Here is a 576,716-nt window from a genome sequence, read left to right as displayed (position 1 = left end):
GGGGTCCCGGGTTCGATTCCCGGTTCGGGTCACTGTCTGTGTGGAGTTTGCACATTCTCCTCGTGTCTGTATGGGTTTCCCCCGGGTGCTCCGGTTTCCTCCCACAGTCCAAAGATGTGCGGGTTAGGTTGATTGGCCCGGTTAAAAATTGCCCCTTAGTGTCCTGGGATGTGTAGGTTAGCGGGATTAGCGGGTAAATATGTGGGGGTAGGGCCTGGGTGGGATTGTGGTCGGTGCAGACTCGATGGGCCGAATGGCCTCCTCCTGCACTGTAGGGTTTCTATGATTCTAACTGAGGATCCTAGTCAGACCTCGAGTATTTTTCAATTAGAAGGGTTTTATTCAAACCTTACATCCTGACTCCCCAAAGCCTGTCCACCATCTTCAAGGTATATCAGGAGTGAATGGAATACTTTTCCCTTATCTGGATGAGTGCACCTCCAACAACACTCAACAAGCTTGACACCATCGAGGGCTTGATTGGCACCCCATTCACAATATTCAGTCCTGCGACCACTGATGCACAATAGCAGTAGTGTGTACCATCTACAAGATGCATTGCAGGAACTCATCAAGTTTCCTTAGACAGCACCTTCCAAACCCACGACCACTACCACCTAGAAGGACAAAGGCAGTAGATACATGGAATACACCTGGAAGTTCCCCTCCAAGCCACTCACCATCCTGACTTGGAACTATATTGCCTTTCCTTCACTGTTGCCAGGTCAAAATTCTGGAACTCGCTATCTAATAGCACTGTGGGTGTACCTACACTACATGGACTGGACTGCACTGGTTCACAAAGGCAGGTCACCACCACTTTCTCAAGGGCCATTAGGGATGGGCAATAAATGCTGGCGAAGCCCACATTCCTTGAATGAATTAAAAACGGTGAAGGATTTGCCATTAACCTAAGCTCAGCAGCTCCAGGCTCCACATGAAGTACACTTTCAAAAAACTCAACTGGCATCCTAGGGAGATCACAGTAAGAGTTTTAACAACACCAGGTTAAAGTCCAACAGGTTTATTTGACAGCAAACACCATTCGCTATCGGAGCGCTACTCCTTCGTCAGATGCCCAGGGAGATAACAGAGAGAGAGAAAAAATAGTCCTGACTGATTTCAGCATTACCCACAAAGTTTTCAACATGCTCCACTTCTGAAAGATGCAGGATGGTATTATGGCAGTTCGGTTTCTACTCACCAACAAATGGAGCCTGTGCCACAAGTGCATGGATGCAAATGTTGTCAGGTCAGGAAAATGTGATCAATGATCCGAGTAGTAACATTGCGCAGGAGCTGTGTTGACCTGGTCTCTCATTGTAACTCTGCTAGAAACAAACGGCATTTTGCTTTATCCTGGTTTTGAGGGAAGGAGGATCAGGATCGACAGGAGACCAGGAATGTCCTTTTGTTTTCAAGAATGGGTTGCAACACAGAGTTTGATTCTTGAACCGTGACTGAAAAAAATCTCAAAAATTCAGACTTCATTTTTGAATCACTTGTTTCTACAAAACAAGACATGTCTCAGTATTCTCCTATAGTCAATTGCTGTAACTGCCAATTATTTGCTTGCAAAATACTTTCCGAAAGTAAGTGAGCAGGATAGGTGAGGAAACTGTGCTGAAGTCCAGAAATGCCTCATTCAGTTGAATTTCAAATTAAGCGTCAAACACTCATCAAAAACAGCAATGGAGACACGAGGAGAAACCGTCATAGCAAGGGGATTTGAGTATAGGGATAGGGATGTTGTGCTGCAATTTTATAGGGTGTTGGTGAGGCCACACCTGGAGTATTGTATGCAGTTTTGGTGTCCTTATCTGAGGAAGGATGTCCTTGCTATAGAGGGAGTACAGCGAAGGTTTACCAGGCTGATTCCTGGGATGGCAGGTCTGTCACATGAGGAGAGACTAAGTCGGTTAGGATTATATTCTCTGGAGTTTACAAGAGTGAGAAGAGAAGAATCAAAACTTATAAAATTCTAACAGGGTTAGACAGGGTAGATTCAGAAAGAATGTTTCCAATGGTGGGGGAGTCCCAAACAAGGGGTCATAATTTGAAGATAAGGGGTAAACCTTTTAGAACTGAGGTGAGGAGACATTTCTTCACCCAGAGTGGTGAATGTGTGGAATTTACTACCACAGAATGTAGTTGAGGCTGAAACGTTGTCCGATTTCAAGAAGCAATTAGATATAGCTCTTGGGACTAAAGGGATCAAAGGAGATGGGAGAGAGGATCAGGATATTGAATTTGATGATCAGCCATGATCAAGATGAATGGCAGAGCAGCCTCTAAGGGCTGAATGGCCTACTCCTGCTTCTAGTTTCTATTATTTGGCAGGTTAAGGATGTACAGTACTAATCAGAGAACTCTTCCCCCCTCACCCCCCACCTACCCAATAGTTGTTTATGCTTGACTCCACCCCTGTCAGGCGTGAGAACCCCTAGGAGCATCATGGAGCAGCCCAACACTTGTATTTATATTCTGCTTTATTTTGTATATTGCATTTTGTATTCTGATTTAGCGTTGCCCTTAGGGTTTGTGTTTGGTTTATTAAACCTTATTTCAAGTGTAAAGACTGTCCTGTATTTTGAACCCTCCACCGTTTCAGGGGCCCTGTGCCACAGCACGGTGTGTTTCATTGAAAATCCACCACTGATCAGTGGGCATTTACAGTGTACAATTGACACAGAACTGAGGTGAGTGTCAAATCCGGTGTTATAACCGGACTCATACATTTCCTTTTTGTTTGATTAGGACTTTGTTAACTTATTGTATTAATTGTACCTCCTTAAAGAGGGTGCACATGTAGAGTTATTTTTCTGTTCACAACCCAGGATTGCTCTTATTAGTCAACTTAAAATAAGCATCATTCATTCTTATGAATGAAGAGGACAGATATGTCAGAATCTGTTCTGAAGCGTTTGCTAAAGATTCCATAAGTCTGCCACAGGAGCTGCTTGGTAGCAGACAAGTAACTTTCCGACAGCTTCCCTGTGTTTTCTTTCTTTCCTGTAGCAACAGCAAATCTCTGGCAGGATACGACTTCTGGTTGCTTTTGCTCCTTATCTCAGCCTGCTGCCAAGAGTCAGGGTATTGGAAATATGTAGGGTAGGTAAAGGAGCTACTTACATTGCAGCTGGAGCATTCACTTCAGGAAGGTTGAGGATGGAAATTGTTGCGGTCCTTTTTCACAGTATAAAGTGGTTTGTGGCACCTGAAGATTTTGTTTTAAAAAGCAACAGAAATTTGCATTTACAAACCACCTGTAATGCAAGGGGTTTCACAGGAGCACAATCAGACACAAAATGACATCATCAATTAGGGCAGCTGACTAAACATTTGGCGAACAAGGTAGATTTGAAGGAGAAATTTAAATGATGAGAAAGATGTGTGAAGGTTCAGGGAGGGAGTTCCAAAGCTTAGGACCTTCACATCTAAAGACCCAGCAGTCAATGGTTAGCAAAGGAACAGCAGCTACCGAAGAGACCGGAGTTGCTGCAGTATAAGTATTGTAGGACAGCAAGAGATTATATTCATCTTCCACTCCCTACGCCAAATATTTTCACTTTCCATTGAAATCGTTGGATAATTATCACCAGATAAAAAGTCATAGCAAGTTAGCTGCTTGTTTCACACTCTGCTCAATGTTCCTTTCCATTGCAACCCAACTGAAGTTGGAAATTGCACAAGTTTAAGTATACGAAAACACATCACACATTGTACTCAATTGAACCCACAAATTATTTATTTACATAGCTGATTAAGTTGTTCAAGGAAACACCACACAGTGGTCTATAATGCTTCTCTATCTTCTCAAGTACAACTTTTAAAGGTGTTTAACACAGCAATGAGTAACAGTCCTGTTTATGTTATTTTAAACTTAACAAAATCTACATTTCCCAGCTATTTTTCCCTGTATGGAAAGCGTTCTTAGACAAAACATTACATTTTAGCGTAAAGTTCTTTTGAGGGTATAATCATTCTGGCCACCAGGAGTCCCACTAACATCAATTATGCATTTGGCATCGGGATAATTACTCAATAGGCACAGAGCAGTTTTGAAATAGACCTCTGGGAACAGAGCCAGGATGCAAACTCACTCTCTCTAAAAAGGCTTAGTCTGGAAAGTTTCCATAATAATGTCAAGGTGCCATTCTTGTCCCATAGTGTAATCGGTCTATTATTTTAAAAGGTCAACTCTATTCATTTTAATGTCTTTTTCATTAGATTTAATTTCCCTTTTGTTCTTTATTCATGCATAGTGCCCCATAATTAACTTGCTAATTTTTTTACTTTTAATGCCTCGGTTTTCAAGATTTTCTTCCAGTTTACCTTTAGTTGCACTATCATTTACTCATAATTTCCTCTTTCCCAATCTGTTGCTGTAGTTTTTGTCCTACTTATGTCACTCTCCAACTATATTATTTTACGATCACCACTTCCAAGATGCTCTCCGACTTACTTCAGTCTGTTCTGGTGCGTTACCCACCTCAAGATCCTGCACTGATTTTTTCCTTGTCGAATTTCTTGAAAACTAACTGATAAAGAGATAATTTTTAACTTTTAAAACATGATTCCCTTTTCTCCTCCTGCTACATCTTCCTGTCAAATTTATTTGGAGACAGTGGGAGCCTCCCATGATTATCATTCCGTGCCACTTCAAATGCTGGATAACTCAAGGCAGCATCTGTGGAGAGAGAAACAAGAGTTATCTCTACTAGGGGGATGGGTCCCTTCTTATACCTTAACTCAATCATATGGGTCCTGTATCTATTGTACTCCTTCTTCCTTCTATCATTCTGTGGGTTCATTAAAAAAACAGATGTAGGCAAGCCTATAATGTACATGGCATATATATTAAATCCATTTTCAAAGTGGAAAAGGAGGGCAAAACACCAGCCATACAGAAGAACTTAGAAATAATTCAAGAGGAACTTTGTGCATTTAATATGTCTTAAAAATGTTGTTGAGAAAGCTTAAGACTGAAGATGAACAAAATGACCAAATCCTCAGGGCTTGATGTTTTCAGTCCCCAAATATTAAAAATATAAGCTGGAGGGTGGGGGTGGGGGAGGGGGACAAATTTGAAGATATATCACGCATAATTTTGCCATACAACTGCAAGCTCACACAGGTCTCAGTCCTGGTGACAAGAAGATCCATATCCATGCCGTGTCAAAATCCAACATTCCCCTAAACAAACATGTAGACTAAGCATAGGAAGAAAATAAAACAAATTTGTATTTATATAGCACATTTTATAGCATCACATGCCAAAATATTTCACAACCTATGAGTTACTTTTTGAAGTGTAATCATTGTTGTAATATAGGGAAATAAGGTTGCTAAATTGTGCAGGCCTAAAACTGACAAACAGCAATAATAAATAAACATGCAGTGATGTTGGTTGAGAGATAAATGCAAACCTGAACACCAACAGAACTCCTCTGCCCTTCTTAAAATCATATACTGGGTTCTTAATAGCCCCCAAGAGGAAAACAGAGGTCTCTGTTCAGCATCCCATCCAAAAGATAACACCTCCACTAGTGAAGCACTCACTCAGTACTGCAGTTAATTATCAGCTTAGATTGTCCATTCAAATATCTAGAATGGGACTTAAGTCTTCTGACTCGGATGCAAGTGCCAATGAGGCAAGGCTGACACTATATCCATCAGTCGGAATGAGTAATGCATGGTCTACAAAGGAAACTCAAGAAACACCAATACCATGCCTTCTCCCATCTAATCCAAGCTCCAACAACAAGCCTAGTCCCAGGATAGATTGGACTCTCAATGCTGACAATAATCTGTTGTTGCTGTAACCTCATCCTCCTCTCCATAACCCCCAGCACCCTTCACCAGGAATGACACTATCCCCATCACCAACCACTGCTCAATATGGAACTGTGTAACTATGTATGATCCTCATCATATTTAACTATTGTGAAATCCACTTTAATCTTCATGAGGTTGTAGTTTCTTCTAACAACCATTGCTTTTGTCTTCTGGTGTTCATACTCAATCCATATTCTAATCAGCTAGATTTTACTTGATCTATGATCTTAGTAGAAGTCTCAATAACCAGAGGGCAGAGATTTAAATTAAGAGGCAGTAGATTTAGAGGGAATTTAAGGAAAAACCTTTTTACCCAGAGGGTGGTGAGAATCTGGAACTCATTGCTTGAAAGGGTGATAGAGGCAAGAACCCTCACAACACTTAAGAAGCATTTAGATGAGAATTTGAAACACCATAGCATACAAGGCTATGGATTATGTGCTGGAAAATTGGTTTAGAATAGACAGGTGCTTGGTGGCCAGTCCAGCCAAAGGGCATCCTTCTGTGCTGTAAAACTCTATGGTTCTATGATACTTCGTAAGGCCTCTTCTGATTCTGCAAGTAGCACTGTGTTGTCAGCATACCACAAGTTTGTTATGTTCGTACCTTCAGTTATCCCTGGAAGCATATCTGATTCTCTGAATATTTGTTTTGTGTGTGGATTGAATAATTTTGGTGACAGTACACAGCTTTGTCCTCCTCACTTGAAATATATCTGATTGTTCCTCTTCTAGTCTGATGTTCACTATAGGTTTGGAATAAATCTGACATTTTTACTGTCAATGTCATATTTCAGCAACATATCTATTAGCTTTTGGTGATAAACATGACCAAACACTTTTTATAGCTTATGAAGCATCTGTAAATTGTCTATTTACTTCTAGATTTTCTTTGTTCATGGGATATGGGTCACTGGCTACGCCAGCATTTATTGTCCATCCCTGAAGCAATTAAGAATCAACCATATTGTTGTAAATCTGGAGTCATATGTAGCCTAGACCAGGTAAGGACCACAGATTTCCTTCCCTAAAGGACATTAGTGAACCAGATGGGTTTTTACGGCAATAGTTCCATGGTCATCGTTAGGCTTTAATTCCAGATTTTTATTGAATTCAACTTTCATCATCTGCCGTGGTGGGATTCAAACCCAGGTCCCCAGAGCATTACCTTGGGTCTCTGGATTACTAATCCAGTGATCACTGTGCTACTGCCTCCCCATAGGGGATATATAACTTAAAAGCAATCTTTAGTAATTATCTCGAACAAGTAGATAAGTTTTTCTATTTAAAACAAATGATAACAGATATCCCTGTCTTGTTCTACTTCAGATCTAAATCCAGTCCGCCTTTCACCAATTCCTGTTTTAAATGTGTGATTATTTCTTTCTAATATGATTTAAGAGAAAGAATGATGACTCATTAAGCTTATAGTTAGTTCTAAAATGATTGAACTCTATCGCTTTAGATTTCTTGGATAACCTGAATGCATCAAGTCACCCGGAATGTGCGCTTTGGTACGTATTTTGATCACAAGTTTCTGTAATCACTTCTCATTCTGTTTCTTGAAGGACTTCTAGATGTTTTGTTGTTGCTACATTTATGCTTGGAACTTTTCCTGTACTCAATTTCAAAGCATTCTTTTCTCCGATATTGTTTGGTCTTTCATTTGCCTTTATATCTTAAGCAACTCCATCAATTTGGTTCATCTCACAATTTACTGATATAAACCAGATTGAAGATTGAAGTGGATGGTGTCACGCTGGAACAAGTAGACAAGTTTTTTCTATTTAAAAGACATATGATAACAGAATCACTAATGTCCTTTAGGGAAGGAAATTAGCTGTCCTAACCTGGTCTGGCCTACATGTGACTTCAGAGCCACAGCAATGTAGTTGACTCTCAACTGCCCCTCAAGGGCAACTAGCGATGGAAATAAATGGTGGCCAGCCAGCGACGCCCATGTCCCATGAATGAAAAAAAGATGCAATGCCAAAGTCAGAAAAATATAAGTTAGCCAGAAGTAATTTTGTGAGGGAAGTGTTAACAAAACAATGCAAGCTTGTACCAAGGAAAAAGTTCACAAGATGCTGCATTGTATCAATTTTTCTATTGGCCACAGAAACCTGGATAAGAAATAAAGATCTCTGGAAGAAAATAGAAGCCTCTGAAATGTGACTGCTATGAGATATACTTGAAATTCCATCCACCCATCATAAGACAAATAAAAGTGCTTGAAATTGGAAGAGCAAAAATATAAAAAGTGACATCCAGCATTGTCAGCATTTTAGCCATTTGATCAGAGCCGAGAAGCTCTCTTCTAGAGGACAAAGAAGATGGTAGCAGAGCAAGTGGTGGATAGAGGTGTACTTGGATGGTGGATGTCATAGAGCAGCTACAGAGGATGTGCAGGGTGCTGTAGAGTTGTCTGGAGATGGAGCCAGCCTTGCCAACATCTCTAGGTCCCGCACAAATCTCCTAAACTCCAAAAAAATAACTTAAGTGTGAGTGGAATGCCTGACCCGACCCACTGGTGGAAATGGGCAGCATGGTGGCACAGTGGTTAGCACTGCTGCCTCATAGCACCAGGGACCGAGGTTCGATTCCTGGATTGGGTCACTGTCCGTGTGGAGTTTGCACACTCTCCCTGTGTTTGCGTGGGTTTCCTCTGGGTGCTCTGGTTTCCTCCCACAGTCTGAAAGACGTGCTGGTTAGATGCATTGACCCAAACAGGCGCCAGAATGTGGCGACTAGGGGAATTTCACAGTAACTTCATTACAATGTTAATGTAAGCCTTACTTGTGACACTAATAAATAACTTTACTTTTACTTTAATCTCACCAATCTTCCCACCAAATTAAATTTGTATCTGTGGATTTTTTAAAAAAACGTGAGACTGGAGATAGATCTTTTGACTTGTTCTTGATAGTAAAATAATTGATTTGAAACGTTCATTTTTTAAAAATTGAACCAAGTCCACATGAAAGTCCAACCCCAAATAATCCAGCTAGAAATAACCCATGGACGTTCAATTTATCTTCCGTGCTAATAGTAGGCGCTATGGACAGAAACCACTTGGTTCTATCCGCCAGTTTAAAACAAGATTATAATTTACCCCTTTGTCTCTTGATACGGTCTGCTTTGAACAATTTGCGTTAACGTCGGCAGGATATAGTTTTTGTTTTAACAGGATTAGATCAGAAGTTCACACGTGTTTGAAAGAAATAGTGCGATTCGAGGGATAGTCGTGGCTTTCAAGTTCTGCGCTTTACGTGAAGCTTCTCAGCTTCGAACAGCTCCCTGCCGACTTGTTATTGACCCTCAACTATCAAAGCAGCTTTATGCTTCGTACTGAAATACGCGAAAAAAAATACTAATAAACAATTCTCTGGAATAAGTTGAATATTTGTGTCTAATATGACAAGCATTTTGACGCAGTGCGAGTTTAAAAGCATGGAATTGAGACCAGAAGGATTTCAATTGATTCAGTAACCCATTTAAAACTGAAATTGTAACCACCTTTCCGTTTTATGTTATGTTGATCGAATATATTTTCTTCGTGGTCTAGAACAGAATTTAGATTGTTTACAAATGTTACTGTAAAAAAATTGAACTAGAATCGAGGTAGTTTGCCACAAAGCTCTGTGCTGTAAAACAATTATTCTAAACTGAACGCCGCGGATCTGTAAATCAAAGAAGTATTTTTTGATTTACTAAAACACCCCCCAAATTTGTATCAGTACCTTTCAATCAAACCTTCACAATATTCTACTCCATTGGAAAGGGACCTGACCTACCGTGATTCTTAATTAATCCTCGATGAAACGTTTAATACCCAAACTTAAAACATGTTCCGTAATTCTGTGTTTCTAAAGTTATTTGAAGAAAAGCATCCGCCACTCAATTAGCTTGATCGGGTGGGATGTATTACATCCGAATAAGGTTCAGCTGCTCAATTACAATCCCCTGCATCTTTCACAATCCAATTGGCGCACTCTGATATGTAACAGCATAACGTCCACCCAAAAGAGCAGAGTTACGACTTGCAAACATGATCAATCTTTGTATTCCTAGGTTGTTGTAAGTATGCGGGTTGGTCTGGCTATACATTGAGTTTGTAAAACCATTAAATACTGAGGTAAAGCTTAACAGTCTCGCTATTTTATGATGCCTAGAACTGCTGAACTATTCCATCACCGTTCAAACAACAAGATTTAATGTAAGCGTACGTTTGTGTAACGGTTTTTATCAAACAGTGACGAAGGACGGGTTATAAACGAACATTGCTAACCAGCTTAATGAGATCCATTTGTTAAAGGTGAGGGGTGATTAATGCTATATTTGGTAGTGACTTTGGGAAGGCATTTCCAACAAACGTGAGAGAGGCAGTTGAAAGTTCTATTCTCGAACAATGACATGAGGTAAAGTCTATGTTCTGAAAAATAGACTGTATGCCGAAAGAGCTACCTTATAGGATAATCGAATGTGAAAAACCACAGGTGTAAAACAGGACATGAACTTTGAAATATATGTTGGAGAGTTAACGCGGTTTATGAAAACCGGATAATGGTTGTGATAGGTTGGAATTCAGAAGGATAGCATTCGATTCTAGCGGGGATTTGTATAGTCTCAAGAACAAGTCAAGTGAGATGGAGTAGATTAAAGGCCAAAAGTAGGTAGTCGTGATGACTAGAATTGAAAGTGTGCGAATATGGAACTTAGATGAAGGAGGCTCCAATGAAACATTGACTAGATAGGCCGCATGGGCTGCTTCTGCGTGGACTGGGTGAGCTGTTTTGTACTTTGTATCCTGTAACTAGGAGGCCGAGTGGTTTGAGAGAGTTTCAAGTAAGTATGGTAGACTCATTACGGAATAAGGTGAAACTGCGCGCAGGTAATGGCGCTAGCCCAAGTTTAAAAAGCTGGGGATTGAAGTCCCACTCTAGAATGAACATGCCCATCAAAGTCGCCACTCCAGTGCAATGCTGAGAGTAAAAGAACTGTCTCTTAAAGCTGAGACATTGTGCTGGAGTCCCATGGGCCCTTTCAGCGGATGGTGATGAACCCATGGCACTATTTTGGCTATTGAACGAATTGGGGACAGGAAAAGGCCCCCTCGAGCTTGCTCTGCCGTTCATTAAGATCATGGCTGATCTGATTGTAATCTCAAATCCACATCATTGCTGAATATGGGTGCTTGCTGTGAGCAACTTGGTTGTAGTCATTCCTACATTGGAGGACTACATTTCGAAAGTACTTAATTGGTTGTGAAATGCTTTGTTCTGTGATCGTGCAAGGCATTATATAAATACAAAACTTTTTTCTCATAAGGCGCACCCTGTATGCTTTAACAAATTCATAACTTTATTAGTGTAGTTTTAAAAAGTCAACATATGAAAGTGTATTACTGATAACTTTAAATAACCACTTGCCCAAATCACACACTTGTCATGGCCCGAGATATTTAGTTGAGGATCCCAAATTTACCAGAATAATTATGAACTAGTTGATCTAATTGTTTTTGAGCATGTAACGTTCGCTTACAGCAAAGCGAGTAGTGAACCTCAACATAACGAGAGATCGCTAAGACTAAGGTCTCAGCGCCGAGTCTACAATTTGCAGAAACTTTATTACACAATTTATATCGTCCATCGCTGCTGATCGTTTTGCGGTGTTAATGCGTAATAATATCTGGAGCTGACGTGTAGTTTGTTAAAATCATATTTTACAAAAAAACTCATCACAAGCCAGCACGTTTCTCTTGCATTACTGGGAGTTGACGACAAGTTCATTAGGAAATACTTGGATATATATCTCTACGGGATGACTGGATTCCCGTTGATAAGTTGCCAGACCAGCCTGCGACTGCCTATCGCTACTATTAGTAATACCCATTTAACTGTCATTCACATCACCTAGAGAGCATTAAATTGCTATGGTTACACATTTTTAATCTAATTTAAAAGGTCACCATCATTTGACGGAAGTTCTACAAATTTCCGCCGATTCTGCGCCGGTTTCAATTTCCACCTGTACCATCGGCAGTGATTTGACACAAGGTCCTGCTAATTCCTCATTGTTTTGTGCATCGCATCACTGAATTTATACATAATTAGACTGAGATTTTGATTACGCTTCTAATTGTATCGAAGACCACCATTCTAACCTACTCTACAGACCATTCCCATTACTAATGGAAATCTTACTTGTTAATTTTTATAATGGTTTTCAGTGAGCTACAGTACTTCTGTAACCAGCGTGAAGTCAAGAGTGCGAGACTGCTTTCTGGAATAGTCTCTCACCACTTGCCAAAATTTAGCTCACTTGATTTGATGACCTTGGATAAGTGTTATGCCGCTGCCGTCGGTGCGATGTTTTTAAAAAAACGATTACATCCTTGCAGAAATATGCTCTCGCTTTAAATTGCGTTTGTTAGCCTTGGACAACGTTGGAGCAAACAATTTGATTCTATGAAGCACCTTTTATCGGGACGGGAAGTCCCAAATCCTTCCCATACAACGAATTATAGAGGTGCGGTGACATGACCAGACATTTTGCAACTTGCATTTTTCTATTGATTTTGAGAGAATATTAATTCAAGGTCACTTTTTAATAGCATCTCCACATCACTTTAATAGTGCCATGAGATCATTAGCGTTCACTTCAATTGACCACGGAATTTGGTTTAATATCTTGTGTACGACACAGTTTAAATGTTATGCTTAAAATCAGCACTGGGGCTTGAAGCCACGATGCAGTATCCAAAATGGGGCAAGTGATTACTGTAGAATGAGCAATGTGTGCTCCAATTCTAAATACTATAATTTTCCATTTAAAATAGGCAACAATAATGAATGAAACTGATCGTGTGAATAAACACACTTTGAAAATATACTGTCTAGATAGCCAGAGGACAAAGCTTCTGAAATGCAATCGAAACTAAGAAAAGCCGCAATTCACAACTCCAAACTCTAATCACTTGCCAGAAACAAGTTAAAATAAGCCGTCCATACAATGCTAGATTATTCCCAATTAACAGTACTTCCAGGAAAGATAAAGCAATGATTTGCAACCACACGATAGAATAACCCAAAGTTAGATTTTAGTCCATATAATTATTAGTATGCTAGGGACAGGTAAGCATCCCGAAATGAGCAGGGGATAAGTGGTGTTTGGGGTACGCATAAAGCTACCTAATTATGGAGGTATTCAATAAATGACTATTGGCTATGTGTTAACAATCCTTTTGAAATTCATTAGGCCTTTCTAGTCTACGATTGGTTGATGTGTCTTGTTTACACTTTGCCCGGCTCCGAACTGGTTAATTTACAACAAAAGTATTTTCCTGACCGCTGTGCGGCCTATATAAAGTGGAACAACTTTCTCAACCCTCAACTTTCGAGCTATTTCAGCGAATGAGACACCGCTGCCATGAATCTCGCCCAAGTAACTATTTGCTTTGCACTGGTTTATAGTAGCATAACTCCAACAGCGTTGTGGTAAGTTGAGCCTCTTCAAACATTTTAATTCCAGTGCCTAACTGCAAAGTGGGGTATTCCCATTATACAGAACTAAACTTCTTGCTGCGTTCTTGTTACAGGTCGGTAAACAACTTTTTGATGACCGGACCAAAGGTAAACTGAAGTTGTCTTAGACTACAAACAAGTTTAAAGTCTCAATCTATGATATTTTAGACACATTAATGGATTCACGGATTGCCTGTATGTCTTCCATTAGCAACTGGTAACATTTTCCAATTACTGAGAATAAACAAGTCTCCCTTTAAGCGTCCAGTAACGTCTCGATTTTTTCAACCATTTAAACTTTAGGAAGACGTGCGCAAAAGTAACAAACTTTAGTATCAAACTGCAGGTATCACATTAAAAATCTGGCTTCACGTCGCTTTGTAAGAAATATACAGGTGATGTTGATGTATTTGATGAACGGATTGAGGTTACTTTTTTTTTGGTAGGCATTTCTGACCTATTCCAGCAGTGTTGCTGCTGGAGCTGAATCTGGAATTGACGAATGTAAACACCAGTTCACCTGGGACCGCTGGAATTGTCCAGAAAGCGCACTGCAACTCTCCACGCACAATGGTCTTCGGAGCGGTAAGAACTCCGCCCAAACTCAGTTTCAAGGTAGCATTTTACTCGGGTTATTAATTTTAATGTGCTTTCTATTAGCTACTAGAGAAACATCCTTCGTGCATGCAATAAGTTCTGCAGGTGTCATGTATACCCTGACAAGAAACTGCAGTATGGGAGATTTCGACAACTGCGGATGCGATGAGTCAAGAAGTGGTGAGGCCGGTAGGTTGGACAATCTTGTCAGACCTTTTCAGTTCCTTCCTTGGTTTATTTTGAAGGAAAGGCATTTATTGTGTTCCACTTTAGACGCGCTGTTTATTTCAAGTCAATTTCGTAGTAATTTATGCGCCTGATGTGTCTGAAAATCTGTTTTTGCAGGTGGACGAGGCTGGGTTTGGGGTGGTTGTAGCGATAATGTTGAATTTGGAGAACGAATTTCTAAACAATTTGTCGATGCTTTGGAGACCGGGCAGGATTCCAGAGCTGCCATGAACCTCCACAATAACGAAGCCGGAAGAAGGGTAAGTATATGCGTGAATGAAAGTGCTTTCAAATCGTTTAAATTATTCTGATTTATTCGACTACTGACGTCTGTACAGATGTTTTCACTTGCAGTACATCAAATTAATATCAATAAACCCCATCGTAATGTTCACGGATGCTGCATTCTTGGAAACACTAACTGTGGGTATGCACCCATAAAGCAATAGATAAAGGTATGGGCAATTCGTCTTCATTGAAGACTGAAATACTCGTACTGTCATTCCAGCTTTTGGTAGCTAGTTACCATTTCTTTCGGGATGTAGGAACAATGCCTTCCCGGGATTGGAGTGAAATAACACAACCCCCTTTCTGCCTGCCACGTAGCCAGTGGCGAACCCGTTTCCTCAGAATCCTTACTCCTCCCAAGACGAGCTTGTGCTACATTCCGGATGTTAGTAGTCTGGTGCTTCAGATTGAGCAAACGGGGGGGGGGGGATAGAAGACACCAATCTTTGAAGGTACATTCAGAATCATTAGTCTGGGATAGTTTATGGGGAGAAACTGTTTTTTGGCGGGAGGATCAAAAATCAAATGACACCGATTTAAGGTGATTGCATTAAGAAGCCCTTGCTTCTTTTGCCAGTCAGTAGTTAGGATCTAGAATATACTGTCTGACTTTGGATTCAATCAAATATTAAGAGAATTGGGTACATCCAAAAGAGTTGGAGCCAGGTGAGTTGCTTCTAGGGAGCCGGGAAGAAAACGATGTCCGAGTGGTCTGCTTGTGTATTGTAACCATTGTTGTTATCTATGCATATACTTTCCAGCCGGGATATCTGGATGGGAAAGGGTTTTTCGGCTACTTTGTTCTCCCTGCCCATTTTGGTGATCTGCAGTTTGAACTAAGCTCAACCAGTTCGGGGAAGAACAGGCCTGGAACCTCCAGTTTACAGATCAATGTATATACTCGTTTGAGCGACAAACGGTTGGATAAAATATTTGTCTTGATTGGAATGGGGGCGAGCACAATGGATAAACATTTGTTACTTAGCCAATAAGTGACTTGGCTACCGCGCACCAGGCCTCCCTTGCTACAGCGCTGACCTCTCAAATCAGTAACCCATTTGTGGCAGTGATGGAGGCTAATTAATTCTATATTGATGTATAATTCTACAATAGTTGTTTTGATCTAATATGAGCACTGATTATAGCCATGGTGTTGTGGATTCATGTTCCTTAGGCTGTCAAAGAGACCATGAAGCGAACCTGCAAGTGTCACGGCGTGTCGGGGAGCTGCAGTATCCAGACTTGCTGGCTCCAGTTAGCTGATTTTCGAGATATTGGGAACTTCCTGAAAGTGAAACACGAACAAGCTGTGAAGATCGATTTGGAGAAGCGGCGCATGAAAGGAGGGAATAGCGCGGATAACCGGGCAGCGATAGCGGATGCGTTTAGAGCAGTGCCACGGACAGAACTTGTCTACTTGGAAGACTCTCCCGATTACTGCGTCCGGAACTTCACACTGGGATTGCAAGGAACCGAAGGAAGGGAATGTCTCCAAAGTGGCAAGAATCTCTCCCAGTGGGAGAGGAGGAGCTGCAGGCGGTTGTGTGGAGAGTGTGGACTCAAGCCAGAGGAGAGAGAAACGGAGATCATCAGCAGTTGCAATTGCAAGTTCCACTGGTGTTGTACTGTCAAATGTCAGCAATGTAAACAAATCGTAACCAAACATTACTGCTCTCGGCGAGAGAGGCACAGACCTTTCAACAAGCGCAAAAATCGGGCCCAGAATTGGTGAGAGACCCATGAGCTCCTCTAATGGTTTTAAAATCGGCGCAAGACTTCAATGACTTGCTACTCACTGCGTTCATTTTTAACTAAACTGCCCACCGTTCTTGTGACCTGTTTGCAGATTATTTTGCGCAACATTTTGGAAGCAAGAAGTTTTAACTAATGTTCGTTTTGAAAGTTTTTACGGCCGAATTTTTAAATTCTAGTCTGCAAGTAACCTAAAGGAATGTTTAGTTTATATTTGTGAATCCAGCAGTTTGTTTATGGAAGTGGGTATGGGACTTTATTCCACATTTTGTTTCTGCACGATTATAATTTTTCTTATGCACTTATTTTTTAACGTTATTTTGCACCAGTTCAAAAGCGTTCGCACTGTTACGGAACTGCACATGGACACTTCTAGGAATTTAGGTAGTAATGTAGCATCAGTTGCTGTAAAGAACTTGTTTTCATTCGAGCATCTCCTCGGATTTATTCGAATAATGAGCAAAGGTCGGGGCGAAATTGCAGAACATTCAGTTTTGTAACATTCTGGATAAGTAGACTAGAAAATTGACTCGTATTCTCCAATAAATTTATTTGCCAATTTATAAAATTGCATTTTGTCCTGAACTTAACCAACTCGAGCGGGTCCTACTGTTTAGAGCTGATGTAACTTAATATTGGATAGTACAAGGAGGCTGAAGAAGCGACATCATCTTGGGGCAGCTGAAGGTGTTTCACTTGAACATTTCTTTCGGGCCTTTAACGGGTTTAAAGGCGCCTAACAGGGACGTTAGACAGTGACCACTGAGCCACATGAGATATTAGTCTAAATATGTGCCCAGTTAAGGATGGCAGGCAGAAACAAGACTTGAGAACTGGGCGTTGCTTAACAGGGAATCGATGCAGATTCATGAGCGCACGGATGATAACTCGAACAGGGCTTGGTGCAAGTAACGACACAGAGTTTTGGATGACACGTTTATGGAGAATACGGAAGGCTAGCCAGCAGTGTTGGAAATAGTCAAGTTTGGAAGTAACAAAACATACATAGATATTAAGCAGCAGATGAGCTGTTGATGTATAAATGGGTGATAATGTGGTTGAAGCTCACCGGAGTTACGAACAGGTTGTTTCAGCCTCTTATAGTTGCCAGAGAGATGGACGGAGTTGGTAGTTATTTAATTGGAGGAAATTTCTGCTCATATACTGGATGTTGGGTGAGCAATCCATTTAGACAACTGAAGGGATGGCAAGGTAGTTTAGTTAAAGGGTTGCAATTTGAGGACAGTGCTATCCTCGAATTATTTGAAAAAAATGCAGAATTTTGTACTAATAAACTGGTCTTTTCTATTTAACTGCTTTGGTGAGCGCCAACGCGCATAATCGCATCATAAAACGTTAGGGCATGGGAACAGGTTCTTGGCTTCATCAATTCCATGATGGTGCTACCCCGAAAAGCCACCTGGCCTAATCCTGCTCTCTCCCTACACCGTTTACTTTTCCTCTTGTCAAGCAAATAGCTGACTGCTTTCCTACTCCGAGTGTAAAAAAATAACCAAAGCGAATCACAGTTGTAACGTTTCTATCTTCGATTTCAATGGATGTACTGACGGGTAAATCTAATTGTCTCAATACTTTGAAATGGAAAGTAGCACAAGTCACCCATTTTCATTATTCTAAGGAATACAGCTATTCCTTTTGAACTTGATCAGAAAAATAACAAGTTAACCTTTTCCTGTGTCTATCAGCTTGTTCGCGATGTAATGCTACTTTTGCCACAATTTTTAAAAACAATAGCTTAGCATATTTCAGGAGTTGTGCATCATTAGTCATTTAGTGTCAGATTTTGAAATGGAAAGGTATCGGGATTTAAGACCGAAAGGAGCTGCGTGTATACACGTAGAACGATTAACCAAATAAACTGATTATCCAAACGTTGGAAAAACTCAGCAGGTCTGGCAGCATCTGAAACTAACTTCGATGCTAAAGTCACATGGACTCGACTTTAAACGTTTTTTCTCTCCTCAGAGACCAGCTGCAGTATTTTACTTTATCAGGGTAGAATGATACTCGCCCTTCCTGAATTATGATCAACCTCGAGATGTATAAAAGTTATTAATACATTCTAAACGATTGGATTTAGTTTTTTTTCCTCAGTTTGCTGCGTGTGACGGTTGCCAAATAGTACCGACCATTCCTTTGTGATTTTCTAGGCGGGTTTAGAAAACAATTGGGCTTTCTACAGAATGCATGTTACACGTTATCAATCAGTATCTTGTCAGACGTTCCATTTTGTATACAACAGCATCCACATGCATTTAGAGTACAATATATCCATTTGTTTCCCTTTTTATCTCTCGCTCAAAGTTTTTTCAGTTTAAATACATTGAAGAGAATGGCAAACGACCATCAGCTCTCTCTCACTAATACCACCCACTTCTAATTTTAGGGCTAATATACTGCAAATGTAAAATAATGGATGACTGCTTGTAGACATGGAATTACAGGTAAATTATTACACCATGACATATGTTGAAGTACATAGCAATTGTTGTCTGGCCAAATCAACACTGCTATAGGTGGCTGCAGTGCAGCTAGCGTAGGACTGTTGGCAATGGTTATTCAGGAACTCTTGTTAGCAATTGGATGTGTGTGGATATTCAATGAAAGAATGCCAATAGAATATCCTTTAGGCTCATAAAAAATATTAAGTGAATGGTACACCTGAAATATGAATCAATCATCGCTTTTTACAGATACTGACTGGTCTGTATTTGTAATGCACTTAAACAAATTATTGGAGTCTTTCTGGTACCAAAATGGAACTTCAGCCCAGTAAGGAGGAAATGAAAGGACAAAGTTGACATTCAGAAATCAAAGTGGGAGTTGAGGTAGAAGATTAGAAATCTGAAGTGAAGAAAGAGATTAAACAGTTCAGACCTAATCAGTGTGACCAAGTTTGGGGAACATTGTCTAAAAAGACAATGGGAGGGGTAGTTCTGATAGTAATGGCTCAGAAGATCAGGAAATAGAATCAGCTATAGTATTCTGCTTTTTAACCACTCTACCTTCCCACAAAAATATTTGACAATGAACAGGATGGGCCTAGAAGAGAATCAGATATCCTCCTGGTATCATATGGTCCTTCTATGATAACATTGCTTTCCATTCAAGGGAGCTACCTAAAACACTTGATCACAAATGGGCCTGCATCTTAACCCTTTTCTGTTGTCCTTCCTGACTTGTGTTTTCCCTGCCACCATGACCAGATGGTAAACTCATTCTATCAAGGCAAAAGTGTAGAATTCTGATGATGCCCAGACATTAGACCAGCTCTGGAGGTTCATGGATTGTCTGTTCCATGACTCACATTGTCAAGAAAACACTAGTAATGGGACAAGGTGTTGCGTATCTGCCAGTGATCAGACTCAACACACCACTGGAAAAAGTCAGCAAATTCTGCTATTTTGGATTTGTGGTAACAACCTGTCTCTTGATGAAGAGTTCAGTAACAGCATTAGGAAAGCAGCCACAAACAGGCATGGAAGAACACAAACTGACCCACAGGACCAAGATGTTTTCTAAGGTCTGTATCCCCCAGTACGTGGCTCAGAAGATCAGGGAGTAGAATGGGTATGAATCAACTGTGGTGTTCTGCTTTTTGACCACTCTGTCAAATACTTTTGTGGGAAGCAAGGCAATGAGCAGGAGCAGCCTAATAGGATACCAGGAGGACATCTGATTTTCTCTATGGCAGTAAAGCCTAGAAAGCTTGCACCTACCAAGAGGAAAAAAAAAGGCTCAATCTCTTCCATCTCCAATGTCTATGATGGATCCCTGAGATCACATGAAAAGGTGAAGTCACCAACAAAGCAGTCCATTTTAAGGTAAACATGCCAAGATGCTAATACTAAATCAAGCAAAGGCTTTGCTAGCTTGAGCATGTCCACAGGACAAAAGATTGTTGCACCAACAAAGGTATGCTAGCTACACTCGGGTGGAAGTAACCAAACTCTCTCATCTGAGAATTAATGGCCAAAGACAAAAACATTTTTTGTGACGAGGAATAAATAATCTGTAGTGAAATGCAAATACTTCTAGGTCAGTCGAAGTAGGTGTAATTATTAGACATCGTGGGTGGAATTATTAGTTTCTCCTTTTGTTTACTTTGATTCAATCTTGATGGTAATAAATGACCCCCACATTCAGTGCAGTTAACATGGATGTCATTCTGAATAACATGCACTAACAGAACATCATGTGAAGCAAAGGAACGTGGCACTATTTTCCAACATGACTGCATTTTAACTCCTCTCTTCTTGGCCTTTTGGCTAAGATCAAGCCCAAGAGAAGATGCAATGTCTAAATCTTGTCAGCTTGGATCTTGTTTGTCTCTCTTGAGAAGACCTTGAATTGGGTTCAATGGGATCTTGAATTTGGTTTATGGAGCAAGCATGGAATGGAGTTGGGTTTGACCGGTCCATTGAGCACTGGCTTTGTAAATTTAAGGATGGAGTTTTTTTTTTAAATTAAAAATGACCACCTTCTGAAGAGCAATTAGATATAGACAACAAACGCTGGTCTTGCCAGCCCATAGCCTATGAATGAATACATTAAAAAATCTTGAAAATTAACATGAACCTAGGTGCCAGCAAAGAAAATGCAAAACAGCAGCATAGTAACATTCAGAAAAGACCACATCATAAATAATACAACATTTAAATATGAAAGTCTGTTTATAAAGTACTTTATAAAAATATTTTATGTACTCATGTAAGTTTTTCAACCAAACTGTCTCCTTCCCCTACCAAACGTGTTGTAATCAGCTCCTATTTCCCTATCACAAAAACACACCCATCTTCTGCCACCACTCATTCACTCACTTGGCAGCCCTCTTCCCAAACCCTTTTTCCCTCACTCTGTTCATGCCCTTCCTCCACCCACCCCCACTCACTTTAACTGTTCTCATCACCCGTGCTCACTCGACCCTACGTTTGCCTCCCACTAGTTCAATTTTTCCATCGGTTTCCATGTCTCCACCCTCCCCACTCGCTCAACCCTTCCCTTCTTCTGCTACTGCCCACTCAGGCAACACTTGCCTCCCTTCCCACCCACCTCACAGACACAATCTTTCCCTCACTCCCCATCCAGTCCCACTCACTTATCTCCTCTTCCTTCTATAAGCCCTCCCCAATGTGGAATTCTCAACCTTGCCCAGATTCAGCGACTCCTTGCTGGTCTTATCAGTGGATGGCCGCAGCAGCAGCTAGGCCCATACCACTTAAGTCCACATCACCAGCAAACTGTGAGAGCCTCCCTGGGAGGTAGGAGCTCAGGCACCAGCAAGCTGGGGTTGCAGCACTGGGCGCTTGGATAGTGGGATCCTGAATGGACTGAGCTAGAGGTGGTGTAATGCAGTGACTGATGTCGAGAGCAGGATGTAGTTGAGACCACAGTCACCTGGAATCTCCCATGCTGCTGCTCCAGCTCCTCCAATCACAGGTCCCTTCTCTCCCATTCATCAAAAGTTCTATCTCAGGAAGAGCAGCAAATGCAGAAGGGAGGAAACTTGTGAACAAGGAGCTGAAGCAAACAGCATTGGAGAGACAGAATTTGATTGGAGGAGCAGCAAATCACAGATTGTGTCCCCCTCATACTCACTACTCCAATCACAGCACTGGGGTCAGGTCCCACTCTCACTGACTGAAAACGGAGTTCTGATTTTTTTCCCCTAAAACTCTGTACCTTGGGACTAGCCCTGTAGGTCGGAATATATATTTAAATAGCGGATTTCTGAGAAGCCAATCTTGGTAATCTGCTGAACAAAAATTTTATATTTATTATTGGTGTCACAAGTAGACTTACATGAACACTGTCAAACAATGAAGTTACTGTGAAAATCCCCTAGTCACCACACTCCAGCGCCTGTTCGGGTGCACAGAGAATTTAGCATAGCCAATGCATCTGACCAGCATGGGGGCGGCACGGTAGCATAGTAGTTAGCACTGCTGCTTCACAGCTCCAGGGACCTGGGTTCGATTCTCTGCTCGGGTCACTGTCTGTGCGGAGTTTGCACATTCTCCCCGTGTTTGTGTGGGTTTCCTCCGGGTGCTCCGGTTTCCTCCCACAGTCCAAAGATGTGTGGGTTAGGTTGATTGGCCAAGTTAAATTGCCCCTTAATGTCCCGGGATGCATAGACTAGCGGGTAAATATGAGGGTGAGGGGGATTAGCAGGTAAATATGTAGGGATATGGGGATAGGGCCTGGGTGGGATTGTTGTCGGTGCAGACTCGATGGGCCGAATGGCCTCTTTCTGCACTGTAGGGGTTCTATGGTCTTTCGGACTGTGGGAGGAAACCGGAGCACCCGGAGGAAATCTATGCAGACATGGGGAGAACGTGCAGACTCCGCAAAGACAGTGACCCAAGCCGGGAATCGAATCTGGGTCCCTGGTGCTGTGAGGCTAACCATTGTGCCATCGTGTTGCCCCAATGTCTGCACTGCAGACCCAAATGTCTGTGTTGCATGTAGGGAGGTATCCTGTAAAGAAGGACCTGAGTCCTCTCCATCCCGTCATGCTACAATTGCACTGCATATATCACAAGCATCAGCTTAGGTTGTTTTGTGAGCAAGTTAAAGGGTAGTTATTTCATTAGCCAAATATGCACAACTTTACATGACAGGTTCACATTACCACAGTCCATCACAGAGAATATAGCATGTTCAGGGATGTTTGCAGCAGATTCCTCCATTCCAGAGGCTGAAGTGCATCATTGCCTCAGACATACTGAGACAGTCCCAGCAATAGGAACATGGCTGCAATGAGCATGATTTATGATCTCTTTGACCTAATTTGCTCCTTCCACAATCTTACAATATCATAAACACTCCAGTAACGACTTGGGGACAGGTATCCCTGCAGATTCAAAAGTGCAGAAGTCTGTAGCAGGTCTACCTCAGGCCCAGCTGCCAGAGATGAGTCATTTGAATAACCAAGAGGTTTTTCAAATTTTATGGTCATGAAACATTTTGCACACTCCTGACCTTGAGATAACAATGAAATGCTAAATTTGGTAAGATAAGATATATGACATACAATCACCAAGAGGAAACAGTGGAAAACCAAACAATGGTGATGCACATATGTTTTGTAGCGTTATCAATAAGTTGTTAGAATTGCAATTGGGCTGTTTGCAGAGATCATTACTTCTAAGATTTTGCATCACGGTTCAACAGCTGGTAGGAATGAGTTTTGGGAGTTTAATAGGAATTAAGACACTGTAGGTGACAGTAGTTTAGTGGTATTTGTGTTGAAGATGTAGGCAGGATTGCTAATTTTAACTGACTTTCTTTGTTGCAATGAGATCTCTATGTAAGTTTGTAGAATGGTTCTTGAAGTTGCGAATAGATTCTTCTATAAAGCCTCTGTTTTCATCTTGCCGATTGCCTTAATACAGTAGAGTGCTAGTTTCCTCTGGAACCTACATAATGCCACTTTTCAAGGCAAAACTGTGCAAAATATATCTTATCCATGACATACTGTGGTATGGGATTCTCACAGTAAGAAGTTTCACAACACCAGGTTAAAGTCCAACGGGTTTATTTGGTAGCAAAAGCCACTAGCTTTCGGAGCGCTGCTCCTTCATCAGGTAAGTGGGAGTTCTGTTCACAAACAGGGCCTATAAAGACACAAACTCGATTTACAAAATAATGGTTGGAATGCAAGTCTTTACAGGTAATCAAATCTTAAAGGTACAGACAATGTGAGTGGAGAGAGGGTTAAGCACAGGTTAAAGAGATGTGTATTGTCTCCAGCCAGGACAGTTAGTGAGATTTTGCAAGCTCAGGCAAGTCGTGGGGGTTACAGATAGTGTGACATGATCCCAGTTGAGACCGTCCTCATGTGTGCGGAACTTGGCTATCAGTCTCTGCTCAGCGACTCTGCATTGTTGTGTGTCGTGAAGGCCGCCTTGGAGAACGCTTACCCAAAGATCAGAGACCGAATGCCTGTGACCGCTGAAGTGTTCCCCAACAGGAAGAGAACACTCTCTTGCCTGGTGATTGTCGAGCGGTGGTCATTCATCCGTTGTCGTAGCGTCTGCATGGTCTCCCCAATGTACCATGCCTCGGGACATCTTTTCCTGCAGCGTATCAGGCAGACAACGTTGGCCGAGTTGCAAGAGTATGTACAGTGTACCTGGTGGATGGTGTTCTCACGTGAGATGATGGCATCCATGTTGATGATCCAGCACGTCTTGCAGAGGTTGCTGTGGCCGGGGTGTGTGGTGTCGTGGTCACAGTTCTCCTGAAGGCTGGGTAGTTTGCTGTGGACAATGGTCTGTTTGAGGTTGTGCGGTTGTTTGAAGGCAAGAAGTGAGGGTGTGGGGATGGCCTTGGCGAGATGTTCGTAGTCTTCAATGACATGTTGAAGGCTCTGGAGAAGATGTCGTAGCTTCTCTGCTCCGAGGAAGTACTGGACGACGAAGGGTACTCTGTCCGCCGTGTCCTGTTGGGATTCTCCCAGGGCTGCATAAGTACCTGAAGTACAATTTCAAAATGCTCTCTTTAGCTAGTGTTATTGGATGCAACAAGAGGTGTCAGGAGATATGACTACAGAAAGAAAATTTACTGGCTGCTCTGATCAGATCATTTCGTGCTGTATATCACGCAAACACATGAACAGGCCTAAGGCTGTCAGTTTCAGCCCCGAAAAGTGCCCAGTCTACTTCAGATTACCCTGGGAGGGTCAGGTATCTCAAAAAAATTGAGCAACACATGAAGCTGGATGCTTCAAACTGCCACTATGCAGTAGCAAAATGAGTGGTATTCATTACTAGTAGAATGTTGCTATCAAGCCAAAAAGATGTTCTGCCTATCACCCAAATGAGTAATGTGGTGTATGAATTTCAGTGTTGGTGTGATGCTAAGTATGTAGGCCATACATCCCAAAGACTGGTGGACCGTATCAAACAGCATGCCCTTTCCGCTGTTTGCAGTGGGAAAGGTATAGACCACACTCAATAAACCAGTGCTTGCAAAACTCAAAACACAGTTCCCGACATTAGATGCGATTTTGCAATTGGGCAACATTTGCTAAATAATCCTCAGTGTGCTGAAAATTATGCCGGCAACCAATTGAAGATTGAGAGTCGGGCTTGCAGTGTGGTACATTTGTACGTACTGGAAGCTACATATATAATACACTGGGCCTTGTTCTTTGCAGACAGAAATAACATATACACACTTTGTGCCTATTTCAGCTAAACAAAATAAGTAATAGCCATTCGCTGGTTCATTTCTCAGGGCAATGCCTGACTAATCAGAGCCAAGCTGCCTGGTTTAGATTTTCAAACAATGTTTGGCAGTTAAGTGTCAGTCATCATTAACTGGTGCATTCTCCATGGCAACGCCTTGACCAGAGTTCACTTGCCAACTAACTAGCACTCCCTTCTCATACAAAACAAAGTTTTTGTTTCCCCTGGCATTGGTATTCTTGTGATTGTCCTGATAAATTATGAAATGCAGTAATAGTTATCACTATTAATTTAGAATGTAAAATATAAAACAACAGTGCATCTGCATTTACTTACTGTAGTCTCACACATTTCCTGATTCAAATCATTTGTCATGTCTCCATCCTGATGTCACTTTTTCACACACCTGCCTCATATTTGTAAAGCTTGCTAAGTACCAACCTGTTCATATTTAAAATTATACTAATTTTTTAGTTCTCCCAGGATAATCGGGGCCCCTAAAATTGTTTCCCAGTTACATATACAACAAGGTATTGCATTAATAATTTGTAATTTCTGAATTATACAATTGATTAGAGCTTTTAAGTTTTCAGATATGGAGTCAACAGATAGGTTTTAGGGGCACTGGACCAGCTATTAATTAATGATATTAATAAACGCAACCTCAATTTATTGAATTGGTCTTGGCAGAAAGCAGGCCTAGACGCAAGTGGAATTTCAAAGCAACCTGTCAATGAGTATTATTGTTCCTGGGGGGGCTGTGGGCCAAGATGGAAGCAGGCTACTGGGGCAATGTATCAGCCAGCAATTTGTTCTACTAATTAATGGAGCCAACCAAAAATTAATTTAAAAATGCATTCATCCTGAATGTGTGGACTCATCCTTGGGAGCAGTGGATCATCAAGGTATTTAATATATAAATAAATGTAATCTCAATAAATCCAATGGGACTGCACAGAAAACTGGCCAGTCGACAAAAAACTAAATCTACTTTAAATAATACAATCAGGCTACGTCAGCCATTAGTTAAAACATTGAATAAGTTTGCTCAAATTCTAATGGAAACTAGAAATCTATTAGAAATTCGAAAGGAAGTATGTCAGCTCCAAAGGCCTCAAACACCCCTTCCAAGAGAAACAGCAGTTTATTTGCACTTCTTTCAATTTAGTATCATGGGAAGATCCTTGGGATCGAGGACGACTTGCTTCCATTCTGGTTCAATGAGTTCTGAGATAAGTTCAATGCGCGATCTGCCAGTCAAATGGTGCTTGAAGGGTTGGGTAGATGAGTTGCTGAGAGGGTTGTGCACTCTGATACCATGATGTCACCTCTGTGTTCCTGATGATGCCTCTCAATGTGTTTGGTGCTGGTTCAAATGAATCTTTTCCATTTTGGTCAGTCACAAGCCAGGGAATTCCATGAATTGGCGAGTAAACCAGTCCATAATCATTCCTGGGAGTGTGCTGCTATGACCAAGGTCCACGTAGAGCAGCTGCTTTTGGAGCCAGGTGTCAGGCATGCAGCTGTGATGTCCTCCCCAGCAGAGCTGGTTTTGAGTGATTTGCGCCTCGATGTTGGGCATATTGCCTTGGGAGAGGATGCTGCTGTTGGATCGTCTTTCTTGCCACAGAAATTGGAGGACCTTGTGAAGGCTAATGATACATCTTCGGTGCTTTGGGGTGCCTGCTGTAGGTTGTCCAAATCTCCAAAGCATATAGGAGTGTGGCTACTGCCGGACTTAAAATCCTGATCTCAAAATATCTTCTTGCCCATCAGCCAAAGGCTGAGCTGGTACACAGGAGGTTCCCAAGTTTTGGAAAATGGTCCACGTTTTCCAGGATCTTGCTATTGATTTTAATTGATGGAGGAAGGTATTGTGGTGTAGGAGCTGGTTGGAGGAGGACTTTAGTTTTCCAGGTGCTTAGTCAAAGGCCCATTTTTTCATTTGTTTCAGAGGAGTCGACAACGACCTGGAGGTCAGTTTCTAAGTGAGTGCACACCAAGTATCATTTGTATACTGAAGCTCAATGACTGAAGTTGGATTGAATTGGGTTTTGGATTGAAGGTAGCATAGATTGAAAGTTTTCCAGTCTGTTCTGTAAATTATATCCATGCCTATGGGTAATTTGCTAGAGCTGAGTTGTGTCATTCCAGTGAGAAAGATGGAGAAGAGGTTGGTGCGATGATACAGACTTGTTTGATTCCAGTCTGCACTGAGATAGGGTCTCTGGTGGTTCCATTTGTGATGTTCATGGCTTTCATGTCATTATAACATAGATTGTGACAATTTATGATGGCAGCCAAATTTGAGGAGGACATTCTATCAGCCCTTGCAGTTGACAGAGTCTCAAAGGCTTTTGTGAGGTCAAAAAAGGGCTTGTAGATGTTGGTCCTTGTATTTTTCTTGGATTTGCCGCGAAGTGCAGATCATGGATGGAAACTGCACTGCAACTCTGGAAGGAGCTCTTTGTCCAATGGAAGCAGACAACTGAGGAGGATCTTGCAATGATCTTCCCTCTGGCAGACAGCAGGGTGACTCCTTTTTGGAGTCACTTTTCATGAATATGATCACAATCATAGCCTCCCTGAAATCCCTTGCCATGCACTCCCTTTCCTAAATGAGGGATAATAATAGACATGTGGTCTCCTCTACACTGGGGAGACCAAATGCTGTCTGGGTGACCGCTTTGCAGAACAACTCCCGCAAGAAGAACCTTGAGCTTCCTGTCGCTTGTCATTTCAATTCTCCATCTTGCTCCTACTCTGACATTTTTGTCTCGGCTTGTTACAGGGTTCCAACAAAGCTTGATGCAAGCTCTGGAATAGCACCTTGTATTTTGACTTCCACTCTATAACCTTGTGGATCCAACATTAAATTAAATGTTAGATTACAACATGTATTTCCATGGTTTCATTTATTTCTTTACTCATTCATTTTGCCTTTAAGCAGCTGCCATCCAGCCATTTACACCCAATGTGGACACATCCAAATTGAACACGTCATTTGTTTCTTTATTTTACCCATTGCCACAAAATCTTCTGTCAGTTAATCTCTTCTGTTCTCCACCTTCTCACAGACCTTCCTGTTTATTCTCTGCATCCGCAACCTGCCCTCCACTTGCTCAAAGCTTATTTCATTTCTATCTTTCCCCAGTTGTGCTGATGGCTCATCATCAACTCAAAAGATCAATTCTCTTTAAAAATGCTGCCTGACCTCCAGCATTTTCTTTTTGATTTCAGATTTCCAGCATCTGCAGTATTTTGCTATCGTGTTGTTGTAGCAGACAGCTCTAGTTCGTTACTTAAATAATTTCACTTTATGTGTAATTTAGCTTTGAAAAGATTGTCCAACAACAAATATTAATCAATTAAGCTCAGGAGCAATAGGACAACGACAAATGAATCAGTTAATTCATTATCTCTCACCCTGTTACAATGACCACACCATATCTACTTTCTTACAAACCAGTATTTCTTTGGACTCCCCACTGTCAATGTAAGGGAGATGGGATAGTGCTTAAAAAACAATTTTTCCTTTTCACTTCCTATTTCTAACTAGGTCTTCCAAATCATCAGATTTACTTCAGCATTACTCCTAGTTGTGTGAAACCTTCTTGTTAGAAAATGAGTGCGCTAATATGGACCCTGTGGAAAATAAAAGGGGCTTGAAGAGTCATATTCGACTCAAACTTTAACTTTGTTTCTCTCTCCAGACCCACTGAATATTTCCAGCACTTTCTGTTTTTACTGACTTTCCCTTATTGGTTTCTGGGGAACTAACAGTTATAATTAAGTTACTTTATAACAGATCTGGAAGTTGAAAATCTTTAATTTTGCTCTGTAGATCTAATACACATTCTTCTATCTGCTATTAAAGAGTGATCTAAACATTTAAAGAAGTAGTTCTGTGTCACCGAGTTTTTCATACCCACTGCTTGTTAACACAAATAAGGATTATCAATCACAGAAAACAACAAATGGCACATTCCCTTTTACCCAAGTGACATGACATCTTTTCATATGTATCCCAATCAATTGGTCACACATTATTCCACTGACACAATTTTTAACTGAGTTTAACTTTAGCTGCTCCTTTTGAACTGAAACAAAGAGCATGTTTCCTTTGATTTGTAAAAACTCTTCCTTTAAATAACAATAACAAGTGGGCATTGATCAACACACGGTGTTAAACCCAACAGTTATGCTTGCTTGCTGAAACTCCTGTAAAATTAGCATTAATATTTTTTTCACGTGTGATCAGGACCAGCTGAAAAGCTTGGAGTAAATGGTATGTTTAAATATGCATTAGGACTGGTTACTCTTAAGAGTTACATTTGATTATATTTAATGAAATTGTTGCTCAATTAAACATTGATTATGATGATATGAATGAATAGTATACAAAGGATCCCAGCAAAGAAGTTACAACAGAATATTTAAGGATTTAAATTAGCTCGTTATCAAAACAGACTTTAGAAACCTCATGTTCTCTCCTCTTCCAATCCCCACAGATTCATCCACACTTACAATGATTGTATGTTTCCCATTCAAGAATCCCACTTTGATTGCCACTATCTCAATGTTGACTCTCCCTTTTTATATGTTGTTTCATGGCTATCACCATTGCGGCCACTTTGACCATTGAACAAATGGCACTGGTGAGCTTTTCAGGAAGTGTATGAACAATGGAAATCCATGCAAACCATTTCCACATTCATTAAATGTTTAGCTCATATAAATGAGATATGCAGTAAAGTATAATCTAATCTATATTAATAATCTCTCATCTCTTACAAGTGTCAATATGGCTAATTTTCACAGATTTCTTATCCAAATACGTGATTATTTTGGAGTTCATGGCGATAAATACATTTGATTCTACATCAATGGGCTATTGCCTCAGTAGAACAAGAAAGCACCTTTCCTGACCTCTGGATGTCCTAACATGCTTTACAACCAATTAAATACTTTTGAAATGTACTAACTGTTGTAATGTAGTAACTAAATGGTGCAGAATGACGCCAATGGCACAGGTTCAATTCCCATACTGTGTGGGGTAATTTTTGGAGGCCCTGTCTCCTCACTTTGCTCCATGCTTGTGGAGTGGTGCCCCTCAAGCTACAAGGAGTGAAACTGTCTCACTCTAGTAGAGAGAGATGCCTATGGTCCATTGAGAAAATGATAATTTTGTTGAAGGAGTACTTGTGAAATTTGGCTATTTAAACAATTAAGATGACTATTAGATATCACTGCTCAAGATTTAAACACAGGGATGTTTGAGAAATTAATTATTAAACAATTACTTCTTACAGACCTTATATTGAGTTTTAAGTATTTCTTTTGCAAAACACAATGTGTACTTTGAGATTAGTGCGTCCACTAACATCTGAAAATGATTGCAATTTAGAAGCCTTCAACTAGCTCACAAATCTTTTGAAGTAGAAAGGCAGGAAAATATGGAGTAAGCTATCAAGGCAAATTTGCCACGAGAGATGATGAAATTTAGAGTCCAGATTACCCATTTCACCATTGCAGGAAAATATATACTAGAATCATAGAATTGTGCCGGATAGTATGAAGCATTCGGCCCATCAAGATGTGCTAGTTCTTTTGAAGAGAAATCCAGTTAGTCCCACTCTCCTACCCCTTCCCCACAATGTTCCATGTTAGTCTCTTTCAATGATTTAATCTAATTCTCCTTTTGGATATTACTGAATAAGTATAATACTGAATCAGAGGCACGGTGGCACAGTGGTTAGCACTGCTGTTAACAGTGCCAGGGATCCAGTTCAATTCTAACTTTGGGTGACTGTGTGGATTTCCTCCGGGTGCTCCGGATTCCTCCAGATGCACCAGTTTCCTCCCACAGTCCAAAGATGTGCATGCTGGGTGGACTAGCCATGGTAAATTGCCCCTTAGTGTCCAAATTAGTGGGGTAAATATGTGGGGTTATGGTGATAAGGCTTGGGTAAGATGCTCTGTCGGAGAGTCGGTGCAGACTCGATGGCCAAGTGGCGGCCTCCTACACTGTAGGGATCCAAGATTCTATTCTATGATTATCCACCATATATGTGAAATTTCTCTCTTTAAAGAGTTAAGATTAAGTTAAGATGACTATTGGATAAATAAATATATATCAGAAATATGGATGAATAACATTAGTAGTTAACAGAATCTATAATGACTGAATGGCTGCATACTCAAGACTGATTTAGAGAAAGCCAACATGGATTTGTAAAGGGTTGGTCATGTTTCATGAAACTATAATTTTTTTGAGAAGGCAAGTAAGGCAGGGGAGTGTCTATAGATGTAGTTTATATGGACTTCTAGAAGGCATCTGATAAGGCTCCTTGTAAAAGACTGTTAGCTAGAAATAAAGGTAATGGAATCAAAGGCAAAACATTGACTGACTGGGTTAGGATATTGGTTAGATGGTAGGCAATACAGAATTGAGATAAAATGTGTATGCACAAATTGGAAGATGGTGACCAGTAGTGCCGAAACTTTGGCAGATGGATTTCAATGCAGCTAATTATGAGGTCATTCATTTTGGACAAAATAAAGGATTAAGTATTTTTCAAACAGTAAAAAGTTATTCATAGTGGAGGTCCAAAGAGATTTAGGAGTCCATGCACATAGATCACTAAAATGTAGCAGTTAGGTACAAAGGTAACCAAAAAAGCTAGTAAAATGTTAGCCTTTATAACTAGAAGGCGAGAATAACAAGGAGAGAAAGCTTTGCTTTACTTAGGGAGTTGAGGATAAGGATACATGACCATAAAATCAGAGCCAGGTCATTCAGGAGAGCAATACTTTTCACACAAACTGTGGGAGAATTGTGGCACTGTCCCCCACTATAAGCAGTAGATAGATGCTAGTTCAATTAATAACTTAAAATCTAAGACCAGTAAATTTTTGCGAGTCAAGGGTATTAAGGGATTCAGAGTCATGATACTGAATGGAGTTAGGATATTTATTATTTATGTCATTGAATGGTGGAATAGGCACAAGAAGTTGAATGGCCCAGTTGTATTCCTATGTTCCTGGTTCATTCTGATTTAAGCTAGATCTCCAAATTGCAGTTCAACAACTTCATCTTTTAGAATTCTATAAAAGGTAAGAATTTATGTGCGTTCTCCATCACTGCTCAATAAGTGCTAGGCATTTACAAATAATCAGTTTTACAGATGTTGTATAATAATAAACAGTGCACATTTTGAAGGTTGCAGTCAAAAAAGGTTAGCTCCAGTATGAACATAGCTTCATCAGATCATATAATTATTACAGGTCTACGTGATTATGTAGCTCAGAATTTTGTAAGGGTTTAATTCAATTTGCATGTCACTTTATAGTCTCAGGTTTATTAGCAACAAACAGATGCCAGGTCGCAAATATGGGGTTGGTTTAAAACAAAAACAGAAAAATGCTGGAAAATCTCAGCAGGTCTGACAGCATCTGTGGAGAGAGGGTAGAGCCAACATTTTGAGTCCAGATGACCCTTTGTCAGGGTTGGTTTAGCTTAGATGTTGGGCAGCTAGTTTGTGAGGCAGAGCAATGCCAACAGTGTAGGTTCAATTCCTGTACCAGCTAAAGTTTTCATGAACCCCTGCCTTCTCACTCTTGCCTTTTACCTGAGGTGTGGTGATCCTCAGGTTATATCACCACCAGTCTATGGTCATCTGGGATTATAGCAACTTTACCTTTAATGATTAAGGGAAAATACTCAGAAGTAACAATTTCAACAATTATGATTTTTTTTTTCAAATTCAGGTAATTTTTTTAGTATTTGAATATTCCCTGTAGCAAATTAGCAAACATCTCTAGCATCTTATTAAATGAAGAGATGTGATAATTTGAAGATTAGTAAAAAAATGTGATTTTTTTTTTAGTTTTTAGATTCTTCTTATAAATCACTTTTGAATCATTTGTTATTGGTTACTAGTGTCAGTAAATGAAGGTTTGCATTCTAGATTATTAATACAATTTTTGATGTGATTAGGTCCTTGGGAAATTAGGATTGTACAGGTATTATTATCATGATGACAGCTAGAGTGATAACACCAAATGCCCTCCTGAAGAATTACATGCCAAACATTATACTGTGTCAGGGGTTTGACACTGAATTTCACAGATTTTTTTGTTACTCAAGTGGCAATTTCACATAGTTTTGGCTTTTTCACAATTAAGTGCCATTGCTATCATTTTCTTTTCTGCCTCCAACTTAATGGTTGATTTCACAAGTTATACAGGAAATGCAATATGCTAAGTTGATTAAAAATCTCTGTCACTAGTTTACTAAATGATGCCACTTTCTCCCACATTTGCCAGCATCACATTTTCATGAATGTGTCATAAAGTACAACATTTTAATTCTTTGTTTTGATTAATTTTAACTTTTTAAAAAATTCATTTACAGTTCAAGAAATCAATTTCACATTTATCATTAAAGCGTGAAAATTATTCCGGTCTAATACATCCATGAGTTGCTGTGACACAAAGATGAGAATTATATCAGTAGGCACTGAAACAGGTTTAGAGATAAACAACAAGAATGAACCTTGGACCTAAGAGGAAGTTCTGAGGTCAGTCTGACATTATTGGATTTATTTTAATTGGACAAGTTTGATAAGAGGTGATGTGATCCAGCTACTGAAACTACCCCATTTATATCAGTGACTTCTACAGGATCTCACCTACATTTAAACAATTGCAAGTTTGTGCTTGCATTTTTGATTTAAAACATTCAAAACCACTAGCATTTTTAGGACAAACTGCTTTTAGGCTAGCTTGCTGAGAAAGTTGAAATGGAGTAACATTTCACTGTCTACGACAGTAAGGCATTCCAGTACCAATCCCAGTCTGAAATATTCTCATTAACATGATACTTGAGATGAAGTGGCTAACTGAAATAGCTGAACTCTCAAAGCTTGCTTAAAAATTCATTTGTACATGTTAATGACAAAAGTTTGTTTATTATTGTTACACGTAGACTTACATTACTACTGCAGTCAAGTTACTGTTAAAATCCCCTAGTCACCACACTCCGGCACCTGTTCGGGTATACCGAGGAAGAATTTAGCATGGCCAATGCATCTAACCAATGCACATCTTGGAGGAGGAAACCGGAGCACCTGGAGGAAACCCACGCAGACATGTGCAGATTCCGCACAGACAGTGACCCAAGCCAGGAACTGAACCTGGGTCCCTGGTGCTGTGAGGCAGTAGTGCTAACCACTGTGCCACCCAAAATATTTAATTGGCTGTAAAGTGCTTTGGGATGTCTTCAGGTTGTGAAAAGCATATATAAATAGAAGTTTTTCTTTTCCTTCCAATCCCAATATATAAATCAGTAGTTTACTACTAACATAAGTAGTTTTTTTATGGTATACAATGTAGGAATACCTTTAGTATGTTATTCAATAGCAGGAAATAATACAACATAACCAACTGGTGTCAGAAGGCCAATGATCATCATATAAACTCTCCTGCTGATATTTGTGGTTACCCTCTCATCAAATACTGTCTCCCTCATCTTTCAAAATTGTTGTCATCACACTTCACATTAAAAAAAAACACGAACCTTGGTCCTTCCATATTTGCAAACGACCACACCATCTCCAATTCCACATTATGGTGGTGGTGTAGTGGTAATGTTACTGGACTAGTTATCCTGAAGCCCAGGCTAATATTCTGCAAATGTAAGTTCAAATCGCACCATGATATTGTCTCCAGGCTAACATGCTGGGGACAAAGGTTCAAAATTCCACCACACAGCTGGTGGAATTTATATTCAATTAATATAATGCAGGTTTCTGTAGTCCAGTGGATATAACATTCAAAACTGGGCGGAAACATTTTATCACAAAAATTAGCATGCAGGAACAGCAACTTATTAAGGCAAATGGAATTTTGGTGTTTATTGCAAGTAGAATGGAATATAAAAGTAGAGAAGTTTTAAAGGAGCTGTATAAGGTCTTAGTGAGACTACATTTGAAGTGTTGTGTACGGTTTTAGTCTCTTTTATTTGGAAAAATACATAATTTCAATAGAAGCAGTACAGATAAAGTTCACTTGACTCATTCCTGGAGTGAAGGGCTTATCCTATGAAGAAAGGCTGAACAGGTTGGGCCTATAGGCATTAGAATTTAAAAGAATAAGAAGTGAGCTTATTGAAACAGAAGATCCTGAGGGAATTTGATAGGGTGGATACTGGGACGATGTTTCATCTTGTGGGGGAAACTAGAACTAGGAGGACACAGTTTAAACATAAAAGGTCTCCCTGTTGACGCAGAGAGTAAAATAATTTTAATCTCTGAGGATAATTAATATGTGGAGTTCTCTTCCCCTGGAAGCTGGGTCATTGAATATTTTCACGGCAGAATTAGATAGGTTTTTGATAGACATTGGAGTCAAGGATTATGTGGGGAAAACATCAAAGTGGAGCTGAGACCACAACCAGTTCAGCCCCATGATCTTATTGAATGGTAGAGCAGGCTTGAAAGGCCTAATGGCCTGCTCCTATGTTTCAATGTTCCAAAGTCCCTGAACATCCCGTCACCTTCCAAATTCCAACATATTTATCCCACAACTTCACGTTGAAATCTTTCCAAACATCTGCTAAACAAAATAACTGTACCATTGATATGAAAATGTGCAACAGCTTATGTTAATGTGCAATTGCTCATGTTACTCTTGATCACAGTTTCCTCTCCCTATCATCATCGAGTGACTTGTTCTGAAAAATCTTTACGTATAGGTATCAAGTCGTCATGTAATGTTAACCACATCATCTCATAAATCAGGAGAAAATCTCCTAAAAATCAAGTATTTAGTATAAAAACCATGACCACTGTTTTCTCAAACATAAACCAATATAGTTTGACAATTATTTGTAAATCTCATGAGTGGTTTATTTAATCTCTGACAGGTCATATGAAACTACACCCAGTCTCGCAGTTTGCCAATGGTTATAAAAGCAGACCCAGAGTCTGGTGCTCAAAGATCCTTGATCTCCAACAGTCCTCACTCCAATTAATTCCTGCTTCCATTACAAATTAAGGCTGATTAACATTCTCATTAGGAAGGAAATCAAGTTTCATGCCTTTAAATTTGTTAGTTCTGCCGTTTTGATCATTGGAAGTGTGAATTCTGTGTACTGGTTCCCTAGATTAACATTTCTAAAACTGTCTCACTTACCCTCTCAGCTGATTTGTAGACACAAAATTTCATGGACTTGTGATTCTACTACTGGGATATAGTCGGAGATTTTACAATGTAAACACTGGAAGCGAAAGGCCAAGTATCTTGATAACTGCAAGAGCATTAAATATAAAAGCACTTATAATTATACTAGGCCTTCAGTGCTACTGAGTTTCCAGATAATGAGTCACTGAGATAAAATGTCATCAATGGTGCTCAGCCCTAGCAATGTGGGCCATCTTAGTGACAGAAAGCCATACAAGTAGATAGAAATAACATAGATATGACCATGCTTTAGCACTTAACCCTCTGGATGCTAAAATAATTATTTTCCTTGCATTCAGAAAAATATTTTGGTAGGAAAATCATATTCAATATTTTATTTTAAATTATAGAAATGGAGTCAAATTAAGTGAATTTCACCTTTAAAAATCGATTATAAATCAATCCATACCATAAAATATTCTATTTCTTTACCTAACATGAATGTAATAGGAGCTTTCATATTATGCATGTATTATGCAAAAGTGTAGCAAAATTTATAAACTATTTGGTCATTGTCAAGCTGCAATTGTTAATATGATTACTATATGCTGTGCCTTTACCAAAAGCGGGATACTTGCCTCTTTAAATGAGATGAGTGATGTTTTCTAGGAAACAGTCGGAGGCTAAACACATTTAAAAAAACAGCAGCACCTTTGGGTCTCTGCAACAGATCAGCAGACAGAGTTGCAACCCAGTCGCAATCTGATACCCCAAGCAGCAAGCAAAAGGAAAATGTTGGAAAATACTTTTCAATTTAAAGACTCCAGAAGTTAAATAAACATTTTCTAGAAATATCCTACCTGAAAACAATTATTCATATTTGTGCAAGTAGAAAATTAGTTCTCTAAGTACATAGTAGCCTGTGAAAAATCCCAAGACTTTAGAACCCTCCAAGAGGAGTTTACTTTAAGTAAGAAATTGTGTGTCTCCTGATAAAATCATAAGAGTTGGCAGCCCTGAGTGTTAGAACATGTCCCAATGTAATGCCCTGCAAAGTTGAATGGCTCATCACTGCTCATCATCAAGGTGAACATACAAAGACTGCTTTGAAGTGCTGATGGTGCCTAGCAAACTATGTCATAGCAAGAATCAGTGTCTTTGAGGTGAGAAAATATATTGTGTGTCGTCTTGGTTCAGTTGACAACATTCTTGTATCTGAATCAGTAGGTTGTGGGTTCCAGCCTCACTATGTACTTCAGTGTAAAATCTAGGCCAACCTGTTAGTGTAATATTGAGACTGTACTACACGGTCAGAGGTTTTTCTTTTACTTTAAGTGTTAGATTAAGAACTCATCTGCCTCTGAATTACTTCATTGGCTGTGAATTGGCTTTGGCAGATCTTGAGGTCATGAAAGATGCTGAATGAATACAAGTGTATATGTTTGTTATTGGAGATTTTATTATTACAGCTTTCAGGTCTGAATGCATTAAGCACATTATTAAGTAGGTTATTTGAATGGCCTCATGGATAAAGGCACCACAGGTAGAATCAAATTCATACTGATCACTAAAAGCAAAATATGTGGATGCCGGAATTCTGAAATAAAAACAGAAAATGCTGTTCATGCTGATTTCTTCAGAAGAGTCACACAGACTCAAATCGTTAACTTGGTTTCTCTCTCCAAAGATGCTGCCAGACCTGCTGAGCTTTTCCAGCATTTTCTGTTTTTAGTTCATAAAGATCACATCTCATTCTCAATTTGTGTGCTGGCATGTGCTAAATTTAACTCATCCCAGTTGGACTATTACATTTTGGCTTCTGTGCCTCTGGGGTAATATCTGCAGAAATTAACTGAGCACGTCTTCCGTTTTCTGTCCAATGACACTTGCCGTAAAGTGTTTGTGTAAGTGTCACATATGAAGAACGGAAAGCAGCTGACAGAACAAATAGATTGAAAGGATGGACTGCGAGAATGAGGAAAAAGGGATAAGGCTGCAAATTTAGCATTTATATTCTACTGTCTCCGTATTTCTCCCTGTGTGAATCCTACCAAGATGTCAGTATACTTGAATTTAAGATTGATTCAGAGCATAGAATTATTTACAATTGCCAGTTGGAGGTTAAAAATGCACAAATGTTAGATCTAATCCAATCTTTTATTGTGAGTATAAACAAGGCTGCAGCTTCTGCAGACTGACAATGATAGTTGGAATCTGTAGTTGGGCTCCCTGTGGTGTGAATCATGACATACAAATGAACTGGGACTAACAGTGAGCAAAGATCGGCGGTGGGAAGGATCATATTTAAGTTCCCTGCAGTGAAGTTCCTGGTGGAAATGGGGCCTATCACCAGGACGTATTGCAAGTTAGATGGTGGTACAATTTAGACTAAAGATCCCTGCAGTGTAAACTGTAGAAGGATTGGGCTCTGAGACACAAAAATAACATACATATGAGTGATGATACTAATCTTCGAGCAAAATAAATCTACTCATTTATCCAAGTCTGCAATAAAAATCAGTACATCAATTTATTTTTGTCAGGAAAATCAGTTAAAGTAATAAATTGTGGCTGTATATTGAAACCCTGTAAAAGCAGAACACAATACAAAAGCTTATCCTATTTAAAAAGTATCAAGCCATGATTCCACCTCCTGGAACATTTTTGATTTGTTCTGGTATGTAGGGATCACTGGCAAGTCCAAATTTATTTTCCATACTTGCTGCCTTATGAAGGTGGTAATAAGCCTTTTCATTGAACCAATGCAATCGAATAATGTCAGATAGGATAGTGTAAGACTTTTGTTTCCATTTATTGAAGGAACAGCAATGATTTTGACTCCTGGTCACAATCCAGAAAACCAGCAAGTGTGGATGTGGGCCTGGTTCCTACTGACAAACAGCTTACCAACAATCACTGCCTGGGCCCACAAGAATGATGCATTTGGTGTTGTCATACATCAGTATATTTCATCTCTTCCAGAGCAGAGGCAGAATAATTAATTATCCCTGTTAAATTTTCTGTTAAAATATATTTCTGCCAACTTATTTATATATTGCAATCATTCTATTTCACTGGTTACATTTATAGCTATCAAAAACATTTTAAAAGTCCAACAGATTTTCTTGAATGTTGGAAAACTAGAGGAGGTCTGAAATGCTTGCTACTCCAGTAGAATCCCAAGAAAATAAAAGCTTCCACATCACAATTTTTTTCACTTTATCTTTTTATGTTATATATCATACTGATTGCTGTACAAATGCAACAATTTACTGGATATCAAAAGACTTGAGGAAATATTAGCAAAATCTGCTTTGCTGTTCTGACATTGTAAGCAATGTGATCAATTACATGACTAGGAAACCCAAAAGGTTTAATTTCCTTAGCTTTTGTTGCCTTTATTGAATTTGACCGACAGTTCCATTCAGCAGATCAGCATGGTGCCTGTTTACTAATGACATTTGCAAAACAAAGACAGTCACGGTCAAAAGTCAGTTGTTCCATCAAAACTCAGCCCATTTTCTTGTGGAAACCATCTAAAAGACTGAATCCAGAAACACATAGTGGGAACAAACAGCTGCAATAACAAGCAAACATGCTATGTATAGAGGAAGAAGTAAGTATACCAAGCATGTTGGCATTATGTTTTTAGGTAGGTTAAGGTTAACTGAATGGTACTTAACACTATTGCACAGCCCAGATGTCTTCCAGACATAGGGCACCTACCCCAATGTATGATTTGACGAGGGGTCCCTATTTAGTGCCATACAAAACCCACCAAATTGAGGTCAGTTTAGTGAAATGGGCACTGAACTCCAAATTCTACATGGGAAAACATTACCCTATTTTGAAGGCCATGCACTGAGCTCATTCGATGCTGAGATACTATGTAATCCAACATAAGACGAGCACCGGGAGACCTGCAACCTCAATAAGAACTTCACTTCAGAGGTGCTCCATACTGAGGTTTGTCAGATTTGTGAGAATTACATTTTATTGACTACTATTTTTCACTAGCCAAACTAAATGTTGTACACGATAACGAGTGTTTTGTTTTTGCTTGTTTTCTGCAGTTCAGCATTCTCTGGGTACAAATCTCCAACAGCAGTAATCTTGTTGCCACCACTTGACTCTGCAGCTGCAAGAACAAACCTCAGTCAACCCATAAACTAGATTGAAAGGAAAAGGAATTCTAGCAGGGGGTGGTGAAGAACAGCTGTGATGATATCTCAGACATCTGGTGCCCACTGACAGTGGCCCAGCAGTCACTCCCATGTTGGAAGACACATGTTTTTTCCATCTACAATTCAGCAGGGAGCAGTCAAGTTGACTGACTACTTGTCCACTAACTTTGGAGGAAATTCTTACTCATTGTCCAAATCACCAAAGTATTGAACTTTTATGCCACCTACTCATTTTTAAAAATGTATTATTTCATAGGATTTGGGCATCACTGGCTAGGCCAGCATTTGTTACCCATCCCTAATTGCCGTAGTGAAGGTGGTGGTGAGCCACCTTCTTGAACCGCAGCAATCCAAATTGTGTATGTACACCCATAATGCTGTTAGGGATGGAGTACCAGGTTGACCCAATGCAGGTCAATATGGTATGTGGTTGGAAGGAAATTTCAAATCCCCTCTGTTGACAATTGCCAGCTCAGAGAATCATTTACACACCATTTCATCAAGCAGATCACTGCAATCTTGTTAGTCAGGACATCTCATATGTCACTTTCCCCAAAGGAGACAGCAACTTGAGAACTTGCAGCACCTCTAGTAACTGAATTATCAAACATGTGCAGCCCAATTGACGACACTTATCTAAGCATTAGATACTAGCAATTCTTTAACATATGGGAACTCCAAAAGATTCATGTCGTACTTCAGAATTTAAAAAAAAAAATTTTCGCAACAGAAATAATTTTGGGATTGAGTTATGTATAAATGTTGTGTTTTAAAGCCAAGTGAGTCCTCAATAGTTTTTGAATAAACCACGGGCTGAACCCACTGATAACATATATTAGAACTAAACAGGTGAGTTTGTGAGTATCACAACTGATACAATGTGAAAATTAATTGTATAATTCCAGGTCCATTAGTTGAAATAACTCCCAACCATTTTGAAAACAACAGAACATATTCCCTTCAAACCCATGCTGAATGGGGAAGATAAGAGGTAGCTGGTTTTATTGGCAGGCCTACTGGTGAATCACTGACCAGAGGAAGTCAGCATCACTGTACACCTGTCACTAAGAAGTCTCACAACACCAGGTTAAAGTCCAACAGGTTTATTTAGTAGCACAAGCTTTCAGAGCACTGCTCCTTCATCTGATGAGTGGGAGTTCTGTTCACAAACAGGGCATATAAAGACACAAACTCATGACTGATATGTCACTGACCAGAGGAAGTCTTAATCACAATCCACCATCTGGCCCAGGCATCTAAGTTTTAAACAAAAGATGGTGAGGTGTAGGCCTGGGGTCTACAGCTGGAAATCAAAATGCAGGAGATAGTCTGGGCACATGATACAGCCTAAAGTGGATGTGTGGTAAATTATTCTTGTGGAGACTTGGGACCACAACTAAGATAGTCAAAAGCATTGTTTCAAAGAAGGAATTTCTTTATATAAATAAGTAATAAAGTTTAACACTAACTCAGCAGATTAGCAACAACAATAACTATGAAAACAGGAGCACTAGTAAGACAGGCCTTGCTTACAGGTCACCCTCTTGCAGAAAAGCCCATCAAAGACCGCACATGCTCAGAAACCTCAACAGATGCCAGTAAAACAATTGCATTGGAGCAAGGCTTATAAGGACACTGAAAATACCACTCTGTAACATTTCTCCTCCCTTTAAATTTTAATTCCTCATCAGGACAGAAATACAACAAAAGTAATATGAAAGTCTGGCAGGAGCTCTGCGGTTATGTTGCAACCTATGCCACACGACTGGTGAATCTTGTTGACCTGGAATTGTAGGTGAAGAGGTAGATTGAGAATCTGTACATCAACATTCCTCTTCCACTCCCCTAGCAGAGTCAACTGGCAAACCTGGAAACACAGGAACCTCTGCCCACAGCAACATTACTTTCTGCCATGTTATCTGTAACAGTTGTTAACTCTGAAACTTTTCCTGACTCTGAGTCATAACGTAAACAAACTTAGGCCAGAATTCTCCCAAAAAAATTCTAAGTAGTTCACGCTGGATTTTTCAGTGGGAGCTCAGAGAAGAATCTCCCACACACTATGTACTGCAGAGTTCACTAGCGTGTATATCATTATAAATTAGTGTGTTGGGCCTATCCCCCATGGGAGAGGCTGAAATCGGCATGTGCTGATATGTCAGCGTATACGCAATAGCCCCGCACTGCCGGCCTCTCGATTGCCTGCCAGCACTGTGAACTGTGATCCTCGCAACGCCGGCCCTCACCACCGCCCCCCCCCCCCCCCCACCAACCGCCCAATTCTCCGGGGGGCCCTGATTGTACCCCCTTCACTCCAGCGGGGTCAGGCCACTCACTCCCTGAAAGTGGGGAGGTATTCTGAACCCCGCTGTGGTGAACCATCGTTGGTTCCCACTAGATAGTACTGAGCCAGGGTCTGGCCAGTACTACAAGTATGTATATATGTTGCTGTTGGGGTTAGGGATGGGTTGTTCTACTTGTTGCTGTTGGGGTTAGGGTTGGGCTGTTACACCTTGTATTATAGTTATTGTGGTACATCCCAGTCGGGCTCCGCCTCCTGGGAGAGGTATAAAGGTCTCTGCTCTGTCTGGGACCCCTCAGTCTGGGATCGTGTATATAATTAGTAGCTTCATTGTACAGCAAATAAAAGCCTTTATTTCCTGAGCATCTCAAGCCTCGTGTGTGATAACGCGCATCAATTTTATTTGCTGTAAATAAACTCTCGTCGAAAAAAAAAACGATATAGAGAGAGTATGGAGCAGATACTGAAGCCTGAACGCCTTACACTAGATCCACGTGCGGTGGGCGCCTCTAACACCTTCGACCACTGGTTGAAATGTTTTGAGGACTACCTGGCAGCCTCCGCAGCGGTCACCACAGATGATGACAGACTCCGGGTCCTCCATGCGAGGGTAAGCGACACCGTCTACCTCGCGATCCGTGCGGCCACCGACTACACAAAGGCCCTCGAGCTTCTTAAGAAGCGTTATATTAAACCGCCCAACGAAATACACGCTCGTTACCTCTTAGCCACTCGACGACGGCAGTCTGGCGAAACGATGGAGGAATACGCGAACGAGCTCCTACAGCTAGCCAGGGGCTGTAACTGCAAAGCAGTGTCGGCAGAGCAGAATATGAACGACCTCGCTCGAGATGCGTTTGTGGCGGGAGTCGGATCATCTTACATCCGACTCAAACTACTGGAGAAAGGTAACCTTGACCTCACCCAGGCAATAGAACTAGCGGAGATGTTGGAGATGGCCTCCAAAAGCCTAGTATTGTATCCTGAAGACCACGTGGAGACAACGTGGCAGGAGCAGTCGACAATCCCTCCTCGTCCCTCGGGTTCGAAATGCTGCGTGATGGCGTGCTCACACTCGGGCCAGACGACGGCAGCAGCTCCGGGCGGCCCGCGGTGTTACTTCTGTGGGGGAGCGAAGCATACTCGGCAACAGTGTCCCGCTAAATCTGTGTTGTGCTCCGCCTGCGGTAAGAAGGGGCACTATTCGAAAGTGTGCCGATCTAAACCTGCTTCTCGGAACAGCAGTGCGGCCTGCGATTCCTCAGAGCCCGGTTCTTCGTCGTCGACATCGTCAAGGGTTTCGTCCACGTGCGAGGCTAGGACGACGCCATTACGGTCGACGGAGTCGGAGATGTGTGACCACCAGGGGTCGCTGAGTTTGGCGCCATCACCCACGTGCGACCTATGGGAGCGGCCATGTTGGTCGGCACCGACCGCAAACGACCAGCAGGGGTCATCCTCGTCAATCTCAGCTGCCTGCAGTGGCGCTCATGAACCAACAGTGGCGTCGATCATCCTGGACCAGGCCAAGCCTCATAGACTTGACAAGTCTATGATGGACATTCAGGTAAACGACCACTTGATTTATTGTCTGTTTGACAGCGGGAGCACTGAGAGTTTTATCCACCCAGACGCTGTGAAGCGGTGTGGACTCCAGATTCAACCTGTCAAACAGACAATTTCTATGGCATCAAGGTCCCGGTCTGTCACCGTGCTAGGGAGTTGCGTGGTAACTTTAACGGTGCAAGGCACAGTTTACGAGCGTTTCAAGCTCCTAGTGTTGCCGCACCTTTGCGCGCCAATACTTCTCGGACTAAACTTCATGGTCCACTTGAGGAGTGTAACCCTACAGTACGGTGGGCCACTCCCTTCGCTTTCAGTGGGAGAACAGCAGCCTCCAAATTGCCCAACGCGCCTGTAGCCTCTCGACGCTGAGGATTACCACACCCTCCCTGTTCCAGAATCTTGTGCCAGGCTGCAAGCCCATTGCGACTAAGAGTAGGCGTTACAGCGCTGAGGATCGGATCTTCATTCGATCTGAAGTTCAGCGGCTCCTCAAGGAAAGGATCATACAACCTAGCGCTAGTCCGTGGAGAGCGCAGGTCGTGGTGGTCAAGAGTGGGAACAAACCCCGGATGGTCATTGACTATAGTCAGACCATTAATAGATACACGCAGTTGGATGCGTATCCCCTCCCGCGCATATCTGACATGGTCAATCAGATTGCACAGTACCGGGTGTTCTCCACCATAGACCTCCAGTCTGCCTACCACCAACTCCCCATTCGCCCAGAGGACCGACAATACACGGCTTTTGAGGCGGATGGTTGCTTGTGTCACTTTCTCAGGGTTCCCTTTGGTGTCACCAATGGGGTCTCGGTCTTCCAGCGTGCTATGGACCGAATGGTGGACCAGAACGGGCTGCGGGCTACCTTCCCGTACCTGGATAACGTCACCATCTGCGGCCATGACCAGCAGGACCATGACACAAATCTCCTGAATTTCCTATGCACTGCATCTCGCCTGAACCTGACCTACAACAGGGAGAAGTGTGTGTTTCGTACGCGCCGTTTAGCCATCCTCGGATACGTGGTGAAAAACGGGGTCATTGGCCCTGATCCAGACCGTATGCGTCCCCTCTTTGAACTTCCCCTGCCCACTAGTGCAAAAGCACTGAGAAGATGCTTAGGCTTCTTCTCTTATTATGCACAGTGGGTTCCCAATTACGCGGACAAAGCCCGTCCGCTCATCAAGTCCACTTCTTTTACCCTAACACCAGAGGCCCGATTGGCCTTTGATAAACTAAAAGCCGACATCGCGAAAGCTACGATGCACGCTGTTGATGAGTCCATCCCCTTTCAGGTGGAGAGCGATGCATCTGATTTCGCCCTGGCCGCCACACTTAACCAGGCGGGCAGGCCCGTCGCCTTTTTTTCCCGCACCCTCCAAGGCCCTGAAATTCGGCATTCAGCGGTGGAAAAGGAGGCCCAGGCCATTGTGGAGGCCGTCAGGCACTGGCGCCATTACTTGGCGGGAAAACGGTTCACCCTGATCACAGACCAGCGGTCCGTGGCGTTCATGTTTAATAACACGCTGAGGGGCAAGATCAAGAACGACAAGATCTTGCGGTGGAGAATTGAACTCTCCACCTATAACTATGACATCATGTATCGTCCAGGGAAACTCAATGAGCCCTCGGATGCCCTCTTGCGTGGAACATGCGCCAGTATACAGGAGGACCGTTTGCAGGCTCTCCATAATGACCTATGCCATCCTGGGGTCACTCGGCTCTACCACTTTATAAAAGCCCGCAATCTGCCCTACTCGGTGGAGGATGTCAGGTCCATAACAAGAAGCTGTCGGGTATGCGCGGAATGCAAACCGCACTTTTACCGACCTGACCGGGCACAATTAGTCAAGGCCACTCGTCCCTTCGAGAGACTGAGTGTCGATTTTAAGGGCCCCCTTCCCTCAACAGATCGGAATGTGTACTTCCTCAACATCATTGACGAGTACTCGAGATTCCCTTTTGTTATTCCCTGCTCTGATACATCCGCTGCCACGGTTATCAAGGCATTCCGTGATCTTTTTACACTGTTCGGGTACCCCAGCTACATTCACAGCGACAGGGGCTCGTCGTTCATGAGCGATGACTTGAGGCAATACCTGCTCTCATACGGGATTGCCTCTAGTAGAACCACGAGCTACAACCCTAGGGGTAACGGACAGGTGGAACGTGAGAATGCTACAGTCTGGAAGGCTGTCTTACTGGCGTTGAAGTCAAAAAGCCTTCCAGTCTCCCGTTGGCAAGAGGTGCTCCCTGATGCGCTCCATTCCATACGCTCACTCCTGTGTACGGCAACCAACGCTACTCCCCATGAGAGGATGTTTTCATTCCCTCGGAAGTCTTCCTCTGGGACCTCATTACCGTCTTGGTTGACGTACTCAGGACCTGTCCTCCTGCGGCGACATGTAAGGGCCCGCAAGTCCGATCCGTTGGTCGAACAGGTCCATCTCCTCCACGCCAACCCTCAGTATGCCTATGTGGCATACCCTGACGGGCGAGAGGACACGGTCTCGATCCGAGACCTGGCGCCAGCAGGGGACGTAGGAACCCCTGTCGCTCCCATACCCCCTGTTACAAACCCCATAACTCTTGTTTCCCCTCCGGACACGGCGCAGGCAGCATCGGGACCATTACTTAACCCTTTGACTCCCGTGTACAGCTTGCCTGAGTCCAGAGGATGGTCGCCACTTCAGGGCGTGTCGGAACTCCATGGATTACCATCACCTCAGGGTCAACCGGCCCGTGAGTCTGTGGAGGAACAGTTGGACATCGCCTTGGGGAGAAAGCCACCGCGAGTGCCTACTCCGGTGTCATCGCCAGTATTGAGGAGGTCACAACGACGGTGCGGTCCCCCTGACCGTCTGAACTTATAGACTGATGACAAATTATTCTGTTTTTGTACCCCGCCGGCCTTTGCCTTCAAAGGAGGGGTGAATGTGGTGAACCATCGTTGGTTCCCACTAGATAGTACTGAGCCAGGGTCTGGCCAGTACTACAAGTATGTATATGTGTTGCTGTTGGGGTTAGGGATGGGTTGTTCTACTTGTTGCTGTTGGGGTTAGGGTTGGGCTGTTACACCTTGTATTATAGTTATTGTGGTACATCCCAGTCGGGCTCCGCCTCCTGGGAGAGGTATAAAGGTCTCTGCACTGTCTGGGACCCCTCAGTCTGGGATCGTGTATATAATTAGTAGCTTCGTTGTACAGCAAATAAAAGCCTTTATTTCCTGAGCATCTCAAGCCTCGTGTGTGATAACGCGCATCACCCGCTGGAGTGAAATACTCCTGGCAAGGGTGGGGTAGGAGCCTAGCGAGCCCGGAGACTTCATTCCCGGCGTGGATATGATGCTGCTGGAAATCCGGCACTGGGAGACGCTATGAGACAGGAACACATGCACAAATCCTGCGCATTGGCCGCCGCGAGATTCTCCTAACCCACTGCGCTGAAAAATTAGTGCAGCGAAATTGGAGAATCACCCCCAAGATCTTGCACCATAATTTTTCGGTCCCGCCTGCCACGGAAATTGCAGCGGGCGGGGGGCAGACCATGTAAAGATCCATTGATTTCAAGTGGGATTTTCTGGTTTTGGGGTATGGACGGCTGGAAAATCCCACCCTTGGTGTCTGCAAACAACTCTTCCGTGTTGCAAGATAAATTCTTTTAAAATTATTCCTGGTAACCACCTCTGGTTACTACTAAAGTTCCTGATCTAAACCTGATCATCTGGTGTTAACTGCCTCTCTTTGACGTGGTAGTCGTGCCCCTCCTGCTGTTTCTCTTGTCTCCTGCTCACTTTTGCTCTGAGATCTGGATGAAGCGAATGCAGATGAGACTTTGATCTTCTACCAAACAGCAATTCCACTGGAAAGGGCAAAGTTGTGGATTGTGGCATTATACAATACGGAAATAAAAATCTTGAGAGCTTTGTACTCAGAGTATCACCTGCCATTCTCTTCAATCTCTTCTTCAGAGTTTGAACAGCTCGCTCCACCAAACTATTCGAAGCCAGATGAAATGGTGCAGTACACACATGGCATATACCATTCTTTTGCACAAATTTTTGAAATAACTTACTTGCAAGCATAGTACCTTTATCCAAAACACCTGTAAGCATGTGACAGTGGTGAGGGAGGGTATGAAGTGCAGTCAGAGGCATGGAGGGGTTAATGAGGCATCCAAGGGAAGACAGAGAATGGGGTGGGGGGCATGGAGGGGTAGAATGGGGAAGGGTCTGGCTTCCTGTATGTGGTGCAGTGTAGTGGGAACAGTCAAGATAATAAAAAGAGGGACTAAAGGGTAGTGTCATACTGTCTCTATGCAAGTCCAACGCAGGGTGTTAGTTGACAGAGTCCTTACAGGGCTTTGAGGTCACCTCAACATTTCAATTATCCCCTCTGAGAGCGATTTCAGACAATGTTCTTTACGATGCATAGAAGGGAGGGCAAGCTGAACCTGTAAGTTCAGCCATGGCGAGCACAACACTGAACACTGATGTGAACATTCAATTAAAAGTGAACACAAAAAACACATTTTTTCTTCCACAATAAAATGAGCCTGACTCCCAAAAACAACAATGTCTGCCAACCTTAAGACATGCCAGTACATTTAGTTCTCTGACTAAACTAGTCCTGATAAATAATATAAATAAAAATAACAATAGTGTACACATGAATAACGTGCAACAAATGTGAAATATTGGTGGTCACAATGAACAGCCTCCCTGTTTGTCTAGGAGGCTCTTTTGCAGTCTGTCCATAGCTGCTGCATTGTCAGCTAACAGCAGGTTTCACACTGCAAAGCTTCCCTTGCCCTGTGGTCACACCTGAGTCTCATGCTTGCCTCTGGCACCTTAGATTTTAATTGTAATTGCGTGGGAACCAGCAAAATGCAAGACAGTGGAAGTTGTGCCCACTTCCTGTTCTGCACCACGGCTAAAATTCTGCCATAAGAATCTGCAAAAATAGCCTACTCTTGCTCCAAATTTTTATGTTCTTTATGAGAAAGAACTGGCCAAGGCAGTTGCCTATTTAGACAGTCTGATTCATCATGACATGATTAACATTATCAGTTAAAAGGTAACCTTCAGCTCCTACAAGAACAGATCTATGTTCACCCAAATCTAATTGCCCTGATCAAATGCCCTCCATCTGCATTACCACCTTTATCCAACATCAACTTTCATATGTCCTTTCTGACCAACTAATCATTATCAAACAACCCAAGTAAGGTGCAAAAATGTTTTTTTCCCTATTTCTGCAACATTATTGGCCTCCCAGATGCTTGCCCTTGGTGATAGGATAGGGTGTGTATTCTCTACTAGGAGACATTTCACTGGGAGAAGTAAATATGTTTACTTCTAAGTTACCTATTGTACAAACCCCATTTCTGCTAGACTATGAGTTGTCCATGTCAGTACTTCCAGCATTTCAATATATGTCTACTCTTGTTACATATATTTTGCTTTTGCAATTCCCTAAGGGGAAGATGGGTTCTTGGTCTTAGAGATCAAGTCCACATGTTTCCTTTCTATCTCCCAACCATTTGCTGTGACTTGTGAATGCCAAAGGACCTGTGTGGGGACAGACCCTTGAAAACTAATTTGTATGAATACTATTAGCAAGGCCTTCTCAAGCAAATCTCCTAGCCTCTATAGTCCATGTGAAAGCTTCAGCACGGTGGCACAGCACTGCTCCCCCACAGTGCCAGGGACCCAAGATTGGGCCATTGTCTGTGTGGAGTTTGCACGCTCTCCCTGTGTCTGCGTGGGTTTCCTCCGGGTGCTCCAGTTTCCTCCGACAGTCCGAAAGACGTGCTGGTTAGTTGCATTGGCCATGCTAAATTCTCCCACAGTGTACCTGAACAGGCGCTGGAGTGTGGCAACTAGGGGATTTGCACAGTAACTTCATTGCAGTGTTAATGTAGGCCTACTTGTGATACTAATAAATAAACTTGGAGTCCAAAATGGCAAACACATTTTTGTCACCTCACAAATCCATGCCCAACTTTCCCACAACTCCACATTTGAAGACAGATGTGGCATTAGGTGCTAGCAAGATGAAGTAGATGCAAACTCTTAACTTTTTTGACTGGTACAAAATCACTACGTCCTATCCTCATCCATTTTTTTGGTTGCGTCTGCATTACTTATTTAGAGGGCGTTATCCTCAAGTTAGCTCTGTCAACACCAGCTCTCTACTAATGTTTAAATACAGTTTTTTCCTTTGAACAGAGACTAAAGAGATCATTTAAGCACAAGGAATACCCTAACCAACAGACTGTGATTCATCTCATATAAAAGGGTGAACTGGACATATACAAATAATTCTTGGAATCGTATAGTGAGCTGATGAGAAAACATGCTAAGTTGTGTCAGTGAAAGGAAGTAGAAGGTATAACTTCATATCGTTAGAGTATTTAGAAAGTGAGAGTTGAGGGTCAGGACTTTGCCAACTGCATTATAGTTGTGTCAGTGGACTCTGGCTGTGTACTTGGTGTATGCATAATACAGCCTAAATTTGACTAGTAACTTGCTTCCCTTACATTGGCACTCTTCCTCATTTTCACATTTGTTTCCATAAGTGATACAGAGGAGACTCATGGTCACACAATTAGTCAACCTGCTGCACAGTAGCTCTGTTAGGAAAGTGCCCCTATGACCTCAAAATAAGCATTTTCTTGAGCACCAATTCCTCCAGGAAAACTTTCAGGCTCTTTCTCCTCAGTGAAGGAAGAAGTCTTGTATCAGCCTAAACCATTTGTATGTTAAGATCTGGTCTAAAACTGAAATGGAGTCCAGATCACTTTGCCTAAATACTGATGAATTCATTTGAAAATTTGAATGCAGACATCACATGAGCAGCCAATATAAAATCCCGCTGTAGAGATAGTAAATTATAAATAGTTTCCTGTTTACACTAGATCAGAAGCAATTGCCAATAATATTGCCTGAAAAATTGTGTTCTCAGTTGACTAATATTGTCATACAATGTTCTTGATGGCAGTTTTGAATAAATCAATATATCTAATCAATATTTATCTGTATTATAGTTTTCAATTCTTCCTAAATCATGTGAACAATGTTTTGCATTACAAACATGAACATGTTTAAAATGAATAAGCCACAAAAGATATCACTTTAAAAAAAGACAAAATTGCATAACTTTTTGAGAGTTGTTTAACTTAGGTTCTTTGGTAAGGGTAAAATTAGATTTATACCCTTTGGTGCAGGTTGAACAATTTGCACCAAAGGTCACTTTCTAAATCAGCAGGAATTACACATTGATTCCTTTTTGTTTTGTAAAAATAGACATTCTAAACACCTTGTTTTATTAACTCTTAGCCTGCTGGAAAACTCAATACTATTTGAATACACAGGAGAAAGCAGTAGGCTAAGGACTCAGTTTAATTATCACTGTAATTTAGTTAATGATTGTGTATCTTAGAAATGAGAAAATGCCTCAGACCACACTAGATATTTCCAAACAGCTGAAAGAAACACAAGTACACCGTCCAAGACTTCAGAAAATCCCAAAAGTTAAAAAAAATCACATTAGTTGGTAAATCTGGCAGTTATTTGGTGATTGGGGTGATATTTAAAATCTGAGAAAATTCAGCAAAATCTTTTAGGTACATGGTGTAGAATCACCCCAAAACAAATAGTATAATATACCATAATAGCACAAGAAAATGCAACAGGACTTCCTCTTCATATAGCTGTCGTTGAAGAATTACAACGACTGTTAAAGTCATGAATTATTCCAAGAAACTTTAACAAGTTAGTGACATCATCCTGTGATATCTACTTTCACATGGTTAAAGTGGGACAATACCATGTCCTTCAAATTTTGTTGGGGGGGGGGGGGTGAAACCACATATATATGTTAAAGGTTCCTGGGGACTTTCTCACACAGAGAAGGCAGTACAGCCACATTCACTAAATGAATCCCAAATACAGCTGTCACTCAAGCCTTGCCACCCAGCAGAACAGCCTCATCTGTGGATAAACATTGCTTCCCTAAGAAATGCTGAACAACTGCAGAATCAAGGCAATTCTGCATAATATAGTTAAATCATATCATCTCTAGATGAGGAAAATCAACTGGCTCATCTTATTTCTTTCATCCAGAAGAAACCTACCATTCCGTCATTGCCACTTTAATTGTTTTTTAAATGATCCCTGAATTTTGCCTCCACTATTCTAAGTGTTGGTCACTCTGTGTGAATTAAACTTTCAGGGTTCAGTGCTAAATGTGTTCCAATCTAGACATCATTGTAATTCAAAATGACTCAGTGAGCAATCTCTTACTTAATCATGCTAGACCAGGACATTGAATGGTGCTGGTCAAAGTACCGCACAGTGGCCTTCAACGGACAAACAAGCACTCGCAACCCTACCGTTATTACAATACTTTGATGTTCAAGCACCTGTACTCATATCAACATGGACTTGGTGCAGTCTGCATCCAGAATGGCAGACCAATAGCCTTTCCTTCAAGGGCTCTCACTGACACTGATACTCACTATGCACAGATCGAAAAGGAACTTCTTGCTCTGGTCTCCGCCTGACAGAAATTTCATGATTATATATATGGTCTCCCTGCAATGGTTGAAACAGATCACCAGCCACTCATAACTATCTTAAAGAAGCCTCTCCACACTGTGTCTGCATGGCTGCAATGCATGATGCTAAAGTTGCAATGCTACAACCTCAGTATTGCCTACAAATGTGGCAATGAACTGTACTTGACTGATGCCCGCTCCAGAGCTTTCTTACCCACCACAGATGCGGTGGATCATGAGGAAGACATCGACATTATGGCAATAGAGGTGTTGTCTTCTCGGCGAATTAAGGAACTCAAACAGGCTTTACAGGCAGAGATCACATGCAGGCAACTATACAACGTCATCATGAGTAAATGTATCTCCCACTAATTTGAATACTGTCACAATAATTTAAATAAATATGTGTTTACCTTTTGCTTTACTTTAAAGCTGGAAAGCCAAATTCTCCCCAGTCCTTCCCTCTAATCTTGACTCTGACGCAAGAGATCAGTCTCATGGTTCTGCTCTACACTGCTTCTTGAATTTGAATGTCTCTCCTGTTTAACTGTGATCACAACTGGAAACAATATTCAAGATATGATCTGACCAGGGCATTGACAATTGGATCTCAACTTCCTCTAACTTTATATTTCTGTTTTGGCCATGTAATTCAATATGCTGATATTATTCTTTGCCACTCTGCATTGGCTTGACATACTAAAAATCAAATACACTAAAACTCTAGACTCCTATCAACTTAATCTTTTAGTCATTTCAATACCTTTCATGGAATAGAGGCATGACCAATTGAATATGATTCTTGGGGTAAGAGTGTTGTTAGCAAGGCTGGCATTTATTCTCATTCCTAATTCCTTTGAGAATGTGGTGGAGTTTGCATTTTCCCTTTGTTTATTCAGCAGTTGACATTATTGCATTAAAATGTTATCTACCATTGTTCTACTTACTCATATGTTTTAACGTATTCTGTAATTTATGGCAGCCTCCTTAGATTCCACTCTCCTTCCTGGTTTGGTATCATCTGCAAATTTGAACAATTTACATTGAGGCTCTCAATCAAAGTTAATGTCGTAAATTAGAAACAGTAGTTCCCCCAACATCAACTCTATTGCATCCCATTCAGTACTTCCCACTTGACCCCTCTAACAAAGTATTTGTTATTCCTTTTTATCAGCAAATTACTTAACCATTCCCAAGTCTTACCCTGAATCTCCTCACAGTTTTGAGGAAAATCTAGTAACCTATTGCATGAAATTTTATCATATGCATTTGGAAATCTAGATACACAACACTGGGCCTATCACTTCCTTAAATAAATCAAAGACATTAGTTAGTCAGGATCCTGCCTGTAAAAGATGTGTTGGCTGTTTGATAGATAATCTTCAGGATTACTCCTGATAATCGATACCAATATTTTACACAAAATTGAAGACAATATTTATCTACCCTTAATCACAAAAGCTTTTTTAACCTCTCAAGAGCTTTTCAAATAATCACTAATCTTAAACCCTCTTCGCGAGCAGTAAACCTAATTTATTGATTGTTCCAATCTAGACATAGTCATTGGTGTAATTCAAAATGATTCAGTGAACAATCTCTTACTTAATCATGCTAGACCAGGACATTGAATGGTGCTGGTCAAAGTACCGCACAGCGGCCTTCAACAGACTCAAACAAGCACTCGCAACCCTACCGTTATTACAATACTTTGATGTTCAAGCACCTGTACCCATATCAACATGGACTTGGTGCAGTCTGCATCCAGAATGGCAGACCAATAGCCTTTCCTTCAAGGGCTCTCACTGACACTGATACTCACTATGCACAGATCGAAAAGGAACTTCTTGCTCTAGTCTCCGCCTGACAGAAATTTCATGATTGCATATATGGTCTCCCTGCAATGGTTGAAACAGATCACCACTCATAACTATCTTAAAGAAGCCTCTCCACACTGTGTCTGCATGGCTGCAATGCATGATGCTAAAGTTGCAATGCTACAACCTCAGTATTGCCTACAAATGTGGCAATGATCTGTACTTGACTGATGCCCGTTCCAGAGCTTTCTTACCCACCACAGATGAGGTGGATCATGAGGAAGACATCGACATTATGGCAATAGAGGTGTTGTCTTCTCGCAAATTAAGGAACTCAAACAGGCTTTACAGGCAGAGATCATATGCAGGCAACTATACAACGTCATCATCAGGAGTCGGCCAGAACCCTCAAGGGAACTTCACAAGCTCCGCATTCTTTGCCATCAGACATGAGCTGACCATTCATACAATATGGACTAATACTGTGTTGTCAGTGATTTGTCATCCGTACTGCTCTACAGAGATACTGCACACAATAACTGCATCAAGGGCACCTTGGGTTGGAAGCATCCAGATACAGGGTCAAGGAATCACTGTATTCGGACTCCATATATACAGACATGGAAAAGGAAATCTCCAGATGCGCACCATGCAATACACGTAAGTCATGTCAAGCAAAGGAACCATTGCATTTACATGAGGTTCCGGATCTCCCATGGGCATTCACAGCAACCAACGTCTTTGAGTGAAATGGTAAACAACATTTAGTCTTAGTTGATTCGTATTCCGGGTGGTTTGAACTCAACTACCTGCCAAACATGATGAGTAAAACAGTAATGAGGAAGCTTAAGAGACACGTCGCTACACATGGCATCCCACAGAGACTCGTGACAGACGACGCTCGCCAATTCATTGTCACTGAATTTTGCAATTTTTAGCATATGACGAGCAATCGCCGTCATTTTCTGCATGTAGCAGAACCAGCACCAACAGATAACACACCACTACAGTCAGCCAGCCTCTGGCACCAGCCCCCTGCACCAGCAGACGTGCAGATTCTGACAGAAGCCAATGCAGCTACTCTTGCACCTCATGAACACTGAGATGAAAAGTCCCATGCTGCTACCAGTGAGAACACTGGTCACAGAAAGGCCACAACACCATCTACCAGTGTAATCACATGCTCAGGGTGCCTGAGCAGGCTGAATACAAAATTCCAGGACTTTATTACCACTTAGCCTTTAATTGACTTTTGAAGTTCAACTTTCTTTCCAACAGAAAAGGGTGGGAGGGGGGAGGGGGCGTGGAGGTGAAAGGAAGGGCTATGCACCAGTTGGTACGGGATGATCTGTGCCTCAATATATATGTGTAATTAGATGTCCATTATCAGTTTGTTTTATTGCATGTTACACAATGGTCTTTACATAATTTTCTATGGCGCACACTGTTGCATCTCATGCCACCAGGTGTCTCAACTAAATGGGGAAGATGTAGACCGAGTGGTCATGTGAGAACATGATGACACGCTACATACCCCAGGATCTCAGGCAAGGCACAAGTATTGTATGTGGCTGTTGAACTGAGAAATAAACTACCTTTGTTGGAAGTCTTTGATGTCGGTGATTTGAGGATCACACAACATTCTACATAGTTCTAAAAGATTTTAATAAAACAAAAATTTGAAAAAAATTAAGTGCTGTATTGGACCACTCATAATAAACTACAAATCTACAAACAATTGTAACACAGAAAATTCTATTTAGGTTGTTAGTTGCAGGGTTACATTGTTATGATCTCTGTAGCGGCCAATAATGTTTAAAAATAAATTTAAACCTCCAGTTAATAGCTTAAAGAATGACATGTCAAGATTTCACATTTTAAAACTTTTACTGTAACAAATGACAAAAAGCACCATTGACTAAACACTATTTTCTTTTTGTAGGCAGTTTATACTTTACACAATAGAAAGTAACATTCCCTTTGTATACTTTTCACCCATTGCACTCTCCACAAAGTTACAGTCCTTTTAGCAAGCAGTCCACAGACCCCACACAAAGTATAGGATAAGGTTTAGATTATAACATGCACCATTGTTTGTGGCTCACTGAAAATACATGTTCAGTTACAAAGATTGGAGATTGAAGCAGGAGGGTTGTTATTGGATGTGTGGAGTTCATTCTGGGTACATTAAAAGGGCTCCCTAATAATTAGTTAAATGGATGAGAACCATGATCAAGCATGTTTTCAACATATGTTTACCCTCCTCGCTGTGAAATGACTACCATAACCGTTGGTCTCATTCACCTGATTTCAGGAGCACGAAGAGAGAATGCAAAGGCAAGATCATATTGTCCAATGACCGATGCCTCAAGACCAACAGCAGGCAGCATCAGAGACGTCTGGGAAATGGTCACCAAGATACATTCATCAAGACATGCAACCATATGGACTTGTTGGGCACCCCGTGTGAGCTTGGCTCTCAAGATTACAGCGATGCTCTATTTCTTTGCCAATGGTGGCTTGCAGGCCACAGCGGGCAACACAAATGGCACATTACGATCTTTGGCCAGACCTCCAAGTTGTTAGTGAGATCCAGTTAGGAACCAATAATATTTTGTTTAAAGTAGACAAAGTGTGAGATTTAAGGCACTTGCTTAGTGAAAAAAGCCACAAGATTCCACAGATTTCGAACAAACAATAATAAACTTTACTATACAAGGTCAGAAAGATGAAACAATTTACAATATCTATCTTATGCTCTAACATTCAAGCTTAAATGAGGTACATATGAAGTAATAAGTGACCTAGTTGAACACACTACATTGCGCAATAAATGGCAGATGCAACCAAGACAGTGTCCATGGATTTTTCAACAACCCATCCAAACGTTGGAACACTGAGTCAACCATTCTCACTGAAATTCTGTCTCTATCTCTCCCACAAAGGCTTCAAATCTTCACTTTTGAAGATCACACCTTGGAACTCTCCCCAAAAATCACTCCAACTCAGATGGCTTCAACAACAGCCCACCTCATGGGGTTTCAATCTTGTCTCCCATTTTCTGGATTTCTGAGTACACTTAAACATCAACTTACAAGCACAACTTCAGCTCTTCAGCTACGCTGAACAAAACACTACTGCTCCAAAGGGGTACTACAGTCCCAACAGCCCACAGAATAGAGTGACCAACTTTCAGCTGCCTTCTTCGATCTTCTGGGCTTCGCTTGAATTACCAATTCAATTACCAATTTGAAAGGCATTGGCAATGGCCCACTTCCAGGATTTTAATCTCATCTTCTGAAGGTCCAAGGATGTGATTGCACTAGAAAGGGTGCAGAGGAGATTCATCAGGATATTGCCTGGATTGGAGCGTTTCAGCTATGAGGTGAGGCCAGGCTTGTTTTCCTTAAAGCAGAGAAGACTGAAGGGGACCTGCTTGAGGTGTAAATAATTATGAGGGACATAGAGAGGGTAGATAGGAAGAAACTTTTTTTTCTCTTAGTAGATGAGTCAATAAGCAGGGGACATAAATTTAAAGTAAGGGACATGAGATTTAGAGAGGATCTGAGGAAAACCTTTTTCACCCAGAGGGTGGTAGGAATCTGGAACACACTGCTCAAGATGGTGGTAGAGACAGGGACTCTCATAACATTTAAGAAGCATTCTGATGAGCACATACAAGACTATGGACCATGTGCTGGAAATGGGATTAGAAGAGAGAAGTGGTTGATGGCAAGCACAAACAGTATGGGCCAAAGGGCCTCTTGCTGAGCTGTATGAGGGGAAAGTCGTGCTTGACGAACTTGTTGGATTTTTATGAAGATGTGACTAGTGCGGTTGACAGGGGAACCGGTGGATGTGGTGTTTTTGGATTTCCAAAAGGCGTTTAATAAGGTGCCTCACAAAAGGTTGCTGAAGAAGATTGGGTCACATGGAGTTGGGGGTAGGGTGTTAGCGTGGATTGGGGATTGGCTATCTGACAGGAAGCAGAGAGTCGGAATAAATGGGTGCTTTTCTGGTTGGCAGATGGTAACTAGTGGCGTGCCGCAGGGATCGGTACTGGGGCCTCAACTATTTACCATTTATATAGACGATCTGGAGGAGGGGACTGAGTGTAGGGTAACAAAGTTTGCAGACGACACAAAGATAAGTGGAAAAGTGAATCGTGTGGAGGGCGTAGAAGGTCTGCAGAGAGATTTGGACAGGCTGAGTGAGTGGTCGAGGGTCTGGCAGATGGAGTATAACGTTGACAAATGCGAGGCTATTCACTTTGGAGGAAATAATAGCAAATTAGATTATTATCTAAATGGAAAAAAATTACAACATGCTACTGTGCAAAGGGACCTGGGGGTTCTTGTGCATGAGACGCAAAACCCCAGTCTGCAGGTGCAACAGGTGATCAAGAAGGCAAATGGGATGTTGGCCTATATCGCAAGGGGGATAGAATATAAAAGCAGAGATGTCTTGCTGCATCTGTACAATGCATTGGTGAGGCTGCAGCTGGAATACTGTGTGCAGTATTGGTCCCGTTATTTGTGGAAGGATATATTGGCCTTGGAGGGAGTGCAGAGAATGTTCACCAGGTTGATACCAGAGATGAGGGGTGTTGATTATGAGGAGAGACTGAGCAGATTGGGTTTGTAGTCATTGGAACTTAGAAGGCTGAGGGGGGATCTTATAGAGACCTATAAGATAATGAAGGGGCTGGATAGGGTAGAGGTGGAGAGATTCTTTCCACTTAGAAAGGAAGCTAGAACTAGAGGGCACAGCCTCAAAATAAAGGGGGGTCAGTTTAGGACAGAGTTGAGGAGGAACTTATTCTCTCAGAGGGTGGTGAATCTCTGGGATTCTCTGCCCACTGAAGTGGTGGAGGCTACCTTGTTGAATATGTTTAAATCACGGATAGATGGATTCCTGATTGGTAAGGGAATTAGGGGTTATGGGGATCAGGCGGGTAAGTGGAACTGATCCACTTCAGATCACCATGATCTTATTGAATGGCGGGGCAGGCTCGAAGGGCTAGATGGCCTACTCCTGCTCCTATTTCTTTTGTTCTTATGTAAAACTATGACTCAGTTCCCTGGATTCCCAAGTACCAAATTACATGCACAACTTCAGATCTTCAGCTCCGTTGAGCAGAACGCTCCCACTCCAAAGGGGTGTCTTTGCCTCAGTGGCCCTCTTCAATTACCAGACTTTCTCTTAAGCCCTCTTTACTTAAAGTCTGCTCCCCACAGCCCCGTCTCTAACTTAAAGTCTATTTCTCTGCTTCTCCTTTTTTTCTTAACTTAACTGGTACATATTTTTGTCCCTTAGCTGGGGCTTTGTTTTAGGATCTCTTCCTGTCCCGTACATTATGCGCTGCCTATAATACTTCTTAGGACCACTCCATGCTCCCTCACCTCTATTTGGGATTAGTCTCCCCCTCCCTTATTCCATCTGGGACATTTGATGGCTATGACACTCTGTGCCTCGTCACCTGACCTGGGTTTTCACAGCCTTTTTTTCTCTATGTGCATGTGTGCAGTGCCTGCCTTGAGTCTGAAGAACGTAAAGATCTAAAACTGCACACGTGCAGCCCGCTCCTGGTCTGCGCATGCTCAGAAAGTCCAAAGATTATCAAGAGATGAAGTTCCCAACCTTCGAACTCAATGTTAAGTTGGGTTTCATAACAGGCATCTCAGAAGCTGCCACACATAGATGCTAAAGAAGGTGACTGATGCTCTATTAAGTTGTGCTAATAATTTTATCCATTTAACCAGTCTGGTAAACCTTTGCTGCACTCCCTCTATAGCAAGAACATCCATCCCCGATAAGGAGACCAAAACTGCACACAATATTCCAGGTGTGGCCTCACCAAGGTCCTGTATAATTGCAGAATTCCCTGCTCTTGTACTCTAATCCTCTCACAATGAAGGCCAATATACCATTTGCCTTCTTTATCCTCTGCTGCACCTACATGCTTTCACAGATGCCAGGGTCATGGAGGGACATGCCAGGGACAACCTGATCTGCACAAGGTCTACACAACAATGACACTTCTGCATCACCATTGTTAATCGCCTGATCTCCATCGCCTTCCTGGGGTGTAGACCTAGCCCTGCCATCTTCCTTTGTTGAGTTAACTCTAAACCTACATCCACTACCAACTAAAATAGAATGGGGAGCAGAGCTATGTCACATATGCTCATTTGTGAGTGCTAGGTCCAAGGAGATCTTAGGGGTAAGTGGACATCTAAGTATTCTGATTCAGCACCACCATTCTAGTGCTTTGAATGCAACTACACTTGTTTCATTTATAGCTGCGAAGAGTGAGGTGGGCCAACATCCTCTAGAGTACACCGATGAGGGGCCCAGCTTTGCCTGCTCTTAAGCCATGCTGCACAGAGTGATCATCACAGAACTAACAATTCACATGAAGATTCAATAATGAATGCACAAAAATGTAATGCATCTCATTCAGAAATAGTGTACGTGCCCCATCTCCTCTCTAGATATCACATTGCACGAAATGTGACAAACCCCAAAAAGTCTCAATAATTAAAAACACTTATAGTATATCAATTAGATTGTGTGATTTTAACCAGTGAAACAGACATGGAAAAATGATCTATGCTATCCTAGTGCTCATATTTTTTCCGATTTTCTATCATTACATTTAGGTGCAACCCCAACGGCATTCACTAAGGTGGAAGCAGTGTGGTTATGTCATGCCCCACTGCATTGGATAACTATGGTGGGCATCTTCAGGAGGCGTGGAGCCTTGAGGGCTTAAGTCTACCAGGGGTCTCCAGCACTGGTGCAGAGGCATTCCCCTAGTTCTTGCCTGGTGAAACTGTTGAGGCCAATCGTGGAGCAGTTGTGACTGTGAATGTCCTGAGACAAAGGTCTCAGGGAAACTGGCACATGCTCCTTCTCCATTTGAGTGCCCAATGTTACCTCCCTGAGGGGAAAGAGCTCCTGAAGGGAGGTCCAGGGGCCTTGTTCCCCACTTGCCTAGACACTGCCATGCTGAGTCCACAGCTAGTGATGGAATGTAGGTAGAGCGAATATGGATCAAATGCTTCACCTGGCTCTACATAGCTGTCTCTATCTTCTCCATGGATGAAGCCATGCATTCAAAAGCCTGGAACATGGCAGAAATCATGGTTACCATGGACTCCTCCATTGCCCATGTAAAACTATTTGTTAGATCTTTCTATTATGTTTCTATTTGTTAGATCTGTTAGATCAAAAACAAATGATCTCTGGCATCTCTCCCATAAAACCCTCTGCAGGCTTTTTATGGCCACAACCAGAAGCCCATTATCAGCATGGGACTTAGCACGGGCCTGATCCCCAGCAATCCTGCAATCATGTGGGGACCTGGCTGTCACATCCTCTTCAACTGCTGGGATGTGTCTGTGGGGTTCTCACCACTTTGTGCTCCTGACTCTATCTGAGACCTCTCTGCAGATCCTGTAGATGTAACTGTGCCAGCAGAGGATGATGAGGCAAGTGGCGGTTTTCTAGAGCCCTGACTGCTTCGTCCCTTGACTCCTCCCTTAACTGCACCTGGACAACAAGATAGTTAAGAATTTTTTATGATTAAGAATCATCACAGTTTGAGCACTTCATTGCATTGATTCTGCGTGCTCACATACCACCAACAGGATGGATGCCTCTTCCTCCTTATTCCTGGCTGATCCAGCCTTGCCGTCTGCCACCGGTTGCATTTCTTCCTCACGAGTGATCTCCATCACCTCATTTTGGTGGCTGTGAGAAGCCTCAGGTCTGAAACTCTTCCCCTTGTGCATCTCCTCTCACATGAATTGTGGGTCTGCTTGTCCTGTATGACATGTGTCTTGTCAAGTGCACCTAACCTCCTTGTGAACATGCATCCATATCACACATACATGCTTGTTAATCACATGTTGCATCCAAGCACACACAAAAGCCACATCTCCAAACACTTTGGCCGCAACTGCCATGTTGCTCTAAGGCTAATCACTCTTCTGGCATAGCTACCGACTCGCTCATAGGCAGTGTTGATGATTACAAAAGAGATATCTGTTTGAAGATGCAACTCTAGCACTAACACTTGTAGATTAGAGCTGGTTGTTGACCCATTTCCTACACTGGACACTGGTTGGGCAGGTGGCCCCGCAGTTGCTCATCTACATCCAGGCAGCCTTAGTCTGGTGAGAGAGTCTTCTAATGCCATCTTCAAGAAAGAGCAACTTCTGCCTTTCCCTGATAGCTTGAAGCATGTGGAGGGAAGCATTGCTAAACCGTGGGGCTGGTCTGTTTCAGCAGTCATTCATCTCTCCAAAGAATGTGACATTCTCAAATGGTGAAGTGCCCTGGCAGTGATGAACAGCCTCTCTGTTTGAACAGGAGGCTATTTAATAGACCACATGTAGATGCAGCATTGTCAGTGGACAGCAAATTTCAACAATGAAAAACTTCCCTCGTCAATAAATCATACTTGTTTTTCATGCATGCCACTTAAAATTGTAATTACTATCACATGGGAAAAGGCAAAAAGAGGACAAGTGGAAGTGGCTCATAGGGAATGACACATTGTTGACAAAATCCATACCAGAGTCTAGACAATGGCAGCAGTCTCTGAGTTTACCATGAGAAAAGAATCAAAGAATTCCTCAATTTAATCCCAGCTTTAATCTCTAACACTCAAACCACCCAGGTTTACTATCAGTAGGCTACAGAACAGATCACATGATCCCCTTCATTGACTTTAAATTTAAAGATACAGTCCCAAAATATAATAAACCAAGAAGCCTCATAATTTAACACCAAAATAACAATGAGCCAAATTAGTCACTTAAAATAATATTCCTTCATAATGTCAATTGAACACACAAAAATGAAATTATTCATTATCTTTGTGATATTCCTCAACAGCCTTAGTGACTTTGTCAATCAGATGAGACAAACCAGAATTCTCAGTCCTCTACATGGACTATGGGCACAATCTTATGCCCTTTAAGAATAACTGGAAATAGACAGCCTTAGTAATGGGCACAGATACGTATTCATAGATTAGTTTAATGGATTCTGTCATAAATCTTCATTGTCATAGCTGATTAGAGTACAAACCTGTTCTAGTGCACGAACAAGACTGAGTTTCCCTTGTAAAATGTAATACTCTCCCAATTTATTAGGAACACGCTGACTATACTTGGGTCGCTCTTTCTTTAACATATTTGGTAGCTACTTGAAGTTTTCTGTCTGTAGTTGTTGCTTCCCTTATCAGTGAAAATTCCTCTCCAGATATTAAATTATTGATCTAGATTTGTACCTTATTCCCTGTTCCCTTTGTATCATAAATCAATTCCCAGATAATGTCACAAGTGGAATTAACTATTTTCTTGGAACATGCTCTGTTCAAATCAGGTACTTATTATGGCTTACACCATTCTGTGGGTTCTGTAGCTTTCCCATTGACAAAAACTTTTTTGACAATTTTTATTCTACCAATTTAGTATTGGAAATGAAATATTCAAGCTGTAAAGGATAACATAATTCTTAAATACAAGAATACAGGCTCATGATTAAGCAGCCACCATCATACATATATTTACTGATTTTCTTTTTGCAACCAACCCATTTTACATTCTGGTCTTTAAGTAGAACATTATCGACATATAAATTTGCAAATTATAATCTTCACTTTTTATCTCATTTACATTTCTTTTATGAAAAAGCAATTCACTCTGCTCTAAGTGAAGAACAGAGATGTCAACATTGAAAATGTCAAAATAATGAGACTCATATGCCTGAAAATAGAGGTCTAGGATAAACAGGGTTAACAGAAATGTTACCACACACAGCCAATAGAACAACAGCAAGTTATATTTTTATATGGCACCTTTTCATAGTAAAACATCCCAACACACTTCACCGGAGTGTAATCTGATAAAATCCAGTACGATGCTCGGTCCTGAGAATTTAATGAAATCAAATTCCAAGCCACAAAGACGCCCTGAAATTAAACTGATCGCCACTTTGTGGCTATCAGAAGTGCATGCAGAATGTAAAGGACATTGGGTCAAAGTGGGGCAAGCTCATCCATTGAGCCAACACAAAGAGCAATGGACAAGAATAACCCTTCTGTGCTGTAAAATATAATCATTTTATATTAGTATTACAACAAAGATGTATATATAATTATTTTATATTAATACTACAACAAAGTGTCAGGGGGGCTAGCAGGGTATATATGTGGGGTTGCGGGGATGGGGCCTGAGTGGGATTGTTGTTGATTTGGGCTCGATGGGCCAAATGGCCTCCTTCTGTACTGTAGGGATTCTATGAACAACTTAAATAAACGAAAGTCATCAAGAAATTACTTTAATAGAAATAATGCTGGCGTTTTAATAGATATGTTGTTAAATGGTTACTTGCCACCAAACTGGTTAGGGGAGGAAAATGAAAAAAAAAGTCACCAGGTGTTTTCCAATTTAAAAAGATCTCGCCTGGGAACTCTAATCCTCGTTCAAAATTACACCTCGTCTTCCTCTTCCTGACTGAACTGATCTGGTGCCATGATAAACGTTGAGGTGCTGACACTTGCTTCTTGCTCAGTATTGTTGCACCCATAACATGCCCACAGCCTGAGCTCAGGCAAGTCATTGCTAGGGGTAGGGTGGGCAGCTGGAGGAGAGAAACATTGGGCTTTCTCGTGAATAATTCTAAAAGCTGTCAGTTTCAGAAACGGACAAATATAATCATTTTTTTTAAATAGAGAAAGCTGAGAAATATCATTACCCGAAATTTCACAGTTTAAAACTATAGGCAATGGCGGGGGGGGGGGCGGTTCAAGTGGAAAGATTTCTTGAGAATGGAATTGGGAATGGAGATGAGAACAATGTGGTGAAATTATGAGGTGAATCGGGGTGGGAAAGCAGAGAGGGTTGGCAGAATCCCGCCGCTCAGACAGCCGCCTCTCCGTCGCCATCACCCCCGCGGCCGTTAGGATGTTCACGCGCCAAAACCCTACATCCGGGTGAGGGCGAGGCGAACTGGGCGCTTTCCCGGATGTCGATGTGAATTGAACTGCCGATCCTGCAGCACTGTCGCCATGCGGGTTTCCGTAGTGTAGTGGTTATCACGTTCGCCTAACACGCGAAAGGTCCCCGGTTCGAAACCGGGCGGAAACATTATTTTTCCCGGGACATTAACGATTAATTAATTTCCATTAATTCGGGTAAACAGTATTTTTTTTCCCCCCCCCTGGGTGGCGACATTAACAATTTTAACTCGGATGATTTGTGTGGTTTCTTCCTTTTCACACCAATTCATCTGAATCCACTTTAAACACAATGGCATAAAACGGCGGGAGGAATCACGAGTGGATTCCGCCGACAATGTGTGGTGCTTTTCCTAATTTAAAAAAATATATATATAAAAGGGGCAGAAATCATAAATCATGAATGCAGTTTTTAAAAAAAAATACAACACAAAAGATATTCCCTTTGTGCCGAGTACAGCAGATAAATAGAGATCTCACTCTCAGCATTCACTGAGAAGTCGGTTCAGTGCTGAATCCGCCTCCCTATAATTGTGGGATCATCGCCGCCGCGGCATCAAATGATGATCGATAACCTCTGCCGATTGGAGTCATTGATAAACTGACAGCAACAAGGCGGTTTGAATGTGACTAAGATACTTAACAAAGTGGCTGTCAGCGGAGGTTTGGCCAGCACAGTTTCCGTAGTGTAGTGGTTATCACGTTCGCCTCACACGCGAAAGGTCCCCGGTTCGAAACCGGGCGGAAACATTTTTATTGATTATTCATTCGGTGTCATTACAGCCATGTTATTTTAGAATTACGGTTCTTTACATTTCTCCCACTCCCCACTCCCTCCCTTCCCCATTCCCTCCCTTCCACACTCCTCCCTTCCCCACTCCCTCCCTTCCCCACTCCTCCCTTCCACACTCCCTCCCTTCCCCACTCCCTCCCTTCCACACTCCCTCCCTTCCACACTCCCTCCCTTCCCCACTCCCTCCCTTCCACACTCCCTCCCTTCCCCACTCCCTCCCTTCCCCACTCCCTCCCTTCCCCACTCCCTCCCTTCCACACTTCTCCCTTCCCCACTCCCTCCCTTCCACACTCCTCCCTTCCCCACTCCCTCCCTTCCACACTCCCTCCCTTCCACACTCCCTCCCTTCCACAGACTCCCCACACCCATATGAAGGTATTTCAGACATTGCACATCTATCACATTCACTCTCTCAGAAGCCCAGGGCGGGAAAAGAGTTAGTGGCATTGACCTAAAAAAAAGCAAATTACTGTTAATGCTGGGGGGCGGGGGGCGGGGGGCGGGCGGGGGGGGGGGGGGGGGGTGGACTCAGTAGGTTTGGGTACATCTGGGGAAAACACAGTAAGGAATCTAACAACACCAGGCTAAAGTCCAACAGGTTTATTTGGTAGGAAAAGAGTGGCGTTTGAAACACAGAAACATAGAAACATAGAAAAACTACAGCACAAAACAGGCCCTTCGGCCCCACAAGTTGTGCCGAACATATCCCTACCTTCTAGGCCTACCTATGACCCTCTATCCTATTAAGTCCCATGTACTCATCCAGGAGTCTCTTAAAAGACCCTATTGAGTTTGCCTCCACCACCACTGACGGCAGCCGATTCCACTCGCCCACCACCCTCTGGAGTGAAAAACTTCCCCCTAACATTTCCCCTGTACCTACCCCCCAGCACCTTAAACCTGTGTCCTCTCGTAGCAGCCATTTCCACCCTGGGAAAAAGCCTCTGAGAGTCCATCCGATCTATGCCTCTCAACATCTTATATACCTCTTTTAGGTCTCCTCTCATCCTACGTCTCTCCAAGGAGAAAAGACCGAGCTCCCTCAGCCTATCCTCATAAGGCATGCCACTCAATCCAGGCAACATCCTTGTAAGTCTCCTCTATGCAGGTTTGCTACCAAATAAACCTGTTGGACTTTAACCTGGTGTTATTAGACTCCTTACTGTGTTTACCCCAGTCCAACGCCGGCATCTCCACATCATTACATCTGGGGAGAGAGAAATAAGAGTTATTGACCATTGCTGGTGCTGAGCCCGCTCTGCCAGTCTGACTGGCTGCAGGTTGTTACAGGGTTCAGTTGCAGCCACAACCAGTGAGCTGGAGCAGCACCAGGGTCATTCACTATTGCCATTTCTTTCCTCCCAGCTACAGCCCCCTTTACCACCTTGTCTTCTCCCGGTAATTTACAGCTCCGTCCTTCTAACCCCCACTTTTCCTCCTCACACCCCCCCCCGCCCCAAGCACAGACTTAAAAGCACAGACTCCAAATCCAACCCCCAGCTCCACCGTCTCAAAAAAACGTAACCATCAGCACCAAACCAAAAGGAATCAAAACTTCTCAGCATTTCCAATTATTTATTAAGTTCTAAAAAAAAAGCAAAATAACATAAAGTTGAAAGTGTTTTTTAAAAACTACTCGACAATTGTTGGGTAAATGAATGATATGACGCTACCCTCAAAATTCCATCTAAATATCCTAAATAACCATGTATCGATTGGAATGATAGCAATCTTTTAGTACAGACTACGTTTCAACAATAAAACAAATGCCCCCAAATATGGTAACAATGAATGGCAGCATCTTTCAGGAGTTTGATAGAACGATAGATGGCGCAGCAACAGTACACCCCAGCCTCTAATCTTCATGACAATTCACAAATGTGAATTCATCACCAGAACAGTGCATGGCACTGTACTTAGAACAATACCGCCCCATGTTACAATGTCACAGAATAATGTGATCTTGATCAGAACGATATATTTCATTGGCACACAAGCTTTTCCAGAAAGGTTGCTGTCTGCAGCACTGGATCTCAACGCCTTCATGGCGTTGTGAACATGGATAGAGAATGTACTCCGCTTGGTTTGTAATGCAGAGTGATATGGATTCAGGAACAACTTCCATCCCACAGTATGTGCTGAAGACAACTTTGCATGGAACAGATCGCCTATCGATCTTTTGTTCTGCATAATTTGATATTTATCCATTCCAATTCATATAATCTCAAACATAGGAAATAATCAATAAATTATTCCCTCCGCTTCATCAAATGCAAGATACCCCTTGGCAGCGTCATCAGGAAGTATGAGCTCAGCTTCCATTTCTTTGTATAAGAGGCTGAACTCTACTTTCAAAATAGTTTATGTGTTGTCCCCGGCCAATGGCGAGGCCTGGATACGGGGGGGGGGGGGGGAGTCAATTCTTTCATGACAACCCCAGTCGCTGGTATCACCCCCATTCACCCAGAGAGAACAGCAGATGTCCTCTTTAAACTTACGAAGCGATAGCCAGTGTTTCTCAATTCCGTCATTATTTCTTTCCAATTTTAGGATTTGCATATCTGGTTCCCTGGATTTCTGTTTCAAAGTTTTATTAATATATATTACCTCTTATTCTTCCTACAAAAATGCATAACCTCAAATTTCTGTACGTTGTTAATCCAAAATCTCTCTTTTACAAAATAGTCTGTCCATTTAATACCACTTACAGTGCTCTTCACATTTCATTATGTTTGCTATTGTACCCTATATGTGAATTCAATTCACTTAGATATACTGAAGAGTGCAATTGTCCAAATGCTAATTTCCTATGTAAAATCTTATAAAGCACCCTTTGATAATTCATACATTCAATGGTGTATGTAATTGGAGAGTTGATGATGCAGGGCTGGGTTTCAAAGGTTGTCTGTTCTTGAATCTCACAGGCAACTATGTTTATATTGTAAATACCAAATTAATTCAAAGAATATCACAACAAAAATTTGAAATACACTCTCATCACTTACATATACCCATTTGTAAATGTTATTTTATATTTATTTCAAAATTCTGCAGTTAAATTTTACATTTTAGTTTAATTACTTAAGCCAATAATCTAAAATTATTTTAACATAAAACAAAATTGTCATTTAAATACATATAAACATACACACTTAATAGCATTCAAATTTTCAACATTTTCTAGTAATATAGATCTAAATAAAAATATACACTATATTAAGACAGTTCCATGACAAAAAACTTGCCCAAGGCAGTTCACACAGTTGCATAATGCTTATGGACGAGGGGTAAACCTTTTAGGACAGAGATGAGGAGAAGTTTCTTCACCCAGAGAGTGATAAATCTGTGGAATTCGATACCACAGAAAGTAGTTGAGGCGAAAACATAGTATGTTTTCAAGAAGTAGTTGGATATAGCTCTTGGCGCAAAAGGGGTCAAAGGATATGCAGGGGGAAGTGGGATCAGACTACTGAGTTGATTGATCAGCCATGATCATACTGAATGGCAGAGCAGGCTTGAAGGTTCCAATGTCCTACTCCTGCACCTATTTTCTATGTTTCTATGAGATTCAGCAGCAGATTCAGCAAGGGCGGGTACAGGTAAGTTATAAAAGTAGATGCAACTAGTCTCCATGTTGACAAAGATAAAGGAATTGCAGCTCAGGTTCAAATAGAATACCAAGTTTGCAAACAGTCTGGTTCAATTTTGTGGCTGGGAGAAAAATCTTTTCGCATTCATTCACTGGATCATAGATGTCTCTGGCAAGGTCGGCATTTATTGTGCATCCCTAATTGCCCTCAAATGTACCTATTTCCCTTGTCCATCTAGGGGGTAGAGGTCACAGGTTTGGGAGGTGCTACTGAAGAAGCCTTGTTGAGTTGCTACAATGCATTAAGATGGTACACACTGCTGTCAGTGTGCCAGTGGTGGAGGGAGTGAATGTTTAAGGTGGTGAATGAGTGCTGATCAAGGAGGCTGCTTTGGCCTGTATAGTGTCAAGCTTCATGAGTATTGTTTAAGTTGCACTCATCTAAGCAAGTAGAGAATATTCCATCACACTCCCAACTCTTGCCTTGCAATTGGTGGAAAGAGTTTGAGAGTCAAAAGGTGAAAGCTTCACTGCAGAATACCCAAAATCTGACCTTTGTAGCCACAGTATTTATATGGCTGGAAGTTTCTGGTCAGTGGTAACCCCCTGGATGTTAATGATAGAGAATTTGACAATGGTAATTGAATATTAAAGGGAGGAGGTTTAGATTCCCTTTTGTTGGAGATGTCCTGCCTGGCATATGCATGGTTCAAATGCTTCTTGCCGCTTATCAGCCTAAGCCTGAATGTTTTCCTGGTTTTGCTGCATGCTGTCAAGGATTGGTTCAATATGAGGAGTTATGAATGGAACTGAACACTACAATCATCAGCAACACTTCTCACCTCTGGCCCTATGATGGAGGGAAAGCTATGTTTGGGCCAAGAACACTACGCTGAGGAACGCCTGATGTCCTGGAGCTGAGATGATTTGACTTCCAACCACCACAACCATCTTGCTTTGTGCCAGGTATGACTCGAACAATTTTCCCCTGATTCCCAGCGACTCCAGTTTTGCTAGGGCTCATTGATGCCACATTCGGTCAAATGCTGCCTTGATGTCAAGAACGGTCAATGTCACCTCATCTCTGGTATTCAGCTCTTTTGTCCATGATTGAACCAAAGCTGTAATGAGGTCAGGAGCTGAGTGACCCTGCCAGAACCCAAACTGAGCATCAGTGAGCAGGGTATTGCTGAGTAAGTGCTGCTTGACAGCACTGTTGATGACAGCTTCCATCACTTTATTGATGATCAAGAGTAGACTGATGGGGTGGTAATTGGCTGCGTTGGATTTGTCCTGTTTCTTATGCATGGATATACCTGGGCAATTTAGCACATGATCGGGTAGATGGCAGTGTTGTAACTGTACAGGAAGAGCTTGACTACGGGCTCAGCAAGTTCTGAAGCACAAGTTTTCAGTACTATTGCCAAAATATTGTCAGGGCCTATTGCCTTTGTAGTATTCAATGCCTTCAGCCATTTCATGATATCATGGAGAATGAATAGAATGGACTGAAGACTGACACCTATGATGCTGGGGACCTCTGGAGGAGGCTGAAATAGATCATCCACTCAGTACTACTGTGTGAGGATTGTGTGAATGATTCAGCCTTATCTTTTACACTTATGTACTGGGCCCCTCCATCATTGAAGATGGAGACATTTGTGGAACCTCTACTCTAGTGATTGTTTCATTGTTCATCACCACTCACTGCTAGATGTGGCAGGACAGCAGAGCTTAGATTTGATCCATTGGTTGTGGAATTGCTTAACTCTATTACTTGCTGCGTGTGTTGTTTGGCACACAAGTAGTCCAGAGTAGTAGCTTCGCCAAATCGACACCTCTTTTTTAGGTATGCCTGGTGTTTCTCCTGGCATGTCCTCCTGCACACTTCATTGAACGAGGGTTGATCCCCTGGTTTGGTAGTAACGGTAGAGTGGGAGATATGCCAGCCCATGAGGTTACAGATTGTGGTTGAGTACAATTCTGCTGCTGCTGATGGCCCACAATGCCTCATGAGTTGCTGGATCTGTTCGAAGTCTATCCCATTTAGTAGGGTGGTAGTGCCACACAACATGATGGAGGGTATCCTCAATGTGAAGACAGGCCTTTGTCTCCACAGATCAAGTATGTTTTTCCCTCTTGTTGGTTCCCTCACCACCTGATGCAGTCCTAGTCTAGCAGCTATCATCCACTCATCATTTCTGGCTAAAGATGCTTGTAAATGCTATAGCCTTGCCCTTTGTACTCTTGCTAGGCTGCTGCTGGATTACCAGAGGAGAGCATTATGGGGGGAAAGGAAAGAATATAAGATATCAATATTAAAAAGATTGGAACTTAAAACAGATAACTACCAGGTACAGATCCCCCCCACCGCCACTCTTCTATTATGGAGCGGAGACTGTGATTAAAATAGATTTCAGAAACAAAAAATTGTTCCAAAAGATAAAACAAGTGTACAGCTTGTTAAAAGCAAGACTATGTATGAAAGAAACAGAAAGGTCATTGCAAACGTGTTATACATATGGAGTAATTGATGAAAAAAAGAAAGGAGGTGTTGATAGATCTATATGAGATAGGCCACAGTTAGAGTACTGCATGGAGTTTGAATAGGAAGGATATTGGGGAGTTAGGAGAAGGATGTGTTGCATGCTCAGTCAGATTATACCAACCTTGTGAGGTTACAGTTCTGGAGAAAAACTTTAAAATGTGTTGATGTGTTAGTTGGAGCAAGGATGATTAAGGGGGAAATCTAACAGAAGAATTCAAATATGGAAAAAAATATTTTTACTGGTTGATGAATTGGCAACAAGCAAGCATTACTTTTGTGTTAGTACTAAAAGTATGAAGGGGATCCAAGAAGCAAGGGATCATTAGAACATGGAATGAATTATAATAAGTTGATATACAAGCTGTGTTCATCACACTGAGAATTAAATTAACACTTGAAAAATCATCTTAAATAAATATCATATGGTACCATTTTGAAAAGTGTAGATGAGCAGAGGAACCTTTGTGCGCATATACATAAATTCTTAAAGGTACCAGGGCAAGAATGACAAAAGGTGGTCAACAAAACATGTGCATCACTTGTGTTTATGAATAGAGGAATGGAATATAAAAACAAAGGGATCATGTTCAACCTTTTATAAATTACTGGACATTTCTGGGTACCACATTTCAGGAAAGAAGTAAAGGCATAGGAATGGGTACAAACTAGACTCATCAAGTTGTGAAGACAGGTTGGAAAAGTTAGGACTATTCTCCTTGGAACAGAAAACGTTAAGAGGTGACCGAATAGTGGTTTCCAAGATGATGAGAGGTTCTGGTAAAGAAAATAGGGAAAATATTCCATTTGGAGAGTGGGTAAATAAGTAGACATCACAGAATTAAATTTATTGGAAATAAGATTTAGAGCCGAGAGGAGGGAAATGACTTGGCTTGGTTTTTTGAAGCTGAAAAACACTACCTGAAAAAGGAACGTGGAAGCTGAACCCATCAATAGCTTTAAAGGAAAATGGGCATGTACTTGGAAACAAGGAACTTACAGTGTCACAGGAAAAAGCAGATAAGTGTGAACAAGCATGACTGATCCTACAAAGAGCAAGCACAGACGCAGTGGGCTGAATGTCCATCTTCTGTGCTGTAAATTTCTATGATTCTATGTCATCAAGTAGGAAGTGAAGGTACTGGAACTGAGAACTGGTAAAAGAGCTGGTGATGCTTGTAAAGTATCATGGAACTCTTGAGCTGACCAGCACATAACATCCTAATTGTTATCAGCTTTCCAACCCTTGAACCTTCCAAAAAAAGAATATGGGAGCATCAACATTTAACACAAAAATTATAATGACTCGTCTTTTTTGATCAGCAAGCTGATGGATATTAATGCTTGGTAAAGCAGTATTTTTCTACTGTTTCAATCCTTTGACAACAAAAAAAACCCATAACCCTATTTCCAATTTCATTCCATTCATTCATTCCAACCTCAGGCACGTTGAAAGTATTAAAACTCAAAGCCAGTTGTTAACATTGGTTAAATTACAGTTGTAGTTCATATCTCCTGAAATTTGTGGCTGGATTTCACTTTTCCAACAAGTAAGGGTCTCCATGGTTGTCAGAGTTACAAGTTTTCTGGCTCTTTTATCAGATCTTCACGAATTTTTGGTTTGTTAGGATTGTTTGCAATCAGCCAACTTGCAAGCCAGGTCTGTAAGAGAACACAATATATAAAATGACATCGAAAAGAGTACATTAATTTCAGTCATTTTAAAACATAGTTACTATTTATGGACATTAAGATGATGCACATCTGTGCTAGAAAGTGGAGCCATTTCCACATGCTTTAGCATTGAGATTTCCCATTTTGGGTTAGATCAGACTACATCTCCCTCTACTTAATTTAATATCATCTTGGAAAAGCATCTCTTACTGCACTTTGTGTACTAGCCATCCTAATGGCCTCCCAGCATTAGATTACCTAATAGTAAATGTGGTCAATTTGGTGCTGTAGACCTATATAACTGTTAATTAAATGAAAGTGCCCCAATCACATTTCACTTCAGCCCTTGCAGAGAGTCAGTTTAGAGAGGTGGCTTTCATTCCATCAGGGATAAAAGAACAGTGCACAATTAAGAATAGATTCACTTAAGTGATGGACAGCAGTACTTTTTTCATGTAAATGTTCCCTACAGTACATTACAGAATATGTTCGATAAAGACATGGGAATAAATCCTTAAACTGATGGAGTTAGTTCATAAATTGATACAGAATTGCACAAAATTTATGACAATGCAGCAGTGATTTTTAAAAGAATATTCACAGCAGCAGAGAGTCACTGGCAAGCGAGATATAATAGTGAGTGTAAATGATAAACCAAACAGAGAAACATCAATTCCAACATAAAGCGCATTCAATTTTTTTATTGAGTACTCAAATGTCTCGCATGCAAAATAACTTGCATGGCTTGCTTCAATAAAAATAAACCCAAATTACACCAAATGGTTGCATATTGCAACTGTATAAAACTATTAAACCAACATACTTTCCAAATGGGTCCCTGGACAGCAAGCAGAACTGAGTTTCCAATTCATCGAATCCTACAGTGCAGAAGGAGGCCATTCAGCCCATTGAGTCTGCACCGACCACAATCCCACTCGGCCCTATCCCCATAACCCCATCCATTTACCCTAGCTAATCCCCCTGACACTAAGGGGCAATTTACATGGCCAATCCAATTAATTAATTGAAGCCAATTATAACATACCTTTTCCTCCTTCCACTATGCACAATTCTCTGACATTTAGGAATAACAAGCAGCTTTCAATACATTTGTAATGTTACAAGGATCTGCGTGTGAGATGCTGGCAATGTGATCCTCTACACAGTTTCCCTCCCTTTACTTGACACTAAATTTGTATGGCTGACAACAGGAATGCACTGTGTGGAGTTACTGCCAGTGCATCAGATAGCAGGTAAAAGAACCATTCTGGAATTTAATATATTACAAAGCATACTTAAAACAGATCAAAGTAATGCAAACCCTCCGGTGGTGACAAAATCCAGTGTTAAAACTTCGACATCAGCAGGACACAAATTATTGAAAATTATTCCTTCTGTCCTCTTTAAGAATAGTAAAGAAAATAATATCCTAGCTAAGCAGGAGTGAATTAATAAGCATTTAAGGTATACATAAATGTACAAGATTCACTAACTGAAGAGTACTTACAATAGGGTCTGTGGGCTTCCGTTTGCAGAGTTCACTCAGTCCAGATAACAATGTAGGATTTACAAATTTGCTCAGGTATGTTACTGCATCCTGTCCAGATGGAATTGGGTCAGCAGTAGCTGTGGAGATTGAATAATGAATATTTCACCTCAATGTTCTTTTTCATACAGAATAAGGTTTCCTTAAAAAAAAATCATTAAAATGTTTTCAAATAAAAGCAAATTACTGCGGATGCTGGAATCTGAAACCAAAAGAGAAAATGCTGGAAAATCTCAGCAGGTCTGGCAGCATCTGTAAGGAGAGAAAAGAGCTGACGTTTTGAGTCCAGATGACCCATTGCCCAGCTTTGATAAAGGGTCATCTGGACTTGAAACGTCAACCCTTTTGTCTCCTTACAGATGCTGCCAGACCGGCTGAGATTTTCCAACATTTTCTCTTTTGGTATTAAAATGTTTGCCACTTGCTTGATCCCATTCGTGAAATTAAGAGACTCCACAGAATTTCTTCAGTTTATTATTTTTGCAGACATGATGTTTGCAATAAAGATAAATTATAGCTAATATATAGTTCTTTAAATTTTCATTCTTCCAACAACAGTGTAAATTTTTTAAAAATTATTTTCTCCCCTTACTTCTTGTGAAGTCATGAAGTTCCCAAGTCATAATTAATTGCAGGTTGGGCAGGAGGCTGTTGGAGGCCTCATAACAAGGCCGAGAACTTGTTTTCACTTAGAAAAAATACACACACATTTCTACCAAGAGTGCTCGTGAGCGTAGTTTAAATTATCGAGCCTAACCAAGCCCCACCCCAGCTAGCTCTGCAAGTATCAGGATTTTAACCTGAAATTGATGTGTGAGCATGCAATCATTCGCTGAAGTTACAGCGCTGCCAGCTTCATAAAGGACAGTCCACTTTGTAGTGCCATTAAAAAACTGCATTCTTACCATTAACAAGCTGGATTGTAATTCTTTGAAGTCAAGTAACAATTGGAGGAAAACAGGCAATTGAGATTTAAGGGGGTGATCTTACCAGCTTGTCACGCCGATCGATCATCATGACAAGCTGGTATGATTGCGTGAGAGGCGCAAAACCAGGTTTGCTTAATCAGCTTCATGCCCCAAATATTTATTGGCCAATTTCAATGTTATCAGTGAGCCCGGGACACAATCGTCCAGTGGGACCGGAGGCCATTGAAGGCCCCCAGGTGGTCGGGGGCAGGGGCGAGCAATGCCACTTGGGCCTAAGGAGAGTGGTGGGGCCTGAAAGATGGGGGGGGGGGGAAGGAGAGTCGTGGGGCCTGAAAGAAGAGGGGGGGAAGCCTAAAGCAGAGTCAGGGCATGGGGAGCTGGGGATTTGCCAGGGCGGTGATCGGCCGGAGAGGGGGAGGGGTAAACAGGGGTGGGGATCGGCCAAGGGGGCGAAATCGGGGGGGGCGGGGGGGCATTTGACTGAGGGAGGGCCATGATTGGGGACTGGGAGGGTGATGTCCGGAGGGAGTGGGGGTGAGGAAAGTGACAGATTCCCAGTGCACCATGTAATCTTGTACACAGTGCACTGGGAGATCAGGGCACATGCATAATAGCACCCTCTGGCAGTCTGCATCCAGCTTCCCAGCGTGAATAGACTCCGTTCACTCCCGCCTACTGGCGAGAATCACATTTGGAATCTATTTTTCTTCTAAGTGCCATAAGATAGTATGTGGTGCTCACCCAAAATATGAGTGCGATTCTCTCCCATTTTCATGCTTGTTTGGCACTTAGAATTTTTTTGGCAGGATCGCCACCTAAATCTTTTTTTTCACAATCACTTGGTTTAATTAAATTACAATACAGTTCACTTAAGATCTCTAATATTGTGTATAAGATCAAATTTTATTTTAAAGGAATCATTCTTTAATTTAATTATATCTGACTTAAATTGTTAATTTTCTATCTTTGTTTTTGTTTCAGTAATAGTTTGATATAGATGTAACTTTGAGATTGTGTGTAAATTTGTTGACATTTGTGTCATTGTGTTGCCCACTCACTTAACTTGTCTAGATCTTTTTGAAGCCTCTCTGTGTCCTCCCCACAGCTTACCTTTCCAACTAGCTTAGTATCATCGGCAAACATACATACATTACTCTGTCTCCTCATCCAGGTCATTAATATTGATTGTAAATAGCTGAGACCCCTGCAGTGATCCATGTGACACTCCACTGGTCACAGCCAACTTGAAAATACCCCATTTATGCCCACTCCCTGCTTCCAATCAATTAACCAATCCTCTATCCATGTCAGCTAGCAGCTTGCCAACTTTAAAAAGAACTGCCCTGCAGTAAGAATACATAGGGGATCATTTCAACAAGCTGAGAATGGGACATTCATCCTTCAGAGAAGGGAAGTCCTGCCCTTGAAAAGTGTATTTATTAGTCACAAGTAAGGTTTACATTAACACTGCAGTGAAGTTACTGTGAAATTCCCCTGGTCGCCACATTCCGGCACCTGTTCAGGTCAATGCACCTAACCAGCACGTCTTTCAGTTTGTGGGAGGAAACTGGAGCACCCAGAGGAAACCCACGCAGACACGGGGAGAACATGCAAACTCCACACAGCCAGTGACCCAAGCTGGGAATCGAACCTGGGACCCTGGCGCTGTGAGGCAGCAGTACTGACCACTGTGTCACCGTGCCGCCCACCTTGAGAACAAAGGTTCAAGATTAATCACTCCCTGAACAATCTCAGCAAATACAGTTCCTGTCAGATGTCTTTCCCTACCACCTCCTCCCTCTTCCAGCAGCTTGTACTGTGTTGTACGGTCTCTGCGAATTCTCAAAGTTGTGTTATATTCCAAGGGGAATGTCTACTAATGCACCTCTATACAGAAGTCTTCAAATGAATAAAAACTCCTTCTGCACCAGTCATACCACTCCCTGTTAGGCTTTTTCAACTTTAAACAATATAGAAGGTAGCAAATACTTGTAGAATCAGAGCAACAGTGAGAAGAGATCAACCTGTAACATATCTGAAAATAGTTTATAATCTCTTTAAACAGTACTGGTGGGGAAGGCACACTAATGCACTCACCAATATGTTGGTCAGTGTAATTTGCCCCAGAATTGCATGCAGGCTAGGGAGTGCTACTTTGGAGCTCTAAGAGCCTACGGGCCCAAACGATTCTCATTTATCATCTACAGTTTAGTTTATTTGCACTATTTCCTGTGGTGGATTCAAGTTTGTTTCTTTCTTATCTTTTTAAAAGATGTAAGTATAAGCAGAAAACTAAAATGTAAGTTGTTACTTAATAGTGAAGTGAAAGACCAAAGCACTGTCCTTCTCCTTCCTGTTTGTAGGCTACACACAAGATTACAGATAGTCCTACCATTCACCCATTTTACACCAATATGAGTGACAGACCCAGGAAACCTGAGCATGCATTTTTCTGAAGGACAACAGCAGTTACTTATTACAAGGAAACTATACACATGTTTTTTTTAATGAAACTTTCATCAGTTTTTGAATACTTTAATCAGAGCTTGTTTTCACAGCTCTCTTATAACATTTTATTCAAATGAAATCACTCGGGTAATTTTGCTTGCTTTGGCATGAGGAGACAAGGGGAGAGATAAAATGGGACTACACCTGCCATTACTTAGAGTCGTAGAGGTTTACAGCATGGTAACAGGCCCTTTGGCCCAACTTGTCCATTTTTAAACCCCTTAGCTTTACTTGCAGTAAAGGAAATTGGGATTGGAAATCGGAAACAATTATAACCTGATAGATTAAAGACTTACCATCAGGAAAAATAAACCGAATTTCCCTCTCTGCTGCAGAAGTGGTCTCACTCCCATGTACAGCATTCCTAAGCTCATCTGTCCCATATAGTGCTCTTAAACTGGAACAGACAGACATTGATAAAGTGAGTCAAAAAATCATATACATTTTACTAGCATTTTTTAATGTAAAAACTGCAGCACTCAACATCATTTTTAAATATAAGATGTATTAAGCATATTACCTATTAAAGAATTAATTGAAGCCACTCAATTGTTAATAAAGCTTCGCCCTCCTAATGACAAAAGATTTAATTTAAAATTCACAGGATTAGCCAATAAAAACATCTAAACCTAGTCTGCATCAATGGAGGACATGATGTTTGCATTTAGTCCACGTAGTGCTCTGATTTCAGAAGCAGATGGAGAGAGAAAGAATCTTAATGACCTCAATATCAGTGAGAAATTGACAGGATCAGATCAACCTTCCATTTAACTTCCCAGACTAGTAGGTTGGATAAAAAAATTGCAACCCCCACTCACCCCACAACTCCACCATAGTGAAAGATAAAAGTATGTCCTAACAGGGTGTTGCCACCATAATGGGACATAGATTTACCCACACATCCTCATTTCTAAGATCACTCACCTGCCTGGATGAGTTTCTTTTGCTTTTACACTATCTGCAGGTCCAATCAACTCTCTCCAGTATGCTACAGCTTGATGTCTGGCAATAATCATGGCAACAGTTGGTCCAGAACTCATAAATGCTGTTAAACTGGGAAAGAACATTTTTCCATAATGTGCAGCATATATATCACTGCACAGCTCTGGGCTTAAAACTACTTTCCGTCTCTGCAATGGGAACAAAGTTCAGATCAATATTAAACTTGAATTCACATTTTTAAAATACCTAAAGATATGATTTATTTTCCCACTCTGATATACTTCTTGCAGAATTTGAATTTGAGATGGATTTGTAAACAGCAAAATGTGTAAACTGTCCCCTTTTTCCTTAACTCCATTTGATTTCAAACGTAACTCATTTTTTTGTAAACAAAAATAATGATCTTTCACATCTCAGATGATATGCTACGAGGAACAAATAAAAATGAATCTGTCATTAAAACCCGTTCCATCTGATAATAAAATGATATAGTTTGAGTCTAATTATTTGCCTAATCCAATAAAGTTTGAGCAAACAGATGTCCTTCAATCTATATCATAATGAAGGATTCATTCACTGCTTCTAACAATAACAACTATTCTCTATGACGCGCTTCAAGTCCTGCTGAGCTTTCAACAGTTACGCATTTTCCTCCATTCCACATCCTATGCACCTCTAATTTCTTGGTTTATATTCTGCCCAACACTGCAACCACTGTGTCGAGGCCTATAAACCTCTCCCGCCAACTTCTTCTGCCTCTTGGTGTTCCTTTATTCCAACAGAAAAAAGGAGATCACCACCCTTTTGGTTCATAAAAGGCTCTGCCCTTCCTTTAACTAGCTTTTTATTATTGATATGTCTATGAATGATTTTTGTGTTCCTCTTTAAGTACTATACTAATCTATTCCCCTGCACTCTCTTTGCCCTTTGTTTCTTTTTTAGATCTCTCAGTATAATTTTGTATTCAGTTTGGTTCTTTAATGTATTATGAACCTTTTACAGGTATTTGTCACAAATCACCTTTTTCTCTTTCATGTAAATGTCTACATCCTCAGTCTCCAGGAAGTTCCAGCTCTAGATGCCTTTCTCTTCCCCTCATGGGAGCGTGTCTATTCTGTACCCAAACTATCTTCTCTAGTGCAGGCCGGCCACTGTTCAATTCCTGCTTTGCCTACCAAGGTTTGATTCCAGTACACCTGGATTTGGTGACACTTTTCAACTTGCTGAAATTAGTCCATCTCCATTTAAATATTTTCACACGTGTTCCTTATCATTCCCATAACTATTCTAAACCAAATGATATTCTGATCAATGTTCCCAAATGGGCCCCATTGAAACCAGTTTCACTTCTGCTCTTCCCCAGAATTAGATTGAACAATTCTTCCTTCCTGCTTGGGTTAGAAATGTACTCATCAAGGTTTTCTCCCATTCTTTGCCCTTCCACTGTTCCTATCCCAGTCTATATTGGAATAATTGGCACCCACATTATTATTCTATAGTTCTCATATTGTTCTGTAATTTGCCTGCAAATTTGTTCCACTATATTCTTCCCACTATTTTGTGACAAAATATACACCCATTATTGTAATATATCCTCAATTGTTCCTTAATTCTAACCATTAGGTTATGGAGCCCTGCAATTACTTCCACTCTTTCCAATGTTGTAATTTAGTTGATCAATTCTGCCACCCTCCCTCCTATTTTTCCCTTCCATATCTTTCCTGAATACCTCATAGCCAGGAATATTAAGTTCCCAATAGCCAATAAGTCTTATTTGTCACTATACCATCGATCCATGTGACTGACTTAAACCTGTAGTTCACCAAAGCTTATTTACCACACTGCATGCATTTAAGTACGTGCACTTTAATCCCACATTAGACAGCTTAGCATTCACCCACCGCCTGGCCCTTCTTGTTTCTGAACTGTTCTTTACTTCAATGTTACGTGTCTCTCCCTCTATGCATCGTATTTTTCCAGGTTCTAACCACATACCAAAAAGAGCAACGGTCCTAATGGAGACCATTACTCTGCTTCTGTTTTTTTCAGGGAAGCCATGATGTGGACAACCTGTGAGGCTTCTTACTGTTTTCAGTGAAGACAACAGATACTGTATGTAGCAAACTCTAGCAAAGCGAGTCCATGTCTTACCCCTATGGCCGTACTTTCTTCTATACTTCCGGTATTTAACAACATCTACGATAACCAGTGAAACACAATTGAGAATGATAAACTGAACACAAAATACATAAATCCACCATCGCCCCATAACCAAAAGCAGAAATGTTGTAAAACATTAAAACTGAATTGTAATTGACAGTGTTTTGTACAGCGTTGTAACAGTTGTATTGACTGGCAGGGGGTACATTGATAGAAGATATTGCTCAGTGCAAACCACACAGCCTACTTGAAGAATGGTGAACCCGGATCGGAGGATGATCTCTTCGATTTCGTTGGCGTTCTCAATGGCGTCGGGTTTGATCAGGGCCAGTGTCCTCTCCACATACACCTCTGCTGCACACTGAGCTTGCTCCATCATTCACTCCCTCCGGCTGAAATTCCCAACAAAACACTGCAACTGGACAGCACTGCAGCGGCAGCGAGAAAATGAAAAAGTTATTCTAAAAATGTGGGGTTTTTTACACTTGCGAGTAACAAGAGCTTTTTAAAACACGGCACAGATCTTCCCCATTTTCCTTCTGTTGTTGTATCGGCTGCTCTGGTTGCTAAGGGACAGTCCGTGTTAATGTCCCTCTCCCAGGAGACTTTGCAGAAGCAACCTTTCTCTGACACCAATTTACATTTATCGCAGGTTACTTTAGATTTTATAAAACGCCTTGCTAATCTGCAACGTTTTGTAAATAAATCTTAATGACGGTAGGGAACTCATTGGGCAACTTGTCTGTGGCTCCTGTGAATACTGTCACTCAGCTAAACTCAAAAGATTTCTTTCTACAAACTCTGAAATTTTGAGCAGGAGAATGTAGATTCTACCGCATGTCTGTTTGAGATCGGTTCAAATATCAATTAAATACTTTTTCTCACTACAATGTTTTTAAATAATTGTTATTCCGCCAAATATTTAAGCAATTGCCTCTAACTTGCCTCCAAATATTTAAGCAATTGCCTCTAACTTTGATATGCAGAGCTGTTTGCAGTAGCTGCCACTTGACACCGAACTGGTTCACCTGGTTTCTGATTTATTCTAGTTCTGTTACATGGTAACTAGCTGAACTGCAGGAGCACAGGATGTGTTACATTACTTAGCCCCTATGTGGAGCGCTACCTCCGCGTGGTGGAGAGGTGTGTACCTTCCGACTACCCCCTGAACCATTCAGTCAGGAGCTTCTTGCTCCTGGTAGGACGACCAATGGCAGCAAAGTCCGGGAGAGGTGCCAGACAAAATGCGGTCCGAAAGGTTCTCAACAGCACAACCGGTGAAGGGAAAATGTGCGTCTAAATGGCTGCAACAGGAAGCTGTTCCACACATCACCAAAATCTGACTACAATGACAGTGCCCCAAGGTAACTACGTTAAACAAAGTCACACGGAGACTTCGACAGTGGTGGTGGGGGACTTTTCTTACAGTTCACCTAGTTTGTATTTTATGATCGGTTTTAGATTGTTAATTCACTGATGTAGCAATGTCCTGGAAACATAACCTACAAGTTCCTCTATTAAATTGCACACTATCCTGACTTAAAACATTTCTCTCCCCTTTTTTTAATCATTGCCAAGATCCCTGCCTGACAGCTTTGTGGAACTGCAGCAATGACAGAAGGCCCATCACCACCATCTTGAGATGGGAAATTAATACAGCATGTCATCCACACATTGAAAACTTTAAAAACTGAAATCAGTGGAGAGCAGAAAATCATGCAACACGTGGCAATAGGAAGATATTAGATGCAGATTAATGGGAACGTGGAAATAAACTTTACAAATTCACAGCATGGAAGGCCATTCAGTTCATTGTGTCTATGCTAGTTAGTAAGGAGCCATCCAGCCCAATCCCACTTTCTGGCTTTTGGTGCACAGCCTGGTAAGCTACAGCACTTCAGCTGTGCGCTCAAGTACTTTGTAAATACAGTGATCATTTCCATCTCCAACATTCTTTCAGGCAGCAAATTCCAGATCCCCACCACCCTCAAAGATTTCCCAATGAATTATCTGTAAAAAAGTGGGTGCTGGAGCGTAGGAATGATGTTATAGAGGTCTATAAAATAATGGAGTGGCATAGATCAGCTAGTCAACATTTTCTCCCAAAGGTAAGGGAGTCTAAAACTAGAGGGCATAGGTTTAAGGCGAGAGATGCAAAAGTGTGCAGAGGGGCAATTTTTTCACAGAGGGCGGTGAGTGTCTGGAACAAGCTGCCAGAGGTAGTAGTAGAGGCGGCTACAATTTTCTTTTAAAAAACATTGACAGAAACATGAGTAAGATGGCTATCGAGGTAAATAGGCCAAACGCGGGCAATTGGGACTAGCTTAGTCATTAAAAAAATGGTGGCATAGACACATTGGGCTGAAGGGCCTGTTTCCATGCTGTAAACCTCTAAGACAATGAAGCTCCCAACTCTCACGCTGAATTTATGCCGCCTGGTTATAGACCTCTCAATCCAGGGCGAGGGGCTTCCTAGTCACTCTACCTAGACTTTGCAATTGTGTAAACTTCAAGAAGCTCCCTCCTCAGTCTCCAAAAATAAACATTAGCCTATGCAATCTTTCCTGATAACTAAAATTCTCCAGTCCAGGTAACATCCTTGTAAATCTCTGCAGTATCTTCTCTAGTGCAACACACCTTTCTTAGTGACAGCGGGACAGGAGCAGTGCAAACAGGAGTGAGACTACCAGGCAGGAGAGTGGGGGAATGACATCACACCCAAAGAGTGATGTCCCTGACAGACAGGCAGATGCTTGGTGGATGATGTGTTTGTTAGTCTCTATCCTACAGCAGAGCCTGGTCTCCAGTCGTCTCAGATTTCCCTGCAACTGACCCAAGACCACCGCAAGTTAAAACAATGACACGCAGGCAGTGGCCAAAAAACAAAGAAAATTACAGCACAGGAACAGGCCCTCACCTCATAGCTAATGCCCTCCATACCAGGCAACATCCTGGTAAATCTTTTCTGTACCCTCTCCAAAGACTCCACATCCTTCTGGTAGTGTGGCAACCAGAATTGAACACTATATTCCAAGTGCAGCCTAACTAAGGTTCTATAAAGCTGCAACATGACTTGCTAATTTTAAAACTCATGCCCTGGCTGATGAAGGCAAGCATACCATATGCCTTCTTGACTACCTTCTCCACCTACGTTGCCACTTTCAATGACCTGTGTACCTGTACACCCAGATCCCTCTGCCTATCAATACTCTTAAGGGTCCTGCCATTTACTGTATATATCCTATCTTTATTAGACTTCCAAAATGCATTACCTCACATTTGTCTGGATTAAACTCCATCTGCCATCTCTCCACCCAAGCCTCCAACCGATCTATATCCTGCTGTATCCTCTGATGGTCCTCATCGCTATCCGCAAATCCACCAACCATTGTGTCATCCACAAACTTACTAATCAAACCAGTTATATTTTCTTCCAAATCATTTATATATATTGCGAACAGCAAAGGTCCCAGCACTGATCCCTGAGGAACACCACTTGATGTGGAGATGCCAGTGTTGGACTGGGGTAAACACAGAACACCACTTGTCACAGCCCTCCACTCAGAAACACAATACTCCAATCCTGGAGCTGCAGACTGCCACAGGTTTGATGAGATGGGTGCCAAGATGCGATTGTACTAAAGAAGGTACCAGAGATTAACAAGGATGTGATCCAGAATGGAGAATTTTAGTTATCAGAAAAGGTTGCATAGGCTAGTGTATACATCTGCTATTTACACTTGCCTCCTCCCCGTGTGTCCTTGCAGCATTTCCTCTGCCCTCCTCGTAAGTGCTTGCCATGGCAAAGCTCAGAGTAGAGCACTTGTTTTAAGAATCTTGTGCCAGATTATATCGCTCCAGGGAATTGAGTGCCTGCTGTACATTGTCCATGTTTCTGATGCATATTTTTCTGAGCATGACTCTCTGTAGCCAATGAGCATCCAACAATCTAATCTAGCACTATGGAACATTCAGGGAATGCTCCTATAGATTAGAAAAGTGAGTTTACATTTGTATTCCATCCCAAATAGCCTGGACTCAACAAGACCACCAGTAGATTTGCAATTGTTTTGGGGGGGGGGAATGTTGCTTTAAAGGGCAGGATTAATTGCAAAACAATATAGAAATGGCAAATTCTGTCATACATTAATTTTAACTGGATTGTCTAATTCTGGTCACCACACTTGAAGGATGTGAATGCATTAAAGAGGGTGCAGAAAATATTTACAAGAATTATGCCAGGCATGAGGGATTTTAGCTGCATGGTTAGATTGGAGAAGCTGAGGCTGTTTTCCATAGAGATTTGTGTGTTCAAAAATCACAAGGGACCGAGGAAAAGGAAAGAAAGTGTCCTTGTTGAAAGGATACATAACCAGACACACTGATTTTAAGGTAACCAGCAAAAGAATCAAAGGCAATAAGAATTTTTTTTGTAAACACAGCCTCCATAGGCCCCAAAAAAGACTACTTACAACCTTTCATATATAGTGCAACATGAAAGAACAGTAATCCAACCTATCTAGCCTAGTTTTAATAAAACTTGAAAATGGCATTTAGCAATCTGCAAAACCCTCCCACAATTAAATATTACGATTAGCCATGGTTACATATACAGAACTTTAACATTCAATGTTGTCACATTATAAAACAGGCAAGTGTGCTTAGATCAGTTATTCACTCAGGAAATCCGAAAGGGAACACCATGTATTCAAGTTGAGATCCGATACAGGTTGAAAACAGGAATATTTTATTTCAGATCAGCTCAAACAAGTAAAGATTCTCTATCTTCTCAGAAGAAACACTTCATCTTGTTCCAATGGTGACCTGCCACACTCTGATGAGGTTATCAGTGTAGCCAGCAAACAACGTCTGTGGGGCAAACATAAGAGATCATTTAATTCTAATATGGTTGTTTATCTCTCAAATTGCTATCTAATTAAGTGGCCTTCAAGCCAGCCACCACTGGGTTTCTAGATTTGCAAACTGGTAGCTAAAACATGCCACAGGGACAAAATCACTCAAGTTACTGCTATTTAACTATCAATATGTATAACTGTATAACTCTTGGAGGTACATGAACATACAACAGCCACATACATTTCACAATTGCCACTACTAAAAATGATAGTCTAGCATCCCTCATATTTGCAGGACTTGTAATCACCCCCATAAGGGTCAGGTGTTTTTGTGAATAGGAATAATCATCGGGATACTGGTCAAAGTTGAAGTAATATTTCAATTGAAAATACCTGTCCATCTGCAGACCAAGCCAGGCATGTACACTGTGGAGGTTCTGCTTTGCTGCTGGTGCTAATCACTTCTTGGCGTAGTTCATCCACTATAATTTTACCTTCCAGGTCCTGTAAGCAATTCAAATGCAAAAATATTGAATTCACTGCTAAACACAATAATACAAAATGATTAAATGAAACATATGCACATTAGGAAGTTTCTGTTTAAAAACTCGCAAGTATAAGACTAACATACAACAGCCACATACATTGCACAATTGCCATTACTGAAAATTATAGTCCAGTATCCCTCATATTTGCAGGACTTGTAATCACCCCCATAAGGGTCAGGTGTTTTTGTGAATAGAAATAATCATCAGGATACTGGTCGAATTTGAATTAATATTTCAATTGAAAATACCTGTCCATTCTGGTCTGTACAAGGTGGTTTTAAGCAAATACAAATTGAATTTAGCAACATTATTAGCATCTTCAAAAACAAATACTGACACTCAACTACCCGGATGTGCAAGCAACATTAACCAATGGGCAGTTACAAAAATAAGGCGGTGTTTCATCACCCTGTTCTTTCAGGCAAATGGGGTATTGGAAAATAATTAAAATACATTGCTACACTAAGGAGTGGCTTTGCTGCTGGCTAGCCCCCAATGTCAAAGAACATTTCAATTTGTTTTTGTGCAAAAAAAAGACAATTACTAGTAGACTGTATCCAAAGATAAGGCACCAACTATATGGCCCCTTCCAAATATCCAGACCATGAACAGGAGAAACTAGTCAATAAAATAGAACACAGCCACAAACAGCTCATGGTTCACTGTGTGGACAAATCAGAGTTAATATTGAAAATGTGGCTTTTCATCTGAATTTCCCTCGTACTGTCAATGGCCAAATGGAGTCCTTCTGCACAGTAGGATTCTATAATTTAGATTTTTTTTTTGGAGAATCATCCCCCCATACATCAAGGGTTTGTTCTAAAACCAGTGAAGCATAAAATCACTGCAACAGAAGTGCTTCAACTTCCAATATTTTGGAAGAAAGCCCCACCTCAACCCAAAACCACCAACTGTACTTACCCAGATCTTAATGCTTGGACCAGTGGCAGCACAAAGCCAATACCTATTGGGGCTAAAACACAAGGCATTGATGATATCACCGCCATCCAAGGTGTACAGATGTTTGCCTTCATTGAGGTCCCACAACATGGCCTGACCATCCTACACGGAGGAACAAAAAAATCTTATACTGGGCAAAGTTTGACAGACAATTCAAAACTTCTGGAAAACCATTAGACACGAGTTTTTACTGGCTTTGGTTTTATAATATTTCACATTTGAAACTAAAAACTAAGAGCAGCCTGAAAATATTGTAGCAACAGTAGAATGCAAATGACAAATCAGATTTCATGCACATACATTCGCTGAACAGTTGAATGCTGTTGATAATGTCTATTTCAAGGGCTGTTAGCCATCTAATCCATCAAATGAAAAACACCTATTTTCCCTGTTAATAGTAATCACGTAAAGCTATGGTGATCTACCTTGCCTCCAGAAGCACACAGGGATCCATCAGGAGAAACGGTAACTGTGTTCAGATAGCCAGGGTGCCCAATGTGATTTGTTTTCAGTTTGCAGTTGGCCAAGTTCCAAACCTGGATTAGTGATGAATACACATTTAAACACTTCAAAGACTTCAGATTTTAGACTATTACATCCCAATTTAAAAAATAAACCGAGATCTCAATTCAGACACTGCCAAAGAAAGCTTCAAATTTCAGTCCTGGCAAAATCTACATCCAACCATTGACCCAACTTTACAGCAGTTGAAATTTATTTCCATCATTTTCTGCTCCCACAAGCCCACCTATTAATTGTAATCGACATCTGCCCCACTCTTACCTTGACTAGTTTGTCCCAGCCACAGGAGACGATGATGGGGTTGCTGCTATTTGGTGAGAAACGAACACAAGAAACCCACTCACTGTGGCATTCATCCTATAAACAGACATGGGAAAAATGGAGCAAAATTAACAAAGGCAGATTCACCATTCTCACTTCCTGCATTTGACAATTCTTGCTGCCGCCTACCTGAGAAACCATGGTCAATAATAATTTAAAGAGTAGGCCGTTCGGCCTCTCAAGAGTGCCTTGCCATTCAATAAAATGGCTGACCTAGTTCATGGTCACAGCTCTACTTTTCTGCCAGTCCCTCAACTAAAGTACAGACCAAACATTTACCCAACTCAGTCTTCATGCAATGACTCAGCCTCCACTTTAGGGTGCAGAATTGTAAAGAATAACTACGCACAAAGAAATTCATCTGTCTTAAATGGGAGATGCCTCATTCTGAAACTGTGTTCCTTTGCTCTAGCTTTCCCCATGAAGGAAATCATCCTCAATCCCGCTCAGTATGTTTCCAGAAGACCACCCTTTATGCATCCAAAGTAAGGCCTGATCTTTCCTCACACAATATCAGTACAGGAATCAACCTAGACCAAAGTTTTACCCTCCCAGGCAGGAGCGTCAAATAACATGGATAGGATACCCTCCAGACTTCCACCGCCCTAACCCAGACATACTTTTGAGGTCGACATGAAGCCTGGCCAGCTTTAATTTTTAGGCCCGCATCTGACTGAGTGGAAAACAAACAATTGCCATCCTTCATCTTGGGCCGGATGAAGGGGTGGGTACTCAAGACTGGGGGCACCCTCCCCACATGGATTCATCCCACCCCACCCAGCAAGACCACCCACCTGGTGAACACTGGGACATCCCTTATCCTCCAAGTACTCACCAGAACTGCGGTCCTGAGGCTTGTGCCTCAGCCACGGAACCTCTTCCAGCCACTGCCATGCCAGGATGGGCTGGAGAGCTATCGGCCAACCTGATTGCCTGACAACTCCCCAAGGCAAGATTTCTGTCAAAGTGAGGACAGAAGTCTCGCCTGCTGCCAATCAATGTTCATTTGAGTGAAAAATGACAACTGGCATGGTAGCAACAACAGAGATGCATTCCCTACCAACTCTCCAGATGGCAGGTATCAGTGCTTGCCATTTCAGGCCCAGTGAGCCTTCTCAGAACTGCTTCCAATGCAAGTGTCCTTTCCCCAATTAAAGGGACCAGAACTGTACATACTACTACAGGCACAGCCTTACCAACACCCTCTTCAGCTATAGTAACACTTCAAATATTCCTTTTGCATTCCCTTCATCCAAATCATTAACAGTGTGGCACTTGACTAGTTAAATTCTTTCATTGGATGTGGGTATCACTGTCTGGGCCAGCATTTATTACCCATCTCTAATTGTCCTTGAACTGGCTCACTAAGCCATTTAAGAGTCAACCACTATGGATCTGGAGTCACATGTAGGCCAGACCAGGCAAAAATAGCCAATTTCTTTCTCTAAAGGACATGTTACGCTCCCTTCCACATTGTCTCCCCCACCACCAATTAGCCATGCCTGTTTTGTTTGATTGAATTATCAGGCTAAAAAGAGATTGGACAACTTGACGTCATGTAAACATTGCATCTAGAATAAATTAATAGATGTGGTGCATAATTTTGACTCAAAAATGAAACATAATATGACTGACTCCAATATTATTTGCAGTAATATTTATATTCGTGGACAAAACATGATTGTGCCAATAAATGGTGAATTCAATTTGTCGCACCTCACAGAACAGTCTCCAGACACATCAAGGATAAAATAATTGTACCAGTGTGCGCTTTCAATTGAGGTGGACAAAATAAGTTTGAAAAGTTCAGACCCACCATTATACACCTTGATTAACTAATTTCTCATCACAAGACTAGGAATGCATTTAAATACATGGAAACTACAATGTAAAAGATACATTTTAAATTTACATTTAAGATGAATTATAAAAGGCTTCTTTAGAGTGGGATTATTAGCCATTTCAGATTCTGCTACTGGATGATTTCACAGCTAAATTATCAAATTGTGATAAACTGAAATAATCACGTTCATACATAATACAGTAGCTATGCTGGGAAAGTTACCTGGATTGTGTATTTGCAAACTCCCAGGGTGTTCCACAATTTGACAGTCTTGTCACGGGAACCAGACACAATTTGGCGATTATCTGCTGAAAAGGCAACACTCAGTACATCCTTGGTGTGACCCACAAATCGACGGGTAGTTGAACCTCTAAAAGAGTAAGGATAGTTGGCCTCAAATTAATCAATCCAAGGTATCATAAACATTCACTAATGTTCAACTACCCCATCAATGTCTTTGGACCAACATCATGATATTACTAACATTTCAAGTACATCCAGAACAGACCCACTTTTACTTACAAATTTTATCTTAAAATACTGTATCCTTACGTTGTCAAATCCCAAAGTCTGAGTGTTCCATCCCAGGAGCCGGAAAGGGCAAACTGACCATCCGAAGAAATGACTACATCACTAATAAAGTGAGAGTGGCCACAGAGGGAACGTTGAGGGACACCATAGCTGGTCTCATCCCTAGTTAGTTTCCACATAATGATAGTTTTATCTGAAAACAGAAATAAAGTCTTTCAAACACAGCATTGTGATTAACTCAAGTTGCAGTTTAAGTTATTTTCCAGCTATGACATCAATTTAACATAATGCAGTAAACATTATTCAGTAATATGCCCTATTTTCATCAAAAAGCTAACTTATTATAAGAACAAATATTGCAGTGGCCAACATTGTTTGATATTCACTCCTGTGAATTGCCTTGGGGATTTTGCTACATTAAAAATATAGAAATACAACTTACAAATTTGTCAGGCTATTTGTTAGGTTAGAATCATAGAATCCCCACAGTGGAGGAGGCAGCCATTTGGCCCATCGAGCCTGCACCAACCACAATCTCACCTAGGCCCTATCCCCATGTATTTACCCTAGCTAGACCCCCTGACAGTAAGGGGCAATTCTAGTTCCCCCTTGCCCCTTAGTGTCAGGGGGACCAGCTAGGGTAAATACATGGGGCTATGGGGATAGAATCTGGGTGGGATTATGGTCAGTGCAGGCTTGATGGACCAAATGGCCTCCTTCTGCACTGTAGGATTCTATGAAAAGCAAACACCGGATGCTGAAAATCAAATAAGAGAGAATACTGGAACTACTCAACAGGTCCGGCTGGATCTATGCAGAGAATAACGAGTTCAACCTCTCAGATCAGTGACCTTTCACCAGTACTTTCTAATAGAAGGTTATGATATGAAAGAGTAAGTAGCCCTGCATCCCCTGAGTAAGTAACCATGCTTGCCCATCCAGGGAGTAGGATTGACAAACGATCTGAAAGGAAAACGTTAACTGGTCTGCTCTCACCACAGATTCTACCGGACTGCTTCCGATTTCCAACTGCAGGTTTCTTGCCACTATAAAGTAGTTTCCTTTTTTAGCACAAAGATACGGTCGCGCTTTGAATTAGCTACCGCGTGTACTAAAACCGTGACTCTAGTTGCAAAGTGAATTCAATGCATTTGCTGTCAAACACTTTGGGACATTGAAGTGTTGCGAGCATTTCTAATTAATCCCCAGTTACTTAACTATCTAACAAAAGCATTTCCAGTTTTGATTACTCTGATGTATACACAACTCCCGTCTTTGCAGTTAACAACTGCGAATTGTTGTAATTTGCTGACAGGGAGGCCAGGCCTCTCTCTCACCCAACTTGTAATGGGCGGATGGCAGTCTAAGTGTGTACGTGTAACCCGCAATAACCCTGGCCGCCTACGACCAACGACTCGGAAATTCAAACAAAATGCAACTGAGAGGGGAGGCAACAATAGTAAAACGCATGGCCGGGAAAAGGGTGCCCACGTCGGCCAGCAGGGCGGTCGGGCTGGATCCCCTCCCTCTCCCCCAGGCCCAGCGGCCGGTACCTCGGGAGGCGGACAGAATCATGTCGGGAAACTGCGGAGTCGTGGCGATTTGGGTGACCCAGCCGTTGTGGCCTTTCAGGGTCCCGCGAAGGGTCATCTGCTCCGTCATTGTGAGTGGAGATGCGGCGTCCTGAGGTCGGATGGAGCTGGATTGCGGCGGGAGGACTCGGCCTCAGCTCAGCTCGCTTCTCCCAGGCCGCAGAGAAAGAGGAAGCGCGCCCGCCACGCCCGGATATGACGTGCGGGACGCGCGGGGTGGCCGCCGGGTGATGTTCCAAGATGGCACCGTCGCCATGGTGACCGCTTCAGGTTGCTGATGGTCTGTGTAGTGTAGGATGGTCACAGTAAGAAGTTTAACAACACCAGGTTAAAGTCCAACAGGTTTATTTGGTAGCAAAAGCCACACAAGCTTTCGAGGCTCTAAGCCCCTTCTTCAGGTGAGTGGGAATTCTGTTCACAAACAGAACTTATAAAGACACAGACTCAATTTACATGAATAATGGTTGGAATGCGAATACTTACAACTAATCCAGTCTTTAAGAAACAAAACAATGGGAGTGGAGAGAGCATCAAGACAGGCTAAAAAGATGTGTATTGTCTCCAGACAAGACAGCCAGTGAAACTCTGCAGGTCCACGCAACTGTGGCAGTTACAAATAGTGTGACATGAACCCAACATCCCGGTTGAGGCCGTCCTTGTGTGTGCGGAACTTGGCTATCAGTTTCTGCTCAGCGACTCTGCGCTGTCGTGTGTCGCGAAGGCCGCCTTGGAGAACGCTTACCCGAATATCAGAGGCCGAATGCCCGTGACCGCTGAAGTGCTCCCCAACAGGAAGAGAACAGTCTTGCCTGGTGATTGTCAAGCGGTGTTCATTCACCCGTTGTCGCAGCGTCTGCATAGTTTCCCCAATGTACCATGCCTCGGGACATCCTTTCTTGCAGCGTATCAGGTAGACAACGTTGGCCGAGTTGCAAGAGTATGTACCGTGTACCTGGTGGATGGTGTTCTCACGTGAGATGATGGCATCTGTGTCGATGATCCGGCACAGATGCCATCATCTCACGTGAGAACACCATCCACCAGGTACACAGTACATACTCTTGCAACTCGGCCAACGTTGTCTACCTGATACGCTGCAAGAAAGGATGTCCCGAGGCATGGTACATTGGGGAAACTATGCAGACGCTGCGACAACGGATGAATGAACACCGCTCGACAATCACCAGGCAAGACTGTTCTCTTCCTGTTGGGGAGCACTTCAGCGGTCACGGGCATTCGGCCTCTGATATTTGGGTAAGTGTTCTCCAAGGCGGCCTTCGCGACACACGACAGCGCAGAGTCGCTGAGCAGAAACTGATAGCCAAGTTCCGCACACACAAGGACGGCCTCAACCGGGATGTTGGGTTCATGTCACACTATTTGTAACTGCCACAGTTGCGTGGACCTGCAGAGTTTCACTGGCTGTCTTGTCTGGAGACAATACACATCTTTTTAGCCTGTCTTGATGCTCTCTCCACTCCCATTGTTTTGTTTCTTAAAGACTGGATTAGTTGTAAGTATTCGCATTCCAACCATTATTCATGTAAATTGAGTCTGTGTCTTTATAAGCTCTGTTTGTGAACAGAATTCCCACTCACCTGAAGAAGGGGTTTAGAGCTTCGAAAGCTTGTGTGGCTTTTGCTACCAAATAAACCTGTTGGACTTTAACCTGGTGTTGTTAAACTTCTTACTGTGTTTACCCCAGTCCAACGCCGGCATCTCCACATAGTGTAGGATGGTCATGATGTGGAGATGCCGGCGTTGGACTGGGGTAAACACAATAAGAGTTTTAACAACACCAGGTTAAAGTCCAACAGGTTTATTTGGTAGCAAAAGCCACTAGCTTTCGAAGCGACACGGATGCCATAATCTCACGTGAGAACACCATCCACCAGGTACACGGTACCTACTCTTGCAACTCGGCCAACGTTGTCTACCTGATACGCTGCAGGAATGGATGTCCCGAGGCATGGTACATTGGGGAGACCATGCAGACGCTACGACAACGGATGAATGGACACCGCTCGACAATCACCAGGCAAGAGTGTTCTCTTCCTGTTGGGGAACACTTCAGCGGTCACGGGCATTCGGCCTCTGATCTTCGGGTAAGCGTTCTCCAAGGCGGCCTTCATGACACACGACAACACAGAGTTGCTGAGCAGAGACTGATAGCCAAGTTCCGCACACATGAGGACGGCCTCAACCGGGATCTTGGGTTCATGTCACACTATCTGTAACCCCCACGACTTGCCTGGGCTTGCAAAATCTCACTAACTGTCCTGGCTGGAGACAATACACATCTCTTTAAACTGTGCTTAACGCTCTCTCGTCATTGTCTGTACCTTTAAGACTTGATTACCTGTAAAGACTCGCATTCCAATCATTATTTTGTAAATTGAGTTTGTGTCTTTATATGCCCTGTTTGTGAACAGGACTCCCACTCACTTAATTGAGTTATGCCTTAATAGATGCCATCTTAATTATTAATAGATGACTGAAATACTTGGAGAAAGTATAGAATCATAACATGGTTATATCACAGAAGGAGGCCATTTGGCCTGTCATGTCTGTACTGGCTCTTTGCAAGTGCAATTCAGCAAGTCTCATACTCTTACATTTTCCTCATTGCCCACAATGTTTTTCTATTCAGATAATAATTCAATTCTCTTTTAATATCCATGATATCCATGAATCCAGCACATTCAGACAATGCATTTCAGATCCTAAAATGTAAAATAGTTTTTCCTCATGTCGCCTTTGATTCTTTTGCCATTCACCATAAATTGGTGTCCTCCAGTTCTCAACCAGTGGGAATAGTTTCTCCCTATCTACCATGTCCAATGAGAACAGTTTCTCCTTGTCTGCTCTGTCCGGATCCCTCATGACTTTGAATACATCTATCGTAAGAAGAGCAGGCACAGCTCCTCCAATATATCCAAGTTTTTTCTCCATGAATCTATTCTCAGAAATCTTTTCTGCAGCTTCTTTGTTGCTCTGGGATCCTTCCTAAAGTATGGTGCCGAGCATTGGACACAATATTCCAGATGAGGCCAAACAAATGTTTTATAAAAGCTCATAATAATCTCCTTGCTTTACACTGTATACCTTTATTTTTAAAGCCCAGGATCTTGTATGCTTTGTTAATCACTTTCTCAATCTGCCCTGCCATCGTTAATGATTTGTACATGTTTCCCTCTGCCCATGTATCACCTTTGGAATTGTACTCTTTATTTTATATTGCCTCTTCTCATTCTTCCCACCTGAATATCACTTCTCTGCATTAAATTTCATCTGTCACATGTCCACCCATTCCACCAGCCTGTCGATGTCCTCTTCAAGTCTATCACTATGCTCACAATTCACAGTTTCATCCGCAAACTTTGAACTTGAGTCCTGCACATCCAAGTCTAGACCGTTAATATATATCAAGAAGAGCAGTGATTCCTTGGGGAATCTCACCTTCTTCCAGGTCAGAAAACAACTGTTCACCATTACCCTCTGTTTCCTGTCACCCAACCAACTTTGTTTTCATGCTGCTACTGTCCCTTTTATTTCATGGGCTTTAGCTCTGCGGACAAGCCTGTTATGTGGCACTATATCAAATGCCTTTTGAAAGTCTGTCAACCACATAACCTTCATTATCTTCATCAATAGTCAAAGACTATTTCCTCGGGTGGATGGAGCTATTACAAGGGGGCATAACTATAGGGTTCATGGTGGGAGATATAGGAAGGATATCAGAGGTAGGTTCTTTACGCAGAGAGTGGTTGGGCTGTGGAATGGACTGCCTGCAGTGATAGTGGAGTCAGACACTTTAGGAACATTTAAGCGGTTATTGGATAGGCACATGGAGCACACCAGGATGATAGGGAGTGGGATAGCTTGATCTTGGTTTCAGATAAAGCTCGGCACAACATCGTGGGCCGAAGGGCCTGTTCTGTGCTAGAATAGAATAGAATAGAATAAACCTACAGTGCAGAAGGAAGCCATTCGGCCCATCGAGTCTGCACCGACCACAATCCCACCCAGACCCTATTCCCGTAACCCCACATATTTACCCTACTAATCCCCCTGACACTAGGGTCAATTTAGCATGGCCAATCAACCTAAGCCGCACATCTTTGGACTGTGGGAGGAAACCGGAGCACCCGGAGGAAACCCACGCAGACACGGGGAGAATGTGCAAACTCCACACAGCGACCCGAGGCCGGAATTGAACCCGGGTCCCTGACGCTGTGAGGCAGCAGTGCTAACCACTGTGTCACCGTATAAACTGTAATCTGAGTATCTAATTCTGCGTACAAAGAAAAACTTTCAACCTTCTGTCCAACATCAATATGCAGTTCCAGATGGTGCCCTGTTGGACTAACTTTGATAGGAAAGAACTGCACTCTCTGGGACACTTGAGCTGTGACTGAAGAAAATATTCAAGTTAAATTTACTTCTACCATGTTGGGACAGATAGGAATTATTTTTTAAATGGGGAGGGGGGTGGAAAGAGGGATAACAAGACAGAATTATTGGGGCGAAACTCTAGCAAAACATCGACTGCAGAAAAATGGTACTGGAGAAAGGATTCTTAGACTTGATATCAGCACTCCACTGGTGGGAATGTGCAGTAGATCAAGAGTGGTTATGGATCCATTTGCTAAAGGTTTTACAAACACCAAACCCTGACACAACTATAAGCACTAAATTATTTTGCAAGCGAACGCAGAATCTCTATAGTTAGTGATGTGAGTGAACAAGAGTAGGCTGTCAGTCTGTGTATTAACGTGTCCCTTGGTATCAGTGCACCTGGGATGCCCTTGTGTTGAGGCAATTCTTTCCATCAGCGCTGTACTGTTCTATGTTCTAACCCTCTCTGTTACCTTATCAAATTAGTTAAATATGGTTTTCCTTTAACTAATATGGGCTAGCTTTCTTTAATCAATCCAAATTTATCCAATGTTGGTGAATTTTATCCCAGATTATAATTTCTAAAAGTATTCCTTCCATTGAGGTTAAACTAACTGGCCAGTAGTTGCTGAGTTAATCCTTACACCCTTTTTTGAACAAGAATGACATTTGTAGTTCTCCAATCCTCAGGCATCACCCTGTATATATGGAGTATTAGAGGATTATGGCCAGTACCTCTACAATTTCCACTCTACTTCCCTCATTATTCTCAGATGCATTCAGTCTGGACCTGGTGATTTATCAATTTTAAGTACAGTCAATCTTTCTAATGCCTCTTTTTAATTTTTAGCCCATCCAGTTTTTCAACTACCTCCTCTTTCACTATGACTTGGGCAGAATCTTCTTCTTTACTAAGGACAGATTTAATCATTTATGTCCTCAGTCGCTGTGCGAAAGTCCCCTTTTTGGACCCTAATTGGCCCCACTCCTTAATTGAATCTTTTACTATTCGTTTGCCTATTGGAGACTTCGGATTCCCTTTAAAATTAGCTGCCAATATCTGCTCAGACTTTCCCTTAGCTTCTTCTATTTATTTTTCACTTTTATAGTCAGCCTGTTTCTCATATCCCAATAGTGATTTGGTAGTATATAATTTGAGTATTGCTGAAAAAAAGAAATGATCAAAGCTTTTCATCTTGCAATCATCAGGACAGTTTGCAAGAATGCTATAGTCAGGGGAAACAAACTATTTTTACTGTCTGAGACGAGAGTTCTGATTGGTTGGCAAGTTGACTCTGATTGGTAGAGGTGTTACCATGGCGAATACGTCAGTTGATGGTGACTGACAGTTAACTGATGAGCATTGTTTGAAATTTAAACTAGGCAATTTACTTCTGATTGGTCAAAACATTGCCCTGAGGAATGAACCAGTGAATGGCTGTCACTTAATTTGTTTTGATGTGGAGATGCCGGCGTTGGACTGGGGTAAACACAGTTAGAAGTCTAACAACACCAGGTTAAAGTCCAACAGGTTTAGAAATAAACCTGTTGGACTTTAACCTGGTGTTGTTAGACTACTTATTTTGTTTAGCACTCACCATCCTGACTTGGAAATATAGCATCATTCCTTCACTGCCATTGGGTCACACCACACTGAGGGTGTACTTACACAACATGGACTACAGTGGTTCAAGAAGGCATCTCACCACCACCTTCTCAAGGGCAAGTAGGGATGGGCAATAAATGCTGGCCTAGTCAGCGATGCCCACTCCCTTAAATAAATTTAAAATATTGCTTATTTCCCTTTGCTACTCATTGGATTAGCTAACCCATCTGTGCAGCTCTCCTATTATTAGGTTTGTCACTTCATATTTTGTATTTCCTTTCGTGTTTCCCTGGTTACTCAATAATTAGACTTTTAATATTTGATTTTTAAATGGCTTGTTGACTGAACAGCTCACTCCAAAATTAAAATGGCCAGCTGTAAACCGGAAAGGAAGTCAACAGCCCTAATGTAAAAGCAGCTGGTAGAAGGTTTTTCTCAAATCGAGCAAAGGTTTGATTGTAAACTTTGGTGGCCTTTTATAATTAATTTTAATTAATGATTGAAAATAATTGACTGTCAAGATTTGACAAGATAGTCATTAAAAGTCATGCTGGCACTGGGAGGTTGGTGAACAGGTATTACAAAAATGCATGAATACACATTGTTCTTGGCCTTTCCCGATTTTATACCATTACAAGAAGGAAGACAGAGCTTGCCTCCAATTCCAATTCAGTGTCAATAGAACAGTTTGAAAATGTCATTAATATGTTCTTGTCTTCTAATGCTAGCTGTTCCAGGGTAACCTCTTACTTTTCTATTTTTGCATTCTTTTGAACTACAAAAAACCCAGCAATATCGGGGGTTGGGTGGGGGGAGAATAACTGTAATGTAAAACATTTAGTTTTGTAAGTTCAGTAAAAAAAAAATGGCAACCTGATTTTCAATATTGGAGTGATGGATCAAATAGCTTGGCAGTCTCCCAGTGTATTTTATACAGATAGTCAATGAATCTGAAACTGTACTGCAAAAGACCATGGGGGACCAATGTTCATTCATGAAATACTTTTGATGTCTCAAATGAGGCCAGCACATACACATAGCACTTTCTTAAAGAATGAAAAAAACATTCTATTGTATAATTGGGAGTTCCATACTGAGAGTAATGAGGCCCACTGACCCAATTATCATTGCTGTAAAGGGACCATTCCCCGAGCGTGATGATGGGGAATTGACCGCTTTATATGTAAAAATACAGGATTAAAAATTAGATGTTTCTAATCTATAGAGTTAAATGTTGCACAATTTATTCAATAAAGCATTGAGGGAATGGAGAACAATGATAAACAAACTGCCTAACGAATGCTGCATCTATTACTATTACTATAAATTTACAGTAAGAAGTCTCAGAACACCAGGTTGAGACTTCTTACTGTGCCCACCCAAGTCCAACACCAGCATCTCCACATCATGACTATAAATTTAAATAAATCTTTTAAAAAAAATTTGGCTGAGGGAGTGCCATAATGGCACAGTGGTTAGCACTGCTGCCTCACAGCGCCAGGGACCCGGGTTTGATTCCCGGCCTTGGGTCACTGTGTGGGTTTGCATGTTCTCCCCGTATCTGCGTGGGTTTCTTCCGGGTGCTCCGGTTTCTTCCCACAGTTCGAAAGACATGCTGGTTAGGTGCATTGGCCATGCTAAGTTCTCCCTCAGTGTACCCGAACAGGCACCGGAGTGTGGCGACTAGGGGATACTCAGAGTAACTTCATTGCAGTGTTAATGTAAGCCTACTTGTGACACTAATAAAATAAATAAAAATAAATAAGGGAAATTCTGTTTTACGACTAAAACCTGTCAACAATTTTGACAAAGACATGTCATGTTTAGCTTAATGTCTATAGTTCATGTATTCTTGTGTTTAAGTCAAGGTGGTCCAATGTGAAGTTTGCTATCATTTTGTATACAAAGTTCTTTCCGCTCTTTTGTATGAGGGAATATTAAATTTTCAAAGCCTTATACAGTGACTTCAGCTGTTGCATTAAGACCAGCACAGGCACCAGGGACTCCTTCAACATCAGTACATGAGTATGGCAAGGTTCCATACTCACCCCATTCCTTTTCCTCTTGGCTATTGATTCCATCATGAGGAAAGTGATGGTAGGTGCAATCTTTGGTATCCTGTTGCAACACCACCAGTTGACAGTCCTGAATTTCGTCGACAACATCATCTTGCTGGTCAAAGAATCCCGCCTGCTCCAAAACATGACCACCAGTCTTCAGAATAGAGGTGCCAATGTTGGTCTAATCATCAGCTTTGACAAGTCCAAGACAATGATGACTGGACGGCAACAAGGCTATCACCATTGGACAACAGAACATTAAGGATGTCAACCATTTCTCCTACCCAGGAAGCAAAATCTCTGGAGAGGGTTGTAGAGATTGGCTTTCACACAAGAATCAGAAAAGCAGCATCGGCCTAACAATATGGCTCCACACATTCTGGCCATTAAATGCCACTAACATGGCCATGAAGCTGCGACTCTACATGTCCTTAATAGTACCAAGTTCAATTTATGCCTGTGAGACATGGAGAAGAACTGCAAAGGCGTCACATAGGTTGACACTTTTCATCAGTGTTGCCTAAGATCCTGAGCATCACAAGGAAGAACGGCATCACCAACAAAGAGGTGCTAGAGAGGACTGGTCAGAGTCACCTGTGGACTTCATGACAAAGAGACAATTGAAGCTGACAGGACACATATTTTGCCCTTAGGATATATGCCACACCAGAGTGGCAGCAGAATGGACACCACCAAAAGGAGAAGAAGACGGGCTTGCCAAAGAAGACCTGGTGAAGTACATTTAAGGAGAATTTCCAAGAGCAGGACACCACAAAGGCTGGTGGTGGAGTCTTACTGCCCATTGTCCCACATGGGACTGGAGGAACTAAGTCTAAATAAATTATTAAGTGTAAGGGAGTACTGTATCTGATAAAAGGGAGGCTTAAGGCAGATACAGGGGGCTAACAAAAGTGGATGCCCCAGAGAAGTATAGAAAGTGCAGGGCGGTAGGTACTTAAAAAAATTAGGAGAGTGAAGAGGGGGCATTAAAAACCTCTGTCAAGCAAAATAAAGGAAAATCCCATGGATATATATGAATATTAAGGGCAAGAGGGTAACCAGAGAAAGAGAAGGGCCCATTGGGGAGGAAAGTGGTAATCTGTGTGTGGAGCTGAAAGACGTAGGTGAGGCATTAAATGAGTATTTTGCATCTGTGTTCACTATGGAGAAGGGTGATGTAGGTGTAGAAAGCAGGGAGGGAGACGATGATATTACTGAATACATTAGCATTGAGAGGGAGGAAGTGTTAGCGGTTTAAACGGGCTTAAAAGTGGATAAATTCCCAGGCCCAGATGAGATATATCCTAGGCTACTGTAAGAAGCAAGAGCGGAGATTACAGGGGCTTTGAGACTAATTTTCAAATCTTCTCTGGCCACAAGAGAGTTATGATGTGGAGATGCTGGTGTTGGACTGGGATAAACACAGTAAGAAGTCTCACAACCCCAGATTAAAGTCCAACAGGTTTATTTGGTAGCACAAGCCACTAGCTTTCGGAGCGCTGCCCCTTCATCAGGTGAGTGGGAGTTCTGTTCACAAACAGGGCATATAAAGACACAAACTCAATTTACAAAATAATGGTTGGAATGCAAGTCTACACAGACTTCAGTAAGGCTGTTGACAAGGTCCCACATGGGAGACTGGTCAAGGTGAGAGCCCATGGGATCTGGAGCAATTTGGCAAATTAGATCCAAAATTGGCTTAATGGCAGGAGGCAGAGGGTGATGGTCGATGGTTGTTTTTGTGGCTGGAAGCCTGTGTCCAGTGGTATACTGAAGGGATTGGTGCTGGGTCCCTTGCTTTTTGTCGTATACATTATTCATCGAGATGTGAATGTGGGTGGTATGATCCGTAAATTCGTGGATGACACAAAAATTGGTGGTGTGGGAAAAAGCGAGGAGGAAAGTCTTAGATTACAGAACAATATAGACAGGCCAGTCACATGCAATTTAACCCTGAAAAATGTGAGGTGATGTATTTTGGGAGGACTAATAAGGTAAGGGAATACGTAATGAATGGTGACGTGGAGTTGCTGGCGTTAGACTGGGGTAGGCACAGTAAGTAGTCTCACAACACCAGGTTAAAATCCAACAGGTTTATTTGGTAGCACAAGCTTTCGGAGCATCGCTCCTTCATCACCTGTATTGAATGGTCGGACACTAGAAGGTACAGAAGACCAGAGGGACCTGAAGGCAGCAGGACAGGTAGATAAGCTGGATGAGAAGGTATATGGGATACTTTTATTAACTGAGGTAAAGAATATAAGAACAGGGAGGTTATGATGGAGCTGTATAAAACGCTCATTAGGTCACAGCTGGAGTACTGTGTGCAGTTCTGCTCGCCACACTATAGGAAGGATGTGATTATATTGGAGAGGGTGCAGAGGAGATTCCCCAGGGTGTTGCCTGGGCGAGAGTGTTTCAGCTATGAGGAGAGGCTGGTTAAGCTGGGGTTGTTTTCCTTCGAGCAAAGAAAGCTGAGGGGGTGGGGGGGGGGGGGGGGGGGAGAGAACCTGACTGAGGTGTACAAAATTATGAGGGTCATAGATAGGGTAGATAGGAAGAAACTGTTCCCCTTCGTGGAGGGATTAATATCAGGGGGCACAGATTTAAGGTATGGGGAAGGAGATTTAGAGGGAGTTTGAGGAAAAATCTTTTCACTCAAAGGGTGGTGAGAATCTGGAACTCATTGCGTGAAAGGGTGGTAGAGGCGGGAATCCGCATAACATTTAAGAAGCATTTAAATGAGCATTTGAAACACCATAGTATACAAGGCTACAGACCAAGTGCTGAAAAATTGGGTTAGAATAGATAGGTGCTTAATGGCCGCTGCAGACATGACGGGCCTCTTTCTGTGCAGTAAAACTCTATGACTATGACTCTAAAAGGATTCCCAATATTTGAAATAAAAACTGCTCCCCTTTTGTTTGCACCCCAATATGTTTTGCAGAGCATAAGTATTTATAATGGGGTGATGATGGTGTCATGGTAATGTCAGTGGACTAGTAATCCAGAGGCCCAAAGCCTTGAGCCATAGGTTCAAATCCCATTATGGCAGCTGGTGTAATTTAAATGCAATTAAATGGGGAAGTCAGTGGCCAAGTGGTATTATCGCTAGATTATTAATCCAGAAATTCAGCTAATGTTATGGTGTGGAATTCGCTTTCGGAAGTCGGATCAAAAATTGATGAGACACAGGTTTCTCCGCAAACCTTCTTTATTGCATCGGAGGAGAGATCGCTAGACCATGCGCATCAAGCATGGGTTCGTGAGTCTCTGTCTGGCTTACAAAACTGTTTCAGTTATACACGACGGCGATACATCCACATACTTCTGTTAGCCAATAAGGGCACAGCTGTATTGTTGCATTTTGATGAGATTACTTTCAAGAACAAAAGGCGATAGCCACGTAAGGACATGGCTATTAAAGTTTCTGATTAGATTACTTTCAAGAACAAAAGGCCAATCGATAAGGCCCTGCCCTCCGAAGCCAGAACCACAATTACCTATTAGCAGTTTCTTTAACGTGATCATTAGTTTCGGTCAGCCTTGTCACCCTCGCCTCAGGCCCTTTCCATAACCAGTTTATCCCTCAACTGATTCCTAGTTTTGCATCCCAATTTTAACCCTTTCCTCTTCTCAATCTACCTTATACACATTCTCATTGGCACATGGATTCAAACCCCGCCACAGCTGATGGTTTAATTTGAATTCAATAAAAAATACCTGGAATTAAGAATCATGATGACCATGAAACCATTGTCCATTATTGGCAAAATGCATCTGGTTCACTAATGCTCCTGTGGGAAGGAAATCTGCTGTCCTTACCTGGTCTGGCCTACATGTGACTCCAGGCCTACAGCAATGTGGTTGACTCTCAACTGCCCTCTGAATTGGCCTTTCAAGTCATTCAGTTTCAAGGGCAACTTGGGATGGGCAATAAATGCTGGCCAGCCAGCGAGGCCTATATCCCATGAATGAATAAAAAAATAAGAAAAATCTGGAATTGAAAGCTAGTTCCAGTGATGGTAACCATGAAACTAACATTGATTGTCACAAAAATCCATCTACTCACTAAGACCCTTTGGGGAAGGAAATCTGCCATCGTACGTGTGACTCCAAACTCACAGCAATGTGGTTGACTCTCAGCTGCCCTTCAAAATGGTCTAGTAAGCTGTTCAGGGTCTGAATTTTTCAAAACACATCCCCACTGACTTTCAACAGGCCTTGTGTCATTTTATGCTCTAACAAGCGTTGAATGGCAGCAGCCAGAACTTCCATCCATCATGAGATGGAAGTCCCACCTTGGTTAGCTGCCAGTCAAACTGACTGGCACTTCAGTGACATGTCTGGGATTAAGTGTCGGGACATGGAGGCCAGGTGAGTGATAGGTGTTCCAGCGAGTGGAGGGGACACCTGGGGAGGTTGCAAAGAGGAGCAATTGAGTCCTGGGTGGCGAGGGAGGAAGGGGCAATGGAGGTCTGGAGTTTCCGGGCCTTCACGAGAGGCCACCAGCCTTCAAAAGGAGGCTTTCCCACCCGAGATGTAATTATTTCGATTTTTCAATTCCCCTGATCTGTCACCTGCCAACCAGCCTAAAAATTCAGGCAGAGTGGGAAAAGGTCCTTAATTGGGGCAAGAGCGGGCTTTCCCACCAAACCCTGCCTAACCCACCATAAAATTGCTTCCAGGTCAGGATGGGCAGGATTCCAGAGAGAATCTTGTTGATGCAATTTCATGTGTTCCCTCTACCCCCATGGATCAGTCATCAATTTATCAAATTTCAGAGCAGGCTTGAGGAGCCAAATGGCCGATTCCTGCTCCTAATTTGTATATAGGGCCTGGCTCACTTAGGACCTGGAGTGCCTCTGGGGATGGATATACTGGGAGAGGGTGAGTTGAACAATACTAGCCTCCAAAGGAGTATTCTGATCTTGGTATTTTGAAGGCTACTATTGATTCCTTATCAATACTCTTAAATCTTAGCGAAGGAGCAGATCCTGAATCCATACAAAGTCAGCTAGTAAAAGAAAACAATGCAGAATAGAGTACATATAAGAGCTTGGAAAGTTATTATTTTGATCTAAAAAATGCATTTAGTCATTTGTTTAAGGTGAGGGCGTAGGGGCGGGGCAGAGGGATTTAAGGAGATTGTTAGTAGAAAAAAGCCGGCAGTTATTTTTGCAGGAACTGTAGATACTAATAAACAAAATTTTCTGGTAAGAAATAGCATAACATTTCCTATTGTAAATTGCCTTCAACCTGGGAACTAATCCAACATTGCTGATTATGCCTGGACCAGCTAAACGTGCTGTCTGTTTGGTGCAGACATCAATGCCATCAGCTGACTGTTTTTCCAGACACAATGTAACAGCCAGCACAGTGCACAGCACAAAACGGATCACCGTTTACAATATTCAAGTAGAACTCTGGAAATGACTTGAGCACCATCTAAAATTGTACAAGGCACGACCATGTTTATTAAAAATAAGCGTTTGCATTTAATATGTTTATTTAATTGCAAACAACAGGAAACATATCAACAATTTCCTAATTACAGGTAATGTCCAGCAGCAGTGTGGTTATAAGTTGCCATTATGTCAGCCTGATTTCTTCACAAATGTCTGTCCCCTTCAACAAAGACTTAAGAATTGCCTCGTCTGTTCCACTGTGATGCCAGCTGTTCCAGGCTTAGCATGTTCCAAAATCAATTGCCCATCTGCTAGCTTACTCGCATTGTCTAAATTGGAACCTTTACGCATATTAAATTTGATACCCGATATGAAAAAATACCGGATCTGCTAATATACCTTCCATTTCTCCCAGCCCGCTGTTTTATCAGAGTTGCCTATTGTTCCCTGTAGAAATCTTGAGAGATCGTGAACACGTCGACATTACGCTTTACATGCATATGCAAAACAATGCATAGTATCTAAGATGTGTTTCAGATATTGAAAATGTTTTACCTTCGACGGACGCTACGTGCAAACACAGCAGCGGATTTGAAAATTAGACAGGGATTTTTAAAAATATATTTGTCAAAGACGTGAGCCTTGTTTAGATTGTATTTATTCTAAACTTATTGTGCAGTTGAAATCCTCCTGTGTTTTCATTCTAGAAGCTGCAACCGACACGTGTTTCTTATTTTGAATAATCTTGCAAGATTTGAATATGGAAAGTCGTATGGATTACCTTTGGTTGCTTAAGGAATCCGCTGGCCTACAATTAATTGTGCGGTCGCAGTTTTCAAAAATGAACAGGTAACACGATTGTAAAAAAAAATCACATCTGTGAACGCGATACAGAGGGCTATTGTGTCCAATGACTCTCTCCCGGATCGCATGAAATTCATACGTCACCATAGAAATAAGGTCCTCGAGATATTTCGAAACCTCAGTCAATGGTGAAAAGACATCTTTAAAATATAATTGTACGTTATAATATGGTACAAATTCCACTGCATATTACCTGCTGTTAAAATATAACCATTGTCATTTTATTAATTAATAATATTAGTATTTTATTGTAACTAGAGTAATTTCTGTCGTAAGCCTGCCATTGTTTCTGTGTTATAAAAATAATGCTTAAAAAGGAGAGACAAATTAAATCATGAATTTGATAGATACGTTGTGGAAAATTAACAAAATAAATTAATGGAATAAATCTTAAATCCATGTGTAAATGCAATGTAAATAAATATAATAAAACTAAGCAATCTGAATAAGGTATTATCTGCTCGATGAATTAGTATTGGGCTTGTCCACTCTCCACAAATTCTCCTTATTCCTCGCTCCTGGAAATGATGGTGTAAGTCAGCATAACTTGCACAGGTTGCAACAGCAGCCATCTTCCAACTAATATTTTGTCTGAGTCTGGACATTCTGTGAGGAGGGAGGATGGGTCATCCAGTCAAGCTCAAACTTACTCGTAGCTAATATCTATGTACGTACATTTCCAGAAGATTTTTATCTTTTGAGGTGATTTGTAGGATCTCTAGAGTTGTACCAGACAATACTGCAAACATTTATTTATACTATCAAGAATCCAAGTAAGCATTGTTACAATTATATGAAAGGATTAAATACCATAATACATTGAAATTGTAACACTGGAGTCTGAAAACAGGACACAAGCTTGCATCGATAATATTTAATATTCACTGTATAGTTTGAGCTTGTCCCTCTGGGAGTGGGGAGAAAAGAAATCATTGAGTTGTCTTGCAAATGTCTGGGAGCAGATTGCCTGGCCTCAGCTTGGGGAATAATGAGTAGCATCACCCAGTTGAGGTCAAAAATAAATTATAGAGCAAAATGTAGACTTCTAACTGATGCAACTTCCATTTATTTCAAATGTACAAAATGGTTATTTGGAAAAAAGGTGCAATTCTATAGGAAGTATCCATCTAAAAATGGTGCCTTCTGGAAGAATTGAATTTAAAATGTTCTTTAGGAATTGGAAGCAAAAAGACCATCACACTTTCTGTTACAATAGCCTTTTAAATGCTACTGGCAGGCCAGAACTAACATTTTGATTAAAACGATTCAGTAGTGACAAATTACAATAATGACTGAATTAAGCCATTTATGTTTTGTACTGGACAAAAGCGATTCCCAAAATGAATCTGAATTATGTGCATAGTAACTATTTAAATCAATGATAGATTCTTTAGGAGATTAATCAGAAATTTTCATACATTAAAGGAGGATTTATAGCACTTTTAGAGCTATACCAGACAATACTCTATTTATTTAGACTATCAAGAACCCAAGCATTATTTGTTACAATTATATGAAAGAACAACTACATTAAACACTATAATACATTGAAGTTGTAATATTACAGTCTGAAAACAGGATACAAACTTGTACCAATAATATTTAATCTTCACTGTTATAGTTTGAGATTATTCCTCTGGGAGTGAGGAGAAATCATTAGTCGAGTTGTCCTGCAAATGGCTGGGAACAGATTACCTGGCCTCAGTTTGGGGATAATAAGTAGCATCACAGAGTTGGGATCAAAAATGATTTATAACTCAAACAGAATGTAAAACATAGGCTTCTAACAGATGCAACCTACTATGGAGGACCACCATACATCATTTTAATTGCAGGTCTATGTTAATATGAAAATTAATTAATTGAAAATGCTGTTAAAGATTCAAAAAATAACTTTTACCCAGCCATTTGACTGTGGTCTCATCTCTTTAACAGTTGGTAAAATTCTAAAATAAATGCTAGTAAATTACTACAATATTGATTCAAGTAGTGTCCCTAAGATAGGTACAACATTTATCAGATGCATCAGTTCATTTGGGAGATTTTAATGAAAAGAACCCTAAATGGATTTTACTAATTACCTGTAGAGATTTCTTGGGATGAGAAAGGGCAAGAAAAAAATCTGAACTATTCCACACACTGCGTTATTTCATTGGTTTTTTATTAGTTTTGTAACATGTTAAGCATAGAAGTGTCCATGGAAAATGGATTTTAAATACACAAATAAAATAAAACCAACTTCACGTATTTAGTGCGCAGATACATTGTTTCCTATCACGGTATGGTCCAAACACCATTATTGATAAGTTGGTCCCTTGGTGCAATACAGGGAGTAGTCCCCATCTTGGGAGTGGACTGGATGCTACAACAGACTCCCATTCGCAAGTCAGTGAGCAGTAAGGGTTTGAAACAAAAACCAGTCAACTTAAAAAAAATAAAAGTTGCATCCCCTCCATTTCACATTCATGAAGCTGATTCTTGCCTCTTTTCCTCTTCAATTGCTGAAACAAAAAAAAGAAACCAATCTATTAGCAAAACCCATGCAATCTAATTTCAACTGCCTCTGCGGGGTTTCGATAACAATAACCTTCCGAGTAAAATAAAATTATACACATGCGTCCGGACACAACCCATTATATCAGACATTACAATATTCTGCAGTATTAAACAACAATTATGTACACTTCACATTATTTCATGCCAAATGGTAGCAATTTATAATTATGCTTCACAATAGTATCACCAGGTGTGGTCAGCAGTCTGTGGGGGTGGGGGGCTGTCCCTAGCTTTGACATACTTACTCTCTTTTGTTGGGAGAGGATTTTTCTCTTTGGTTTCTATCTTCTTCAGTTTTTTCTTATCAAATTGTATGATTTCGCAAAGATTTGGTTTGTCTGACATGGCGTCTGCTGCAAAATAAAATCACTATCAAAGACTGTGCAGTGCAATGCGGCAGATAAAGTCAGTTATTGGGAATACAATGCACACACTAGCAAATAGTGTGAACCATTTAGCCTTGAATATTATTTCAAATATGTTCTCTTTGTGCAAGAAACTGCGGGAGTTTCACCAATAAAAACGACCAGCATATTAATGCTCAACGAAGCACGGCATGAAACTGTATCGAAAACTACAAGCGCTTATTACTGGAAAACAGAAATTTTAACATCAGGTTTCGCTAATGTCCAATAAATTTTCTCTGCAGATTTTTCCTCCCAGAGATTGCATTAAGATCACGTTAATTCCACTGTTTAGCATTGTGGTCAATGGGAGCCGCCCTACTGAAAGACATTCATTCAAGTTTTTGGTATTATTGTTTAAAAAATAAAATCAATAAGAGGATTAGGCGGTTGAATTTCATATAACTCTGAATTTGACAATCAAACAGTTTAAACAAAAGGAAACGTTCCAACACCCAGAATTTGAAATTAAGCAGTCTTACTCAATTTTCCAAAATTTGCAAATCCCCATTTAATTTTCAACCCCTCAACGATTCGCCCCGAAGATTCACACACGCCTTTGTCTAAATAATCTCGCACCTTCATCCGTTACTAATTTTAATAAAGGATATGATTGCTCAGCAAAACTGCAAAAAATTGCGAATATCAAGGCATCTCAAATCCAAATGCGTGCAAATTCGAGAAATGTTTGGATGCTCCAGTATCCCAATGTTAAGGAATGGAAGGTTGTTGGAAAAAAAAACCCAAGAGTGTGGGAGTATTACTTACCCTTATCTTTGTCCCGCTCTACGAGAGATTCAGATAGTATTCTCTATCTGCACTGTCTGGGCGTGGATTAAAAAGCGCAGAGCTCCGCGTGATTAGCATAAATATCTGACACAACAAGGACCGCCTTTCCGGAAATCAACTGTGCAGCAAATGGCATTGCAGTGTTCCTGGAACCGGGTTTGATCATCAGCAGAAAACTGATGCAAAGCGGCGGTCTGGAGGAGCCATTTCTCAAGATCCAGGACGCCAGTGAAATGCACTATTGGAGATTTTTTTTTTCTATAGTGTGTGGTGCAAAAGTGAACCGAAAGGTACCAACACCCATGCATTCACGGAATGACAAACTGCGTGAATAATACGCTCTAACCAAAGTGTACAGTTGAGTAAAGAGACACTCTAGGAAAGACCGAACATTATTTTCGGTAACATATCAAGCATACAAAACACAATGACACTTTTCCAGACACTTTCATATGCACCCTTTTGTTGATATTATTCGGGGACGCACAAGCGTTGCCAGAACACATTTAGAAAAAAAAAATCGATGGCGCTTTTATTTATAAAGTGCCAACCATACAAGATTCTGAAGGGGATAGACAAGGGTAGACAATGAAAGGCTGCTTCATCCGGCTGAGGAATTTAGAACAGGCTCGGGATATGGGGACCATCAGAAATTTCTTCACTCGAAGGGTTGAGAACATTTGGACATGTTCACTACAGAAGAGGGTGGCAGATTGGTTAGTACTGCTGGATCACCGCTCCGTGGACCCGGGTTCAAATCTGGCCATAGGTGACTGTGTGGAGTTTGTACGTTCTCCTTGTGTCTTTGTGGGTTTCCTGTGGGTGCTCCGGTTTCCTCCCACAGTCCAAAGATGTGCAGGTCACGTGGATTGGCCATGCTAAATTGCCCCTTAGTGTCCCAAAGTTAGATAGATAAGCCATGGTAAATGTGTGGGGTTACAGGGATAGGGTGGGGGAGAGGGCCTGGGTAAGCACTCTGTCAGAGAGTTGGTGCAGACTTGATGGGATGAATGGCCTCTTCTGCACTGATTCTATGATCCTATGATTGCGAATGTCCAACATTGTCTTTAAGTCTGAGATAGAAAGGTTTTTGTCGCTCAGGGAATGGGTAGAAAAGTGGGGTTAAGACAGAGGATCAGTCAGGATCATGTTGAATGGTGGAACAGACTCACGGGAGCATTATGGTCTACACTTGCTCCTATTTCGTATGCTCTTAGACAAAGGGGGAACATGAGGATGACCTTTTTTGCGCAGCAAGTGGTAATGACCTGGAACTGGACATAGGAGGGCAGTGAAAGCGGATCTGTGATTTCAAAAGGAAATTGAATTTCACTTGAGGGAAATAAACTTGCAGGGCTACAGGGATAGAGCCGGGGTATGGGATAAAAATGGCGCTGACTGGATTGATCTAGAGAGTTAGCATGTACTCAATGGGCTGAATGGCCTCCTCCTATGCTGTAATACCTCTGACAAATGAACACGGTGCTGGTCCCAGTCAGAATATCACCTTTCATAATGGTCCAGTCTTTCAATCGACCAGCTCCAAGAGAAAATATAGTGCCCAGCAGAGGAGCTACACAACAAAAGAACAACTTGACAAAAGCTTACTTCCATTTTTCAAAAAAATCAAATCCTCTCTCACTAGATGTACACATTTCTATTAAGCAGAAATGGCTGTACATATTCTGGAAGGCTTCTTTTCAGTACAAGTTAATAAGTAATTATGGGATGAACTACAGTATGCTTCAAGAAAATAACACCATGATTGTAATATTTCCCTATCTTTTTAACTTTTAAAATGAGGAAAGAAGACATTCGTGTGACTGCAAAGAAAATTTGTAAACTGATTTTTGTTTAAAAAAGTGTCAGTGTCTTTCAGATTTTTAGACCAAACACTATAGTGTAAGGCCTTGTTACCTTAAAGCTCCTTATTTCAGCATCAAATCAAAGTAAACATGTTCCACTTGTAGTCTTTACTTATCAAAGTATACAAAGTTGTGGAAAAGTGACACAGTTTTGCTTTTGTGACACTAATCTTACTTATTAGCTGGCAGTGTAAGGGCAGCACGGTGGCACAGTGGTTAGCACTGCTGCCTCACAGCACTAGGGACCCAAGTTCAATTTCTGGCTTGTGTCACTCCGTGTGCAGAGTTTACGTGTTCTCCCAATGTCTGTGTGGATTTCCGCTGGGTGCTCTGGTTTCCTCCCACAGTCCAAAAGACGTGCTGGTTATGTGCATTGGCCATGCTAAATTCTCCCTCAGTGTACCTGAACAGGTGCTGGAATATGGCGACTAGGGGATTTTCACAGTAACTTCATTGCAGTGTTAATGTAAGCCTACTTGTGACACTAATAATAAATAAACTTTAAATAAAGGTTATGAATTAATGTTTGATGAATAGTTTCCTATTTCTGAGCTTCATTTGAATTCATACTTGATTTCATTTCATAGAAGAAATCATAGAAACCCTACAGTACAGAAAGAGGCCATTCGGCCCATCGAGTCTGCACCGACCACAATCCCACCCAGGCCCCACCCCCATATCCCCACACATTTTACCCACTAATCCCTCTAATCTACACATCCCAGGACACTAAGGGGAAATTTTAGCATGGCCAATCAACCTAACCCGCACATCTTTGGACTGTGGGAGGAAACCGGAGCACCCGGAGGAAACCCACGCAGACACGAGGAGAATGTGCAAACTCCACACAGACAGTGACCCAAGCCGGGAATCGAACCCAGGTCCCTGGAGCTGTGAAGCAGCAGTGCTAACCACTGTGCTACCGTGCCGCCGAAGAATGAACTTCTTCTAAAAGAGATTTAAAATGGAAACTATGTTCATAATTTTCCATTGCACAAAAACAGTGTGCATTTATACCATACATTTAACTTCAGAAAACAGGCCAAGATACTTCATCGGAGTGGTGTCACAGGAAGGTTGATATTGACGTGCATAATATATTAGGGGGCAGAGTGTCCAAAACATGCTTAAAAAGGTATTTTTTTCACCTTAAAAAAGTAAAGACCACCTTAAAAGAGATGAGAGCAGTAAAAGAGGTTCAGGGAGGGAATCCCAGAGCTTAGGATCTTGGTAGCTGAATGCACAGCCATCAATGGTGATACAATGGAAATCAGAAATATGCAGCATCAGAATTGGAGGTCTGCAGAGATGGTGAAGAGTTGTAAGTCTGTGGGAGCTTTCCGAGTTGAGGAGGCCACAGTCGTGGAGTGATTTGTATATAGGGATAACAATTTTAAATTTTTGATACTGCTGGACTGGGAACGAATGTAATCGGCAAGTACAGGGATGATGGGAAGTTTGGGTAAAGGTAGTTGACTTTTGGATGAACTGAAAATTATGCTTAGATAAAAGCAAATTATGTATCTCATTCCTGTAAACATTCTCTGCACACTCTCCATATCCTTTTTATGGTGATCAGAACTGCAGACAGTACTCGTGGTTTAGCCGAGGTTCAGTACAGGCTTAGCATAACTTTCTTACTTTTCAATTCTATTCCTCTAGAAATAAAGCTCAACGCTTGGTTTGCATTTTTACAGTCTTGCTAGCATGTGGTGCAACTTTTGATGATTGAATGATTGATGTATTTGTACTCCCTTTGCTCCTCTACCTCACCTAAACTTGCACCTTCCAGGTAATAAATGACCTTCCTATTCTTCCGATCAAAATGTACTCCCTCACATTCATCTATGTTGAACTTCATTTGTCAATCATTTGCCAATTCTGAAAACTGTGGTCAGAGAGCTGGCTTTTAGAACAATATTCACCTCCAAAAAGAAAGCTATAATGGATTCATTCTTCTATGCTTCCTATCCATTGTATACACACATCTCTGTGTGGTTTGATATATTTAATTGAGGTCACTACTGCTACTTTGTAAATAAAGAAGGGAAAAATATTGTAATTACTGAGTACAAAGATGATACAAAGCAATCATTTACCAAACGCCTGATTACAGAGCTGTCTACCCAGCAATTATTGGGAATTGTAATGTTGATCACGGAAAAACTCAGGATAAAGTTTGAAATTAGAGATAACATTCAAAACATATTTTGTTAAAGCCACTGATATTCTTGAGTTATTTTTATACCTGCTTTCCGTTTCAGTCTGAAATCTTCATAGTTCATAGATCATGGTGGTTTACTGAATTCCTTTTATGTTCAGAGGGAGAATTCTGAACTAAAAACAGGAAATGCTGGAAATACTCAGCAGGCCAGACAGGAGTTAGAGATGCAACAGATTTTCAAAAGTACGCAGGCAAGGAACTGGGGAAGCAGAGGAAAGATCAAAATGGAAGACCTGTGACAGGGTGGAAGGCAGGAGAAATTAAAGGGGACGATAATGGAACAAATAAAAGGCAGTCATTTACTTGCCCATCCAATTCCTGAATTTCTACCCTCACCTGTTCTTCTCCCTCCCAGAACCATGGTAAGGAACCCATTGTCCTCATCTTACAACCCACCAGCTTTCATATTCAATACACCATCTCAAATGTAATACCCTCTCCTCCATTTTCAGTATTCTGAAAAGACTGTTCCCTCAGTCTTCAATCAAGCCTCCCCAAACAGGCCCTCTCCTTCCCAGAATACCTTTGTGTGCAAGGACAAGAGTCACAGCGCCTCCCTTTCCACCCTCCAAGGCCCTGAACACTTCCTTCAGGGGAAAGAGTAGTTCAAGTGTACTTCTTTTAATATACAGTATTCACTGCTCACAAGATCGTTCCCTCTACATTGGGGAAACCAAATGCTAATGGGATGGTCACCTTGTATGGTACCACCAATCAGTGTGTGACCCTGAATGTCAGGTTGTCTGTCATTTTAATCCTCGACCCCACTCCACCTTGTCCTTGGCCCCCTGTTTGTTCTAATGAAGCTCAAGGAACAATGCCGCATCTTTTGATTAGGCATTTACAGCCCTCCTGACTCAACATTGAGCTCAACAATTTCAAATCATAACCATCACTGTTGATGATGATTCTGCTGTTGCCTCTGGACCCTTCTTTTATCATGCACATTTGCCCTACACCACTGTCCCTTTTGTCATTTTGCCTTGCCTTGCCTGCCACTCAACTATAGAGCTTCCCTTTTGTTCTTTCTTCCCCTATCCCCTTTACTTTGCCTTTGTACCTGCTACAAACTTGTTAGGTCCCTAGCCATTTTCAATTCTGATAAAAGGTCATTGACCTGAATTTTTTTTTTCTTCATGGGATGTGGGTTGTACTGTCTAGGTCTATCACTAGTTGCCCTTGAGAAGGTGGCGATGAGCTTCCTTCTTGAACTGCTGCAGTTCCTGAGGTGCAGACACACTCACAGTACTCTGAGGAAGGGAGTTCCAAGATTTTGACCCAGCTACAGCAAAGGAATGATGATAAAGCTCCAAGTCTGAATGGTGTGTGACTTGAGGGGAAATGTGGTGGTGGTGTCACCATTAATTTGTTGCCCTTGTCATTCTAAGTGGTGGCGGTCACAGGCTTGGAAGGTGCTGTGAAAGGAACTTTGGTGAGTTGCTGCAGTGCAGCTTGTAGATGGTGCACACGGTGGCCACTGTGTGTTGGTGATGGAAGGAGTGGATGTTGAAGGTGGTGGATGGGGTCCCAATCAAGTGGACTGCTTTGTCCTGGATGGTGTTGAGCTTCTTGAATGCTGTTGGAGCTGCGCTCATCCAGGCAAGTGGAGAGTACCCGTCCCCTGACTTGTGCCTTGTAGATGGTGGTCAGTCTTTTGGGAGTCAGGAGGGGAGTTACTCACCACAGGATTCCCAGTCTCTGACCTGCTCTTGTAACCACAATATTTATATTGCTAGTCCACTTCAGTTTCAGTCAGTGGTAACCTCCAGAATGTTAATAGTGGGGTATTCAGCAATGGTAATGGCATTGAATGTCAGGGAGAGATGGTTGGATTCTCATTTGTTGGCGATGGTCATTACCTGACACTTGTATGGTGCAAATGTTACTTGCTGCTTATCAGCCCAATCCTGGACATTGTCCAGGTCTTGCTACCTTTGTACATGGACACCTCCAGTACCTGAGGAGTTGTGAATGGTGCTAAACATTTTGCAATTGTCAAAGAACATCCCCGCTTCTGACCTTATGATGGAAGGAAGGTCATCGATGAAGCAGCTGAAGATGGATGGGCCTAGGACACTACCCTGAGGAACTCCTGCAGTGATGTCCATGAGCTGGGTTCCCCTTTATCTATTCCACTTGAAAGAATTCTAATTCTCCTTTCTTCTATGCATATTGTGTCTCATAAACAATAAAGCATACTTGAGTGAGTTACAATAAAGTTGACAATGATTTTAGAATTAAATTTGAGAAGGACTCACCTCCTTGTAAAGAAGAAGAAAACTGTGCAGTAAAACATATGACAGTTCAGTTATATAAAATTCACTGAAAGTTTAATAAATCTGAAAATAGGCATGTACACAAATATTACCAAGAATAATTTTAAGTAAATGATGCAAGTTAAATTAATACATTGCATTTCACAGGAATTAAATCACTATCAGTAGCTTTAAAAGTTTGTATGTAATAATGGTAATATAAAAAAGGGCAACTTCAATAATGGGCGGCACAGTGGCAAGTACTGCTGCCTCACAGCGCCAGGGACACGGGTTCGATTCCTGGCTTGGGTCACTGTGTGTGTGGCGTTTGCACATTCTCCCTGCGTTTGCATGGGTTTCCTCCGGTTGCTCCGGTTTCCTCCCATACTCCAAAGATCTGTGGGTTAGGTTGATTGACCAAGCTAAATTGCTCCTTAGTGTCGGGAGTTAATAGGGTAAATAAGTAGGGATATGGGCTTAGAACCTGGGTGGGATTGTGGTCGGTGCAGACTCGATGGGTCGAATGGCCTCCTACTGTACCTTAGGGATTCTATGATATAGACTGGATAAACCTAATTAGCACTAATGCAATGGAAAATGCTTTCCTGCTGTGTGTACAAAATGGGTTTCTGGAGCAGTACTTTGAGGAACCATCTGGGGATTACTAAATCTGGGGATTTAGCATTATCTCATTAGAAAGAACTGATCAATAACCTTGTCGTAAAGGAATCTTTAGGAATTAGTGACCATAATATGATGGAGTTTTACATTAAGATTGGAAGTGATACAGTTCATTCTGAAACTCGGGCTCTAAATCTGAACAAATTAAATTATGAAGATATGAGGGGCAAGTTAAATATGGTGGATTGGAAAATACATTATGGGTAGAATTTTACATCTGCTGGGCAGACATACCTGATCTGGTAGTACGTCAAAAAGCATGTGATGATATCATGCATGTATCCCAATGTCCTCACAAACTCAAGCAATATTTTGGTCAGTGGGTGCCGATACAATCAACAGCATGCCTACTGACAATTATGCTGTTTATTGAGGGGATTAAATCCCCAATTGACCAACATTTTACATGTCCCATGCCATTTCAACATTGGCACATGGGAAACACAAGGCAGGTGGACCAACCATTTTTTAACTTTTCAGACTCAAGGGTGGGATAAAAGGGGAATGGGACAAAAGGGGAATGGGATAAAAGGGGAATGGAGCAAATGCTGGATGGGGAGTTGGGAACTTCAAGGTATGAATTGTGATGGTGTTTTGGGGTTTTGAGAGATTGTTTTTTATGTTGGACTCAGCACAATGTGGAGCTTACAGGACATTGCTATCCTATTGCTGGCCCCAGAACACCCCTCCGGCCTGCTGTGTCTACCAGTGCTGGTCATTCTGCAGGAAGTGATGCCTCTGTGGCCTCTTCATGCCACCTTTAAACTTTGCGATGGGCTGCCATTGGACATGGCACCCATTGCACTCCTGCCTCTGCTGACGCCGCTGGCCTAATGTGCTTGTGATTTATGCCAGCTGCCACTTAAATGGCCAGCCAGAGTAATATCATGATTCTGAATTGATCTTGGGTAGGATCGGGAACCACAGTCACTTCAGTCTGTCAAACGTGCATGTCACATGTGAAATTCTGCGCTAAAAGATTTGATGGTGGACAGGCAATATAATTATTTGAAGAAGTCTTACTTAGTCTTCAAAAAATATATATTCTTCTGAGACACAAAAAGCCTGAGGAAGGGGGAATCAACCATGGATAATAAAAGAAGTTAAAGATTGCATTAGATCAAAGGAAATGACTTATAAAGTTTTCAGGGAAAGTGGTAAGATTGGGAGCAATTCAGAATTTAGCAAAGGATGACCAAGCTGACAAAGTTAAAGGAAATATGAACGCAAGCTAGCGCGGAATATAAAGGCAGACTGTAAAAGCTTCATTAGGTATGTGGAAAGGAAAAGATAAGCACGGACAAATGCGGGTCCATTACAGGTGGAGACAGGAGAATTTATAATGGAAAAGAGGGAAATGGCAGAGAAATTAAACAATTACTTTGTGTCAGTCTCCATGGAAGAAGATACAGAAAATCCTCCAGAAACCGTAGGGAACCAAGTGATGAGTGAACATGAGGAACTGAAAGAAATTAATATTAATAAAGAGATAGTATTCAAAATTAATTAAAGGTTGATAAATCCCTTGGACCAGATGAGTTGCATCCCAGTGTTGCAGGAGGTGGCTATAGAGATAATGGATGCAACTCTGGATATCTTTCAAAATTCCACAGATCCTGGAAAGGCTCCTGCAGACTGGACAGTAGTAAATGTAACCCCATTATTTAAGAAGGGAGTGAGAGAGAAAACTGAGAGCTGTGGTCCTGTTTGTCTGACATGAGTAGGAGGAAAAATATTAGAATATTATAAAGCATAGGATAACTGGACACTTGAAAAATAATGATATGATTGGGCAGAGTCAACCATGGATTTATGAATGAAAGGGAAATCATAGAGTCAGAGGTTTACTGCATGGAAACAGGCCCTTTGGCCCAACTTGTCCATGCTGCCTTTTTTTTTAAACCCCTATGCTAATCCCAAATGCCCGCATTTGGCCCATATCCCTCTATACCCATCTTACCCATGTAACTGTCTAAATGCTTTTTAAAAACCAAAATTGTACCCGCCTCTACTACTACCTCTGGCAGCTTGTTCCAGACACTCACCACCCTCTGTGTGAAAAAATTGCCCCTCTGGACACTTTTGTATCTCTCCCCTCTCACCTTAACCCTATCATGTTTGACAAAAATGTCAGAGTTTCTTGAGAATGTTACTTGTTTCATGGATAAAGGAGAACCACTGGATGCGGTGCATTTGGATTTTCAGAAGGTGTTGGATCACACAAGAGGTTAGCAAATAATATTATAACACGTGGGATTGGGGAAATATACTGATATGAATTGAGAATTGGTTAATAAACAGAAAACAGAGTAGGAAGAAATGACTCATTCTCAGGATGGCAAGAGTATAGCAAGAGTTGTGAACACAGCTGTTCACTATCATCAAAATCATTTGGATGCGGGGCCAATTGTAATATTTCCAGATTTGCTGATGACACAAAACTAAGAGGGAATGTGAGTTGTGAAGAGGATGCAAGGAGGCTTCAAGGGGATTTGAATAGACTTAGTGAATGGGCAAGAACATGGCAGATGAAATATAATGTGAATCAGTACGGAATTATTCACTTTGGTAGAAAAAAAACCAGAAAGGCAGATTATTTCTTAAATGGTGAAACGTTAGGAAGTGTTAATGTGCAAAGGAGCCTCAGTGTTCTTGTTCATGAGCCACTAAGCTAGTGTGCAGCTGCAAATAGTATGTTGGCCTTCATTACAAAGGGATTTGAATATAGGAGTAAAAATGACTTGCTGGAGAGACCGTGGCCGAGATTTTACCATCGCGTTTCAGGCATGACGCGATCGTAAAGTGGGGTGTAAAGCGACAAGCGTGATTGGCACCGATTTTCACGACTGGCGCCATTTTGCGACCATAGGATTTCCGCCGCAGTCAGCTTCTCACCAGAAATGGGTGAGAGGCAGGTTCATTTATTGAAATTTATTTAAATAAGTATTTCAATGTCATTAGCGAGTCCAGCATTCAATCATCCTGGCTCGCCGGTGAGGAACAGACATACTCCCCATGAATGGGGAGCAGTAGACTTGGCCTCGCCGGTGGAACCGGAGGCCATTGAGGGCATCGGGAGGCCGAGGGCAGGGGGGGGGGTGACCCTTGGGCACTGCCAGACTGGCAGTGCCATCCTGGCACCTGGGCAATGTCCACCGGGCAGTGCCAGGGCAGGCCAGTGGGGGAAGGGCTAGTGGGGAGGGGCCAGTGGGGGCAGGGCTAATGGGGAGGAAAGCCCACTGCCACTCTGCAGCGATTGTGGAGGGAGGGCAGCGGGGCCGCAATTGGGGAGGGGAGGGAGGGAGAGGGGGCCTGCTGCCATTCTGCAGCGATCAGTGGGGGGAGGGCAGCGGGGCTGCGATCAGTGGGGGAGGAAGGGGTTCCGCGATCAGTCTGGGCAGCAGGGGGCTACAGCTACGGCCGTGGGCCCCCGCGATTGCAGTGGAGGGAGCTGCTCCAGGCTGCCTGCAGTAGCAGGGGCCTGACAGCTCTCTCTTTGTCTGCCAGACCCCTGCTACTGCTAACGTGCATGTGCAGCATCAGAGGCCTGCATATGTGCTCTACCTCCCTCTGCAGGCTTTCAGGTGCATTAAGCCCCACCCACAGGTTTCTGCAGCGAACAACAGGCTCGCTCAGCATTTTGCAGCCAGAGTGTGTATGGGGGGGGGGGGCCTGAAAACACACCCAAAAGATGGATGTGGAACTCTCTGAGTTCCGTGCCTGCCTGGCACTTAGACTAAAAATGGTAAAATACCACCCTGTGTCTAGAATATTTAGTTTTGGTCTCCTTATCTCAGGAAAGATGTATCTACCATTGAGGAAGTGCAACAGAGGCTCACCAGATTAACCCCTGAGATAACGGGTTTGTCAGATGAGGAGACATTGAGGAAGCTGGCACTCAACTTTGAGTTTTGAAGAACGAGAGGTGACCTCATTGAAACTTACAAAATTCTTACAGGATGTGACAGGGTAGACATGGATATGATGTTTTCCATGGCTGGTGAGTCTAGAACCAGGGGACACATACTCATAATAAGGGACAGGCCTTTTAAGACTGAGATGAGGAAGAATTTCTTCACTCAGAGGGTGATGAATCTTCGGAATTCTCTACCTAAAGGGCTCGGGAGGCCCTGTGATTGAGCATGTTCAAAACAGAAATGGATAGATATCTGAATACTATTGACATCAAGGGATAATGGAAAAAATGGCGTAAGAGGTAATGATCAGACATCATCTACTTGTGAAGCAGGCTCGATGGACCAAAGGCCCTACTCCTCTTATTTCCTGTGTTCCTAAAAACAGGATCAAATTTTGAGGGAGCAAACTCAGTTTTAGACACATGAGATCTATGGTTTTGTACAAAAATTGCAAAACATCTATCAGTCAATCATTTGTGAATTGTACTTATCCCTAGGGAAGAATAAATTGGGAGAATGTAGGAAGGCCAATTCAGCTGTGGTGTGCTTACAGAATATATTTTTGCATTCCAGGAACATACATGGCAAACTTCTTCTGATTTTCAGGTGGCAAAAACAGTAAGTTGCAATTCTTTCAAGGCCTTGCATAGATTGTGTGGCAACCTGATTAGGCCTATCATATTTAGGTGGTGCAAATTGTCTGACATTTAAATAAGTGATCATTTTCACTGGTTCACTCTCTTTCAGTTCTGTTTGTCTATAAGAACAGAATTCCTGCCCTTATTTTAGTAAGTTGATTCTTCAAGGTATGAGCTACAGTTTAATATTGTATTAAAAGTTTTGCTTTTTTCTTTCCATAGAGTCATTTGAATTATCAATGCAGCCGGTATTTACATTTGCATTGCAAAATTAATCCTGCACATCCTTTCCACTGTATTGTTGCTGCTTTATTAACAGCATGTGGAAGAGAAAGACGGGGGTGGGGGAAATCAGACAGAGGAAACAAAGGCAAGTGTGATTGCATCTCTGACGTTTAGTGCTCTTTTTGGCCTTGTCATTTAAAAGCACTTAAAGTGATACCTCAGTACCCAGCCTCCAACCCACTTCATGAGAATGGATGGTAACACAAATAAACATTATGCCAGTGCTGCCCATGCTTCTTCACAGAATCTGCACCATATCTAGTGCACAGTGCTTGTGATGTGTATACTGTGGAGATTAATTTCAATTGTGTGATGTTAAGCTTTACCTTGGCACTTCTCAGGCCTGAGAATTTTGTCCTTATCTGTTCCACAACCAATCAACATGGGAGACAGCATTCTATCAATCACATCTCACCTTTCTTTCTGCACTTGTGGTGCAGAGGAGATATCTACTCCATTCTAAGTTGGCCTCTTTCAGCTAACATCAAGATGTTCTGCCTATGCTCCCTTCCTGATTTTCATAGTAATTCTTCACTGCACCCAAGTTAATCAGTTATTTCAAATCTAGTAGGTGCTTTCCCCAGGATTCATCATCCGCCTCCATTCATAGAGTTTGCTGTACTCATGGAACAAAAAATAGGAAATACATTCATAAGAGGTTACCTCATCAAGTCCAGCCAGGTTAGCTCTCCTTTCTAGGTATTTAACGGAATACAAGAGCGCAACAATTCTACTGTTAAATTGGCCCTGTAGTAAGATGCAAAATTAATAGTCACTTTCAAATCTATTTTCAAGTCTGGAAGTTCTTTTATGTTATGCATGTTTACTATTTGCCATAATCAGTGTTCCTATCAGTCTGAGGGCCAGGATTGTGGGAAATGGTTGATTCCTAATGCTCCAGAAAAGAGTCATGGGAGTGAGGTGTGGGCATTTTCTCAAAGAAACTGCTCCATGGCATGGAGCTGCTGCTAGTTGTATCTTGGAGGCTGCTCTTCAGAAGTCTGACGTCACTTCTCTCATCCCACTGGCTTTGAAAGGGTGACTGGAGGCCTGGCTTTTGCTGCTATCCTGAGAGATGGTAGCATCACATAGCAGTGACTATTCAGTAGCATGCTCCTTATCATCCTCTTCATCATCATCTTCCTCCTTCAGTAAGTCCACTGGTGGTGGGTCTGCAAAAAAAGGAGGCTGGCAGACAATTATGGTTAAGCATCATCTGCTTTGGATTATGGAGATAAAAAGGGGGTTGATAATTGTGGCTGTTTGAATGTGAAGACAGTCCAGACACTGAAGCTGTTGCTGGCAAAGTGCCACCAACCTCAGCCCCTTCCGTGTGCCTTCCCACAAGTGGTTGGCTTTGATCTTAAGGGTAAGAGAACTTGGCAGTCATTGTTCACCAAAGCTTCCTACAAAGTGATAAATAAGTAAGATTTAAGGAGTGTGTGGCATGACCAAGAAGAGGTGAATTAATAGCTGTGAGGATTCTAAAGTAGAGGAAGAAGTTTGCATGAAAATGGTGTTGAATTAGAAGATCAGTCATGATCTTATTAAATGGCAGAGTGGGCTCGAATGCTCCTGCTCCTAGTTCTTAAGTGTTGGGGTCATTGCAAATAATTTTCTATCTATTTGGAGGGCTATCAGCAATAGGAAGTTGAAAACATCCTTAACCTGTTACTGCAATCTCCATGGAGACAGATAACATAAAAATGAGACTTGAACTTCCAGTTACTAACTAAAAGAATGATACTGTAAGATTTAGCATTTTAAAACTTTTACTGCAACAACTGACTAAAAAAAAAATTAACTAAACACTATTTTCTTTTTGTAGGCAACTTATACTTTAAACTACAGAGAAAATATTTCCCATTCAACTATTAACACAACCATAAATCTCATGCCACGATTATACATTACATTGCCTCTTAAGTCAACACTTGATCCTCCAGGAATCAGTCTCAAATTATTCTTAGCTCTTGATAGCTTGCTTAATTTTACTTGCCTAGCTTGGTAACTTCTAATCCCATAACTGACTTTCTCTGTGAGAGTTACATAGGAGATTCACTCCCTCTAGTCCGAACAAGGTGAATCTTCCAGCCTCCTTTAAATCCTCACAAACTTGGTCTCTTCAATCCTATTATAAGCTCCCACCCATGTTCTGTATGGTACACAATAAAGTTAGCATTTTCTCTGCTTCAGGTGCAGCACTGGCTGCCTCTATCCTCTACTCTCTGTCTTGCAGCTGACTGTAGACTGCATCAAACAAACCATTGTCTGTCTGTGATATTCATTTATTTGTAGGGAAGCCTGTAAACTGATAACAAAAATGGCTTCCGCTTCCCATGGTAAACATAGTAACCTTGCATCCAGGTACAAATGCTAATTATCTATCTTTGATCTATACTTCCATTCATTTTAGAAATAAGTGGATAGAACTATTTATAACCCTGATACCAACAACACCTTTCTGGGACTTCGAGAAATTTATCGTTTACTCATGGTAAACTCAGAGATTACTGTCACTATCTTTAAGTGTTTGCACCTTCTTCCCAGCAAAACAATCTAAACCTTCCTTTGATCCCTAACAATCAAACCATCCAGGCTTACTGATAGGCAGACTTCAGAACAGGTCACATGACTTCCTTCATTTACCTTAAATTTAAAGCTACAGTCCCAAACTATAATACTCTCATAAATTAAAGATCAATATAAAGGGTTGCTGTAGAAATTATGCTTTAGGATGTGCTGGTGCCCAGCAGAATGATGAGGGTGGGGGAAGACAAAGCAAAAAAGATAAGGTTGAGCAATGTGTTGCCTTTCCTGTAATGAAAGCAAATTACTGCGGATGCTGGAATGTGAAACCAAAAGAGAAAATGCTGGAAAATATCAGCAGGTCTGGCAGCATCTGTAAGTAGAGAAAAGAGCTGACGTTTCGACTCCAGATGACCCTTTGTCCAGATGACCCTTTGTCAGACGTGCTGAGATTTTTCAGCATTTTCTCTTTTTGTTGCCTTTCCTGTCCTGTTGATGATGTGGAGCTCTGGTTTTACTTCCTGTCAACTTTTACTTCCCTGTCAAGATGTTCCTGACACCAGACAGGGATCTCCCATAGTTCACAAACTCTCCGACCTGATATTGTTCACATAGGTATCAGAACCCCACCTCACTGAAATTTTGAACTCCAGGAAAAACAAAATTAAGATAAGCAGTAACATCCTTTTCATGGATATTGGGTTGTAACCTGTCAGGTTTTCCACAGCAAATAAAATGGCAGCCAATGGGAATCAGGTGGCAATTTTGGAATTCCAGTCCCCATCTATTTTTCCCCTACCAGGTGCAGGTATGCCCCTCAGTGGGATGGCAAAATCAAGTTCTATTTCACTATTTGTAAAGCCCAGGATTCTGTATGCCCTTTTAACCACCCTATCTGTTCTGTCACATTCAATGATTTGTGCGCATATAACACCAGATCTATCTGTTCCTGTATCCCTTTCAGAGATGCACCTTTATTTTCCATTGCCTTTCCTTGTTCTCCCTACCAAAATTAATCGCTGCACACTTAATTTACATCTACTACATGTGCACCCATTCCACCAACCTATGTCCTGTTAAAATTTATTATAATTCCCTTCACAATTCATAATATTTCAATGTATTGAGTCATCTGCAAATTTTGAAATTCTGCCCTTTATACCCAAGTTGGGTGGGACCACAGCCATGAGTCATTTTATCCTGCCATAAATGGTTTGGAGGTCTGAATGACAGAAGTTGCATATTTAACATTTCATGCTATGTGCTGTTGCCTCCTGTTAATAGACTGTATTTGAACTTTCATAATTCTGTACCAAGTGTAATAAAAATATTAATGTGGTAATTTGAGAAAGCAATGTTTCTCCCCTTCTTGCCATTCTGCTGAATAACACAGACTGAATATTGTAGTTAGAAGATTTTACAGAGATCTCTTGCTGGTTCAGTTACTTGTGTTAGTTCTTCACTGATTTTATACCATTATTTGCATAATAGGTATACAAATGAACACACCCTGGAAGCTTCCATGCATCTCAACCTAGAAGCCATGTAACATATTTTCCAAAGATGCTGCATCCGTGCGAGTCGCATTGGTGAAAGCTGCAAGAAAATCCAAATGTCAGTATGCAGCCTGTTATGGACAAAGGTGGGAAGAGCAGCTGGCAGGAGGGGATGGGGTGAGGTGAGAATGGGGAGGTGGTAGGGGGATCGGGGGACAAAGCATGTAGGAGAAAATTGCACGTGTAACCAATTAGATTCCATATGAGGTTTTTAGAAGGTTGATTGCTCTCAATGTAAGAATATTTCCAGGTGAAGGCTGGGATGTAATGGTCACAATGCTGTCTTCTTGACATTGATGGTATGTAATTCATGCACTTTAAGAGTGTGAGGGGGAAGTCATTTGAAGTGGTAGACATGCATTTTTGCTGTTTTCTGTTAGCATGTGGGACTTAATAAGGTCATTAAACTGAAGTTCCCATGGATGATCATTATGGCACCAACTGCCCTTGCCAGCCCTTGCCGCTCCTACTCCCTTGGAGGTATGTGTCACTCTGACTCAAAGAAAGCCTTCTTTCTCCGTCTAACTTCTGCTGGCTCAGCTACCAATTTTGGAGTTTGCTGCCCTTCTGTATATTTTATAGATCCAAAGCCACAAACGTTTTTAAATCTGCTACCAGAATCTATTTTGGATTTGGTGCTGGTGCACCCTTTAAGTTATCGCAGCTCATATGTCCTATAACAGCATGTTAATTCCCCAACTCCCAGAAGACAAGACTCCAATTAGAGTAACATTAAATGCTGGGAACTGAGCATGATTACTGAAACTCTGAATTGTGCCTGAGTGGAAAACCTAGTCCCATAAGGCCATGGTTACTTTTCTGATACATTTCACATTATCGTTGCCTTTTCTGTTGCTGAGTCAATTTTCAATCCATCTAGATAATGTATCCACTTTTTATCGCTAATCTACCACTCATAGATGGAATTTCAGGCATGTGCATAGTAGAACATATATCCATTTTTAGCAAATTTACAAATAGGAAATAAGAGCTAGATGCTCAGCTCTAGCTCAACTGGTTCTACTGATCTGAATTCCTAGGAAGTCAGCATAGGGAGTTTTACATTGCTATTGATGGATTTAGTCCAAATCTACCAGTAGTATTACATACCTGAGGGAAAGCACACACAGTCACGCACCTAAACAGAGAGAGAGAAGAAATTAATCTCATGGATACCAATCTCTCTCTGATTACCCCTCTTCACTTTCTTTCAACTCTATCTCACTCCTTGGCGTATTTCTATTTTCTACTCAGGCCTTCCCTGCTTTGACCCTGATTCCATGCTAGGCTCGGGCCCTAGCTTCATTCTTTTACATTCCCAACTCAATAAATTTCGAACTCAGTGTGATGCTGAGCTTGCCGTTGTGCTTTTGGAGGCTTCCACACCCATTTCTTTCATCAGTAGGCCTTCCCCATATACTGAACCCTCAGTGCTGCCTTAAGCCTCCCTAATCCACCTGGAAACTACCTCTTGCCTCCCACTCTCTTGATATTATTGAGAACTGCTAGCGAGGCATTAATTGTGAGGGTTTCTCCACTTGGCTAACACACTCTAATCCAAATCCCTCTAAACACCTAATGCTTTATCAAAGTTTCTACCCATCTCTGTGGTTCAACTCTGACCCTCCTTGGGCTTTTTCTCCTTACTTCTGAGGATGAGCTTTCATTGATATCTAAGTCAAATGCCGCAGATGCCGGAAACCTGAAATAAAAACACTGCAGGTTGGTCAACATCTGTGTAGAAAAGACGATATTAACATTTTTTCAGAACTGGAAGATATTACAGATAAACGTCATTTTAGAAGGAGCAGAACACAGCGAAAGGGGAGGGAAAAACAAACACAGACATACACACAAGAAGCAATAAAATGACCTTATTCAGTGGAAAAGAGATGACTCAATCTCAGAACTGGTATTACCAAGTGACAATAGAAATGAGAGAAATAGAATAAATTAAAGGCATTTATAGAACACAGAGAAGGTATGAATAGCCAACGGCATGGGTGAAGCATTTTTATTGGAAACGTGAGAAACTGGCAAAGCAGAACAAACTTGAATGACTCAGCAACTTTGGAGAAGAAAAATGACGATTAACACCAAGGGTGCAGACTATCCAACCAGACTATCCAACCAGCTTTGTGTTTCAATGGAATCTCTTCAGCCCAATCACTGAACTAATATATCTCCTCCACATCAGACCATCCTTGCCAAAGAGAAAATTGAAGCTACAATTAAGGGACACAGGAATTAAAATAAATGTTAAAGCTGAAGGCCCAGTTGAAAGAAACAATGCTATTCCCTGAGATTGTGTTGAGCTCCAGTGGGCTCATGTAGCTAGCAAAAGGTAAAGACAGAATGAAATGAGAATTGAAGTGGCCAAAGATAGGGAACTCAAGGGGCTGGATTTTTAAAAAGGTCAGCATCTGGATTAGAAGTGGATGGTCCACAATCTGGATCTGCCGGTTCCCTGTCATGATTGGAACCTTGAGCCAATTTGAAAGAGGCTAGCTCGGGGTCAGATTGACTGCCTGCTGGCAAGCATGGTTAGCCAATTTAGGCAAATTAGATATAATTAATTCATTGTATTTTCAGTCAGCAATACAGGCAGCCCATAGTCCAGGCCAACATGGTGGGCTCAGGTTGGGAAGGGATTCACGTTCGAGGATCATGGCCAGGCGGCTGAGGCATTTTTAAAAATAAAATTAATTTACCTGCCTGTCCCTTCTTAACTGTGGCCTCACATTGACAGCTCCCACCTCGGCTGGTGGAGCTGCTGATCTGAGTGTTGAAGGGCCACCAATTGGCCCTTCAGTTTTGTGAACCCACCCATCATTCCTGATTGGACAGCACACCAGCCCCCTGGCTTTTAATTGGCTGAAATGGGTGTGTCTAGAGCAAGCTGTTTGGGGATGTGACCTGTGCCCAATGCCCAGTTCCCAATCCTGATTAAAAATTCAGCCCAAGGTTGCATTTGTGACAAAATGAAGGTGGTCAGTAAAGCCATCATCGTATCTTCATTGAGCTGCCCATTGTAAATGAGATCCATGAGCCATAAGCAGTATGGATGATTGACAGAAGTACAGGTGCTTTCTCACCTAAAAGGAGTGCTTGGTGTCCTGGACAGTAGTGTGGAAGGAGGTGAATGGGCAAGTGTTGCCTCTCTTGGACTTTCACAGCAAGGTGCCAGAGGAAGTAGAGCAGGTGTTAGGAAAATGGAAGAGTTAATTATGGTGTCACAAAGAGAATGGTTCCTTCAGGAGGTAAGGAAGAGAGGTAGAATATATATGGTGCTGGGGTCATGGTGGAAATGACAGATGGTGATCTGTCAGAAGATGTCAGCCATGATTCAGTCCCAGGGCTGAAAGGGATGAGGGAATTTGCTTGAGGGTGAGTTGGCCTCTGACAACCTTAGGGGTTGCTATAGTGGCCACAAAGGACACATGGTGTCATTAATAGATCTCATGTGGGCTTTGTGGACTGTTTCCCTATTGAACGAGTAGGAGCTTGCCCAATGAAAGACAAGTGGAGTTTAAAACCTGCGCTCACAGCCTGGACCGGGGATTATGTAGGGGCTTGTGCTGTAAGCCGTAAACCGGGCCATGAAGGACACTGCTGCTACCAGTACAGGACAACAGCTTGAGGCTATCTTGAAGCCCATTCTTCCAGACAACAGAGAAACAGTCTCCGAGGTGGAAGCTGAGGAAGCAGGCGCTCCGAGCGATATCAACCCTGAAGAGGAACCCGCGTCACTGATCCTTCAACTTTCCTTCCAAAAATGGAAGTCTCCAATTAGGTTCATGCCTCCAGACCTGGCGCCACCACAAGTTGTCTTCAAACCGGTTGCCAAGCGGCAAAAAGAACTCCTTCCCAGCGGGCGTACTGGGAGAGCTATGGACCAGGGGGGTGGGATGTTATAGTGCATATGAAGGACGTGGGACATCATTAATAATCTCCCTGTGGGCTTTGTGGAATACAAGTTTCCCGAGTGAGTGAGTGAGAGCTTGCCCAATGAGAGACGAGTGGCAGAAGTTTAAAACCCACACACACGTCCTAGACCGCGAGTTATGTAGGTCCAGAGCACAGGCCTTGATTTGTTGAAAGCTGTGTACATGACCCTTTGTTTGAATAAAGCAGTGTTGCTTGACGAAGTTACTACAGGGGGGAATGGGTCGGAGTGGAGAGGATGCAGGGAGTAGTAAGTGGTTGTTCAAAGACGAAGAGATAGGGTATTGATTAGGAATGCAAATGTATGAAGGGAAATGGTTGGTATGAAGGAGTAGGAAACACGGTAGGTGTGATAGAACAAGGACAAAGCTCCAGCTCTTGGGGAAGAAAGCTGCTGAAGTTTATACTTCCTTTGCAAACATTTACCCTGAATTCAATCCTGGCAGTTGGTGATTTCTTTTTCCACCACATCATATCATACCACAAACACTATCACCCCTGTTCTGTGCTACTCCATAGCTCACCTGACAAAGAAAGAGAAACAGAGTAAGAGAGAAAATGAGAGTTACAGGGAGAAAAGCAAAAGGAAAGAGCTGCTATGCAAAGAGCATGAACCACAGCAATGTGGTTGATTCTTAAATGTCCTCTGAAATGGCCTAGCAAGTCACTCAGTTGAATTCAACCACTACAAAGAAAACAAAAAGGAATAAAACCGGGCAGACCACCCGGATTGACCTGGGCACCTGAAATGACAACAGCAAACCCAGCCCTGTTGACTCTGCAAAGTTCTCTTTACTAATACCTGGGGGCTAGTGCAAAAATTGGGAGAGTTATCTCACAGACTAGTCAAGTAACATCTTGATATAGTCATACTCATGGAATCAGACCTTACACATAATGTCGCAGACACCACCATCACCATTCCTGGATATGTCCTGTCCCACCAACTGGGCAGACCCGGCAGAGGTGGCAGCACAGTGGCATATAGTCAGGAGGGAGTTGCCCTGGGAGACCTGAACATCGAGTCTGGACCCCATGATATCTCATGGCACCTGGTCCAACATGGACAAGGAAATCTCCTACTGCCCCACCCCCCCACCTCCTCAGCTGAAAGATCAGTACTTCTCCGTGTTGAACACCACTTGGAGGAAGCATTTAAAGTGACAAGAGTACAGAATGTACTCTAAGTGGGGGACTTGAATGTCCATCACCAAGAGTGGTTTCATCCTGAGTCACATTCAGCAGCTAGCCAATCCACATCTTTCCTACAAGGGCAGCATCTAGAAAAGATACTAAAAGTAGTAGTAAGACACATCTCTATGAAGTGATAAAGGGTAAACACCAATGTAAGAAATGCTGATAATGCAACAAACACTAGTGCACAAATACATTTGATCTGGATTTGAATTTTGAACAAAGACTTCACTTGCCCTGAGCCACATTCCTGCAACAGAAGATGAATAACAGCACATGCATGGTACTCAAGATTTAGTACAAGGTATGCATGTGCACTCCTGAACACTTTGCAGAATCAAGATATTCTGCAGCATGCATGCTGCACAAACACCAACCTAGCTCGTAATATTGCCATGTTTATACTCCTACCTGCTCAGCTATTAACAAGTACAAACATTATAAAATATTCAGAAAATGTAATGAGCCTCGATCCATCTCGAAGCTCAACTCCTACTCAGGCAAAATTCCCTCTTTCATGTTATCTCAGCACAAGCTTCCTTTGGTCAGCATCTTATTCAATCAGCATCTTGCAATATTGACTTTTATCATATTTATAGAACTGTAATGACTCATTCAGGAATTCACTCAGCTCTCTTTGCCATAACTTCAATTCAGTTATCACATCTAACTTATTGTTCAGTTAATCTATTCAATTTCACGGCTCAATCAGCACAAATCTCACAAATCAGAATCATGGAATCTTACAGTATGGCAGGGCACTGAGCCCATCGTCCTAATTTAGTCCCACACCTCAGCTGTTTCCCCATAACCCTGCAAATTAGTCATCTTCAAGATTGTGTCATTTTAAAATTCCGATGGAACCTGATTCGTCCACCCTTTCAGACAGTGCGTTCCAGATATTAACAATCTTCTGAGTGAATAAATTTCTTCTCATTTCTCTCTTTTAGAGATACATTTTCAGCCAAGAAAAATGCCATTTAATCCATCTATGCCAGCTCAAACAGAAGTACACAGCCTAATCCCACTTTCCAGCCTTTTGGCAGAGCCCTTAAAGTCATTGATCTCTCTGCTACAGGAACCAGGTCCTTTCTATCCTCTCTAGGCCCCTCATAATTTTGGACACATAAACCTGTTCCCAGCCTCCTCAGTTTCACAAAAACCCATTCTATGACTTTTCCTTGTAGCTAGCAAAAGAACAAAGAAGAACAAAGAACAATACAGCACAGGAACAGGCCCTTCGGCCCTCCAAGCCCGCGCCGCTCCCCGGTCCAGGATTGAATCCTGAATCCAGGATCCCCGCCCAATTTTCCAGCCTATCTACATCCTAATATCCTATCCACCGAGCTGTCCCTCACAGCTACGATGCTTTGTTCATCACAACCTATTAACTCACCCCCACCCCGCCATTCCAGACCATGTGATCTCCAGGGAGAGGCGAAAACCCAGAGTGAAAACCCCAGGGCCAATATGGGGAAAAAAAAATCTGGGAAATTCCTCTCCGACCCCCTGTGGCGATCGAAACGAGTCCAGGAGATCACACTGGCCCTGATCAGAAAATGCTTCCCAACCCTATTCATTTCCACTTCTGCTTTACGAACACCATCTGAATTCCCTGCCCCCGAGACAGGTTCCCAACTATCCACAGTCTCGCTCTGTACTGGCACCAGCAAGATGATCATAGAATGAAGCCTTGAAACGAGAAACAAAGAACAATTAGCCCGCGCTGCTCCCTGGTCCAAACTCGACCACTCTTTTGTATCCCTCCATTCCCACTCCGTTCATATAGCTGTCTAGATAAGTCTTAAACGTTCCCAGTGTGTCCGCCTCCACCACCTTGCCCGGCAACACATTTCAGGCCCCCACGACCCTCTGTGTAAAATATGTCCTTCTGATATCTGTGTTAAACCTCCCCCCCTTCACCTTGAACCTATGACCCCTCGTGAACGTCACCACCGACCCGGGGAAAAGCTTCCCATCGTTCACCCTATCTATGCCTTTCATAATTTTATACACCTCTATTAAGTCTCCCCTCATCCTCCGTCTTTCCAAGGAGAACAACCCCAGTTTCCCCAATCTCTCCTCATAACCAAGCCCCTCCATACCAGGCAACATCCTGGTAAACCTCCTCTGTACTCTCTCCAAAGCCTCCGCGTCCTTCTGGTAGTGTGGCGACCAGAACTGGACGCAGTATTCCAAATGCGGCCGAACCAACGTTCTATACATCTGCAACATCAGACCCCAACTTTTATACTCTATGCCCCGTCCTATAAAGGCAAGCATGCCATATGCCTTCTTCACCACCTTCTCCACCTGTGACGTCACCTTCAAAGATCTGTGGACTTGCACACCCAGGTCCCTCTGCGTCTCTACACCCTTTATGGTTCTTCCATTTATCGTGTAGCTCCTCCCTACATTATTCCCACCAAAATGCATCACTTCGCATTTATCAGGATTGAACTCCATCTGCCATTTCTTTGCCCAAATTTCCAGCCTATCTATATCCTTCTGTAGCCTCTGACAATGTTCCTCACTATCTGCAAGTCCTGCCAGTTTTGTGTCGTCCGCAAACTTACTGATCACCCCAGTTACTCCTTCTTCCAGATCATTTATATAAATCACAAACAGCAGACGTCCCAATACAGAGCCCTGCGGAACACCACTAGTCACAGGCCTCCAGCCGGAAAAAGTCCCTTCCACTACCACCCTCTGTCTTCTATGACCAAGCCAGTTCTCCACCCATCTAGCCACCTCCCCCTTTATCCCATGAGATCCAACCTTTTTCACTAGCCTACCATGAGGGACTTTGTCAAACGCTTTACTAAAGTCCATATAGACAACATCCACGGCCCTTCCTTCGTCAACCATTCTGGTCACTTCTTCAAAAAACACCACCAGGTTAGTGAGGCATGACCTCCCTCTCACAAAACCATGCTGACTATCGTTAATGAGTTTATTCCTTTCTAAATGCGCATACATCCTTTCTCTAAGAATCTTCTCCAACAACTTCCCCACCACGGACGTCAAGCTCACCGGCCTATAATTACCCGGGTTATCCTTCCTACCCTTCTTAAATAACGGGACCACATTAGCTATCCTCCAATCCTCTGGGACCTCACCTGCGTCCAGTGACGAGACAAAGATTTGCGTCAGAGGCCCAACGATTTCACCTCTCGTCTCCCTGAGCAGCCTTGGATAGATTCCATCAGGCCCTGGGGATTTGTCAGTCTTTATATTCTCTAACAAACCTAACACTTCCTCCTTTGTAATGGAGATTTTCTCCAACGGTTCAACACTCCCCTCCGAGACACTCCCAGTCTTACCAGCTTGTCACGCCGGTGGATCGACGTGGAAGCAGATAAGATTATGAGGTGAAAAACAGGTTTTGTACCTGGTTTCTCACCTTTTGTGATCTTACTGGCCCCGATCTGCCATCGAAATCAGCCTCATGCTTGGAAAAGGCGTGAGGCTAATTGTAATATTTAAATTCTTATTTCGGCCAGTGATCGACTGGGGTTGCCAGCAATCGGCCTGGGAGCCCAGTGATCCAGGGCCAGGGTAAGGGGGAGGTGATGTCTGGGGGTGTGATATCTGGGAAGGGGGAGCACGGTGAGTGACAGATCTCTCTGAGAGATCAAGGCACATGTGCAATAGCACCCCCTGTAGTCAGCAACCGGCTTCCTGGCAAGAATAGACTCTGCCCACTCCCCCCGATTGGCATCAATCCACTTTGCCTCATTTGTTTTGCACAAAATGCCACACAATTGTGCTTGCGAGCTTGCCCAAAAATGAGTGCGATTCTCTCCCGCTTGTTCAGCACTTCTAATTTTTTTGGTATGACTACCCCAGGATTCTTTTTGGAAGATTGCCACCAGAACTTAGAAACTCGCCCGTGCGAATTGCTTTTTCCGAGTTCTCTCCAGATTTGGCACACGTGCCACCGATCCCGCGCATGGAGAGTGTGGGCTCAAAATCGCCCCCATCATTTGTGCATCTGTCCGGACCTGCAGTTCATACTTCCAGCAGTAACTCGTTTATTTCTTATTTCTATTGTGTTCACTGCATTGTTTCTCCAAAGTCAGATCACTCTTTCCTTTCGGCTTTGCTGAGGGCGGCGGCCACTTTGGGGCTTGATACAAGTAATTATCATGCTGACCCTAATCTTAAAAATGTCACACATTTGGAATTACAGCATGGTTCAAGTACAAGAGAACTGGTTGACCTCAGTAGTCAAGTAAAACTAGCCTTGCAAACCTTCTCTGAATCGTCTCCAGGGTGATCACATCCTTCCTATAATGCGGTCAGGCTGCACAGTTGTGGCCTAACTGGTGAGTTATACAGTTCTAGCATTACCTCCCTGTCTTTTATTCTGTACATCAGCTAATAAAGGAAAGTATACCATATGCCTTCTTAACCATCTTATCCATCAACCGTGTTACCCTTCAGGGATTTGGGGACATGCAGTCTGCACACGTCCCTCTGTTCCTCTATATGCCTCAGTATTCTACTTAGTACCTTTGTTTCTACTTAGTACCTTTGTTAACTATTTTAAATCTATGCCTTCTGATTACAGACCTACTGACTTCAGGAAGTATTTTCTCCATACTTGCTGTATCAACATGCTTCATATCTTTGAAGACCTTTATAAGGTCTCCTCTTAATATTCTCTGTTGCAAGGAGAACAATCCCAGTTTGTTTAATTTCCCAATATAACTGAAGTCCTTTGTCATTTGTATCATTCTGCTAAATCCCCTCTGTATTCTCTCTGGTGCTTTCACGTTTCACCCATAGTTTGGTATCCAGAATGGTACAGAATACCCAAGCTGAGGCCTAACCAGAATATTTGTAAAGGTTTAGCGTGACTACACGGTTTGTGTATTCAATCAATACTCTTGATTGCTTAATCAGCTCTCAGTCTATATCGCCATTCCTTCCACCTCCAATATATTTTGGCTTTTGCATCTACAGTGTACACTGCAGCAAGTTGCCAAGTCTTCTTTGGCAGCACCTCCAAAATCCAAAACTTCTGGGGGGAAGATAGTGGTGTAGTGGTAATGTCACTGGACTAATAATCCAGCGCCCTGGGATGATACCTGAAATTGAATTAGAATTGAATTAATAAATCTGGAATATAAATCTCGTCCCATTAATGAGTACTATGAAGTTGTCATCTTTTTTGTATAAACCCATCTGGTTCGCTAATTTCCTTTAAGGAAGGAAATCTGCTGTCCTTTCCTGATCTGAGTTACATGTGACTCCAGACCCACAGCAATGTGGTTGTGCCTTAACTGTGTTCTGAAATGGCCTCGAAAGTTCAAGAACAATTAGGATGGGCAATAAATTCAGGAATGCCCGCATCCCGTGAAAAGATAAAAAAAAGTGGAGAGGCAAGGGCAACAAGTGAATGGGAATATTATCAATCCCAAGTTCCTCTCCAAGTAACACATCATCCTGACTTGGACATATATTGCTATGAACCAACAGTACTGTGGGAGTACCACCACCATATGCACTGCAGCAGTTACAAAATAAGGCACCCACCACTTTCTCAAGGACAACCAGGATGGGCAATAAATACAGGCCTTTCCAGCAATTCCCATATTCTCAGAATGAATGACTACCCAATCCATTTAGACCAGTCACTTACTTTTAGTTTCATTTACAGTATTGGCAATTCATGCGTTTGTCAAAAGACATTTACCTTTCCTCAATCCAAACTCATTCAGTAACTTCCTAAAATTGGTGCCTTAAAGTTATGGACGACACAAAGGCAAATGTCTATACATTCGTAAAAAAGCAAATGAAAGATTTATTGAGTTTTTCCAGCACCTTCTGTTTTTACTACTTTGTCTTTCCTGACCTCAGAAAGGTAATGGTGTGGTGCAACAACTGACAGTTTTACTTGAACCATGCTGTAATTCCAAATGTGTGACATTTTTAAGATTAGGGTCAGCATGATAATTACTTGTATCAAATAGCCCACTGTCTCTATAGTCTCACAATCAAGACTTGTCACTTGGGATACTGAATGGCCTGTTGTATTTTGTAGCATTGTTGTGTCAGTTACTCATTGCATAAAGATTACAGTGGCAGGCATGAAACCATGATTAAGCAGGGAATGAGGCGAGCCCACTGCACTTGGGATGTGCTGATGCCTGCGATCATGGTTTGCCTAAGCTCGGGTAAAGAATCAAGGTAATCAATGAGGTTAAACCGAGATTATACCGAATGCAATTTTTTAATGCCAACTTGGCCTTTTGGCTAAGACGAATTGTTAGATCAAACCCAGGAGTGGGTGCAATGCCTCATCCTGTTAGCTTGCATTTTGTTTGATCAAGCCCAAGATGCGATGCAATGTCTTGTCAGCTTCGATCTTGTTTGTCCCTCGTGTGGGGACCATGATTGGACATAATTTGAATTGGCTACTTTGATTAGAATAAGTACCAATTTTAAAAAAAAATTACAGTGCCAGTTTTGACTGCATTACTGCAGCATCACATTCCAGCACGGGCATTACAGTGCCAGTGTGTACAGCATTAGCCTCCACTCTCACTACAATGCCTATTTATTACACCCTCTCATTGTAATTAGTAAATCATCACATAAGCTGCAGTAGTAAGATCCAAAAATAAAGTCAAAGTGGCACCTTAATTTGTAAAATGCCTAACTGAACATTGAAGCTCCCCTGATGTAGGGGAATATGTAGTAAATTTAATATATATATCATTACATCCTCCCATTGTGATCAATAAAGCATAAAGTACAGTTGCAATATACAAAAGTAAACCGTCAAAATGGCATATTGATTTGTAATATGCCAAACTGAACATTGCAGCTCCCCTGATTAAAATGGAATATGTAGTAAATTTAATGTATGTATAGAGAGAGAGAGGGTGATTAGTTGGGAGATGTTGTTCCTCCTGCAGGCTGACCCCTGAACGCTTTGACTCGCTGCCGCTCCCATCCCGGGCTCCATGGCAACGCCCTGCCTTTGACAGCAGCGGCTGGCTTCTCGATGACGTAACCGCACCGCCCGCCAGCCAATGGCCGCTCAGCTCAGCCCCCATGACGCCACTTCCGGTTGCGGATTCGGTTGGTGACGCAGCTTGCCTGACCATTAAGCGAAGAAAATATCTCGTCGGCGGTGGTGGCGGAGGGGGGGGGAAGCGGACATATACACACAAGAGGAAAATAAAAAAAAGTCGGAAGAGAGCGCAGCAATTTGGGGAGACTGCGGCTGCAGCGTTTTTGAACCGAGTCAAGGCCATACTTTCAGACGGTTGACGGTCGGAGACCATCGAGGCCGGAGCGGTGCGTGCCGAGCTCGCGTTGTTTGGGCCCGGACAGGTAAGTGTGGGGATCAGCCCCGGGGACTTGTTCGAGCAGCCGCCAAATTGAGTGCCGGCCGCTGGGCTGCACTGCGCACGCGCCCCGTGGCTGCAGAGCCAGCAACAGCAAGTACGCATGCGCCACACACTCCCAGCCAGGAGCTGCGGCGATGGTCTCTTGGCTCGGTGGGGGGAGGAGGGAGTATCTGTTTGTGGTTACCAGGCTCGGCCAGCACTTTTATATTTGGAGATTTTTTTCATTAACTGCACCCATTTGTATTGACTTCTGTACAAGCATATGCACGTAGAAGACGGACTTGACCAGTTCCGTTTCTGTCTTGCAAAACAATAATTGTACCTTGTTTACTAGTGGTCAGTTGTGGTTACCAGGCTTGACCGCTACTTCATCACTTTTTTACATTTCGAGATGATATTTCTTAACTATACCTATCTATATTGACTTCTGTACAAACATATGCGCGTAGAAGACGGATTTAAGCAGTTTCGTTTTTTTTATTTGATTAGAAAACAATAATTATACCTTGTTTACTGGTGGCCAAAGTGTCGCTTTACTGGCGGGAGCCGATTTACTTTTGTATTGGAAAAAGGAAATCTATGATAGTGGGTCGACAAAAGTTGACTTATTTTGCACAATAACAGCGTTTTGGTGCAGATGTGTCTGTTTTAGTGTTTGTCGGGTGTGATCGTTTCCATGCCCTGGAGTTTTCTTGGTTGCAGCGACCGCCTTTACTTTTATCAACGCCTTTACGCATGCTTGTTTTTTTTTGGGTGGTAGGGCGATGGAGATTTTGTAGATCATTCTAGAAGGTCGTCGAGATGTTTTCAGTGGACCTGCTTGTACACATTCTCGTCATGCAAATTTGTTGTGCGCGTTGCCTTCTTGCGGGGAGTTTATACTTAATTTGCTGCTGGGCTTTGGCATCTTAATAGTTCAGTGGCTGGGAAAGAAACACGCAATATTTCACTGCTTATCGTCTAAATATCTTTAGAGGAAGGCTTTGCAAATAACATAGTTATTTAGCATCTTCCTGAACAGAAATACAATTCAAACAGTGAACCAGACCCGACTTGGAAATGCTTCAGTTTTGTCCTATTGTATATAAAGATTCTTATTCCTTTTCCCAACTACACCCTTGAGATTGTGCTCAGTTTTGAACGGATTTATAAACATTATACTAAAACGTTGCAAACGGCACAGAAACAGGCCATTTAGCCCAACTCGTCAGTGCCAGTGTTTATGCTCCAATCGAGCCTCCTTTTCATCTTTTCTGAACTGTCGTAATCTAAATCATTTGAAGTGTTTTTCCCCTTGAATGTCACCATTTAAATCGAATACTTAATATATTATAACACTATACGCCATCATTCAAATTATCTTTTCCAGAAACTTGCAACAGGTTGCTATGACAATACATGATACATCAATGAGTTAACAGTAGAACTTAGCAGGGCAGACGGTGGCACAATGGTTAGCACTGCTGTCTCACAGCGCCAGGGACCCAGATTCAATACTTGGCTTGGGTTACTCTGTGGAGTTTGCATGTTCTCCCCGTGTCTGCATGGGTTTCCTTCGCATGCTCTGGTTTCCACCCACAGTCTGAAAGATGTGCTGGTTAAGTACATTGGCAATGCTAAATTCTCCCTCAGTGTACCCGAACAGGCGTCGGAGTTTGGCGACTAGGGGATTTTCACAGTAACTTCATTGCAGTGTTAATGTAAGCCTACTTGTGACAAATAAATAAACATAAAGTTAATATTGAGAGCTGATTGTGGATTCTCCTTTTCCCACCTCTGCTGAAAGTCGTAATGCCATTCTGGTACTTGGCTCCTTTGGATCCAGTAATCTTTACAGAACATAATCCAGGTAGCCATTTCATATTAAAATGTCTGACTACGCTCAACAAGATAGTTAAGGATGGAGGATTGTTTAACAGGAAACTGAGTCAAGATAAATTCACATAAAAGCAGACTATAAAAGCTTCTATAAGTATATTATTAGTGCGGGCAGCATGGTAGCACAGTGGTTAGCATTGATGCTTCACAGCTCCGGGGACCTGGGTTCGATTCCCGGCTTGGGTCACTGTCTGTGTGGAGTTTGCACATTCTCCTCGTGTCTGCATGGGTTCCTCTGGGTGCTCCGGTTTCCTCCCACAGTCCAAAGATGTGCGGGTTAGGTTGATTGGCCATGCTAAAATTGCCCCTTAGTGTTCTGAGATGTGTAGGTTAGAGGGATTAGTGGGTAAAATATGTAGGGATATGGGGGTAGGGCCTGGGTGGGATTGTGGTCGGTGTAGACTCGATGGGCCGAATAGCCTCTTTCTGTACTGTAGGGTTTCTATGATTCTATGAAGACAAAAGTCTCTTACAGTCCAAAAGAGAAGAATTTATAATGGAGAACAAGGAAATGGTAGAGCAATTAAACAACTACTTCATTGTTGTCTTTATGGAGGAAGACACAAATACTTTCCCAGAAAAGCTAAGGAATCAAGGGTGAGAGGAGGAATTGAAGGAAATTAATATTCCTAGAAAAATAATACTGGTGAAATTAATGGGACTGAAAGCTGATAAATCCCTAGGGCCTGATCTACATTGCAGGGTACTAACGGAGGTGTCCATGCAAGTGGTGCATGTTTTGGTTGTTTTCCACAATTCTGGACCAGTCCTGGTGATTGGAGGGTGGTAAATATTTAAAAGAAGGGAGGCAGAAAATGGGGATTTACAAACCAGTTAGCCTAAAATCAGTAGTCGGGAAAATGCAATAAGCCTGAGGAACTCCTTGAATGATGTCCTGAAGAAGTCAGAGGTTTACAGCATGGAAATGGGCCCTTCGGCCCAACATGTCCATGCCACCCTCTTTTTTTTTTTAACCACTAAGCTAGTCCCAATTGGCCGCATTTGGCCCATTTCCCTCTATACCCATCCTACCCATGTAACTGTCTAAATGCTTTTTAAAAGACAAAATTGTACCCACCTGTACTACCTCTGGCAGTTTGTTCCAGACACTCACCACCCTCAGTGTGGGGAAAAAATTGCCCCTCGGGACCCTTTTGTATCTCTTGCCTTAAACCTATGCTCTCTAGTTTTAGACTCCCCTACCTTTGGGAAAAGGTGTTGATTATCTAACTGATCTATGTCCCTCATTATTTTATAGACCCCTAAGTCTCCTACACTCCAGGGAAAAGAGTCCCAGTCTCTCCAGCCTCTCCTTATAATTCAAACCATCAAGTCCCGGTAGCATCTGAGTAAATCTACTCTGCTCTCTCTATATTTTAATAATATCCTTTCTATAATAGGGTGACCAGAACTGTACACAGTATTCCAAGCCTTACCAATGTCTTGTACAACTTCAACAAGACGCCCAACTCCTGTATTCAATGCTCTGACCAATGAAACCAAGCATGCCGAATGCCGCCTTCACTATCCTGTCCACCTGTGACTTCACTTTCAAGGAGCTGTGTACCTCTACCCCTAGATCTTTGTTTTATAACTCTTCCCAACGCCCTTCCTTTAACTGAGCAGGTCCTGCCCTGGTTCGATCTACCAAAATGCATCACCTCACATTTATCTAAATTAAACTCCATCTGCCATCCATCAGCCCACTGCCCAATTGATCAAGATTCCGTTGCAATCGGAGATGACCTTCACTGTCCACTATGCCACCAATCTTGGTGTCATCTGCAAACTTACCATGCTTCCTAAATTCTCATCCGAATAATATAAATGACAAATAACAGTGGACCCAGCACTGATCCCTGAGGCACATCGCTGATCATAGGCCTCCAGTTTGAAAAGCAACCCTCTACACCCACCCTCTATCATCAAGACAAGACCAAGTGATGATTGGTTTCCATCGACCTTTGTGGTAGGTCTTGCTCCAGCCAGTGGTGAGTTTCTCTTGATTCCCATTGGTGCTAATTTTGCTAGAGCTGCTTAATTCTATAATTGTCAAATACTGCTTTGATGTCAAGGGGAGTCTCTCACCTGGAATTCAGCTCTTCCGTGCATGTTTCTATTGAGGCTGTAATGAGGCTGAACCCAAACTGGGCACGAGATATTGCTGAGTAAGTGCTGCTTGATAACATTGTTGCCAGCACCTTTCATCACTGATCGACTGGACAGTAATTGGATGGATTAGATTTGTCCTTTTTGTGAACAAGGCATTCGTGGGCAAATTTCCACATTGTTGGATTGCGCTAGTGCTGTAGCTATGGTGGAGGAGACAAAAATGACAATGGAGGAAATGGTGCCATTGTGGTAATGTCACTGGTTTGGTAATCTAGAAATCCCAGCTAATGCTCTGGGGATATGGGTTTAAATCCCACCGCAGCAGCTGGCCTCCGTATTGGTAGTCATGATGTGGAGATGCCGGCGTTGGACTGGGGTGAACACAGTAAGAAGTCTCAACACCAGGTTAAAGTCCAACAGGTTTATTTGGTAGCAAATACCATAAGCTTTCGGAGCACTGCTCCTTCGTCTCACTAGCTGTTCTCACTAGCTGTTCTGTCTGGAGACAATACACATCTCTTTAACCTGTGTTTAATGTTCCCTCCACCCACATTGTCTGTACCTTTAAGACCTGGCTGGCTGTAGGATTCGCATTCTAATCAGTATTCTGCAACTTGATTTTGTCTGTTTGCACTGTTTGAGAGCACATTTCCACTCCATCTGACGAAGGAGCAGTGCTCCGAAAGCTTATGGTATTTGCTACCAAATAAACCTGTTGGACTTTAACCTGGTGTTGTGAGGCTTCTTGCTCCGTATTGGTGACAGTGGCAATGCTTATTGTAAACACTCATCTGGTTCACAAATGTCTTTTAATGAAGGAGGCTCTCTGCCATCCATGTCCATTAACTGTCCCAGCAAACCTCTTCAGTTCAAGGGCTATTGTGGAAGGGCAACAAATGGCATTGCCAACAATGCCCTCATCCTATGAAAGAATTAGGGGCATAGCTAGTTCTGGAGTGGACATCTTTAATACTACACTCAGGATGTTGTCAGGGCCCAATGTCTTTGTGTCTGGTGCTTTCAGCCATTTCTTTTTACATTCATGGCTGCACCAGCATTTATTGTTGATGACTAATTGCCCTTGAGAAGGTGGATGTGAACTGCTGCCTTGAACCGTTGCAGTCCATGTGGTGTAGGTGCACCCAGAGTGCTGTCAGAGAAGGAATATGATTTTTGACTCAATGACACCACAGAAATGGTGATATATTTTCAAGTCAGGTTGGTAATTGGCTTGGAGGATAGCTTCCAAGTGGTTGTGTTCCATATGTTTGCTGACCTTGTTTCTAAATGACTTGGAAATTGCTGCCTGAGGAACCTTAGTGAGTTCCTGCAGTGCACCTTATAGATGGTACACACTGTTACCGTTATGCATTGGTGATGGTGGAGGGAGTAAATGTTTGTGGAAGGGGTGCCAATCCAGCAGGCTGCTTTGTTCTGAATGGTGTCGAGCTTCTTGTGTTGTCAAAGCTGCACTGATCCAGGAAAGTGAAGGGTATTCCATTGCACTTCTGTCTTGTAGATGGTGGATAGGCTTTGGGGAGCCACTGGATGAGTTATGTGCAGCAGGATTCCCAGTCTCTGACCTGGTCTCTCAGCCACTGTATTTATATGGCTGGTCCAATTCAGTTTCTGGTCAATGGTAACCCCTAGGATGTTTATAGTAGGGGATTCGGTGATGATGATGCCTTTGAATGTAGAGGGGCAGTAGTTAGATTTTCTCTTGTTGGAGATGGTCATTGCTTGGCACGTGCATGACATGCATGTAACTTGTCACTTGTCAGCCCAAACCTGAATATTGTCCAGGTCTTGCTGCATGTGCACATGGTTTTCTTCAGTATCTGAGGAGGCATGAATGGTGCTGAATGTTGTGCAATCATCAGCGAACATCCCCACTTCTGCCCTTGTGTGGAAGGAAGGTAATTGAAGCAGCTGAAGGTGGTTGGGCCTAGCATACTATCCTGAGGAACTCCTGCAGTGATGTCCTGAGATTGCGATGATTGACTTCCAACAACCACAACCATCTTCCTTTATGCTAGTATGTCTCCAACCAGGGGAGGGGTTTCTCCCTGATTCCCATTGTCTGCAGTTTTACTAGGGCTGCTTAAAGCCACACTTGGTCAAAGGCAGTCACTCATCTTGCCTCTGGAGTATTTTTATCCAATGTTGATCCAAGGCTGTATTGAGGTCTGGAGTTGAGTGATCCTGGCAGAACCCAATCCACATCATGTAGATTGAATTGCATGGCTGAACACCAGTTTTTGTGCTGTTGGGGATCTCTGGGCAAGGCTGTGATGGAGCATCCACTTTGCACCTGTGGCTGAAGATGTTTGCAAATGCTTGAGCCTTGTTTTTTGCAGTAACTTTCTGCGTTCCCCTATCATTGGGGATGCTTTGGGAGCCCCCGCATTCTAGCTGTTTAGTTTTCGACAACCATTCATGATTGAATATGGCAGGACTGTAGAACTTTGTTCTAACTCATTGGTTGTGGGGTTGCTTAGGTCTGTCTATAACATGCTGCTTCAGCTGTCTAGTGTGCACATAGTCTTGTACAGTAGCGTCACCAGGTTAGCCTGGTGCTGTTCCTCACGTGCTATCCTAAACTTGAATTGGGGTTGGTCCCTTGAACTGATGACTAGTGTGGAATATACTGGGCCATGATGTTACAAATTGTGGTTGAACACATTGCTGCAGCTGATAGCCCACAGTGCATCATGGATGTCTAGCTTTTGAACTACTAGATCTGTTCTGAAATCATTTCATTTTGTGTAGTGTTAGGGCAACACAACAGTGTGCCCCCAGTGTGAAATTGGAACTTTGGTTGTGGACTTTGGTTACTTCTAAATCTGAGATGAGTAGATTGGTGGAGACAATGTCAAGTAGATTGCGCCTCTGGTTTTCGAACTACCTGCTGCAAGCCCAGTCTGACAGATTTCCTTTAGGATTCATCAGTCGTGATGCTTCTGAGCCCCTCTTGGTGATGCACTGTAGTGCCCCCACCCAGAGTACATTCTGTGTCCTTGTCACCCACAGAGCTTCTTCCAAGAGGTGTTTAATATGGAAAAATACTGGCTCCTCAGCTGCAGGAGGGTGGTAATTGGCAGGAGTATTCCTTGCCCATATTTGACCTGATGCATTGAGCTTTCATGGGGTCATTGAGGATTCCCAGGGCTGCTCTCTCTTGACTGTATACCACTGTTGCCATCTTGAGTGGATCTATCCCACTCCATCCACGGCCCAACACTAAGTGAAATAGCGATTCAGTATACTGCATTAACTGTTCAAGTTGCAGTCTCCTCTGTTGAGGAAACTCAACATGGATTTGGTTACGCTTTACAGAACGCATCCATTCTGTCCACAGGTGTGACCCTGAGCTTCAGGTCATCTCTTTAATTTTTCAGCCCAGTTTCACTCTTGCCTCTGTCCTTGATTTCCTTGCACTGTCTCAGTGAAGCTCAACTGAAATTGTGGGACCAGCACCTCATCTTTAATTAAGTACTTCATAGCCTTCTAGACTGAAAACATTGAATTCAACAATTGCAGATCATATCCTCCAACTCCATTTGTTGGAGGGCAGGTGCTGCTTCTGCTATTTCCATTTACATCGTGTCGGGCTATGTTTTGTTAACTTGTCCTCTTATCACCATTATCTGGTTTGTCCTTTAATCTCTCTCACCTTTCATCCTATAAGTCGTTCCATTTTGTCTTTCCTCAATTCCACCCATTTCCCTTCCTTAAAACCAATTACATCCCTAACTACTACAATTCTGACAGAAGGTCATCAACCTGAAGTGTTAACTCAGTTTCTCCCTCCACAGATGTTGCCTGACCTGCTGAATATTTCCAGCATTTGAGTTTCTGGCAACTGCAATATTTTGCCTTTTCTTTTTGCTTTTTCATTAAAATGGTATTGACTTATAAAAATTCTCTAACAGGAGAGGCTTGGTAAACTGATTCATCTCTCACTAGTGATGTCAGCTATGCTTTGAGCAAAGCACTAAAGAAACCAAGCGCATCTGGGAGTGAGAAGGAAGATTAAATTAGGCATTGCATAGGTTGTGTTTTCTCACTTAATGGCTAGCTTTAGAGTGCATTTTGTAAAGACCTTAATGCTTTGAGAGAAAAGGAATAAAATGCCTTAAAATAGTATAAATTTTGGAATTTTTTGTTATCTATCAATAAATGTACAATATTATTTTGGACTGTACATTGAAAATATTATTTTTTCCCTCTAGGTTAATTGCCAAGAAAGATTGGACGAATTCTGCGTTTCTTCAATGAGGAACTACAGGTTGATCTTCTGCCACAATCTCAAGCAACCATAGCTGGCTAAAAATGCTTATTCACTAAGGGTGATTGGTGTATAAGTTATTTTTTAAGTGGGTGTCTGTGCTCCGAGGTAGGTTTCTGGGATTAAGAGCAATATTATCTTACATTCTTTGATCAGTTGACACTGCTTGCTTAAGAATCTAGAGACACAAGCTTACAAAATGATAAATGCCAAATTCTGTATATATCTTTTGAGGAGATTGTTGGGGAAAATTGGCAAAGAAAAATGCTTCAAAAAATCAAGGCCACTTCAAATAAATAAAATCATGACATTTCAAAAAAGTGAAATTGCCCCCTCAGCGGCATCTTCCTGGTGATGTAAAGTCTACAGATCCACCCCTTTTAGTGCAAAGTGATTACTTGTATTTATATCATCTTTAACATGCTATATGGGAAAAGCATGCTTCATGGGCTTGATGACACGGAGTCTCATAAGATATTAGTGCACTAAAAGCTTTGTCAGAAAGGTAGGTTTTAAGGGGAGAAATAGGATTAGGAAAGGAATTTCAGAGCTTGGGGTCTAGGCTGATGAAAGCCCAGCCACCAATGTTGGAGCAATCAAAATCAAGAATGCTCAAGCGGTTATAATTAGGAGTGCAGTTATTTTGCAGGTTTATGGAGATTGCACATACAGGGAGGTTTGTGGCCATGGAAGGATTTGAAGACAAGGGTAAGCATTTACAAATTGAGGTATTAACCAAGAGCCAGTGTAGTTAAGGCATACAACTGTGAATGGAATTTAGACTGAGTTTGGAAATTGGCAACATAGGTTTGGATGAGATCCAGCCTATGGGGTGTGGAATGCTGGCCAGGAGTGTTAGATTAGTCCAGTGGTAACAAAAGCATGGAGGGGTTTTAGCAGCAGATGAGTTGAGGCAGGCGTCGAGTTGGGTGATGCTACTGATAACATATGACTGGCTGTGAACGATCTGGTTCAGCCTAAGGCAGTTATTGGGAATAGTGAAGGAGTTAATAACTAGGGAGTGGAATTTTTGCCAGGGACCAAAGGCAATGGCTTTAGTCTTCCCAATTCTTAGTTGGAGGAAATTTCATCCAATACAGAATGTTGAGTAAACACTCGGTCAATTTAGATACTATGACGAGCTCGAGAGAGATGGTGTTGAGGATATTGGGTTTTTTGGCATACATGGATAAACTGATGGTGGTTTCAGGTGATGTTGCTGAGGACCAGCATGTATTTGAAAAATACAAGGGAGCCAAGGGGATACCAGAGGTAACTGTGCTCAAGAGTGAAGAGAAGCAATTGATATTCAGGCTATAGTTAGTTAATGGAACCAGGCAACTGCTTTTCCCATACAGCTAGATAAAGATTTGATTTGATTCCTTATTGTCACATGTATTGGGGTACAGTGAAAAGTATTGTTTCTTGTGCGTTTATACAGACAAAACATACCGTTCATAGAGTACATAGGGGAGAAGAAAAGGGTTCAGAACAGTGTTGCAGTTACAGATAGGGTGTAGAGAAAGGTCAGCTTAATATATGGTAGTATATTAAATTAATATATCAAAGGTCTGGCCGCAGGGAAGAAGTGGGTATGTCTGGGGTGCATAGGGTCCTTGATTATGCTGGCTGTTTTTCCAAGATGGCGAAAAGAGTAGATGGAGTCAATGGATGGGAGGCTGGTTTGCATGATGGACCGGGCTACATTCACAATCCTTTGTAGTTTCTTGCAGTTTTCGTCAGAGCAGGAGCCATGCCAAGCTGTGACACATCCAGAACGGATGCTTTCTATGGCGCATCTTTAAAAATTGGTGAGAGTCCTAGTGGACATACCAAATTTCCTCAGCCTCTTGAGAAAGTATAGGCTGTGGTGGGTTTTCTGAACTATAGCATCGGCGTGGAGGGACCAGGACAGGTTGTTGGTGATCTGAACACCTAGAAACTTGAAGCTGTTGATCATTTCCACTTCATCACTGTTGATATGGACAGGTGGATGTCCTCCACTAAGTTTCCTGAATTCAATGGCTATCTCCTTCGTTTTACTGACGTTGAGACAGAGATTATTGTCATCGCACCATTTCACCAGATTCTCTATCTCTTTCTACATGTATAAAGGAGTATGGTAAGGCACTGAGGAGACAGCCTTGCAGGGCACCAGTGTTGAGGATAATCGTGCAAGAGGTGTTGTTACCTATCTGTACTGATTGTTGTCTGATTTAGGAAGTCTAGGATCCTGTCGCAGAGGGAGGAGCTGAGACCTAAGCCACAGAGTTTGGAGATGAGTTTTGTTGGTATTGATTTTGAAGGCTGAGCTGTAGTCAGTAAATAGGAGTCTGACATAAGTGTCCTTGTTATCCAGATGTTCCAGGGTTGAGTGTAGGGCCAGGGAAATGGCGTCTACTGTGGACCTGTTGTGGTGATTGGCGAACTGTAGTGGATTCAGGCAATCTGGGAGACCGGAGTTGATGCGTGCCATGACTAACCTTTCAAAGCACTTCATAATGATGGACGTCAAAGCAACAGGACGGTGGTCATTAAGGCATGCTGCGCGGCTTTCCTTTGGTGCAGGGAGGGACCTCAGATCGGAGTAAGAGAGGTTAAAGATGTCTGCGTATACCCCCACCAGCTGGTCAACGCAGGATTTGAGTGCTCGTCCGGGTACCCCATCTGGGGTCAGCCACTTTCCGTGGGTTAACTTTCAAGAAGGCTGATTTGACGTCTGCGATGGTGACTTTGGCTACCAGTTCGACCGAGGCTTCTGGAGTGGATGATGTCCTCTCGCTAACCTCTTGCTCAAAATGGTCGTGAATGAAGCCCAGTTCATCACTCAAACCAACCTCTCATCCATTGACTCTCTACACTTCCTGCTGCCTTGGAAAAACAGCCAGCATAATCAAGGACCCTATGCACCCCGGACATACTCTTTCAGTTTCTTCTGCCGGGAAAACAATTCAAAAGTCTGAGAACATGTACCAACCGACTCGCAAACAGCTACATCTCTGCTGCCATCAAACTTTTGAATGGGCTTGTATATTAAGCTAATCTTCTCTTCACGCTATCGATAACTGCAACACTATATTCTATATCCTCTCCTTCTCCCTTATGCACTCTCTGGGCGGTATGTCTTTGTCCGTACATCAAGCAAGGAACCATACTTTTCACTCTATCCCAATACATGTGACAATAAATTCACTTATTTTTGTGGCCATTTGAGAAAAATAATTTTAACAGCATTTTAAAATTGCTGGGTGGTTTAAGTGGTATGAGCTGTTGAGCTGAGCGCTCTTGAATTTTAAATATATAAAGGTAATGTCATTATAGTCTCAGATGACCATCATGGTTGCTCTCCCCTTTGAGGAGAGCTGACTGGTGATTTAACCTGAGGATCACCACACCTGGGGGGGGCGGTGCCTTTGTTTTTAGATGTTCCTTTGTTTTTAGATGTTCCTTTGTTTAAAGACCACACTGCTTTAATGCATAGGTTGAAGTTGATGCTATCATGGTTAGATTCAGGAGAAGATGCAATTTCTGAGATTGTTGTGCTGTCCTGAAGCTTGATGGATGTGCCATCTCGTGCATACAATTGTTTCAGTTTCTTCCAAACTTTGCAGATCGCTTATGGGGAAGCTGCAGAAAGATTTGTTTTGGCTAATGCTTCCTGTGTTATCAACTATTTTAATTTTTATGTGCACAGAGACAGTACACGCACACTTGATACCTACATCAACACACACATTTGCACATACTTCAATGTCAAAACTTGCCCCAAATAAAGCCTAAACCAATTGAATTTTCAGATGTTCTCTTGTTTGCATACAAGTGATGGGTAATCAAAGCCTTTTTGTGGAGAATATAAGCACGCTAGTTACTGTTGCTATGTACTTGTATCAAATGTGTAAACATTTTTTTGAACAACTACTTCTCATTTTCCACCACTTTCTTGCCCAAAGTACACTAATTCCTCTTCAATTAGTTGACAATTCAACAATGGGCTTGCTAGCCTGAATTCTCATCAACCCAAGCTCCATCCCAAATACTGCTTGACTCAATCCAAAGTATTCACTATCTCTCAAAATACTTTTCTCCTCCTAACTACTCATACTGAACTATTCCCACTTCCTTAACTGTTTCCACATTTGAACGCATTAAGAATCAATGCCTCTTATCTTAATTTCACCCAAGTAATGTCACAGAAGATCAACAAGAACTCTCAAAATTGTACTTCTCCTGTGCACATTTTGCCTGACACTGAAGTATGGCACTGAACTTTGTATAATACCACACTAGGGGATTTTCACAGTAACTTCATTGCAGTGTTAATGTAAGCCTACTTGTGACATTAAGAAATAAACTTAAAACTTCAAAGCATAAACAAAAGTAACTCCCAAGAAATCTGAATACGAGATCTGGTTTAAAAAGAACGGTAAGAAGTCTAACAACACCAGGTTAAAGTCCAACAGGTTTATTTGGTAGCAAAAGCCACTAGCTTTTGGAACAGGCTGTCCCTTCGTCAGGTGGGTGGGAGTTCTGATCACAAACAGGGCACAAAGACACAAACTCAATTTACATGAATAATGATTGGAATGAGAGTCTTTACAGCTAATCCAGTCTTAAAGGAAGAGACGATGTGAGTGGAGGGAACATTAAGCACAGGTTAAAGAGATGTGTATTGTCTCCAGACAGGACAGCAAGTGAGATTTTGCACATCCAGGCAGGTTGTGGGGGTTACAGATAGTGTGACATGAACCCAATATCCCGGTTGAGGCCGTCCTCGTGTGCGGAACCTGGCTATCAGTCTCTGCTCAGCGACTCTGCGCTGTTGTGTGTCGTGAAGGCCGCCTTGGAGAACGCTTACCCGGAGATCAGAGGCTAAATGCCTGTGACCACTGAAGTGTTCCCCAGCAGGAAGAGAACAGTCTTGCCTGGTGATTGTCGAGCGGTGTTCATTCATCCGTTGTCATAGCGTCTGCATGGTTTCCCCAGTGTACCATGCCTCGGGACATCCTTTCCTGCAGCGTAACAGGTAGACAATGTTGGCCGAGTTGCAAGAGTATGTACTGTGTACCTGGTGGATGGTGTTCACGTGTGAGATGATGGCATCCGTGTCGATGATCCGGCACATCTTGCAGAGGTTGCTGTGGCAGGGTTGTGTGGTGTCGTGGTCACTGTTCTCCTGAAGGCTGGGTAGTTTGCTGTAGACAATGGGACCCTGTGCGAGAACCTCTCCAGCTATGTCAAGTGCATCCTGAAACCCATTGTACAAACCCCCAGCTTTTGTCGCGACACTATGGACTTCCTACAGAAACTCGGTACACATGGAGCAGTTGAACCAGGAGCACTCCTCGTCGCAATGGATGTCTCGGCACTGTACACCAGAATCCCCCACGATGATGGCATTGCTGCAACTGCCTCAATACTCAACACCAACAACTGCCAGTTTCCAGATGCAATTTTACAACTCATCCGCTTTATCCTGGACCACAATGTCTTCACCTTCAACGACCAGTTCTTCATCCAGACACACAGAACAGCCATGGGGACCAAATTCGCACCTCAATATGCCAACATCTTCATGCACCGGTTCGAACAAGACCTCTTCACCGCACAGGACCTTCAACCGATGCTATACACTAGATACATCGATGACATTTTCTTCCTTTTGGACTCATGGTGAACAATCACTGAAACAAATATATATCGACAAGTTCCATCCCACCATCAGACTCACCATGGACTACTCTCCGGAATTGGTTGCATTCTTGGTCACACGCATCTCCATTAAGGACGGTCACCTCAGCACCTCACAGTGCTGCAAGCCCACGGATAACCTCACGATGCTCCACTTCTCCAGCTTCTGCCCTAAACAAGCTAAAGAAGCCATCCCCTACGGACAAGCCCTCTATATACACAGGATCTGCTCAGATGAGGAGGATCGCAACAGACCCCTCCAGGCGCTGAAAGATGCCCTCATAAGAACAGGATATGGCGCTCAACTCACCGATCAACAGTTCCGATGCGCCACAGTGAAAAGCCGCACCAACCTCCTCAGAAGACAAACACTGGACACGGTGGACAGAGTACCCTTCGTCGTCCAGTACTTCCCTGGATTGGAGAAGCTACGACATCTCCTCCAGAGCCTTCAACATGTCATTGATGAAGACGAACATCTCGCCAAGGCCATCCCCACACCCCCACTTACCTTCAAAAAACCGCACAACCTCAAACAGATCATTGTCCGCAGCAAACTATCCAGCCTTCAGGAGAACAGTGACCACGGCACCACACAACCCTGCCACAGCAACCTCTGCAAGACGTGCCGGATCATCGACACGGATGCCATCATCTCACGTGAGAACACCAGGTACACGGTACATACTCTTGCAACTCGGCCAACGTTGTCTACCTGTTATGCTACAGGAAAGGATGTCCCGAGGCATGGTACATGGGGGAAACCATGCAGACGCTACGACAACGGATGAATGAACACCGCTTGACAATCACCAGGCAAGATTGTTCTCTTCCTGTTGGGGAGCACTTCAGCGGTCACGGGCATTCAGCCTCAGATCTCCGGGTAAGTGTTCTCCAAGGCAGCCTTCACGACACACGACAGCGCAGAGTCGCTGAGCAGAGACTGATAGCCAGGTTCCGCACACGTGAGGACGGCCTCAACTGGGATACTGGGTTCGTGTCACACTATCTGTAACCCTCACAACCTGCCTGGATGTGCAAAATCTCACTTGCTGTCCTGTCTGGAGACAATACACATCTCTTTTAACCTGTGCTTAATGCTCCCTCCGCTCACATTGTCTGTACCTTTAAGACCTGATTAGCTGTGAAGACTCTCATTCCAATCATTATTCATGTAAATTGAATTAGTGTCTTTGTGTTCTGTTTGTGATCAGAACTCCCACCCACCTGACGAAGGGACAGCCTGTTCTGAAAACTAGTGGCTTTTGCTACCAAATAAACCTGTTGGACTTTAACCTGGAGTTGTTAGACCTCTTACTGTGTTTACCCCATTCCAATGCCGGCATCTCCACATCATTAAAAAGTACCCACAGAGGGGACCCCATTTTTGCCACGCAAATTTCTAACTGGAACAGACACAACTTCATTGTCAAATTTCAACAGCAGTACCATCGCTGATTCTGGGGATCACAATTAACTAGTTTAACTTGGATGACCATATCATCAGCATTATGGTAGGACAGAGTACTGGAAGTATTCTCGCTATCTACAAGTCAAGTCAGAAGTGCGATTAAATATTTACTGACTGTTGCTTGGATGGTTCAATTGCAAAACAGCAAAGCTATATGATTGGGTGGAGGTAGTCAATTTGAATGGCATGTCAACCACTGAGCTCTACACCCACTTTGGCACACTAGCTGCAATATCAAATCTGTAACCTTCACCACATTATCATAATGTCGTCACATCCAAAATCAGAGCAGAAAATGCTGGAAATGTTCAAGTCGGGCAGCATCTGTGGACAGAAGAGCAGAGTTAACATTTTGGTTGATGACCTGGATGCCATCACATACAGGTTGCCCTTTACACTATCCTGACTCGTGCATAGATCCTTCATTGGAGCCAAATCCTGGAATTCATTATCTAGCACCAGCAACACTAGTACCGCCAGCACAAGTTCAAGTGGAAAGCCCAGGACAGCCTCTCAAGGCAACTAACGATGAATGTGGGTGTTGCACATCCTGAAAAAGTTTGTTTGAAGATAACCTGTAGTCTGATAATTGACATCTGCTTATATTTAGTTAATAGACTTTTAATTGACCCACATGTAATGCAATTGTTCAACAGCCAATAAAATGTATTATCCTGGAGGTTAACATTAACAGTTAAATGCATAACATTCCTGACCTTAAGCAGGTCACCTTTTGAGTTGCCCAGAGTAGCATCACTGTGGATGCCCACTCTGCATTTCTACGTATTGTACTTAAGATGATGCCATACTTAAATGTGACAGAAGCAACAGGAAGAACTGCAGGAACAGATTGCCTATTGCCTAAATGATTTCACCAACCATACAAGTTGTTTATCTTTTCTTGGTGATACTGGTCTGAAGAGCAATTAAACTCAATTAACTCAACCTGGTATTATTGAACACATCTGGTGACCTTGAACAAATCTAATTTCAAGTTGGTTACAAATAATACATCATGCATTATATGATGGTATTCCTATTCCGAAATAGCATGTTAGCTGGCTTTGAGTGGTGGTATTGGAGTCCCATTTGCACAATCTAAACAATTTTTAAAGAGGGACTGGCATTGATAAATTTCAGTTCTGTTCAGGTATTCTCTTGCGTTGGAGGAGTCCTGGCTATTCCTTTAGTGTCAGCATCCTGTTCTGGAGAAGATGATGTAATATCTGATGTCTCAAATATTATTCCAGGCGCTGTAACAATACAACTCTATTAGGATTGATCAAGTTAACAGTTCAAAATCACAACAATGTTTCAATCTCCAGACTGCCTGTGAATAACTCAACTGAAGATCTGGTCTCAAGTAACTTTTGTCAACCACTCTCTTCTGTTGTGCAAAGCTACCCGTAGTTGAGAGATTTGGCGCTCAGTTTTTCTTGGAAGTCTCAATGTTGGTTTAATGGATGCTAACTTTATAAATTTGCACATTTTGATCCTCAAAATCTGCAAAGGCAAATGCTGTGCTGCATGTTTTCCTCAATAGATGGAGAGCTTGCATTGTGGGAATTTTTCTGTATTTGAAAGCTACTACTTGGTATAACACTCTTGTTTTACAAATGCTTTTCCTCCCTTTCCTGAAGTCGTGACCTGTGCATATGAGGATTTAATCTTCCTGCAGTGTAATTCCACAGGACTATTTTTCTTGACTGAACCAAACTATTAATTCGTCAGTAGCATCAATATATAGCCTGATCCAGTTTCACCTGGCATGTACATATTCACTTAATTGGTAGATAGCATTCAGCAGATTAAAGTTTAATAGACTTAAAATTGTTTTCCCTCTTTCTAACCCATTGGACTGTAACCAGTTGTATTGTCCTTATTATTGTCCTGGCTGACTTAACGCACACAACCTGGGACATTGTCAATAAGCGAGGCACTAAACAGCTGAACGAATAAAGAAGCCCCAGACCTTTAAAGAATTTGTGAATTTTGGTTCCATTTGAAGTTGATGAGTTGCTGTTACTCGGTACGATTTTAGAAAGAATGTGATCTGTTTAAACACTGGATATAAAATAGAAATATAATTTGTGATCAGTTCAGACCCAATGATTTCTAATATAGGTTGGTGAGCTTATGTGATATATTTCATTCAAAAAACTAAGTTTTCATGCACTTTTTCACATTTGCAGTTCTACTTAATTATAAAATAGAACTAGCTATTTTATTGAAAAAATGTGATTTTCTTCCATTTTGGAAGGTAGTGAAAGCACTTATCTAGCTGAAAATAGAATGGAGGAAAATTTGTGTGCTGATGTACTTATTTTTTTTGTATAGACAAAAACGGCTTTGCTTTTTGGCTGAGGGAAGATATGAGGAAGAGCTTCTCTCCTTCACCGAGTAACAGCAACTCTTTAACTACTAACAAAATTTTTGGAGTTCCTCTTAATGAGCTACAGCAACAAGGACATCATCCAGGGAATGGAGTTCAATTTTTAGTAAAGCATCTTGTGGAGTATCTGGAGGCATACGGTAGGTGAAACCTCTATCAATAGAAATATATTGAAAACTGGACAGAGGAATGTCTTTTCATACTTAAGGCGTAGAAACTATGATCGCAGTGAAATGAGCAGAAGTAAGTCTTGGAAGCATTCTCAATGTGACAATTGATCTTTCAGTGCTTAATGTTTAACAGGGCTTTTATAATATTTGTAACTGAGAAGGTAAATTTTAAATTTGCAGCCTCTTGTGAAATTTGACATATCTATTTTCATTTGTTTCATGTATTTTTCATGTAGCAGATTGAATGTCGCCACAATTTACAGTTGAATCTTTTCAAAATTTGTATGGTTAAAATCATGGAGTACATTTCGAACAAATTCAAGCCAATCTAATACGATTCAGTAGTACCCAAAAGAAAAAATCTCAACAATTGCCATAGAAATTTTGTTTTTAAATCTTATTTTATCTTTGATACATCTGCAGCATATATGGCCATGCCATAAATCTGCAATTCTGTTTAGAATTATAAACTCATAACTGACATTTGATGGATGAAATATATATTTAAATAAATGCATTTGGCTGCTTAAGGTAGGCAAACTGGTGAACCTAGGTAAATATTGACAATCTCTTGCTAGTGCAAGACTTAAATACTGCTGTAAAGAGAGACACGTTGAAGCTTTTTTGCACTCAAGACAAATGCAAGAATGCCAAATTGCAACAATTCATACTACAGGAGGAAAGGTTGCTGATTGGTTAGCGAGTCAATTTTGGCTTAGGTGTTGCCAAGCAAGCAGCACTTATAGGTTGCCCAAGCTCTTGGCTAATTCAAAAAAGAGTGCAAGACTTGAACATTTTCCTTTTTGCAGAAAATGGGTCTGTGTGTATGGCTTTGTCACATCTAGTGAACGTAAATGAACTATGTTGTGAGCTCGACTGATTATTTTAAATTGTTGCTATTGTGGCTCTTGGCATACTCAAGAATGTCCAGCAAGCGCTACCCAATCACGAATCAAATTTTGTTTCGGATTTTGCGAACATGGCTAGTTGTGTACATTTGAAATTAGGATTCTTGCATTTGTCCTGATAACCAGTGCATGTCATTAATTAGCCATGCTCTTGCACATTTGGGTTTTAATTTGTGTGTCAAGGTGCTGTGAGGGGAAGTGGCACCTGGAACTGAGTGAAGAAGCAACTGTTTCTTCTTTACCAATCACTTTGAAAGATTGTGAAATAATCAGTGCAGTGACAGATTGGGAAGTATAAATTAGAGGGGGAGAATTCCATGTCCAATCAGGCACAGAAAGAAAAATGAAGGGAAAGAAAGATTGGATAAAGACAAATGAAAAAATATACATTTTACATAAAATTTCTACTTCAAATTATTTAAAGTGTTCTTGAGCCCCACACTTGTAATAGTTCCCAGTGCCAGAAAGGGTGACTGGCAGTGAATTAATACTTGCACCAAAACATCATATCTGAATATTTTTTAAATGGCGAGTTAGGAACAGTGGCGATCTGAAGAAATCAAGGGGTCTATTCACACAAATCACCCACCATTAAAATGGAATCCAGATAGATTGTTGGCATTTGTTTCTAGAGGGCTAAAGAGGAAGCACTTTGGTTGCAGGTCTGCAAAGCCATGGTTAGACCACATCTGGAGTTCTCTGCTCCTCAGTAAATATTGGCCTTGGAAGAGGTCCAGTGCAGATTTCAGTTTGCTACCAGGCTTTGAGCATTAAATTACGAGGAGAATTTACGTAAACTTGATATTCTCTGGGATATATAAGGTTAAAGGATAATTGTATTGAGACTTTTGGGGCCTTTAAAGGAATGGATAGCGTTGGAAGCTTTTCCCACTGCTGGAGTCTAGAACAAGAGGACATAACCTTAAAGTTCAGAGGTGAAATGAGGGAACCTTTCCATCACTCAAAGGGTGTAGTGCATTTTTCTACAAAAACAGTACATACCAGCTCAATTAACTTAAAATCTGAGAACAATAGATTTTTGCGAGTTAAGGGTAGTAAGTATTGTGGAGTTAAGATATGGATCAACCATAATGCTTGAACAGAATGGCGTCATGTTTCTATTCATGCTGTTAAGACTTAGACTTTAAATAACTTTCTATGGCAAGTTTAGTTCATATCACAAACCAACTCAGTCAGCACATTGTAAAAATTGAGTTTAGCATTTGTCCTGGCCTGGAGTTGTACCAATTGTATGCAAGAATAATTGTCATTATGGTTCCTCAGTTTGAAGGCAAATTCTGCCCTCACCCCTTCCACACAGGCTAATAAGCTTACAGTGTAAGCCCATCTGCTCGTACACATGTACAAAATAAATTGTGTAAATCTTCAGTGTAGTGGGGAGTGCATTTTAAGTAGTCAAAATGCTGGATAACTTGGCAGGAGAAGAACAACTTTATCTTCAAGACAGTACAGATGAGCAGTTTTTTTTACTTTCTGAAGAATCATTCTGTTGATCAAACTTGGTGTTCTCTGGAGGATTCCAATTTGTGCAAGGGTAAACACTTCTGATCCTCTGTGGATTAAGATGGTATGGTAACTGCAGTTCGGGTCCAAACATAGCGTACACTTCCACAAATAATTTAAGGTTTTCATAGAAATTACTTGGGCTGGGGCCATTTTAGTTCATAAAAACTGCATTGTGATTGCTCCTTGGCTTGTGTGTTCAATAAATACCTTTCAAGTAGCAGTGCCATTTTTGAGACAATAGTACATTAGAAGCATCCTTGTATCTCAACAATTCGGACTTAGATTCCAAACTAACATCCCCCCTAAAGTCGTCTGTGAAAGCAGCTTGATTTGTGAATTGAGGAACATTCAATGTTTTGTAGGACTTTAGTTTTAAAAGACTGAGCAATTTAGGTTTCTGTTTAGAGTGTTAAAAATCATTGTTAGAAAGAGCAGAATATTTCCTGGCCTGGATTTTGCTGCACTGCTTTCTTGATTTTCTCTAGTTGCTCGTCTCTCCTCCCTTGATTGCATTGGTGTGAAATAATGATAACTGGTAACTTTTTTATCAGTTACATCTTGATTTGTATTGATATTGATTTTCAAAACCATGAGTTTTTGGAGTGAGTGCAGTCTCTTTCAAATGGATAATGAGTTTCAGCTTTATTTTTTCACTGAATATTATTGTTTTCCTTCTGTTTGCTCTTGTAACACGTGTAGAATAAATCACATCATTCAAACAGAAGAAATTATGATTTATTGGTGATTTTTTTGGCCGAAGGTCTTAAACTCATTCTGCAACAGGCATTGATGTGGTTAGAAGGTCAACATTACATGGTAACCTGCAGTCCTCTTTTAGAAGAATAGTCTGACCAAACAAAGCTTTATGGGTTAGTGTTTTGAAACACACCTATCATCTGTGAAACCCTGCTTGTACCACTCAATGGGATAGGTATAATCTGCACAGGTATTGGACTGGGCAATACTTCATAAAATTAGATTCCAACTGTCACACGTCATGGAATCATAGCACAGGAGGCCATTTGTGTTCAAGCTGGCCCCCTACAGCAGCAATGCACCCAGTGCTACTCCCCTGCCTTTTCCCCATGACCATGCACATTTTTCCTTTTTTTTTTCAGATAACAGTCCAACTCCTTTTCCTTCTGAATGCCTCAGTTGAATCTTCCCCCCCCACCATACAGTTTCACCTGTTTCATCAGTGGCACAGTGGTTAGCACTGCTCCCTCAGTGCCGGGGACCTGGGTTCAGTTCTGGGCTTGGATCACTGTCTGTACATTCTCCCCATGTCTGCATGGGTTTCCTCCGGGTGCTCCAGTTTCCTCCCACAGTCTAAAGATGTGCAGGTTAGTTGGATTGGCCATTCTAAATTACCCCTTGGTGTCAGGGGGACTAGCTAGGGTAAATGCATGGGGTTATGGGGAAAAGGGCCCGAGAGGATTTTGGTTGGTGCAGTCTCGATGGGCCAAATGGCCGCCTCCTGCATTGTAGGATTCTGTGATCTGTCCAGTTGTGCCAAGAATTGTATCTGATTTGTCTGTGCTAGTGTTTCTTTTACTTGAATTAAAAGGAAATATATTTTGTGAATAGACTATCTTCAGTCTCAAAAGCTACTTTATTTTGTATAACAATTTATGTTAGAGTGGAAAATATTTTGATGTGAACATCTTTGAGTTAAATGCTTGGCAAGTTAAAGCTTACAAGGCAGTCTAAGTTTATCCTACTGGTTCTGCAGCCAATTCTTGGAACAGCATGTGAAGGGTTCTTTTAGACCCAACAATAGCCCAAGACCTTTTTTCTGAAGTAACTCTAAAACATTGACAGCTGAGGATTTTTGAGCATGTCGGTCTCAGCACCAAAGTGAGTAAATGAAGCGACTATTTATTCCCTCTGCCTCCTCCCAATGGATGGCAAATTCCCATAGGTTATAATTTAAAATTACAATGACTCCAGTAAAACTAGTTTTACTCTTTAATTATTTTCAATTGAATAAGGAGGACATTTGCTCAGTCCCTTGTTGGCAAGATTAAAATGATTGTGAAAAGGACTTGGCTTTGTTCTAATTCTGCTGCTTTGTTGTGTATTCAAGTCTGCTTGGCCAATAGTTACTTAAAATTGTTCTGGCTTAGGAAATTTACTTAATTTGAGCATACTTATCAAAATTGAGGAGCCAAATGTAATACATTGTGTTATGTGTGTGTGCACAAAAAATTGAAATTTGATTTGAAATTGCCCAAATTCGCCTTCATACAAATTAAACAGTAACTTCATTGCAGTGTTAATGTAAGCTTACTTGTGACTAATAAACTTTAAACGATTTCACTCTTTCTTTTCAGAGAATATAGTTTTTTAATACAAAAGTTAAGATGGCTGTGTTTTACATATGGATTGCACTTATTGAAATGTTATTTATTTTCCAGGCAATATCGAGGATGAACTTGGAAGGAAGTTGAAATGCTTCTTAGATGAGCTTCCAGCTGTTAACTGCAATCTCCTGAAGTTCCTCTGTAAATTCCTGGTCAAGGTAGCAATACAAAAGGAAGAAAAGTGGACTTCAAGGAATCTTGCTGCTGTATTCGGCCTGGATGTTTTCCAGTAAGACCTCTTTACTTGTAGATTGGATTAATTTATAAAATCAGGTGTATGAAAATATATCCTGTGTATAGCATTATATTATCTTCAAATCTGAATACACTGCGGCCCCGTTATAACGCGTTGGTTGGTGTCCATAAAGGGTCATCGCGAAAAAATCGGGGTCACGCTAAATTTGCCAATCATGAGCGGGAAAAAAAGGGTCCAATGATTCATCGCGTTATATCCGAATTTGCGTTAAATCGGGGTTCCACTATATTTTGTGACATTTGTTGCATCACCATCTCTCATTTTCATATCAGAACACATCAGTTAGAATAAAAAGAGGACTTATTTTCTGTTGATAATAGATGAACAAAACTGCTAATATATTTTAAACTTTTATCTATTGGTACCATTTTTTTAAGTTGCATTTTCTAAACAAACATTGAGAATTTTCTGCTTTATTTTAAATATATTTTGTTCTTTTAAATGTAGATTACTATCTTTTCAACAAATATCTGGAATTTGGACATCGCTGTAAATATAGTGTATGTCTGCATGTAATCTGATAGAATTATTACACCGCAGAAAGAGGCCATTTGGCCCAACCACAATCCCGTCCAGGCTCTATCCCCATAACCCCACTTATTTACCCTGCTAGCCCCCCAACACTAAGGGGCAATTTACTATGGCCAATCAACCCAACCCGCACATTTTTGGAATGTGGGAGGAAAGCGGAGCACCCGGAGGAAATTTGCACAGACACGGGGAGAATGTGCAAACTCCACACAGGCAGTCACCCGAGGCCGGAATTAAACCTGGGTCCCTGGCGCTGTGAGGCAGCAGTGTGAACCACTGTGCCACCCCAATAGAATCATAGAATCCCTACAGTGCAGAAGGAGGCCATTCAGTCCATCAGGCCTGAACCAACAACAATCCCACCCAGGCCTTATCCCTGTAACTCCACATATTTACCCTGCAAGTCCCCTTGACACTAAGGGAAATTTAGCATGGCCAATCAACCTAACCTGCGTATCTTTGGACTGTGGGAAGAAACTGGAGCACCCGGAGGAAATCCATGCAGACATGGGGAAAACGGGCAAACTCCACACAGACAGTCACCCAAGGCTGGAATCAAACCAGAGTCCCTGGTGCTGTGAGGCAGCAGTGCTAATCACTGTGCCAAAGGAACGATCCTTTGCAATGGAAATTAAAACCAGGAACCTGACCAATTTATCACCCATTATGCCATTCCTGGAAACCAAATGCCATTTTGGTATTTTTCAGTTGGTAATTTTACTAGTAACTCTATGTTGAGTTAAATGCTGCATCCTTTGAAAGTTCTGTTTTTGGATTAGAAGGCTTTTTAAAACTTTTGTGATTTGTACTTTTCCATATTGAATATGTTCTATAAATGTTATTTGGAGGTGACATCCAGCTCACAATATAATGAAAATATTTGCTCTCAGATGTTTTCTTTTAATTTTCGCCACTGCTTAGTTAATAATGTCTTACCTTGGAATCTATATTCCATGTCCACTTCAACTAACTCTGGGCTGTAACTTATGAGCTCCAGGCATCTTGTTGAGAGAGGGGTACTCTAAAGATGCACTGGGGAGTCCACTGCGGGCATTTGATTTTGCACAACAATTGCCCAGAAGTGCAGCCTTTCCCTGGGCAATTGTCCGGCCTTGGAACTATTTGAAAAAATGTGATTTAAAAATTTTTAACTTCATATGGCTGCACCTGGGTTACACCAATAGTTACCCAGAAAAAATTGGAATTAAATCTCTTTCAACTTCTGGGTACCTGTTGCACAGATCACAAGCTTGGATTATTAAATTTACCTGCAGCTAATGCTGTAAAAAAAGAGGATGTGGCTCGCTTACCTTTGACAGAGCTGCACTCAACATTAGACCCGTGGGGATGCATGTGTAGCACTGCCTGGATCTCGCCTGAATCAGAAGGTTGGATGAGGCAGGATTCCTGAAGTAACTGGCAATCGGACACTGCCACCCCAAGGAAGTGCTCAAGCTCCTTGTCTTCGTTCTTTAGGAACTGCCTTTATTTAAGTTTTTAAGATGCCAGCTTCAGACCCTCAAACTGATGATGTGGTCACTCTTCCCTGAAGAATCCTTTACTATTGCGATTAGTATTTGTCTCATTATGGATTGTAAGAAGTTTAACAACACCAGGTTAAAGTCCAACAGGTTTATTTGGTAGCAAAAGCCACACAAGCTTTCGGAGCTCCGAGCCCCTTCTTCATTATGGATTGCCAGATCTAAAATAGTTTGCCCATCGTTGGCTCCAGAACAGATTGTTCTAAGAAACTGCACTGTGAACTTCTCCTCAAAGCTATCTTTTACTAGTTTGATTTGTCCAATCTGGATGAAGATTAAAATCACCTACGGTTATTGCAGTGCTTTTCTTACAAGCCTCCCCATTATTTCTTGACTTATACTCTTCTACCATCTCGCTACTGTTAAAGAACCTATAAACCACCTTCAGTGGTGACTTTTCCCTTGCTATTTCTTATATTTATAAGTCAAGATTATTTCTCACTCTGATACTGATCTCATCCTTTATTAACAGTGCTACATTGCATCTTTTTCTTTTCTTATCCTTTTGAAATGTTAAATTACCCTGAAATATTCAGTTCCCAGCCCTGGACACCTTGCAATCATATCTCTGTAATGGCTATCATGTAATATCCTTTTATTTATATTTGTGCCATCAGTTCATCGATCTTGTTTCAAATGCGTGCATTCAGATAGAGCCTTCAGTTCTATTGCTTTGCTATTTTTCTCTACTCTGACCCTATCTGTTGTTGCACTCCTATGTTTATACATTCTGGCCCTTCCTGTCATACTCTGGTTATCATTCCCCATAATTCTACCCAGCACTATTGTCTTATTTTTCACTTAAACTTTCTAAATTTCTCTTCTCCTGAACCCCATCTCCTCTTTTCCCTGCTTCTCCATTTCCTTCCCCCCCCCCACCCCCTACAGTGTTATTTTTCGAATAATGAGGACACAGGTCCCAACATGGTTCAAGTGCATAAAGGCTTGCGAACTTTAGTCTGGAACTGTTTGCCATTAACGATTTTTATTATTCAGTTTTATTTTTCCCTAAATGAAGAAAACACTCCCCAGAATAAGATTTGCCAATTTCCTGTTGCTTGCTTTGGGGAAATAGCATTCGGGAATACAGTACCTGCTATTGTGCTGTTATAGCATATGATTTAGCAGATTAATTTTTTAATGATTAAGATGCAATATATTTTGAAACGCCTCTTCGAATTCATTCTCAAAGTAATTACAGAGTTCTTAAAATTCTGTAATGGTGTAACAGTATAATATATAACATATGCTAATATTTCATTTTAAAATAGAAAATGCATCAAAAAGTGTTTACTGGAAAAGAAAATGTGTCTCTTCAGCATTGCATTAGTTGAACATATGGGTGGAAATTTTAATGCTCTAGATGCCCAGAAATGTTAAAGCAGTTCATAATTTAGTAAAGTTTGTATTTATATTTATTTTACAGTATTTGCACAGATGTGGAAGATATGAAAGAACAAGAAACAGCTAGCAATATAATGTCTGAACTTCTGGAAAATTACAGTGATTTCTTTGCAACTGAAGAGTTTCTGCCCACAGATATTTCAAATTCATTTTGTGTTGAGGTAACTTGATTTGTTAAATTTATTTATTTGAAATTAAACTTCATGTATCCCGGGGACAGAAAAGTTAAATGCTGTTTTCAGCTAAATTTGAGTATTGGAATGTAGGAACTGCTGGGCAAAAGGGTAAATTAGCTAGCTCCCTATCGTCCTGGCAGTTTCATGATTTAAAGGATGAAGGCATTGTGACCAATCCTGAATAATCAAAGTTCCAGACATGATGTGGGGGAAAATTGTTAGTTCTGGATAGCTTTGGGACTATATAACTTCAAAGTCACTTGTTTTTCCCAAGCATGCTACACTCCATAGGTCACATCATAAAATATTGATTTTCTGAAAGCAATCCATGTCATTTACATTTTTATAAATCCACACTTTTTTCCAACTGCCTCCTTGGGGAGCCTGCTCTGTAGATCTGATCCACCCTACACTATCACTGTTCTTGATGAGGTTAAACAGCCTATCATTGCCTAGTCCCTTTGGAATCCTATAAATCAAATCACCTCTTGGCCTCCTTTCTTCCAATGAGAACGTGGCTAATAAATCCACTCCCTCTGACCGCTCTATCATTCTGTATTATTTCAAAAGCTTCAATTTTTTTTGTATGGTAGCAATTAGAACTATACACTGTATTCTAAGTGCAGCTGTATCAATGATTTACAGTGGGCAGGGTTAACACCCCACGGTTGCAACTTAGTGTTGGTTATTTAGTAGATCCCAACATCTGTTGACTTGCTTTACTTGCTGTCACTGAGCATTGTTGTAACAACTTGTAGTTTTGTCATTTAGGATACCGAGAGCTCTCTTCCATCCATATTATTTTTCTTCCATTTAAGTAATTGCCTGATGGCAAGGAATTTTCATTGGACTTTATCTGCCATATGTATGCCCACTTCCTAAGTATATTCAAATGCTCCTCTTGGTTATCCTGTTCTGCTTTGCAGTCCACTACCTTAATTTATATCGTCTGCAGGTTTTTCCACTGAACCAGTGATCCCACGCTTCAGATAGTTTGTGAAGATATTAAGCAATTGGGACCAGACCCCTGGCGGAACTCACTGGTAGCATTTCAACAAACCAATGATAATGTATTGGTACCAGTCTTTCTACAGAAACTATACCAAGACTTTATTGGAATAAAAGTATATTATATTCTCTGGCATTGTTTTATCAAGCTCCTTTATCATGCCCTCAAAGAAAACCAGCTAATTTAAGATGTTAGTTCACTCTTGCATAACCTATATCGGCCATTTTTTTTCTTTTTACCCAGCAGCTTAGTTTCCATGACTTTACCTCCAGTGGACATCACATTGACACATTTGCCATTCTGATACCTTTTGTTTTACAATCTTGGCCCATGCTTTAGCATGTGGACAACTCGGCTAGTCGCACTCATCTGCCTTTTATTTTTTGCTGTGCATTTTTTTCTGTCCGCTAATTATTCGGTTCTTTTTAAAAAGTTACGACTGAATCCCCCACCAACACCCTGCGTTCCAGATCCTTACTACTCTTTGAAAAGAGTTTTGCCTCATGTCACTTTTGGTTATTTTGCTAATCACCTGAAATTGGTATGCTCTGGTCCTCGACCCATTTGCCAATGTGAACAGTTTCCTCCTTATCTACTCTGTCCAGACCTCTCATGATTCTGAACATGTCTATCAAATCTATTTCAACTTCTTTTCTGTAAGGGGTGCAGCCACAGTTTTATCATTCTAACCACATAACTGAAGTCTGCCATTCCTAGAAGCATTCTGAGATTTTTATGCCCTCTCCAATGCCTCTATTGGTTTTTAAAGTGCAGTGCCCAATATTGGGTACAGTGCTCTTATTGAGGCCAAAAGAGTGATCTGAAGGTTTGTTTATTGTATAATTTCCTTTTTGCTTTTGTACTCTGCCTTTATTTAGAGTGTAGGATGCCATATGTCATTTTGACTGCTTTCTCGATCTGCCCTGTTAAGGTCAGCAATTTGTGTGCATTTACCCCAGGCCCCTCTGCCCCTGCACCTCCTTTTGAATTGTACTCTTTACTTTATCTAGCCTTTCCCTATCCTTCCTGCCAAAATATATTACATCTGCCACAAGTCTTCCTATTCTACGACCTATCTATATCCTATGCACAAATTTAAGGTCATTGGCAAAAGAAGCAATGATGACATGAGCAAACTTTTTTATGCAGCGAGTGGTTAGGGTCTGGAATACACTGCTTATGTATTGTATGAGGCAAGGTCAATTCAGGCCTTCAAAAGGGAATTGTATTATTATCTAAGAAGAGAAAACATTGCTGGGCTCTGGGAAAGACAGGTGGGGCACTAAGTGAATTGTTCCTTCATAGGGCTAGTGCTAGCACGATGGGCCAAATGGCATCCTGTGTTGTAACCATTCTATGATTCCATTAAGTCTATCACTGCATTCTTCAACAATTCGCAATACTTCCAGGTTGTGTGTAATCTGCAAATTTTTAAACTGTGCTGTGCCCATCCAAGTTTGTCATGAATATAGATCAAGAAAAGCAGTGATCTGAATATTGATCCTTTGTCTGGTCCAAATAAAAACTGTTCACCACTACTGTGTTTCCTGTCACCTTACTCAAGTTTATATCATTGCAACTAGCCTTTTTAGTACATTGGGCTTCAACATTGCTGACAAGTCTGTTAATGTGGCACTTTATCAAATGCCTTTTGGAAGTTGGATTCTACTCCATTTAGAAGAATGGGAGGTGATCTCATTGAAGCATATAGGATTCTGAAGGGACTTGACAGGCTAAATGCTGAGAGGATGTCCCCCTCATGGGAGAGTCTAGGACTAGAGGGCATAGTCTCAGAATAAAGGGGCTAATTAACTTTAAGACACAGAGGAAAAGGAATTTGTTCTGAGGGTTGAATCTTTGGAACTCCTTGCCACAGAACAGTGGAGGCAGAGTCCTTGTGTATATTTAAGGCTAAGATAGCTTTTTGATCAGTAAGGGAATTAAGGGTTACGGAGAAAGGGCAGAAAAGTGGACTTGAAATATGTCGGATCAGCCATGATCCTATTGAATGGCCCGAGGGACTAAAAGGCCTACTTGTTCTATTCCTATTTATTATGGTCTTATAATCTATCCACACCACATCATTACCCCCATCAACCTTCTGTTATCTCGGCAAAAGGCTACAATGAAATGAGTTGAACATTATTTGCCCTTCAATCCATACAGGCTTTCTATAATTAATCCACGTTTGTTCAATTAATGGTTAATTTCTCTTGCCGAAAACCATGATGACTCTGCTTGTTTTTATCATGATTTTCTAATTGCCTTGCTATTCCTCAATAAAAGATTCAAGCATTTTCCTATGACAAATGTTACACTAACTAGGCTATAGTTTGTTCTCATACAAAGCCAAAAAGCAGTACTATATAAGACAAATCATCATTTACTACATTCTATTCAAATCAATGTTGTTCTTCAATGAAAGTTGAAATTTTGTCTTGGATTATAATTTCTCAAAAGCTTTACAACCACCGGGTTACACAAAGCAACAACAGGCCAGTCGGTTTATCATTACAGCCCATTAAATCTTTCACTTGTTTAAAAAAGCCAATTTAAATTAAGGCAGAGTAATAAATCCTCAAACAAACTGTTTGAAAAATGGAAATAAGAAATGGAAAGGAAACAAGTAAGGAAATGATGAGAGCAAGAAAAGTGAGCAGGAAAAACTAACTTTGGATAAGTTAAATGTAGAAACTGATAATGGCCAAAAATAGGGAAAGTACAACTACAGTATTACAATAAATTTTTTTGTTCATGTGCAAAATAAGTAGGGATTGGCGAGGTGCTCTTGATTGCAGTGGTCCAATCTGTTAATTTTTGCAAACAGGAAGAATTAGTTTCTAAGTTAAAAGATTCTTAAGTTCTAAAAGAGAGAGCTGTAGTGTTGATGGATGCACTAGGTATAATTTTCCAAAATTCCTTGGATTTGGGAATGGTCCCATTAGATTGTAAGTTGGCAACTGTTATACTGCTTTTAAAGAAAAGAGGGAAAGCGAATCATGAACTACAGGCCATTTATCCTAACACTTAAAACATAGTATGAATAGAACAAGTCAATATGACTGTACTAAAGGGAAATCCTGTTTGACAAATGGAACTTGAGGATATAACTAGTAGGTAGATGAGGGGAATCAGTAGATGGTAGTATACCTGAATTTCCAAAGTCTATTTGATAAGGTGCCACAAAATATTAATAGGTCATGGATTGGGGGTAATAGCATGGATAAAGGACTGGGTAATGGATAGAAAGCAGAGAGTGGGTATAAACGGGCTTTTTCAAGTTGGCAGGCAGTGAATAGTGGAGTGCTGCAAGGATCAGTACTGGGGCTTCAGCTATTTATAATCTATATTAATGACTTGGATGAAGCGACAGAGCAATGTACTTATGTGAAAAGGTAAACTCTGGAAGGACAGTTATCTGAGTGGGCAATATGATGGTGAATAATGTAAAGTGTCAAGTTATTCACTTTGGTTGTAAGAATAAACAAGCAAAATATTGTAAGTGTAAAATGTGTAAATATTTGAGACTTGGATGTACTCGTACAAGAAACACAAAGTTAGTGTGCCAGTGCAGCAAGCAATTAGGTGGGCAAATTGCTTGTTGATCTTTATTGTAAGGGGATTGAAGTACAGGAATAAAAAAATCTTGCTACAGTTGTACAGCATTTTAGTGAGATCATATCTAGAATACTGTATGTAGTTTGGGTCTCCACATTTAAGAAAGAATATACTTGCATTGGAAGCTGTGCAGTGAAACTTCACTAAATTGGTCCCTGAGACCAATAAGGGGGTTGTCCTATGATGAGAGGCTGCATAAATTGGGCTTGTATTCTCTGGTGTTCAGAAGAGGAGCCAAACTCTCCAGGAGTCACATTATCTGAACTCAAGGGACAGTACACACCCAAAACTCTCAATATACATATCACACGCACCATCAGTGTACTCTTGATCATCAATGGAAAGTGTTGTTGACACTGCGGTCAAGCAGCACTTGGGCATCAATAACCTGCTCACTGATGCTTTATTTAGGTTCCATCAAGCTCAGCTCTTAACTCATTATAGCCTTGGTCCAAAACATCTGACATCAAGGCAGCATTTGACTTAACCCCAGCAAAACTGGAGTCAATAGGAATCAGGGAGAAAACCCTTGCGAGCTAAGAGTCATACCTAACAGAAGGCAAGATGGCTGTTGTTGAGAGATGATCTTTGTATTGAAAACGACAAAGTTCTGAAGGGGCTTGATAGGGTAGATGCTGAGAGAATTTCTGCTGGTTGGGGAATCTAAAACATGGAGGCATAGTCTCAGAATAAGGGGCCAATCATTTCTGCTGAGATGAAATTACTTTACACACAGAACATAGAACATTACAGCGCAGTACAGGCCCTTCGGCCCTCAATGTTGCGCCGACCAGTGGTACCAATCAGTACAACACAGGGTTGTAAATCTTTGCAATTCTCTACCCCAGAGGGTTCTGGATGCACCATTGTTGAGTACCTTAATTAAAGCAAGGATAGACAGGTTTTTGGTCTGCGGGGAAATTTAAGGACATGGGGAGTGGGTAGGAAAATGGATTTTAAGCTCAAGATCAGCCATGATGGTATTGAATGGTGAAGTAGGCCTGATGGGCCATATGGTGTAGTCCTGCTCCAATTTCTTGTGTTCAGTATCTGAGAAGTCTGGAATGGTAATGAATGTTGCAAAATCATCAAGCATTCCCACATGATGAAGCAGCTGTTGATGGTTGGACCTAGAACACCACCCTGAGGATCTTGTGCACATGGGCACATGATTGATCTCCAACAACAACAGCCATTTTGCCTTCTGTTAGGTATGACTCTTAGCTCGCAAGGGTTTTCTCCCTGATTCCTATTGACTCCAGTTTTGCTGGGGTTAAGTCAAATGCTGCCTTGATGTCAGATGTTTTGGACCAAGGCTGTAATGAGTTAAGAGCTGAGCTTGATGGAACCTAAATAAAGCATCAGGGAGCAGGTTATTGATGCCTAAGTGCTGCTTGACCGCAGTGTCAACAACACTTTGCATTGATGATCAAGAGTACACTGATGGTGCGTGTGATATATGTATATTGTGAGTTTCAGGTGTGTACTGTCCCTTGAGTTCAGATAATGTGACTCCTGGAGAGTTTGGCACCTCGTGTTGTGGAACCTGGTTAAGAGTCTAGAATTTGACTGGAACAATACACACCTGTAATGAAGAGTTTCCCAGTGTTTTATGTTTACAAGGCCTACTTTGTGCTTTTTCTTGCACAAAACTTCGCTAAATACATATATAACAGGATGGTAATTCACTGAGTTGGATCTTGTGGACAGGACATATCTGGGCAATTTTCCTCATTGCACCTTCAGTATATTACTGGAATGTTGTTACTGCCTCTGCAGTGTTCAGTGCCTTTACTGTTATTCATTTGTGAGACAAGGATGTTGCTGGCTGGCCAGCATTTATTACCCATCCCTAGTTGCCCGAGGATGGTTGAGAGCCCTAAAGGACATTAGCGAACCAGTGGGTTTTTCCGACAATCGACAATGGTTTCATGGTCATCAGTAGATTCGTAATTCCAGATATTTTTTGAATTCAAATTCCACCATCTACTGTGGTGGGATTCGAACCTGGGTCCCTAGAACATTAGCTGAGTTTCTGGATTAATAGTCTAGCGATAATACCACTAGGCCATTGCTTCCCTAAAAGGCCTTTTGACATGCGTCGAGGGAATGGAATTGGCTAAAGACTGGTATCTGTGATGCTGTGAACCTCTGGAGGAGGCCGCGCTGGATCAACCGTGCGATGATCAACCGTGCGATACCCCTGGCTGAAGACAATTGCAAATGTATCAGTCTTGTCTTTTGCACTGATGGCTCTCCCCTTATTAAGGATGTGCATGTTATTGGAGCCACCATCTCCAATTATTTGTTGGATTGTGCAAAATCGTTCACGACTGTGCAGCAGACCAGAGCTTAGGTTTGATCTATTGGTTGTAAAACCCCCAAATCTGTGGTACAGAGGGCTCTCGATGTCCTGGTATATGAGTCACAAAAAGATAACATTCCAGTCCAAATTAAGTACTATATTTTAGAAGTAGTTCAGAAAAGGTTTACTCAGCTGCTCTTGGGATGAATGGGTTGTCCTGTGAGGTAAGGTTGAACAGGTTAGGTCTATACTCATTGGAGTTTAGAAGGATAAGTGATCTTATATGTTTCAATAAGGTTCTGAAGGGACTTGATAAGGTGGATACTGGGAGGATGTTTTTCCTAGAATTTGAGGGTACAGTTTTAAAATAGGATGGGATAAGGAGGAATTCTGAGGGTCATTAGATCTTGGAATTTTCTTCTCCAGAAAGCAGTGATGGCTGGGTCATTGGATATGTTCAAGTGCAAATTAGACAAGATTGATTGGAGTTGAGGGTTAAAGGAGGCAGGCAGGAAAATGGAGTTGAGGCTGCAGTCGGATCAGCCATGATCTTATTGAATGGCGGAGCAGGATTGCTGCCAAATGGCCTACTCCTATTTATGGTTTCATGATTTTGTCTCCTTGTTGTGGCATGACTGAAATCAGCACAGCTTTTAAGACCTCTAATCAGACTAAGAAATAGCCCCGCCCCACACACACACACCGCCGTCGTCGTCGTCAAGGGCTCCCGATGAACGCCGGCATCTCTCTTCGCCCTCCCCACTGGCATAATCACCTCTCTCTTGTCCCTTTCCCCTTGCCCCCAACCAACAGTCATCGTCGGCAAGGTTTGCAAATACGGCAGCGTTAATATTCAAATATATTAAAATACATTTAAATGAGGTTCCAGTTTTTTGTGGACATGAACTTTGCTACGTCACCAGCAAGGGGTGGGGAAATGGCGTTTCCTGATTTCTCTCTGGATTTTCATTGTGCCCCTGTCTGTTTTGCCTTTATTGCAACAACAAAATATCAAAGAGCCTATGCCGAATCCCAGCAGTGGTTTACCACTCCTCCGGTTCTTTCAATATTTGGTTCAAACTTTCATTTCTTATCTTTATCCTCTAATACAATTGAAGCATTGTGGTCATTCTTGTAGCTTATTACAATTTTTAATGTCATATAATGAGCAGAAGTCTTCAGTTGTCAACTTTTTGAACTATATAGTTTTTCTGAAGTGTTTTGCTTTCTTGGTTTGCATGTGTGAGACTTTACTGTAAGGTCATTCCAAGATCTGCCTGGGATCACAAACACAAGTACTTAATATTCAAATAAAATGTTAACAGCCAACTAGTTGTAGGATAGATTTTTCTTTGCTCTCTTTATTCTATTAAAGATTGTCGGAGATCTCTGGGCAGACCAGATATTTTTGATAACTTACATTTATTTGACTTTCAGCAACATGTTCTGGGATATCACTTGTGCATTTTTCAGCTTTGTTTTATCCATGACACTGTTAATGTTTATGATTTCAGGTTACTGAATCATGTGAAGAGGGTGATAAAATAGAACAAACTGATGTACTTCCTGAAGAATCTGAGAGGATCTTGATGAATGCTGAGCACTTGACAATAACTAAGAATATAACGGAATCTGACATTGTTTTGTCAGCAAGGTAAAATATTAAAGGCTTAGCAATTGACACTATTTGATGAATTTTATTTGCCTATCTATCTGTCTACCTGCCGATGCATTACCTCTGGTTCACTGCCTCCACCGTGGTTTTCTGAGCAGCAGGAGAAGTGTTAGGTGGGTCAGCCATCCAAGGTCCAATTGAGTCCCATATGGGAAATAAATACCCAATTAAGGGCTTCAACCCTCTGCTGTTCTGATTTAATGGGTAGCAGGAGAGATTGGCACTCAGACTGGCAAGTTTAACCTTGTGGGCTGCTGAACATTTATAGGGAGGTAATGCCTCCTGCAGGTCCCTGGTGCCAATTGGAGGCCTTTCCCCACATTTTTGCTTCCCTTGTGTGTTGTCCAACACCCTCATTGGGGTATCTCGGCCTGGCCCAGTGAGACTCCAGACATACCTGAATACCTGAATGTCCGGGTCCATGGCTAAATTCCCTTTTTCTGGCCTGCATGCAGCACCAGCAGTGGCCATTGTTCCTGCTAGTGTTCCAGTGATGCTGGCCACTGGCTGGCAGTTCTACGGCAGCATCTCCTCTTGGAGATGGACTGAAGTCCCACTTCATGCTAATTGAAGGACTACTGTCCAAAACACTAAAGAGGGATGAACTGGCTACATGGAGGCAAGCTCATCCCTGACATTTTCACTGGGTTGCAGGGTGTCTGCCCTCAGTGTATAGTCCAAACCACAGTTGGAATAGATATACCTGTTTCTTCTAACATTTGAGGATTTTACATTCTGTATGTGTAGATTCTTTTCTGTTGGAGATGGCCAATGCCAGGCAAAATAAGTCTCTTAGCTATCTTGTAGATTCTTCCTTTCAGTTTGAGTAATAGTTTTCATTAAGTTAACACTCCTTCCAGATGCTCCAAACTGAGCTAATGTGTTGTTCAACTTTCATTTCGGGACGTTGGCGTTGCTGACTAAGCAAGCATTTATTGCCATTCCTAATATCCCTGAGGAGGTGGTGATGAGCTGCTGCCTTGTACTCCTGCAGTCCATGTGGTGTAGATATACCCACAGTGCTGTTAGGAAGGGAGTTTCATGATGTAGCCTCTGAATTCCCCCAAAAGCCCCTCTGAATTGGATTGCCTCAGTGACTTACCCCTTGATGGTTCAGTTTCTTCTGAGACGGTATTCATGAGGTTCACATAGCTGCATTCCCTCTTCTTTTGGCACACTTTTAACTTTTTCAAAGACTGGTAGTTTCACCAAGCCAGCACTGTCCCTGGGTTTCTCTGAATTCCTTGTGCACTGAGCTATAAATGGCTCCCAGGACTGCTTCTGAGCCTTAATCCTCTCCAGCATGGAACCATTCACCTTTCATTACCTTCTCAGCTGCCCCACACTTTACTACCGTAACTACCTGGGAGCCTGCTAACAGCTTTCAAGGCTGCTTTCTGAGCTGCAAACCATGCGAGGTCCAAACTGCAGCCATGCCCCTCTCCCAGCGAACACAAAGATGCATTGAAACCAGAGAACTACTTAAGGTAGTCTTTCAGAGCTTACTGAATGCTTTTAAACTAATTTAGCTCAAACTCCCAAGACAACGCTTCTCTGGACGAGTGATGGGCAACCAGTGACATAGGGGCCACATGCGACCCATCATGATTCTAAGTATGGCCCTTTTTGTTGAATGTTGTCCATGCGCAGGGTTGCAATGTTCTACTGGTTTCTGTCCACATGGCTTCTTTCCTACTGGTATGATTGAAGTAATATATGCACGTGAAGCAAGGGCAAGCAAAGTGAGGTGCGTGCTGATTGTGCACAATATTGACAGTAATAACTATATGCTCCCTCTGTCCAGTCAAAGCATCTTTTACCATTTTACATTGATAATTCTAATACATGAATGATTCAGCTTTTTCTATAATTCTTTGACATATTTTGCATGTATTCAGTCTTATTCATTGAGTTTCTGGTTAGTGAACATGCCCGATTTCAATCTTGCGGCCCACTGAATTGCAGGAGGGCCACTCGTGGCCCTATCACTAGCCTATCACTGCCCATCACTGCACTGGACTTCTTTCCAAACAGTGTAGACATCATGGGTGGAATTCTCTCAAAAAAAATTCGAAGTGTTGAATTCACAGGAAAACTGGAGTAATTCGCGCTGGTTTTTTCAGTGGGTGTTCAGAGAAGAATCTCCCACACTCTGTGCACTGCATAGGCCACCAGCGTGAATATTATTAAATTTCAGGGGCGGGGCCTATTCCCACTGGAAAGGCTGAAATCAGCACGCTGAGCGGCTCACTGCGCATGCAGTGATCTGTCAGTGCCGAGATCGGCGCATGTGCAGTGGCCCCACACTAATGGCCTCCTGATTGCTGGCCAGCTCGATCACTGGCCAGCCCCGTGACCCACCCCAAAGGTGCCTCCTGGGTATTGACACTTTGAATTTTGGGCAGTGCCACTAGCCCCCTGCCAAGGTGCCAATGCCCAGGGGGCAGCACCTGCCACCTGACCCTCTGGGGGGCCCCAATTGCCACTTTAGATGTTCTGGCAATTGGTTATCTTCACAACAACAATCTCCCCAGAACATTACTAAAACATTAACATTAACCATGAGCTACATATTTGTCACAATGGTGCCTTTTAAATATCTTTTAAATATTCTCAGACTGCTTTAATTTTCCAGTGTGTTCTTTCAAGTTGTATAATGAGTGAAGACCCTGTAAATTATCAGTGAGCCCTTATTTGTGTTTGTAACTAACTCTAGCATTTGCAGTGCAATAACTTTAACTGTTAGCTGTCATTTAGATCATGCAAAATAACTTTTAAATATTGTAAACTATTTGTGCGAATTGTTGTTTGGAAACATTCTTTAGGCCCTGACTCAGGATTCAAGTTACACTCCAGTCAGTTGAGCACCTAATCTAGGCTCGTATTTCTGTGTAGTATTTTAAGAATTGCAGGCATGTCAGGTGAGACTTTGAAGCAAAACCTTGTCTGCCCTCTCCAGTAAGGGAAAAAGATCCCACGGTATTATTTAGAAAGAGTAAGGTAATTCTCCCTGTTATTACTGGAACCTTGCTGTCATGATATTGCCTCCTGATTTTTCTACTTTACAATAGTAATACTTCAAAAAGAAAAGTACTTCTTTTGGCTGTAAAGCACTTCAGAATGTCCAGAGGCGAAGAAAGGCACTATATAAAAGCAAGTTTTGTTTTTCTTGCCAAAATAACTTGGTTATTACATCATGCTTCTGATGACAAGCCAATCCAACTTTTGATTTATTACTGTTAGATGTATTAACGTGCAGTGAAAAGTATTGTTTCTTGTGCGCTATACAGACAAAACATACCGTTCATAGAGAAGGAAACGAGAGAGTGCAGAATGTAGTGTTACAGTCATAGCTAGGGTGTAGAGAAAGATCAACTTAATCAACAGCAGCAGGGAAGAAACTGTTCCTGAGTCGGTTGGCACGTGACCTCAGACTTTTACATTTTTTTCCAGAAGGAAGAAGGTGGGAGAGAGAATGTCTGGGGTGCGTGGGGTCCTTAATTATGCTGCCTGCTTTGCCGAGGCAGCGGGAAGTGTAGATAGAGTCGATGGATGGGAGGCTGGTTTGCATGATGGATTGGGCTACATTTACAATCTTTTCTAGTTCCTTTCGCAGTTATAACTCTGTGGTTTATGATTTTATGTTATAGAATTAAATCATTGTGATTTGTTAAAATACTATGATCGTGCTTCTCCCATCCTGTTGTGCCAATTTTTTAACGGAGTGGGCCAGGAGAATCGCATGGGAGGCAATGCGTGGGTTTCACACCCCACTAGCCTTCCAGTGCCCTGCACCGTAAATCGGTGGGGCTAGTATTTAAATGTTATTTTAAATATCATTTAAATGTTATTAATGGGTCCAGGACTGAATTCTCCGGGCCCGCTAGCCTCTCCCACTCTGCCAGCGGGCATTATGCTCCAGCAGGCATTATACTACCTCCCCACTTTTGGGGAGCTAGTTGGAGTGAATCCCCCCATCCCCCTCCCCAGAGGATCGGGCAGTGGCCTACGGGGAGCAGGGCATATGGGTGGCGGGGGGGGGGGGTGATCAGTGGGGTTCGAGGCTGGCCCAGGAATGGTTGGGGGGGCTGCGATCAGGCTATTGGGGGGGGCCGCGATCAGCTATTGGGGGATGGGGGGGGGGCAGCATTGTGGGAGTCGCGGGGCTGGCCAGCAGTCAGGAGGCTGACAGTTCGGGGCCATTGCGCATGCGCAGTGGCCCACTGGTTTCAGCCTCCTGGGCGTGAATAGGCCCTGCCCCCTGAAATCTAATGATATTTATGCTGGTGGTTTCTGCATTGCACAAAGTGTGGGAGATTCTGATCTGAACTCCCACTGAAAAAAAACAGCGTGAATTTTTCCAGTGAATTCAACGCTTAGAATTCTTTTGGGAGAATTCCACCCTATGTATTTCTTCATTTGCAACTTGTGTTTTGCCGGCACATTCTGTAGTTTCCAGACTAAAACAGCAGTTGACAATAAATGCATGTTGTGTTTTTTCTGTTGCAGTGCTCGTGGTTCCTGTACCAACCAAGTGACCATATCTGCAGAGTAAGTACTGATTTGTTTTTTCTTCACAATATAATTGTTTGGATTTACAATTGTAGCAAAATTATTTTACAGGTTTTTCTTTCTGTCCTGAAGAATAATCAGGAGTGGAAGCTGTTGATTATCACCTCTACCACCACCAAAAAGGAGAGGTGATATTCTTGAGGGTGAATTCTGCACCCTCTCCTTTTCTTCTCCCCTATGTACTCTATGAATGGTATGTCTTGCCTGTATCATGCGCAAAAAAACAATACTTTCACTGCATACCAATACATGTAACAATAAATCGAATCACTTCCTGCAAGAAGAAAAAATCAGAAGATATTTGTGAGTTGGATAACGTTGACAATTTGGGCCTTCTATTCTAGTTCTTAGGTGAAATTTACGAGACACGAGGAGACTGGTAAATTTTAGAAAGCAAAAGTCCGTTCCATGGAAGAATACATCATACATAAACGTTTGTTCAGGGATCCCCAAACAAAGTTCTTACAATCTGTTGAAGTTGTTAGATTATGCTAAGCTATCTCGTGTGGTTACTGGTCTCTGCGAGAAAAGTTATTTCTTTTATCCTTTATGGAATAAATGGGACATTCCGTGGTTGCAAAGGTTAGAGTACTCACTGATCACTAGATTTTGAAATGGCCCTGATACTAAAATGATAAAAAGGCAAGCAGAATGAGGATGACGGCACCTTTTAGCACCTCTGGCTATTACAGGCAGCTCACCACCATCTTCTCCAGTGCAATTAGGAATAGGCAACAAATCCGAGCCTTGAGGATGCCTGCATCCCAATAATGAATAATAAAAAAGACAAAACTGAACCAGCAATAATCAGCAAATAAATCCTGGGACTGTTAATAGGTGCTTCAGATGTGACTGCGTATCATTAAGGGTGAACTGCCCAAAACAGCAAGGCAAGGTAATCAAAATGATGCATCATAGTTTTGAACTGGAGGATGAAGAAAACAATGAAGCTGAAAAAAATCTTGCAGACACGAGGTGATGAATGTGTTAGTTGTGGGTGTTTAACTGTGCAATGCTAAATGCTTGCACTTTGTGCAACAGATTGGTTTGAAAGGTTAAGTAAAGACAAAGTGTTGGAAATGCTGAACAGGTCTGGCAGGATCTGAAAGTGGGGGGAGGTCTAGAGTAGACCATTTAGGACTGAGATGAGGAGCAGCTTCTTCACTTAGAGGGTGGTGAACCAAAATCTATCACAGAAGGTTGTGGCGGCCAAGTTACTAAATATATTTAAGAAAGTAGATAGATTTCGAGACTCTAAAGGCATCAAGGTATATGGGAAGAGCGTGGGAATATGGCATTGGGATAGAGGGTCAGCCATGATCATATTGAATAGTGGAGCAGGCTCGATGGGCTGAATGATCTACTCCTGCTCCTATTTTCTAACTTTTTGTCTCAGCAGATCTCGCAGCATCTGATTTCCAGCATTTTTCTGTTTTTATTTCAGTTTTACAGCACCTTTTTACAATTTTGCTTTGGTATTGGTTAAAATATTATCTCACGTCATTAAGTAGTCAGGGTTGATGCAACTTTTTGTAACTCTATGTAAAATAGCAGGAGTAAGTCTTTTTATAAGTACTGATGTAGTTCTCTAGTGAAATACCTATACTGTGGAGTAACCTTTATGACACAAATGACACATGACACGTTGCACGAGAAGGCAATTATTTTTGGACTGTTAGTGGATTTGCACTCTATCCAGTCACTACATTACCGTATCCTATTAGCAAAACTTAATGTTTTGCATCAGTGTTAAACTAGTATTACTGCCACCAGGAAAAATGCATCAGAGAAAAAGCAAACTGTCTTAAATTGATTTTAAAATAAAGATGCCGGTGTGGGTGCTGAAGAGCTATTAGAGGTTCGTGTGGATAATGAAATCTAAGAAAAATGAACGCTTTACACACACGGAGACTGGCTTTCAAATTCATGGAGTTCTGATGCATTCAATAATTCAGAAGATTGGTGTATTATAAAAGAGAAGGTCGCAGGAAATCCATAGAATCCCTACAGTGCAGAAGGAAGCTAACCAGCCTATCGAGTGTACCCACTTTCTGAAAGCGCATCTCACTCATGAGAGGTTTGCAACTTTAGGAGATATGATTGTTCCAGTAAATTGCTTGAAATAACCTTGTCTTAAAAGGTTTAACACTTGTATATGTGTGGAGTCTGCACGTTCTCCGAGTGTCTGCGTGGGCTTCCTCCCAGGTGCTCTGGTTTCCTTCCACAGTCCAAAGCTGTGCAGGTTAGGTGGATTGGAAATGCTAAATTGCCCCTTAGTGCCAGGGGGACTAGCTAGGATAAATACGTGGGGTTATGGGGATAGGGCCTGGGTGGGATTGTGGTCGGTACAGACTCGATGGGCCGAATGGCCTCCTTCTGCATTGTAGGGATTCTATGATATACTTTTTAATATAGAGATGCCATCGAGTCTCATAGTTCACTTTCAAATTGGTGAACTTTTTCAAAAGTGTGACATTTGACTTGAGGTTATGATTTGATCTTGATGAATGTAATGGTAAGTGGTGTTTGTTTTCTACTCTTAATTGAAAATTTTCTTTTGCAGTGAAATTTTTATGAGCAATAATATATTAAATGTTTAATGATGTATTCATGAACAAAATCCAAGGTTTTCATTTGTCAGACAAACAATATGACATTTCTTGGCTATCAAACCATTTTGCAGACTCTTGCAATTCTCCCTACCTTTGATCTTGCCTTGCAGGAAATTGGATTAAACATGAGATTAAAATGGATCCAGAAGAGAATGACTTTAATCTTGCCCTCATTACACTGATACAATATGTTTTAAATTCTCCAGCCTTGTAATGGTATTCCATAGTGTATGTGGAAAGAAATTGAGTGCCTAATTTAAAAAAAAATAGTTCTCAGAATGTTTTTGTGTAAGTGAGTTGGATTGTAGCCTTTCTTGATTTTCAATTTCTAAATTCCAGAGATGATCTCACAGAAGCGAATAGTCACAACACTGAAGTTAATAAAACAGCCCTTTCTCAAACCTTGCAACATGCAGATAGTTTGGAAGACAACGATCAGCAGCTTTCACCACATAATTGTACCTTGGAAGTACTGAAAATTAGTTTGCACCAGGATGTTGAAAATGTGAGTAAAAACATGTGTATCTGTGACACAATGAGTGTGAATGATCTGAAGTTTGAAATCACATTAAATCCCCTATTAATACCGTAATCTGCTAGCCTTTTCAATATAGCAAACATATTATGTCTCCAGAGATCAAGATCAACCTTGGGAGGTGATTTACTGCCTCAGGAGGCAAAATGCAGCTAGCACCAAAGGCTGTTAATTTATTCTGGCCATGTGCAGACTGAAAGTTCAAGTCCAGAATTAATATTCCACAATGTCAATTTATGCAAACTTTATCCTAATAGGAGAAAGTTCACACTCTGAATGCAAACTCAACTTTTGTAGTCTTTAACGTATGCAGTAATCATACATGTGTTGCTTTATACATCAGGAATATAAACAGGATGAGTTCTCACAGACAAAGGACTGGCTTATGTCATGAAATCTGTAATATCAATTAAATACAATTGAATTTTGTACTAAGATAGAAATGAAGCAAGATTCTTTAGTCTGGCAAAGGAATTAACTTTGATTGGAAATAAGATCTTGTGATCTGTATAACAAAAAAACAGTTTTGACATAAAAAATATAGACATTTTGAAATCACTTGTAATTCCTGAATATTCATAACTTTAAATGCTAATCAGGGTAATTTCAGTTTTGGCTTGTGCAAACATTGTGCACCGTTTTACACATCTAATTTCCCTTATTGTGCTACGTGGATGTACTTTTTGTTTCTCCCATTTTACTTGGGGTTGCCACAATGCTGGTTGATCACCCTTCTCCATTTATTGTTGGTCATCCATTCCTCCTCCAATCCCATTGTGTTTAAGTCTCTTGCCACCATTCCTTCTTCCTTGCAATCCCAAAAAGGTGACCCATGCCATTTTCATCTCCACTTGGCTACTTTCTTCGATGCTGTCTCAATTTTCACTGATTCCCCTGACGTGTTGGATCCTGATTTTGACCTTTCCCATTATTCAGCACATCCATCTCACCATTCGCTTCTCGATATCATCCAATCAGTTTCCCCTCCTTTTGTTACACAAGTTTCTGCACTATGTAGCAAAATCGATCTCTTAGCTGTCTTTTAGATTCTTCCTTTCAATTTCAGCAATACTTTTCAATAATGAACACTCCTTTCAACTACTCCAGTCAGAGCTAATGTGCTGTTTAACTTTCATTTCAGTACTTTTGTCTCTTATTCTTTTACCAGGATGTGGGTGTTGCTGAATAGGCCGGCATTTATTGCTTGTTCCTAATTCTCCTGAGAAGGTCGTGGTGAACTGCTGCCTTCTACTCCGCAGTCCATGTGGTGTAGGAACACCTGCAGTGCTGTTAGGAAGGGAGTTCCAGAATTTTGACTCTGTGATGGTGAAGGATATAGTTCTAAGTCCGGATGGTGTGTGGCTTGGAGGGAAATTTACAGCTGGTGGTGTTCCAGTGCATCTGCTGCCCTTGTTCTTCTGGGTAGAGGTTGCAGGTTTGGAAAATTTGAAAGTGGGCTGCTTCTTGTCAAACCCCTTGAGTCTAAAAAGGGCTACAGTCCTGACTGATGCCTTGTAAATGTTGGACAGGCCTGGGGGAGGTAAGTTACATGCTATAGAATTCTTAGCCTCTGACCCGCTCTTGTAGTCCCAATATTTATATGACTGGTCTAGTTCAGTTTCTGGTCAGTGGTAACCCCTAGGATATTAATAGTGGGGGATTCAGCAATGGTAATGCCATTGAATGTCAAGGAGAGATGATTTAATTCTCTCTTGTTGGAAATGGATATTGCCTGGCAGTTGAGTGGATTGAATGTAACTTGCTGCATAATCAACCAAAACTTGAACATTGTCCAGGCCTTGCTGTTTATGGACACTGACAACTTCAGTATCTGAAGAGTCATGAATGGTGCTGAACATCCCTACTTCTAACTTAGGATGGAGGGATTGTCATTAATGAAGCAGCTGAAGATGGTTGGGCCTAGGACACTAACCTGAGGAACTGTTGCAGTGATGTCCTGGAACTGAGATGATTGCCCTCCAATCGCCATAACCATCTTTCTTTATGCCTAGTATGACTCCAACCAGTGAAGTGTTTTTCCCCCAATTCCCATTAATTTCAGTTTTGCTAGGGCTCCTTAATGCCACACTCTGTTAAATGCTTCCTCAATGTAAAGGGCATTCACTCTCGCCTCGTCCCTGGAGTTCAACTATTTTGTCCATGTTTGAACCAAGGATGTAATGAGGTCAGAACCAGGGTAGTGGAACCCAAAATGTCAGAGGTAATTTATTGCTGAATAAGTGCTCTCTTTTCTGCCACCACTGACCCCAGATACTCAGAAATCACTTACTTTATCTAATTCTCAACCCATAATTTTACACTTTCACCCTGATCCTCTTTCCTAGGCCAAACTGATAGTCCATTGCTCTGCTGATCTTCATATCCCTGACTTTCATTGTTGTTCTGAAGATACTTAAGTCCTGTTCTCACTATCCCCAATGAGTAGCTCAGTGTCATCTGCAAACATCTTTGAACGTGGCACTTCGTGCCTTACTCATTTAGAAACCAGGCGGAGGAATGGACTTGGCGCCAATCCTTGCTGTATTCCAACTTCAAAGCTCCCACTCTTTCCCCCGACACTGCTTCTGTCTGGCACTCCTTGTATGTGCCCTGTAATAGGTATACATACTTATCAGGTACTCCATGAATTCTAGCACATGGGAACCAATTATATCTTCATTGATTAATTAATACAATCCTCTTGTTGCATTGGCCTCTCGAGATTTCTCAATTTGTCTCTATCAAAAATGGCATCAGCTTCTTCTGGGTATGAATCCAAAGTGACCTCCGAGGATTTGAACTATTTTTCTCGGTCTCTGGTTCCTGACTGTGTCCTATTGAAGGATGTATTGGGAATTTAATTGATAGATTTTGCAATCTTGAGTCTCTCCCTTCATTTGAAAATTGGTACTAACGTGCCTTACCTCTGTGCCCGTGAGATTTTCTATCTTACATGCAACTGAGTAGATTGTTCAGGACCTGGAACCCCATATTCACCTAGGCAGGCCCATACCTCTGTTTGCATCTCATCCTGTCTCACTGCTGTGCTGATTTTCAGTCCTTTTGATGCTGTTCTAACTTCTCCCAGATTAGTGCTGGTTGTCATTCCTTGATTTGCAGCTACCTCCTCTTTGTTCTCAGGTTTTCTTCATTCATAAGCCTGTGAAGGTGTTGACCCCATCTTTGATTTTTCCTCTTCCACTAAGTTTGTTCTACTTGCATCCTTGATTGTATAAATGTTTTGCACATCTTTTGTTACCATATCACCAGTAGCAGCTATTCTGAGAATATCTTTTTGTCAGTCTTTGGCATCCAGACTTTCATCTATTTCTTCCATGGCCAGGAATCTTTAGCTATTACTTTCTATGCATGCCCTTTTGCACTGTTCTTCATCTTTGAAACGTCACCATTTTCACTCTCTATGGCTTGTGTATTGGGATGAGCCAGATCATGAACAATTATCTTGTCCTGTTTGACCCTGAGCTGCCAGCCCCATGCTTGCTTTATTACAAATATGATCCTCTTATTCCATAGTGATGTTTGTCTTCACTGGGGAAACTCTACCACAATCCTAACTTGCCCCAAGTCCCATCCAGCCGTTACCTCTATGGTTGTGGGTCTTTCTTGGCTCCAGTCCTCATGTTCATACATCAGTCTCACTCTTCCCTATTAATGCAATTTCCTCCATCCCAGAACCCTCTGAACTTTGACCTTCCAACTCTGACCTCTTGTGCTTCTGTTACTTATTTCACATTTCCATGGGTGAGCATGCTAACAACTATCCTGGTGCTAAATTAATCTTAATCTTTAAACTTAATCTTTTTATTGTGCTACCCCTCTCTCTCAAGATGCTGCTTAAAATCCGCATGTTTGGCCAAGTATTTGGTCACACCCTAACACCTCTCTTTGTCTGATGCTTCTAGGAAATGTCTCGGGTCTTTTACTATGGTAAAAGTGCTATGTAAATGCAGGCTGTTCAGTGTGGTTATAATAATAGTTAAGAATAAACCAAATCTTGTGACTTTGATATTGCACACTTTGGTTTAACGTTTAGCCCCGACTCACTATTGGTATATGCCAGAGAGTACATGGAGTACCCACTACCTCAAGGATAAATAAATTATGGCCTAGATCTCGTCAGTGACAGTGCTAGATGCATTGCTGCCTTGGAAATTCTTACTGCCGATTCTCTTCTGGCATCTTTTGACCCCAGCTGAAAGAGAAGTAGGCAGCGCAAACAATAAATGTTAGCAACCCCCTGGCAAGTCCAGTGAATCATAGTAGTGTTGGGGAAGGAGAGGACATATCTCCTTTCCCCCTTGCACAGCACCACCTGCTGTATTCAGGTCCAGTCTTTGAATGAAAGAGCGAATGTGTGAATGCATGGGTAGGCTGGTGAAGGGGTAGCCTGGAATTTGGGTGGGTGGGTCAGTTGTGCAGTTACCTACACCAGGTTTTAAAATCATCTAACGTTTCCAGATTAAGTACACAAGCCCAGTGTATCTGCCCCAAGTCTCTACTCTAAGCTCAGGGTTGAAGACATTCGCAGAGGGTGCTAGGCAACAGGGAATTGATCCATTAGAAGTTTTAAGCTTCCTGGGCAATTTTCATGCATGTCAGGACTTCTGTAGGGTCCTGATGTGCCTCTTTCAATTTGGATCTCATCTCCACCGGTCTGGCAGCAGGAAGATTTGGGCCACCATGTTTTATATTAGCACAGTACTTTCTTTGATTTGTTCAAATGTAATACATGAAACAGAAACAAATACACCCATTGAGATACTAATGAGGTACATAAGAACATAAGAAATAGGAGCAGGAGTAGGCCATCTAGGCCCTCAAGCCTGCTCCACCATTCAATAAGATCATGGCTGATCTGATAGTGGGTTCAGTTCCACTCACCCGCCCGCTCCCCATAACCCTTAATTCCCTTAATGGTTAAAAATCTATCTATCTGTGAATAAACACATTTAACGAGGTAGCCTCTACTGCTTCATCTTTGGAATTCTCTGCCCTCTGGGAGAAGAATTTCCTCCTTAACTCTGTTCTAAATTGACTCCCCCGTATTTTGAGGCTATGCCCCCTAGTTCTTGTTTCTATTGTAAGTGGAAATAATCTTGCTGCTTCTACCCTGTCTAGCCCCTTCATTATCTTATATGTCTATAAGATCTCCCCTCAACCTTCTAAACTCCAATGAGTACAGGCCCAGTCTACTCAATCTCTCCTCATAAGCTAACCCCCTCATTTCCGGAATCAACCTGGTGAATCTTCTCTGTACCCCCTCCAAAGCTAATATAGCCCTTCTTAAATAAGGGGACCAAAATTGTACACAGTACTCTAGGTGCAGCATGACCTCCCTGCTTTTATACTCCATCCCTCTCGCGCTAAAGGACAACATTCCATTTGCCTTCTTGATTACCTGCAAACTGAGTTTTTGTGATTCATGCACAAGGGCCCCCAGGTCCGTCTGCACAGTAGCATGTTGTAATTTTTCACCGTTTAAATAATAGTCCATTTTACTATTATTTCTTCCAAAGTGGATAATGGTGGTATAAAGTGGTATAATGGCCAAATGTTTATTTGATGATTAAATTGAAGCAATCCAAAATTCATTAAATCTTTAGTTAGGAACCTGGAATGATGGTAAATGGTTTGGGATCGTAAATTGCACAGAATTATGCTCATTAAGCACCTAACATATCATTGAAAAGACATCAGGTAATTGAAAACATGCATGTTCTTTCTTGGATGTTGAAAGACAACTGATTAGGATATTATATTTTGTTTGAATGAGCCATCAAAGCAACATTTGTGCACATTGCAACAGATAAGATATCAATCCTAAATCAAACTTTATAGTGGTTTCCTGATGGCTTACCAATTCTGGAACATAGACAACTGCAAATTAAACTGGCATGTAAGGATATCCCTTCAAAGAATGTAAATTGAAACTGGAGCATCGAAACAGACAATTTTGCAGTGACCATTTTACTTTTCCAAGGAACTGCTGGATGATTTAAGGTTTGCACAACTTGAAACTGACAGAACTCTCGCAATGGAATTGTCATCTGTCATATTTTGGCTGCACTTAAATAACTTCTGTTCTTTTGGAAATTTGTAGGTTGTGGAAAACTTGTCTCTTCCCAAAATTCCACTCCTGGATATGCCTGAAGAAAGCTTGGACAATGAACCAAATATAGATGAAGAAAATAATAATGAAGCAGAAAGGTGAGTAGTGGTGGAATTGTGTGCCATTTAGAAATATTTTCACAAATTCAGATAAAAATACAATACATTTTGTTCAAAGTACATTGAAAATGGAAATAAAATTAGGCTCCTAGCCTCAAGACCCAATGTTTTGGGTTTTAATTTACAATTACCCAGGTTAATAATGTAGAGAATGTTGTGATATTGATTATGTATCAAATGGATATTAATTAACAACCTAGCCATGGCTCATTCCGCACACATGAGGATGGTCTAAACTGGGATGTTGGATTTATGTCACATTATCAGTAACCCCCACAGCTTGCCTCCTGGACTTGCACAATTTCACAAGCTGTACTGTCTGGAGACAATACACATCTCTTTAACCTGTGTTGAATGCTCCCTCCACCCACATTGTCTGTACATTTAAGACCTGGCTGGCTGTAGAGGTTTGCATTCTAATCAGTATTCTGTAATTTGATTTCTGTGTCTGTTTGCACTGTTTGAGAACAGAGACCACTCCATCTGACGAAGGAGCATTGCTCCGAAAGCTTATGGTATTTGCTACCAAATAAACCTGTTGGACTTTAACCTGGTGTTGTGAGACTTCTTACTGTGCTTACCCCAGTCCAACGCCGGCATCTCCACATCATTTATAGAGGAACAGGGCTGAACGAGGCATTATTAGTTTGAAGGTGTACTGTCTGCTTGGTTTGTCTCCGACAATAAAGGTTCCAGTATGTATCCTTCATAGCCTGGCTATCTGAGTTCTAACATGTGAAGCCTGTTTAATGGGAATTATTTCAATGCAACTCATGGGTGGTATAAGAGCAAGTCAACATAGATCATGGGTAGTTTAGCCCCTTGAGCTATTCCATTCAGTCAGAACACAGCTGATTTGTGAACTAACTCCACATACCCAACTTTACTCCACATCCTTAATATCTTTGATCTATTAATCTCAGATTTATAGTTTACTGCACTCTCTCCAAGGCTAATGTATCCTTCTCAAGATGTTTTGCCCACAACTGCCTCCACCAGTCCAGGTGTGATCTAACCAAGATTTTGTATAGCTGAAACATGACTTTCTATCCTTTTATATTCTAGTCTATTAGCCTTTCTGATTATTTTCTGTGCCTGTTGTATCATGTTATAATGATTTTTGTGCCTGGATTCTCAAGTTTCTTTGGCTCGTCACTGTACAGCTTTCCATCATTTAGAAAGTACCTTGTTCTAACTTCTAGGTTCAAAAGGGATGATTTCACACTTTTTTCCACATTGAAATCTATTTGTCACAGTTTGTCCATTTACTTAACTTGCCAATATTGTTGTAATTTTGTGCTTCCATCTACATTGCTCACAATGCCACCTATCTTGTTGTCATCAGCCAATTTTCCTCGGTAAACATTGGGTGGCACGGTAGCACAGTGGTTAGCACTGCTGCTTCACAGCTCCAAGGACCTGGGTTCGATTCCCGGCTTGGGTCACTGTCTGTGTGGAGTTTGCACATTCTCCTCGTGTCTGCGTGGGTTTCCTCCGGGTGCTCCGGTTTCCTCCCACAGTCCAAAGATGTGCAGGTTAGGTTGATTGGCTATGCTAAAAATTGCCCGTTAGCGTCCTGACTTGCGTAGGTTAGAGGGATTAGTGGGTAAATATGTGGGGATATGGGGGTAGGGCCTGGGTGGGATTGTGGTCGGTGCAGACTCGATGGGCCAAATGGCCTCTTTCTGCACTGTAGGCTTTCTATGATGAGTCTATCTTCTATGAACAAAGTAACAGAGGTAAGTGGAAATCCCAGAGGAAGAGTGTAAAATTTCTTCAAGTAAGTTTTCCTGGAAGAGAATTGGCACTGAGTATTGTGTTGAATTCTGGGCAGCAAGGCTCACGAGGAAAGATTGGCCTTAGGAGTGCAGATTCACTACAAAAATAATGGAGCTAAAAGGGTTATATTATGAGGACAGGTCGAATAGGTGAGGCTTATATTCTCGTCATAGAGGTTTACAGCATGGAAACAGGCCCTTCGGCCCAACTTGTCCATGCCGCTTTTTTTTTTATAAACCCATAAACTAATCCCAATTGCCCATTTGGGATTAGCATTTGGCCCATATCCCTCTATACCCATCTTATCCATGTAACTATCTAAATACTTTTTAAAAGACAAAATTGTACCCGCCTCTACTACTACCTCTGGCAGCTTGTTCCAGACACTCATCCCCCTCTGTGTGAACAAAATGCCCCTTTGGACATTTTTGTATCTCTCCCCTCTCACCTTAAACCTATGCCCTCTAGTTTTAGACTCCCCTATCTTTGGGAAAAGATAGCGACTATCTAGCTGATCTGTCCTCTCATTATTTTATAGACCTCTATAAGATCACCCCTCAGCCTCCTAGAGAAAAAAGTCCCAGTCTATCCAGACTCTCCTTATAACCCAAACCATCAAGTCTCGGTAGCATCCTAGTCAATCTTTTCTGCACTCTTTCTAGTTTATTGTGTATAGAAGATTAAGGGGTGTTCTAATGGAAATGTGAATGAGAGTCCACACTGTCCGAGGACTTCACAGTCCTGGGCAATCGTTAGAATGAGCATACATTAAAATGGGACCAGGCATTTTGTTAATATCTTTGTGCTGAATATGGGGTTGTAAGATACAAATGGCCGTTGTCACGATTTTATGTACAAGGGGGTACAGGGAAAAGGCATCGCCACAGAGAAAGAGGACATGGTTGAGTGCAAACACTATGTCTGTAATGATCCAAAATACAACTATTTGATCATTGATGCTTATGAGAAATGGTATTGAACCAATTAAGGCATTGTAGCTGTGCTAATGGGACTCTGAAAGGCAGCGAGAAGGCCAAATATATTTTGACTGCGTATGCACATTTTTGTTTCATTTCAATTAACTGTTTAGACCATTGGTTTCAGTACATTTAATTGGGTACACTATCCTCTGTGTTTCACCAGGATTTATTCACGATATGCAATGATAAAGGGAAAATTGTTATTAAAGTATAAGCAAATGGATTCATGGTGTCCAAATAGAGGTGTTACTCTGCATTGTTGCATATGTATACAACTTGTGTGTTTAAAGTAACAGTATAAATTAAAATAAAGCAGTCCAAAAAGGTGTTCATTAATTTAGAGTTTCACAGGCCCCATTTCCTCTGGTGGGGGCAGTTCAGAGTCAGTGGATATTAGCATAAAATTAGAGTAGGCAGTTCAGGGGCAATGTCTGGAAGCATTTCTTTAAACAAAGGTCAGAGGAAATCTGAAACACCCTCCCAAAAAACACAACTGCAGTTAGGTCAAGACAATTTCAAAACAGAAAATGATGTATTTTTGTTAGAAAGTGGATAAATAGTCTAATGGGGCATCCTATTTGTCAGCCTGATGATTATTTCAACCCTTTAACACAAAATGGCTGAACATTGTCACTTATTCACACAGGTGTAATCTGAAAACTTTGTGATTCTTTTCAAAAAGTTAGCAAAAATGAACAACGATGCATTTTATTGAACACCCTTAGCATAGATTGCACATCTGAAAGCAGTTCAAAGGAAGTGTGTGGGGGGACTTACAGATACTTCTTGTAACTTTTCAAAGTTCTCTCAATTCTGCAATCATTGTTTTGGATTGGAAAATCCTGTACGTCAGTCCAATATTTAAGAGAGGTGCTAGAGCAAAAGAGGAATATATAGACAAGGAAGTCTAACAACTATTGTTGGAAAACTGCTAGGATCAATAAGAATAGGTTGGCTGAACATGTGGGAAATTGTCAGCAGATCAGCAAGAGTCAGTTTTGTAAGGTGCAGACAAACCTTACTGAATCTTTTGAAGAGGTAACTAATATAAGATAGGGGAATATCTACGGATATTATTTATATCAAATGTCTTGTGGAAGTCCATAAATCCCTTGTAAGAAAGAAACCGTGAGCAAAAGTTGAAGCCTATGGAATGGAGGGTAAATTATTGATCTAGTTAAGAAATTTGCTGAGTAGCGAGTGGCAAGATAAGAATAAAAGACAGGTAATATAACTTGTAGGATGTGACTAACAGTGTCCTGTTAAGAACATATATGCGTTGGGGCCACAAATAATTGCCATCTTTATTAATGGTACATGATGGAGTAGAGAATCAAATATCCAAATTGGCTGATGACAACAAGATAGGTGGCATTGTGAGCAATGTAGATGGAAGCACAAAATTACAACAATATTGGCTGTGTACTGCCACATGCACACTGGACCTCTGAGGCAGAGTGAATCGATGCTGCTGAAAATAAAGTTCTCCTGGTCCACAGTTCTATTCAATCTTTCCCTCACCTGGTGCTTTAACAAAAATCATTTTTCTTTTCTGACCTGCATGGTTGCAACCTCCCAATTGCCCTTGGATACATAGAAAACAGGAGCAGGAGTAGGTTATTCAGCCCTTTGAGGCTGCTCCGCTATTCAATATGATCATGGTTGATCCCCTATCTCAGTGCATACTCCCGTACTCTTCCCATGCCCCTTGACACCTTTGGAGTCTAGAATTCTATCTGTTTTCTTAATATATACAGTGATTTGGCCTCCACAGCCTTCAGAGAGAGAGAATTCCACAGGCTCACCACCCTTTGAGTGAAGAAGTTGCTTCTCATCTCAGTCCTAAATAGCCTACCCATATCCTGAAACTGTGACCCCTTGTTCTATACACCCCAGCCAGAGGAAACATCATCCCTGAATCCTGTCTGTCCAACCCTGTCAGAATTCTGTACGTTTCAATGAGATCCCTTCTCCTCCTCCTACATTCAAATGAATATTGGTCTAGTCGACCCAAAGTCTCCTCCATGACAATCCTGCCATCCCAGGAATCAGTCTGGTGAACCTTCGCTGCACTCCCTCTATGGCGAGTATATTCTTTCTTGGGCAAGGAGACCAAAATTGCATACTGTACTCCAGATGTGGTCTCACCAAGGCCCTGTAAAGCTGCATGAAGACGGCCTTGCTCCTGGACTAAGTCCTCTTGCAATGAAGGCTAACTCACCACTTGCCTGCTTAACTGCTTGCTGCACCTGCCTGCTTTCTTTCAGTAATTGGTGTACAAAGATACTTGGGTCCCTTTGAATATCAACATTTTCAATCTAGCATCATTTAAATAATACTCTGCCCTTGGTTTTTTTCCTACCGAAGTGGATGTCTTCACACTTATCCACGTTATATACTGTATCTTTCATGTCTTTGCTCACTCAGTCAACTTGTCCAAATCGCCGTGAAGCCTTTTAACATCTTCCTCACCACTCACATCCCCCCCCAAATTTTGTGTCATCAGCAAACTTGAACGCATTACATTTGGTCACCTCATCCAGATCATTGATGTATATTGTGAATAGCTGGGGTCCAAGCACTGATCACTGTGGGACCCTGCTAGTCATAGTTGCCACTTTGGAAAAGACGCATCTGCTAACCAATAACCAATTCTCAATCCATGCCAATGCATTACTTGGGACATTATCGAAAACTTTCTGAAAATCTAAATAAACCACATTCACTGGTTCCCTCTTATCTCTTTTGCTAGCTTTGTTCTCAGAAACTCCAGGAGGTTTGTCAAACATGATTTACCTTTTACAAATCTATGTCGACTTTGTCTAACCCCATTCATATTTTCTAATTGTCCTGTTATCACATCCTTTATAAGTGACTCTCGATTTTCCCTACTACTGATGTTAGGCTAGCTGGTCTGTAATTTCCTGTTTTCTCCCTATCTCCTTTTTTCTTCCAATCTGCCAGGACTACAGAATCTACAAAAATTTGGAAGATGGCAACCAATGCATCCACTATTTCCATGGCCGCCTCCATTAGTACCCTGGGATATAGATTTCGGACCCTGTGGATTTATGAGCTTTCAGTCTAATTAATTTCTCCCAACACTTTTTTTTTGTGATACTTATTTCCTTCCATTCCTCCTCCAGTGTTTGGCTCCCCAGTGTTTCTGGGAAGTTTCTTCCCCCGTGAAGAAAGAACCAATATATTGAAAAGTGTTGAATTTCAAATAGCGGGCCCTATGGTGATGCATATAACTTGCTTTTTTGAAACTACTGTAAGGAATCCTGGTTATTTGAGAAGCTGTTTGAATACATGTTACAAGCAAACTGTTAAGTATCCTTTTTTCTATGTTTTTGTAGGCAAGAAAGTACTTCTGTTTCTGAAATTGACGTAGATAGTTCTTTCAGATTAACTTTGGTAAGTAAGAACATTTTGGAAGGTTTATATGACTATATGTAAAATTTATTTTGTGTTTTTAAAAAAATACATAGTCTTATTGCAGAATAAGTTTATTCTCAGAACTTTAATCGGATGTTTAAACTAATTATTTTAAATAGCCCCAAAATCATTATCAGCATTTGTTCAGGTAAAGTACCAATTACAAATACTGGAGGGAGAAGCAGCACTCAGTTGGTTTAGCAAGAACCAATGGACTTTGTTAGATGTTTTATTAACTTTTACGTTAAAAGTGGATTAGCTTCAGTTTTTTTAAGTCTTGCAATGTGGAATTATTTGTGCTTCATCCAGTTATGTACAACAAATGGCACAAAACCTACACTTTTTTCCCAATGGAAATAGCCCCAAATGAAAGACCATGTCATGGGACGATCCTAAGAGTAGACTTTAGTAAAATAATACAGACCTTGGTGGTGGAGACAGATTCAATAAGACTTTCGAAAGGAAATTGTGTAAGCACCTTGAGAGAAAGATTACAGGGTGGCAGGGGAATGGAGCTAGTTAAACAGCTCACTAAGAGAGCAGGCATGGACTTGATAGATGAAATGATCTCCTTCTGAGTTTTCACTATTCTATGATTCCATAATAGCTTTGAATTCAAGCAAGGTAATGCTGAAGGCCAATGGGATGCAATGGAGCATTGGGAAAAAAATCTAGGTTTTGTGCCATTGTTGTACATAACTGTACGAAGCACAAGTAATTCTACATTGCAAGACTTAAAAAAAAAACTGAAGCTAATCCACTTTTAACATAAAAGTTAATAAAACATCTAACAAAGTCCATTGGTTCTTGCTAAACTAACTGAGTGCTGCTTCTCCCTCCTGTATTTCTGTAATTGATACTTTACCTGAACAAATGCTAATGATTTTCATCCTCTTAAACCCATACTGTTTTATTTTGTGTTTTTAGTTTTTGTTTTTATCCAGTACTGTTTCTGGCTACCCATCAGGCACTGATTGTTTTCATCTGACAGTTTTCCTGCTTGCATGTTGAATTTCTCTCGCTGCTTGATGTGAAATTGCTAATGAGTTAGTGAACAGCACGAACCTGATATTCAAACAGGTCATTTTCAGATCGGCAAAATGTAATTCGTGAGGTTATTCTAAGGATTAGCACTTGGGCCTCAGCTTTTTACAATTTATATCAATGGCTTAGGTGATAGGACCAAATATAATATATGTAAGTGACATTGCAAAGTTAGGTGACAAAGTGAGCTGTGAGAAGGACAAAGGATAAAGCACAAGAACATTGCATATGATGTGGGGAAATTTGAAAGTTCTTTTTGGTAGTGAAATCAGGAAAGTAGTATTTTAAAAAATGGTGTGGAAAATGGGTATGTTGACTTTCAGAGGGACCTCGTGTCCTTGTACCTGAATCTCAACATGTAGGCGGAAAGTCCTTTATTACAGAGGGATTAAAGTGAAAGAGTAAAGAAGCCTGACTACAATTATACAGGGTCTTGGTGCGACCACACCTGCAGTACTACATACAGTCAAAGATTTACGCGATTGATTTTTGAAATGAGAAGACTGTCTTATGGGGAATGATTGAATAGACTAGGCCCAAATTCCTTGAAAGAATAAAATGTGATCTAATTTAAACATATATTTCTTAATAGGCTTGACAAGGTAGATGCTGAGAATACAAAACAGAAAATGCTGGTAATACTGAGCAAGTCTAGCAGCATCTCTGGGGAGAGAAGCCGAGCTAATGTTTCTCACTGAAGATCTTCAGAACTGCAAAAAAAATAGATGTCACAGGCCTTAAGCAAGTTTAGAAACAGGGAGGGGGATGAGGATGGGAGAAGGAACGGGCAGGGAAATATGTGAACGGTGGCAGAGAAAACAAGTTTTAGCAAATACTTGAGGGAAACAAAGCAATGAAAATGAATAAAGTGAAAAAAGAAACACTGGAAAAATGCTGGGAAGTTGTTTCCCCTATTTCTGGAGTCTAGAACTCAGGATCACAGTTTCCAAATAATAGAATCAATTAGGACTGAGATGAGGTGAGATTTTCTCTTGTGAATCTTTGGAATTCTGTTTTCCATTGCTGTGCATGCTTAGTGGTTGAGAATATTCACGACTGAGATTAATGGGGTTTTGGATATTAATGGATATGGTGATGGAGGGATGATAGGGTTGAGGAAGATGATGAACCGTGATCACTTAGTCCTCTCTCAAACACCAAAAATAGACTAAGTTTGGACAGCAGAAGAATTCTCCTTTCGCTTTAGTTCAATGTCGCGTCTAAAAATAAATGGCATCTTTGATAATACAGTATTTCCCCAGAGTCTTGGAATGCACCCTAAGAGAAAAATTGTAGGGTGACAAGGGAGTGGAGCTAGTTAAATACCTTGAATCCACAGCTGTTGCTTGGACACGGTGATGTTTGGAAATTTCAAAAATTATTAGCAGTGTTACTAATGATGAGCCCTTTTCTGTTCTACTTAATAAATAAATTAATTGAAACCTTGCACCTCGGCGCAAGTAGGCTTACTGATTACCCCACATGGCCAATTCACTGATCTAATGGCAAAGATTTTTTCTTTTTTCCTTGATATAATTGCTAATCTTATTCTTCTGGTTCTTGATGCTTGTGAAATAATTGGTATTCTAGTTGGCATGGCTGCATCCCCCGCTCTGCCATCAAATCTGCAATTTCCTGCTATATTCGGGCATTTACCTACAGTTTTGATGAGATTAAAACATCTGCAGCCAGTGTTATCTTTGCTTGTGATCTAGATGAATTCCCTGTTGGGACTGCTGAGTAAAGTTTTATTGACTTTTCTTCCAGTGACAGTTCCTTCTGTTAGTTGCCAAAGTTATCCCTTCTAAAACATTTGTGATTCTCCTTTTGATTACTCATCCATTTAGATCATTTGTTTAGAGACAGATAGCACTTTTGGCTTAATATATTTCTCTGACTCTTGTCAAGATCTTGACAAAGAACCATTCCTCATCTTCAATTATGATAGATGCAAAATCAACAAATTGATTCTTTATTAATGTCTGATTACCATCTATTTAAACCTAAATAATATGAAAATCACAAAGTTTATATTTTCCCCCCAAAACAGGACTTCGATTTTTGTTTGTAAACTTGCAGTTGAGATCAAACCTTTGGGGGTTCGGCTCGATAAAGGTGGGGCTTAGTTCTTGCCGCTATTGCAGTAAAAAAACCAGGCAAATTTAATTTTGCTGTTGCATTTCTTCCCTCTGGAAACTGATCTCCTTTTTACAAAAGCAACCAATAAATAGCACTGACAAACACAAATCAAAATCATACCTTACAGATAATGACCCAGACACCACCATCACCATTCTTGGGTATGTTCTTTCCCACCAGCCGGACACACCCAGCAGAGATGGCAGAGCTGTGGTATACAATTGGGAGGGGGGGGAGTTGTCCTGGGAGTCCTCAACATTGATTCCAGACACCATGAGGTCTCAAGACACCAGGTCAAACGTAGGCAAGGCAATCTCTTCCTGATTACCACATACTATGTGCCTCAGCGGATGATTTAAGGTGGCACGTTGACACAGTGGTTAGCACTGCTGCCTCACAGAGCCAGGGATTCGGATTCTGTTCTGGCCTTGGGTGACTGTCTGTTCTCCCTGTGTCTGCGTAGGCTTCATCTAGGTGCTCCGGTTTCCTCCCACAGTCCAAGATGTGCAGGTTGGGTGGATTGGCTAGCATAAATTTTCCCTTAGTGTCCCAGGATGTGTCTGTTAGATGGGTTAGCCATGGTAAATGTTTGGGGTTACGGGGATAGGGTGGGCGGGAGGGCCTGGGTATGATTCACTGTTAGTCTGTGTAGACTCGATGAACCGAATGGTTTCCTTCAGCACTGTAGGGATTCTATGAATCAGTATTCCTCCATGTTCACTTGGGGGAAGCACTGAGGGTGGCAAAGGCACAAAATGTACTCTGGATGGGGGACTTGAAAGTCCAGCACCAAGAGTGGCTCAGTAATGCTATCACAGACTGAGCTGGCTGGGTCCTAAAGGACAGCTGCCGACTGGTTCGAGAGAGAACCAACAAGAGGGAAAAATCTACTTGACCTTGTCCTCATCAGCCTGCCTCAGATCTATCTGTCCATGATGGTATTAGTAGGAGTGACCACCGCACAATCATTGTGGAGACAAAGTCTTCACGTTCAGGATACCCTTGATCATGTTGTGTGGCACTGCCACCATACTAAATGTGATCGATTTCTAACAGATCTAGCAACTCCCATAGCTTCCATGAGGTGCTGTGGGTCATCAGCAGCAGAATTGTACTCAATCACACCTCATGGCCTGGCATATCCCTCCTATCATTACCACCAAGCCCAGGGATCAACCCTGGTTGAATGAAGAGTTCGTGAAGGCATGCCAAAAGCAACCTGGCAAACCTCAAAATACATTGTCAACCTGGTGAAGCTGCAACACTGGACTACTTGAGTGCCAAGTTACTGTTAATAGACAGAGCTAGGTAATTCTACAACCAATAGATCAGGTCCAAATTCTGCAGTCTTGCCACATCTAGCCAGCAATGGTGGTGGACAGTTAAACAACTCACAGGAGGATCAGTGTCCACAAATATCCCCATCCTCTTGTGCCCAGCACATCAGTGCAAAAGTTGAAACTGAAGCGCTCACAACAATCTTCAACGAGAGGTGCTGAGTGGATGATCCATCTCTGCCTCCTGTGGAGGTCCCCAGCATCACAGATGTCAGTCTTCAGCCAATTCAATTCAGACCATATGATATCAAGAAACAACTGAAGGCACTGGAGACTGCAAAGGCAACAGAACTGAAGGCTTGTGTTCCAGAACGTGCTGTGCCCCAAGCCAGCTCCAGTACAGCTACCACATGGACATCTACCTGGCAATGTGGAAGACTGTTCAGGTTTGTCCTGTACACTAGTAACAGGACAAATTCAACCTATCCAATTACTGCATCAGTCTATTCTCATCAGTAAAGTGATGGAAGGGGTCATCAACAACACTATCAAGAGGCACGTATTCAGCAATACCCTGCTCACTGACACTCAGTTTAGGTTCTGTCAAGGTCACTCAGCTCTTCATCTCATTGCAGCCTTGGTTCAAACAAGGATAAATGAGCTGAATTCCAGATAAGGTGAGAGTGATTGCCCTGACACCAAGGCAGCATTTGACCAAGTATGACATCAAGCAGCCATAAATAGTACAAATATTTGAAGGCCAGCTTGGATTCATACCCAGAAGAAGCACAATTGAAGACATTTTTGTTTGAGACAAATAGAGAAACACTGGGTGGCAATAAGACGATTGTATTCATGAATCTATAGATATAATTGGTTCCCTAGGGAGGAAATCTGGGACATGTGCTTGAATTCATGGAGTGACCGAGAAGTATGTACACCTATTACAGGATACAAACAAGAAGTGCCAGACAGAAGTAAGAAGCAGTGTGGGGGAAGAGTGAGAGTTTTGAAGCCAAAGTTGGATTGCACCAAGAGTGGCACCAAGTCCATTCCTCCTGATTTCTAAATGAGTGAGACACGCAGCGCCATGGTCAGAGATGTTTGCAAATGATACCGAGCTTCTTGTTGGGGATAATGAGAACAGGACTCTAGTCTCTGCAGAACAACAAATGCAAGTCAGGGATATGAAGATCCAATTTATGGCTTGTCACTTTCAGCCTATGAAAGAGGATCAGGATGAAAGTGTATAATTATGGATTGAGCATTGGAGAAAATGAGTGGTTTCTGGGTATTTGGTGTCAGTGATGGCAGAAAAGACTAGGTTAGTTGTAACCATTTTCAGCAGCACGTACTTGGCAATAAATTGCTACTGACATTTAGGATTCCACCACCCTGGTTTTGACTTCTTTACAGCCTTGGTTCAATCATGGACAAAATAGATGAACTCCAGAGGTGAGGTGAGAGTGGCTGCCCTTGACATTGAGGAAGGATTTGACAGAGTATGGCATCAAGGAGCCCTCATAAAATTGAATCCATGGGAATTGGGAAACCCTTCATTGGTTTGAGTTATACTTGAGTCAAAGGAAAATTGTTGTGGCTGGAGGTTAATCATCTCAGTTCCAGGACATCACTGCAGGAGTTCCTCAGGGTAGTGTCTTTGGCCCAACCATCTTCAACTGCTTCATCAATGACTTTCCTCCCATCCCAAGGTCAGAAGTGGGATGTTCATTGATGACACATAGTATTCAGCAGAATGCTAATTTCTAAGTAAGTGGGATACTAAAACAGTCCATGCCCAGCTGCAGCAAGACCTGGACAGTATCCAGGCTTGGGCTAATAAATGGCAAGTAACATTCACGCCACACAAGTGCCAGGCAATGACCATCTCCAGGAAGAGAATATCAAACCATCGCCCCTGACATTCCATGGCATTACCATCATTGAATCCCCCACTAACAACATCCTGGAGTTACCATTGACCAGAAATTGAACTGGACTAGCCATATGAATACTGTGGCTACAAGAGCAGGCCAAAGGCTAGGAATTCTGTTGTGAGTAACTCTCCTCCTGACTCTCCAAAGCTTGTCCATCTGCAAGACGCAAGTCAGGAATGTAATGGGATACTCTGCACTTGCTGGATGTGTGCAGCTTAAAACCACTTAAGCTTGACACCATCCAGGACAAAGCAGCCCGCTTGATTGGTACCTCTTCCACAAGCATTCACTCCCTCCATCACAGACATACAGTGGTAGCAATGCGTACCATTGACAAGATGCAGTACAGGACTCACCAAGACTCCTTGGACAGCACCTTCCAAACCTATGACCACTACCATCTAGAAGAACAAAGGCAGCAAATACCTGGAATACCACCATCTGGAAGTTCCCCTCCAAGTTATCCACCATCCTGACCTGGAAATATATTGCCATTCCTTCACTGTTGCTGGGTCAAATTCCTGGAACTCCTTCCCCCTGAATGGGTGTACCTACACCTCTGGGACTGTAGCGGTTCATGAAGCAGCTCACCGCCACCTCCTTAAGGGCAACTTGGGATGGGTCCTAAATGCTGGCCTCTCCAACAGCGCTCACATGCCATAGAATTAACTTAACTAAAAGTTACGTGTAAAGAGAAAAATCAATCTGCAGATGAGAGAAATAACCAGATAATTTTGAATATTCAGGAAGAGTTCAAGGCTATCTGTTTAGCCAGAGTTTAAAGAATCTCCCCTCCCACTGTGCTAATTTATTTAGCACAGCGGGCTGAGAGAATCCCGCGTTGGCCGATTCACGGGGTTTGTGCGCGTATTTGCACCCTGCTAGTGTCACCCACCACCGGATTTCCGGCAACGTTTGCTCCGTGCTGGAAATCAGTGGGGAGAAGCGGAAATTATTTAAATATAATTTCCACGTAATTCAGAAGTGACTGAAGTCTCCAGGCCCGCTAGTGTCACGCGCACGCCCCCCCCCCCCCCCCCCCCCCCACCCATATTTCACTCCAGCGGGGATTACACTAGCTCCCCACTTTCGAGGAACTAGCATCTCAACCCTGCTGGAATGAAGGGGGGAGGGGGGGTGCAATCTGGGCCTCTCCAGGGCCAGGCAGCAGGGTGATGGTGCCCCCTGGGCATGGGGATCCTCGCAGTGCCACAGCCTGTGCTCCTAGCATTGCCAAAGGGGCAAAGTGCCAATGCCCAGGGGAACCATGGCACTGCCCATTGGGCCTAGGGCAGTGTCAAGGGAGTTGGGCCCGTGGGGGTGGGGCTTGGGGGGCAGGGCCTAGTGGGCATTCCCACTGCCACTCTGCCTAGGTATCGGTGGAGGAAGGAAGGAGGCCAGTGATCGGGGGAGGTGGGGGGGCAGCCTGCTTGGGGGGTCGGGGGTGGGGGCTGGAGATCGTGGCAAGTCGGGCCTGAGAATGGTCAGGGGACCAGTAATCGGGCTGTGGGGGGGGCGGAGAGCCGGCATTGCAGGGGTCGCGTGGCTGGCCAGCAATCGGTGAGGCTGTCAGTGCGGGGCTACTGCACATATGCTGATCTTGGCGCTGACAGATTGGCGCATGCTCAGTGGCCCGCTCAGCATGCTGATTTCAGCCTCTCTAGTGGGAATAGGCCCCGCCACCTGAAATTTAATGATATTTAATAATATTCACGCCGGTGGCCTCTGCAGTGCACAGTGAGAGATTCTTGTCTGAATTGTCTGAAGTCCCACTGAAAAAAACCCAGCGTGAATTACTCCAATTTTCACGTGAATTTTTTGGGGAAAATTTAAATAGAGACATCACTGTTTTTGAATTCCATTTTTTTTTTAAAAAGCTAACACGTAATCATGATACTGTTTATTAGATGCATGAATGAAATGATAGAGCAACAAAACATTACACAAAATATTAATCCAACGTAAATCTTTCTCTTTGTTTTGGCTAGTTGATCAGTTTCATTGAATTAGCATTTTATGAAGTAAATTTAAGCTTGGATGGGAGAATCAGATTTGCGACACTAAAGTTTAACCATTTAATATCTCTAGCTGGAGCTTCAAATTAAAAGCTACAGTGTGTACTCAAAATTGGGTATTGGAGATGCATTTCATGCTCCAAGTGCAAATCTGTTCTACTGTTAGATGTTTCCTCATAAGTTTTCCCGAGAAAATTGCATTCCTCTAGACTGGCAATGATGATTATCTAATTGGTAACAACTTGATGACAATAAGATGAACCTTTTCTGTTTTCCCACTTACCTTTTAGAATTCATCTACTGAAATTTATGATTTGAATGCTAATAAGGAGTCCGATGTGCCAAAAAGTCAAGAAGTTTCTAATCAGGATATCAGAGTACGACCAGAAATTGCTCACCTTAACCTGAAGAGGGTGACTGAGACAGGTGACTGGGAAGGTAATTGCAGCATCTATGTTGATTATTCTTACATTTTCTGAAGCACACAGTGTATGGCTGGTAGTGCTTGATTATGCAGATCATGTTTACTGAAATTTTCTAATATGCTGATGACTAACTTGCTGTTGTGCAGTATGAGGTTCTGATTTGGTAAAGTTTCATAAGAGATGCTCTAGATATAAATGATGGCACAGAATTTGGCACAAAGTTAGAAATTATAACTTTCAAATTATAAGTAACCTTTGGCCTTCTGTTAGGAAATTTGGAAATTTAGGGGGAGGGTTTCTGCTAGATTAACTTGTGCAAAAGGTAGGCCAGACCAGTGCAAGTGCAAATTGCATCTAGTTCGAATCAAACTTCCGGTATCTGATGGATTAATTATGTATTTTTTTGAATTGTGCTGGAAGCCAGCCCTGACATGAAATTGACTATGTCCTAGAGTGAATTAATCACGATAGTGCTTTTGCACTAACTGTGCCAGTTTGCAGACCTTCAAGGATTTTCTTAAAAATAAACTTTCTTTACATGCAGGAGCACTTATGGACAGCTTTTTAAAAGGTTTACTGGCTGGTAACTGACTACTGTACACCAATGGAACTAGTAAATGTTGCAGTTTGTTAGTCATTGAATTTTGCAATTATGCATATTTATATACACTATGCATTTATATATTTTACTGGTTTGATAAATAAAACAAATATTGACACCACTATCCTAATGAAATCTTCAGGATTTGCAGGCATTCAATCATGAATTTGTGATGCAGAAAGTGAAAATTTTGGGCATCATTGCACTGTAGTAACTTCTATAAATGAAGGGAACATAGTTTAGAAGTTATATTTAGTCAATTTAACTTCATTTTGACAAGTACAGTAAAGTGTTACAGTTCCTGAAATAGGCATAATACTATTTCAGACATCCAGTATTCAAATGAAATGTGCTCAGTTTGTGTTGAGATGGATGGTTAAGGTTCCCAAATTTCCCACTACAACCATAAAAACCTATCTATTTAATAACCATTATAAAGAGGATACTAATTTTCCTTTCTCATAAAAGCCTCACCTGAGCCAATATAAGGCAGGAGAGAGTGCAATATATTGCTGTGGCTGATGGCAAGTGAAACTGAATTCGGATTGCCTAAACTAACGTCATGGAATATCTGTTTGTTGGCCAGAACTAGGAGTCTTTCATCCACTTTGGGTTGTGTTTGCAAAGATAAAATGCAAATATTTAACTCACTCGTGGGCTGAGAGAGGATCTCCAGTGCAAGTTTGGGAAATTTCAAATCCTTTTCCAGCAATCATGAAATCCATGGCACAAAACTGTTGCATGCTTGGCATTAAACTGCTAATTTGCTTTCAAACCATTAGGGTGGCTGAAGTTGAAGTGCAGGACTGAGCCAGCCATGATCATCATCATCTGTTGGTATTAAGGTGCACTAAGGCTGTAGAGCAGCTTTATTTGCATCAATTCCAAGCTTTAACTGAGTTGAGTTGACGTAAAATTAAGGAGATATTCTTATTTCTGAAAATTAATTTTTGTTTTACTGTTTTGAGCACAAAAAAACTACTTGAGATTGAAACTATTGTGCACCAAGCAAGATTAGTCAGAGTCAAATCAGTTTGTCTTTTTCACAAGTTTCATTTTTAAAACAAACATTTCCTTTCATATCGTGTTGTATTTAACATTTCTGTGGACTAGACAACAGTGTTTAAGTGCGATTAGTTAGAGGAGAAGTACCTGAGTTTCATTGCTCCCAAATAACAACATTTTGCAAAAGTCTACAAGATTGAGGGGCATAGACAGAGTGGATAGTCAGAAGTTTTTCCCCCAGAGTGGAAGAGTCAATTACTAGGGGGCATAGTTTTAAGGTGCGTGGGGCAAAGTTTGAAGGAGATGTCCAAGGCAAGTTTTTTTTTTTACTACACAGAGGGTGGTGGGTGCCTGGAACTCGCTGCGAGGGGAGGAAGTGGAAGCAGATACGATAGTGACTTTTAAGGGGCATCTTGACAAATAGATGAATAGGATGGGAATGGAGGGATATGGTCCCCAAAAGGGTAGGGGTTTTAGTTCAGTTGGGCAGCATGGTTGGTGCAGGCTTGGAGGGCCGAAGGACCTGTTCCTGTGCTGTAATGTTCTTTGTTCTTAAAATCATTCCATGTTCAAATCACAAGGTCTTTAAATTCCAGATGCTGCTTGTTTTTCTTGAGTCAAAAGTTTATAAATCTGTTGCTCGAGGCAAAAAGGTTCCAATTTTGTCATCTAATGAAATGAAAATATTCATTGTGAATATTGTAACTACAGTTTTACGGTTGAATCATTAGAAAAACTGTTGTGTATTCTGGTTACTCAAGTATTGCCTATTCTGAGTTGAGATGAAGCTTAAGAATTCTATTTGAAGAGGAACAAGGAATTCAGACGCCCTAACCAACATTTTTCCCACAGGAAATGTTATCAAAAATTCAATTAACAAGGCAGTTTAGGCACAATGTCGTTTTATACAAGGAAAATTGAGTTTAACAGATCTATTAGTCTTTTGAGGTTGTAACTAGCAGGGTTGATGAGGGAAACCATATGCTTGGGTTATCAGAGGCATTCACTGTTAGTCACACAAAGGTTGTTAGATACATTCAGAGCTTCTCAGATTGGCAATAATAGATTAGCCTGATTGAGGATTGGTTAAGAAAGGGTCGGAATAAACAGATTAGGAATGTTGGAAAGGTTGATGCTCGAGTTATTAACAGTCTCATTGACTTGAATGAGAGTCCCATGTATAATGCATCCAAGTTTTCTGACTGTACAATGCTTTGTTGTGAGGAGGATGCAGAGACTGTAAAGGGATAAAAATAGGCTAAATTATTGGCTACAACGGTGGTAGATGGCATATAATATTTAAAAAGTGTTAACCTAATCACTTTGGAGGGAAGAATAGAAAAGCAGAATTTATTTTAAGACGAGAAACTAATAAATATTGAGATTCGGAGGGATATGAATTATGAAGTTAGCTTATAGATACAGCAAGCAATTTGAAAGGGGTATGGTATGTTGGTTTTATTGTAAGAGGGTTGGAGTGCAAGCATAAGGAAGTCTTACTGCAATTATACAGCACTACAATGAGATGACAATGTTGCCAGTTTAGGTCGTCTTTCCTAAAGAAGGATTTACTTGTCTTGGAGGGGATGCAACAAAGGTTACTGGGATTAGAGGGTTTCCTGCAAGAAGAGTTCGACTAGAATGGCCTACATTCTTTGGCGATTAATGAAATGTATACAATTCTTAAAGCTTGACAAATTTGAATGCTGAGGTTGTTTTTCACTGGCTAGATAGCCTAGAACTTGGGATAATAGCCTCAAGATCTACCATTTCCGACTGATGAGAAATGCCTTCAGTCAGACGATTTGTCAGATGATTTGGTCTTTGGAATTCTGAACCCTGAATGGGCTATGGATGCTCAGTTGATGAGAATATTCAAGGCTGAGATTGATACCTATTTGCAGACCAAGGGATATAGAAATAGGATAGGAGAGCAGAATGGATGTAAAATTTTAGCCATGATATTAAATGGTGGAGCTGCTTCAAGCCAGATGACTGAATCCTGCTATTTTCCTACGTTGCGTGTGAGACATTACTGGGGATAGGGCGAAGAGGTGGGCCTGGGTAGGATGTCTTTTGGAGAGTCAGTATAGACTCTGGCTGAATGGCCTCTTTCTGCACTGTAGGGATTCTGTGGTAAATTGATTATAATTGATTTGCTGATGTGACAGTAACTCACTCCAAAAGATAATTGATTGTATGGAGTATTTTGAGGTGTTTTAAAGAAGATAGTATGTAAATGCAAAATATTTTTAGTTATCGAAGAGACCTGTCTTAAATGCAAATGCAGACTCGCTGAACAAATATGCAGATACGGGGGCTGTAACTTCCGAGCTCCCCAGCATCCGTTTGTGGTGGTACCCTAAAGATGCACTGGGCACTCTCTATCGAAACTACCCAGGTAAGCATTTGCTTGGCAATTGTCCGGAAACGCTAACTTCCTCATGACAATTGCGCTGCAGAAGGCACCATTCAGAAAGGTGATTTAAATTGCTAATTTTGGATGGTTCTATCAGGATTACACCAATAGTTAGTTAGAATTTCTTCTAACTTCAATGTAACTGTTTTAAATATCCAGACTGATCCCCACAGCCCGCACATTCGGCTCTCAACCCTGACCCGGCAAGACCCACTCCCTTTTCGGAACCTCTCCGATGTCCAGCCTCTGATTCTCTGACCTCCCTGACCACCCAAATCATATCACCTTCACCTAGACCTTCTCCCTGGCCTGTCAATTTCACTGAACCATTTAAACTTAGCTGCAGCTTGTGCAGTTAAAAAAGGGAGCAGTGGCCTCCTGGAAGCTGAAATAGCAGGCCTATATTGGGACCTGTGGAAACTATTTTAATGCAGGCTCCAAGCAGCTCAGGCCATCGGAGATGTCAGCGCAAATGTCGAGTGCAGGTGCACTTGTCGAGTGCCTGCACTTTTAAAGTCTTGTAATTCCAGCGTGCTTTCTGAAGTTAGTCGGAAGTTTAGTTCTACGCTTACAAGAAAGCTCGGACGTTTTTAAGATTATTCTAATTGGAATCTTGTAAAACAAATACAACCATTACCAAGAGCGACTCTTTAGCACCACTCTGACCTGGCTGGGCTTGAAGGACATTACTGCCAAACTGGGTTTATAACAGGAGTTGAGAGAATGAACACAAGGGAAAAGCCCATCCAAACTATTCCTCGTCAATCAATCTGTCACAGATGCACCTGTCCATGATAGTATTCATATGAGTGACCACCACATAATCATAGAATCCCTACAGTGCAGAAGGAGGCCATTTGGCCCATCGAACCTGCACCAACGACAATCCCACCTCGGCCTTATCCTGCTAATCCCCCAGACACTAGGGGGCGATTTAGCATGGCCAATCAACCTAATCACATAGTCATTGCCATTAAGGCACAGAAGAAGGCTTTAGTCCTTCAAATCTGTAGAGCAATACAATAAGTCTCTGTCCCCATAGCCCTGTGAGTTTGTTTTCTCTCAATTGCCTAAAATACTTGATTGTTCCCCACCACCGTTAATCTCATATGGGCGTTGTGTTCCAAGTCATTATCACCTTGCATTTTTTAAAAAACTCCCTTTTGCCCCCTTTCATATCCTTGCCCAAGATCAAAATCTTGGAATTCCCTCCCTAACAGCACTGCGGTTGTACCTACACCTCAGGGACTGCAGCAGTTCAAGAAGGCAGCTTACCACCACTTTCTCGAGGGATGGGCAATAAATGCTGGTCTGGCCTGCGACACCCACATCCTGTAAATCAATTTTTAAAGTCCATTATTATATTCCTTGCTTGTTTGCTCATTTCTATTTTCTCATTAATTTTCTGGTTCTCCTTTAAAATGCTCCCAATCTCCAGACTTATTACTACATGTAATAAATTTATATGTCTCCTTCTTTGATCAGTGGATTCTTTAACTTCTCTTGTTAACAGCCATGGTTGGATCACTTTTCCTGCTGGCTTTTGTGCCTTATAGGACGAACCATTGCCTGTCTACCATCATGTCAACTTCATGTAAAATGCCATCATATTATGATCATTCTTTCCTAAAGGTTCGTTTGCAACAAGATTGTTAATCTCATTGCACAATACTAGATTGAAAGTCTCCTGTTGATATCTCAGCATACTGCTGTAGAAAACTATCGTGTATGCACTCTAGGAATGTGGCCTCTTTAGCATTAGTACTAATTAGATTGAAGTCCCCATGATTAGTGTAACATGCTGTATACATACTGTAAATACTGTTAGCCTTGTTACATGTACCTCTAATTTTCTGATTTTCTACCTTGCCCTACATTGCCACGACTATTTGGTAGCCTGTAAACAATTCCTAACAAATTGATGTGCCTTGTTTGCCATGGAACCCCTCTAGTTTGTTATGGGTTGAAGGGCTATGGGAGAACGAGCAGGAAAGTGGTGTTGAAACCGAGGTGCGATCACCCATGATCATATTGAATGGCGAAGCAGGCTCGAGGGACTGAATTGCCTGCGCCTGCTCCTAGTTATGTTCTTTGGTTCCATGAAAAACATGTCTTCAGTGGAATGATAACTAACTCCTAACCCTTACGTATTTCTGAAAAGTGTGTAATTTGTTGCTATATTTAGATATTGTACGATTTGAGGGTTTGGAAATATAGAACGCTTCTAATTTTAAAAACATTTTAGATCTGAATTTCTAGCACTAGGGTCCTCAGTTGTGCTTGACCTAACAAGGTATGAATAAGTAATATTTATGAATCAAGTAGAATTTATTAAGCAAGATTTTATATTTACTAAACACAGAGCAGTGAAGACAACAAATAAGTTCCTCATCCCTCAAGTTCCTAGGAATCCTTGAGAGTTACTAGCACAATGATGTCTGTCTTTTCTCTGTTTGAAGTGATGTTGAACTGTGTCTAGAAAAATCATATCTCTGAAGTCATGGTAATATTGTGCCAACAAATATTGCGATTTATATTGACCAATCAGAGTCAAGCTGATTTAACTTTCAGTTTGGCAGTTAAGTGTCAGTTACCATCAACTGCTGCATTATCATGGCAATGCCTCTGCCAGTGTAATTTGCCAACAAACCAGCACTCTGTTCTCGTACTGTATAAATTTGTTGTTTCCCCTGACATCTGTATTCCTGTAATTATCCTGATCAAATGCAAGATGAAAAGTTTTGACTGTCTTTTTTCAGCAAAGTTCATGTTTTGAGCCCTGATGTAGGGTCATCCAGACTCAAAACATTAGCTCTAATCTCTCTCCACAGATGCTGTTGGACCTACTGAGATTTTCCAGCATTTTCTGTTGTTTTACTTTGTTAAAGGTATTATGTAATTACAGATTAAAGCAAAATACTGCGGATGCTGGAATCTGAAACAGAAAATGTTGTTTTGACCAGCTTTGAGCTCTGACGAAGGATCATCCAGACTCGAAACTTTGGTTTTATTCTCTCCCCACAGATGCTGTCATACCTGCTGAGATTTTCCAGCATTTTCTGTTTATGTTATATAATTGTCGTTGTAAGTAAGCCATGAAAACTAGCTACGAACAAATTTAAATGTTCATAAAACTTATTTTGCAAGTTGCATACTTATTCAGAATTTGATAATATATGCTTGCCCTTCCACGTTTTATTTCAAACGTTTATTGGTGCAACAAAGTGCCACCCTGCACTTTGCTTCACTGAGTGTGATTTGGTGAAGTGGTAGGATAGATGCTAATATTCCCCCGCTTGTGAATTCTTGATACTATTCTGAAGAGATCCTAATGTTCTCATGCAGGGATTTCGGTTTAGTTATTCCTCAAATGGCATGAAACATTTTGCAACCAGTTCAAGCAACTTTGAAGAAGTCCTCTGAGTTGGAGACCTTTTGGTAGGTGAATTTCGAGGAGAGAAGGTGGAAAACATTTTGGAGGACTTTGTGCCTTTTGAAAAGGGGGAAGAAAATTACCAATAGTGCAGTCTTTTGCATTCATGTGCTCCATTGTGCAAGAGAATGAATGAAAGTTAAGCATATGCAAATCAGAATCGATCTGGTATTGTATTAAGTTAGTTTCATTTCTATATCTCCACAAAACTGCTATGGTTCTTTTCAGTATTTTGATTTGTGCTACTCGTTTACCATAAAAGCAAATGCTGTTTTTGATTCTTGTAGTGAATTAATTTTAATTGTGTTTTCTGTTTTACTTTTGTGTTTATGGGGTGTCTGTGACTGCTTGCTGCTCACACTGGTATTTTTGCCATTTTTTCATTCTATTAGCGCCATGTACAATCACTTTTCCCTTCATTGATTTCAAAACAATGCATCTGCAAAGAGATGGGGATGGTAAGTATGCTTTGCCATCGATCTGCATTCAGTCAACCAGCATTTAGAAATATCAAGAATAAAAGCTTCAGGTTACTTGCAAATGGAAATCTTACTAATTTGGCTTGTTTAAAAAAATCATGGCTTGTGGAATCTAAGTGAACTCATTTTTAACCCTTTGAAAACTGGTGAGCTAAGTAATTCATTCTGGAAGTATCACAATTGAAGCTGTTCTGTGATCTTTACCAACGCTGAATTAATATTTTAACATTTTCTAAAATTATATGCTGCTTGGAGTGGCTAGTTACATTACACTATAGATTAAAATTGTTTACCTTTTTATGAATAGGTTTGATTATTTTGTCTTTGATTCTGTATATTTATTTATACCTAGTATCTGCATCTTTTACTAATTGTAGTAATAGATCTGCACATAGAAACCAATGATTCTGTTTTGGTGATGGCTCAATTATTCATTACTTATAAGTTGAGCAATAAAATTAAGAACGTACTGGATCTAATGCTGGTCACTTGACAATAGGATGCTGAAATTAGACTCAGTATCTCTGGCTTATAGAAAGGTTCCCAGATCTGATTATCCATTGAAACTACTGAAAGTGACTATGATTGAGGGCAGGATCTGACTCAACTGCCAAGCCACAGTTAAGTAACTTGTCTAGCCTTTTGCTGAGCATGGCTATGTGGGTGAAGTACTGAAGGATAGCAGACACCCATGGAACTGTACTCTTATTAAGGAGTCAATGTTTCGAAAAGAGGAAGGAAAATAATTTTGGATGGTAGATATTAAAGAGCTAAAGCCCATAAAGAGCAAATTAACCTGTCAGTTTTTGTTAGTTCCCATTTTGGACTTGGGATTTTCAGGTTTTAATATTAATGCAAATGATCACTCTGCATGATTTTTGAATTGAAAACTGGAAAATATTCAGTACTCAAAGGGTTAACATTATCATTTTTAATTGGTGTAATTAAGAGTATTCAAAATATCTCACAATTGTGTACACTAATTTTCAGATTAAATTTAATAAAAATTAATCTTGTTTATAACTTTGATTTGACCATCAGTTCCCTGAAGTTTTAAGATCAGGATTTTGGCTTTTACTATGATACACACAGATAAATAGATGTCCTCTTCGCAGATTGTATGTATTTAAATCATTCACATGATTGAGTCATAATTTCTAATGTCTGTTCTGAGGAAAATATTGCGAGAAGTGAAAGATAACTAAAAGGCAGTCTGCAACAAAAACTAACCTAACTCTTTTTGGAGTGTGTTTTAATGAATCCTCCATGGACAATTTTGTTTGTTGACAGACTTTTCTGTTCTCATGTGTCAAAGCATGTCTCTGTCAATGAGTAGAAAAAACTTAAAACAAAATGAGAATTGGGGAAAAAGCAAATTGAGAGATGATGATGATGTACAGAATTAAAAAGTTGAATATTCTCTACGGCCACTTATACACCTGACATTGGAATAACTTTGCTGCAGTATATAAACTGAACTTGGAAAAACCTGACTAACTCAGGTCATTTCTCCAAACCCAAAGGGTTAATCTCCAGGGGGGAAATCATTTTTTGTGCTTCTGTCTTTGTCAGATATCTGAACTATTTAATGATTCTGATAGATTTTCATAAGGATAAAGTAGGATTTTCATCAGGCTAATGTCAAATGTGGTTATCATTTTGTATAGGAAGATTATATTTTTAAAAATGGGGCATATTGGCACTGATGATTTTGCTCAAGTAACTTATTAATTTTTACCAAAATTAGTTGTGAACATGTTCATGCTGTACTTCACTTTCAGTTTGAAAAGTTAAGTTCCTATACATTCAGAATGCATTGAAGCTTATAGAGAAGACATTATAGATAGAAGGCTCTGAAAAATAGTCCTCTGACTTGAAGCATGACCCATCTTCAGTCCGTCCCATTTAAATGTTCCAAATCTTTGTGCTTTTAATCCCTTCCCCAACTGTAAGTTGCTGTCAAACATTTTGAATGTTGTGTTTATATGGAAACATCCGGCTGACTTTAGTCCTGATGAAGGGTTGAACTCTGAAGGGTCATCCAGACTCAAAATGTTAGTTCTATGCTCTCTCCACAGATGCTGTTAGACCTGCTGAGATTTTCCAGCATTTTCTCTTTTTGTTTAGTCCTGAGTACTGTTGTTGCTGAATTTAAACTCCTCCTTGAATTATTCTGCTTGGTTGTCTCTGATTTCTAAGGCGTAGGAAGGAGCTTGCATTTATGCAGCGCTTCTCACAATCTCAGGTTGTTCCAAGATGCTATGTAGCTAATTTATTGAAATGTTCTCATTGCTGTGAAAAGTGGGGAAAGACGGTGATTAATTTTCATGCAGCAAGGTCGCACAATAAGCAATGAAATAAATAATCAGATCAGTTCTGTTAGTGATATTGATGGCCATTGGCCAGGATGATGGAGAATTCCCATTGCTCTTCCTCAAAGTGTCAAAGGATGTTTTAACAACAAAAGAAATAGGAATAGGCCATCTTGCCCTTTGAGCCTACTTTAACATTTAGTAAGATCATGGATGAGCTTCTACCTCAAAACCACTTTCCCATCCTATTTCTGCAACCCTTGATTCACTTAGTTTCCAAAAAATATATCAGTGTTAGTCTTGAATATACTCATCAACTGAGCATCCACAACTCTGGGATGGTGAATGCCAATAGATTCACAATCCTTGGAGTGAGGAAATTTCTTGTCATTTTGGTTCTAAATATCCGACCACCTTGTTTGAGATTGAGCCCTAGTTCTGGACTCTCCAGCAAGGGAAACATTGTCAAAGCTGATAGGAATTGCAACATATTCTCAAAAGGTGCAGGGACTATAGACTTAGTGTGATCAGTTTCTCCTTATAGGACAATCCTCCATCTTGAACTAAGATAAGTATATCCTTCTTTGGGTATGAAGCCCAAAACTGTATTCAAGGTATTGTAGTAAGTCATCTTTACTCTTGTACATCAATCTCTCTGTAATAAAGGTTAACATACAATTTGCTTTCCTAATTGTCTGCTGCAAACTTTGTGATTTTTATATACAGTGGCATCAATGCCTCTTAATACCAACACAGCCCTGTTTCTTACTTTTTAAAAAAAAAAATCTGCTTTTCTATTCTTCCTACTTCAGAGACATGGATAGAGCAGGGGCAGGAATGGATGCTGCAGGTCCCGGGGTTCAAATGTTTTAGTCGAAGTAGGGAAGGAGGTAGAAGAGGGGGAGGGGTAGCATTATTGGTCAGAGATTGTATCACAGTGTCAGAGAGGAGGTTTGATGAGGACTTATCTGTTGAGGTAGTATGGGCGGAGATTAGAAATAGGAGAGGAGAGGTCACCCTGTTGGGAGTCTTTTATAGACCTCCTAAAAGTTCTAGAGAGGTTGAGGAAAGGATTGCGGAGTCAATCCTGCTTAGGAGTGAAAGTAATCGGGCAATTGTTATGGGGGATTTTAACTTGACTAATATTGACTGGAATTGTTATAGCTCTAGCTCGTTAGAGGGGTCAGTTTTTGTTCAAAGCGTGCAGGAAGGTTTTTTGACTCAGTATGTAGACAGGCCAACTAGAGGTGAGGCTATATTGGATCTGGTGCTGGGAAATGAGCCAGACCAGGTGCTAGACTTGGAAGTTGGTGTGCATTTTGGTGATAGTGACCACAATTCGGTTACGTTCACCTTAGTGATGGAAAGGGATAGGCATGAACCTCGGGCCAGTGGTTTTAGCTGGGGGAAGGGTAATTATGAGGCTATTAGGAGAGAATTAGGAAACATAGGTTGGACTAGGAGATTACAGGGACTGGGAACGTCCGACATGTGGAGTTTTTTCAAGGAGCAGCTACTGCGAGTCTGTGATAGGTATGTCCCTGTCAGGCAAGGAGGAATTGGTAGGGCTAGGGAACCGTGGTGCACCAAAAAAGTTTCTTTGTTGGTTAAAAAGAAAAAGGAGGCTTATGTTCGGATGAGACGTGAGCACTCGGGTAGTGCACTAGAAAGCTTTAGATTGGCTAAGAGGGAGTTGAAGAGCGAGCTTAGAAGGGCTAAAAGGGGACATGAGAAGACTTTGGCGGATAGGGTTAAAGAGAATCCTAAGGCGTTCTATAGGTATGTCAAGAACAGAAGGTTGGTTAGGGCAAGTTTAGGGCCAGTTATAGATGGCAGAGGGAAGTTATGTGTGGAACCGGAGGAGATTGGTGAAGCATTGAACCAATATTTCTCTTCGGTGTTCACGCAAGGGGACATGAATATAGCTGAGGAGGACACTGGGTTGCAGGGGAGTAGAATAGACAGTATTACAGTTGATAAGGAGGATGTGCAGGATATTCTGGAGGGTCTGAAAATAGATAAATCCCCTGGTCCGGATGGGATTTATCCAAGGATTCTCTGGGAGGCAAGAGAAGTGATTGCAGAGCCTCTGGCTCTGATCTTCAGGTCGTCGTTGGCCTCTGGTATAGTACCAGAAGATTGGAGGTTAGCGAATGTTGTCCCATTGTTTAAGAAGGGGAACAGAGACTTCCCCGGGAATTATAGACCGGTGAGTCTCACTTCTGTTGTCGGCAAGATGTTGGAAAAAATTATAAGGGATAGGATTTATAGTTATTTGGAGAGTAATGAATTGATAGGTGATAGTCAGCATGGTTTTGTGGCAGGTAGGTCGTGCCTTACTAACCTTATTGAGTTTTTTGAGAAAGTGACCAAGGAGGTGGATGGGGGCAAGGCAGTGGACGTGGTATATATGGATTTTAGTAAGGCGTTTGATAAGGTTCACCATGGTAGGCTTCTGCAGAAAATGCAGATGTATGGGATTGGGGGTGATCTAGGAAATTGGATCAGGAATTGGCTAGCGGATAGGAAACAGAGGGTGGTGGTTGATAGTAAATATTCATCATGGAGTGCGGTTACAAGTGGTGTACCTCAGGGATCTGTTTTGGGGCCACTGCTGTTTGTAATATTTATTAATGATCTGGATGAGGGTATAGTTGGGTGGATTAGCAAATTTGCTGATGACACCAAAGTCGGTGGTGTGGTAGACAGTGAGGAAGGGTGTCGTAGTTTGCAGGAAGACTTAGACAGGTTGCAAAGTTGGGCCGAGAGGTGGCGGATGGAGTTTAATGCGGAGAAGTGTGAGGTAATTCACTTTGGTAGGAATAACAGATGTGTTGAGTATAGGGCTAACGGGAGGACTTTGAATAGTGTGGAGGAGCAGAGGGATCTAGGTGTATGTGTGCATAGATCCCTGAAAGTTGGGAATCAAGTAGATAAGGTTGTTAAGAAGGCATATGGTGTCTTGGCGTTTATTGGTAGGGGGATTGAATTTAGGAGTCGTAGCGTTATGTTGCAACTGTACACAACTCTGGTGCGGCCGCACTTGGAGTACTGTGTGCAGTTCTGGTCCCCACATTACAGGAAGGATGTGGAGGCTTTGGAGAGGGTGCAGAGGAGGTTTACCAGGATGTTGCCTGGTATGGAGGGGAGATCCTATGAGGAGAGGCTGAGGAATTTGGGATTGTTTTCGCTGGAAAGGCGGCGGCTAAGAGGGGATCTTATTGAAACATATAAGATGATTAGAGGTTTAGATAGGGTGGATAGTGATAGCCTTTTTCCTCTGATGGAGAAATCCAGCACGAGGGGGCATGGCTTTAAATTGAGGGGGGGTAGTTATAGAACCGATGTCAGGGGTAGGTTCTTTACCCAGAGGGTGGTGAGGGATTGGAATGCCCTGCCAGCATCAGTTGTAAATGCGCCTAGTTTGGGGGCGTTTAAGAGATCCGTAGATAGGTTCATGGACGAAAAGAAATTGGTTTAGGTTGGAGGGTCACAGTTTTTTTTTAACTGGTCGGTGCAACATCGTGGGCCGAAGGGCCTGTTCTGCGCTGTAATGTTCTATGTTCTATGTTCTACTTAAATGGATAACTTCACATTTCTCCATTGTATTTGGCATTCCACATTCTTGCCCACTCACACCTGACTATGTTCTTTTGCTCTTCTTGAATCCTCTTCACAGCTTACTTCCCCTCATTTGATTCTTCACAAATTTGGATGCAGTATATTTGATCCCCTCGTCTAAGTTGATGCTTTTAGAAAATCCAAATACATTAGTCCACCCATTTCTACTCCGCCATTTATAATTTCAAGAAGCTCTATATCAGAGTTATCAAATGCAGTCTCCCTTTCATAAACCCATGTTGAGTCTCATTTTCGAAGTGTTATCCTGTCCTTGCTAATAAATTGGAAAATGTTAGAATCTATTTTATTTCTGCCTAAGAAGATAGATAACATCTTTGTTTAACATCTCAACCAAATGATGTGACCTCTGACAGTGTAGCAGTCTCTCAATACCCTTCTGAAGTGTCAACTTTGACGATGTGCTGAAGTCTGTGGACAAGTCTGGATTGGAACCTGAGGGAGAGTCTACTTTGAGACATCACAATCTTGTAGGATTGTAGTGTATTCTGGTCAGCTCCATTGCTGTCTGTTTACTCTGATCCTGTACTGCTGTTAATCTAATTCTGGTCTCTCGAACATCTCCACTTTTTAATTGCTTGGTGGTTGGTGGCCCTGCTTTCAGTTAACTAGGCCATAAGCTCTGCCCACACTTCTTTGCCTCTCCTTTACTTTCCATCTTTAAGACATTGCAGAAAACCTACCCCTTTTGATTAAGCTATTGATAATTTAACCTAATGTTTCCTTATGTGGCTTGGTGTTACGTTTTATAATATGCTTATGAAGTGCCTTGGGACATTTTATTACTTTTAACAGCATTATATACCACGTAACTATAATTCTTTTAGCATGTATTAGCTCCATCAGAAATGTTACATTTCTGTTGCTAATAAAGATATTCTTAAGATGCTAAATATCATAACCCTGAAGGAATATAGCTAATTCCTTTCTTGAATATGCACATGAAGTACTGTGACCTTCAGGGCTATAGTCCAAGAACTGGGAAATGGAACTAGGCTAGATGGCTACTTGTCAGCTGGCTTGGACACAATGGGTTGAATGGCCTCTTTTATGTTACAGGTTTCTATGATTCCGATCAATTTTGTTCCCCAGAGTGTGGTGAATTTGTGGAATTTGTTACCACTGAAACTCTTGAAAACATACAATATTGGCTTCAATTGCTGAGTTAGGTATAGCTCCTGGGGCTAAAGGGATCAAAGAATATGGGGGAAAGCGGGAACAGGTTACTGAGTTGGATGATCGATCATAATGAATGGCGGAGCATGTTCGAAGGGCCGAAAGACCTAATCTTACTCTCTACGTTTAATTGGCTGTCGGTTTTTACTCTATTACAGCTCTGATATTCAAGTGCCAGGCACTTTTTCCACTATAGAGGGGGTTCAAAATCTTGAGTGGCAGTCGGGACTGAAGTCAGTTGAGTTTCCATTTAAATACCAAACGTTGAAGGATTGGAGTGGATAAATAGCTGATTGGAATGTGCTCTTATAATGTTCCACTGTTATTGATGATTCTGCTCACCAACAGGGAAGGCTGGGGGAAGAGGTCAATCCCCCACATGCTCATAGGAATATATGTTTCTTGCATGTACCAAGAACCAAAATTAATCAGAAGAATTCACATCTTACAGAAAAATTGGAAGAAAGTTAATATCTTGTGTAAAATATGAAGGAATTCACTGATTTTAAAATTATATCCAACTAATTTTTTAGGCACTCTCAAATGAAGATTGAAATAAATGGAATGTGTTTAATAACTGGCTTTTTGAAAAATATTTTTCAATTTTTTTAGATTATGAGTAAATCACTTTTTAAATGTTGAAATCAAAGCAAATGCTTTATAGCAATGGTACAACTCATTCTGCTTTTTCTTTGAGAAATTTGTGACGTGCTGCCAAATGATTACTTTAAATTGGCCATTTGTAAGCTCTCGACTGTAGCAAACCTTTGCTGATTTTCCCCCTTCTTGCATTGTAAGGAAACATCCACTCTGCTTAGCAATAGCATAGGCAAGTCATAAACTTTGTGCGACAGTGTTAGGACAGCTTTTCCACTTTTCCACTAACGTGTGTCGCTCCACCACCTTTAAGTGATCAGCTTTATATCTATGGAAGGACAAACAAAAACTGAAGCTTTCCAATAACTTCTAGTTCATGTAGTTGTTCTGAATTACCTGGTCCAAGCCCAAGATAGTGTTAGGAGACACAGTTGGCTTCACTGAGGGTTTTGAAATGGAATAATTACCCCGGATATCTGTGTTTGACCAAATTTCAGGGGTCACTGCTTAGAAATAAATGCTCAATGTTATGCCTTGAATGGCGTTGATGCATCCACAAGGATACAGAAGCCATTAATGGGCATGAAATAGATGTAAAGGTGCAAATGTCAGAAACCTGAAACAAAAAATACAAAATACTGTATAATTATGACAAATAATTATGTAGTTAAAGAGGAAATGTCAGGTCATTATTCAAACCATTGCTCTATCTTCAGAACTCTCTTTTGTACTGTTTGCATTGCACTATGGCAATTATAACATTGCATTTCGAGTAATGGAGAACCACATTTTTCATTTTTAAAGTAGAGGTCACCCATTCTAGATTTCTTCTGGAAATCTTTGGAACCAATAAAATAATTATGGAAACTTGTTTTTATGATTTTTTTTTGAAGAGTAACCAGCTGTAATCATAGAATCCCTACAGTGCAGAAGGAGGCCCATTGAGCTTGCACCTACAACAATCCCACCCAGGCTCTATCCCTGTAACCCCACGTATTTACCTGCTAGTCCCCCTGACACTTTAGCATGGCCAATCCACCTAACCCGCACATCTTTAGCATGTGGGAAGAAACCAGGGCACCCGGAGGAAACCCAGGCAGACTCGGGGAGAACGTGCAAACTCCGCACAGTCACCTGAGGCTGGAATTGAACCTGGTTTTCTGGCACTGTGAGGCAGCAGTGCTAGCCACTGTGCCAATGAGAATTGCATTTTATTTTGAGTATGTTGCTAACTGGCCCCGCTACCCAACCCCTAAACCCCTTCTCCCCCACCTGTTTCTCATGGACTGTTTTAGGCAAAATAGAGGAACCATACTTTTTAATGCTGAAATAACTCGACTCATGGTAGCTGATATTCTAATGAAAATGGAAATACAAACTTTTGTTGGAATTTTTAATGCTTTGAAATCTTTTGACTTGATTTCTACTAAACTGCTACAATAATGTTAAACTAATTTGGAATTTGTTTAACCATTATCTGACAGCTTGTTTTCTTTTGTTCCATGTAGATCCTGTTCCTGCATTTAAATCATGGCAGGATGAATATGAGCATGAATTAGGAGAGGCACAACTCTCACCACAGGCAGGCAGACTGATTAGTCATCCCCTTGAAGAGGACCCACCACCCATGTTATGCCGTCGTTACCTTAATTTTGGTCACAGTCAACGCTTTATACACGAGTCTGATTCAGTAAACTCTTCATTGAAAGGGCTTGCCACCTTTAGGTATGATGAGTTGTTCCAGTGAGGCCTCTTTTTTTTTCCAAAAACATTGTCCACATTCTCCCCTCTTTCACGGTGCCAATTAATTATTCGATTCTTTGGGACACTGAAAATATCATTCAATTGTAGGGTAATCACAACTGAGTAATTTGTTCTTGATTTCACATTTTCCAGCATATCACTGAATTATATCAGAATTTAACATTTATTTTCTCTCCTATCTCTCCCACTGAGGATGTGCATTGTTTAATTGGCGATTCCGTTTTCGAACTTGGGGGGGGCCATGGACATTTCCTCTCGCTCACCCCAGGGTTGCCCCTCCATGATGGCTTGATAACTGTAATCATATGCTGTTTTTAATTCTTACTATTACTGCAGAAAGTGCCTCCTCTTTGAGGTGCCATCAGTCTCCCCTCCTGGAGGGGATGCCGTTTCCCAGGTCGATCTGCTCACTGTCCTTATTTGGACAGGGCTCCAGAAGGCACTGGCTTAATTAGTTGCCTCTGGGGAACGTCATGACTGATGTTCCAACCTGGAATTGAAGCTGGCATCTGGATCACAATGCAATCTCTGGCCCTGAACTCAACCCTGGAACACCGAGCTAACAAGGACACATATGTCAGATTCCTATTTATTGACTACAGCTCAGCCTTCAACACTATTATTCCCATGAAACTCATCTCTAAACTCCGTGGCCTGGGCCTCGGCACCTCCCTCTACGACTGGATCCTGAACTTCCTAACTCACAGACCACAATCAGTAAGGATAAGCAACAACACCTCCACGATAATCCTCAACACCGGTGCCCCACAAGGCTGTGTTCTCAGCCCCCTACTATACTCCTTATACACCTATGACTGGAGGGGAATTTGGCCGCACAATTTGATTTTCAAGTTTGCTGACGATACCACTGTAGTGGGTTGGATATCAAACAATGACGAGACTGAGTACAGGAGTGAGGTAGAGAATCTGATGAACTGGTGTGGCAACAATAATCTCTCCCTCAATGTCAATCAAACAAAGGAGATTGTCATCGACTTCAGGAAGCGTAAAGGTGAACTTGCCCCTGTCTTAATGGGGACGAAGTAGAAAGGGTCGAGAGCTTCAAGTTTTTAGGTGTCCAGATCACCAACAACCTGTCCTGGTACCCCCATGCTGACACTATAGTTAAGAAAGCCCACCAAAGCCTCTACTTTGAAGACTAAGGAAATTTGACACGTCAGCTATGACTCTCAGCAACGTTTACAGATGCACCATAGAAAGCATTCTTTCTGGTTGTATCACAGCTTGGTATGGCTCCTGCTCTGCCCAAGACCGCAAGAAACTACAAAAGATCATGAATGTAGCCCAATCCATCACGCAAACCAGCCTCCCATCCATTGACTCTGTCTACACTTCCCGCTGCCTCAGCAAAGCAGCCAGCATAATTAAGGACCCCACGCACCCCAGACATTCTCTCTTCCACCTTCTTCCTTCGGGAAAAAGATACAAAAGTCTGAGGTCACATACCAACCGACTCAAGAACAGCTTCTTCCCTGCTGCTGTCAGACTTTTGAATGGACCTACCTTGCATTAAGTTGATCTTTCTCTACACTCCAGACATGACTAACACTTCATTCTGCACTCTCTCGTTTCCTCCTTTATGAATGGTATGTTTTGTCTGTATAGCACGCAAGAAACAATACTTTTCACTATGTTAATACATGTGACAATAAATCAAATTGGGTGGGAAAATCCCGTTCATTTGTAGCGGCTCCTTTGTTGATCCACCTGAATCATTGAGCGCTGACCACATATTAAGCCGAGATTTGGGTTAAGGTTCCATGAATGTTAGTACTCTTTTCTTCCCCACTCCCACCCCGGTAACCTATTTATGTGAGAACCTTGACAGTAAGTTTTGATGGGCAGTGCAATCGTGGGGGGTCCCCTCATACATGTGCATGTCTACACATGCTCTTCAACTGAATAGAAATCAGGGCATCTAATCAATTTCACCTCCTTGCCTCCAAGTACATTGAGGTCAATTGTAATATCCCTATTGCCATCCAGTATGAAAGTTCACTGAGAAATAACCTTGTCTGGTTCAGCTGTTAGAATTGCTAGCCCTATCTTTAATTTTTAAGCAGTGATGCATTAGAAAATGTTTCGTAAACCATGTAATTAACTTTTTAGCAACAATTTACATTTTATTCCCTGCAATTTTAAAGACAAGCTCCTTTAGAAATTATTCAGTAAGAGATTTGAAAAAGTATGCATTTTTCTGTTTTGGCAAAGTTTCATTTTCTTTCTTTATTAATTGTTGTAATTGTATTTAAAGACCACGAAGATCGTCATTTGATTCGAAAGATGATGAAAAGGAAGAGCAGGCTCAATTGCAGCTGACTAAAAAAGTTCAGAACATCAAAAAGAAAATAAAGTTATTTGAAGAACAGTTTGAAAAGGAGAGGAAGTATAAGGTAAGCTATTTGAAAGTATGTATTCAAGAAAACCTTTTGTGTATTAGTTGACATAATTGATTGTCACTGAAGATGAACACTATTTCAAGATATAATTGCTGACAAATTTCACATTATTTCTTTAAATTTATTGAACGTTTAGCCTTCCTGCAAATTGTAATAAAATTAATTTTGTGATTGTGCTGTCTGGTTATTCAGAATTTTCTGCTAATTTTTATTGGCACAAATTAATGAGAAATACATGGTGTTTCCTTTTAGTGACAATTGAGAGCATACAAAAATCCTTGAAAGATTGAGGGATGCCAGTGAGTCTCGGAGCTTTCCTGTAGCCCTGTACATGTCAAACTACATTGCTTTTTGCAATTGATAAAACTTTATATTGTGTTATTATGTTTGGAAGAGCATTGTCACGTGGGAAAAGTGATATGAAAGACTTTTGGCTACTTTGTAATAGCTTGGGAAATAAATAAAATGCTATTAAAGATTTTACAAAGCAAAAGAAATTCAATCATCATGCAATATTAATTTTGTTCCCTAAATGTTTAAAAATCCAGATGCTGTTAGTCTATCTGGGGAAGTTCATAAATGAAAAAAGAGCTGTTACTACTTTAAACACTAGCAATGTTGGAAATGATGTGTTAAGAATTAATTCTTCTGTTTGTTTGGAACTCTTGGGGGAAAAACAAGCTCACTACCCTCATTTAATGAGTGGAAATGCCTCTTGTCTTTAGATGTGGTTGGTTATGTCCCTAAACTCCAGAAGAGATGTGTCCAGTTGAAGTCTGTTTTTTATAAATGGGCTGATGCATTAAAGTAGTACTAAAAGGCAAAAAATGATTCAAAAGAATAAAGTGTAATCATATTATTGTGAAATATATACATTTGAATTTTTTGTTTAATACACTATGAATGTTACAAATTCTAGTTACTCAGGAAATGGATTTCTGTGTTCTCCACATCTCAAGTCTGATTTGCTTTTACTTTCAAGCCTGTCCACAAATATGATGGCACAAGAGTGACAAAGGGGATATCTAAACTGGAAGTGAGACTTTTAGTCTTGATTTTTCACGTCTATTCGGTGTAATCCTTGGGTGAAGTGGGATATGCTGTTCTTTATTTAAATATTTTCATTATAAATTGCTATGTTTGCATTTATAGAAACATAGAATCCCTACAGAGCAGAAAGAGGCCATTCAGCCCATTGTGTCTGCACTGACTCTGAAAGAGCATCCTTACTTTGTCAATGCAGTACCATATTATTTATATACTAGTTTTAATAACTGCTATAAAATACAAAATAACCAGTTAAAATAAAAGCAAAATACTGCGGATGCTGGAAACCTGAAATAAAAACAAATGTTGTAAAATCTCAGCCGGTGGAGAGAGAAACAAGGTTAACATTTTGAGTCTGTTTGACATATGGACTCAACATAACCTCTGTTTCTCATTCCACAGATGCTGCCAAGCCTGCTGAGTTTTTCCAGCATTTTCTGTTTTAATTTAAAATAATCAGTTCATTACGCAAAGGTTTTTAACAGTTATAATGTTGGAAGTGACGTATCTCGTTTTCTGTGGGCTGATGCTACATTTAATGTCAAACTGTGTTTTTTTTAGCCATCCTACAGTGACAAAGTAGCAAATCCAAAGGTTTTGAAGTGGATGAATGAACTGGTCAAATTACGCAAGCAGTTAAAAGGTAACAATCCTATTTTTTCCCAAATTTGCGATGAATCATTGTTTTGCGTACTTGTAAGTTCGCAAATTACGATCTCCACTGTAGATGTGAAGTTGAAAATAGAGTTTGAAGGGCAGATCATTTTCATGAAAATGGATTTGACGATGTTTTTTGTTGCAAGTGCAAAATACAATACACAAGTTGTCATTTCATGATTGGGGCCTCTTGATGCCACTACAACAAAATAACCCTGGTTTATTCCTTTCCTTAATATTGTTCAGATATTTTGCTATGAAGGTTATGTCTTTTCAGTCTCTGAAATATAAAACAACACATTTGGTCTGAGCACCTCAACTCATTCAGCTAGCCAATTTGTTTTTAATTCTTGTGATGCTATTAATGGATCTTGGTAGAGGCTGAGGAATTTGAATTCCTGGTTATTAACTGAAAAGTCCACATGCATTTTCAAGGTTTAAAAGAAAAAAACTTGTACTGACAAAAGATAAATAACAACTATTAACTTAACCCACTATACTTTGGTTCTTTAAACCGAATACCCCATTTCAATTTTGACTGTGAACTCCTCTATAATATTACAGTTACATGAGGTTATTTGATTCTCCTGGTATCACTAAGGTGTGTCACACAGCTCACAAGAATTTACTGTGGTCTTTTCCCATTTCCTAGTTATTTTTTGAGGTGAGGGGTTTCTTGGGGCATCATCCACATCTATTTAGCTGAATTCTGCGAGACCTCCTTCAGCACCTTATTGATTTGGATTTCTTCAGCCTGAATATGGACCTCACTCACATTCTTGCATTGTAGCTCCAGATCAGAAATATCCCTGGTTCTGATGGCCTTCACCTTGTTCTGACTGCTGACAGACCCTCCTTCAAGTTGCTGTCTGGCTGACTGGTGTTGTGAGACTTCTTACTGTGTTCGCCCCAGTCCAACGCCGGCATCTCCACATCATGGCTGACTGCCTCACAGACTGTGAAAACTGTAGACATATACCAAAAAAACCCTTCCTCATCACCACAGCCCATCTCCATGGGAATGTGCCACACATGGCTTGTTCCCAGATGGAAATGCAAATTAATTATCTTTAACCTTAAACCTGTCCTTTGATCTGAAAAACATTGGACACTTTAAAATGTTCCTTTGTTGACCAGGTGCCTTCAAACGTTTCTTTGATCCATGGAAATTACATGAATAATTTAACCCACTCCCTCTCAATTTACACCTTAACTTCAAACCTACTCCTGAGGTGCCTACAGACAGCCTGTCTCCTCGAGATATTCAGAGAAGCTACTATAATCCTAGGTGTGAATACCTCTTGCCACCATCCTAGCTACACATTAAGACTCCTTTGATCGGTAACCTCAGACTTATATGATAAACTATCCATACAAAGCTTTCTTGCATCTATCTATCCTATATTTTAAACATTACAATTTCCAACCCAAAAAAATCTTATAACATATGTATTTGCAGCACTACACTTGTGTTGCTGTGAGAAGTTCAGCTGATCGGACTTTTATAAGAAACAAAATGTAATGCATTGCAACGGCACCCATGAAATTCCACTGCTCAACTGTTTCTAAGTTAACAAAATTTAATTAAGTAAACACGCCTGAGTAAATCATCAACATTTTGTGTTCGTATACCTCCACTCAGTCCAAAACACTTCTTGAGGTCTTCATAGAGATGTAATTAGGCAGAAATGAAAACTGAGCCAACCTAAAGTTCGATTGAGGAGTTAGATTTTAAAGAGGGACTTAAATGAAGAGAGGGAGGTGGAGAGACGCAAGCATCAAGTAGGGAATTCCAGAGTGTGGCAGTCTCAGTTGCTGTCAAGAGTTCGAGAAGTGTAAGGCTGGAAGGAGGTGATAGAGGTAGGGAGTAGAAAGGCTATGATGTTTGAGACTTCAGAACAGCCGACTCTTGCTGCTGGGGTGAGACTTTGGGGGATAAAAGCATCTTGAACATTCACTCCCTCCACTGCCGATGAACAATGGCAGCAAAGAACAAAGAACAGTACAGCACAGGAAACAGGCCCTTCGGCCCTCCAAGCCTGTGCCGCTCCTTGGTCCAACTAGACCAATCATTTGTATCCCTCCATTCCCAGGCTGCTCATGTGACTATCCAGGTAAGTCTTAAACGATGTCAGCGTGCCTGCCTCCACCACCCTACTTGGCAGCGCATTCCAGGCCCCCACCACCCTCTGTGTAAAAAACGTCCCTCTGATATCTGAGTTATACTTCGCCCCTCTCAGCTTGAGCCCGTGACCCCTCGTGATGTGTACCATCTACAAGATGCACTGCAGGAACTCACTAAGACTCCTTCGCACCTTCATAAACCCACTATTTCTTATCACCTAAAAAGACAAGAGCAGTAGATGCATGGGAATGCAACCAACTGCAACTTCCCCCTCCAAGCCACACACCATCCTGACTTAAAACTATATTGATGTGGAGATGCCGTCGATATGCGTGATCTTCTTGGAGATCCTCTTCACTTGGAGCCGGCAGTTTGCAGTGTCGATGGTAGCCATGATGTGGAGATGCCATCTGGAGATCCTCTCCACTTGGAGCTGGCAGTTTCGTTTTTGTAAATTGAGTTTGTGTCTTTATATGCCCTATTTGTGATCAGAACTCTCACTCACTTGATGAAGGAGCAGCGCTCCAAAAGCTAGTGGCTTGTGCTACCAAATAAACCTGTTGGACTTTAACCTGGTGTTGTGAGACTTCTTACTGTGTTAAAACTGTATTGTAAGGGTTTTAACAACACCCAGGTTAAAGTCCAACAGGTTTATTTGGTAGCAAATGCCATTAGCTTTCGGAGCGCTGCTCTTTCATCAGATTGAGTGGATATCTGCCTTCATTATCCACATCATTAAAACTATATTGCCATTCCTTCACTGCTGCTGGGTCAATCTTTCTCACAGCGCTGAGAGTGTACCTACACCACCTGAACTGCAGTGGTTTAAGAAGGCAGCTCACCACCACCCCCTCTAGGGCAATTAGGAAAGGGCAATAAATGCTGGCCTAGCCGGCAATGCCCACAAATGAAAGAAATGTAAAAAAAACACTGCACCTTGCGTCCCATTTTTGAAGTGAGAGCCACATTAGACGCAGCTTAATTTATTATTCAAAACCTGGAGTTTTATAAAATCATGATCACATCTACAATGAAACCACTTAAGCTTATGATAGAAAAAACTCTTTACAGCCCAATTGAATTGCTATACCTGTCTTGTCCAGAGCTTCAGTTACATATTCAAAGTACAAGATTCTTAATGTACTGTGTTCAAGTTGATGCAGCAGCTACTATGAATTGGAACTTGATGTGATTTTAATGATGGCTGCATATATATATAAACTGTGACTTTGAGTTTTTGTTTGTACTTTCATTACAGAAGCAAAATATAAAACTTCAGAAAATGATTTGGAAATTCAACCTGTTGTAAGGCCGCGCAGCAATACTCTCCCAAAGAGCTTTGGTTCCTGTCTGGAACACGAGCAAAGAGATGTATCTAAAGAAACATTTGAGAAGGAGAAAAAGCCATCGAAGGAATCAACATTAGAAACAATCCTAAAAAGACTTAAAGAAAAACGAGCTGAGGAAGATTGGCCAGAGGATATCAAGGTATTGTTTAGATCGTAGACTTTTGTCTGCAGCATTTGGTTGATCTTGTAGAGCGACAGATATGAATTCCACTTCTTCCTATTTCATGTAAATATTTTAACATTTTTAAAAATCTGATTTGAAGTTGTGCTGTTTCGATGGATTAAGTGTGTAGTACAAGCTGCACAGTTGTAACTGAACATTTTGTAGTGAGAACTTCTCTTGAAATAGTGTAGCTTCTGGAAGAGATTTAAGGCTTAGCTGAATAACACAGCTGGTGCAGGTTTGGTACTTCCTGTCTCATAGAGGACAAAATAGTACAATACACTGTTGCATTATGAAAATGTGGTTGATTTTAATTACCCGAATCTTCCGAGAAGCTGCAGTCATATCTGATTACCACTGCTCTCACAAATTCTCCCAACTCAGTGCCATTCTACATTTCTGGCTTTTCCAGAAATACGGAGTATGGCACCATTTGGGAAACTTGGTCAAGGGGAAGCACCCATTTTATGGCACCAGCTTCCATATGGCAGGTTTGTGTTTTTATTCTATTTACTATTGTCACATGAATTGGGATGCAGTGAAAAGGATTGTTTCTTGGGCGCTATACAGACAAAACATACCGTTCATAGAGTACATAGGGGAGAAAGAAAGGAGAGGGTGTAGTCCAGTTGAATGTTAGTGAATGGGTAAGGTTGCTTTTGGGTGAGGTTGCTTTTGGGCCTCTTCAGGGGGTTGTCAAGGAGGTAGTTGGCTGCGGGGACAGTGGTGTCAGTGTGAGTGATGTCGGGTGGGGGATCAGATGTATAATCCAGATGTTGGACAAGGTTTTAATTTGTCTAACCGTTCCTGGGTAGCTATCTGGGCCAGTACGTTGGAACTGTTTAAATCTGACCCTAGCTCAGTGTAGAGGGAGTTTGTGGAGGATCCTGGGGAGCAGGGAAATTGCCCATTGGAAGTTGAAACTTCCTGAACAAATCCTACATGGGCCTACATCAGAGTTTCCACATGGTGCCAATACTCCAACCGCACATCCAATCTCTGATTCGGGGACGGGAAGATTTGGGCCTGTAGCACAGTACATAGTCATAGAGCAATACAGCACGGAAACAGGCCCTTCAGCTGAACCAGTGCCCTACAACCAGAGGGCTTCTCAATCCATCGAATGGACCATGCAGCGACCTCAAGCAAGGCTAGGGGAGGTGGAGTCTGCTTCCTAATCAACACCTCGTGGTGCCTAGGTGTAGTAACACTGGCAACTTTCTGCTCCCCAGACCCAGAACCTGACACTAAAATGCCACCCCTACTACCTTCCGCGGGAGTTCACCTCTGTTATCCTGATGGCAGTTTACATCCCACCCCATGCACACGTGAGGATCGTGCTGGACGGAATATACACCACTACAAATAGCCTTGAGACAAAACATCCCGAGGCCTTGTTCATCGTAGCCGGGGGCTTCAATCAGGCCAAGCTCAAGAGCGTACTACCAAATTACCACCAACACGTCTCCTATTCCACCAGAGGCCCAAACATCCTAGACCACTGCGACACAAATATCAAATATGCCTACCGCTCTATCGCCCACCCACACTTTGGCAAATCGGACCACAAGGCTGTGCTCCTGCTCCCAGCTTACAAGCAAAAACTGAAGTGGGAGAATCATCAAAGAAAGTCGTGCAGTGTTGGTCTGAGGAATCAGATGATCTCCTACGGGGCTGCTTGGAGTCAGTGGACTAGTCAGTATTTAAAAACTCTGCGACCAGCCTGAACGAGTATGCCACTACAGCAACTGACTTCATTAGTAAGTGTGCCAAAGAAGCAAATCCGTGTGTTCCCCAACCGGAAACCATGTATGAACAGGGATATCCACTGCTTGCTGAAGTCCAGGTCTGAGGCGTTCAAGTTAGGCGAGACTGACCTATACCAGAAAACCAGATACGATCTAATAAGAGATACGATCTAATAAGATCCATCAAAGATGCCAAAAGACAGTACCGGACCAAGCTAGAGTCCCAAGGTCCACAAGACATAACAGGCTACAAGATGAAGGCATGTAAAATCACTGGCTCCAACGCACCCCTCCCTGATGAGCTCAATGCATTCTACGCCCGTTTTGAGCAAGAGGTGAGCGAGAGCATGCCCTCCACCCTGGAAGCCCTGGATGAACCTGTATCTGGGGTCACCATTGCAGATGTCAGAGTAGCCGCCTTGAAGGTCAACCCATGGAGAGCGACTGGCCTGAATGGGGTACCCGGAGGAGCACTCAGATCCTGCGTGGATCAGCTGGCGGTGGTATTCACAGACATCTTCAACCTCTCTTTACAACAATCTGAGGTCCCTATCTGCGTCAAGATGATGACCATCATCCCGGTTCCTAAGAAAAAACAAGCAGCGTGCCTTAATGGCTATCAGCCAGTGGCTCTGACACCATCATTATGAAGTGCTTCGAAAGATTAGTCATGGCACTAATAAATTCCAGCCTCCTGGACTACTTGGATCCACTACAATTTGCTTACCGCCACAACAGGTCCGCAGTAGACACCATCTCCCTGGCCCTGCACTCAACCCTGGAACACCTAGATAACAAGGACACCTATGTCAGACTCCTATTTATTGACTATAGCTCAGCCTTCAACACTATTATTCCCACGAAACCCATCTCCAAACTCCGTGGCCTGGGCCTCGGCACCTCCCTCTGCGACTGGATCCTGAACGTCCTAACTCACAGACCACAATCAGTAAGGATAGGCAACAACACTTGCTCCACGATCATCCTCAACACCAGTGCCCCACAAGGCTGTGTTCTCAGCCCCCTACTATACTCCTATGACTGTGTGGCCAAATTCCCCTCCAATTTGATTTTCAAGTTTGCTGACGACACCACTGTAGTGGGTTGGATCGCAAACAATGATGAGACAGAATACAGGAATGAGATAGAGAATCTGGTGAACTGGTGCAGCAACAATAATCTTTCCCTCAATGTCAACAAAATGAAGGAGATTGTCATCGACTTCAGGAAGCATAAAGGAGAACATGCCCCTGTCTACATCGATGGGGATGAAGTTGAAAGGGTCGAGAGCTTCAAGTTTTTAGGTGTCCAGATCGCCACCAACCTGTCCTAGTCTCCTCCCCCATGCCGACACTATAGTTAAGAAAGCCCACCAACACCTCTACTTTCTCAGAAGACTAAGGAAATTTGGCATGTCAGCTATGACTCTTGCCAACATTTACAGGTGCACCATAGAAAGCATTCTTTCTGGTTGTATCACAGCTTGGTATGGCTCCTGCTCTGCCCAAGACCACAAGGAACTACAAGTGTAGCCCAATCCATCACGCAAACCAGCCTCCCATCCATTGACTCTGTCTAAACTTCCCGCTGCCTTGGCATTCAGCCAGCATAATTAAGGATCCCTTTCATAGATGGTTCCATAGAAGGACCCCACGCACCCCGGACATTCTCTCTTCCACCACCTTCCGTCGTGAAAAAGATACAAAAGTCTGAGATCACGTACCGACTGACTCAAGAACAGCTTCTTCCCTGCTGCCATCAGACTTTTGAATGAAGCTACCTTAAGTTGATCTTTCTCTCCACCCTAGCTATGACTGTAACACTACATTCTGCACTCTCTTGTTTCCTTCTCTATGAATGGTATGTTTTGTCTGTATAGCGCGCAAGAAACAATACTTTTCACTATGTTAATACATGTGACAATAATAAATCAAATCGAATCAGTCCATGCCGACCAATGTGTCCTCCCAGATAGTCCCAATTGCCCACGTTTGGCCCAGAATCCCTCTAATCCTTTCCCATCCATGTACTTATTCAAATGTTTTTTAGATGTTGCCATTGAACCTGCCTCATATGGCAAAAAGAAAAATAAATCATAATTGACCCAGACTATTTAAAATGCAAATGGAAACTGTGCACAAGCTTATAGCTTAACAACATTTGAGATGTTGAGTATTGCCATTAGAATTTCACATTGTTTAATTCCAAATGTATCTAATCAACAGGAAATGAGACAAAACCATTTAACAGCAGAGAAGATAGCCCTTCAGAAGAGTCTGTTATATTTTGAGAGCATTCATGGACATCCGGTACATTAAATTTTATCTATTTTAAGTTGATCAAGCATGGTTATTGACGCTTTTAAATCTAAACTTAAATGTCAAGCGTTGCATTAATTAAGCATTACTTCAACATAAATTATCAATCTTCATCAAGTGAGGAGTGAATTTGATGCAGTTTAAAATGTAAGATATTTTAGAACTGATTGGAGAAATGTACAAAATGGAGTGCAAATCTTGAGGTAACAAGTGTTACATTTGTTGTTTGTTATGCAGTAAAGTATTTTTATGCTGTGCAGTAAATATGACTCTTGTGAGAATTTTTTATGATGTACAGTTGTTATTGCCTTTGGATAGAAACAACTTAACATTAGCTAATGTTGATGAATTAAAAATTGTGAATTTTTAAAGACCAGTGATTCGGGTAGCATTACAAGCTTCCAAGGTGAAGCTAAAATGGTTTGCAAATTGTATCTGAAAATTGTATTGGGATTAGACTACTGTATTCCGTGGTATTGATAAAGTAATATGAATGAATGAAAAAAGTAATAAATAACAGCACTGAGTTATTTTGAGAGTAAAATGAGTGTAATGATCTGTTTATTAACTGTTTAGTGTAGATATTGAGACAATGGAACCATCTATGAAAGGAGTCACCTCATTAATTATCCCGAAAGGGTACGTTTATGTCCGGTTTGCTTTTCTTTGTGTTTAGTACTCAATGGGCAGCACAGTGAGTGGCAGTGCTGTCTCACAGTGCAGGAACCCAGGTTCAATTCTGGGTTTGGGCGACTGTGGAGTTTACACATTCTCCATATCTGTGTGGGGTTCCTCCGAGTGGTCCAGTTTCTCCCGTCACTCCAAAGGTGTGCAGATTAGGTTGATTGGACATGCTAAATTGCCGCTTAGTGTTCCAAGATGTGTAGGTTAGGAGCATTAGTGGGGTAAATACATAGGGTTATGGGGACAGGGCCTGGGTAAGATGTTCTGTCAGAGAGTTGCTGCAGATTCAATGGGCTCAGTGGCCTTCTACTATCGCTGTAGGGATTCTATGATTCAATTAAGTTTGTCTAATTGTTCCAGGTTACCAGGGAAGAAAGGCAGCTGGTGAAGCCTTTATATGACAGATACAGACTTGTGAAACAGATGTTGGCCAAAGCAAGTGCAACACCAGTAATCGTAAGTGTGAAGGTTCCTCAAATAACAACTTGCGTTTTATACAGTGCCTTCAACATAGTAAAACATCACAGCAGCATAATCGGACAAAACGTGACACAAAAAGGGGATATTAAGTTACATCTCTTTGAACAAGATGTGGAGATGCCTGCGTTGGACTGGGGTGGGCACAGTAAGAAATCTCACAACACCAGGTTAAAGTCCAACAAGTTTATTTGGTATCACGGGCTTTCAGAGCGCTGCTCCTTCATCAAGACTCACCTGATGAAGGAGCAGCGCTCCGAAAACTCATGATACCAAATAAACTTGATGGACTTTAACCTGGTGTTGTGAGATGTCTTTGAACAAGCATTAATTCACACCCTAAAGTGTGCATTAAAAGAGGTAAGAGAGGCAGAGAGATTCAGGGAAGGAATTCTAAAGCTTGGTGTGCAGAATGCTGAATGCATGGCTGTCAGTGGTGGGATGAAGGAAGTGGTACATGGACAATAGACCGGAGCTGGAGGAATTCTATACTCTTGAGTTTTAAGGCAGGAAGAGTTTTCAGAGAATGGCCGGATTGAGACCATGGGTATGGATTTGAACACAAAGGTGAGGATTTTGACATGAAGGCATTTGCGGCTGCAGGTCAGCATGGATAAGTGAACCCGAGGGTGATGCGTGACTGGGGTTTGGTGAAAGTTAGGATATAGATAGCAGAGATTTGGATGTGGTAAAGTTCCCAGAAAGTGCAAGATGTGATGCCAGCCAAGATTAATCTAGTTTAGAGTTAGCAAGACCATGGATGATTCAGCAAAAGATGGACTGAGGGATGGTGGATTAAGCAGCACGGTGGCACAGTGATTAGCACTGCTGCCTCACAGCATTAGGGACCCGAGATTGATTCCAGTCTTGGGTCACTGTCTGTGTGGAGTTTGCCTTTGATAATCTTGTGATCGGGACACTGTTCAAACAAAAAGTAGTCACAAGGGTACTTTTGCCAAGTTTAGAATAAGTTTAAAATGAAGTAACGTCAGGCAGCAAAGTAAGGTTGCTATTATCAGTCACTGTGATGGACCTAGGACACTGCAAATCCTATACAACTGGGTATCAGCCCCAGTCAGTAGCACAATGAGTTAATGAAACAATCCTGCACATCAACTCTGGAAGTCTCATGGCACCAGGTCAAACGTAGGCAAGGAAACTTTCTGCTGATTACCACATACTGTGTTCTCTCAACTGATGAATCAGTGTTCCTCCATGTTGAACACTATTTGGAGGAAGCACTGAGGGTGGCAAGGATGCAGAATGTACTTTGGGTGGGGGATCATGAATGTCCATCAGCAAGAATTTCTCAGTAGTTCATTCCAATCCAGCCCAATTACTGCCCCATTATTGCACTCTCGATCATCAGCAAAGTGATGGAAGGGATCATCAATAGTGCTATCCAGCAACACTTATCAGCCATAACTTGTTTACGGATGCTCAGTTTGCATTCCACCAGGGTCACTCAGCTCCTGTTCTCATTACAATCTTGGTACAAACATGATTTTGAAGGATTCTAAAGTGAGAAAAGAGGTAGAGTTTGCTCTTAAACAAGCCCCAGGCAGTCAGTTGCATTTGAAGTTAAGAAAACTACAAGAAACAGAGTCCATTTCCAAGCAGTTTAGAAATTCCCTGCAATGACTGGAAAATACCTTATTCCTTCTATAATCCCAAGAAGACCCAACGAGACAGTTTTAAAACTGAACAGTTTACCATAGACATACAGTAAATTAAACAAATTGTGTAACAGTAGTTGACCAGAGTGCTTTCCAGCTACTACCAAGGCATGCAATGAGTAGACATGCAGGAGTACAATATTTACACCTCCCCCTTTTATGGCAATTTCCAGCAGCGGCAGGAAAATACCTTATTCCTACTCCTACAATCCTTTTGTCTGTTTCAAAGCCACATCTTTTTTGAAAGAGAAGAAGAACATAATAACTGGGAGCAGGATTAGGCAATTTAGTCCCTCAAGCCTGCTCTGCCATTTGATACGATCATGGCTGATCCCATCTCGACCTCAACTCCACTTTTCTGCCCGTTCACCATAGCTCTTCAATTGCTCATTAAAAATCTGTCCACCTCTACCTTAAATTTACTCATTGTCTTGGCATCTACCACGCTCTGGGGTAGTGAATTCCACAGACTCTCAACCCTTTGCGAGAAGTGATTTCTCATTTCTGTTTTAAATCTGCCACCTCTACAAGGGAAACATCCTCTCCACGTCCGCTTTGTCAACTTCCCTTATCATCATGTACACAATTAGATTTCCCCTCATTCTTCGAAACTCCAGGGAGTATAGGCCTAAGCTGCCCAATTTTTCCCCCTCATTTCTGGAATCAATCCAGTGAACCTCCTCTGAACCACCTCCAATGCAACCACATTCCCCCCTCAAGTAAGGGGACCAAAACTGTATGCAATATTCTAAGTGGGGTCTGACAAATGCCTTGTATAGTAGCATCAACACTTCGCTACTTTTATATTCTATTCCTTTAACAGTTTGTCTTCCTTATTACCTGCTGTACCTACATACTAGTTTTCTATGGTTCATGCATAAGGACACCCAGGTCCCTCTGCACCGAAGCACTCAAGTTTTTCTCTATTTAAGATAATTTGCCTTCGTATTTTTCCTACCAAAATGGATAATCTCATGCTTATCCACGTTAAACTCCATCTGCCAGATTTTGCCCCATTCACTTAACTTATTCATGTCCATTTGTAAATTTCTTATTTAATTTTTGTAACTTGCTATACACCTATTTTAGTGTCATCTGCAAATTTGGCTACGGTACCTACTATCTTTGCGTCCAAGTCATTAAGATAGATTATAAATAGTTGGGGCCTGAGGACCAAACTCTGTGGCACCCCACGAGTTACATCTTGCCAACCTGAAAGAGACCCATTTATTCCGAATCTCTGCATTTTGTTGGCTAGCCAATCCTCTGTCCAATCTAATACATTATCCTTAATCCCATGTGAACTAACCTTGTGTATTAATCTTTTGTGTGGCACCTTCTCAAATGCTTTCTCGAAGTCCAGGTATATTACATCTCCAGGATTCCCATTATCCAACTTGTTACATCTTCAAAGAGCGCCAGCAAATTAGTCAAACATGATTTATCCTTCATAAAACCATGCTGACTCTAATGGATTGCATTTTGACTTTCTAAATGTCCTGTTATTACTTCCTTAATAATGGATTATAACCCAATTTCCTAATGACAGATGTTAAACTAATTGGCCTATAGTTTCCTGCATTTTGCCTCCCTCCTGTTTTGAATAAGGGTGTCAGCATTTTTCCAATCCACTGGAACCTTTCCCGCATCCAGGAAAGTTTGGGCTATTGTAACCAATGGAGCCACTATTCCCAACCCCACTTCCTTTAAGACCCTAGGATGTAGGCCATCAGGCCCTAGGGACTTGCCTGCCTTCAATCCCAATAGTTTGCTCAGTACTTTTTCCCAAGTGATAATTCTAAGTTCCTCCTTTTCTATAACTTCTACATTTTCTGTTGTCACTGGGAGATGATACTCTTGTCCTCCACTGTGAAAACTGAGGCAAAATATTGATTTAGTATCTCGAGCCATTTTGGTGTTCCCACCATGATATGCACGCTGGATGTACTGAGGGGCATAGAACAGTGTTGTCCATTAGAAATCACTGCCTTATGCACATGTATCGCTGTGGTGATTCTGTTTTAGCCATGTGCACTGCTTTTAGTAGAAAACAACTTCACACACAACACAAATAAATGTACTTAATGTGAATGTTTACTCATTCAGTGTGATAGGTTACAGCCTTGTGTATCTTCACTGAATTCCCTTGTTGGATCTTCCTGATTTTTCACACCTGTCAATGGGCTAAATAAATTTGGAAAAATTAACGAAGTGTAAATTTGCTCTAAACTCAAATAGCTCCCTTTGTTTGGCGAGTGGAGGGGGGGGGGGGGGGGTGGTGCGGGGGCATCTCCAGTGAAAATGTCAAATAGCAATAGAAAATCTGTTTTATAAAAATAGTACTACATCTTGGTCTTTCGCAATGTTAACACACAATTCATTAAATTATGCAGTATGGGATTATCAAAGCAAAGTATTTTTTAGAATGGGATTAGTTTTCACATTGGCAATCTCATATGATAAGGAGGCTAAAGTGCCACTTGGCCTTTTTCTATTGTCAAATCGTCAAAAAGACAAGATAATGATGCTTTTCACCAATCTCTTCCAGGGTTCACCATCAACCAAACGTCGTGGCCAGACATTACAGCCAATCATTGAAGGTGAAACAGCTCACTTCTTTGAAGAGATAAAGGTAAGGTTTAATTTGTATTCGCAATGTATCAAGTTGAATCATTACTTGTAATTTTATCAGTTGCATAACCTTCCAGATTGTTTTAATGGCAGTTTATGAAATCCCATTGAACATTTTGATAATGCAACAATGATACTGAAGTTCAGTTTAGAATCGTTTGAGAAGGTATATAAATAATGAAAATATGTACTGAAAACTGTCGCTTAATTCCAGTTTAGTCATTCTGCTAGTTGACACAGCTTGTAGATTGTTAATAAAGGAGTGTGGTATGGTATAATACCAAGTAAAGAACAGACTGTTCACAAATCTGCTTTGGATTTTCTGTAAACATGTCTGGTGTATAAGATAGATTTGTGGATCATTTGGCAGAAATTTCTTCCATTCCATACTTGGACATCTGCCATTTGTTTTGTGGGAAATTACATTGGTATTATCTTGGGCAGAAGTCAGAATCTCATTTAAGAGCTTTTTCCTAACAAAATTAAGAACAATCCAGGAGTAATTTGCTCCATGTGATGCTTATGGCTCCAAGCATGTTTACTACTTTTGAGCCCTGACAAAGGGCCATCTAGACTTGAAACTTTGGCTCTGTTCTCTCTCCACAGATGCTGTCAGACCTGCTTAGATTTTCCAGAATTTTTTGTTTGTGTTTACTACTTTGTTAGTTAAACACGTTTATTTGACATTTTTGAAGGTTGGTGATGTTTTGAATCCACCATCTCCAGAGTTAATTTTTCAGGTAAAACTACCAAACCGAAGAGTTGGAATTTGCCCTGGGAAATCTTGGAAGTAAAAAATATTCGATTTTCTCTCTTTCACTCCTCTTCCCTCCACCACCTGCCCAGCAAAACAAAAATCTCAATTTGTTTTACTTTTGAAAAGAGATGTTAAAAGGGAGTTTACTGTACACTGTTTAGATCAGTTAACATGTACTTATCTAGTTACTAAAACTAGCTGGTTGAATGGTCTTGCAGTCTATAGAAAAGATTGATCTTGTGGCCAGTTATTAATCATGGAATGAGCCTGCTATTACCTAAAATAAAACTCTCAGCAATATTTAGAATTTTAATTGTGAATTTAATAGTATGTATGCACATAGATCAGCAAAGTACCAGTTTATAGCTTTGTTTTTGTGCTTTTGTTTTTTAGGAAGAGGAGGAGGAGGATGATTGTAATGTGACAGCAGACTTCACTCTTACCCTAAGGCCAGACTTACATGCTAGGAATTTTTTAGATCAGTTAGATAATGATCACAGCACAATTTCATCAGCTGTAAAAGAGACTTCAGTAAGACTGAGCCTTGACCTAGGGGTATCAAGCATGCATGCTGCATCAATGTAAGTATATGATAAAATATTGAAGTATCACATTTTGATGTGTAATATTAGATTCTTTTGTTTCTACTGGTGGGAAGAGGAGACAAAGAATTATTCTTGCATCAAAAGCATTAATGAGAAGATCATTATCCAAATTTTAATACAATTTTGATGTGGCCAACTGGACAGTCTTAATTGATTGTAATGTACTAAATATTTTGATATGAAACTGTGCTATGTTCAAAAAAATGTAATTTCTTGTGCTATGTTCAAAAACAACATTTCTTAATCCATTCCCAGTGCATGGATGTTTTACATGTAAAAATCGAGCTGAGGAATGCTTCCAAAATCATTTGTTCCAAGTTAATTTTCAAAAGCATCAATGATCTCTTTAAGGAAAGCAAAATTGAATATTTGAAGAGTGGAAAAAGTAATGTATAGCTAACAATATATTAGTGCATTTTATTTTGCTGGAGCACTTAAACAATTGAAATAAGTGTGCACACAAGCTAGTGTCATTTAATAGACCTTAATCAAATTCCCTGTGTTTGCATTTCTGTAAAAGTATATGGATGCGGCTTTTTCGTCCTCTCCGCGTAGCTAAATTGTTCCACGCTGGTAATCATACATGTGGCACTTCTATGAAGCTTTCCAAAGCCTCTATCAGCCATCATGAGGGGTCCAAAACTGGACACAGTATTTTAAATAATCTTGCCATGATTTTGTACAAGGAGAAAAATGTGTTCTGTTTTTTGAATAGTCTGTGAATGCAGTCCAGTATCCTAATTGTCTTAGAAATAGCTTCATGATATTTGTTGTGAACCTTTAAGAATTATGAACTATGATGCCCAGATCTCTTTCTCTAACGGTAACAGATCTGAAACAAGTGGCATGTGTCTTTACTACCAGCCCTGCCAATGTGCATTGTACTACATGTGTGGGCCCATATTCAAACCATGTTTAGATTTAATTGCAGCAGTTTGCTCTCAATCCGAATACGCTCACTCAATGTTCAATTTAAATTTTTTGTGCTGGGCAGGCTACAAATTCTTCTGAGAACTTTTCCTTTGTTCACTGATGGCTTATGACCTAAGTCACTGAATTTTTATGAGCTGCCTATTTATTTCGAAGATTCCAAATTGCTGCAGGGCTGTGCACCAAAGAGGGAAAATTTGTTTTCCCCCTCCTCTAAGATCCTTGTCACCTCTCCTGTAACAGGTCATACTATACTGTTGCATGTCCCATTCTCTCTCCACTTACTGGTCCTGCTACCTTGTGCACCTGGATTTCTAACTCCCATTTCCTGGGAGTAAATTGAAAGTCTGGGCTTGGATCAGAAATAATCTTTTATTCCTTCATCTTGCGTACAATGGAAGACTGGTGAAATTAAATTCATATAACCTGGTCTCCCATCAATGAATCCACTTTGCTTCAATTAACCTGCTATTATTACAGGCAGGTTGACCATACCATCCACCTCCAATGTTGTCCAGCTGGATGGGACTGATCCATTAGATTTAGCAGCAGGAGAAGGCCATTTGGCACATATCTAACTAATAATCTAGTTGCCTTCTCATTCCATTTAGCCTTCCTTCTCCTCATGGAATTTTAAAGCATTGCATCTCATATGGAAACTAATCTGGTATGCTGATGGATCACAATTTTGAAAAATGTTTTTTAAACCACAAACCGAGTGAGGAATTTTTTAAGCAGATCGTAATTTTTACATTTCATTTTGAAACTCTGCCCAGTTGCACTTTTTCATGTAGCTTTTTCATTTAATGATATGAAAATGAGTAAATTAATTTGAGTGGAAATTTTAGAGGGAAAATAAACATCTCTCAAGATGACGGCAATTTTAGGAATGCCTAGACCGTTGATTGCACCCAAAGTTGAAACTCCATCCCAGTATCCTATGTTATTTTGTGTGTTAATCACAAAAGTTAATTTTATTTGTGCATGGACCAGGTATGTATATTAAAATTAGTAAATTGATTATTAAGGTGGTTGCTGGCACATTCAGCTCTTAAAGTTATATTTGAGCATGTCGTTTCTCTCAACTTCCTAAACTTAATCACAAATTTTAAGTTTAGAAATGTAACAATTTTTGTTTTATAAATATACAGGCCCGAACTACTTGAACAACTCTGGAAAGCAAGAGATGAGAGAAAGAAATTACGCAAGACACTGCGCGAATTTGAAGAAAAGTTCTATCAAAAAAATGGAAGGTTTGTTCATGTTAGTCTTTCATTACTTAATCATAAGAACATTGACTGAAATTCCTTTTTTCAATCTTGGATAACCACAAAATATTCAAGATCACAAGTCATTTTGAAAGCAATCTCTCTGAGCAGATATCCACTCCATCTGACGAAGGAGCAGCGCTCCAAAAGCTAATGGCATTTGCTACCAAATAAACCTGTTGGACTTTAACCTGGTGTTGTTAAAACTCTTACTGTGTTTACCCCAGTCCAACGCCGGCATCTCCACATCATCCCTAAAGAGAGACAGTTTGTGACGACATTGATACTCGGAGCTGAAGGTAATTCATCATTCGCCAGTAGACACTGTCTTCTACCACAAGCTGGCTGTTGTGGTGTCTTCTTCTGGGCCTGGTGCAGCAGCAGGTCCCTCGTTTGCCATCGATAACCACATATAGTGCACCTCATGTACTTTTCACCTCTTGTCATTCAATTGCTTTCCTGAAGGAAAGTTTTAATCTGCCCTCCACATTATACATTGTCCCCATTCTTTCCCCTGCTCAAACAAGGAACTAAAGGGCTGATTTTATAGCCACAAATCAAGGCTTGGTAAAATCCAGTGTAATGAAGTTGGATCTGAAATCCAGTATCATCTCGCCAGTCTTCCATTATACAGAAGGTGAGTGGGTGCTGAAATCTGAAGCCCATATGCCATTTTGACAAAAAACAATTAGACTATTGAATTTGTTAAAAAGGCAAATGACTGCAATTTTATATTGCCTGCTCTATTTTTAATGGTTGCATGGAAAAAATAGTTGAGTTATTTGCACCAAGTACGAGATGTTGGCACAAGGGACAGATGAAAAAGCTTGCAGATGGGATCATGGCTGCATATATATGCAGAGTCTGCTGCTGAAGGTGGCAGCATTAGACCGTTGTTAGAATTTATTTCTTCACTGTTTTTAGCCTGGCATTACAAATGAGAGTGAGGGGAAGGGGACTCTGCGAGGGTGAGGATTCCAACAGAGGAACCAGAGCTCGGTGATCCCTTGGGAAGTGTGCTGCAGAGGAGGCTCCTCCAATAGAGGACGGGTACACCCTGCAGACCAGGCAAGCGAGGGACCTGCTGCTGCATAAGGTCCAGAAGAAGACACCACAACAGCCAGTTTGTGGTAGGAGAGGACAGTGTCTACCAGCGAATGATGAATTACCTTCAGCTCTGAGTATCAATGTCGTCACAAACTGTGTCTCTTCAGGGAGACAGTGACCTGCCTTTGTGATTTGCTAGCTGGGGCAATAATTTAAAATTGTGCTCTAGAGGAATCCTACTCCTGTTGCTTTCAAAATGACTTGTGATCTTGAATATTTTGTGCATCAGGTCATTCCAGACACCAGCTGGTGACCTTTACAGCATATTTCAAGCTTCAGCTCACCATTGCATAATGGTAATCATGGATGCAATGTTTAAGCAAGCAAATGACTTGTTCTCCCTTACCGCAGATGACTTTAGTCAGGTTGTGCGAGTGGCTTCACATATGTTGGTGAATTCTCTAATGTTTCTGTGGTAATTGCACATATGTGCTCATTGAGACTTCACTGGGCCTGTCGGAGGCATTTGTCAATCATAAAGGTTTTCATTCCTTCAGTGTCCACTTGTGTGTGACCGTTGTTGAAAGATTATGCAGGTGTGTGTCAGCTTTCAAGTAGTCATGGCTCTTAGATCCTTAGACACTCCTGTTCTGTCCACCAGAGCCATTGAAGAGTTGGTTTCTTGGGAACAAGGGATACCCATTTGTATCATTGCGCAGACCATTGTTTGCTCAAAATGGACTGCGCAGGTGGCTCTCTGCAATATTCTCTAGCTGGTGTGTCACTAATTATTGTGATTTGCTCCATCTTGCACAACCTGGCACTCCAAAGGAGAGGACCTGGCACAGGATCTAAATGGAATGAGCCTCGGAGTGAGTCTGAGGACAGGCACAAGGAACCATGCCAGCCAGCAGCGAACCAGATGGGAAAGTGATGTCTCTTGTAATGCAGCATTTTGCCTAGGAATGTGGAATTTGTCAAATGAAAATATCTTTACCTCACTTACCTCTTTTTTTGTAATTCCTAAGCACCAGAGCCAGGGCTGGCTGTGCAGGTGCAAGTGGTAAAGCACAATGAAACTGTTCAGAGCAGCCCACAAGAGCAAAAACTCCCTTTGATAGCAGTTAATCCAAATCCAAAACAGGACGTCGCGCACACAATGCAAATAAAGGCATAAGAGCAAGTATACACCATCATTTAATACAGATACATATCAACACATCTCCAAACAAGAAAAGCCTAAGCAATTACAGAAAATGCTGGGAAATCTCATTCGCTTTGCTTTTAACCTGAGCAATCACCCTTACTACCAACTGTGAGGCTGTCCGCGGCCTGAGCCCCTTCATTTGGCATCACAGCTGCAAGAGGTGGGTGAGGATTCAAAGCGGAAAGTGCAGGAAATAGATTGTCTTTCAGCCTCTGTGGTGAGGCAAACAGAGTTAAAGGGTAGAATATGACTCTCTTCCTCAGCATTCTTTATTCAGAAGGGGAATGAGACAGGTAGGTGTGTTCACATTGTTTCTTCCCTGGCAAATGTCCTTAATGAGTGACTGCTGGCACAGTAAGTCATCAAAATGGGGGAAAAAGCGTTCTCCCCTACTGCTGCAATGCTTCAAAGACAGCAATGGATGTTGTCTTTTTCGAAGAGTGCTGTCACCAAATGTGGATTTCTCCTTGAGCTGTCACCAATCCAGTGCCAGCTCACCTTTAAATGAGTGGCCGTGACTGAATTCCTGTTCGTGGCCTAACCCCAATCCTGCCCTACACACACGATTGTGTGCAGAGCCCCACCTTCCCAATGCTAATTGACTAGTATTCCTGTTGGTGGACGCTAATTGACTGGCCAATGCTTGATTCACTGTGGAGAAAGGACTGGAGCAAGTGGACAATGCACCTCCCATTCCACCTCTCTCAACCTGCTGGAAACCAAAAAATCTGGCTGGTGACATCAACAGCATTATTTAGCTATTACAGCATATACCTGTGTGTGTAATGTCTTATGCCATTGTTAACTAAATATTAATTGGGCTGCTTTGAGTTTGCCTGAATTGCTTTTGCTGGGAATTTGCTTTGGTAATGTCTACTTGTGGCTAAGAGGTTGTGCTCTGTTAATTTCTAAAATCTTTGACAATCCTGTGTTCATTATTCTTAATGTTTCTGCACTGTCAGTTGTGATCATTTTTTGATTTGAATATTGTTCCAGAATAATTGTATGAGAACAGAGCTAAAACTGTTTTAGAAACTGCTATGGAATGTGATTACGATAGAACCTGTTGTCTACTACATGATTAACATTCTAGAGCAGATTGTAATACTTCATGATTTTGGGTATAATGGATGGTTTTTTAAGCACCAAAATTAGTGGCCAATTGGCCTTTAACATATATTGGTAGCAATAGTAAGCAACCTTTTAGCATATTTATTTACAACATGCTTTATCTCTCCAGCGTTCAATAAACGTGTTTTTCATTATGCAGGTTTGTAATCTGGTTCACTTTCTGGACAAAGTATGTTAGTTAAAGTAAAACGAAAGTTTATTTATTAGTCACAAGTAAGGCTTACATTAACACTGCAATGAAGTTACTGTGAAATTCCCCATGTCGCCACAGTCCGGCGCCTGTTCGGGTCAATGCACCCTAACCAGCACGTCTTTCAAAATTAATTAAATGAATTAGCACTGCCATACAAATTACAATTGAATCTCATTTGCTTGAATGTTCTAGGAATGTACAGAAAGAAGATCGTGCTCCAATGATTGAAGAGTACAGAGAATATAAACGTATAAAAGCCAGAGTCAGGCTTTTGGAAGTTCTTATTAGCAAGCAAGATACAGCAAAATCACTTTAAGCTGGTTTGATAATCCGTACTATCTTTACTATGAGCAATGCGTTGAACACTTTATCTTATGGAACTGGTGCTTACCTCTTTTGTAACATAACCCTTGCCTAAAGCCAATTTGTGCACTTTACTCTGGTGCTTCTTACATAGTAATGAGCAACGGGTAAGGTTGTACCCCAAGATTGCTATGAATAGTAGATGGCTCCAGAGTATCTAAATTTGTACTGACTAATGCTTTGTCAGGTTATTGCATCTTGTTCTGGAATTGATAATCGTAATATATTTACTGTGGGTACTTAAATGTTTTTTGAGTTATCTGTTGATGAAATACAGTATAGAATGCCAAGAATCATTTACCTATCCATAATCCATCTCATAGATTTCAAGACTGAATGCAAAAAATGGATTGATATATTTATTTTGTTTCCATTTGTGCTTGTTGCATTACACAACTAGAAAATGCTAATTTATCCCATTCAGTTCCAGTATCAAAATTTTCAGTTTGGACTTCAGTTGGCATTTGTCATAGCATTGCTACTCTCTGTTCAGAACAGAAAGGCGGAGTAGTGATTTTCAGTAGAATTCCTCTTAAACCATCAGTCATCCATTTTGTGAAGTGGACAGAGTCTGAGCCAGAAAGTTGAGGTGTTATACCTGTTACACTTGCTGTACATAATAGATTGAAGTTGTTTGTTACTGTAGTTTGCTGTCCACAATGGTACAGAAAGCACTAATATACAGTAAATGTTTACTAAATAGCTGTTACTTTTACTAAGTGTATTAACATTTTTGAGATTTTTTCTGCAAATTGAAATATTTGGCAGAGTTTGATTTATGAATGTGTTTTAATGCGAAATACCTGCTTTCAGTATAACTTGTGCCACTTTTTACTGCTGAAGACTGCTTAATAGCAGGATGAGGTGTTAGATTTATTGTGCAGTGATCTTGTTTTTTTAAAAAAAAACTTTTTTGGAAACAATATGAAACTTTTTGAGTATCCTTGTCAATCAAAGAAATAAGATGGGTGTTGCTTTATAATACTATTTGTAACTGTGATATCATTGCATGCACCTACTGTATGTGTAACTTAAGCAGCTACCTTTTATTTTTTGCATGATTTTAATAAGTAGTACTTGCAAAACCTCTGAATGTAAACAGCACAAGGACCCTTTATTGAAAGCAGAAATTTAAGGTTGACTACGATCTTAGTTAGAAATATCCATTGAAAGATAGTGTGTACATTTTTGTACATGATTGGGTTTGTCTTTGTGTATCAAAATGCAGCAAAATGGTTAGGCACTGTAGTATGTTGGCTATTCATTGTTAAAAATTACAATACTGCATTACAATATGAAGACTTTAATAAATGCATGGTCTGAGCACTTTCAGGTGTTTTCTTGTGTGCATATATAGCTGTATGGTGGTATAGTTGATGTATCATTTCCACACTTCAGTTTTAATACAATTTTTAAACTGTATTTATCTGTATATTTTGGTATGTTGAAATTTTTAACTAATCTTATCCACTCTTGCATAGTGATAACTAACTTGATCCATATCTAGAAATTGCTTGCAAATTTGAGGATAAATTAGATTTTACAGGAGTATGTAGGAAAGATCGTAAGAGCAATAAAATTTAAACTGTGGAATAACATTCTGCTATGTGTTGGATGTTTAAAGCAGTTTTATTGCTTGGGATAAACATGTTTCATGTAACATAACAATGGATGGCTAGAACTTCATAATGTCCCATCATTTTTGCCGACCTGGGACTTTTGGTTTCATGTTATGGTGAACTGTAGGATTTGCCACAATGCATGTTACATGTAGGTTATTTATTTGGAAGTTTAATATATCAATTAGTTTTCCTAATATATTTGCTGTTTCATTTTCTTTAATAAAGTGTTTCCTATATTAATCTGGCATTTACTTGAATGAATTGACAGTTTATTAGATAACCATAAAAGTACCTGCAAATTCAGCCACAGCACATTATTGTAAAATTCGTCTTAATTTTATAACACTAAAATTAGTACATTTGTGCAGGTGTGTTGTTTTATTATAGATCATAGGTTGGATGTTGCCTTTTTTAATGATAAAGCAGACAATGTGAATTTTATTTTACTGGAAATGTTTTCTGTATTGGTGAGTTCAATTTCCCATCAATAAATAAGCAGCGCACACAATTCAGTAATTATTAATAGTTCCTTAAAAAATCAGCAGCTTGTTTGATTTCACCTATTTCTGGTTGAAATGTGATCTCTCTCAGGTGAAGCTCCTTGGTCAATTTTAGAATCTATTGATCTTCGATTCTGCTGCTGGTTGGAATTGATGTTGAGGCCTGCATTCCTAACTATCCTCAGCCATGCTTGCCGAGCTACCAGATGAACAGAACGTTTTCCCGGTTGTGCAGTGGGACTCTCAGCCTTTCTGTATTTTCTATTCTGCAGTGCACTATGAGGAAAATAGGAATAGATTGAGAAAATGTTGTTGTTGTAGAAGTCCAATCGTGGTTTTATTAAGAGTCCATATAGTGTCCTCCTATTCCTATATCTAATTGTCTTAACCCAGAATGTCAAAATGAATGGTCACTGAAGGCAAATGAGTGGGTGAACAACTCGTTATGTAGCAGAGATATGTCTGATATAATATTTCCAGAATATGTGCTGATATTCTGATAGCAATAAATAAATGTGCCAAGGACACTGAAAGATCAGATAAATTACTACCCGTAAAAGCAGGTTCTTGGTGAGGTATTATCAATATGTAGTTCTGGGATTGAGATAACTGGTGTAGTTGTTGCCTGCTGTGTTTTTTTTCACTCTTGTAAAGTTCTATGGAAGAGGATTTTAGAAAAGTTTCTCCATGCCTGATGCAGTATGGTTCTTACTTTTTTCCATTGAGTCAATAATGTTCCCAGAGTTTTTCAGGCTTTTTCAATCTGCCTGATTTTTATGGTGAATATTGGGCTGTGCTATTGAAGGGTCATTTAACAGCCTCAGCAATGTGCTTAATGTCACCAACAAAACTCATCACATTGATTTGGTCACCTTAATAATAAACGAGTTTTGAATTTCATTAACTGAAAAAATGGACTTTATTGCCAGTTTTAACCATTTGACACTAATATCCTTTCCAGCTTAGTTAATGGGACCAGGGTCTGTGGAGACACTGGTGGGGGGTGGGCAATACACTATTCATTTTAAAACATTTTTATTTTGTGTTATTCATTCTCAGGATGTAGGGCAAGGCTATCATTTATTGTCCATCTATACTTGCTCATGTGAAGGTAGTGGTGTGACTTTGAACATGTCCAAGGGCTGAATGTCCTGATCCTGCTCCTTGCTCATGCTCATACACAGTCTGAGGTGAAAGTGTATCCATGGTGCTGTTAGCTAAGAAGTTCCCGGAATTTGACCCAGTGATGAAAGGATGGCAATATAGATCGAAGTCAGGATGATGTTGTGACTTGGGATGGTATTTCCTTGCACGTTCTGTCCTGGCCCTGCATTGTGGAGATCGGTGTTGGGGAGGTAGTGTATAGCATCCTGTAGATCATGTACCTGTTTATTTGGTGATAGGTGGGTTGGTATTTAGATTGGTGCATGAAGTTCCAAACTAGTGAATTGATCTTCCCTGAATGATGCATGGTTTGTTAAGCATTACAGTCGTCAGGCAAATCAGGGTGTATTCCATCTCTGTCTTCCCTGACTGTGGGAAGACTTTGGAGAGTCTAGATGAAGGTCCTCCAATGATCTACCCTATCAAACCCCTTAAGAATTTAACGTGTTTCAGTTAAGTCACCTCTCATTCTTCCAAATTCTGGAGAATGAAGACCTGGTATATTCAATTTTTCTCGTAAAACAGTCACCTCCTCCCAATTATATCCTTACTTGGGTAAGCTGACAAATTGTACATAGTACTCCCAGGTGGGCCTCACCACGACCTTACACTATTGTAATAATACTTAAATTCTGCTTTTCTGTTTTTCCTTCCAAAGTCAATAACTTCACGCTTCCCCACATTATATTCCATGTGCCATGTTCCTCACCACTCAATCTGTCAATATAGATTAGCTTGGGGAAACTGGGATGGTTCTCCTTGGAACAATGGGAGATCTGATATGTATAAGGACGTGATATTTCGATAAGGTAGACAAAAGCCATTTCCATTAGCCAACGGTACAAGGACTAACATGCACTGGTTTTGGGAAAACCCTTGGCAAAGGGAAACGGGAGTGTGAAGAAATATTTTTTGATGCAGAGAGTGGTAATGACCTGGAACTCCTACCTTCAAGGATGGTAGAGGCAGAGACCATCAATGATTTCAAAAGAAAATTGGATGGGCATTTGAGGGAATATAAACTTGCAGGGCTTTGTGGGTAGAGCAGTGTAATGGAACTGACTGCATTCCTGTACAGAGAGCTGGCATGGACTCAGTGGGCTAAATGGTCATTCTCTGTTCCAGAGTGACGCTGCCTCAATTTTCACTAGGTAAATTGCCTTGTTGGGGGAATCATTGCTTGACACGTGATATGTGAATGTTACTCATCACTTTTCAGTTTAAACCTGGATGCTGTTCTGGTCTTGCTTGATGCAGAAAAGGCATGTGATAACATATGTTTAGGCTTTGTAAAATTTTGGTCATCAACCAGTGTTTTGTTTACACTGTGCATTGTGTTCCCACTTTAAAATCAAATGATATCAATAGTGATGAGTGAAATTTAGAGATTTTAGGAATATTCATTCATAGTTTGGCACTTAATGTATCCTTTTGAATTGGAACAACATCAACAGCAATTCAAATACTAAACTCAGAATTGTTACAGCACAGAAGGAGGCCATTCAATGTCTTCACTGGCTGTCTGAACATTTCACCTAGTGCCATTCCCCTGTCTTCTCTGTAACCCAATGGATCATTTATTTTCAAATAATCATCTGATTCCCTTTGGAATGCCTAGATTAAATCTGCCTCCATCACATACCAGAATAGTATGTTCCAGACCATAACCACTCGCAGTTGAGAATTTTTGTCTCTTGTTGCTTTTGCTTTTTTTGACTAATTACTATAAATCTATGCCTTTTTATTCTCTCTCCTTTCATGAGTGGGAATGTTTTCTTGTCTGCTCTGTCCAGGTCGCTCGCGATCTTGAATACTTCTATCAAATTTCCTCTCAGCTTGCTTTTTCCAAGGAAAAGAGTTCCAACTTCAAAATCTGTCTTCATAACTGAAGTTTCTTATCCCTGGAGCCATTTTCGTAACCCTCTTCTGCACTCTCCAATGCCTTCGTATCCTTTTGACAATGTGGCACCCAAAACTGGATGCATTTCTTTAGCTGAGGTCTAAGTGTCTTATACAAGTTCAATATAACCTGTTTGCTCTTGTACTCTACACCCCTAGTAATCCTAGGATACCGTATGCTTTATTAACTGCTCTCTTAGCTTGCCCTTCCACTGTCAATGACTAATGTGCATATGCACCCAGGTCTACCTGCTCCTGTGCCTCTCTAGAGTCACCTCTTTTACTGTTTCTCCATATTCTTCCTGCCAAAATGTATCACTTTACGTTTCTCCATTCAATTTCATCTACCACCTATCTACTCTCTGCTTCCTGTCATTCATCCAATTTTGTATTCCTGTTGTTACTGTCCTTTTCTTCCTTGAGTTATATCTTTCCTATAACTATCACTGAAATGAAACTGTGCAGCTAAGCTATTTTCAGCAGTGAATTCCTTTTCGATTAAAATTTAGAGCAAGTGTTGTCTGAACTGTACGTGATCACAGTAAATATTCTGTGCATTTTTAGTCACCAAAGTAAGCCATGTGGACGTTAAAAAGGAACGCCAAAAGTGATTCCCTTTGGAAAACTGAACTCGGTAGCAAAGAGAGGAGGGAATGTGATTATCCATTTTGAAAGGATGCATTTTTTGTTTTCTTTCGTTCATGGGATGTTATTGCAGATTCATGATGTGGAGATGCCGGCGTTGGACTGGAGTAAACACAGTAAGAAGTTTAACAACGCCAGGTTAAAGTCCAACAGGTTTATTTGGTAGCAAAAGCCACACAAGCTTTCGGAGCTGCAAGCCCCTTCTTCAGGTGAGTGGGAATTCTGTTCACAAACAGGGCATATAAAGACACAGACTCAATTTACATGAATAATGGTTGGAATGCGAATACTTACAACTAATCAAGTCTTTAAGAAACAAATAACGTGAGTGGAGAGGGCATCAAGACAGGCTAAAAAGATGTGTATTGTCTCCAGACAAGACAGCCAGTGAAAATCTGCAGGTCCAGGCAAACTGTGGGGGTTACAAATAGTGTGACATGAACTCAATATCCCGGTTGAGGCTGTCCTCGTGTGTGCGGAACTTGGCTATCAGTTTCTGCTCAGCAACTCTGCGCCGTCGTGTGTCGCGAAGGCCGCCTTGGAGAACGCTTACCCGAATATCAGAGGCCGAATGCCCGTGACCGCTGAAGTGCTCCCCAACAGGAAGAGAACAGTCTTGCCTGGTGATTGTCGAGCGGTGTTCATTCATCCGTTGTCGCAGCGTCTGCATAGTTTCCCCAATGTACCATGCCTCGGGACATCCTTTCCTGCAGCGTATCAGGTAGACAACGTGGCCGAGTTGCAAGAGTATGTACTGTGTACCTGGTGGATGGTGTTCTCACAGAGATGATGGCATCTGTGTCGATGATCCGGCATGTCTTGCAGAGGTTGCTGTGGCAGGGTTGTGTGGTGTCGTGGTCACTGTTCTCCTGAAAGCTGGGTAGTTTGCTGCGGACAATGGTCTGTTTGAGGTTGTGCGGTTGTTTGAAGGCAAGAAGTGGGGGTGTGGGGATGGCCTTGGCGAGTTGTTCGTCTTCATCAATGACATGTTGAAGGCTCAGCCTTCCGATTCAGCCAGTTGCAGATTCAGCCAGCATTTATTGCCCATCCCTCATTGCCCTTGAGCTTTGACACCTTGAACTTCTGCAGTCCATCTGTTGTTGGAATAACTGGAATATCTTTGCCTGGAACTCGCTGCCAGGTGAGGTAGTAGAAGCAGATACAATAGTGACTTTTAAGGGGTCCCTTTACATACATGAATAGGATTGGAATAGAGGGATATGGTCCCCAGAAGAGTAGGGGGTTTTAGTTCAGTCGGGCAGGCTTGGAGGGCTGAAGGGCCTGTTCCTGTGCTGTAATTTTCTTTATTCTTTGTTCCCATAGTGTAGCTAAGGGAGTTCCAGGATTTTGACCCAGCAACAGTGAAGGAATTTTGATATGTATTTCAAAGTCAGAATGATGCGTGGCTTGGGGTGGAGCTTGCTGATGGTGCTGTTTTCATGCATCTTGCTGCCCTTATCCTTCTAAAACAAAGAAAATTACAGTACAGGAACAGGCCTTTTGGCCCTCCCAAGTCTGCACCGACCATGCTGCCTGTCTGAACTAAAATCTCCTGGGTGATAGAGATTGCTGGTTAAGGAGTCTTGGTGAATTGCTGCACTGCATTTTAGAGGTGGGTGTACTCTGCTGCCACTGCACCAGTGGTAGAGGGGCTAAATGTTTATGGTGGTAGATGGGGTGCCAATCAAAAGGGCTGCTCTACCCTGGATGGTGTGAAACTTCTTAAGTATTGTTGGAGCTGCATTGATGTAGGCAAGTGTAGAGTATTCCATCACACTCCTGATTTCCACCTTGTAGATGGTGGGCAGGTCTTGGGGAGTCAGGAGGTGAGTTACTCCCTATGGAATTCCCAGACTGATCTGCTCTTATAGGCACGGTATTTATATAATCGTTCCAGTTCAGTTTCTGGTCCTTGTTGACGTTGGGGAATTCAGAGATGGTACTGCCATTGAATGTCAAGAGGAGATGGTCACCGCCTGACATGTGTGGTGCAAATGTTACTTGTCAGCTCAAGCCTGCATATTGTCCAGCCCTTGCTGTTTTGAACATAGACTGCTTCAGTATCTGAGAAGTTGTAAATGGTTCTGAGCATTGGGCAATCAACGATAAATGTCTCCACTTAAACCTTTATCTTGGAGGAATAGGACATTGATGAAACAGCCAAAGATGTTTAGGCTTAGGACACTATCCCGAGGAACTCCTACAGTAATGTCTTGGGACTGAGATGATTGATCTCCAACAACCACAATCTTCCTTTGTGCTAGGTATGGCTCCGGTCATTGGAGAGTTTTCCCCCGATTCCCATTGACTTCGGTTTTGCTAGGGCTGCTTGGCGTCACATTCGGTCAATTACTCATCTCACCTATGGCATTCAGCTCTTTTGTCCATGGTTGGACTAAGGCTATAATGAGGCCAGGAGTTGAGTGACACTGAAAGAACCCAAACTGAGCATCAGTGGGCAGGTTATTGCTGAGTTAAGTGCCGCTTGATTGCACTGTTGACAACCATCACATTGCTGATTGAGAGTGTAGACTGATGGGGTGGTAATTGACTGGCTTGGATTTGTCCCATTTTTGAGAGCAGGACACACCTAGGTAATTCTCCACATAGGTAATTGCCAGTGTTGTAGCTGTAGTGGAACAGCTTTGCTAGAGGTGCGGCTAAGTCAGGAGCACAAGTCTCTGGTACTATTGGTTATGTACAATTCTGCTGATGGCCACAGTGCCTCACAGTTGCCCAGTCTTGTTGATCTGTTTGGAATCTATCCCATTTAGCACAGTGGTAGTGCCACAGAAAATGGAGGTTTTCTCAATATGAAGATAAAACTAAGTCTCTGTTAGAACTGTGCAGTGGTCACTCTTACCAGCAGATGCATTGATGATAGGTAGTTCGGTGATATCAAGGTTAAGTCAGTTTTCCCCCCTTATTTGTGCCCAAGCGACCCTAAAATGGTGTTTAATGTGGAGGGGTACTGAATCATCCACAGATTGGGCGGAGTGGAATCCCTGTTTGACCTGATGCCATAAGTCTTCATAGGATCTAGAGTTGATGTTGAGGACTCCCAGGGCTACTCCCCCTCGATTATATCCCCTGCGCCACTACCTTGACTGAAGATAGTGATGGTGGTGTCTGGGACATTCTAATGTATTGGATCAGGCTGTTACTTGACTAATCTGAGAGACGGCTCTCCCAACTTTGGTACAAACCCCCAAATGTTAGGAAGGAGGATTTTGCAGGATTGTCAGTGCTGGTGCGCTTTTGTAATTTCCAGTGCGTAGTTCAATGCCAGGTGGTCCATCCACTTTCATTCCTTTGTGGTTTCTTCATAGTGCTTTGATACAGCTGAGTGGCTTGCTGGGCCATTTCAGAGGGGAGTTAAGAGTCAACCACATCTCTCTGGGTCTAAAGTCACATGTAGGCCAGACTGGGTAAGGATGATAGGTTTCCTTCCCTAAAGGGCATTATTTTACAGCAATGGTTTCGTGGTCACTGTTTTAATTTTTTAAAATTTAACTTTTAATTCCAAATATATTAATTAAATTTTATATTCACCAGCTGCTGTTGAGGGATTTGATCCCTTGTCTCCAACACATTAGCCTGGGCCTCTGGATTTCTGATCCTAACACCTAAAATGGTGTTTAACGTTTAACGTAATGGTGTTTAACGTTTAACATTGCCCCAACATCACTGCCTCCCCCATCCATTTGAAATGAAACCTGATAATTTAGTTACTGATATTAAACTGAGGTGAATGTGGACCATTACTTGAATGGAAACCCAACGTCGGACAACAAACATGAGTGAGAGTCAAATTTAAAACATTTGTCAGGAAGTTTATAAAATATGTAATGGATATTAGTAGTGGAAACATAAAAGTTTAAGGTACCACTGGATCTTAAACTTGTTTTTTTTTTAAATAATTGAGATTGAGACAAACATTTGACCCCATCAATCTTGTGAATAATGCACAAGAAACACAAGCTTCAGATACGGCTGAATTATATTTTAATAATGTTTATTTTGGGGAACATTCTGTTAACCTGGTAAATCAGCAGAATAACATGTAAATACTGCAGCTGCTAGCAATCTGAAATGAATGAGAAAATTGGGCAGCATTTATGAATAAAAAATTCAGAAAGAACTATTTTTGGGCATGTAGGAACGCAGGAAACGATCCCTGAACCTGCATGGTAATGCCCAAGGCACCCCAATATTAGGCCTTAAGCTCGCAGGAGAAGCACAATTGGAGGTTGCGCTGCTACTTGTGTCGCTGAGGCCCTCTGTTAAGTGAACTCGAGGTGGCAGGAACATGTGTTGCGGTGATCCAGGATGGATGGAGTTGCACATGGAAGGAGCCAGTCCTAAACAAAGTTTGGAATGCTGGTTGAAAGCGAGTGTGACTTGCTGGGGCCAGATATGTGTGTGTTGGGGGGAAATATTGATCTTTGTTCGTGCTGTACGTTCAGGTATTTTTTTTTAAAACTTGCCTTGTTTGCTGATGTGACTGGATGTTTTTCTTGTATGCAGCTGGCCCCTTATTTGAAAAGTTAAGGGGATAAGGATGTGTTTCGGGCGTGGACATGACATGTCAATTTTGTGACCATTGTCAGGATGGTAATGTACACATTTCCAGTTCACAAGACTGTACTTCCTCACAATGGGTAGCTATCAAGCCACTGAAAAATGGGAAACATACAGCTGAATATCTAGATCTAATAGTCTGGAGAGTATTTATTATTATTTTATTTGAACTGAAAATAGTGCTGCACTCCTACTTGCATCATTTCTTTCTATGCTAATGTATCTGCAGGTCACTTTACAAATTCTTTTTCTTGTGAATGTGGTTATTCCTCCACACTGCTCCATGACACATATAAACTGTTCATATGTAAATGATCACACATTTCTGTTTTGTAAAAACAATTGGTGTTATATTGGTACATTATTTAAAAAGAGTTAAGAACTGTTATGCACATGTATACTTGAGTATCCAGGATGCCGCATCACTCGCAACTACACCACATACAGTCTGTGTACTGAATAAACAATGTATAATTCTTCACATAGTAAGGTATAAAAAAATGTCCCAATTGTCAGCTCCAATATTTGTGGCATAAAAATGAGATTAGTACAAATCTCTGGAAACCAAAAGAGAAAACACTGGTATCAACAGCAATGTTTTTATTATCACATTCTTACTAATACATTTTAAGATTCTAAATACAGTAAGGAGATTATTAAATAAGTTTGTTTTGCTGATATTTATGTCCAAAAGACTAACCCGTGCTTCCAAAAGTAGGACTGTTACTATTATATATTTTTTCAGTGAAGTTGTCCTTTCATTTTACTTGAGAAACCTAGTTTTCAGCCATGACTCTTGAGTGTGCTCAACTAATTCAGGCCGGAGAATCAGGCAAAATATTTTGAACAGCTTTGATTATACTGTCCTTGAACTGTATAACCTGCCCCTTGACATTAAAGAAATTGGATTATTGATTCACAAGTTATTCTTTCTAGTTCCTTGACTTATTAAAGAAACCATGAATCCTCTGGATGTTAACTCTTAATTCCACTAATTGGTCCTTGGCCTGCCGAAAGGAGTAAATTGCATTGATTCCCAAGGCCAATACATCGACGCAAGAAGGCTTCATGACCAGTTCAAGCAACACAACGAGAAATGTCAAAAGACTCTTTGTATCTTGATATTTGAATTTTTTTCTACAAACTGTAAAACAAGCAGATGATCATTGTAATGTTAGACATTTCTCACCGAAAAGCTCTATATTCTGCTTTTTGCATTTTGTAACTTCTAGACAAGTAATTCTTCAGTGCAACATATTAGATGGAACACAGTTTCCTTGCTAATCAAGTTATATAGAGTCATAGATGTTTACAGCATGGAAACAGGCCCTTCGGCCCAACTTGTCCACGCTGCCCTTTTTTTAAAAACCCCTCCGCTAATCCCAATTGTCCGCATTTGGCCCATATCCCTCGATACCCATCATAACCATGTAACTATCTAAATGCTTTTTAAAAGATAAAATTGTACCCGCCTCTACTACTACCTTGGGTAGCTTGTTCCAGACACTCACCACCCTCTATGAAAAAATTGCCCCTCTGGACACTTTTGTTACTGATAAAATGTTACTGACGTATATTTTCTAACACAAAAGAATGAATTATAGAAACTTCTCCAACCTTTTTGCATGGACGTCCATATTTCAATTTTTCGCACACCAGGGGAGGGGGTGACGACAGTGAGAACATTTTAAAGATAAAGTTTGGCACAACATTAAAACATGAATATGGAAAAAATAAGCTGACCTATGAAAAGAAACAACTGAGCAAAAAAAGTAATCACAAATTGATCATTAAAAAAATTAATAAATAAAAATGACCATCTTTGGACAGTGGGAGGAGGCCGGAGCGCCTGGAGGAAACCACAAAGACACGGGGCGAACATGCAAACACCACACAGTCACCCAAGGCTGGAATCAAACCCCAGTCCCTGGTGTAGTGAAGCAGTAGTGCTAATCAGTGAAGGTCATCCACTGTGGATTGAGAAGGATAGAACAGAATACTTTCTAAATGGTGAAGATCTGCAAACAATGGTGATCCAGGTACATAGACCATTAAACTGCCCGGAACAGGTGCAGAAAATATTGTAAACAGTTAAGTTTTTTGACATCGGCCATTATCATTGGCTGCATTTTGCTTCATACGTTAGTGGTTTTTGTCGTTAGTCCTCCATCTTTGTTTTTCTTATACTTTATTCTTGGTGGCTACGTCTTGCAAAGAGGTGAAGATGGGTATTTCTTTAGGGCAAATGAATTGGCTACATGAGATGAGGTAGATGTGTTTGACAGAGGTTGATAAATACAATGACAGGCATTTTGTTATACAACAGATGCTGGAAATCAAATAAAAACAAAATGCTGGAAAAGCATTTGGCAGCGTCTGTGGAGAGAGAAACAATTGATGTTTTGAGTCTGTATGAATCTTCAGGTAATTGTGTTGTGCCTTTCACTATTCGTGCCATGCCAGAAGAGATCTATTTTGGCTGCCAGTGCTTCATGAGATTCTGTGGCACAATAAAAGCAAAGTACACAAATTCCTCCTAAGGTACCACAGATGACACAATCTGCATCATGCATTCTGCATGTATTGGTGGGGGTGGGAGACGGAAAAGTAACAACCATTATATGTGCAAGGGGAAGTATCTTTTCACTTTTATTGTGAAAAAGACAATTTATTACTGGAAGGCAAGATTCCATTTAGTGTCTTCATGAAAGGAATGGATTTTCAACTCAATGTTCAGGTGGCATGTGATCAATACTGAGCATTCTGTACACATTGGTCATTGTCCAGGAACCAGCCTGAGTACCATTCCACGGTGCTCACTTTATTAAAATAGAAGACACTATTTGTTTCTTTAGTCAATGTTTAACTTGCATATTTAGAGGTCTCCATAATGGGAGCAAACATTCGACGTGAATTATACTCCCAGATCTCATACATTTTGAAGGTTTTCCTATGGGTGATACACCTTTTGAAGGAAAGCTTTATTTGCAGATATAAATCACTGTCATTAAAATAGATGTCTGCTGTGGAGGGAAATCTTGTACCTTGTGACACATGCAGAACATTATGTTGTTTGTTATATCTGACAAGGAATCTTGCAGAGTGAAATAACAGCAGCCATGACACTATATTCAGGCTTGGCAAAGAGCTATCCTCAGCATCCATGGCTTATAACTTCAGTAGAAAGGATCCTAACAACAGAGGAACATGCAGATGGCACTCTTCAGCATCAGTTGCAACTTCTACCTTCAGGAAAAGTGTAGACAATTTAGACAAGAGTATGTGTAAAATTGCCACGATTGTACTATTTCAAATTGTACCTCCCAGAATATTTAGCAGTCCCTGAATAGGTTGATAAGTCTCACAAGAAACGGATGCACATGCTCTGCTTTTCCCCTAATATGAGCACCTGTGTTCTTTATGATGTGGAGATGCCGGCGTTGGACTGGTTCTTTATAGCAAGGTACAGATGCCTGTTCTAGTTTGTGGCTTACATCTGCAAATAAAGCCTTCCTTGGATGTTGCACCTCCCACACCAAGAACATCAAAATTTACAAATCAAAGTTAGTTAATGTTGCACAAATATATCCACTTTGCCAATGTGAATAGTTATTCACTTTTCTGTCACCACCAAGCTTTCATTTATTAAATGTTTTCTGGCCCTTTTAAGGCCTATTTCCTTGTATTTCATAGTTCCTCAATTACATGACAAGTTCTCTAGGTACTGGGAGAAATCTCCTTTTTGAGATGTAATCACTATTGTAATGAAATTATGTATGCATTTAAGCAGTACTTTGAAAGCAGAAAATAAACATTTTAGTATTAGAGCATTTTCTTTCTTGGAAACACCAATCTCTTCTCATTGTCTTAGAATGGTTACAAAACAGGCCAAGGTGATTCGGCCCATCCTGCCTGTGTCAGCTCTCTGCGAGAGCAACTCAGCTAGTCCAACTCGCCTGCTTTTTCTGTGTAGCCTTGTGAATCTTTTGTCTTCAGATAATCTTGTTTTGTAAGCCATGATTAAATCTGTCTCCCATCACATTTTAAGGCAGTGTGTGCCAGATTCCAACTACTTGCTGTGTATTTTTTAAAATTTTTCCTCGTTTTTGGTTTTTGCTTAATCACTTTAAATCAGTATCCTCTGGTTCTCCATCTTTCCACCAATGGGAACAATTTCTTCCTATCTACATTGTCCAAAACCCTCATACTTTTGAACACCGCTATTACGTCTGATGAGTTCATTATGTTAATCTATCAAACTGACAATAGTTATAAGTAATGCACTAGAAAGTACAGGTAATTCCTGGTGGATATGGTGCACCAGAAATACTGTTGATGGGAAAGGATGGAGGAAAATCAAAATTCTGAATTTGTATTTTAGTTTTTTGCCAAGTGAGTCACTGAGGCGACACGGTGGCATAGTGGTTAGCACTGCTGCCTCACAGCGCCAGGGACCCGGGTTCGATTCCCAGCTTGGGTCACTGTCTATGTGGAATTTCACATTCTCCCTGTGTCTGTGTGGGTTTCCTCCGGGTGCTCCGGTTTCCTCCCACAGTCCAAAGATGTGCAGGTTAGGTGAATTGGCCATGCTAAATTCTCCCTCCATGTATCCAAACAGGCGCCGGAGTGTGGCGACTGGAGGATTTTCACAGTAACTTAATTGCAGTGTTAAGGTAAGCCTACTTGTGATTAATAAATAAACTTACTTGAAATGAACAGGCATTTTCCATGGTTTGAGATGTATTTGTTGAAAAGACAAATTAACCTATTGCCCATTACATCTGTGATTATTGCTGAATTTGTTGGTTTCATTCCTTCATGTATTGGTAAAGAGGTTTATCCAAACCTGTAAAAACACTTTTTACGGGCAGCACGGTGGCACAGTGGTTAGCACTGCTGCCTCTCAGTGCCAGAGACCCCGGGTTCAATTTTGGCCTTGGGTGACTGAGTGGAGTTTGCATATTCTCCCCGTGTCTGTGTGGGTTTCCTCCCACAGTCCAAAGATGTGCGGGTTAGATTGATTGGCCATGCTAAATTGCCCCTTGGTGTTCCAAGGTGTGTAGGTTAGGGGGATTAGCAGGGTAAATACGTGGGGTTATGGGGATAAGGGCAGGGTGGGATTGTTGTCGGTGCAGGCTTGATGGACCGAACAGCATCCTTCTGCACTGTAGGGATTCTATGATCCTACAAATTGCAAATAGTGGCCATGTAACGGGGACAATGCGATTCAATCCGGTTCCCACAGATGAGTAATTAATCCTCAGGAACACCCAGTTCTGTGAAAGATAGGTTGATTGGTTCAAAAGTACTGTTCCAGATTGTGGGAGAGAATCTGCTTACAAAGTAGACTGTGAAACCACTCAGAGAAATGAAGTGCTTTAAAATACCCCCAAACTGGGGACAGTGTCTACTCACTCAGTGATATCAAGTGCAACCTGCTTTCTACTCTGCCCAGATCTTTCTTTCTGAAGCTCTTCCATAATCCAATCTATTTTAGAATTCATTTCATTCATTCTGTCCTCCAGTTGAGTTGTACGCATCATCAGACTAAGAAAACAGTAACATGAATTATTCTTAATGGATCTCATGATGTGAGTCTGGATATAATGTTTGATAATACAGCAATCTTGATGATAGCATGATGCAGTAGACGTTTTGTAGAATCTCTCATGGCACGTTGATGGTTACTTAAGTTATATAATATATTTGTGAAATATTTGGAAAATATAGGAATAATGGACCATGTGTTCACTAATATATTCAGATAGCCTGCCAGCAGAGTGGGCCCAATAGCTATGATGATGGGCCCTCGGCCTATTTTGAGGGCTGTGACTCATTTGCAAGGGATTGGCAGGCTGCAAGAGGTAAGTGAATGGCTGAGGCTGCCTCAATTTCAAATACAGCATGGGTCAATCATTAGGGGAGGCAGTAGTGGAGTGTGCTCAGTGAGGGAGCTCCCGGTTGTTGACCTAGTGGCAGAGAGGAATGGTGATGTAGTTCCAAAAATCAGGACGCTGTTTGGCTTGAAGATAAATTTTTGTAGGTTGTGGTGTCCCCATGCTTCTGCTGTCCTTGTCTTTCTAATTGAAGGGGATTGCCAGGTTTGGAAGCTGCAGTCAAAGGGACCTTGAAATTTGTGCACTGCTGCCACTCTGTCTTGGTAATGAAGGGAGTGAATATTTATGGTGGTGAATATAGTGCCAATCTTGTCAACTGCTTTGTCCTAGATGATATCGAGCTTCTTGTGTGATCGGCACTAATCTAGGCTAGTGCAGAGCATTCCAACACTTGTACTTTGTGGATGGTGGGCATCTACATGTTTTAGGAGTGAGAAGGTGAGTCACTCGCTGTAAATACCAAGCCTTTGACCTGGTTTTGTAGCCACAGTATTCCAATTCTGTTACTGGTCAATGGTAACCCGCCAGGAGATGTTGGGGGAGTCAGCATTGATAATGCCACTGAATTTTTAGGGGAGATGATTAGACTCTCTCATTGTAGTTGTTCATAGCCTGGCACTGATGTTACTGCTCAATTATCAACCCAAATCTGAATAGTGCCCAGATCTTGCTGCATGCGGGTGTGACTGCTTCAGTATCTGAGTCGCGAATGATACTGAACACTGCAATTGTCAATGAATATCCCCACTTTTGACTTTGTAGTGAAGAGAAGGTTATTGATGTAGCAGCTGAAGGTGGTTGGGTCTAGGACACTCTGGTAAAGGATTCCTGCAGAAATGTCCTGGGATTGAGATGATTGGCCTCCAACCAGCCCACCCATCTTCCTTTGTGTCAGGTATGACTCCAGCCAATTAACTTCAATTTTGCCAGGGCTCCTTGATGCCACATGCAGTTAAATTGCCAAACCACCTCACTTGGCAGTGCATTCCAGGCAACCCTCTGTGTAAAAAAAAAAACTTCCCTCGCACATCTCCACTGAACCTTTCCCCCCACTTATCTTGAACTTGTGCCCCCTTTTAATTGTCATTTCTGCCCTGGGAAAACTGTTCACCCTATCTATACCCCTCACAATTTTATAAACTTCTAACAGGTTGCCTCTCAGCCGCCACCTTTCCAGGGAGAACAATCCCAGTTTCTTCAATCTTCCCACTTAGCTAATACCCTCCATACCAGGCAACATCCTGGTAAACCTTTTCTGCACTCTTTTCAAAGCCTCCATGTCCTTCTGGTAGTGTGGTGACCAGAATTGGATACAGTATTCCAACGTTTTATATAACTAAAATAATTTGCTATCTTTTATACTCAATGTCCCGTCCGATGAAGGCAAGCATGCCATATGCTTTCTTCACCACCTTTTCCACTTGTGCTGCCACTTTTAAGGATCTGTGAACCTGTACTCCCAGATCTCTCTCTCTGTCTATGCTCCTGATTGTTCTGCCATTTATTTTATCGCTCCCACCTGAATTAGATCTACCAAAATGTATCACCTCACATTTGTCCGGATTAAATTCCACCTGTCATTTCTCCGCCCAATTTTCCAGCCTATCTAAATCCTGCTGTATTCTCTGACATTCTTCATCACTATCCACAACTCTGCCAATCTTAGTATCATCCGCAAACTTGCTAATCAGATCAGCTATGTTTTTGTCCAAACCATTTATATATATTACAAACAGCAGACATCCCAGCACTGATCCCTGCGGAACACCACTAGTTACAGACCTCCATTCAGAAAAACACCCTTCCACCGCTACCCTCTGTCTTCTATAGCCAGTTCTGAATCCATCTAGCTAATTCACCCCTGATCCCGTGAGGTTTAACTTTTTGCACCAGGCTACCATGAGGGACCTTGTCGAATGCCTTACTAAAGGCCATGTATACAAAATCCACAGCTCTTCCCTCATCAATCATTTTTGTCACCTCGTCAAAAAATTCAATTAGTGAGACATGACCCCCCACGTACAAAACCATGCTGTCTGTCGCTAACAGGACCAACTGAGTTCTCCAACAAAGACTTCTCAGCCTCCGATTTTATTCTTCTGATGTTATTCCTAAGACTTATCGTATATACATAGACCTTATAAGGAATCAATTTCCCTTGCTGTCTTGACTGGTGTTTATTTTGACATTGTCTTCTTGTGAGGTTTGATCTTTTATCCCTATGCGCTTTCTTACTGCATCAGTATTTGCATTTTTATTTCTCAGCTCCTATTCATAGAAATCATAGAAACCCTACAGTGCAGAAGGAGGCCATTCGGCCCATCGAGTCTGCACCGACCACAATCCCACCCAGGCCCTACCCCCACATATTTACCCGCTAATCCCTCTAACCTACACATCTCAGGGGCAATTTTAACCTGGCCAATCAACCTAACCCGCACATCTTTGGACTGTGGGAGGAAACCGGAGCACCCGGAGGAAACCCACGCAAACACGAGGAGAATGTGCAAACTCCACACAGACAGTGACCCGAGCCGGGAATCGAACCCGGGACCCTGGAGCTGTGAAGCAGCAGTGCTAACCATTGTGCTACCGTGCCGCCACAGTATCTAACTCCTGTATTTTCAAAACGAAATCTCTTCTTAACTTCCCTTAATCCAGATCTGTACTGTTTGCTCGTCTTCATTTATTAATTTAAATCTTTTTCCTACTCCTAATTTACTGCCTCTGCCAGGGCATTCATAGTCCAATTTACATGAAGCCTTTCTGATTGGGGGCAGCAGGAACCTCTACCAAACATGTTTATCTCCCCCAGATATTCTTCCTGTTCTTTTGATAACCAGCTGTTAGTTTCTAGACGGTGTAAGAAGTCTCACATTGGGTTAAAATCCAACAGGTTTATTTGGAATCACGAGCTTTCAGAGCGCTGCCCCTTCATCAGGTGAGGCAGTGCTCCGAAAGCTCGTGATTCTAAATAAACCTGTTGGACTTTAACCTGGCGTTGTCAGACTTCTTACTGTGCCCACCCCAGTCCAACGCCGGCATCTCTACATCATTTCTAGATTCTATCACAACTGCCTAATGAACTCTTGGGTTGAATCATAAACACTTTAGCAACTTTGTGAGCCTGATGCTATCCTACCCTTAACCCAGCATGTGAACAGGAAATGATTAAAGGACTCACAATTGAAATTTTTTAGCGTTAATTTGTTGATTTGGATTCTTTGCAGGCTTCTGACTGGTACTGGATTCTTGCACAGGATCATTGTAATAATATTTATTTGCAACACTTTGTCGATGTTGTGTCCTCTGTTCAAAAACAAGGAGAACTGATTATACCAGGTTATAGAATCAGTCCATTTAAAAGAATAACTTCAATTCTGTGCTCACTGAACAAAGTGGCAAGGTAATGAACTGTGGCTACATTTAGCCAGTGAGATTTAATACGGCTAATATACAATTTCCAAATGCGTGGCCAGCCTCGTTAGCAAAGTTGCCTGATATAGCTATCAGCAGTGTTGTACTCTACTTGTATTGTGGTATCAGCAATCATTTTATAAATAACATCTAATGAGTTGAAAATGCACAATTTCTGGATCACACATCTAGTATAAAGGGTAAATTAATACAGAATTGACCATGTGGTTTAAAACTAACAGGTGTAAAATGTCTATAGAATGAGGGCACATATAAGTGGGATTGTGTACACTACTGTCCACACAGTGACGTAAGAGAGTAATGACTCACACCTAGGGTCAGTCAAGTGTTGGACAGAGCTGTGTGTACCAGCAAACCCGGAGACAGCTCCTAGCAGGGTGGTACAGTGGTTAGCACTGCTGCCACACAGCACCAGAGACATGGGTTCGATTCTCGGCTTGAGTCACTGTCTGTGTGGAGTTTGCACGTTCTCCCTGTGTCTGCGTGGGTTTCCTCTGGGTGCTCCGGTTTCCTCCCACAGTCCAAAAGATGTGCTGGCTAGATGCATTGACCATTCTCCCTCAGTGTACTCGAACAGGTGACGCAGTGTGGTGACTAGGGGATTTTCACAGTAACTTCATTGCAGTGTTAATGTAAGCCTACTTGTGACATTAGTAAATAAACTTAAAATTAAAACTTAGCTTGTAATCTTTACTGTACATTTGTAAATAGCTCCTAGAATCAATAAAGATTTAGTTAATTTACACATGACTAAGACTTCTTCAGATCTATGAACTGTATCCTAAACCTCACGAGGTTTAGAAAGAAACTTGGTCAATAATTTCTCCAAACTGTGATGATTTTGACTCTGTTATTTCCCTTTTAAATGTCTTTCAGATATTCACTGATTTTAAGAGATTTGGCAGGTAATTTTCATCATCATACATTTAAAACACAGAACGAGGATAATGGTGTGCCAAAAATCTTGTGGAGGGCTGATTCACTGCCACTGATGGTTTTCCCCTTCTGATTTTTCAGGCAGTCAGAACCCCTAATATAAAAAGGCTGGGGGGCCTCATTAAATTGTGCAGATGATAAAGTTAAGGCTCCCACATTTCCACTACCTGCCCACAAACCATTAGCAATAGAAGATGGGAAGCAGCATTTTCCAGTAGTATTTAAAGGGGTCCACATTTGCTTTTGGCTAAAAGGCCAGGAAATTTTGGGATGCGTTATACTAATATGTTTTTTTTCCTCATGGCCAATTTTAGCGTTCTGAACTCCTAAGAGGTTTCTGGTGATTCACTTTTCCCTGTATGAGGATCTTTCTGGTAGTTTTACTGTGGCAAGAGTAGTGACCAAAGCTAAGAGAGAAATGGTATGGAGGTGTGATAGTGAAATGGAGATGTGACAAAGTGTTCTCCAGGGATCAGTGCTGGACTCTCCATTTTATTCACCACATTTGCTAACAACTTGGGTGAAGAAGTGGACAGTTATATTTGTGTTAGCAGAAGACATTAAGTTAAGTAGGGTAAAGCTGTCTAGCTGAAACCACAAAGTCCTCAAAGGTCATAGGCAGACTCAGGATGATATTTTATGCCCCCTCCCAAGGTGAGCTTGGAGGTGGAGACTGGGATATTTAATTGGGCAGACAGTGTCCAGGTGGGAACGCCACCACCTTCCTGCCTGCACCCCATTTAAGTCCAGGCTTAATTGATGCCATTATGCGTACACAGGAATGAGCATGTGTGGGTTAATCCTAAGAGTGTAAGAAATGTGTCACAGCTGCTCTCTTCCATGGCTTGGAGTTCCTAGTATGTTTTTAAATTGTGCAGATGATAAAGTTAAGGCTCCCACATTTCCACTACCTGCCCACAAACCATTAGCAGTAGAAGATGGGAAGCATCTGCACATGGAGTTCCTACTCATGGAACAGTCTCCTTTACAACTGTGTTCAGAGTCAGGAAGAAAAACAGTGAATGCTTGAAATCTCCTGTCAAATCAGAGATTTGTGTAAAACTGCGATCTCTTCCTGACTGAGAGTGAAACTGTGAGACACAAAGTTTGACTGCGATCATTATGACACTATGATTTAAAATGTTTGTGTGACATTCCTGAGTCTACCAAGGTAAAACAATAACAACAGGTTGCATTTATATAGAACATTCTCACCCCACTGCCAATTCAGGCCCTTCAGTGGGCAATTAATTCATTTTCAGGTGCGTTGTCTGATGACCAGGTAAACTGGTTTTGTTTTTGCAATGAGATAGGTAAAATGTATGTATTAACTCAATTCCTTTTACAGTCAGATATAATCTGTACAGGAATTCTTGACATTGTTCAATCTTGCCAAAAATATTTCCGGGTTCTCCATGACCTGACTTTTCCATTGTTTCGGAAAAGCATTATCTATATTCTTTATAATCTTCAATTCTGTTCATAACCCAATGTTTCTTTAGCATCCTTTTTAAAGAGGTTGTTCAACAGAGTATTAATCTTGCATGACCTTGACAGGATAAGGATAGGGAGAAGACAAAGCATAAGAACACTTTTCAATTTTTGTTTCTTGAACATTATAACTATACATTTGCCTATTCCTACAAACCATCTTTTAACTGTTATTAACCCTCAATTAATTGTTTAATATACAGAAAGCAATTTGAATTATCTAATCTTGTATCTCACCATTTTAGATTCTGTAAAATCCTGCTCCTCATCTTCATCCCTATAATCATTAGTGAAGAATAGTTTATCTTCCAAATAAGTATTTTTTTCACTTTTTAACTTTGAAAATGCATTCAGCAGATAGCTTATGATTTTGATCCATTGTGTATCACCTAATAAATGAAAACCTTTTCACTATGAGATCATTAACATCTTGGGCGGTAACTCTGCTGGAGAGGTGACTGAACCGGATTGCTACTCCACTCGAGATTACTTACCTCATCTCACCCAACCTTCTGACTCAGGCCAGACAATATCTGTGCTGGGCAGTGTGCTCCCAGGGCGATGGCAGTTCAGTCACCGGTAAGTAAGCTTTATGATGGCACTGGCTGCCATAAACCAGAAGTGAGAGTAAACCTGACAATTCAACTGATGCATATTCATTGAACAAAATCAGCTATAACCTCATTCCTAGGCTGTGACTTTGAAAGATTGGAGTGGGAGCTTCTAATGGATGTCCTGTTGTCTCCTCTTCCACAGATCAATGACGGTGCTGAACCAGTGATAGAAATCATTCCATGAAACAAATACAACTTCATATCCAAATAAATTATAACCCATTTACTTTTCAATGAGGCCATTTTAGTTGTAAATTGTTTCCACCTTATCTTCAAGCTTCCCATAATTGAACATAATTGTCCATAACGTCAAAACAGTCAATCCATATTCTGCACTAGATCAAAGCATTTAATAGGAGTGTTTGGCCTGTGCCTCTAGTATCCTATTATCCCAACTCTACTGGTACTCCACCACAATTAGTTTTAGGCACATAATATTATCCTTTATCAATATAAAATTCTTCCAATTTGCCACCTACAGTGGGCCCTGTATGATAGTTTGCTATGTCCTGCGTAACTTTGCTTTGCTCTCTATAAGAAGATGCGCTTTCTTACCTATATCTCTATTCCACTGGCTACAAAGGAAATGGATGGTTGCATGGTCCGATCAAAGGCTCGATACTGATCAGTGGTCATTATGAACACAGACCTGAAAATATTTGACCGCGGATTGCAGCAACTTTGGACAATTGGGGCCAGAAGACTTTCTGGCACTAGAGTGGGCCTTTATTGATCAGGGTCTAGACGTGCTCTCATTCAGAGAGAAGGCACCACATTCCATTCCCATTGCACAATCGCTCTGCTAATGGATTGCGGTTCAGCACTGCCACCGAGGGAGAGGAGACTGCAGGATATCCGTTTCAAGTTCCCATTCGTTTGGTCTCCCAAACTTCCCAAGATGGAGACTGTGGGGCCCACAATCATTATGGTCATGACTCGTGTCAGTGATTCCTGCCAGGAGTTTCCAGGTGCAACACCCATGGAACTGACAGATGTTCCCTGGTTTCTGCAGTGTGTCGATGCCATACACCAGAACCCAACACAAGTTAACAGTTGATTCCTTCACATACTCTGTGATGTTTTAGAAACACCTTACCAGATATCCCAATACATTCAGCAATTACGAGTGCACTGGAAGCATCTTTCTTTTACAGACTGACGCCTAGTGACCGTACCCCACACGCAACTTCACTAGTGATCAGCCATGATCGTAATGAATGGTGGAGCAGGCTCAAAGGGCCAAATGGCCGCCTCCTGCTCTTATCTTCTATGTTTCACCTGCTCTGTGCCTTGAAACCTTTTACTCGGAAGTGAGAGAGAGTAAACCTGACAATTCAACTGATTCATATTCATTGAACAAAATTGACTTTTTGATTATACCTTGATTACATAACTACGTACTGTTAAAACTGACTTGAAGGTCCTGGTTTTTAGAGGGAAGTCAGGCAAGCAGGGGCCAGCACCCCACCCCCAATTATTTCCCAACATGACACTGGATCACTTTAATACTTGCTCCATTTGGAACAATCAATTTTAAATTAAATTAAAGTCCAGCTATTCCCTCAGCTGCTGCTGCTGCTATTTCACTAAATTGGCAGAAGAATCCGACAACGTTACAGTGATGGAGCGACAGCAACACTGAAGCAATTCCTGGCCGTACGTTTCTGTCTTGAGAGATGTGATATTGTAACTGAATAGAGAGGTACCAATATTAAAATCCAGCATTTCAATCCTACTTTGGAAAATCATCCTGCAGCGCTCTCTGGCTTTCTTTCACATCCTTGCGGCTAGCAGATTCATAAGCAGCAGATGACGGTGTTTGTCGATTGAGTTTCCAAAGAATGCTGTGGTAACCCTGTAATAAATAATACATTGAACCTCAATCCTTGATCTATTAAAGTCAATCTCCAAATTATTTCTAATTTTTACATGAGAATGCATCTATTGCATTTAATTTTATATTGTGACCACAAGAAATATACTCTTATTATTCCGCCACAAATACAACATTTTTACACTCTGTTCACTCATAGGAGCAAAAGATCTATTAATATCTAGGGGGCAACAAATTTTGTTTATTATGTCATGGTTTAATATTGTTTATGTTTACTTATATTTCACAAGGTTGCAAACAATTTATATTTGAAATCACTTAGAGCAATGATCCATCTCGGCCTCCTCCTGAGGTCTCCAGTATCACAAATGCCAGTCTTCAGCAAATATGATGCATTCCACAGGATAGCGAGAAGTGGCTGAAGGCACTGGATACAACAAAAGCTATGGGTCCTGACGAGATTCCTGCAAATGTACTGAAGACATGTGCTCCAGAGCTTGTTGCGTTCCTAGCCAAGTGGCATGGGCTGGAGCACAAGTCTGTCATCCAGCTGGCAATGTGGATAATTGCACAGGTATATCCTATATATAAAAAGGACAAATTCAACCCAGCTAGTTACCACCCCATCAGTCTGTTCTTGATCATCAGGAAAGTGATGGAAGGTGTGGCTGACTCGTAAAATGACCCAACTCAACAATAACCTGTTCACTGGTGGTTAGTTTGGGTTCTGCCAGGATCACTCAGTTTCTGACCACATTACAGTTCTGGTCCATATATGGACAAAAGAGCTGCAGTCAAGAGGGGAGGTGACTTTTTAAAAATTTATTCTTGTGGGATGTGGGTGTCACTAGCTAGACCAGCATTTATTGCTCATCCCTAATTGTTCTTGAGAAGGTGATGAGCCATCTTCTTAAACCACTGCAGTCCATGTGTTCTACAGTGTTGATATGAAGGGAATTCCAGGGTCAAAATCCTGAAGCTCCCTTCCTAACAGCACTGTGGCTGCATCTACGCCACGCATGTCATCCTTGGTCTTGATGTCAGCGGCAATCACTGTCATCTCACCTCTGGAGATCAGCTCTTTTGTCCATGTTTGGACCAAGGTGGTAATGAGGTTGGGAGCCAAGGGGCCCTGAAAGAACTGCTGGAGGAGCATTTGAGTTTCATTTAGAATTTCTGCAGTTGAAAAATATATTTTTGCCCTGAATATATTGTTATTTTTGCCTATACATATTTGGACCTCATTACTTCTGACATGATGGGCTAACGAGAATAATTTTTAACCCTATTCATCAGCTCACTGCCTAATGACAGTGAAGGTTCCTCAGAAGCAGGTATGGTGTTTCTCTGCCATTATTGTGGAGAAGGAGCAACGGCAGCACAAGGTGGGGCAAGGAAACATTAAGTGGTATTTAATGAGCACTTATTTCCAACCGTAACATCTCTCAAAACAAATTTGTAAAGCTGGTACACAATAAAAATATAAATTCTCCCCTGTATTCACTACAATTGAGAGCATGAATAATTTCCTACCTTTCTGAATACATCATAAATGTCAAAATCTACTACTTTTAATGTTTTGTCATCCTTGACCTCGGAATAGGTATCATTAATGATGGCCAAGAACACATTCTGTAAGGAAGCATATCAGTTGTGTAATCCATTAATTATACAAATGTGCAAAAGTGAGATTTATAGATAATCTTGTTCACACCATGAAGGAATTATAAAACATAATAATGTAAATTAGTCTGCATACACTGGCAGTTGTAAGCAGAGATCTGCACTTCAGCCTCGACATCTAGAGAATTCACCGGCAGCTCAAAAACCTTACTGTGGCAAGCAAGAATCAGAAGATTAGAGCTCCATCTAGTACTGCCAATTTGAAGTACAGCAAATGTATAAAAGGGCAGAAAGCAGAGGCGGCACTACAAGCATATGTGAACCTCATTTAAATTCAGGTTTATGAAATCTAATGTTGAATTTCAGCTGAGCATGAAGCTTGCTCATGTCTTGTGAATTGTCTTGAAACAAATTTGTTGTTCTTGTATATTTTGAAATCTTTTTTCCTGGACTCAATGTGCATATTAAAATTCTGCACATTTTATTTGACCTGTGTGTGTTGCCTTTTTGCAAAAGATATCCTGTATTTGGCTTGGGTCTCTGTCTGTGTGGAGTTTGCACATTCTCCTCGTGTCTGCGTGGGTTTCCTCCACAGTCCAAAGATATGCGGGTTAGGTTGATTGGCATGCTAAAAAAATTGCCCTTAGTGTCCTGGGATGCGTAGGTTAGAGGGATTAGTGGGTAAATATGTAAGGATATGGGGATAGGGCCTGGGTGGGATTGTGGTCGGTGCAGACTCGATGGGCCGAATGGCCTCTTTCTGTGCTGTCGGGTTTCTAAGATTCTAAGACTACGACATAGGTTTTTGTGTAATTCCTGCTGTAGTGTAAATTTCTGCTAGCTACTGGAAATCCCATTCTCTGTTCCCATTGTGTTGCATGAATTGGATGAGCAAAGCCAATTAAAGCGAGGGAGCATCTTCAAGCCAAATGTCACCTCAAAGGTTACGTTCACTGTCATCATTATCCAAGATGTGGAGATGCCGGCGTTAGATTGGGGTGGGCACAGTAAGAAGTCTCACAACACCAGGTTAAAGTCCAACAGGTTTATTTGGAATCACGAGCTTCTGGAGCGCTGCTCTTCTTTTCCTTCATCTGTCCAGCCAATGTCATTCTGAGTGTTAACAGAATTTCTGCCACAATTGCTGAAGTGAATTCCAGTGCCTCACATCTCTGCCCACTCACCTGATGAAGGAGCAGCGCTCCGAAAGCTCGTGATTCCAAATAAACCTGTTGGACTTTAACCTGGTGTTGTGAGACTTCTTACCATTATCCAAAGACAATGTTTTTGGAGCATAGCATTTCTACCTTGCTATGTCAGAGTAGTCTTGGCTTCTTTTGGCTCCTCTGCTGCACCACAAAGGCAGTCGCCAAACTGGACCATATGCTGTTGTCCACTACATATAACTTCAAGGCAAACTTCAAGGAATGTCATGACTCCTACTCTGAGGGTTACTAGAATGTTAAGCTTTTATGCAGCAAGGTCCTAACCAATCATTTCTGTATAGTATATAGTATAAAGGTATTCCCCTGGTGACCAGGGGAATACCTTTATACTATATCCACTATCTGGGAAGCAACCTGGTGCTTTCATTTTGCAACATTATTTAATGATGGTCCTTAAAGAAGGAATAGATGGCTACTGCAAGTCCTTTACAACGATGATTCCTGTACCTAATTATAAACCTCCACACAGATTACAGTGAAGCATAAATGTAGTATAAAGATATTGAAGCTACAATCCTTTTTGTAAACTTTTGCAGCACTACAGGAAGCCACTTAGCCCATTGTTGTTGTGCCACTTTGAAATAGCTATTTGATTTATTGCATACCTCTGCTCTAACCCATAACCCTGCATGTTTTGCCATTCAAACAGGTATCCAATTTCCTTTTGGACGTTATTATTGAATCTGTTTCCAACAGCCTTTCAGCTAATGTCTTCCAGATTGTAACTGACTGTGTGTAAAGATGAAGTGTGTTGTGATGTGTACCTGCATGCCTTCTAATGTCAAGGTGCTTGGCAAAGCAAGAGCTAACGTGGTACTGGGGAATAGCACTGCTCAAGGTATGATGCCCAGAGTCACATGGCGATAGACTCTGGGAGAACAATCTAGAAACAGAACTCTGCAAGCAGCCAACCTGCATGGAACAGCTCCATGCATGGCCATACCTTGGATCTGTAAATAGTTAAAGACTCCCAATGAACAGTTCATGTTTAAATATACAAGTCTCAAAGCCTCATCAATGCAACATCATATTACAATAAGGTGCAGACCCAAAAAAGGAAGTTCATGAAAATACATATAAGTTACAACATAGAAATGGGCCATGGAATCATCAAGTGCAGGACGCCATTTAATCTGTCTTTTCTACGTCAGCCCTTTGGTAGAGCAAGTCGATTAATCCCATTCTCTGTTCCTTCCCTATAGCTCCAGTAGTTCTCATCAAGTATTTATCCAATTCTCTTTTGAATGTTACTGCTGAATCTGCTACCACCATCATTTGCTGATCACAACTCACTGTATAAAAACTGTTTCGTTATGTTGCTTCTGATTCTTTTGCCAACTAATTTAGTTACTCCTACAATTGAAAACACTTTCTCCCGATCTGCTTTCTAGAAAATACATTTTGGAACATGTCCATCGAATCGCCTCTTAACCTCTCTGGTCTGAGAGGAACAACATTTCCACTCCATCTGACGAAGGAGCAGCGCTCCGAAAGCTTATGGTATTTGCTACCAAATAAACCTGTTGGACTTTAACCTGGTGTTGTGAGACTTCTTACTGTGTTCACCCCAGTCCAACGCCGGCATCTCCACATCCTGAGAGGAACAACCCCAGCTTCTCCAGTCTCTCCATATAACTGAAGTCCATCATCCGTGGTACCATTCTAGTACTTGCCTCTCCGTGCCAAGACATTGACATCCTCGCTAAACTATGGTATATAGAATTGAGCCCAAGACTACAGCTGAGGCCTACCCAATGTGTGATAAAGAACTGACATAACATCCTTGCTTTTGTACTCTATTCGTCTTTTAATAAATCAAAGGATCCCATATGTATTTTAATCGTCTTCTCAACTTCTGCTGCCACCTTTAAAGGCTTGTGTATGCACACTCTCAGGTCTCTCTGTCGCTGCATATCCTTTAAACCATATAGTTCATAATGCCTCTCCTCGAACTTCCCATAAAAATGTATCATTTCACATTGCTTTATTTTAATGCTTTCTGCCTGCCCATCTCATCAGTCTGCGTCCCTTTGTAAACTCTTATTATTCTCCTCATTGCTTCCTATATTTCTGAATATTGTATCATTTATAAACTTTAAAATAACGCCCTGCAAATCCAAATCCAAATCCAGTCATTACTGTGTATCAAAAATAGTGATTTTAACACATACCCTGGGGGTTGACCCAGTCGTTTCTTGTTGGTGTTTACCCTCCACATGAGCAAATACTTCTATCCCCATTTACACAGCTTATTCCCAGATTCATTAATGCACTTTTCCTTCCTCTGTCTAGCCATTGTCATGTTGACATTGTTTCTGCCACAATTGTTTAAGTGAATTCCAGTGCCTCACACCTCTGCACAAAGAAATGTTTCCCTCTCTCTTTGACATTTAATCTTGTACCGATGGTTTGGACCACTCAACTGCTAGAAACATTCTGCTTCTGTCTACCCTGTCCTAATTTTTTATTATTTAAACATCTTCCATCATATCACCCTGCAACTGCATTGACCCATCAAAGATTAACACATTTTCAAGCCCAACCCAACACCTTCATACCCACGCTCGAGCTCACCCCCATAATACGGGGGGTGGGCAGGCGCTGAAATCGGCAGCCAGCCCACCATATTTAAATGAGCTATCGGGGCAACTAGACTTGTTATCAAGCCAATCAACCCTGATAATACACGCCCCATGCTATAAAATGTTAGGCGTGGGAAGCCCAGTTCGATGGGAAGGAAAGGGAGCAGCTCCCCTAAGATCAAATCTTCACTTCCTTTCTACCTTCTCCCTTCATTAAACTGATCGCTTCCTGCCCCTCTCTCTACCTATCCAAAACCTCCTGGCCCAAGACCTCGGACTCAGCTGTTCTCGGGATCTATGGGCCGTGTTTCTCTTCATCCTCTGTAGCCCCAGCCAGTGATGCCTTCGTGGCACTGCCGGGACTGATTGAATTAGCCGGGAGCTCCAGGGGGCAGGACTTCCTCCTCAGTAAGGGGCAGAGGAGCTGACATGCATCATGCCAACCTTCCCCACATTGCTTGGTATGCGGATGTGCAGGCTCCATGCCGACAGTGTTTCTGGGGGAGGGGGACATACCGTCTGCCAACCATATCTCCCCCCACTCTATATTATTCCACCCTTTGTATTTCTTTGAACTAGATAGAATCCCTGGGCATCCATTGTGACTATTTGACAGAATGAGAAAGAGATGATAGGAATAGAAATGTTATGCAGGGAGGGAAATTCATTGGGAACTCTGAACAAGAAACTATTTCTAGTCTTGTTGTTTACAACCCCTGACTCAAGCTGAAAGCTTGCCCTTCCTATGAAAATATTACTTATTGCACTTAGATGCACTGCCCATTTTGTGCCCATTTCAGGCCTGTGTAGAAGATTTCCCGTTCACTGTGGCCTTGGCAGTCCCATAACCTAAAGCCCTTTGATTAGATTGTTACAGCATGTAAATCACTCTCAGTAATTAGTTATGCAGCGCAGCAGATATTACACATTTATAGAACTCAAAATTATGTTTTAGTTCTATATATTTGAAGCTGCTAGAATCTGACAATGCTGAAAATTATTTTATTGCTTAAGAACATGAAGACTCTGCGGCAATTAACTGTATTCAATATAAAACCAACAGAGAACCGCTATCCCCCATTAAACCAACATTTATCACTGACACTATATCACTCACCAGCAGTACAAAGAATAAGGAGAATACAAATGTGACAAAGTAAATAGGTCCAAGAATTTGGTTTGCCTGTTCAATTTCATGAAAATCAAAGTCGCCAAGAATAATCCTAAACTGTGTAAAACTGAAAAGAAAGTTTTATAGAATTAATCTTTTTAAAACGTCATCTGCCAAACATAATACAAGTTGACTGAATAGTCAAGTGTTCAAACGAAGTATGATTAAACCGAGCATTGGATGTAGTACTGGCAAAAATCCAGACTCCAAACCATGAAGTTATGAATGCAGAAACTCTCCAGCACGTTGTTCCTGACACTATTTACTTTGATGTGGAGAAAGCTAGTGGCGTTCACTACCAAATAAACCTGTTGGACTTTAACTTGGTGTTTGTTGTGAGACTTCTTACACTATTTACTTTCCCATCAGTCGCCAAGATTTGCTGAATTTTGATCTGTTTGTGTGGGCAACAATTCAGTGGACTTCTCTCCTGCTCAGAAGAAAACATGTCCTGGAGTTATTAGTTGTATAATGCAAATGGTGCAACACAACGTTTCTGTCCTAACCCACAAGGTTTAGTCCTTGGTGTATTTGTGATGTTAATTGTTTTACTGTATCCTTCGCCTGATGTTTTAGAGGCAGAGGGAGCTGAGTTGTGCTGAGCAGCCGATACACATATTGTCAGGTCAATTGTGTAGGTTCAACATTGTGGAGCCATTGATGCAAAGAGGCGACATTAGCTCATCAGTGTCCTCTGATAGTATTCCTAGAGTGCACTGAAAAGTCATTGGCTGCCCAGATATATGCACAATTCTGTTGTCGAACATGGTTGGGGATTGGAGAACCTCAATGGGTGACAGGCTACACACGCACAGACCTCACACACACAATCCGCCCCCCTCATGTACACATACCCCCCACACACACACAAAATCCCCCATACACACAGGTCACACACACAACCCCCCTCCCATACACATACGTACCCCACATACACATCTCACACCTCAAACACAAATCCTACACATGCACATACACACGCATCTTGAGCAGAATGAATAAAGATTCCAACAAGTTTCGATAACTTTCCTTATCTAACAAGACCATAACAGCACAGAAACTAAGATATACGGCAATGAGCTTTCAAAAATGAGGCAACTATTGCTCCTGCTCCATACAGGATCCTGACCCATCAGGCACTACATGGGGTGGCACAATGGTTAGCACTGCTGTCTCACAGCACCAGGGACCCAGCTTCAATTCCTGGCTTGGGTCACTGTCTGTGTGGACACGTTCTCTTCGTGTCTGGGTGGGTTTCCTCCGGGTGCTCCGGTTTCCTCCCACAATCCGAAAGACATGCTGGTTAGGTGAATTGGCTATGCTAAATTCTCCCTCAGTGTACCCGAACAGGTGCCAGAGTGTGGCGACTAGGGGATTTTCACAGTAACTTCATTGCAGTATTAGTGTAAGCCTTACTTGTGACACCAATAAACAAACTTTAAAAAAACTTACATTATCATATTACATCAATGACAACACCAACAGAAAAATGGAGGCTTAATTTGCCTGCACAGATCAAGGACACAAATTTCAGGTCCATAGCACTGCTGGAGGTGGCACTAAGGAAGCCTGGCATTGTTTTGCCAGGGTGCACTGTGCCCAAGTAGAGCACCTATGCTGTTGTGCCCAGTGTGTGCTGCAAGGGTGGGTAATCCTGATGTCACACCTCGCAACCAGCTGATGTGATGCCACGATCCCAAACTTAGATCACGCAGGTCCAGGCGATGGATTCAGACATCACTCTGTAAACAAGGATGAAGCTGCAAGATTAGCCTTGCATTGCACTAAGCATTCCTTAAAAGGTGAATTTTAAGAACCTCTGCTATTGCAAATCATCTGGAAGTTCTTATAAAGGGTTTTGGGAGGTGTTTAGTTGAGTTCCTGCATTTGCCAAGGGAAGTTGCCACATCCTCAGGAGGATGGCAGAGTTTAATTGAACAGTCCACACACAAATGATACTCTCGGTATGGAGGCAGCAGTGCCAGTGCCTCTGGATCTGCAGCACACCAAGGAGATTGCTCAGAGGCAACAGAGAGGGAAATCTCTGCACCAACTCCTCTTCCCACATGGAGCCAGACTCCTTCATGCTCCTTGACAGTGACATGAGGTTGTCTGGCAGGCCAGCCAATGGACCTGTGATGAGAGCTGTTAATATGGTTACTATTTTTGGGAACTGTTATGTTATTCTGTGAAGGTTTGTGGGTCCATGTGTGAACATATTTAATTAAGCTGGGGACAGATTGTCCGTTAGGGTTTGACATGTGAAAGGAGTGTAGGTGTCAAAGACATGTATTTAAAGTGGGTATGGCTAAATGGATTTTCCATTGGTAAACCAGCAGTGGGTAGATATTTGCATTAGGAGATAAGTAAGGGTTTGGATTTTCAGCTTTTCAATTTCAAAGTGGAGTAAAACTTTTTACAACTTGGAAAAGGTCACAAAAAAGGAAAGCTTATTAAATTTTCTTTGACCCAACAGTGGGAGCAATGGAGAGAACATGAAATATTTTTATATTTTGGGGCAGTTGAGTTTCAAAGAGAAGCTCAGGACAGTGTAATCAAAGGTGAAAGAGAGAAAGGATACTGAAGGAGAGGGGTTGAGTTGTGTTGGGTGGTAGCTCTGTGAGAGTTCCTTGGGTACACCTTTGTTGGGGTAAAGAGCTTGATAAGGCAAAGTTTGAAGTAACAATTGCAAGCAATGCATAAAAGTGTCTGTTTTTCAGAAAGCAGGGTTTTGTTTTTGAAGTTTCTTGAATTTCCATCGCAGAGTGGAAGCGAGTTTGAGAAATCATAGAATCCTACAGTGCAGCAAGAGGCTATTCAGCCCATCGAGTCTGCACCAACCACAATCCCACCCAGGCCCTATCCCCATAACCTCATGCATTCACCCTAGCTAGTCCCCCTGACATTAAGGGACAATTTAGCATGGCCAATCCACCTAACCCACACATCTTTGGACTGTGGGAGGAAACCGGAGCACCCAGAGGAAACCCATGCAGACATGGGGAGAATGTGCAAACTCCACACAGACAGTGACCCAAGCCAGCAATCGAACCCAGGTCCCTGGCGCTGTGAGGCAGCACTGCTCACCACTGTGCCACCATGCTGTCCATGTGATATACCTTTCCTAGAGCAACAGTGGGTTTGCCTTGTGGTAATATTATGGGAATTTTGTAGTTAAACATCTATAAGTGAGTGACTCCAGATCCACAGCAATGTGGTTGACTCTCAAATGCTCTCTGAAATGACGGGCAGTTAGGGATGGGCAATGAATGCTGGCACAGCCAGCAATGCCCACATCCCATAACTGAATAAAACAAAATATAGGAGGACAACATAATAGTAGATTTAGAAATGATGTGGTCGCACATCTACTTAGAGATCCGGAACCTCAAAATTGGGCACCACCCTGGAGATGCAGAAGCAACAGAGAGGACAGGATCTGTACCACTCTCTCTGACAACTTGGTATTAACTCGGTTTCTCTCCCCACAGATGCTGTCTGATCTGTTGTTCATTTCCAGAATTTTGCATTCTTATTCCAACTCTATAGTCCAAGGTATGTGCACTGACAGTATTGGAGATGGTGATTGTGAGTGCCAGATCCAGTGATAGGGCCTTTTCATCAGTGCTGTGCTGGTGCTCTTTCTCTCTCTTCCTCCAGGAGGCTGTTTTTAGAAAAATAGGAAATCAGAAGCAGAATCTGTTGTGAGGGAGGGTAGTGGTGGTGGAAAGCAAGAGATTCATGGTCACATCATACACAGCTTGCTCATCATGTCAGGATGAGGATGAGTTGGGAGTTGAGAAGGGGCATAGGGCAAGAATAAGCCAAATGTTCTTGGTGACACCAGATACCACGAGCCTCATTGCAGCTAGTCCCATGATGTGGACGGCTCAGGAGAGAGACAGTGGGGAGACAAGGTCTACAAAATGATGAGAGGCATAGACAGGATGGATAGTCAGAAGCTTTTTCCTAGGGTGGAAGTATCAATTACAAGGGGGACAGGTTCAAGGTGACAGGGGGAAAGTTTAAGGGAGATGTGCAGGGGAAGTTTTTCCACACAGAGTGGTGAGTGCCTGGAACGTGCTGCCAGAGGTGGTGGTGGAAGCAGGCACATTAGCAACATTTAAGAGGCACCTGGATGGGTACATGAATAGGGAGGGATTAGAGGGATATGGACCAAGTAAGGGCAGAAGGTTTTTTTTAGTTTAATTAGGGCATCATGATCGGCACGGGCTTGGAGGGCTGAAGGGCCTGTTCCTTGCTCTACTTTTCTTTGAGATGCAAACATTCTTATCCTCTGCTGGATCTGCTCCCTTCCATTTGTTCTGCAAGAAAGGTGCCAGAATATTCAGTGATTGTGCAGCAATGTGTTTGGGTTATGTGCTTGCCAGATCTGAACACTGAAACTGGAGTTTAATGGAGGCAGTAGTGAGAGTTAGGTATGAGGCTGGCAGCAATGGAAGGTGTGTGAGGGTGTGGTGGAGTATCCCGAGTGCCAGTGAGTGCTGCTGAGTGAGAGATGGGAGGGAATCAGGTGCATTGAGCAGCATGAGTGGCAGCTGATGTGGTGGGTAGGAGATGTCATGTGAAGATGTATTCACTGACCTCAACTACCCACGTGTGGTCATTAGACTTCTTGAGACACTATTGCCAGGTCCTCACACTCAGACCCTGGAATTGACTTCCCTGGTTCAACTCCCTTATAACAATGGTGCTTGAGGGCCTCCTGGTGCCCTTATGGAACATTGGCATCTCTCATCCTACCCATCTCCACCACCACATCTGTCATCTTGTAACCCTTTCCCTGCCCTGGCATTCTATTTTCCATGCTTTAAATTTCAGCAACATTATTCAATGCAGCGTCCCTTTAAGGGGGATAGATTGCCTTTCAGAACAGAGTATTGGCTGCGTGTCTTGCTGTCAACACAATGTTGTTCGACCCCCTGCTGAGGGCAGGGCTGGCCTGAGCACGACCATTATCTTGTAATCTTGTGTCTATATATACCCTGTTTGTGAAACAAATCCTGCACTCACCTGATGAAGGAGCGGCGCTCTGAAAGCTCGTGCTACCAAATTAACCTGTTGGACTTGAACCTGGTGTTGTGAGACTACTTACAATCCCACTATGTTGGAACTTAAATTCAATTAATAAATCTAGAATATGAAGCTAGTCTCAGTAACGGTGAGTGTGATAACTGTTCACCAATGTCCTTTAGGGAAGGAAATCTGCTGTCCTTACCTGGTCTGCCCTACATGTGTCTCCAGATCTACAGCAATGTGGTTTATTCTTAACTGCCCTCTGAAATGGCCGAGCAACCCACTCAGTTCAAGGGCAATTAAAGATGGACAACAAGTGCTGCTGTTGCCAGTGACACCCACATCCCGTGAAAGAGTAAAAACAAATCCCAAAAAAAAGGACAGACGAATATTTAACCCAGAATTCTCAAAGCTAGTCAGGATTTTGTCACGCTCTGAGCATTTGGTTCATAATAGACTTTGGGCCACTGTATACCATAAAACCGGGGAGCTGGTGTCTAGATTTGTATTAACGCAATGGACAATTGCGTTAATACAATCAGGAGGATTGGTCATGCTAAATTGTCCCTTAAGTGTCGGGGGATCAGCCTAACCCTAGGTGCCAGGTTATTGCCATGGTAAATATGTGGGGTTACGGGGATAGTGCCTGGATGGAATTATTGTCGGTGCAGGCGTGATAGGCCGAATGGCCTCCTTCTGCACTGTAAGGTCTCAAGAAATGAAAATTGAACATACTTGGGAATACAGTCTAAGCCTATCAGCATCTGAAATAAGTTGCTGAATGAGTGAGGACCCTTGGCTAGATCTGAACAAGGAAACACTGAGAATTCACCTTGTTGGACATGGCACAGTGGTCACAGTCTCACCTTTGAATCAGATAACATATTTCTACATTATCTACTTCCCTTTTTCTCTTTATAATGAAATGAGTAGCTGGACCATTGTGAAGCAAAGATCTTAACCACTTTATATTTATACTAATCCATTAATAAGCTATTTGGATCATATGCATCTTTCTGAATTCACAGTCAGAGGAATCTAGAAGCAGCTCGATTTTGACCCCGCTCAATATTCAGCCATTGCAATCTTAATACATACATGCAGTTGCCAAATGTGTGATATGGTTCCACCTGGGTACCAAAGATAAGGTAGCCTAACTGAGCATATCCAAAAAATACTATAAAAAACATGATGGCAAAGCCGACAATGCCCTTGGCGCAACGAGACAGGGTTGTAGATAGTTGCGTCATTGTCATATTGAAACTAATATATTTGAAAATCTGAAAGGAAACAAACAGAAATGATTTAGAATTCCAAAGTAGACATGTTGAAGGTGATTTTATCATTCATCTTCTGAGAAATTAATCTGCAAAAACATATTCCTAAATTACTCTTTTATTACCATTACATAATACTAAAGAGTTTTTGAATGAACAGATTTCAATTACCTTTAACATTTAATTACCTTTAACAGATGAAAATAGCTCACTACTGGTTAAGATTTGCTATATGGAGTTATATTAATAGGAAATAGTTTGATTGCTATCTAACCTGATTCTGATAAAGTGTTGGAATTTGTAGCAGTGAATTCCAAGCTTATCGGTGTGAAAATCCTACAGGCAATTTTCTGCCCTGTCGCCTGATTGCTAGCCTCGACAGATATGGCACAGTGCTAACAGTCTCACCTCGGAATCAGAACAGGTTCAATATCCTCCCCAGACACTTAAGCACATACTCATATGCAGCACTGAGGGTAGTGCTCCATGAGGGGAAATGCTCGGTGGGATCTTCCAGTCCTGTGTGCTGGTGGGATTTACCACTGCCGTTAAAGCCAGCGTGGCACACCCCATTATCCTGGCCACTGTCGTTCGGATGGAACGCTAAGCAAAGCTCCTGTCTGCACTCCCACATGGCTGCATTATAGCACATGGCGCTATTTGAAGAACAGTAGGGGAGTTCTCCTAGTGCCATGGCCAATATATACCCCTCAAATAACAATACAAAGCAAGTTATATGGTCATTACTCGTTGATGTATATGGAACTCTACTTTGTACAAGGCGCACATTTCCCGTTATTATAAACAACCACACTTCTAAAGTACTGCATTGCTGTTCTTGATATCCTGAGGTCATGAAAATTTATTTCTCTAATAATAATATTATTAAAGTAAAGCCAAGGTACTTGAACTCTAATTAAACTGAGGCATTTCTAAGCATTGCCTGAATTTCCACAGAGAGCACACGAGTCTTACAGTTAACAGGCTAGGGTAGCAGATAACGAGTCTTACAGTTAACAGGCTAGGGTAGCAGATAAATATGATAGCAATGCTCTAGATTTTAGATTATCTATTAACAGAGTCAAAGAAAATCAGTTAGCAACTGTAAAAATCTTTTTTGGGAAAGAAGAACAACAGCAAAATTACCTTTATCCATGCGATGAAAACAGTAAATGCAATGATGACATTATATCGATTTTGCCAGTAAGCCAAGAAGTAGAGGTTTTGGTAGGCATCTGAATTCTCCAGAAGTTGCTCAAGTAATAAGCCTACTTTTATTGTACGATAGATGTTGTACGAGATAGCTAGTAAAGAAAACTGAGGGTGAGAAAATGTAATCAAAATTAAAACTGGTTCCACACTCAGTTTTTAAGAATATAAAACTATAATTTGTCTAAAGGGCATAACTTTCTGGAATGTAAAAAGAAAACATTCTGAGAAGCAACTTGCTGCTATATTTCTTCCTGGAGCATTTCTTAGATGGGATTTGATTTGATTTATTATTGTCACATGTATTGATATACAGTGAAAAGTATTGTTTCTCGCACTATACACACAAAGCATACTGTTCATAGAGTACCGAGGGGAGAAGGAAAGGAGAGAGTGCAGAATGTAGTGTTACAGTCACAGCTAGGGTGTAGAGAAAGATCAACTTAATGCAAGGTTCATTCAAAAGTCTGATGGCAGCAGAGAAGAAGCTGTTCTTGAGTCAGTTAGTACGTGACCTCAGACTTTTATATCTTTTTCCCGACGGAAGAAGGTGGAAGAGAGTATGTCTGGAGCGCGTGGGGTCCTTAATTATGCTGGTTGCTTTGCTGGGGAGTGCAATAGTGCTCATTTTCAGCAATGAGAACATTAATAACTTTTAACATCTTCACTCTTTTACATTGCGATAATTCTTTCAGGAGACTTTCAACATATTCTGAACCAGCAGACAGAAAATGAGTACAGTCAATTGGATAAGGGATTCATTGAATCATAGAATCCAACAGTGATTGATGGGTGAATTAATGATGGTATTTGAAATGATGAAGGCTGTGCAAATTAGGGGTGTACATGGATGGGCTCTTTTTCATTCTGCTTAGTTTCATAGAAATCATAGAATCCCTATGATTCTATGGAGGCCATTCGGCCCATCGAATCTGCACTGAGCACAGTCTCACCCAGGCTCTATTCCCATAACCCTGCTAATCCCCCGACACTAGGGTCAATTTAGCATGGCCAATCAATCTAACCCGCACATCTTTGGACTGTGGGATGAAACTGGAGCACCCGGAGGAAACCCACGCAGACACGGGGAGAATGTGCAAACCTCACACAGACAGTCACCCGATGCCGGAATTGAACCTGAGTCCCTGGCGCTATGAGGCAGTACAAAGCTAACCACTGTGCCATCCCAAGTGTATTCAAAAATCACAACTGGTTATACCACGTGAGCTCAATATTATTCAACAATAAAAGGAGACACAGCAGCATCAAAAAGCATTTCTCGGATATTCTCACATACAAAGAGCTAACTTAGTTGGATCTGATTGAATAAAGCACATGATGAGAGTACTGACCAGAACGATTAAAAAATCCAAACAATTCCAAAAATTCTTGAAGTAAGACTTCTTGTACGTGTACAGCTCTATGGCTTCTTGGACCAGATAGTTGATGATAAAGAAACAAAAGATAACTTCACAGGCAGCCAGAAAGTAGTCGAAGTTCGAAACATATCGTAGGAGTTTGACTGTAAAAAACTCCGAGGAGGGGATGGCTCCACCAGTTGCAGGAAATTCCACCAGTAGCCTGGTATGTGAGCAAGTTCAAAGATTCAATCATTCTGGAAGAACTGAAAACAGGCTTGACTTTTTTGAAAACTAAATTCATTATTACTTTTGCAGCACAAATGCAACACACATCATTTTATCTGAGCCTTGTGCACTCCATCTACTGAATATTGAGGTTTATTCCTGTTACACACACAATTTACCCATGTTTCGATGTGTTGAATCCTCCCAGCAGCCTAGAAAATGGAGGCTGGGAGAGAAACAGCCCTTAGATGGCCAATAATTGGGGGGCCTTCATTGAGTCCTTGGCTGCCCCAGTGTAAAATTGTTGTGTGGTTGAGGTGGGCAGGAATCTAGAGAGAATCCTGTTCCTTCAATTTCACACGCCCCTATCTAGAAATCCACCGGAGAGGGAGTGCAAATATCAGGCCTCGGAGATCAGAGTTGATCTGCTCTGATTCACAAACTATGGTCTTTGTTGTGCTGCTACATCCACAAAACCACAAATGGGGGAAAGGAGACAAGACATACAACTGCAATGAAATTGGTATAAAAATAACTACGGATGAATTGTACATGACACAAATTTAATAATGCAGATTTACTATTTGATTTCAATGTGACAAATGTACATTGAACTGTGGAAATATAATAGAAATCATAGTCTTGAAACTATTCAAAATATTTTGACAAACCTGATTGCAGTAAACAAGTTAACATTTGCGTTGTAGACTGTAAAGTCTATGAAGACAGCTCTACTCCCACTATCAAGCCAGAGTTTTGATTTAAGGCGTTTTATTTTCCTAAGACTGGCAACTTTATCGCGCACTAACTCAAAAATATAACCACCATTGTCGTAGGTGCCAAGTCTGCCCCAGTGCCAAAGCTCAAACTCATTATTCGGAAGACGATATTCCCATCTGTCGGCATTTTAAAAAGAGAAACAAAGATATAAAATTAATAGATCCACTGAAGCTCCAGAAATATCCATACAATTGCAGTGACAACCCAGAGAATAACTTGCAGTTTATTACAATGCTGTAATGATTAGGAAGTCAGAACCTGTGAGACAAAAGAACATGGGTTTTACAACATGCAAATATGTTGGGTTCCCAAAACACTGACAACAAGGATTTGTAACAAACAATACTTTATTCACCAGATGAGCAACTAATCCATGCTTGTACTCTGTCCACGCGCCTGGGAGAACTCCCGCACTCTCGACATGTGATCCTTTTGGTAGCCGTGTCATCACGTGACCACTCAGTCTGCTGGTGTCCTCAGTGTGGACAACCTGGAGCATTCTATCAGTATGCTCGCTGTGTGCAGAGCTGCCTGGCTAGGCCTCTGCAGGAGCCTGCATGTCCACTGGTGCAGTGGGCCTGTGTTGCAGGCTGGATGACTGGAGTGCTGTGAGATCCATTGGTGCTGGTCCTGGTATCAGTAGGAGGTGACGGCAGTTGCGTACGTAGTGGGCACCATCTGAGACTGTCAGGTATCTGTTTGGTTGCTGGGCCTGGCTGTGTACCATCGCCAACTTGTCATGGGCATGTGCAGTCTAGATCCTGACCATCTGACCAGGTGTTAGAGGGCGTCTCGATCATATTGCGTTTTGTTTCTCAATCAGCATTTCCTGAAGGTATCGTTCACCTTGGTTTCTAGTTTGGGCTGCAGCCTTAGTAGAAGGAATTGTGGTCCTGGTACATCTGGAAAAGAGTCATTGTACTGGTGAGGGCAGGCCCTGACATGATAGATTTCACAGGTTGAGGAGTGCAACATAGTAATCTGTGCGATCCCATGTTCATTTCTCTAGAAGGTGCTGAGCTGGGTGTACCACCCATTCCACCAGACTGTTGGACTGTGGATATAAGGGGGCTGCTCATAATATGCTCAAAGTCCCAAGTGTATGCAAAGTTCTGAAATTCTGTGGAGATGAATTGGTGAGTGTTGTCTGTCATGAGTCTCCCTGGGATGCCATGTGTGATAAAGTATTTGTTGAGCTTGATGATGGCTGCGTTATTTCTCATGTTTGGCAGGTAGTCAGTGGCCTTATGTTCTGGTCAACTATATGAAACGTGAAGCTGCCCTGTGTGCAGTGGAGAGTGGCTACATCTTCTGTGCAGAAGGTTTGTCCGCCATAAACTATGAGGTCCTCCTGGGTACTGGTGCTGCCCATGGGTCTGGTTTCTGTAACATTCAGCTGGGTAATATGTTACACTTTTCTCCAGTGTCAGTCTTTACCTTCAGCCTCATGTTGCTGAATCATGCTGAGGGTGGTGAAGATCTTTCCCATTTCTGTCGTGGTGTCGGCACTCTCGCAATAGAATGTTGTAGGCTCAGTGGTTTCGCTGCTTTGGCTGAGGTCCTGTTCATTCACCTTGCTAATGCTCCTATCCCTAACCGACCGCCAGAAAAAAGCTGCTGTGGTTTTGATTTGCAGCATTTTGTGAAATTATTCCACATTTGTTGCACCTTCTCCACCCCCCACCAACTCCTCTCCACATCTTTCTTCAACTCCATTACCTATCCCCACTCCTCTTGCCCCCCCCACCCAGGCTCTTCTCCACCCCCCACTTCTTTCCTCCCTCAACCCCCACCTCAGCCCTTCGCCACCACCCCACCTCTACCTGGGAGGTAGAGGAGCTGGGTGGGGTGCGGGAGAGGTGGGGGGGGGGGGGGGGGGGGGGGGGTGTGCATGTAGGTCATGGGGTGTGGGGGAGGGAAAGAGGAACGAGGGTGTGAGGGGGAAGCTGAAGGAGTTGGGAGTGAAGGGGATGCAGTGTAGAGGAGTCGGGGGGGAAATCAAAACATATTTATTACACAGATCAATAGCTTGTCTGACAGATTTTATGAATTTATGCCTGTGCCTATCAGCACTCACATTTTACATGGAGTTGAGGACAGACAGATAAAGTTTCTGAATGAATGGTTCTGGCCTCTTCAAGAATAGGAACAATGGGATCACCAGCGAGAATTCCTCCGGAATCCACTGAGGCTTCCAGATTTCAGAACAGGTGACCATGCCAGTTGCAGTGCTATTCTGGCTCGTAATAGTAGCAAATATCTCAGCCTTCAGTGCAGCTAGGATCACAAGGTCCAATAGTGCTAACTGCAGAATGCTTCATGTTTAATGGTTCTATTAGATGAGACTCTGAGCAGCCACCGGTTTGTGAAATGTTGGTTAAAATCAACAAACAAATTTGGAAAATACCTGACAGTTGAGTGTTTAGCAACCTTAATTACTCTTCTGCTGCTAGTATGATAACCTAGCCCGCTGCTTGTACCTGGTAAAATTGGCTGGTGGCTTGGAGCCATGATGTGGAGCTGCCGGCGTTGGACTGGGGTAAACACAGTGAGAAGTTTAACAACACCAGGTTAAAGTCCAACAGGTTTATTTGGTAGCAAAAGTGTGGCTTTTGCTACCAAATAAACCTGTTGGACTTTAACCTGGTGTTGTTAAACTTCTTACTGGGCTTGGAGCCAGCCAAATGTGGGCCATTTTAGCAGCCCCACTACCCTGCCTCCATTCCCATTGAGGGGGGGGGGGGGGGGGGGGGGGGGGGGTTGGGGGGTGGGGGGCGGTGTTGGTAAAAAGAGAAACTATTTCCTCTGGTGGGGAGGATCCAGAACAAAAGGATTCAGTCTTAAAATTAGAGCTAAGCTATTTCAAGCACTTTTTCCACATAATGAGGATATATGTAGAGTCTTGTTAGGTAAGGGTACTGAGTGAAACGGATTGAAGGTCTATTGCTGCAGTTGAGAGAGGGATAAGGATTGATTTGACCGAGTGGTGGGACGGCACTCAGGCTGCAGGACCCATGGCGTTCCTTTGTTTGTACTTGTGTGCTTGCATTGTGTTGGTGTGAAGTACATTGAAAGTTGTACTACATTAGCACCTGGGAATACTTTACCACGTTAAAGGCACTATACAAACATACATCTCCGTTGTTGCTGTATTGAAAGCTACCATATAAGTGCACACTCATTATTTATTTAAGATAATATCTGAAGGATTAAAGAAAGGTATATATTTTTAAAAACTTACTCCGCTCCAGTACGTGGGCCGAATGGCGACTGATCCTCAGTTGCAAAAGAATAAGCATCGTAACAATCTTTAAACATCTTCCGAAAATATTCATGAATGATACAACTATTGTTGCGCACTCTAATCTGTCGAATCTGAGGGCGTCCTAGAAGGATATTCTCATAGTATATGTAGCTCTCGCCTTGATACAAAGGCTGGCCATTGTACCATTCTTTCCAGTAAAGGCTATCCAGGAGCGGTCCCTCTGTAAACTGAAAATAATAATTTGATGGCATTTGTAATGAATCTGAAATGCATAAAAATAATTTTCACTCTAAATACAACTTTAGATTTTTCTATCGTAATAATCTGTGTAGCAAAGTAAGTTATAGCTTTTAAAAGAAATCATAAATAGTGCAGAGTCATTATTTGCCAGCTCCATGTTTAGACATTTTGGAGACCACTGGTTCTCAAAGGTTCAATTCTTCCTAAAGTAAGTGCCGTAGTGGGTCGGATCTCAAACAATGACGAGACAGAGTACGGGAATGAGACAGAGAATCTGGTGAACTGGTGCAGCAACAATAATCTCTCCCTCAATGTCAACAAAACAAAGGAGATTGTCATCGACTTCAGGAAGCATAGAGGAGAACATGCCCCTGTCTACATCAACGGGGAAGAAGTAGAAAGGATCAAGAGCTTCAAGTTTTTAGGTGTCCAGATCACCAACAACCTGTCCTGGTCCCCTCATGCCGACACTATAGTTAAGGAAGCCCACCAATGCCTCTACTTTCTCAGAATACTAAGGAAATTTGGCATGTCAGTTATGACTCTCACTAACTTCTACAGATGCACCATAGAAAGCATTCTTTCCGGATGTATCACAGCTTGGTATGGCTCCTGCTCTGCTCAAGACTGCAGGAAACTACAAAGGATCGTGAACGTAACCCAATTCATCACGCAAACCAGTCTCCCATCCATTGACTCTGTCTACACTTCCCGCTGCCTTGGCAAAGCAACCAGCATAATTGAGGACCCCACGCACCCCGGACATTCTCCCTTCCACGTTCTTCCGTTGGGAAAAAAATACAAAAGTCTGAGGTCACGTACCAACCGACTCAAGAACAGCTTCTTCCCTGCTGCCGTCAGACTTTTGAATGGACTCACCTTGCATTCAGTTGATCTCTCTCTACACCCTAGCTATGACTGTAACACTACATTCTGCACTCTCTCATTTCCTTCGCTATGAATGGTATGCTTTGTCTGTATAGCGCGCAAGAAACAATACTTTTCACTGTATGCTAATACATGTTACAATAATAAATCAAATCAAAATCAATAATGACCACGATGATGCAGCAAAACTAAGTTTGTGTAAGTGTTGTGAAAGTTTAGGGTTGATTTTCCTGTCTGACATGGATCTGAATGGATAGTGCGTGGCATGTCCACATCATCCACCTTCCCAATGCAAGCAATAGGGAATCTGTGGCATTTTTGTCACTGGGCTCAATTAATATGCAGTTAGGGAGCTGCTAGAGCTAAGTATGCTCTCTGTAGGCAATTTCTCAATGACAGGGTGAGTAAGCGAACGGACAGCTTAAGGACAACTGTAAGTCATATATGGAGAAGGGCATCTCTTCATGATAAATGTGGAAAGTGATTTTCTGGAGCACAGGAAACATGACTTCCACTGGACCAGATTCTCTAATATGTGCAGTGGTGGATGTGCTTGTAGAGGAAGTCTGCAACAAGCAAACCTCCTTCTCTCCAACGGAGATGCGTCCAGACAGGTTTCTCAGCAGTGACAGAGAAATTGCTCAGCAGGTAAATCCCACAATTCCCTGCACCTGACTGCAATACAGGGAAAAAACGGAATGATCTTGCCACAACTCAAAGATAAGGCTTCTCTTGACATCACACTTATTATCTGTACAACTCTACGCCATCCTATTTCAGCCCCACCATTAGCAATCCTTCTGTCCTCTGTCTCTACTGCACCTCCCCCATTTATAATCCAACTTTAAAAATTCACCTCCTTTATGCTTGTACTGAAATCTTAAAATCCTCCGACTACACTCACAACTCATCATTTACAGTATGCTGAGCAGCCTCATACATGTTGCACGCAATATGGCATCAAAACAAAAACTATTGAAATATGTTTGTGCAGAGAGTGATCCTGTAGCAAGTGTTAGGTTTGCAACCAGGATCTTGGGTTCATGTCACACTACCTGTAACTCCCACCACCATATTGCCTGAGCTTGCAAAATCCTACTAACTGTCCTGGCTTGAGACAATTCACATCTCTTTAACCTGTCATTATCCCCCCTCTATACTCGCATTGTCTGTACCTGTAAAGACTTGATTACTCGTTAAGACTGGCATTCCAACCATTATCTTGCAATTGGGTCTGTGGCTATATATGCCTTGTTTGTGAACCCAACTCTCCACTTGCCTGATGAAGGAGCAACGCTCCAAAATCTCATGCTACCGAATAAACCTGTTGGACTTTAACCTGGTGTTGTGAGACTTTTTACTGTGCCCACCCCGGTCCAACGCCGGCATCTCCACATCATAACTTTGCAATACTTGTCAGTCCTTCAGCAGCTGCAGTTTATTTGAGGGTGGAAAGATTGGGAAGAGTTTGAAAATGACTCATTATACAAGGGAGCAGGAATGATTTAGCTGAAATACTGCTACAGGCCTTTGCCTTTCCTCCCATCCTTCATGTCATCAGCACTCTATCAATCATGCTGAATGTTCACACACAATGGTGGCTCTACTAGCCCTGTTGCAATGCAAAGTTAAGCAGCAGATAGCAAACTACTATAACAAAGACTGGGGAAGAGTTTGAAAATGACTCATAATACAAGGGAGCAGTTACACTACCAACAAGGCCTTGTAGCCAACAAACCCGAATGCAACTCAATTGGCCCTTCACAAAAGGTTAATATGACTTTTGCTTCGAATAGAACTCCCAGGGTGAAGTTCTTTTTTAAATGCTGATGCTGTTTGAAAATAAATCAAAACTTTATTCCTTTCCTTTATATGGTCTGTTTAGGCTGCATTTTCTTTAACCCCAAATCATCTATTTGAAAACCTGCTCACCTAAACATTGCTCACTCCGCACAGAAGCCTATAACAACCAGTGCCACCCACTCCTAGGAACAAACAGTTTAGGCCAGCATTCTTATTTCCCAGTTTTCACTGGTGTTCCATTTTAAGGTGTACAAAACCAGTTTGGACCAGTGTTCTTCATTCACCAGTTTTTACTGTTCTTTCTGTTCTCTTTGTGGTGACTTCAGAGAGGCTGTTGGGTGACAATAATCCATCCCACTCCCCGCAATACAGCACTATGTCTGGGAGAAATATGCACATAAATACAGTCTTGTCCCGTGACAAAAGTATCATCTGAAACTTTTTCTTGTGCTCCCTTATTAGAGTGGGGGTGAAATTAGGAGTGAACACAAAATTGAAATAAATACTACCATCTCTGGAAATCATCTTTGTTCAATTTGTTTCATTTCATTTTGACAGATTTATGAGCTTTTAAGGATTAGGTTGATATGCAAGTACAGTTTTTTTTGTTGTTGTTCATTATAGGCAACATGATTTTATAGGGAATAGGGGTGGCATGGTGGCACAGTGGTTAGTACAGCTGCCTCACAGTGCCAGGGAGCTGGGTTCGATTCCAGCCTCGGGTGACTGTTTGTGTGGAGTTTGCACATTTTCCCCATGTCTGCGCGGGTTTCTTCCGGGCGTTCCAGTTTCCTCCCACAGTCTAAGAATGTGCGGGTTAGGTGGATTGGCCGTGCTAAATTGATCCTTAGTGTCAGGGGGATTAGCAAGATAAATATGTGGGGTTACGGGAATAGGGCCTGGGTGGGATTGTGGTCGGTACGGACTTGTTGGGCCGAATGGCCTCCTTCTGCACTGTACGGATTCTATGAATACTTGGTGAGCGAGTAGGAGAATGAAGGAGATTCACACTCATTTCCAGAACCAATCTGAGATCTCAGCAAATGGAGGAGGGCCTTCCAGCCTGGCCGTTCCCTTTCTTTCCGACATGCTACATGAGAAATCTGCCAATGGGTTCTCTACTAGGGTGGCACGGTGGCACAGTGGTTAGCACTGCTGCCTCACAGCGTCTGGGGTATGGGTTTGATTCCGGCCTCGGGTTGCTGTCTGTGTGGAGTTTGCATATTCTCTGTGTACCTGCGTGGGTTTCCTGTGGGCGCTCCGGCTTCCTCCCGCACTCCAAAAATGTGTGGTTAGGTTGACTGGCCATAGTAAATTCACCTTAGTGTCAGGGGGTCTAGCAGGGTAAATAAGTGGCTGTCCCAAACATTTGAGCAACAGGTGAAGCTAGCTGTTTCACACTGCTACTATGCGGTAGCAGCACGAGTGTTATTCTCCAAGAACAGGAAGCTGCCATCAAATCAAAAAGACATTCTACCAACCATGCAAATGAGTAATGTGGCATATGAATTTCAGTGCTGGTGTGATGCCAGGTATGTAGGCTGTATGTCCAAAAGACCAGTGGATTGTGTCAAACAGCATGACCCTTTGCCTGTTGCAACAGGCAAATTAATGACCGTAATCAACCATGCTTGTAAAACTCCAAACAGTGTGTCCAACGTTAGGTGTGATTCTACAATTGGGCAAGACTTACTAAATAATTTTGTTCGTGCTGAAGATTACGCTAACAACCAATTTAAGATTAACGGGCTTGCCATATAGCTCACTAGTGCATGCTAGAACCCATATATATTCACACAAAGGGCCCTGTCCTTTTCAAATAAAAGAACATGCCCACACATTGCGTCTTTTTTAACTAAAGAAAAGCTCGGGGGACAGTTATTTCCTGTTTCATTGTCCACGGCAATGCCTTGATTTGCCTGGTCTGAATTTTTAAAATAACTTGGCAGTTAACTGTCCCTGGTGCATTCTCCATGTAACATCTCTACCAGAGTCCACTTGCTAACTAATCAGCACCCTCTTCTCATACATTGTTCTTCCCTTTGAGATTTGGTATTCTTGCATTTGTCCTTGAATGCAAAACAAAAAGCTTCAACAACACGACTCTTTTACAAAAACAAGATATTTTTTCTGTATAAGCAGTGAGTAGTTTGATTAATAAGTACCCCTCCAAGGCTTACTTGCAGCCTTATGTGCCTCAAGGGACGAAGAGGATAAGTAGGTAAGGCTTACCTCCCTCTTTAAGCAAGTCTGCTTTTCTCGATTATAATAATCCAGAGTTCCTGCTAGTTCCAGTTGTTTTATTAACATACTATTAAAAGATCATGGTAAAAGCATATATTTTATTTAAGAGACTTCTTGATACCTCCCAAAAATTCTCTATGCTTCTTATTGACCTGTAGTTTATGCCATTGGCAAAGGATTTGGTTTCTAGGAAGAGGTCAGACATAACTTTGGTGAAGTAATACATGTTGCTGTTTACCATTCCAAACGTCACTGCAAAAGAAAGGAAGCTGTGAAGGTGTACCTGACATCACTAATAACATCATGCACACTGTTTCAGACTATGAATTCCAACACTCTAATTTGAGCCGTAAAAGTTAGCAATGCTTTCTATCCCAACCTGTGACTCACATGCTGAAAAACCTACATGGTAATACTCTTATATTAAAAGTTTATTTATTAATGTCACAAGTAGGCTTACATTAACACTGCAACGACGTTACTGTGGCACTCTGCATTACTTTGAAATTGAAACTTCACATGATCTCCCCGTCAAACATTACAATGGTAATTCTGAGAGTACATTTCCTAATTTTATGCATTTCATTTGTAAAGTTTACTTCTTCAGTTTAAAATAATTTATTTTTTTGCTGTCTTACTCGTTAATGGAATAAGGATTGAATTCCTGGTTTGTGGAAATGGTCTGGCAAATCTCCATCTTTGATCATGACATTTTTCAGACCTATTTTCCTGCAGAGTCACTTAAATGCATGAAGAAAGTAAATAACATTTTAAGAATCTTCATGGTGCTCCTTAAAAACATTACCAATGCCATAACACTTAAAAATTAATCAAATTTACCTTAAGTAGCACTAATAAGTACTTCTACTTAAGGTAAATTTGATTCATTTTTAAGTGTTATGGTAATAAGTAGTGCTAATGCTTAATTGGTCTTGAAAAGTCTTTTGTGATGGAGAACTGCTGACCCATTTTGGGGCAGAATTTCAATAGGATGAGACTTTTGACCCATGTCATCCAAATCTAACCCAACCTCAATCAATTTTCCTTCATCAAGAATCATTTGCAATGCTTGGGTTCCCATAGGTCTTCACACTAATGAGTGGAAGCTTTACGTTGGCCCTCAGAAAGAATAAGTGAGAAATGTCTAGAGGACAGAAGGCAACGCAGTCAAGTAAACATAGAAACTAGAAGCAGGAGTAGGCCGTTCGGCCTTTCGAGCCTGCTCTGCCATTCATCTTGATCATCGAATTCAATATCCTGATTCCCCCCTTCCTCCCATATCCCTTCAGCCCCAAGAACTATATCTAATTTCTTCTTGAAATCGCACAATATTTTGGCTTCAACTACTTTCTGTGCTAGTAAATTCCCACGTCCTCTGAAGGAATTTCTCCTCACCTCAGTCCTAAAAGGTTTACCCCTTATCCTTAAACTATGACCCCTAGTTCTGGACTCCTCCATCATTGGGAACATTCTTTCTGAATCTACCCTGTCTAACCCTGTTAGAATTTTATAAGTTTCTATGAGATCCCCTCTCACTCTTCTAAACTCCAGTGAATATAATCTTAACTGATTTAGATCTGCCAGCCCAGGAATCAGCCTGGTAAACCTTCGCTGTACTCCCTCTATAGCAAGGACATCCTTCCTCAGATAAGGACACCAAAACTGCACACAATACTCCAGGTGTGGCCTCACCAATGCCCTATACAATTGCAGCAAAATATCTCTATCCCTATGCTCAAATCCTTTCGCTATGAAGAGCAACATACCATTTGCCTTCCTTATTGCTTGCTGTACCTGCGTCCTTACTTTCAGTGACTGATGCACGACGATTCCAAGGTCTCGTTGAGTGTCTACCTCTCTCAATTTACACCCATTCAAGTAATAAGCTGACTTCCTATTATTGCTACCAAAGTGGATAACCTCACATTTATCCACATGATACTGCATCTGCCATGCAGATTCCCACTCACTCAGCCTGTCCAAATCATGCTGAAGCATCTCTGCATCCTCCTCACAGCTCACCCTCCCACCCTGATGCGCGATAAATCACACGGGAGGCAGGATGTACCCGGGAAATAAAGGCTTTTATTGCCAACAATAACGGAGCTACTATATACAATATACAATCCCAGACTAAAGGGTCACCAGGCAGAGCAGTGACCTTTATACCTCTCCCAGAAGGCGGAGCCAACTGGGGTGTACCATAGGACTATATTAGCAGGTAGAACAGCCCAACCCTAACCCCAACAGTAACATATCTACAGACTCATAGTACTGGCCAAACCATGGCTCAGCACTCCTGGTGGTAACCAACAATGGTTCACCACACACCCAACTTTGTATTAACTGCAAATTTGGAGATAATACATTCAGATCCCTCTTCCAAATCATTAGTATATAACGTGAACAGTTGGGCACCTAACCCCACTAGACACTGCCTGCCAATCAGAAAATGACCCATTTATGTGAACTCTATTTCCTATCTGCTAACCACCTTTCTATCCATTTCAAGACATTCCCTGCAGTCCCATGTCCTTTAACTTTACATTGTAGTCTGTTATGTGAGATCTTGTTGAAAGCCTTCTGAAAGTCTAAATAAACCATATCCATTGGTTCCTCTCGGCCAACACTACTAGTTACATCCTCAAAATGTTCCAATAGATTCGTCAAGCATGATTTCCCTTCTGTAAATCCATGCTGACTTTGGCCGATTATACCACTGCCTTCCAAATGCCAAGTTATAAAATCCTTGATATTCGACTCCAGCAACTTCCCCAGTACCAACGTTAAGCTCATGGTCTATAGTTCCCTGTTTTCTCTCTATCTCCCTTTTCAAATAGATGGGCTTGGATTAGCTACCCTCCAATCTGTAGGAACTAGTCCAGAATCCAAAGAATTTTGGAAAATAACACTAATGGATCTACTATTTCCAGGGCCACTTCCTTAAATACTCTGGGATGAAGATTATCAGGACCTGGAGATTTATCCATTTTCAGTCGCATCAATTTCTCCAAAACCATTTCTCTACTAATGCTGATTTCCTTCAGCTCCTCACTAGAACATGTTTCTCTCAGCACTTCTGGCACATTATTCATGTCTTCCTTTGTGAAGACTGAAGCAAAGTACAAATTTAATTCCTCAGCCATTTCTTTATTCCCAGATATGGATTCTCCCATTTCAGACTGTAAGGTGCCTACATTCATTTTTGTCAACCTTTTTCTCTTTACATATCTATAGAAACTTTGTCAGTCAGTCTTTATGTTCCCTGCTAGCTTACTTTCATTTCCCCTCCTTAATCAAACGTGCAAGCTGTACTGTACTTATCTTGTTGCCATCGTCCATAGGAAAGCAGATCAATTGACTGGTGTGGCATGATAAAACTGTACATTGTGAAATTTGATGGCCAGCTCTTATTGTTGTTTGTAAAGTTGTGGCAGCATATAATTAAACATCAGTTTCCTTTTCAGCCACTGGCAGATCCATCACAGAAATAGTTTCCAGGTCCGGCTGTACGATTGTGTTCATTTCTCAGCCTACTGTGTTGGTGAATCAGTCTCGGTATGTAGCTGAGACAAGTCTAGCTATAGGGTCTAAACGTGGGTGGTTGTGTAAGGACAGATTCTAATTGAACACAAAATCTTGCATTCTTCATTCTTGTCTGTGATACATGTAACTCTTGGAGTGTTAGCACATGGTAACCATTGGCTGGGAAAACAGACTCATATCGTAGTTGAACTTTTCAGCTGTAAGAAGTTCTTGATAATTTTAGCAGAACAGTGAAATCGGTGCAACTGAACACAGTAGCCTTTGGTATTCACTCTTTAAAAACAGTCCTGAGTCTACTGCACAATGACCGACCCTCAGCACTGACTGGGACAGCGAGAAGCCCTCACAACCCTGCCTGCTCCGCATCAAAAGGGATATCACGTCTATTTACAATGACAGCTACCCAGAATGTTTGTTGTCCCAGATCCACAAACCATGACTAAGATTCACGCACTAATTATGGGACCCTTCGGCACACCTTACAAAGGAGGCTGTTTTCTTTTTCTCTTTCACTGCCCTCCTGACTATCCCATCCACCACCGAGAGTCAAGCTGGTGACTTGTTACAGTCTTGACCATAATACGTGCTGTGGGTATTGAGAGATCTCAGTACTCAATGATGCAGGGCACTAGTATCCAATCACAGCTACATTATAGGCATCGAGCATCACAATATATATATATATACCTGCAGACATCTTACCTGGTTATACAAACCATCAAACTGTTTAAAATCCTAAACAACCTATCATAGAATCCTTAAAGTGCAGAAGTGGCCATTCGGCCCATTGTGTCTGCACTAACTCTCTGACAGAGAATCTTACACAGGCCCTAACCCCTCGCCATATCCCAGCAACCCCACACATGGCTAATCCATCTAACCTATACATCTTATGACACTAAGGACCACGGCCAATACACCTAACCTGCACATCTTTGGACTGAGAGAGGAAATGGGAGCACCCAGTGGAAACCCACGCAGACACGGAGTCCCGAACCAGGATAACCATAAGCATATATATTGCATTAGAAAATATGGACAGTAATGTGTTTTGATACTTACATATGGATAGATCCAAAAGAAAAACTAAATAAAGTAAAAACTCCTGCACGGTAGATTTTGGGCTCATATCCTTTTTGGGAAAGAAATTAGCCCCACCTATATCTGATGGGAGACAAGAAAGAAAGTTATTAAATGTTATTAAAGCATTTTATTGAATTTGAATGTTGAGCATATTATGAAAGAAGCAACTGAACAGCGATGAATCCTTCATGTCTGGTCCAGAACCTTGTTCCACTTTTGGGACACATGGTTGAATCCAATTTGCCTGATTGGACAAAACTCTCTTTCCTCTGTTTGTTCTAAAGGTCCTATATGGAAAAAAAATCTTCTAATTAAAAAAAAATAACCTGGATGGGATGGAAGAGCAATGGAATCTATGGGTACAGGTGAACAAAGGGGCATCTTGACAAATACATGAATAGGATGGAATTGGAGGGAAATGGTCCCCGGGAGAGTAGAAGGTTTTAGTTCAGTCGGGCAGCATAGTCGGTGCAGGCTTGGAGGGCTGAAGGGCCTGTTCCTGTGCTGTAATTTTCTTTGTTCTAAATCATTAAAAGCATCTTCACAATTCAGTAAAACATTTCCAGGCTTATAAGGCACTGGGATTTATTTCCAGGGGTAAAAAATTCAAAACAACTGTAGTTAGCATAGAATCCCTACTGTGCAGAAGGAGGCCATTCGGCCCATCAAGTGCACGCCGAACACAATCTCACCCAGCCCCTATCCCTGTAGCCCCACGTATTTACCCTGCTAGTCCTCCTGATACTAAGGGGCAGTTTACCATGGCCAATCAACCTAGCTCGCACATCTTTGGACTGTGGGAGGAATCCGGAGGAAACTCATGCAGACATGAGGAGAATGTGCAAACTCCACACAGACAGTGATCCAAGCCGGGAATCGAACCCGGGTCCCTGGCGCTGTGAGGCAGCAGTGCTAACCACTGTGCCACCCATATGTTAAACTTGTGAATCTAGTCAGGCTGTAGTTTGTGTACAGTGCATGGTTTGAGTTTCCTTCTGATAAGGACAGAAGTATCAGTGAAAGTAAATAAGATTTAAGGCTGGCACCGGAATTAAGAGATTACAGCTTTAGAGAAAGAAGACATTTATCTTTCGAAAACAGAAAACTTGGAGATGATCTGATACAGGTCTTTACAATGATGAATGGTTGCACTGGATGAATGTAGAATATATCCACTTGTGGTCAAATCCAAAACTAGGGTCTACAAGCACTAATTGTTACTAATAAATCCAATAGGAAATTAAGGAGTAGTTTCATTAATCATCGAATGGTTACAGCACAGGTGGAAGCCATTCGGCCCATTGTGTCTCTACTGGTTATCTGCAAGAGCATTCACCCAGTTCCACTCCTTGATCTTTCAGTTTGTGATCTAGTTCCTTTAGAAAGCCTTGATTGAATCTGCCTGCATCAGGCTCAGACATTTTATTCCAGATCCTAACCACTCTCTGCTTAAAGAGAGTGCTTTAAATGTGGCATTTGTGAAATTGTTGAGTCTAATAATTAGGATACCTGCAGCAGGAAATGAGATAAATTGATGAAAAAAAGGCATACGCAAAAAGGGGGAGATGAGGGAGACGCGTGATATACAAATAACAGAAAATGCTGAAAATATTTAAAGTAAAGTTCATTTATTAGTCACAGGTAAGGCTTACAATAACGCTGCAATGAAATTACTATGAAATTCCCCTAGTCACCACACGCCTGTTCGGGTCAATCCACCCAACCAGCATGTCTTTCAGACTGGAGGAGGAAACTGGAGCACCCGGAGGAAACCCACGCAGACACGGGGAAAACGTGCAAACTGCACACGGACAGCGACCCAAACTAGGAATCAAACCCGGGTCCCTGGTGCTGTGAGGCGGCAGTGCTAACCACTGTACCACCCCAGTTTAGCAAATCAAGCAGTGTCTGTGTGGAGAGAAAAAGAGTTAATGTCTCAATCCAATTCCTTTCAGAAGCTCTTTCTATTTGTTCCATTCCAATCCCTACTCACCCTTTTGTGTTGGACCAGACTTGCAACTTCAAGCTCCCGTTTGAACCTCCAACTAAATGTCCAATCCCAACTCCTTTTCATCACAGATTGCCTACTTCTCCAGTGCTGAACATCACCCACCTCTATCATTAACTCAGCCCATCCACTGCTGAAATCTTCTTCCAAACCCTTTTTCACCTGCAGCTTCAACTATTCCACTACTAACATGGCTAGCCTCCAATTGCTTTAAGGCGGCTAGATATAACACCTGGGTCGAATGGGATCAAAGGGGAGAAAGCAGGGTTAGGCTATTGAGTTGGACGATCAGCGGTGGAACAGGCTCAAAGGGCCGAATGGCCTCCTTGCTCCTATCTTCTGTGTTTCTATGTTAGCTTTGTTCTCTGTAAACTTGAGCTCTGGAATGATGCTGTTGCCCATATCCTATCAAACACTAAATTGTCACCTGACCCTCTCCTTGTTTATCCAGATTAGCTGCCAATCTCGCCAAACAAAAAAAAATTCTCAGCTTTCTGTTTAAACCCATTCATGATCTCACCTTTCCCTTTTGTAAACTCTTCTAGCCCCACAACACCCCTGAACCCTATATTCTATTACAATCTCTGATGCCCCACATTCTGGGGTTTCTTGCTGCCAATGTTCCCTTTTGGTTGGACAATCTTTGGATCACTCCGAACATCCCCTTTGGCTTGTCACCCATTTCCCCCCCAGTTAATTGCCATGAGGCATTTCTCTAATTTAAAAGGCACTTTGCCACCATATATCTGAACTGAATGTTCCTAATGCACAGAATGGTGACCATTTCCCAACATCCCTTCACCTCCTTGTACAAGAGAAATTCAGTCAAAGAGGCCACTTAAAAAGGGGATGCTGTGTTTATGGGAAATGGTTTGGTTAACAAATAAGTCACTTTTACCATAATGGCATTATTCAAATGAACCAAAGATGTGTGTTGATAGGGTTTATGATAGAGTGACAAAAAACATGAGAAGGTGAGTGATTTTTCTCGGAAACAGTGCTCCTGCAGATAACATCTTAAGGTGGAAAACATCTCAAGGCGTCTATGACCAGACAGCAAGACAAGTAAGAAGAAATTGTTGGCTCGCGGTGGCGATTAAACATGAAAAATAACGACTTTCTTGGTTTAAACTTCTACTAAGCAGACCTTTAACAGGCCAGTTGAAAGATTAGGAGCTTCTCCTGTGTAATATAGACCTTACCTCTTCTTCCCCTCTCCCTCTTTGGGAGATGAGAGACCAGTAACTCCAACAGGCGTTTTGCCATAACTCGCAGCTTCAGGTCAATGTGAATGACTCCCTCCCGCCTCTGGAAGCAGCTCGCCTCTTGCGCTCAGTAAACTCACAGATGCGGTTAACGATTATCCAGCTGTTGCTGGTTTGAAAACCAGAGTTCCGAGTCTGGGTTCCACCTGGAATTTTCCGTGTGTGTGGGCTGGGCAAGCATTCAGACAACAGCCACAGACAGCCTGGTGTTGCAAATAGCCTGCTCCTGTAAAACACATTCTAAACATTCATATTCACAGGCGAGGTATCTCGGAATTATCCATCGAATCGAATTACTAAGGAAAGGAACGTTTATGGTTTTATTGTAGTAATAAATTTCATTAAATCATGTTCATCTCAATTTAAGTCCTAACCCTTCTAAATCACCTGTAATAGTTTCCCACTCCCACATCCTCCGGTGATTTATCCTTGGTGTCCCTCCTATTTTTCATCCCCATTCTTAGAGCGTCAGCTTCATATTGTACACTGTACAATTGTACACTGTATATTATACACTGACTACACTCAGCAATACCTCCGCAATCCCCGCACGGTCTCGGACCGTTTCGCCCATGTCCAGTCTGAACCCAAACCAAACTCTGTGGTAAGAGGTCTCACAACACCAGGTTAAAGTCCAACAGGTTTATTAGGAATCTCGAGCTTTTGGAGACCTTCATCAGATCACCTGATGAAGGAGCAGTGCTCTGAAAGCTCGTGATCCCAAATAAACCTGTTGGACTTTAACCTGGTGCTGTGAGACTTCTTACTGTGCCCACTCCAATCCAACGCCGGCATCTCCACATCAAACTCCCTGGTGTCATATTTGACTCTGCGATGAGCTTTCACCACAGAGCTGCCCCATCTCTAAGAGCGCCTGTTCCCACCGTTCTTATTTGTCTGACTGGGGAAGCAGCTGTAGTTCCATGTCCAGGTTAACAATCCCTTCAATAGCTGTGACGTCACCAGGAACGGATCTCTCAGGGCAGAAGTTCAGTTTATGAATGGCCTCTTTCTGCACTGTCACTTTCCTATGGTCCTATGGAATAGCTGGTAAAACTGCAATATTAGTTGGTATTAATATCATAGAATAGAATCATAGAATCCCTACAGTGCAGAAGGAGGCCATTCGGCCCATTGAGTCTCCATTGAGTCTCCATTGACCACAATCCCACCCAGGCCTTATCCCCATAACCTCATGCATTTACCCTAACACTAAGGGGCAATTTAGCATGGCCAATCCACCTAACCCACACATCTTTGGACTATGGGAGAAAACTGGAGCACCTGGAGGAAACCCACGCAGACACAGGGAGAACATGCAAACTCCGCACAGACAGTGACCCAAGCTGGGAATCGAACCTGAGATAGCTGTGCTAACCACTGTGCTACCCTTAATATCAATGTTGTCCCTTAGACAGATGCAATTCATTAAAGGATACAGAGCTGGGAGACATGCTAGATGCTATTGTTTAATGCGAAGGAGCAGGGATTATCCAGCAGAAGTGTTATTTTGCACTGCTGTCAAAGAGCTCTGGCTGCAGGTAAGACATGGAGCTTTGGGCGAAATTTTCCCGTCCCGCCCGCCACAGCGCAGGTCCGTGGACCTCGGGTGGGATTTTCCGGTCTTGGCGAGCGTGGCCAGAAAATCCCTCCCATAGAGTCAATACATCAGAGAAGGAGACCATTCAGTCCATCTTTAGTATCCCCAATGTCATCAGGATGATCTTTTTTGCCATACTGAAGATCCTCCACCTTTGGTGACTTCAAGCGGTAGTGTAGTTATGCAGTTAACAGCGCACAACAATGATATGGGAAGTTGCAATGCAGCACCCCTCCCGTATGCCCGATCAGTGGAATCCTTTCTTCAACATGCCAGTGGCCTGCTTGATGAGGATGGTAGTGGAGGCATGGCTCTTTATGAACAGTATGCCTTGTCTGCATAGCGCGCAAGAAAGAATATTTTTCACTGTATACTAATACATGTGACAATATCAAATCAAATCAAATCAAAAATCAAATCAAATTAACAGTTGAGAAAGTGGTGTAGACATAACTGCTAGTTATAAATGGCCTAAGTAGTAAAAAGTGACTATGTTTTATAAGCCAATAGACTCTAATTCTTCCCAGTGTTTCACCAAGAGCAGTTGAGTGTCATGCCAAAAACATGAAAATGACCTCCTGTCAGCAGGGTGGCCCAGTGGTTAGCACGGCTGCTTCACAGCGCCAGGGACCCGGGTTTAATTCCCGGCTTGGGTCACTGTCTGTGTGGAGTTTGCACCTTCTCCCTGTGTCTGCGCGGGTTTCCTCCGGGTGCTCCGGTTTCCTCCCACAGTCCAAAGATGTGCGGGCTAGGTGGATTGGCCATGCTAAATTGCCCCTTAGTGCAGGGGGACGAGCTAGGGTAAATGTGTGGAGTTATAGGGATAGGGCCTGGATGGTATTGTGGTTGGTGCAGACTTGATGGGCCAAATGGTCTCCTTCTGCACTGTAGGGATTCTATGACTATTTTGAAATGGAACATCTCTAGTTCCACTGCTATACAGTTTGCATGGTGCCGTCTTACATGTGGTTGCTTTAATTAATTTGAAACAGTTTCTGAAGTAAATTTTGAATATTGGATCATTTTATTTATCAATGAAGTTCAAAAATTTGCAAAAAGAAAACATTCCATCTCTTTAATTGACATCAAGTTCTGAAGATATTTGTTCTTGTTGGCCATTGTTCTGTGATTGTGATGTTGAGTTACAGCACAGAAAATCAGGAATAAGAATGGGTTAAGAGCAATTACTGTTACTATTACTGTAGACCATGTGTGGTTTGTAACTTCTTCAAGGATAGCAGCAAAACAAAAAAGGCTTTTCTTTGTTGCAGAATTGTATACCACTTTACTATTTTGTATTTTCACCTGCTTATTTTAGACTGTTAACAGATTACCAGCAATCACTTCACTAATTGAAGTTTCATGTTAACTAAAAGATAATGGTGTTAAATGGATCATTTTCTCCTTTACAGTTGAAAGAAATGTTAGTGTCTAGGGAAAATTAGATGATGCTCACCAATAAAATTAGTATTGTTTATGAACACACAGGCTCTATGCTAGGACAGAAGACTAGCAAATTAATAGATAACTTGACATTCTTATACAAAAGTTACTTTCATATAAAGTCCCTATAATAACATGCAATGTATCAATTTTACTGTACTGAGAATTGGTGTCAGCTCCCTTTCCAGTCAGAGTGCCTGAATTGATAGAAATACGTGTTTACTCAGGTAAAGGGAGCTCTTATCCTTGTTATAGACGTCAAACTGTAAAGAAATGTCATTACTGCACATAAGATTGGGTTTTTGTGTCTGACAGCGCTGATCATAGGCACACGTGGTAATGTTCCAACAACGTAGCTTCGTCCACTAGTGACAATTTACTGCTTCACACTTCCCCAAGTTAAACACCCACCCAATCTGCAAAAGTTATTTGCTGCAAACTCACATGTACAAGCCAAATCTGCCACAGTAGTTTAAATGCAAAATGTTTTGTGCTTGGAACTCCATGTGCATCTTGCTATTTAAAAGAACTTAGAAACAATAAAAGGTTTTACTTTTTACTCAAATCCATTACCACGGCCACACTTACGAGGCAGAACATCATAAAATCAAGTTTACCATGTACTATTCTGCTTAGTTACTTTCATATAATTATTTTCTCATCCATCTAAGCTGATTACGTACCATGTAGTCAATTTATTGCCGTGGTGCTAAGATGCATATCAGAAGTGTATGTACATGAACTAATAAACCTCAACGTGCAACACCTAGTATGTGTACTGTAGCATTTTTGCATTTTTACAACTAAATGTAAATTCATACACAGAATGTATTAACTTTGTGTACAGTAAGGTGCAGGTAAAACATACTACATTCCATAAGCTGAAAAAATAACATTGTCAATTGAGTTGAAGTACAATGAGATCACAGTTCGTCACTTTCTACTAGGCCAGGGTATGATGATGTTGTGTACTGGGAGCCTGGATCCATTAGGAACCCTTGGCCATTAAGCACTGAATATCGGGTAAATGTCGGCCGCACCTTCAGTGGCTTGGTGTTTGAAACTTGTTTCACTGGCCAAGCTGTTGGGAACAAATAGTAAAAATGATTGTTAGAATTTGACCTAAAGTTATTTTAAAAAATCATTACTTGATGCCATAAATATGCAACACAGTTTTGTTGCCAACTCCAATGACCTCTATACTCCCATTGCCTCAATCAGTGAAGAGAGCATCTCTAACCATTGCCTTGTGTCCTTCAGCATCCGCATTTTCCTATTTACAACTCTACTTCCTTCTACATAAAACAGCAAATGTGATGCCACTGTTTGACAAAGGAGGTAGACTAAAGGCGGATAACTATAGGCCAGTTAGTTTAACGTCCACAGAGACCGTTTCCTCCGGGATAACCTTGCCCACTCCTCCACCTCTCCCGTCACTCATGACACTTTCCCACGCATTCGCAGAAGGTGTAACACCTGTCCCTTTACCTCTTCTATGCTCACCATCCAAGGTCAAAAAGACTCATTCCAGGTTAAGCAGTGTTTCACTTGCACCTTTTTCAATTTGGTCTATTGCATTCGCTGCTCCCAATGTGGTCTCCTCTATATCGGACAGACTAAGTGTAGGCTGGGTGATTGCTTTGCTGAGCACCTTCGGTCTGTGCGCAATCAGGACCCTGACCTTCCGGTTGCTTGCCATTTTAACACACAATCCCGCTCCCATGTCCACATGTCTGTTCTTGTTTTGTGGCAATGTTCCAGTGAAGCTCAATGCAAACTGGAGGAACTGCATCTCATCTTCCGGCTTGGCACTTTACAGCCTTTCGTTCTCAACATCGAATTGTCCAACTTCCGATGATTAGCTCTCCCCATCTCGACCCCTTTGTTTTCATTCTATTTTATTAAATCTTTTTTTTTGCTGTTCTCTACCTTTTATTTCTTTATTGTCTTTCTTCATTTTTCTTCCCCCACTCTTTCCCCCTACTTTATCCCCCTTCCCTTATCTTTTCTCCCCCTTTGCTTCCCCTTTTCTAAATTTTACCTCTGTCCCATCCATTTCTCCCCCCTCCCCCAACATCTTCATCTGTCACAGTTTACCCTCTTGTTTTAGCTTCTTTGCCGGTTGGCCAGTCACACCCTTTATTCTCTCTGCGAACAGCCATTAGCATTCTTTTCCCCTGGTTTCTGTGGCTATGATTCATCTTTCATTCCCTCACCCTGCAATGTAAATATCTCCCACTTTCTATGCTTTTTAACTTTGACAAAGGGTCATCTGGACTCGAAACATCAGCTCTTTTCTCTCCTTACAGATGCTGCCAGACCTGCTGAGATTTTCCAGCATTTTCTCTTTAGGTTGTTTCCACTGGCATGTGAAACTAAAACTAGTGGGCATAGCCTCAAAATAAGGGGGAGCAGATTTAGGACTGAGTTGAGGAGGAACTTCTTCACTCAAAGGGTTGTGAATCTGTGGAATTCCCTGCCCAGTGAAGCAGTTGAGGCTACCTCGTTAGATGTTTTTAAGGCAAAGATAGGTAGATTTTTGAACAGTGAAAGAATTAAGGGTTATGGTGAGCGGGCGGGTAAGTGGAGCTGAGTCCATGAAAAGTTCAGCCATGATCTTATTGAATGGTGGAGCAGGTTCGAAGGGCCAAAGGCCTACTCCTGCTCCTAGCTCTTATGTTCTATGTCTGTCTTTGGAAATAATCTTCCCTTGAGTAATTTACAGATGTGCTTTCAAAATCAAAGCTGACTAGATTTTGTAACTTTCTTTCAGAATGATTCTTCTGTAGATGTTGATTTTCTAACATGCTCCCACCTCTACCTTTGATGTCTTTGTTCCAATCTTTTCCATCCCTGGTAATCTCCATGTATGAACACACCTCCCATCTTAGCTCCATCTGCTCCAGACTTGAACATAACTAATTTAGCCATTCATCAACAGATTTACTTGGACTGCCTCCCGTAATAATGGGCCTCACTCTCATCTTCCAGAACTGCCCCTTATCTTGAGAACATTTTGGAGAGCAAGTATAACCACCATCTTCTTTGCTACCTCTTCCCTACCCCCTCAATGCTCATCTCTAATGACAAGTCACGGGCTCAAGGTGAGAGGGGCGAAGTATAACTCAGATATTAGAGGGATGTTTTTTACACAGAGGGTGGTGGGGGCCTGGAATGCGCTGCCAAGTAGGGTGGTGGAGGCAGGCATGCTGACATTGTTTAAGACTTACCTGGATAGTCACATGAGCAGCCTGGGAATGGAGGGATACAAACGATTGGTCTAGTTGGACCAAGGAGCGGCACAGGCTTGGAGGGCCGAAGGGCCTGTTTCCTGTGCTGTACTGTTCTTTGTTCTTAAAAAAAAAGTGTCAGGAACTCATGGATTTTTCTGTATGCAAAATTGCAAATCAAGGGCCTAATGCAAGCTTGATGCCTCCTTTACCAAATTGATCTGCCTTGAATATGGATGGCACCAGGCCAATTCTTTGACATTTGACGAATTATCTTTTGGAAGCAATTTGCATAAAACTGCATTTGAGCAAAGCCAGAAGGGGTTTGTGCAGGTTTGTCTCAGTTCTTAATTATTTCTATGGTGTTTTTGAAGGCAACTCACCGGCAATATCCAGTCTTGCTGTGCAGATTGCTGACCCAGCTTCATTTTGGGCAGACACGGTATACCATCCAGCATCACGTTTATCGACTGGGAAAATTTCAAGGCCAACTCTACCATCATTGCTATGGTATAGGCTGCCAATACAAAAATTAAAAACCTCAACATCAATTGCTACTAAAAGCATGTGCAGTAATTTTAATAATAATTTAAAAACCTACTTTTTTTCTGTTTGTTTTTATTAGGTTTTTTAAAGCTGGAAAATGTAAAACATTTCCATCTTAGGCATGAAGAGGCCAAATTTCCTTCCAACGCAATCATGATATTTACAATCCTATGTAGCACCAGTTGATGTCCTCTGGTACTGACCCAGAGTTTGGGAGTTAGTGAGAGGTCATCCTACAGAAGCAACCATTACTGTGCCTCATCTCTCATACCTCTCTGTCCACAATGGCTGCCCACCATTCTGATGCCTGTCCTAGATATCTTTTGAGCAAGTACGCCCATCTTGAAAAATTAATTAAGACAAGTCACATTTCTTCATGGTCGGTCCAGCCTGCTTCTTGACTTCAACCCGACAGTTGGGCTCACATTCGTTTAGCTGGAAACATGTATGCCTCTCTTCATTGCATTTTCCATCCTCCACCGATCACAGAGACCCTACAGTGCAGAAGGAGGCCACTCAGCCCAAAGAGTCTGCACCTGCTCTCTGACCAAGTATCTTATCCAGGCCCTCTCCCCTCCCGCTCTATCCCCGTAACCCTGCGCATTTACCATGGCTAATCCATCTAACCTACGCATCTTAAAGGGCAATTTAGCATGGCCAATCCACCTAACCTGCACATCTTTGCTTTGTGGGAGGAAACCAGAGCACCTGGAAGAAACCCACACAGACACGGGGAGAATGTGCAAACTCCACACAGACAGTCATCCAAGGCCGAATTGAATCTGGGTCCCTGGAGCTGTGAGGCAGCAGTGCTAAGCAGATGCACTAGCTCCTGACTTGTTTGGTTGGAATGGGAATTCCAAACAGAGGGAGACTCTACCCTCCTAGTGTCAATTGTCTGGTTAATGATATGCTTTAACTTCATTCTAAGATTAGGCTTCCTTCTCTACCAGATTAAACTTCTACACATTAAACTTCCATGCCAACCACCCTTGCTGCCCCAGTGCAGTTGCAAACCTATTGTCAAAGAACTCGGTGCAGGATTTCTGCAGTGGTTCTCCCAAACCTAATATTAGTAGATTGACAGAAACCAAAGAAAATCAGTGAAACTTTTAATTTAATTATGATTTAAAGACATGAAATTAGGGACAGGAGAGTAAATTGAATTAAAAATTTATAGAAAAGGAGTAGGAAATGCAAAAAAGTTACAGCTGAAATTCAATATTTGTAAATGGGAGGTTCAAGAAGAGAACTAATAATTATATTGTGAATATAAAAAGTTCAGTGATATGGAAAAAGAGGTTCAGGCTCATGTTCATAAGATATTAAAAGCAGAACCTCCATAATAAAAAATGTCAGGAAGTATAGAATGTAAAAATCAAGATGTTATGATGAATCTTGGTAAGGCTAGATTTGGAGTGCATTGTGTGTGTTGAGCTCCACACTTTGGGAAGGAGTTGAATTAATAGACTGGGTATAGCATAGCTTCATTAAGATGCTGTCTGGTAGAAGGAAATATACATATGAAGAAAGACTGACTTTGTTAAGATTGAGGCTGCAATCTCCATGGAGCCTACTAGTTCTGCACGACTTGGGAACATTGGAAGAGGGGTAGTTCCTTGAAACTGTTTCACTATTTAACTGGTTCATGACGGATCCGTGATCTAACTCTATATACCTGAGAACTCGAGGAGGTTGTAGTTGGAACGTTCATAATGACTTGTTTTGAAAAGGTAAGTGAGCTTTAAATTTACTAGTACTGCAAAAGTAAAAATGTCTTCAGATGTATTAGAGTACATTTTCCACTAGATAAAGTGCTCTTCTGTGTTGAATAACATTGATATTCAGATCTGACTGTGTCAATTGTCACCCACATTTTAATCTTTTCATCGACTGACAGCTCAAACATCTGTTTCCCTGCTTCAAAGCCTGAACAAATGTTTAGCTCTTTGAATTACATCAAAGTTCTGGAGCTGTTATTGACACAATTCTGCAATAGGATCTCATTATGAATGCATGACTAAGTTCCAAAGCCACTAATGGATTCAGCACAGCAGATGTTGTTGAGATAGCTGTCAATGGGATTTCAAGCTTATTTATATTGACCGCTTAATGTGCTCCTAGGAGGAAAATGTTTTAAGTGGTTAATGGGTGACTGTTTAGTTTGATGGTGTAATGAGCTCTTTGCAGGATTTTTTGTCTTTTTTTGAATGACTGCTTGTTTATGTATGATCATTTCAAAAACATCCCAGTGTTATTATAGGGCTCATGAGTTCTGCACATAGTGGATACTGGATGAGAGTGCATGGAAGGTGTTGGTGTAATAATGGGATATGAGGAAAGGGGGCAAGGGAGTGAGGGGGCAATCGGGGATGGACAGATTGGGGGGTATAAGAGATAGAGGGATGGAGGGGCTATGGGGTGGGGATATATATATGGGAAGCATGGGGGAATATGAGAGGTGGGTGGGGTGATGGTTTGAGGAGACATTTCTTCACCCAAAGAGTGGTGAGCCTGTGGAATTCATCACCACAGGAAGTAGTTGATGCCAAAACATTGAATGTATTCAAAAGGTGGCTAGATATAGCACTTGGGGTGAATGAGATCAAAGGTTATGGGGAGAAAGCAGGATTAGGCTATTGAGTTGGATGATCAGCCATGATTGTGATGAATGGCGGTGCAGGCTGGAAGGGCCAAATGGCCTCCTCCTGCTCCTACCTTCCATGTTGCTATGTTAGGGGGCTTCACACTCAGCTACCGAGCTGGGCTGAAGTCCCAGTAGATGGATGCAGACCTTTTAACTTGCCTGCTGCAGCACCTGCCCACCTCTGTTTTCGTCTGAGGCCTGTTTCAGGGGGCAGTGGTCTTGACTTCAGCCTGTTCCCGCCATCCCACTGTGAGAAAACATGGGTGTGCACCGCCAGACCAGAGGCAAGATTGTGATGTCGGGAAACGACCTGACTCATGATATAAAGGGGAAAACCCAGCCTCGGGTCTCTGAGTGGGCTATGCTGATCTCCCCAATCTCCCAGTGGAGTTTACAGTAATTGGTAATTACCTGATTCTGTTTGTGTTGTGCTTTATCATTTCATGATCTTTTCTCCAGAAGATTATTGGCTGTGGTGCTCCAGTCACCTGGCATTCCAACTTAACTTTTCCCCCTTCGACAGCTTTGGAATTTTGGAGCTTGTAAGTAAATTCTGGTACCAGTATTGCCCCTCGGACTTTAAAAAGAAAAGTTGCAACATGAGTTAGTAAACCACTGGTTTGATCTTTATGAAAGTTTACCTCTAGCAGCAATTTACAAATGTAGCACCTAATATCACAGCACGCTTCTAATCATAGAATCCTACAGTGCATCGAGCCTGCACCAACAACAATCCCACCAGGCCCAATCCCCGATATCCCACATATTTACCCTGCTAATTCTCTGACACTAAGGGACAATTTAGCATGGCCAATCAACCTAACCCGCACATCTTTGGACTGTGGGAGGAAACCAGAGAACCCAGAGGAAACCCATGCAGTCACGGGCAGAATGTGCAATCTCCACAGACAGTCACCCCAAGCTGGAATTGAACCCGGGTCCCTGGCGCTGTGAGGCAGCAGTGCTAACCACTGTGCCACCGTGCCGTGCAATGTCATTGTTTAGGACGGGTTCCTTATTGAACAACCAATGTATCTAACATGGGTCTAGTATTGATTTATCTCCCTGAGCCCTAAGCCATGGTAGGGGAATGAATCATAACACGTAGCACTGACTCATCAATCAAACTAAATTGGAGGGGGTAACTTGAACCTAACTCAATGGGAAATCACTGCATTTGAGCTGTACTCTGGTTTTATACTTCATTTGATTTTACTACTTAGTGTTTTCAGTAAAGCGAGTAAAATTTGGGTGTGCTTTGACTCAGCTATTCAATATGATCTGGTCAGTTTTTTGGTAGGCATGGTGGATAAAAATTACTCTCAAAGATATTTTAAATAATAGAATTAATTGCCTGTTAGATCTAGTGAAGAATTCAGCCTTTGCTATCACATCATTCCCCTACTTTGCCATAGCTCAAATGTACAAGGCTTCACAAGGATTTATAAAGTTGGGATTGACAGGGCGCTGAGAAACAGGAGTCAACCATTCAGCCACTCGAGCCTGTTCTACCCCCTATTCAGTAAGCTTATAGCTGATATGAATCTTAATTCCATCTGCCTAACCAAAGTCAATGGGTGCGATCTTACCGGCCATTCACTCCACACTGCCTTGAGGTCGGAGAATTTGGCACCCAGACAAATCTCCATTCACTGCAACGGGATGGAAAATCCTAACATTCCAGCCTAACTATCTCAATTTAGAAACTTTCAGTTGGCCTAGTTTCAATAGCTGTTTGGGGAAGAGGGTCCCAGAATTCCACTGACCCTCTGGTGAGAAGAAGTGCTTCCTGACATCACTCCTGAACTGCCAAGCTCTGTTCCTCAGCTTATACCCTCTTAGTTCTGAACTGGGAGAAAATAGCTTCTCATTCTCTACCCTATCAAATCCTTCAATCACTTTGCGCACCTCACTTACATCATCCTTTAACATTTACTCCAGGTTATTCAAGTCTGGTGTATCAGGTCAGTCCTCAAAAATATAACTTTCTAATCCAGATCATATTCTGTTGAATCTCTGCTAAGATTAGTATATCCTTCCTGAACTGAACGCAGTATTCTGGATGCAAGAAGCAAACTAGCATGAATTTCGACAAGATTCTCCCACATTCAATATTGTTGCAATTTGGGGTCTTTGAATATATGGGCCTTGAAATTTCACCACGCAACACTAGTGTACAAATAATTAGCTCTTTGTTTGAAATTCTTCTTTTCTTCATTAATTCATTTTGCTAAAACAGTGGAGTGACTGCCCGGATTTGTTGGGCTGAAGGGCGTTTTGCCCACTGGTCAGGAAACTGGTGGGGAACCTCCCCCATCAGTTCCCTGGGGGAGTCTGACTGAATCAAGTGGCCATCAGGCACTTAAGTGGCCACTGTCAGGCTGCCCCTGCAATTGAGGTCCTCAATGGCAGAAACTCCACCCGTTGAGATCTGTTAGCTAATCAGAGGCTAGCACCGACTCTTTGCCAACAGTGCCACCAGGAGGTAGTGGCAGCTGGCGGCAATGCACCCACCAGAAGATCAGGATCATCGTGGTACCAAAGGTGAATGAAGTCGGGATGGGGATCGCGGGGGTAAGGGTCACAGGAGAGGGGAGCAGGGAGGTCAGAGACATGGACAGGGGCTGGCTCTCAGAATCTGGCATCAGCCCTTCCTCCCTCCCTGACTTAATTGGGGAAAGTTTTGCGCCACCAGGAGACTGATAAGGGATTTCTCCCATGATTAAGTGGCATGTTTCCTGCTTTAACAGGCTGCATAAAATCGAATTTCGAACAGTTGCATTAAAATTCCTGTTACTCTCCCAAAATATAATTTTAGAGTCTGGATGTTAAATGATTTTTATTACCACCATCCACATATGTTTACTATAAGTAGGCATATTTGTCTCTGTTGGAAAGACTGTCTGAATAAATGCCAATTCATTAAGACCCTAAAATTGGGAAATTGTCAAACAAGGCATTGCTCCCTTCAATATAAGGACTACCTTGCATGATTTAAAGAATTAAAGAATACTCTCACCTTCTATTTCAAGGTGTATTGTGAACTTGCACTGGCCAGCGCGATTGAAAGCCACACACTCATATGTCCCAGCATCACTTTCCGTAACTGCGTCAATGATGAGTGAGTGTACACCTTTTCCAGACACAAGCATCTTATGACCAATATCTTGTTGAACAGATTGGCCATTTAAGTACCACATAAGTTCTGGAGGTGGCAATCCACTAACCTGTGAATGCACCAATAAATGTGCTAATTAGGGTTCTAAAATATGCAAGGGCAGAAATACGTATTATGCAAAGATTTTTGTACCATAGTGCAATAACCAGCAGGGCACCAAGTGTGAATGATGGGCGGTGCTGGTTAACGATGGGCGGTGCTGGTAAATGATGGGCGGTGCTGGTAAACGATGGGCGGTGCTGGTAAATGATGGGCGGTGCTGGTAAGTGATGGGCGATGCTGGTAAATGATGGGCAGTGCTGGTAAATGATGGGCGGTGCTGGTAAGTGATGGGCGATGCTGGTAAGTGATGGGCGGTGCTGGTAAGTGATGGGCGGTGCTGGTAAGTGATGGGCGGTGCTGGTAAGTGATGGGCGGTGCTGGTAAGTGATGGGCGGTGCTGGTAAGTGATGGGCGGTGCTGGTAAGTGATGGGCGGTGCTGGTAAGTGATGGGCGGTGCTGGTAAATGATGGGCGGTGCTGGTAAATGATGGGCAGTGCTGGTGCGCAAGTGCTTTTGTTACTGTTACAAGCCATGGTAAAATGTCTAACATTTGGAATTGTGAGTGTGGATTTTTTGTTTTCTGACCTACAATATAAAGAAGAATCTGGGATGGATAATCTTACAGAAACTGATATACAATTTGTATTGACAACACAAAGTAGACAGCAGATAAACTTTAAATTAACACAGACAATACTGGAAACACTGAGAAGGTCGGGAAGCATCTTGGAGAGAAATAATACATAAAAATTGATCTACAATATCCTTTGGTTTTGATGAAGGATCTGCACGGAAACATCAATTTGTCTGTTTGACCTGTTGGGGGTTACCATCATATTCTATTGTGGTTCCAGATTTCTAGCATCTGCAATTTTTTTTGTTTCAAACTCCAAATTATAAAATCCTGGGGCTGGTGTAAAAGGGCATAATTTAAAGGAGCTAAAAAGTAAAGTTTATTTATTAGTCACTAGTAGGCTTATATGAACACTGCAATGAAGTTACTGTGAAAATCCCCTAGTCGCCACACTCCAGCGCCTGTTCAGGTACACTGAGGGAGAATTTAGCATGGCCAGTGCACCTAACCAGCACGTCTTTTGGACTGTGGGAGGAAACCGGAGCGCCCAGAGGAAACTCACGCAGACACGGGGAGAATGTGCAGACACTACACAGACAATGACCCAAGCTGGAAATTGAATCCTTGCCCCTGGTGTTGTGAGGCAGCAGTGCTAACCACTGTGCCACCATGCCACTGGGTTTGAAACAGGAAAATTGGGGCTATTACTGATTGGCTTTTTAAGTCCAGGCAAACATATTCTACAATTATCAGCTTTAGATTTACATATTAACTGCCCAATAAATATGTAACAAAAACACAGATTGTCCCACTTTCTCCATTGGTTTGTCAGAAACAAGTATTTTTGTTTTGGCAGTAATTTTTACATCGGGGGAGGGGATTGGAAGATGTTACAGTTGGGATTCTATACCTTGCAATCTATTCTGCAGAGCCCATATTGTTGAATTGATATATTCTCATCTGGCTTCTGTAAAAAGCGTGGAGGGTAGAGCTTCTCTTGGACCGATGCGCTCTCATTTTCAAATTCTCTGGAGCCGTGCTTTTGTCTATGGAAAGATTAAATTCTTTGCATTACAGCTACTATCATTAAAAAGAACTCTTTGCTGCTATTTTGAAAGCTTTCCTGCATATATGGATTATCCCCCGGATCGAAATGGAATTGGAGACCTTAGAACAATCGCTTACAAATAGTTTTCAGCAGGATTTTGTTTTATTCATTCGTGGGGCACGGGCGTCGCTGGCTGGCCAGCATTTATTGCCCATCCCTAGTTGCTCTTGGGGGGCAGTTGAGAGTCAACCACATTGCTGTGATCTGGAGTCACATGTAGGCCAGACCAGGTAAGGACGGCAGATTTCCTTCCCTAAAGGACATTCGTGAACCAGATGGGTTTTTCTGACAATCAACAATGGTTTTATGGTCATCGGTAGACTCTTAATTCCATATTTTAAAAATTAAATTCAACTTCTACCACCTGCTGTGTCGGGATTCGAACCCGGGTCCCTAGAACATTAGCTGAGTTTCTGGATTAATCATCTAGTGATAATACTACTAGGCCATCACCTTCCCTTTGCATCACCTGGTACCTCATACTACTTTGCACATGGCACATTGTACCTGTGTGGCCTTGTATGAGCATCCAGTTCTGTTTCAATTTCTCCCAAATATTCCATTTCTTGTATTCTTACGCGTAAGCTGTTGTGTATTTCATTGAATAAGATTAACATATGCTCAACTGCAGGCACAGTAAAAAATCTCACAACACCAGGTTAAAGTCCAACAGGTTTATTTGGCAGCACAAGCTTTCGGAGTCTCGCTCCTTCATCAGGTGAGTGAGGAGTTGTGTTCACAAACAGGGCATTTACAGACACAAACTCAATTTACAAGATAATGGTTGGAATGCGAGTCTTTACAGGTAATCAAGTCTTAAAGGTACAGACAATGTGAGTGGAGAGAGGGCCAAGCACAAGTTAAAGAGATGTGTATTGTCTCCAGCCAGGACAGTTAGTGAGATTTTGCAAGCCCAGGCAAGTCGTGGGGGTTACAGATAGTGTGACATGAACCCAAGATCCTGGTTGAGGCCGTCCTCATGTGTGCAGAACTTGGCAATCAGTTTCTGCTCTGCGACTCTGCGTTGTTGTGTGTCGTGAAGGCCACCTTGGAGAACACTTACCCGAAGATCAGAGGCTGAATGTCCGTGACCGCTGGAGTGTTCCCTGACTGGAAGAGAACACTTCTGCCTGGTGATTGTCAAGCGGTGTTCATTCATCCGTTGTCGTAGCATCTGCATGGTCTCTCCAATGTACCATGCCTCGGGACATCCTTTCTTGCAGCGTATAAGGTAGACAACATTGACTGAGTCGCAAGAGTATGTACCGTGTACCTGGTGGATGGTGTTCTCATGTGAGATGATGGCACCCGTGTCGATGATCCGGCACATCTTGCAGAGGTTGCTGTGGCAGGGTTGTGTGGTGTCGTGGTCACTGTTCTCCTGAAGGCTGGGTAGTTTGCTGCGGACAATGGTCTGTTTGAAGTTGCGCGGTTGTTTGAAGGCAAGGCGTGGGGATGGCCTTGGCGAGATGTTCATCTTCATCGATGACATGTTGAAGGCTCCGGAGAAGATGTCGTAGCTTCTCCACTCCGGGGAAGTACTGGTCGACGAAGGGTACTCTGTCCACCGTGTCCCGTGTTTGTCTTCTGAGGAGATCGGTGCGGTTTTTCGCTGTGGCATAGTCTGTAGGTGTCTATTGCGATCCTCCTCATCTGAGCAGATCCTGTGTATACGGAGGGCTTGTCCGTAGGGGATGGCTTCTTTAACGTGTTTAGGGTGGAAGCTGGAGAAGTGGAGCATTGTGAGGTTATCTGTGGGCTTGCGGTACAGTGAAGTGCTGAGGTGACCGTCCTTGATGGAGATGTGTGTGTCCAAGAATGCAACCGATTCCGGAGAGTAGTCCATGGTGAGTCTGATGGTGGGATGGAATTTGTTGATGTCATCACCTAGTTGTTTCAATGATTGTTCGCTGTAAGTCCAAAGGAAGAAAATGTCATCAATGTATCTAGTGTATAGCGTTGGTTGAAGGTCCTGTGTGGTGAAGAGGTCTTGTTTGAACCTGTGCATAAAGATGTTGGCATATTGAGGTACGAATTTGGTCCCCATGGCTGTTCCATGCGTCTGGATGAAGACCTGGTTGTTGAAGGTGAAGACGTTGTGGTCCAGGATGAAGCGAATGAGTTGTAGAATTGCATCTGGAAATTGGCAGTTGTCGGCATTGAGTACTGAGGCCGTTGCAGCAATGCCGTCATCGTGGGGGATGCTGGTGTAGAGTGCCGAGACATCCATTGTGACGAGGAGTGCTCCTGGTTCAACTGCTCCATGTGTACCGAGTTTCTGTAGGAAATCCGTGGTGTCGCGACAGAAGCTGGGGGTTCACCAGGCAGGAGTGTTCCCTTCCAGTCAGGGAACACTTCAGCAGTCACGGGCATTCAGCCTCTGATCTTCGGGTAAGCGTTCTCCAAGGCGGCCTTCACGACACACAACACAGAATCGCTGAGCAGAAACTGATAGCCAAGTTCTGCACACATGAGGACGGCCTCAACTGGGATCTTGGGTTTATGTCACACTATCTGTAACCCCCACGACTTGCCTGGGTTTGCAAAATCTCACTAACTGTCCTGGCTGGAGACAATACACATCTCTTTAACTTGTGCTTGGCCCTCTCTCCACTCACATTGTCTGTACCTTTAAGACTTGATTACCTGTAAAGACTCGCATTCCAACCATTATCTTGTAAATTGAGTTTGTGTCTATATATGCCCTGTTTGTGAACACAACTCCTCACTCACCTGATGACAGAGCGAGACTCCGAAAGCTTGTGCCGCCAAATAAACCTGTTGGACTTTAATCTGGTGTTGTGAGACTTCTTACTGTGCTTACCCCAGTCCAACGCCGGCATCTCCACATCACAACTGCAGGCAGCCATTATTGAACAAGCTTTATTTACACTTCCCCAACAGAGAGGGCAGCAGAGAGGGCAATGTAACAAAATGTTCAGATCTTGCAATACACTACACATCTTCCCAACTTAAAAAATCTATACATTAAAATGTAAAATGGTGAATGCATAAAGGTTCCAAGAATGCAATATGATTAAATTAACATCCACAATACTAGAAAAGTTCACAGGTTGGATGGCGTACTTATTTTCATTGTAATCCCAGTGAAAACAGATAGGACCGATACTGCCAGAGTAATTTCAATGTAAAAGAAAAATATTTATCCTTACCAACAGAATGTGTTTAAGAAAAATATCATCATTTGATAAGAAATAATGAAAAGTACAACTTTATCCTTCTTCCTTCCCAAATATTGTCAATTAACCAATCTGCCTTCTTTCTCCTTTTGTCTGGGTACCTCCATCCATTCCCATTTCCATTAGCCTGACTCTGCTCTCATAACCTCTCTGACTAAACTTTGACTTTGACTACCAACCTCATTTAGTGGTTGAGACTGTGACATTGATTGATTTGTAACTGCGACTCACTTTGCTCTCTCAGTGGATTCTGTAATGTTGGCAAACATTCAGTTTCTTTTTGACTTTCACTTGGGATTGTGGGAAGAATTTGGACTACAGGAGGCTTATCATGGTCTCCCTTTGTCAGATTTCCTCTTTCAAGCAAATGACCCAAATTACACTGACTGAGTCATTCTCCAACCTTCACTAGATATGAGGATGCATCTTAGAACAACTCCAATCACATACTTATCACCTCAATTATTTTTTACCAGGACTCTCTGACCAGTTCTGAACTCATGCCTCATACACCATGACTCATCTCAATCTGTCTTACTTTGTTACTGTCATTGGGCTTAATCAAACTAATCCTTATGTAGGATTAAACACTAATGTTAAACACTAACTTACATAGTGTACAAATTGTTGTACACTGCGAGGAAATTCTGTCAGAGAACATAAAATTGTTTAACCTTTGTTGAAGAGAAACATCAAATTACTGCCTACCTTGTCACCTCACAAATAACACTGAAAAGACCTTTTCACAATCTTTGTACTACTTCCTGCAGCACCATTCAATGCTGGGTGATATGGTTATACAAGAGTGTATTTGACTACATTCTTACTGAGAAATATTTCAAATTCTTCTAAACTGTGGACCATTATCTGGCACCAACATCTCTGACAACCCATTAATTGCAAACCAACTTCCCAAAACCTAGTTTTGGCACATGTGGTATTGATAGACTCAACATTTATCTGCTTGCTATATATATATATATATCAAAGCAGCAGATTAGCTCAATTAGCTAATTATTTTGTTCATTTGCGGGATGTTGCTGGCCAGGTCAGCCATTATTGCCCACCTCCAACTGCCCTCCATTTCAGAGGGCATTTAAGAGTCAACCACATTGTTGTGGCTCTGGAGTCACATGTAGGCCAGAACACATAAGGACGGCAGATTTCCTTCCCTAAAGGACATTAGTGAACCAGATGACTGGTGTGGGTTCAAAATAATGCTAACAGTGTGGCTTTCATTCCCCTTCTGAGATTGGCCTGGGATCTGCCACCGTACCATGTACCTGTTAATGGAAGTCAAAGGCATACCAATACTGACAAAAACTGTCCAGAAAATTACTCAAGATGTAATATCAGCAGACAACGAGGCAAGAATCTTGTGGCAGAACACATATGACATGACATAGCTATTGACCAAAATAAGGTACTCTTTCCCTTCTACTTCAAAGAAATTGGCATGTGCTCATTCCCATGTTTTCCTTGTGTTTGACCGTGGAATGAAAGGAACTTTGGTTAGATCATTTCTCATTCTGATACACACTTCACAACTTTTCACCAACTCTTCAATATCTCTATCTACCTTTGGATACAAAAAATAACTTTTTGCTAGTGCTTTCATACAGTCCACCCCTACATACTTTTCATGAAGTTCCTCTAACAATCCCTCTCTAAAACATAATGGAATAATCACTCCTAAAGCCATAGGAGACAGCCTTGATCTACACTCAGTTCATTTCTACATGTGAAATAAGACCATAAGAAATAGGAGCAGGAGTAGGCCATTCAGCCCCTTGAGTCTGCTCCACCAATCAATAGGATCATGGCTGATCCAACGTTCCTCATGTCCACTTTCCTGCCCTTTCCCCGTAACTCTTGATTCTCTTATTAATCAATAATCTATCCATCTCAGGCTTAAATATACACAAGGACTCTGCCCGCACAACTCCCTGTGGCAAGGAGTTCCAAACACTCACAACCCTCTGAGAGAAGAATTTCCTCTTCATCTCAGTCTTAAACTGGTGCCCCTTTATTCTGAGGCTATGCGCTCTGATTCTAAACTCTCCCATGAGGGGAAACATCCTCTCAGTATTTACCCTGTCAAGCCCCTTCAGAATCCTATGGATGGAATTTTCTCAAAAAAATTCCAAGTGTTGAATGGCTGAGAAAATGGTTGGTTTTCTTGCCGGTTTTTTTCGGCGAGGTAGCTAATGGGAATTTATGGCACTCTGTGAATAACAGGAGATGTGAACCTCGCCAGTAGGGAAGTGGGTAGAACCTCAGCTCGCCTGTGGTGCCAGCTGCTAAATTCTAGGGTCGCCATTGCGCAGGTGCCCCCATGTCCCAGTATACTGGGAATGATGGAATTCCCCAGCATCACAGATGTCAGTCTTCAGCCAATTCGATTCACTCCATGTGATATCAAGCAATGGGTGAAGGCACTGGATACTGCAAAGGCTACAGGCACTGATAATATTCTGGTTATAGTACTGAAGACTTGTGTTCCAGAACTTGCTGCACCTCTAGGCATGCTGTTTCAGTACAGCTACAACAGTGGCATCTACCTGGCAATGGTGAAAATTTCCCAGGTACGTCCTGTACACAAAAAGCAGAACAGATTCAATCCGACCAGTTAACTTCAGGCTACTCAGTCTACTCTCGATTAGCAATAAAATGATGGCAGGGTCATAGGCAGGAAGAGGGAAGAGATCCTTCAAAGACAATTCGGGGAGTTAGGTCAGGAACTAAAAAGCAGATGCTGTAGGGTAGTAATCTCAGGATTACCCCATGCCACGTGCAAGTGAGGCTTGGAACAGGGAGATAGTACAGCTGAACACTTGGCTAAAGAGCTGGTGTAGGAGAGAGGGCTTTAGATATATGGGTCACTGGGATGTCTTCTGGGGAAGGTGGGACCTGTACAAGAAGGACGGGTTGCACCTGAATTGGAGAGGCACCAACATCCTGGGCAGGAGGTTTGCTAGTGCTGGTCGGGAGGATTTAAATGAGTGTGGCAGGGGGGTGGGAACTGGAACTGGAACAGCAGGCCAGTAAGTGTAGAGACTGGGGAAAAAAGTGCGACTGAGATAAACATAGCGCAGAGGAAGAGCAGGCAGAGGGAAGCCGCAGGGCTCAGCGGGTCTGTAGGTCTGGAGAAACAGGTAAGACAAATGAACTGAGAGCCTGGATTATTGCATGGAATTATGATGTTATTGCAATTACGGAGACATGGTTAAAGGAAGGACAGGACTGGCAGCTTAACATTCTGGGATATCGTTGTTTTGGACGGGACAGAAGGGGAAACAAATGAGGTGTGGGGGTTGCATTGCCGGTGAGGGAGTAGATCACAGCTGTGTTGAGGGAGGAGACATTGGAGGGACCTTGTAATGAGGCATTATGGGTGGAGCTCAGGAATAGGAAGGGTGAAATCACAATGTTGGGAGTGTACTATAGACCTCCCAAAAGTCCGCAAGAGACAGAGGAGCAATTGTGTAGTCAGATACTGAAACGGTGTGAAAAAAGCAGGGTAGTTGTGATGGGTGACTTTAACTTCCCCCATATTGACTGGGAATCCCTTATAGCCAGGTACTTGGATGGAGAGCAATTTGTTAGATGTGTCCAGAAAGGCTTTATGATACAGTATGTTGACAATCCAGCCAGGGAGGGGTCATACTCGGCTTGGTACTGGGGAATGAACCAGGCCAGGTGATCGATGTTTCAGTGGGGGAGCATTTTGGGCTTAGTGGCCATAATTCCAGAGGATTTCGGGGTAGTTTTGGATAAGGACAAGAGTGACCCTTGGGTGAGGGTGCTTAATTGGGTGAGGACCAATTACATCCAAATTAGACAGGAACTGGGGAATGTGGATTGGGAGCGGCTATTTGAGGACAAATCCACGCCCGGCATGTGTGAGGCTTTTAAAGGCCAGTTAATTGAAGTGCAGGACAGGCATGTCCCCACAAAAATTAAGGATACAAATGGTAGGATTCAGGAACCATGGATGACAAAGGAAATTGTAAGCTTAGTCAAAGGGTAAAAAGAAGCATATGATAGGTCTAGGCATCTAAAAACTGACAAAGCCCTTGAGGAGTATAGTGAAAGTAGGAAGGAAATTAAACAGGGCATTAGGAGGGCTAAAAGGAGCCTTGAAATATCTTTAGTAAAAAGGATCAAGAAAAATCCCAAGGCTTTTTATGCATATATTAGGAGCAAGAGAGTAGCAAGAGAAAGAGTAGGCCAACTCAAGGACAATGGAGGGAGGTTAAGCGTGAAACCACATGAAGTGGGTGAAATCCTTAATGAGTATTTTGTATCGGTATTCACCAAGGAGAAGGACATGATGGGTGTTGAGGTCAGGGATAGGTGTGTGGACGCTCTAGTGAATGTCAATATATTAAAGGAGGAAGTGTCGGGTATCCTAAATTGCAATAGGACAAGTTCCCGGGGCCGGATGGGATCTATCTCAGGTTACTGCAGGAGGCAAAGGGAAAAATTAACAGATATCTTCACATCCTCTTTGACCACAGGCAAGGTTCCAGAGGACTGGAGAATAGCCAATGTTGTTCCCTTGTTTAAGGAAGGAAGCAGGGATAATCTAGCAAATTATAGGCCGGTGAGCCTGACGTTAGTGGTGGGGAAGCTTTTGGGGAAAATACTGAGGGACAGGATATATGCACATTTGGAGGAAAATGGACTTATTAATGACAGGCAGCATGGTTTTGTACAGGGGAAGGCCATGTCTCATCAACTTGATTGAGTTTTTTGAAGAGGTGACAAAGAAAATTGATGAGGGAAGTGCTGTGGATGTAGTTTATATGGACTTTAGTAAGGCGTTTGACAAGGTCCCACATGGCAGACTGGTACATAAACTAAAATCAAATGGGGTTCAGGGTGGGCTGGCTAGATGGATACAGAACTGGCTTGGTTATAGAAGACAGAGAGTTGCGGTGGAAGGGTGTTTTTCAGAATGAAGGACTGTAGCTAGTGGTGTTCCACAGGGATCAGTGCTGGGTCCTCTGTTGTTTGTAATGTATAAAAATGATTTGGAGGAAAATGTGGGCGATTAGTAAGTTTGCGGATGACATGAAGATTGGCGGAGTTGCTGATAATGCCGAGCATTGTCAGAGGATACAATAGGATATAGATAGGTTGGAGACTTGGGCACAGATGGAGTTTAATCTAGACAAATGCGAGGTGATGCATTTTGAAGGATCAAATTTAGGTGTGAATTATACTGTAACTGGCAGAACCCTTAGGAACATTGACATATAGAGGGATCTGCGTGTGCAGGTCCACAGTTCCCTAAAAGTGGCAACACAGGTGGCCAAGGTGATTAAGAATGCATATGGCATGCTTGCCTTCATCAGCCGGGGCATTGAGTGCAGGGCTGGGAAATCATGTTGCAACTACATAAAACCTTGGTTAGGCCGCATTTGGAGTATTGTATGCAGTTCTGGCCACGACACTACCACAAGGATGTGGAAGGTTTGAAGAGAGTGCAAAGAAGGTTCACCAGGACGTTGCCTGGTCTCGAGGGTGTTGGCTATGAGGAGAGGTTGAATAAACTAGGATTGGTTTCACTGGAAAGATGGAGGCTGAGGGGAGACCTGATAGAGGTCTACAAAATTATGAGAGGCATAGACAGGGTGGATAGTCCGAGGCTTTTTCTAAGGGTGCAAGTGTCAATTACAAGGGGGCACAGATTCAAGGTGAGAGGGGTAAAGTTTAAGGGAGATGTGCAGGGGAAGCTTTTCATGTGGAGAGTGGTGGGTGCCTGGAATGAGCTGCCAGGGGATGAGGTGGAAGCAGCCACATTAGCAACATTTAAGAGGCATCTGGATGGGTATATGAATAGGGAGGTAATAGAGGGATATAGACCAAGTAAGGGCAGAAAGTTTATTTTTCGTTAGGGCATCGTGATCGGTTCAGGCTTGGAAAGCCAAAGGGCCTGTTCCTGTGCTGTACTTTTCTTTGTTCTTTGTGCTTCGTTCATCAACAGTGCTATAAGTGGCACTTGCTTAGCAATAACCTGCTCACTGACGTTCAATCTGGGTTCCGCCAGGGTCACTCAGTTGCTCACCTCATCACAGCCTTAGTTCACACATGGACAAAAGAGCTGAATTCCCCCCTTGTTGCTGTATTTCTGTTGTGTATTAAAAGATGATCAACAGCTAGCAGCCATTATTGAACTAACTTTATTTACACCTCCCTAACAGAGAGGGCAACAGAGAGGGCAATATAACAAAATGCCCCGACCTTGCAATACGCTGCCTAAACCTTTACCAAAATAAATTGTCTGCTAATCAAGTTCCATACAAAGAAAAGCTCAATATTTCCAGACTGGCTCTAACCAGCAGTTTTGAAGCATGAAATAAGGTTACCAGGGTAACTACGAGGAACAAATAACCTGCCGTAATAATCCTGCTGTGGTTAGTAGAATTATTGACTTCATAAAATTCACTCCTTCCAAGGCAATTTCTCTTTGATTCGTTAAAAGATATGGACTACAAACACTCGATGGTCCTGTGCCAAGCTTGAGTTCAATCAATGACAGCGGAGAATGAAATTCCCAATAAGAGAAGACTGTGTCTTACCTTTCTGCTGGTGACTGACATGACTGCCACCTTTGACTATCTGAAGTGTTTTGTTGCTGAAATAAAAAGTCAAATAATTCCGATGAAATTTTACTTGAAGTTTTTCTTTATACCACAAGCAGAAATTAGAAGGTATTTCTGAAACAGAAGAAAACCTTTAAACCGTTTTCCTATCTTAAAACAATGACTACAGTTCAAAAAGTACTTCATTGGCTATAAGGGGATGTCCCAAGGTTGTGAAAAATGCCATTGATAGCCACTATATGAAAGATTGTGAATTAAACATGAATAAATCTTGAATAGTACCATAGAATTGTAGAATGGTTACAGCAGAAGGAGACCATTCAGTGCATTGAGCTCTTGCCAGCTCTCAACAAGATCGATTTAGCTAATCCCATTCCACTTCCCTTTCTCTATAGTCCAGTAAATCTTTTCCCTTCAGGTGCTTATTCAGTTTCCCTTTGGAAGCAGTGATTGAATCTCCCTCCAGCACCCTTTCCAACTGTAAACTCTCTGATGTACCCGCAATCCTCCAATTCTGGGCCTCTGATCTTAATTGCTCCATAATTGCTCATTGTGTCTACATTTTACAAGGCCCTGTGCTCTGGATTCCTTCGCCAAACCCCTCCGTCGCTTGTCCTCTCTCGATGCCTTTTAGGGTCACCTTAAAATCTACCTCTTTGACCAAACATTTGACCATCCGCTCTAATATCTCTTTACGTGGTTTGATGACAAATTTTGTTTGATGCCTTTCCTGTGCAACACCTTGGGATGTTTTACTATGTTAAGCGGATTGCATTAATACGAGTTGTTGTTGAAAAGGCAGCTAATGGTACGGATGTGGCATTACAATGGCACAAGTTTCCGTCAGATTCCTGCTTATAATCTAAGGCAGGCCCAAAGTTTGGAACATTTAGTTCACTAATAAAACTTGGCTTTACGAAAGGTACAAGACTCTTATCCTGTTGTGGGTTTTAAATATGAAGAGTAGTCACTGTGTTATCGTTACGTTAGTCTATTCAGCAGCCTCTCGTTGAAACTTATCTGTTGCTGAATTTTAAGTGAGATAGTGTTGCTGAAGCTTGAATTACCACAAACATATGGATCATATTGTACCCTTCCCTCCACAGCTAACCGAGTGTTTTATGTAGCAAGAGAAAACGGAATGGTGATCTTTTGCTCAATGTAATAACATAAAATATTGACCACACAAAACTTCTGGCCTGGGAAGCTGTTGTTGATTGTATCACTGCAAAGGTAATTACATTCAGCTCTTGGCACCTATTAGGTGGCTGGATTTTAGAGTACAGAGTTAATTCAGCAACAGACACATGATATAATAGAGCCTGTCCAGGATAATTAAGCAGGCCAAATTTTACAGAGAATTAGAAATGACCTTGTCATTTTTATATTCCTGCCATAATGGAATACTGACATGGAATTTCAATTTGTCTGATAACCAGGAGCAGAGCTGAATCTTTTATCAGTCCTCCCACGGTAGTCTAATATTCATGTTGTTTCTGTTTAGCAGGAATAAATTGTGTACATAGTGTTCTTACTGTTCTCCAACAACAGCAATCACAGTATCACTTTTGAACTGGCACCCCTACAGCACATCACTGATAGCAACAGCAGTCATGGACAAATGTTGTGGCTATAGTTAGATTTCCCTAATGCAGCACTGACATTATAACTTATAGCCAAGTATTTTGTTACTCATTGGAATGGAGACTATTATAGTCTGTGAAGTCATACTCCAAGCTATTATTGCAGACTTAACAATGTTTGCAGTTACACTGATTTATATGATGGAAAAAAAATAATTTGCATTCTTCTCAGAATCCATTTGGCTGTATATTTAAATAAAGAATTTGGGGCTCTTGCAGATTAATTTAACAGGTGACCCAATGTCCCATCCTCTTTACATTGCACCGACTGTATTAGCTTTTCAATGCTCAACTCATTGAGTTGGCGCAACCAATGTTATGACACTTCTTTCAGAATTATGAACATAAGAATAACAGGAGGCCATTCAACCTATTCTGATCTGCCATTCCATTAGGTCACGACTAATGCACATCATAATTCCATCCCCTTGGCTTGGTCTGTAACTCTTAATTCCTGAACCCAGGGACCTGCAACCTGCAGCTCCAAAGCCTCATATAGCTCACCACAGGAGGCACGTGTGGCTCCCAACCATGAACAGTGCCAGTGACATTCTCCCCATGTCTGCGTGGATTTCCTCCGGGTGCTCCGGTTTCCTCCCACAGTCCAAAGATGAATGGGTTAGGTGTATTGGGCCATGCTAAATTCTCCTTCAGTGTACCTGAACAGATGCCAGAGTGTGGCGACTAGGGGATTTTCACAGTAACTTCATTGCAGTGTTAATGTAAGCCTACTTGTGACTAATGAATAAACTTCACTTTACTTTATTGCTCCAGCCCATTTTTATGGTAATTGAATGGTTTGTTTTTTGTAAACTTTTATAAACATTGATAGTATTCAATAAAGAACCTTCTTAAAATGAAAACCTTTAAAATGTTGGCAAAATGTGTCTCTGTCTTGTCTGCTCATTGTTACTGGCATTTGAGTAAAATCATTGAGGCTCTTGAAGTACTGCGTTTTGACTAAGTGTAAAATAATGGTTCCTCCTCCTAGCCTAAGAAATTAATCACATCTTTTATTTGACCTTTTTACCTAGGCTTTGAATATTCCTTTCAAACACCCGTTATTACAAATGGGATACTAAATAGGCAGCCCTGCACGACACTCGAGTTATGACAAATGGCACTTACATTTATTAATCGACACCCCATTTCAACTTTACAATGTTGGTTTTGCCATTCTGCAGCAGCCAGCTTTATGACTGGATAGGTGGAACAGTCTTTATTAGGTTGGGAACAAGTGATTTGTGCTGTTAAATAATTTGGCACAACCATCACGATTTTAATGCATTTATACATTAACGTTGTATTTAATATGTGTTCAGACTCATAGATGTTCAAGGTTAAATAGGCCACTAACAGTGATTGATGGCTTCATCATATCCTCTACACTAACCGAGGAACCTGTGCTAAGGTGTGTAGGCATTAACTGTCACCTCAGCGACTTGGCAGGGCAAGAGGTGAAAGTATTTAACACCGCTGGGTGCTTAATGAATGATTTCCGGCCTTGGGTCAGGAACCAATTCCCCATTTGTAACATTGTTCCTGTGGGAAAATGGGTTCCAATTTACAACATTTTGACTTACCAAGGGGTTTTCAGCAACCAATTGTGCTGTAAGTCCATGGACTGCCTTGAAGTGGATTTTTGTTTGATCACAGCAACCTGAATTCAACATACTCAGTGCACCAATGTGCAGAGCCTTTGTCCTTTTCACAGCCGTGCTATGAGGATTACAAATGATACTATACCAGCGAGGATAAATCATGAGCAAGAACCAATGTCTCAGTGTATGAATGCAAGATCTAATACTGTACAGAGTTTGGAATGTCCTAGGTCCGGTCCCCAGGCTAAAGCAAGTTAACTGATCTCAGCTTTCACAACATTACAATAGGCTAGAGAAAGGCAAAGTCAGCCAAACTGTTCATTTCTAATTGGCAACCAGCAACCTCTGCAGGGAAGTACAGATGTCTGGAAGTCAGTCGAGAAAACATTGTGTGAAGAAATTGATGAGTTGCTGGAGAGCAGCAGAGTTATGTTTCGTACCCAGGGAAGGGGAGGATAATGGAAATATCTTTCATTCTGTAGTAAAACACTGGGATAGTTGCTGCCTGGATATAAAACTGGCCAAGTGGATGTTGAAGGTCTGCTCCAGCGTCTCTTCAAGGCTGCAGAGAATTGCAAGAATGTCTGTGCTTTACGGGTGTCATTGACGGCTCCTGTCAGCTGCTGGTTATTGGATGGAATGGAGATCAGAGATAGCTCTCCTTCTGTATCCGTCATCTCACAAATCACACTTGCTGGACGGCACAGTGGTTAGCACTGCTGCCTCACAGCACCAGGTACCTGGGTTCGATTCCCGGCTTGGGTCACTGTGTGTGTGGAGTTTGCACGTTCTCCCCGTGTCTGCGTGGGTTTCCTCCGGGTGCTTCAGTTTCCTCCCACAGTCTGAAAGACGTGCTGGTTAGGTGGATTGGCCATGCTAAATTCTCCCTCAGTGTACCTGAACAGGCGCTGGAGTGTGGCGTCTATGGGATTTTCATAGTAACTTCATTGCAATGTTATTGTAAGCCTACTTGTAACACTAATAATAAATTAAAAATAAATAAATTGATCCGAATGCGTGCCCATCACCCCATCATTCTTGCATCAATATCAATTAATAATGTAAGAACTTCTTACATTGAAAATAAAAATGTACTGAAGTTATATATATGTTTATTACAGAAGATAAATGTTCAAAATTACACTGCACTGACACAGGCCACAGGCTATCAAAACTGCAAAAATGACAGGCAGGAAAAGACCATCTATCCATCCAGCCTGGTCCCTTCAGTTACGATAAAAGAAAAACAATGACTAGACACCCGCTATCTACCAGCAGCCTGGAAAGGCAATAAAACAAAAAATTCAAGGCCAATTTGGGAAAGAAACTATGGAAAATTCATCTCTAGTCCCTATAGGAATTCATAACACGCCCAGGAGCCAACAATGATCATACCTAGATCATCTGTATTTTCTTTACCTTTTACAAAATGTCTGTCTCTGGACCAGAAACTCCAGGGGGTGCAATTTTACAGCCCATCCTCCTGGTGGAATTTTCCAGTCCCGCTGAAGTCAACGGACTTTCGAACGGCTTGCCGGACTTTCGAACGGCTCGCCACACTTTCTGGCCCTTCCCCCGCCCGCGACGGGGCCGTAAATTTCCACCACAGGTCTGTTTTCAGAAAGTTAGCACTCACTGCACAAGCTGGCAACTTGTTCCAAGGGTTTACGGTCCTAACATCTAACCCAGCCCCACTCATACGTAACTTATGCACATGGCCATTCATCTTGCTCAATTCATTACGTTGATACCTCTGTCAAATCACCCTATTGCTCTGCAGGTCTGAACTGAATAGACCCAGGCTGGGACATTCTGGCGGCACAGGCAGCTTGCCATTGGCTGTCAGCGGGATGTTCCGGTCCTGCCAAAGCCTACCATGTTTTGTGTGGCTCGCCCGTCCCACCGCCGGATAACCCATTGTGGGGAGTCGCCTTCAGTGGGACGAGGAGGTCCCGTTGGCAGAAGGATAAGAGGATCCTGCCCACGGCAGGATTGGAAGATCCTACCGACGGAAGGACTGGAAGATCCCACTGATGAAGAACTGGAAGATCCCACCGACGGAAGGACTGGAAGATCCCACTCGCAGAAGGGTCAGAAGATCCCACCCCCAGCTTTTAAAATCTCTTTGAGTAATTCAGGTTGTTAATCTGGTGCGGTAGCATTGCCCCTTTAAAGGACTCTGGAGAGGCCATGCAGGAAGCCAAGCCAATCAGGAACAAGGTTGCGCATCCTGGGACTCAGTTGGAGCAGGGAAGAAAGTATACTCGTGCATTAGATCTGTCAGACCCTTATCTTGTATACATACTATATTAATAATAAATCATTCATTGTTGAAGCCACAATGAGTCGCTGTCGACTTTACTACATCTGGGAAGCATTCTTGTGCTGTCCTCTGAACCATTTTCAAAGCCTTTATATTACCCACCATATCAGGTGACCAAAACCAGCTGCACTATTCTAAATGCGACCTCACTAAGGGCTTGGTGAGCTTTGTTTAATATTCTAGAAACATGTTATTCACATGCAGTCAAATTTCCATTACCTCTACCGTTTGAGTGAAACATCCCAGCAATTTGCAGTCACAGTGAGCCCCGCCCCATTCTACATCCCTATTGTTCAGTAAATCTTTCTCAGGGGATTTATGAGCAAACATATAACTCATAATCTTGTTTACTTTATATAATGTACACTTTTTAACATTGTTCTGATTTTAGCATCATTTGTCGGTGTTTTCTTGCTTTTGCCTTTGTATCCATATTGGAAGCAACTGTTACCAATGTCAATATCTGACAGCATTTCTGGGAGCACAGACCAGCAAAGAAATAGGACCATGATGCTATTGGCGAAGTTTATGCGGACAATCACAATAATTTAAAAGTTCCTGTACAGCAAATGAGGTTTTAGTTCTTCATCTGAGCTTTTGCAAGCAAAGGACAGAATTTTAGTAAATTTCCATGAGGAAAGTTGAGTTGCCAAAGCATCATGCATCCATAACCAGTCCATCACGCAAACCAGCTTCCCATCCACTGACTCCGTCTACACTTGCCACTGCCTCAGAAAAGCAGCCAGCATAATCAAGGACCCCACGCACCTCAGACATACTCTCTTCCACCTTTTTCCACCTTCTTCCATCAGAAAAAAGATACAAAAGTCTGAGAGCATTTATCCAAACTGACTCAAGAACAGCTTCTTCCCTGCTACCATCAGACTTTTGAGTGGGCCTACCTTATATTAAGTTGATCTTTCTCTACACCTTAGCTATGATTGTAACACTATATTCTGCATCCTTTCCTTTTGTTCTCCCCTATGTACTCTATGAACGGTAAGTCTTGTCTGTATAGATCACAGGAAACAATTCCTCTCACTGTATCCCAATACATGTGACAATAATGAATCAAATCAAATCACCGTGGTGGCACAGTGACACAGTGGTTAACACTGCTGCCTCCCAGCACCAGGGACCCGGCTTGGGTCACTGTCTGTGAGGAGTTTGCACGTTATCCCCATGTCTGGGCGGGTTTCCTCCGGCTGCTCCGGTTTCCTCCCACAGTCCAAAGATGTGCGGGTTAAGTAGATTGGCCATGCTAAATTGCCCATTAGTGTCAGGGGGACTAGCTAGGGTAAATGCATGGGATTATGGGGATAGGGCCTGGATGGGTTTGTGGTCGGTGCAGACTCAATGGGCCGAATGGCCTCCTTCTGCACTGTAGGGATTCTATGATTGCAAAAGGAGCCGAAATCCAGGCCTCTGTAAACACTACTGGAAAGATATCTGCTCAGTGATGAAAGGAACAGCTTGCTCTGACATTGACTGCTTTTGTTTTTGGCATTTCTGACAAGGGAGAGTTTGACACCCAAAGTTTTCTATCTACATTTACGACGTACACAGCAGCAGTTCTGTGTCCTATAACTTTGGCACAACATCACGCAACTCCAGCTTGCTCTTCCTGCAATTAAACACTCGAGTGAATTCTTACTGGCTGGTTACTCTGGCTTTCTACGTGAGACGTATATTAATTAGTTTTTATTGTGCCTTATTTCTGAAATTCCTCATTTCATCCACTTGGTGGTGCCAGTTAGTCCTTTTTTTGCCATTACTGATCACTGTTCCTCATCTAGTTGCATGTTCTGGAAAGAAAATGAAACTTCAGCTTTTATCTTATAGCCTAAGAAGGGAATGGGTTTTATTGCAAACGGATAAATATAAATTACTGCGGATGCTGGAATCTGAAGCCAAAGAGAAAATGCTGGAAAATCTCAGCAGGCCTGGCAGCATCTGTAAGGAGAGCTGATGTTTCGAGTCCAGATGACCCTTTTTGTCAAAGCTAAAAGCTTCCCTTTGCCCCCTTTTCTCAATTTTACCTCTCTCCCCCTCCCCCCACATCTTCATCTGTCACAGCTTACCCTCTGATGTCAGTTTCTCTGCCGTTTGGCCATTCACACCTTCTATCCTCTCTATGGACTGCCATTAACACCTCTTTCATTCCTTCACTCGACAGTGTAAATATCTCCCTCTTTCTATGCCTTTTAGCTTTGACAAAGGGTCATCTGGATTCGAAACGTCAGCTTTTTTCTCTCCTCACAGATGCTGCCAGACCTGCGGAGATTTTCCAGCATTTTCTCTTTTGCTTTATCACGAACAGTCTCTATAACACCATGTGGAGGAAATGATGTGATTCTGGCCCCAAAATGGCTTACCTGTCCCTCCCCCCTCTTAATGCCAACATTCCAACCACTGCCATCCTCTAAGGGTTATTATTCCATTGGGTGGTCAGAGTTTCTGGTCGTGGGCCATATTAATATTTAGATCAGGATCCTATAGTGTAGGTAAAACCCAATTGGAGTTCTGACAGGTAACCGAGTGGAGCGGGCACTGTGAATGTTTCTTTCACACAATGCCGTAGAGCATGGTTAGCACTGCTGCCTCACAGCTCACCCGGGTTCGATTCACAGCTTGGGTCACTGTCTGTGCGGAGTTTGCACATTCTCCCCGTGTCTGCGAGGGTTTCCTCCGGGTGCTCCGGTTTCCTCCCACAGTCCAAAAGATGTGCAGGTTAGGTCCATTGGCTATGATAAATTCTCCCTCAATGTACCCGAACAGGCACCGGAGTGTGGCGACTAGGGGATTTTCACAGTAACTTCATTGCAGTGTTAATGTAAGCCTACTTGTGACTAATAAATAAACTTTACTTTTTACTTTACTTTAAGGGGCACCAGAAAGGAATGTGAATTTCTACCTTCTTGGGCTACTCCTTCCCCCCCCCCCCCCCCCCCACTCTTGATTTCTCCCCAGACTTGCTTTCGGGTCAGCTTGGCTGTGTGATACTACAGCAGTCTGGGGCCTACCAGATGAAGCAGGAGTCTTGAAGCAAAGGCCTTGCCCTGAAAATGCACTCGATGGGTCAAGTCTGTAAGTGTGGTACAGGTTTTAGCTGTGTTTACCAAAATATTATCAACGGATTCTAACCGCTTAGTTATTCTGCTTTGCCCGTGTCCGTGTGGCTGAAGTCGAGGTGCATTGCCCTGTTTCTTAAGTAACTTTCTTTTAACCTCTGGTGTGGGAAAATTCTGTCTGTAGATAGAATTTGCATTTATGGTTAACATGGTCAGATTTTGCTCTCTAATACACTTCTTGTTAAACCATGAGAAAGAATTTGACTTATCAGTGAAGGATTCTGCACATCCATTCCTTTTCCTAACGTTTGCATTATTAAGATTGGCAACAAAATATGTACCCACGGACATGTAAGATATTTGAATTAAAGATGAAAGAAAGACTTACATTTATATAGTGCCTTTTGAGACCTCCAAAGGGCTTTACAGCACTTTACTCCCATTTGGAGTATTGTGAGCAGTTATGGGCCCCGTATCTAAGGAAGGATGTGCCGGTCTTGGATAGGGTCCAGAAGAGGTTCACTAGAGTGATCCCTGGAATGAAGAGCTTGTCGTATGAGGAACGGTTGAGGACTCTGGGTCTGTACTCATTGGAGTTTAGAAGGATGAGGGGGATCTTATTGAAACTTACAGGATACTGCAAGGCCTGGATAGAGTGAACATGGAGAGGATGTTTCCACCAGTAGGAAAAACTAGAACCAGAGGGCTCAACCTCAGGCTAAAGGGACGATCCTTTAAAACAGAGATGAGGAGGAATTTTTTCAGCCAGAGAGTGCCACAGAAGGCGGCCAGGTCATTGAGTGTCTTTAAGACAGAGATAGATAGGTTCTTGATTAATAAGGGGATCAGGGGTTATGGGGAAAAGGCAGGAGAATGAGGATGAGAAAAGTATCAGCCATGATTGAATGGTGGAGCAGACCTGATGGTCTGAGTGGCCTAATTCTGCTCCTATGTGTCTTATGGTCTTATAGCCTTACAACCAAAGTACATTTATAGAAAACATGGCAGCCACGTTACCCACAACAAGCTCCCATAAATAGCAATGTGATAACATACAGGTCATCTACTTCTGCGATGTCGATTGAGATGTAAACCTTAGTCAGGATACCAAGGATAACTTCTCTGCTCCTCAGCCTGAGGGAGCTGGTTTAGTATCTCGTTCAAAAGACAATACACCTGATAATGCAGCACTCCCTCAGTACTGTGCTGGTACCAACCAAGGTTTTGTATTCAACTCACTGCTGTGAACCCACAGCCTTCGAGGCAATAGTGCTACCCATTGAGCCACTGCTGACATCTCATCAGGAGCATTATGTTGTGAACATTAGTTAACCTGCAGATCAAATTGGTGCAGATTTACGGGGGGTCATTTGCACAGCATAAAGATTGACCTCTGCGCAGTCCATTTTACATCAATTAGACACAAAAGGCAGGATTTTCCGGCCATGTGGCTGGCCGGTCAAAAGCCCTTTGACTTTCAGTGGGATTGGAGGGCCCTGGCAATGGACGGGCAGTGCCAGAAAACCCTGGCCAAAGCCTTATCACAAGGAAAATGTGAGTCACGTTTGGCGTAAATACAATAGAAGTCAGGTGTTTGCACATGACAAGATTCCTACCGATTGCGTAGCTGGGCAAGGAGAAATATTTGACCCAAGGTAGAAAACTTTAGCCTAATTTTTGTGTCAGGAAAAATTTGATGCAATTGAAAGACTTATAAACAGCTGGATTCCCTCCCCACAGCTGACAAGACCTGTTTGGAAGGATGAGGGGGATCTCAGTGAAACTTGCAGAATACTGAAAGGCCTGGATAGAGTGGATGTGGGGAAGATGTTTCCATTAGTAGGAGAGACTAGGATGTGAGGGCAGAACCTCAGAGGAAAGGCCCTTTAGAACCGAGATTAGGAAGGAATTTCTTCAGAGGGTGGTGAATCTGTTGAATTCATTGCCACAGAAGGCTGCGGAGGTCAGGTCATTGAGTATATTTAAGACAGAGATAGAAAGGTTCTTGATTTGTAAGAGAATCAAAGGTTATGGGGAAAAAGTGGGAGAATGGGGGTGAGAAACATATCAGCCATGATTGATTGGCGGAGCAGATTCTATGGGCCGAATGGCCTAAGTCTGCTCCTATACCTTATGGTCTTATGGTCAAAGACAACAGTTCATTCCTGCTGCTCGAAACATGAGAAAAAGCTGCTTTAAATTGGGTTTAACATTTTACTGTCGGGTAATTGGGATTGGATCACTATACTTCAGACAAAATGGCTGGAAGAACTACACACCCCATGACTGTAATGTGGACTGTTGCTACCTAGAATTATTGAGATCGTAAATTCAAAAGCAACTTAATTTAAGTTGCTTTTGAATTTACGATCTCAATAATTCTAGGCAGCAACAGTCCACATTACACCCTCAATGCATCCAAGCATTTCAGGATGTTCCAGTAGGGGAAGGAATTGGATATTCAACAGGATTAAGGAGGACTTGGAGCAAGTGAGTGAATGTGGTTCAACAGCTGCCATTTGAAAGGCCTCTTGAAAGTTTGGAAAGATAGAGCAAAGCCGGAGAGTTGAAGGCGATAATCACACAAGCTCTGCTGATGGATGGTGTGCATTGTCGCCAAGACTGAAGATACGTTAGACATTGAGTTCCAGCCGGTTACAGAGGCCTGGGTCATGCAAAACTTGGAGGGATTTTTAAAATGAAGATGAAAATTTTGAAATCAAAGTGCAGGGAAGCCAGGAGCCAGCATACGTTAGTGAGATTGGAAGAGAAACGTGAGCAGGATTTAGCACAGATTAGGGTGTGGATGGTGGCGATCCGAATGATTTGGAGTTTGTGTAGGTTGAGACTGAGAAAGCTGGTGGGAGGTGTGCTGGAGAAGTTGATGAAGCTTGCCAAGAAGGCACGGTAGCACAGTGGTTAGCACTGCTGCTTCACAGCTCCAGGGACCTGGGTTCGATTCCTGGCTTGGGTCACTGTCTGTGTGGAGTTTGCACATTCTCCTCGTGTCTGCGTGGGTTTCCTCCGGGTGTTCCGGTTTCCTCCCACAGTCCAAAGATGTGCGGGTTAGGTTGATTGGTTATGCTAAAAATTGCCCTTGATGTCCTGGGATGCGTAGGTTAGAGGGATTAGTGGGTAAATATGTAGGGATATGGGGGTAGGGCCTGGGTGGGATTGTGGTCGGTGCAGACTCGATGGGCCGAATGGCCTCTTTCTGTACTGTAGGGTTTCTATGATTCCACCATATGTTTAGCAAATCAAGTGGTGCAACTAACTCTTTAAATACTGTTTACAATTGCAAGCTTGTCACATTCCTGTCAAACTGCAGCATGAATTAGTTTTGATCATTAAAAATAACAACAGCATTTTGATTGGTTTGTGCAAAAGTACATGGGCGCAACATTCAATCGCATAGTGAAAGGTATCCCTGGTCCCAGGGACTGGTTACATTGCAGGTTTTACTGTTCTAAGGTACCACATAGCTTCACCGTCTGTATCTATCCGAACATGATGAATTTCTATTGGTCCCTTTCGGTACTTTATTTCTAATCAAAAAAGCCAATTCAAATTAAGTCCAATCATGATCTCCATCTGAGGGACAAACCAAGCTGACAAGACAAGACATCCCATCTTGGGTTCAACCAAACAAGATCCAAGCTGACAGGATAAGGCATTACACCCACTCCCGGGCTTGATCTAACGCTTCATCTTAGCCAAAAGGCCGAGATGGTTTTGAAAAATTGCATGAGGTAAAGCATTGGGTAACCTCATTGGCTACCCTGATCCTTTACTCTAACCTTGCTTAGGCAAGCCACAATCGCAGGCAACGGGCTAGCCTCGTCCCCTACCTGATCATGGTTTCACTCCTGCAGTCGAGTATCCCACGTTTGGGGACATTACAGGTGTCAACACATCCAGAGTGCAATGGGGTAGCCTCAACCCAGGAGATCAACCTGTCTGATCATTGACACTCCCCTACATCAGATGTCACACAGACCAACCAGCTGATGGCCACATAGACCAAATAGCGCAGGCCCCGGTAACACCACTCCTGAACAAAGAAGCATGCAACAGCAAGATTAGCCCTATTGTATTTGAAGGGCCAGGCACCCTGATTTCAAGTGAGTTTATTCTTTGGAACGGTTTCCACTGGAACATTTCTGAAAGTATTTTGTGTCATTCTGGATATAGGTTGATGAGTTCTTGTGTTTGCCAGAGAGTGCTGCTGCACCCTCACAGGGATGGCAGTGGGTGACCTGACACATAAAGGTTGCAAGAGATGGGGTTGGCGGAGTGGGGTGGTGCTGGACCGCAGTTGGAACGTATCTGGGTCTGCAGCACGGCACAGAGATGGAGCATAGACTGCGGAGAGAGCAAGCACGGTGGCATGCCCCCTGCCACGTTGGAGCTGGACTCCTCGATGCTGCTTTCTGCTATCACCCAGCGTCTCAGTGTACATCCCCTTCAGCTTTTCTTTCTACAGCGCCCCGTTGACGTCCTCATCTGAGTCCTCTGCAGTAGTATTTGTCTGCTGTCTCGTCCTCTAGTGAGCTGGCAGTCAAACCATTCCACTTGTCCCCAGTCACTCACCACGTGCTAATCCAAACGATTCATGAAGGTAAGTGCAGTGCCAGTATCTGAGCTAGTAACTGAAGTGACAGGGCCACTTCCTGAGGACTGTGCTGTTGCTCTGTCTCTTCCTCCTGAGTCTGCTGGGACTGGGCAGGCAGTTCTTGGGTGTCTCGAAACATAAATTCAGAAGGAAAGGTTGTTATGAGGGAAAGGGCTGGTGTGGGAAGCGAGTGGTCCATGGTCACACTATCTGCAGCCTGTTCAGCGTGTCATTTGGCAAGATGCATCAGGTTCAATGATGCTGAGAGCCACCTTCACATCTTCAGGAGATGTAGACATCCCTGTCTCCTGTTGGCTGTGCTCTGTTCCAGTTTGTGGTGTGCCACCTAGTCCTGCATGAAAGAGGACAGAATATCAGTGGTTGTGAAGCACCGTGTTTGGGTGATGTGCCTGCCACAGATGGAGGTACATTGGAGCAGTGAGAGTTTGGTGTGAAGCTGGCAGCATTAGTAGGTGTGTGAGGGTGAAGTGGATTACCTGGATATTAAAATGTGATTGCTGAGTGGCAGAAAGCGTTGCTGGGTGAATGACGGGAGATCTGGTGCATTGAGCAGTGTGAGAGGGTGGGGGTGGAATGGGTAGGGGGTAGCATATGGCGAAACATTCACCGGCCTACCTGTGTGGGATTATCAGACTGCTTGTGGCACTGCTGTCAGGTTCTTAGGTCCAAGCCTCAGTCTTGACTTTCCAACCCACATGTCTCACTCCCTTTGGAGGCTGCTCCTTTCATGTCTCCATGATGTGCTTCCACATGCCCACCTGGGCCACCAATGCCTCCAGTGCCATATCCATCAGTCAGGACCCCTCTGTCTGCCCTGCTGTTCCCTTTGCCAACTTTCCATTACAGAAATCTTTTAAGAAGCAGTCTAACTTGGAGAAAGAACAGGCTGTTTGTACCACATGGTCTGCAGTAACACTGCCCGGAATCTCCTGTTGTGTCCAGAGTGGTGAGGAGAGGCTAGCGCTGGAAAGAAGATATGGTCAGTCGATGAATTTTGTGTCCTGCGTACCTTGCTCTGAATGGGTGAGGGTGCACAATGGGAATTGTAGACCTTTTCTCCAAACGTTGGGGCAGATGAATTGTGCATTTTCAAGTCCCACTTCTCTCCGACTCAAATAAGAACTGGTACAGTTGCAGCAAAGTATTGTTTAAAAAGCAAATCACCCTCTTCTTTGAATTCTCCTCATCCCGAAGCAGGTCTCCTCCTGCTGTCAGAACGGCCTGCTCTCTGAATATTAAATGTTGCTGCATAATTGGCGAATGGGAGGGACACACTGGGTGGTCTGGAGCTTCTCCTGTTAAGCTGGATATTGCTGCCTCCTGCTCCCATAAATAATGTGAGAAAAAAGTCAAGTATAGCCGCTGAAGTGAGGTGAACATGGAGCTCAGCTGAGTTTCAGATCAAGTCATAACTCCGTACTTTTACTGGGTGGACAGCTGACCCCCTCCTCACAGCGAGGACAATTATTTTTTGTTAGGCATCTACCTGCAGCTGGGATCAATTGGACTCTTTATTACCTCATCGATCCCGTGCGGTTCACGGAAGCAGTCTCTTGGAAAGGCAATGAAGCAATCTCAGTTACACAGGCTGCCCTCTCTCTCTAGAGGGCAGGATGCCTGTTGTCCATCACTCCATTAACAAATGCATGTCCTCATGCCTGGAAGCCAGCTTGTCCAAGTTGCCACCCTGCAAAGGTGTTACGACAACTGTCAGGATAGTGGAGGTTGCCCTGCGTGATGTATTGTTTTGAGTTTGTGTCTACATGCCCTGTTTGTGAACACAAGTCCTCAGTCACCTGATGAAGGAGCAGTGCTCCGAACGCTTGTGCTGCCAAGTAAACCTGTTGGACTTTAACCTGGTGTTGTGAGACTTCTTACCATGTATTGCTGGCCAGCAGCCTCCAGTCTGACAGCCAAAGAGTGGAAGAACCAGCAATTCCTGTAAGCACCTAGTCTTCCAGGGGACTCCCCACAGGGATGAGGTAAGCAGGCAGGGTGCACTGGATCTGGGGGAAGCCTGCGACCCGCACAAAAACAGAAACCCGACCTTGCTGTTTCTGGTTGTCCTTGGGGGAAGTGACGGATGTGTTCGCTTTGCTAAATGTGGCATCAGTCACCTGCCTTGAGTGAGCGTAAATTATAGACAGACAAGGAAGAAGCTGCAGGGAAATAAATTCAGGGCAGCAGTAACTTAGCCACAGGAAAAACTGGACTTGCCCCCAGCAGTTGGCTGCATGAGATGACACATCTCCTGTTGACTATTTTCCTGGATAAGTGCAGGTTTCTAATGCAGTTCTTCTCAGAGCTGCAGGTCTGATGGTCTAGTGTCCCTGTGAACATTCTTCCACGCCTGCTCTCCCTGCACCAGTGTACCCTCAGGGTGCTGCAATCCCACAGCAGGATCCGTGTGATCCCAAACATGGAGCCACTGATTAGGTATCAAAGGGATAATGACAGGAGAAGTGGTTGCATGTGTAGCTAAACACCCCAATGTTACACAAACCAAATAGAAAGGATCCCTGTCAATATTGCTGAAAATGGCACTTGTGGGTGGCTTGTAGAACTGCTGGTCCTTTTTTCTTCTCCTTATGCAGTCCCTCAGGATAGAACATGACTCCGGCTTGCTGGGTTCAGAGATGGTTGTGTGATCAACCATCGCACGGGGCGGCACGGTGGCACAGTAGTTAGCACAACTGTCTCACTGCACCAGGGACCTGTGTTCGATTCCCGGCTTGGGGCCCTGTCTGTGTGAAGTTTGCACGTTCTCCCCGGGTCTGCATGGGTTTCCTCCGGGTGCTCCGGTTTCCTCCCACAGTCTGAAAGACGTGCTGGTTAGGGTGCATTGGCCATGCTAAATTATCCCTCAGTGCACCCGAACAGGCGCCAGAGTGTGGCGAGTAGGGGATTTTCACAGTAACTTCATTACAGTGTTCATGTAAGCCTACTAGTGACTAATAAATAAATTTTACCTTATCTGCAGACTCTGTCACATTTGAAGCAGGTGGTGCTTGAAGGGTTGGAGGTTTGTGCACGCCCTGTGATACCATGACTTTGCGTCTTTGTCTTCCCAATGAAGTGTTTCAGTGCTTTCCGTGCCTTCCCCCTATGAATGGGTCAGCAGAGATGTTTGATCTCTTCATTGAGGACAGTGTGAAGTGTTTCTGCAGTCCCCTTGGGAGTCTCCTCTGCTGCAACTGATTTCCATGTAGAACATTGTCTTCAGCAGTCTGGTGTCAGGCATACAGACTCCATGTCCTAGCCAGTGGAGCTGGTTTTGAGTGATTAGAGCCTCAATATCAGGCATGTTGGCTTGGAAAATGTACCACTTTCCTTGCCACCGAATTTAGAGAATCTTGCGAGGGCATCACTGATGGTATTTCTCCAGTGCTTTGAGATGTATGCTTTAGGTTACCTGAGTGTCTGAAGCATCTAGGAGTGCGGCGATCACTGCTGCCCAGCAAACCATCAACTTAGTCTCGGGTTTGAGATCCTGGTCTTAAAGAGTCTTTTCCTCAATCGGCCAAAAAGCTGAGCTGGCACATTGGAGGCAGTGAGGAACTTTGTCGTCTATGTCTGCCTTCGCCGAGAGGAGGTGCCCACAGTCCGTATTTTCCAAGACCTCACCACTGACCTTCATTGACAGAGGGGTTGTGCTGTGGGAACTGGTTGGAAGAACACCTGAGTTTTCCGGGTGTTTAGTGAAATTCCCATACTCTCATATGCTTTGGAGAATGACCTGAGGCTCGGATTCTGAGTGAGCGCACACACAAGTGTTTTCCCAACCCTGAGACTCAGTGACCGGAATTTTACCGCCTCACAGAACAAAATTCTCCGTTGGCCTCGGGTGGGATTTTACGAACCTCGTCCGAGTGAGGTCATAAAATATCGGCCAGTGACTGGAGTGATTTTGGTTTTGGACTGAAGGTGGTGTAGCTTGAACAGTTTTCTTTCTATTCTGTAAGTTATTCCCATACCTGTGGCTAATCTGTTGATGGTGAGGCACAGTATTGCGGCAAGGAAAATGAAGAAGGGAGTTGTCGAACTCTTGACAATAGGCAGATTGCAACCAAAACAAATTATTTTTGTGCTTGGATCCCGTTTTACGTGTTTATTAGGTTCCTGTCAGTTTTAAATGGGAACGCTATTTTGACACACATGCATGCACACACATAGATGCATGTACACACACACACCCCTACACTTTTTGCATATGCACACGCACACAGTCACACACACACAGTCAATCCTTCAGGAAGATATATTTTATATTTGAAGTATCTGTGTGGTTCTTAATTTTCATGTATATCTGCAGTATATTAGCTATGTTAATTTCATGACAAGGCTATAAATATTATTAAGACATTAAAAGCTGATGTACATATTGACTAAGGGGGCAATTACGAGTCCGCACTCTCCATCCGCGGGAATGGTGGTGCGTCCACAAAATCTGGAAAGCACAATTTGCACTGGTGAGTTTCCGAGTGGATCTTCCCGGTCCCTCGCCAGTGAACTGGTGTGAAACACGCCATGGGACCACAGAAAGCTCATTTTAATATATTAGCATGTCATTAGCAAGCACCCTCTCCGAGGGGGAGTTTGGAGGTGAGCACTCAGGCAGTCAGCACCCACCGTGGTGTGCATTACTGAGGGGGTATCGAAGAGGACTCTGGGGACACAGATAAGTTCAACTCGGAGCCGGGGGTCGGGGTCCCAGCTTACCATTTCAGAGAGAGGGGTCAGGAGGGGTCACTTGCAGGCCTTACCCTCCCTTCATGTCGGGGGGCCCCCTTGCTCTAAAGCAGCTGTGAATGATGGTGAAGGCAGCGCTTCCCGTGTCCTCTGTCCTGGACTCCTGTCCATATCGCAGCTGAGGGAATGCCCTTCCTTAGTGGGGGTTGGCAAGAGGGTGGAAGGGTTTGAAATCTAGAGGCTCAGCACTGGGGCGACTGTGAGTTCCCCGGATTGCTGGAGCGGGGGTGGAGGGTGTCCACTCCATCCGGCACCTTGGTGAGGGGCCCCTTCCGAAAAACATGGTGTCACCTGCTTGCCTGCCATCCCCTGCAGTTGTTGTGGAACAAGTTCTGGAGCACAATTTATATGGAGCTCCCCAGTGCTTGCAGTAGTTAAGTCATTGCAGGGAGGGTGAATCACAGGGAACTCAATGCTCTACTCATGGGTATAAAAATGATTGCTCATGAGGCATAAGATTTGGCCCAAAAACACGGTGGCTCCCTTGGCGGGAAACACATTTTTGTGCTGGAACAAACACTCTGCCATTTTTTGGTAAGATTTCGCCCTGAATATCCAAAATCAAACAAACCCACCAGCAAATAGTAATTTTACAAATGTCAAAGGAAAGATTCCTTTGATAATTGCAACAATCAGCAATCTTTCTACATTCTCACCTCAATCAGATGCCGTGCGGTTGATTAATTACCTGGTTAATCTGCTCATTTTCTATCTTTTCAAGTTCAAGTACAGACGCAGCGTCTTCCGCTCCCAGCAATCTGCGAGCCATCTTTTGCTCGTATGTTAGTCGCTAGAACAAAGAGAAAATTGCATCGCACTTCAGCTCTAAGAGTAATTCTTGCATTTATAAATTCTAAAACCAAAACGAACTTCTTAAATTGAGGCTCATCAGAATCCAGTCGCTCAGTTTAATAAGGTATCTTTTTCCCCTCAAAAACGTTTGTAACTTGTCTATAAAATATGCAGACTTGGAATTCCCTCAATGTAATTTGTGCCAATCTCGTCCCTTTAACAAAAATTGCTGTGCTCAGTGGTCCCTGGCTGGGTCACAAGTACACGTTCCTGGTGTTATCTTGTGGCCAGTGTGAAGTGACACTGTCCACAAAGATCTAGCGATTACTGTAGCATGGACCTCACTTTCCCGATGTTGCTTTGATAATGGCACCAAGGTCTAGGGGATCTCCAGATGCCATCACCAGCGATGTCACTTAGCTGCCAATCACATAATAGAATTTCTACTGACAGCAAACCAGGGAGTGAAATGCAATGATGATCATTTACATTTTGTTAACTATTTTACAGAGAGCAAGACAAGGATTGGGACAGACACATCGCAGAATAAGGAAGAAGCTGAAATATCTTAGAACTTTAAAAAATATATTGTTTCATTCAGGACCTGTGGAACTTTTTATCATAACTTGATGGGGGGAATTATCCGGTCGTTTACACGGGTGGGATTTTCTGCTCCCATTGCACTGAACGGAGATTAGGCTGAGCACCAAATTCTCCATCCTCGCTTGCTGTGGCGGCAGGGCGTGAATGGCTGCAAAATTCCTGCCGACATTTCACAAATATAAAAGTAGGGGTGGAATTCTCCCATTTGTGGCAGGAACATGGAGTATTGCTGGTTGCAGGGGCTGGCAGGAAAACATGGCAAATCTTCTGACCCCTGACCTTATTAATTACGCAACCGGGTGTTTTACGCTGTACCCCCATGACAGGAAAGGCCTGCTGGTGTGTAGTCCGCCATCGTATCCAGGTGCCAAATTGAAAAGATGCTCAACATCACTGACCCACTACTGCAGGAAGAAGATGGACCTCCTGAAAATGAAGATGGATCTCCAGGGACATTCTGAGGCTGGAAAATGGGCCACCTCCAGGACACTGAATATGGAAGCACCTCCTGTAGATGCTCTCCCCATCCACAGTTGTGGTGTTTCAAGATCCAAGATTGCGAGGGATTCTATCCCAAACTCTGAAAGCAGCTCCAGGCATTGGTCGGATGAGTCCCGACTTCTGCACGGCAAGTTGTTCCAGGTGTGTTTTGCACCTGTGTGTTTTCCCACTGGTGTTGCAGAGAATTGGGTGGGGGTGGGGGGGGGGGGGGGGGGGGGAGTGGGGGGGGGGGGGGGGGAGACACAGTTCTGGTTGGGCATATCACTTTTACGCCAGCCACCAGTGGGTTTCCCAATCTGCCAGGATGGGCACCAGCAGAAAAACCTGTAGGAAATTCACATCAGTGTCAAACTGATTATTGGTTCTCCTGCAGAATTCTAACACCGCTCCCTCTCCCGCCTGCCATTGAGCCTGTTGGCGGGGGCATGAGAGAATACTACTCTCAGTTTCCAGGGCCAGAGGGGAAGCCACTTATAAAAATGCACAACAATTGCACTAGTCAATCAGTCCATTTCGGTACTATTTTCTGGAAAAAGATAAATTTCTGTGCGGAATTATTTTAATTGTGAACGTACACAGAATATGTTTATGATTTTTTAAAAATGATTTATTAGTGTCGCCAGTAGGCTTACATTAACAATGCAATGAAGTTAATGTGAAAATCCCCCAGTCGCCACAATTCGGCGCCTGTTCGGGTACACAGAGGGGGAATTTAGCATGGCCGATGCACCTAACCGGCACGTCTTTCGGATTGCGGGAGGAAACCGGAGCACCTGGAGGAAACCCACAGGGAGAACGTGCAGACGCCACACAGATAGCGACCCAAGCCGGGAATCGAACCTGGGTCCCTGGCGCTGTGAGGCAGCAGTGTTAACCACTGTGCTGCCTTAAAGCTATAAAATTCTGAAAAATCAGCAATCAGAGGCAAATTACTGACTCCTGTGATATATATGAATTGATGAAGCGAGTGATCTATATCAAAAATTGCGCCCATATGACATGAAAATTAGCAAACGACTGTCATATGATAAAGGCCAATGGGACTGCAGGGATCTAAAGACTTTGAGAACAGCATTTTCCCATGTACATGGCACTCAATCCATAATCCTCTGCAAGGCTGATATAAATGCATAGTCGTTAAATTGTTTTGACACATTTGTCAGGGAAACTGTTGTTTAATGTCGATAATATAATTGAAGGCACTGCCTGGGAACGATATTGAGCACTCCAAAGTCAGTGAGGAGAATTAATGTTATTACAGATGTAAGTATTACATCACATCAATTAGCTTGTCATATGGTCCTTGCACTCAGAATAACTCAGAAACATCTCCCTGTTAATTCCCCTGCTGGGACGTTCAATTTGGAAACCTTCCTCGGGTTTGGTGTCAGATGTTTAAATCACCATGGCAACAATATTCTGATATTAACTTAAATGTCTTTCTTTCAAGTAATTAGGAGATTTCTAAGCTAACTTTTACATTTCTGGTGATGGATGAATCTTCAACATTCAGAAGGTGGGATTGCCTCATACATCATCAGTGGAGCCCATAGCTCAAAAGCAGAGGAGTAACACAGTTGCTAATCAAAACTATAAATCTGTCAAATTAGGTTGAACATGTTCTTTCAGTTCATAGAATAAGCAAAAGTAAATGAACTTGAATGCACATGCCTTGGTGAAAAAAATGTTGTCTCTTGTAACTAATGAAGCAGTTATATATGTGTCTATGATTCACGGTGGCACAGTGGTTAGCACTGCTGTCTCACAGCACCAGGGACCCGGGTTCGATTCCCGGCTTGAGTCACTGTCTGTGTGGAGTCTGCACATTCTCCCCGTGTCTGCGTGGGTTTTCTCCCGGTGCTCCGGTTTTCTCCCACAGTCCGAAAGACGTTAGGCTGATTGGCCATGCTAAATTCTCCCTCAGTGTACCCGTACCCAAACAGCCGCCGGAGTGTGGCGACTAGGGGATTTTCACACCAACTTCACTGCAGTGTTAATTGTGTTCATTGCAGTGTAAGCCTACTTGCGACACTTATAAATAAACTAAAAAAAATGATTTGCCATCAGAATTTAAGCCGTAGAATTAAGACATACAGGAACTGGTGTTATTATGGCATGGATTTCTAATTCTGAGGTGATGTAATTAAGTGGATTTCTGGCCCTAATTAATAATAGGTCAGAAGCTGATGGTATATAATTGCTCCCAAAATGTTAATCCCAATGCCTCAGAAGTGGAAGAATGAATGGCCTGTTTATATATTTACATCCTACACTTCCAGTGAAATAGTCCTGGTTATATAAAAATGCACTCATCGATAATAATGTTAAAATGAAATTTATCTGGGTAATCTTGTACCTGCTGCCCATCGTGTAGAAGCTCACTTTTACACCGCAGTTTTCTTTCCAAGTCTTGAATGACAGCATTTTTGGAACCTTGGATTTGTTCATCACTGGTTGGCTTTGGTGACTTGACAATTTTCTTCCCAGAGTTGTTGGGATATCTAAAACTAATGAAAAATTCAGTGGCCGTGACCAAAGGTAAAACAAATTCTTATTATTCTTATCAATAATTGAGCATTTGAACATCATTGCAGACATTCAAGTGGACTGTACAATAGAGAAATGTATTGAGACCATGAAACATTCGATTAGAATGAACATTTTGAACTGAAAATGTGCACCTTGCCAGATGGACCACCTTTGCGGAATTTCATACTTACGTAATATCTTTTGTAGGCAGTTGCGTTTCATTTTTTGGAACTGAAATACATTGTGATGGGAGCACGGAGCTGAGAAAGGCTGCAGGTGACTGAGTAAAGGAAGGGGAGAATATAGGCTTTGAGGAAGTGCAGAAAGAAGATTGAGGACTAAAGGAAGAATAAGGAGTAAGAGGTGGCGGTGGAGATGTTGGAGTTGACTCTCTATTAGAGCCAAATGATGAAGATGCAGTAGAAATCGGAGAGTTTACAGTTGATAATGCAGGTGTTTGCTGCCCGTTTTGGCTCTGTGATTGCTGGAAGGAGATAGGTAACTGCCCAACATAATAGGGCTTTGTTTGCAGGATAGAGGAATGCTGAACTACTGAAGGTGTCGAGACCCCAAATGAGGTAGACTGGATCTTGGGTTGGCGCTTGGTCTTTGATTGAATGAAATCACTTGGCCGTTCATAGTTGAAACTTGATTGACGCGTTGGCTGTGAAGAAAGGTTGGTCACATTCATAGCAGTGACTTGTTGCCTTGTCTCACACATATACTGTGATCCAGAGATATTGGCTGGACTGGAGCTGGTAGTATGCCTGAAAAAAGGAAGATATTTTGCCTTTGCCCGTTGCCTTTTTGTTGAATGTCTTGCGAATTTGATGGAGAATGATGCTCGATATTCTGCTGTGCTGGCTGACTAGGCAGAAGAAGGAGAATAATTTTTAAAGAGGAAGATTTTAACGTACTAATTCTAATACAAATAAATGAGGAAGTATTCTGCAAAAGAACTGTTACGCTTGGTCTGGCTGTCAATAATTAAACCAATTTTCATATTTGTATTACAGCCAACTTAGGGGTGAAATTCCAGTCCTGGGGCATTAACAGCAGAGGTACTTTGAATGGCATGCTCTATACACCAGGGCTGAGAGGAAACCTAGTGTGTTTTCCAATATCCCATCATTAACATGTAGTGTGATTTAGTTCTACATTGGCAACACGGTGGAGGGGACAGAATTACTTCCAGAACTTAAAAATGTGTAGCATAGTGGCACAGTGGTTAGCACTGCTACCTCACAGCACCAGGGACCTGGGTTTGATTCCCGGCTTTGGTCACTGTCTGCGTGGAGTTTGCACATTCTCCCCGTGTCTGTGTGGGTTTCCTCGGGTGTTCCGATTTCCACCTACAGTCCAGATGTGCAGGTTAGGTGCACTGGCCATGCTAAATTCTCCCTCAGTGTATCCGAACAGGCGCCGGAGTGTGGCGACTAAGGGATGTTTCACAGTGACTTCATTGCAGTGTTAATGTAAGGCTACTTGTGACTAATAAATAAACTTTAACTTTCAGTGCCTTTGCAAAGCCTCAAAGCTGTATTTGTAGTATCAGTTCGGGAGGAAAGTTTTCAATGTTGTATTGCTGAAAGTTTTTAGGGAATCACATAAAGTTCTAACAATTTTCAAGAGGACAGCTTCCTTCAGTGAGAAAGCCCTGGAGCTGCTGCTAAGGATGGTCATGCCAAGGATTGTGCTATTTTTAGACACACGGGATATGCAGCAGCCAGGTTCAGAAAGACCATCCACTTTGCCCTCCGGCCCATAGCTAGAATCAGCCCAGGGATATCCGTTCCTGGGAAAGATATATTTTTAGGCTCAGCCAAGTAAATGGCACAATAAGGAGGAGTGCACTTGCCAGATCAGCAGGAATTTCTGGCTGCATTACAGAACTGCCTTCCACCTAGAACAGCACAATTTGCCAGTTGCAGGGAGCGCTGCTGAACACCTCCCCTCCTACCAGTGGTCTCCAGCTCAGCTGGGGCTTCTCTCTGGAACACTGACAAGAGATCTTGAGCTGAGAACTCCAATCTCATTGAGTCCATTTTGATGGGATTTTCCATGCTGGGTAATCGTCTGGACATGTTATTGATGTGGGGCTCCGCAGGGAATTTGCTAGGGCTCCAACTGTTCACATTATATTTAATAATTTGGAAGAAGGAACTGAATATATTATCTCCAAATTTACAGATGGTACAAAGTAGGGTGGGAGGGTGAGCTGTGAGGAGGATGCAGAGATGACTCAGTGTGATTTGGATAGACTGAGCATCTGGGTATGTGCATGGCAGATGCAGTATAATATGGATAAATGTGAGGTTATCCACTATGGTAGCAATAATAGGAAGACAGATTATCACTTGAATGGGTGTAAATTGAGGGAGGTGGATACTCAATGAGATCTTGGAGTCCTGGTACATCACTCGCTGAAAATAAGCGTGCAGGTACGGCAGGCAGTAAAGAAGGCAAATGATATGTTTGCCTTCATAGCGAGAGGATTTGAGTATAGGAATAGGGATGTTTTACTGCAATTGTATAGGGCATTGGTGAGGCCACACCTGGAGTATTGTGAGCAGTTTTGGTTTCTTTATCTGAGGAAGGATGTCCTTGCTATAGAGGGAGTACAGCGAAGGTTTACCAGGCTGATTCCAGGGATGGCAGGTCTGTCATATGAGGAGAGACTAAGTCGATTAGGATTAAATTCACTGGAGTTTAGAAGAGTGAGAGGGGATCTCATAGAAACTTATAAAATTCTAACAGGGTTAGACAGAGTAGATTCAGAAAGAATGTTCCCAATGGTGGGGGAGTCCAGAACTAGGGGTCATAGTTTGAGGATAAGGAACTGAGGTGAGGAGAAATTTCTTCACCCAGAAGGTGGTGAATGTGTGGAATTCACTACCATAGAATGTAGTTGAGGCCAAAATGTTGTCTGATTTCAAGAAGCAATTAGGTATAGCTCTTGGGGCTAAAGGGATCAAGGGATTTGGGGAGGAAGGGAAGATCAGGATATTGAATTTGATGATTAGCCATGATCAAAATTAGGGGTGGCACAGTGGTTAGCATTGCTGCCTCACAGCGCCAGGGACCTGGGTTCAATTCCGACTTTGGGTCACTGTCTGTGTGGAGTTTGCATATTCTCCCCATGTTGGCGTGGGTTTCCTCTGGGGTGCTCTGGTTTCCTCCCGCAGTCCAAAGATGTCCAGGTTAGGTTGATTGGCCATGCTAAATTAACCCGACTGTCAGGGGAATTTGCAGGGTAAATATAAGGGGTTACGGGAATAGGGTCTAGGTGGGATTGTGTTCAGTGCAGACTCGATGGGCTGAGTGGCCTCCATCTGCACTTCAGGGATTCTATGAAAATGAATGGCGGAGCAGGCTCGAAGGGCCGAACGGCTGACTGTCGTTTCTGGTTTCCATGTTTTTGTGATGTGTAGTCTCACTGCGTCACTGTGGATATCCCCCATAGTGATGTATGGAAAGGCTGAGGGTGTTCCAAGGGCACTGCAGGAGGTGCTGCGTATCAGGCTGTCTAACTATCCATGCTGTCCAGCCACCTAATTTCTAAAAGGTTGCTAGCATGCGAACTATGTCTGATCTAGACGGCCAATAAATATCTATATTATGTAACAAGGAGTTTTCATTTCAATCCAAATAAAACTCTGCTTTTGCATTACAGGAATATATTGGCTCCAAATCTAACCAGGCCCACCTGACTGATTCCAGGCAGAGCCAGTTAAATTAGTTGGAGTCATTTACACCTACTGATGTAAGTGTAATGTACATCTACTGATTCCATTTCCTCTTGCTGTATCGTCATATTTGCCCTGCTTTTTTCAAAACAAGTGGGGAAGCAAGAGACCTCTTTCAGATATTCAGATCAAGTTTGCTGATGCTATTAGATCAGATCAGAATGCATCTGTAAATCCAGCCTGGAGCCCGAGTCAGTTCCTTCATCTGACTAAACCTGCCTGGAGCTGGACCCTGGCCCAGATGAGGCCGACAGATAAGTTTTAAAGTTATAGTTCAGGTTTTCTTGTACCCCTGCCTCTTGGGGCCTCACAAGGAGGCTTTGGACCTCCCGTAATTCCATCAGGCTACGCCAACCTGATCATGGGGTAACATGGTGGCACGGTGGTGCAGTGGTTAGCACTGCTGCCTCACAGTGCCAGGGACCTGAGTTCGATTCCCAGCTTGGGTCACTGTTTGTGTGAAGTCTGCACGTTTTCCCTGTGTCTGCGTGGGTTTCCTCCAGGTTCTCCGGTTTCCTCCCATAGCCCAAAGGTGTGCAGGTTAGGTGGATTGGCCATGCTAAATTGCCCTGTAGTGTCAGGGGGACTAGCTAGGGTAAATGCATGGGGTTGTGGGGATAGGGGCTGGGTGGGATTGTTGTCGGTGCGGACCCAATGGGCCAAATGGCCTCCTTCTGCACTGTGGCCTGATCCTTCTCTCTTCATCACCCCACCAATCTTCCCCAGACTCCCCCCCCCTCTCTTTCCACACACTTCTTCCCCAGCCCTGACTCCTTCTGCCTATTTCTCATCCTCCCCACCATGGCCAGAGCTTCCTCTTCCCTGTAACTCTGGGATTGTTTCCAAGTCTGTGGCCTCCTGTCACAAATTCCCATCTCTCCCACCGCGCACTGAGGAGTATGAGCAGGTGTCGGGCTGGAATCTGTACTTTTATTTAAATGTGGCCCTCCCAAAAAGATCAGCAGTCTCCATGTTTATTACCCTGTCATTGGATTCCTCACGCCCTTCCCAACTTTGGTTAAGATCGAGGCCATTATCTTTCCAATCGACTATCAGGTTGTTTCTTAAATGTGTGTACATTTTTAAAAGCGGTTCGCAAGCATCGCTCCCCAGGGCAGGGCTATAGTTTATTAACAGAGATTTAAAGACAGATTTTAAGATTGTGACTGTGTGATATAAGCTAATGAATTATTACATTGAGAAAAGTAGTGGAAAAAAGCTGCTGTTAAAATGTTGTTGGATCGCCGGTATCATTATTAAGCTCCTGATTCTTGTGAGCAGTAGATTGTGACTACAAATACATCATGATGTGGAGCTGCCGGCGTTGGACTGGGGTAAACACAGTAAGAGCTTTAACAACACCAGGTTAAAGTCCAACAGGTTTATTTGGTAGCAAATACCATTAGCTTTTGGAGCGCTGCTCCTCCGTCAGATGGAGTGGATATGTGCTCTCAAACAGGGCACGGAGACACAAAATTTCCACTCCATCTGACGAAGGAGCAGCGCTCCGAAAGCTAATGGTATTTGCTACCAAATAAACCCGTTGGACTTTAACCTGGTGTTGTTAAAACTCTTACAAATACATCACCAGCCCTGTGCCCTCTGCATAATGTATACAGTCTTTAGAAACATTTTGTACCAGTCATTAAACTGTCATTAAACAGGACGTCCCTGTTTCAGTGTTTGCCAGATATATTTTTTTTCATTTTAGAAATGTCTGTGTTTTTGCCCTGGTCCCTCGTGATTTATGTATCGCTGGAACTTAATACTCTGTCAGAAAGGAATTAATACCAGAATATTTTTATGAAAATGAAATAATAATGGTTTTTATTTAATGACCTTCATTCATCACCTTTGACCTTAGCATTTATATAGATCAATAGTAGAATGGCGCTGCTGTGGTGCTGCTATTTTGAGTATTGTTCAGATGTTCATTGGTATGGTAAGAACAAGTGGTTCTAATTTTAAATGCACTGGTATTTTTTTCATGCAGAAGGTACAATTTTAGTAGCAATGGGGTGAAATGCTTCTCTATTAGTGGGGTTTTGGTGTTATTTTTGATGTTATTTTAAATGGACTTTAACTCTTTTTCTCCTGAGAAACCTCCTTCTTCTGTTATTTTTACAACTTTTAGATTTACTAGGATGCTACCGGGACTTGATGGTTTGAGTTATAAGGAGAGGCTGGATAGATTGGGACTTTTTTCTCTGGAGCCTGGGAGGCTTAGGGGTGATCTTATAGAGATCTATTAAATAATGAGGGACATAGATCAGCTAGATAGTCAATATCTCTTCCCAAAGGTAGGGGAGTCTAAAACTAGGTTTAAGGTGAGAAGGGAGAGATACAAAAGGGTCCAGAGGGGCAATCTTTTCACACAAGAAAATGGTGAGTGTCTGGAACAAGCTGCCAGAGGTAGTAGTAGAGGCGGGTACAATTTTGTCTTTTAAAAAGCGTTTAGACAGTTACATGGGTAAGATTGGTATAGAGGGATATGGGCCAAACGCGGGCAATTGGGACTATCTTAGGGATTAAAAATGGGGCGGCATGGACAAGTTGGGCCGAAGGGCCTGCTTCCATGCTGTAAACCTCTATAACTGAGTCTTTTTGCTTCTGTTTAAGTCACGTGAAAATGTCAGTTTATGGACTTGGAACAGAAGCGACTAAATTGTTCTGTTTTACTGAATGGAGAGTAATGAATACTCTCGTCTCTTTGCTGAAAATTAATCTCTCTGCATTCTGCATATTGGCCAGGATTAATATAGCTACGGGAGTATAATACAAAAAAATGTACAGACATTGAAATTTAGCTGCATCAGATCCCCAGTTTAAAGTTCATTTATTTGTGTCACAAGTAGGCTTACATTAACATTGCAATGAAGTTACTGTGAAAATCCCCGAGTTGCCACACTCTGGTACCTGTTCGTGTACACTGAGGGAGAATTTAGCATGACCAATGCATCTAACCAGCACGTCTTTCAGACTGTGGGAGGAAACCAGCGCACCCAGAGGAAACCCAGGCAGACATGGATAGAATGTGCAAACTCCACACAGGCAGTGACCCTATCCGGGAATCGAACCTGGGCCCCTGGCGCTCTGAGGCAGCAGTGCTAACCACTGTGCCACTGTGCTGCCCAGACCCACCCAGCTCCATTGACAGAAATAGTGGAATGATAATGGCTGCATGTTATGCTCACTATAAGTCCAGGGATCAACTTGGTCTTATCTTTTTCCTCAAAGAATTCGCTTTCATGTTACCACAGACTCCAGTTATTGTGCCTTTTAACTGATGTAGTAAATAGTCTTGGGGGCCTTTCGGTGGTAGAGAACTTGAATGAAATGATTTATTGTTTATTAGAATGCATTTATTATGGCACCGTCTGTGGAATGTTGGAAAATACTACCTTCCTAATAGATAAGATCCACTGCAATGTAGGAAGTCAGTGCAAGAAGGAAGAAAATGCAAAGTTTCCTTGGAACTCTCTTTTTTCTTTCTCCGAGCATTCAATCTGAGCTAAAGGGAACTCTGTTGACAACTTGCTCCAACAGACTAAAGATTTAAGATAATAAGTGTTCAGACATGTTGGGCAAAAATTTCCCAGAGATTTCTGGACTCTTGAATTTGGGAACCCAAATGGGAGCCTTGAACCCACACTTGCTGAGAGTGAGACCAGCTCAGCAGTATTCCCAGAGGTGGGATCTTAACTGGCTACCTTCACAGTCCGAAAGACGTGAGGGTTAGTTGCATTGGCCATGCTAAATTCTCCCTCAGTGCACCCGAACAGGAGCCGAAGTGTGGCAACTAGGGGATTTTCACAGTAACTTCATTGCAGTGTTAATGTAAGCCTACTAGTGACACTAATAAAAAAAACTTAACAATGTCCCATTAAAAATGGCAGGTGGGTTCCATATTAAGGGCAGCACGGTGGCACTGTGCTTAGCATTGCTGCCTCACAACTCCAGGGACCTGGGTTTAATCCCTGGCTTGGGTCACTGTCTATGTGGAGTGTGCACATTCTCCCCATGTCTGCATGGGTTTTCTCTGGCTGTTCCGATTTCCTCCCACAGTCCAAAAATGTGCAGGTTAAGTTGATTGGCCATGCTAAATTGCTGTCCCTTAGTGTCCCGGGATGTGTATGTTAGAGGGATTAACAGGGTAAATGTGTGAGGTTTCAGGGATAGAGCCTGGGTGGGATTGTTGTCGGTGCAGACTCAATGGGCCGAATGGCCTCCTTCTGCACTGTAGGGTTTCTATAATTCTATATCATAGGACTGGCAGATCTGGAGACTTGGCAGCCCTCCCCCCATTCCCCCCCTTCCACCCCCTCCCCTCCCCCAGCAAGGGTGGGCACTGCTGAAGCAGGTAGGTGACTTTGAAGTCACCTCGACAAGGAAGTGCACTCAGAAGTGTAAAAATAAATGGATATATTTGGGGGAAAGGGCAACAGGTCACTCTGATTGCAGGGGGAACACCTCCGGTTGGATTGTTGGGGCCACAGGAGTAGTCTCTCTTGCCTGTGAATCCCTCCCTATTTTCTTGGTCCTTTTGCCTCCAAGCCCACAATGAGATTAAATTACATTGTGGGGTAGATTCCACAGCACTGGAGTAACAGACAAACGGGCAAACCTTGAGCACCAAGATCCCAGGGCAATCACTAGGTGACATTGGTGGTTTCCTAGTGTGGCAAGGGCCAATACTGGAACCTTGGCAAAAAGCTGATCTGAAACTACACAGAACTTTAATATGAGAAACTTCCAGTCAGTGTCCATGATAAAGTTGCTCATATCATTTTAGAGTTCTATGGACACAAAGATTTAAACTGACCCCAGGCATCTTTCCAGGAGAGTTTCAACAGTATCCTGGAGGTGGGAGAGACCATGTTATTGAGAGTCGGTCGTTTCAGCATTGCAATCACTGATCCAGGATCAAACTGGGATCAAACCCCTGGAATGTTTGCACCCTCTCTGCTCCAGGATCAGACTGGGACCAAACTCCAGGAATGTTCCCACCCTCTCTGCTCCAGGATCAAACTGGGATGGTGGCAACGTTTATATGAAAATACAAAGTTGGCAATTTAATTTCCTACCTAGGTTAATATTCAAAGGTTTTAACTCAATGGAAGTTGATCCTTCTATGTTGTTTGATTTCAAGAAGGAACTAGATATGGTTCTTGGGGCTAACGGGATTAAGAGATATGGGGGGAAGGCGGGATGAGGGTATTGAATTTAATGAGCAGCCATGATCATAATGGATGGTCGAGCAAGCTCGAAGGGCCTAATGGCCGACTCCTGCTAGTATTTCCTATGTTTATTTCTATGTGTGATCTCTCTCAGACCCCGGAACGTGAGCACTAGGAGATTGTAACTCATTTATTTCCTGTTTTGACTGCTGCCTGAAATTGATAGGAATGATGTGATGGTTTTGTCTGTGGGAGTGAGAAATCGTACGATTTTATTATATGGTCAGGCACTAAAGAAGCAGTCCCGGGCACGATAAGTCATGTGTGAGCAGTGGTCAGGGATGTTAGGAATGGGTTAACTGCAACCTTCCACTTTAGACCTAATTTGTATATTAATTGTTCAGTAGTACTCACCGGGATATATAAAGGGGTTACAGGTGGCACTGGGTGTTGGGTGCGTGTGTATGTGGAGTTGTAAAAGAGAATAAAGTGAGTTTGTGAAGAAGCTGGACTTGCATCATCTTTTATTACTGGACTGCAACTGAGAGGCTCAACAAGGGATAGGGCCAGGAAGGGACTGGTAGGAAAGGTGAAGGTTCCCTTGCTGGGCCAGGAGGAGAATTTAATATCTTCTGCTGAAGGCTTGGACACATATCTCCAAATAAGATTGTCGGAGTCTGAGTGACTTTGTCAGTTCCCAGCATAACAATATCATAGAACCAAAAATTGGTTACGGCACAGAAGGAGGCCAATCGGCCCATCATATCCAAGCCGACTTTCCTCACAACTTGACTAATGCCACCAATCCCCCCACTGCCCCCCACCCCCCCACCCCTCCCCGCCTACCACCATCTTTCCCCCACAATCCTGTAAATTCTTTCCCTTCTTAGTTATGGGGAACCCTGAAACTTGATCCCAAATATTGAGGTATTAATTTGATGGGGGCAGGACTGCATTGTCTTTAGTCCAGAGGCTAATTTACTCCCTATCACCTGGACTGCTGAGGGAGCTGGATTGAAATCGAGGCTTCTGTTCCAGTTCTTATTTGTTCTATGATGTAAACTTTCTGTTTTGGGGTGAGTGAGACACCTGAGGTCATATTCCTCTGGAGCCAATTATTGACTGAGGAAAGAAGTTTGGAAGAATTTTAATGGAAGTTCCATTACATCATCTGTTCTAAAGTAGAACAATAAACTGGCAGCACACCAGAACAGGACAAATGATCCCATTGCTTATTAATTCCAATAAGTCCCTGAATAAGACATTCCCTGATTTTTTGTCTATTTCTGAATATCTGTAGATTTGATTTGTTGCTTGATACTAAATAAACAAATCTCTGGAATCATCCAGCACAGTGGTTATCACTGCTGCCTCACAGCGCCGGAGACCCGGGTTCGATTCCCGGCTTGGGTCACTGTCTGTGTGGAGTTTGCACATTCTCTCCGTGTCTGAGTGGGTGTCCTCCGGGTGCTCTGGTTTCCTCCCACAGTCCACAGACATGTGGGTTAAGTGCATTGGCCAGGCCAAATTCTCCCTCGGTGTACCCAAACAGGTGCCAGAGTGTGGCGACTAGGGGATTTTCACAGCAACTTTATTGCAGTGTTAATGTAAGCCTTACTTGTGACTAATAAATAAACTTTAATGACTAACGCATATCTTACCATCATTTGGTCTGCAATACCAAACATCCAGGAGGCCATGAAAGCTTTATGGTTAAATAAAGGCACTGCGATGAATGATCATGTCACCTCTGGCATAATGAATGTTTAATATGCCATGAATTATTAAAATATATTCTCCCTTTTCAATTAATGTAACCATTTTGGGACTTGTTTCCAGATTTCAGCTACACAGGTCAATCCAGTGCAAGTCGCAGTGCATTGCTGCTATTTATTCAAATAAATTCTTACAGTGACAGCAAACTCCAAACAGCCTTCATGCTAAGTCTATAAAAAAACTTTTTACTTCAGACATTATTATACTTATGTTTGAATGCTATATTTAGTAGATAAGGTTGAATAAGAACAAATCACAAATATTTTGCACATGGAAAATATCGAGACACTGTTAAAAAAATTTTTTGCAATTTAGTTCTCTTGAACTCAATATAATTTTTAGAAAGTAATTGGAAAAGCAGCTAACTATATATTTTATTTGGAATATGGTTTTATTATATATGTCTAGTCATAGGAATCAATAATGGTGATTTTTCTAAGAACTTATTTTTAAATCATTGTAACGAAGCACTGCTATTTATTTTCCATAACTCTTTAAAAGATAAATCAAGTTTTATCTTTATAAACATTTTACTTTTTCTCTCACCAAGTACAAGTCAGTTGGTTATCTTACCTTAATTGAGTATTCCTGTCGGATTTAAGTTATTCTGTTACATGCACCGTGGGAGTCCTTTTGGTACTGCTATTAACTGAGAAGCTAAACTTTAGAACTTAGTGGTTGTATATAGTACAGGCAGTGAGGGGATGACGTTTGGTGAATGATTGATCTGTCACTGTAGCAGTATATCACTTACTTCCTCACCAAAGTAAGAGTCCCTCTTCAAATCTGGTCACAGATTGGGTCACCCCAATAGGGGTTTGTGATACAGTGAAGTATCATAGAATCCCTACAGTACAGAAGGAGGCCATTTGGCCCATCGAGTCTGTACCGACCACAATCCCATCCAGGCCCTATTTCCATAACCCCACGTATTTACCCTGCTAATCCCCCTGACACTAGGGTCAATTTAGCATGGCCAATCAACCTAACCCGCACATCTTTGGACTGTGGGAGGAAACAGGAGCACCTGGAGGAAACCCATGCAGACACAGAGAGAATGTGCAAACTCCACACAGACAGTGACCCAAAGCCAGAATTGAACCTTGGACCCTGGCACTATGAGGCAGCTGTGCTAACCACTGTGCCACTCACAATTATTCAACTAGTTTTCTTTATCTGGGTGCATGCTGTAACTCCTCATTATAGGTTTCAGTATGTTGTCACTGCCATTATGGTAATATCATTTTTTTTGTCATTAACACCTAACTTTGTACCTGATTTTCTCCTGGTCCACTAGTTCCTCTTTGTTGTGTAGCCAGGATTCTGTCAATATCCTTTTGTTACTGGCTGGGTGTTGGAGAACATCCTAAGAATGTTTTCCTGACCTTTCCTCTCTCTCGCTGGAAAACACATCAGTTTCAGTCAGATTACCCAGTGGAAGTTAGCAGCTCCCTAAATGGTGACTTGACAGTGGAATTCTATGTTGTAGTTTTCTCCAACTATTTCAGTGTATTGTGTGACTGAATATATATATATGTACAGAAAATTTTCAGGATTTCTAAACAGAAACACATTTTTTGTGACAGTGCTTGCTATGTCCATGTATCTTCCCATTGCCACGTGCTCCATGGTGACAGAGGTTTAACAGCCGAGGCATAGATCAGCTCGATAGTCAACATCTTTTCCCAAAAGTAGGGGAGTCTAAAACTAGAGGGCATAGGTTTAAGGTGAGAGGGGAGAGATACAAAAGGGTCCAGAGGGGCAATTTTTTCACACAGAGGGTGGTGAGTGTCTGGAATAAGCTGCCAGAGGTAGTAGTAGAGGCGGGGTACAATTTGGTCTTTTAAAAAGCATTTACAGTTACATGGGTAAGATGGGTATAGAGGGATATGGGCCAAACGCGGGCAATTGGGACTAGCTTAATGGTTTTTAAAAATGGGCAGCATGGACAAGTTGGGCCCAAGGGCCTGTTTCCATGATGTAATCTTCTATGACTCTACATGACAATTTGCCATAAGAACATTGTTGACACTATGGCACTCGTGTGATTTAGTTGTGGTGTTACTGACAGAATTCTGTCTTAAATTCGCTGTTTGCTGACTGGATCAAGGCGGTACATTTCTGTCCTGCCACATTTGATCCATTTGATCTGGATTTATGGTCTGCGATTTGAATATCTGATAGCCAGCCATCTCCTTGAAATTCTTCTCTAAAGAAAATGATGTTCACAGTGTTCTGATCTGGGTGAACAAATCTTACATGAACAATGCATATATTCCACTGTTGTTAGTCTTTAAGAGTTTGTCAACGTATCCAGTTATAATGTCATTTTCCCTGAGCATGTTCTTATACTGTCACATGTGCATCATTGCAAAGGAGCAGATTTTTTTACACAGAGAGTAGTAGGTGCCTGGAACTCGTTGTCGGGGGAGGTAGTGGAAGCGGATACGGTAGTGACTTTTAAGGGGCGTCTTGACAAGTACATGAATAGGATGGGAATAGAGGGATATGGTCCCCGGAAGGGTAGGGGGTTTTAGTTAAGTCGGGCAGCATGGTCGGTGCAGGCTTGGAGGACCGAAGGGCCTGTTCCTGTGCTGTAATTTTCTTTGTTCTTGTTCTTTGTTCTTTGAGCTCTCTCTTCCTGCAGTGATCCAAGGTCAGGTTACACTCAACTCTTATCTTGTCTGAATTGCAATATGAAGTGTGGTGTTAAGAGGGGTTTGCAATAATCACTCACCTGAAATCGCAAGATGTTTAAAAAGTTACATGTGTAACTATGTGCAGAGATTTGGTGGATGTGGAAATGCAGACTCAATGACAACAGCCCACAGTGCAACTGAATCACTGCAACAGTACAAACATGGGAACTTACGAACTACGGCCAGAATTTTAACACTGGAATCAGGGCGGGCGAGGTTCGCAGAACAGAATTCTCTGTTGGCCTTGGGTGGGATTTTATGAGCTTCACCCGAGCGAGGTCATTTTGTGTTAACAGAGTTACAATTTTAGCTTTATTACCAAAGGACAATGAAGCAGGTAGTGTTATTTTAGTGCCCAAAGTATCTCGATTCCATCTAATACTTTTAAAATGTTGACTCCAGTTAACATAAGAAAATACATGTAGATTTTTAAAGTTTGCATCGAGGTATAGAAATTCATCTTGTACAGTGACTAGAATCACTCTTATTTTGAAATGAGGAACTTGTTTAATTTTTTTTTAGGCTGCCTACTGAATTCTTAGAGCAAATGTGACTCAATCCATCTATTCACTGGCTCCTTTGTGACAGCACATCCCAATTTTTCTCACTTCAGTTGCTTGTCATTGTTATGTTGGTATTTATTCTTAGAAAGTTTCTCACTGGATCATTTTTGCAAACAAAATCTAAAGAAATGCTTCAACCACAACCTTTTCTCTGCATTTTGTTTTAGAACGATTGATGATTTCAATGTTTCAGCCTTTGGGCTGACGAGATAGTCCATGTCATTTACTGACCTTTAATATGAATGGTATGCCACCTATTGATAGATTTCAATTTAGTGACGGAAGGCTGAACTAAAATAGCGTGCCTTAATCCACACTCTCAAACTCGATTGAAAGCAAGTTGTGTTACAATCAAATTGACAATGAACAACCTTTTGGTTATAAAAGGGTTGTATGGGTTTACATTTTAAATTAGTTATTATGTTGGATCAAGTTCTTTTTAAGAAAATCGCAGCTAGTTAAATCCCTTCAACTTTGTTGTAATCTCTGCTAACCAAGGATGGAGAACATTCTTCTTGCTACCACTGCCCTCCGACATCCAATTCACACACACTTGTTTCATTTATTAAAGTTAAAGTTTATTTATTAGTCACGAGTAAGCTTGCATTCACACTGTAATGAAGTTACTGTGAAAATCCCCTTGTTGCCACACTCCAGCGCCTGTTCGGGTACACTGAGGGAGAATTTAGCATGGCCAATCAACCTAATCCGCACATCTTTGGAGTGTGGGAGGAAACTGGAGCACCCAGAAGAAACCCACGCAGACATGGGGAGAATGTGCAAACTCCACACAGACAGTGACCCAAGCCAGGAATTGAACCTGGGTCCCTGGCACTGTGAGGCAGCAGTGCTAACCACTGTGCCAGCCCTAAGTGCCTCAGTGATGATGTGAAAATCTTGAGTAATGTGGATTTTACAACACAGTGAAAGGCCATTCGGCCAATTAGGTCTATGCCTGTATTTATGCTCCACATCAGCCTTCTCCTACCGAATTTATCTCACCCTATCAACATATCCCTCATATCAACACATTCTCCCTCACATACTTACCTTTACATGTATCCACACTGTTCATCTCAACTGGTCTATATTGTAGCAAGTTCCACATTCTAACCAAGGAAGTTTATCATAGAATCATTCAATCCCTACACTGCAGAAGGAGGCCATTTGGCCCATCAAGTCTGTACCGACTATCCTACAGAGCATCTTATCTGGGACCTATCCTCATAACCCGACATATTTACCCCCTGATCCCCCTACCCTACACATCTTTGGACACTAAGGGGCAATTTGGCATGGCCAATCCACCTAACCTGCACATCTTTGGACTGTGGGAGGGAACTGGAGCACCCAGAGGAAACCCACACAGGCATGGGGAGAACGTGCAAACTCCACATAGGCAGCTGCCCAATTTCTTATTGGATTTTTTAGCGACTATCTTATATTTCTAATCCCCAGTTTTGGATTCTATAATAATGGTGGCACAACATCCACTGGATAATGTGATACCACAATACGAAAACGTGAACTGCCTTTGTTCTCTTGTGCCTTTGTGGAATAACTCAACAATAGCAGTCCATATGAAGATGATGCACGGTGGCACAGTGGTTAGCACTGCTGCCTCACAGTGCCAGGGACCTGGATTCGATTCCCGGCTTGGGTCACTGTCTGTGTGGAGTCTGCATTTTCTCCTCATTTCTGTGTGGGTTTCCCGTGGGTGCTCCGGTTTCCTCCCACAGTCCAAAAGACGTGCTGGTTAGGTGCATTGGACATGCTAAATTCTCCCAAAGTGTACCCAAACAGGCGCCGGAGTGTGGCGACTTGGGGTATTTTCACAGTAACTTCATTGCAGTGTTAGTGTAAGCCTACTTGTGACACTAATAAATATACTTAAACGTTAAACTTAAAATGATGGAATGGAATCTAATTTCAATATTTACCCAGAATGGAACTATTAATGTCTTGTGCCTCTGGGCTGAGGTTGCCCACTAGCTCATCTTCATTTCTAACATTAGTTTCCTCCCAGAATCCCCTTTCTACTGCCTCAGACATCTGTTTCTGGTTTAAATCATAGATTGGAGGTGGTACAGAATCAAAGATCGAATGTATGAATAGGGTGGTGGGATGTCCAGCTAGGTCTGATGGTGCTTCACAGAATGACCATTCCTTTTGAAAATTACAACATTCCTTCAAGCAAAACCTCCCCAAAGTCTCAACCAGAGATGTTCCTAAAATCTCCAGTGTTGCTGTCACTGTGAATAGTGACAATGGCAAGAAGCTGAATGAGTGCGAGGTTTTCACTGTGTGCCTCAGCTCCTGCTGTGACCACCTGTTTCTGTTGGAGGTGGGATCAAGGGGCTGTACGGGGATCTTTTGACATAACGTAAGTATTGTGTAAATCAAGTGTTTTATCATCAGTTAGTCCCAGTGTGTTTCTTTTTGCTCCAGTGTAATTATCTCATTTGTGAGTAACTTTGATTATGGGCTAAATCTACCCAACAAAATGGCAGTGTTGTTTCTGGTGAGAAAACAGCAGGTTTCTCCCCAGAGAAACACATCAGTTTTCTCTCCAGATCTAATGACACTGCCAAAAAAAAGTCAAATGGCGTGTTTCAATATGCTGTCAAAACCCAGCTGTGTGGCTTTTGCTACCAAATAAACCTGTTGGACTTTAACCTGGTGTTGTTAAACTTCTTACTGTGTTTACCCCAGTCCAACGCCAGCATCTCCACATCATGAAAACCCAGCTGCGCAGAGATCTGGGCACCATCATAACCTGAATAAACCTCCCTCTCACCCCACCCCCAGCCCACCACGGAGGCCTTGGGGGTTCCCCTCCCCACCCCCAATCGGAGTCGGTGCTTCTCTATGCCATTCCCCCCCCACCCCCGCCGATCGTCGGCCCTTTCTCCCCCCCCCCTCCCAATAGTCTGAACCGGTACCCCCCTCCCTCCTCCTGCCTGCTCCAACGGCCATCCTGGCATCCCCAGCGTCTCCGTACGCTCCTGGCTGCCACCATACCTAAAAGAATCCCATTCCCCCCCCTCCATGAGGCTCTCAGTGGGGGCCTGCCCCTTGGAACATGGGCATTGCCAGGCCACTGTTGGGCATATCCCTCTGCCCCGGGGGCTATTCTTACCTTTACGCCCCTGGGATACCCGGCACTGTCAGTTTGGCACAGGTTGGTACTGTCAGATGCAATGCCCGCGGGAGACTCCCATGAAAGGGTCATGCCTGTGTGAACCTATTGTAACTCACACTGGCATGACATCACGTCAGCGCGGTATCAGACACAGCGGGGGGAGGGTCAATATCTGGTGAGGGTGAGAAGTGATTGCAGAGCCTCTGGCTCTGATCTTCAGGTCGTCGTTGGCCTCTGGTATAGTACCAGAAGATTGGAGGTTAGCGAATGTTGTCCCATTGTTTAAGAAGGGGAACAGAGACTTCCCCGGGAATTATAGACCGGTGAGTCTCACTTCTGTTGTCGGCAAGATGTTGGAAAAAATTATAAGGGATAGGATTTATAGTTATTTGGAGAGTAATGAATTGATAGGTGATAGTCAGCATGGTTTTGTGGCAGGTAGGTCGTGCCTTACTAACCTTATTGAGTTTTTTGAGAAAGTGACCAAGGAGGTGGATGGGGGCAAGGCAGTGGACGTGGTATATATGGATTTTAGTAAGGTGTTTGATAAGGTTCACCATGGTAGGCTTCTGCAGAAAATGCAGATGTATGGGATTGGGGGTGATCTAGGAAATTGGATCAGGAATTGGCTAGCGGATAGGAAACAGAGGGTGGTGGTTGATAGTAAATATTCATCATGGAGTGCGGTTACAAGTGGTGTACCTCAGGGATCTGTTTTGGGGCCACTGCTGTTTGTAATATTTATTAATGATCTGGATGACGGTATAGTTGGGTGGATTAGCAAATTTGCTGATGACACCAAAGTCGGTGGTGTGGTAGACAGTGAGGAAGGGTGTCGTAGTTTGCAGGAAGACTTAGACAGGTTGCAAAGTTGGGCCGAGAGGTGGCGGATGGAGTTTAATGCGGAGAAGTGTGAGGTAATTCACTTTGGTAGGAATAACAGATGTGTTGAGTATAGGGCTAACGGGAGGACTTTGAATAGTGTGGAGGAGCAGAGGGATCTAGGTGTATGTGTGCATAGATCCCTGAAAGTTGGGAATCAAGTAGATAAGGTTGTTAAGAAGGCATATGGTGTCTTGGCGTTTATTGGTAGGGGGATTGAATTTAGGAGTCGTAGCGTTATGTTGCAACTGTACACAACTCTGGTGCGGCCGCACTTGGAGTACTGTGTGCAGTTCTGGTCCCCACATTACAGGAAGGATGTGGAGGCTTTGGAGAGGGTGCAGAGGAGGTTTACCAGGATGTTGCCTGGTATGGAGGGGAGATCCTATGAGGAGAGGCTGAGGGATTTGGGATTGTTTTCGCTGGAAAGGCGGCGGCTAAGAGGGGATCTTATTGAAACATATAAGATGATTAGAGGTTTAGATAGGGTGGATAGTGATAGCCTTTTTCCTCTGATGGAGAAATCCAGCACGAGGGGGCATGGCTTTAAATTGAGGGGGGGTAGTTATAGAACCGATGTCAGGGGTAGATTCTTTACCCAGAGGGTGGTGAGGGATTGGAATGCCCTGCCAGCATCAGTAGTAAATGCGCCTAGTTTGGGGGCGTTTAAGAGATCCGTAGATAGGTTCATGGACGAAAAGAAATTGGTTTAGGTTGGAGGGTCACAGTTTTTTTTTTTTAACTGGTCGGTGCAACATCGTGGGCCGAAGGGCCTGTTCTGCGCTGTAATGTTCTATGTTCTATGTTCTATGTTCTATAACATTTAAATACATTCAAATTCACGTAAAGCGGGTTCACGCTGGCTATGGGGGTGAACCTGATGACATCGCCAGTGATGAGCGGGAAAGATCCAAAATCACGAGCTTGTCAGCAAGAACTGCGACTTCCAGATCTTGAGCCCCGCCGGCATTCGCACGGATGACAAGCAGGGGCTCAAGGTCGCCCCCTATATGATAGGTATGTTGTGACATTCACTGCTCGTTGGACTGATGACTGTGGTGAACGGTAAATAAATCAGTTAAAATGGTCATTGTTAGTCTGTGTCACATTGTTCTAACCACATTATATACAGGGTAGCAAGTTTCAGCTCATAGAAGATATATGAGCCTATTTATGAAAACCGTTCGCTTTGAGCATGAATTGAGATTTGGAAAAAAAAGTCACTGTTGCAGGGATTTTCTTAAGATCTGGAGCTGGATTTTTAGGCCCTGTCGGGGACAAGTTCTGAAGCTGAGGATGTTGGGGTGGGGAGGGAAAGGGAGGGGGGGGGGGTGCCTGTAGGTGGCAAGTAGCTTAAAAGCCTATCAAGGATTTTTCCAGTCGGTCTCGAGATTCCTGCAGGCAGTGCGGGAGTGGGTAACTGTCTGGAAGCCACCTCCCAGAGTTAGGCCGGGGTGCTAGCATTCCAGGCCGGCTTGGAGGTCCTCCCTGCCTCCTCGCTTCAGCTGCAGCTGCCGGCCTCCTGGTGAAGAGGGTCTCTCTCTCCGCTGCCACAGGTATTTGTTCATTTGAAGTTCAAATAATTGGAGAGGGGGCACTTTCTGAAAAGGTAATCTGCTGTCATGTTCCCACCACCAACTCGGAAGATTGAGTTTGGCCCTCACTCCCGATAGAGCCTGCAGGCAGAGACCGGAATGCCAGATACGACCATTGGATTGAGCTGTTTGGGGAATGTAACTCACTGGCTCAGTGATAATGAAGTCCCGGTCCCATGATTGGTGCGCCTCAGGCCTAACTTTTCAACCATAGTGATTAATCCCTGCTCACCTTTTTGGGAGCATTTCAATCTCTATGCCGCAGGGTTTTTAATACTCAACCTAACACATAATGCAATTGACACAATTCACAATAGGGCAGAATTTGCTATCAGCCAATGTAAAGATCTGGCTGAATATAGCTCCCTCCAAAGGGGCAACAGCAACTCAGTTTCACGGAGCAGTTTCCTATGGAAACGTGAGTGTTTATATAAACTGAACTGAATGTTAAAATTAAAACAAACTGAATAACCTCCATAATTATAATATTGTCTTGAAAACACCTTTCCCAGTGGTCATAAAAATTCTATCCACTAGAGGGACATAAATAAGTGCAGTGCTCCTCACCCACCCAGTCACCTGGGCTGCTTAACAAAAACCTCAGGACAACTTTAGCAACTTATAGTAAAGTAAATTTTATTTGTTAGTCACAAGGGCTTACATTAACAGTGCAATGTAGTTACTAAGAAAATCCCCTAGTCGCCACACTCTGGCGCCTGTTCGGGTACACTGAGGGAGAATTTAGCATGGCCAATGCACCTAACCAGCACGTCTTTTGGACTGTGAGAGGAAACCAGAGTCTCCGGAGGAAACTCACGTAGACACGGGGAGAACGTGCAAATTCCGCACGGACAGTGATCCAAGCTGGGAATTGAATCCGGGTCCCTGACGTTGTGAGGCAGCAGTGCTAACCACTGTGCCACCATGACTGATCTCTGACCTAACTCCATATACCCACCTTTACCCTAGATCCCTTAGTAACAATGGTTAGCAAGAATCTATCAAGCTCAAATTTAAAATTAATTAATAATTGATCTAGCATTAATTGTAATTAGCAGAAGAGAGTTCCAAACTTCTACCCCCATTTCTGTGTACAAGCGTTGCCTGTATCACTCTTGGCTCTAATTTTTGGACACTGCCCCGGTCCTAGATTCTCAGTCAGTGAAGGTTGCTCTATCAATCTTTTTTGGTAGCTTGAAAACATTGATCAATTACCCTAAATTCCAGAGAATACAACCCTGGTTTGTGTAATCACTCTGCATCATTTCATAGAAATCATAGAAACCCTACAGTGCAGAAGGAGGCCATTCGGCCCATTGAGTCTGCACCGACCACAATCTCACCCAGGCCCTACCTCCACATATTTTACCCACTAATCCCTCTAACCTACGCATCCCAGGACTCTAAGGAGCAATTTTTTTAACCTGGCCAATTAACCTAACCCGCACATCAGTGCTAACCACTGTGCTACCGTGCCACCCATTTATCCCTGGGTTATACACCCCTTTCTGGCAGAGAAACAAAACAAGAAAAGTGGCCCAGCCATGGCTTACAAACTAAATTAAGGATAATATTAGATTCAAAGAGGAGTAATAACAAGTTGCTGGAAAAAGGAGCAAGCCTGAGAACTGGGAGCAGTTCAATATCCAGCAAAGGAGGACAAAGAGACTGATTAAGAGGGGAAAAATAGGGAATGAGAGTAAACTTGCAAGTAACATAAAAGTGGACTGTAAAAGCTTCTAAAAGGTAGATTAAAAAAATTGTGAAGACAAATCTAGGTCTTTTCCAGTCCGAAACAGAAGAATTTATTATAGAGAACAAGGAAACGGCAGAGCAATTAAACAACTGCTTTAGTTCTGTCTTCACAGAGGAAGACACAAAAGACTTCCCAGAAATGCTAAGAAACCAAGGATCTATTGAAAAGGAGGAATTGAAGGAAATTAGTATTACTAGAAAAATGGTGCTGGATCTACATCCCAGGTTACTAATGGAGGTGGCCATGGAAATAGTGGATACATTGGTTGTCACCTTCTACAATTCTGCAGATCCTGGAACTGTTTCGGCAGGTTGGAGAGCGGCAAATGTAACCGCACTATTTAAAATAGGAGGGAGGGGGAAAACAAAATTACAGACCGGTTAGCCTAACATCAGTAGCAGGAAAAATGCTAGAGTCTATTATAAAGGATGTGATAACAGGATTCTTAGATAATATCAACGGGGTTAGACAAAGTCAATGCGGGTTTATAAAAGGGAAATTGTGTTTGACAAACCCACTGGAGTTTTTTGAGGATGTAACTAGCAGAATAGATAAAGGAGACCAGTGGATGTGAAAGTCTTTGTGAAACTGATAAATCACGATCACAAGTAGTTGTAACAAGGTATAGAAGGAAAGTTCAGAGATCCATTCACCGAAAATATTTTGTCATTTCAGGTTTTAACTGATCACTTTCAATATTTATTTTTGATTCCTTGTTTAGGAATGATGAGATCTCACTCAGAGGAGGGCAGTAGCTCATGTAAAACAAAGGAATTTTGTTGAACATTTCCAGGGAGATTTTAACTTCTGATTCTCAATGGAAATGAAACAGCGGCGGAACTAAAATGAAGGCGGTAAACTTACTGTCCTATTTTTATTCCACTGCTTTTTCCCCAGAGCATTCCACTGGATGGTCAGGCACTCATCTGAATCAGGCAAGGGGCTCATTAAGCTGTAGAGTCTGGTCATACTACAGAAAGGGTAAATAATTCTGTGGGGACTGGAATGGGAGGTGGCAGGGATCGTGGGAATCACCGCAGTCCGCACTGCCTCCTCTATGAATGCAAGGCCCCACCCCCACCCCCACTCCTTTTCCTATCTTTTTTCCCCCAGTCAGGTTAGCCTCCCAGAGGAGGAGCCAACAGGTTGTAGTGCTATGCCCGGTTGGGCTATGGAACTCGCGACATATATGTCACTGGGTTGAATTGGACATGGCCTCCCATAGACACTACCAAGTGGCTGAACAATGCTTTCCACCAATCTGCTGGCCAGCAAAATCCACCCATTGAAGTCTAGTGCCATTATCTGTAACTTGAATCTGACCTTGCCTTGTGAACAACCTCAATAACGTGCATCGTTACCATTACCTGGATCTGTGTGTTTCCAGCAGTGTCTTGAGGGACATGAGCTGCATTAGCAGCTCAGCAACTTGCTTCAGACCTATCCTAGCATGAACAACGTTTTAGAAGTCTACTGATGTAGCATGAGTCATTGTGAGAGCTGCACTCAATGCCTTAAAGCATCAGAAGTTATTCCTAATAACATGTTTTTGTTTAGAAATGCAGCCTCTGATTTGTGATGACAAGTGATGCATTTTGCTGGGAAGAATGGGGAAGGAAAATATGAATTATAGGCCAAGTTTAAAGGGTCTGTAAAAGCAGGGTGTACGTGCCCAATCTCTGATGGCAGTGGAACAGTGGAGAAGTCTATAAAAAATGGTATCCTTGGATTCATAAACAGATGTGGAGATGCCGGCGTTGGACAGGGGTGGGCATAGTAAGAAGTCTCACAACACCAGGTTAAAGTCCAATTTGGATATACTTGTTGGACTTTAACCTGGTTTTGCGAGATTTCTTACTGTTCATAAACAGAGGCATAGAGAACAAAAAACAAAGATTTTATGCAAAACCTTCAAAAATGACTTGTTGGCCCTCACCTGGCCGTGTGTACAATTCTGGGTACCATGTTTTAGATCTTAGATAGAGTGCAGAAAACTCAAATTTATCAGGTATGAGGGACTGCAGGTATGTGGGGATGGACTGGGCTTATTCTCCTTAGAGCAGGAGAGGTTAAGGGAAGCTTTAAATGGGGCCTTCAAAATAGTGAAGCGTTTTGACAGAGTAAATGAAGTTAAATTGTTTCCAATAGCAGAAGGGTTGGTAACCAGAGGACACAGATTTGATGTGATTGGTTAAAGAATCAGAGCCATGATGAGGAAACATTTTTTTATGCAGCAAGTTGATATGTTTAAGTTTATTTATTAGTGTCACAAGTAGGCTTACATTAACACTGCAATGAAGTTACTGTGAAAACCTCCTAGTCGCCACACTCCGGCACCTGTTCAGGTAAAGTGAGAGAGAATTTAGCACGGCCAATGCGCCTAACCAACACGTCTTTCGGACTGTGGGAGGATACCGGAGCACCCAGATGAAACCCACGCAGATACGGGGAGAAGATGCAGACTCCGCACAGACAGTGACCCAAACCTGGAATTGAACCCCGGTCCCTGGCGCTGGGAGGCAGCAGTGTTAACTACTGTGCCACCGTGCCGCCCTTCAAGATGTGGAATACGCTGCCTGAAAGACTGGTGGAAGCAAATTGAGAATAGCTTTCAAGGGTGAGTACATGAACATTTAGCTCTGTTGGTTAGACAGCTGGTGTGTGAATCAGATTAATGTTAACAGCATGGGATTCAATCCCTGCTCTGGCTGAGGTAGACTCGGGGCCTGTTTCTGGAGCCTGTTTCCTCATCCTACCCTGACTAAAATAACCATGGTACTTTTCTGTGGTTTGGTGAATATATGACATAGACTTGGTTTCTGGTGAAGAACTGAGGAAAAATTACTTGCAGATCAATAGGAAAGGGCAAGGAGATAGATTTGGATAGTGATTTCAAAAAGCCAGCATGGGTGGAATGGGCTTTCTGTGCTCGATCACTTTATGATCTATAAGTTCTGCTGATATAAAGAAATGGAAAGGCAAAGTACCTGTTGCTCTAATAGATCAGGTGAGTTTGTGCCAGCTTTTTATAGATCACTTGTAGCAGTGATGTAGGCTTATTCTCTACTACAGAATTTAAATGTGGAACTTATGTTTCAGAATACTCATGCATCAGGTCAAATTACTTTCACAGATACTCAACGAGTTAGGGTAGAATTGTCTCACAATGTGTCAGAGATTCAATCTGAAAACTGGTGTGCAGCTCTCCAGCTGAGCTTTCTCTCCAGATTCCAGACTCCAGACTCTCTCGCATTCTTTGCACAGAGAATCTGAGGGTGTGGTTTGCACCATCACACGGGGAGAACGTGCAGACTCCACACAATCAGTGATCCAAGCCGGGAATCGAACCCGGGTCCCTGGCGCTGTGAAGCAGTAGTGCTAACCATTGTGCCACCGTGCCCCACCTCTCGGGAAGGGGTATAGGCCTGATAGAGCCGGCAAGGCCGACTCCACAGAGATTGGGATGCCATTTTGAAAAGGTGCCTGACCTGCACATAAAATGAACCCCTCCACTCATCCTAAGGACATGGAGGGCCCCCCTTACAAGCATTGGGGCACTCCCTCCCAAGAACAAAGAAAATTACAGCACAGGAACAGACCCTTTGGCCCTCCAAGCCTGCACCGACCATGCTGTCCGAATGAACTAAAACCACCTACCCTTCCGGGGACCATATCCCTCTATTCCCATTCTATTCATGTATTTGTCCAGACGTCCTTAAAACTCACTATCATATCTGCTTCCACTACTTCCCCGGCAGCGAGTTCCAGGCATCCACCACTGTGTAAAAAAACTTGCCTCATACATTTCGTGTAAACCTTGCCCCACGCACCTTAAACCTATGCCCCCTAGTAATTGACTCTTCCACCCAGCTTCTGACTATCCACTCTGTCTATGCCCCTCATAATCTTGTAGACTTCAATCAGGTCGCCCCTCAACCTCTGTCGAAACCAAGTTTCTCCAACCTCTCCTCATAGCTAATGCCCTCCATACCAGGCAACATCCTGGTACATCTTTTCTGTACCCTCTCCAAAGCCTCCACATCTTTCTGGTCGTGTGACGACCAGAATTGAACACTATATTCCAAGTGCGGCCTAACTAAGGTTCTATAAAGCTGCAACATGACTTGCCAGTTTTTAAACTCAATGCCCCGGCCGACTTGACTACCTTCTCCACCTGCGTTGCCACTTTCAGCGACCTGTGTACCTGTACACCCAGATTCCTCCCACATTGGGGCACAACTCCACCCTACAAGCATCAGGGTGTGCCCACCCCACCACACTTAAAGGGGAATCCCCCCAATGGGGCTCGGCAAAGGGCCAGGTGCAGTGCCAGGGTGGCACTGTCTGGCCATATCTTCCACCACCTGGGTGGGACAACACAGTGAGGGTGGAAGCAGTGGTGCCAAGCTCTCTAATGAGATTATAATATATGCAAATCAGGGGAGAGAACCCCCGAGCTTGTGGTTGTGGGAGGGTTGGCCCAATGCTTCTGGGGGGAGAGGGGGGATCCTCTGTGTCCATGGGGGAATGGAGGAGTTTATTTTCAGTGCTGATCGGGGCATCCAATCTCTGTGGAGCTGGCCTTGCCAGCCCCACCAGACTGACGCCACAAACCCCACCCATTATTTTCCACAGAAAACCTGGTCTAAAAACTGGGCTATTGAAGAGCTCCAAAACAACGTGGGAAAATTCCACCCTGAGTCTAAAGAAAGCTGCATTCTCACTAGAGAAGATCCACTGGACAATCTTTTGATGTTCTTAAGTCAGAGGTGTCCAATTTTCAATCCATAATGCCTCCAAGCCCGGGAAACACAGCTGCCGAAGCTAAAGCAACTCAATATTTAAACTTATAAATTGTTAATTGCAATTAGGGCGGCACGGAGACACAGTGGTTAGCACTGCTGCCTCACAGTGCCAGGAACCCGGATTCGATTCCCAGATTGGGTCACTGTCTGTGTGGAGTTTGCACATTCTCCCCGTGTCTGCGTGGCTTTCCTCCAGGTGCTCTGATTTCCTCCAAAGATGTGCGGGTTCGGTGGATTAGCCATGCAAAATTGCCCTTAGTGTCAGGGGGACTAGCTAGGGTAATTATGTGGTGTTATGGGGGTAGAGCCTGGGTGGTCAGAACATTGAATACAGGAGTTGGGACGTCTTGTTGAAGTTGTTCAAGACATTGGTATGGCCACACTTGGAATACTGTGTACAGTTCTGGTCACCTTATTATAGAAAGGATATTATTAAGCTAGAAAGAGTGCAGGAAAGATTTACTAGGATGCTACCGGGACTTGATGGTTTGCGTTATAAGCAGAGGCTGGATAGACTGGGACTTTTTTCTCTGGAGCGTAGGAGGCTGAGGGGTGATCTTATAGAGGTCTATAAAATAATGAGGGGCATAGATCAGCTAGATAGCCAACATCTTTTCCCAAAGGTAGGGGAGTCTAAAACTAGAGGGCCTAGGTTTAAAGTGAGAGGGGAGAGATACAAAAGGGTCCAGAGGGGCAATTTTTTCACACAGAGGGTGGTGAGTTCTGGAACAAGCTGCCAGAGGTAGTAGTAGAGGCGGGTGCAATTTTGTCTCTTAAAAAGCATTTGGACAATTACATGGGTAAGATGGGTATAGAGGGATATGGGCCAAACGCGGGCAATTGGGATTAGCTTAGGGGCTAAAAAAAGGAGCAGCATGGACAAGTTGGCCGAAGGACCTGTTTCCATGCTGTAAACCTCTATGACTCTATGGGATTGTGGTCAGTGCAGACTCGATGGGCCGAATGGCCTCCTTCTGCACTGCAGGGATTCTATTCTATGTTCATTAATGAATCCATCTGGAGGAAAGAAAAGGGTTGTTGCCTTATTGATGGATAAGTCCAAAACCAGGGGTGGAGTTTTCTCAAAGATCATGAGAGGTGAGAAACCAGGCGCGAAGCTGATTTTTTGCCTCTTGACCTATCTTATTTGCTTGCCACACCATTCGCCCAACATGGCGAGCTGGTAAGATCGTGCCCAGAACATCACGATCTGTTGCTAATGCTACTTGATAAGTATATATAGATATAGACATAAATTAATAGGGTCACACACAATCTAAAGGCTTGGAGATGCATTTCATTAAATTCCTGCTAGTCTTATTTTGACATGGCATTGACTCAGTTGCCTTGCTTCAAGAAACACTAACAGCAATTTTAAAGTAAAGTTTATTTATTAATCACAAATAGGCTTACATTAACACAGCAATGAAGTTACTGTGAAAATCCCCTAGTCGCCACACTCTGGCACCTGTTCGGGTACATTGAGGGAGAATTTAGCATGGCCAATTCACCTAACCTGTATATCTTTCAGACTGTAGGAGGAAACCGGAGCACCTGGAGGAAACCCATGCAGATACGGGGAGAACATGCAGACTCTGCACAGACAGTGACCCAAGCCGGGAATCAAACTTGGGTCCCTGGTGCTGTGAGGCAGCAATGCTAACCACTGCACCACCATGCATTTGGTGTGAACCCCCTTGGAAAACGTCCCCTTGTTTGTCATGAATTCAATAAAGATTTGTCCAGAAATTTTCTTGAAGGCAGTGTCTCCTTGTGCTTCACATGGAACTGATTCCCTTCATTAGCAGCGACAAACACGACTTGACAAAGAGGGGTGGCACAACTGACCAGTTAATGTGTTTATTTTTGGTGCTGCTTCACATAAGAATGTTAGCCAGAGTAATGAGAGAGTTCCTTGCTCTTTGAACAGTGCTGGAGAATATTTAATCTCCGCCTGGGTAGACATTTGGGACCTCAGCTTAACAAGTTATTCGACATTGCTGACATCACTTAACACTGTGTGAAATGCCACCCAAGTTTATATCCTCAAGTTGCCATGATAAATTGGCAAACCTGCCTTCAATTGGTCACACAAGAAATGGAATCAAGAGGTAGAAGGAGAGAAGAACTTTGAGTGAGGGGTTTAGATTCTGCTGTATTTTTAATAGCATCGCTATTATATTAATAGTGATCTCATATGGACAGTAAACTACGTGGATATAAATGGGATGACAAGAGCAGATCACAGTTATAAATGGCATGGTGACATACTGCAGGTTGGAACACTGTCAGTAATCTTTTTTCCATACAGTACATCCTAGCCATTTCCCGTGGCATTGAGAAACTGATACTCTGACACACAACTAAAAGCCATATACTGTTACAATAGCAAACTGCACGTTATCTGCATCTAATTCCGCGATTACCCACGGAATTTGTACCGTGTTTCTTGAAGAAATTATTTTGCTAATAAGTTATTTCATTTGAGAGTTTGCTGATTAGAAAATATTCATGTGGAATCACATTTCCCACAGCAATTATACTGGATTAATTTAGAATAAAGCTCTGATAGCCATTGAGCCATCAGTGTGGGTAGCAACAATACTGGGTGGGCATTGGGCTGGCTTAGTCGTTGGCATGCTAACAGATCCAAAAGCAATGGGGTGTCCCCACTTCAGCATCTTGTCAGCAGCAGCCAATTAGTTGACAGAATTACAACAGCATTGGAAAGAGGCTATTGATTGGCTACTTAAGTGGCTCAATTGGCCTCTGGGCAGGGGACAATCTGTCTGGCACCTTCCCCGCTGCCAGCAAGGTGGCAAGGCAGTGGGAAGATGGTGGAGAAACCAACCCTCACTATTTTACAGACACCCCCTGCCTCTCAGCCCATCCCAGAGGGCTAGTAAAATTCAATCCATTGTTTCTGTAGCTTGTGCGTCACAAACAACTGGACTCTTGTTGACATCACTGCTGTCAGGGAAATGCAGGGATCTGTCTTACTCCAGGCTTTGAGACCCCAACATTGGGATCAAATGTGATCCCCAAGTCTGCACCTTTCGGCAGAGGGACCCGGCTCACTGATTTCACTGGCTGCCTCGGAGCCTGGCATCAAGTTCAAAGTTCAGCTCCGAAGCCACCGCAGTACCAGCTGAGGCAGATCAGAGACCTCGGGGGCACCTCCAGGTAACAAATTAGAAGTAAAACATTCATGAGCTGGAGGGAAAATTCCTCTGGGGAGACCTCTGGGGGACCATTGAGATCCAGAGTGGAGGTGGTGCTGCCTTACCCGCTCGTGGCTCACCTTTTGAGCCATGGAGTCTCCTCTTCCAATGCCCCTCGCACCGCCCCACACCCGCCCACCCGACTGCCACAGGGGGGCTGACTCCATGAAGCTGGTGGCCTCCAGATGCAGAGGGGAGCTGCCCTGCTGCCCACAAGATGATGATGGTCCTGCTTTAATGGCCGCTAATTACCATGCCAATCGGCTGCCTGCTTCTGCGGACTGGACCCTGTTTCACCTCCTGCCCGCCGATGGAGAAACTCCCCTGGCAGTGGGGCAGTGATGGGGGCCATCCCAGCACAGCTACCCCTCAGCTCCACTCCTGCCACCAGAGGCTGGTAAGATTCAGCCAGCAAAGTCAGAATGATAATCTATGCCTGAGTAAGGAGGTCAACAAAGTGAGTATTCAAATAGTTCCAACTTGTTTTAGACTGCTGATAGCTTTCCTACAACATTCATGTCTGTCCATTAATGCAATATAAAGTTTAAAGTTTATTCATCAGTGTCACAAGTAGGCTTACATTAACACTGCAATGAAGTTAATGTGAAAATCCCCTAGCCGCCACACTCTGGTGCCTCTTTGGGTACACGGAGGGAGAATTTAGCATGGCCAATGCACCTAACCAGCACGTCTTTCAGATTATGGGAGGAAACCAGAGCACCCGGAGGAAACCCACACAGACACAGGGAGAATGTGCAAACTCCACACAGACAGTGACCCAAGCTGGGAATTGAACCCAGGTCCCTGGCGCTGTGAGGCATATTGTCACATTGGGAATCAGGGAGGAATCCCTGCCTGGATTTTATGATCGGAAAAGATTCTGCTGGATCAATGGAGAATCAAACTTTGTAGCCATCCTTCTCCATGTCTACCAACACTGATGGATCTACTGCATACCCCACTTTGGGGATAATGTGAAGGCTTTAGAGAGAGTTCAGAAAAGATTGAGAATAGCTCCAGGGATGAGGGACTTTAGTTTTGCGGATAGATTGGAGAAGCTGGGGTTGGATTTGTTGGAGAGGAGAAGGTTGAGAGAGGATTTGGTCGAAGTATTCAAAATCATGAAGTGTCTGGGCAAAGCAGATGGAGAGAAACTGTTCCCGTTGGTGGCTGGGTCAAGAACCAGAGGGCACAAATATAATGTGATTGACAAAAGAACCAATGGCGACATGAAGAAAGTGAGTGGCTCGGAGCTGGAATGCACTGTCTGAGAGTGCAGCAGAGGCAGATTTAATTGATGCTTCCAAAAGGAATGGGATAAGAACCTAAAGACAACAGAATTGCAAGGCTATGGGTAAAGGAGGCGGGAATGGGATTGGCTGAGTTGCTGTGGCTAAGAGTGGGCACAGACACAAAGGGTTGAATAGCCTCCTGAACTGTGACCGTCATCCTCGAGACTGACTTGATGCATTTAAACAGACTCCCACAGTGTTTCCATTGCTGCTGTTGCCTTGATTGTTGGGGCGGGGGGAGGAGGGGGTGTCGGTGGTGTCGGTGGGGGGTGGCGGGGGCACTGCGGACTAGGAGAGGAAAAGGTCTGTGGGCTTATTACAGGACAGTGTGGCTGGCAGGCCCCAGCAACAAGAAACGTTTGATTGATTCCCCAATTCAAGGCAGCCCTTTCAGCTTGTCTGCAAAGAGGCCCATGCATTATCATCTGATTCTGCTGCAATTCTCTATGGCCTCCAATGAACCAAATGTCCTCTTGTTGTGAAATATTGTTATATTGTTTCACTTTGCAAGGAACTGAGGCCCTAAATTTTAAATTGTATTGTATCTAACGTTGATATGTTGATATTAAAGCTTTATATCTAAAGTATTTGTTAAACAACCTGTTTATTTCTATGTCACAGGGAGGCCGAGAGTTGACGGTGTATCTCACACACTCACTCAAGTTGATATTTAAATGGTGCTACTGTGAAAAAGGAAGTATGATGAAAAGAAGCATTAATCAGGTGCCCATCCGGAGTTGCCCTTAGGAAAGGGTGTTGGGCCTTCTTGAACTGCTGCTGTCCTGGTTCTTTCACAGTGGTGTTCAGTTGGGATTTTCATGATTCTGACCCAGGATGATGGAGGATCTCATTGACAGAGGAAGAGGTCACACAATGTCATTGGTCGAAATGGGAGAGTGGAAGCTCCCATTTGATACAAGCTGGTTGGATTATTAGTTGCTCAATGGGCCACCTGGGTGTAATCAGCGATGCAGATATTTTGTAATCCTCCAGTCTGTAAAAAATCACAATGCCTCACTCATCCTGTTGGGTGTGAATTAAACATCGGTTCCAGTGAGATGCCATTGAGGGTCAGTGCCACTGCTGCTATGTTATTTCACAATCGACATGTCTCCTCTCTCATTATTCTTGCTTTTTTCTCCTCCAAACAGATACGCCCACTGTAGCTACAGATATAATCAGCGCCCAACAACATCTTAACTTGATCTCCCAATCCAAATGAGGCCAGATCTTCCAATCACCATTGGTATGCAGATACTTCATCCCCTCACTTTCTTGGGGTTTTGTCACGATGAATGAAAAAGACAGTTCTCCTGGTTGTGAGTCAGCAATAAGGTGTCATTAATGTAACGTTATCATGATGAGAGTGGGGAGAGAGAATAGGATAAATTTCTTTCACAGGGTGCTGTTGGAGCATTAAATACTTTGCCACGCAATGGGTCTCATCTACGTGTGTTTACAACCACAGTTCAAAGTTTTGATTTGATTCTTTTAGCGAAGTGGAACGACTTGCAGCTGAATATATTACTCTTGTTGACCATTGCAGCTTGTGGAACAGTAGAAGAGGAATGTGCATGCAATTATAGAGCACCTTTCACAATCTCCAGATGTCCAAATGCTCTTTAAAGTCAATCAAATACTTCTAAATTGTAGCTATTGTTGTAATGTGGGGGAAATGCAACAGCCAGTCGCTGCATAGCAAGATCCTATAAATAGCAATGGGAAAAATGACCAAATTATATGCTTTAGCGATAATGCTTGAGGAATAGCAGCTAGCAGGACGATTTCCTGACTCTTCTCAAATATGTGGAGATAACCTGGTGTTGTTAAAGCTCTTACTCTTCTCAGATACGGATTGCAGACCTGGCTCCCTCAGTACTGCACTGAAGCGTCAGCTTAGATGGTATCATAAAGACTCCAGAGAGATGATTGAATCCACAAATTTATGATTCAGAAGTGGGAGAATTACTGCTGTGCTGAGGCTGACACTCTATGTTTTTAGTGTGCATTTATGCCAGCAACTGTATACAGTGAGGTGGTCCTCATATTGACAGAGAACAGAAATCATGAGAGAGCAAGGCCTAGTGGAAAGATCAATACAGAAAATATGATCTTTGACCAAGGAGACAATGAGACAACAATAATAATCAGCATATTGAAAGGAAATTAAAGAAGGAAGAGTGAGTGAAGAGTAAGCTACAAAGAGAATTAGCTGTTAAGAATTGTAGGAAGGGATAACGAAGATATGGAATGGTATACAAGTGTTTGAAACGGAGGTCCATGACTCAAACAATTAAGTGTAAACCACTGCTGAAAACTCTTCACATGAGCTGAAAGAAAAGGTCCATAATTAACTGTTGCTTTTAGGTTTGTGTGTGCTGGCTGTGTATAAAACTGGCTATTTTTGAGATAAATCTTACCTTTTTGTATAGATTCTTCTCAGAAGGATATGTCCAAGTTCTACATGGAGAGTTTCAGTGTAAAGCTGCAACATATTTATTTTGCATACAGATAATGTTCCTCTAAGACTGTCCAGAATCTCATGTGGAATAGTTAATGACTATCAGATAAAATTGCTGAATGTAATGCACATCACGGTGCTCTTATGGTATGAAGTACATTAGTAACTTCAAATTCATTCATTGAAATAACATGATTTGTGTTGCTTTTCATTACATAATTGTCAGCTAATCAGATATTTTTATATTAATATATCTAACAATAATAAGCCCAAAACAGTTCAACCTGATCTATAATTGTAACTTTTCCAGTTCCACAAATCAACAATTAGATTTTTAAAAATTGCATAAATTCCTTGTTTTCCTTTCATGCCTTTAATTGTGCTCCTGTTTCTAATCTCCAGTGACCGACAGAAGAACCTTGCTGGATCCAAATGATCCAAACCAGAGAAAATCTTGACAAGCTCCAAAAAATCCCTTTCTCTTCATTCCAGAGGCCAAAGCTTCTTGGTGAATAATCTTGTGTCATAACTCTTAATTCAGGAATCTGACCTGTAGTCGTCCTCTGAATTTTATCCAATAATCTTACACCTTTCCAGAAATTGCACACTGTAATCGAGATAAAGCCTCACCGAAGTTAAACTTCAACATCACCATTGACTTATGTGTGACTTCTTTAATATTACACCCAACATGTTGCTTCCTTCCTTGACTATCTGTGAACACTGAATACAATGGTTGTAAGGACCTATCCACCTGTCCCTCTCTTGGTAGCCAAATTTCTGTAGATGAAATCTCAGGAGCTCCTGACTCTGGAAGTGAACTAGCAACTTGTATAGCCTTGATCAGTCACCGCCGGCCTCAAGGCCAGTTGCCATAGAGTCATAGTCATAGAGTCATAGAGGTTTACAGCATGGAAACAGGCCCTTCGGCCCAACTTGTCCATGCCGCCCCTTTTTTTTAAAAACCCCTAAACTAATCCCAATTGCCCGCATTTGGCCCATATCCCTCTGTACCCATCGTACCCATGTAACTATCTAACTGCTTTTTAAAAGATAAAGTTGTACCCGCCTCTACTACTACCTCTGGCAGCTTGTTCCAGACACTCACCACCCTCTGTGTGAAAAAATTGCCCCTCTGGACACTTTTGTATCTCTCCCCTCTCACCTTAAACTTATGCCCTCTAGTTTTAGACTCCCCTACCTTTGGGAAAAGATATTGACTATCTACCTTGTCTATGCCCCTCATTATTTCATAGACCTCGATAAGGTCACCCCTCAGCCTCCTACGCTCCAGAGAAAAAAGTCCCAATCTATTCAGCCTCTCCTTCTAACTCAATCCATCAAGTCCCGGTAGCATCCTAGTAAATCTTTTCTGCACTCTTTCTAGTTTAATAATATCCTTTCTATAATAAGGTGACCAGAATTGCACACAGTATTCCAAGTGTGGCCTTACCAATGTCTTGTACAACTTCAACAAGACGTCCCAACTCCTGTATTCAATGTTCTGACCGATAAAACCAAGCATGCCGAATGCCTTCTTCACCACTCCGTCCACCTGTGACTCCACTTTCAAGGAGCTATGAACATGTACCCCCAGATCAAGCACATTGGCCGGAATTTTCCCGGCCCACCCGCCACGGGAACCATAGCAGGCAAGGGGTGGACCGTGGAAAGGTCCGGTGACCTCGGGTTCAGATTTTACGGTTTCGGGATGAATGAGGCCGTATAATCCCGCCCCTATCACCAGACGTGCACTCACATCCTCACTTCCTTCTAAATACTGAAGATTTCCTGTCTCCTGCCACTTAACTCAAGCAACTCTGCCCCCTCTTTCAATAGTTAAAAACAATAACAAAATAATGACTTAGTAATTAGTTTTCTGTCTTCAGTCACCATCTCCTACAGTTTTAATTATTTGTTCGGCCCATAAAATGAACAACTGAATGGTCACTAGATGCCAACAACTCCCTTACTTCAGCCTGGCTTATTATTCTCTCCGTTAGTTAGAAGAGAACCAATATTGCCTTCCTTCTTGTGGGTTCCCTCATTTGTTTCAGGAGTAGATTTCTGAAGAATTTCAGTATCTACATGCACACATTGTCCCCCAGAAATCCCAGTGTATTTCTAAACAGATCTTGCTACGATTATCTGGGCATACTCACAATTCACGATTGTGATGCGGTGTTTGTGACCTCTTCGATGAAGAGGTGTCGACATCAGGGAAATCTTCGAGGTCTTGAGCACCTGAGCCATGTGTGAAATGCTTATATGTGTTTTGCCTTGTGTTTTCCAGTACACACGGCTTACAGTGGTTTAGTGTGGTTTGTATCCCATTATCATTCTCAAAGCTTGGCTGTCTAGGTGAGCTCTCTGGATATATTCTTGTGCTAGACTGAAAGGCTGGGGCTTGCATCTTCTGATTTTCTATAGAAATAAATAGCAAATGAAGTAATACATCAACATTAACAATGTACATTTACGTATTGCTAAATTATTATTTACAATTTCAATAGTAGAATTAGTGCTTGAATAAGTAGGGCTTGATTTTCCACGTTTCTCTTTCCCATTGGCTGCTCAGATTGGGCAATCATTAAAATGAATGGATAAAAAATAGTGGGCTCTTGCCCAAAATGTGGAACAGAAATGCCACCCCTCGCAAGAGCTATGATTTCTCTGTAAAATTAAGCCTATCTTTGCAAGTGCGCTCTGAGGTCTCTGGGTTTATTATGGGCACAGTGGCAGAGTGGTTAGCACTGCTGCCTCACAGCACCAGGGACCTGGGTTCGATTCCCGGCTTGGGTCACTTCCTGTGCGGAGTCTGCACGTTCTTCCCTGTCTGTGGGTTTCCTCCGGGTGCTCCGGTTTCCTCCCACAGTCTGAGCGACGTGCTGGTTAGGGCGCATTGGCCATGCTAAATTCTCCCTCAGTGTACCCGAACAGGTGCCGGAGTGTGACGACTAGGGGATTTTCACAGTAACTTCACTGTAGCGTTAATGTAAGCCTAATTGTGACGCTTATAAATAAACTTTGGGATTCTATGCCTTCAGGGAACATGTTTTCTACTCGCATTATTATGAATCATTGCTTTCAGAAAGGAGAAATGGGAAACAGTTATTTAACTTCTTGCGGCTTTAAGTTGGAATTATAAATATATTTTCCAGCATTTTTCTTTTTGATCACTGCTCAGGGAGCCAGGTTGCAACCAGGTTGCTGACTCTCTGTCTGCCGATTGGTGTCGTGGTTGCAGAGAGCAACTCTGCAAAGCCCCAAAACATCAGTCATCTCTTAAAGAGGTAAATATCTCACTATTGTTAAAGGCACAACACACATCAATGATATAAAAATTACAGCATCACAATTACTGAATACATGTTCCTCCACCCAACCTTTGCATAAAATATGCATAATATGAAAGCACATTACATTCAGATTAAGTAAATACATAATGAATAGAATATTTTACAAGATCGATTGATTCATCATTTATTGTTCATTTAATAAGTTAAAAATAATCTATCCAATAACATTTTCTATTATTATAGTTTTTACTTAATCATGTGACCTGTGCTAGAGCAACATTTCCATCATTTAAAATGGTAAAATATCAAATATAATTTATCCTTCTTGTCCCACTGGTCAATGGGTGGAGCAAGCCGGTAAAACCGGATTAAAAATCGTGTTCGTGCCTGAAAGACCAGCGAATGGGGGGCTGGGTGGGGTGGGGGGTGCCTAACAGATCTTTCTCTGTTCTGTTGTACAGTAAGAAGTCTCACAACACCAGGTTAAAGTCCAACAGGTTTATTTGGTAGCAAATACCATAAGCTTTCGGAGCACAGCTCCTTCGTCAGATGGAGTGGATATCTGTTCTCAAACAGTGCAAACAGACACAGAAATCAAATGACAGAATACTGATTAGAATGCAAATCTCTACAGCCAGCCAGGTCTTAAATGTACAGACAATGTGGGTGGAGGGAGCATTCAACACAGGTTAAAGAGATGTGTATTGTCTCCAGACAGAACAGCTAGTGAAATTCTGCAAGTCCAGGAGGCAAGCTGTGGGGGTTACTGATAATGTGACATAAATCCAACATCCCGGTTTAGGCTGTCCTCATGTGTGCGGAACTTGGCTATCAGTTTCTGCTCAGCGACTCTGCGCTGATAGCCAAGTTCCGCACACATGAGGACGGCCTAAACCGGGATGTTGGATTTATGTCACATTATCAGTAACCCCCACAGCTTGCTTGCCTCCTGGACTTGCAGAATTTCACTAGCTGTTCTGTCTGGAGACAATACACATCTCTTTAACCTATGTTGAATGCTCCCTCCACCCACATTGTCTGTACATTTAAGACCTGGCTGGCTGTAGAGATTTGCATTCTAATCAGTATTCTGTCATTTGATTTCTGTGTCTGTTTGCACTGTTTGAGAACAGATATCCACTCCATCTGACGAAGGAGCTGTGCTCCGAAAGCTTATGGTATTTGCTACCAAATAAACCTGTTGGACTTTAACCTGGTGTTGTGAGACTTCTTACTGTGCTTACCCCAGTCCAATGCCGGCATCTCCACATCATGACTGTTGTACAGAACAGAGAGAGATCTGTGCACGTGTAATTGGGCCCTCTAGTGGGGGCAGCCAGCTTTCCAGCAAGCTTAGGCCCTACCCCCCCGCCCTCCCTCTGCTGGCAGGAATCAGATTGTGGACTATTTCTTGCACAAAGTGGCGTAAAATTGCATTTTCAAACACACCCAAAAAACAAATCTGAAACTCTCCAGTTTTCACACTCGTTTGGCACTTAGAATCTTTTGGTCAGATCACCCCCAAGGGTGATTTTCATATTCAGGTGATTAATGCTGGAGCATATATTTCTATCTGCTTACATGGATTTCTATTACTAGGATAGTTCACACTGCTGGGGTGGAATTCTATTGATGGCATTTCAATGAACTGCCCCATAATCCAGAGACCTAATAGCACTGGCAACATTGTCTGTCCTGAGTCTCCATTTACAACAATACTTGATTTTATATTTGAATCTTTTACAGGTTTTGTGACAGGAAAATGTAATCTGTACCTTAACTTCCTGTGTTAATGTTGTAAAATGTAATACTGTTTCCTAGCAATAGAATCACAGGTTCACACAAATCTGTGTCTACAAATTAGCTGACAGAATTAGGGAGACAGTTTTAGACATGCTTACCCAGGGAGACAATGCGCAAGAGCTCAGGAAAGCTCAGATGATCAAAACGGCAGAACTAAAAAATTTAAAGGCGCGGAACTCAATTCTTCTCCAAATGAGAATGTTAGTCAGCCTTAACTTGGAATGGAAGCAGGAAGAAAACTTTGCAGATCTGAGGTTCACAGAGGCAGTTGTGCGTGTTATAGTGCAGCGGCCTTCACTCAGATCTGATTTTTGAGAGAAGTGAGAAATATGACATGTGCTCATTGGACCTGGTAGGAGAAGATCTAAACTTAATAAAATTCTTTGGAGGGGTAAGGTTTCCTTTTGGATATGGTGCTGGGACATCTTCGGGAGAGGAAAGGCACCCTTTGGGAGAGATTCAGTGCTCTTTGCGATTGTTAAAAAAAATACGTAAATGTAGATGAAAAGTGGATAAACTCATTGGTGCTGTTAAACTCATTGGAACTATCAAGGGGCCTACAAGAAGTTGTCAAGGCATTTAAATTTCCTGCTCGTTAATTATTTGAAACAAACTGCCCGCAGTGTTGAAAATAATAGTGCTTGTTATTTCAATCTGTCTGATGACATAACGCTGAGAATTACCATTATAGGAGAAGTGCTGCATGACTGATTTTACAACCTGTCATCATCATAGTGGGGTGCCCTTCAGTTCACAGTTTGATTGACAGTTTCAGTGCTTATAAAGTCTTCGACGTTGGACTATGAACACATATACTTGTTCTTAGAAGAGATTGGAGGAATTTTAATGTAGTAAATTTCAGGTCCTAATTTTGAGAGTCACAGAATGTGAGAGGTACAGACAGCCCAAGTCTGCAGCGGGGAGAATTGAAGAGGAACCAGGGATAATTGCAGAAGCAAGCAGGCCACTGAAACATTGAAGAGCTGAGAGGCAGTTTAAAATGTCACAGCCGAGAGGTAATTTTAATATCTGTGTCTGAGAGGCAGGTTAGATCTAAGAAGTCACAGAGCCAAGGCAATGCAGAAAACTTCATAAAGTCAGTTTAAATATCTTTGCTAGACAAGGAAAAGACGTTTCCCAGACTTGATCATCCACCTTGTATTGTGTGGTAACTATAAGCTGGATTTGACTTATAGATTTATTTAATTTAGACGTTGTCTCGGAACAGGAAAGTCATAAGGAATTCAGGAATCGCAGATATATCTTGGAATAAGGGGCAATTTCGATATAAACTGTGTGTTTAGTAATCAATATATTTAATTGTCTTAGAGTATTATAGTCCTCTGTGTATTTGTCTTTTCTTTAATTTAATAAATAGTCTTTAATAACTGTTACACAATGACTGGGCTGGTTATCCTCACTCCAGTTTTCGTGTGATTCCACACACCATTCCAAAAACAAAACCATACACCACCACAAACCGGTGTTTCAAGTTGAGAAGCCCTCACAGTTCACCAGACTGATTTCTGGAATGGCAGGACTGACATATGAAGAGAGACTGGATCAACTGGGCTTGTACTCACTGGGATTTAGAAGAATGAGAGGGGATTTCATAGAAACATATAAAATCCTGATGGGAGTGGACAGGCTAGATGCAGGAAGAATGTTTCCAATGTTGGGGAAGTCCAGAACTAGGGATCACCGTCTAAGAATAAGGGGTCATCCATTCGGGACTGAGATGAGGAAGAACTTCTTCACTCAGAGAGTTGTGAACGTGTGGAATTTTTTACCACAGAAAGCTGTTGGGGTCAGGTCATTAGATATATTCAAGAGGGAACTGGATGTGGCCCTTATGGCTAAGGGGATCACAGGGTATGGAGAGAAAGCAGGAGTGGGATTCTGAAAGTGCATGATCGGCCATGATCATATTGAATGGTGGTGCAGGCTTGAAGGGCCGAATGGCCTACCCCTGCACCTATTTTCTATGTTTCGATAACATTTGCATGGTTCGTGACAGCGGCCCAGTTGATTGGCACTGTATCCACCACCTTAAACAATCACTCCTTTCACCACTAACGCACTGTGGTGGCAGTGTGTACCATTTACAAGGTGCATTGCAGACACTCACCAAGGCTCCTTCAGCAGCACCTTCCAAACCCACAACCTCTACCACCAGGGCAGCAGATACACGGGAACAGCATCACTCGCAAGTTTCCATTCCAAGTCACACATTATGCTGACTTGGAAATATATCGCTGCTCCTTCACTGTCGCTGGGTCAAAATCCTGGAACCCCCTCCCTAACATCTGTGTGGGTTTACCTACACAGATGTTACCAACCATTATTCTGTAAATTGAGTTTGCGTCTTTATATGCCTTGTTTGTGAACAGAATTCCCACTCACCTGAGGAAGGGGCTTAAGGCTCCGAAAGCTTGTGGCTTTTGCTACCAAATACACCTGTTGGACTTTAACCTGGTGTTGTTAAACGTCTTACTGGGTTTACCTACACCACATAGCTCGCAGTTTTTCAAGAAGGCAGCTCACCACCACTACCTCAAGGGCAACTCGGGATGGGCAATAAATGTTGGCCTAGCCAGTGACGCCCACATCCCAGAAAATAAATTTTTAAAAAACAATCTGACTGTTAGAGATTAAACAAATTACTAATGAGCTTTATAAACCAACTGCAAAGCTATTTTGGTTTACGTTTGAAAAGAAAATACATGATTTTTTTGCACAAAATCTCTCGATTTTTAAGAGTCTTTCAAAATTGAGCTGATGGAGTGGAATAGCAGTAAGTGTTGTGATGTTAAGACAAAGGTTCACTTCCACAGTTTAGCAGGCAGCAAGGTTCAGTTCTGTGACGCGCCATGGTGGGGAGCTAAACATCAGTCAAAAGTCAGATTCACAAGAAGTTTAAGTTTATTTATTAGTGGCACAAGTCGGCTCGCATTAACACTGCAATGAAGTTACTGTGAAAATCCCCTAGTTGCCACACTCCGGCACCTGTTCGGGTACACTGAGGGAGAATTTAGCATGGCCAATGCACCTAACCAGCACGCCTTTCCGACTGTGGGAGGAAACCGGAGCACCCAGAGGAAACCCAAGCAGGGAATCGAACCTGGATCCCTGGCGCTGTGAGGCAGCAGTGCTAACCACTGCCACCGTGCTGCCATTACCTTTCAGGCAGACAACACAGCCTTTGGTACTCAACTGCAGAGAGTAGTAGCTATCCCTTTGCATACACAGCTCCTATTACAACAACATTCTTTTTTACTTCCCTCACCTGAATTGCTCCCTGCATAGTCTGTCAATCTGTCACCTTTATCATCCATAGGGGGTGCAAGAACCTCAAGCCTGTTGGACAATTGCAGAGGCTGAAGCTACATTGCTACCTTCTGGCCACCATCCCTGCCTTGTGTCGGAAAGGGCTGTAGAGACTACATTACTAGAATATTCTGTACCTAACATGGAAGTGCTGGATACTGATGAAGGATATGAAAAGTTGGGTGAAACATTCAATTTTCCAACACTTAACCAAAGATTCTAACAAAATGCCATATTTTACTCATCATTGTCCTCGATGAGTTGTAGACATTTAGGATATGTGTTGCTTGTTAAATATTTTGTTCTGTGCTTGAGAAAAAGGAGTTAAAACAGGCAAGTAATATCAATGATAACACAGTGAATAAACCTTGATGGAAAATCTTATATCTGTAATTGATATAAAACCAATGCTTTGGGCGGCACGGTGCACGGTGGTTGGCACTGCTGCCTCACAGCACCAAGGACCCAGGTTCAATTCCTGGCTTGGGTTACTGTCTGTGGAGTCTGCACGTTCTCTGCTGGCTGTCTGCGCTGGCTACAGCCTGCGTGGGTTTTCTCCGGGTGCTCCGGTTTCCTCCCACATTCTGAAAGACGTGCTGGTTGGGGTGCATTGACCCGAACAGGCGCCGGTCTGTGGCGACTAGGGGAATTTCACAGTAATTTCATTGCAGTGTTAATGTAAGCCTTACTTGTGACTAATAAATAAACTTAACTTGCTTAGCTGGTAATTATGTGGTTCACCTTTTTTCTTGATGAATAGTACGTATACTTTAATACTGTCATTGGTCTCACTGAGTACAGCCACACAACACAATAGCACAGGGGGAAATTTTTCCAGTCACTCACTGTATGCTGTGAATTGTTTGCAACCTTTTGAATGCATTTACAACAAAGCAACTATGGCAATTTTCTTTAGGATTAGTAGCTTTATATGGTTTCAGAGTGTTTGAATCCTAGTTAATGTGCCCACTTAATTATTTTATTGGAAATTTTGTACTTGATTAACAATTTAAATTGTTATATTCTTACTGAAGATGATATTGTTGTAAGTCTCATTAAGTTAGGTTTATTTTACAAAAGTGATTTAATCATTATGACATTACATATACAAGCTATTGTAGTGTGGCTGGCATGCATTTTAGGTGAATGTTTTTGAGTTCAGGGCATTCAATGCAGTGTGTGTACTGTACCTGAATAGACAGTGAGCTGGGCACAGCAGGAAGTTGCACCACTCTGGTTGGTAGCAACGCAGTTATACAACCCTGAATCTTCTGGGAAAGCTTCTGTAATCACCAGCGTGCAAACCTCTTCTATAATAAATAGAAATTTTGAGAAAAACTGATTTTGCTGAATATTTCAAGCCTGAATCTAAATGGACATAATTACAGTTATAAAATGGAGATAAGGAACAGTAAAATTGCTGCCAGCCACTTAATACATCATTGCATAACTGTCCCAATTAGAACCATTTTAATGTCATCGAGGACTTCTGTCACTAACTAGTCGAGTGCAGTTTACTCCTTACAGCTTCCCCAATAATCTCCATGTTTACAATCCACTGACATTTCCAAGAACAAATTTCTAGAATGATTATTACAAAGGATTCGTCATCTCTTGTTTTTTTTATCAATAACAATAGAGAGGATCTCTGATGAGGGTTAACCTAAATCAGAGTTTCAGAACGATTCCAGCCACGGAACTCTGTAGACCACCAAGGGGAACTGAAGGAACCACTGAGAAACATTCTTAGAGCCATAGCACAAAATAACCATTGTTTTCATGTAATAGGTACAAACATACAAATCCCAATTTATGGAAGTCCTTTTTATCTCTTATACGTATTCATTTTCTGTAATTAAAAAGTTCTCTGACTAAAAAATGTACTTGGCTCTGACCTGTTTGTTATTTTTAATGGGAGGAGTGTGGGAGAGATGCTGTTTTTTGATTCATATGGGAAAAGTACGCCTGGAATGTTGGATTCACACACACACACTCACACCCCCCCCACCCACACACACTCACACCCCCCCCCCACACACACACACTCACACACCCCCACACACACACTCTCTCATGCACACGCACTTTCACACACACCCCCCCCCACACACACACACACTCACACCCCCCCACACACACACACTCTCATGCACACGCACTTTCACACACACACACACACACTCTCACACACACTCTCACATGTACACACACACACACTCTCATACACACTCACACCCACCCACACACACACACACACATACACATACTCTTACACACACTCTCACATGTACACACACACACACACACTCTCATACACACTCACACCCACCCACACACACACACACATACACATACTCTTACACACACTCTCTCACACACACTCATCACTCACACACACACACTCACTCACACACTCACTCATCACACACATACACTCACCACTCACATACACTCACACTCATCACTCACACACACACACTCATCACTCATACACACACACACTCACTCATCACACACACACTCATCATTCACACACCCACACTCATCACACACACACTCATCACTCACACACACACTCATCACTCACACACACACTCATCACACACACACTCATCACACACACACTCATCTCACACACACACACACTCATCACTCACACACACACTCATCACTCATACACACTCATCACACACACACACACACACTCATCACTCACACACACACTCATCACTCACACACACACACACACACTCATCACTCACACACACACACTCATCACTCACACACACACTCATCACTCACACACACACACACACACACTCACTCATCACACACACATACACGTATACTCATCCTCACACACACATACACGTACACACGTATACTCATCCTCAAACATACACACACATACACACTCTCATCTCTCTCACATATGTACACTCATCCTTACTCATACACGTCTCTCCCATTCACAAGCACAGCTCTCCCACACACACACACACACTCATTTCTCACATACAGACACGCACGTATCTCTCTCACACACACTCACCTCACACACACACATAAACACACACACACATTTATCTGTCCCACACTCATCCCACACACACACAAACACATCTCTCACATGCATACTCACACACGCACATGCATCTCTCATACATACATTTATCTCTCACAACTCGCACATTCACACCCCCACACACAGACACTCACTCATCTCTCTCACACACACTCATCTCACACACATGCAGGCACACATTCATCTCTCTCGCACCCACAATCATCTTCCACACACACAGACACACACTCTCATACATGCACTCATCTCTGACACACATACACTCACCTCTCGCACGCTCACCTCTCGCACGCTCACCTCTTGCACGCTCACCTCTCGCACGCTCACCTCTCGCATGCTCACCTTTCGCACGCTCACCTCTCGCACTCTCACCTCTCGCACTCTCACCTCTCGCACTCTCACCTCTCGCACACTCACCTCTCGCACACTCACCTCTCGCACACTCACCTCTCACACATATCTTTCTCACAACTCTCCCCCTTGCGGACTCCACTTTCAGCATGTCTCACCCTCCTGCAGGCACCATTTTCACCCCCTCACAGGCCCGCCCTCAGCATTGCTCATTCTCTGCACTCTTTCATACCGTTTCCAACTTGTCCAATCAGAGACTGGATTCTGGAGAAGACAGCCTCTGATTGGATGACCCAGAAGGAAAGAAAACAGTAAAATGGGGGAAATCAGAATTCCGATCCAAACTGGTTTTTCCTTCTGGGGAGCTGGAAAAGGCACAAAACTCAACTGGTATCGATCTGCCGAGCGTTGTGTGGATTCCCAGCGGGGCTTCTGCAGAACTCTGATGTTCTGTGGAACCCAATTTGTAAACCCCTGACTTAGAATGATTAATCTATTGACCATTTTTTCACAAGGTTCCAATATAACGGGGGATGTTTTTACCTGAAGGCCGTGGTCCCAAACCTGGATTAAAAATTGGAAACAATTTCGCTTCCATGTGGCCAGGAAGCTCCAAATTGATTTGGAACGTGTGAGACCAGAGAATTCAGGCATCAATTGCAAAGTACACATGCCGAGCTCTGTTCCCAGCAAGTAGTCCAAGAAAGTGTTCACTCAATAAATACAAATCAACCTACAGGGTGATGCCCATAAAGAGCTAAAATAAAATAAATGGCCTACTTCCCGCTCCTAAGTCACATGTTTCTTTTACTGTAGGGGCTGTAAATCTGAGATATGTAGGCAGGATTTTCCAGCCTCACTCACCCCAAGACTGGAAAATCCTGCCTGAGGCCAACAGATCTTTGAATGGTCCTATTTTGCCCGCTACGATTCCCATGGAGGGCAGAACTGGATGGGAAAATTCCGCCCTTAAACAGTAAATGGTGAAACATCTAATCAGTGTCTGTGTAGGTAACAGGCAACTTAGAGGGGGAAATTTTCACTGGCACTGCTGGGTACAAACAGGGCAATGTGCAAAAGCTTACCACCCTGCTCCCGATTAATCCAAGGTGTGTTATGGAAGGGCCAACCATAGGACATCATGAGCCAGAATCAGATGCCAAACCCACCTGATATTAAGCTGTGGTCTGACACTCTATAAATATATATCGGAGAGACCAAACGTAGACTGGGGGATCGCTTTGCTGAGCACCCTCGGTCTGTGCGCAATCAGGACCCTGACCTTCCGGTTGCTTGCCATTTTAACACACGATCCTGCTGCCATGTCCACATGTCTGTCCTTGGCCTGCTGCAATGTTCCAGTGAAGCTCAACGCAAACTGGAGGAACAGCATCTCATCTTCCGACTAGGCACTTTACAACCTTCCGGTCTCAACATCAAATTCAACAACTTGAGATGATTAGCTCCACCCCACCTCGACCCCTGTGTTTTCATTCTATTTTATTTTTAACTGTTCTCAACCTTTTATTACTTTATTGTCATTCTTTATTTTTCTTTTTCTCTTCCCCCACTCTTACCCCCCTTTTTTATTCCCCTTTTCTTACCTTTTCTCCCCTTTTGCTTCCCTTTTCCCCCTTTTTCTCAATTGTACCTCTCTCCTACCCATCTGCCCCCTCCGCCCACATCTTCATCTGTCACAGCTCACCCTCTGATTTCAGCTTCTCTGCCGTTTGGCCATTCACACCTTCCATTCTCTCTATGTGCTGCCATTAGCAGCCTTTCCCCTTGTTTCTGTGGCTATGACTCATCTTTCATTCCCCCACTCTACAGTGTAAATATCTCCCACTTTCTATCCTTTTAGCTTTGACAAGGGGTCATTTGGACTCGAAACGTCAGCTCTTTTCTCTCCTTCCAGATGCTGCCAGACCTGCTGAGATTTTCTCTCTTGGTCTGACAGTGTGCGTGGGATCCTGATTGCCACTCCTAAGCACGACTGATGGAGTTCCCACTACAACACTCATTATGCCTTTATTAATGAACTCAGTAAAATTAACACGTAGCTTCATTGTGATAACTCCACGATTCACTGCATCCCAACAGTAATTTAGCTGTGTGTAATAATAATTGGTTATATGCGCTCCTCCGCACTCTCAATAAGGGATGCTTAATCCATGCCCAGCCAGGTGACCATTGTAGCTTACTGTAGTGTACTAGCTAATAATCTGATTTAGTAATAGAAATAAAAATTGTGAAATATATCCCATGTAGATACAATCTATTTGTTTTAAATCAATCATGGTAGATACAAAACAGAAATGCTTACCGGGTACAGCTGTTAAACATGCCTCTACAGGTTGGACACAAGTGGAAAAGAAGAGAAAAAAAGTGTTAATTTTGGTAAAGAAGAGTCTAGAAATTGCTGAAGAATATTTATACATTGTACTGACTTGTGTCAGTAAATTATGTTCATAATATTCTGCTTCCAAACAGCAGTATTGCAACAATTTGCATACTAATGAAGTATCAAATTATGGAAATCTAGCATCGTATTTTGACTCACCCCATTACTGTTAGCGCATAATTTTTTGTGTTAATTTTTAATTGGTGACACTGTATTAGTTAGGAACTGACATCAAGCTTTCAATTTTGGCATTTGTTTTTATGGTTTCCAGATGTGTGATCCTGATAGTCTAAAAAAATTGCAGCACGTTTGGAGTAGTGTGAATGAGTTTCATTGCCCTGGACTTTGAAGTAGAAATAAGGGTGGAACTGTCACTGTTCACAGTTATTACTCCACTGAAACAGACAAGAAACTTCAGAAATCCACCTCGGTGCAGAATAATGGGGGAAATGCAGAATTTGCTCTCAGTCATTCTACCCTCCTCACGTGGGTGAGCTGCTGAGTAATGTCCAGTCTCCAAAGGCTGCAATCCTTAATAAATCATGATGTGGAGACACCGGCGTTGGACTAGGGTGGGCACAGTAAGAAGTCTCACAACACCAGGTTTAAAGTCCAACAGGTTTATTTGGTATCACAAGCTTTCGGAGCGCTTCTCCTTCCTCAGCTTCATCATCACTCACCTGATGAAGGAGCAGTGCTCCTGATACCAAATAAACCTGTTGGACTTTATCCTGGTGTTGTGAGACTTCTTACTTAATGAATCAGTGATTTGATAGAAATTTCCGTCTTTAAGCAGTAATAGCCTGGCTGTGAAAACCCAGTGATAAAGTTACACATTGAATGAGGTGTCGTTGGAATTTTCAACAGCAGATTAACGTTACAGTTGCTGCTGAACACACTCACGAGCCAGGAGAAGCTCATTTTATATTTGTGGAATGTCAGAATCATAGAATCTCTGCAGTACAGAAGGAGGCCATTCGGCTCATTGAGCCTGCACCGACAACAATCCCATCCTATCCCCGTAATCCCACATATTTACCCTGCTAATACCCCCGAAACTAGAATTAACTTAGCATGGCCAATCAACCTAACCAACACATCTTTGGACTGTGGGAGGAAACCGGAGCACCCGGAGGAAACCCACGCAGACACGAGGAGAACGTGCAAACTCCACACAGACAGTGACCCAGCCGGGAATCGAACCCGGGTCCCTGGCTCTGTGAGGCAGCAGTGCTAACCACTGTGCTACCGTGCCACCATCCCGCCCCACGCTCCATTTCTCCATTATGATAAATTACAGGAATTCTTTGAAGTTTCTTTGTCTTTATTTTGGCTTCTATCTGAATCCAGTTGTAATGATTTATTTCACTATTTGAAATTGAAATTAAAAGTGTAAGCATTTTTAACATCCTGTTGGTGACAGGAAGTTAAAAATAATTATCCTTTAATTATCAAATCAGAGTGCCAGATTTCTGTGGACTAAGGCCTTGGAAAAAAGTGGGTGGGACCTGATTGTGGGACTTCCAGCTCGTTCCCTGCAGTGGCAATTTTTACTGGTGCAGGATAAGAATGCGGGTTCAAACTCATACACTGCCCTCCTGACCTGACCAGCCCCATTGCATCTCAAACATCCCTGCAATTTTTGTGGAGTCACAGAATCGAGAAGCCCTGCAGTGCAGAAGGAGGCTATTTGGCCCAGTGAGTCTGCACCAACAACAATCCCACCCATCCCCGTAACCCCACGTATTTACCCAGCTTATCTCCCTGACCCTAAGGGGCAATTTAGCATGGCCATTCAACCTAACCCTCACATCTTTGGACTGTGCAAGGAAATTGGAGCACCTGGAAGAAATCCACAGAGACATGGGGAGAATGTGCAAACTCCAGACAGTCACCCGAGGCCAGAATTGAACCTGGGTCCTTGGTGGCAGTAGTGCTAACCACTGTGCCACCATGCCGCCCCGTCAAGCCAGCTTCTCATGGACATGTGTTTCACAGCCCCCCAAAGGAGTTGAAAAAGTCTTATTCAAGCTCCCTCCATGCCCCTTCCATGACCCAACTGCATACTCCATTGCCCACTAGTTTACACCTTAGAACCAACGAGTCATGTAAAAACAATGGCAAGTCTTGAAATGCACTTATAAGAAATAACCGTTCAAAAATCTGCTTTGAAAAGAAACTGCTGCTTTCACCATCTTATAAAAGTGTCAATCAGACTCTGCCATTAGAACAGAAACTTTACCTCGCTTCACACCTCTTAATCTTGTCCAAATAAACATACAGACATTGAAAGAAACAGTTCAAAGAAAGATGCCAATCAATAAAGCAAACACTCCAATTCCACCTGTGTAAACAGACCCCTGCTGAGCTAATCCATTAGTGATTGTTGGGTTTGGCCAAACATTCATAATGAGTCCATTTGGAGAAATAGACCTCTGGTCATCTCTCTCTGTTGACACAGTTCCCAGATGGCATCATTATGAATAGGAACGAAATTAGGAACTCAGTGGGGGTGAGTAAATTGACCTTTAACAAAGATTCAATTTGTTAACATGATGCATAGTTTACATTAGTCATGCTTTAATTTAAATGTTTTGAGCAAAGTTTTTGTATCAGCAAGCCAGAAGTATATCTCTGTGATGGGGAAGAAATGTTTTTACACTGTGCCAGAAGTTTAAAGTAGACTTTTCTTTTTAAAGAGCATTTTAAAATGTATTTTCAAAGTAGCAGAATGGAAATGCTGAATAGACTGCTAGACAATGAGCATTCAAACTTTTTTTAACATGACAAATGATTACACAAGTCATAATTCCTCTAGCTTTCCATATTTAATTGAATGGTAAAAATTGTCCTTTTGAATTCAGGCAAATTGTAATCTGTAAAATAGGGCTGGAATCAAATCTGTTGAGAAGTGGCATTGAGGTATGTAGGGGCACAATTTGGGATTTATTTCAGGAAAAGTGAGGAAATAATTTAATTTTCCCATAAAGTAGGGGATTAACTGGTAACAGTGGTCAGTGGAGGGGGAATCGCTGCTGACCCTTTAGGACAAAGTCAGTATCTGGTCCAAGTCACTTGGCTACCATAAGGAAATCGAAGAGTTTGGGACACATTCACATGCTTACAAAGAATCACTAATCACTTTATAATGATTTAACATCGGATTATTTAGAAAGTACAAGAAGGTATCACTTACTCTTTCTTAGAATGCGAAAGTCTGCAGAGTCCTTGATTAACATTTCCTCCTTATACCACTGGATGTTTAAAGGGGAAGATCCCTGGACTCTGCACTCCAGTACAACTAACTGACTCTTTGGTGATATGACATCCTGCAAATACTACAAGAAGAAAGCATATTTAATTGGATTTAGTCGTATTATAAATTTAACTCTGAAATGTGGAGAATAGTTCCTTAAGGAAGCATCTCATGAAAATATTTTTGTTAGGGAAAGCAAATGAGTTGGAGAAGCCAGGCACAATTTTTGTAAATGACGCTGCTGCTTACAATGTTCACCATTTGATATGCCTTTAGTTCAGGAGTGTTCCTTATGGGGGCTCTCTAACAAGAATTTTCAGTTAAATTGGCGTCTTTCCTGATGTTTATGAGGGTCCTCAGGACTTTACTAAATATCAGAGGCTAATTTGTTGACATCTTCTTCAGACATTCTACCAAAACCCAAGGCATCTAGAATTTTACAACTCCATTTGTAGTTTGAGCTATTAGTTGTTTTGCAAACAGTCTGACATATGATATGACATGGGAATAAATATCAACACAAGTGACAAAGTTATGGCTGCTCTCCAAGGGTTGCCCTCCACCACTAAAGTTCTCTGTTGAGCTGTACATATTATTTCCAACTGCCTCTGAAATACCTTCACATAAGGGAGCCTTTATTAACTTCACAGCATTTATTCTGTCTTCATTAATAAATATTGTTTTAAGGGGAATTTTTAAAAAATCATTTACAGGACTTGGGCATCGCTGGCTAGGCCAGCATTTATTACACATCCCTAATGTGTACCACATTAACACGGAAGATTTTTTGCTCTGTGTTAAATGGTGGCCATTGGGACTTTTTTTTTAGCTTGACAGAGTATTACAAGAGCCATTGTTCCTCTAATGAATCATAAAACTTAACCCTCTTCTCTGCTTTTTCTGTCAGGTAAACTGTAGTAATTCAGCCAGTTTCCCATCACCCAACCTTTATTGTGCACCAAAGGAAAGGGCTGTGCCTGTGACTTACAGTCAGGTAGTCTTCACCTCAGGACCTACAACAGTGGTCTGGGTAGGGTAACAGCTTTACAAACCTCCACAGACCGCTTCCCATTGAGCAAGCCTCTGCTCACTCAATAAAGCAGCTCGTACTCCATGAAGCCCATGGGGAGATCTATTGATGATTCCTGGTGGCCTTTGAGGCCAACATAACATAGACATTGATGTGAACAGTTGCAAGCAGTAACATTCTCTTGTCATAAAAATACAAGAATCCCAGTGAAATTGTATTTTATGTATAGATAGATAGATATAATCCCTACATTGCAAAAGGAGGCCATTCTGCCCATCAACCTGTACTGACAGCAATTCCACCCAGACCCTATCCCCGTAACTCCACGTATTTACCCTGCTAACCTCCCTCTGGCACTAAGGGGCAACTTAGCATAGCCAATCAACCTAACCTGCACATCTTTGGAGTGTGGGAGGAAACCTGACCACGCATAGGAAACCCACACAGACACGGGGAGAACGTGTAAACTTCACACAAACAGTCACCCAAAGCCGGAATTGAACCCGGGTCCCTGGTGCTGTGAGGCAGCAGCGCTAACCACTGTGCCACCCTGCGTTTTGGTAACCTAGGACTAATAGAATTCAGCAAAATTGATCTTTGCGTTCATCACTGTGGTGAATTACCTTTAAAATTACATGGTGAATTCAGCAATACCCATATTGGTGAATAATTCTGGTTGCCATGTAGAATGACTTTCTAAATTAATTCATAAAGAAGGAAGTTTTTAATTTGCCTATAGTAGCATCCAGATTAATTTCTCTCCAAGGAGGTAGACAAAGCAGCCAAAAAACTATCATGATATTAAACCTCCAATCAATGGCAGAATAGGAGATTATTCTGCACTAAACATTTTAAAAATTTCATACCCTTTTGGAACTTGCAGGATTAAGCATGTGCTATCGTACACACCTGGGGTATTCCTGAGGCAGTAGTGGTGTTAACTATGGAGCGGTGCTGGTTCCAGGTATGGTTGAAGATGGATAAAAATGCAATTATCCTGTAACAGCTGATCAGTTAGATGAGCTGCTGCTTACAGTCTGATGGGCTCCACTTCTGGCTCCTTGAAAATGCTTTCTGTCTGCTTCATGCAGGTCTACTATATGGTGGGAATACCAGATGTGGGACTATTAACAATTCCAGAGGATGATGTTAGCTCGACAATCCTGTCTCCTCCTGTAAGATCTATGTACCCCCACCGCCCTGTCCCCCAACACCCTTAACCCCAGGATCACCATTGCCGCGCAACTGGGGCAGTGAACAGGAGAACCAGATTCCGCCCCAATTTCTGGCCCCACTAAACTCCATCCAAGCTGATAATGACACTCGTTCATCCCAACTAACAAAGGAATTCAGAGCACATGGTCATCAAGGTACGAGCAAAACAAGAAAAGACACTCCAGAAGACTGAAAAGTATTAGTACCGCTTTGTGTTATGATATTAGTTAGTCAGATGTTCAAGCAATGCAATATACATAAAAAGTGTGCTGCGAATGGTGAAACAGTAACCTGCAGATGAACAGATTCTTCTTCATTTACCTTTGTAAACACTGGAGCAAATTCTGTTGGAGCTCCTGAATTAGTGGAAAATGGGATCCCCATAATCTGTAAAAATGAAGTAAATTCAAAGTTGAAATAGTTCATTATTAATGGAGGGTTATTTTCTCAATTAAATTTTGAGTTAACTTTCTGTTATCCGTTGAAAGGAAATTTTTCCTTTATTATTTCTTGGGATGTGGGCGTCGCTTTAAGGCCGGCATATGTTGTCCATCTCTAAGTGCCCTTGAACTGAATGGCTTGTGAGGCCAGTTTAGAGTCAACCACATTGCTGTAGGCCTGGAGTCACATGTAGGCCAGACTGGGCAAGGGCACCAGATTTTCATATTCAGAAGAATCATAAATTATGTTTTTGCCCTTGATGCGATGTGCAAAAATGATTTAAGTTCATCATTTGTTTCTATTCAAAAATGGCAAATACGTGTCCAAAAGATTCTGGATCTTTAAGGCAGTTTCACTAAAATAAATTTGATAGTTGTATCCAGAATAATTGATTTGAGGACTTTATTTTTAATTAGTCAGTAAAAAGGAATAATCTAGTTATATGTTATCTGTTTTGCACAGTTGTTGGTATCTGTGCAATCTCTTGTGTCTTAAAATATTCCACTTTTTATAAAACAAGGCGGCATGGTGGCATAATGATTAGCACTGCTGCCTCACAGCGCCAGGGACCCTGGTTCAATTCCCGGCTTGGGTCACTATCTGCGTGGAGTTTGCATGTTCTCCCCATGTCTGCATGGGTTTCCTCTGGGTGCTCCAGTTTCCTCCCACAGTTCGAAAGACGTGCCGGTTAGGTGAATTGGCCATGCTAAATTCTCCCTCAGTGCACCTGCACGGGCACCGGAGTGTGGTAATTAGGGGATTTTCACAGTAACATCATTGCAGTGTCAATGTAAGCCTACTAATGAATAAACTTTACTTTACAAGTTATTTCATCAAATTCAAATAATTATATTGGAAAAGAATCAGACTTCTAGATTTACTGAGGCATTATAAAGCCGCTTTCTTTATGAACTGTATTGCTAATCACTGCCAGCTGGCTATTGAGAGATAAAATCTGAACAGGTTTGGAGCACGCCAGGGGATTTTTAGGGCTTGCAGAACCTTCGCTTCCTGAAGGAGAGGTTAATGTTCGTGAAACTGTTGCTGATTTTCCTCCACACCCTGGAAAGAAGTATCATGTTACAAAAATGGAAATTAGTGGAGATGTTTTCTAAGAAATATCAGCATATATTGTCTGACTCAGCGCATAGTGTTCTTTGCCTCTTAGTCAGGAGGTCCCAGGTTCAAGGCCCCTCCAGATACTTTAGCACAGAAGTTAGGTTGATTCTTGTGTGCTGCCCTAATGGAGGTGCTATTTTTCAGATGGGATGTTAAACCAAGGCCCTCATCTGCTCTCTTGTGTAGATGTAAAAGATCCCATGACACTATTTTGAGGAAGAACATGGGAGTTCTCCCCCACGCCCAGTGTACTGGCCAATAATTAGCCCTCAACCATCAGTAACAATAAATGATCTAGCCATTTTCTCGACCTTGCAGTATGCAAAGTGGCTGCTGTGTCTGCTACCGTACAACAATGACTACATGTCAAAATGGCATTCCTTGGCTCTGTGCTATATACATAAGGCAAAACTTACTTTCCTCTTTTTATGACTCAGCTTTGTCAGAAACAACTTTGTTTTAAAAATTAGCCAAAACTAAAAAAAAGTTTATTGTTTCCCACAATGTTGTCACCTTTACCCCGACTGCATCAACGCTTCGAATAAAGGAGAAGCAATCCCCCTCATAGAACCATAGTATCATATAGCACACAAGGTGGCTATTCGGTCTATCTTTGCTGCGCTGGCTCTTGGAAAGATATATTTTATTAGGCTCACTCCCCTTCTCTTTCCCCACAGACTTGAAAACACTTCCTTTTCGAGTATGTATCCAATCCATGCACTGTGGGGAAAAGTTGGCGCGTCACTCTTAAAATGCGTAGATGTTTTTTTAAAAATTGCAGATAATAGAATGAAGAAATAAATGCAGAAAGCTCTGTAAAAGTGCCATAAATGAAATGAGAAAAGCTGGGTTAATGGGTTGTTTGCAGGCCCTTTTGAGAGGCTGTTTGCAGACCCTTACAAGAGGCTGGGAGCAAAGTTCATTAAAAAAGCATTGCAAGTGCCCTAAGCGGTCCAAAATGACATACGTGGCACACCCACATACATCTGGTGAGTCATGCTGCATGTTGTATTGGTGATGGTGGTAGTGCCCATAAAGTGAGTTTCTGTTGGAACCCTGCAGAGGCAGATCATGGTGTTGAACAGCATGCAATGCTGATTAAATGCCACAGCGCTGTCACTTCGAGACTCAAAACTCCAGCTAAAGCCTTCTCCTAATCATAGCTGATTGAATATACATTGGCAAGAAGGACTCTGCGTCAGCATTAGTTAAAGGAATAGCCACCTACTTTCAGGTTAGTTGCTGATTGATTTCTATCTGCTATTGCTATGGCTGTACAAGTGTTTCTGTGCTTTCGAAAGCTCTTTAAAGGTATCAAGGTCTACAGAAAGCGGTATGGCAGGTGCTGAAGGACTTTCAAGGCTTCTGCACAAACCAGATGCTGTCAACACAGATCTAATAGTAGGCATTTTCCTTGGAGTACAGCAGGACAGGGAGAATGATCAGAGGTGACACAGAGCAGGGCAAGCAGCTGGGAGAGGGAAGGAAAAAGAAGGGAGAAGTGTTCTCAGCAGGAGGCCATATCCATCCAGGGTGTCCAGGGAGCAATTCCTACTTGAACCTCTGCGAGCAACAATATGTAAGCCATCTGCACATCAGTAAGTCCTCACTGAAATCTGACCCTGGATATAGCCATAACCCAACCCCAGAGCAGGGCAAGGACCAACTAGCCAGTGGCTGTGAACTTTGTAATGTAGCCAATCGGATGCTGTGAGGGTCAATATCCCTGAACTTTTATGCATTTGGCTCCTTCCTGGTTGGAGTTGAAAATAATTCCAACGTCTTGTAGTTTGCCCAGTGGTGGGGAGCTAAGAGGAGGTAGCTTGAGGGGAGCAGGCAGAGTGAGCGTGTGGCGTTTCCAAGATTTCAGGCTTCTCTGTGGTCCAGGTTGCAATTGATGTACCACCATTCATCAATCCTGAGATACAGCCCACTCCCTCTACATACAGGCTGGAATTTTCCAGCCATTCCCGCTGCTGGGATATTCCAATCCTGCCATGGGTTTCCCGGCAGAAGAGGTGCTAACAATGGGAAATCCTGCTGACAGCAACAGGACCAGAAGATCCTGCCGCTGGCCAATGGCAGGCCACCTCCGCCATGGGAAAATCCCTCCCATGGTGTGTGACCATGTGTAGAGAATCAGACAGGGCAGTGCCCACTATCCTGGCATCAAGTCAGCTTGTCTCCATTCTGCACAGTCTGCTGTGTCATCTGGATTTGAACCACAATGGCGAACCAGAGGGGTGCTCCAGGGATACAAAAGCTAACTATTGAATAGATGGCTCATGACTCCACTGTCCAGTCTGGCACGGGAGCAGAATGAATACAACATAGTCTATGTTGCTGAGCAAAATGTGATAGAGCAGGCATTGGTTCTTTGAAACAACCCTCTCCCCCCATATAGCCCACCCCTCCCCGCATCTAGTGCCCACCCCTCCCCATCTAGTGCCCACCCCTCCCCCATCTAGTGCCCAACCCTCCCCATCTAGTGCCCACCCCTCCCCCATATAGTGCCCACCCCTCCCCATATAGTGCCCACCCCTCCCCATCTACTGCCCACCCCTCCCCCATATAGTGCCCACCCCTCCCCATATAGTGCCCACCCCTCCCCCATATAGTGTCCAGTCCTCCCCCATATAGTGCCCAGTCCTCCCCCATATAGTGCCCAGTCCTCCCCCATATAGTGCCCAGTCCTCCCCCATATAGTGCCCAGTCCTCCCCCATATAGTGCCCAGTCCTCCCCCATATAATGCCCAGTCCTCCCCCATAATGCCCACCCCTTCCCATATAGTGCCCACCCCTCACGCATATAGTGCCCCCTTCCCCCATATAGTGTGTACCCCTCCCCCACATCGTGCCCACCCCTCCCCCATATAGTGCCCACCCACATAAGATATTAAAAATACGGAAATTGTAAAAGCAAACCGTTGCTTCAAATCATACTGTTACAGTCGGTGAAGAAGCATAAGTTATAACCAGCACTTTAAAAAAATTAGTCATGAGACATTTCACTTTGAATTCAGGCTCCAACAGAAGCTACAACTTGCGTTTATATAGAGCCTGAAGCGTAACAATACTTCCACAGCTCTTTACATGTGTTATCAAACAAATCTGGCACAGAGTCACATAAAGAGACACTCGGCCAAAAGTTTGGTCAAAGAGTCAGGTTTCAAGGAATAGCTTATAGGAGAGGAGGGAAAAGTAGAGAAGTGGAGAGACTTAGGGAGGGAATTCAAGAACAAAAGCAACCATGGCCCACCATTGGCAGAGAGATTAAATTTAGGAATGCTCAGTATGCCAGAACTGGTGGTGTTCAGAGCTCTCGGGATCCGTAAGGTGGGAGGAGATTATAAATATGGTGAGGCCTTGGGGGGAATTGAAAAGAAGGATGGGAATTTTAAAATCGAGACATTGCTTAACGGGGAGCCATTGTAGGTGGGTGAGCGTGGGGAAGTAGGTGAATGGGACTTGGTGCAAGGACACAGCCAGCAGACTTTTGAATGAACTCAAATTTGAGTGTATTGGGAATGACCACATTGACATTGTGGCCTTGACTCCAAGTTTGAAAAGAAAATAGAAATCATTATTTATTATGCATTAACATCTTCCAATTTTCCATGCTTACCGTGGCATGATGCTTTCCGTGGTACATGAATTTTAAAGGTTGGTTCTCTTTGCTGAATCAATACCAACTGCTCCTATGGAATACAATTAAATCAGGTTATAACTTTACACAATTGTTTGCTGCTCTCACAGGATTGAACGTGGATTGTCAAAAAGATTTAAAGTAAACAATTTTAAAACTGTTTTACCACGGGTAGTTTGGCCTTGGAAAATAGTTCTCACCTTCAGTTAATCTATATCTTGTCAATTTTGATGACACAAAAGCTTGGTCGAACAATATTGCATTTTTCTATTTGCTGCAATATTTTTTTAAATTCTATCTGGTTAAGCTGGGAACTTTGTTTTGCAAGGACACAAGATGCTTTTGTGTTTCGCCATCTACAGCTTGTGCTGATCCTGCAATTCCTGAGGGAGTGGGTGAATGACATGTTGCCTGTGAGAGGTAACATTGCCCCCAGTGTTATCCATTTCCCCTTGGAGGTTACTGAGCTGAAGCCAAGCCTATCCCTATTGCTGCAGCTAAAATTGGAATTCAGCCGCATGGCACTGGGGAAGGAGGAATCTAACCTGCATTTCTTCAGTCCATGATAAAATGTATTCGGTACTCCAAGGTGCTTCCTCTATGAGCCCACGATATATTAAAAGACAACACATCGGGTAACAAGCTTGATAATGATCTTTTACCAAATTGTTTAACTTCACATGCTAACCTTTTACTATTATAAATCCAACATTAGCTGTACAAGTGAAACGGCAAATGTTCCCACTGCTACTGCCACTTGCAGTGCTGTTCTATGCACGATACCATGTTAATACAAGGCAGAGAGTTTGTCTTTTACTGTTGCTCCTCCTCCACTGCATTTAATGGTTGGCAAAGATATGTGTCTCCAACCACTCCTCTCCCTGTCATAGCCATGGAGTTCAAATATCACTTCAGGCTGGGATTTGAATTTCCAGATCTATATTTGAGAGAGTGTTCTGTTGTTATCAGGCTGCCTAATAAATCATTTTGAAAGAGTATATAGCCAATGAAATGTAAAATTCCAAACTTTAGGGAACTATTGCTTCAAAATATTTAATAAAAATAACCTTCATTACATGTAGCAGAGAGCTATTTTGAAAAATCTTTTTCACAACATGTTTTTGAACAGATTTTTTTTTAAGCTTTTATCTATAATATTACAAAGCACAGAATATAAATTATTCCACCAGCATCACACGTGTTGTGTGTCAGTACTAGCCTTCAGAAAATGTAATCAAAACTCCTGTGATAAGGACAGAATTGGCCTCATGTACACAACCTTTGTAACTTGATGCCAACTTAATTCAATGGGATTTTTAGACTGGTTGAGCAAATGACAAGATAGAAATTTTAAAAAATTTAGTTCATTTTAACAAAAAAACAATAATTGTCCTGAAAAATTCCAAATCCCACTAAAAAAGTGCACTATAGTTAAGAAAGCCCACCAACTTTCTCAGAAGACTAAGGAAATTTGGCATGTCAGCTACAACTCTCACCAATTTTTACAGATGCACCATAGAAAGCTATTTTTTCCGGTTGTATCACAGCTTGGTATGGCTCCTGCTCTGCCCAAGACTGCAAGAAACTACAAAAGGTTGTGAATGTAGCCCAATCCATCACGCAAACCAGCCTCCCATCCATTGACTCTGTCTACACTTCCCGCTGCCTCGGCAAAGCAGCCAGCATAATTAAGGACCCCACGCACCCCGGACATTCCCTCTTCCACCTTCTTCCGTTGGGAAAAAGATATAAAAGTCTGAGGTCACGTACCAACGGACTCAAGAACTGCTTCTTCCCTGCTGCCATCAGACTTTTGAATAGACCTACCTTGCATTCAGGTGATTTTTCTCTACACCCAAGCTATGACTGTAACACTACATTCTGCACTCTCTCGTTTCCTTCTCTATGAACGGTATGCTTTGTATGTATAGCGCAAGAAACAATACTTTTCACTGTACGTTAATACATGTGACAATAATAAATCAAATCAAATCAAGTATAATTTTTTATGATCTCATCAGTTACTTGCTATTTTAAATTATGGGTGAAATGGCTTTATGTTAAATTGAATGACTTGTACCTCTGTTTTGTTTACATATTGCTGCATCCATCAGGTTAATTATCAATGGTATGTGTTTACATGTGAGGCATAGATAACATTAACCTTTTGTAATGTTTCATGGACCATAAAGTTCACTTTGCTAAACTGGGATTAGTCAAACTCCAGAGTGTTGCGTATCATTTGTACGTTGCAACATATAAACTTGCACGCCTGTGAAACAATATCCAATGGACTTTTCTTTGGCTTGTTATTTATTACTCATAGTACAACTACGGCAAACGAATCGTGGATCATGCGTGGTAATGATTTGATCGATAGCCTGTAGAAGTTTAGAAGCTTTCCATTACTTGTTTGTGATCTTTGAGCAATATATATATTCTCCTTAGGGTTAGTTTCACTGGCCACCTCTGTGGTTTGTCTTTGTGATTTATATTTTAAAAAATAGCCTTTGCTTCTAATCAAAAATTCCATGCCTCTGTACTTGAAATATATTTCAATCAGGGCCTGATGGAATGACTGACCAGTCCCCAGGGCCTGATGGAATCTATCCCAGGCTGCTCAGGGAGACGAGAGATGAAATCGCTGGGCCTCTGACACAAATCTTTGTCGCGTCACTGGACACAGGTGAGGTCCTAGAGGACTGGAGGATAGCTAATGTGGTCCCGTTATTTAAGAAGGGTAGGAAGGATAACCTGGGAAATTATAGGTCGGTGAGCTTGACTTCCGTGGTCGGGAAGTTGTTGGAGAGGATTCTTAGAGATAGGATGTATGTGCATTTAGAAAGGAATAAACTCATTAACGAGAGTCAGCATGGTTTTGTGAGAGGGTGGTCATGCCTCACTAACCTGGTGGAGTTTTTTGAAGAAGTGACTAGAATGGTTGACGAGGAAAGGGCTGTGGATGTCGTCTATATGGACTTTAGTAAAGTGTTTGACAAAGTCCCTCATGGTAGGTTGGTGCAAAAGGTTGGATCTCATGGGATAAAGGGGGAGGTGGCTAGATGGGTGGAGAACTGGCTTGGTCACAGAAGACAGAGGGTGGTAGTGGAAGGGTCTTTTTCCGGCTGGATGCCTGTGACTAGTGGTGTTCCGCAGGGCTCTGTATTGGGACCTCTGCTGTTTGTGATTTATATAAACGATCTGGAAGAAGGTGTAACTGGGGTGATCAGTAAGTTTGCGGACGACATGAAAATGGCTGGACTTGCAGATAGTGAGGAACATTGTCAGAGGCTACAGAAGGATAGAGATAGGTTAGAAATTTGGGCAAAGAAATGGCAGATGGAGTTCAATCCAGATAAATGCGAAACGATGCATTTTGGTAGAACTAGCGTAAGGGGGAGCTATACAATAAATGGCAGAACCATAAAGGGTGTAGATGCGCAGAGGGACCTGGGTGTGCAAGTCCACAGATCCTTGAAGGTGACGTCACAGGTGGAGAAGGTAGTGAATAAGGCATATGGCATGCTTGCCTTTATAGGACGGGGCATAGAGTATAAAAGTTGGGGTCTGATGTTGCAGATGTATAGAACGTTGGTTCGGCCGCATTTGGAATACTGCGCCCAGTTCTGGTCGCCTCACTACCGGAAGGACGTGGAGGCTTTAGAGAGAGTGCAGAGGAGGTTTACCAGGATGTTGCCTGGTATGGAAGGGCTTAGTTATGAGGAGAGATTGGGTAAACTGAGGTTGTTCTCACTGGAAAGACGGAGGATGAGGGGTGACCTAATAGAGGTGTATAAAATTATGAAAGGCATAGATATGGTGGGAAGCTTTTTCCCAGATCGGTGGTGACATTCACGAGGGGTCATAGGTTCAAGGTGAGGGGGGGGAGGTTTAACACGGATATCAGAAGGACATATTTTACACAGAGGGTGGTGGGGGCCTGGAATGCGCTGCCGGGCAAGGTGGTGGAGGCGGACACACTGGGAACGTTTAAGACTTATCTAGATAGCCACATGAATGGAGTGGGAATGGAGGGATACAAAAGAATGGACTAGTTTGGACCAGGGAGCGGCGCGGGCTTGGAGTGCCGAAGGGCCTGTTCCTGTGCTGTATTGTTCTTTGTATATCAGGTACCATTGCACAATCCCTATGTAGACATAAGACTGTATACTCTCTTAAACCACAGTTCAGGTTATACATACATACACTCCTACAGTGCAGAAAGAGGCCATTTGGCCCATCAATTCTGCATCAACCACAACCCCACCCAGGCCCTATCCCCATAACCCCATGCATTTACCCTAGCTAGTCCCCCTGACACCTGCCATGTGCTTTCACAAAGGGTCATCTGGACTCGAAACGTCAACTCTTTTCTCTCCTTACAGATGCTGCCAGACCTGCTGAGATTTTCCAGCATTTTCTCTTTTGGTTTCAGATTCCAGCATCCGCAGTAATTTGCTTTTATCTTACGTGCCAGTCGATTGGAGTTGTAAAGCATGGCTACTTACACAGTTTAAATATGATCAAGCCATATGGTTTCATAGCAAATACTTATCATAGAATAGAATTATAGAATCCCTACAGTACAGAAGGAGGCCATTTGGCCCATCGAGTCTGTACCAACCATAATCCCACCCAAGCCCTATTCCCATAACCCCACACATTTACCCTGCCAATCCCCCTGACACTAGGGCCAATTTAGCATGGCCAATCAACCTAACACGCACATCTTTGGAGTGTGGGAGGAAACCGGCACACCTGGAGGAAACCCACGCAGACACGAGGAGAACGTGCAAACTCCACACAGACAATCACCAAGCCGGGAATTGAACTTGGTCACTGGCGCTGTGAGGCAGCACAGCTAACTACTGTGCCACCCACAAACGCAGTGCCAATTAACAGATAGCAAAGAAAACCAGCAGGTGGGCTCATATCAGCATAGTCTGCGGATCTGGGTGTTGAGATTTATTAGCCACAAAGGATTCATTCCTTCTGCTGCATCTAGTTTCAACTGTAAAGGTATCATTGTGAAAGAAGTGAAACCAATGATATGTACCTCATAAACAAAAATATCTATTTTTGTCACACTTTGATTCAATCCACTTTCGACAAATAAGCGAACAAAGCTGATATTTACGATATTAGTTCAGCTCGTTAAATGTTTGGCCATAACTGAGAATTGTACATTTCACAATTGGAATGTCAAATCTAGCAATACTGAAGCTGAAATAATTCATTTATCATTGAGGTGGCACAGTGGCATAGTGGTTAGCACTGCTGTCTCACAACACCAAGGACCCGGGTTCAATTCCAGCCTTGGGTCACTCTCTGTGTGGAGTTTACACATTCTCCCCGTGTCTGCGTGGGTTCCCTCCGGCGCTCCAGTTTCCTCCCACAGTCCAAATGTCATAGATCATAGAATCCTACAGCACAGAAGGAGGCCATTCTGCCCATCGAGTCTGCACCAACCACAATCCCACCCAGGCCCTAGCCCCAGAGCCCCATGCAGTTACCCTAGCCATGCTCCCTGAAACTAAGGGGCAATTTAGCATGGCCAATCCACCTGACCCGCACATCTTTGGACTGTGGGAGGAAACCGGAGCACCCGGAGGAAACCCACGCAGACACGGGGAGAATGTGCAAACTCCACACGGACAGTGACCCGAGCCGGGAATCGAACCCGGGTAACTGTCACTATGAGGCAGCAGTGCTAACCATTGTGCTACCGTGCCGGTTAGGTGGATTGGACATGCAAAATTGCCTTTAATGTCCCAAGGTGTGTAGGTTAGATGGTAAATGTGTGCGATTACAGGGATAGGGAGAGAGAGAGGGCCTGGATAGAATACTTTGTCAGAGATCTGGTGCAGACGCGATGGGCCTCTTCTGCACTGTAGGGATTCTATGATTATTTTTGACACCTTGAGTTCGTGACAATCCAGTCCTCTAGGCCCTTGTACTATATTTATGCTTCAATCAATCATATTAAATTTAGAACCTTTAGTAAGGTTAAACTTTCTGATCATAAAGTTGTATCCAGGAATTATGATTCCAAAGCATTTCTTGAAATCAAGGTAAATTGTGCCGTAATCTGAAACTGGATTGTGCATGTTCTAGAAAGAAGTCCAGGGATATTTTTTGATAAATAAGAGAACAGCTTCTCCTTACACTTTCTTTTGATATTTGTCTCTTGGTTTGCCAAGGAGTGAAACAGATATTTATAACAGCTGTCATGGTATGCATCCTTCTGTTGGATGTGAACCAGGGAGAATATTGACTGACCACTAACTCTGATCTGTAGTGTGATTGAAGGAACAGCAAGAAGCTTATTACTCTGTGATGCAGGTTTCTGAAGCATTTTTTTTCTTTTCTCTCTGCAGAAGGCAAGTTGGTTTTCTTTGAGGGCAGCAAACAGATATCAAGAACATCAAAAAAAAAATTAACACCTCACTCATGTAATGCACAACTGCATGTTTTGTATAATGTTTGATGGACTGCTTCTCTATTTCAGCACAGCTATAATTATCAAATGTCGCCTGTGGGATTGCTCTTGGTAAGTCAAATGGTGTTGGGCGCTATAGCAACAGAGATGTTAGGTGACTGTACAAGGCAACATTCTGTTGCTAAGGTGCAACTATTTCTCTGCCCCCGTGAGGTCAGAAAATCCTATTGTCAATATCCCTCAGTCCATTTCCGATTAATTATCGGTGAGGGGAATTTGTCTGTTGTCATGTTTTTAAACTTCCACTTCAGAAGGTAATCCCAAACTGCTTGCTCCTCCGTTTTCTACTTATAATACTTCGGACTATAATGCCTGAAGTATGAGAAAGGCATGTTGAGCAGCTATATGCTGATCTCCTGTGGTGATCAGAGCCCACAAAAATATGTGGGTTAGGTGGATTGGCCATGCTAAGTTGCCCCTTAGTTTCAGGGGGACTAGCTGGGTAAATGCATGGGGTAATGAGGATAGGGCCTGGGTGGGATTGTGGTCAGTGCAGATTCGATGGGCCGAATGGCCTCCTTCTGCATTGTAGGATTCTAATTGAAGAATATGCTCACTTTCTTACCTATTGTTTTAGCTTTGTGTTACTGCTTCACTCTCCTCTTCAGCTAGAAATTAAAATATGATGTTTTACAAGTCAAATAAGCAAATAACATTGGCCAAAGCTGACTCTCAACAAAATATAGTATTAAGCAAGAATTATTGGAGCTTGTATAAGAGATAAAGGTTGTGGAGAACTTTAATCTTCATAAAGACTGAGCCAATCAAATTGTCAAAGATGGTCTGAAAGACAAGTTTGTAGAGTACTTTAATCATAGTTTCCCAAGAAATATGTTGTGGAACCAACTAGGGATAAAGCCATTTTAGATATAGTATTATGCAGGGTTAATTAATAATGTCATGGTAAATGATCCATTGGGAAATAGTGATCATAATACAATTGAATTCTACATTATGTTTGAAAGTGATGTACTCCAATCACAGACAAGAATCTTAAACTTAAATAAAGCTAATTATTTGGTATGAGGGGAGAGTTGATTGTGTAAATAGACCGAAATGTATGGTGGTAAATAAACAGTGGGAAACGTTTAAAGAAATAATTCAAAGTGTTCAACAAAATTACATTGGAAACCAAAAACTTGGTGAGAAAGATCCACCTGTGGCTTACTAAGGAAGTTAAGATACTTTGAGATTAAAAGATGAGGCTTATAATGTCATAAAGAAAAGTAGTAAGTCTGAGGAGGGGAGTGTTCTAAAAACCAACAAAGAGACACCAAAAAGTTGATTTAAAGGAGAAAAAAGTAAAATGTGAGGTAAACTAGCTAGGAATATCAAAGCAGATTCTTCTTCCGTTTTGGTTGTGTTGGTATCACAGAGTAACAATTCCACCAACATTTACAAATGTGGTGAGCGCTAGCTGATTGAGACATGACCTGCTGATATGGTAGTTATGATAGTGAAACATTTCTAAATGAAGATGATCTAAAGATGAATGTGGAGGATTTCAATGATGGATCTGTGAGTATTTTCTTTGGCAGCTTGTTCCACTGTGCATTTGATATGAAAAAGAAAGATTGTTGATACACTGTCTTGGAATCAGATGGTCTTTGTAATTTGTGTAGATGGCTACCTCATGTTTTGTCATTGCCAGAGGGCACCAGGTACTTGTTTCAGCAATTCCCACCCGTTCATTCCAGATTTTACCGAACATGACCCAGTCTACTTTTCTTCCTCCTTGACTGTAGTGAATCCAATTCCACAGACGGGATTCTCCGGCCTCCCAGCCATCTGTTTCTTGGTGGTGGAGGTGGCACACTGTTCAATGGTGGCGGGATTCTCTGGTGCCACTGCTGTCAATGGGATTTCCCAATGAAGCCACCCTGCGCCCCCGGAAGACCCACGGGCGGAGGTGCACTGCTGGTGGGACCAGAGAATCCCACTGGCATGAATGGCCAGAGAATTCTGGCCCACAGCTCTGATCAAATAAGTGACACTGTTTATTTCCCATCTTTAGATCGCTTTATTCTTGTTTATAAGTCTCTAGCCATATAAATATCCCATAAACACCTTTCATGCTCCAGGATTGGTGAGAAAGTGTTTGAAAGGCTATAACTCTGATATTTTTCCTGCAGCACCAAGGACTCCTCCTCAGAAATCCAAGAACCCAGTTTGCTTTGGATGATATCTGCTGAATGTGGAATTTGCCTTGAAGATTATTTTTAAGCGGAACCCCCATGTATTGTTATTGGAGAATTTGATGATAGAATTTAAAGTTATTCTGTTGGTGGATCCTTTCTGTGATGCACATGATGAAGATTTTGTAGATGTTGAATGCTATCTCATACGGTCATCATGGAGTCGATGAATCTTCTGTAGTTACCATTAAGTGTGTCTAACTGGATATTGTTCACTGCCATCTGTGATGCATAGTGCTATCTCCGCATAAGTGCCCAGAAATGCGGAAATGCCCAGCTCATGTTTCTTCCTGAGTACATTCTTGCTTTTACACACTCTCTAGAGGAAATTGCTGCAGTAATGCACAATCAGCAAGTTGAGGCCACAGCAGGAAAAAATTCACCTGCAACTGTACAACTAACTTGGCTCAGGAACAGCAAACCACTGGCACAATGACATTTCTAATTCCGTGTCCTTTTTTCCATTTCTAAATATCCAGATTTGTGAAGTTGCGCATAGGTTCAGAAGTTTATGTCAGTCCTGCGAGCTATGTTGAGGATCTGCCTGTCCTGGTGGAATAGTGCAGAGCTTGTTGCAAGATGTAACATAAGAACATAAAAAATAGGAACAGGAGTAGGCCATTTGGCCCCTTGAGTCTGCACCACCATTCAGTAAAATCACGGCTGATCTGATTATGGCCAAACTCAATTCCCCAGGAGATCAAAAAATCTGTCTAACTCAGCCTTCAAAATATTAAATGGCCCACTGCTCTCTCATGGATTCATTGAATCATAGAATCCCTATAGTGCAGAAGAGGCCATTCAGCCCATCGAGTCTGCAGATACTCATCATATCTCCCAGGCCCCCTCCACCAGCCCATCCCCCTAATCCATCTAACCTACACATCTTGGGACACTAAGGGGCAATTTACCATGGCCAATCCACCAAACCTGCACATCTTTGGACTGTAGGAGGAAACCGGAGCACCTGGAGGAAACCCTGGTAGGCACGGGGAGAAAGGGAAAACCCCACACAGGTAGTCGCTCAAGGCTGGAATTGAGCCCGGGTCCCTGGAGCTGTGAGGCAGCAGTGCTAACCACTGTGCTGCAATAAAATGATGGTACATGGCCATCACCTCTGAGGCTGGCATTCAGTCCCAGATTTTATGAAGTTAATTTTAAATTCCACCAGCTGTTATGGTGGGATTTGAACCCATGTCTTCAGAGCATTAACCTGGATCTCTGGATTGCTAGCCACTGTCAAGGTATTTTTACAGATTGTATAAATGTGCCCCAGCGCTGATCCCTGTGGTACTCCATCAGTTACAATTTGCCAACCTGAAAATGACCTATTTTTCCCAACCCTTTGTTTCCTGTTAGTTAATCACCAATCTTCTATCCATATTACCCCCATCACCATGATCTCTTTTTAACTTTTAAGTTTATTTACTGGTGTCACAAAAGGCTTACATTAATACTGCAATGAAGTTACTGTGAAAATCCCCTAGTCACCACACCCGGGCGCCTGTTCAGGTACACTGAGGGAGAATTTAGCACGGCCAATGCACCTAACCAGACTGTGGGAGGAAACTGGAGCACCCGAAACCCATACAGCCACTTCTTTTAAGATACTAGGATGTAAACCATCAAGTCCAGGGGACTTGTCAGCCTTTAGCCCCATTAGTTTTCCCAGTACTTTTTCTCTCATATTAGTTTATTTTTTAAAGCCCTTGATTTTCTACCATTCTTGCAATACTTTTTGTGTCTTCAATCAGGATGACAGATGCAAATTACTTCAAAGTTTCTGCTATTTTCCCGTTTCCCATTATTAATTCCCCAGCCTCAACCCTAAGGTACCAATGTTCACTTTAGCTACTCTTCTCCTTTTTATAAACATATTCAATGATTGAGTTTCCACAGCCTGTTGGGGTAGAGAATTCCAAAGATTTACAGCCCTCTGTACAAAGAAATTTCTTTTCATTTGAGTCCTAAGTGACATTCCCTTTATTTGGAAATTATGCCCCCTGGTTCCAGACTCCCAAACAAGGGAAACAACTTACGTACATTTACCGTGTCTACTCCTTTAAGTATTTTGTAGGTTTCAATGAGATCACCTCTCATTCTTCGAATCTCTAGAGAATATAGGCCCAGTTTTCCCAATCTCTCTTCGTAATACAGTGACGCCATCTCTGGAACAAGTCTGATGAACCTTTGTTGCACTCCCTCTATGGCAATAACATTCTTTCTGAGGTAAGGGAACCAAAACTGAACACAGTACTCCAGGTGCGGTCTAACCAAGTTCATATAGAATTGAAGCTATACCTCATTACTCCTGTACTCATATCCTTTTGAGATAAAGGCTAACATTTCATTAGCCTTCCTAATAGTTTGCTGCACCTGCATGCTAGTCTTCAATTATGTATGGGCAAGGATACCCAGGTTTCTTTGTACAGCTAGACTTTCCAATTTCTTACCATTTAGGAAATACTCTACACACCTATTCCTTCTACCAAGATGGATTACCTCACATTTTTCTGCCTGATGTTCTGTCTGCCACGTTCTTGCCCACTCACTAAGTCTGTCCAAATCCCCCTGTAGCCGCTTTATATCTTCCTCACAACACATATTCAGGTCTAATTATGGGTCACCTGCGAACTTTGAAATATTACATCTGGTCCCCACATCCAAATCATTGATATATATTGTGGGGCCCAAGGACTGATCCTTGTGGTACCCCACTTGTTGCAGCCTGCCAATGTGAGAAAGACCCATGTATGACCCTCTGTTTTCTCCCTGTTAGCCAATCCTCAATCCATGAGAGTATGTTGCCTCCTATCCTGTGTGCTTTTATTTTGCTAATTAACCTCCTGTGGGGGATTTTATCATAAGCCTTCTAAAGGTTCAAATATACTACATTCATTGGCTCTCTTTTATCAATTTTGTTAGTAATATCTTCAAAATAACTCCAACAAGTTCATCAACCATGATTTCCCATTCGTCAATCCATGCTGACTATGCCCAATCAGACCATGATTGTCCAAGTGTATATTTATCACATCCTTTATAATAGATTCCAGCATTTTCCATATCACTGACTTAAGGCCAACAGGTCTATAGTTCCCTGTTTTCTCTCTATCTCCCTTCTTAAATAGTGGGGCGACATTTGCTCCTTCCAATCTTCAGGAACCACTTCAGAATCTATAGAATTTTAGAAGTTGATCACCAATACATCCACTATCTCTATAATAACCTCTTTCAAAACTCTGGGAAACAATCAGGTCATGATGTGGAGATGCTGGCGTTGGACTGGGGTAAACACAGTAAGAAGCCTCACAACACCAGGTTAAAGTCCAACAGGTTTATTTGGTAGCAAAAGCCACTAGCTTTCGGAGCGCTGCCCCTTCGTCAGGTGAGTGGGAGTTCTGTTCACAAATAGGGCATATAAAGACACAAACAACCCTGTGTCTTTATGTGCCGTGTTTGTGAACAGAACTCCCATTCACCTGACGAAGGGGCAGCGCTCCGAAAGCTAGTGGCTTTTGCTACCAAATAAACCTGTTGGACTTTAACCTGGTGTTGTGAGACTTCTTACAACAATCAGGTCCCAGGGACTTAACAACTTACGGTCAAAAAGATCGAGTGAAACATAGCAATTACAGAGTGTCAATGATCTAACTTCAACTCTCGAAAGAGATGAAACAACTCACATGGTAATACTGGACTTCTCAGAAGTCTTTGACAAAGATCCTCACGAAATGCTCTTGCTCAAAAGTCACCACTACGGAACTAAGGGGCAATTGTGAAATGGATTTAGCACTTCTGAGCCAACAGAAGAAAGAGTGATGTGTGATGGGGAATCATCCTTGCCAGAGTTCCCCAGGGAACTATGTTAGAGTTCATATTTTTCCTGATATATAACAACGACATTTCCAACAAGTTAAAATAACAGGGTGCAACTATTTGCAGATGACTTTGTGGCATCAGGGAAAACTCAAGATCCAAGCAATCATTGCAAGATGATCTTCTGGAATTGTAAACAAGTCCTTGTGACCCTTCTACAGAACTGTTCTGTCGAAGAGTCATATTGGACTTGAAACATTAACTCTGTTTGTCTCTGCACAGATGCTGCCAGACCTGCTGAGTTTATCCAGAACTTTCTGATATTATTATATATTATGTGAATTTGGGTATCACTTTTGTCACCAGCTCTTGAACTTCAATATCCATTACCCAATGTGGGAATCAAATCTCAACATGATATTGCAACTCAGGCTTATTGAAGAATTCACATCTCTTTAACCTGTCATTATCCCTCTCTCCACTTGCATTGTCTGTACCTGTAAAGACTTGATTACCTGTTAAGACTCACATTCCAACCATTATCTTGCAATTGAGTCTGTGTCTATATACACCATGTTTGTGAACCCAACTCTCCACTCACCTGATGAAGGAGCAGCGTTCCAAATGCTTGTGCTACCAAATAACCCTGTTGGACTTTAACCTGGTGTTGTGAGACTTCCTACTGTGCCCACCCCAGTCCAACACCGGCATCTAAACATCGAAGAATTATATAACAGAAATACAGAGCTGACTTTGCACTTTGACTGGCTGGAGACAATTCACACCTCTTTAACCTGACTCGCATTCCAGCCACCTTACTGTTTGTACTTTGACTGTTTGCTTAGAATCTCATAGTTCTCCCTGATGGTCTGTAGTTAGGTCTCCTGATTTATAGAACAAAATGGTTGATAATTTAATAATGACACGAAATCTGCTTTTGGATTGGTAGTATGAAGAAATTGTCAGCCGGTGGGTTATAATGCCGTTAAATAATATAGAAAACAATTGTTTGCCAATCCTCATCCTAATTACACTAAAGATGTAGTCTTCTTAGAATCCATATTCTAGGTCAGATTCCACATGTACATTGACACTTCCCAACTCTACTTGATCCCTACACTGCCTTGTAACTGTCACACGGCTTGTCCAACATCCAGTGCTGAAATATTAGAAAGACCTAAGCCATTCTCTTCATTCCTCACCACAAACTTCATTCCCTAACTGGCAATTCCCTTCGCCTCCCTGCAATTACTGTCTGGGGATAAGCCAGCTTGTTTGCAATCATGACTATTCGACCCTGAACTCTAATTCTGGCCCATATCCTCTCAATCACCAAGACTGCCAACTCCGTAGTATTACCTTCAATCATCCCATCATCTCGACTTCTGAAAACCTTATCTATGTTCTTATTAACCCCAGATTTGATTGCTCTAATGCTCGTCTGACTAGCCTTTCATTTGCCACCCTTGGGAAACTCAAGGTCCCTCGTGCATATCACAATTAGTTCATCCATCAACCTACATTGGCTCTTGGTCAATCAAGGCCCCCACCACCCCTCCAACCCAGTGGGATCTCCGCATTCCTCCAATTGTGCCCACTTGTACGTCCATGATTTTCTTCATCCCACCGTTAGTGGCCCTGCCATCAGCAGTTTAGACCCTAAGGTCTGGAATTCCCATCTTAAACATCTCCCTTTCGAAGATGCTCTTTAAGACCTACCTCTCTGGCAAATCTTTTGGCCACTTACCCTAATATCTTCTTTTGTGAATTCTGTGTCCTATTGCGCCTGATAATAAGCCTGTGAAGTGCCTTGGAATATTCTAGTGTGCTAATGATACAATATAAATTTAAATTGAAGTCGCTGCAGTGTTCAGTATAATAGAAACCTCCATATAATATTATTTTCGAGATCTGCGGTTACACTTTTGAAAATTGAGTGCCTTATTTTGAATATATTTTATTTTACTCAGCTTTTCACTTCGGAATCTCTAACTATTAACATTTTCAGGCTTTGGATAACATGATTTAATAAGGAACTTGAATTCACATGTGAATTAATTTTTACTGATGCATTCGACAAACAAATCTTTATTCACAACCGTATTGTTTAATCAGTTAGTGAAGTATTAAACAGTTCTCAAATTAAAGAATTCATAAATATCCTAACATAATTTGACTTTTTAATAAATATCGCATATTATTCTTTCTTACCAGTAAGTAGTAAAGAAGGGTATTGAAGAAACTGTTGTCAAGTTGTGTTCTCTGGAAGTTTGTTTTCACAATGCCTACAATATTGCCAACATTCAATATTTGGCCAAATTCAAAGCAGCAGTTTGACAGAAGGAGAGAAAGTTAGAGTCCACCAGATAGCATTAGCTCCACAAACCTACAGATTGATCCTTCAGTCGGTGCCCGTCATGTATGTTGCTAAAGAATAAAACTAGGAAGTGATCTCAGGCTCATCTCAGGTTTCTTGGTCGCGGGCCAGCAGTTCCTTATTCACTTAGTCAAGAAATACTAAAAATAAGAGAAGCATTAAAACTGAGCCTCCAGGCCACCTGCGCGATGACACATTGGGTTATCCTTTACCTAATCCACAATATATATGAAATGATGAATAGCCAACTTGGAACTTTTAGTCAAGATTCAATAATGCGAAGAAAATGTAGAAATGACTCATGATTAAAACCTCGTTGTGGATTCTTCGGGCAGCACAGTGGCACAGTGGTTAGCACTGCTGCCTCACAGCGCCAGGGACCTGGGTTCAATCCCAGCTCCGGGTCACTGTCTGTGGGGAGTTTGCACGATCTCCCCGTGTCTGCGTGGGTTTCCTCCGGGTGCTCCGGTTTCCTTCCACAGTCCAAAGATGTGCGGGTTAGGTTGATTGGCCATGCTAACTTGACCTTGTGTCAGGGGGATTAGCAGAGTGAATATGTGGGGTTACAGGAATAGGGCCTGGGTGGGATTGTGGTCGGTGCAGACTCGATGGGCCGAATGGCCTGCTTCTGCACTGTAGGGATTCTATGATTCTATTCTATGAAATGAGTAATATGTTAGTAAAATAGATTGGGATCTTGTTAATACAATGTGTAATCTAAACTGTCAGTATAATATCAGCTTATTTAACCTGTTACTTAAATCCAGTCGGAGAAAGTGTTTTAATCTCTCTCCTATTTTTGTATTATCCCTTGAGTTATCTATAATATATTAAATTCATTGGCTGGGGGAATTTTCCATTCTGGAGGTTAAAAGTGGAATGTTACCGTCCTACCCACCTCAGGAATCATAGTGAGCGGGAAACAGGCCATGCAAAGACCTGGTGAACTCGGGCGGGAAAGGGGGATAAAATAGGGGGGAAGAATGGAGGGGAAAAGAACAAAAAAGAAAGACAATAAAGAAGTAAAAGGTAAAGAACAGTTAAAAATTAAATGAAATGAAAATGGGGTCGAGGTGGGGTGGAGCAAATCATCTGAAGTTGTTGAATTCGATGTTGAGACCGGAAGGCTGTAAAGTGCCCAGCTGGAAGATGAAATGCTGTTCCTCCAGTTTGCGTTGAGCTTCACTGGAACATTGCAGCAGGCCAAGGACAGACGTGTGGGCATGGGAGCAGGATCGTGTGTTAAAATGGCAATCAACAGGAAGGTCAGGGTCCTGATTGCGCACAGACCGAAGGTGCTCAGCAAAGTGATCACCCAGTCTACATTTCGTCTCTCCATTATCGAGGAAACCACATTGGGAGCAGCGAATGCAATAGACCAAATTGAAAGAGGTGCAAGGGAAACCCCTTTTGCTTCCCCTTTTACTCCATTTTATCTCTCTCCCACCCATCCCCCCCTCCCCCCACATCTTCATCTGTCACAGCTGACCCTCTGATTTCAGCTCCTCTGCCATTCGACCATTCACACCTTTTATTCTCTCTATGGGCTGCCATTAGCAGCCTTTCCCCTTGTTTTTGTGGCTATGACTCATCTTTCATTCCTTTGCCCTGCAGTATAAATATCTCCCACTTTCTATGCCTTTTAGCTTTGACAAAGGGTCACCTGGACTTGAAACGTCAGCTCAAATATTGTAATGCTGTCCCGGGCAACATTTCACCTTTCATCCTTCCCATTGATTGAAATCTGTTCTTCTATAACCTACATCACATCCCGCTTTGACCACACCATTGTCCATGCTGACTTATACTGGTTCCGAGTTCCCTGATGAATCAAAGTTTTTAAAATTGGCTGAAATTTTCCGGCCGTTCCCACCAGCTGGATCTAACGGTCCAGCCGACTCCCTGCCCCGCCCCCACCCCCCACCCCACCGCCATGGGTTCCCTGGCGGCGGATGGTGTGACCAATGAGAAAACCCATTGACAGCAGCAGGACAGGAAGATCCCACCCCAGTCGGGGGAGATGTGCAAAATCCCGCGCATTGTGTTTAATTTCCTGCATGGCCTCACATTTCCCAATCTTGGTAACCTCCTCCAACACTAGAGCCCCAGGCGAACTCTCTCTTCCTTTGACTCCAGCTTACTGTGTATCCAATTCAGCTTCAGTAGCAGTTACCTTAACGCCATCAATGCCTCGCCTTCTGAAATTGCCTCACTAAATAACTCCTGTTTGTCAGCTTCCTCTTTATCTTCAAGACCCCTTTTAAAATCTTTCTAATCAATCCTTTCCTCGCTGTTCCAGGTACTTATTTTCTGATTTTTTTCCTTAAGACCATAAGATATAGGAGCAGAATTAGGCCATTCGGCCCATCGAGTCTGCTCCTCCATTCAATCATGGCTGATATTTTTCTCATCCTCATTCTCCTCCTTTTCCCCATAACCCTTGATCCCCTTATTAATCAAGAACCTATCTATCTCTGTCTTAAAGACACTCAATAACCCGGCCTCCACAGCTTTCTGCGGCAAAGAGTTCCACAGATTCACCACTCTCTGGCTGAAGAAATTCCTCCTCATCTCTGTTTTAAAGGATCGTCCCTTTAGCCTGAGGTTGTGCCCTCTGGTTCTAGTTTTTCCTATGAGTGGAAACATCGTCTCCACGTCCACTCTATCCAAGCCTCGCAGTATCCTGTAAGTTTCAATGAGATCCCCCTTCATCCTTATAATCTCCAACGAGTTCAGACCCAGAGTTTTAGTAAAGCACCTAGGAACATTTTTTGACATTAAAGGCACAACAGAATTTCAAGTTGTTGTTGATTGTTTTTTTACATGTCTTTTAAAAAGATTGTACATCTCAGCCACAACATCAGGTGTAGGCCATTCAATCCCCTTGAGTCTGGCTGACCCACATCATAACTCCATCTACCATCTTGGACCCACAAACCTTAATATCCTTGCCGAAAGAAAATCTATTGATTGCAGTTTAAAATTTTTGATTGGCCTTGCTCAATAGCTTATTGGGGGAGAGAGTTCCAGAGTTCCACTGTTATTTGTACAGAGGACAATCCCTAAAGGGGTCCAGTTCTAATGTTCATGTAGCAGCACAGCAGGCTGGGAGACATAACCGGAGACTGCTGAACGGGCTTCCCGCTGGGCGCCACAGCTTCCGTGAGTCTCTGGGCCCTGGATTTCTGGTGGTGTCAACTCCGTGCCAGAAATTGGCGCGGAGCTGATTAAATATTTAAATCTTCATTGTAATCTCCTTAGTGGGCTCGGGACTGAAGTCTCTGGGCCCACTAGCTTCTCCCCAACCAGGAGTGTTTCAGTCCAGTGGGGTTTACTCAGCTCCCCACTAACGTAGAACAGGCAGCTGACCCCACTGGAGTGAAGTGAGGCCCCCCAGGAGGTCGGAGATAAGGGGAGGGTGCCCCTGGGCATTGCCATCCTGCCAGTGCCAGCCTGATCCCCTGGCACCGCCCAAGGACCAAAGTGGCAATGCCCAAGCGGCACCTTGGCACTGTCCACTGGGCATCGGGCAGTGCCAAGAGGATGGGGCCAGAGGGGGTGGGGCCTATTAGGGCGGGGCTGTTGGTGGGGGGGGTCTTGCTACCACTCTGTACTTGGGATCAGTGACAGAGGGAGGAAGGACAACAATCGGGACTCGCTATCGGGGTGGGGGGAGGTTGACTTGCCGGCGTGTCGGGGCTGAGGGATGGGGGAGGTCGGGGATTGGGAGATGAGGACTGCAAGGTGGGGGGTTGGGGCTGGCCCAGAGATTTCCGGGAGGCCAGCAATCGGGGGGTTGGGAGATTGGGGGGGCAGTGTTGCGGTGTCACGGGGTTGGCCAGTGATCGAGCTAGCCAGTAATCAGGAGGCCAACAGTGGGGGGGGGGCCAATGCGCATGTGCTGATCTCCACTCTGACAGATTGGTGCATGCGCAGTGGCCCATTCAGCGCTATGCTGCCGGCTTCTCGGGCGGGAATAAGCCCCGCCCCTGGATTTTTATCATGATTCATGCTAGTGCACTCTGCAATGCACAGAGTGTGGGAGATTCATTTTGAAAATCCCGCTGAAAAAAACGAGGGTGAGTTGCTCCAGTTTTTAAGCAAATTCGACACAAAATGTTTTTGGGAGAATCCCGGCCAAAATGTTTCCTTATTCTGGAGTCCCCCACTGGAAAGAATACTTTCTATATATCTACTCCAAGAAATCCTCCAATCATCGTAAACACCTGAATTAGGTCATGCTTTTTTTTATCATTACTCATTCAGGGGATGTGGGTGTCGCTGGCCAGGCCAGCATTTATTGCTCATCCCTAATTGCCCTTGAGAAGATGGTGATGAACTGTCTTCTTGAACTGCTATAGTGTTGTATTCCCTTGCACACTTTATCCCAATGCCACATCACTCTTATAAATGCAGAACACTGCAGATACTGAAAATCTGAAATCAAAACAGAGAATGGTAGAAATACTCACCTGGTCAGGCAGCATCAGAGGAGAGAGAACGAGGGTTAACATTTCAGGTCAATCATCATTTCCAACAAATGCCAGAATATTTGTTATATTGTGTATTTCTATTGCTGTTTCAAAGATTAGATTTGTTTGAATAGGGAAATGTAAATGTTTTAAAGTTAGTTTTGTAAGAAGTCTCACTACACCAGGTTAAAGTCCAACAGGTTCATTTGGTATCACGAGCTTTCGGAGCGCAGTTCCTTCATCACTCACCTGATGAAGGAGCGATGCTCCGAAAGCTCGTGATACCAAATAAACCTGCTGGACTTTAACCTGGTGTTGTAAGACTTCTTACTGTGCCCACCCCCAATCCAACGCCGGCAACTCCATATCATAAGTTAGTTTTCACCAACCTGCCGTTTTCTACCATGGGTTGTTGATCATTATGAACGGTATGCTTTGTCTGTATCGCGCATAAGAAACAATACTTTTCACTGTATACTAAAACATGTAACAATAATAAATCAAATTAAATCACTATTGCGGGGCGGCGGGGAGGGGAGGGGATGGGGGGTGGGGGGGGGGCGGTGGGGGACTCCTGAACAAGGAGTCATTACCTTAAAATTTTCTTCCAGCCTCAAAAAAAGGGCTGAGATAGCTGCCTCCACAAGAACTGCTTTTGTATTGATGAGGTATTTCAGATCTTGGGCCAAGAAGTGGTGAAATTCCACCAGCTGAATTAAGTATTTTTAAGTGCAGCACTGAGATTGAAACAAATAACCTTTTGTCAGGACAATTTGAACCTTTGAATGAAAAGTGTGTTTCTCTATCAATTTTAACACAGCAGTAAAGTGTTTTCTGTCTGAACCAAAGTACTGAAGGATCAGGCATAATGCTACTGTGAAGTTACTGGACTTTTAAAATGCCAGCATTAGAAGTTCTGAATGCTGTCATTAGATGCCTCAGTATTTAAAATCTGACACTTTCATTATAATAAAAGGCCTCTTTCAGATGGAAACGAAGAAAAGCTATTTGCTGCTCCATAATCTTTTTGATGTGCTTCAAAGACTTTTGATCATATTTAGGCATCTGAAGTTGTGCAAGCGTTTAGCTAGATCATGCAGCAAGATATCACTCCACACAGTCACCCAAGGCTGGAATTGAACCGGTGCCCCTGGAGCTGTGAGGCAGCAGTGCTAACCACTGTGCCAGCACATGGTCGGAAGCGCCATATTCTGGATGAGACATTAAAGCAGGTTCTCTTAGGTGGACATGAAAGAACCCATGACGCAGGAGGCCATTACTGAGTTCTGTTATCTACTGAAGCCTGACTTGCAGATGGAGCATCCAGCATAAGGTCATTTAGCCACCACTGGAGATGTTTGTCAAATCAGTTAATCATCTTCAATCCTGAATGTCAAGCAACAGATGTGCAGTGAAAATCCCATTTATATGTTTACAGGATGGATGTCTGAAATATTCTGTTGCAGAGATGTTATAAAGTACCATTTGGATATAAGAAGGAAGGAAAGGAAATAAAACCAAGTTAAATGAACCAAAACAAATTGTTCATTAAATGTTTTTTTTTAATCACAGGATTTTTTAAATGATAAATTCCTATGAAGTTGGAAGTTGGATTATTTGAATTAGTTCGTGCCTAGTTTTAATTGAAAACATTTACAATACTTTGTTTCTAATGTTCCTGGGGACTTTGTGCGGTCTGGGTATGAAGGACAGATTCTAGGCTGGGAATTATCCTTGAAGCTAATCCTCCTTTATCAGCATTACTTAACTGAAAATGTAACAGACATCCATCCTGTAAACATATAAATGGGATTTTCACTGCACATCTGTCGCTTGACATTCAGGATTGAAGATGATTAACTGATTTGACAAACGTCTCTAGTGGTGGCTAAATGACCTTATGCTGGATGCTCCATCTGCAAGTCAGGCTTCAGTAGATAACAGAACTCAGTAATGGCCTCCTGTGTCATGGGTCCTATCGTGTCCACCTAAGCGAAGCTGTTTTAATGTCTGTGGTGAACCATCGTTGGTTCCCACTGTGGGATTGTTCTAATGTTGTTGTTGGGTTGTTCTAATGTTGTTGTTGGGCTAGGGTGGGATTGATACACCTGTGGTTGTAACTGTTGTGGCACATCCCAGTCGGGCTCCGCCTCCTGGGAGAGGTATACGACCCCCTGCTCGGGCGGGACCTCTTCAGTCTGGAATAGTGTGTTAAAGTTCTGATAGTTCCATTGTTAGTTAATAAAAGCCTTCTTTTACCGAAGCTTTGTGCCTCGTGTCCAATTGATGCGCATCAATTTTATTAACTAACAATAAACTCTCGACGGAAGAAAAAAAGAAAGGAGAGTATGGAGCAAATCCTAAAGCCAGAACATCTGACGCTAGATCCACGTGCGGTGGGCGCTTCTAACACCTTCGACCACTGGCTGAAGTGTTTTGAAGATTACCTAGCAGCCTCCGCAGCGGTCACCACAGATGACGACAGACTCCGGGTCCTCCATGCGAGGGTAAGCGACACAGTCTACCTCGCGATCCGTGCGGCCACCACTTACCCGAGGGCCCTCGAGCTTTTAAAAAAGCGCTATACGAAACCTCCTAACGAGATCCACGCTCGTTACCTCCTCGCTACACGACGTCGGCAGTCGGGCGAAACCATGGAGGACTATGCCAATGAGCTCTTGCAGCTTGCCAGGGGCTGTGACTGCAAAGCTGTGTCGGCTGAGCAGTACATGTATGACCTCGTCCGAGATGCGTTTGTGGTCGGGTCTTCATACATCTGTCTCAAGCTGCTAGAAAAGGGAAATCTCAACCTGACCCAAGCTATGGAATTAGCTGAAATGCTTGAGGCGGCTTCGAAGAGCTTGGTCCTGTATCCGGAGGACCACGTGGAGACAACGTGGCAGGAGCAGTCGCAAATCCCTCCTCGCCCCACGGGCTTGAAGTGCAGTGTTATGGCGTGCTCCCATGTGGACCAGACGACGGCTGCAGCCCCATGCGGCCCGCGGTGCTACTTCTGCGGAGGAGCCAAACATCCATGACAAAAGTGTCCCGCTAAAGCGGTAGTCTGTAACTCATGCGGTAAAAAGGGGCATTATGCGAAGGTGTGCAGATCGAAGCCCAAGAACGGCAGTGCGGCCTGTGACCCTTCGGAACGGGGATCATCACCATCGTCGTCGAAGTACTCACGGGGTTCGTCCACGTGTGAGTCCAGGAAGACGCCATTGCGGTCGACGGAGTCGGAGGAGGATGACCACCAGGAGTCGCTACGTTTGGCGCCCTCAACCATGTGCGATTCATGGGGGCGGCCATTTTGGTTGACGATGACCAGGAGCGACCAGCAGGGGTCCTCAGCATCGACCTCAGCTGCCTGCAGTGACGTTCACGGACCAACGGTGGCGTCAATCACCCTGGACCAGGCTAAGCATCACAGACTTGATTGTTCGATGATGGATATACAGGTAAATGGTCGTGCAATTTATTGTCTGTTTGACAGCGGGAGCACTGAGAGCTTTATTCACCCTGACACTGTGAAGAGGTGTGGACTCCAGATTCAACCTGCCAAACAGACAATCTCTATGGCATCAAGGTCCTGGTCTGTCGCTGTGCTAGGACGTTGTGTGGTAACTTTGAAAGTGCAAGGCACAATTTACGAGCGATACAGGCTCCTTGTGTTGCCGCATCTTTGCGCACCAATTCTCCTCGGACTAAACTTTATGGTCCACATGAAGAGTGTGATCCTACAGTACGGTGGGCCACTCCCTTCGCTGACAGTGGGGGAACAGCTGCAGTCTCCAAATTGTCCAAAGCGCCCCGCCTGCAATCTTTCTACGTTAAAGATCACCACACCCTCTTTATTTCAGAATCTGGTACCAGGCTGCAAGCCCATCGCTACTAAAAGTAGGCGTTACAGCACTGAAGATCAGATCTTCATCAGATCTGAGGTTCAGTGACTCCTCAAAGAAGGGATCATACAGCCCAGTGTTAGTCCGTGGAGAGCACAGGTTGTGGTGGTCAAGAGCGGGAACAAACCCCGGATGGTCATTGATTACAGTCAGACCATTAATCGATATACGCAGCTGGATGCGTATCCCCTCCCGCGCATATCTGATATGGTCAATCAGATTGCGCAGTACCGGGTGTTCTCCACCATAGACCTTAAGTCCGCCTACCACCAACTCCCCATTCGCCCAGAGGACCGACACTACACGGCCTTTGAGGCGGATAGTCGTCTGTATCATTTCCTTAGGGTTCCATTTGGTGTCACCAATGGTGTCTCGGTTTTCCAGCGTGCTATGGACCGAATGGTGGACCAGAACAGGCTGCGGGCTACCTTCCCGTACCTGGATAATGTCACCATCTGCGGCCGTGATCAGCAGGACCATGACACAAATCTCCAGAACTTTTTACGCACTGCATCTCGCCTGAATTTGACCTACAACAGGGAGAAGTGTGTATTCCGTATGCGCCGGTTAGCCATCCTGGGATACGTTGTGGAAAACGGGGTCATTGGCCCTGATCCAGACCGTATGCGCCCCCTTGCTGAACTTCCCTTGCCCGCTAGCGCAAAAGCACTGAGAAGATGCCTAGGCTTCTTCTCCTATTATGCGCAGTGGGTCCCCAACTACGCGGACAAAGCCCGTCCGCTTATTAAGTCCACGACTTTTCCACTCACGCCAGAGGCCCAATTGGCCTTCAAGGAATTGAAACACGACATCGCGAAAGCCACGATGCACGCGGTAGACGAATCCATCCCTTTTCAGGTGGAAAGCGATGCATCTGATTTTGCCCTGGCCGCCACACTAAACCAGGCGGGCAGGCCCGTCGCGTTTTTTTCCCGCACCCTCCAAGGCCCCGAAATTCGGCATTCAGCGGTGGAAAAGGAGGCCCAGGCCATTGTGGAGGCCGTCAGACACTGGCGCCATTACCTGGCGGGAAAGCGGTTCACCCTGATCACGGACCAGCGGTCCGTGGCGTTCATGTTCAACAACACGCAGAGGGGCAAGATCAAGAATGATAAGATCTTGCGGTGGAGAATTGAACTCTCCACCTATAACTACGATATCATGTATCGTCCAGGGAAACTCAATGAGCCCTCGGATGCCCTCTCGCGCGGAACATGCGCTACTACGCAGGAGGATCGCTTGAACGCCCTCCATAATGACCTGTGCCATCCTGGGGTCACTCGGCTCTACCACTTTGTCAAAGCCCGCAACCTGCCTTACTCGGTGGAGGACGTCAGGTCAGTGACAAGGAGCTATCGGATTTGCGCGGAATGCAAACCGCACTTTTACCGACCTGACCGGGCACATTTGGTCAAGGCCACTCGCCCCTTCGAGAGGCTGAGTGTCGATTTTAAGGGCCCCCTTCCCTCAACAGATCGGAACATGTACTTTCTGAACATAATCGATGAGTACTCCCGGTTCCCGTTTGTTGTCCCCTGCGCGGACACGTCGGCTGCCACGGTGATCAAGGCATTCCGTGATCTTTTTACCCTGTTCGGGTACCCCAGCTATATCCATAGCGACAGGGGCTCGTCGTTCATGAGTAATGACTTGAGGCAATTCCTGCTCTCATACGGGATTGCCTCTAGTAGGACCACGAGTTACAACCCTAGGGGTAATGGACAGGTGGAACGAGAGAATGCTACAGTCTGGAAGGCTGTCCTATTGGCGCTGAAGTCCAAAGGCCTTCCAGTCTCCCGTTGGCAGGAGGTCCTCCCTGATGCGCTTCACTCCATTCACTCCCTCCTGTGTACGGCAACCAATGCTACTCCCCACGAGAGGATGTTCTCATTCCCTCGGAAGTCGTCCTCGGGGATATCTTTACCAGCCTGGTTGACGTACCCAGGACCTGTCCTCCTGTGGCGACATGTAAGGGCCCGCAAGTCCGACCCCTTGGTCGAACAGGTCCACCTCCTCCACGCCAACCCTCAGTATGCCTATGTGGCATATCCTGACGGGCGAGAGGACACAGTCTCGATCCGAGACCTGGCGCCCGCAGGGGACGTAGCAACTCCTGTCGCTCCCATACCCCCAGTGACGAATCCCTTATCCCTTATTTCTCCCCCGGACGTGGCGCGGACAGCATCGGGACCAATGCTTAACAGTTTTACTCCAATGCACAGCTTGCCTGAGCCCCGAAGATTGTCGCCATCGCAGAATGTATCAGGATCCCCTGCACTACCGTTTCATCAGGGTCAACCAGCCTGTGAGTCCGTGGGAGAACAGCTGGATGCTGTTTTGGGGAGAACGCCACCGCAAGCACCTACTCCGGTGTCACCGCCGATATTGAGGAGGTCACAACGACGGTGCGGTCCTCCAGACCGTCTGAACTTATAATCTGTTGACATTTTAGTCTGTTTTCGTACCCCGCCGGCCTTTATTCTCAAAGGAGGGGTGAATGTGCTGAACCTTCGTTGGTTCCCACTGTGGGATTGTTCTAATGTTGTTGTTGGGTTGTTCTAATGTTGTTGTTGGGCTAGGGTGGGATTGATACACCTGTGGTTGTAACTGTTGTGGCACATCCCAGTCGGGCTCCGCCTCCTGGGAGAGGTATAAGACCCCCTGCTCGGGCGGGACCTCTTTAGTCTGGGATAGTGTGTTAAAGTTCTGATAGTTCCATTGTTAGTTAATAAAAGCCTTCTTTTACCGAAGCTTTGTGCCTTGTGTCCAATTGATGCACATCAATGTCTCACCCAGAATATGGCACTTCCCACCATGTTGGTGGCACTGTGGTTAGCATTACTGCCTCACAGCTCCAGGGACACCAGTTCAATTCCAGCCTTGGGTGACTCCCTGTGTGGAGTCTGCATGTTCTCCCCTTGTCTGCGTGGATTTTCTCTGGGTACTCTGATTTCCAACCACAATCCAAAGATGGGCAGGTTAGGCGTATTAGCCATGGGAAATGTGTGGGATTACAGGAATAGGATGGGGGAGAGGGCCCGGGTAAGATACTCTGTCAGAGAGTTGGTGCAGACTCAATGGGCCAAATGGCCTCTTCTGCACTGTAGGGATTCTATGTAACACTCTTTTAGTACCTCACTGAAACAAATGCCTAGATTTTGCTGACAAAATTTGTTCTTCAATTCACAAGTCTAAAAATTCTTTGAAGCCCACAGAGGAGTCATAATTTGTGTTCTAACTGTGACTGTTCCTGCTCAGGCAGGCAACATGCAAACTTTGTGCTGTCTCCTCAATCCCTTGATTTCTGCATGTAACTAAGCGTAACCTGCGTTACTGATTCGCTGCAAACAAAACAGGGGCCCTAGTAGTGCATGAGGCTAGCTTGTGTTCCAAATAGCTTTGAGCTTTTAATTACAATCTATCCGTCTTAAAAGGAAGCTGCACTGAATCAAGGGAGATTGCAGTAGCCTGTCACTGCTGCAAATGGAGGGAATGGTATGGAGAACAAGAGCAGAAGAAGGGTCCATGGTTCACAGAGGTGATGCTGGAGGACTTTATTACGTAGGTGGAGAGGTGCCTTGTTTGTCCACAAGGACTGTCCTCCAAAGAGAATGGGAATGTGGGGCCAGAGAGATCTAGAGTCTGACTCCAAGGACCTAATATCAATGCCTCAAGAAGTTCAATGTCCTCATATGAGCAAGGAAGAAAATGTAAGGAAGATGAAAATCAATATAAAACCAATTATATTGCTCTACTAAAACCAATGTAAATACCTTAAATGTCGATGAATGCATGACATCTTCCACTCACTGCGCCATCAAACGCTCACACTGCTCAGAGCAGCACACACCATCACTCACCCAACTGCAGTTCCTTAGGACTGATGCAGAACATCCAGATAGTGCCCACGCCCACCTCTCACTGCCTTCACACGTCTCCAGCTGTTCAGCTATGGTGGGCACATCATCCAAACACAGCGCAACACAATCAAGGATATAAAGGCAAAATACTGCGGATGCTGGAATCTGAAAAAACCCCAGAAAATGCTGGAAAATCTCAGCCAATCTGACAACATCTGTGGAGAGAGAATAGAGCCAACTTTTCGATTCTGGAAAGGTCATCCTGACTTGAAGTGTTGGTTCTATTCTCTCTCCACAGATGCTGTTAGACCTGCTGAGAAAATCAAGGCCATCCTGCCCAGGGCAGGGTGTCAGACATTAGAAAGAAGCAGCACAGAATCGGTGGAGGTTTGGCACGCTTTTGTGAGGAGATGGTTCTCTGAATTGTTGGGTTGGCTGCACCAAAGCCTTTAACATTTGATGTCACCAACATCTACCAGTATGATGGTATGTTCCTGTCTTAAGATGACTCTCAATTCCCATCTCACCCGTAACCTGTTATCTGGCGTGAAGTCCAAACTGCAGATGGTGTGGCCAGGGACCTCTTGCTTTTACTCTTCTTCCCCCCAGCCTATTTCCTTATCTTAACCCTTCCCTTCTGATTTGGCCGGAATGAGGAGGTTGGGAGGGAGCTGCACCTAATCTCAGAAGAATGATCATTACTGGACCAGTAATCCTGAGGCCCAGGCTAATGCTCTGGGGGCAAAAGTTCAAATCCCACCATCACAGCTGGTGGAATTTAAATTCAATTAATGAATAAATCTGGAATTAAAAGCATGTTCCAGAGGGATCTGGGTGTCCTAGTTCATGAGTCACAGAAAACTAGCATGCAGGTACAGCAGATAATAAAGAAAGTGATGGAATATTGGCATTTATGGCTAAAGGAATAGAATATAAAGGTAAGGAAGTATTTTTGCAACTATACAAGGCATTGGTGAGGCCGCACCTGGAGTATTGTGCACAGTTTTGGTTCCCTTATTTGAGGAAAGATGTAGTGGCATTGGAGGCAGTTCGGAGGAGGTTCACTAGATTGATTCCAGAGATGAGGGGTTTGTCGCATGAAGAGACATTGAACAGTTTAGGCCTATTCTCTGGAATTTAGTAGAATGAGGGGAGATCAAATTGAGGTATACAAGATGATAAAAGGTATGGATAAAGTAGATGTGGAGCGGATGCTTCCTCTTGTGGGGCATTCTAGGACGAGAGGTCATAGTCTTAGGATAAGGGGTAGCAAATTTAAAACAGAGTTGAGGAGAAACTACTTCTCCCAGAAGGTTGTGAATCTGTGGAATTCGCTACCCCAAAGTGCGATGGATGCTGGGACAGTGAGTAAATTTAAGGAGTAGTTAGACAGATTTTTAATTGGTAATGGGTTGAAGAGTTATGGGGTGAAGGCAGGAAAATGGGGATGAGGAGCATAGAGAACAAAGAACAAAGATCAGCCATGATCGAATGGCGGAGTGGACTTGATGGGCCGAATGGCCTAATTCTGCTCCTATATCTTATGAACTTATATAATGGTGACTATGAGACTACTGATTGTCATGAAAACCAATCTTGTTCATTAATGTCCTTTAGGGAAGGAAATCTGTCATACTTATCTGGTCTGGTTTACATGAGACTCCAGCCCCACAGCCATGTGATTGGCTCTTAACAGAACTCTGAAATGGACTAGGAAATCATTCAGTTCTACGAAATCATTGCAAAGAAATGAAAAAGAAATAAAATTTGACAGACTATCCAGTGTCGGCCTGGGCAATGACAAAAACACACACTGCCCAGTTGAGCCAGCAAATTTCTCCTTATTAAGATTTGGGGGCTTGTCCCAAAATTGGGAGCAATATTCTACAGACTAGTCAAGCAGTGGTCTCACGTTGTCATATTCACCGAATCATACATGACAGTCAATGTCACAGGCTCCTCCAAAACCATTCCTTGGTATATCCTGTCCCACCAGCAGGACAGGCCCACCAGAGGTGGCGGCACAGTGAAATACAGTAGGGAAGAGGTTGCCCTGGGAGCCCTCAACATTGAATCTGGACCTGTTGAAGTCTCATGGCACTCGAACAAGCGTGGCAAGAAAAGCTCCTGCTGACTGCCACCCAATACCCTCCCTCAATGTTAATCAGTACTCCTCAATTGTGAGCACTATTTGAAAGCAGCACTGAGGTTGGCAAGGGCAGAGAATGTAACTCTGGAATGTAACTCTGGACTTCAAAGCCCATCACCAAGAGTGGCTCGGTAGCATCACTACTGACCAAACTGGCTGAGACCTGAAGGACATGACTGGCAGACTGTACCTACAGCGTGCAGTGAGGAAACCAACCAGAGGGAAAAACTGACTTGATCTCATCCTGACCAATCTATCTGTTGCAGATGGAAGCATCTGTGCACAACAGTATTGGTTGCTGCTACCAGCAGCAGCAGAATTGTATTCAACCCCAGTCTGTAACCTTACAGCTCAGCTTATCCTCCACTCTACCATTACACCAAGCTGGGGGATCAGCCCTGGTTCAACGAGGAGTCATGATGTGGAGATGCCGGCGTTGGACTGGGGTAAGCACAGTAAGAAGTCTCACAACACCAGGTTACAGATATCCACTCCATCTGACGAAGGAGCTGTGCTCCGAAAGCTTATGGTATTTGCTACCAAATAAACCTGTTGGACTTTAACCTGGTGTTGTGAGACTTCTTACTCAACGAGGAGAGCAGGAGAGCACATTAGGAGCAGCAGCAGGCATCCCTGAATATGAGGTGGCAAACTGGTGAATCTACAACACAGGATTGCATGCATGCTAAACTATGGAAGCAGCATGTGATAGACAGAGTTTAACAATCTCACAACCAAAAGATCAGATCAAAGCTCCAACATCCTGCTTTGTACTGCAGGAACTCTTCAAAGTCCTATAGGCAGGACCTTCTAAATCCACAACCACTACCATCTAGAAGGACAAGAGCAGCAGACACCTGGGAACACCACCACCTGGAGTTTCCCCTCCAAGTCATTCACCATCCTGGCTTGCAAATATATCACTGCTCTTTCACTGTCACTGAATCAAAATCCTGGAATTCCCTCCCTGTCAGCACTGTGGGTGTACCTATTAACCTGGTGTTGTTAAACTTCTTACTGGGTGTACCTATACCTCAGGGACTGCAGCAGTTCAAGAAGACAGCTCACCACCACCTTCTGAAGAGCAACTAGTAAAGCTGGCCTAGCCAACAAAGCCCACATCCTGTAAAATGGATAATAAAAAAGATGATGTGGAGATGCCGGCGTTGGACTGGGGTAAACACAGTAAGAAGTTTAACAACACCAGGTTAAAGTCCAACAGGTTTATTTGGTAGCAAAAGCCACACAAGCTTTCGAAGCTCTAAGCCCCTTCTCACCTGAAGAAGGGGCTTAGAGCTTCGAAAGCTTGTGTGGCTTTTGCTACCAAATAAACCTGTTGGACTTTAACCTGGTGTTGTTAAACTTCTTACTGTAATAAAAAAGATGCCATTCTCCCACAGTAAATGCCAGGAATATGGTGCCTACAGTAATGTGCATTTTGACAGCTCTCTAATAGTAGCTAATGGACTGAACAGGACCTGTTGCTATTTTGTATGTAGGTTATTACTTCAATTTAAAATGTAAGCTTTGAAAGCATTATTGTAGAACAAAGGGTATGGAAATGATGCCACGGTTAGATAGAGAATGATACTCAAATGACAGGATGTGCCATAGCCTTTCGTGTTTTTACTTTCTAATGGAGTAACGAGAGGGATGCATGTGATGTGTTCTTTATTATCTTTTAATAAAAAAATTAGTTTTTGCCTCCTGAAACGACTTGGTTACAAAATAGTGTGGGCTGATATAATGGGTTTCAATTAGCTGTCCATTTACACTTGTCTTGTGGAAACAATAGGTTTCTTTCACACTGAGTAATCATGATAACAATGAAAATGGGCACTGCAGCTTTAAACTTGATTCTGGATGTAATCATTGTTCATTACAATTTTACACTTAGAAATACAGTGTTGTATGAATCACTGGAGCGGGCTAAACGATGAAATGGCTTGCTAACAGGAGTGACATCTATACAAAACAAGGTTGAACTTTTCAATTCATCTGCTTATTTTTTCTTATGGAACATCACTGGTGTTTTTATCTCTTTCCTATCTGCCTGACTAATCATTTGTCCCTGTTTCAATTTACGATGGCTTGTGACTTGCATTTTGCAACGAGAACTGCAAGTTAAACAATCAATCCATTTAAATTTAGGCAAAGAAAAATAACAGTGAACCTGATTGGCTTTAAATTACTCCAGCTTGATGAAATGAAAGTCCTCTCTGCAAGTAGTAAAGGCCTCAATAATGGAATCATTAGCATAAGGTAAATAAGATCAGAGCTGAGTGTGTGACGCAAAGATTGGATTGGGAGAAAAGGGCTTGGAGAAGGTTGATTCGTGGCTCAATGGAGTTGCCTTATGAGGACCGATTGGGCAGGCTGAGCCTATCCTCATTGGAGTTTAGAAGAATGAGAGGTGGTTTGTAAAAATGTATTCTAGGAATACATCATAGGTTAAAAAGTAGGGTCACTAGGGTGGCCATCTCTGGGCTGCTCCCAATGCCTCGTGCCAGTGAGGCTAAGAATAGGGAGTTGGTTCAAATGAATGCCTGGCTAAAGGACTGGTCCAGGAGGGAGGGCTTTATTTTCATAGACCAATGGGAGGTTTTCAGGAGAGGATGGCACCTGTACAAGAGGGAGGGGTCACAACTAAGTTGGAAGGGCACAAATATCCTGGCTGGGAGCTTTGCTAGTGCAGTTCGGGGGGGTTTAAACTAGTATGGCAGGGGGGTGGGGATCAAACTATTAGGTCTATAAGTGTGGTGGCTGGGGACGAGCTTGGGGCTGGGACAAGGCTGGCAAAGAAGAAGAGCACTCTGGGGGAGGACGACCTCACTGAGCCTGGGGGTCTGGAGTGCTTATACTTCAATGCAAGGAGCGTAGCAGGTAAAACAGACGAACTTGGGGCCTTAATGCGCACGAGGAATTTGGATGTGGTTGCGGTGACAGAGACTTGGTTGAAAGAGGGACAGGACTGGCAGCTGAATATTCCAGGGTACAAGTGTTTTAGGCGAGACAGAGGAGGGGCCAAAAGAGGTGGGGGAGTAGCGGTATTGGTTGGAGAGCATATTACAGCGGTGCAGAGGGAGGACAATTCGGAGGAGTCGTGTAGCGAGTCACTCTGGGTGGAGCTTAGAAACAGGAAAGGCGCAGTCACTATGTTGGGGGTGTACTACAGGCCCCCCAACAGCCCAAGGGAAGTGGAAGAATGGATATGTCAGGAGATACTGGATAGGTGCAGGAAATATAGGGTTGTTGTAGTGGGAGACTTCAATTTCCCTGGTATAGACTGGAAATCGCTGAGGGCAGGGACTCTGGATGGGGAGGAATTTGTAAAATGTGTACAGGAGGGTTCGTTGGAACAATATGTGGACAGCCCAACTAGAGAGGGGGCTATACTGGACCTGGTACTGGGGAATGAGCCCGGTCAGGTCTTCAAAGTTTTGGTTGGGGAACATGTGGCAAATAGTGACCACAATTCTGTTAGCTTTAGGATAGTGATGGAAAAGGATGAGTGGTGTCCCAAGGGTAAGGTGTTGGATTGGGGGAAGGCTAACTTTATTGGGATAAGGCAGAAATTGGCAGCTCTTGATTGGGAGAGGCTGTTTGAGGGTAAATCCACATCTGGTATGTGGCAGTCTTTTAAGGAACGGTTGTTAGGGCTACAGGACAAGCATGTGCCTGTAAAAAAGAAGGATAGGAAGGGTAGGATTAGGGAACCGTGGATAACCAGGGAAATTGAGGGACTGGTCAAAAGGAAAAGAGAGGCGTATGTTAGGTCCAATCAGCTAAAAACGGAGGGAGCTCTGGAGGAGTACAATGAAAGTAGGAAAATACTCAAACGGGGAATTAGAAGAGCAAAAAGGGGTCACGAAATGTTCTTGGCAGACAGGATTAAGGAGAATCCCAAGGCATTTTATTCATACGTTAGGAACAAAAGGGTTGTTAGGGAAAAAATCGGACCTCTCAGGGACAAAAGTGGGGACTTATGCTTGGAGCCCAAAGAGGTAGGGGAGATCCTAAATGAATACTTTGCGTCGGTATTCACTAAGGAGAGGGATGTGTTGACTGGGAGTGTCTCTGAGGGGAGTGTTGAACCGTTGGAGAAAATCTCCATTACAAAGGAGGAAGTGTTAGGTTTGTTAGAGAATATAAAGACTGACAAATCCCCAGGGCCTGATGGAATCTATCCAAGGCTGCTCAGGGAGACGAGAGGTGAAATCGTTGGACCTCTGACGCAAATCTTTGTCTCGTCACTGGACACAGGTGAGGTCCCAGAGGATTGGAGGATAGCCAATGTGGTCCCGTTATTTAAGAAGGGTAGGAAGGATAACCCGGGTAATTATAGGCCGGTGAGCTTGACGTCCGTGGTGGGGAAGTTGTTGGAGAAGATTCTTAAAGATAGGATGTATGCGCATTTAGAAAGGAATAAACTCATTAACGATAGTCAACATGGTTTTGTGAGAGGGAGGTCATGCCTCACTAACCTGGTGGTGTTTTTTGAAGAAGTGACCAAAATGGTTGACGAAGGAAGGGCCGTGGATGTTGTCTATATGGACTTTAGTAAAGCGTTTGACAAAGTCCCTCATGGTAGGCTAGTGAAAAAGGTTGGATCCCATGGGATAAAGGGGGAGGTGGCTAGATGGGTGGAGAACTGGCTTGGTCATAGAAGACAGAGGGTGGTAGTGGAAGGGTCTTTTTCCGGCTGGAGGCCTGTGACTAGTGGTGTACCGCAGGGCTCTGTATTGGGACCTCTGCTGTTTGTGATTTATATAAATGATCTGGAAGAAGGAGTAACTGGGGTGATCAGTAAGTTTGCGGACGACACAAAACTGGCAGGACTTGCAGATAGTGAGGAACATTGTCAGAGGCTACAGAAGGATATAGATAGGCTGGAAATTTGGGCAAAGAAATGGCAGATGGAGTTCAATCCTGATAAATGCGAAGTGATGCATTTTGGTGGGAATAATGTAAGGAGGAGCTACACGATAAATGGCAGAACCATAAAGGGTGTAGAGACGCAGAGGGACCTGGGTGTGCAAGTCCACAGATCTTTGAAGGTGACGTCACAGGTGGAGAAGGTGGTGAAGAAGGCATATGGCATGCTTGCCTTTATAGGACGGGGCATAGAGTATAAAAGTTGGGGTCTGATGTTGCAGATGTATAGAACGTTGGTTCGGCCGCATTTGGAATACTGCGTCCAGTTCTGGTCGCCACACTACCAGAAGGACGTGGAGGCTTTGGAGAGAGTACAGAGGAGGTTTACCAGGATGTTGCCTGGTATGGAGGGGCTTGGTTATGAGGAGAGATTGGGGAAACTGGGGTTGTTCTCCTTGGAAAGACGGAGGATGAGGGGAGACTTAATAGAGGTGTATAAAATTATGAAAGGCATAGATAGGGTGAACGGTGGGAAGCTTTTCCCCGGGTCGGTGGTGACGTTCACGAGGGGTCATAGGTTCAAGGTGAAGGGGGGGAGGTTTAACACAGATATCAGAAGGACATATTTCACACAGAGGGTCGTGGGGGCCTGGAATGTGTTGCCGGGCAAGGTGGTGGAGGCGGACACACTGGGAACGTTTAAGACTTATCTAGACAGCTATATGAACGGAGTGGGAATGGAGGGATACAAAAGAGTGGTCTAGTTTGGACCAGGGAGCGGCGCGGGCTAATTGTTCCTTGTTTCTCGTGGAAGTGGAAATGACTAGGGTTGGGAAGCATTTTCCGATCAGGGCCATTGTGATCTCCTGGACTCGTTTCGATCGCCTCAGGGGGTCGGAGAGGAATTTCCCAGATTTTTTTTCCCCCATATTGGCCCTGGGGTTTTTCACTCTGGGTTTTCGCCTCTCCCTGGAGATCACATGGTCTGGAATGGGGGGGTGGGGGTGAGTTAATAGGTTGTAATGAACAAAGCATCGTAGCTGTGGGGGACAGCTCGGTGGATAGGATATTGGTATGTAGATAGGCTGGAAAATTGGGCGGGGATCCTGGATTCAGGATTCAATCCTGGACCGGGGAGCGGCGCGGGCTTGGAGGGCCGAAGGGCCTGTTCCTGTGCTGTATTGTTCTTTGTTCTTTGTTCTTTGAATGTGGGTGTTGCTGGTTAGGCCAATATTTTTGTTGTCCATTCCTAATTGTCCTTGAGAAGGTGGTGGTGAGCTGCCTTCTTTAACCACTGCAGTCCCTGAGGTGTAGGTAACACCCACAATGCCATTAGGAAGGAAGTTCCAGGATTTTTATCCCGCACTGGTGAAGGAATGATGATCTATTTCTAAGTCAGGATGGTGAATGACCTGGAGGGGAATTTCCAGGTGGTGGCCATAAGACATATGGGCAGAATTAGGCCATTTGGCCCATTGAGTCTGCTCCGCCATTCAATCATGGCTGATAAGTTTCTCAACCCCATTCTCCCGCCTTTCCCTGTAATCTTTGATCCCCTTACCAATCAAGAATGGTGCTAGCAAGATCTAGTGTTCCCTCGAACACTAGATCTTGGGGTGGCACGGTAGCACAGTGGTTAGCACTGCTGTTTCACAGCTCCAGGGACCTGGGTTCGATTCCCGGCTTGGGTCACTGTCTGTGTGGAGTTTGCACATTCTCCTCGTGTCTGCGTGGGTTTTCTCCGGGTGCTCCCGTTTCCTCCCACAGTCCAAAGATGTGCGGGTTAGGTTGATTGGCCAGGTTAAAAATTGCCCCTTAGAGTCCTGAGTTGCGTAGGTTAGAGGGATTAGCGGGTAAATATATGGGGGTAGGGCATGGGTGGGATTGTGGTCGGTGCAGACTCGATGGGCCGAATGGCCTCCTTCTGCACTGTAGGGTTTCTATGTTTCTATGTTTCTAGGAGGAATCTCGACAGTCAGTGGGAGCAGAGTAAAAGGGCGCCAACCCTAGTTCAACATTGGAATCTCTTGACCCACCTACCATTATTGATGTCTCAGTTACCCCAGCTCAGAGAACCTGGGTGCGCAGTTGCACCCCTCAACAAGAGTCCATCTGGAAGACCCCAGAGCAACTGACTTTGTGAACTTTGCTGAATGGCCCCCTTGCAAATTGACTGTATATATCTGTACATAAGAGTTTGTATTTGTATTATAATAAAATAACTTAAGGAGGGAGGAATATGGTAGATTGGCTTCATTAAGAGGTGAGTGTTCGTGGGTCATGGGACCCTACTGGGCCTATCAGGTGGAAGTGTGTGAACTGTCATCAATTGAGAGGTGGCGGATGGAGTTTAATGCGGAGAAGTGTGAGGTAATTCACTTTGGTAGGAATAACAGATGTGTTGAGTATAGGGCTAACGGGAGGACTTTGAATAGTGTGGAGGAGCAGAGGGATCTAGGTGTATGTGTGCATAGATCCCTGAAAGTTGGGAATCAAGTAGATAAGGTTGTTAAGAAGGCATATGGTGTCTTGGCGTTTATTGGTAGGGGGATTGAATTTAGGAGTCGTAGCGTTATGTTGCAACTGTACACAACTCTGGTGCGGCCGCACTTGGAGTACTGTGTGCAGTTCTGGTCCCCACATTACAGGAAGGATGTGGAGGCTTTGGAGAGGGTGCAGAGGAGGTTTACCAGGATGTTGCCTGGTATGGAGGGGAGATCCTATGAGGAGAGGCTGAGGGATTTGGGATTGTTTTCGCTGGAAAGGCGGCGGCTAAGAGGGGATCTTATTGAAACATATAAGATGATTAGAGGTTTAGATAGGGTGGATAGTGATAGCCTTTTTCCTCTGATGGAGAAATCCAGCACGAGGGGGCATGGCTTTAAATTGAGGGGGGGTAGTTATAGAACCGATGTCAGGGGTAGGTTCTTTACCCAGAGGGTGGTGAGGGATTGGAATGCCCTGCCAGCATCAGTAGTAAATGCGCCTAGTTTGGGGGTGTTTAAGAGATCCGTAGATAGGTTCATGGACGAAAAGAAATTGGTTTAGGTTGGAGGGTCACAGTTTTTTTTTTTAACTGGTCGGTGCAACATCGTGGGCCGAAGGGCCTGTTCTGCGCTGTAATGTTCTATGTTCTATGTTCTAAGTTCTGGTAGGGAGGGACCTTTAGTGTGAGCCTGGGAGTGGGTGGAACTGAACATGTACCTGCATTGAGCTTACCGCATATAGTTTTGTCTTTCATTCAGTAATCCACTGTTATGATTCAAGGCTTCCTCATCGTGATACTTCACGTTATAACATTACCCCTCCACTGTCTTTGATTTGTCCCACTGCTTATCCGGCATCCAGCTTCACCACACAAGCCTTCACAATCTCTGTGCTCCTCCACTTCTGGCATCCCCACTTGCAATTGCACTATCATGGGCGCCCGTGCCTTCAGCTGCAAAGGCCACAAGCTCTCGAACTCTCTCCCTAGCTTTCTCTGCTTCTTTAGCTTTCTCTCCTTTAAGATGTGCCTTGTAATTTCACCTCTTTGACCAAGCTTTTGGTTACCTTCCCTGATATCTCCTTCGGTGACTCATTGTAAAATTTTGCGACAGTAATGCTCTTGTGAAATGGCTGGGGACCTTTGCTTTGTTAAAGGTACGATATGAGTACAAGTTTTTGTTCTTGAGGCACAATGGAAGTCAAACACAATTGAAAGCAGGATGGAGGAAATGCAAGCAGCCACGGTTCATATCACCGAGGCTGTCTTCAGGATTGCTTCCCACCTCGCAAAGTGGAATCAGCTATTCAGTGATCATCAGAATAAAGGAAGCTGAGTAGCAGTGCATGTATGATTCAGTGTGACAGCTATTGTGATCAAAAATACAGCTGAAATGGGAAGGAAATCATGAGCAACCTATGACATCTTCTTCAAAGATGTCATTACTGATAGGCAGGTCCCATTGCTCTCAGCAAATGGCAGGGTTATTAGCGGACATGAAGGTCACAGTAGGAGATGGAGACCTTTCGATCATTTTTCTTGATTTTTTTTCAAATTATGATCTACCAGAAACACACACAATTTTGGTGAAAAATATTAATCCAGAAATCCCACTCACGATCAAGCTCTTTTTCACATCCAGTAAATCTATTGTTTGTGAATTAGTTGTCATTTTCTGGATCATTTCCCTCTTGCACAAACACCACATTTTTACACCTGATGCATTAATCTCTTTCTCCAATTTTTTGTTTTGCTGCAAGACTCTCGCCACTGGGGATATTATGGTTCTACTTTGTTGGTAAGTGTTTTTCTCAATTATCCTAATAACAATGCTTCATTGTCTTCAGAGCTATTCCTCCAAATGCTGCAGATTACAACTCTGGTCAGCTTTCAGGCAGAATGAAAAGCATCGTGGAAACATTTTTGCTTAAATAACCAAAAGGTGAGACAAAATGGATTTTAGAAAGGGTTGTATATTATATTTGAACCCACGATGCGTCCACCTATTCGACTTCAGCTGAAATATATTTGCTGTTTGATCGGGTACAAAATGACATTTAAGAAGTGGCAATGCTTTTATCCGTAATTTCCCATGCATGAAATCTTTTTATCCGTTGTTCCTGTTGCAAACAGACAAACTCCTACTTACTCCTCTCAGTAGAGACTTTACTGGCCTGCGATTTCTTTGTGATTTGTCATACATGGAAAATTCTGGAATCTTTAATCTTGTATTCCTGTTGTCACTCATATAAATGCACTTCTTCTTTTGTTGTAATAGGTCAGTGAAGTAAATTATTTTTCCAAAATGAAAGTCAAAAATGTCGGAAATGGTAATGTTAGTCCAGCTGCTTTGAGATGAGGGGAAGGTAGGGTTCACAGTTCAAAGTTGATGACCAGTTCTGCTTTCGTTTTAGCTTTCCAACGTGCGAAATATTTTCTTTTTTGAAATTATTCATCCAAATGCTTTTGGGCCATTGTGAGCCACTACTTGGTTGGATTTTGTGCTGCTCAGTGCCATTGTTGTATTTGAATCCCTGAGCTGAGGGCCACAGATGATAGTGATATTTGTAGTCAACCTAACACAGATGACAATCATTGCATCTGAAAATCATGTGCATGATTTTCAGATGCAGTGCCGAAAATCTCTGTTCTCGATAATAGCTGGGATTCTCCGGTGCTGCTGGAAGTGAATGGAGTTTGGCTGGAACGCCAAATTCTCCGTTCCCACTTGCAGCGGGGCGGCCATGAACGAGATTGGAGAATCCCACCCTTGGTATTCTTGCAAATCCGTCCTGAGAAGTGCAAGTTGAAAAGCTTCAAGAGCATGTCTCTTTCTTTCTTTCTGCAATAATCATCTGTGGAACACCAACTGACCCATCCCACCTGACGAAACACATCATGTTGCAAAGAAAATGGAGTATCCATCAACAGTCCAAATAATAAAGTCGATGTTCCAGGCAGAAGGCTGCAGAGCACCCATCATTATTAAGGGTGTCCTTAATGAAGACACTGTTCCCTAGGCTTACATTTAACTTCATTGAAAGTGTAGGTGATCAGGGGAAGTATTTTAGTCCCATGCCCATCCTTTGGTGGCCTAGTACACAGGGGGACAAGGAGATTGGTGGACCTCCTGTACTGTATGTTAATATATGTGACAATAATTATTCAAATCAAATCAAAACTAGGGACGGGTAATAAATGCTGGTTTGGCCACCTAAGGCCACACCCCTTAAATGACTAAATTTAAAAAACTCTCCACTTGCCTGGATGAGTGCATTTCCAACACTACTCAAGAATCTTAATACCGTCCAGGACAAAGCAGCCTGCTTGATTAACACTGCATCCACCACCTTAAACATTCACTTCCTCCACCACTGAGACAGTGGCAGCAATGTATACCATCTACAAGAGGCATTGCAGCAACTCACCAAAGCTCCTTCGACAGCACCTTCCAAACCTGCGATCTCTACCACCTCGATGGACAAGGGCAGCAGATGCATATGAACAACACCACTTGCATTTTCCACATTAGGTCACACACCTTCCTGACTTGGAAATATATCATAGTTCTTTCACTGCCGCTGGGTCAAAATCCTGGAACTCTTTCCCTAACAGCACTGTGTGTGTACCTACATCATGTGGGCTGCAGTCAAAGAAGGTGGCTCAATGCCACCTTTTCAAGGGCAATTAGGGATGGGCAGTGAACGCTGGCCTCGCCAACGATGCTCACATCCCCGAGAATGAAGAAATAATTAAAAAAGGAAAGAAATGTTCAGCAAAGCATTCCTTCAGTAGTACTTGTGTGTGGTGACTCCGAGGACAGAATTTAATGCCCTCAGCTATGGTAAGTTTCGTGCTGAGGTCTACTTCTTTAGCCGGGATGGGTGTTATAATATTATGTTTTAGTACCACCAAGGTATCTCAGTGAGGAGATCTGAAGATTTGTATATTTGAACAAGAGCCATTTAACTATTCACTGATCTACAAAACCCATGATAAACTATGTTGTGCTTGATCCATGGAAGGAAGTGTTTAATGACCTGATGATTCATGCTTTCCATACTGCTAGCAACCTAGAAAATCTGTAAATGTTGAGCAGCAGCTTGGGAAAAAAAAGTTAGTTCAATCCCCAAAAATCAACAGTTAAAAAGCACTCCTGATGATAAGTCTACGGCCTGTGGAAACGAGCAGGTCTGTAACTTAAACTGTGGGTATAACCAAAATTCTTCCATTTGTTTTGGGGCAAAGAAAAAATGTAAATACATGAAAGCCTGAAAGGATATCTATGAATAAGGATGATGCGCGATTAATTCACTCGAGAGGCTAGATTGTATTCGGGAAATAAAGGCTTTTATTCGCAACAAGAATAGAGCACACTGCTTAACAATACAATCCCAGACTAAAGGGTCACTAGGAAGTGCAGTGACCTTTATACTCCTATAGGAAGGCGGAGCCAAACGGAGCATACCACAGAACAATGCTAACAGGTGGAACACCCCAACCCTAACCCCAACAGTAACAAGAGTAACATATGTACAAGTACCCATAGTGATAACCATCTATGGTTCAGTACCCATAGTGGTAACCATCTATGGTTCACCACATTCACCCCTCCTTTAAAAACAAAGGCCGGTGGGGCAAAAAAAAACAGTACGAACTGTCCATATATTCACAAGTTCAGCCGTATCGGAGGTCCGCACCGTCTCTGCAACTTCCGCAGCACTGGCGGTAGTGCCGGTTCTGGTGACCGTGGTGTCCCTCTCTCCAAGGTGGTGTCCAGTGACTCCTCCAGTTCCTCACGCATGGGTGGACCTCGAGGTGGCGACAATCTCCTGGACTCAGGCAAGCTGTACACGGGAGTAAGAGGATTAAGTGGAGGTCCCGATACTGCCCGCGCCGTGTCAGGAGGGGAGAGAATGGGCAAAGGAACCCTAACCAGGGGTGCGGGAGCGACGGGGGTTTCCAGGTCCCCTGCAGGCGCCAGATCTCAGATAGAGACCGTGTCCTCTCGCCCGTCAGGATATGCTATATAGGCATATTGAGGGTTGGCGTGGAGGAGATGGACCTGTTCAACCAAAGGGTCAGACATGCGGGTCCTAACATGCTGCCGCAGGAGAACCGGTCCTGAGTACGTCAACCAAGACGGCAGTGAGGTCCCAGAGGAAGACTTCCTAGGGAAGGTAAACATCCGCTCATGTGGGGTAGCATTGGTTGCCGTACACAGGAGGGACTGGATTGAATGGAGCGCATCAGAAAGTACCTCTTGCCAACGGGAGACTGGAAGACCCCTAGACCGTAACGCCAGTAAGACAGCCTTCCAGACTGTAGCGTTTTCTCTTTCGACCTGCCCTTTACCCCTGGGATTGTAACTCGTAGTCCTACTTGAGGCAATTCCTTTAGAGAGCAGGTATTGCCTCAAGTCTTCACTCATAAACGACGAACCCCTATCACCGTGGATATAACTGGGGTAACCGAACAGGGTAAAAAGATCCCGCAGGGCTTTGATGACCTTGGCAGCGGACATGTCAGAACAGGGAATGGCAAAAGGGAATCGGGAGTACTCGTCAACCACGTTGAGGAAATACACATTCCGATCTGTCGAAGGAAGGGGTAATTTTGAGGGTCGAGAGACTGCATGAGGAGCGCGCTGGGCAATTTCCAGTAACAAGAGTAACATATGTACAAGTACCCATAGTGATAACCATCTATGGTTCAGTACCCATCGTGGTAACCATCTATGGTTCACCACAAAGGACGTTAAATGAGTTCAGCAGAAGGAGACACTTTCACAGTAAAGGATGCATTTTTGCATTAAGAAAATACATTTTGATTAGCAGTCAGCAGAATTATACCTTATAATTTCTTAACCTTGGCTAAAAAAAAGGAAGAAAAGTGACATTTGGATTTTCGGATGACTGATGGAACACCAGGGCTGGAATTCTCCGGCCGTTCACGCTGGTGGGATTCTCCGGTCCCGCTGACAGTGCACTCCCGGCTTCGGGTTTCCCGGCTTCGGGTCAATGGGAATTCCCATCGGCAGCGGCGGGACGAGAGAATCCCGCCACTAGCAAACAACGCGGCGCTTCCCGCCGGCAGGAAACACACGGCTGGGAGGCCGGAGAATCTCGCCCCACTTCTCCAATTTACCTCAACAATCACTCCAACACATCCAAGCCTCCTCCCAGTCCAGTTCACGATTTCGCCCTTCAAGATTGCTTTGACTGACCGTCTCACCCAACCTCCCACAAAAGTACTAACTGACAAAAGTAATGTGTATTTAAATGTATTCCTTCCTTGACTAACTGTACAGTACTTAAATAAAACTGAAATTAACTGCAGGGTTGAATCACATTCCCAATTGACCTGGAGATGACAGTTAACAGTTGATAAATTTGCATAGAAACCTTTCATCCAAAGGTCATATTACTGACAGGATTTCCTTTTCAAGCTTTGTCCTTCAGATTGTTGATTTAAGTCACTGTTAGCAAGTAAAAGGTTGCCCTTGAAACTGAAAGGCTTTATATATATTGCAGCTGCACAGGCATCAAGAGCATCACTTCAGAAGCACCGAATCCCCCTATCCTGCTGTTATTTCACATTTTCTGTCCCAAGTTCTCCTTAGCAAAGAAAATCAATTACTTGTCTTTTATGCTTAAGGAAATAGCCAGCCAGCATGTTTCCAAAACGGTTGAGAGGTTAGCTTTCGTGAGAACTAATAATCTGATCCCTCAGTGTTGAGGAGCGGGGAGGGTATGGGACACTGTGCAAAGGCCAGCTGAGGAGGGGCGGGTGGGGGGGGGGGGGGGGGGGGGGTGACTGATGGCAAAAGGATGCCCTTGGAGGAGTCACTTCCCCATACCAGCCCAAGATTGAAGTAGGCTACCTCGCCAGCTCCCCGCCATCCCCCCCTCCCCCCCCACCTCCCCACCCACTGGCTGAGAAGTTGCAGCTAGGCAGGAAGCGGCCATTAATTAGTCACTTAAGGGCCTCAATTGGGGTGAGGCAGGCCACCCTCAGCCACCCCTGCTGCCCATAAAATTGTGGCGATAGGTGGGTAGGTGGCTAGAAAGACAGCCGCAGAATTTACAGGCCCAACGCCACTCCCCCCATCCCCGCCGGCAAACTAATTCATGGGGGGCTGTAAATGTCGGCCCCTTAGTGCAGAGAAGGTTAAGAGACGCCTTAGTAGAAGTATGTAAAATTATGAGGGGCTTTGATGGAGCAAGTAGGGGGAATGGAATTTGTCTCTAACGCATATGAGCTGTTTCTATAGTTGATAGCAATGCTAGCTATTCACAGAGCATGTGCATTCTGTTCTCCTGCTCTAATAATTTATTAGACTGAAGAGTTAGTGGCAGACTTTATCTATATCCTAGGAGTTGTCGTTTATCACTGTGACATACATATTGCCATCTGTGCATTCTGAGAATTGTAGCCACCAGTGTGACATAGACAGACTGGCGCAAGTGTTTTTCTGCTACTTCTCTGAGCCTCTTTACCCAGAAAAGGTCCAGGTATCAGAAAGAAAGACAAGCAATTATTTCTGCTGAAAATTTATCGGAAGACTTTTCTAGCTTACGGAGTCAATATTTTGGGGGAGGTTAGGCCAACCTTATAGAAGTAATAAATGAGGAACATGAGCAAGTAAGTTAGCTGCCAGAAAGAAAATACAAGGCGGTAAGAAATAGCTGATAGGAATTTTTACCAACTGAGATTTCCTGACACAACTGATACCAGATAAAGCTCATGAAAGCTAAAGAGGTGAGTGAAGATTCTGCCAACTGTACAGTATGCAGATTGGCAGCACTCACATGAACTCATTGAACCTCTTCTGGCTTTGTGTGGTATTTCTGTGGAGAAGGTAGTCAAGAAATCATAGGGCATGTTGCCTTCATCGGCCGGGGCATTGAGTTTAAAAATTGGCAAGTCATGTTGCAGCTTTATAGAACCTTAGTTAGGCCGCACTTGGAATGTAATGTTCAATTCTGGTCGCCACACTACCAGAAGGATGTGGAGGCTCTGGAGAGGGTACAGAAAAGACTTACCAAGATGTTGCCTGGTATGGAGGGTATTAACTATGAGGAGTGATTGGAGAAACTCGGTTTGTTCTCACTGGAATGACGGAGGTTGAGGGGCGACCTGGTAGAAATCTACAAGATCATGAAGGGTATGGACAGAGTGGATAGTCAGAAGCTTTTTCCCCGGGTGGAAGAGTCAATTACTATGGGGCATAGGTTTTAAGGTGCGAGAGGCAAGGTTTAAAGGAGATGTACGAGGCAAGTGTTTTACACAGAGAGTGGTGGGTGCCTGGAACTCGCTGCTGGGGGAGGTAGTGGAAGGAGATACGATAGTAACTTTTAAGGGGTGTCTTGACAAATACATGAATAGGATGGGAATAGAGGGATATGGTCCCCGGGAAGTTAGGGGGTTTTAGTTCAGTCGGGCAGCATGGTCAGTGCAGGCTTGGAGAGTCAAAGGGCCTGTTCCTGTGCTGTAATTTTCTTTGTTCTTTGTTCTTGGAGTAATGGTGATGGCACTGAGGAGGTAAGAGACGATTTCAGAGAATAAATGGTGGCATGGTGGCACAGTGGTTAGCATTGCTGCCTTACAGCGCCAGGGACCCAGGTTCAATTCCAGCCTCGGTACATTGTCTGTGTGGACACTGCACATTCTCCCCGTGTCTGCGTGGGCTTCATCCGGGTGCTCCGGTTTCATCCCACAGTCCAAAGATGTGCGGGTTAGGTTGATTGGCCATGCTAAATTTACCCTAGTGTCAGGGGGATTAGCCGGAATAGGGCCTGGGTGGGAATGTGGTCAGTGCAGACTCGATGGGCTGAATGGCCTCCTTCTGCACTGTAGGGATTCTATGATTCCAAGAATTGGCCTTCAAGCTCAACTAGGCAGCATGTGAGGGTTGCCCTTGCCCTCACCTTCCACACCACCAGCCTCCACATTCATTGGATTGTGTTCCATTCCTCAATCACATGCCACAGCCTTCCCTTTGCATTGCAACTTATGTGCAAGAACAGGAGAAGTGGCATCTGTCCTTTTACCTCCTCTCTCACCATGCAGAGCCCCAAAACACTTCTTCCAGATGATACAGCGATTGACTTCTATTTCTTTCAGTTTAGTATACTGTATTCACGCAGTATCATACTTTTTATGATATATAATACCTATAGAGTCTGCTCTACCTTCCGCAACAGACACCTCCAGACGCTGAAAGATGCCCTCATAAGAACAGGATATGGCGCTCGACTCATCGATCAACAGTTCCGACGCGCCACAGCGAAAAACCGCACCGACCTCCGCAGAAGACAAACACGGGACATGGTGGACAGAATACCCTTCGTCGTCCAGTACTTCCCCGGAGCAGAGAAGCTACGGCATCTCCTCCGGAGCCTTCAACATGTCATTGATGAAGACGAACATCTCGCCAAGGCTATCCCCAAACCCCCACTTCTTGCCTTCAAACAACCACGCAACCTCAAACAGACCATTGTCCGCAACAAACTACCCAGCCTTCAGGAGAACAGTGACCATGACACCACACAACCCTGCCACAGCAACCTCTGCAAGACGTGCCGGATCATCGACACGGATGCCATCATCTCACGTGAGAACACCATCTACCAGGTACACGGTACATACTCTTGCTCACCTGTGTTTAATGTTCCCTCCACCCACATTATCTGTACCTTTAAGACCTGGCTGGCTGTAGAGATTTGCATTCTAATTAGTATTCTGTAACTTGATGTTGTGTCTCTGTGCACTGTTGGAGAACAGATTTTCACTCCATCTGACGAAGGGGCAGCGCTCCGAAAGCTTATGGTATTTGCTACCAAATAAACCTGTTGGACTTTAACCTGGTGTTGTGAGACTTCTTACTGTACCTACCTTGAAGATCTGTCACTTTGTGGAACACCTTTAGTTAATCTGCAAATAACACCCTGAGCTTCCAGTTCCCTATCATTTTAATTCTCCGTACCACTCTGATTTCTCTGTTTACAGCTCCCCCTACTCTTCCAGTAAGCTTGAGAAACAGCATTTGATGAGGCACTATACAGCCTTCTCAAATCAATATGAGTTCAACAATTTCAGCTGGCAGTTTTTGATGATTGTGCTATGTCCATTTACACCACCCCTCGACCCATCTTTTGTTTCTTTACTTGTCTCATTGCCATCTCTTCTGGCCTTGTACCATCGTCCTGTTTGCTGTTTAATCTCTCCTGCCTTCCAGTTCATCGGAGGCCTTCCCTCTTTCTCTTCCCTCCCCTCAATCCCTCTCCCTACTTTCATTCGTAACTGCTTTAAAGCTCTTACATCTCTAACTTTTTCCAGTTCTGGGAACAGATTGTCGATCTGAATCTGAAAGGAAAGGCAGAATCTAATGGAGCCTGTTAGAGCAGGCCGGACAGTGGAGTGACTGAGAGAATTGGGCAGGAGTCCAATTCCTGGTGTCAGGAAAGCAGCTCCAAATTAAATGGAGGAATCCTGCCCACTGCTGTCAATTCGGCTCATTAAAGAGCCACTTAATGCCAATTATCTCTGAGCCTAACGGGGGCGGGGGAGAGGGGGGTGATTGAAAACCACTCTCTGCCTTTGCTTCCCACCCTCCTCCTACTTCACTGGCAACCACCTCCCTGGGGTACCCATCCTGCCCAACCGCATTCCTGTCTCCAGAGATCCAGCGATGGAAGCTGGTGAAGGCCTCAGAGCCTTACTGGCAACAGCCACTGCTGCCGGTGGCAATGGAGGGCTGCTGGCCTCTGGTTGAGCTGCAGTTCGTAGGGGCAGGATTGTTACTTTGCTGGAATTAGGCTCTGTGGGAGCCCAATGCTGACCAGATAAGTGCCTGGTGGCACTTAAATTGCATCAGGCCTCACAGAGGGACGTGACACAAAGCTCCCTCCGGTTTTCACCGGTTGCAATCTTTTATAGGCTACAACAGCTCTGTATTTTTCTTCCCCTGCCAGCAGTAGACCAATAAAGATCAGTATTACTGTTAATAATCCACCCTGCCGTGATAATAATGGCTGAAGGAAAAAAGTCAGCAGGTGAGCAACAGAGATACATGGAACAAGCAGAAATCCAACCTTGTTTCCAAAGCACAAAAGGAAAAGAATTCAGACTATTAACCTTGAAAATGTATCCTATAGTCTTGATATTTTTGCTTTGATGATACCATAAAGATACATTTTACAGAGATACTGCATTCAGTAAGTAAACTGTTCTCAAAGGGCCTCTGCTACCAGATGTATTTCTTTCATAGTTTAATTATATTATTCTCTTTGAGACAACCACTGCTAATGGCATTTACAGACTGATTTCCCAGTCGCTCACTTTTTCGCAATGAGTTAAAATAACCTCCAAACAGCAATCATCTGTCAGATCTAACAGCTCTTGAAGGGCAATATACACATTTGCAACCGCAGAGCTTATATTTGATTTGCAATCTGTGTCAGAGTGCTAAATGCATTCATTTCATGAACAAAACTCTTCAGCAGCAGAAAATGTTCTTTGCAATGTTTTTATGTTCACAACAAAATGGCACTGCTCAGACCCGGGAAGTGAACACAGTGAAAGGAAGTTTCGGTCCTGGGACTTTCCTGGCCAGAAAGCCAGCAAAATGTGTGTTTCCGACCATTTTAAGAAGTCACGGGGCATAAACCATTCCTAGCTTCCAACTGTGAGAAAAGTGTCGATGAGAGTAGCAACAAAAAAGTATTTGTCAAAAGGCGATGATTGCCCGCAGTAATCATCTTTTCATCCTTATGGAGCAGCAAACACGTCACTTGATCCCTGTGAACTTTGTAAAGATTGAGAACCCAGTTGTGAAGCGTGTAAATATATTTGCAAATGGCTCCATCACATTCGTGCACACTGAATGTTTAGTGAGGAAGCTCTTTCCAGATGCTTCAAACATGCTTTCCCTTGGAAAAGCCGCTCTTCCCAATATTCTGAGAAGACCGAGGGAGTGCTAGTGAAGACAGAAAGGCTCAAGACTGTCTCAGCAACTTTGAGGATCTGGCAGAAAGTCTAGAAGAAGATGGAAAACTTAAAATAGAAATAAAAGGCATAATTATTGAAGTAAATACAGAAGTTGTGGTCTTAAATGCTGACCACCTAGTCCCTTTCCTGGACCCCTACTTGATGTTACAACAGTTAGTTCTCCTTGAGCACTGTTCTTTCAAATCTGCTGTCATTACCCTACCTAAATCTCTGTCCCTCAATTCTACTATCTTCAGCCATGCATTCCCCTTCAAAGTCATTCACCATGCTTTCACTTCCCAAATCAACATGGAGTTCTCCCTGTTTGAATCACTCATTCCAAAAACTTGTCTCCTTAAAGCACCAACCAAAATTGTGATAGTCTCGGTGACTGTGACCTTGATGCATTACTTCCAGCCTCTCATCACCCTAAAACCTTTAATATGGTAAACCATATCATGTTTTTCCAACATCTCTCCTCCATTGTTCAGCTGAGTGGGACTGCCCTTGCTCAGATCTCCTTTCACTTCTCTGACCATAGTTGGAGCATCAGTATGAATAGCCCCTCTTCCTACCCTGCACCATCACCGTAGGACTTCTCCAAGGACGTGTCGTTCGCCCACTCCTCGTCCATATCAACATGCTGTCCACTGGTGACATCATCTACACCAATGGGGTATATATCCGTAAGTAATGCTGATGACAGCTATCTCTACTCTTCCACCATGGTGTCATCAGACTGCTTATCCATCTCCTAGTCTTGGATGAGATAAAATTCACTGTGGGTAAACATTGGGAACATCAATGCCAGCATTTACACAAACTCCATGCTTTCTCTATTTGGGTCATTTGTTTCAGGCTGAACAGTTTTCAACCTTGCTCAATTCTATTCACCTGCAAGGTCAACTTTCAAATCCATGTTGTCTCCCTCACAACTTTATCTGCTCCATAATACTGTCCAGCTCTTCCCCTACCATCTGCTGAAACCTTTGTACACACTTTTGTCTCTTTCACAGTTAACTATTCCAATGCAGAATTCTTGAAAGGCACATGAGAGAATAACCTTACCAACTTTCAACCAGTTTTTCTACAAAATAGATCCAGCCACAGCTTGTTATAAGCTCTCCTGCAGATTTCTAAGTGCTTAGATAAAAGCTTGGAGTCGTAATTTAGCTTCCAGACTTGTTCTTCCAGAGAAGCATATCAGCAGCATAACCTTATTAGCATGGTAAAATTATATTACACTGCTGCAGATGTTCTGCTGTTTATATAAAGGTAAGCTCTCCACTCTTTAATGAACAGTGACAGTGTCCAGAATTTGTTTTAGAAAATCTTTCTCAGTAGAAACTTAGCATATTTTATATGTTGCAATCTTAAAAGGCCAAAAGTGATACAAAGATGGAGTTTGCACATTCGCCCTGTGTCTGCGTGGGTTTCCTCCGGGTGCTCCGGTTTCTTCACACAGTCCGAAAGATGTGCTGGTTAGGTGCATTGGCCATGCTAAATTCTCCCTCAGTGTACCCAAACAGGCGCCAGAGTGTGGCGACTAGGAGATTTTCGCAGTAACTTCATTGCAGTGTTAATGTAAGACTACTTATGACTCATAAATGAACTTTTATTTTAGATGACTTCTGTTAACTTTCATTCTGAAATAGACTGCACATCTAATGCAGTTAATGATGTTTTACATGGTATTTGTATGTAAAGTGAGAGTCCTTCAGAGATCTGAGGAGTTTTTTCTAATTGCTTTCAACAGAGTGCACAGATTTTTGAAGCTAATTGTTTTGGAAATGTAATGGGGATTATGGCAGCTTCTACCATGACCCCAATGGGAACCTAGCAGGAAATAGGTAAACATGGTCAAGAGTCAGGCACAACCTTGACCGAGAAATTTCAACCCAGAAGGAAAAAGCAGTTTGGACCAGTATTCTTGTTTCTCTATTTTACTGGTGTTCCATTTTAAAGTGTACAAGGCCAGTTCAGACCAGTATTCATATTTCCCCATTTTATTGTTTTTTTCCTCTGTGAACCCAGACTTTGTAGGGATCAAGCCTTTGGATGCTTCAAACAAAGCCATTGATGCAGAAAGGAAAGGCTGGAGGTTTGATGTGGTGGGGTCAGGAACTTCCTGTATTGGAAATTTCAGCTTCCTTAAGCCCTCGAAAGGCTTAGCAGCCACCAACAGAGAGAATGCCTGACGACCAGATGTGGGACCCATCATCAGGGTCCATGGACACAGCCTGGACTCCCAAAAAAATGTGCCTATTTTTCTAACAGCAAATTGTTGGATATTCTTCATGTACAGAGGTTGTGGGGATCACTCCGATCTTTCAGGGGAGACAGTCTCATCCTGCTGACCTCCCAGTCTTTGGGCAATTTTTTTTTATTTTTAATGCGGAGAGTCGCAGTGAGGAGGAAAAGCAGCGTTGGTGCCATCATCAACCCCGATGGCAGCTTTCTGTATGGTGAGGAACTCTGAAAAGAAAATCCAAATATCCCACCAGCAACTTCATTTATTCAAAGATCGGGGTGTCCTTTTTCAAGGTTGCTCCATTACAAGAAATAAAACAGAACATCCCTGCCACAGACACCACACCCCCACCCTTCCCACACAGCCCCCCTCCATGAAACACCCCCTCGGCACTGCAATATGGGGGGAGGGGGGGGGGCGGTGGGTGAGGTGTGTTATCAAGCATAGAGGCCAGATTATTTGATTTAAATTGATTGTAATGAGGTCCCTGACATTGAACATTGTGAATCCTGTTACATCACTGGTGGGGGTTGGGGATAATCATGATGGGGCTTGTTGCCAGCTGTAGTGTGCCTTGGTCCTCTCGCAAGATTTTGCATTCCTGTCCCTATTAACAACCAATATAAATGGAGGCTCAAAATCCTGACATTTGTCTGGACATTTGTCTCTCTGCAGTGGATGCCTTAGGTATGCCCAAACAACCATCATTCCAACGTTAATGAGAACATCTCTCCCTGACCCTGAATTGTTCACAAGGACCAATGGCCAAGGTTCCTGATGGGTGCAATCACAGCATAGATACTGGTATCATGCAATCCCAGATTTGTCCATGGTAGCTCTAGCCTTTATTTCTTCTAAGTAAACAGATTAGAGAAAATTGGCCTTTTCATTAGAAAATTTGAATTTGAATTCAATAAAAAATATCTGGAATTAAGAATCTACTGATGACCATGAAACCATTGTCCATTGTCGGAAAAACCCACCTGGTTCACTAATGTCCTTTAGGGAAGGAAATCTCCCATCCTTACCTGGTCTGGCCTACATGTGACTCCAGAGCCAAGGCAATGTGGTTGACTCTCAACTGCCCTTGGGCAATTAGGGATGGGCAATAAATGTTGCCAGCCAGCGATGCCCATGTCCCACAAATGAATTTTAAAAAAGCCCGACAAAGATACAACTTGTATTTTTTTCAGCAAGTTAGCAAATAAGCGATAACTGACAAAATAATCTACTTCTGCAGTCATTGGTCTTTTCATTTGACTTTTCATTAGAAAAGGCCAATGACTGTAGAAATAGATTATTTTGTCAGTTATCTCTTATTTGCTAACTTGCTGAAAAAAATACAAGTTGTATCTTTGTCGGGCTTTTTAAAAATTCATTTGTGGGACATGGGCATCGCAGGTTGGCAGCATTTATTGCCAATCCCTAATTGTCCTTGTTCAGAGGGCAGTTGAGAGTCAACCACATTGCTGTGGCTCTGGAGTCACATGTAGGCCAGGCCAGGTAAGAACATCAGATTTCCTTCCCTAAAGGGCATTAGTGAACCAGATGGGTTTTTCCGACAATCGACAATGGTTTCATGGTCATCAATAAATTCTTAATTCCAGATATTTTTTATTGAATTCAAATTCCATCATCTGCCGAGATTTGAACTGGGTCCCCTGAACATTAGCTGAGTTTCTGGATTAATAGTCTGGCGATAATACCACTAGGCCATTGCCTCCCCTTGTTTTAACTAAACAATGAACAACAGGTGCCAGTGAATTGGAAACAGTAAATGTAACTCTTCCTTTCACTAAAGGAGGGAGACAGAAAACAGGAAACAATAGGCCAGTCAGCTTAACATGTAGGGAAAATGCTTGAATCTATTATTAAGGAAGTAACAACAGGACATTTAGAAAATCACAATACAATCAGGCAGAGTTTTGTGAAAGGGAAATAATGTTTTACTAATTGATTCGAGATTTTTGAGGGAATAACAAGCAGTTTGGTTAACGGGAACCAGTAGGTGTGGTGTATTTGGAATTCTGAAAGGCATTCAATAAGGTGCCACATAAAAGGCACACGAGCTTCTAGTGTTGAGGTGTTATATTAGCATGGATAGAGGATTGCCTATCAGACAGGAAATGGAGTCAGGATAAATGGAGTGTTTTCAGTCTGGCAAACTATTAGATGAAGGGACCTAGTGTATGGTTGCTAAATTTGCTGATATCACAAAAACAAGTTGTGAGGAGGATACAAAATCTCTGCAAAGGAATATAGAGATAGGTTAAGTGAATGAGCAAAAAATTGGCAAAAGGAGTCTAATGTGGGAAAATGTGGACTTGTCCACTTTAGCAGCAAGAATAGAAAAGCAGAGTTGTATTTAAATGCAGAGACACTGCAGAAATCTGTGGTACAGAGGGATCTGGTTGTCCTAGTGTGTGAATCACAAAAAGCTAGCATGTAAGCGATTGGGGAGGTAAATGGAATATAAATAAAGGAAAGTGTTGCTACAGCTGCACAGGGTCTTAGTGGGACCACATCTGGAAGATTGTGTACAGGTTTGGTCTCTTTAAGAAGGGATATAATTGCATTGGAAGCAGTTCAGAAAAGGTTCGCTCGGGGCTGATTCCTGGAATGAAGGGATTGTCCTATGAAGAAAGGTTGAGCAAGGATAGGCCTGTGTTCATTGTTCAGAAGAATGAGAGGTGATCTCATTGGAACATATAAGATTCTGATGGGACTTGTCAGGGTGGAATGCTGAGAGGATATTTCCCCTCTAGGAATCTAGGGGCACAGTTTAAAAATATGGGGTCTCCCATTTAAGTCTGAGATGAGAAGGAGGTTTTCCTCTCAGAGGGTTATTGGACTTTGAAAGTCTCTTCCCCAGAGAGCAATGGGGAGATGCGGAAGGAAAGGGGAATAAAGGCCACAATCAGATTAACTATGACCTTAATGAGTGGCGGAGCAGGCTCGAAGGATCAAATGCCCTATTCCTCCTACTTCATATGATCACATTCTCACCTTTATTATAAGCTGCAGTGCAGGATTTATTCTGATTCTACAGCTAGTCACTGGCCATTTGAATTATATTAGGAAGGGAATAGTTTTTGCCCAGATGAATTTTCGAGAAGCTCATATGAAACAGAAAATGAACATTTGAGATATTGTAAGCATTAAGAGCCATCAGAGGAGCAATTTTCTGTTGCTTTTCAGCTTGCATTGCCTTTTTGGCTTTTTTGCCATAATGCTAATTGTCGCATTTTCTATAATTGAAGCTTATCTCGTTCCAAAAGTAGACTACGCTGTGATTTAATAATCTAGGGAAAATCACTGTTGAACATAAAAGAAATGGGAAGGCATTTCAGCAGCAGAGAAAAAGAGTAAGTCAGTGGTGTCAATTAGCATTGACTGACATTTCCTAATTAAAAAATAACCTTTCTGACATGTATTATAAATTCAAATTATCATGTTCAAATAAATAATTAATTAAACTTGTTCCATGTGATCTAATAACGCTATTCATTACCTTAAACGTGGTTAACATTAAATCATTGAAGGGAGTATGGAAAATTCTGGCAATATCTGGCAGGCTGGTCATTGTCAGATAAGGAAAATGGGGTTAATGTTTCCAGATGCAACTTTTCCTCGGAACAGGTTTCATATCTGGTTCAGCTTTCCATCAGTCATAAACATTAACAGATTGCTCGATCTCTATTATTTCATTTAAGAATTGCCCCAGTCACATATACCAGCATACAGGCCAACGATTTCAGAAAACCGACAACTCTACAAATAATGTGTAACTGGAAACACAGTCCTGAATAAAGGCCCATCATGAAAGGCCTCTGCTTCAAAGCAACCAATTAAGTTCAATTATTTTTCAGTGCATCGGATTTCAGGATTGTTATTAATGTTTTGGAGTCACGTTGCATAATGTGATTTGTTTTTCTGCACGTGGTATTAGTCTTGATCTGTAAACCCATTGGCAGCACTTAATGGAGGCAACAGAGGGGTCTTGCCCACCAGCTGGAGAGCCGGCGAGGGGAAAGGCCATGTTAACAGGGCAGCGGTGGGCCTTCTTTCCATGGGATCAAAGACCCTGGGGTTGGAAGTCCTGCCTGGTGAATCAGACTGGCAGCTCTACTGAACATCAGTGCCATGAGGGAGTCTATGCCTCTTGCCAGTACAGCACCAACATGAGGACTAGGGTAATTGGAGATGACCAATTAAGGCTGGCTGAGCCCACATCTCTTGAATGAATAAATTAAAAAATGTCTCAGCTGTAATATCCCTACTCTGTGTGACTGAATAGTTTCCTTGTATTCACTGTTCACGTTCAATTAAATTGACATTTGGGTGAGGTACGGGGAAACTATTGGTATTCACACAAGAGCCAGCACATTCTGACAAGGCCAAAAACAAACACCGTAATGAAGAAAAATCTCAAAAAGGTATCTAAAATGTTTAGTCAACAGCATCTCTTCCAAATTGCAGAATCTGTGAAATTAGTGATGTGAAATATGTTGGCCTGTGTTTTGTTTCACCTTGAAAATGATTTAATGTCTCCAATCGAAATTTTTCTGACAAATTCTTGAATGCTCACATTTATCTCCGCGGTCTGTGGGAACTTGCTCGATGGGGGTGAAAATTCATTCACATCACTAAAACAGACCGTGCCCCAGAAAGAAGAAATCGGTTTGGACCAGTATTTTTATGTCCCCATTTTACTATTTTTCTCCTTCCAGGGGGGAAATCTCCCTGCACTCCATCATATAGGCTCAAGACACAATTCATCCTGGAGGCTGAGAAATTGGCAAGCTCCCACCATTTCCTACATATCTCCTGGCAGTTTGCCAGCAGTGTGGAGATCTGAACCATTGCAGGAACTGGCAGAAGTGGGGAGGAGAATAGGAGCCTCTTTCTCCACTATCAGGATGGAGGAGGGAAAGAGGCAGGGTCCCCACCAGCCATCCTTTCCCATTCTCTCCCATATTCCTCATGCTATGTGCTCCCTTTCCTTGTCCTGCTCCTTAAAAAGTGGAAGTTTTTTTACTGAGCAATGTAAATAGTAAAGCTGTCACCATTTTGATGTAAGCAATGATCCCAAACTGTAGACAAGTCAGGATTTTAAACATGATGTGGAGATGCCGGCGTTGGACCGGGGTGGGCACAGTAAGAAGTCTCACAACACCAGGTTAAAGTCCAACAGGTTTATTTGGTAGCACAAGCTTTCAGAGTGTCGCTCCTTCTTCAGGTGAGTGAGGAGTTGTGTTCACAAACAGGGCATATATAGACACAGACTCAATTTACAAGATAATGGTTAGAATGTGAGTCTTTACAGGTAATCAAGTCTTAAAGATACAGACAATGTGAGTGGAGAGAGGGTTGAGCACAGGTTAAAGAGATGTGTATTGTCTCCAGCCAGAACAGTTAGTAAGATTTTGCAAGCCCAGGCAAGGCCAACAGGACTTCTTACAGGATTTTAAATACCTGTAAACAAATTTCCTCTCATCTTCCTCTGCTTTAAGAACAATCCCAGCTTTTCCAGTGCTACTTGACACTTGCTAGTAAATCACTTTGTTACCCCATTAAGTCTCCTTAACGCGAGGTGTTCAGTTCTACTCAGATCAGATGCTGAATAAGAAAGCAGTTGTTGATGTCCTCATTTTCCTGAGGATGGAACGTTCCTGTCATGGTGATAATTGAGGATTATCATGAAGCAAGACTGTTGTGTAAAACATATGAAACTATGCAATGAATGGTAATTTTAATAACACATAATGCTACAGAAAATGGTGTAAGTTGAATAGCAACTAATTTATGCTTTCCAGTAATTGTTTCATATTACTAACGGCCTGGTGTATCTTATCTAGAGAGACTGTTTTTTAAAGTTCATTTATTCGTGTCACAAGTGGGCTTACATTAACACTGCAACAAAATTACTGTGAAAATCCCCCAATCGCCACACTCTGGCGTCTGTTCGGGTAGAGTGAGGGAGAATTTAGCACCGCCAATGCACCTAACCAGCACGTCTTTCAGAATGTGGGAGGAAACCAGAGAACCCGGAGGAAACCCACTGTAGCCTGATTCAGGCAGTTACTTCAATTTGGTTTATTTGTACTCTATACATGATGAGCTACAGAGGAGGCATATCTCTTTTGGGTGCTGCAATCAGCTATATAGAGTCTCTAGCACATGACTACTGATGTCATTGTTATATCATGGTCTACATCACTTATTAGCATCGCTATTTTATTAACCCATTACACTTCAGTTTTAGCTTCCCACTATCACTTGAGCAACAAGAGAGGATCTAACCATTACCCTTGATGTTCAATGGCCTTGTCATTACTGAATCTCCCACTATCAATCTCCTTGGGGTTACCATTGACCAGAAACTGAACTGAACTGGCTATATAAATACTGTGGCTACAAGAGCAGGTCAAAGTCTAGGAATCATTCAGAGAGTAACTCACCTCCTGACCCCCCCTAAAAGCTGTCCACCATCTACAAGGCACAGGTCAGGAGCGCATTGGAATAATTTCACTTGCCTGGATGAATACAGCTCCAACAATACTCAAGAAGCTCAATATCATCCAGGACAAAGCAACTCACTTGATTGCTCCCCCTTCCACAAACATTCAATGCCTCCACTACTGACGACAGTGGCAGCTGTGCAAACCATCTACAAGATGCGCAGTAGCAACTCACCAAGGCTCCTTAGGCAACACCTTCCAAATCCATGACCACTACCATCTTTAAGGACAAGAGCAGCAAATACCACCTGGATGTTCCCCTCCAAGCCACTCACCATCCTGACTTGGAAATATATCATCATTCCTTCACTGTTGCTGGGTCAAAAGCCTGGAATTTCCACCCTAACAGCACTGTGGGTGTACCTACATCTCAGGGACTGCAGCGGTGCAAGATGGCAGCTCACCACCACCTTCTGGATGGCAACTAGGGATGAACAATAAATGCTGGTCTAACCAGAAAGACCCACATCCCATAAATGAATAAAAACAGGATTATTTTCCAAAATATACACTTCCTCTATTTAACTCTTTTTAATCACATGCAGGAGGGCAAACTTTAAAAGAAAGTCTATTACAAAGCAACAGGCCACATTGTTCATGTGCTTTAATGTTCTGATTCTGCAAAGGTTTCTCTGACAATTACAAACCTTTTTGTTCTCAATTATTACCTTCGATGCACAAATGCAAAAGTCAAGAAATTAAATTACAAACATCTCAAACTTGCAGAACAGAAAAACGGCTTGCAACACAAAACTGGAGAACTCAGCTAGATGAATCAAAGTGATATTTTTAGTGGTCTTGTATTTTACTACACTGCAGTGGTAGAATACACCACCAGAATAATGAAAATGACCAAAACTAGGTGCCAGAACTGGAAGATTAATTTCTCTCCCACACGGCTCATATCAACTGGTTCAATAAACGGCACAAAATAAAATGACATAAGGTGCTCATATCGCTTGGTGCTCCAATCCACTAGACGAACATAAAAATTAGGTTACATATTATTTAATATTGGTTTATGATCACATAAGTAATAACATAGTACTACCATTCACATCAAATGCACACAGGTTGTTTGCATTTTTCCCTCACTTTTCTCCCATTGTGGACAAACAAGGCAACAAAACCTCCATCCACTCACCGACCAAAGAGAAGAACCTCATTGGACACATCCTATACCCTTAACACCGCATTCTACTCTCACCGTCTCCCAGGCAGTCACTCCAGGAAGCGTGGAAAACGTGCAGGCCTGCAGGTGAGAGTGAAACAGCGCGGTCCCAAGGCCCCCCACCCCAGCTTACTTCTGGCAAATGTCCAATCTCGGCCTTTTGGCTAAGATCAAGTGTAGTATGGATCGCCTGCACTTGGTTGAGGTCATTAGGTTACGCTGAGGCTTCATATGTTTCATATGAAGCAATTTTTAAAAGCGGCATCTCGGCCTTTTGGCTAAGATGCAAATGAGCTCAAGTCTTGGAGGAGGATCCTCCCCCTTCTCCAATCAGCTTGACTCATGTAGATCAGGCCCAGGACAGGGTGGTTTTGGTCTCCCATCCTGTCTTGTCAGCCTGGATCTGAAATGTCTCAACTTGTTGAGACTCTGAATTGGATTTGATTTGATTGAATTGGAAAAGTATTTTTAAAAAATGTCCAATCTCTGGAAAACAAGCCAGAGGAACTTAAACCAGAAGAGAAAATGCTGGAAAATCTCAGCAGGTCTGGCAGCATCTATAAGGAGAGAAAAAAGCTGACGTTTCGAGTCCAGATGTCTCTTTGTTAAAGCCAGACTCACTTTTTAAAGAGAACTGCTGTGTACTCTGTTTCACGGAGATGTGGCTCATTCCTGCTTCACCAGACTGTTCCCTACAACCAGAGGGCTTCTCAATCCACCGAATGGACCATACAGCGGCCTCAGGTAAGGTGACGGGGGAGGTAGGGTCTGCCTCCAAATCAACACCTCGTGATACCCAGACATAGCAACACTGGCAAGTTTCTGCACCCCTGACCTAGAGTACCTGATGCTAAAATGCCGCCCCTTTAACCTTCTGCGAGAGTTCACCTCCATTATCCTGATGGCAGTTTACATCCCACCCCATGCGAACGTGAAGACTGCCCTGAACGAAAAATATATCACCACAAATATCCTTGAGATGAAACATCCCGAGGCCTTGTTCATCGTGGCCGGGGACTACAATCAGGCCAAGCTCAAGAGCGTCCTACTAAGATGCTACCAACACGGCCCCTGTTCCACCAGAGGCCTAAACATCCTAGACCACTGCTACACAAATATCAAACATGTCTACCGCTCTATCGCCCACCCACACTTTGACAAATCAAACCACAAGGCTGTTCTCCTGCTCCCAGCCTACAAGCAAAAACTGAAGCGGGAGAATCCGTCAAAGAAAGTTGTGCAATGTTGGTCTGAAGAACCGGATGATCTCCTACAGGACCACTTAGAGTCAGTGGACTGATCAGTACTTAAAAACTCTGCGACCAACCTGAACGAGTACGCCACGACAGTAACTGACTTTATTAGTAAGTGTGTGGAAGACTGTGTGCCAAAGAAGCAAATCCACGTGTTTCCCAACTGGAAACCATGGATGAACAGGGATATCCACTGCTTGCTGAAGTCTAGGTCTAAGGTGTTCAAGTCAGTCTTGACCTATACAAGAAAGCCAGATATGAGCTAAGGAGATTCATCAAAGATGCCAAAAGACAGTAACGGACCAAGCTAGAGTCCCAGGCTCGTCACACAGACCCTCAGCGACTATGGCAAGGTCTGCAAAACACAACGGCTACAAGATGAAGGCTTGTAAAATCACCGGCACTAACGCACCCCTCCCCGATGAGCTCAATGCATTCTATGCCTGTTTTGAGCAAGAGGTCAGCGAGAGCATACCCTCCACCCCAGAAGCCTCGGACGAATCTGTATCCGAGGTCACCATTGCAGATGTCTGAGCAGCCTTCTCGAAGGTCAACTCACGGAAAGCAACTGGTCCGGATGGGGTACCCAGAAAAGCACTCAGATCCTGCATGGATCAGCTGGCAGGAGTATTTGCAGACATCTTCAACCTCTCTTTATAACAATCTGAGGTCCCTATCTGCTCCAAAAAGTTAACCATCATCCCAGTACCAAAGAAAAGCCAGGCAGCGTGCCTTAATGACTATCGGCCGGTGGCTCTGACATCTATCATTATGAAGTGCTTCAAAAGGTTAGTCATGGCACAAATCAATTCCAGCCTCCCGGATTGCTTGGATCAACTACAGTTTGCCTACCGCCGCAACAGGTCCACAGCAGACGCCATCTCCCCGGCTCTGCACTCAACCCTGGAACACCTAGATAACAAAGACACCTATATCAGACTCCTATTTATTGACTGCAGCTCAGCCTTCAACACTATTATTCCTACGAAACCACAATCAGTAAGGATAGGCAACAACACCTCCTCCATGATCATCCTCAACACTGGTACCCCAAAAGGCTGTGTCCTCAGCCCCTTACTATACTCCTTATACACCTATGGCTGTGTGGCCAAATTCCCCTCCAAGTTTTCATGTTTTCTGATGACACCACGGTAGTGGGTCGGATCTCAAACAACATCAAGACAGAGTACAGGAATGAGAGAGAGAATCTGGTGAAATGGTGTGACGACAATAATCTCTCCTTCAATGTCAACAAAATGAAGGAGATAGTCATTGACTTCAGGAAGCGTAAAGGAGAACAAGCCCCTGTCTGCATCAATGGAGACGAAGTAGAAATGGTCGAGAGCTTCAAGTTTTAGGTGTCCAGATCACCAGCAACCTGTCCTGATCCCCCTACTCTGACATTATAGTTAAGAAAGCCGACCAACACCTCTACTTTCTCAGGAGACTAAAGAAATTTGGCATGTCAGCTACGACTCTCACCAACCTTTACAGGTACAATATAGAAAACATTCTTTCTGGTTGTATCACAGCTTGGTATGGCTCCTGTTCTGTCCAAGACCGCAAGAAATTGTAGGGGATTTTCACAGTTACTTCATTGCTGTGTTAATGGAAGCCTACTTGTGACACTAATAAAAGATAAACTTAAATAAAGGGTCGTGAATAAAGCCCAGTCCATCATGCAAACCAGCCTCTCATCCATTGACATTGTCTACACTTCCCGCTGCCTCGGAAAAACAGCCAGCATAATTAAGGACCCCATGCACCCTTCTGTCGGGAAAAAGATACAAAAGTCTGAGGTCACGGACCAATCAACTCAAGAATAGCTTCTTCTCTGCTGCCGTCAGACCTTTGAATGGACCTACCTCGCATTAAGTCGATCTTCCTCTACACCCTAGCTATGTCTGTAACACTACATTCTGCACTCTCTCCTTTCCTTCTCTATGTACGGTATGCTTTGTCTGTAGAGTTTGCAAGAAACAATACTTTTCACTGTGTACCAATACATGAGATAATAAATCAAATCAAATCAAACCTTTTGATTAAAAAGGCTAATATAGTTGTACATTCCACATCACAGCAACTTGCCATCCCACCCCCAACCTAACCATCCCTAGCTAGCAGACTCTGAATGCCTTTCTAAACTTATTCACTTCACATCATATTTTCAACAAGTGCTTCCTCTTACCTCTAAAATCTGAACTAACCATTTCTGCCCAGTCCAATTTTTAAGTTTATTTATCAGTGTCACAAGTAGGCTTACATTAACATTTCAATGAAGTTACTGTGAAAATCTCCCTAGTCGCCACACTCCGGTGCTTGTTCGGGTACACTGAGGGAGAATTTAGCACGGCCGATGCATTGAACCAGCACGTCTTTCGGACTGTCGGAGGAAACCGGGGCACCCGGAGGAAACCCACGCAGACACAGGGAGAATGTGCAGACTCCACACAGACAGCCACCCAAGCCGGGAATTGAACCGGTCCCTGGGTCCCTGGCGCTATGAGGCAGCAGTGCTAACCACTGTGCCACCATGCCGCCCACCATGCCAACACCGTGTTAATGAGGTAACAGTTTTAATTTCTTTACCAGGCCAAAAATGCTCAAAATGTATTCACTGAAAGAGACAGTCACTGGTGTTTCATGGTTTGGTCTCCTAGCCTAATTTATAGAGGGAAGGTTTCCCGTGAGTAACTGGTCTGACTCAAGGTTACTGCAAATTGCATTATTTACACTATATACATGATGATCTACTCGGTAAGCATGTATGTGCTGACATTTCTAACTGCTCTACAGAGTCTCTAATACATGATTGCTAATGTTACTGTTACATCATCTTAATCTTCGGACTTCCATCCCAAAGCATATGGTCATCAAACACATGCTCTTGCAGGCTTGAACAGGTTAGAGCTTTACTGTTTCTTCACAATGTGCCTAATGATGTTTCGACAACATAGGAACTTGGGTGTTCCATTCATTTAAGGACGGTGCATTCAGATTTTCCATCTCGAAACCAGACTTTCTGACATGGTTCGAGCAGGGCTGAAGTCTCGACTCGGTGCCTGGATTTACACCAGTTCTTCTGTTTTTCACCTGAGCTATTCTCCATATTCCTCACTCTTTTATGATTCTTATGACTCACCTGATGAAGAAGCAGTGCTTCGAAAGCTAGTGGATTTTGTTACCAAATAAACCTGTTGGACTTTAACCTGGTGTTGTGAGACTTCTTACAAGGTGACATTACACAGGTTAGTACACATCCAGTGACTGGTCTGCTGGACCTGGCTCTCCGTGAGAGCCACACACATGCCTGAGCACACTCATAACCTGGATGGACTCCTCTATTAGGTGCAGACAGCTGCTCATAGCCTGTGGCATCCCTGCCAGATATTCCCTTGCCCATCACCCAAACTCCACTGGGCTCCATATGTCTGACTTCAGAGGCTTGTCATCAGCCTGGGGTTCAGTGTGGGTGTGGCTTTCACAGGCCACTGACTGTCAGCTGTCGCAGCTTCCATCAGATGCTCAGGTGAATCTGTGGTGTCCTCACCAGCCTGTGACCTTGAATCTAACTGTGACTACAAACCCACCAACCTGAAGGTACCTGTTGGCTCAGGATGCGGAGGAATGATCTGAGGATGGATGTGATGGTACATCCACTGAGGAAGCCACCACCTCCTCCTGCTCAGAGGTGGATAGCAGGGCCCTGGTCTCTATGGCTGTCCATCCTTCGGGATTGCAAGAGAACATAGGAGCTAAGGCCTTCGCATCCATGCTCGCTGTGAATCTCCTTCTGTCTAGCAGTGGAGCTCAAAGCTTCCTTTTTGCTTGTGACTCCCATCTTGGTATCAGCTATCACCTGGCCGTCCTGTCTTCTGCTTGCTTTGGCCTGCACATGTCAGCCACTTCACCACCAGTCTTGACCTTCTCCTTGGTGTTGTGGGTAGAGTCCATTCTCCTGCAGCAAGAAGAAGGAGGAACACTGAAACTCCATTCAAAGATTAGTTGACCACTGCTTGCATCCCTCTGGCGCACGGTGAGAACTCCTGGGTGTCTCCTCCACACCTCTACTCTCCCAGGATGTGGAGGGCACTGCCACTGATAGATTGATGACTGTCACCCAGATGCGTCAGTGCATCATTGGGCAGGTGGTGCTGGTGCAGCACAGTGCCAAGTCTACTAGGTCAATCCCTACCCACCCTCTGTTACCTCAGTGTTCTGAGCAGCAAGTTAGACTCACACAGGCAGAGCAGAGGAGGTCATTGAGCCATTTGTGGCACTGCAAACATTGGCACTGCTTTTCCCCATGGCTGCTGGCCTCTGCTGTTATCTCCATCCTTGCTTGGTTCAGTATCTTTTTGCTGTGATCAGTTCCTCCTCCCTTTCCCATGCAGATTTGCGGAGATCCTGTATGGAGACATTGCTAAACAGTTGATGCTATCTCTCGGGTACATTGTTTGCTGCCCCCTGACTTGCTCTTGGGAATTTCTGTTGAGTTGGCAGGGGTGAGGGGGTCTTCACTTGCACCAAGAGGGGCTCAGGGATTTTGCAGTTAAGCAAAAGGGGTCTTGACCACTATAGCTGAGGCAAGCCCGAAGATTAAAGGAGAACTGCATGTTTCACAGCCCTTTAAGGATGGCAGCATCAGCCCTCCTGTCAGCTGATGTGGGAATTGGTGCCTTGCTGCCCACCCAATTACCTGATTGGACACACCCCCACGGTTCCATCGTGTCAATTGGCTGGCCACTAAGTGATCACTGTCAGCTGGCCACATCCATTCCGATTGGCGATGGCACCTGCTTCCAGGACCCGTTCCTTAGGAATCTAATTTGGCCCTGGTTTGTTGCAAATAAAAAGCTATCACATAAACTCTGCTTCTCCCACAATCTCCTACACCTTTTTAAAATTAGATTCTGTGAGAATCCAGTTTGCAGACACTTCCAGGGAAAAGGAGGGCAGCACGGTGGCACAGTGGTTAGCACTGCTGCCTCACAGCACCGGAGACCCAGGTACAATTCTGGCCTCGGGTGACTGTGTGTACTTTGCACATTCTCCCCGTGTCTGCATGGGTTTCCTCCCACATTCCAAAGATGTGCGGATTGGTGGATTGGCCATGCTACATTGCCCTTTAGTGTCAGGGGGACTAGCAGGGTAAATGCGTGGTGTTACGGGGATTGGGCCTGGGTGAGATTGTTGTCGGTGCAGGCTCGATGGGCCGAATGACCTCTTTCTGCACTGTAGAGATTCTAAGATACTTTTAGGATACTGAAATTATTGATATTCAATACAACACAAAACACATTTTTTTTTCCTTGTATAAGACTTTGATTCATTTACAAAACTGTATTGTAAGGCAAGAGTGTTACAGAGCCCAGCAGTTTTATTGCAATACTGATTTGCCCAAAACGCAGGTTATATGTGATGGCATGCCAATCAACCTTCAGGTTATATTTTATTGGAGAGGGGTGTACATCACTGAATGTCCAGATGGTGTGGGAATACACGTAAAGAATCCTTCACATGAATCCCAGAAGCTGAAAGCTTCTGTGGTTCATTCATCCTCAGAAAGTCTGGTGTCCCTGAGTTCTTCAGGAAGAATGTTAATGTGAATGGATGGTGTGTGATTGACAAGGAATACCCTTTGTTATCATGAACTGTGACCCCTCTAGGATCTGCAAGGCCAATGGCAATGATAAGGCACATAGCTCTACTGGAGTTGCCATACCTGAATGGTTCCAAACAAATGTTTTGATTTCTTTAGTAAATATGGAGAGGGTCTTCCAGATACTTCAAAATATGTATCTTGTATATTTACAGCTTGCTTCTTGGCAGCTTTGTCATCCAAAAAGCCCTGAACATGGAAATTCCTGAGAGGGGATCTTCGTTACCACCTCGCCCGTCCGAGGCTATTAGGGTCCCGCCCGAGGCCGACGAAGAATGCCGTTCTGCGAGCCTCGCCCACCTCGATTCTGGGGCGGCTGAGGTAGTAAAATTCTGGAGCAGCTGAACCATCCCTTGGAGCAGTCTTCAGCTTATCAACAGCTTATCACCAATGTGTGTTTAACAATCTCCCCCTGTTACAATTGCCTGTTACTTGTCTTCACACAGATTACAAATTCTTTAATCTATATGCATCATGACGTCAGACTGCTTGGTCTCTACAAAACCGCAAGGCACGGTAGCGCAGTGGTTAGCACTGCTGCTTCACAGCTCCAGGGTCCCGGGTTCGATTCCCGGCTTGGGTCACTGTCTGTGTGGAGTTTGCACATTCTCCTCGTGTCTGCGTGGGTTTCCTCTGGGTGCTCCGGTTTCCTCCCACAGTCCAAAGATGTGCGGGTTAGGTTGATTGGCCAGGTTAAAAATTGCCCCTTAGAGTCCTGAGATGTGTAGGTTAGAGGGATTAGCAGGTAAATATGTGGGGGTAGGGCCTGGCAGGGATTGTGGTCGGTGCAGACTTGATGGGCTGAATGGCCTCCTTCTGCACTGTAGGGTTTCTATGATTTCTATGATGATGTGGATAAATAATTAAGCACAAAAGAAATGCACCTTTTTATATAAGATCTCTGTGAATGATGTAGCCTGAACTAAGTGTTCAACAGTGAGCACAAACAATGCTACTCCTTCCTCGCACAGTAGCACATCCCAGGCATCTGGCCTTTCACTTCAGAGCACCACACTAACAACCTTTAGGAAGCAACACCAGGCTATCAAAGCAGCAGCGATAGCGATGCACACTGCAGCAGTTCCCCTGCCAGGAAGAAGCTGCAATGGAAAGAGGGTGAACTTAGCCCTGTGAATGCTTTAACCTACAGAAGCTGCCAGGCATCCCTTGTGATCATTTACATATCCTCTGGTTATCCAAATATTTTTTTAGCTCTTTTCTCCTGAAGAAGTGTATGTAGTGTCTGACTCACTAGACTTTATTACAAAAAAATTCAAAATTGAATCCAGTGCTTCCCACAGTTGCGACTTGAGGGATAGTCGTAATTTAAAGCAATCATGTCCTGTTCTCATGGCAACTTAGCCCTGGAAGAGAAAGCCATTGGCTGCATTGCAGGAGCTTGTACGTCCTGTTACAATTCATACATTAGTAATTTTTTCGATTAAAAACACTTCCAGCAATTAAAGTTGAAAAGTGATATGAAATATTGCATCATTGTTCACTTGACAATTCGAGAATCTGGTTTCAGGAGTCTGTCCGGTTATTTGCTTCTGTAATCTCTTCATTCTGGACATTATACTCTCAATGTGATTGTCTTGAGCAGATTATTGCGGCTGAAACATTTGAATGTCATCACCCTGAGTTGCAGAAGCAAACAATTCCTGCAGCCTTTAAGTGGCATTTCTGCTGCTGCAACTTCTCTGTATGGTTATCCCCTCTGGAGGAAGGGTGGGGGTGCAGGAGAGGGGAGGGGGACACAGTGCAGAAGTAGTGGGATAGGGAGCTCCAAAGCCACAAACGTAAAAGGTTTCCTCTAAAGGGTGTGTCAAGAACAGGACAAGGTTATAAAACTTAATGAGTACTTTGTTTTGGCGTTTACTAAAGAAGACAATACGCTGAAAAAATATTAGCAGCAGTGGAGATGGTAAAGGTAATGGATGAGGTAAAAATTGACAGGCAGGTTATAATGGATAAGTTAGTTACAGTGGTTAAATCATAGAATCATAGAATCCCTATAGTACAGAAGGAGGCTATTCAGCCCATCGAGTCTGTACCGACCACAATCCCAGGCCCTATTCCTGTAACCCCAGGTCCGGATAGCTTGTATCCCAGGTTGCTCAGTGAAGTGGGACTGGAGATAATGGAAGGGCTTTCCATATTCTCCCCATCTTCCCAAGTTTATCGTAGAAACCCGACAGTGCAGAAGGAGGTCATTCGGCCCATTGAGGCCGCACCGACGTTATAGGGAAGATGCCAGAGGATTTGAGAATGAAAAATGTGACATCTCTGTTCAAGAAACGGTATAATGGATATTCCTAGTAACAAGAGGCCGGTCAGTTTAACATCAGTAGTGGGTAAGGTGTTAGAAACAATCATCAGGGAAAAAAATTAATTAAGGTGATTTGTAAAAGGCTCATCATAGTTGACTAATCTAATTAATTTTTGATGAAGTAAGAGAGAAGGTTGATGAAGGGACTCGAATAGCTTCCGATGTTGTAATGACTCTCTATGATAATTCTTCATTCCCTTTTGCCACTGTAGAGACTTCCCACAAATTCCATATGATTCTAACTTTTAGAGGAACCAATTGCAAAAGGACTATTTCAAAAAGCTTTCTGAAAATCCAAGCAAACAACATCTATTGGGCTACCCCCATCCACCAACCTAATAAGTTGTTCAAAAAATGTAATCAAATCATTAAGGTGAAACTCATCATTTATGCAAATGGCATAGAAGACTATGTGGGGGGTAGGATTAATAAGCTTGCGGATGACACAAAGATTGGCTGGCTGGTTAACAGTACGGTTGAGTTGGGCTACAGCCTTGGGCTACAGGAAGATGTAGACGGGATGGTCAAATGGGCAGATAAGTGGCAGATGGAATTTAACCCTGTGAGTTGATTCACTTTGGAAGGAGTAATTTGACAAGGAAGTATTTAATGACACGAACAAGTTCTGAGGAATGAAGGAACCTTTGCGTGTTTGTCCATTGATCTCTGAAGACGGAAGGGCATGTTAGTAGGGTGGTGACAGTATGGGACACTTGCCTTTATCAATCGAGGCATAGATTACAAAAGCAGGGAAGTCATGTTGGAGTTGGATAGAACTTTGGTGAGGCTTCAGCTAGAGTACTGTGTGCAGTTCTTGTCACCATATAGGAAGGATGTGATTGCACTGGAGGGGGTGGAGAAGAGATTTACCAGGATGTTGCTTGGAGTGGCTTGGTGTGTTGCTGCCAAACATGTTGTACTTGGTACACACTGCTGCTACTGTGCACTGATGTTGGAGGGAGGGAACATTTAAGGAGGCACAGATCAAGTATTAATCAAGCGGGATGCTTTGTCTTGAATGATGTAGAGCTTTTTGATTGTTGATGAAGCTGCACTGGCTCTCGCAAATTGGCAGTATTCCATCACAATCCCGACTTGGACTGGAAAGGCTTTGGGGTATCAGGAGATGAGGTATTCGCAGAGGTTTCCCAGTCTGTAACCTGCTCCTAAGCTCACAGTATTTATATAGCTTGTTCAGTTAAGTTTCTGACCAATGGTTACCCCAAGGATGTTGATGGTGGGGATGCTAAAGTCCTAAACATCCTGATGATTATTACTTAGCATTTGTCTGTCATGGCCGCTACTTATCAATCATCAGCCCGAGCTTGAGGCTTAATTATATATGTTAACAACCTTAGGTGACTGGCAAAACAGCATTGACTAGATACTTATAGTCTCTAAACAGTCTCCTTTACCTCCCATTTAGTTGGAACAAGCAGGCATTGGGTAAAGCTTTTATCACATTCAGCAATACATCTGTGATTAAGTTTATAAATGTCAACCAGAAAGGATTGGACAGTAGGGATGAGTTTTGATTTGTCTTGTGGCAGCATTAGTTCAGTAATTGGACACTTTGAATTGATAATAGGATAAATTAATGATTTTTATGTATTTTTGTCAGATGAAGAAAAGATCAAAGCTAAAAATGCTTGGTGTTTCCTAGTGCTAGATTTCAAGGGCCGGATCTTTTTATTGGTAAAATGACAGAGTGGGACTTACTCCTGAAACAGGTTCGGGTGCAAGGGGAAGGTACAATGATAATGGGTAGGACAGGTAGTAGAACACCATGAAGAGGCACAATGGTAATAGATATATAATTTTCTGTTTGTTTGCCTTTTTGTGGACTCACCTCCTGGGCTTCTTCATCATGATTGGTCTCCTGTAACATTTGGTACCTTAAATGCTTGGGAGGCCTAATCCCTTTCTCGCTGTAAAATTGTGGAGGTTGCAGCAAAGCGGTATCTAGGCCTTGTGGCTAAGATGCAAATGAGATCAAGCTTTGGAGGAGGTGCAATGCCTGCTCTAATCAGCTTGGATCATGTAGATCAGGCCCAGGACAGGAAGCGGCCAGCCTGTCTTTTCTTTATTCATTCATGGGACATGGGCGTCGCTGGCTGGCCAGCATTTATTGCCCATTCCTTGTTGCCCGAAGGCAGTTGAGAGTCAACCACATTGCTGTGGCTCTGGAGTCCCATGTAGGTCAGACCGGGTAAGGATGGCAGATTTCCTTCCCTAAAGGACATTAGCGAACCAAATGGGTTTTTCCGACAATCAACAATAGTTTCATGGTCATCAGTAGATTCTTAATTCCAGAGTTTTTTTTTATTGAATTCAAATTCCACCATCTGCCGTGGCAGAATTCGAACCTGGGTCCCCAGAACATTGGCTGAGTTTCTGGATAAATAGTCGAGCGATAATACCACTAGACCATTGCCTCCTCCTCTTGTCAGCTTGGATCTGGAATGTCTCACTTGCTGAGACTTTGAATTGGACTTTGATTGGATTGAATTGGATATAAACAAAAAACAAAAAATCCTCTGCAACAAGGGGAAAATGTTGCTTGGATATAGCATTTGTTTCCCTGACCTTGCCAGACATCGGAACCAGGCCCAGAGAATTCAAATGGTTTGTTTCGTAATGATCCTTTGATTTCTTCTGTCCTTGAATTCAAAACTATCTGTCATCACCCATTGGTTGCCTATCTGTCATGCTGTCACATTGCAGTAGTTGAGCAATGCTGGTATCCTGGATAGATTGAGAATGAACACATCATAGCTATTCCCAGGTGGCAGACATTTATTGAGATAGCAAGCATGCCTCACGATATGGGCATTCATGGAATGAAATCTCTTCCTATTTATGATGTTGTTGGGGCTTTCAGATAGGATCTTTATGTCACGTGGGTGATGTGAATGGTACCCTGTCCTTGTGGAAATCCAGCCATTTCAAAGGAGTTGTTGGCATTAGTTAAAAGCAAATTACTGTGGATGCTGGAATCTGAAACCAAAAGAGAAAATGCTGGAAAATCCCAGCGGGTCTGGCAGCATCTGTAAGGAGAAAAAAGAGCTGACGTTTCGAGTCCAGATGACCCTTTGTCAAAAGTCGTCTGGACTTGAAACATCGTCTCTCAAATAGTAATAGAGATGTGGAGGAAGAAATTGCAAAGCAGATTATGGATAGGTGTGGAGGTCACAGGGTAGTTGTCATGGGTGACTTTAACTTTCCAAATATTGATTGGAACCTTTATAGGTCGAATAGTTCGGATGGGGCAGTTTTTGTACAGTGTGTGCAGGAGGGTTTCCTGACACAATATGTGGATAGGCCGACAAGAGGTGGGGCCACATTGGATTTGGTACTGGGAAATGAACCGGGCCAAGTGTTAGATTTGGTTGTGGGAGAGCACTTTGGAGATAGCGACCACAATTCGGTGTCTTTCGTTATTGCAATGGAGAGGGATAAGGCCGTACGGCAGGGCAAGGTTTATAATTGGGGGAGGGGTGATTATGATGCGATTAGGCAAGAATTAGGGAGCATAAGATGGGAACAGAAACTGTCAGGGAAAGGCACTAATGAACAGTGGAGCTTGTTCAAGGAACAAATACTGCGTGTCCTCGATAGGTATGTCCCTGTCAGGCAGGGAGGAAATGGCCGAGTGAGGGAACCATGGTTCACAAAAGTGGTTGAATGTCTTGTCAAGAGGAAGAAGGAAGTGTATGTAAGGATGAGAAAACAAGGTTCAGTTGGGTCCATTGAGGGTTACAAGTTAGCAAGGAATGAGCTGAAAAAAGGGCTTAGGAGAGCTAGGAGGGGGTATGAGAAGTCATTGGTGGGTCGGATCAAGGAAAACCCCAAGGCTTTTTACTCTTATGTGAGGAATAAAAGAATGACCAGGGTGAGGTTAGGGCCGGTCAAGGACAGTAGTGGGAATTTGTGCACGGAGTCAGAAGAGATAGGAGAGGCGATGAATGAATACTTTTCTTCAGTGTTCACCAAGGAGAGGGGCCATGTTTTTGAGGATGAGAGTGTGATACAGGCTGATAGGCTGGAGGAGGCAGATGTTCTGAGGGAAGATGTATTAGCAATTTTGAAAAACTTGAAGGTCGATAAGTCCCCTGGGCCAGATGAGATATATCCTAGGATTCTTTGGGTGGCAAGGGATGAGATTGCAGAGCCTTTGGCTTTATCTTTGGGTCCTCACTGTCCACGGGGATAGTGCCAGAGGACTGGAGTTTGGCGAATGTCGTTCCTCTGTTCAAGAAAGGAAATAGGAATGACCCTGGTAATTATAGGCCGGTTAGTCTTACTTCAGTGGTCGGTAAGTTAATGGAAAAGGTCCTGAGGGAAAGGATTTATGACCATTTAGAAAGATGCAGCTTAATCCGGGATAGTCAATACAAATTCGTGAAGGGTAAGCCTTGCCTCACAAATTTGATTGAATTTTTTGAGGAGGTAACTAAGTGTGTCGATGAAGGTAGAGCAGTTGATGTCATATACATGAATTTTAGTAAGGCGTTTGATAAGGTCCCCCATGGTCGGCTCATGAAGAAAGTAAGGAGGTGTGGGATAGAGGGAAGTTTGGCCGATTGGATAAGTAACTGGCTATCTCATAGAAAGAAGTTTAACAACACCAGGTTAAAGTCCAACAGGTTTATTTGGTAGCAAAAGCCACAAGCTTTCGGAGCCTTAAACTCCTTCTTCAGGTGAGTGGGAATTCTGTTCACAAACAGGGCATAGAAAGACACAAACTCAATTTACAGAATAATGGTTGGAATGCGAATCCTTACAACTAATCAAGTCTTAAAGGTACAAACAATGTGAGTGGAGAGAGCATTAAGACAGGTTAAAGAGATGTGTATTGTCTCCAGACAGGACAGCCAGTGGGATTCTGCAAGTCCAGCCAAGCTGTGGGGGTTACAGATAGTGTGACATGAACCCAAGAATCCGGTTGAGGCCGTCCTCATGTGTGTGGAACTTGGCTATCAGTTCCTGCTCAGTGACTCTGCGCCATCGTGTGTCGTGAAGGCCGCCTTGGAGAACACTTACCCGAATATCAGAGGCCGAATGCCCATGACCGCTGAAGTGTTCCCCAACAGGAAGAAAACAGTCTTGCCTGGTGATTGACGAGCAGTGTTCATTCATCCGTTGTCGCAGCGTCTGCATGGTTTCCCCAAGCACCATGTATCGGGACATCCTTTCCTGCAGCGTATCAGGTAGACAACGTTGGCCGAGTTGCAAGAGTATGTACCGTGTACCTGGTGGATGGTGTTCTCACGTGAGATGATGGCATTTGTGTCGATGATCCAGCAAGTCTTGCAGAGGTTGCTGTGGCTGACTTTAACCTGGTGTTGTTAAACGTCTTACTGTGTTTACCCCAGTCCAATGCCGGCATCTCCACATCATATCTCATAGAAGACAGAGGGTGGTGGTGGATGGAAAATTTTCAGACTGGGGACCAGTTACCAGCGGTTTACCACAAGGATCAGTGCTGGGTCCTCTGCTATTTGTGATTTTTATAAATTACTTGGAGGAGGGGGCTGAAGGGTGGATCAGTAAATTTGCAGATGACACCAAGATTGGTGGAGTAGTGGATGAGGTGGAAGGCTGTTGTAGGCTGCAAAGAGACATAGATAGGATGCAGAGCTGGGCTGAAAAATGGCAGATGGAGTTTAACCCTGATAAGTGCGAGGTGATTCATTTTGGTAGGACAAATTTGAATGCGGATTACAGGGTCAAAGGTAGGGTTCTGAGGAATGTGGAGCAACAGAGAGATCTTGGGGTTCATATCCACAGATCTCTGAAGGTTGCCACTCAAGTGGATAGAGCCATGAAGAAGGCCTAAAGTGTTTTAGCGTTTATTAACAGGGGGTTTGAATTTAAGAGCCGCGGGGTTATGCTGCAACTGTACAGGACCTTGGTGAGACCACATTTGGAATATTGTGTGCAGTTCTGGTCACCTCACTATAATAAGGATGTGGAACCACTGGAAAGAGTGCAAAGGAGATTTACCAGGATGCTGCCTGGTTTGGAGGGTAGGTCTTATGAGCAAAGGTTGAGGGAGCTAGGGCTTTTCTCTTTAGAGTGGAGGAGGTTGAGAGGCGACTTAATAGATGTTTATAAGATAATGAGGGGGATAGATAGAGTGGACGTTCAGAGACTATTTCCCCGGGTGGATGTAACTGTTACTAGGGGGCATAACTATAAGGTTCATGGTGGAAGATATAGGAGGGATGTCCGAGGTAGGTGCTTTACTCAGAGAGTGGTTGGGGTGTGGAATGGACTGCCTGCAGTGATAGTGGAGTCGGACACTTTAGGAACTTTCAAGCGGTTATTGGATAGGCACATGGAGTACACTAGAATGATAGGGAGTGGGATAGCTTGATCTTGGTTTCAGAGAAGGTTCGGCACAACATCGTGGGCCGAAGGGCCTGTACTATGCTGTACTGTTCGATGTTCTATGTTCTATGTTCTCTTTTGGAGATGCTGGCATTGTTTCTTTCTCTGCTTTATTGATGGGTCCATGTGAAACTGAGCAAACTCAAGTTTAAAGTTTATTTATTAGTGTCACAAGTAGGCTAACATTAACACTGCAATGAAGTTATTGTGAGAACCCCCTAGTCGCCACACTCCGGCACCTGTTCGGGTACACTGAGAGAGAATTTAGCATGGCCAATGCACCTAACCAGCTAGTCTTTTGGACTGTGGGAGGAAACCGGAGCATCTGGAGGAAACCCACGCAGACATGGGGAGAACATGCAAATTCCGCACAGACAGTGACCCAGGAACATAAGAACATACGAACTCGGAGCAGGAGTAGGCCATCTGGCCCCTTGAGCCTGCTCCGCCATTCAGTAAGATCATGGCTGATCTTATCATGGACTCAGCTCCACTTACCCGCCTACCCACCATAATTCCTTTACTGTTCAAAAATTTACCTATCCTTGCCTTAAAAACATTCAATGAGGTAGCCTCAACTGCTTCACTGGGCAAGGAATTCTACAGATTCACAACCCTTTGAGTGAAGAAGTTCCTCCTCAACTCAGTCCCAAATCTGCTTCCCCTTATTTTGAGGCCATGCCCCATAGTCCTAGTTTCACCTGCCCGTGGAAACAACCTTCCTGCTTCTATCTTATCTATTCCCTTCATAAACTTATATGTTTCTATAAGATCTCCCCTCATTCTTCTGAATTCCAATGAATATAGTCCCAGTCTACTCAGTCTCTCCTCATAAACTAACCCTCTCAACTCCGGAATCAACCCAGTGAATCTCCTCTGCACCCCCTCCAGTGCCAGTATATCCTTTCTCAAGCAAGGAGACCCAAAACTGTACACAGTATTCCAGGTGTAGCCTCACTAGCACCTTATACAAGCCGAGAATCGAACCTGGATCCCTGGAGCTGTGAGGCAGCAGTGCTAACCACTGTGCCACCGTACCCTCATTTCCTGTCTCAAACCGCAATGAAGTGCTGACTGCCTGATGTGACAAAGGAGACCACTAAGAAGCACTACTGAGACCACTGAGAAGGTTATTTGTTATTCACAGCTTTCCAGTCACAGACCAGGATACTCCACTCGTGGGAAAAGGATACAAGTCAGGTTCCAGCATCGAACATGGCAGCAGAGAAAAGGCACTGGCTTCAGGATTATGGTCCACGGGACAAATCCAGATTGGTCTCCAGATCCTTTGATTTGGATATTGCCATTCTGTTCCATGTCCTGAAGGTCATGCTCCTCAAAGCATGAAACAATGAAATCCTCAAAGGGGAAACCATTTCTTCACTGTGTTCAGCTTCCTCTATGATCCCTGCATGTTTCATAATACTTGTAAAAGCTCAGAAACTGCAGCTTCAAGGTTGCACAAATGACCTCCAGTCAAAATAACATTGCAGATTACATGCCTGGGTGAGGTTTAAGGGAATCAGATAGGGCAGATAGAGAGAAGTTATTTCCACTGGCTGGGGAGTCGAGAATTAGGAGGCATTGTCTTAAAATTAGATCCCAACCTTTTCAGTGTGAAATTAGAAAGCACACCTACATGCAAAGAGTCGTAGAAATTTAGAACGCTTTCACAAATGGCAATTGATGATAAGTCAATTGTTAATTTTAAACTGAAGTCATTAGATTTTTACATAGAAATATAGAAAATAGGGTCAGGAATAGGCCATTCAGCCCTTCGAGCCTGCTCCACCATTCATTATAATCATGGTTGCTCAACCAACTCGATATCCCGCCTTCCCCCTATATCCTTTGATCTCCATTGCCCCAAAAACTCTTTCTTGAAAGCATGCAATGTTTTGACCTCAACTGCTGTAGAATCATTGAGTCCCTATAGTGCAGAAGGAGGCCATTCGGCCCATTGAGTCTGCATCGACTCTTACCCAGGCTTACCCTGGGTAACCCCACATATTTACCGCATTAATCCCCCTAATTTATATACTTTGGGATACTAAGGGGCAATTTAGCATGGCCAATCAACCTAATTTGCATATCTTTGGAGTGTGGAAGGACACCGGAGCACTCAGAAGAAACCCACACCGACACAGGGAGAATGTGCAAAGCCCACTCAGACAAGGCTGGAATTGAACTCATGTCCCTGGTGCTGTGAGGCAACAGTGCTAACCACTGTGCCACTGTGTGGCCAGGTAGTGGTAGCAAATTCCACAGGCTTGCCACTCTCTGGGTGAAGACATTTCTCCTCATCTCAGTCCTAAATGGTTTACCCCGTAACCTTAGGCTATAATCCTTGATTCTGGATTCCCTCCACTGGGAACATTCTTTCTGCATCTACATTTTCTGATCCTGTTAGAATTTTACAGATATCTGTGAGAATACAAAGAACAAAGAACAAAGAACAGTACAGCACAGGAAACAGGCCCTTCGGCCCTCCAAGCCTGTGCCGCTCCTTGGTCCAACTAGACCAATCGTTTGTATCCCTCCATTCCCAGGCTGCTCATGTGACTATCCAGGTAAGTCTTAAACGATGTCAGCGTGCCTGCCTCCACCACCCTACTTGGCAGCGCATTCCAGGCCCCCACCACCCTCTGTGTAAAAAACGTCCCTCTGATGTCTGAGTTATACTTCGCCCCTCTCAGCTTGAGCCCGTGACCCCTCGTGATCGTCACCTCCGACCTGGGAAAAAGCTTCCCACTGTTCACCCTATCTATACCCTTCATAATCTTGTATACCTCTATTAGATCTCCCCTCATTCTCCGTCTTTCCAAGGAGAACAACCCCAGTCTACCCAATCTCTCCTCATAGCTAAGACCCTCCATACCAGGCAACATCCTGGTAAACCTTCTCTGCACTCTCTCCAATGCCTCCACGTCCTTCTGGTAGTGCGGCGACCAGAACTGGACGCAGTCCTCCAAATGCGGCCTAACCAGCGTTCTATACAGCTGCATCATCAGACTCCAGCTTTTATACTCTATACCCCGTCCTATAAAGGCAAGCATACCATATGCCTTCTTCACCACCTTCTCCACCTGTGTTGCCACCTTCAAGGATTTGTGGACTTGCACACCCAGGTCCCTCTGTGTTTCTATACTCCTGATGACTCTGCCATTTATTGCATAACTCCTCCCTACATTATTTCTTCCAAAATGCATCACTTCGCATTTATCCGGATTAAATTCCATCTGCCTCATTCTCCTAAACTCCAGAGAATATAATCCTAACCAACTCAGTCTCATTCCTGCCATCCCAGGAATCAGTCTGGTAAACCTTCTCTGTATATAGTGTAGTGTACCAGTGATGGTGCCAGGAGGGATCAGCCTCAGACAGGCAGCGGAACCCCCCCGACCAGAGGATGAGATGTCACACTCCCTCTCCTCCCCTCCCAGGGATGATACGTCACACCCCCTCTCCTCCCCCCCACCCCAGGGGATGATCGGTCACACCTCCCCCCCCCCCCCTCCCCGACCAGAGGATGAACGTCAGAGAGCCACTCTCTCCGCTTTCTGCTTTTTTTTTTCGTACCCGGGCCGCGATTTTTTTCGAACTGCGCATGCGCAGTTCAGAGCTCCGATCGGTCCGCCAGCGCTAAGCCCCGCCCACAGCGCGAATCGGGCCGGAGCTGGCAAAATGCGTATGGGCGCGCTGGAAAAAGGATTCCAGGTGCGGATCTATTTGATGCCCAGATCCGGCACTTAGACTCAAAATGGTAAAATTCCCCCGAATATTCCAGGTGTGGCCTCACCAAGGCCCTGTATAATTGCAGCAAGACATCCCTGCTCCTGCCTGCTGCACCTGCATGCTTACATTTAGTGACTGGTATATGAGAACACCCAGGTCTCATTGCATAGTCCCATCCCTTAATGTATAGCCTTTCAGATAATAATCTCTCATCCTATTTGCGGAGTTAGATCACAGATCAGCCATGGGGCAGAATTTTATGCGCCCCGGGATTTCTTGCCTCAACACCTGAAAGTCGGAGGTGAACCTGCTTCACATCCCAATTGGCTGGAGGAGAGATTTCCACCCCTCATTCAGGAGGAAGTCTCACCTCAGGGAACTGGTACCAGTTGGTTTGGTCAGCAGGTCTGTAATCCCAGCAGCGGTGGCTATAACATGGACTACAAGTAGTCCCACCAGCCAAAATGCTAGAGCTCAGAGGACCAGGTAAGTGCAGGGTCTTAAGGCAGGAATAGAAAGCCAGGCTTGGGGCTGGTGGGGAAAGGAGTGGTGGATGCCCTTTCTGGGGACCAGGTCAGAAACTCCAAACCATATTATGAAGTTAACCTAGACCCCAACTTTTTTTAAATTTGGTATTTGTGCGAGCGTAAGGTGTTTCACTCCAGGTGTGATTTATTGACCCACTACGAAGCTTTTATTGAAACAAACTTAATTTAGCAACACAGTTAAAATATAACAAGAAGAATTAGCATAAATTTTATCAATTGAAATACTTAAATATGGCAAGGTATAATTCTTAACTGCTAGCTATCTCTATTAATTCCAATTTAAGCAATATATACATAGATATAAATTCTTCTTCAGAATCAGTGGGGGTCCAGGACCAGTGGTCATAGTCTAAGGTGGTTGGGGATGTGGCTGGACAGTGCCAAGAGTGGGGTGCATGAAGGAGGAGGGGCAAGAAGGCAGGCATGATGGGGTGGCATGAAGGAGGGCATGAAGAGGGGCATGAAGAGGATGGGGAATGAAGGAGGTGGGGCATGAAGGGTGATCCATTGGGAGGTCCCCAATACTGGCGATTGATGTTGTTGGAGGGGGGAAACATGCCCCCAGTGAGGGGGCTCCTGATGTCCTTGGAGGGAGGGAAGGGGGTCTTCAATTTCACGTCGAGGTCGGGGCGCCCAACAAATCATATAGGTTTTCTTGCCCAAATTTCTGTCCAGAATCTTTAAATTTACCCAGTTCCAATTCATCTATTTTCCTAACTTCAGAGACAAATCTCCCCAAACAACATCCCATCTGTTTTAGTATGCAAAATCTAGCAATAGCACCACATCAGGCACATATTTCTTTTGGGGTTGCTTCCAACTTAGGGAAAAAAGTAATTGGTTTGTGAAGCAGACTTTTCTCCAACTCTTGTTGTGAATTGACATAGTTTCCTGCTGTGGCTGAGTTCTCAAAAACAGCTAACTTGCACAGGGTGAACTTGCCCCTGATATTCTGTTTATCCGTTTTGATCTTCCCTTATCTGAGCTAACCTTCTCAGAAGCCACTCTTAATTATCTTCATTTCATGAGTTCATCTTTTAGAATGTAATTGTGAAATTCAGACGTCACCACTTCCTTTGAACTTCTTACATCTTTACTTATACTCTTGATGTTCTGTCCTCTATTGTTGCCGGTGTGCCCCAGGGAAACATCATTTACAGTGTTGCTAGGCTTATCGACATATCAAAACACTGGTTCCACCAACCCAGCCAATTTGTCCTGGCTACAGTTTCCATTTTTAAATAGTTTTATTCTTAAATTTACAACCGCCAGAACATGGCTGGAATTCTCTGACTGTTCACACTGGTGGGATTCTCCAGTCCCGCCGGCAGCACACTCCCACCCATGCGTTTCCCGCAGGTGTGAAGTGATATCAATGGGAATTCCCATTGACAGTAGCGGGACAAGAGAATCCCGCCGCTAGCAAACAGTGCACCACCTCCCGCTGACGGGAATCATGCGGCTGGGAGGCCGGAGAATCTCGCCCCACATTCCCAGTTACTGGCTTTCTTGGCTTTTCATTTTCTCATGACTTCCTAACACATTTGGACCAGCAACACCACCTCTGTTACAGCAATGACTATATCGGTGCCGCTTAATACTCTCGTCTGGACCTGGAAAAATGTATCGATTTTTGCTTCCAATTTCCACCCCTCTCTTACCTTCACACCTCTGACAGTTCCCTTTCCTTCCCTGACCTAGGCCAGCACGGCGGCACAGTGGTTAGCACTGCTGCCTCACAGCGTGAGGGGCCCAGGTTCGATTCCTGGCTTAGGTCACTGTCTGTGTGGAGTTTGCACATTCTCCCCATGTCTGCATGGGTTTCCCCCAGGTGCTCCGAAAGACGTGCTGGTTAGGAGCATTGGCCATGCTACATTCTCCCTCAGTGTACCCAAACAGGTGCCGGAGTGTGGTGACTAGGGGGCTTTCACAGTAACTTCATTGCAGTGTTCATGTAAGCCTACTTGTGGCACTAATAAATAAAACCTCTCTCTGTCTCCATTTCTGGCGATAGACTAACCACCAATATTCATTACAAACCCACCAATTCCCACAGCTACCTCAGCTACAGCTCCTCACAGCCTGCTCCCTGTAAGGATTCCGACCCATTCTCCCAGTTTCTCCGCCTCTGCCGCTTCTATTCCGAAGATGCCACCTGATGCGCGATATAACTCACGAGGCTAGAGGTACTCGGGGAAATAAAGGCTTTTATTGACTACAACAATAGAGCTACCATATATAATACACGATCCCAGACTAAAGGGTCCCAGACAGAGCAGTGACCTTTATACCTCTCCCAGGAGGCGGAGCCCGACTGGGATGTACCATAAGAACTATATTACAGGTAGAACAGCCCAACCCTAACCCCAACAGTAACATGTAGAACAGCCCAACCCTAACCCCAACAGTAACATATATACAGACTCATAGTACTGGCCAGACCCTGGCTCAGCACTACCTGGTGGGAACCAACAAGGGTTCACCACACCACCTTTGAAAACAGCACTATTGACATGTCTGCCTTTTTCCTCAACCAATGTTGATAAGGCACTTAACTGTGTCCAAACCATTTCCTGCACCTCACACCCCCTCCCCTCCCTCCCTCCTGGAACCATGGCAGGGTCCCTCCTCTCCTTATTTTTCACTCCATAGCCTCCGTATTCAAAGGATCATCCTCTGCTGTTTCCAGCAATAGCTTGATACCGCCACTAAACACATCTCCCCTCAACCCTGTGTCAGCATTCTGCAGGAAACATTCCCTCCGTGACACTTTGACCCATCCTTCCATCACACCCAAACCTTCCTTCCCTTCCCATGAAATAGCAGAAGGTGCAACACCTGGCCCTTTACTTCCTCCGTCTTCACTGTCCAAGGGCCCAAACACTCCTTTCAGGTTAAGCAGCATTTCAGTTGCACCTTCTTCAATTTGGTCCTCTGCATTCATTGCTCCCAATGGCGTCTCCCCTATAATGGGAGGCTCAATGCAGTCAAGGTGATTGATTTGTGGAATACCTTTGGTCAGTCCACAAGTATGACCCCAACCTTCCTGTCGCTTGCCATTTCAGCTCAGCATCTTGCTATCATGCTCACATGTCCATCTCGGATGTTGCAATGTTCCAGTGATGCCCAACACAAACTGGAAGAACGACACCTCATCTTCTGATCAAGACTCAACATTAAGTTCAACAACTTTAGACTGTTAACCTTCCCCCCTTGATGCACTATCAACACCCAGAGACAGAATCTGGAATAATAGGCTTTTATTAACTATAAAAGGGAACTAACTCTTACAGTAACTCTAACCGAGGGACTGGATCAGAATGAGGCGAAGGGGAGGAGCAGCCACCTTGATACCCCAGTGAACAGGGGAGGAGCCTCAGGTAGCACCGGTAGGGGTGTGTCCTGTCATCAGAACATAACAGTGGTTATCAGAACATAACAGTGGTTTACCACACCTCTATCTTGACTCCTTCTTGCTATTTGTTTCCTTGGTTTGTCCCAATGCACCCCCACCCTCACCCTTGCCCGCCACCTCCTGCCCCCCAGTCCCACCACATCACACTTGTTTGTCAATCTTTCTTTCACTGAGCACTGACCTTTGTTCTCCTATTAACGCATTCTGCTGTTGCATCTTTATGCCACTATCAGCTCATTGTCAATGTCTCCTTGGCTCCAACCTATTCCTGTCCTTCTATTCTGCCCCACCTCCTCCACTCCCTTTCCAACTACACAATCCATTACATTTCTACCCCTCTATCGTTCTGAAGAAAAATCATACAGAGTCGAAACATTAACTCTGTTTCTCTCCACTTATGCTGCCCGATATGCTCGCCGGAATTCTACCGCCCCGCCGCCATGGAATCGGAGTGGGTGAGGTGCGGACAACGAAAATGTCCATTGACCTCGGCCAAGAATTTCTGGTCTCACGCGAGGAAGGCCGTAAAATCCCGCCCGTTGAGTTTAACCAGCATTTTCTGCTTTTATTCCACCTTTATAGTAGTGGTTGTTTTCAGCAAGATTAGGTGAGCTGGAAAATCGAGGAAAATCACTTCTGGAGGACAGATTAAAATCGAAGGTAAGGCAAGCATTATTTTGGTCGCAGATCATTCTGCCCTATTTTACCTTATCTGCTGGATTGACTTTACCCTGGCTTAGAACAGAATTTATTTAGGCTCAAGATTACATTTAAAAATGATGTTAAAGCTTCTTAATTTGTTTACCTGTAATAACAGATAGACCTAATGACTGAAGTTATTTGAATATGAGACCACATTTTATATTAAAATTATATGCTTTTATGAATAATTATTGATTCTCAAGTTAATATAAATGCTTTAATGTCCTTTTTAGAAGTCTGCACTGTTCAATATTAAGCAATTATGCATTGTAACATTCAGGTTTTGAGATAAGAGAATAAATTATACTGCATTAAACCTGCTAATTAGTATGGCATGAGGTAGATATTCAATTCAACAAACTAATGTTCTGTTATTAAAATGTTGATGCGAGCCAGGTAATCCAGTGAGTTAATGACATGGGGGGGAATTTTCATAGAAATTTTCATAGAATCCCTACAGTACAGAAGGAGGCCATTCAGCCCATTGAGTCTGCACCGACCACAATCCCATCCAGGCCTTATCCCCATAACCCCACATATTGACCCTGCTAATCCCCCTGACACTAAGGGGCAATTTTAGCATGGCCAATCAACCCAACCCGCACATCTTTGGACTGTGGGAACAAACCGGAGCACCCGGAGGAAACCCACGCAGACACGGGGAGAATGTGCAAACTCCACACAGACAGTGACCCGAGGCTGGAATTGAACCCGGGCCCCTGGCGCTGTGAGGCAGCAGTGCTAACCACTGTGCCACCATGCTACCCACATATTGAATTTGATGATCAGCCGTGAGCAAAATGAATTGCAGAGCAGGCTCAACGGGCCGAATGGCCTGCTCCTGCTTCTATTTTCGATGTTTCTAATGAAAAAACCTGTCACTATTAGAACCAATTCCAATCTAATATAGACTGATGGAATGAAATTCAAGAGTTTGGTCCTATTTTACCATTTTGATTCTAAGTGCTGGGTGGTGTTTCAGATCCGACTTTTAGACCTGTTCTAAGGTGTCCCCATACGCACTTTGCCTGAAAAAATATCAGCGATTCTGAATCGCGCTGCACAAGCCTGTGGGCGGGGCTTAATGCGCCCAAAGCCCTGAAGCTCTGATCGGCGCCTCCAACTGCGCATGTGCAGAAAAAAAATGATAGAATGCGGCTCCCCTACCATATCCCTCCTGGACTGGATAATACCTCCCCCTGGCCCCACAGACATTGCCCCACCCCCCCAACATTAATGACCCTCTTATCCTCCCAACTCCCGCCACTCAGACCAATCGCGAGCCCCTCCCCTTTCCCCCCACTGATCTCAGGCAAAGAGATCCACCCTCCCCCTTCCACTCTACAGATATCAGGCAGGGTAATCCCCCTCACCCCACCCCGGACCCTTCCGCACAAGGCCCCATCTCCTCCAGACTCCAATGGCTGTGTGACACCTCCCTCTCTCTCCCCCATCCCCAATCATTGAGGCACTGATCCGCACCCCCCCCCCCCCCCCCCCCAACCCCTCCCCATCAGCACACCTGCAAGTGCTCACTTGCCTTCCCCTCAATGCGAACAAGCAAACTGCATGGAACTTGCTGGAATGCTCTGCCAAACTGCCTGCAGCTGATCTGCCCTAACGAGGGGCAGCTCCATTAAAAACTCAAGAATGGACAGGCAGGCATTCCTGCACAAAATGTGCGCAGGACCAGCCCCCCGATTCCCTGAGGGTGACCTCGGGTGGCTACTGGATGCAGCAGAGGCGAGGCAGGACACCCTCTTCCCCCCAGGAGGACGCAGACCCAAGGGGGCTGATGGAAATGCGGCCTGGGAGGCAGCTGCCACCTCGGTCAGTGCCAGGGCAGTGGCCCCCCGAACTGCGAAGCAGTGCCGGGAAAAAGTCAATGACCTCATCCGTGCAGCAAGGGCGAGTGCTGAACCCCATTTTGCATCTTCCCCCAGCTCTCTCCCAGCTCCTCCCATCCCCAGCACCCTGCATTCTTCCAGCTCCTGACCCCCAAGCAGCTCCTTCCTTTCCCCCCAATGAGCCCCACTGCGCTTGCCCTCTAAGGGCCACCACCTGATACTCTGCAGGAGTCACGCCACCATTTCTTTCATGGCTCCTTCTGTCTCCACAGGAGAAGACCGATCACGACACCCATGAGAGGGCGAAGACAGGGGGCAGTGACCCAGACCTCCGGGTCCTCACCCCGCTTGAGGAGCGAGCGCTGGAGCTTTCCAGAGAAGGGGAGATGCGGGCTGTCAACGACAGCATGGTCAGGCTGCTGTCAAGATGCGAACACCTGTCATTCCTCCACTCACTTTGAGGCAACTTCTCAGGGGCACGGTTTTGGGTGCGAGGGGTCAGGTTTAAAGGAGATCTACGAGGGATGTTTATTTGCACAGCGAGGGTAGTGGAACTCACTGCCGCAGAAGGTCACGGACACAGATGCACAGGGGCGTCTTTACAGCTATGTGAATGGGATGGGAATAGAGACATATGGTCTCCGGAAGGGTAGGGGGTTACAAATCAGATGGGCAGCCTGGTCGCTACAGGCTTGGAGGGCCGAAGGGCCTGTTCCTGTGATGTAACTTTCTTGGTGCTTTGTTCAATGTTCAATGGAGACATGTGAATCATGTGTTTGGCACCCCGGATTCCTCTCCCTCCCTTGCGCTTAACCTTGTGTCCTGTGTTGCAGGGACACATCCGGACGCCCCGGGGCCTTCTGGACTCCAGGCCCGGACTGCAGCTCCCGCCCATCCTGGTCCAGACAGCTCGGATGAGTCCTCAGAGGATGCGGGTGAAGGGACCTCCGAGGGTGGCACAGTTTTGGCATCAGCTTCCACCTCACAACTCACCATCCCAGATACTGACACGTAGGTGGGTCCAGTTAGTGGTGAGGCTTCTGGGTCACCCTCTGATGAGTACGACACATCTGATAATGTACATCGGGTGGAGGAGGGAATGTCCGAGACCTCTGGCATGCGGGGGCCGGAATCAAGGACTCAGCTGGCCCCAGGTTACATGCTGGGCCTCTGAGATCACTTCTCTCTCAGCTGCTGGAGATGCAGCAACAGAGCCAGGAGGGGCTGACGGCCACACTGGACCAACTGCGAGGCTGCTGGGAGGAGTCCCAAAGCTTTCAGGCGGACCAGCGTCTTGCGTGGTTCCCAACACTGCAAGGATGGCAACTGCAGTGGAAAGCCTGGGGCAGGGGATCCTCACCATGAGTGGCAGGCTCCAAGTGATGGCCGAGTTGCAGCAGGCCACAGCAAAGTCCCAGAGGGCCGTGGCTGAGTCACAGCAGGCCACAGCTGAGGGACTGAACAGGATCCTCGAGGTTCTGCGGCCCATGGCTGAGAGGCTCGAGAACTTGCAGGAGACCCAGTGGGACAGCACTGAGACACAGCGGGCTACGGCAGCAGCCCATGAGAATGTGGCCCAGTCGCAGAGGGTCATGGCTGAGGGGCTGCAGAGCATGGCCCAGTCTCAGAAGGCACTTGCTGCAGCCATTGAGAGGTGGCCCTTGACTTGTGGCCATCGCAGAGGGTTCGACCACCATGAGTAGGGCGCAGGTGGTCCTCCAGGACAGGCAGTGCCAGGTGACGCCAGAGCATCGCCGTCCCATGGAGTGACCCAGGGACCCACAGGAACCCCAAGGGAGGAGGGAGGGCTCGAGTCTTGCGGGACCTTCCAGCCAGGAGACTGTGGCTGTGGCTACATCTTCTGACTCCCTGCTTCCTGACACTGGGGCATCTCAGGAGCAGCGGGATGAAGAGGGTGTCATGGAAACATCCCAGACACCTGGAAGCAGACCAGGGCCCTCAAGGTCCAGGGCCTCCAGAGGATGCCCGCCATGCGCATCACAGTCCACGGGGCATGGTAGGCAGCTGGCCCCCTCCACCTCCGATGTACATTCTGGGGAGTCACTGAGACTTAGTGGTAGGCCACGTAAGGTTAGGAAGTTGTAGTTGCACTGAGATGGCACGGGTGAAGGGCTGCACTAGTTAGAAAGATATTTAAGCATCTTAACATTTTCTGCTCACAAGTTCCCACAGCCCGTGCTACCAAATAACCTGGTGTTGTGAGACTTCTTACTCTGCCTGCCCCAGTCCAATGCCGGCATCTCCACATCATGAATGCTACTCGCCATTTATCAAGCTAAGCCTGAATGTTGTCCAGGTTAATGAGGCAGAAGTGATGGGTAATGAACCTGTTACAGAGCATGATATAGACAACAATGTTTTAGAATTGTTGTTTACCGAGGATGGAAATAGGATGTCAGCAGAAAGAATACTGCTGTTAGTGAGCCTCGGAGTGATGAAGCAAAACATGAAGTTACCAGCTCCAAAGTTGTGGGTGGAGGCTGGAGATATTATAGAGGTAGAAGCAAGCAGAGTTTGTGATGGAGGGAGTCAGGGTGTTTGGAAGCTCAACTTTGTGTTGAACAGAATGTTGGGAACAGACTGATAATATCCCGGGAAAGATAGGAAGTTGGCGATGAGGCTTCAGAATTTGTGGTGGTATTAAGCTGAAGATTAGCTGGAGGAAGTTAAGAATTATCTAAGACAAGGGGGCAAAAAATTGGATAAGGCCTAAAAATGGGGGCAGGGATTGTGATGTTCAAATCACCATCACCCATTTGTTCTGGTACGGGCAGCTTGCAAACTTTGTTTCTCAGTCTGATTTAATTGATAGGTGGCAGCCCGATGTTGAATGCACTGTTGAGTGGCTGCATCTTTTGAGTAGGGGGCTGCAGAATGATGAGACGAGCACAGGTTCAAGCTAGTTTGTGCTATTGAAATCAAACCTGCATCTCCTGAAGGGAGAATACACTTTGACTGGAGCAGCTGCTGGAATTGATTCCACAAATGACTTGGATTTGGGAAAGACACACAAAATAAGAAGGCTAAGCGAATGGTATCCTTTATTACGGGAAGAATCCAAATAAAAATAAGGATCAGTTGTACATCCATTGGTGAGATCGCATCCCGAATATTGTCCGCAGTTTTGTTCTCTTTATTTAAGGAAGAATGTAAATGCATTAGAGGCGGTTCAGAGGAGGTTTACTAGATTGATACTTGGAAAGAGCAGGCTGTCTTATAAGGAAAGGTTGGATAGACTGGGCTTGTTTCCACTGGGGTTTAGGGTGAGGGGCGACTTGATTCAAGTATTAAAGATCCTGAACGGTATTGACAAGGTGGACGTGGAAAGGATGTTTCTTCTTGTGGGTGAGTCCAGAACCGGGGGCACTGTTTTAAAATTAAGGGTCATCCTTTTTAGGACAGAATTGAAGACATTTTTCTTTCTCAGAGCAGTTTGTGATTTTGGAACACTCTGGGGGCGATTTTAGCATTTTTGATCCAAGTGCTGGGCAGACTTGAAACTGGGAGAGTTTCAGATCCATCTTTTTGGTCGTGTTTTCAGGCCCCCCAATACGCACTCTGCCTGCCAAAATATCAGCAAGCCTGTTGCTTGCTGCAGAAGCCTGTGGGTGGGGTTTAACGTGCTCGAAACCCTGCAGAGGGAGGTAGTGCGCATGTGCAGGCCTCTGGTGCTGCACATGCGCAGTAGCAGGGGCCTGACAGAAAAAAGAGAGCTGATAGGCCACTGCCAGTACAGGCTGCCTGAAGCGGCTGTACCCCCCGTGCAATCGTCGGGGCCCACGGCTCAAGATCAACCCCTGCCCATCCCCTCTGCTGCCTTGACCGATCGCAGACTCCCCCCCTCTCCCACCGATCACAGACCCACCGTCCTCCCCCAACTGATCGCGGCCCCACTGCCCTCCCCCAATCAATAGCTGCAGAATGGCAGCGGGCCCCCTCTCCCTTCCTCCCCACCCCCCACCTATAGCTGCAGAGTGTCAGCGAACCCCCTCTCCCCATTCAGATTTCTTGAGCCTGCATCTGGCTATGCAGTCTGTGGAGTGGCCACCAGTTCACCAGAAGTGTTTTGGGTAAATCGATTGGCTTTGTGACATTCCTAATGTATTCTAAACGTTTAATATTTTTTTTGTTACTTGGCAGGAGGGCTCGCGTTTACTTTGATGTGAGCTTTTTGGCTTTTTAAGAGAGTACAGTCTGTAATTGTGCTTTAAGCCATATTAGCTCCATCCCCATTGGCCCCACATCCACTGGCCCCACGCTGGCACTGCCCGGTGGGCATTGCCCAGGTGCCCAGGTGCTGGTCTGGCACTGCCCAAGGTACACCCCCCCCCCTTACTCTCGGCCTCCCCAGGAGGCCTCAATGGCCTCCGGTTCCACTGGCGAAGCCAAGTTGATTGCTCCCTGTTCATGGGGAGCCCGTCTATTCCTTGCCGGTGAGAACCTTTCCCGGTGAGGTGGGGCAAGCCCTGACGATTGAGTGCTGGACTCGCTGAGCAGATGTAAAATAGCATTATAATAAATTTCCATATATTAACCTGCCTCCCGCCCATTTCCGGGGAGAGGCTGACCGCGCCGGAAATCCGGAGCTCGTAAAATGGCGCTGCTTGTGAAAATCGGCACCAATTGCGCAAAGTGCTTTACGCCCGATTTTACCACCGCGTCATGCCAAAAACGGGCGCAATGCGATGGTAAAATCGCCCCCTCTGTCTCAGAAGGTGGGGGAGGCTGTGTCATTGAATATTTTAAAGGTGGATTCTTGTTAGGCACAGAATCAAAGGTTATTGGGGGTAGATGGGAATGTGGAATTCGAAATATAAACAGATTCGCTATGACCTTATTGAATGGTAGAGGAGGCTCAAGGGACCATATGGCTTACTCCTGCTCCTACTTCATATATTTGTATATTCGTAAGTAAATAGCACAACGTGGCAACATGGGTAGGCTCCTTGGTTCTCTGGTTTTCTGTTGCAGCATTGGAAGCCCTAGGGCAAGAGGTGGACAGAAGGAGAAATATCCTCTATACACAGGCGACTGGGAGGCCTTCAGGCAAACTTTGAGAAGGCAGTGGAAACAGATAATAATGCAGATCCAATCGCACTGGAGCCCTGACAGTATGGATCAAGCGCTGAAAGAAGTTCAGTGACCTCACACGAGTGGTAAAGGTTCTTGAAAGCATTTTCAAACGCCACGTTCCACCAACTACACCACTAACCTCACAAATGCTCCAAGTACCATACCCATCTCTCACTAATCATTAGTCTCCATCAATCATGACTCATGCTTAATACTCATAGCTTCTCCTTACCCTTAGACACTTAATATTGCTGCAAGTTTCAAACTCCCTCTCTGCCCCTCTTGGCCTTGAGAAGGTTGTAGTGAACCACCTTCTTGATGACTGAGTGGTTTGCTTGGTCATTTCAGAGAGCAGTTAAGATGATTTACAGTGAGAGACTGAGTAAGGATGGTGGATATCCTTACCTAAAGGACATTAATGAACCAAATGGGTTTTAAAACAACAATCTGGTAGTCAGTTCATCATTATTACTGTTAACAGCTTTTTATTCTAGATTTGTTCATGTAACAGAAATTAAATTCCTTAGCTGCTCTGGAGGGATTATAAACTCATATCCGAATCACCAGTATAGGCCTGTGGATTCATAATTCAGTCACATAACTATATGCTACAGTTTCTTAGACTAATACTCACACCAAAATTCATCTGATGTGGCTCACACAAAGGGCTGAATTACATGCCTCTGGCAAACGTGTTGCCCATGGTGGGTGGGAGGTCATATAAAATGGGTTAGAGGCCCACTCCACAGCCTTCCTGCCAATCCCAATCTCTCGCCCATTATCCGGGGGTGGGCAGGTGTCAAAATTGGCAGCTGTCCATATTTAAATGAATAAGTACGAATCAATTAGTCTTGTTATCAAGCCAATTGACCCTGGTAATATGCTGTCCACAGCATAAAATGTTTGGCATGAATGGGAGGGCAGAAGTGGGAAGTCCAATTTTTAAACTTAAATGTTTAAAGAGCAGAAAGGAAGGGGGATTGCTCTTCGGGAACTGTCCTTGGCTGGTGACAGGTTGGTACCAATTAGCTCAAATCCTTCCTTCCTACCCGCTTCCTCCTTTAAACCCACTCCCTCCCCACCTCCCTGACCTCACTACCTAGACTCCCCAAACACTCTTGGTCGATGACCCTGGATTTGCCTGCTCCGGGACCTTGATTTTCTTTTCCTCCTGCAGTCCCGGCAGTGGCCACTGACACCTTTCTGTGGCTGCCAGCTCTGATGGAGGTTGGTTGGCAGCTCTGGAGGTTGGTACCTCAGCCACAATGATGGGTGGAAGTCCAACTTGGCCCTCATTAGTCTGGTCCGCAGTGCTTTATGGCTGCTGGGCGGGTCGGCATGTTGGCTCCATGCCAGTGTGGTTTCAAAGGAGAGGTGTACTGTCCATTCTACCCCCCACCCCGCCCCCCATTATTCCACCTCATAAGTGAGCACATGCAGCACAAGTGTCATTTTGCATACAAAATGGCACCCATTGTGCCAAGAAAATGGGAGCTAGGGAGTTGGATTTTGTGGCCTGATGTGTCTGACAATATAAAAGTAGTGAAGAGATAGAGAGTGGAGAGATAGAGTGGGCGTCATCAGCATAGATGTAGAAGCTGAAAACATTTCTAGATGTTATCAAGGGACACACAATGCAACAGCCCCAAAAGTCAGATGCTGCAAGCAGAAAATAATCTCTTCACAAAAATTGTCAAGTTGCCATCTCCTAGCCGGTGTGAGTGGATCATGCAACTTCACTTGATGCATAACACTGCCCTGTGGCAAATCGCCCACACATTGAACAAATGAGCTAAGTGATCAAAGTATACCCATATAATTAACATGTGCACCATTTAGGAACAATCATTCCTAAAAATCAGAACATGTACACCAAATTGGTTCAATACAGACATTTTATTGGAACAATTAACAGGTTATATACAGACCACAGAAAGGATAGCTGAAAATAGCACAGCAAAACATGTACTATGAAATTTAGTATTCGTATTTCATACAACATGCAGGTCAAAAAGCAAATAAACACATTTTCGTAATTATTCAGCGTGTCCTAGCAACAGTTTTTATACTGAGTCACCTTTTAAACAACAAACTAATACGTTACATGGAAACATTGAAACAGCGCTATCTATTATTATAAATTACTGCAAACATTTTATGAAAAGTAATTCTTGTTAAACATACTCAACCTTTTAAAGTAGGGTGCACTCCTTTCCAATTTTTGTAAATGTTGATCATCAACTATAAGGCATTAGAAATTCGTAATATTGTAAGACTTGGATTGATTTGTTAGACTGGTGGAAACCAAAGTATTAATATTAATATAGCTATCACGTTTATTTATGTGACTTGATTTGTGGTTGTCAACTTAAAGAATGTTTTATTTTGGAATATAATTTTTATAGGCAAAGTAATTAAGGGTAGAATTCTAATGGCAGGTCTGCACACAGCCTTTTTATAACATGACTGAATCTTTTAATGGGATATTTGGTTGCAAAATTGCATGTAAAACGAAGGAAATCTTTGACAAAACTTATACATGTAAACTTCAACAAAGCAAAATAAATAATCATAAAATATCAACCTTTTAACCAAGTGTCAGGTAGAAAATGTTACATAATAATATTGTACGCTGATTAAAATATTCTGGATTATGCAAATGGGATAAAAAAGTAATAATCCTGAAATGTTTAAGTTTCAAGTACATCAACGGGCATCATAAAAACAGACCTCAATGAGACTCAAACTACTGTGTATCTCTGCTGTCACTTTAATCTTCAGTAATCATTGCCCACTACATTTCTGCACAAAATATAAATCAGCCAAACCTTTATTTTACGATCAACAAGTTAGTGTGTGCTTTGCAATTTTTGGATGTTAATTGCCTATCCCTTCATGAACCAGATAGCGTACAGTTAAAATAAGGTTTAGTGGTTAGCCTTGCACTGCTGACAACATCTCCCTGTAAAGCTGATTCACATTGTCAGCAGATTTATGCTTCATAGGGAGAGCTAAGTATCTTTATGATTATAGCTTTGTATTTATTTAAAAAAAACATACTTGTCTCCATTAAACAACTCTAAACAAAACCAAGAAATGTTTACAAACAATTTCACTTTTAACACTATGTAGTAAATACTATCAAATAGTCACTGATGGATATCTATGAGTGAGTAAGGAAATACTCAATGGTAATCTAGCATGTTATTGACATTTAAGCCACAATCCAAGTAATGACTTCAATTCATTTTTTTAATTGAGTTGTTGCATCTAGTTTTCAAGTGAAAAGTGAAAGAGTGAATGAGCAGACCTACTCCAGTTGATCCAGTCCAAAGATGTGCAGGTTAGGTGAATTGGCCATGCTAAATTGCCCCTTTGTGTCAGGGGGTTAGCAAGGTAAATATGTGGGGTTACAGGGATAGGACCTGGATGAGATTGTTGTTGGTGCAGGCTCAATGGGCTGAATGGCCTCCTTCTTCACTGAAGGGATTCTATGGTATGATACTATGATGCTAGAAACAACATTAACAAATGTTTCTTTACTTGTCTCATTACCATCGCACTTTGCCTTGCATCAATATCAGTTTAGTTACTTGGGGCAGAATTTTCCATTCCCTCCGAGGGGGTTTATAGATAGGATGGGGTGGGTGGAGCGGGCGGGGGGAGCTTGTAAAATTCCTCAATTGGCCATCCCTCCTGCCTGTCCCAACCTTGCCACAATTGTACGGTTGGACTGCACACCTTTGCCCCAGTTGAGATCCATATGTGGCAAATTAAAGACCACTTAAGAGCCGTATTCCATCCAGCCTCAATTTTAAGGCTGGCAGGAGTTCAGGGCAGGGGAGAAGTCCAGAAAGTGATCCTGCTCAGGCCATGGGGAAGGGTCGGAATCTCCATCATTGGCCTCCTTTCAATATCGGGCACATCCCCACAAGGTCTGTCCTCTGCACGTGCTTCCTCTCTCCAGTTCTCTCCCTCCCCCCATCCCCCCTCCCCAGGCCTTCTGCACAACCTCCCCACCACCCAAGAGATCCTCACACTTACTTGGTCCTGGACTTCCAGGACTTAGAAACTGGGGATTGCTGGTAGTTCCCGTCCTGTCCACTGTAGCTTGAGGTGCTGCTGGGTCTAGAAAGATGATTGTTCAGCAGTTCTCTTAGGTGGGACTTTCTCTTGAGTGAGGAGTGGAAGTCCCAACTCCAGCCAGTTAACACTCCTCGGAGCATTAAGCGGCTGCGGGGAACCCAGCAGAGTTGTGTTCCCTACTGACTCTTCAGGTGGCAGGGCGGGAAACAGCGGCATCCCAAAAGTACTGATGTAAACCTCCCCTGCCTTCCACCTTATCATAGGCCTTTCTTTTGTTCGTTCCTCACATATCACCTTTCCTTGCCTCTTTGCTTACTTGAAAACTGCTATGTCCCTAATGTTTTCAAGTTCAGAGGCCATTCACCTCTAATGTTAATTGTGTCTGTTTCTCTACAGATGCTGCCTGACCTACTGAATATTTCCAGAAAATATTTCCAAATTTTTTGTTTGTATTCCTCATTCTATTGTTTATATCATTATATTATCGTATGTTTCACAGCTCTTGTGCAATTATCTGAAGAATACGTTCCCTTCAGGGCACCGTGTTTGCCACAGTTTTTGGGAGGTAGGAGCCAGAAGTCATGCATTATTTTAGTCATGTTGAGTTCTGATTATGTGTCATTGCAGTGCTTGAGTCAATGCACAAAAAAGGTTTGCCAAACTTCCATATATGAAGGCAGTGCCATGTCAACAGCAGCGCTTGTGAGGTATGCTGTGGAATAAAAATAGTTTTACTTGATTTACATGTATTAATGCATGAATGATATCAAAACGGAGCCACAAATGACTTTTGAAATGGGCCTAATCAATTGACCATTGAAAAGTTGTAGGTTGTAGCTTACTGTTTGAAGTATAACTTGGTAACATACACACAACAGAACATTATTTCATAGAAATAAATCAGAAAGAACTCTATTCTGTTCAAAATTATATTTTAAGAGTGGTATATACTTACATGAAGTAGTCAGTGCATATTAAACCTCAGTGTTATCGAATAGATATTTACCTGAATGAATGTGCAGATAAGGTTGATTTACGTGCAACTGATTTTACTTCAGCTAGAATATTTCTGCAATGCAATGTATCATTTAAACATTGTCTTATCAGCTTTGGCTAGTGAGCTGATACATAAGCGTTAACATGAGCATTTGTGTAGATCTGATTGTTTTGCCATAAAAGGGGGGAATTTTACCATTTTGAGTCTAAGTGCCGAATCTGGGTGTCAAATAGATCCGCACCTGGAATCCTCTTTCCAGCGCGCCCATACATGTTTTGCCGGCTCTGGCGCAGTGGGCGGGGCTTAGCGCTGGCGGACCGATCGGATGCGCAGTTCGGAAAAAATCTGACAGCGCGCCTGGGCACGAAAGAAAAAGCAGAAAGCGGAGAGAGCGGCTCTCTGACGTTCATCCTCTGGTCACGGGTGAGGGGGGGGCGGGGGGGGGTGGTGGGAGGGAAGGGGGTGTGACGTCTCATCCCCTGGGGCGGGGGGAGGGGAGGGGGTGTGACATCTCCAGCCCCCCCCCCCCCCCCCCAGGGGATGATACGTCACACCCCCTCCCCCCCGGGCTGATCGGTCACACCCCCCCCTCCCACCCCCCACACCCCCAGGGGATGATACGTCACACCCCTTCCTCTCCCCCCCCCAGAGGATGAGACGTCACACCCCCTCCCCTCCCCCCCTCCCCCTGGGCTGATCGGTCACACACCCTCCCCTCCCACCACCCCCCCCCCTCCAGAGGATGAGACGTCACACCCGATCTCCACCCCCCCTCAGGGGATGAGACGTCACATAACCTCCCCTCCCCCCCGGCTAATCGGTCACATCCCCCCCCTTCCCCCCCCCCCCCCCCACCAAGAGGATGAGACATCACACCCCCTCTCCGCACCCCCCCCCCAGGGGATGAGACGTCACACCCCCTCTCCGCACCCCCCCCCAGGGGATGAGACGTCACACATCCTCCCCTACCCCCCGGCTAATCGGTCACATCCCCTCCCCCCCCCCCCCCCCAGGGGATGAGACGTCACGCCCCCTCTCCTCCTCCCACCCCCCTCATGCCCCGACCAGAGGACCTGGGTCAGAGAGCCGTTGCAGTCTCTGACCCCGCTCTTCAGAGGCTGCTGCGGCGACTGCAGACTTTTATTTTGCAGGTCGGTAACAGCGCGGACGCGGATTGGGCCAGAAGACGGTAAAGTGGGATTTGGCGGTAGAGTTGGGCACGCAGTTCATTAAGTCGATTTAAATGCTTGCAAATCCATTTAAATCGGCGGGCTGCCCGATTTGGGTGCGCGCCGGACCCGCCCCAGAATCGGGTGTTGGTAAAGCCACAATCTGCTAGGAATCGGGCGCAGATCGCGGTATAGGCCCAATGCCCAACTTTACCGCGATTTCGCACCTGAAAACGGGCGCCAAGTTTTGGTAAAATCAGGCCCAAAGTTTCATTTTGTTTTATGAATACTTTGACAATTTCTCTTTGCTTGATGAGGGTTTAATTAAATGTTCAGTCTGAACATATTTTGGGTTATCTTTTACGTTCTGTGGCCGCTATATTGAATTCACACGACGGAGTCCATGTAAATTAAAATCTATAAATGCTCCAACCCCTTTTAAAGAGGTTAAAAAGTACATGAAAACAAAAATAATTAGACAAGTCTTGCCTTCGAAAGTTGTGTTTGTTACCATTCAGACATTATATGAATGATTATTATTTAATACATAAAAACTACTGATGTACAGGAATTTAAAAAACTAACTACAGGTATGTACAGTAATATGTCTCACAACACCAGGTTACAATCCAACAGGTTTATTTGGAATCATGAGCTTTTGGAGCACTGCTCCTTCATCAGGTGAGTGGAGAGGTAGGTTTCACAAACATGGCATATACAGACAAAGTCACAATTGCAAGATAATGGTTGGAATTTGGGTCTTTACAGGTAATCAAGTCTTTACAGGTACAGATAATGCGAGTGGAGAGAGGAATAATCACAGGTTAAAGAGGTGTGAATTGTCTCAAGCCAGGACAGTTAGTAGGATTTTGCAAGCCCTGGCCAAATGGTGAGAGTTACACGTAGTGTGACATGAACCCAAGATCCCGGTTGAGTGTGGAAGTGTTTGTGAAACCTTACTCTCCACTCACCTGATGAAGGAGCAGCACTCCGAAGGCTCGTGATTCCAAATAAACCTGTTGGACTTTAACCTGGTATTGTGAGACTTCTTACTTTGCCCACCCCAGTTAAACGCCGGCATCTCCACATTAGAGGTATGTAGATATCTGGATCACACATTTGTAAATTAGATAAATTCAGGGTTATGGAATGCAACAGTGATACACTGATAAAAATTAAAATGTACATTGGTAGCAGTATCTTGTGTATAAATAATACAAGGACCTGGGTGAGATTGTACCATTGACCTCTTTCAGACAAGCCATTCCCTTGTCCGTTGCCAGTGTGCTAATTTTATGATTGAATAAACTTTTCCTTTAAACGAACATTCCGTTAACAGCTTTTTCTTCTATTGTTAACTTAATAAAAGTTTCACAGCACAGTGGGTAAACCTACACCACAGGACTGCAGGGTTCAAAAAGGCAGCTCATCATCACTTTCTCAAAGGCAATTAGGGATGGGAAATAAATGCTGGCCTAGCCCGCAAAACCCACATCCCGTAAATGGACTGAAAAAAAAATAGGTACACTCATCAGAATAAAAATTCAATGTGTTTCACTGATCTAGCCAGTAATTAGAACGTGATCGATTTGAAAGTGATCTTATACATTTGGGGAAGAATTGTTTAATTTCAGAGAGCATTTGGATATGTCTGTGTGCATGGCCGAGAGGCCAATATTCTCATACTCTTCCTGGGTAGATTGGTATTTGCAGTGAATTAGCATGTTTAAGTCCTTCTGGAAATTCTTATTGAGAAATCCATAGAAAATTGGATTAATGCAGGTTGATATCATTGCTGTCAGATGACATAGTGTAAATACAAGATTATAGTGGCAGTTCATCAGAACTTCATGATTCCAGTCAAAGACAACATTGAAGATGTTCAGTGGCAGCCAGCAGACTGTAAATGCCACTACAATTGAAACCAGCATCATGTTTATTCTTTTGCTCTCATTTACTCGGCTCTCATTTTCTCTCATTTTATCTACCATACCATTTCTTTTCTTGAGGCATATAAAGATTTTCAGATAGCAAACAAATATGAAGCAGAGTGGGGCAAAATACTGAACCACGAGGAGACACGTTGTAAAGACAAGTCTATCTATTTCTGAAGGCCAGATCTCAATGCAGACAAATTTGTCTTTGTAGAATTCCGAGTGTGAAGAGACATTTCTGAAAGGATCGTCTGTAAGCAGATGAAATGTGATGAATGGAAACGAGATTATTAAAGATATGAACCAGATCAACACAATCCCCCAACAGGCATGGGAGACAGCAGGTTTCCAGCCTCGTGGATTTACAATTAATTGATGCCTTTCGATAGCAATCAACACCAAGGAAAATATCGACACCGTAACAGATACACACTGGATAAATGAGTTTGCCTTGCACATGACATCTCCAAATACCCAGTAATCCATCAGTGTGTACACAACAGTGAAAGGAATGCACATGATACAGATTAGAACATCAGATACAGAAAGATTTGCAATCAAGATGTTAGTGACATTATGATTTTCTTTCTGCCTTTTAATGATAAATATGAGGCAGAGGTTCCCAAAAAGTCCGACTATAGTCACGACACTATATGCAAGAATCAACAGGAACATCACAGGCGAAGAAGATTGACATGAGTCAAAATCTGCAAATCGAGGCCTAGTGCCATTCGGAATGACTTCAGAGATATTCATGGTGTGACTGTACATTGATTCTTCTATTTTACCTGCTGTCACCATTCAATCTATTTACAAATATCTTCACATTAACTTTGAGATGAAGTAATTTTTCGCATCTTTAATACTTGCACAAAGTAATGATTTTCACTTGTAGATATCCAAGTTCGTTCTTCTGGTTCCTATGAATTTATCCTGCAAACACAGAAAGCAAACCAAGATTAATTCACCACGCTTGCAATGGATTTTTACTGACAACATACTCAATTTTACTGGCATTCATTTCTTTTTTAAACTGGAAGCCTTTTACAACTCAGTCCTGTCATTGTGGTCTAAGCATTATAGTTTTCATGGAAATGCATTCTGAGGCACTGAAGAGTCAAAGCAGCTGTCTAACTGTTTGGATGGAGTGACACAACATTCCATTTATGATGTGATTTGCATTGCGGATTTTGTAAGCCATTAAAAAATAAGTTGATTGAATATTTTTCATGAAGATAGTGGTCCCTTGGTGATGAAAACTACTTAAAGGGTCCTTCTCAAACCTCAAGAGATTAATTTTCTGTCAAATACCAATTATTGCTTCATGGGCACTGACTTAAGATTGCATTAACAAGCTCTGCAATTCTCTGGTCTTGCGTGTCCCTCTACCGCTACCAGCAAGAATGGAGAATTCGGCTCTCAGCCAAATCTCCATTTACAGCAGCGGGACTGGAGAAGTCCAGCCACGGGCGAGGTCAGAGGATCTGGCTGAAGATCTCACCTCATGAATGCATTTGCCAAACATTTTGGTTACAGATACAAATAATAAAAATCACAGTGAAATGGAATCATTGGCATGACCGTAGTGACACGTCATTGTGAGGTTCACCTATGCAAACAATCCATATTGCTCGTGTCTCATTTGACACTCATTGCATTGCAAACTATGGAATTATAAAGTTTGTGGGGACAAATCAGAAAGCTTCACAATGGAATAAACTGTGGTTCTATTTCTCTTTATGTGTATACCTGTAATATGTACAATATATTTCTCATGTCACATTAATTACTCACCTGCATCCTGCACCTCATACAATTTGGGTGGCATTGTGGCACAGTGGTTAGCACTGCTGCCTCACAGTGCCAGGAACCCTGGGCCTTGGGTGACTGCCTGCATGGAGTTCCCCTCGTGTTGCATGGGTTTCCTCCGGGTGCTCTGATTTCCTCCCACAGTCCAAAGATATGTGGGTTAGGCTGATTGACCATGCTAAATTGCCCCTTCGTGTAAGGGGGATTCGGAGGGTAAATATGTGGGGTTACGCGCATAGGATCTGGGTGGGATTGTTGCCGGTGCAGGCTCAATGGGCCAAATGGCCTCCTTCTGCACTGTAGGCTCTGTGATTATCTGATTCCACGTGTTATTCTGTGTGCTATCATTTCTTGAGAGATACCAGCTGAATTACATAAAGCACAACACTCAGTCTGCAGTTTTTACGATAATGCTAGATAGTAATTGATCAGGTATGTAAGTGTCATGTATAAACTTGCAATTAGACTTCAAGAATACAACCTTCGAGTGTGGCTAAAGAGAGCCAACAGCTGTCATAGTTGCACGTAAAATCTAAATAGGTAAACTTAGCTCACACCATTATGACTGATTCATTTCAAGAGTACAGTTTCAATAAAACTGATACCAGAGTTGCTGAAAATTGAATAGCAAGCTAACATTTGCATTAATGCTGCTCAGATTTCATACGTAGAGGTGACGGTAGGATACAAAGTTAGAAAATGCACAAACACATGAGCAAACAATTGCAGCTGCCTATTAGTCATTAATGAGGTGAGTGTGTCCACAGAAATGGTGCAAAATATGTGTCAACACAGGCACCAGGAAGCTTCAAATGATCATTGACCAGAGGTCAAAGGTCAAGTTTAGGTATTCTGGTTGGGCTGTTGCCATTGGTGTCGCCTGTTCTTGCAAGTCCCATTTCTCACCTCTTTCACATTCTGTCCGGAGTTCGCTTCTGCTTGTTTAATCTCCTGGGAAGGCAGCAGCTTGTGGCTGTTCAGCTGCATTCTCCACCAAGCGCCCATAAAGTGGGTTGGCAGTATTTAAAGAAAGAACCATGCCACCCATCTCTTCCCCAAGTCAGACTGAGTATTCAAGGGTACCATCATCTGGCTGAAAATCAGTATTTGGGAAGAGGGTGATTGAACGTACAAATCAAATCACCCCAGTCACATCTCCCACTTCAACCGGAGGTACTCATTAATTATATCGGCCAGAAGCACAGGAGGAAAGGTAAAGGTTGTATGTAATTTTGCTTATTTGTTTTCTATGGTTAAAAGAAAGGTGACACAGCAGTCTGTGCTGATGCTATTGGAGGAGTTCCATCCCCAAGAGACATAGACGGGCATTTTCCTGCACCCACTCCCCCCGCCCCCCCACCCTCCCGGGTGTGTTCTTGGTGGGGGAAGGTGCATAAAATAGAGTGGGTGACTGGCGCAATGCCTTCCTGCCCACCTCCGACTCCCCCTCCCCCCCGCCCTTTATAATACTTAAGGAAGTGGCCCTAGAAGTAGTGGATGCATCGGTGGTCATCTTCCAGGATTCTTTAGACTCTGGAACAGTTCCTAAAGATTGGAGTGGTGCTAATGTAACCCCACTATTTAAAAAGGGAAGTAGAGAGAAAATAGGAAATTATAGATCAGTCAGCTCGACGTCGTTGGTGGGGAAAATTCTACAATCCATTATAAAAGATTTAATGACAGAGCACTTGGAAAACAGTGGCAGGATTGGACAGAGTCAGCGTGGATTTATAAAAGGGAAATCATGCTTCTTGACAAATCTACTGGAATTCTTTGAGGATGTAACTAGTCAAGTTGATGAGGGGGAGCCAGTGGATGTGGTTTATTTGGACTTTCAGAAAGCTTTTGACAAGTCCTACAAAAGAGATTAGCGTGTAAATTTAAAGTGCATGGGATTGGGGGTGGTGCATTGAGATGGATAGAAAACTGGTTGGCAGCCAGGAAACAGAGAGTAGGAATAAACAGGTCTTTTCCAAGTGGCAAATAATGTCTCGTGAGGTACCACAGAAATCGTTGCTAGGCTGGAATTGAACCCTGGTCCCAGGTGCTGTAAAGCAGCAATGTTAAGCACTGTGCCACTGCGCTGCCCAAATTGAGCGGATTGCGAAAATCTTTCCCGGCAACCCAAAATAGTTTTGTGCAGATGAGTGCACAGCTGTCTGGTTCACCGTGTGCCTTTGATAAGTTGCTTTGCACGTCTTTTTAAATTTAATCAGTGGATCCAATGAGTGCTGGCTGCTTCTCCCTGTCACATTCATGGCCACTTGCAACCATATTCCACTTCGAGGAACCACCTGTTCTAATCAGCAAGGCAACTAGTGTCAGGTAAGCAGCTCCAAGAGCTAGAAGCAAGAGTAGGCCACCAGGCCCTTCAAGCCTGCTCCACCATTCAATACGATAATGGCTGATCTATGCCGGTCTCAACTCCTTTTCTGTGCCATTTCCCCATGGCCCTCTATTCCTCGATCTATCAAGTATTTATCCATCTACACTTTAAATATTTCTAATGATCCAACCTCCACCAGCCTCTGGGGCAGAGAATTTCAGAGATTCACCACCCTCCATGAGAAGACATTTCTACGCCTCTCAGTTTTAAATGATCAGCCCTTTATCTTGTAGCTATGTCCCTTCTTCAAGACATCTCCCACTAGTGAAAACATTTCAACATCTGCCCTGTCAAGCCCCCTCAGGATCTTATATGTTTGAATAAGGTCACCCCTCACTCTTCTAAACTCCAAGGAAACCAGACCCAGACTACTTAGTCTCTCAGTACCTCTAATTGGACAGCGAGCTCACCTCCGGGTCAATTAGGCCATGTGCTTTTCAAGATTGGTCACAAATCCGATGCAGCTCGGGTGTGAAGTCATGACCCGGAATTCATTCTGGTTCGAATTCCCAACCCTGCATTGAAAATACGGCCCATCAGAACATACTATAATTTTTTACTTGGAGCAACTATCTATCTTACCAAAATTTTGTCTTCATGTTCAATGACTCGTTCTTACCAGAAAAATGAGGCTTTCACAGAAGTGATTATTTGAAAATAATCTCTCAGTCTCTGGATCCTATTGTTCCTGAAATAGAATGGGTTCACATATTAAGATTTATAATTTTCACTGACACTGCCCAATGTTAACAGCAACTGAGTGGGGAAAAATAATTTGGTCTCTGAGGACAGTTAAGCACATTTGTATAAATGTTCAACTACAAATTGTGGCAAACAGAGAGCAGGACAGTGAAAGCGGAGGGAATGGGGAATCAGACAGGTCTATCTGTTATCACCCTTAATACCATCCGATCACAGCCAAGTGCAGAGGTACCAATGACACAATTCTGTTTCAATTCTCATCTTCATGTCAAACAATACCATTATCATTGATCCTAAGCAATGAACAGTCAAGGATTTAATTGATGTACTATGCTGCTGAAACTTTCCCTGCTCATACTTGTGGTTCAGCTTTTCAGAACACAGTAGTAACCTTTCTATTAGATTGCATTCATAATCACGTTTTTGTATAGATACCTTTATCAGGATTTAGACCATTCCTCAATACATCAGTTTGAATCAGGCTGTTGTTTGGGATCTTATTGTATTTTCACCGCACTCATGATCACTGTGAACATTTAACGTTTATTTTGTTATTGCAATTTTTATGAAAACTATAGGTCCAAAATTTCTAGTGATTGTATTGGTCCCTGCACTGGCAATTTACTTAGCTGGCTGAAACTCACAAGTGGGATTCATAACTGCCCATTTAACAAGCCGTATTAATCAGCCTTCTTCAAGCTTTAGAGGGGTCGTATTGTGATGGATTATCCGGTGGCAGAGTGGTTAGCACTGCTGTAGAGCATGGCGCCAGGGACCTGGGTTCGATTCCCAGCTTGGTCACTGTCTGTGTGGAGTTTGCACATTCTCCCCGTGTCTGCGTGGGTTTCCTCCAGGTGCTCCGGTTTCCTCCCACAGTCTGAAAGACTTGCTGGTTTGGTGCATTGGCCATGCTAAATTCTCCCTCGGTGTACCTGAACAGGCGCCGGAGTGTGGCGACTAGGGGATTTTCACAGTAACTTCATTGCAGTGTGAATGGAAGCCTACTTGTGACTAATAAATAAACTAATAAACAAATAATATAGTTGGGGTGGATAGAGGAGATGGAGCAAAATAGAAAGTCTGGGAGAGGTGGGAACTAAGAAAAGATTGACAAAAGATGTTATGGGCACAAGACAATAGAAGTGTTAATGGTAGCATTAAAGATGGTGCTGATAGTGGCATAAAGGTACGATAGCAGAATGTGTTAATAAGAGAACAAAGATCAGTACAGAGTAAAAACAAAACTAAAGAACAAGTACTGGGAGGGATAAATAGCACTAGTTTAGTGAATAGTAGCGAATAGGTGAAGTCAGAGTAAGGGAGAGTGCAATAATGTCTAAATCAGGCTTACTGTACATATACATGGAGTATAGTAAATAAGACTGGGGAGTTACAGGTGCAGAATGCAGTGTGGAAATATGATGTTGTGAAGATAACAGTGACCTGGCTCAAGGAAGGGCAGGACTGGGTATTAAATATTCCTGGACACATGGGGCTCAGAAAAGATAGGAAATGGTGGAGGCATTGGTTAAGAAGAGCATTGCTGTGCTGGGGAAAGAATGTCCCAGAAGGTTCAAGGACAGAATCAATTTGTCTAAAGCTAAGGAACAAAAAAGCTGCAATTTCATTGTTCTTTGTTCTTTCATTAGAAGTCAGATACAGCCAACTTGCTGTGTATTTCCAGAATTTCCTGCCTTTATTTCAGATTTCCAGCACAACACACTGTGTAAATATATAGTTAGTAACAGACTAAGGCACGGAGAGAAAATTATATGGACCATGAAATACTGGAACCATGGAAATGTTCTGTCAAAAAAGTGAACAAGTCAAGGATAAAAAATGGATGTTTTTCTGAAATTCGATATCCTGAAATTCCCGATTGGTATTCTTACAATGTCAATGGAAGATGAGAAGCAGTACATGAAAAGTGAGGCAACATTTGACGAGGATATGCCTTACAAGATACCACATCAATTCTGCCCCCACCCCTCGGGTCACGCAATCCAGATGAAGGTCTCAGGCATAGGGCTGGATTCTCTGACCTCGCTCACAGCTGAGATTCTCCCATCCCGCTGCAGTGAATGAAGATTTGGCTGAGTGCCAAATTCTCTGTCCTCGCTGGCAGCGGCGGCACGAATTGAATGGCCGGAGATTTACAGCCATAAGCTCTGTGTCAGAAGAGTCCATGACAGTATTGGTAGGAGGACCCACCACACAGTTCTTGTGGAGACAAAGTCATATCTTCAAACTGAGGGAATCCTCCATTGTATTGTGTGGCATTACAGCACCACAAATGGGACAGATTCTGTACAGGTCTAGCAGCTCAAAACTGAGCCATCCATAAAGTGCTGTGGGCCATCAACAGCGCTGAATTGTGCTCAACTACAATTTGTAACCTAATGGCTTGGCATACCCTTCACTCAACCATTACCATCAAATCAGAGGAGCAACCCTAGTTCAAGAAGGATTGCAGGAGGGCATGCCAGGGGCAGCACCAGGTATACCTAAAAAAGAAGCTGGTGAAGCTGTTAAACAGAGGAAACAATGCTGAGCAATCCCACAACCAACAGATCAAATTCCTGTCCACAAAAAGCAGGACAAATCCAATCAAGCCATTTTCTGCTTCATCAGTCTAATTACCTGCCATCACTTTGCTAATGATTGAGCTATTGACAAGACTATCAATAGTACCTAAAAAGTAGTCATCTGTTCATCGATGCTCGGTTTCGGTTGAGCAGGGGACACTTGGCTCCAGACCTCATTACAGCCTGTTCCAAATATAGACAGAAGAACTGACTTCCAGAGGCAAGGGATAGTGACTGCTCATGACATCAAGCCAACCTTTGACCAAGTGTAAAGGCAAGGAACCATAGCAAAATTGAAGTCAATAGAAATGAGGGGAAAATCTCTCCACTGTTTGGACTTCTAATACATTGGAAGATGGTTATGACCCTTGAAGGCCAATCATCTCAGCCCCAAGAACTCACTGCAAGAGTTCCTCAGGGTGGAATCCAAGGCCCACCTATCTTCATCATTGACCTTTCCTCCATCATAAGATCAGAATAGGAATGTTGACTGATGATTCCATGACTTCACAAATACTGAAGCAGTCCCTATTCATATGCAACAAGAGATGGACAGTATTCAGGCTTGGACAGATAGGGGTTGACATTCATGCCATGCAATTGCCAGGCAACGATCATCTCCAACAAGAGAGAAATTAACCATCTTCCCATTTGGGGCTCCCAGGAGGACAGTGGAAATGCTTTGGGGGTGCCCTCAGAGCATCTGTGAAGAAGTCTTACATACCCGCTGACTCATGGGAGACCCTGACATGTGACCAGAGAAGGTTCATTTGGGAAGGAACTGAACCCATCAAGAGGCTTTATCGAGAATGTGCAGAGGTGGACTCCACTTTTCTGTCTGTTCCCCTCTAATCCTTGAATGCCTTGTCTATTAAAAATCTTTCAAACTCAGCAAAAATATATTCAATGACCCAACTTCCACTACTTTCTGGGGGAACAAAATCCACAGATGAACAATCCTGTGAGAGAAAAATAATTTCTCCACAACTCTATCTTTAAAGAGACCTCTTGTTCTTAAATTATGTCCTCCCAGTTCTAGTCTCACCCACAAGAGGAAACATTCTCCCGATATCCACTCTATCTAAAGTCCCCTCAGGATATGTTTCAATAAGATCACCTCTCATTCTTCTAAAATCAAATCAGTATAGATACAACATGATAAGCCCTTCATCCAAGGAATGAGACAAGTGAACCTCCTCTGAACTGCTTCCAACGTAATTCAGTCATTTTTCAAACAAGGAGACCAAAACTGTATACAGTGTTCCACTTAATTTATGCTGTGGACTGATTTCTTGGGACTCAAAAGCAGTCCTTTGCCGTCCAAAATTCCGTTCACAATTGCCGACTCCTTTTTCATCATAGCCAGATTCAGGCAAGATTGTCTCTTGTAGAATGGTTTTGAGGCCCAGCTGCAATCGGCTGGGTATCCTCAATATTGCTTCCGGAGGGGCTGGCTGGCTGTTTGGTAGATCATGTTTCCACCAGGGAGTTAAAATCAACCCAATGATTTACAGCAGGGTCAATGCTAACTTTGCTCGTGGGATAGAATTGCAAACTCCAGGGTGCAACACCACATTAGATTTCTAAAAGCCAATTTATTTACCTCTGCTGTTAAAACAGAATAAGAAGTCTCACAACACCAGGTTAAAGTCCAACAGGTTATTTGGTAGCAAACAGAACGCGTTAAAACAGAACACAAGAATTTCACGGAAGCACATTAAGCATTTCTGTAATCAGGTTATGAAGCATGGTTTTCAGAACACTATTAGATTCCTAATTAAAACAGAGTACTGGAAGTACTCAGCAGGTTAGATAGACATTACCTACTGTGTGTACCCAGCCTTTTCTGTTTTTATTTTAGATTTCCTGCATTTACATTTTCTTTTTAAATACTTACTGGAGACTTTCTAATTGCTGTCCTTTAAAACTGCGGTTTGAATATTTAAAATTTAATGAAAATACATTATATAGTTTATTGTTTAGGTTAATACATCCTCAACTAATGCTGGTCCTATTGGCTTCTCCTCAGCTTCAACATGCAAGTAATTAACCATCGTCCACAAAGGACTTTCGTCATAGCAATTACGGTAGAAAACCTCCCATGTTTGTCCCTGTGCTCACAATAACGTGGAAACCAGGGCCAGGCAGCAGAAGGTGTCAATAATACAGCCACAGTTCTTTTACACTGGCTCTGTTCCAAGAAACCAGCTCTACTGCTGGGACATGCACTATTCAGTGCAATTTGACATTTTCGCACATTTGTTGGGTTTGCATTATGTCTGCAAATAATTACAACCAATATCAGATTCTACTCCCCTAGGGTTAAAACCATTATTAGTGTATTATTACCATGAATACAAAGAAAAATAAATGTTCTCATCTTCTGAATATTTCATCTGCTCCGAGAGCTCGGCGAAACCTTGTCAAATTTTGTGCAAGATTTCTAGTCACCCAAGGACAAGTTGGAGGGTACAATTTAGCAATTTTAGATTATTTTACTTTACAATGCAAGACAGTGTGCCTTTAATTACTATAATTTTCCTTGCGTTGTACTTGTTTCTTCTTGACCTTCAACCACTTTGTACTTGGTCGTGTTCAACCTGCTTTATGGCTTATCATAATTCTAGGTTGAGAGCAAAATGAACCAAGTTATATTTGTTAAGGTTTAAAATCATTTCAAATCATGTAACTACAACCAGTGTGCAGGATACATGAGACAGAGATTTACAAATAGATCTGTTCCTGTTTTCTTTGATAAAATAAGCTAATGTTAAGTTCAGAATGTATATCAGGGTGGACTGGATTTTAACTGCTCGTAGATTTCCAGTAGGAAACCCTGCTGACAATTTAATTTTCCACCCACCAGCCTGTCCATCCACCCACCCACAGCAGAATGAGATCCAGCTGGTTTTAAGAGCCAGGGTTTAATTTAGTTGCCAACAGATGACATCAACCTGTTCCGGGCAGCAAGCAGCAGAAAATTCCACTAGCACTAGGTAGGCAGTTGGTTCGTCTGTTTCAGGAAACTAAAAATACTTACCTGCTTGGACCTCTTCCAGCCCAATCTTCTTCCCTGCTGTATTCACCTGACAGGAAAACCAGTGCAGCTTCTCACTCAGGCAGTCCAGTTAAAATTGCAGTTGGGTGCCAATGACATCATTGGGACCAAATTTGCAAATATGAAAATAAGATCCAACTGCTTAGGATAGGGAAATATTCTACCTGCCCAACAGAGAAGGTTAAAATCAGGAACAGTCCGTTTCTGGTTTAACCTGGGGAATTTTAACTGCCCATCCACCTCTTTCCTGTGAGACATGTAGGGTTAGGGCTCTCTGCTTGAGGACTCCAATTGTTTACTTGATAATGGTTCGTAACAAGCCTTGACTATGACTATAATTTTGAACAGACAGCAAGCATGAGTTCCTGAGAGGAGTTATCAGTTCCTGAGAGGAGTTAGCACCAAAGTCTGCTGAAGTTAAGCCATGTCCCTGAGTTACCAGGCTTTTGCTTGCTGTGCAAGGATGGAGTCAAGGAAATGAAGAATTGGCACAAGAGAAGAGTGTAATGACAGTTGTTAGGAAAGTGGGCACAAACCTGAACAAAGCACTGCCAGTGATGACATACCCCCTTGAGAACTAATTGGGTGGAAACACTTGTGATTCATGAATCCAGTGGGATCACGTGAAGGAACCTGCAGGTTGACAATGCGCTGCTCTGCCATTCATTACGATCATGGCTGACCATCCAACTCAATAGCCTAATCCTACATTTTCCCCATAATCTTTGATCCCATTCGTCCCAAGTGCTATATCCAGCCACCTCTTGAATACAAAGCTCAAAACATTCTTCCCGTCCAGGGCCTTATTGACTTCTGCCATTGTCAACCTGGCAGGTTCATAACAAGCCGTGAATTTGAACAGACACAAAAAGGGACATAGATTAACTTCAGCAGGTTTGGGTGATAACTCCTCTCAGGAACCCATCCTTGGTGTCTGTTCAAAACAGACACAGACAGGGACATGGATTAACTTCAGCAAGCTTGGGTGTTAACTCCTCTCAGGAACTCATCCTTGGTGTCTGTTCAAAACTATAGTCATATTCATGGCTTGTTATGAACCTGCGAGGTTGACAATGGCAGAAGTCAATAAGGCCCTGGACTGGAAGAATGTTTCAAGCTTTGTATTCAAGAGGTGGCTGGATATAGCACTTGGGACGAATGGAATCAAAGGTTATGGGGAAAAAGCAGGATTAGGTATTGAGTTGGATGATCAGCCATGATCGTAATGAATGGCAGAGCAGGCTCGAAGGGCCAAATGGCTTCCTCCTGCTCCTATTTTCTATGTTTGTAAACACCAGATCCCAATTCATGCTGCTTTCTAATATGCATGTTTGCATTAATAACAAGGCATCAATCATCTGTTTAATACTAGCAGGAACTGCATACTAATACATATTACTGGTATCACGTGTGATAACCTAGAAGGACTTCTAGGCAAAAGTTGAGATATATAGTGACCCTAAGTGCAAAAGTCAATGTTCCACCCGGATTTAGGCATAAGCTAAACAAGCTACAGCTTAGGGCCTCACAATCCGCAGGGGCCTCACAAAATTTCAGAAGGTTTACAATGAAGAGAACATTTAAGAGCGGATACCAGAAAAGAAAAAGAAAGCACCAGTTTGAACAGCAACTCAAAAAATTACCAAATTACCAAAATCTATGAGAGAGATCAAGCCAGCCAAATGATTAATATGTAATCAGTAAATGCATTCATTTGAAAATAATTTGTATTTTTCACTTTAAATACCTTGCTATTAAATAATTAAAAGGCATAATTATGTTTTCAATTTTTTTGTGGTGACCCAAGGTCCTGTTTTGGTACGCACCTTTGTGAGACCTTTTGGTGTAACTTTTTAACAAGGGGTCTCCAAGCTTTATATAGCTTAGGGCCTCACCAAGTCTAAATCCGGCACTGGTTCCACCAGCTCTGACAGTTGGTTATAGGTTTTTAATGAAGGAGGTATCACAGTCTGTGACATCCTTCCTGGAGAGTTGCAGCCACCTTATACTTTGCTCCATGGAGAAGTGTAGGAATGTTGTCCTGTACCTATAAACTCTACTAGGAGGATAAACATCCCTCCTTCTGTTTGCTCCTTGCAGCTGCAACTCTCTTTGCTCCCTGTCTTCCTTCAGCTCTTTATTTACCAGTAGAATTGTCAATGGAATCTTAACAAAGAAAGATGTGCGTCACCAGAAGTCCCTTAACAGATCACAACATAATACATCCGTAAAAAACACTCAAACAGACCAACAAGCAAAACCTCTGCAAAGGTTTGCAGCAAGTTAACTGACAGTCGTTGGGATCCTTTTAAATTGTGTTGCAAATGGTCACCTGCCGATTGATACTGCCCATGGTTTGTGGGTAGGGTATAATTAAACTCAATTAATATACTTCGTGCTCCATACTTGTTCCATTACGGGTCGACATGGGAGCACTATGATATTCCAACATAGACAATGAAACAGAACAAATAAACATGACCTTACTACAATAAGCGATTGACAAGTTTCCTTTATTCTCCTTCTGTGATGATTCTTGCTTTACTTTATTCTTTCACAGGATGTGGGCATCGCTGGCTAGACCAGCATTTACTGCCCAACCCTAATTGCCCTTGAGAAGGTGGTAGTAAATCGCCTTCTTGAACCTCTGCAATCCATGTGGTGTCGGAAGGAAGTTCCAGGATTTTGTCCCAGTGACCGCAAAGGAACAGCGATATTTTTCCAAGTCAGGATGGTTTGTGTCTTGGAGGGGAACTTGCAGGTGACAGTGATCTCATGCATCCGCTGTCCTTCTAGGTGGTACAGGTTGCAGGTTTGGAAGGTGCTGATGAAGGAGAATTGGAGAGTCACTGCAGTCCATCTTATAGATTGTACAAAGTGGCCTGGTGGTGGAGAGAGTGAATATTGAAGGTAGTGGATGGGGCATAAATCAAACTGTCTGCTTTATCCTGGATGGGGTGTCGAGCTTCTTGAATGTTGTTAGATTGGCACTGATCCGCGCAAGTGAGAATTGAAGTGAGGTAACTGTATACTAAGATTGATATTAGAATGTGCATTAATAGTTTTAGAATCGACAACTGCAGTGAGAGCTCTTTCTAGTCATGATGGTAAATTTAGTCAATACTATAGGCATGATGGGATCCTTGGCCAAGGAATGTTGCCCAGCATTTATAACAATAACTGTCCTCCCAGATATTCATTGCCAAACAGGTCAAGAAGGAGATAAGGGGAACTGAAGGCCACACCCAAGGCTAAGGGACGAGATAATGGAACATCTGCTGATGAAATAGTATGGTTAGCTAAGAAATTAATGAGAAATATTATAATGAAAAGCAGCAAGAACAATAAATCTGTGCGACAAAGCCTGTATCATTGAGAGATGCTGGTTATTGGCTGAGCAACTCTCTCTCCAGCATATGCTTGAAATAAAGTCTTTATTTGAAAGCTCTCAGATTTGGAGTGGTTGGTTCTACCACAACAGTGTATTCCATCACACTCCTGGTTTGTGCCTAGTAGGTGATGGAAGTGCTTTTGGAGAGTCAGGAAGTGAGTTACTCACTACAGAATTCCCAGTGTCTGACCTGCTGATGTAGCCAAAGTATTTGTATGGCAGTTCCAGTTCAGTTTCTGGTCACTGGTAACCCCATCGATTGACTGGTTGATAGTGGGGGATTTAGCAATAGCTAATTCCATTGAATGTAAAGGGAAGGTGGACGGATTCTCTCTTGTTGGAAATGGTCATTGTATTGTGAATAGAGTCATAGAGGTTTACAGCATGGAAACAGGTCTTTCAGCCTAACTTGTCCATGCTGCCCTTTTTTTTAACCCCTAAGCTTGCCCGCAATTGGCCCATATCCCTCTATACCCATCTTACCCATGTAACTGTCTAAACACTTTTAAAAGACAAAATTGTACCCGCCTCTACTAATACCTCTGGCAGCTTGTTCCAGACACTCACCACCCTCTGTGTGAAAAAATTGCCCCTCTGGACCCTTTTGTATCTCTCCCCTCTCACCTTAAACCTATGCCCTCTAGTTTTAGACTCCCCTATCTTTGGGAAAAGATATTGACTATCTAGCTGATCTATGTCCCTCATTATTTTACAGACCTCTATCAGATCACCTCTCAGCCTTCTACGTTCCAGAGGAAAAAGGTCCCAGTCTATCAAGCCTCTCCTTATAACTCAATCCATCAAGTCCCGGTAGCATCCTAGTAAATCTCTTCTGCACTCTTTCTAGTTTAATAATATCCTTTGTATAATAGGGTGACCAAAACTGTACACAGTATTCCAAGTGTGGTCTTACCAATGTCTTGTACAACTTCAACAAGATGTCCCAACGCCTGTATTCAATGTTCTGACCAATGAAACCAAGTATGCTGAATGTTTTCTTCACCACTCTGTCCACCTGTGACTCCACTTTCAAGGAACTATGAACCTGTACCCCTAGATCTCTTTGTTCTGTAACTCTCCCCAATGCCCTACCATTAACTGAGTAAGTCCTGCCCTGGTTCAATCTACCAAAATGCATTGCCTCGCATTTATCTAAATTAAGCTCCATCTGCCATTCGTCAACCCACTGGCCCAATTGATCAAGATCCCATTGCAATCCGAGATAACCTTCTTCACTGTCCACTATGCCACCAATCTTGGTGTCATCTGCAAACTTATTAACCATGCCTTCTATATTCTCATCCAAATCATTAATATAAATGACAAACAACAGTGGACCCAGCACCGATCCCTGAGACACACCGCTGGTCACAGGTCTCCAGTTTGAAAACAACCCTCTACAACCACCCTCTGGCTTCTGTCATCAAGCCAATTTTGCATCCATTTAGCTACCTCACCCTGGATCCCGTGAGATTTAACCTTACGCAACAACCTACCATGCAGTACCTTGCTAAAGTCCATTTAGACAACATCAACTGCACTGCCCTCATCTACCTTCTTGGTGAAGTCTGAACATAATTTGCTATTTATCAGCCCAAGTCTGAATTTCATCCAGCCTTGCTGCATTTTGTGACAGACTGCTTCAGTATCCAAGGACTTGCAATAGGTACTGCAATTTGCAATTATCATCAAACATCCCACTTCTGACCTGAACGATGGAAGGAAGGTCATTAATGAGCAGCTGAAGGTGGTTGGGCCTAGGAAATTACTTTTGTTTATAACGAGGGGTAAAAATGATTGGCAAAACAATCTAGCGAAAACCTGACTGCAAGTTTGCACACTTATTGGAGCAACCTTCCATAGCTAAAAAAAGGTCTTCCTTTCCTGCCTTGGAATCTTGTTTTTCGAAGAAAGATGAAGAGTAGCACAGAAACTCCAGGAAGGTTATAGTGCTCTATACCCAGTCTGCTAGGATGCCCACACCAGAATATGTACGTAGGCGGGACAGCACTACCTCTATAGTCTGAGGAGCAGTGCATTTCGAGACTTCGGTTTAAAAATGAAACCACCTGTCGCCAAAACCCGTGCACAGCACTGTAAAAGTCACAAATATACTCAACTATTATGCGTTGGGATTGTTTCAATGTCACTGGTTACATTGCAAAAACAAAGCAATTGGCTCATCCCAGATGCAATGTTTGCTTGAGCACACAGTTCATATCCTTCTCTGTAGACAAATCCGGTCAGCGTGAAACAATTGTGCAATTTTGCAGAATGTCAGTGGGCTTAAAAGTTCAAGGGGTTATAGATTGTTACCATGTATCTCTACAATGTTTGCTTACACATTGCTACTAATCCAGAAATTCCACTCTCTGAATGTTCAATTTGTTTGTGACCTTTTGTGTCCCACTGAAGGTGACCCTCGTGGCAGGTTCCCCAGCAGCGGGACAGGTGAACCATGCAAAACGCCACAGACATAGGCTGGAAAGGGAGATCCTGCTGGCCGCCGAGGGCCCACCAGAAAATGCGCCACAGGGCAGTGAAAGGGCAGAAAATCCCACCACTAGAATCATAACGTCATATAGTGTAAAAGGACACCAGTTGGCCTATCATTCTAGGGTGGCAGGGTGGCACTGCTGCCTCACAGCGCCAGGGAACTGGTTTCGATTCCCGGATTGGGTCGCTGTCTGTGTGGAGTCTGCATGTTCTCCTCGTGTCTGTGTGGGTTTCCTCTGGGTGCTCCGGTTTCCTCCCACAGTCCGAAAGACGTGCTGGTTAGGCGCATTGGCCATGCTAAATTCTCCCTCAGTGTATCTGAACAGGCGCTGGAGTGTGGCAACTAGGGGATTTCACAGTAACTTCATTGCAGTGTTAATGTAAGCCTACTTGTGACACTAATAAATAAACTTTAAACTGTGCCAGCTCTTGGAAAGAGCTATCCAAATGGACCCACTCTCCTGCTCTTTCTTTATAGCTCTGCAAATCTTTCCACCTCAAGCATTGTCTAATTTCCTTTTTAAAGTTAGCATTAAATCACTTTCCACCACTCTTTCGGGCAACGCAAACGAGATTGTAACAACTGCCTGCAGAAAAAAAGTATAATGTATGCAGGGAATACAGGAAACTCGTATTTCCCAGTTTCCCATCCAAAGCAACACCCACAGCTACTTCCCCACTTCTCTCTATATATGTGAAGGTTGAGCTTGAGATTTCCAGACTCATCAGGTAAGACATGACACATGTTAGTCTTTAATATTTCAGCTATCTTTTTCTCCATTGATATCACAGGCTGCTTCATACCTCTTGTCCTGCAAATGTCCTTCAGGTACTTCCCTCAATCTCTCTCTAAGTCCCCTGCTTAAATCCCTTGGGCTGAATATATCTGAGTTCATGGGAAGCGGACTGAGTGACGGTGTGAGTTGTGAAATGCTGGCATGGCTGGATGGAATGAATCTTGACTCACCATTGTCTGGCACATCGAGAGAAAGAGAAGAGAGTGACAGATAGACAATGGTGTACTGATTAGCATCTTTCATATCCAGCTTTTAGTAGGAGTGACATGGTAGAGGGGTCAGTAAATTCCTTGTTAGCTTTTAGTGAGAGAATAGGATGAGAAGAAAGAATGATAGTAATTGTTAACAAACCCCATTCTTTGGCAATCATTATGTCCTTTCCAATGATTTCAAGGGTGTCTTTTTCATGTAATGTAACACTAAAGATTCCCTTGCCCCGGAGAGGATGCTGCAATACTCGGATAAATCCAACAATTCACCAAAGCACCTCCAAAAACACACCATAGCTCTTCCAGACACTTTGCAATAGATAAAAATGCAAACCTTACCTGCAATCAGGGTGTCTGCCCTTTGAAATAACACTACTTCATGGCCCATCTTGCAACTTCATGCTTGTATTTTTTTGAGTAAATAACACTGACTCTGCTTGAACATTCATTACTTGGGTTTAGGATTGTGGCATCACAGCAGCTAATTGGCTATGTGACATCAGGATAGTGCCAAATCAGAGCCCTTGTCCTGGCAGAACACTATGTGAACCGCACAGGAAATGCTGGCAGCCCGGATAACACCAGTAGAGCCGTACCATGCCTCAGTGGCCCTGCTTAAAGTGGTGCTATAAAGAAGCAATTTCTCACTCTCTACCCTCAGCCTCATTTCCTAGAACAGGATCTCTGTGGACCCATTAAAACATTAGGCTGCTTTGTAGTCTACTGCACTCACCACACACATTACTTCACCAGCAGCTACTGTTTCATTAATTGTCTTGCTATCTGCCTGTCTAAGGTGCTGCAAATGACAAGCTTGTTCTCATGCTTGTTCTATCCCTGTATCCCGGCAGCAAGATTAGCAATCTGAAGGTTAGGCAGGTACAATTTCTGAAACATTTGACCACTGGCCTGCAATATGCACAATCAAAACCTACATTTCTGCTTGCATTGACACGTATGAAACAATGGCTTTAAAATATTGGTTCAGCTTAACTCAACATCATCAAAATATTATAAATAGTACATTTTATAGACAAAACTTAATATGAAAATCTAGGTGTTTTAAAAACATTTTTTATACAATGTGCAATTAATTGGAAGGTCTCTTGTTTAATCCTCAGTCCGTGCTAAGATCACTGCTTTAAATGATATTAGGGCATTAAAATTAGTCTCAACTTGTCCGGGATAAGGAGGAGAAAATTATCTGTGTTTGCTGCCCTTGATTGCTTCCTAGCAAGAGTGCCGAATGGTTGTAAGAATGAGTGAAGGATAAGGGAAAGGCTGAGTTGCAAAGGGCATGATGTGGAGATGCCGTGACTTTAACCTGGTGTTGTGAGACTTCTTGCAAAGGGCACCCAGCTACCTTATGTGCATTCTGTTTAACTTTGAAGATACTTTAAGACAGTTTGAAAGTGCTGCCGATGGGTAAGGTTCTCTCCTGACTCACAGATTCATTACATGATCCCCACAATGAAATAGAGCTTACAACCTGTTGTACGTGAATTCACAAATTGTATTTCATGGTTTTTAATTTCACTAATAAGATTTTTCCAGGGAACTTATACTAAAGTATTTGCATAGGATGAACAATGGGGCAAAAACATTAGTTTTCATTCTTTTACGGGTTGTGGGCATCGCTGGCTAGATCAGCATTTATTGTCTATCCCCAATTGCCCTTGAGAAGGTGGTGGTAAGCTGCCTTCTTGAACCACTGCAGTCTATGGTGTAGGTACACTCCATTGCTGTTAGGGAGAGTTCCAGGATTTTGACCCAGCGACAGTGAAGGAATGGCGATATGGTTCCAAGTCAGGATGGTGCGTGGCTTGTAGGGGACATTGCAGGTGGTGCAATTCCCATGAATCTGTTGCCCTTGCCCTTCGAGGTGGTAGGGGTCGCAGATTTGAATAATATTATTTGAATATCGGCTAACAGTAAATTTGTAGTATCAGATTATAAAAATATAAAATACAGAATAGATTACAGCCTATAGATTCTGAAACGACAACATTTTTAAAAAACGTAGGTTTGATTCAAAAATTTCATCTAAGAAAACTTGAAATTTATATCATACTTTATCATGTCTCTCAGAAACCAACCAAAGAGCATGTAGAATGATAACTGTTATTCCTCTGTTTCAGCTCAGCAAAATTGAACAACAGCAACATATTTGACGGTGCTGATTGAAGAGGGAATGTTGGCTTGCAGGTTAAGAAAACCCCCTACCCTTTCCCCAACAAATATCGTGAGACACAGTATTATCCACACAAGCTACTCGAGCAAGGAAACAAAACTGTTGGTTGGACATGATTCAAAGGACAACATTCGCAACAGTGAATTTTTCTAGGTCCTCCACTTAAGCGCTAGCTTGGATTATTTGCTTAAATTGTGGAATGGGGCTTAAAACAACATTCTTGACATAAAGGTTCCTCAAGTTAATCAAGCTGACAAGTTATAGTTGTAAATTAATTAATTAAGTTGCTCTCAAATTGATGCTAAAACAGCTGCTCAAGCAACTTCAAATGGTGCAACAGTCATCATACACAAGACCGATTGCTACAATGCAGCACCAATAAGCACACTGCAGAATGTAATTTGGTTTACTTTCAGCATACAATTTGCTCAGATATATTGCTGAATGGTATTGTCTCAGTGCATCGCTATCACAGTTTAACCAACACATTGTGACATCAAATCTACACCCTTTCAACATATCTATTTTTGAAACGAAAATGATTACCTGATGAGATTAGATTTTTCCAGTTTCATGGCTTGTCCTGTCTTTAGTAGGTTTCAGGAGGCACATTGCATTTCAGGATACTCACTTTCAAGAATATTTCTTTCGTTTATCTATTAGATCACCGATGGTATTACATTGTGGTTACAAAAGGCAATGCTGATGAGATTCTTGAGGATACAGCTTTCACTTGTGTGCAATGCACTTTGTGAAAATCTAGTCAGGGTGCACTGACGTTTTATGATTGACACCAAAACAACCACAGGGACAACTTGAAGAGTCTCAACAATAATCAAAAACAGGAGAAATGGATACAAAGCAGCACCAATCAGCTCAGCTCAGAATGGGATGTGGTTTACTTTCACAATATGATTTGTCGATCCTTATCAGGTTCGTGCGGACTGAGGAAAGGTATTACTGTACTGAATATTGTTAACAAGCCTTTACTGATCAGTGTGATTCTCTAGCACCATCTTGTAGCCGAATTTAGGATTTTGCAGAATCCCAAATATTTAGGAATTTGTAAAAAGCTAAGATCTTTCTGTTAGTAACACAGATATTTGTTATAAGCTTAAGATATTATTGTATAAACCCATATGAGAAAAACCATTGAAGACCTCTCCAATAAAACATTTCAAATAATTTGTCTAATAATTGTACCACTAAACAGTGAGCTCAGTTTCACATTGAAGACCTTCTAAATTATGCAGAATAACTGATATTCTTTAGGTTGTGAATGTAATTTTTTTCCAGAAAAAAATCTGAAACTATAATCTCCTTTTCTGGTAACATTAATAAACATACAGAGCTGAATATTCAAATACCAATTTGTTCTTTAGTCCGGCTCTTAAGAGAATAAAATATTAACCCATTGTAGCCCCACGCTTACAATTGTAGAAAATTATTTATAATACTGCTGCATAACAATCACTCTGGAAAATCTGTGGCCGTGTCTCTCTTAAATTTGAAGTATTTTGCAGTTTTTGTCAACGCTCGTTGCAATTCCAATTTATTCCAGGGTCTCACCTTTAAGCTTAGAAACATAGAAACATAGAAAACTACACCACAAAACAGGCCCTTCGGCCCCACAAGTTGTGCCGAACATATCCCTACCTTTTAGGCCTATCCATAACCCTCCATCCTATTAAGTCCCATGTATTCATCAGGAGTTTCTTAAAAGACCCTATTGAGTTTGCCTCCACCACCACTGACGGCAGCCGATTCCACTCGCCCACCACCCTCTGTGTGAAAAACTTCCCCTAACATTTCCCCTGTACCTACCCCCCCAGCATCTTAAACCTGTGTCCTCTCGTAGCAGCCATTTCCACCCTGGGAAAAAGCCTCTGAGAGTCCACCTGATCTATGCCTCTCAACATCTTATATACCTCTATTAGGTCTCCTCTCATCCTACGTCTCTCCAAGGAGAAAAGACCGAGCTCCCTCAGCCTATCCTCATAAGGCATGCCACTCAATCCAGGCAACATCCTTGTAAATCGCCTCTGCACCCTTTCAATCTTTTCCACATCCTTCCTGTAATGAGGCGACCAGAACTGAGCACAATACTCCAAGTGGGGTCTGACGAGGGTCTTATATAGCTGCATCATTATCCCCAGACTCCTAAACTCAATCCCTCGATTGATAAAGGCCAGCACACCATACACCTTCTTAATCGCCTCCTCCACCTGCAAGGCCGATTTTAGAGTCCTATGGACCCGGACCCCAAGGTCCTTCTGATCCTCCACAGTACTAAGAGTCTTTCCCTTAATATTGTACTCCTTCATCCCATTTGACCTGCCAAAATGGACCACTACGCATTTATCTGGGTTGAAGTCCATCTGCCACTTCTCCGCCCAGTCTTGCATCCTATCTATGTCCCTCTGTAACTTCTGACATCCCTCCAGACTATCCACAACCCCACCAACCTTCGTGTCGTCGGCCAACTTACCAACCCATCCCTCCACTTCCTCATCCAGGTCATTTATGAAAATGACAAACAACAAGGGTCCCAGAACAGATCCCCGGGGCACACCACTGGTGACCGACCTCCATTTAGAAAAAGACCCATCTATACACACTCTCTGCCCCCTTTGGGCAAGCCAGTTCTGGATCCACAGGGCAGCAGCCCCTTGGATCCCATGCCCTCTCACTTTTTCTAGAAGCCTTGCATGGGGGACCTTATCGAACGCCTTGCTAAAATCCATATAAACCACATCTACCGCTTTCCCTTCGTCAATGTGTTTAGTCACATTTTCAAAGAACTCCACCAGGCTCGTAAGGCACGATCTGCCTTTGACAAAGCCATGCTGAGTATTCTTGAGCATACTAAACCTCTCCAAATGCTCATAAATCTTGTCCCTCAGGATCTTCTCCATCAGCTTACCAACCACTGAGGTTAGACTCACCGGTCGGTAATTTCCTGGGCTATCCCTATTCCCCTTCTTGAAAATAGGAACCACATCCGCAATCCTCCAATCCTCCGGCACCTCTCCCATCTCCATCGACGGCGCAAAGATCATCGCCAGAGGCTCTGCAATCTCTTCCCTCATCTCCCACAGTAACCTGGGGTACATCCCATCCGGACCCGGCGACTTATCTATCTTGATGCCATTCAAAGATTCCAGCACAACCTCTTTGTTAAAGTCCACATACTCAATCTTTTCAGTCCACCGCAAGCCCGCAGTACATCCACCCAGGTCCTTTTCCTCTGTGAAAACCGAGGCAAAATACTCATTAAGCACCTCTGCCATTTCTACTGGTTCCGTACTGATTTTCCCACCTTCACCTTTCATAGGCCCTATTCCTTCACGTCTCATCCTTTTACTCTTCACATATTTATAGAACGCCTTAGGGTTTTCCTTAATTCTACTTGCCAAGGACTTCTCGTGACCCCTTTCTGGCTCTCCTAATTTCCTTCTTTAGTCCCTTCCTACAAGCCGTATACTCATCTAGATCCCTATCTTCACCAAGCTCTCTGAACCTTTTGTACGCTTTCCTTTTCTTCTCGACTAGGTCCCGCACAGCTTTCGTGCACCACGGTTCCTTTAACCTACCAACTCCTCCCTGTCTGCTCGGAACATTGTCCTGTAGAACCCTAGACAGACATTCCTTGAAAAACTGACACCTCTCTTCAGTAGATTTTCCCGAGAATACCTCCTTCCAATTTACTCCTCTAATTTGCTGCCTTATATCTTCATATTTCCCCTTACTCCATATAAACGCTTTCCTAGCTTGCCTGATCCTCTCTTTTTCCAATGCAAGCATAAAGGAGATAGAGTTATGATCGCTATCCCCAAGATGCTCTCCTACTGAGAGATCTGACACCTGTCCAGGCTCATTGGTCAGTATCAGATCAAGTACAGCCTCTCCTCTTGTAGGCTTGTCCACATGCTGTCTCAGGAAACCCTCCTGAACACACCTAACGAACTCCTCCCCATCCAATCCTCTTACCCTAGGGATATTCCAATCTATGTTTGGGAAATTAAAGTCTCCCATCACAACAACTCTGCTATTATTGCAACTCTCCAGGATCTGTTTCCCTATCTGCTCCTCCACCTCCCTGTCACTATTGGGCGGCCTATAGAAAACTCCCAGCAAAGGGGAATATTTAGCATATTTTTGAATATCATTAATACTCAGTACACGGTTGTTCATTAATACTCATCGCCTGGTTGTTCCTCCCCATGCTGAATCAATCGATCATGTTGGCATGCAATCACCTCTTTCTTTTCCCAGCCTTAGCAGTAAGGCTGGGATGACTTTGGGTCAGCTGCAGGGTGAGGGCCCGACTTAGGGAATGGGCACTGGGATCCAGGTTGCTGCAGAACAAGGGGCTACAGGGTGAGACCTGTACTGGAGTGGAGGGAGCGCTCACATATGACTGGGATGCTGTGGGCAGGGAAAAAAAGTTTCCACACCACACTGTGCCAGAGCCTTCAAAGTGGGGAGGGTCAAAGTTCAACTGGGTCATAGGCGACTTGACCGGCCTCACCTGCTAGTTACAATCACTCTGCTCATAGGTACTTGCATGAGAAATGACAGCTCTGCTCCACCCCCATAAATAATCTCATATCTCGACAAAACATATCATGGCAAAGTTTAGAGTCCTCCTTTAAAGGGTAGAGCGAAGGGTGATGTTGAAGCTCTTCCACAGATCTTACAACTGGTACACAACCTAATTTCAGGGGCAATTATTTGCCTGCACCATTACCAAGTGTTTTATCCACCAGTGACTCGTTAGTTATCATGGGAAGAAATAGAACCTTTGGAGTCTAATGCTGACTTATGTCTTCTCATGTCTGCTGCAGAGATAAGACCATCAGGAAGACTAATGCTGCATTGATTGCCATTACTGCATATAGTCAGGAGAGAAGGAGGGGAAGATGACAATGTCAGCACCAGGCATGCCAACAAAAGGAGATTCAGCCTCTGTAGCATGGGCCAGCAGGGTCCCATCCACATTCACACTCCGAGGTTGAGGCTTCTGCAAGTGTTGTTCATAGGTGCCTTGCAAGATCCAGGGTATACTGGACACACGTGTCTTTTCTGCAGATGAGTGAGAAAGAGTGGCACTGACACCTCCGCTTGTCCAGAGATCTAGTGGCTCACTTATGTCACATCCTTCACCACTTGGTGCCACTAACACTGGGAAGATATCTACTGTAAGAGTTTTAACAACACCAGGTTAAAGTCCAACAGGTTTATTTGGTAGCAAATGCCATTAGCTTTCGGAGCGCTGCTCCTTCGTCAGATGGAGTGGAAGAGAGCAGATTTCCACTCCATCTGACGAAGGAGCAGCGCTCCGAAAGCACTTGCTACCAAATAAACCTGTTGGACTTTAACCTGGTGTTGTTAAAACTCTTACTGAGTTTACCCCAGTCCAACGCTGTCATCTCCACATCAAGATATCTACTGCCAGTGGCTGTGAAAGTCACAGGGTGGTGGGGAGTGCTGGGTAAGATGCTGTTCCGGAGAGTCGTTGCATACTCAATGGGCCAAATGGCTTCCTTCTGCACTGTAGAGATTCTATGGAAAGATGAGTGGCTTCCCACATTCAAGTGCAAAACCATGCCTTTTCCTGCACAGCTAAGATCAACACACTTTGTAGCCCTCCACATCCATCTCTCTCAAGGCTCTTCTTACAACACCTCTGAACAGCCAACAATGGCACTATTCCTATTGCTGTCCCACACCCAACTTTCACAATTGCGCTTCAGAAATATTGTCAGTCCATTCTCTCCAAACATTCCATTTCATTACACTCCTAACTCTTTCCTTTCTCTCCATGCAGGAGAAAAGAATGCAGAAAGCTCAGGAGAGAACCAGAGCTGGCCCTCCAATCATTGCCATGATGACCCTTGCATAGGAGAAAGTGATGAAAATCGGCAAAATGGTAGAGTGCATAATCATTGGAGATGGAGAGGTGGGGTCCTTCTAGATACTTGGTGACAGTATAAGATACCACAAAGTCACATGGCACATGCTGAGCCTCTTGGGTCAACAACGTGGAAGATTATTCTGGAGGAACAGCAGAAAATGTGAACAGTTTTGTCAGCATTCCCAGAGGCAGTGGATACCACTGGAGAGAAATTGGCAGGATTTGTTTCCACCATGAATGCCATGATGTCTTAGACCTTTGTGCTGTTGCCCACCTCCATGGAAAGTGTGGTAACTGTGTGTGGAACATCTGACATGGCAGGCAACTGAGTGTATTCTGGCCCTCACTAATGGCCTGCATGTAATCTGCCAGGTAAAGTCGGCTGGAGGAAACCCTCATCTTGGTCATTCATCGTCACACTGAAGTGCAGGAAAGTGGAGGGAAGATGGAAACAGAGCACATGGAACTGGGGACTCCACTCAAAGTACTTCCACTCCTCTCCCCCGCCCCCCCCCCCCCCATTGTATCCCCTTCATCTCTACCCAACCCCCCATCCCCCAATCAGAGTCCCATATGCAGCCTCCTGTTCCAATAGCCAAGGCTGCCCCAGCTCAGGTGTTGTTGGGGCAGTCTTTGGCAGAGCCCTCACGGGACTCAAAACAAGAGGACATCAGTCACAAGCAGCTCAGTAGTCAGAGCAGGGAAACAGCAGCCCTGCTGCAGCCACAGAAGTAGCACCATAAAGACATAATCGGAACAAGAACAGACAGAAGTTGTAGTTTTGTAAGGGAAATCACTTGGATGTCCACAAGTCTCTTAATGTGTTAATTGTAATGTCTATGTTCAGGAACCGTAAACTTTATTTCAAGTTTCCATTGTCAGTTAACTCCTTTGTTGGCTCTCACCTGCTCAGTGGCCATTAGCTTGAGGAAAATGGTGTAACAAGAATAAAAGGTGATCAGTTGGTGTCAGTGATAGAAGGATTAGTGACTGTGGGAATGCTTTGTTGGGGGTGCTGGGGCATGGGGCATGGGGGTGGGGGGCTGTGGATCCAGCATCGGTGTGGCATCTGGTTGCACATCCTCAGACTTGAGGAATAGTGTCTGAATCAGGCACGTACCAGCTGAACATCAATGGAGTAGGATCCCTTTTAATTGACAGATATTCTAGTTTGATCTGAGGACACCTAGATTGCAATATTCCTGGGGAAACCCAGCCATTGTCCCTCTCGTTCTGACTGGACCTGTCAGTTGCAAACTGAACATAATTGGTGGCCCCTGGTAAACATGGCGCTGACCACCTGGGAGATGCACTTATGGGCAGCAGGTTGTGAAATCCAGCAGTTGTCTGCAGCAGATCTCTGGAAGGAGCCAGAGACAAAGAAATTGGGCTGTGGTGACCCTGGCCACTGGCAATTCATTCCTACCTGATAAACTTGTAAGGAGGCCTTGTTCCAGAGGCTGCAGATGTTAGCAATGACCTATAATGAATGTTTGAGCTCCTAGAACAGATTTGGTGCTTAGTCATGAACAGGAGTTGAATCTCTGCCTGTAGTCCCTAGGTTGCAAGATTGAGCTCTACATCCATCCTGATGCGCGACAATCAAGCACGTGGAACAAGGCTTCAGCTATTGAAGGCTTTTATTAGCAAACAATGGAACTAACTAACACGAGTACACCAGTTCAGACTGGAGGGGTCCCGCCGGAGCAGAGGGTCTTATACCTCTCCCCAGGAGGCGGGGCCCGACCGGGATGTGCCATAACAACATTTACCACAGGTAAACACCCTAACCCAACAACATTATACAACCCCCACAGTGGCAACACCCTAACCCAACAGTAACATAGAAACAACCCACAGTGGTAACCAACGATGGTTCACAACATTCACCCCTCCTTTAAAAACAAAGACCGGCGGGTTGCGAAAACAGGTCACATATGTACAAAATTCACAAGTCCAGACGGTCTGGAGGACCGCACCGTCGCTGTGATCTCCTCAATACCGGTTGCGACACCGGAGCAGGTGCTTGCGGTGGCGTTCTCTCCAAAACAGCGTCCGGCTGTCCCCTCGAGGACTCCCGGGCCGGTTGACCCTGGTGAGGCGATGGTGCAGGGGATCCTGGAACCTTCTGTGGTGGCGCCGATCTCCGAGTCTCAGGCAAGCTGTACATGGGAGTATAACTGTTATGCACTGGTCCCGGTGCTGACCGCGCCACGTCTGGGGAAGAAATAAGTGATAGGGGATTCGTGACAGGGGGTATGGGAGCGACAGGAGTTGCTACGTCCCCTGCGGGCGCCAGGTCTCGAATGGAGACTGTGTCCTCTCGCCCATCAGGATATGCCACATAGGCATACTGAGGGTTGGCGTGGAGGAGTTGGACCGGTTCGACCAAGGGGTCGGACCTCACATGTCGCCGCAGAAGGACGGGTCCTGGGTACGTCAACCAGGCTGGTAAGGAGATCCCCGAGGACGACTTCCGAGGGAATGAGAACATCCTCTCGTGGGGAGTAGCATTGGTTGCCGTACACAGGAGGGAGCGAATGGAATGAAGCGCATTTGGAAGGACCTCCTGCCAACGGGAGACTGGAAGGCCCCTGGATTTCAGCGCCAGTAGGACAGCCTTCCAGACTGTAGCATTCTCCCTCTCCACCTGTCCGTTACCCCTAGGGTTGTAGCTCGTGGTTCTACTAGAGGCAATCCCGTATGAGAGCAGGAATTGCCTCAAGTCGTTACTCATGAACGACGAGCCCCTGTCGCTATGTATGTAGCAGGGGTACCCGAACAGGGTAAAAAGGTCACTGAATGCCTTAATCACAGTGGCAGTCGACATGTCCGCACAGGGGACAACAAACGGGAACCGGGAGTATTCATCTATTATATTGAGAAAATAGACATTCCGGTCCGTTGAGGGAAGGGGGCCCTTAAAATCCACACTCAGCCTCTCGAAGGGGCGAGTGGCCTTGACCAATTGTGCCCGGTCCGGTCGATAAAAGTGCGGTTTGCATTCCGCACAAATCCGACAGCTTCTTGTCACTGACCTGACATCCTCCACCGAGTAGGGCAGGTTGCGGGCTTTTACGAAGTGGTAGAGTCGGGTGACTCCAGGATGGCACAGGTCATTGTGGAGGGCCTTCAAGCGGTCCTCCTGCATGATGGCGCATGTTCCGCGCGAGAGGGCATCCGAGGGCTCATTGAGCTTCCCTGGACGATACATAATATCGTAATTATAGGTGGAGAGCTCAATTCTCCACCGCAAGATCTTATCGTTCTTGATCTTGCCCCTCTGCGTGTTACTGAACATAAACGCCACGGATCGTTGATCCGTGATCAGAGTGAACCGCTTCCCTGCCAGGTAATGGCGCCAGTGTCTGACGGCCTCCACAATGGCCTGAGCCTCCTTCTCCACCGCTGAGTGCCGAATTTCGGGGCCTTGAAGGGTGCGGGAAAAAAACGCGACGGGCCTGCCTGCCTGGTTTAGTGTGGCGGCTAGGGCGAAATCAGATGCATCACTTTCCACCTGAAAAGGGATGGATTCATCCACCGCGTGCATCGTGGCTTTCGCAATGTCGCTTTTCAAAGCCTTGAAGGCCACTTGGGCCTCCGGCGTGAGTGGGAAGGTCGTGGACTTGATGAGCGGACGAGCTTTGTCCGCGTAGTTGGGGACCCACTGCGCATAATACGAAAAGAAACTGAGGCATCTCCTCAGTGCTTTTGTGCTAGCGGGCAAGGGAAGTTCAGTAAGGGGGCGCATACGGTCTGGATCAGGGCCGATGACCCCGTTTTCCACCACGTATCCAAGGATAGCTAACCTGCGCGTACGGAATACGCACTTCTCCCTGTTATAGGTCAGATTCAGGCGAGATGCAGTGCGCAGAAAGTGTTGGAGATTCGTGTCATGGTCCTGCTGGTCATGGCCGCAGATGGTGACGTTATCCAGGTACGGGAAGGTAGCCCGCAACCCGTTCTGGTCCACCATTCGGTCCATAGCACGCTGGAAGACCGAGACCCCATTGGTGACACCAAATGGAACCCTAAGAAACTGGTATAGACGACCATCCGCCTCAAAAGCCGTGTATTGTCGGTCCTCTGGGCGGATGGGGAGTTGATGGTAGGCGGACTTAAGGTCTATGGTAGAGAACACCCGGTACTGCGCAATCTGGTTGACCATATCAGAAATGCGCGGGAGAGGGTACGCATCCAGTTGCGTATAACGGTTAATGGTCTGACTGTAGTCGATGACCATCCGAGGTTTGTTCCCGCTTTTAACCACCACGACCTGCACTCTCCACGGACTAGCACTGGCCTGTATGATCCCTTCCTTGAGGAGCCGCTGAACCTCAGATCTGATAAAGATCCGGTCTTCAGCGCTGTAACGCCTACTCTTAGTAGCGATGGGCTTGCAGCCTGGTACCAGATTCTTAAATAAAGAAGGTGTGGTGATTTTTAGTGTGGAGAGATTGCATGCGGGGCGCTTTGGGCAATTTGGAGGCTGCGGCTGATTCCCTACTGCCAGTGAAGGGAGTGGCCCACCGTACTGTAGGATCACACTCTTCATGTGGACCATAAAGTTTAGTCCGAGGAGAATTGGCGCACAAAGGTGCGGTAACACAAGGAGCCTGTATCGCTCGTAAATTGTGCCCTGCACCTCTAGGGTTACCATACAACGTCCTTGGATCGGTACAGACCGGGACCGTGATGCCATGGAAATTGTCTGCTTGGCAGGTAGAACCCGGAGTCCACACCTTTTTGCAGTGTCAGGGTGAATAAAACTCTCGGTGCTCCCACTGTCAAACAGACAATACACAGTATGACCATTTACCTTGATGTTCATCATGGAATTATCAAGCCTGTGATGCTTTGTCTGGTCCAGAGAGATCGACGCCACCGTTGGCCCCTGGGTGTCACTGCATGCAGCCGAGGTTGATGCTGAGGACCCCTGCTGGTCGCTCCTAGTCGTCGTTGACCATGATGGCCGCCCCCATGAATCGCACGTGGGTGAGGGCGCCAAACGTAGCGACTCCTGGTGGTCTTCCTCCTCCTCCGTCAGCCACGATGGCGCCGTCCTGGATTCGCACGTGGTCGGACCTCGTGGGTACTGCGACGCCGAAGGAGATTGTCTCCGCTCTGGAGGGTCACAGGCTGCACTGCCGTTTTTGGGCTTTGACCTGCAAACTTTAGCATAGTGCCCCTTTTTACCACACTGGCTGCAGATCGCCGTTTTTGCAGGACACTGTTGCCGTGAATGCTTGGCTCCGCCGCAAAAATAGCATCGCTGGCCGCCTGGAGCTGCCACCGTCGTCGGGTCGATATGGGAGCGCGAGCCCGTGGGGCGAGGAGGGATTTGTGCTTGCTCTTGCCACGTTGTCTCCACGTGGTCCTCGGGGTACAGAGCCAAGCTTTTCGACGCTGCCTCCAGCATCTCAGCCATCTCCATCGCTTGGGTCAAGTTGAGGTTCCCTTTCTCTAATAGCTTAAGCCTGATGTACGAGGACCCTACCCCTGCTACGAACGCATCTCGGGCGAGGTCGTACATATATTGCTCTGCTGACACATCTTTACAGTCGCAACCCCTGGCAAGCTGCAAGAGCTCATTGGCGTAGTCCTCCATGGTTTCGCCCGACTGCTGACGTCGTGTAGCGAGGAGGTAACGAGCGTGGATTTCGTTGGGTGGTCTCGTGTATCGTTTCTTCAAGAGCTCGATGGCCCTCGGGTAAGTGGTGGCCGCACGAATCGCAAGATAAATCGTGTCGCTTACCCTCGCGTGGAGGACCTGGAGTTTGTCGTCGTCTGTAGTAACAGCTGCAGAGGCTGCCAGGTAGTCTTCGAAACACTTCCACCAGTGGTCGAAGGTGTTAGCGGCACCGACCGCACGTGGGTCCAGCGCCAGACGCTCTGGTTTTAATATTTGTTCCATACTCCCTTTTACTGTTGAGAGTTTTATGTTTGCTAATAAAATTGATGCGCGACAATCAAGCACGTGGAACAAGGCTTCAGCTATTGAAGGCTTTTATTAGCAAACAATGGACCTAACTAACACGAGTACACCAGTTCAGACTGGAGGGGTCCCGCCGGAGCAGAGGGTCTTATACCTCTCCCCAGGAGGCGGGGCCCGACCGGGATGTGCCATAACAACATTTACCACAGGTAAACACCCTAACCCAACAACATTATACAACCCCCACAGTGGCAACACCCTAACCCAACAGTAACATAGAAACAACCCACAGTGGTAACCAACGATGGTTCACCACACATCCTCACTAGCCTGTGGAGATAGCACCCTCTCGCAGCCAGCAGCCAGCTTCCCAGTGTGAATAGACTGTCCACTCCCTCTATTGGCATGAATCACACTTTGCCTCATTTTTTTCTCGAAGTGGCATAAGATTTGAATTTTGTTCTCGCTGATAAAATAGACATGATTCTCTCCCATTTTCACACTCGTTCGGCACTTGGAACTTTTTGGTAAGATCGCTCCCCAGTGTTCGCTAACACCTGGGTGGGTTGCTGAGAAACCAATGATATCTGTCTTGGTCCCATTTGATATTTATTGTGCAGTGTGGGTTGTTCGACTGCAGTTTGCCTGTTAATTCACATGTACCTCATGGTAACCCTGAATGTTAGCGTTTAAGATACTGCAAATTGTTTAATCTTTTTGACCTTGTATAGTAAAGTTTATTTTTGTTTGTTCAAAACCTGTGGAATCTTGTGGCTTTATTCTCTTAGCAAGTGTCTTGAATGTCAAACTTCATCTATGTTAAACAAAACGTCATTGATTCCTACTCAATCTTACCAAAAGCTTGGGGGCCTAGTTGCGGATCATAACATTTAGAAATCACCTCTAAACTAGCACAACCTCAGCACAAATCCTGTCAGCAAAGCCATTCATTTAGGTAAAGAAGTAGCTGTCATATAGTTCAGAATGTGAAGGCTTTCCAGCTTGTCAATTTCACAGCCCGTCAATGCCCACTATGCTTCTGCTTTGTGTTCCTTGGTGAGTTTCAAATATCCTCAGAAACCAGCGCACTATAGTTAAAGACAGAATTCAAAACAAAAATAAACCTTACCATACAAGGTCAAAAAGATAAAAACAATTTACAGTATCTTAAACTCTAACATTCAGGATCACCTCACTCATTTGGCTTTTTGCATATTTGTATCACAGATATGCCAGCCTCAGATAAATGCATAAGTTGCTTGATTCCTGCCTCATTCCTGACATACAAGCATTTGTAATGCTTTAACTCCCCCATAGACACCAACACCTGCCCCACTTATCGCTGATTAAAATTCCATCCCCTACCGCCTACAGCCCATAATAGTGAATAATTTGCTAATTATCAAACTGTATATTTCTTCAGAAGCACTTAAATCACAGCGTCACACTTTCTGTGGTACTCTATGAAAAGAAGAATGCCAAAATGAATGATCAAGAGTCAGCTTTGCCTCATTGGCAGCATGCACCAAGATGCTATCAACTATTTATGGAACCGTTACTTAGCTATCTGGTAGTCAACATGGCACACAGTTTCTCAGGCTTAGGTCAGCAGAGAAGCAAATGCCAAGCTGTGCCATCTGTTGCAAGGACAACAATTGCGTAGCATATGGCTTACACATGTAGGAATAGTAATGATTAGCTGTGATCTGGAACTAGCCTTATACCTCATTGCTGTTCACTTTGCAACGCTGACCTACAGGATAGGACAATGAGATAACACAGAGGGCAATCTCCACAAAAGTAACACATGCAGCAATACCATAGGCAGAATTTTGAGACCTCTTTCGCCAACTGGATCTTCTAGGCAGAATTCAGGGTTAAATTCTCACTCATTTGGCTTTTTGCATATTTATATTACAGATATGCCAGCCTCAGATAAATGCATAAGTTGCTTGATTCCTGCCTCATTCCTGACTTACAAGCAGGAGAAGGGCATGAAAATTTGGGGCTTGGCCTTGGAACTGTGACCAGATGGCCAATGGTCTGAGCAACTAGGCCCAACACAGAATTGGACAATCTAAATTAGACAGCAGTCAACAGCCTCCACAGACAGGCCTGATGGAAATCCAGACAAGCCAAGTTTAATACACAAACACAGATCAGAGTGAGCAAGGGCAAGCCTGGACTTACTCTGAAAGCTGGAACCGGAAGTGTTCAGCCCTGACCAAATAAGGACAGTATTTGTGTATTTCCCAGTTTCAGCCAGACTCTCTGGCACCTCGAATTCCTGCCGTTACCTTATATGTTAAGAGGCTACGTGCACCTGAAGATAGACACCTGGAGGTGGGGGGGGGGGCTGGAATTCTCCATATATGGAATTGGTAACCCCATTGGGATTCCCGCCCAGTGATCTTATTGGCTGAAAGCCAGAGAATCTTCCAGAAGCACACTTAGAGGAGGATAAGAAGAGGCACCTGGAGGCCACCCCCAGTGAAGACTCAACTTGACTCCAGCGAAGATTTGACTCGACCCAGCGAAGACTTGACCTACAGCAAAGACTAGGCAGAGACCCAGTGATGACAGAAGAGGGCGTGCAGACCAACCTTTGTGAAGAAGACCCTGAGTTCGAGAGACAATGGAGCTCAGTGAATCAGACCCAGCAGCTCAGTCAAGTTCATTGGTATAGGTAGTATTAGAAATCTCAGATAGATAGTATAAAGCATTAAGCTATTGGGGGAACTGAGAATTGTTTTTGTATGGAGTTTGTCATATAAAGATTTGGAAATAAATTGGGTTAAACCGCAAATTGATTCTTGTCCTTGGTTGTTTTACGGGTAAGAGCACCTGGCTAAACAATTTTATTTCCAGACAACAGAACCAAGACCTGTCGTCTTCCTGCTTCTACCAGAAGTAGGTTTTGGATGCGAAGATCCATGGTTGATATTCCTGCCACTCCTCCACTTGAGTCTGTTAAGTGGTGGATTAACAACAACTTAAGGGCCTCTTCCCATCTCCGCTTCAATATTCTCAGCTCCAAGTGGGCCTGTCGACATGCACCCTGCATGACTGGTAAAACTGTGTGGGCTGCAAAGCAGCTAAAGTTTATTTATTTATTAGTCACAAGTACATTAACACTGCAATGAAGTTACTGTGAAATTCCCCTAGTCGCCATACTAGCTGGCAGAATTGCACTAACCTGCGCATGATCAAGGGGATGGGCATGGGGTATGGCTGCTGACAACCACCTCCTGCCCTTACTGCCGATCCTGATGGACCCCTCCCCATGACCCCCACCCCTTGGCACCACCCCCAAACAGCACTTACATTTTTCCTGGGTCACTCCACAATCCTGGGACTCTGGGGGTGTTGTTCTGACAGCAGCAATGGCTCCACCATGGCACTACCAAGTGAAAGAGCTTTTAGTTTTATTTTTATTATTGTCACAAGTAGGCTTACATTAACATTGCAATGGCGTTACTGTGAAAATCCCTTAAAAGCGCTGGCTTCCAGGTACCAATCAGGTCGCTCTTTGCACCCAGTATGCCATATTCAGGGGTCCACATTCAGGAGGAAGGTCCACTGCTGTCCACTTAACTGTCTGATGGGCAGAAAATATGGACGGGCCTTCATTCAGTCAGGACAGGTAATGAAGGGATAAAGAAACAGGATGAAGACCAATCCAACAAAACAAAAAAAGGAGAAAAAAATTCATAAAACAAGATGGGGACAGAGGTTATATTTTAAAGTTTTGAACTCAATGGTGAGTCCAGAACACTGTAGAGTGCCAAGTCGAAAGATAAGCTGCTGTGCCCTGAGCTTGCGTTGAGCTTCACTGCAACACTGCAGCAGGCCATGGATGGAAAGGCCAGCATTGAAGCAAGGTGGAGAATTAAAATTACAAGCAACCAGAAACTCGGGGTCGTGTTTGCAGACTGAATGGAGGTGATTATCCAATCTACATTTGGTCTCGCCAATGTAGCAAAGACAAAATTATGAGCACCAAATACATTTGATTTGATTTATTATTGTCACATGTATTAGTATAGAGTGAAAAGTATTGTTTCTTGTGTGCTATACAGACAAAACATACCGTTCATAGAGAAGGAAAGGAGAGAGTGCAGAATGTAGTGTTACAGTCATAGCTAGGGTGTAGAGAAAGATCAACTTAATGCGAGGTAGGTCCATTCAAAAGTCTGACGGCAGCAGGGAAGAAGCTGTTCTTGAGTTGGTTAGTTCATGTCCTCAGGCTTCTGTATCTTTTTCCCGACAGAAGAAGGTGGAAGAGAGAATGGGTGCGTGGGCTCCTTAACTATGCTGGCTGCTTTTCTGAGGCAGCAGGAAGTGTAGACAGTGTCAATGGGTGGGAGGCTGGTTTGAGTAATGGACTGGTCTTCGTTCATGTCCTTTGTAGTTTCTTGCAGTCTTGGACAGGGCAGGAGCCACACCAAGCTGTGATACAACGCGAAAGAATGCTTTCTATGGTGCATCTGTAAATGTTGGTGAGAGTTGTAGTGGACATGCCAAATTTCCTTAGTCTTTTAAGGAAGTAGAGGCGTTGGGGGCTTTCTTAACTATAGCGCCTGCATGAGTAAATTGAAAAAAGTACAAGTCAATTGCTGTTTCACTTGGAAGGGATTTTTGGGGCCTTAGAAAGGGAGGAGGTGGAAGGGCAGATGTTGCATCTCACATGTCAGAGTTTACTGAGGAGTGGACTAGGGTGTCATGGAGGGAATGGTCCCTATGGAATGCTGAAAGGGGAGGGCAGAGGAAGATGTATCTGGTGGTTGCATTATGCTGGAACTGATGGAAAGGGAGGAGGATGATCCGTTGAGTACAGAGTTTGATAGGGTGGAAGGTGAGGGAGAGGAATGTGTGACAGCAGAGGTGTATGGAATGGATTGGACATATTGAAAGGCTAAATAGGAATCCTCAGTTGAGGAAAAAGGAAGATTTGTCGGAAATGCTGGTAAAGAAGGTTGCATTATGAGAACAGATACCAAAGAGATGGAGAAACTGGGAGTATGAAATGGAGTCCTTACAGGAAGCAGGGTATCAGGGCGTGTAGTCAAGGTAGCTCAAGGTCGAGGGAAATTTTATGATGGTTCATGTGCCTCAAAAAACTGCCCTTGCTCAATGTCCTCATTATTAGCAAGTCAGAAAGACTTTGGCAAAGTTTAACAATATTAAAGATTGCCATATTCATAGAAAAAACTTGGTCTTCCAATTTTCTGTAAAATTGGAAAGGCAGGAATAACTAAGACGAATGGATAATCCCCATAAATAGGATACTTAAAATTATTTTTAATTTATGTCTTATTAGAAATTAACTTGGCATTCTCTAATAGCTGGGATTTTCTGGCCCCCTCATGGCGGTTTTTCTGGTGTTGAGGCTCGCCATTGGCCGCTGGTGGAATCTTCCGGTCTTACCCAAACCAATGGCCATTTGTGTTGCTCGCTGGCCATGCTGCCGGGGAACCCGCCATGGGGAGTCATCTTTTGTTAGACCGGAAGATACCGCCAGCGGGAAGGGCTGGAAAATCTCGGCCACAGATTTTCACTTCAACTCCAGTTGAAGAATGTGGAACACAGAGGGGGAAATATTTAGATTTAAAGTACTAATTCTTACCATCGTCATATTTAGTGTAGTTTAAAAGGAAAATAACTGAAAAGCAAACCGTAGTGTAAAGTGTAATGATATACAGGCGATGTTGATTCAACAGTTCAATTGCACCATCTAGTGTAGAGATTCTTCATTTTTCTGTTTATAGATATGGACAAATCTGCCAGTTATCCTTCATTACGTAACTGTAAATTTGAAATATAAGCATATGTAGAAAGACGGATGAGGGAGATAGGAAAGTAATTAAAAAGCAGGCCTCAAATGCAGTCATCTCTGTATTATTCCTGGTGCTACGCACCTACAAAAACAGAAATTGAAGGATGGAAACATAGAAGATAACAACAGGAGTAGGCCATTCAGCTTTCTGAGCCCGCTCCACCATTCAACATTATCATGGCTGATCCTCTATCTCAATACCATGCTACCCCCATATCCCTAAATGCCTTTAGTGTCTAGAAATCTATCTATCTATTCCCTTCTTAAATATATTCAGTGACTTGATGTCCACAGCCTTCTGTGGTAGAGCATTTGATAGACTCACCACGCTCTGAGTGAAGAGGTCCTACAATGCTTACACCATATTTTGAGACTGTGATCCCTCATTCTAGACCCCCCAGCCAGAGGAAGCAACATCCCGTCTGTCTAGCCTTGTCAGAATTTTATATATTTCAATTAGATCCCCCCCCTTATTCTTCTAAGTTCCAGTGAATACAGGCCCAGTCGGCCCAATGTCTCCCGATATGACAATCCTGCCATCCCAGGAATCAATCTGGTCAACCTTTGTTGCTGTTCCTCGATGGCAAGTATACCCTTTCTTAGATGAGGAAACCAAAACTGCACACAATATTCCAAGTGTGGTCTCACCAAGGCCCTGTACCGCTGCAGTAAGACATCCTTGCACTGTACTCAAGTCCTCTTGCAATGAAGGCCAACATACCATTTGCATCCCTAACTGCTTGCTGCACCTGCTCGCTTGCTTTCAGTGACTGGGTATACAAGGACACCCAGGGGTCCCTTTGCATGTCAACATTTTCTATCTATCATCATTTAAATAATATTCTGCTCTTCTGTTTCTCCGTCTAAAGTGGATAACTTCAGTTATTGCGTTATACTGCATCTGCCATGTATTTGCCCACTCACTCAACTTGTCTAAATCACCTTGAAGCATCTCAACATTCTCCTCACCACTCAAATTCCCATCAAGTTTTAGGTTGTCAGCAAGCTTGGAAATATTACATTTGGTTCTCTTATCCAAATCATTGATGTACATTGTGAATAGCTGGGGCCCAAGTACTGATTCCTGCAGCGCCCCACTAATCACTGCCTGTCACTTCAAAAAAGGTCTATTTATTCATACTAGAACCACAGAATCCCGTAGAATTCATAGAAACCCTTACAGTGCAGAATGAGGCCGTTCGACCCATCAAGTCTGTACCGGCTCTCCGAAAGAGCATCATACCCAGGCCCACCACCCCACCCTATTCTCATAACCCCGCTCATTTGCCATGGCTAATCCATCTTATCAACATATATTTGGACACTAAGGGGCAATTTAGTGTAGCCAATGCACATGACCTGCCCATCTTTGGACTGTGGGAGGAAACCGGAGCACACGGAGGAAACCCATGCAGACACGGGGAGAACCTGCAAACTCCACACAGATAGTCACCCGGAATGGAACCTGGGCCCCTGGCATTGTGAGACAGCAGTGGTAACCACCCTGCCACCATGCTGTACTTTCTGTTTCCTGTCCGCTAGCTGGTTCACCCTCATCTATTCTATTAGTTACATCCTCAAAAAACCCCAGTAGCTTTGTCAAACATGATGTCTCTGTCATAAATCCATGTTGACTTTGTCTAATCCTGTTGATACTACCTACCTCGTGCTTTTGCTCTGTCTGACCGTCACCCATTCACTTTCTGCCTGTGCACTCTTTACCTGCAGTGAGACCACCTCGCTGTACTTGCTATCCTTCAAAAACTCATCTTTGTGGATGTTCTAGTGACTCCATTTGCAGTTCCAGCCCCGCAACATGGATTTCGAGTAGCTACAGCTGGAGATACACCCTACTCACGTGATCAGCCTAGACACTGGAAGTGTCCCTGACTCCCACATCGCACAAGAGGAGCATTCCACATGGCTGAGCTGCCCTGCCATTTCTTACCCTTAAATTACTCCCTTTACTTTCACTTCCTCTAGTTTAGGATATATTAAGGACAGTAGAAACAGTCACCAGGTCCTACTTACCGAGGCAGCCACTCTTCTTTCTGAGGAAAGATCAAAGAGGCAAGGATCACCTTGCGCCCTCCTCACCAAACTCCAACTTTAGCACTATACGGCATTCCCAAGCAGGACTCCAACGATGATGAATGTGTGGCTGGAGGAATGGTGCAGGATCAGGTACATCTTTAGATTCCTGGGGCAATGGGACAATATTTAGGAGAGGCGGGACCATTACAAGCTGCATCAGTTGCACTTCAACAGGGCTGGGATCAATATCATTACGTTGGGAATGCTTAACCTAGTTTGGCAAGGGATGAGAACCTGAATATAGATTCAGAAGGGAGAGAAGCAAAGCTTGAAATGGAAAGCAGAAAATTAGTAAGCGAGTATGGAAGGCAGAGGAAACATAGGCATGAAAATATACAAAAAAGGAGCTTTTGAGTAATGGAATATTCTGCAATGCAAGAGATCTAGTAAATAAGGCGGATCAACTGAGGACACAGATGGACACTTAGAATTTTGAGTTCATAGCTATACTGAAGTGTGCCTTAAAGAACAGCAAGAATGGCAATAACACATTCCTGGTTACAGGGTTTTCAGACGATAGAGTGGGGAATAAAAAGTCAGAATATTTATTAAGGAAACAATTATAGTTGTAGGGGGGATGCGGTGGGGAAGGAACATCCAAGGAAGCCACTTGTTTGAATTCAGGAACAAAAGGGGAGCAATCAAATTCTTGAGAATATGCCATAGACCCAAAAACAGGCAAAGGAAGATAGAAGAACAAATATGTATGCACATTGCTAATAAGTACAGAAACATTAGGGCAGTAATGACAGGGATCTCAATTACCCTAATATTAGCTGTGATAAAACCAGCAAAAAAGGATTAGAGGGCCTATAATTCTTAAAACACATTTAAGAGAACTTTTTTTAGTCTGTATGTAGCAAACCCAACAAGAGAACGGGCAGTTCTGTATTTAGTTTTAAGGAATTAAACTACATAGTTGAAAATGATATCAATGGGAGATAATTTTTACTTTAATGGTATAGTTAGATTTAATGTGGTTATTGAAAATGACAGAGATAGGCTAGGTTTAAAACTTTGGAAGAAATAATAGCAAATTGGATTATTATCTAAATGGAAAGAAATTACAACATGCTGCTGTGCAGAGGGACCTGGGGGTCCTTGTGCATGAGACGCAAAAACCCAGTCTGCAGGTGCAACAGGTGATCAAGAAGGCAAATGGGATGTTGGCCTATATTGCAAGGGGGATAGAATATAAAAGCAGAGATGTCTTGCTGCATCTGTACAGGGCACTGGTGAGGCCGCAGCTGGAATACTGTGTGCAGTATTGGTCCCGTTATTTGCGGAAGGATATATTGGCCTTGGAGGGAGTGCAGAGAAGGTTCACCAGGTTGATACCAGAGATGAGGGGTGTTGATTATGAGGAGAGACTGAGCAGATTGGGTTTGTATTCGTTGGAATTTAGAAGGCTGAGGGGGGATCTTATAGAGACCTATAAGATAATGAAGGGGCTGGATAGGGTAGAGGTGGAGAGATTCTTCCCACTTAGAAAGGAAACTAGAACTAGAGGGCACAGCCTCAAAATAAAGGGGGTTCAGTTTAGGACAGAGTTGAGGAGGAACTTCTTCTCTCAGAGGGTGGTGAATCTCTGGAATTCTCTGCCCACTGAAGTGGTGGAGGCTACCTCGTTGAATAAGTTTAAATCACGGATAGATGGATTTCTGATCGGTAAGGGAATTAGGGGTTATAGGGATCAGGCAGGTAAGTGGAACTGATCCACTTCAGATCAGCCATGATCTTATTGAATGGCGGGGCAGGCTCGAGGGGTTAGATGGCCTACTCCTGCTCCTATTTCTTATGTTCTTATGTTCTTAAAAGTTTGGGAAATGTCCAAAGTTACTAAGTAATGATTTAGGAAGAGTGGACTGGAAACATCTACCGTACATGGTTAAGTCAGTGTCAAAGCATTGGGAGGCATTCAGCGAGGAGCTAGAGATGGTGTATAACAAATATATTGCCAATAAGGAAAAAAGTGGGACTCCCCTCAGCACCACTCCAGACATCAAACTGCATGCTGGGTGGTAAGGCAACTACTGGGTGTTTATGTCTGATACTGAGAGCTCAATGATGCAGAAAGGAACATAAAAAGTGCAGGGCCAAATTTAAGAAACAAATAGGAAAGCAAAGAGAGGGAAAAATAATGGAAACTCAAGCAAAATCCAAAGATGCTTTAGAAATACATAACAATCATGAGAATAACTAAAGAAAATATGGGACCTATTACAGACCAAAAAGGTGACCTGTTTGCGAAAGCAGAAGCTTGGACATGGTTCTCAATGAATACTTTGCATCTATCTTCACAAAAGAAAAGGCAGACATTGCATTTAAGGAGAAGGAATATAAAATGTTGGATAGGATAAACACAGAGAGGAAATATTAAGGGGTTTAGCACCTTTGAAAGTGAATAAATCACCAGGGCCAAATGAATTGTATTTGCCAGGCTGCTAAAAGAAGCAAGAGATGAAATAATGGGGTCTCACAACACCAGGTTAAAGTCCAACAGGTTTATTTGGAATCAGTGCTTTCAGAGCACTGCTCCTTCATCTGTCCTTGCTTGCATCCTTCATCAAAGGAGCAGCGCTCCGAAAGCTTGTGATTCCAAATAAACTGTTGGACTTTAACCTGTTGTTGTGAGACTTCTTACTGTGCCCAGCCAAGTCCAACGCCAGCATCTCTACCGTATGAAATAATGGAAGCTCTGATCATTTTTCAATCTTTTTTCGGATACAAACATGATACAGGTGGATTGGGGGCTGCTAAAGTTGTACTTTTGTTTAAAAGGGGAGAAAGGTATATATTAAGTAATTACAGGTCAATCCAGCCAACCTCAGCAATAGGCAAATTATCGGAAAACCACTTGAGGATTATGCAAATTGTCATTTAGAAATGCCGATTAATCAGGGAACATCTACATGGATTTGTAAAGGACATATTGAGTCAAACTTGATCTAATTTTTTGAGGCGGTGACGTGGATTTCAGCAAGACTTTTGACAAGGTCCCACATGGTAAAATGGTCAGGAAAGTAGAAGTATAGAATGTTTACGGAATGTGGCAAGTCCAACATTATCTCAGTGGTAGGAAGCAAAGGCTTTTACAGGGCTTAGCACTAGGTCTCTCACTTTTGTTGTATATAGACTTAATATGGTGGGCAAGATTAATAAGTTTATAGATTATTTAAAATTGGCTGTGCATGTGGTGAACCATCGTTGCTTCCCACTGTGGGATTGTTCTAATGTTGTTGTTGGGCTAGGGTGTTCCCACTGTGGGATTGTTCTAATGTTGTTGTTGGGCTAGGGTGGGATTAATACACCTGTGGTTGTTACTGTTGTGGCACATCCCAGTCGGGCTCCGCCTCCTGGGAGAGGTATAAGACCCCCTGCTCGGGCGGGACCTCGTCAGTCTGGGATAGTGTGTTTATGTTCTAATAGTTCCATTGTTAGACAATAAAAGCCTTCTTTTACCGAAGCTTCGTGCCTCGTGTTCAATTGATGCGCATCAATTTTATTGTCTAACATTAAGCTCTCGACGGAAGAAAAAAAAGAAAGGAGAGTATGGAGCAAATCCTAAAGCCAGAACGTCTGACGCTAGATCCACGTGCGGTGGGCGCTTCTAACACCTTCGACCACTGGCTGAAGTGTTTTGAAGACTACCTGGCAGCCTCCGCAGCGGTCACCACAGATGATGACAGACTCCGGGTCCTCCATGCGAGGGTAAGCGACACAGTCTACCTCGCGATCCATGCGGCCACCACTTACCCGAGGGCCCTCGAGCTTTTAAAAAAGCGCTACACGAAACCTCCCAACGAGATCCACGCTCGTTACCTCCTCGCTACACGATGTCGGCAGTCGGGCGAAACCATGGAGGATTACGCCAATGAGCTCTTGCAGCTTGCCAGGGGCTGTGACTGCAAAGCTGTGCCGGCTGAGTAGTACATGTATGACCTCGCCCGAGATGCGTTTGTGGCAGGGGTAGGGTCTTCATACATCCGTCTCAAGCTGCTAGAAAAGGGGAATCTCAACCTGACCCAAGCTATGGAATTAGCTGAAATGCTTGAGGCGGCTTCGAAGAGCTTGGTCCTGTATCTGGAGGACCACGTGGAGACAACGTGGCAGGAGCAGTCGCAAATCCCTCCTCGCCCCACGGGCTCGAAGTGCAGTGTTATGGCGTGCTCCCATGTGGACCCAACGACGGCTGCAGCCCCATGCGGCCCGCGGTGCTACTTCTGCGGAGGAGCCAAGCATCCACGACAAAAGTGTCCCGCTAAAGCGGTAGTCTGTAACCTATGCGGTAAAAAGGGGCATTATGCGAAGGTGTGCAGATCGAAGCCCAAGAACGGCAGTGCAGCCTGTGACCCTTCAGAACGGGGATCATCACCATCGTCGTCGAAGTACTCACGGGGTTCGTCCACGTGCGAGTCCAGGACGACGCCATTGTGGTCGACGGAGTCGGAGGAGGATGACCACCAGGAGTCGCTACGTTTGGCGCCCTCAACCATGTGCGATTCATGGGGGCGGCCATTTTGGTCGACGATGACCATGAGCGACCAGCAGGGGTCCTCAGCATCGACCTCAGCTGCCTGCAGTGGCGTTCACGGACCAACGGTGGCGTCGATCACCCTGAACCAGGCTAGGCATCACAGGCTTGACTGTTCGATGATGGATATACAGGTAAATGGTCGTGCAATTTATTGTCTGTTTGACAGCGGGAGCACTGAGAGCTTTATTCACCCTGACACTGTAAAGAGGTGTGGACTCCAGATTCAACCTGCCAAACAGACAATCTCTATGGCATCAAGGTCCCGGTCTGTCCCTGTGCTAGGACGTTGTGTGGTAACCTTGAAAGTGCAAGGCACAATTTACGAGCGATTCAGGCTCCTTGTGTTGCCGCATCTTTGCGCACCAATTCTCCTCGGACTAAACTTTATGGTCCACGTGAAGAGTGTGATCCTACAGTACGGTGGGCCACTCCCTTCGCTGACAGTAGGGGAACAGCTGCAGTCTCCAAATTGTCCAAAGCGCCCCGCATGCAATCTTTCTACATTAAAGATCACCACACCCTCTTTATTCAAGAATCTGGTACCAGGCTGCAAGCCCATCGCTACTAAAAGTAGGCGTTACAGCACTGAAGATCGGATCTTCATCAGATCTGAGGTTCAGTGACTCCTCAAAGAAGGGATCATACAGCCCAGTGTTAGTCCGTGGAGAGCACAGGTTGTGGTGGTCAAGAGCGGGAACAAACCCCGGATGGTCATTGATTACAGTCAGACCATTAATCGATATACGCAGCTGGATGCGTATCCCCTCCCGCGCATATCTGATATGGTCAATCAGATTGCGCAGTACCGGGTGTTCTCCACCATAGACCTTAAGTCCGCCTACCACCAACTCCCCATTCGCCCAGAGGACCGACACTACACGGCCTTTGAGGCGGATGGTCGTCTGTATCAGTTTCTTAGGGTTCCATTTGGTGTCACCAATGGGGTCTCGGTCTTCCAGCGTGCTATGGACCGAATGGTGGACCAGAACAGGCTGTGGGCTACCTTCCCGTACCTGGATAATGTCACCATCTGCGGCCGTGATCAGCAGGACCATGACACAAATCTCCAGAACTTTTTACGCACTGCATCTCGCCTGAATTTGACCTACAACAGGGAGAAGTGTGTATTCCGTACGCGCCGGTTAGCCATCCTGGGATACGTGGTGGAAAACGGGGTCATTGGTCCTGATCCCGACCGTATGCGCCCCCTTGCTGAACTTCCCTTGCCCGCTAGCGCAAAAGCACTGAGAAGATGCCTAGGCTTCTTCTCCTATTATGCGCAGTGGGTCCCCAACTACGCGGACAAAGCCCGTCCGCTTATTAAGTCCACGACTTTTCCACTCACGCCAGAGGCCCAATTGGCCTTCAAGGAATTGAAACACGACATCGCGAAAGCCACGATGCACGCGGTAGACGAATCCATCCCTTTTCAGGTGGAAAGCGATGCATCTGATTTCGCCCTGGCCGCCACACTAAGCCAGGCGGGCAGGCCCGTCGCGTTTTTTTCCCGCACCTTCCAAGGCCCCGAAATTCGGCATTCAGCGGTGGAAAAGGAGGCCCAGGCCATTGTGGAGGCCGTCAGACACTGGCGCCATTACCTGGCGGGAAAGCGGTTCACCCTGATCACGGACCAGCGGTCCGTGGCGTTCATGTTCAACAACACGCAGAGGGGCAAGATCAAGAATGATAAGATCTTGCGGTGGAGAATTGAACTCTCCACCTATAACTACGATATCATGTATCGTCCAGGGAAACTCAATGAGCGCTCGGATGCCCTCTCGCGCGGAACATGCGCTACTATGCAGAAGGATCGCTTGAACGCCCTCCATAATGACCTGTGCCATCCTGGGGTCACTCGGCTCTACCACTTTATCAAAGCCCGCAACCTGCCTTACTCGGTGGAGGACGTCAGGTCGGTGACAAGGAGCTGTCGGATTTGCGCAGAATGCAAACTGCACTTTTACCGACCTGACCGGGCACATTTGGTCAAGGCCACTCGCCCCTTCGAGAGGCTGAGTGTGGATTTTAAGGGCCCCCTTCCCTCAACAGATCGGAATGTGTACTTTCTGAATATAATAGATGAGTACTCCCGGTTCCCGTTTGTTGTCCCCTGCGCGGACACGTCGACTGCCACGGTGATCAAGGCATTCCGTGATCTTTTTACCCTGTTCGGGTACCCCAGCTATATCCATAGCGACAGGGGCTCGTCGTTCATGAGTAATGACTTGAGGCAATTCCTGCTCTCATACGGGATTGCCTCTAGTAGGACCACGAGTTACAACCCTAGGGGTAATGGACAGGTGGAAAGAGAGAATGCTACAGTCTGGAAGGCTGTCCTATTGGCGCTGAAGTCCAAAGGCCTTCCAGTCTCCCGTTGGCAGGAGGTCCTCCCTAATGCGCTTCACTCCATTCGCTCCCTCCTGTGTACGGCAACCAATGCTACTCCCCACGAGAGGATGTTCTCATTCCCTCGGAAGTCGTCCTCGGGGATATCTTTACCAGCCTGGTTGACGTACCCAGGACCCGTCCTTCTGCGGCGACATGTAAGGGCCCGCAAGTCCGACCCCTTGGTCGAACAGGTCCACCTCCTCCACGCCAACCCTCAGTATGCCTATGTGGCATATCCTGACGGGCGAGAGGACACAGTCTCGATCCGAGACCTGGCACCCGCAGGGGACGTAGCAACTCCAGTCGCTCCCATACCCCCAGTGACGAATCCCTTATCCCTTATTTCTCCCCCGGACGTGGCGCGGACAGCACCGGGACCAGTGCTTAACAGTTTTACTCCAATGCACAGCTTGCCTGAGCCCCGGAGATCGGCGCCATCGCAGAATGTACCGGGATCCCCTGCACTACCGCTTCATCAGGGTCAACCGGCCTGTGAGTCTGTGGGAGAACAGCTGGACGCTGTTTTGGGGAGAACGCCACCGCAAGCACCTACTCCGGTGTCACCGCCGGTATTGAGGAGGTCACAACGACGGTGTGGTCCTCCAGACCGTCTGAACTTATAATCTGTTGACATTTTAGTCTGTTTTCGTACCCCGCCGGCCTTTGTTCTCAAAGGAGGGGTGAATGTGGTGAACCATCGTTGGTTCCCACTGTGGGATTGTTCTAATGTTGTTGTTGGGCTAGGGTGTTCCCACTGTGGGATTGTTCTAATGTTGTTGTTGGGCTAGGGTGGGATTAATACACCTGTGGTTGTTACTGTTGTGGCACATCCCAGTCGGGCTCCGCCTCCTGGGAGAGGTATAAGACCCCCTGCTCGGGCGGGACCTCGTCAGTCTGGGATAGTGTGTTTACGTTCTATTAGTTCCATTGTTAGACAATAAAAGCCTTCTTTTACCGAAGCTTCGTGCCTCGTGTTCAATTGATGCGCATCAGTGCAGTTGATAGGGAGAAAGCTGTAGGCTGCAAGAAATTAACAGACTGGTTAGTTGACAGAAAAGTAGCAAATGGAATTCAATGCAGAAGAATGAAGAATAAGGCAAACAAGGCAAGTGAATATACAATAAGTAGTCGGATACTGAGAAGTGTAGAGGAACAGAGGAACCTTGGAGTGCATATCGACAGATCACTGAAGGTAGCAGGACAGGTGGATAAAGTGGTCAAGAACCAATACAGGATAATTTCCTTTATTTACCAAAGCACAGAATATAAGAGCAGGGAGGTTATGTTAAAACTGCATAAAAGACTAATTAGACCACAGTTAGAGCACTTCATACAGTTCTGGTCACCACATTTCAGGAAGAATGTGATTGCACAAGATAGAACACAAAGGAGGATTGTGAGGATGTTGTCAGGAATGGAGAAATTCGCTACAAGGAAAGATTTGATAGAATGGAGGTGTTTTCTTCACATGAGGAGGCTGAGGGGAGACTTAATTAAAGTGTATAAAATTATAAGACATAGATAGAAAGAACCAATTCCCCTTATCTGAGCAGTCAATGGCCAGGGGACTTAGATTTAAAGCTTGTTGAGGAGAAATGTTTTCACCAGAGGGTATGGGGGTCTGGAACTCACTGCCTGGAAGGGTGATTGAGGCAGAAATGCTCATTGTATTTAAAAAGTACTTGGATAAGCAATTGAAGTGCCCTAAACCATAAGGCTGTTGACTAAGAGCGAGAATGTGCAACAAGGTTGGGTAACTCTTTATTGGGTGACACAAACACAATGGGTTGAATGGCCCCCTTCTGTGACATAAACCTTCTATGTTTTTATTCCATAAAATGTTGTTCCAAAATTCCAGTAGGGCACAATACGTAAAGTGAGTGGATGACCCTTTGAAGAGACTAGAATTTACAGGGGAACCTAGCTCTTCCTGGTTGCTGTTCCATCTAAGAAATGGCCCAAATTCCAATCACGGCAAACAAACAGAACCGGAATTCTCACAGCCAAATTCTCTGTCTTCGCTCGCAGTGGTGATAGGGCGCGAATGGCTGGAAAATTCAAGCCCACATTTTTCACCTGCCACTGCCCACATCAAGGACAACTTTAGGGACTTGTGGTAAGAACCCCGCAAATGCTACCTGCAAGAGTGTCTCAAAACCCAAAGGATAACTTGAAACTCTGGTTCTTAGTGGTGTATATTTGTTTGGAATAATGTGAGGAACCATGTACAACCCAGTGAGGAACCAGTCCAGTCATTGGGTATGCAATCAATAAAAAGTATTTATCAAAGTAAAAGAAAAGAGAAACACACAACAGGAGAGACTAAATTATACAATGACACTTAAGTGCATTAGTAACCAAAACGCACCACTTCATCTGAAATTAACCTGTTCGCAAAAGATACCCACTTTCCCTGAACTCATTAAGACACCTAAAACAACATACGCTTTAATAACTCTATGGACGCGATTTTCCAGCCATGCCTCTCTCAAGGCTGGAAGGTCCCGCCAGAGGTCAGCGGTCTGCCCCCATCTGCTATGATTCCTGTGGCAGGTGGGATGGGAAAGCTCCGCTCTATAAGTCAAATCCAGCTCCTAGTTACCACACAATACAGCTTAGATGACCTAGTCATGGTCAACCATGATGAACACTAAACACTGGATATCCAAGTAGTGACTGGGACTCTGCAGCCTGCATAAAGGGGCCTTGAGAAGCAGCTTCAATTGATAAGTTGGTCCTTAGCAGATAACTGGTGACTCTCACATCTCATACTGCAGTGATGAGACCAACAGGAAGATAGACAATGGTTATCTCACTGTCTGCCTCATTGTTATAGGCAGGAGAAAAGATGGAGAAGAATGTGGCAGTGGTGCTTGGCACACCAAGATAGGAGCAGAACCCTCAAGATCAAGGGGTGGAAGGATCTCCTCCGCAGTACAGGATGAGCCCCAGTGAGCTGTCACCTGTTGGCACATCAGTAGACCTACAGATGGCATTTGTCATTCCTGCAGATACTGAGAACCAGTGCTACCAAAAGCTGCACATGTCCAGGGAACTGGATGGTCATATATGTCACTTGCTGCAGGATTTGGCACCACGGGAATTTGGAGGGCATTCAGTGCCAGTGTCTGTAAAAGTGACCTCTGCAGGATCCCAAAGGCCTCCACACACAAGTATACCCGCAAACACTGTCTTCGTAAGGACACACAACTTGGCATATTTCAACTGGGGTCATGCAAGCCAGGAACCAAGAGTGCTGGGATTTGCGCAAATCTGTGTGTTTCCACAGGTGCAGGGTGCCATCAACTGCACTGATGTGGCACTCAGATCTCTGTGGCAACAAGCAGTCAACTACGTCAACCATAAGGGCTTCCACTCATTGAATATTCAGCTGGTCTGCGACCATACCAAATTTATCCTGCAGGTGTGTGCATGATTCCCAGGGAGGGTCCATGAATCCTACATTCTCAGCTGCCGTCAGATGGCTGTTGTCTTCTCGGGTCCACAGAGACTGCAGGATTGGCTCCTCAGAGACAACAGCTACCCGCTGAGGTCATGACTGATGACACCCGTGCGGAGGCCTCAGAGTGCCACAGGAAGAAGGTACAACAAGGCTCATGCTGCAGCTCACACTTCTGAGGAGCAACCATTGGGCTGCTGAAAATGAGGTTCCATTGCTTGGATTGGTCTGGTGGAGCCCTGCAGTACAGTGCACAGAGTGTGACAGGCATAGTTGTTTCCTGCTGCGCCCTACACAACCTGGTGCTGCAAGGGGGGGGGGGGGGGGGGGGGAGCTGCCTGAGGAGGTGATCAAGGAGTTGCATGTCTCCTCCAGTGAGGAGAAACCATAGAATTTGGTATCCATTTTGGTAGGAATAGCAGCAAAATGGACTATTATTTAAATAGTAAAAAATTGCAGCATGCTGCTGTGCAGAGGGACCTGGGTGGCCTTGTGCAGGAATCTCAAGGAGTTGGTTTGCAGGTGTAGCAGGTAATTAAGAAGGCAAATGGAATTTTGCCCTTCATTGCTAGAGGGATGGAGTTTAAAAACAGCGATGAAGGATGGAGTAAAAAAAGCAGCTGTATAAGGTGCTGGTGAGGCCTCACCTGGAGTACTGTGTACAGTTTCAGTCTCCTTACTTGAGAAAAGATGTACTGGCACTGGAGGGAGTGCAGAGGAGATTCACGAGGTTGATTCTGGAGTGGAGAGGGTTGGCTTATGAGGAGAGACTGAATAGCCTGGGGCTATACTCATTGGAATTCAGAAGAATGAGGGGAGATCTTATAGAAACATATAAGATTATGAAGGGAATAGATAGAAGCAGGGAAGTTGTTTCCACTGGCGGGTGAAACTAGAACTAGGGGGCATAGCCTCAAAATATAGGGAAGCAGATTTAGGACTGAGTTGAGGAGGAACTTCTTCACACAAACGGTTGTGAATCTGTGGAATTCCCTGCCCAGTGAAGCAGTTGAGGCTACCTCATTGAATGTTTTTAAGGCAAGGATAGATAAATTTTTGAACAGTAAAGGAATTTTTACTGTTATGGTGAGCGGGCAGGTAAGTGGAGCTGAGTCCACAAAAAGATCAGCCACGATCTTATTGAATGGCGGAGCAGGCTCGAGGGGCCAGGTGGCCTACTCCTGCTCCTAGTTCTTATGTTCTTATTCAGTACCATAGAATCTCTACAGTGCAGAAGGAGGCCATTCAGCCCAATGAGTCTGCACTGACGCTTTGAAAGAGCACTCCACACAGACTCTATCCCTGTAATGGTAACCCCATGCATTTACCATGGCTATTCTACCCTATCTACACATCTTTAGACTGTGGGAGGAAACTGAAAGCACCTGGAGGAAACCCATGCAGATGTGCGGAAAATGTGCAAACTACCTAAGATAAGAATTGAACCCACATCTCTGGCGTTATGAGGCAGCAGTGCTAACCACTGTGCCACAATGCTACCCATGGTCTTCAACAGGAATGAGGGTGAGGAGGTCCTTGAAGGTGAGAATGAGGCCCATGAGACCTTCACAATGTCTAGATGAGGGAGGTATGCTCAAAACGCCCTCATAGCCGCTAGATTTGTGGAGGATGGTGATGACATGCAGTGAGGACACTCCATATACCTTCATATTGCATCTGTGAGCATTTGACTTAAGTTTGACTAATGGTAGCACATGTGCCCTCTGTGATAAGGCACCTGTCACAGAGATGCAGTGGATGTCCTTAGTCCCTTCTTTCCAGGAAGATGATGACATGCACTGGGGAGACTCCATAGAGCCTCACAGAGCTTATGTGAATGTCTGACTCCTGTCTGGCTGATGGCAGCTCACTTGCACTCAATGAACAAGGTCATATGATGGAGATGCAGCATTGAAATTGTAACTTCTCCTGATCCTATGGCATCCACATGAGCTGAACGCTTCAGGACCACAGTGTCACTGGACAGAGATGCTAATGAGATGTTGGGCCAACCACAGCTCAAAGGCACAGAGAGCACCCAGGGAGAATGACGATCTCTGTGATGCCAGCCCAGGACATTTTGATAAGTCCCACTGATGATCAGCATGAATTGCATGCTCAGTAACTATGAAAGTGCATCAATGTGACGGAAAGGTTGCACACCGCACACATAGGAGGCCTTGCACTGAGATACCTGTCTTATTCTTGTGCAGGAACCAAGCTTTTACTTCAGATTGACAGGAACACTGCTCAACATAACATGGAGCCATAGACAGGGTGACATTAGTTGGAGTTTATTTACACTCGTTAATAATATGTGCAAGTGATTAACACCCTTCTGCTACTTCTTGGTGCATCCCCAATATTCACAGCAGAGGTGGAAGCAGCCTGCAGACCACTGCGTGCCGTTGTCTGTGATGACCTTGGCGGGTGTCCTCTGGTGGGCCGAGGCCTGGGGGGAGGGGCCCAGCCTGCTTTTGAGGTCCTGCTGTGTGGCAATACCACACTCCTTGGCCTGTGGTGCTGGAGTTGAAGGAGTCACAGAAAGAGGGGGTTTGATGGGCCGGACACCCCTGCAGTCACCTGAATGGATGGTCCCAGGGTGTGCACCTGCCAATCCTCCTCCCTATGGATGCCTAAGGGGCCCTAGCTGCCTCCTTGAAAGGGAGGAGCAACTGGAGTGAGCTTGAGATGCCTTGCCCCCTTCTGGCATTGACACTGATGGATGCTGGCAAGTGCCTCAGCTATGGAGAGCAGCTTCCACAGCAGTGCAAGACCAAGGACTCTGCAGTGGCCACCACCCTACCAATGTTGACTTTGGTACATTGGCATGTCAGCGCTACTATCTTGGTCTGAAGACAGATGGACTCCTCCATCATGCCTTGCAATCCAAGGGGCGCAACAAGCATCCCTTCCTGATGTTCCAGAGCTTGCCTTTTTAGCACCAGCAACTGAGGCATGACCGAGTCCAGAGGGTTTCCATTTGACTCAGAATCAGCAGATCCCTGGCCTTCAGCAATCCTCCAATTGCCAGCAACATTCAATGTCCCTGCCTCCGCCTTCTGTGGATTACAGTGTGATGTGCTCACCAGAATGTCATCCCAAGGCTACTCTAGAACTAGGTCTCTCTGCTCCTGAAGGGTGTGGATGAGCGTTGTGACGTGTGAACAATGTCAGTGCCTGTGGATTCCTTGTCTGTGCTCTTCTTGGGACTGGAGTCCAGGACCTGGCTTGTAGACCCCTCTCAACTGCTTCTCAGATGTGAAAGAAAGGAGAGATCATCATTGCATGGCAAGGACTTGTGAAATGGGAAAAATGTCTCACATCATAGTTATCTGATGGATGTTGAGTGGCTGGGAATCTTGGTTCAGTGCCACCGGCCTCACTGTCAGCACATGAGCGCTCCACATCCTTGTTGACCAACTGAATTTCTCTGTCTTCAGACTGTCAGGGCCTTGAATTTGGGTACCTACCCACTAGTTTGGGACCTCTCTCTTTTGTTGCATGCCTGTTTGTCTTGAATGGAGACAGATGCAGAGTGTAAGCAGGGCTCCTGCCAGGCTACATCATAAGGATGCCTGGCACTTGTGGGTGGTGAGTGGGGCGATGGATGGGATCAGGACATGACCTGCAGGGGAGATTAAGGTGAATGTGGGAGAATGAGGAGTGCTGTCTCTTGAGCTGGCATTGAGTGGGTTCCTTGTGGATGTCTGATGGGCCCATGGGAGAGTGATAGGAAGAGTGACCTACCGGATGGAATGAAGGAGATCATTCATCCTCTTTCGGCACTCTTCTGGAGGGTGTTGGTGCTGAGCGTTGCTGCCACTGCCTTCCATCCTGGATTGGTGGCCTTGCTTGGTGGTCTTTGCCCAGATGAGGGTGGGGGGGTTGGGAGAGGACATTGTGGTGGGCCTCCACTGTGTCTAGTAGGTAGTCACCACTTTGTGATGGAAATTTCACACCTGAACATGTAAAATAAATAATTTGGTATGTTTTTAAAGTTTACGTATTACTGTCACAAGTAGGTTTGCATTAACTCTGCAATGATGTTACTGTGAAAATCTCCTAGTTACCACACTCTGGCATCTACTCAGGTACACTGAGAGAGAACTTAGCATGGCCAATGTACCTAACCAGGAAGGCATTGCTGAATTTAGGGGAGCATGCTTCTTGGCTTTGACAGCCATAATTCCCATGGCTTCCTTTTCCTTGTGTGCAGTGTGCAGCAACAGCTTTTAAAAATGGCAACTGGATTACTGAAGCCATGAGATCATGGTGGACAGGCAAATCAGAGGCCATCCTGCCACCGATCCAACACAAAACTTGTGCCAATTCAGTTTTTGAACCAAGTACTGCACAATATGGCAGAAAAACACATTGTTGATATCCGCGAGTCAAACGCTACTTTTCCCCGCCCAAAATCAGACATAGCCGATTTCTGGGATGATTCCGTCCAATGTCTTTCGTTGCAGACAGCCATGAACATTGTCCCAATGCACATCTGAGAGTGGAATAAGCACACTGGACACCTTGGCCCTGCTGTTCACACAGTGACACAGTGGTTAGCACTGCTGCCTCACAGCATCAGGGACCCAGGTTCGATTCCCGGCTTGGGTCACTGTCTGTGTGAAGTCTGCATGTTCTCCCTGTGTCTGCGTGGGTTTCCTCTGAATGCTCTGAAAGACATGCTGGTTAGGTACATTGGCCATGCTAAATTCTCTCTCAGTGTACCTGAGTAGATGCCAGAGTGTGGTAACTAGGAGATTTTCACAGTAATGTCATTGCAGAGTTAATGCAAACCTACTTGTGACAGTAATAAGTAAACGTAAAAAACATACTAAATTATTTATTTTACATGTTCAGGTGTGAAATTTCCATCACAAAGTGATGGAGAACAAAGTTTCACATTTTAAATTTTTTAATGTATTTATGAACTTTTCCCCTTTTTAAAGAATTTATGGATGTTTCCTTTGCATATTTTACTAATTTCTGTTTCTCTGTAGCTTTACCCTTAGAATTAGTCATCCAAGTTTGCTGAAGATATGGAAGGGAGAAAAGTTCAAGATATAAATAGTTCCTCAGTGAACAAATCCAATATTGACAATGTTACAGAGTAGGAGTGATGTTATCCTGAGTGTGAGATTGAATTATGAATCTTTTGTTTGGGTCTGTCCAGCCCACTCACTCATTTTTAGGCAGTTCCAAGCAATTGATGTGAAAATTGCATCATAAACCCAGTTTTCAGTCATTTACACTTTGTTGTGTCTTGGGATTATTCCAGGCCCCTTTTGGGCAGCTCAGTAAAGTTTCTAAAACAGCTGTGTGCATATGTATTAAGTAGGTCACTGGTGCACTGTTTACTACTGCAAACTGTTTCATTTCACTCTCCAAGATAATCATCAGGAGCATGGCAGCACCAAGCAATTTTGCAACATGGCTAGATTCCCAAAGGTTTAAGAAATTATAAATGACTAAATTAGACCACACTCAAACACAGGGATTACAACATGTGATTAATCCATGCATGTTGATTGCTGTGCAGTCAGCACATGTTGTTGATGGTGACTATGTTATCTTGAAGTTTGTGGCCAAGGGCAGGTTGGTACAAAGTCTTTGTCAGATGCATTGTAAGGACGTTCTGATAACTTGGGTAAAGAGGTCAACAAGTAGCTGTACGCCCTTCACGGTGTGAGCTATGAGAGCAGTGTCATTGGCAAACAAGAATAAAATAGCAGATGTTCTGTGACCTTTGTGTGAACCTTGACCTTTGCAGACTGCCATCTGTCCTGAATTGAATGTGTACTCCGATGTGAAGTTCCATGCATGGACATGGCTGAAAGGTAGATGGCAAAAAGAACTGGAACCATTATGCAGTCCTGCTTGGTACCATTTGTGACAGGAAAGGTATCTGATGAGACGTCATTCTGTATAACGCTGGCCATCATACCTGTAGACCAGGTGGTCATGTGGATGTTGGGATGATATGGATACAAAAGGGGACACGTTTCAGGAGCATGGAGAGAGGCACAGCATGTAAAAGCTACTCAGTTACTGTTAATAAACACCTACTGTTGTTAGTCCCTGATTGCCAATTATTGGAACCCAATACTCCTGCATGGTATCAGGAGTTGGCAGAATGGCACTTGGAATTTGCCACATTGACCTGCTTGTGTTTAACAAAAACTTTGCAAATGAAATCAATCCATAATCTGCACCAGATCCCAACATTCAAGTGAACCTCATGGCGTATGGTGGAAAAATTATTCGCACATGGGGGGGGGGGGGGGGGGCGATTCTCCCAAAAGTGCTGAATTGGCAGCAAAACTATTCTAGATCGCGCCAGTTCTGTCAGTTCAACTTCTCACCCGAATCTCCGCACTCTGTGCACTGAAGAGGTCCCATTAAAAACCTGGGGGGGGGGGGCGGGGGCTATTCACACTAGAGTCTGACAGTTCTGGAACTCTGCGCATGCGCAGTGGCCCCAAACTGTCAAACTCCCGTTTGCTGTCCAGCTCGATCACTGGCCAGCCCGAGACCCCCGCAGTACTGCCCCTCCAGCCCCCCCCCCACCACGGCCCAATCATGGCCCCCACAACAATTCCCGGGCCAGTCCTGACCCTCCCCTGTCCTGGAGCGCCCCGATGCCCAGGCCCCACCCCCCAGCTGTGGCGATCCCCCCAACCCCCCTCACCCCAGCAGACCCTCACTACCACTGACCCCTCCCCAGGGTCAGACCCCCCCAGAGGCAACGCCCCCTCCGGCAGACCAACCCCCCATCCCGTCCCAATCGCTGCCCTCCCTCCATCCCAGATCAATCCCAATGCAGAGTGGCAGTGGGAAACCACCCTCCAACCCCACTGATTGTCCCTAGGCCCTGTCCACAATAGGCCCCACCCTCTTGGCACTGCCCGATGCCCGATGGGCAGTGCAAAGGTGCCCCCTGGGCTTGGGCACTTTGCCCCTTGGGTGGTGCCAGGGTGCCCCCCCCCCCCCGCCTGACACCCTGGGGGGCCCTGATTGCCCTCCCTTCATTCTGGCGGAGTCTCCTGCTAGCTCCCTGAATGTAGGGAGCTAGTCTGAACCCCGCCAGAATGAAGTACTCCTGCCGGAATGGGAGATTTGATTGGGACCTGAAAGGTCCCGATAATTAACACATCTACATACTTAAAATGGATTGTAAAATTTTAAAAAATTATTTACCTGCCTTCCCGCTGGTTTCCATGTGGTCTGGCGGGCAATTGCTCACCGGCTCTGGGAGATGCCCATGCGTTCCCCGCACATGCGCAAATCCCCGTTCAAGGCCGCAGACACATGTCTCCCGGCCAGACCTGTCAGAAAAGTGGCGAGCGCGGTTGGGAGAATCGCGGCCAAGGTTTGGTCGCTCTCTACTGCATGCAGGACAGTTTTCAGTTTCGTGTCATTGACCAAAATGTGAAGCGTCTTTTGGGTCTTCTGGTCAGCATCACTATTGGGTTAATCCACCTTGGTCAAGATGTACACTCTGTAGCACCAGGCTCCAGAAATGATGGAATATAAAGAGCTGTTCAACTGCAACACCATTGGGAAGCTACCTGTAACATATCATATGAGGCTAGATGACTTGATTTCAACTGCGGTCTGTGCTCCACGAAGGGTCCCTCTGGTGATGAAGCAGAATTGATGAGTTGGACCACATGACAATACTGGGTGTCATGGCCCCCACAGACTAGACCACAGGATGGATTTTGGCAATTGTGGCTGTGGTAAAGGAAGACGGCGCAGTCATGATTTGTATTGACCCAGCACACCTGAATAAAACACTGCTCAGACCTCATCAGCCTATGAAGGTGGTGGAACAGGTCATAGCTGACACGCCCAGTGCCAAGGTCTTCAGTAACTTGGATACGAAGTGTGGGTTCTGGCAAATTCCACTGGATGAAGAATCTTCGAAACTCATCACATTCATGTCTCTGATAGGCAGATATGCCCTAAGGGATCTCTACTGGCAGTGAGGTCTTCGAATGTTGTTTGAAGAGCTTTACAGGCCAACCCTGTGAAATCATTGTCGATGACATCTTGGTCTGGGGTTGTACTATGCGAGAACATGATGTACGTCTTCATCTAGTCATCGTCAGAATCAGGACCATACAGTTAAAACTCAACACGCAAAATGTAGATTCAGGGTCAACCAGGTTCCTTATGTGGGTCACTATCTCTCAGCAGATGGTGTGAAGCCAGATTTTTTAAATTCATTCATGGAATATGGGCGTCGCTGGCTGGCCAGCATTTATTACCTATCCCTAGTTGCCCTTGAGAAGGTGGTGGTGAGCTGCCTTCTTGAATCGCTGCAGTCCACATGCTATGGGTTGACCCACAATGCCATTAGGGAGGGAATTCCAGGATTTTGATCCAGCGACTGCGAAGGAACAGCGATACATTTCCAAGTCAGGATGGTGAGTGGCTTGGAGGGGAACCTGCAGTTGGCAGTGTTCCCATGTATCTGCTACCCTTGTCCTTCTAGATGGAAGTGGTCGTGGGTTTGGAAGGTGCTGTCTAAGGATCTTTAATGAATTGCTGCAGTGTATCTTGTAGATAGTACACACTGCTGCTACTGAGCATCTGTAGTGGAGCGAATGGATGCAGTGTCAATCAAGTGGGCTGCTTTGTCCTGGATGGTGTCAAGCTTCTTGAGTGTTGTTGGAGCTGTATCCATCTAGGCAACTGGGGAGTATCCCATTACACTCCTGTGGACAGGCTTTGTGTAGTCAGGAGGTGAGTTACTCGCCACTGTGTTCCTAGCCTCTGACCTGCTCTTGTAGACACTGTGTTTATGTGCCGAGTCCAGTTGAGTTTATGGTCAATGGTAACCCCAAGGATGTTGATGGTAGGTGATTCAGTGATGGTAACACCCTTGAATGTCAAAGGACGGTGGTCAGTGTCTCTCTTATTGGTGATGGTCATTGTCTGGCATTTGGGTGGTGAAAATGCTATTTGCCACTTGTCAGCCCAAGCCTGGAAATTGATCAGATCGCGTTGCATTTGAACATAGACTGCTTCAGTATCTGAGGAATCATGAATACAGACAAAACAACGGCCACACAACAGATGGCCATTCCCAAGGACAAGCATACCCCTCAGTGCTTCCTGGTGTGACAAATTATCTTTCCAAATTCATTCCTTACTACACAGAGGTCATCAGACCTTTTTATCAGCTCCTCCACCAAGATGTCAAATGGTGTTGGCAGGAGCATCAAACTGTTGCATTTAACCAGCTCAAGCAGGCATTCTCAGCCCCTCCGGTGTTAAAATATTTTGATGTTCGAACCCTGATACTCCTATCAGCAGATGCCTCCCAGCCTGAACTTAATGCGGTTTGCATGCAAAATGGCAGACCAGTTGCCTTTGCATCAAGGGTCCTCACTGACAGAGACTTGTTATGCTCAAATCGAGAAGCTCCTTGCCCTCATCTTCGCTTGTCAGAAATTTCATGACTTCATATCTGATCGTTCTGTAAGTTATGAAACTGATTATCAGCCCCTCACTATTCTTAAAAAGCCTCTTCACACTGCGTCTACATGACTACAGCACATGGTGATCAAGCTACAATCTCATTGTCGTCTACAAGCATGGCAAGGAGTTGTACCTTGCTGATACTCATTCCAGAGCCTTCCTACCTACCACTGACCAGGCAGATCATGAGGAGGACATTGACTTCATGCCCATATTCGTCTATTCGTGGAACTTAAGGATGCCCTGCAGATGGATCTCACATATAGGCAACTCCACAAAGTCATCAAGAAAGGCTGGATCGAGTCCTCAAAGGAATTTCCCAAGAGCTCCACAAATTCTTCTCTATGCAAGAGGAACTAAATGTACAAGATCGGCTCATACTGCATGTTCAGCAATTCACCATTGCTACATCTTTGCATAGGTATTAGGCCAAGCAACCGCACCAAGGGCACACAAGGTTGTGAGCATCCAGGTACAGGGCAAAGGAATCCCATCGATGTATGCGGACATGAAGAGAGAAATATCCAGACGTGTGGATATGTGTGCAATGCACTCAAACTACATCAAACCAAGGAGGCACTGCACATACGTGAGGTCCCGGATCTCTCATGGTCATTCCTGGTAGCTGATATTTTCGAATGGAGCGATAAGCAATACTAGTCAACTAAAACTCGAGTTGGTTTGAAATCGACTACCTACTAGACATGAAGAACAACATGTTATAAGCAAGCTCAAGAGCCACACACAGCATCCCACAGCGCATAGTGACATTTGTCAGTTCGTTTCCAGAGAGTTTAGGGACTCTGTAAATGCATGGGACTTTGACCACATCATGAGTAGTCCACAGTATTTACAATCCAATGGCCTAGCAGTAAGGGTGGTGCTTTCAACCAAGCACCTGCTTGAAAAATGTACCTGAGACCAAGCAAATTTCTATGCTGCATTCCTTGGCCTGCGAAATATACCCAAACAGATCCTGCCATCGTCTTTGAAGCTCATGTTCTCTAGGCTTCCCAGGACCATGATTGTCAAATTCCTCTTGCAACCAAAGGTCGAAACCAACGTGAGTGATGTCCTTATGAAGTGCAGACGAAGGGGAAAGAGGTATTACAACCAAAATGCTTGCACACTTTGTCCTCTAGAACCTGGTCAAACCGTCAGGATCCAGACCACAGGTGGCTATGACAATTTAGCAGTGGTACACAGTCATGCCCCACATCCAAAAGGCTATATGGTTTCCTCGGACAGTGCTCAGTATGTACAAAACCAGCATCACTTACTGCAGGTATCTGAACCACCATTGTCAAGCACCGCCATACCCCTTGCAACCAGCCTGCAATCCAGGCTCTCCACACTAATGGAAATAGAGGCCAGTGCAGCAATAATAAGTCCTCAGAGGTAGAAGTCCCTTCACCAAAATCCCTTTATTTACAAGTCTGACAACTGCATACAGAGTGCTTTCATGTAGCAGTCTACACTAGGAGTCCCAGAGGAACTGACACTCCTGGTTAATACAAGCAAGAGGTTCCCTGATTGGCCCATCAATTTGACCCTTAATCAGGGGGTTCATATTCTAACAGGCCAACCTCAATTGTCTGATTAAAGCTGTTACAGCAGCAAGCCCTGCAGCCTTGGGGTACCCTGCAAGGATTTCTGATGCTGTTCACACAACAAACTGAGGGCATATCAAGCACAATCACATGAGCCAGCCAAACCTAAGGCTCAACTAGCCTACGAATGGACTTTGTTTTAAAAGGAGACATGATGGGCAATGCCTCAGCTGCAGCAATCCAATCAGTACTTTGCATATTGTAAATAGTTATATGTTGTTGGCCCTGTTTAATTTTGTATGTGTAGTTTATACTTTTTGATTGTTCTCCTACAGTGTTACACTTCAGTACCAGTGGTTGTCCTAACTTAAACGGGGAAGATGTAGACTGAGTGGTCATGTGGATGTTGGGGTGATGCAGGTACAAAAGGGGTCACATGTCCAGAATGCGGGGGATCTCCCGGAGCACAGCAGAGACAACGTATGTAAGAGCTGCTCATCTACTGTTGTTAGTCCCTGATCACCAGTATTGGAACCCAATACTTCTACAATATCTTCATGAAATAAATGGATCATCCTGATGATAGTTTCAGGAACAGTAATTGTACATGCCTTTCATGGGTCTTCATGACTTATTTACTATGTTGAAAACACTGGTCAGGTCAACAAACACCATGTAGAAATTTTTGTTGTGTTCAGGGGACTTTTCTTGAATTTGATGGGCCACGAACTTCATGTTGACCGTGCCTCATCCAGCATAAAAGCCACACTACGATTCTGGGTTTATAAGATGAGTGACAAACCTGTTGAGAATAGCCCCTGCAGAACTTTTCCCACTGTAGCGAGAAGATACCACAATGACTGTCTCCGCAACGACTGTCACAGAGGGACTTGCTTCCCTTCTGTTTGTGCAAATGAAGTACAGAAGCATCCTGGCAATCTTGGGATACAATGCCCTGCATCCAGATTAATGGGAAGAGGTTAGTGAGTTTCCTAACCAAGTGAGCTCTTCAGTACTTGAATATTTCAGATGGAATTCCATTAGCTCCCGGAAACCTATCCACAGTCAGTTGCTCTATAGCTTTGGTGACTTTGGCTTGAGATAAATTGAGACAACCTCATTCAGAACTTATTGAGTGGAAGTGATTCAATTACATCTTTACACACTATGGATTATTGGTTCAAGAGATTGCTAAAATGTTCTGCCCGACAGAATATCATGATTAGGAGCTGATTGTCATCTGTTAAGAGGGCGGGTGTTGTTGGTTTAGGGGCCATAAACAGATCATAGAATCATAGAAACCCTACAGTGCAGAAAGAGGCCATCTGGCCCATCGAGTCTGCACCGACCACAATCCCACCCAGGCCCTACCCCCATATCCCTACACATTTACCCGCTAACCCCTCTAACCTACGCATCTCAGGACACTAAGGGGCAATTTTAGCATGGCCAATCAACCTAACCCGCACATCTTTGGGCTAGATCTACAGCTGGGCAATAGGAGTTTAATTAGGAGAGGCTATTTGAGACCCTGACCTTGGGGTACTTTTTGTGGATGAAGAGCATCTCAAATCTCTTCACCATCCCCGTCCATCTGCTCAGATACGGACACTGTCCATCATTTAGAAAATAGCATAAAGGCAGACTCTAAACCCAGTGAGACACTGGATATGTATGGGCTGCAGCCTTGGCAGAGGCAAGGATAGTGCAGATATCACTTCACCAGTTGGCGAAGGCATGCAAAGGTCTCAGAGGAGCACTTCAACAGGGCAGCCTGCAGAAAAATGTTAAAGGATTTGCACAACAAAATGCTTGGTGCATTGGGAAGACTGCTGGAAAACCTATGGTCAAGGAGCATGGAGGAGTCCAGCACCAACTTGGCACAGGGCTTTGCATAGGGCTTGGAGTCCATTCTTTTCAGCCTGGAAATGGTGGCCGTTCTGTCCATATATTTGTGGATCCAACTGTGATGCAGGGCCTGATGGCTAACGTTGCAAATTCCATTGCAGCACAAGCAGCAGTCACTCAACATCTGGTGCTGAAGTGGAAGCTCAGACTGCAGTCATCATGGATGTGAAATACGGTGTTCAAAGGCGCTTACATGGTATCACAGTGGTCCAACAATCTCCAAGTCACTAGTGTTTCTGTGCTGCTCCAGGAGAGTAGCAGTGGCTCCGTGGAGCACAAACCTGTTTTCTCCTTCAGGATCACTGCATTTATCCCGACCACTGCCACTCTGCCAATGCCCTTGGTGTTGCCTGTAAACTGCAAATCCAGACTGCTGCTGCCTATAGAGTTGGCGTTGTCTGCAGATAAGCTTTTGAGGTCCAAACCTGCTTGAAATTATCTTCCAGGACTATTTGCAGTCACCTTCATTGAATTCAGCAGCTTTCCACGGGCCATGTAGCAGCAGAGTTGAGCTATGTAAGTGCCCTAGGACAAACAAAGGTATATAGAAGAGGGGCACAGGGTGATTTGGGCGGCACGGTAGCACAGTGGTTAGCACTGCTGCTTCACAGCTCCAGGGTCCCGGGTTCGATTCCCGGCTCGGGTCACTGTCTGTGTGGAGTTTGCACATTCTCCTCGTGTCTGCGTGGGTTTACTCCGGGTGCTCCGGTTTCCTCCCACAGTCCAAAGATGTGCAGGTTAGGTTGATTGGCCAGGTTAAAAATTGCCCCTTAGAGTCCTGGGATGCGTAAGTTAGAGGGATTAGCGGGTAAATATGTGGGGGTAGGGCCTGGGTGGGATTGTGGTCGGTGCAGACTCGATGGGCCGAATGGCCTCCTTCTACACTGTAGGGTTTCTATGATTCTATTAGTGTCTGCAATTTGGCATTATCTCATGCATAAATTTGTGGTGTATTTTGTGGTGGATTTTATTTTTGCATTGTGCTCTGGTGGATGTTGTGATGGTCAGTGACAGAGGATGAGGTGTGGGACTGATGGTGAATGGGAAATTGAGGATTAGGAGTACTGGCACTGCACTTGGATGGGTTCTTCACAGAGAGCAAAGTCCCTCCTCCTTTTTCTCTTCCTCATACACCTCCTACTCTTCCTCAAGTCCTGCTCCTCCGCTGCTTGCTGTACAGCTAGTGGCAAGGACTACCCTCACGATGGCGAAGTTGTGGATGCAGTAGATCACCATGAGTCTTGACAACCACTCTGTCAAGTACTCTGGGATTCCTCCAGAGCGGTCCAGACAGCTGAACCAATTACTTCAGCATGCCAATTGTCTGCTCCATCACATTTACATGCTGTACACGTTTGCATCAGGGCATGTGGTCAGTGATAGCCCTTGTTGCCCAGTAACAACCTTTTGTTTTACCGTGATGAATCAAATGTAGTTGGCACAGCAGACTGTTGCAGAATGAAGGCATTATGATTTTCTGCATGTTGTCATACTTTAACTGGATGGTGAGGGAGTGAAATTCCTTTTTGTTCCAATATAGGGCAGAGTTGACTTACAGCCTCCATAAAGTAATATGTGTGTAGTCCATATCATCTACAGGGCATCGTACAATCTGAGCAAAGTCATTTACTTGCTCTCCTGCTTCTCTCTGGCAAGAAAGAATAACGTAGTTAACAATTGGAGTAGAAAGCTGCAGTGAGCTCCCTTACTGAGATAGACAGATTTTTTCACCAGCACAGGTATCAAGAGTTTTGGGGATAAGGCAGAAAAGTGAAGTTGAGAATTATATCAGATCAGCCATGATCTCATTGAATGGCAGAGCAGACTCAATGGGCTGAACAGCCTACTTCTGCTCCTATGTCTTATGGTCCTAAGCAAGAAGTGATGCCAAACAGTGAGATGTTGCAAATATCTTCACCTTTGCCCTAGAAAGAGCGAGGTGCATAAAAGTTCATTGCCACTGACACTTGCACAGCTTCTTGACATGGGCAGGGATTTTCTTACCAGTAGATGCAGTGAGCCATTCAAATGTCCATTGACTTTGGTGGGACCGGAAGATCCTGCTAGTGGAAAGGTATTGCAGAATCAATTCCCTGCTTATTTTGCTTACCAGGTGTAACTTATCATAGAATCCCTACAGTGCATAAGAGGCCACATAGCCCATCGAGTCTGCACCGACTCTCTATAACAGATTATCTTACCCAGGCCTTCTCCCCCACCCTATCCCTGTAACCCCACACATTTAACAAGGCTAATCCATCTAACCTACACATCTTGGGACACTAGGGGGCAGTTTTGCATGGACAATCCACCTAACCTGCACATCTTTGGACTGTGGGAGGAAACCGGAGCACCCAAAGGAAACCCACGAGGACACGAGAATGTGCAAACTCCACACAGCCACCCAAGGCCGGAATTGAACCCGGGTCCCTGAAGCTGCGAAGCAGTAGTGCTAACCACTGTGCCACCATGCCGCCTTCCATGTTGGCCTTTGCATCTGTCGCTGCGGCACATGCCTTTCGACCTGTAATACATTCAAGAAGTAAAAATGTTTTTTCCTTTGTGTTATGGACAGAGTTAATGTGTTTTATTCTGATGTGTAATCTGATTGGCCCTCAGTTCTACAGGGCGGGATTCCATCCAAGTAAGGACAAAGTCATGCCTGCTGCCAATCAATGCTCATTAGAGGCCAGCCATCCTAAAAATTCAGCCCATTGAGTCAACAACCGTCTGGATGGTTATTTTTTTCTCTGGAGACAGGGAGTGTTTCATTCTCCAAAAGAAGTCAAGTAAACCTTGGGTGGCCATTTTTTTGCAACTTCTAGGGCGAACTTTTATAGTTGCATTGTGTCAGGGGCATAACTGGAAAATGTGACAAGCCGTTCAATAGTCCAATGACTTCAGCAGGACTGGAAAAGAGGAGTCATAGAATTCTGCCCCTTGCGTTTCATTTGTTAAAAAAAAAGCTTAAAATGTGTACTATCTTCATAGCTGTACTGGGAATTTTGGGAATAGAACTCTACTTAAAGGACAATAAGAAGGAAAAATGCAGGGAGAGTAAGGTGGTCATTCAACACTATAGAAACCTGCTTCCCACCCACCAACACCCTCCCATCAGGATTTGCATGAATCAGTGTTAATGGTCAAAATAATTTACATAATCAGGGAACAGAATTCTTGTGAGTTGATGAAGTTAATGGGTTTCTCAAAAGGAACATATTTGTGTGCAACCAATTATGCACTATACCTTGGGAAAGTCTGGCACTTGGTAAAATCATGTTCTGGGGGGAGGGTCTGTGACAAGCTATCCCATTGTTATTGATTCAGTGTCTTTTCCCTGGAAAGGCATTCAATAATGCATTAGGTATTTGTTTAAAATCTTTATGCACGACTAATTGGCCAATGTTGCAGATGTTCTCGGATGTTGCATAAGAAATGAGAGTTGTGGTGCCTTTCACAACCACTAACTGTGCAGTGCCTATTCCAGAGGTAGTCAACAAACCAGATTCCATCCAGCATGAGGCACAACTCATAGATGGACAAATTGGTGCAGATTGCTTTTCTTGCACCACCATAAAGTTAGCCTTCCCATGCCTCCTTTGAAACCCTTGAAGGGATGAGTGAGAGGGGATGCATGTGCTGACATCCTGTGAGATAGCAGCATGATAAAAACCCATTCGTACCCTACCACTTTCCATTTGGTTATTGCTCTGGAGAATAAAAATAATTATACATAAATTATTGAAACCCTGAGTTGTCTGCAGGACACTGAAAATGATCAACAGCTTTACTGCTGGCCCAGGCTTCAACAGCAGTGGCTTAAATATCAATTCTGGAAACAAGGAGTGGGATTTCTCCTTCCGGGACTAAGTTCCATGGTGAGGGTAGGAACTTTCCCACTGTGGAGACTGGTGGGAATTCATGCTGAATCACACACTGCCAACCTCATTAATTATGCAGTCGGGGGCTTCGCGACGTTCTGCGCAGTGGAGGGGCTGGATGGAGTGTGCCACACCGTCATCTCCAAATGCCATTTTGAGAAGGTGCCCAGTCATCAGGCTCAAGGAGATGGCCCGGAGATGACAGGGAGCTCCAGCCCCCGGGTTCAGTGATATCTTGCAAGAGGTTCTGCTGAATGAAGTGGAGGCCAAGAGAGGCATCCTTTATGCAGATGAGGGGATGAGCCAACAGACAAACATAGCATGGGAGGAAGTCTCAAAGGAGATAAGTGTTCAGGGCCTCGACCAGCAGACTGTCCTGCAATGCGGGAAAGGTAAATAATCTCATCTGCTCTGCCAGGGTAAATGAAACCTCAACTGCTCACACAACATGAGCCTCAGTGGAACATGATAAGGTGATTCCTCATAGCCTCACTTCTGTCTATCCAGTCTGCAGGTGGAGAGGCCACTGTGGGTCCCTGACTCACACAGAGAGCTCACATGCTGTCTAGGAAGAGAGGGGCTGAAGGGGTTCAGGCATTGAGGACACTAACGGTGCCACTAATGATATGCATCTGTGAGCCTTATCCTTATATGTGCATGTTTTCACTGTTCTGTTGGGTGGTGCCACAGAACCCTTATGGGCAAATTGGTGCAATGCAGCAATCACATTGCACTCAATCCTGAGGGTTATTTGGTAGACTGGAACCATTATTAAGATACATAAAACCCAGTAGTTCTCAACCTCTTCTCTCGTTGCACAGGATAAGCTAAGGCACAATAGGAAAGGGAGGGAGAAGACAGGAGGGGACCAGCCTGACATTAAGAGCCTGACAGCCTTTGAGGATCAGGCAGTCCAGCTGGCAGGGGAGGAACCTGACCGGGCATATGGATATGGACAGATGGCTTGCAGTCTCCATCCCGTAAGGATCCATGCATGTCATAGAAACGTAAGAGTCACCCGTTACTCCATGTTGGAGGCAGCTCATGCAGTCACTTGCTCTGGCCCCTCCCTGCTGCCCTATTCAGCAGTCACGGCAGCCCACAAAGGACCGAGGACATTAGAGAGGTGGATGAAAATGCGCCTGTAGAGACACTACAGAGTCACCTGCACCCTCCAACAGCATAGAGAAACATACCTCAGTGGGTACCAGATGTAGTAAAGTAAGGGTCTTGCATTCTGGTGGTCATTGCACGAACATGTTTCATCAGAAGGAGAAGGCAGGGTCAGCCAAGCTCACTAGAACTTGGAAGACTTCTAACGAAGGGGATCTGCAAGGTTTGAGATAGATAATAAACCTCTGGAATCAGCCTTCCATGAGTTGCTGGAGATGCTGCGAGAGGTTGCGAGAGGTGGGGGAACATCAAGCAGAAGTAGTGGAGGCCCTCAATACTGTGGCATGTGAAACAGAGGAGTTCATCCGCAAGCTCTCGGAGGAAGTGGCTCCAGCCCGTGCATGCATGGAGGTCTGCAACAGGAGGATGGCAGATGCCATGGAGAACTTGGTGAAGCAGATTCAGCTAGAGATGCATGCAGGACTGCACTCCATTTGTAGCTATGGATGAGTTTTTGCATTGCTATGTGAGAAGGGGGTGAGGCATCTCAACATCCTTCCAGGTGCCCTTCCTCTCAAGGTGTCAGGCAGGGGCACCCATGGGACTGCCATGCAGGACTCTCTGAGGATGCTTCGCCCTTCTGAATCTTTCAGCCTCGTCCTCAGTGACTGCAGAGGGAGCAGCTGCCTCACAGCAGAACAGCCATGTTAAGTTGGGCCCTCCAGGCCTCAGGCCACCAGAGGATGCCTGCCAAGGTCATCCTGGACAATTGGACAAAGTGGTCAGCAGGCTGCCTCCATCACTGCTGCAGATGTCAGGGAGCGCCTGCAAGAAGTGGTAGGGAACAAGAAAATTAAGAAGTTTTGATTTCACATGTGGTTACATGGGTGCACTATTATTTTATGACACTTTTGTAAATATAGACCACTTACACTTGAGGTCTGATGTGGGTTTATTTGCTTTGTCGCCCTTAAGCCTGTGTGAGCCTACTCTCTCAACATCTTCCAAGGGATGCCCTAGTCTGAGTCTATGTTCCCCAGAATCGTGCATATTCAGGGAGGCAAAGGTATTTGCCAGGGCCCTTGACCAGAATCTCAAATTACATTAGGAAGCCAGACAAGACTCCAACACTTTTTCTATTTTGGCATAAATGTGAGGATGGATGAACTGCTAGGAGATAAATTAGAAAGCAGAACAAAAAGGTAATAATCTCAGGATTACTACCTGAGCCACGAGCTAATTGGCACAGGGTCAATAAGATTAAGGAGATAAATGTGTGGCTCGAAGATTGGTGTGGGAGGAATGGATTTGAATTCATGGGACATTGGCACCAGTATTGGGGAAGAGGGGACCTGTTCCGATGGGATGGTCTTCATCTGAATTGTGCTGGGACCAGAACAGAGTCCTGGCGAATCGTATAACTAGGGCTTTAAACTAAATAGTGGGGGGGAGGGTTCAGTTGTATGGAAAATTAGAAAATCAAAATTAAAGGAGAGGGTAGAAGTGCAGGTTAATGGAGCTGAGGGCTCAGGAGAGGTTAGTAAAGTTTCCAGACCACGTAATATAACAGAGAGTATAGAAGGTGGCAGGAATCTAACCTCAGGCAGAGCAAAAAGGGTGACAAGTATGAGAAGGGAGGTGGTCAATGCAGGACCGAGTGCGCAAAATACGGAACAAGGTAAATGAGCATGATGCGCACATTGAAATTGGCTGGTACGATGTTGTGAGCATCACAGAGTCGTGGCTGCAAGGGGATCAGGGCTGGCATCTAAATATCCAAGGATATGTGTCCTATCAGAAGGACAGGCAGATGGGCAAAGGGGACGGGGTTGCGTTGTTAGTAAGGAATGATGTTAAATCGATAGCAAGAAGTGATATAGGATCAGAAGGCATAGAATCTCTGCGGGTAAAGTTGAGGAATCACAAAGGTAAAAAGACTCTGATGGGAGTTGTGTACAGGCCCCCTAGCAGTAGTCAGGATATGGGGCAGAAAATAATCAGGAGCTAGAAAAGGCAATATTACAATAATCATGGAGGACTTCAATATGCAGGTGGACTGGGGAAATCAGGTAGGTA

At 43.2% G+C, this 576,716-nt stretch overlaps 8 protein-coding genes, 2 non-coding genes and 1 pseudogene across 34 annotated transcripts; 4 read left to right on the top strand and 7 right to left on the bottom strand.

Annotated features, from left to right (window-relative positions):
- Nucleotides 1–13,438: 13,438 nt before the first annotated feature.
- On the top strand, nt 13,439–16,761 carry LOC144505478 (protein Wnt-8-like). Its single transcript, XM_078231593.1, has 5 exons — nt 13,439–13,468; nt 13,807–13,945; nt 14,021–14,146; nt 14,303–14,445; nt 15,648–16,761. Exons 1-5 carry the CDS (start codon nt 13,454–13,456, stop codon nt 16,203–16,205), a joined length of 981 nt encoding a protein of 326 aa, XP_078087719.1. The 5' UTR covers nt 13,439–13,453; the 3' UTR covers nt 16,206–16,761.
- Nucleotides 16,762–66,135: 49,374 nt separating this feature from the next.
- On the top strand, nt 66,136–66,208 carry trnav-aac (transfer RNA valine (anticodon AAC)). Its single transcript has one exon. It is a non-coding gene; the product is annotated as a tRNA-Val (tRNA).
- Nucleotides 66,209–66,755: 547 nt separating this feature from the next.
- On the top strand, nt 66,756–66,828 carry trnav-cac (transfer RNA valine (anticodon CAC)). Its single transcript has one exon. It is a non-coding gene; the product is annotated as a tRNA-Val (tRNA).
- A 6,556-nt stretch (nt 66,829–73,384) lies between these two features.
- Nucleotides 73,385–83,746, bottom strand: nme5 (NME/NM23 family member 5). The gene is made up of 5 exons (XM_078230965.1): nt 83,012–83,746; nt 80,587–80,792; nt 79,959–80,059; nt 76,187–76,305; nt 73,385–74,667 (listed from the first exon to the last, which is right to left on the bottom strand). The coding sequence occupies exons 1-5, from the start codon at nt 83,141–83,143 to the stop codon at nt 74,581–74,583; spliced, it is 645 nt and encodes a 214-aa protein (XP_078087091.1). The 5' UTR covers nt 83,144–83,746; the 3' UTR covers nt 73,385–74,580.
- A 3,744-nt stretch (nt 83,747–87,490) lies between these two features.
- rack1 (receptor for activated C kinase 1) lies at nt 87,491–94,153 on the bottom strand. Its single transcript, XM_078230964.1, has 8 exons — nt 93,899–94,153; nt 92,367–92,538; nt 92,037–92,184; nt 89,912–90,007; nt 89,554–89,664; nt 89,090–89,230; nt 88,014–88,124; nt 87,491–87,633 (listed from the first exon to the last, which is right to left on the bottom strand). The coding sequence occupies exons 1-8, from the start codon at nt 94,005–94,007 to the stop codon at nt 87,568–87,570; spliced, it is 954 nt and encodes a 317-aa protein (XP_078087090.1). The 5' UTR covers nt 94,008–94,153; the 3' UTR covers nt 87,491–87,567.
- A 16,308-nt stretch (nt 94,154–110,461) lies between these two features.
- Nucleotides 110,462–112,054, bottom strand: LOC144505477 (thymosin beta-11-like). Of its 2 annotated transcripts, none has more exons than XM_078231592.1 (3): nt 112,002–112,054; nt 111,075–111,179; nt 110,462–110,774 (listed from the first exon to the last, which is right to left on the bottom strand). In XM_078231592.1, the coding sequence occupies exons 2-3, from the start codon at nt 111,172–111,174 to the stop codon at nt 110,737–110,739; spliced, it is 138 nt and encodes a 45-aa protein (XP_078087718.1). In that variant the 5' UTR covers nt 111,175–111,179; nt 112,002–112,054; the 3' UTR covers nt 110,462–110,736. The 2 variants fall into 2 exon arrangements, with proteins under 2 accessions (XP_078087718.1, XP_078087717.1); XM_078231591.1 differs by having other exon boundaries at nt 111,075–111,182; nt 112,002–112,051.
- Nucleotides 112,055–140,184: 28,130 nt separating this feature from the next.
- On the top strand, nt 140,185–248,877 carry fam13b (family with sequence similarity 13 member B). Of its 7 annotated transcripts, none has more exons than XM_078230958.1 (22): nt 140,197–140,458; nt 148,698–148,861; nt 158,250–158,444; nt 163,327–163,501; nt 167,027–167,165; nt 175,627–175,766; nt 180,297–180,338; nt 183,311–183,476; nt 189,628–189,734; nt 195,874–195,931; nt 204,655–204,802; nt 212,640–212,705; nt 221,959–222,175; nt 224,490–224,628; nt 226,243–226,324; nt 229,722–229,951; nt 233,949–234,032; nt 235,086–235,181; nt 239,427–239,510; nt 240,660–240,715; nt 242,953–243,054; nt 246,840–248,877. In XM_078230958.1, the coding sequence occupies exons 3-22, from the start codon at nt 158,285–158,287 to the stop codon at nt 246,961–246,963; spliced, it is 2,415 nt and encodes an 804-aa protein (XP_078087084.1). In that variant the 5' UTR covers nt 140,197–140,458; nt 148,698–148,861; nt 158,250–158,284; the 3' UTR covers nt 246,964–248,877. The 7 variants fall into 7 exon arrangements, with proteins under 7 accessions (XP_078087086.1, XP_078087084.1, XP_078087082.1 ...); XM_078230956.1 differs by having other exon boundaries at nt 240,660–240,847; XM_078230960.1 differs by lacking the exon at nt 212,640–212,705 and having other exon boundaries at nt 140,185–140,458.
- Nucleotides 248,878–269,593: 20,716 nt separating this feature from the next.
- On the bottom strand, nt 269,594–304,465 carry LOC144505338 (polycystin-2-like protein 1). The gene is made up of 10 exons (XM_078231459.1): nt 304,402–304,465; nt 301,171–301,272; nt 296,684–296,814; nt 291,364–291,614; nt 288,014–288,238; nt 287,109–287,337; nt 285,694–285,864; nt 284,369–284,550; nt 278,180–278,300; nt 269,594–273,263 (listed from the first exon to the last, which is right to left on the bottom strand). The coding sequence occupies exons 1-10, from the start codon at nt 304,463–304,465 to the stop codon at nt 273,135–273,137; spliced, it is 1,605 nt and encodes a 534-aa protein (XP_078087585.1). The 3' UTR covers nt 269,594–273,134.
- Nucleotides 304,466–307,065: 2,600 nt separating this feature from the next.
- LOC144505107 (myotilin-like) lies at nt 307,066–424,100 on the bottom strand. 18 transcript variants are annotated; one of them, XM_078230938.1, is made up of 16 exons: nt 423,902–424,085; nt 416,242–416,284; nt 409,157–409,229; nt 404,293–404,358; nt 401,667–401,808; nt 398,393–398,416; nt 393,824–393,943; nt 386,367–386,628; nt 350,917–351,067; nt 347,353–347,454; nt 328,621–328,676; nt 318,636–318,771; nt 316,950–317,157; nt 314,342–314,507; nt 311,121–311,254; nt 307,066–308,588 (listed from the first exon to the last, which is right to left on the bottom strand). In XM_078230938.1, the coding sequence occupies exons 3-16, from the start codon at nt 409,181–409,183 to the stop codon at nt 308,431–308,433; spliced, it is 1,752 nt and encodes a 583-aa protein (XP_078087064.1). In that variant the 5' UTR covers nt 409,184–409,229; nt 416,242–416,284; nt 423,902–424,085; the 3' UTR covers nt 307,066–308,430. The 18 variants fall into 18 exon arrangements, with proteins under 18 accessions (XP_078087064.1, XP_078087070.1, XP_078087062.1 ...); XM_078230944.1 differs by having other exon boundaries at nt 350,917–351,061; nt 423,902–424,080; XM_078230936.1 differs by lacking the exon at nt 416,242–416,284 and having other exon boundaries at nt 423,902–424,100.
- Nucleotides 341,151–341,261, bottom strand: LOC144505683 (U1 spliceosomal RNA; annotated as a pseudogene).
- Nucleotides 424,101–506,575: 82,475 nt separating the features above from the next.
- Nucleotides 506,576–507,664, bottom strand: LOC144505337 (neuropeptide Y receptor type 6-like). The gene has a single exon (XM_078231458.1). It carries the CDS (start codon nt 507,662–507,664, stop codon nt 506,576–506,578), a length of 1,089 nt encoding a protein of 362 aa, XP_078087584.1.
- Between the last annotated feature and the right edge of the window lie 69,052 nt (nt 507,665–576,716).

The sequence above is a fragment of the Mustelus asterias genome, chromosome 16 (genome assembly GCF_964213995.1).
Source record: "Mustelus asterias chromosome 16, sMusAst1.hap1.1, whole genome shotgun sequence".
Taxonomy (NCBI): Eukaryota; Metazoa; Chordata; class Chondrichthyes; order Carcharhiniformes; family Triakidae; genus Mustelus; species Mustelus asterias.
This window is presented reverse-complemented; position numbering and strand designations above follow the sequence as displayed.

Excerpts from the sequence above, each read along its gene's own strand:
- LOC144505478 (XM_078231593.1), top strand. Across the intron at positions 13,946-14,020 it reads GCACAATGGTCTTCGGAGCG|CTACTAGAGAAACATCCTTC; the intron begins GTAAGAACTCCG and ends GCTTTCTATTAG. Across the intron at positions 14,446-15,647 it reads ATAACGAAGCCGGAAGAAGG|GCTGTCAAAGAGACCATGAA; the intron begins GTAAGTATATGC and ends CATGTTCCTTAG.
- nme5 (XM_078230965.1), bottom strand. The coding sequence starts at position 83,143 with ATGATGGAGCAAGCTCAGTGTGCAGCAGAGGTGTATGTGGAGAGGACA. Across the intron at positions 80,793-83,011 it reads CCGGGTTCACCATTCTTCAA|AGACGGAAAGTAGTTTTAAG; the intron begins GTAGGCTGTGTG and ends TTCCCATTGCAG. Across the intron at positions 76,306-79,958 it reads TCGGTTTATTTTTCCTGATG|CTACTGCTGACCCAATTCCA; the intron begins GTAAGTCTTTAA and ends CAATCTCCACAG.
- rack1 (XM_078230964.1), bottom strand. The coding sequence starts at position 94,007 with ATGACGGAGCAGATGACCCTTCGCGGGACCCTGAAAGGCCACAACGGC. Across the intron at positions 90,008-92,036 it reads TTTGCAAATACACAATCCAG|GATGAATGCCACAGTGAGTG; the intron begins GTAACTTTCCCA and ends GTCTGTTTATAG. Across the intron at positions 89,231-89,553 it reads TGTGTGCTTCTGGAGGCAAG|GATGGTCAGGCCATGTTGTG; the intron begins GTAGATCACCAT and ends TCCTCCGTGTAG.
- LOC144505477 (XM_078231592.1), bottom strand. The coding sequence starts at position 111,174 with ATGTCAGACAAACCAAATCTTTGCGAAATCATACAATTTGATAAGAAA. Across the intron at positions 110,775-111,074 it reads TCCTCTCCCAACAAAAGAGA|CAATTGAAGAGGAAAAGAGG; the intron begins GTAAGTATGTCA and ends TTTTTGTTTCAG.
- fam13b (XM_078230956.1), top strand. The coding sequence starts at position 158,285 with ATGAGGAAGAGCTTCTCTCCTTCACCGAGTAACAGCAACTCTTTAACT. Across the intron at positions 212,706-221,958 it reads TCTGCAAAGAGATGGGGATG|ATCCTGTTCCTGCATTTAAA; the intron begins GTAAGTATGCTT and ends TGTTCCATGTAG. Across the intron at positions 222,176-224,489 it reads AAAGGGCTTGCCACCTTTAG|ACCACGAAGATCGTCATTTG; the intron begins GTATGATGAGTT and ends TTGTATTTAAAG.
- LOC144505338 (XM_078231459.1), bottom strand. The coding sequence starts at position 304,465 with ATGGCAAAACGCCTGTTGGAGTTACTGGTCTCTCATCTCCCAAAGAGG. Across the intron at positions 291,615-296,683 it reads GCATAGAGAATTTTTGGGAG|TTTACAGAGGGACCGCTCCT; the intron begins GTATCAAGAAGT and ends TATTATTTTCAG. Across the intron at positions 273,264-278,179 it reads CCTTATTCTTTGTACTGCTG|AATGTGTTCTTGGCCATCAT; the intron begins GTGAGTGATATA and ends GCTTCCTTACAG.
- LOC144505107 (XM_078230936.1), bottom strand. The coding sequence starts at position 409,183 with ATGTACCACGGAAAGCATCATGCCACG. Across the intron at positions 398,417-401,666 it reads CTTTCGCATTCTAAGAAAGA|AGGCATGTTTAACAGCTGTA; the intron begins GTAAGTGATACC and ends TCCAACCTGTAG. Across the intron at positions 386,629-393,823 it reads CCAGCTCACTGTCTATTCAG|AAAATCAGAAGATGCAAGCC; the intron begins GTACAGTACACA and ends TTATTTCTATAG.
- LOC144505337 (XM_078231458.1), bottom strand. The coding sequence starts at position 507,664 with ATGAATATCTCTGAAGTCATTCCGAATGGCACTAGGCCTCGATTTGCA.